The 440,837-nt window shown below is 41.0% G+C and overlaps 2 protein-coding genes across 5 annotated transcripts; one reads left to right on the top strand and one right to left on the bottom strand.

The window, feature by feature from the left end:
• Positions 1 to 5,776: 5,776 nt before the first annotated feature.
• Positions 5,777 to 51,338, bottom strand: rbbp6 (retinoblastoma binding protein 6). Of its 3 annotated transcripts, XM_080206538.1 has the most exons (19): positions 50,473 to 51,338; positions 50,064 to 50,284; positions 43,668 to 43,767; positions 39,888 to 39,924; positions 36,479 to 36,568; positions 29,091 to 29,135; positions 21,901 to 21,989; positions 21,710 to 21,806; positions 20,894 to 21,033; positions 20,401 to 20,573; positions 19,708 to 19,811; positions 18,034 to 18,422; positions 16,247 to 16,337; positions 15,272 to 15,332; positions 15,134 to 15,191; positions 13,831 to 14,190; positions 12,283 to 12,384; positions 8,588 to 10,372; positions 5,777 to 7,746 (listed from the first exon to the last, which is right to left on the bottom strand). In XM_080206538.1, the coding sequence occupies exons 2-19, from the start codon at positions 50,227 to 50,229 to the stop codon at positions 6,159 to 6,161; spliced, it is 5,475 nt and encodes a 1,824-aa protein (XP_080062664.1). In that variant the 5' UTR covers positions 50,230 to 50,284; positions 50,473 to 51,338; the 3' UTR covers positions 5,777 to 6,158. The 3 variants fall into 3 exon arrangements, with proteins under 3 accessions (XP_080062664.1, XP_080062662.1, XP_080062665.1); XM_080206536.1 differs by having other exon boundaries at positions 50,064 to 51,338; XM_080206539.1 differs by lacking the exon at positions 36,479 to 36,568 and having other exon boundaries at positions 50,064 to 51,338.
• Positions 51,339 to 51,457: 119 nt separating this feature from the next.
• LOC145354910 (ATP-dependent RNA helicase with zinc finger domain-like) lies at positions 51,458 to 428,907 on the top strand. Of its 2 annotated transcripts, XM_080206534.1 has the most exons (31): positions 51,579 to 51,681; positions 51,796 to 51,963; positions 64,693 to 64,896; positions 77,717 to 77,753; positions 77,938 to 78,062; positions 78,160 to 78,216; positions 79,118 to 79,163; positions 83,705 to 83,780; positions 89,680 to 89,878; positions 92,133 to 92,240; positions 95,537 to 95,834; positions 97,074 to 97,341; positions 99,308 to 99,647; positions 104,799 to 104,926; positions 105,905 to 106,084; positions 106,838 to 106,939; positions 109,863 to 110,041; positions 172,188 to 172,306; positions 200,061 to 200,206; positions 206,501 to 206,648; positions 211,054 to 211,089; positions 229,326 to 229,509; positions 277,687 to 277,915; positions 290,232 to 290,445; positions 337,766 to 337,949; positions 350,843 to 350,922; positions 361,066 to 361,495; positions 365,108 to 365,354; positions 371,248 to 371,710; positions 423,279 to 423,531; positions 427,446 to 428,907. In XM_080206534.1, the coding sequence occupies exons 3-31, from the start codon at positions 64,708 to 64,710 to the stop codon at positions 427,733 to 427,735; spliced, it is 5,355 nt and encodes a 1,784-aa protein (XP_080062660.1). In that variant the 5' UTR covers positions 51,579 to 51,681; positions 51,796 to 51,963; positions 64,693 to 64,707; the 3' UTR covers positions 427,736 to 428,907. The 2 variants fall into 2 exon arrangements, with proteins under 2 accessions (XP_080062661.1, XP_080062660.1); XM_080206535.1 differs by lacking the exons at positions 51,579 to 51,681; positions 51,796 to 51,963; positions 211,054 to 211,089 and adding an exon at positions 51,458 to 51,566.
• The last annotated feature ends 11,930 nt before the right edge of the window (positions 428,908 to 440,837 follow it).

The following is a 440,837-nucleotide window of genomic DNA, read 5'->3' as shown; positions in this document are numbered from 1 at the left end:
GTTTTAATATAACCAAAGCCGGGGGTGGGGGAGGAGAGGGCCACAAAAATAAGCAGTTTTAACTGGTGCCGAATCCACCTGTGAGTAACGAGATTTAAAAAATATTAAACTGAATGAACTATTTGCTATTTTCATTAATGTAGTCAGTTTCTTAATTTGCTATATTAAAAAAAGGTGTTGTCATTACTTTTTTTTTAAAGATGTAAGGACATTAATGTTAAAAGCATCTTTGAAGGGCCGCAAAAGGGCACAATTAGCGGAAATTTGCCATGGTGCTGATTTCGGATTGGGAAGAGGGCCAGTTTAGTGGCAGCAGAACCTGCTTCGAGTGGAATGTTTTTTAAACCACTACAAAATATTGAAGCGATTCCATTTATGCTGGATGGAACTTGCGCTTTACACGGATTTTTGGGTGAATTGTGTTAAAAAAAGTGACCTGGCATAAAGGCAGAAGGTATATTGATCCATACATTCCTGATAAGACTGCTCCTGGGTACTGCACTTAATTTTATTATCCTGCGACACGACAATGTTCTAATAATTGCCCTGATCCTGCCAGTACCATTTTCTTGGTTCAGTTCAATGATCACCCCCCCCCCAGTCTACCAGTACGTGTGAACTCCGATTAAATCATAGAACCACAGAGGTTTACAGCATGGAAACATGATGGCTTTTAATCAGGAGCAGCCTCCTCTAGCCTGGTGATACTAAAGCGATTTTAAAATGCCCCATCTGAAGTCAGTTACCAGCCTGTAGAGCGGGGATTTGAAATGATCACTGCTAGTCTGTATGGTAATAGGTGGTATATATAACAATGGAGAAACACCAAAAACAATACGAAAATGTGCCTTAATTTACCGTCATCACCCTACAATCTAAATATTTCCCTGGGTTTTCCGCTAGGTTGTTCAGTACATTGAAATTGCTTCAACTGATGCCCTGAAATGATCAGCGTTTTGATTGCACTGCCATCTAGGGGCGGTCTCCGTATAACAACCAGAACTGGAGAAACACAGATAATGTATTTATATGTATATAGCACCTGATACAACCTCAATAAGTTCCAAAATATTTCACAGCTATTCAAACATCTTTGAAGTGTAATCATTATTGTAATATAGGTAACATGATAGTCGGGATGGCAAGTTACACATTGGTTAGCACTGCTGTCTCAGTGTCAGGGGCCCAGGTTCCCTGGTATGGAGTTTGCACGTTCTCCCGTGTCTGCGTGGGTTTCCTCTGGGTCCTCCACTTTCCTCCCACACTCCCAAGATGGAGGTCGATTGACCATGATAAATTACCTCTTAGTGTCAGGGGGATTGGGTTATGGGTTCAGGGCCTGGGTGGGATTGTTGTTGGTGCAGCCTTGATGGGCCGAATGGTCTCCTTCTGCCCGACAAGGATTCTATCACTCTAACCTACACACAAGATCCAACAAAGAACAATTTGACAATCAGCTATTGTGGTGGTTGAGGGACTGGCCAAACACCAGGGAAAACTACCCTGTTCTACAAATTGTGTCATAGGATCTTTTACATCCACTTAATTTTATTTGCAAGGCAGCACCTCTGTCAGACAATGCAGCATTTTCTCAATGGTGTAGTAGCTTTGATTCTGTACTGTGACTACAGCGGAACATGAAGCTACAACTTCCTTGCTCAGGCAAATATATTACCCAAAACGCCACGCCTGACACTTAACAGTATCTTCAAGGTTCATTTACCATTTAAAAAAATCCAGTGTCTCAAAGGATGAAACAGGTGGGAAACACCATGAAATAAACCCCAAAATAGACAGAGAAAGAAATCATGTTAAAATTCAGAATGTTTGAGGTTCACATCTAATGAATCATAACATTCCAATATATATGAATGTTCAACTGCCCAGTTTTGTTTTGAAAAAATTTGAGTTGGCCGATGTTCTAAACTGCATTCCCCATCATTTTTAATACGATGCAAAGCCTTTCACATACAAATTTAAAGTTTTCTCAAGTTTCAAACTGGTATCAGGGAGGATCATTATCCAGAGTTCCTCCACAAATTCACATAAAATATCAGTGCTGGTGTGTTGCCAGGTACGTAAGGATTAGGAGTACTGACTGCTGCATCATATTAAACAGATCACTCCTGCTATGCACAATAAGCAAAGTACAGACCATATGCCATCAGCCCATGCTTGCAATACTCGAAGTGCAACTGTGGATGTGATTCTGCAATTGGACATTTGTCCTGATTGTGTTACGAATTACACCAAAAACCAATTTATCAACAGCTGGCTTCATAGTATGGCTTACTTACATATGCAATGTATGTTTACAGACAGGGGCCTACCCTTTGTAGACAAAGAACATTTCTGCAGATTGCCTTTTTCAGCTATACAGAGCTTGAGGGTCAGCTGGCTCCTTGGAGTCAGAGTGCCTGTTTGAATTTGAATAAAAGCTTAGCCGTAAACTGTTCTTTGATGCATTCTCCACAGCAACACCTCTATCCAAGTACACTTGCCCAAGCATCAGCACTTCTACAATATAAATTGTTGTTCCCTTTATTGTTGATAATCTTGCTGATGAGTGCAAGACAAAAAGCTTCAACATCATGTCCCTTTTAGCAATATTCAGGTTTTGAACTACAAAAGTGACTAAATTCAGTTTTATTGAGTAGGCCCTCCCCTAATAAATCAATGTCACAACTGCTTTTGAATGGGTTTTCCTGTCTTTGCCTGTCACGCTGCCTTTTGGATAACTCCAAATATTTTTCTGAGAAATGGAGTTCCCCATATCTTCTAAACACATTTTTTATTCATATCCAATCATGTTTTTTGGTTTGTTGTACTCCTAAGCAAGTGTCTTGCAGAACCCCCAATAGATTTATCTAAAAAAATTCTGAAAACCAGCTGAGTGATAATGTATGGAGAAACCAAAATCACTTGAGAAACTGGAATAATGATTTACACAATGCCCCATAATCTCTCAATTATATGTAGCTCAGACTTAAAAAAAAGTTTGAGTGTCACAAGTAAGCTTACATTAACATTGCAATGAAGTTACCATGAAAATCCCCTAGTTGCCACACTCCAGCACCTGTTCAGGTACACTATGGGAGAATTTAGCATGGCTAGTACACTTAACCAGCACATCTTTCAGACACTGTACACATACTTTTAACCAGCCTTTAGGCAGTGTCTTTCCCTATATTTTGTAACATTGAGCACTCAGAAGAAACCTTTCGGGATATCAATGGTCTCCACTGGGTGAAAAAATAACAAGACAATGTCAAACTTAAAGCTGAACTGTGGAGGGATGACAACCTCATACCCATGCCAGGGAGCAGGCTGCTTAATCTCTCTCAGGCCGATAGACAGGAACAGATTTTGGGGATCAGCCAGAGAGGACAGCACAAGCCATGGGAATCAGGATTGGATCACTTGAGAATTTTATCAGGCCACAAGATGGTTCATGATCATTTTCACACTGAAGTCTAATCATTTGAGATCCTGAGCTCAAATTGAATTACTGCAAGAATTTCAATAAAACTGTTACTTCATGGTTTGGCACCAGTCAATGACCATGTAAATGTTAAAACATTAACTTGTTCATGAGGATAGTTCAAAAACAGACACTTGCTATCCCTGTGACTCACATGGTTAAGTCTTAATGGCCATTGTATACACAGAATTTAGAGCAGAAATAGGACATTTGGGCCGATGTCTATGCTGAAGTTTATGCTTCACACAAGCCTTCTTAGCTTATGAAGAGAGATTGAATAGACTGGGTCTGTACTCGTTAAGAGTTTAGAAGGCTGAGGGGGGATCTTATAGAGACTTACAAGATAATGAAGGGGCTAGATAGGGTAGAGGTAGAGAGATTCTTCCCACTTAGAAAGGATAGCAGGACTAGAGGGCACAGCCTCAAAATAAGTGGGGGGGGGGGGCAGCTTATAACAGAGTTGAGGCGGAACTTCTTCGCGCAAAAGGGTGGTGGATCTCTGGAATTCTCTGCCCATTGAACTGGTGGAGGCTACCTCGCTGAATATATTTAACTCACAGGTAGATAAATTTCTGATAGAGAAGGGAATTAAGGGTTATGGGGAGAAAGTGGGCAAGTGGAACTGATCCACTTCAGATCAGCCATGATCTTATTAAATGGCAGGGCAGGCTCGAACGGCTAGATGGCCTACTCCTGCTCCTATTTCTAATGTTCTTAATCCTTCAACTGCTCCAATTAACAGATCTTTCTATTCCAGTCATCATAATTTGTTCCCTTAGATTCATCTGTGTTATTCATCTCAATCTCATTTTTTGGTAGCATGTTCCATATTCTAATCACACTGGGTAAAACTACTCCCAGCCACATTACTACTTCAGTTGCAGAGAGGAGTCATAGTGGACTTCAAATGTTAACTGCTCAACAAATGTTGCCAGAACTACTGAATTTTTCCTGCATTTTGTTTTTAATTCAGATCTCCAGCATCCGAGGCATTTTATCTTTATCCTGAATTTCCTTTTGGATTCATGACTATTCTATATTGATGGTCCACAGCTCTGATCTTTTATGCAAATAGCCCTATATCCACCCTATCAAACGTTTTCATTTTCTAGAATCCTTGATCAGGTCACTCCTGTCTTCATTTTCCAACAAAAGAATGTAGCCTGCTCAATCTTTCCTCTGGTATAACCTGTAGGAATGGGCAACAAATTCTGGCTTGGCAGTTACCCATATCTGAACAGTAGCTTTAATTGTCTATGCAGATCTATAACTAAAACCAATAAAACCAAGGAACAGCTAGATGGAATACTATAAAGGTGTTGTTTGTTCCCTCCACAATCAGAAGCTATTTGAATATTTTGTATGCATTACTCTTCATTACTCAAATTGTCAAAAGATGACGAATGCATTGACAATATTAAACAGGTGAGTAAGAACCAAGCTGTCATTATAAACACTGACTACTAGTGGTAAGAAATTGAATTGCAACTACATAAAGTCTAGTTTTTCCAATAGCTATCCCAAGCGTTACCTAATTGCATCTGTCCATATTGAACGAACAAAGGTTAAGACCTTGACATTCAAATACTTGTCAAACACTGGTAGAAATTACTTTCCAATTCAGCACTCATGTGCAGTATTGTTAGTAGGTGTGGCAAGCTGTATCCAGTTCTTGCACCCTCCTAAGAACGAAAAACTTTGTGACTTCAAGTGGGATTCAAACCAGTGACCAATATCAAGCACTCCCACTTGCTTTCCCAGATTGAGCTCAGTCAAGTTTACAGAAAGTGATATAGTATTGAGATTTTGTCTACATGGCTTGGTCTGATATTTCAATAATTGCAAAAAGGTTTGCCAAGTATTCAGATTGAGAAGATCTGCTGGACACTTTCTATGCATTAATGTGTAACTCCATCAGTGTCAGTCAAAGTGGGGCAACTCTCACATCTAGGATCAAAATACTGTCTCTTATCAATACTCATTGCCGAAAGAGCAGGAAATGACTGCTCAGACCAGTTGGAGAGAGACTCTAAATATTACCTCAATCACAATGAATTCAACCATCCCCCATGAACAAAACCCCCACTATTACTTCATGTGAAACATTAGCTGCCCCTTGGAAACCCTCATTATCACCTCACTAATGAAACAGAGCAAGTACATGCAAGTCTTAATGTCATTAATCAAAAAATAACACCATGAAAGTGAGATCTTTTGTCATGAATGAGCATTAGTCTTGGTGTTAAGTGTGGAGCAGGGAAGAGCAGTGACAAATGGTATTTGCAATGACTATAATGAATTCAATGAAAATTTATTCAGTCAAAAGATGACACAGTGAGGCTTTACTTTATACTGCAAATCATCAGGCAAAACATTTACATTAATTACACTGTCAGCTTGTATACACAGCTATAAAAAAAAGTTTAGTGAAAATTTTTCACAGTAGTTCCCAGTGTAGTCTGATAGTTCACTTAAAAATGCTGCAGCATAATCTGTCCATACCCATGGTCAAACATAATTCTGTACAAAAACTAATTTATAAACCTTCAATATTACAGAAAACAAAATCTTCGAAGTTGCAGTAGACTCAGCGCAGAATAGCAATGTCCGAGTGAATATTTACAAAGCTTCTAATGCATTTATTACAGGGTCTGATCAAATATTCCAGCCATCCCATCTAATCAGTTTCTGCTGTTCGTAAGATGACAGATGATCGGACCTTCTGGTCACTGTCCTTGTCCTTCTCTTTGTCCTTACTTTTTTTAGACTTTTTCTTTTTATGTTTGTGTTTCTGTGTTTTGTCAAGTTCAGAATCAATGCCCAAATGTTTCTTGTGCTTTTTGTGCTTCTTGTGTTTTTTATGTTTCTTTTTCTCCTTTTTCTTCTTTTTCTTCTTGCTGTCCTGAGTGTCTCCTGAACTGACGCTGCTACTGCGGCTCCGGGTCTGGCTCTCACTTGGGCTGTGGCTCTGACTGCAACTGGGGCTCAGGCTGTTTTGGATGTGACTTTTAGTGTTGCTGTTTCTGGAGCCCACAGACACTCCTTTGACCTCTCTAGTTTGGTCCATGATCTCTTTTGCCTCTCTTCCCTCCCGCAGTGCATGTTCCTCCTCACTCTCGCTGTCACTCTCACTATAGTCAGGTTCGAAGGCGGCTTCGTCAGTTTCTCTGGCCAGGTCCAAGGAGTGGCGAGAATGCCGAGCAGAGCGGCCGACGGGCCCTGGGGGCTTGTTACGGTTGTGATCTTTGTCATTCCGCCCAAGAAAATGCTCATGCTCATTCTTTTCAACTGATGTTTCAGTCCGGTGAGAGACTTTATTCCCACTTGCTTGCTTGTCCTTATTGCTCCTTATTTCCAATGTGTTTCTCTCCTTATCTCGGCTGGGAATGGTTGATTTTGACTCTTCAGTAGCACTTCTGGACTCAGACCCACTTCTGTGGTCTGTCTGCAGCTTCCTGTCTTTCCCAGGACTGTAGTCATTTTTCTTGGGCTCTGTGCTACGTTTCCTGCTATCTGTTTGGTGCTCTTTGCCTTTTTGACTGTGTGTCAACTCTTCACACTTACTGGGAGAATCACGCCTCCTAACATCCCTACCTCGCTCCTCTCTGCGCTTGGATATTGGAATCTGTCCATCGACAATCTCAACCCTCCCATCAACACAAGGAACCGTCTCTTTGCTGGAAGTTCCTCTGTTGCCTGGCTCCAACTTTTCAGCCACTCTGTCTTTTGAAGATTGAAGGGGATTTTTACTACTTGCGGGCTCAATATCCCGCTCTGTAAACACTGGTTTATCAGGAGGCACCAGAGCTTTCTTTTTGTCTGAAGTCTCCTTGTCCAACACATGCTCCTTATCTTTGGCCTTCAAACCTTTCTCATTCAGAGTTGAGCTTTTTGCAGATGCTTTGAGCTCCTGCTGAGCCTCATCTATGTTTGGTTCTTTAGCAGTTTTTGGGACTCTCTCTGAAGGACCAGCCTCTTTTTCAGTTTGTTTTGTTGGGTTTACAGACTTCACATTGGTGCCTGGTCCAGAACTGGCAGCTTTCCCAACATTTAATGCTGCAGCTGCTGCTGCCTTTCCTTCATCTTCATCAGTCTCATAATCTTCCTTCTCCCACTTGGATCGAGGAACTTGAACAATGACAATTTCATCTTCAGCTGGGGGTCTAGTATCACTGTTGTACTCCTCCATAGTCTTTATCACTGTCTTCTTTGCATCCATTTTCTCCTCTGCTTTCCTAATGGGGCTGCCTCCAGCAGAACTGGTACTAGAGGTGGAAACACGAAAGTACAATTACATCAACTTTACAGTCAGCTCTCCCTCTTTCACTACAAATCCTAATTATGGTCACATGGTAAAGGCTCATCTACTACTGTTCATCTAGATAAAGCATGCATTCAGCACTAAGCTGAAAAAGCATGTGCCAAAAACTGACAACTTGTCACACCTAACCCATCACAGCCTTGTTAGAATGCACTTCCCCATACTGAGGGGAAGCCACAATAAATGTCAGTAGGGTAATCTCACCCACCCACCCTAAATCCCATGTACGGTTGCTGTGCGAGTGTGCGCAAGAGCATGAGAGCTAGTGCAGGACATTAAGGACAAACTCATTTTGTATGCAATAGTAGGTTCAAAATAACATTGCAGTTTTATACCATGAAGAGACTTCATTTTTCAAAATAAGTCTGATTCTAGTTGAATGGATGTTTTATAGTTGCTGTTGCTTTTAAGAATTAAACAACAGGAAAAAATAAAAATAAGCAGCCACACAAACAGGTGCTTATAGGGAGAAAAATCGAAGGTTTCCTCCCTGCTCCCACAAGTGGATTCAAAACAGCAATATGCTCAACATTTAGCTTATTTGTTGGGGGAAAGTGAGAGGTTAAAAAGTGAAAAAAAATCAAATGTGTGGCTTTGGCTACCAATATTATCTTGAAGCAAGTATCGTCAAATCTGGTAACCAATCCACAGGAACACAAACTGAGGACCCTAATAACACTTGAAATAAATCACAAAGAACCACAACCCCACACAGTTCCCCCTTTCCCAGAACCAATTCAGCTAATGATGACCACTCCAAAAGACAAGATCTGAAGTATGCTAACCTTGTGTAATCCACAAGGGTTGAACCAGCCACTTCGCCCCCAGTCATTTTCTTCCTTGTCTTTGTTCTCACTTTCTCAGGTTTGGATTTCCCTCCGTTCACTTCCACTAACTCTGCAGGCTCATCCTGTGCAGCTGGGGACTCGCCACTCACAATCTTTTTGCCACTCTCCCGATTTATTTTGATCTTCCTCACTGGCACATTTGCTGGAGTGATCTTCTCTTTGTCAGCAGACAGATCTGAATGCTTTTCAGTCGATTTCTCAGTGCCAGAGTTGAGTTTACCCTTCACTGAAGGTTTTGCTGCCTCTGGTGTCTCTACCTTTGATGATTTAGTTGGAGGAGTTCCAAATTCTCTTTCTGTGATCTTTTCGTCAGTTTTTCGTTTACGCTTATCAGATTTTATTTCTACTTTACTTGGCTTTTCATCTGCTTTAATTGACTTTTTTGATTTGCCCTCTTTACTGACTACTTTTTCATGTTTTTTGTGTTTGGTCTCTTCCCTGGGGTAATCCTTTCTTTGCTTTTCCTCTTTTGCAATCTTCATCTCTTGGTATTCACGTCCCATTTTAAGCTGCACCTTCCTCGGCACAAAGAACTTCTCACTTTTTGGCAGCAGATGGATTTTTGTTCCCTCAACCTTGGGAGGGCATTCCTCCCTTGCCTTCTTCAAGTTGGGCTCACTGTGAGGGGATTTATCCCTTTCTCGCTCTATGGGTTTTTCCTGTGGAGCTTTTGCTGTTTTCCCCAAGGATTCCTTCTTTGGCGTACCACTCTCTACTTTGCGTTTCAGCTTTTCACCTTTTGCTTTTGACTTTTCTTTTTTGTCCTTGTCAGATGTGGCTTTGTAGGGAACAGAATCTCCTTCCATGGGTTCATCTCTCACAGGTGTTGCGTCATCTCTGCTGAGAGGCAGAAACAAGGTGGACCCTTTCCCTTCATCACCAGCAGCCTCCCCTGTCTTCTTCCCATCCCGAGAAGATTCTGGGTTAGTGGCAGACTCAGTTTCATCTTTTTTCTTCTTCCTGTGTTTTTTATGCTTTGCTCCTTTAGACTCAGGACGAAGACTTTGCGCTTCTTTTTCCTTTGATCCTGCCTGTTCTTTTGCAGCGTGACTCTCTCTGTAAGAATATTTTTCTGCATAGTTACCAGTGGTAGCCACATTACGTCCCCGGGAAGCTGGTTCTGCTGGATATTCATCCCGACGGCCTCGAACGTGAGGGGAACTTTCTCGCCTGGCTGCCCCTGTGTTAAAGCATTCTGGAGAGAAGTGGTCCTTAGCTGTGGGAGACCGAGGTCGTGGCTGATTACCACTGCTGTAGCCCTTATAATATTCGTACCATGCTCTGCATCGCCTTTCCCACTCTCTGTACCGTTCCCTCTCAAAAGAGTCTCTTGGATCACGAGGTCTATCATACAGTTCTCTGTAGTCGAATGGAGGTGGTGGATCTCTGTAGCGATCAAAAAACTCACGATCATTTTCACCTTGAGGAGCACTTCGTTTGTAAGGAGAATGGGCTTTGTAATTCGGTGATCGGGAACGGGAGCGATAGCTCCTGTATGATGGTGACCTGGATCTGGATCTGTGAAACACACGAGACCTGGATCTGGATCGATAACCTCGACTCTTCCCACTACCTCTTCGATATGAAGGAGATCTTGAATAGGAACGACTTGGGGAGCGACTGACTGACCGAGAATAAGACCGTGAAGAATGTGATCTGGACTTGGAATAGGAGTATGAGCTTCCACTGAATGATGATCCACTATATGAGCGTGACCTGGACCTGAACAGAAAAACAAAATCAAATGTTACACTGCAGATATTTTAAAACAAACAACAAATGCAGAAGTTTCCTGCCACATGTTTGTGAAGGCAGTCCATTTTGATTAGACTAGAAAATGCCCATTGGTGGATTACAGGCTTCTCAATATAGATGGAATATTGGAATGAAGGAAAAGGTGCTAGATACATTCACTAGAATTCTTCTGGGATTACATGATAGCTTCATTTGGAGACATGAAAAACTAGGGCTAGCTAAATTGGTAAGGTAAATGGTTAAGGGAAATTGAGTAAAGATTTCAACAGGAGTGGCCATCAAGGAAAGAGTTTGCCGGGGGGGGGGGGCGGGGGGGTGTGTGTGTGGCAGGTATGCATCAGACAGTCAGTCAATCTGCCTGGAAGCAGGTTTCTGGGCAGACTCACTCTGTCTGCTGCTTCCAGACTTCAGCTGTTCCAAAACTACACAGAGTTCATTGATGGTATCTGTTACATAAGAAGTTGTTGCACTCTGGGCCAGCTGCTACTATGTTTTGATACACACACACGCACAGTGAAAGAGCATATGAATAGATGAACTCTGCTCCGGAATTCAATAAGATCATGGCTGATCTGACTGTTACTCCCATTTATCTTTCAACCCCTTGTTTATCAAGGGTCTAACTCTGCCTTGAAAACACTCAAAGACTCTTCTTCCACTGTCTTTTGATGAAGTTCCATGGATTCTGAACCCATTGAGAGATATCATTTCTTCTTTGCTCTGTCTTAGACAAGTGACCCTTTACTTTTCAGGTGTGACCCCTAGTTGTAACTTCTCCCAGATTCCATATCAGCTCTGTAGGATCTTTTGTTTCAATTAAGTCACTTCTTACTCTGCTAAACCATTGGGAATACAAGCTTAGCCTGTCCGATCTTTCTTCATAAGATAACCTGCCGATTCCTAATATTAGTTTAGTTTTCTGAACTGGTTCTAATGTCATTTACATCCTTCCTTAAGTGTGACCGATACTGTACAGAGTATTCCAAATGCGGTCTAACTGAAATATAACCTGGAATTGGGGGGAGAAGAGGGGAAAGGGGGGGGGGGGGGGGAGAAGGGGGGGGGAAGGGGAGGAGGAAGAGAAGAGGAGGCTGAACTGCGTTTCGGGAGTGCAGTGAGACAGAAGCTGATTTATAATGTTGTGTAATTTTAATTCTTATAGTAATTCTGTTATATTTTGTTTTTCAAGTTAGTCCAGCTAGGCATGCTGCATACGTACAGCATAGTATTTCAACTTTTGATTGGATCTTTCTTGCCTGGAAATAAACAAAAATCTCCAACTTCAAATAAATTCTAGGTGCAAAAGTGAATCAATGTTGAAGTTGTTTCACAAAGTCATGTTTTTCACAAACACAAATACAACATTTGAAAGACTGCTGAGGCACCAATTACAATATGTAAAGAAACCAAAGAGCACTTTGATCTGAGAGAGGGTGAGAAGCCTCCTCTCTGAATGTCATGTGCCAACAGAGGGAAGATTAAGACAGCAAGTATATAAATCTTATCTTGTATCATTTAAAGTCAGGTGTTAGCACAGGAGGGTCACTGCTCCTTCAAACATTAAGTTACAAATATGCCAGCAATACTATGACCATGAAAACTATGACCATGAGAAGCACTGGAGTGGGTGTAGCTCGTGCAAAAATACATCCCCCCATCCCTGCCTTCAGTTTTATAGAGTCAAACAAATGAGGAACACCACCATTACAGCAGATTGCTGTTTTATTAGCCAGCACAATGGTACGTGCAATTGTTGGATTAGACTGCCCCTCCAATTACAGGTTGAGTAAGTGAGATTGCAAATGAGTTCCACTTTTTACCTGATGGACTGACAGACAGATCTGCGCATGATCAAATTTCACAACAAGCCAATTTACCTTGAGTAAGAACGTCTGCGCTCTTTCTGGATTTTTCTATATTCCATTAATTCTTTGGCAAAATCATTGGTAAACTCATCAAGCTTGGACTTTTTCTTCTCCCTAAAATGTTTTTGGTGCCACAGGGTTAGTGGAAGGAGAGAACGCAAAAAGGAAAACTTAAGATTGCAGGACTTTTAAATATTTAGTACAGCAACACATTGATGCATCTGGCAGTGCGAAAACTTTCTTAAAAACGTTAGCGACAACAGTTTAACTCTCCCACTTTAATATGCATTAAACACAGAACTGAATCAGAATACAAGCTGCATCATATGAAGTGAAGTCACAACTCTGCAGCCTGCTCACTTCTGATCAATTTCTTCAATTGGTTCTATAATACAGTCCAAGTGCATTAGTCACATAACAGCTTTCACCCTTACAAGCAGTGTACAAAGTTCAATTTGCATAAGCAAACAAACTGTTTCCCTCTACTCAAAGCACAAAGCAAATACAGAAATGAAACTTGCATAAGAGACATTTGTGGTATTTGGAAATTCTAAGGTGTAGCAGAATTATTAAATTATTTGAAACATATCCCTGTTCGTTTCCTCTTCTGGTGACCATTAAGCTTCATGCAGGACTGTCAAGCTGATGATGACCTTGAAGCGACCATTAACACTGCCCAGGACTGACTAGCAGCAGATAATGGACAATTGGATAAGGTTTTTTGTTTGCTGGGCTATGGATAGTGTTCTTATTGGTTGCCTGGCAGTCAAAAATCATGGCTATGCTGCATTAACCTACTAGTCACTTGCAGCCTGTGGAAACTGAAATTATGTAGTAGTGACCTTGTTTAAAATTCAGTCCAGTACTTAGGTCAATATAAAACAACATTTGATTCAATTTGTGTCCTCAGGTGGTATGTGACTATCAAGAATGCACTGAATGAAATGCTGGTCTTTGCAGAAAGGTTTTTGTTTCAAGTTTTTTTCACAATTATAGTGGACACAGCTGAAAGTGATATGTTGCACAAACTCTTCATCTTACAGAACGGTGTAATGAAGAAAAGCATCAGTCAACTTGCCAACCAATTAGCACACTTTTCTCCTGAAGTGCAAATTATTTTAATCATTTGGAATTTAGCATTCTTGCTCTTTGAGTGCAAAACAAAAAGATTTGGCAACACGTCTTTTAAGCAATGTTTAAGTTTTCTACTACCAAGGAACAACTTAATTACAGAGGAGCGTCAAGCTCCTGTTCTGCATGAATTTTTATATGTTTATGGCTGGACTGCACAGAAGCTGTCTACTATATATAGAGATCATTAACTACTGAAACAGAATTGTGAAAGATGTTTCCATCTTTCACTATTTCTCAGCATGACTTCTAAAAGCAGCAACTGATCTCCAACTGCATTTACTGCAACTATTGCTCGAACATTATGAATGTTACGTTGCAAATAATGCATCAACTGACAGCTAAACTGCAGACATCTTCTCAAAGAACTTCATCACGCGCACTGACGACAGAAATACAAAGACCTTAAAGGTAAACTTAACCACTCACTCCTCTTTTAGACGTCGCTGCTCCCTGTAGAACTCCTCCCTGGACAGCGGAGGTGCTTGTGTGACTGTTGGTAATACATTGGCAGGAGCTGCTGGGGTGGCAGGTGGTACCCATGGGGCAGAAATTGTGGCTGGAGCTGGAGGGAATCCTGGTGGAGGGATGCTAAATCCTGTGGGTGGGGGTTGGCCAGGAGGGAACTGTGGAGGAAATTGAGGAGGAGGCACTCCTGGAGGAAGAGGAACTGGGTGAGGTGGTGGAGGATACAAGGCTGGGGGGTGCACGTACACTGGTGGGGGATTTGTTGCCTGTGTTCGGCTTCGTGGAACACGATCACTTTGCTGATGCCCTCTGTTGGATGGTCTAGGGGAGCAGATTAAAAAAAATAAGTAGCAGCGGATCATCTGTAAACATCTGAAGGAGGATTCATATTTGGCACATGGTACCCATTCAGAACTTTCCATTACTGCAGATGCATTGGTAGGTCTTCTGGCGTTCTGCGGAAAACCAAGACGTTGGCAGCAACACTGGCTCCGAGAAATCCTGGTGGACAACTCAACTAAAAACTGAATGGAATTCACTCAATTTATACTGCTCTCTGAAAAACCACTGAACCATCAAAATTATACTCACTACAATCTGTAATGATGAAAATTTATATTTAAATGGAATGAAGATCTAATTGAAATAGTTAAGAATGTCTAAAAGCGTCAGTGCCACCTGAAATACTATAATTTCTATAACCAGATATCTAGGAAATAAAATTAGAAACGAGCCAAGTAACAGTTTCGTTTTGGCAATTATTTGAATAAAATGAGCGAGAAGAAGTTATTACTTCTCTTTACGTAGGGTTTCATCACAATAAAGCATTTCTGGGCTTCAGCACACAGTCCTGCTGCAGTGAGCCACCTTAGTTAGAACGTAGCCCAGGCCAATCGGGTAGCCGTCTCTTTCCCAGCTACAAAAATGACCACCTAAGAACAAGCGGCTGCAACTAGACAATTCAGAAGTGCTCACAATTCAAAATGTCAAGTCCACATTGAAAAGCCAGTGTTGTCAGCGGTGCAGTAAAAATGCTTTTCTGAAGTTGGGACCCGGGGAAGTCACAAAACTTCATGCTGCACACAACTTGTGCAGGGTCAGATTTCTAATCTGCACCTATCCCTAATCCTGGGATTGCTCGCTATAAAAGGGAAAAAACCTACGCCCAAAAACACGAGGGTTGAAGTCATAGGACCATAAAATTGAAAAATATCCAGGAAGTTGTTGAGTTTGGACATAGAAAATCAGTATGGTTCCTACTTACACTTCCCAGCTAGGTCTGTTTCCTGGTGGTCGTACCCCACTGGTCCTCATTGGCTGACCTAAACAAAGTTTATAGAAATTAATGCTTAACTGAAATGTAAAATCAAGTCAAATTGAAAACAATTTCAAAATAACAAACCTGTTGTGGGTATGGATTGTCCATGTGAAGCAGGATGACCAAGAACAGGAACTTGATAACCCTGAAATGGAACCAGATGACTATTAAGCCAATAAAAGTAATGTACATCACCCACTGGGTAGATTACAAATTAATTAACAGTTTAAAGCAAGTGCAAGACAATAAACAAAGGTTCTTCCCAGTTATTCCCATTAATCAGAATTCTAATGGCTTTAATTTCATAAAATTTAAACAAACCAAATTTCTTCCTTTTGCAATTCAATCTCAATGGATCAAAAATTTTGCTCCACAGGATAAAAATTTAAATGGAACAAACCACGTCTCGTATATTCAATTGCAAGATCAGAAATGATAATTTTTTCATCTCCTGACAGGTAAAAGACACTATAATTTATCAATAGGTTGGCAAGAATGCAGGGAAACCTCACATTCATAGTGCACTTCTCAATTACCATCCAATCTAGATCAAGATCTGTGCAATGCTTTTGGTTAACCATCCCGTCATTGTTATGCATACTAAAGACAACGTTGTTGTTGTGTATACTAAAGACAATGACCTTTTGGTCACTGATCCGCTTAATTTTAAAGTTTAGTCTGTAGCAGCTGAATTTCAACTTCATGTCACATGCAACATGCTGTTAAATTTTATAGATGGCATACATACATTTGCAAAATCTGAATAAGGAGGTTTATTTCCTCCCATTTTGGTCTCTCCTTTTCATTCTATTCCTTCCTGCCTCTTCCATTACTCCTCCCTATAATTTTAATTTTTCAAACTCCAGGTCCCAACTGTTGCATGCAATGCCTTTTCTCATAGCTGCTGCTAGCTGAATTCAGCTTGGGAAGCTTGCTATGTAAAGTTGGGGGATGATGATACTTTTTAAAAGGTACATGTAAATTTACCCTATATACAGCAGTGCCTCACGCAGTACAACTATATTACTGTAAAACATTGACACATGATGAATGATGTACCTTCAACGCGGAAGTACTGCTCGTAGACATAGTTGGATTGCTAGTGGTAATTCCAGTTGTGACAGTAACTGCAACCGTTTTGCTGAGTTCACTGAACACGAAATAAGAATAAAACACAACTTTAACATTTAATTGAGATTCAACTTTAAGACTTATTGCTTGTGGGAATGGACAAACAGCATCCATTTGAATTAGTTCTCAAGGTGAATTTATGATTAGTTGAAAAATACCTTGTTCTGCCTATGTATTACAGAGTCTAATTTCTTCAGCTTAATCCATTGTCATCTTGGCCAAAAGTTCACATTGTATCACGCTCCTTCTATTTACAAAATCTAACAGCAGCATAGAACAAACAGCTCATAGCGACACTGGGAGAGGTGGATACTCCACACCCCCACAGCATTTTGTGGCAGAGAGGGGAAGCCAGCCACAAGATCTTCTGGTCCCACTGCTATCAATAGGATTTACCACTGAATCCTGCCCTTGAAGGGGTTTGCTGTCAGTAGCACCAAAAGATCTCGGTGAGAAGTCTTTAAACGTAAAACTTTACAAATGGAGATAAGATGACAATTAGAGAAAGCAATTAAGAAAGGCAACAGAGTGAAACCATGGAATTATGGACGAGTTAATTTTACATCTGTTGTTGTGAAATTACAGTGTCTATAATTAAGATTAGATTGACTGAGAACATTTTCAGCTGATGAGAGAGCATCAGCATGGATCTGAAAAGGGTAGGTCATGCTTGAATAATCTGACAATATTCTGAAGTAATGGGCAGAGGAATGCCTATGGATGTTACTGAACAGGTCTTTCAGAAGGCATCTGATGAATGAAGAACGAAACTCATAAGAGGCTTTTAGTGAAAGTAGAATTGATAGAATTGAAGGCAAATTATTGGTGTGGTGAGAAAAAAATTTGTCAGGTTTATACAAAGCTTAGAAGACAGGATAAAAAGCCACATTTCCAAATTTGCCACTGGCACAATAAGCAATGTAGATGGAAGAGAGATTAGTGGATTATAGGCAATCATGGCCAGTGGATTTCAATGTAGGCAAACGCACGGTCACGCACAGAAGTCTGGGATGACAATAGCCCACCCTCCCCCCTCCAATAGATGGCGTGATGAAAATCATTGGCAGACACAAGCAACTGAATAATCAAAAAAAAAGAGCCACACTTAAAAAAAAGTATTTGTAATGAGCCTGTTCATTTTTTTCTGGAAAGAGATGGGGAAGGAGTTAGCAATCGTACAAGTAAAATTGGAAAGTTGTGATTATACCATAAGGTTGAGAAGTGTCTCACTACCAGCTGGAATCCAATAGTGTGTCCTGGAACAGATATCCAGGATTAAGTTACAGTCTACAATCAGTTCAGGTAAGGAGCAATCAATATTTGGATAATGATGTGGTATTCTGCATTGGAAAGGGGAAGCAAAGATATTGGTCTGGAGTTAGCTATGTACTGTCACAGTGGCTGCCACAGAAGACTAAAGGCAACCAACTGAGTGGATTATTATTGGCTGACGGTTTATATAACAAATTTTCAGGAATTAGATACAAATTAGAGTCTAATCAAAAAGTGTTGTTTAAAAAACAAAATGGTGAAATAGTGATTGAAATGGTAGCAACATTTGAACCATATGCACATTTAATGTGTAGCAGCAGCACAAACTATGGTCTGGTTTTGTGCTGAAGTCCTTGTGATATAATCTATTAAGCAACTTCCTTGAAGTGGACGGCAAGATGCTACTGCAATCCCTAAAAAGTTCTGACAAGAATGAAACTTACGGAATATCCCCTTCTTCATGCTTTGGAGGCAGCTGATGAACATGAACTGTAGCTGTTGACAAATCTGGAGCATTGTTGGCAGTGGTGGGAGCTCTACTAGTTTTCACAGGAGAAGCAGCACGTACTGGGGCAGAGGTTGCACTTGGAAGGGAAGCAGGGGCAGATGAGAGACCAGTTGGAGTAGGAGTGGTGACTGGCATGTCTGGTGGCTTTGAGATGGCTGTTCTGTTTACAGTGAGAACAGGCTGAGGGTTGAGTTGGGTTAATGGCCTCAGAGCAGGTTGTTGATTATGCGTTTGATGGGATGGAACTTGTCGTTGTTGCTGAGTCTGCTGTTGCTTGCGAGTTCTTTTTGTGTAACCAGTTTCATTTTTGAAGTTGTTCACAGCCTGCAAATAAAAGAATACTGTGGCTGAGGATAAGTTTCAAATTCCATCCCATTGTATTCTCAACACATCTCTAATTTGTTTTTCCATTTGTGTTTCTAGGATTTTACTCAAATAGCAGTTTAAGGATGCAGTTTATGCAACAGACAATGTGATAAAACTAATTTGTTGCTGACAAAATAGAACTGAACAGGGATTATACTTTATTAGTAAATTAGATTTAGCATATAATGTGATCACAAGAAAGATCCATTTCATTTTATTTACATCTCTTTAACAAGGAAGAAGATGCCACAGAGGCCATGGTAAAACAGGAGGTAATTCAGACATGAGATAAATTTAAAATTGGAAAGAAAAGTGGCAGTGGATAAGTTATCTGTACTTAATCATAGAATCCCTACAGTACATGTGGACATTCAGCCCATCAAGTTTGCACTGACTCTTCAGCAGAACATCCCACCCAGGGCTTCTATCTTTTCCTATCCTTGTAATCCCACACATTTACCATGGCTAACCCATCTAACCTACACAAATTGGGACACTAAGGGGCAATTTAGCATGGCCAATCCACCTAACCTGCATATCTCTGGACTGTGGGAGGAAAGTAGATGACCCAGAGAAAACCCACATAGACGTGGGGAGAACATATAAACTCCAAACAGTCACCCAAGGCTGGAATCAAATCTGGGCCCCTGATTGACCTTGTCCAAGTCATTTGTTCGGCCTCAGCTAGAGTATTGTATCCCATTCTGGGTGCTGCACTTTAGGAAGGATGAGAAGACGTTAGAGAGAGTGCAGAAGAGATTCACGAGTATAGTTCCAGGAATGAGGAACTTCAATTATGAAGATAGATTGGAGAAGTTAGGGTTAGGACTGTTACAGGAAATTGGATAAAAATATTCAAAATTATGAAAGGTCTGGACAGAGCAAATAGGAAGAAACCATTCCTATTCAAAAGGAAAGGGGAGAGTACAGATTTAAATTAATTAGTAAAAGAAGCAAAAAGTATTTTCCGGGAAAAAGCATTTTCACATAGCGAGTGGAGTACGTATGGAATGTACTGCCAGAGTGTGGTGGAAGCAGGTTCAACTGAAGTATTCAAAAAGGAATTATACTATTACCTGAAAAGGAAGAATGTGTAGATTTATGGGAAGGCAGCAGGGGAATGACACTAGGTTAGTTGCTCATTCACAGAGCTGGTGTAAACACAACGGACCAAATCAATTCTGTGATTTATGCAAGATAGAAGCTAGTAAATTTAGCAAAAATTCTAGATTGGGTGAAATACCTGTCTTAAAAATTTATTTGCAATCAAAGCATCAGGAGAAACATCTGTCTGGTGGCAAGTTGGGCAGGTGTGCTCCTCAGACTCTAGTAGCGATGTCCTAATACCTGCACATAGCAATTAGAAAAAAGGAACAAAACACAGTTAGGACTAAAACAAATTGGAAGTATTTAGTGTAAAAAAACAAATCACAGTATGATAAATGATAACAAACAGAAACAAAACTTGCATATTCAAATTGCTTTTCACAATTATTGGCTAATTAAGTGCTTCACAACCAATGAATTTTTGAAGCATAGCCACTGATGTAAAGAAACATATGTGTACAGCAAACTTCTTAACAACTAAATGATTTGTTCCTTTTTGTGATGTTGATTGATGGATGATTATTGGCCACAACACCAAGGATAACTCCCTTTGCTCTTTTTTGAAATAGTGCCGTGGTGTCTTTTACATCCAGCCAAGCAGACTGGGGCCTTGGTTTAGTGTCTCATCCTTAAAATGGCATCTCTGTTCCTTTGGTACTGCACTGGTGTCAACCTTGTCAAGTCCTGGGCTGGGACTTGAACTCAGGACCTGTTGACTCAAGAGTTGAGAGTTACCCACTGAATCACAGCTGACAGTAGAGGAATCCCACTGTCTGACCCGTTTAGCAACTTGCTTCATTAGCAATGCATTCTGCCGATGGTGACTTACAATCATCACAGTAACTATTCCCACAGCATGGTATGACAACAGCATCCATCATAAGATCCTTGCAGATAAGGCACAACAGTTCATCGGGAATTGGATCTTCCTCTTCTGATGAGGAGGAGGGCTCCTCAGGTAAGAATGGTGGCTTTTCTTTCTTGCCCTGCGCATATGCTTCTCTAGAATAGAAAAATTTTAATGATGTTCAGGTTCTGAAACTACAGCAGTGACAATGATCAAAGAAACAATGCTATACCCCTGAAGACTGCAGAGAGATTTTACGTTTGATTACTTTGTGCAGAAGTTAGTTAACATGGGAAATGACTGTCCAGGAAGCCAATTAAAGGTAGTTATGTGGAAAACTTTACAATGGGAGAATTGCAGCTGTGGAGCCTGCAATCAAATACCCTTTACATGCATTAGAGGTTTTCAATTAAGATTGACTATCCACCAGACAAGCAGCTCAGTATTGTAGGTAAACAGAAATTGAAGTACTTACGCATCAATTGTGGGTATAGCGTATTTCCCAGTATTGGTGAGCATTGCACCCTTCATGTTTGGGTCATCAACTTCTACCATAAAACTGCGGGGAATCCCTGTGCTTTTCTTAATCCTTGGTACAGCTTCAAAATTTTTGTCCTGAATTTTACCAAAAGAAGTTGAAACATTTATTTTTTAAAAATATATACAACTGTCTTGCTGATAATACAATTGTTCCCATGCATTAATCTTCTGCCGTTTCGGAGAATTTAGTGTTGGACTAACATACATCCCAGAGCTACTATCTCAACTTTGAAGCTCATCCATAATTTTTATTGCAGAGTAATAGCACATTAAAATCAAGTGTAGGGCCAATTTAACACACAACTAGATTGCACTGTTCCTGGCAAGCTTAATCCAGGACAAGGCACAATTTGAACTGTTTTAATACTATAATTTGTTATGTTTCAACTCCACCAAAGAAATCCATCCATTTCAGCAGCAAATAATAGATCACTGAATAAAGTTGCCTAAAACTGTTTATTCTGGCCACATGTCTAGCAGATGGCCAAGTACTTCAAGTGGACATCACAAAGTAAAGGATCAAAACCACCGCTTTAAATGACACTAGATCAATACAATAAAATGTACAGCCTCCAGCAACATTGTTCTGCCGCTAGGAAAAATTTTAGATGCATTTCTGAAGCATTCCCGACTGCATCAACTTGTTCCTCCAGTTTAACCACTGGCCAGAGAAGGCAGGGAGTTTCAGGATCCCACTTCAAGAGCACAGTATTGTTACTACAAAATATAATGTTGAACCATGTTTACCCACCCCATTTGTTGGGCAGTTTTTTATGTAATGGCCAGGTTTTCCACAACGAAAACAAGTATAAGTTGGAGGAGGAGGACCCAAAGGTTTCTTCATGTAACTAGGAAAGAAAAAAAAATTAATATGCGCTATCAATTGCCACCTGTGAAATATCAACATCAAAAATTTTGAATTGCATTCTTTTTCAAACTTACTTGACTGGATCATATTCTTGACCAGACTGAGTCATCATTGCCTTAATTTTATCTTCCTCTGAGGCGTTAGCTTCAGCCAGATTGGCCGTCTGTTTGATAGGCGTGTGTTACAAAAATAATTACCACCCAGAATTTACTGTACACTCCAGTCCACATCCTGTAAAGAGTAGCAGGAAACCCTGTCCCTATTGCTCTTAAGTATATCTGTTTATAGCTACAATACCACCTCATTGACTTGTGGGTGCGTAAACATTTATGGGAGAAAGAGCTCCTCAAGCCTATTACCTGAAGCTGAATTATAATATTTTGAGCATTGGATAATGCCTTTGACTTCCTAATATACTATTCCAAGGACCTCACTGAAATTCTCAATGAAGAGGATTTTGAGGTCAATGTGAGCATCTGAAATTTTCAAGGGCCCAAAACAATCCTAGATCAGTTATATTTTTTCTATTCTTTTAAAAAAGGGAAAATGTCGAAAAACAGCAGAAATGCTCTTCTGTTTAGAGAGACCTCAGATTTTTTTTTACTGAAGCAGACTATTTGGGCTTGTTAGCTAAATGAGTGATGAACATGCTTCTTTGAATGTGTCACATGCCCCAGAAATCAGACAAACCAATGATGAATGCTTGGTCGATGATAGAATGAATATCATTTTTACTTTTGGATCACTGCTGTAATCTCACGTGTGACAAATAATTCAAAGACTCAGTTTTCTAAAATTTAAATATAAAAAATTGTCCTGAACTAAGAGGAAATACAAACTTGGCTGAAGCAAAATAGCAACTGTTAAGAGATTTATTTAGGTTGGGGGGGGGGGGGGGGGGGGGGGCGGTGGTGAAGTTAGGGTCAGCATTTTCTCTGGTCAATTCATAGTAATTAACAATCGCTAGCTGCTCTGACAGTCTGGAGTACAGGAGATCCAACGTAGAAGAGTTCTTTGGTGCTCTCACACAGCCACACCCAGCCATCAAGAATTTTATTCCAGTCTACCTAGCCATTTGGGTTCTATTCCATACAGTTTACTCTCTCAGCACCATTTCAAACACCAGCAGTGCACACATGTACAGTAAAACCCTTGGTAAGATCAACTCTGCTGACTTTTCATTGGAAGAACAAACTAATTCCCTGCAATTCCTGTTTGTGTGGGTGACTGCTTACCAGTTTCTCAAACTATGTTTTTATTCAGTATTTAATCATTTTGATAGAAATTAAAACTCAATCATGATACACTTATTTGCTTATTTTAATTGCCTATGTACATGAAGTTATAGGACTTGATTTGGCACAGGTTTCACTATTCTGCAATAAGTCTCCAATTGTGGCCATAGCATCAGGGTAACAACAGCAATTTCCAACAAATGAAGGAAAAATCATAACACTGGAATTAATGCAGCCTAGACCTGCCATCACTCAGTTCAAGTAAGTCATTGGGATTTGTGGAAAAATCTAAATGTTAGTAGGACTTATTTCAATGAAATCATATAGGATAACTTTCAGAGCTGAGGTTCTCTTGTAGTCACTGGTTATTAGAGATGAGTAGGATTTCACAGTAAAAGTAGCACACAGGCAAAATCCACTTTCTCCCTTTGAGGCACTACACATTATTATTACAAAGAACAACACAGCACGGGAAACAGGCCCAGATGAGAATCTGTATTCATGTACTTAAACCTTCTATCCAAAACAAAAAATACCCATTCAATATATGGGGACAACTGGACAACTTTTCTCTGACTTTAAACAATGTTGTAAGTACAATCCACAACAAACCATCCAAAACAGATTCTCAGTTAAGTATGGAACAACTTTGCTATATACACAGTTAACTTCCACACTGTAACACAAGCAGCCTAAGGAATATATTACAATCAGGGCAAATCCCATCCCCAGCAATTCAGAAAATGACAACTTATAAATCTCCCCACATTAAAATCCAACCTTACTACAAACTTTGAAAATCTTGATTATTCCCACACTAGGATAGATAATTTCTCTTCTGAACAAACTAGATTGTTTCCTCATTCACTAGAACCATAGAATCTACAGTGCAGAAAGAGCACCTCATCCCCTCCTGGTAATGCTGAACAGTTATAATGTCAATCCACCTATCCTGCACATCTTTGGCCTGGAGGAGGAAACCCACAGACACAGAATGTGCAAATTCGATGTGACCCAAGGCCAGCATTGAACCCAGACCTTAGAACAAAGAGCATAGAACAGTACAGGCCCTTCAGCCCTCGATGTTGTGCCGAGCTATGTCCGAATCCAAGATCAAGCTATCCCATTGCCTATCAATCTGATGTGCTCCATGTGCCTATCCAATAACCGCTTGTAAGTTCCTATCACAGCAGGCAGTGCATTCCATAGCCCAACCACTGAGTGAAGAATCTACCTCAGACATCCCTCCTATACCTCCCACCATGAAACTTATAGTTACGCCCCCTATAATAGCTACATCCACCCAAGGAAATGGTCTCTGCACGTCCACTCTATTTCCCTCATCATGTTATAAACCAATAGTCGCCTCTCATCCTCCTCGCCTCTAAAGAGAGAAGCCCCAGCTCCCTCAACCTTTCCTCACAAGACCTACCCTCCAAAATCAGGCAGCATCCTGGTAAATCTCCTCTGCATTCTCTCCAATGCTTCCACATCCTTCTTATAGTGAGGTGACCAGAGCTGCAAACAATATTCCAAATGTGGTCTCACCAAGGTCCTGTATAGTTGCAGCATAACCCCATGGCTCTTAAACTCAAACCTCCTGTTTCATGTACTCAAACCTTCTTTCCAAAACAAAAATTACCCATTCAATATACAGGGACAACTGGACAGCTTAGTACAATCCACAACCAACCATCCAAAACACAGGTTCAGTTAAGTATGGAACCCCTTTATTATAAACACAGCTAACCACCACACCATAACACAAACAGCCTAAGGAATCTATTATAATCAGAGCAAATTCCATCCCCAGCAATTCAGAAAATGACAACTCATAAATCTCCCCACATCAGAATCTAACCTTATCTGCCACTTGCCTCATTATAACATTTATAATCGACCACCTAACCTTGAGAACCTACTCAACCCCCAAGTTAGTTAGTCCACAACTATAATCTCAGCATCTCCCTTACATTCCCTAGGTATCTATCCCAGTAAATTGGATTAACTCAACAAGCTCTTCAACCAGCAGATTTTGGCAAACACCACAAAGCTCCACAGCCCCATGTTCCCAAAACCCATTTTAGAAGCAAAAATTAAACATCAGATTTTAAAAAATATTTAATGGTAACAATGCATAAGAAACACCATATTGCATGAAATATTTTATTGGTTTACACTGCTTAGGATAGATTCATCATTGTGCCTTGCAGATGGAAAACAATTTCAGTTGCATGGAGAAATGCGCCACCTCAACAACATGGTGACCAGAAAGTGGACCTTTTTGTTAGCCCCAAAGAGCTTGTTCAAGTGTTCCCACCTTTAGCTACAGTATTCCCAATCCTTCAGGTTATTTCACACAGGAAAAATCATTTTTTAAACTGAACATGTTAAGATTTTCATCTCTACACCATCTAAAAGAGGGAGCACTCTCATGGTCACCTTACGGTCTTTTAAAAAAAGGACCAAAAGCAGTTTAAAGACATTCAGTAAGGCCTCCAAAGATGTGCAGGTTAGATTGACTGGCCATGCTAAATTACCCCTTAGTGTCAGGGGATTAGCAGGGTAAATACGTGGGTTATGGAGACTGAACTTGGGTGGGATGCTCAGGATGCAGGCTCAATGGGCTGAATGGCCTTCTACTCAAATACTGATGTTGCTAAGTTTCTATTCCAGTGGTTATGCAAAAGCTACTGATACAAAATGTAATACAAATCAAACTTGCAGTGAATCACCCACTATGAGAAATGGAACCATAGAAAATTACAGCTCAGGAACAGGCCTTTTGTCCTTTGTCTGTGCCGAACCATTTTTTGCCTAGTCCCACTGACCTGTACTTGGACCATATCCCTCCACACTCCTCTCATCCATGAACCTGTCGAAGTTTTTCTTAAATGTTAAAAGTGACCCCGCATTTACCACTTTATCCAGCAGCTCATTCTACACTCCCACCACTCTCTGCGTGAAGAAGCCCCTCCTAATATTCCCTTTAAAAACTGTTCTTTCACCCTTAACCCATGCCCTCTGGTTTTTTTCTCCCCTAGTCTCAGTGGAAAAAGCCTGCTTGCATTCACTGTATCTATACCCATCAAAATCTTATACACCTCTATCAAATCTCCCCTCATTCTTCTACGCTCCAGGGAATAAAGTCCTAACCTATTCAATCTCTCTCTGTAACCCAGCTTCTCAAGTACCGGCAACATCCTTGTTAACCTTCTCTGCACTCTTTCAACCTTATTTACATCCTTCCTGCAACTAGGTGACCAAAACTGTACACAATACTCTAAATTTGGCCTCACCAAAGGGGATATGAGGGCAGGGGACTGCAATTTGGAATATGTCTGGTTAACCAGAAAACCTGATTCTGGTGAGGAAAAAATAGAAAACTTATTTTCCTTTCTATTACATAACTGTACAAAATAGACTCACGACCAATAGACATGGGGGAGAAATTGAAAAATTAGAGGCATTGGCTAATCCAAATTTCAAAACAATTAAAAAGGTTTGTGCCCCAAATTGCAATCAGGATCTTTCAAAGTCTCATGATTGAAACAGGATTTCAAATTAAGACTGGTTATTGGAGTGATGGAAAAATTAGGTGGAATTTAGACACCACATTGTTCAGGAATTTCAATCAAGATTCAAGACCTGCAGTCTGTTCACATGGCAACTAAGTTAACAGTATGAAGTGACTAAGGTACATAATTACCTTCACTTCCCTTTGGTTCAAACAACCTGTGTGTGCAACTTGATATACTAACTGTGGCTTCTTTGAGTATCAGTTTGAGTATCTCAGATTCAGAGTGCATGCTTCAGTTAAGATCTAGTTTTCCAGTTGTTGGATGATTGAAGTCTTTCCCAGGCAGGGACCCAGAGGTTGATATGCTGCAGCACTTACCTTCAGAAAAGCAAGCCTTTTGACCTTTGTGCAGCATATTTTAAACTTCTGTAAATATGTTATAGATTCCATACACAGCTGAGATAGTTATGCTTGAGTGCTCCCAAACACAGTCATAGCATGATTTGAACATATTCCCTGATACCACCCAATTAAGTCAGCTGGTAAGGGTCTGTCTTGAAAACATGTTCCTTCTGTATGGCATCTGGAGTTGTGTGGCAGTTTTTGCATTTGATATCAGCTCTGAATATTTTAGCCAGTTTTCCTGCATGAAATATTGATCAGTACTGGAACTCTTCGTTTTGAATTCTCCTTGGACTTTAGCAGAACCTGTGTGAAGAGCGAATAGGCAAAGTACGAGCCACAGCTAGGAAAAGCCCTTCGTTGTAGGTGCAGCAGATTTGAGCCAGGTTCTGGAACGGGCGATGTAATACTGGCTAAGATGAAATATTCTTACTCTTCCAGGCAATAAAAAAAAATCACCCACGCAGATGGATTAAAAAAAATGATAGCCACATGTGACATTGATGCACAAAAGTAAACAAGAGGGAGGTTACTTATTGCTGAACATGTGATCTGTCCCATCAGATCATTTGACCTGTTGTGTTGAGAATGAGATTATTCTCTTGAGCAGCCCTTTTCAGACAGAATTCGCAAATTGCATTTAAATATAGCCTGAAATGACTAGGACTGGGAAAACAATATGCTGTACAAATAAATCAATTATTTCAGTGGATGAACCTCAAGTGCTTGAGTAACATTCAACAAAATGCCCAGTGAAACACTAATAACCCATCAGATGCAAAAATTCCACCACTCATCCATTCTTTATGCATTTAGTAATTTAAGTTTAATTCCATGATGCAGCAAATAAGAGATTGATCCCATCAAGGTTTAACTGTACCGCTCACACAAAACACTTCGTTTGAACCCAAACAGCATTTCACTTCAGATAAACACATCTAGAAATGATCAATTGCAGATACCAGTGAATGTGTGTGGGGTTCTGCAGGTATACAAATTTTCCACCCCTAAAATGAAGACGCATTTCCTGTGGACATAGTTACATTGGGTTTAAGTTCAGATGATCCAGGGAGATCTACCAATCAGGAGGGCAAGTACAGTAAGTTAAGGCAACGTAAATACAATGAGCGGTAGCTGGAATCTCCATCTTTTTTTCTCACCTTGGCACAAGCATCCACTAATATGACTAATACTTGTCCCTCTCTATAGATTAGCCAAGACGCAGCAACAACAACAAAAAAACACCAATTTCACATAGGTTTATAGTCTGTGTTCAAACAAATGATCACCCATATACACCCTTTCCAACATCTGGTCTTAAGAGAACATAGTTTATTGTATTTAGCGTTTTACATTTACATGGTCAATGCTAAGCTATGCAAGGGTCAATACAACACAGGGGATTGGCATACACGTATTCAAATCATGGTTATTTGACTGTAGACAATGCTATAAAATTCAGGAAAAGCTTACACACAAGATTTATACTTCATCAACAACAACAGAGGTAACTTTCATTTCTTGGCTGTAATGCTGAGATAACAGTCTTTATGCTTACAGTCTTACATGAATTTGATGATGCTAAAGGCAAAAACCTTCATACCAATCACCATATCCAGTGATCTGGGCTTTTTTCGTTCTTCTATCGCCTTCTTTACCGGCGAGATGTTCAAAGCCAAAGGTAGAATAACCCATTTAGCATTCACCACACCCCAGATTTTAAAAAAAGCAATTAGCTAAGGTTTTATCTTGCTGTATTTTCATGACTGACTGAGGTAGACGAGCATTATAGTAGCTAGGTGAGGCTGTCGAGGGACTCCCTTCCATCTTCCCCATTTCACTCACTCTTTACAGGATATTCGGTATATGTTTCAAGTTACTAACATTTTACACAAATTACAATACTTTTAATGACAATATAAATGCACTTGAATATATGCAACATTATGCAAAATGATAATATACAATGCATTAATGTAAATTTGCATTGGATAATATATGGGACAATTACAGATTAGTGCAACATTTAATACAATTAAACTTTGCAATGGATTCAATTGGCAGGGGAAAAAAACACCACTAACAGCAAAAAAGAAACATTTTCTACCTTTGTAAGCTGGGCCAGAGAGATAGATGTTCCAGAGTCATCAATCTGTTAATGGAAGAATTAAATACAGACATTCACATTTAAACCATGATAAGGCACACATTTCAAACCCAAATAGACAATCTGGTCACTATTAATTTTAGTAACAAACTCACCTGAATCGACATTATTTTATAATGTGCATCACTAATGTACATGCATTGCGTCTGTGTGTGCTGGGATGGGAAAACAGTACAAAGATAATTCACACTACAATGAAATGTTCTTAAATACAAATTTTGGATTCAGACTGTACTTTAATAGATGAACAGATGAATAACGGTATGAGCTCAACTCTAAGAAGTGCCATTGCAACACAGAACAAAACTGACAAAAGGATTTTAAATATTTGTAGAAAAGGTATATGAAATGAGAGGAGAGGAAAAAAAGGAATGAAAATAATCTTGCATCAAGTTTAAACATTGTTTCCAAAATTGTGGTTAATATGGGTGGGGGGCAAAATATCAGCTCCATGTGTTGAGCACAATCTTGAACTGCTAAGGATGTGACAGTGACAATAGCGTTTAAGAAATGCAAAATTCAAAATCACCTCAAATACTTGTATCGATGGAGTGCAATGAAATCACTCAATTTTCAGTTAGTAAATTCAAATATTTTGGTAACATCAAGTTTAACTTACAAAATCATTAAGTATTTATGAATTGAGTTTGTCATAACCAAAATATCACAAAAGTGAGGCTGAAAGGTGGTGGCATCTTGGAAAGGTATGACAAACCAAATAATCTACACCTACAAACCTTCACTGATAGTGGGAAGTTGTATACAAGGATGCTGCTTACTCAGGATGGTACTTGCTCTTAATACACAATTTGCATTGTGCACAATGCAGCAGACTAGTAACCATGTTTCCTCTCTTCATTCCATTTCTCAAATATAGTGAAAGCCTTTTCTGCCATGATACACAAATTCACTTGAATAGAAAACAATGCTGCGTGACCTCTGAACAAAAGAACAGATTTACCCTACAGGTATTGTCCTGTATATGTTGTTTCCTGATACTACTGCATTACTCATTTCCTGGTACTATGCCTTCCTAATTCCACAATTCAGTACAAGTCAATGTTCTGTGATCTTGTTCACAGATTATGAGGGAAGAGTATGTCCTTTGTGTTAATAGCAACAGAATGAGTACATCGCAAATGCCTTCTCTGGAATGAAGAATAAATATTTTTGTAATCAATTGTGTTCTTTTGCAGTGGCAGCACTAACTCTGGAGCAAAAATAGAAGTCGTTGTATCATTACCAATTGGTGTATGTGACATTACAAATTCTCTGTAAAAATATTTTCCTCATGTTGTTAGTTCTTTTTCTATTCATCTTAAATTAATGTCCTCAGGTTCTTGACTTTTCCAATGGGAACAGTTTCTATCTCAGTGCTGACAATCAATTTTGTTCGAAGAAGAAAGCCTCCAGCTTCTGCAATCTATTCTCATAACTAAAGTCTCTCACCTAATTACATTTATTTTTGTAAATCTTTTTTGCACCTGCTGTAAAGCCTTCACATCCTGCCAGAAGTATAGTGCCCAGAATTTCTAGTTGAAGTTGAACCTGAAGCAGTCTTTTATAAAGGTATATCAGAGCATAATTTCTCCTACAAGTTATGCTTTAGTTTAGTAAGTGCAGTATCCCATATGCCTCTTAGCTATCCTGCCACCTTTTAACAATTTGTGCGCATATATCCCAGATCTTTCTGTTCCTGCATTCCTTTTGAATTGTGCTGTTAGATTGCCTCTTCCATTCTTTCTATCAAAATACATCACTTCACACTTCTTTGCATTGAATTTCATCTTGCACCCATTCACAAGTCTGTTCTCTCCAAGTCTATCACTAACCTCCTTACAATTCACAATACTTACAAGTTTTGCCTCATCTGCAAATTGTGCAAATGTGCTCCATAGATCCAAGTCTAGGTCATTAATGTGAATCAATTGCAACATTCCTCCTGCCTGGAAAAACTGTTCACCAGTATCCTGTTTCCTGCCATTCAGCCATATTTTTAATCTAATCTGCCAGTATTCCTGTAAAGGTTAACAGGGTACACTCATGGAAGATATGTATGCATTTATTATGGAAAGGAAATTTTAACTCATGTTGCACCCTTGGATTCCATTTACAACCATGGGAACATTTTAGAAGAGGACCAATTTTTGCAAAAATGCTTTGTTGTCATTGCTTTCTCCATCTCCAGCGTTTAGCAAAACAAAAGCTTACTACGATGATAACTAAGGAATGTATTAATTGACTAAGTGGGAGTAGGCAAAAACCCACAAAACAGCTTTCAATTCCAGCACTTGTTAATTTGTGCAATGAAATTCAAAGTTGAACTTAAATCAGAATTGTTTTTAACATGAAAGTAAATTAAGGAGATGCTGGTATCTGAAACAAAAACAGAAAATGCTGGAAAATCTCAGCAGGTCTGACAGCATCTGTGGAGAGAACATTCTGTCTCAATTTTCAATCATTTCTAACTTAATTTGGATCGATGCTTCATTAAGTCCTGCATCAGGGGCTCCCAAGGTTTGGTCTCTGTGAACTACAAAAGGTACATAGAAAAGAGTTTCGAGGGTCACGTATAAACTTAAAATTTGAACTTTGACTATTTTTTGATTTGAAGAAATCTTAGCCTTGGGTTTATTCAGACAACAGGGCAAAGAACAGCTCTTTACAACAATTCTCACCCAGTTTTGGATATCCAAATATAGGAAGGATTCACAAAGAATAAAATGGGTGTATAGCAAAAGTGCACAAGGAAGTTACCCAGATAACTGCCCTGAGAAAATTGAAGTAAATTAATTTTCCCCCAGACCTCAAACTTGAAGGACAGATTTGGTAGAATACTTCAGGACAATGAATTAAAAGTCAGTGTTTCTATGCATTACAGAGATGGCTACGAGGGAGAACATTTTAAAAAATTAGTACAATTTACATATAGGGATGGTAGAGAGTGGCCATCAACCATTGCTGTAGCAAAGTCTACAAATTCTCTTAAAAGATTTAGATAGTAGTTCGAAAAAAAAGGGTATGCAGAGTGAGGAAAGTGGATTTGGATGAGCTGCCTCACAGAAAAACATTCCACAAGGACTTAATAGCTCGAATTGGTGGTTTCAGGGCAGCCAATTTCTATGATTGTGTTTAAAATAGTGGACTGTGTATACACCCAACTGAAATTATGTGGATTGACAAAAGCAAATTTTTCCCACTCCTCAAAAAAAGTATTTTTTTGAACTAGGACATATACAGGGTAGTGAAAAACCCCAGTCAGAGCTTAAAAAGCTTTGTATAAGTTCTGGATACATTGATACAAATGTGGTAAAAGATATTCCAGACTCCTTTTCTGTGCAATTCTGTTTCATTCACTTAAAGGAACAGTGACAGTTGATAACTGGCAATCAAATCCTATTATTCACAACACAACTCCCCAAGTACCATGACAATGTAGTAATTAAGGATGCATATACTGTACAGGAATTTCACATGAAAGCTCCTCTTTGTTGGACTTAAACAGCTTTTATAGGGTTTAGGTTAGTTTCCTCCTTGGGCTTGGAATTCAAGGACAAAAGCAAACACAGATCTGTTAATGCTGTTGAATGGTTTTGATCCAATATTTCAACTCCAGTCCAAGTGATCCGAATCCACTTGATGGAAATAAAAAGGGCCACATCCCCTCAACAATTTTCCAAATTTGAGCACCATTTACTAATGCATGCGCTTCTCCCAGATTAACAAGAGACATATAAAAAGGTGATACTGAGGGCTCACATATGTAACAGCAGGATTGAGTATCTTGCTGGGACAGCACAGAGGGATTTTTATTCTATACCTCATTTATACTTCAAACTGTACTGAGGGCACATTGTTAATATGGCGTAAATGACATTCCACTGCTCACCTAAAATGAATAGAATTATCCAATTGTGACACTCCTTGCCCCCATCTCATCCACCTCCTCAAAATACTACCCAACCTCTAAACAAAGCTGTTCATCATCACTTGCAACTCAAGTGTTAACAATACCACGAGAAGACTTGTTGGTTTACATCTCTGGCTAGCATTCTTATCCAGCATTAGTAACATATGTAACACTGTTGATGGGTAATTAAACTCTAAATTGTATTGGAACCACACAATAGACAACATTTAGAGCATCACTGTACTCAAAAAAACTGCTTATGGCCTAATATTCACATAGGGTTGCCCCTGTCATTTTACCTACACAAAAATTAGATTGCATTGGGAGAACATTATAGCCTTCACAAAGATAAGGGAGGAGTTCTCTTCCTCCCCCCCCACCGCCGCCTTTTAAGCAAATAGTTTTACTAGAGCTACTTTCATACAACGTGCTGCCCAAATGTATATCACTGGGTTCTGATATACAATGTGCGCGCAACTGCTGCAGTCGGTGTTTTTGGAATTTTCAAAAGCAGCAACAGGAAGTCTGATTTACTAATCCCAACATATTTACCTCAAGTTGCTGCTTGCTACATGAAATTTATCTGTTGGAGACTGCCATTGCAGCATGGTTATAAAAGCAACTTTAGAGTGTGTCAAAATGAGTTACTGAAAGTGAATATAAAATTGAGAAAAATCTGGTAGCAGCCAAGTTTAAACAATGAAGAATAACACAATATTCAACAGGTAAGACAAGTTCTCAAACAGTGTCTTTATAAGTGTGTGAACAGAAAAGTCACAGCTACAGAAAAGTGTTCAGGAAATGGGAGTCAACCACACTTGCAAGAATAATGGCATTCATTACATTTGCAAAATGAAAAGTTGGGTAAACTATACTGTTTTTAAAAAAGATTTATTTAGGCAAATTGAACAAGAAGGATCTTAATATAACTACGCTGAGAGTAATGGCCAAAGGAGATATTCTCCTCACCTCAAAACTGTTATGTTTCTCTATTCTGTTTTGTGCTCAAGTACTGTACTCAAGGCTTCAAAGATTAAAAAAAGTTCTGATATTTGAAAGGGAAAATCCTCCGCTTAACTTGGAAACCTTGCTACTGTCAGAAAAAAAATTTACAAGTTAGAAGCAATTTCAAAACTTGCCTGTGGCTTTATTCAATTTTTGCTGCACAAAAGCCATTTTTATAACCATGTTCATATTATGCTAGTTCAATGGTTTTCCAGGCATGTAACTGAGCAGCCTAGGATTTACTGTTAAAGGTCATAAGGCTGACATTGATGATTTTTAAAAAAATCTTTATAGACACTAACTGGCCACGTGGAAACGAATTGCCCACAACTACCATCCCCACCCCACCACAGACACAAGCGAATTCTACCTTGCGTACATTTTAAATATTTCCATGATGGCTTGTTGATGAGCAGTGGGTAAACTATTTATCCAGCTGTACAGTGCTTAGACATATTTTAAAAAAAAGGACAGCTTGGGATAAAAAAATACTTAATTACTCTGTAGCACGTAACTTTTGGTCAGTTGTGCAAGCATATAGTGATAATTCTATGCAGTATAATCCATTCAATTCTTCATTCCAGAGTAAACCAACAATTTCAGTCAACCAAAGTCTTGATAAATTATATTAAACCCTAATGAATTACTTAGAATACAATCTCTCTATAAATGGTACTCAACTTACAAGCTACTCAATATTGATTTTAGGTTCAGTGGCTGGCTTGGGGAACAGTGCAAGGCTGTAACATAACTGCGACCATTGCACGTAAATAGGAAATTAAACATTTTTAGTGCCTTTATACTGAATATGTAAATGCCTGATAATTCAGTAGATTTAGCTCAACAATCTGCATTATTCCTATTATTGCAATGTCATATATTGTGGATATGGAATGCATTGGCTGCTACTGAAAAATCAGTTAAACACCTGCCCCACATAGGTAAGATTGCCAATTGCTACTGGAGTGTCATCAAGCCACGGATTCCAAAAGTTAGCAAACACATCAAATTTGAAACCTGGATTTCAAATCAGGCAGCTCATTTCTAGTTGCCTAAAATAATTTATTTCTAAGACCACCTAAAATGCTCCAATTCAGCCAGCCATTTACAGTATCATCTAACCCACACTGAGTCATTTAGCTATTTGGACCAGCTACACTATCTCAAAAGTGATTGGAGAAGCAAGTTTCCTCTGGTACATGGTACTTGAATATTTAAAATTTTGCATACAATAGAACTGAAAAGAATGGCTTCAGGCCTCAGCAATTCAATCTTGAAGACCAAATGATAGCACAACAGGCCTATTGCCCTGTTAAAATCAACATCCCAAAAAAACTTCAAAGTTTTGAGGGCTAATAGTTTTGAGATGAATAAAGATTGCAGAATTCTGCCTGCAAAGAATACATACAAGAAATTCACATGGAGATGGATGCAAAAATACTCCACAGTGCCATTCAAAAGCAGGACACTTTCAGGCGTTTTGGTCAACATTTCCTCCACTATCAATATCAGAGTATTTGGTCACTCAAGTTAAAATTTTGTGGGACTGTGCTGTGTGTAAATTGGGTCTTGCATTTACCCTATGGATCAGTGTCTACACGCAAGTTAATTAATTGGATCTAAACACAGGTGCTCCAAGAACTGAAAGTGGATATATAAATTTATTTATTTCTTTACTGAGATGAGAGATTAAAAGAGCCTTTTCAAGTGGCAGAGTTTAAGCAGTTTATATATTGACCAACTGTTTAGTAACTGATAGTTAATTTACTGAATCTTTTGCCATCGCTAATGTGCACATCTTCAGATTTTAAGAACTTAGCCTATGACAATAGCATTGTCAATGGAACATGAGGGTGCTAAGTTCCACACTACTAAGAAGCATGACATGGGCTTTGTGCATTGATGGCTGTTACTGCTGATTTGTCTGTCATATGCATATTCCTGTTGACGGACACTAAGCAGAGGCAGAGTGCCTGCTGAAAGAAAAGCTACCACACTACTCTTTTGTACCACCTTACAGCCAATTAAAAACAAGAAGCCAAACAAAGAGTGGGGGAATGTCACATGTTAATGGAATACTTTAGGGGTTTAGATGAAGTATCAAATTTCACCAGTTTCATAACATTTTTAACACTTCTTTAAAAAATATACATTAATGATTTAAGTTTCAGGAAGTAAAATGAGTTGGCAGGAAGCAGTTTGTAAATGGAATAGCACATGAATTAAAAGATAATAAAAGGCTTGCATGTGGGTAATGGCATGAAACATTTGTTTTTTAAAAAATAGATGAGGTCTTAAATGAGGATTTAAAAACTTTCTTTCTTGCAGTGAAACCCATCTATCTTTTCTGTTTATACTATAAAAATCCTACTTAGTATGTTTGTATATCCCATTACCACAGCTAAACACTGACCTCGCTTAGCTTTCCCTGCAGTCTGGTAACTAGGTCTGTAACCTCTTTCTCTTGCCTTCCCTTGCTGCTTCCATGAGCAAAAGGATAAAACTTGACAAAACAGAATGAAGGAAAACTATGAATTCAAAAACAGCAGAAAATGTGAATAAAGAGAAACAGATTAAGACAATCAAAATGGAAAACAGTGGAATAACTATGTGACAAATGAGTTAAACATTATTGAGTGGCAGTTACTGAATATTAGCATTATGAATGTTGAAATATAAATGGGAAACCTGACATGTCCAATAGCTAAAGATAAATGTTGTCAGATTAGGGGAAAATTAAGAGTATCAAAGTACACCATTAATACCCTACTGCTACAAAATATCAAGTAGTCAGATATTTAGCAATTATCATTTATTACTGAGGGCATGCTCTATAATTACAGCACTAAGTAGTTTAGACATTCAGTACAGTATTTATACAAAAAGTCAATTGTGGTACAAGGCAAGCTAATGAATTAAGTTACATGATAGATTATGATCAAAGGTTTAAACTATTGTATAAATTTGTTATCCTAATATTTTAGTTTAAGTAGAAGAGTCCATGATAAACTTCTCAATGGCCAGTCCTTTCTTTGAGATTAAAGCCATTTTAAGATTGTTACAAACTGCAAAAATCTGCATACAATCGACACTCAAATTATCCGATCAATTTTTTAAACACTAAATTTCCACTTGGCTGATTTACATTGCTTAATGCAAAGCATTAGGTACCTCATTATTAGTGCAAAAGACGACTTCCAAATTTGATAAATGCAAACCTGTTCTTGTGTTTAAGTGTGCATCCAGCGCACTTCCAAACATGGAAGTGCAGTAATGTGTAAGGTTACTTTCTCCCCATTCTTAGCCAAAGAGTTACTGTCAATAGAATTAAATGGAACAAATGTTCCAAACTCAAGATCGCAGAGGGCTTACCATGTTCATTCTCAATGATTTTAGTCAAATACCAGAGCAACCTGTAACATTGTCAGTCCAGAGTGATTTCAATACTACTTCATCCATTCTTTTGTGAATTGTGTTAACGTTAAAAATGAGCAGCTGGTCCTTTGTGAGGTAGTCTAATTTTTAATTTTGTGTTTAGATCGTATCCTTCAGATAAAATATTAAAGCAAGGTACCTGCTCCAGTGATTGAGGCAAATACTTGAAGATTGCAAGACACAATTAAGAATAGGGAGTTCAGATCCTAACCAACATTTCTCCTTCAACCATCAATTTAAAAAAATCATCGGTCATTCATTCTGGTGCTGTTTGTGGACGTTGTTCTAAAATGGCTGTTGCAGTGGCATTCTCAACAGTCACCTCGCTTCAAAAACTCCTTTCAAGACTCAACAAGATAAGCTATATAAATGCCAAAATGTCATCTGTTTTTTGTGACAGTGCGTCAAGAATCTACACTTCTATTTGATAAGGTTACCTACACTATCACTTGTTTTGTGGCAGGAGGGCTAAGAATATGGGAACTCATTAGAATACTTCATCATGGTTAATCATTTTAGGCCATTTTTCTTTTCATACCTATAATGGAGACAACTGCACCCATCTGCTTATACAGTCAGTGGATAAAGATCACTTAACGGAGCTGATTCTGCTTTTTCACACTAACTACATCTCTTGATTTTTAAAAGAAATGTCAGCATCCATTGCTCTGACCAGCCAGGTCACAAATTTGTTAAAACACAACCTCACTGCATCTTGATCAAGGTCATGATCAGAATCTGTGGAAATCATTTGACATATACAGAGCTCAGAAATCTCTCTGCAATTTGTATGTAACTTCCGTTATTCATACTGCACAATCCACCTCTCACCACCCCCAAGGTAGAATTCATTTAACCCTTAGCTATAATTTATTGATGTTTAAAGCACATTCATAAGTAGATGCTAGGTACTTCTAAAACAGAAGCACATAGCTAAGCCTCTTAAAAAAAAAGCAGCATCAATTCTCAGCACAGTAAAAGACAGAAAAGGCTTCATTCTATAATCAGGAATTTACATGGGCTGTAACAGAAAGCCTGTCATTTTTACTGTAAATTGGACTGATATCTGTTTTAACAAGGTGGATGGCATGGTAGAGACCAGCTCTTTCAACAGTCTCTTTCAGCTACGTTGTACCTTCCAAAAATGCAGAACAAGCCCACAAAAGCAGTTTTATGGACATGAGGAGAATTAAACAGAATTTGCAAGCTACTTTTCAATTTTTCTAAATGTGGAGATTCAAAACCATACCAAACATTTAGTGTTGATATTAACTGGCTACATCCATAATTAAGTTGACATTCAAATTCTTAGTATGCCTCATTAGCACATAACATGAAAGTTTATTTTTTTGGGAAATACATTTTATTAAAAGGGCTCAAACAAAAGGTATTCAACTTTTACTTCAGAAGGTAACACAGAAGGTCAAAACAGCCAGAATTAAACTTTAAATTGACAAATCAGGGGATTTCTGTGGTGTGCAACTGAAAAATCATGTACATACGGTATGGAATAGTTTATTACCAATACAGACATAAAAATATACCAGTTTAAGTAGCACCACAAAAGCCTACTGACTTCCATTATTTGCAAAGTTCTGTAACCAGAAAAAGAAAATTAACAGAAGGATTGAATATTCCTGTTATTTAGTGATATTTGTCAAATTTTAGTTTGTTTGAGCTCAAAGTTTAAGAAAAAGTGCTGTTATGGAAAAAAGTTAGAGGAAGAAAGTGTTAGAACTGCACAAATTCAACAGCTGCTTCATATCCAAAAAGTGCTAGAGTCTAAAGTGGATTTGTCATGTGCCTTATCATAGTGTAAAGAAACCTGTTTCATAACTATTAAATCATAAAAAGTTGAGTGATACAATGTGAAATGGAAGATAATACACTTCAAACATTCTTTATTTGAATAAACAGAATGCACATAGCCTATACACATGTAATACTAAATAAAGACAGACATCACATGAACACTTTCATGTTCACCATAGTAGACTGTTGAACCACAAGCTCCGAAAATGATCATACACTGATCTGTACAACATTTGAGTCATACAGAAATTAACTAGCATTTTCAATGTGAAATACAGTGCATTATATTGCACCACTATTAGGTCACACATACAGATAATATGTGCAGATATGGGCAATTATTTCTAAAGATTATCCATCAATATTTTAATATATGACGAATGCATTTTAGTAGGCATTACAAAACAAACCCTGGTAAGGTGTGTATCATGGTATACTTAAGTTTATGCATTGCACTTAAAAACTATTTTAAAAAGAATTGACATTGTCTAATGGTTATCATTTAAAAATAGCAACTTAGATGTAACAAAATCAAGAATAGAAAAAGGTTCAGATTGTATTTTTGTTTTACATACTGCTTTCGATGTTCCACTTGTTAGTTCAGAACGATCTCTGAAAAGTAGAATACAGTTTGTAAAGATGTTACAGTCATGTGTCTGTGCATTCACAAGATAAACATAAATATATGTAGAAACAACAAGATGGTGAAGAGGAAGAAAGCATCATTTACAGGCAATGCGTAACCACAAAACTACAGAATCTTTCAATAATGAATTACCAATGTTCCAATTATGGGCTTGAGAAATCTTGAGGGATTACTTATGAATGAAAAAAATGAATAGCCAAAATGCAGTTTCAAAATAGCCACAAATCGTATGGCCCCGAAAAAAGTACAATGATTCAGGTGTTAGTCCTAACCAAAAAAAGTCAGTGATCCATCTTGCCTCATCATCTTGATTGAATGCATTTGTCTGATGGATAATTACACAATATATTCTGATATTAAGTAGTTTTGAAGTCAAACACCAGTAAAATCTAGCACCTATGACAGATCCATACGCAATACAGTCAACTCATGGAGCATAAAAATAATTCTACAAACTGATAGAAGTTAATCTAACTTGTGTATTGACAACAGTCATCCTGACATTCACGTTTAGAGCTCAAAATAATAAAAAAAGTTGACAATCTTTTGCCCTGAAACCACTTGTAGCAATTCCACTGACCCAAGCAGGAGATACTAAATGTAATTAGTGTTCTTTAAATCAAAATTCTAGGATTTGAGCACTCAATTGAGCATTCAGGGGAGTGTGGATGTTCACAATGCCATTACATCTTGTCAAAGACACATCCTAACACATCTTTTCCTCTTTAGCAAATAACAGATTAGTAGTCAACCATCTCATTGCTTTTGTGGGATCTTGCTGTGCACACAATTAACACATTTGTAGATATATCTTATACCTGAAATGCTATTGGACATTCGAAACAGAATACATACAAATGCTAGTCTTGTATTAGCCTACTCGATTCCAAGTCATTTAATTCCTGCTTTGATATTTACACTTAATTCAATACTGAATATTATAAGTGCAAAAAATGGGCAGGAAAAATATTTAGAAGCAACAACACTTGTTAGACAATTTCTATGAATGCCTCAAGTTTAAAGAGTATGCACTTAGATTCATAAGATCAACATTAACACATCACCATTAAAGATGAATCTTCTTGCTTTGAAATGAAAACATAAGATGCTAGAAATACTCAACAGGTTGGGAATCTATGCAAAGAGCTAAGATTTCAGATTGATAGCCTTCTAACTGCTGTGTATTTCCAGCATTTTGTTTCTTTTCACATTTCTAGTATCTGAAGTATTTTGCTTTTATAATTGGATGTATAAATGTACCTCGTTGTAACTAAATTAAGTCAAATACTAAGAACCAACAAAATACGTTATACCAAAAGAACCAAGCGTCTATTGTATTGCACAGGAATGCCAGCAAGGTTCTTTATCACACAGATACTTAGTACAGCATAGAAAATGGCCACTCTGCCAACAGGTCCATCCTAGTGTTCATGCTCCACCCAAGTCTCCTCCCATCCTACTTGATCTACCCCTTTCATACCTTTCTCCCTCAGGTTTATATCCAGCTTCCCTTCATACGTATCAATGCTATTTGTCTCAACTATTCTTGTGATAGCAAGTTTCACAGTCCCACTATAATTCGTAAATAAGTGTCTCCTGAATTCATTAGAGGCGTATTTATGGCACCTAGTTCTGTCTTCACCTGCAAATGAGAGCACTTTCTCTATGTCTACCCTAAGAAACCCTTACATAATCTTCAAAAGCTTCAATCAAGTCACCTTTAAGTTGAATCTTTCCTGAATGTATTGTCTAATCAAGCTTCTAATAACCTTCTCTGCTTTTCAATTCTACCCCTGTAGAAATGAACTCCAGTGCTTGATTTGTTTATGATTTTAATTGTTGTTAATTTGTGTAACTGTAGTTCCAAATTCCTTGTAGATACTTATCTTCCAAAGATTATGTGATCTCCTGGTCCTCACTACCCCATGATACTACCTCTCACTTTTCTACAATAAAATTCATCTGTCAGTTATACTTCACATGTCATTCCATAAGTTCATTTACTCTCCTGTATTTTGTCTCAGTCCTCCTAAACATCGCCTTCAATTTAGGATGATCTGAAAATCTTGAAATCGTGCTTCCAAGAGTTCAAATCATTTAGCATCGGTGAACAACAGTGGTCTTAGCACTGATCTTGGAGGTGTCCATTCTCAATTTGCCAGTCTTATGATACTGGGGTCTGAATTAATAGAATTTGAATTAACATGATCTTTCTATATCAAGATTTGAAAATATTATATTGTATTGTATTTAACATGCAGGGAGTAGCAAGAGAAATGAAATAAGAACAAAAGGTTACAAATGTTACTTTTCAAATACTTTTACTCAACAAACTTAAGTTTTGCATCTCTTCTTATACAAAGTAGTAGAGACAGAACTAGTTTATTCTGGATTAACTCATTGTGATAAAATGCCTTTGTACTCTTCCCAGTACGTCTTCCCGAATTGTTAGAATATACCCCCATTATGGAATTACTAGCCTGCAAATACATTTGAGATATTCAATAATTATGTTGAAGTACTCCTCCACAAAGCTATAATTTTGCAAGAGGCAGCTGCTATGCCAAGCAATTATTTCCAGAAAATTGATCTAAGATTCACACAACAGTCCCAATAGTATAAGAACATTTTAAAAATGGTCTTGGCTCTGCTGCATTTATTTAGCCAAGTTTAGAAGGAGACAAACTGAGAATGCAGACATTAGAAAGTGCTGGTGCTTGGGCAGGGCAAAAACAGAAGGAAAATTAAATTATTAGATTGAGATTATAGAAAATGATCATCGTCAGTTCCCAAGGGTTTACAACTCAGTTTTATTTGTGAATTATGCTTCTTGTTTGGAAAGACTGCATTGTTTATGGATACATCTTAACTAGGAATACATACAGTTTAAGTCTGCAATTTAAGCCATATGCAAACAGGACTATGTAAACTTTTTCATACGGTCTATGTATTGACTCAAATAGCCCATGAAGTCAAAATAACACTGGCTAAAAGCTTGGAGATGTCCGATCTATTGGTAATATTTCAGTAATAACCTCAGACTTGCTCACAAAAAGGAGCAAGGTCTGCCTGATGAATCAGATTTAGCTTAGGTTGTTATCAGTTAAGTTTGTTTGGCTTACAGAAATGAGAAAGGTGGTGAACATAATGGACAACAGTGCAATGAGAGTCCATTCTGGTCTTTTCCAGCACCAAATCTGTTTCATCAGTCACACAAGGCACGCCATCCCTGAAATGCAGTACATCAGTTATCTTCCTACATTTTTATGCATTTTGCAATTGCATTAAAACCAATCACCATCCTTTGTTGTTTCCTCCAAAACAATACCATATGTGTGCACACATTCAAAATATTTGATATAATAATACATTACAGAACTAAGATACTGCAATGCATCGTCAGCTATAAACTGCATTGCACTGTTGGCCACAAAACTCAAGATCTTATCAGCTGTCATTCGCATCAAAAAATGAAGAATGAAAGGACTGCAGAGTGCATTGTCTTCCACTATAACAATTACATAACCTATGACTAGCAATTTAAATGTGGAAGCGCATTTCTCAAGCATCTACTGAAGAACAAGACTGAACTGTATTTTAGCAATTAGCAACAGGGCATTCAGTTCTGAAATGCATCAATCATTCTCAAGCTCTAACGATGCTACCCGTCAACATGCATATTTTTCATGAAAAAATTGCAGCTACTTACATGACAAATGTTTTGCCTGCAGATTTCACGCCTCCGATAGGAATTCTTTTTATAATAACTGATGAATTCTTGGGGATTAAAGCATTATCATCCGTATATTCTGTAAAGAATTAAGGAAACCATTAGTCTACTGGTGTCAGATTACAAAGAACTTTCATTTTCCCGAAATAATTGAAACTGCAGAATACACAATTATTTCATTTAATTTTTTTAATAATCCAACAGCAAAGGGATCAGACATTGGTTTCTTTCTGGGAATGGTTTTTGGAGAAGGAGAGCATCAATGTACTTTTACTAATGTACTGGGAGATCAACAACAACAACAGTGAAATATCCCTTTTGTCCAATGATTTGGAAGATGGTTGCAGTAACAGCAAGAGAAACAAAACTTATTTCACAAAATAAGTTCACTAAATCACCTCAATCCATGAACTGGATTTATTTGTTCTTAAGCTAAAGAGCTTGTCAATTTCGGTACTTCTGGGGTGAAAATTTCCAAAGCACTTTACTAGAAAGTTCTATTGATAAAAGTGCAATGCTGATTAATCTTGAATGAGTACAAAGCAATAGAGGATTTGAGTAGCGTAACACATCTTAAGACAGTAGCATTTCAACATGAAAGGATTCCTGTACATACAGAAGATCTACAGTCTAAAATTACCACATCAGCTTTCCTTTTTAATAATAGATCTATCATTTGTAGAACGAGCTCATTTCATTACTCAGCTGAATTCAGATTGCTGTTTTAAAAATTGCAGAATCATGTGATCATGGAAACCTTGTATGCATGCACAATGGGGGACTGTGGAATATAACACTTGCCCTGTCAATGGGACAAAACTTCACAACATTGAGCATCACAATATAATTTTTCCCTATCTCTATTCGACTGATATGTCTTACAGTGAAATAATATGAAAAGGTAGCTATCAAATGACTATAATAAAAACGTGAATGATTTAAAAAATATTTAACCATAAACAGCGACTTTCCTATTGTATAATATTCAGTTTAACATAACATTTAGCAATCAAAATCATATGGCAACGAAGGCATCCAAATTCCTCATGACATGAATCGGATAATATTGACATAACTGAAATTTCAGTTTTTAAAATAGTACTTTTCACAAGATCAATCATCTGAAGTTACATTTATTTACATAATGCTAAGTTGCATAGTACTTTTACTGACAGAAGCGTTTTACACTTCAATTTTGCAAACTGAACTTAAATGTTCAAACTGCTGATTCACTGGATTATTTAAAGGTACAATGACATAAAATGAAATTATCCCAGGGTTGTAGTTCAGATTTTTGAGCCCACAGGCCAAATAAATCTCACCGTTAAACTGGCTAATATCCACAACTTGCTATATGGTTATTTCTGATGACACACAGACACAAGTTCTGATTTATCAAGAACTAAAATGTTTTTATCATTTAATATTTAGTTAAAAACTGCTGGAAAACATTTTGCTACAAAAGGTGCATAAGAAAACTCAATTAAAATATAATAGCAGTTCTGTCAGAGAACTTTGCAAGATATGGATGAGTCTTGGCAATATTGTTGCCAGATCAGAGCAACAGAGATTTTGACTAGTCCTTTGTTTTCAAAATGAATTTTTTGGTGATATAAAATGGCTCCTGCTTGGTCAGCTCCCCACCCTTGTGCTTCTTCTCCCCAGTCTCATCTCTTCCATTCAAGCTTCCCTGGCCCTAAAATTAAATGCATTTTAATCCCAACTACAAGTTAATTGCGAGATTAAACTACCACTGCCCATCACTGGCTCCTTTCCCTTAGTGAGCACTCTTTTCTTCTCAAATTTGGACTTCCATGGAAACCAAATCTATACTCCTGCATGAACGTTATAAATTTTCACTAAAATATCTTCATTGCTTTTCTTCCTCAACCTCTGCAACAAGGGGTTTCACATACTTAGTGATTTCAAATTCCATCTCAACATACTGTCTCACCTCAGAGTTCACTGTTTCCTACCATCTAGTCTCTCCCTCATAGAAACTCGCCAACCCATCTTCACAACCACCCTCTTGGCTGTTCCATCTCAAGAGGCTTTGTTCCTCCCATTGTGTGAATCACACAAGACTATTTCTGATCACTTATATTGCCCCCTTCCCACAACCTGTTCCCACCAACCTGGCCCCAGTAAAAGAACTCTCCCCTGATTCATGACCCTTCATTCACCATATTTAATTTAAATCATTAATATTTTAAACACTGGTCCCTCCACACAGTACACCCCTTATCTTTACTTCAACTCCAAGGAATGCAGACTGAAACCAATAGGACAAGCAGTTCAGCTATCCATCCCCAGATCTTGCTGGACAATATAAAACATTATCAGGCCATTTTAACAACTGCCAAGAACTCTATTCCAGGACTATCTTGAAAAGCAAAGGCAGCCCTCAGCAAACTGTCTTCAGCCCCTCTTTCCATCCCCTCCATGTTCACCTCCAATATGCAAGGAGATCATGGACTTGGTTATTAAGATTGGGGACATCAAATCTGGTACGTCTGCCCTCCTTGTCAAACTCCATCTAAGACTTCTGCTGCCCCAAGGCCCTGAACTTACTTGCTACTTTATTTTCTTCACCGCCCCCCCATTGCCTGTCAAAGCTCATCTTTTCCCCCTGCTCCTCAACCCTATTCCCATTCAACTGTTGACCACCTACTGTCCCACTCTGGTCATCATATTAACAGATATCATTAACCAGTCTCACTCCTTGGGTAGTTTTTCTCTCTTCAAATCTGCTATCATCACACCCTCAAAAAAAAACATTGATTCCCCACCCATCAATACAAACTACTGTCCCATTTCCAACCTCTTGTGCCTCTTCAAAAATCCTTCAACATAATGTTGCCTTTCGAATCCGTGCCCACGTCATTGAATATATTCAAACTAGAGTTAGACAAAGGTTACAGGGGCAGACAAGAAAATGGAATAAGGCCACAATCAAATTAGCTATGATCTTGCTGACTGGTGGAGTAGCAGCCAAATTACCTATTCCCATTTTTCTTATCATTCCAGGAACTCATCTAGAAGGTATGCTGCTCTTGTTTTAACTAAAACCAAATACCATAATCCATCCTCATTTATCCAGTATCTTTGGTTAAACAATGCCCAATTTTAAAATTCTCAGCTTGGTTTACAAAGCCCACCATGGATTTCCCCAATCTATGTGATCTCTTACTTCTGTTGAAGTATCTGCACTCTTTCAATTTTAGCCTCTTGAACCACCCGGTTTTAAATGCTCCCATTAGCGGCCCTGCCTTCAGTTGCTATGACTCAAAGTTCACAAATTCCCGTTCCAAATCTCACTTCCTCCCATTCTTCCTTTAAGATGCTTCTTAATAACCAATGTCTTTGAACCAAGGTTTTGGTGACCTGCCTTAATACTGCTTTCTGTGACTGTGTTAAGTGCTGTTTGATAACCATCAGGTTTGCCAAGAATCAGATAAAATTCTGTGGAGCTAAAAAATGCTATTTGACAAACTAGCATTAAAATGCTATCCTCATCTATAACCTGTCAAAATACAAGCAAACTCCAGTCGAATTTCGAGTCACATATCCATCACATCAAACTGGATGAACCATACATGCCACTGAATGGAGTCCTAAATATAAGGAACTCAAGATCATAAAATACCTCCAATCATTACTATTTTTTCTCCAATTCAAATTGAATAATTAAACAATGGTGAACGCATTTCTTGAAATATTCTTCAACTCAGCCTTTTTTAATGACGGGAAACACAATCAGCACAGATCACAAGAGATCAACATTGGGCAAAGACTCAAAGATCAAAGTCTTGAAATTATCCATGAATATGTAGCTGGTCCAAAGTACTGAATCATAGCTTACTGCATTTGATCAACATTAGCGAAGACACATGCAAGCCATTTAATTTTCTTGTTCCAGCATCCATTGAAACAAGACATCTTAAGTAATATTGTAGAAACACAAAATTGAGATCACTGTATGTCGTCTGACAGATCAAAGTTTATTTATTAGTGTCACAAATAAGTTTACATGAACACTGCAATGATGTTACTACGAAAATTCCCCAGTTGCCATACTCCAGCGCCTGTTGGGTACAGAGAGAATTTAGCATGGCCAATGCAGTTAACCAGCACTTCCTTTGGCAGGAAATTGGACCGCCAAGAGGAAACCCACACAGAGACAAGGAGAATCTGCAAGAGCGACCCAAACCAGGAATTGAACCCGGGTCCCAGCACTGTGATGCAGCAGTGCTAACCACTATGCCACATTTATAGAACACTATTAACGCAGTAAAACATCTCAAGGAACTTCACAGCAGTGCAGGCAGGTAGAAACTGACATTGTGAAAGAAAACACTAGGACAGGTGACAAAGAGCTTGGTCAAAGACACGAGTTTAAGGAATTCTGATGACAAGAGATGGCAAGGTGTAGCAAGGGAATTAAGAGAGCCTTGACGGCATGATCACTGGTGGGTGAGGAAAATGCGGGGTTCATTAGAGAGTGCAGTTCTTTGAAGATTCTAAGTTTGGAAGAAGCCCATTGAAACATTCCAACAATAAGATCAGAATTTTTAAACCAAAAATTTACAGGACTGGAGATTGTTGTTTGTTAGAGATTGGTGGTGATGGTGAATGGAACTTGGTGAACTTTGGACAAGGACAAAGTTGAGGGTGAGAGATATAGGAGGCTGACCACTTACAGAAAGACATCATGGTTGTGAACAACTTGCTACTGTGCAACATGCACACCAAGAAGGCAGATGACATCAGGGGCAAGGAGTATAGTGTGCGGCAATGGCTAAACACAATAGCTTTGATCTTCCCAACATGTAGCAGACAGAAATTTTAGCTCACCCAGGACTGCATGACAGACAAGCAGCCCAACCAGTCAATAAAGTCATCAAATGAAAAACTGGTGAGTTAGAGCTGGATTTTTTTCAACAGACACATGGAATTGAACAGTGTGTTATGATTTAACAATTACATGATATACCACAAAGACTACATTGCCTGTAAGGTAGTTTTGTACGTCCTGAGGTTGTGCAAGTAATAAGCTTGGTGCAAGTAAAAAGCTGAAAACAGTTCCCATGGAACTCCACACAACTGTATGGAAGCATGAGAAGCTATTGGAGATCATTCTCTAGCTACAACTGCACTGGTAATAGTGGAACCAGACAACAGCAATCTCAATTATCTGGACAACAAAGTGATATATTGGGCATCGCTGGCCAGGTCAGCATTTGTCCGCCCCTAAGCGCTCGAGGTGTTGGTGGTAATCTGCTGTCTTGAACCGCTGCAGTCCATGTGGTGTAGGTACACCCACATGGACTGATGGGTAGAGGTACACCCACATGGACTGTTAGGAAATGTCAGATAACTGCAAGCACATCAAGGAATACCATGCTCAGAGGGATGTGATTCCTATATGACAGCATAAGGTACTGAAATCTTGCTGAAAGTACTACTACAATTAGATTAAAAAGTTCAAGTATCTACATTCCACAACTTAATTGACATGAACTTGCAATAAAACGGCAGCGGATTTAGGCTTAGATCAACAAGAGTTGACTAATTGTCCCTTCAACATTATAGAATTTTCATTCTGTTCAGAGGATAGCCACTCCAATAGATCAATCCTACTAATTAGGAAAAATACATGACAAATGAGCTTTCACACAACGTTTGAAAACTCTAAAGCTATTGTGTTCTTAAATAGTCGTTTTTAAAATCATTGATTCAAAACTTAGTATTTAAAAATACAATGGTAGACAATACGTAACCTTAAAATCAATTTACACTGCAATCGGTTTTTAAAACCGATGCTTTCACAAGGATTCAAGCCAGGTTGGACAGCCACGAACATGAAAATTTTTGCCAATTACTACTGTCATCATGCGCACTACATTGCTTCAGACCGTCATCGCTTGAAGGGCACTCTTCGAGACGACGCAGCGAAAGCTAAATGACCTCTAAGAAACATTAGTTGGGAGGTTTGGAGTTCTTGCACGGGTTATTTAAGTTCATGATGTGCTCTTGGAGATGGGAGCACAATTTATGACTGACAAAGGGAAAGATAAACACTTATCTTGCGGAAAAGCACAAGGAAAAAGTAGATGGTGTCTTGGTGATTTTTTAATAAATGGGTATTAAGTTGCACTGAAGGTTGAAGCCATTATTGTGGCAAGTTATATCGCAGCGCCAAAAACACAGTTAATAAGCTCGGCTTGCTGCGGCCAACGTCCTTACGAAATCGGACAAATCCAGCAAACGTGCGCCATCTTGTCTACCGTAACATAGGAGTTAGAGGCAACATGAAACAAAGGACAGATTGATAAACAGTATTTAAGTAGAAATAAGTCACTGTGGCCAACTTACCTTCCTTAGTCTGTGCGTTGGTGATCTGTAAATCGCAATCTGCCGCCTTCAACTTCTCCCTGGCCATGATGGTTTTCTTTAGATCACTCAAAGAAATATGAAGCCCATCGAAAGTGACCGTGTCATAGTTCAGTTTAGAAGAAAATTTGTAATGTACACACGACATTTTGTTTTTTTAATGGGACAAGCCTTACCCACAAAAAAGTTTTACCCTTTTACCACTGCAAAACACAAAAACAAAAAAAAATCCTCTTTTTCACAATTTAATATCTGAAATTCAAGTATTTTAGACTTTGTTGTATTAAAGCAATTTATAAAAAAAACACTATACTGGACGTAAAGTCAGGAAATAACGGGCTCGCTTTCAACTGCACATTGCACAAAATTAAATACTAGCGGTTTTACTCACTAATAAACCGGATAGTTCAAAAGTCAATGGTATAGTTTAAATGTCCAAGAAATTGTACGAAGTCCAAAGGATTTATTTCCCAAGGTAAAGAGTTCAAAAATATTCAGTTTATTTTCCCTCTTCCTTTTTATTACAAAGCCGCAATGCAGTAGTTCTCGGCGCAGTTTTTTTTTAAATCTAAGAGAATCGGATCCACGTTTGAGTCTTGGTTTCCTTCATTCGGAAAATCCTGTTGCAACGACTGTGCTAGATTAGTTTCTCGCCCACAGACACTGTCTTCAGGAGCATCTCTTAAATATCGTCTCCTTTTTAAATAAGATTGGGACGGGATTTTTTTAAATGAAAGAAGTCACTTGTATTAACGGTAAAGCAAACGAGGAAAAATACACATAACGCACACAAGACCCCAGTATCACCAGAGGTGCGCCTCTTTTTTTGTCTCGGCAAGTATTTGTCAGGAACAAGTGGGATCCATGGTCTATTGTCCAAAAGATTAAGGGGGCAAACAAGAAAGAGGAGGAGCGGGTGGGTGGGGAAGATTTGGGAACTGGGTGTGATGCAGGAACGCAAAAGTCCGCACTCCAAACAGACCGCACACAAGACAGGCCGGCTTCCTGGCGGGTGGTTCCTAGGCTTAGCTCCAATCGATAGGCCCCTCAACGTTCCTTAGACACATCTTCGCACTGCAGCGGCCCTACCTCTCACTCATCACTGCATCTCATTTATAGCCAATACTTAAAAAATAAATAAGTAGCCATTCAAGTACTTTTACTGCTAGACAGGGGCAGCACATTAATGGCAAGTCCCACGATTTCAAACCGACACCACTTCTCGGCCACAACAATGGCGTCTCCAACGCAATAACGCCAGGGGTTTCCCACACATAGGGGCAGGGGCGCTTGCGTCACAATCACCGCGAGAGTGTGATGACGCTAAGGAAGTGACACACGCCGCCTGTCAATCACGGCGCGCTGACCCCGCCCCCCACTGACACAGCGCCAATTCCACCGTCCGCCAAAACGCCGCGAGACTGCGCTGCTTGCTCGAGCTTTATCGTCTCCCTCAGATTTAAGATGGCGTTCGTTGGAGCGGTGGTGGGTATCTCCTTGTAAAAGTTGTTTTTCTTTGCCTCGTTTTTTTCAGAAAGTGTTCATGTTATTGCTTTCCCTCGCTTGCCGACAGCCGATAAAGAACGCTGGGATCTGATGGGTAGAGTGACAGTTCGTTTATAGTGAACTATTTTTATGTTTATTCCTCAATGTTTCAATATAAATTATGAAGGAAGTTAAGTTGCTTTTTGAAAATATTTATGTATTAATACAGAAGTGGGAACTGACAAACTGGATGGGGACACTTATTTTCCCACCATTAGCTGCTTATTCTGTGTCCTCAGGACGGGCTGCCCCAGCTCAGTATAGCTGCCCTAACCTTCTGTCGTGTCGTCCAATCATTTGGCAGATTTGTGTATTTCAGGTAATTCTAATAAAACTGGTAAGTAACTATCTTATTTCAAAACGTGTAGTAACTGGTGCGTAAATTCTGCTACCCGATTTCCCCCGCCCCCTCCCAAACAAAAGTTTTCCTTGCATTCCTGATCTGCCATTCGACTGCTCTTTATTTTTGATAAATTGATTGAGGCAAAGCGATGTCGTCTTAACCTGAAAGCCTGTTGTTAATTCTGGTCCTCTCATTAAGTAGCCTTATTCTGGTGTCAAACGAGCAACGTAAACTGTGTTGTCGCTGGTTGATGTGCTGGTTTGAATGCACTGTTGGGAAATCACACTTAAATCAATATAATTCAATTAGTTTGAATAATACCAAAATGTAATATCAAGTTTCTTCTGTTGTCAACATCATTTGTGACAAACTACGAGTGCTTCATCCTACTAAAGACACCTCGACATGTTCATTGTAGATTTAATCTCTTTTCACTACAGGCACAATTCAATTTTGGAAGGACAGAGTTTTTGAAATTGTGTTGTTGGGTGTTAATCCATAGTTCAGATAGATACAACATGAGCACTTTGAATGAGCATCTTTTTTTTTATTGGTGGTAATGAAACAGAAGTAGTAAAAAGACCTACATTCCTATGACACTTGATAGTATAATATTGGTTAATTTAAAACTGATCAGGATTGGAAGCATATAAACTAAATCTGTGTAAATTTCAGTAGTGGTGAATTAAGTTTTGTCTTCCGTCCATAACATTGTGCATTCTACTTGCTGTAAAAAGTGACTATTTTTTAAAAAAACAAGCAAAAGTTGCAGGTTGAAATAGCCAACTTCACAGATTTCTTTTGGTGCTATGAGTGAACCATCAGAACAAATTTATGAGGTCCTGATTTAATGACATTGTGAAACAATATATCCTGATATGAATATGATAACTTGTATGGAGGGAGACCTAGTCTTCCTTTGTCTAAAATGCTGGAATATTCTACAGGCCAGGTAGCATCTGTTTCAGGTTGATGACTTCCATCAGACTCTCCATCAGTTGCATTTCATAGTGCAAATGTAGCCAGCCAGCGCTATAGACACATTAAAATGTGGGGTCATTGGTACATGGTTCTGCTGTTGTAAACATGATTGGGTTTCAAGTACACAGCTGTTGGTTTCCTATCGCTGAACCCAAATTGCCAAATGTAAATACTTTTAGTGAGATGGACTGTGGTGCAAATTAAGTATGGGTATAGAAACAGAGAACTTATTATGTTTTAGATAGTGAAAAGTGAGCTTCAGGGATTTGGGTGAAACAGTTTTTTTTTAACTATTCTATGCAATCTTTAGTAGTACTATTTTTAAAAATATAAACATTTTCACAGTTCAGTAGGTTATAAAATTACTTGTGATGTGGTTTATTCATTGTGTTGATATGCTTGATTTTGTGACAAGGGTTGAGTTTTTGTTTTCAGCCTTTGAACCTGGAATGATTGCTAAATTCCTGTCCCAGAATCATAGAACTTTATAGCACAGATATTGACAATACAGCCCATTGCAACCCTTAAGAGCAGTGTCTCATCACTTCCCCTTCCATTTCCTCATGCTTTTAAAACAAAACACCTCTATCCACTGTTCTCGACACCCCTATTCAAGAAAGGAGGGAAACAGAAAGCAAGAAACTGTAGGCCAGTTGGCCTAACGTTTGTCATTGGGAATATACTAGAGAACATTACTAAGGAAGCAGTAGCAGCACATTTAGAAGATCAATCAGGAAGGTCAGTATGGTTTTAAAATTTTACAAATTTATTACAGCACTTTGAGGATGTAACAGAGTGGATAAAGGGGAACTTGTGTGTTTGGATTTACAAAAGATATTCAAAAGGGTATCATATAAAAGGTTACTACCCAAGATGGTGTTAGGGTGAATAACATGGATTAACTCTTGGCTAATTAATGCTCAGGTTTGCAAATCACACTTATGGGGTGCCTTACGGATCTGTGCTGAGGCGTCACCTATTTGCAATCTACATTCATGATCTGGAGTGATGAATCTGGCTCGCTCCTGGGATGAAGGAGTTGTCTAGTGAGGAAGAGTTGAGCAGGTTGAGTCTGTACTAATTGGAGTTTAGAAGAATGAGAGGTGATCTTATTGAAACATATACCACTCTACCTGTCACAAATACATCTGTCCATGACAGTTGGTTGGCGTAACCACTGCACTGTGGAGGCAAAATCCCATCTTAACATTGAGGATGCCCTTCATTGTATTTTGTGGCACTAGTACCATACTAAATGGGATGGATTTCAAACAGATCTCGCAATTCAAAACTGGGTATTCCTGTGTCAATGTGGGCCACCTGCAGAATTACATTCAACCACAATATGAAATTTCGTGGCCCAGCATATCCCTCAGTCTATCATAAAAGGTAGTGGATCAATCCTGGTTCAATGAAGAGTACAGGAGGATGTAGCAGCAACAACACCAGACATATCTGAAAATGAAGCATCAATCTGGTGAAACTACAACACACAACCACATGTATGCCAAACAGGATGTAATAGAATTGCTAAATGATCTCATAAATAATGAATCAGATCTAAACTTTGCAGCCCTGCCACATCTTGTCATGAATAGTGGTGGGCAATTAAACAACTACATGGAGGAGGAGGCTCTACAAATGTCCCCATCCTCAATGATGGCAGGGCCAGTCCATCAGTGTAAAAGACAAGGTTGAAGCATTTGTAATTATCTTCATCTAGAAGTGCTGAGTGGTTAATTAATCTTGGCCTCCTACTGGGATTCCCAGCATTACAGATATCCGTCTTCAGTGAATTTGACAAATATCACCACACCTGAAGTAACTAGATACTGCAAAATCTCTGGGTCCTGACAACATTCCAGCAATAGTGCTAAAGACTTGTGCTTCAGGGCTAATCATACCCCTAGCCACGTTGTTGCAGTACAGCAATAACACTGACAACTGCCCACAATGTGGAGAGTTGTCCCTGTATCTCCCATCTACAAAAAGCAGGGCAAATCCAACCTGACCAATTATGCTCCATCAGTCTATTCTCAACCATCAGCAAATTGATTAAGGTATAATCAACAATGCTACCAAGTGGCCATAACCTGTTTACTGATGCTCAGTTTGCTTTCGGCCAGAGCTATTCAGCGCCTGACCTCACTACAGTCTTGATCTGTGAACAAAAGAACTGAGCTCCTGAGGTGAGAGTGACTGTCCTTGACATTTGATCAAGTGTGGCATCATGGAGACCTAGCAAAGTCTATGGAAATTGGGTAAGATAACCCCACTAGTTGGAGTCATACCTAGCAGAAAGGAAGGTGTATGTGTTCCTTGGTGCCTAATATTCAGCTGCTATCAGTGAATGACTTTCCCTCCATCATAAGGTCAGATGTGGGGATGTTTGTAGACAATTACACTATATTCAGTACCATTCGTGATTCCTCAAGTACTGAAGCAATCCATGCCTATATGCAACAAGACCTGGAAAATATTCAGGCTTGGGCTGACAGGTGGCAAAAAAACTTTTGTGCCACATGATGACTATCTCCCCATGACATTCAATGGCATTACCATTGCTGAATCCCCTACAATCAATGTCCTTGGGGTGAATTAGCATTGACCAGAAACTGACCTGGACCAGGCAAATACTGTGGCTACAAGGGCAGGTCAGAGGCTGGGAATTTTGTGGTGGATAACTCGCTCCCTGACACAGTAAAACCTCTCCCCCGTCTACAAGGCACAAGTCTGGAGCATGATGAAATATTCTCCACTTGCCTGGATGAGTGTCGTAGTCATACAGCACAGAAACAGGTCCTTCGGCCCACTGTCTATGCCGGCCATCAAATACCAATCTATGTTAATCCCATATACCAAAGCCTACAACTCCTTGGTGATTTAAGTGCTTATCTCGGTGCTTCTTAAATGCTGTGTGAGTGCCTGTCCGCCACCCCCTCAAGTAGCATGTCCCATTTTTCCACCACCCTTTGGTTAACAGAATTTTCCTCCGATCCCTTCCCCACCTTAAACCTATGCCCTCTGGTTTTAGACACTTCTGCCATGGGGAAAATACTCTTATAATCTAGCCTATTTATGCCCCTCATAATTTTGTTTATCTTTATCAGATCCCCTTCAGCCTTCTGTGCTTGAAGGAAAACAAATCCAGCCTATCCAATCTCATAGCTGAAACTTTCCATCCCAGGCAACATCCTGATGAACCTCCTCTTCACCCTCTTCAGTGCAGTCACGTCCTTCTGATCGTGTATGCTCAAACAACACTCAAGAAACTCAACAATATTCAGGACAAAGCAGCTTGCTTGATTGGCACACAGGTCCAAAGATATCGCAGCAATTTGGCAAAGTTCTTTTGATACCCTCCAAACCTACAACCTCATATCACCTCAAAGGGCAAGTATAGTGGTTATATGGAAACACGACCACTTGCAGGCACCATCCTGACTTGGAACTATATCTCTTTCCATTCACTGGATCAAAATCTTGGAACTCCTTTCCTAACAGCACTTCACCATCACCTTTTTGAGGGCAATTAGGGAGGGGCAGCAAACTCTGGTCTAGCCAGCACCACCTACATCCTGCAAATGGCGGACGAATCGAGAACTAACTGGCACAGTTGAAACATAAGGGGTCTTCCATTTAATATGGAGATGAGAAATTTCATCTCTTGGCCGTTTGCCCTTTGGAATTCTCTACCACACAGTGGAGGCTGAATCATTAAATATATTCAAAGCTAGCTTCAGCAGAGTTTTCATCTACAAGGGAGTCCATGATTTTGAGGTAGTGGACTTGAGGCTGGATTCAGTTCCACCATAACCTTACTGAATTGCAGAACATGCTTGTGCAGCTGAATGACCTAATCCTTCTCCTATTCGTACGTTCTTATCAAGTTTGCTACTAACACTGCTGTCACAAGATAAACTTCTAGTTCTCCCTTCATCCGTTGATAAATCTGTTCTATCAATTTATTGTCTTGTGGAAATTGTTAGTTTATTTTATCAAAACATTATATCATTTTGAACACTGCTTTTAACATCCTTGTTCCAATGTAAAATCCCAATTTCTATGATCTCTGCTCTTAAACTAATCTTCTTATCCCAAACAGCAATGAATTTTTACTGCACCTTTGCCTTGGTATTGACATCCTTCCTAAAGCCAAGTGCCCAAAACTGAAAATGATATTGTAACTAAAGACAAACAAATGATTGGTGTAGGCTAAGCATTACTCAATTGCTTCTGTGCTGTATATTTTTAATCATGAAACCAGAGGCCTCTTAAATCGCTTCATCAACTTTTGGCTGTCACTGCAAGCTAATTCTCCCTTTTACTTTCCCACAATGAACACACGTTTCGATCACATTTGGTTTCAACTATGCAGGATCTCTCTTAACCCTCCACTGCATCTGTACTGTCAAGATGCAGGAGGTTGGTTAGCTCAGTTGGTTGGATGGCTGATTTGTAATGTGCAGCAATGGGTTCAATTCCCATACCTGCTGAGGTTCTTCATGGAGGCCCTGCCTTCTCAACATTTCCCCACCCCTGAAGTGTGGTGACCGTCAGGTTAAATCATTACCAGTCAACTCCACCCTCCTCAAAGCGGAGAGCAGCCTATGGTCATCTGGGACTATGGCAACTTTATATTTACTGTCAAGATACTTGTCCAACATTCAGTCTTGGCTGAGCCATAACTTGTTGCACTTATACATTTTCATTTTCCCAAAGTTTAATTTTCACCCAACTATGCATTTTGTATCCTTTTGGCAGTGACTTTATTCACCTAACTCCTCCCATACATTGCACCCTCCACTTTCTCTTTACGTGTTCAAGCAGAAACAGATTGTAGACAACTTTGGCATTCAATTTATATCTGAGATTTGTTTCTGATCCATGTCCTTTCTATCTCAAAGATTACGCACCTGTACCTCTGACGTTTTCTGTCTGCATTTGAAACTTTCATTCATACGTTTATCAGTTCCAAGCTCAATCATTCCAATATTTCTATGGCTGGCATCTAATCTTCCACTTCCTGAAAACATTACTGCCTATATCCTATCATTGCAGTGTCCAGCTTTCTCTATTTCCCAGTCTTTGGAAATCTACATTGGCTCATGTTCCTCTAGTGCCTTATGTTCTTTCTCTCCCCTCCTGCAATACTGTTCCAACTCCCTCACCCTTTGACCAAATTTTAGATCAGTTACCCTGATAGATTTCTTTTGATTCTGTGCCCAAATTTTGCAGCCTGTGACTAAGCAAGGCCACATGCTTGAAGAAAGAGATCTTGGAAACTTCCATGGTGTGGTTTTCTCCTTTCCCAACATTGTTTAACTGGTACCAAGTCAAAAGAACGTATTGGTATGGAGGAGTAATGATTAATGTCAGCAAACAGTCAAATTTCACATACTGCAACCAACAAGTTGGAAATATTTGATATCCTTCACTTTAAATTTAAAATTTTGGGTAGAAAAATAATGTGTGGAATAGATGTAGTGTTTTTCTTAAATTAAAAGCGTGGACCTTTTTAAAATTACTGACTTCTACAGATAAAATTAGCTTTTCAGAGCCAGTGAGGGTGCTTCCCAGTAGTTATGAAGTTAGTCATTTAAGAAACTTTCAAGGATTTTTTCAATGTCATTGAAACTAAATATAAGAGTGAAAGTTCTCATCAATTTAGTTTACTTCCATTGCAATCTCAACAGGGCACCCTGGGAAAACATGGAATCATTGACAGTGGCTTCTGGATTTCCACATTGTCATTGTGTGTGGACTCCAGAAGTTACTGTCAGTTTCAGTGGAATAATAATAGCAAGTGCTGACAATTTTATTTTCATTGCTGTTATAACATCTGGGCTCTTATGTTTTTCTGCATTTAATATAAGTTGCAAAGATGTGTGTATGCCAAATCTCCTTGCTCATTTTATAAGCTTTATTAACTATTGTCAGCATGTTTCAGTTTTTCTCCTAGAACGTATAACCCAATTTCTCTCCATTGCATTTCATCTGGCAAAGTGTACTTTGTCTATAACATTCAGTTCTTTTCACAATTGATGAAACTCATTTTTGTGTTATTTGCATATGTTGATGTTGTGCCTCTATATTCAAGTTCAGATTATTTATTAAGAACTGTAATGCTGTCAATGATGATCTCTGGGGATGCCGCTGTTTACTTCTCTCAAATCTGAAAAGACCTTTAAATATTTTTTGTCTCACAGTCAGTTTTCCATTTATACTGTGACACTTCCTTGATTGCCATATTGTCTAACTTTATCAATAAGCCTCTAATGTGACATCTTATCAAAGGTCTTTTAAAATGACAACATTGAAGTAAATTTCCTTTGTTGATGAATGCATTTAGTTGAAATCCTTTTAGCAATCCTTGATTTGATCTCAGGATATCCCAAAACACTTAAAGTTGTAAACGGTACTTGTAAACATTTTTCACTAATTCACAGGTTTAAATATTAGCATTCAATTTATGACATTCTGAGATAAACAGTGATATTTGGAACCTGTTTGATAAGGAACCTTTGTAGTTTAAACCAGTACTAGATTGAACCATGATGACTACTGAACCTCCTAAATAAATAGTGAATCATTTATCAAAAAAGTAGTTTTTATTGATTTAATATTTTAAAGTAAATTTTAAAGTACAGTATTATATTGGTGCTTTATTGGGAGGGGTGTGTTGTTGTGTAGGGAAAAGGATAAAATAAGTGAACTAGATAAGGGAAGAGATATCCAGCATTGAAGGCAGTGAATCGAAGGGTCAAGTGGAATAAAAGCGTGAGACAGTAACTTTTTTTGAAAGTGGTGCTAGAGTTGGGGTGCTGTGATGTTTCCCTTAAGCAATAGATGATGTCACAAGACGTCTACAATTACAAACACTGGTTTGAATTTCAACATGAAGGAAAGGAAAAGTCAAGGAGGCTATTTTTGTTCCTTGTACCCTACCCCTTTTCTTCAATAAAAGAAAATAAGTTGTTCTGTTAAATTTCTTTTGAAATGTTCTTTTAATTTGGGATCCTGCAATGAAATCAATGGTCTTCTGGGCCATTTCATTAGTCAGTTATAAATAAGATGGAGTATGAGTTTTCATACATGTGTGGCAGTCATTTAGAATTTCAAAGTTATGCATGAATGTTTGTAGAGCAGAGCAATATGCTCAGCCAGTAAGTTAGTTTGAATCTGTGCTGCTTCCTTTTTGCTATTGAAATCATTCTAATGTGTCTTAGTCTCATCACTGGAATAGCCTAGCAGGGGAGCTCAATTTCAAAATTTTCATGTGGGAATAAAATGGTTTGGAAAGTTCCCTGCCTCTAAGAGTTATTCATACAGCCTATTGCTGGATTTTTGAAATATATTTTCTCTATAATTTCTAATTTCAAACTTTATTTCTTGTACATCCATATGCCTCATTCACCTCTCAGAACAGTGGGCCCAGTTATTTTCTTTCTCCTCTCCAGTGAGGTGTTGGGAGGAAAAAGAATCAACTTGAATTGGGCAAACTCAAAGTTACTGAGAAATACGATTAACGTTTGTTGTTCTGAATTATAAATTGCTACTTAGTAAACTCTGTGTTTGATGATTAAATCACAATTCATTTAATTTACCTGGATATTATTTTGTGTCAAGATAGAGCCAACTGAGGAAAAAGCCAAATGCTGAATGAAACCACTCTTCAGGAATTATATTGAGTCACTGAAAAGAAAAATAACAGTTGGTTTAGAATACACCTTGGGTTTCAGTTAATAGTTTTGGGAGTTTTATCTGTGCTCCATAGTGTCATTTATGCATTGTGATCACTTCCATGTATCTGTCAGTCAAATAGGTAGTTTTGTGAATGGAGCTTTATATGTAGTAAGAGATATGCTGATAAAATTGACAGCTTTTATTTTGGCTGTCCATTGTCCAGAGGCCCATGTCAGTTTAGACTCTCAAAATGCATTTTGTACATCATATTACCCATTTTCGAGATTTTGAAGTGCAATTTGTACCATTTTTCATTAGCAGGTAGTTAGGTGACAAGAATTAATAAGTTCTGAGGAATAATTTGCCTTTTAAAATGAGATTTACATTTCCATGGGTGCATTTTTTTCCCTTTCCACTGCTGCTTGTCCCAAAATATATATTAAAATATTCAGATCTCCTAATTTTGAGTTACTGTGTATATTCTGCATGCTTTATCCAAGCCATATCCTTTACAGCAGACAATTTTTTTAATTCAAGAGAAATGATAGACCAGTACCAACATTTTATTTTGCATTCCATTGCTAAGAGAAGGCAGATTTTTTTAAAGCCAGTTCTTTTCTTGCCATTTCTGTTGTGTGATACAACTGCAAATACATAATAGACTGATCAGACACTTAACCACCTGGGACTACATAACTTAAAATAGATTGTGGCAGTGCTTGTGTATGGATGATTTTAAGTGTCCCACCTGTGTCTGGACTGAGAGTTGTCAAGCGTTGACCTGATTTGAGATTTCCTGTCTACCTGCTTTTTTTTTGAACGGTAAATAGAGCTCCCCAATTTGATTCTCTCTCCACTTGTTTCGCATTATCCTTTTTTCTTTCTGTGTACCAGACACCATCCACATCCCTCTTCCCTGTTCCACCATCTTAACAATCCATTTGAACTTTGAGCTTGCGTGAGGATGGAAGATGGTGCAGTATGTCAATGCATTTAATGGCTTAATGTAATTGTATAGTCTATATCGTAAGCAACCTTGTCTTTACTTTCATCAGTTGAATTGTTTTTGTTTTCAAAGCTTCACATGGGATGAGCTGAAAGCACTAATGAGGAAGCTTAGGGCAAAATAGATTTATGAAGATATGGACTTTTTTGTTCTCATTAAGGTTGGAAATAATTTCTTCCGGCTCCCAGTGATGTTGTCATCGGTTATGGAATGGGCTGAGTATAGAATTAAGTCCTCTTCTTACTCTGGTTCCAATGATCTATGTCTATCCCATCCGAGTGGGCAATCTCACCAACTGTAGTAGATGTCTCCTTAATGTTAACTGTTACCATGACCTCTAAATGACACTGTCAACTGAGTGCTAGGTATTAAACTATTGTCTACACACTTGTAACAACTGCGCTACTTACTCCATCACCTATCCAAATTAATTTCACTTTTTAGTTGTGTGAGATGAAGACCTAAAATCTGGAAGACTACAGCAGAGATTAAAAATAATAAATAGAAGATGAGGTAAATTAATTAGTAATGGTGAGTAACTCCCAAAATGCTGCACAGCGAGGTCATGAGAATTTTGCATTTGAACTACTGTCAAAAAAATGAGATGGAGTAGAAAACTCTATTTTACACCTTGGTTTAAACATGGTAGGGTTGAAGTAAGAAGAAGAGTGGTTAGGGTAATTTAGTCGTTACATTACTGGATTCGCAATCTAGAGACCTGGTTTAAATCTCTACAGAATACGAGTTCAAATTTCACCATGGGAGTTTAGGTATTTCAGTTCAATGGTGAATTATGATGTAAAACATTACTGGGAAACATTTAAAATGGTGTTCAGCAGAACCCAGGAAATAATGTATTCTGTTGCTTAGACAGTAATGAGAAACTATGGCTGACTAAACATATAGGGAAAAAATGAGGATAAGGAAAGGGGATGACACTGTGTATGTGGACAGCCGAGGAGAACAACACCTGGGGGAGTAGAAAATGAGTAGGAAAGAAGGTGAATAGGAACTAATAAATTATCAATGAACATTAAACAAAGTAGTAAAATATTCTACAGACAGTCTTAGAAATGTTTCAGATTAAAGGGCAATTAGAATGAAACCAAAGGCAGGGATAGCAAAATGGAAGAAATAATATTATTTTATTTCACTATTTAACCAATGAGTTGGATTAAGAAAACATGATACAGTATTGGGATTAGAAGTCATATAACCACATTTTAAATAGCGTTATATAAATTAATCAAAGCTCAGTATAAAATCACTGGTTTGGATGGATTGTATCACACTTAGAGAAGAAATGGCAGAGACACTATTTCATATATATCTTTTTTAAAAAAGGTGTAGTACCAGAAGACTAGCTGCTGCCTATATTTAGGAAGGAATTACCAAGGAACTATAGATCAATTCTCTTAGGAAAATCAAATGTATAATAATTTCTCATAAATATGAATTTCCAAAGAGAAAGCCTTGCTTCACTAGCTTCATTGAATTCTTGGAAGACGGTAGAGAAGTTCTGCTCATCTTGTACTGGACTTGATTATCTTATACCTAGAAAACTTTGTAAGTGTCATAAAATGATAGAGGCACTGAAGATGGCCCAAAAAGAGTTTTACAAAGATGGTTAATTATTTCTGTTTTCATCTGGATATTATGATAAATCATTAATTTCATCAAATAACAAATAGTTAAAAATTGAGTAACTTTTTTTGGGTTTCATGTGTTTTCTTAAGTTCTCATAAATAAACGTGTATTGCTGTCAGTGATATTCAGGTGCCCTCTGCAGCAAGAAAATGACTGGAAGATTAATGGAGCTGAATTATTGTAATTGGAGAAAATTATTTTATGGCTGAGGGTCAAGCAGCTTACATAGAAATATACAATCTAGAAGCAGGAGTAGGCCATCCAGCTCTTTGAGTCTGCTCCACCATTCATTTTGATTATGGCTGATCATCGAATTTAATATCCCGATCTTCCATCGAATTCAGTATTCTTATTGCCCCCCCCCCCCCTGCCAGATCCCTTGATCCCCTGAGTTCCAAGAGCTATATCTGATTTCTTCTTGAAATCAGACAACATTCTGGCATCAACTATATTCTGTGGTGGTGAGTTCCACACATTGACCACCCTTGGGGTGAAAAAAATTGCTCCTCACCTCAGTTCTAAAATGTTTACCCCTCACCCTCAAACTATGACTGCAAGTTCTGGACTGCTCCACCATTGAGAACATTCTTTCAGAATCTACCCCCTCTAATTTTGTTAAAATTTTATAAGTTTCTATGGGACTCCCCTCACTCTTTTAAACTCCAGTGAATATAATCCTCACCAACTTAGTCTCTCCTTGTATGACAGATCTGTCATCCCAACAATCAGCCGAGTCAACCTTTGCTGTACTCCCTCTATAGCAAGGACATTCTTCCTCAGATAAGGTCACCCAAAACTCCAGGTGTGGCCCCATGAACACCCTTTACAATTGCAGCAAAACTGTACTCAAATTCTCTCACTATGAAGGCGAACATACCATTTTGCTACCTTTTTACTGCCTGCTGTACCTGCATGCTTACTTTCAGCAACTGCATGCATGCTTACTTTCAGGACGCCAAAATCTCGTTGATAATCCATCTCTCTCAATTTACATCCATTCAAGTAATAATCTGTCTTCCTAATATTGTTATCAAAGTGGATAACCTCACATTTATCCCCATTATACTGCATCTGCTGTGCAGATGCCCACCCACTCAGCCTGTCCAAATAATGCTTAAGCACCTTGCCCTCCCACCCAACTTTGTATCATCTGCAAATTTAGAGAATATACATTCAGTTCCCTCTTCCAAATCATTAATATGTAATGTGAAAAGTTGAGATCCTAGCACAGATCTGTGCGGAACCCACTAGTCACTGACTGCCAATCAGAAGACCCATTTTATTTTGAGTATTTAATAAGTACCCCTGGATACAGTGCAAAGATGAGAGAGGACTTGTTTTTAAACTAGTATAAAGCAATCGGACAAACGTTTCTTCAATTAATTTGTAACTATTTATTGCAGGTTGTGGTCTGAAACATGGCTGAAAGAAGGCCTGGAGAGTCTTGTGACCAAGCATACCAGCAGGCCTGGCAGCGGAAGTGCAAGCAGACGTATAACTGCAAGGAAGGGCTGAGTGTAACCAGCTATACTGATAGTTCTACTGCATCAGTCGAGGCTATTAGACTTCAGGAATTACTATACAGAATCTTATGCCTCATACGGCTGGTAAATACTTGATTTTAACCACAATATTTATGTCTTGATTCAAAAGGTTTCACAGCACTTAAAAATGTCAGTTGTGTTTATCAAGGAATCATTTTTTTGTTGATACACTTGAGCGGTACAGACGCAAACAGAACAACGGGTTCAATTATTTTCCATTTTATTTCTAAAGAAATGTATAAATTGAGGTTCAAAAGGACAAAAGTTATGTCTCTAAGGAACAACCTTTTATGGATTTCCAACTCTAGGTTGAATAGTTTCTGTTCCATGGCGCAAGTTCATCCAGCCACAATAAAACAAAATGAAAGATGAAGATAACTTGGGTGCTGTGAGGAAGTTGTTCCCAATGACTTTTCAGTTACTCATTTACGTTTTCTAAATTCAGCAGTGAATCAAGGGAATGCACTGTATTGAGATACTACATTGGAAATCTGGAAAATCAGGTAGGAGGGGTGGTGGGCAGTGGGAGGAGGAGTAGGGGGAGTGGAAAAATGGCCCTTGGTTTAAGACCTTTATTACAGAGAGAGAATCATGTCTACATTTGGGTATGCTTTGATTAACCTACCAAAATCAACAATGGAATGTTAAATGTTAGCACAACTGGAGGGAATGAAATTTGAAACCGCACTAACAATTTTGGATTTCTTCTGAATGGCTTCTTGTGTTTAGATTAAACTACTGTTTCCTTCAGTCAGCTTGCTGTCTTCTGAGCCAAAACATGTTTATTATTTGCCACATGAGAATTAATACAGCCATGTTTTGACTCATGATGAATAGCTTGCTGGAGAATATGTGAGATGACCGTCATGTTCTGTTGTCACCTGAAAAGGTGGAAAAAGCAACACCAACAGATGACTGCCTACAAAAAAAGTCAAGATTTATCTACCAACAAAAATGCCAAATAGACCAGATACTATTTATTGCAATACACCATGGAGAAGTAGAATCAATTAATTTGCCACATTCCAAAACAAACAGTTCCTTGCAATCTCTGCTGGTAACAATTACTTTACGAAATGATTAGTTTTCTGTCTTCTATTTCCTTTTATGTTACAAATTGAATGTATGAGCTTCAAATGTCCATGAAGTTCATTACTATTAAGGACAGAATCGAGGAACATTGAAAAATAGACCAAGATTGTACTTGTTTTGAAGACAAAGCGACAAACACTTAAGAGCAAAAACAGAATGCATGAGACTATTATGTAAAGCTTAACACAGTCGGCATCATAAATATGGGTAAAATTCAATATTTGGGCTGTACCGAGTATGAAACAAATTAAATATGTTTTTTTTTGGTCACAGCATAAGTCTGCTTATTTTATTGTTGGATAGAAAACTGAAAATGGCCCTATATATGTTAGCTATCAAATACCCCTTTAGTTAAGTAGCTTTTGAATAGAGGACACTGATTCATTGCATGCAGCTATCAGTCTCCTGTCTTTGATTTTGATCCTTACTGAAGAGAGACAGCCAGCTTTTAAAATAAAGATAAATTCCCATTTTGGACACATTTTCAAAACGCAACAATTTAAATATATTTTTTAAATTACCCAGAAGCATGGGGATTCTATAGTTTTCTTGTTACTTGAGAATCAGAATAGACTTGTCTCTTCTGCTGTAGAATTGTTGTGATTGTTTGAAATTTGGCATTCTTGTGTTTGTTCTGATGAATGCAAGATGAAAAACTTCTGCAACGTATCTGCCCTTTCAGCTATATTAAAGTTCTGTACTACCAAATGACTTAAAACATAGTGCTTGATTTAAATCCGTCATTTTGATGGATATGTATTTGGTCTATTCCATTCTGTTGAAGCTTACATTTCAATAACTGAAATCCATGGCGATTTCAATTCATCTTGGTACGTGTAAATGAACAAGTCTTACTTTGCATCAAGAAATGGAGAAGTTATGTGAGTTCTCGTAGCATTTCTTTTTGTAACTACAGAAGGTAAAATAGATTTATACACTGAAACTGTGCTGTTAGAACATAATCGTAGGAAAATACTGGCATGCTTGTTACGAACTGAGCTTTTATTGTGAATTGTGCAGATTGTGGTGTAAGATTATTTAGCACAATCAAATTCATTTTCCTTTGTTTTTTAATTTTGTTAATAAATTTGATTTTCAAAAATACTATTTGTCACATTTATTTCTGCATGTCATTTTGTTGTGATTCATTTCATCTTATGCACCGTGTATAATAGTTCAATGAACATGTTTTTATAAAATAAAGTAATATGTGTAAGTATTCTTGACCACATGAATAGTAATCTGCAGAAATGCTTTTCAGGAAGTTAATCTGGTTCATTGCAAGATGATGATTTGAGGTTGCAGCTTCTGTTTAGCAGGTGCCGTTTTTGATGGCGGCTTCCTCCTCCTCCTCCTCCTCATTGTAAGAAGTCTCACAACACCATATTAAAGTCAACAGGTTTATTTGGTAGCACGAGCTTTCAGAGCGCTGCCCTTTCATCTGGTGAGTGGCGAATTGGGTTCACAAACAGAGTGTATAGATACACGCTCAATTACAAGAGAATGGTTGGAATGCGAGTCTTAACAGGTAACCTAGTCTTTACAGGCGCAGACAATGCGAGTGGACAGAGGGTTAAACACAGGTTAAGGAGGTATGAATTGACCAGCCAGGACAGTTAGTAAGATTTTGCAAGGCCAGGCAAGTTGTGGGGGGTTACAGATACTGTGACATGAACCCAAGATCCCTCTCTCCACTCGCGTTGTCTGCACCTGTAAAGACTTGATTACCTGTTAAGAGTGCATTCCAACCATTCTCTTGTAATTGATTCTGTGTCTATATGTGCCCTGTTTGTGAACCACTCACCTGATGAAGAGACAGAGCTCCAAAAGCTTGTGCTCCCAAATAAACTTTAAACTGGCGTTGTGAGACTTCTTACTGTGCCTTCCCCAGTCCAACGCCAGCATCTCCACATCATGGCTACCACCTTCTTCTGTAGCTACTTTATTCTGTGCATTTTTCATTTTCTGTAAACTCTACCTCCATTAATCCCTTATTCACTCCCCCTGCTGTTTTCTCCCATCATGAAATAATGCTATGTTGCACTTCATAACAATGGGTTGGTGTCCTGTTCTTTGATCACTTATTTTGTTGATCCAAGGAATGATGAGAAAATTTCATTTCCATTGTCTGGCTAGTCCCAGTTGAATCATATGGAAAGAATTCTATTTGTAAATGTTGGAAGTAGAAAATTTCATTCTGGCAGTCTGTTCATGGAAACCTAAAAACTGGAACCCACAAGAAGGCAGTTTGATCTCACACCTGTGCCATCAACTGGAATTGTCAGTTCTCGTTACATTCCTCGGCCTTTTCCTTGCATAAAACTTGTATTTTCTCCTTTTTTAATTATTGCTCATTCCTTTTTAAACAATGTATGTGTCACTATCTCAATAGTTACGGCAGGGTAACAAGTTCATAACTTTTTAAGTTTATTTTAGTTCCTCTCTCTGTGTTTAATCTCCTAGTAGTAATTCTGACTTTGCCTCCTGTTTATTATACACACCTCTATCCATTTGAATATTTGAAAACAATACAATTTCATGTCTATTCATTTCCCAGTGTGCAGGTATCTGACTAGTATCTTGCTTTCCTCTGTTTTGTAGAAATACAGCTAGTGTGTGATGTTGTGTATATATTTTTCCAGTGTTTTGCATGAATTAAATGGAGTGTTATATTACTCGTGTTATTCAATGCATATTCAACTAGTTGACAGTGAATTGTTTGGCAGTCATGTCTTCCCTACATGAGCCAGGACACCTGAGGAGGTGCAAGTATATTTTATTTAGTAAAAATTATAGGCTGTATATAGCTGTCTGACACTGATTATATCTTTAAATTTGCTAAATTGCTTGAGTTTCACTTTAGTTTGAGAGACATTGTTCAGTTAGAACATAAGAACATAAGAAATAGGAGCAGGAGTAGGCCATCTAGCCCTTCGAGCCTGCCCCACCATTCAGTAAGATCATGGCTGATCTGTCGTGGCTCAGTTCCACTTTCCCGCCCTCTCCCCATAACCCTTAATCCCCTCTCTTATCAAAAACCCATCAACCCGCGTCTTAAAAATATTTAGCGAGGCAGCCTCCACCACTTCAACGGGCAGAGAATTCCAGAGATTCACCACCCTTTGAGTGAAGAAGTTCCTCCTCAACTCCGTTCTAAACCGCCCCCCCTTTATCTTGAGGCTGTGCCCCCTAGTCCTACTGTCTTTTTTGAGCAGGAAGAGTCTCTCCACCTCTATCCTATCCATCCCATTCATCATCATATATGTCTCAATGAGATCTCCCCTCATTCTTCTAAACTCTAACGAGTACAAGCCTAGTTTATTCAGCCTCTCCTCATAGCTCAACCCCCTCAACTCCGGTATCAGCCTAGTAAACCTCCTCTGCACTCCCTCCAAGGCCAAAATATCTTCAACTACCATTTGTAATTCCAAATCAACCATCTGTTGTGTATGTTTTTCAATGCTGTTATGGATGAGGAGAGGTGTGGGACAACCTTTTCCCTCACCTCTTGGTTGTCCAAAACAAGATGTATATTTTTAGGGAGCTTTATAAATCCCTTTGAGTGTTGTGACTTTAAAGGATAAAACATGAAACTGACTTTCTGGTAAGTTGAAGTTAAAAGACTAGATAAACATTTATTCACACAACGTAAGTGCGTTAAAACATTCACTCTCTCACACAAAGACCAAGACATCCAAGAAAAGATGGGTTTTACAGATGATGGGTGCACTTAGATTGATAAGGGAATAACAAGGAAACCGATTACGTGCTTGAATTGGTCCTTTAGGATAAACTTGTCAAAAGGGCTGGAGGTAGGGTCTTGTGGCTCTTTGAATGTGAGGTTGGAAATCTCCAGGTCTTTTAGATAAAGTTTCATCCAAGCTTCTTTAGAAAAAAAGTGAACAACTTTTGTTTCAGGTGTCAACAAATTAACACCTTTCTCACTGCCTCTGTTGACTGGTTGTTAAGTGGGGTTCTGTCTTTTTGTAAGAAGTTGGTCCCTCTTGCGTCCTGTTGGTCTATAAACTGACTTGCCTCTAACTGGTCCTTGGACTAATGAGGTGCGTTATCTCTAGTATGTTTTGTTCATGTGACCACATGATCAATACATCTGTTATCGACATAGATGAAATGATGATAGAGGCCTTTACCACACAGTGGCAGGGGGACAGTGGTGTGACTGGTGGTTTTTTGCACTTGATTGTAATAAACTGGCTTCTCCCCAGTCTCTGTTAGTTTTCAAGCTAGTTGACATTGAGCTGGGGTGGGGGGAGGGATCCATTGAATTTGAGTTTCAGTAAATAGAATTGGGGCAGATGTTGGTGTAATGATATTGTTGCTGGACCAGTAATCCAGAGGCCCAGGCTAGTATTTGAGGGAGACTGGTCTGAACCCCAACATGGCAGCTGGTGGAATTTAAATTCAATTAATAACTCATCAATTGTTGTAAAAACCCATCTGGTTCACTAATGCCCTTTTAGGTATGCAATCTTCCATCCTTACCTGGTCTGGCCCATGTGTGACTGCAGACCACCAGTATTATGGTTTAACTCTCAAAAAGCCTCTGAAGTGGCCTAGCTAGCCACTCAGTTCAAGGGTAATTAGGGATAGGCAACAAATAGTGGCCTTGCCACGAGTGCCCACTGCCCATTAGATAATGAAAAAAAGCTAAAACCATAAGTGGTTTTAATCTAGAATGCCTCTTCAAGGGAGGAGCACATTATCCGTGGACATTTACATTTTAATGACTTTACAGAGACATGAACTTGTTCTTTGCGTAAAAATTACAAAAATCACATGACTGGCTCCATTTTGGGTCGAGATGAATTGTCCATATCCATTTTTTAAAAAAAATACATATCCATTGTTGTCTTACACTTGCGTTCTTGACACAGGCATGACAAATCCAGACTTATTTAAAGATTTTGCACTTTCAGGTGAGCCCACAAATTCTGTTTTTTTGCAAAATGTTTTACACATTGCTATTCTGCAAAGTACTGCTGATTCTGGAAATCTGAAATAAAAACAGAAAATGCAGGAAAAACTCAGATCTGGCAGCAGCATCTGCTGAGGGAGACAGTCGACGTTTCCTGTATGACAATTTGAGTTGCAGTTGAATTAAGAGAAACTGTAACTAACCATGATAGAATAGTGACTGGAAGCTCTTTCTGTTGCTGTCTCTGAAAAGTGACTATTTCTAAAAATTTTGTTTCGTGTGAAAGGAACCTGCCTGTTTCACATTTCTCTGCAAAGAAAAAGTTGAGGAACCATGCCTTTCTCCAGTTGAGAGCAGGTATCTGGTCACGTTTTCCTTCAGAAAATAGTTTCGGAGTAGATTTTCTTTAAGCAAAATGTTAAACAAACATTCTTTGTTTTAGTGTTTGTTGCAGAGAGTAATTTTGTGTGGAATTAAACAGGACATCTACAGTTCTAATTTTCTGCACCAGCTGCACCGTCAGCAGGAAAACCAACCTTGAATCATTTTAGTGTGTCTAGACGAATATGATTCTTTGGAGCTCGAGTCATATTAGAGTCGGTGTCTGTTTCTCTCCCCACAGATGCTGCCAGATTTGCCAAACTTTTCAGCACCTAATTTTTATTTCAGATTTCCAGCATTTTCAGTGTTTTGCTTTTATTTGAATCCATTTTGTTGGACTCATTATAGTGGGTTTTTCTTCACATTTTGTCAATATCTGTCAGTTCAAATGGGAGGGAACAGAAACAAGCACTGTTTTGGCTAAGATCCTTTCATACACTACTCAAATTGTACTTCCAGTCAGAATACTGCAAAGGAGTGAGAAAGAAACAAATTGTGTTTATTACATCCTCACTAGTGGATGTAAAATATTCCTCAGCACTATTTGAAATATGGGGATGTTTTTGTATGCCAATTAGCATTTAATCCCTCCACTAACATCCTAAAATGAATGATCTGGTCCCTTATCTTGGTGGGATTGGCTGTTGTATTTATACTCATTGGATGTCCTGAAAATACGAAAGGTGCTATATCGATGTTCTTGAGATGCAGATTGATAGAGCCAAGGGTTAATGAAGATTATGTTTCGCTGGGGCTAGAATTACTGCTTTTTCAACTAGGATTGCCATACCTGGCAGAAAGTTGGGTTTTCTTAATCAAATTTTGAAAAATTCCAGCCTCCAGTGTTTGGTCCATTCTTTATAGCTCATTACCAAGGCAGACAAATTGACCACTTATTGACAATGTGCTGGAGTAACGCAGACTTGCGGGCTTCTTGTATTGGATTAATTATTCCTAAACTTCTATCACCGAGTAAGTAATCTTCAGCTATAAGAAATCTTTTTTTATACATCTTCCTTTTCACAAGAAGAATTTTGCCTTTCAAGATGAGACCTTTTCTGTTTGATCTGTTGTTTGATTTTCTCCAGATTTGAGAAGTGCTCAATAATTTTGTTCCATATCTGGGAGGAGCACAGGCTCAGTTTCAACTTGTCATACTTGATCAGTGCAGTGAATATATTCAAGTCTCTGTCCCTCTCCTGCAGTTCACTGTTTAGCTCATTCAATTTTATACTTGCATCCCTGAGAAATGCCAGGATGAGCAACCCACACGTCACCTGTCAGCTTCCTGTACACCTTATTTCTTGATTTAAGGAAGGTGACAATTTCAGGGATCTTGACGATGACTGTCATTACATGAGAAAATTCAATAACCTTACTAGCACTTGTTGGTGGATACATAGTGATAATTGACAAAGGAGGGGAATTCAAGATCATTTTTGTGAAGTGCAACAAAGCCTGCGTTGACACATAGCATTGACAGTGCGCTACCAGTTTGATTGAAACCAGTTTCCTGATCAGAATGTTTTAATGTTTTTTCTCAGTCACATACCTTTCTAGATTCTTTGTAGGCATCCTCACCTCTTGTCCTCCCTTTGGCAAAAAAGTGAGGAAGTCCTCCATTGTTGTTGCATCTTTGAATGCCACGTGAATGAAAACAATGATCTGGCTGTGTCCATCATGTCTACTGACTCATCAAACTGTAGTGAGAAACATTCACAGCCTGATAATTCTTGATGTATTTGCTGCGACATCCTCTAACAACAATTCCAACTTTCTGGCTACTGTTGAAGCAGCAAGCATCATGCTTTTAATAGCTGTCATAATTTCATTTTTGTTTTTGAAGTCTTTGAACAAGATGTCAGCAACAACCATCGTAGCCCCCTTGATAACTTCACCATCCCTGAACAACAACTTGCATTTTAACAACGCTTGGCTCATGTGAAAAGGTGTCTTTTTGCTTGCCTTGCCTTGCCTTTAGCCAAAGGTTTTGAAAAGAATGACAGTTGAGCTTGCAACACTTCCTTTAACTCCCCAACTTTCTTTGTCCAAATAGTGCTGTTTAAAGGGAAATTCTCTAGAAATTTTGCATGAATTGTCTTGTGATGCCATTCCAAAATTACCTCTACTTAAGGCTATACTCGATTGACATATGGTCTTGCCTTTGACATTCATGGGAAAAAAAACTTTCCATTCCTAGTGGAAATGATAGGTTTTTGCCCTCTTGGAGGTTACTGGTTCCTCGCTCATCATTTTGTTTACATCCAGCTTAGTCCACATTTGACACCTGCAATTTGACAGTTGAGCTGATTTGCTTGTCATCATGAGAAAATTCTACATGGTTTGGCAGTCAATAAGCTGACTTGCCCATCATCTCTAGTTCCTGCATTTTTGGTGCAGTTTGGCAGTCGATGACTTGATTAGTTCATCACAAGAAGACTGAGTTCGACGCATTTTTGGTGTGGTATGGAAATCAATGATCTGATTCGGTCATCATTATATGAAGCCCAAGTTCCGCCATTTTTGACATTCAGCAGTCAATGGGCTGATTTGCTTGTTATCACAAGAAGCTCAAGTCTTGTGCATTTTCGGCAGCAAATGAAGATCAATTTTTCAAGACTCCAGGCTCGACCTGTCGACCTCGGCCAACTATTTGGAGACCACTGTTGACATGCTCCCATTTGTGCTCTCCAAGTAAAAATCTTGCAGTAGTAGTCACCTTGGTTTTCCCAACAGAAATTGCCTTTGTTGTGGTGGAATGACCTACAATAGGATATTGTGTTTTGTCAACCACTGTACCGTTTAGCAGTCTTGCTTATCTCTGACAGCTTAATTATGCTCGTCTTGAATTGGTGATAAAGGAATATGGGGCTAAAGGGGTATATAGAATTATGTAACAGATCAGCTACAATCTCATTGAATGGCAGAATAGGCATGAACGGCTAAATGATCTACCCATCTTCCAATTTTCCTGGAGAAGTGCATCTGGGTTGAAGCTGCTTCCAGAATAAACAGAAACCAGTTATTATAGGCCACAAAATCATCTCATTGCTTGGTTCTGAATCTTGAACCAGGCAGAGACCAGGAGGCTTTGAAGAGGTGTTTCAGACTAGTCTCCCACACCACGTGCTTGTTTAGGAGTAGGAAGTGGCTAGTCCTGAAGAAAGACCATCTCTGTAGGGCCCTGAAGAATTGGTCAAGTTAGCATAGCCAGGGTCCTGAACGACTACACAGATCAGTAATACATATATCTTAAGTCCTGTTAAGATCCCTCTTTGGCTTACGAAGTGGAGCTATTGTTGATGTGACCCACTACCATATTTCATAGCTTAACTGATTAACATTCTGGATAGAGTGCTCTGGGCCCCAGGTGAGTCTTGTAATAACAATATTGTCTGCAAAAAGGAGCACCATGATACATTCATAAACATAGGAAGATCCAATCCTAACATTTCAAAATATTGTGGATGAAGGACCATGGGCAGCCTTTCATTGGCTATGTGACCTTGCTACCCAGTCTTTTGGTATTTGGGAACTTAAGCACTTTTTTTTCAATGAGGGTTTGAATGACTTTTTTGTACTTGGATAAAAGTAACAGTTTGGAAGCTCGTGTTCTAGGAATCTCAAGCAGTAGGAACAAACCTCCATATAATTGACAACGGGGTGGCATGGTGGCACTGTGGTTAGCACTGATGCCTCAGCGCCAGGGATCTGGGTTTGATTCCTGGCTTGGGTGACTGTCTGTGTAGAGTTTGCATGTTCTCCCCATGTCTGCATGGGTTTCCTCCGGGAGCTCTGGTTAAGTTAACTTTTATTTATTCGTCACAAGTAAGGCTTACATTAAGACTGCAATGAACTTAGTGCGAAATTCCTCTCTCAGTTCAGATGATGTGCTGGTTAGATCGGTTGGCCATGCTAAATTCTCCCTCCACGTATCTGAACAGAATGTGGTGACTAGGGGATTTTCACAGTAACTTCATTACAGCGTCAACGTAAGCTTACTTGTGACACTAATAAAATAAACAAACATAAAAAAAATTTACAGTTTAAGTTGCTTGGAAGTTCAGGAAAACTTGGATCTGAGCTGAAAAGAAGCTGAATCATACATTTACTCAATACATGACTTATCCTGGACTAATGATGTGTTACTGATGGGTCGCTGACACTTGGGAAATAACATTCCCTGTGCTCGTTTAAAAAGTACCGGATTTAATGTAGGATATAATGTTCTTTCTTATAAAGCTCAATGGATCCAATATACAGTGCTTTCCAAGAGCTAAGAAGGTATTGTATTTATTCACTTTGTGAACGGAAGACTAAAAATGTTCTGTACATGATGTGAAGGGGTGAGATTGGGAGGCAGTTTTCAGGAAAACAATGGCTATCTCCAAGTGTACAAAAATGTCTTCACAATATTGTCTGTCAGTGAATATAACTGTAATAGATGTACTAAACAAGATTTGCAACCTGGTTAAATATCATTTGTACATACAGTTAGCTTAATTGCAGGGGTAAGGTTAGTGTTTTCCTAAATTTATTGGATTCTTGCCAAGCTGCAAGGTTTAAAGAGCAGGAGGATGATTGAATGTGGAGAAATGTTTGTGATGGATATATGTTAGTTTGGAGACCGTATCCTGGAGGCACTGGAGATACGTTGCAGGACATGCCAGTCAGTGTTGGAATAAGGACATCACTAGCATTTATTGTCCATCTCCAGTTGCCTTGAGAAGGTGATAGTCTGTCTTAAAAAGTTGATAGAGGTTTTGTACAACAAAATGCCATTTTGGGGCAGTGAGGAATCAATCACACTGGTGTGGGAGCTAATCAGATATAGGTCTGACTGGGTGGTTGGTTTCCATCCATAAAGTACATTAGTGAGCCATTAGGGCTTTTATGGCAATCTGACAGTAATTTGTGGTCACTTCTACTGGTATCAACATTGTATTTCAACTTTTATTTTGTCAAGCTGCCCTGGTAGGAATTGGGCTCACTTTCTCTGAATTATTGCTTTAGGTTACTAGAGTACTAGCCCAGTAACATAACTGCTTAAGTGAAACAGTTACTCTGCTTAAAAAAAATTAAGGAAAAAGCAGGTGGGAAGGGGAGATATTAAAAAAACAAGAAATTATGGTTTGATACAGGGCTGACTTAGAATAAAAATGAAAAAGATACAAGTTATTCATGAAAGGTTTTTATATGACTAACTTGATTTTTGCTCAGCTTGTAGAAATTAGTCTAAGATTTTGAGAGAAGATGAACTTTCAGTTGGCTTTGAAAGTATTAGTTACAGGTACACTTGCAACTAACATAGTAAGTCACACAGCTGTATTTTCCATTATTAATGGAGGTATTGATTGTGGTAACAATCAGCCAAGCTAATAGAAGTTAAAATAGAGTTTTAAAAATCTATGAAGAATGCCATTAGGAATTAATTCCCGGTTTTGCCTGTGGCTGGGTGAAGATGGTCCAGATGTTCTTTTGAATGTGTGAGAGCGAGAGAGGCAAACATATGGAGGGCTTAGTGACTCAATTTAATGTGATTAGGTTTCTAACATGGTTGAAAAAGAGATGTTTTAAAAACTGGTCTGTTTAGTCCAGGACGTGGTAACAACTTTTAAATAAATGCACTTTTTCTATATTGTTCCATTCCATTGGTGCTGATTGAATGCTATAAATGTATTTTGGTATTTCTCAACTTAATGTTAGATTTACCTTGTGAATTACCCTATTTAATAATCATGGTCTATTTTAGAATCTATGTTGGTTTTGACTACTTTGCCTATATCTTGAAAAACAGAGAAAAGCACATTGGGAGCCAGACTATTGTGGCCTAAAATTATTCCTTCACTTTAGTTGTGTCAAGTTAATTTACAAAAGCGAACGTGCAAGACGTATTTTCGCACACAACATTAGTGTATCTAAAATGTTGGAAACATTTCACAGAGAGCACCTTCACGTTTTTGCAGCTTGAGACTTCAATGCTATAATGTGCCAGCAATCCCTTTTAGTTCAATCAAGAATTTCTTTCATAAATAGTACAACGTAAGCTTTTGTTACAAAGTTGCTTCATCCTGACATGCTTTCATTGAGAGAGCTGATGAACACTGACACCCTTTGTAAATTTTGACAGTGAAAATAGCTGGCATACATTTAAAATAAGCTTTGACAAATACATTTTTAATTTTAAATGTATATTTGCTGCGTTCATCAGAGATCATTGGCACGGCTTGAGGTACAGATCTAGACGTTCTTTCGGTCTTTATAGGGGTGCAGATGAGAGATGAATAATTAAATGTAGTGCATAATATATGTCAGGTGAATACCAACCAATCTAAATTTTTACTCTTTTTAAATTGTATGTTATGTGATAGATATTGCTCAGAAAAATAGGAGTATTAAATTTAGTTATTCTAAGTATTTTGGCACCTCAATGAATGAATGAATAAATGTAAACACTTCTGTATTTCTCTACAGAAGAATTACAAAGAGGCCGAAGAAGATTGTAAAAGTGGTAAGTTGTATAAAACGGCTTGCATCAATTATATATTTAAGTATAATATGATGAATCCAGTTGAGGTTTCTTAGGAATTGCTCTTTAAAAGTTTTAATATTGAAAAAACATCATATATATGCTTAGTATGGCTTTTGACGATCGATATACTTATCACATGTTAATTAACTGTTCTGTTCCCAAGTTTTATGCTTCCATGAAATTCTGGGGGAAAACCTGTTAAGAGATGTGTTGGCATCACTGGTTCTAGAGGGAAAACTGAAGGATGTTTATGATGCTTTGTGCGATTGTAAGACTGAAGATTGTATGGTAGGTCAGCATTTTGGCAATTGAAATTGGTTTTTTAATTAATGCAATTTCAGTAGAATTCATAGCGCACAAAGCACATGTCGCTTTATGCTTCCAGAATGGAGCCTCCTTAAGTCATCTGAGACGGCTGCTGCACTTGCTGACGGAGTCGCAGGTGAGAGCTTAATTATCTATAATTAAAGAACTTGTTTGTAGGGAAACATAATTTTGCAGGAGCAGATAAGTGCTTTGTGCATTTTGGGAAGGTGGGAGTTTGGGTAAACTGCATTAGTTCATTTGATCCAGAATATCTGATGTGTTAGGGTTAAGTTCCTGCTGCTATCACCAGCAATATGCCTTATCACCAATCTCTGAGAATAGCACAGCTATGACAGTGTGATATGTTTGTTTGTTTAATCAAGAAACTGGATGAGAATGCTGTACTAACTGATTCTATTTTGCACATGGATTCATGTCTACTGGGAAACTACCCTCTTGATTAGGATCCATACAAACGGTAAACACCAATGATGATCTAGGCTAGATCAATTTAAGGCACAAAAGTTGAGAATTTGAACACCGTTATTGTAGTGTCATTATTAGTAGTTTTAATAATCCTGTTTATTGCTTTATTATCAAAGATTCCTTTTGGCTGAGTCCCTAAAAGTGATTACCCTTATCCATTCCTTACATGTATAACAAATGGAAGTAGTCTGGCTGTTGTTGCAAAAGAGAAGTCTGCTGTCCCCTCATAATTAATGTACACCTTAAAATGTTTAAAGCTTTACTGTGCATGCTGTTAACTGTGAATGATCTACACTTTCACAGAACAGTATAAATAAATTGTAAACTGCATTTCTAGTTCTAGATAGAACCCAGATACATTATCTTTCTTGTTAAAATGGGTCAAAACAGTTCAGAGGGAGAGCATAGTTATGTGACTCATGTATAGTGGTTTGCACAATTCTGTTGTTAAATGTGTTGCAGATACGTAATTACATTTGTAAACAGTGATGCAGAAGATTAACAGATACCTAAATATTTTAATTATGCAAATTTTCTTTTTGTTTAAGCAGGCTGCAACTAATGGTGCTCTCTTTTCATCAGAGCATGATGCCAAAGGTGTGTGCTGACATTGTAAAGCTAAATACATTCTTGCAAGAAATGATACTTTTCTAAAAAAAACAAAAATGTCACCTCTAATACTGACAGAACTTTTTTGATATGCCTCCCTGATAGGAGAAAGTTGTGCAAACTTCACTGGGATTGCATCTCATTGGGTGTTTGAGCAGCTTAGCTAGAGGTGGCTTTAGGCAATGGTTAATAAATCACAATTTTAATATTCATTGTTTTTTGGTACATAGGTAGAATCTATATTTAAAAAAAAACTATGGTGATGCTTGGACTCTTCAACAGAACTGGAAACTAGTATGCATAAGGACCCCTTTAGAGCAAAACTTAGTGAGTTATTGGAACATGCTACATATTTTCAGGGATACTAACCTATCAACACCGGGGGTGGCCCTGGGATCTGAGATGAGTGGGAAATGGATCTCAGATGTAGTGGTACTTTGATATGGGTTTTTAAGGTCTGGTTGCAGTGATTGGTGGATTTTTTTTGTAGCTTTTGGTATTTTATTTCTAATCAAAAAAGCCAATTCAAATTAAATACAATCATGTTCCCCACAAGAGGGACAAACCAGATCCAAGCTGACAAGACATCTCATCTTGGCTTGATCAAACAAGGTCCAAGCTGACAGGATGAGTCATTGCACTCCTTCCCAAGTTTGATCTAGCGCTTCACCTTAGCCAAAAGGTCGAGATGATGGCTTTGAAAAACTGCATTAGATAAAGCCTCTGTTTAACTTCATTGGCTACCCTGATCCTTCACTCTACCTTAGCTTAGGCAAACCACAATCGGAGACATCGGCACACCCCAAGTGCAATGGGCTAGCCTTGTCCCCTGCCTGATTATGGTGTCACCCTTGCACGGGCGAACCACCTATTTAATCATGGTTTCATCCCTACTAGATTGATGGTTCTTGTGGTCTAGGAGTACAAGAGGTAAGGGTCTGTGGGTAGGGGTGCACCTGAAATCATTAGCAAAGGAGACCTAGGACCTGGAATTTTGAAGAAGGCGATTCCGGTGTCTGGGTATATTATGCTGGTTTGAGATTAAGGAACTCTGAACAATACAGGGTTGAACAATGCAGTACAGTGGTCCTAAGAACGAAGGGGTACTGGAATTAGGGAGGGGCATATTTTGTGGAAGCATTCTTGGACTCCAGCAGGCCTGTTTACAAGCTTCTTTATTGAGGAGGAATCATCAAAAGACTGAGAATGTTCCATTGAATTTCCCCATTGCATTTCTAAAATATATTTCTAATCTGGGCGTGCATGCATATTGCACCACCTCCCACGCATGTGGTGCAGCAGGAGCTGTCTTTAGTCAGATCATATGCTTCCTAGTTTTTAGTGAATTCAAGTTTGAAAAAACAATTTTTGACGTTTGGTCTTTTTACTTAAAAATTGGAGTATGGTGTAGCTTGTTGAGCAGCAATTCATGTTGTGATATGACATGAGTTTTAAATTGATGGTTCATTTGAGAGCAAGGATGAAAGAGGAAGAACGGATTTTCATTGCTCTTGTGAGACTTTTGAGAGTTGATGTGAAGAATAGTACTGTGACTATGCTGCATATTTTACATTGGAGAATAGAATACAATGGTGCAGCTTTCCCACATTGACTCTTTGAAAGAGCTCTCCATTAAGCCTCGTAGGTCCCAAAATGTTTTCTTTGTAAGTGCACATTCAATTCCCTTTTGAAAATTGTTGTTGAAATTGCAGCCTCGTATCTTAAAAATCTCTTTTGAAAGGAAATAAGTAATATATTCTTCCCTATATTTTTGATGGCAGGAGGGTGGTGATGCAACTGATCTTAATAACTGAACTAATAAGCTAATCGATGACTTAACTCTTTTGTGAAGAATGAAAAATATGAGAGGGGACAAAGTTTGGCAGTGATCTTACCAAAAGAATTCTAAGTGCCAAATGAATTGAAAACAGGATTTTTTTTTGGTGAGGCTGCAAAAAAAATTTATGGCACTTAGTGCAGGAAATGAAGCCTGATTCCCATCGGTACAGGCAGGGGGTGGGGCCTTAGGCTCAGCCCCAAGTTGACTGTTCACACTAGAGGGCACAGTTGTGCATGCACAGATCTCTCTGTTCTCCCACCATAGAACCATAGAATCCTACATTGCAGAAAGAGGCCCTTCGGCCCATCGAGTCTGCACCGAACACAATCCCACCCAGGCCCTACCCCCATATCCCTACATATTATACCCACTAATCTCTCTAACCTATACATCGCTGCACAATAAGGGTCAATTTCTTAACATGGCCAATCAACCTAACCCGCACATCTTTGGACTGTGGGAGGAAACCGGAGTACCCGGAGGAAACCCACGCAGACACAAGGAGAATGTGCAAACTCCACACAGACAGTGACCTGAGTGGGGAATTGAACCCAGGACCCTGGAGCTGTGAAGCAACAGCGCTAACCACTGTGCTACCGTGCCGCCCTGGCCCAGATGATGATTCTCCCCTCCCCCAGCCAGGTCAATCATCGATTGCAAATTGCATAGCCCACCCTGCCCCTACCAATTGCCAGTTGCAAACTGCACAGCCTCCCCTGCCCCGACCGCATGAGGGGTCCTCAGTGGCCTCCTGTCCTACAAGCATGTTGAGTCCACGCATGATCCTCGCCATTGAGGACCTCCACTAGTGAGGAAGTTAAGGCAAGTGAGCTCAGACAGTTGCATCCCAGGTTCACTAATTTTAAAATTAGCATTTAAATTGATTTAAATATTAAAATCAGCACACCAAAAATCTGGAGGCGGGAAACTGGGCACAAACCTGATTTTTCACCTCTCACCTCATCCATCGATGGTGTGACGAGCCTTTACATCTTCCTCAGTCTGACTGACAGAGATATAAAGATGGTTTATCCACATGGTGCCATTGGGTTTCAGCCATTTTGAAACATGGGCCGCCATTCTCCCAAAAATGTTGAAATAGCAGGAAAACTGTTCTAGATCCCGACTGTTTTGTTAGTTCAGCTTCTCATCTGAATCTCCCCACTCTGTGCGCTGCAGACGTCTCGATCATGAATCTCATTAAAAACTCGGGGTTGGGGGGGTGGGTTGCAGGGCCTCTTCGCGCCGGAGTCTGACAGTTCTGGAACTCTGCTCATGCGCAATGGTCCTGATCCGTCAGACTCCACATTTGTTGACCTGCCTGATAACTGGCCAGCCCGGAACCACTGCAGCACTGCCCCTCCAGCCTCTCCCGCCCCAGAGTACCCTGATGTCCAGACCACCCACCCTCCCCTCCCTGCAGTGGCAATCCCTCATCCTGGCCCGCCCCAATCACTGGCCTTCCTCCATCCCAGACCGACCCTAATACAGAGTGGCAGTGGGATCCCCACTGATTGCCCTCTTGGCACTCCTCGATGCCTAGTGGGCAGTGCCAAGGAGCACCTAGACATGGGCAGTGCCAGGGGGCACAGGCTGGCACTGCCAGGGTGCCCATGTCAGGGGCTACCACCCATCCCCCTGGGGGGCCCCATTTGCCCTCCCTTCACTCTGGTGGAGTCTCCCACTAGTTCTCCGAATGTGAGGAGCTAGTCTGAATCCTGCCAGAATTGCGGCCCATGTTTCAAAATGGCTGAAACCCAATGGCACCATGTGGATAAACTATATCTCTGTCAGTCAGACTTCTGGTGGGGTGGGAGATTCAATCGGAACAGGTAAGGTCCGATAATTACATTCAAACTACATTTAAAACATATTAAAAACAGATTCAAATTATTTACCTGCCTTCCTGCCAGTTCCTGGTGTGGTCTGACCAGCGACTGTTCACTGGCTCTGGGAGATGTGATGCACAAATCCCAGGACTAGCGACGCGCGTTCCCATCCAACCCACCAGAAAAATTGCAAGTCACGATGGGAGAATCATGGCCGTGGCTTCTTCAAGTGATGCGAAGAAACTTAGAACTTTTCTTCCTGCACGTTTTTTAATCCTGGATGCTGACATTCATTAGATACTAATTGAAATCACTGGACCAGGTCTCGGGATCAAAATATCATTGATGGGAGATGGGCATTGCTGGCTAGGCCAGCATTTATTTCCCATGCCTAATTGCCCTTGAACTGAGTGGCATGCAGAGGGCATTTAAGAGTCAATCACATTGCTGCAGGTCTGGAGTCACGTGTAGACCAGACCAGCTAATGACAACAGATTTCCTTTCCTAAAGGACAGTGGTAAACCAGATGGGTTTTTACAACAATTAACAATGATTCCATGGTTATCATTAGACTTTCGATTCCAGATTTCTATTGAATTGAAATTTCACCATCTGCCATGGTAGGATTCGACCCAGGTCCCTAGAGCATAGAACATTACAGCGCAGTACAGGCCCTTCGGCCCTCAGTGTTGCGCCGATCAGTGGAACCAATCTAATGACCCTCTAACCTAAACTAAGTTTAAGCATTACCCTGGGTCTTTGAATTATTCGTCCAGTGACAATGCGATTACACCACTGCCTCCCTGAGGCATGTTTTGAAGACCTTACACAGAAAAGTAATGTTTCCAATTGTCTTTCAGAAAATGATTGTCGATGGAAGTTCCGTCCACCTCCCCGAGGTGTTATTGGAATTGATGAGTATTCCTTGTGTTGCCAGTAAGTTTATGAATATTAAAGTGTCTGATGTAATACTGTCGTGGTGTTAGTAGTGCTCTGCTGCATTTATAAAAACAGAAAATGCTGGAAGTTCTCAACATCAGGCAGCATTTGTAAGAAGAGAAAGAGTTAACTTTTCAGATCAATGACATTTCATCAATTTGACAAAAATTAGACAATTAGCAGGTTTTAAGCAAGTACAGAGGCAGCTGTAGGGGAGGAAAGAACAAAAGTGGAGACATGTGGTATGTTAGAAGGCAGGAGAGGTTAAATAACAAAAGGGATGATGATGCAAGGTGAAAGGGTAGAAGTGGGATAAATAATCATCTGCTGGTGTTTCATTATGATGGCATGTGATATGCTAGATTATTGGTTTGTTGATCAAAATTTCTTACTTGGCGATATGACTTCAACTGGAGGGCACTTACTAAATGGATGCAACTGTAGTTTGTGGATTCCTCAGCTGCTATCCCCCTTGCCTTCAAATCTAGTATTATTACCTTATTCTTCTTTGTTTAAAAAAAACCCTGACCCCTCTATGCTTGAGAAGTATCACCACATCTTCAACCTTCCTTTTCTCTCCAAAGTTGCTTCCCAAATTCTTGCCCAGAACTCCATATTTGAAGCTCTCCAATTAGCTTTCCATTTTTGTCACACTGTGACAGCAGCTTTTATCAATTGTTACAATTGCAGCTGTTGTTAATAGCGGACACGTCAGATCCCAGAGTAAAATCTGGCTTGGTAGATCCTTTTTTCCCCCAGAAACTATGGAGTGTGACGATATTGTTGCCTTTAAGAAATGTATTTTAGTCATGTTTCTTGCGTAGAATTTGTTTTAGCAGCTTTTTTTTATTATTAGAGTTGCTGGTCTATAACCAGCATCCTCTATTGTTACTGCAGCATGGCAGTATAATTGCTGGAATGTTTGTTTTAATCTGTGCTAATGCTGTTCTGTCATTTTAGTGTCCTCCTGGGATTTTGCAGAGTAGTGCTTGATTAGGATGATTGACAGGGACAGATCATGTAACTGAGTGGATCTAGATTTGCACAGAAAAATCAGGTCAGATGCTGGTTGGAGTTGCTAGACAGCAGTACCTCTCTTTCTCTCTGGAGTTAGCGACTGTAATCTGGCAGGAAATAAGTCTCTTTCCCTGATATGCTGTTGTTTGGAAGTGGGTCTTTGTCTGACAGTCTGCTGTTTGGGATCTTTAGACAGAGATCGCTTTCTCTGTCTCTCTTGCTCTGGATTTAGAAATTAACATCTGCCAGGAAATAAGTCTCTTTCTCTTCAGATTCTGCTGTTTGGGGGGGTGGATTGTTCTCTGGAGGTTGCAGTATGAGAGTCAGAGGTGTTAAAATTACCACTATTTCTTTATCCCAGTAATATCTTTACAGACATGGAGACCACTAGCATGACACAATGGTTTCTTGCTTGCAACTGATGCAGTTGCAAACAATTTTCTTCAGATGAATTTGTGAGCATTCAATTGATGCTACTCACCCAACTTGCATCTCTTCTCAAGACACTCAAAAACCGCACTCTAAACCCACTGTTTCATAAATTGCACAGCAAACAAATGAGTTCCCGAAACACAGTCTTCCAGCGGCACCTCTGCAAAACTGATCACTTTATAGAGTCCTATAATTGATATTCAGTTGCCCACTACCCCTCTCACCTTGTAGCTTCTTGTAAGAATTAGGGACAGGAGTAGGCTATTCAGCCCTTAAGCTCCACCATTCAATAAGATCGAATATCAGCCTCATTTCCACCTTCTTGCTTGGTTCCCATAACCCTTCATCCCACTACTAATTAAAAACCAATCTATCTCTTCAAATTTGTTTAGTAGTCTGGTGTCCACTGCACTTTGGGATAGAGATTTCCACAGATTTATGACCCTTTTGAGTGAAATAATTCTTCTTCATTTTGGTTTTAAATCTGCCACCTCTTAGCGTAAAGCTATGGCTTCCTGATCTCGAGTATCCAAGAAGAGGAATCATCTGCTCTACGTCCACCCTGTCATTTCCCTTTAGCATTGTATGCACCTTAATTGGATCTCCTCTCACTCTTCTACAGTTCAGCAAGGATAGGCCTAAACTTTCTTCATAAGAGAAGTCCTTTGTCCCTGGAATTAATCTGGTGAGCCTTCTCTGAATCACCTCTAATGCATTTACATCCTTCCTCAAGAAAGGGGATCAAAACTGTGCACAGTACTCCAGATGCAGTCTCACCAATATAGCACTTCCCTACTTTTATACTCTATTAGCAACAAATGTCAAAATTCCACTTGCCTTCCTTATTACCTGCTACACCTGCTTGCTAACTTTTTGTGATTCATGCACAAGGACACTGTCTGCACCAAAACATTTTGAAGTTTCTCTCCAATAAAATGCCTTTTCATTCTTCTGACCAAAATGGATAACCTCACACTTATCCACATTAAATGCCATCTGCCAAATTTTGACTCACTCACTGAACCTATCCATATCCATTTGTAAATTTCTTATTTCCACACTACAGCTTGCTTCCTCGCTGATGTTAGTGTCATCTGCAAGTTTGCCTATCATACATTCTACCTCCTGCATCCAAATCATTAAGATAGATTGTAAATTGATGGGGCCTGAGGACTGAACCCTGTGGCACACCACTAATTACAGCTTATCAACCCATTTACCCCCACTTTCTGCTTTCAGTTGGCTAGGCAATCCACTATCCAAATCAATATATTACTCCCAACCCTCTGGAATAGTACCTTATGTATTCACCTTTTGTACAGCAGCTTATAAAATGCCTAAAATCTGGAAGTCTAGATACACAACATCTACATGACTCCTATTACCAATTTTCTTGTTACATCTTTGAAGAACTCTAGCCAAACATGACTTACCAGTTATAAAACTATGCTGACTTCGATGGATTGTGTTTTGACTTTCCAAATATCCCATGACTTTTCCCTATGGATGGATTCAAACAATTTCCCAATGATAGATAATAAGCTAAGTGATTTATAGTTTCCTACTTTCTGCCTTTCCTCCTTTTTGAACAAGGATGTTATATTAAGCTTTTCCAGTCCACTAGAGCCTCTCCAGAATCCAGAGAATTTGGAATATTTGAGCTAATGCCTCCAATATCTCAGCTACCACTTCCTTTAAGACTCTACGATGTAGTCCTTCAGGCCTTGGACACTTGTCTGCTTTTAATCCGAATAGTTTGTTCGGTAATTTTTCCCTAGTGATGGTGATTGTTCTAAGTTCCTCTTTTTCAACAACCTCTTGTTACCATAGGGATGGTTCTAATACCCTCCGTGAAAACTGAGGCAAAATATTAATTTAGTGTCTGTGCCATTTGTGTTTCCCATTGTTATTCTTATTCTCCAAGGGGCCAATATTGACTTCAGCTACTCTGTTCCTTTTTATAAACTTATAGGATCTTTTGCTAACTGTTTTTATATTTTGTGCTAGATTTCTTTCATAATTTACATTTGCTCTTTTTATTCCTTTTTAGTAACCCTTCTTTTGGCCCTTTAAGGGTTTCCTAATCCTCTAGCCTGCCACTAACCTCTGCAATTTGGTATGCTTTAGTTTTTGCCTTTGTTATCCTTAACCTCCTTGCTTAGTTCATGGATACGTTTCCTCTCTTTCTATCTTTTTTTCTCTCTGGACTATATTTTAGTTGGGAAGAATTGGATATCTCCTTATTCGTCTGCCCCTGTTCGTCAACTCTCATTCTTTTTAATCTTTCTGCCCAGTCCACCGGGGCCAAATCTGTACACATAGCTATGTTTAACCCCAGAACACTAATATGGGACTCAAGTTTATTGCCCTCAAACTGAATTTAAAATTCAAGCATGCAATGATCACTCTTCCTTAGAGGATCCTTTACTATGGGATCATTAATTGATCCCATCTCATTACACAATACTAAATCCAAAATAGTTTGCTCCTGAGTTGGTTCAACACATAATATTCCAATAAACAGTCTCTAATACATTCGATGAACTCTAAATCAAGGCTATCTTGCCAATTTGATTGATCCAGCCCATATGCATATTAAAATCACCCATGAATATTGTTGTTCCTTTCTTATAAACCCCCTGTAATTTTTGGTTTATACTATGTCCTACTGTGGAACTACTATTAAGGGACCTATAGATTAATTCCACCAAGTATTTTCCCTTGCTATTTCTTGTTTTCCTACTCGAGTTTAAAATTCCTGCCTTCTCTCTCTGACTTGCACTCTAAACCCCACCCCCTCTCAACTGCTACATTTTCTGTGTCTATCAGCTGATACTGTTGCTAGGCAACAGTAAAACTTTCTGCTTTGTGCTCCCTCCCCCACCAGAATCACTGAAATTTCAACCACTTTTAACCCTTTCTCTTTAACTTAAGGCTTTTGTAAGACCTCATTATGATGTATGTATACAAACAAACCCAAAATACCCAAAATCTTTTGGTCACAAGTCTATTCAGACTCCCAGGGTTTGTAAACAAAACCTAAATGAAATTGAAACAATTTTTACCTTTCTTAACACACAGATATAAACATAAATCCAACTTAAAATTATAAAACATTCCTAACACACTGTCTCAAATTACGTCCTATGTGACTGACAAAGGTAAACTCTCCATCTTAATTTATCTGCAAACTTTGACATGGATGACAACAACATGCATCTCCAACCTCTTCTCCTCCATTATCAGTCGGGTGGGATGGCTTGCTTCCATTCCCATTACGTCATTCAACTCAGTCCTCACCTCAGCTCATCCGCTAGACCTTCATCCATGCCTTTGTTGCCTCCAATGAACTGGCCAAAAATCTGTTGCTGGTATAGTGAATCATCCCAAGTCTTTTTCAACCACAAGCTGTGCTTGTTGACTTACACTGGCTCCTGATGAAACAATACCTTGATTGCCACCATGGTCTCACCACGACCCACCTCCTCTTCCTCTATAGCCTCACCCAGCAGAATGATCTTCTACAGTATCTGCCCTGCTGTAATTATGATCTCTTGAGCCTCCCCAATTTCAATTGCTGCACTATTGACAGCTGTGCCTTCAGTTATCAAGGCCATAAGCCCTGCTGTAATTATGATCTCTTGAGCCTCCCCAATTTCAATTGCTGCACTATTGACAGCTGTGCCTTCAGTTATCAAGGCCATAAGCTCTGCAGTCCGCACCTTAAAATTTTCCGTCTCTCTGCCTTTCTTCCTTTCAAGTGCTCCTTAAAGCCAAGCTCTTTGACTAAGCTTTTGAATATCTGTCCTCTGATGTGGCTTAGTGGCGAGTTTTGTTTGATGCTCCTGTGAGACGCTTTGGGTTATTTTACTACCATAAATGGCTATATAAATGCGAGTTGTCCTGTTCCTACAGTACTGTGCTGTTATCAGTATTTTGTCTTGATCCCATGGATTACACCAGGGTAGTGCAAATGTTTGTTTGAATTTAGAGCAATTTCACCAATCTAATGAAGAATGAGTAAAAACAGTGCATCATGCATACATATAATTCTCTCTCCACTGGATATTCTTGTAGTTTGCTATCTTTTTTGTCTCCAGTTCTACATACTTCAGCCCTGCATGGTGCACTATGGAATATGACAATATTCAGTCATATTCTTTGGCGTAATTGATTTTAAAATCCAAATGGTTTTAAAACAATACATACAGTGCCACTTAGGCCAGTTTGTACTGTTACACTGCATGTATGTTTTCAAGAACAAGTTGATGTTACAGCTAAGTAGTGTCACTATAGAAGAGCGTTTTAACTTACAAAACAATGTATATTTGTACCGTGCCTTTAATGCAGAAATATGGCACTTCAGAGGATACTAGAGAATAATGATGCTGTGGGAATGTTTGTTTATTGAGTTGGATTTAATAGTCAATATTCCACTCTGGCACAGATATTTGGAATGTGGAGCATGCCATTTTGAGGATTTCTGTGTGTTTGCTCATTCTGACACTGAGCTGCTGGAATGGAGAGAACGACATGCTTACAGACGACTTCAGTATCAGCAGCAAAGGGAGCAACAGCAGCAAGGTGCCAATTATAGTGAAAGATTGATCGAGAAATGGATTAACAGCCCAAGTCCAGACAGGGTGGTAAGATAAAATGCCTCTGCTTTGCACCTTTGGTGTAACCTTGTATCATTTTCTGTTGCACACTTTCTTGCATATTAGGTTCACCAGGTTGCATGCAATTTTCAGAAATGAATCTGTTTGCAGATACAATTGTCTGTCTTCATTTCAATGGGTACATCAGGAGCCTGAGACAGAATCCTAGCATATGAACCCTGAAGGGTTCAAATGGTCTCACGTTGAAAGAAGATTGGAACAGAATTAGTTCTATCTGGAAGACCCTCACCTCCAAGTGGGACAAGGCAGATTCACAATTTTCCACAGCATTGTCGCTGATTGTGCAGGCAGCCTAGGTCATTGGGAATTGGGGGAAGAGAAAGAGACTCATCACCAAGAACTGGGATTCCTCACTCATCTGTTAAATTTTGTAAGTCAGTGACCTAATGGGTAGCAGGATCTAGCACAACGAGCAGCAAGTAGTTTATCAGTGCTTTGTGCTTATAAGATGTTTGCATTTAGCCCATTAAACTCCAGCAGTCCCTTAATGAAGACTTCAGTTTGTTCTCTATGTACAAAATTTAAACTTTTCTGATTTTGAACTTTTTTGTGTTTATATTTTCCTCGCCTTTTAGGCATCAGGCCACTCAAAATAATTCTCTTGCCTTAATTAGCCTTCATAGTACCAGTGTCAGATTTTGTTTACTACACTATGTTCCTATTTGAGCTAGATGTTGGTTGCTATGTAACTGTTTGATTAGCAGTTTATGGACTTAATCCTATGTAGCTTTTTTCCACTTCGTGGTGAACAGGGAGTCTGGTCATGATAGTTTAGGTGCAATTTTAAGTGGGTGGGACTTGATGGACTAGGAGGTCACCTTGCTTGTCATATTTCTATGTTCATAAATGGAATTATATTTCTTGATGTAATTTAGCCGGATTGAACCTTACATCTTCATGGACTGTAAAACCATTGGTGGGGTCTCCTGGGTTGGAAAGTTTGCTTAAGCCCCACAACTACTCCACATTCAGAATAGTGTTTTGATGAACACAAATTTGTACATATCTGAAAATATCTGAACTTAAACCTGGACTTTTGACCTCATTGAAGTGCAGTGTTCAAGAGGAATGTTTATCATAAATTCAAGAACATATCTTAATTAAATTAACAGGAGTGACACAAGGAGAGACAGACAGTAATTGATGGCGTCAATAGACAGTGGGGAGATTTAAGAAGCAATTTGATGCTACAATGGTTAAGTTAGAATTACTTTAAAAAGTAGCTAAATTGCCTTTCTCAACTGCAATTATCTTGTGAACGTTATACTATTTTGGCTCATTACAATTCTATACAATGAGAATAAATAGGAAGTAGCTGATTAAACAAACTTGATTGCTCCAATATTTGGATTTGATATTTCCTTCCATAATCAGTGGACAAAATGTCTAATCTAGATTCTTTCCACTGAGTAGTGCAATGATGAATTTTAAATGACCTACAAGGAACTGTTCCAATATACCATGATTGTCACCATTTGAAACTATCCAATTGACCAGGCAAAAATGAAAAGGAGCAGATAAATTTAATAAACCTTAAAATAAGGTGAAAGGCAGATCAAGGGGAAAAAATAGAAGATGGAAGATGAATATTCAAGTTTTAGTAATTTGTTTTGGTATTAACTTGTTACTTTAATATTTTTTAGGAAAAGTATTTTTCCTTCTACATCAGCAACCCAGGATTTTCATTTATGTTTTTCATATTTCTACCACACTTTATCCCACATGTCCATTTCTCAGCTTTGGCGATATTCAAAATACATAGTTGGTGCTGTCCAAACTCTGATCAGATAGAATTAATGTATACTTCAGAATAGTACCCAGTGTCAAGGAATTATTTCCTTTACCCAGTGTGGACAGTACTGTACATCTGCCAGCATTGTCACATTTAAATACATTGTGTGCAGAAATTCCTTGCTAATATTGCCACATCTCTGGTATACTAATTCCCAAAAGACTATTTCAGCTAACTGAAGGAAAACATCTTTTTAAAAACAACACAGATCATGTGCTACTCAGCAAATTAATGCCATGAGTGGTGGAAAGAAATCTGGATTTCATGGACCGATTGTCCAGGTTCTAGCTACTGTAGTTTAAAAATCTGTGAAGTAGATGGATGTGAAATGTGGCCTCTTTGCATTCAAAAATCAACTTGAGGCTAAATGTACCGTTTGTGGCCATTTACTATGTTGCATACTTATTTACTTGTGATTTTCTTCACCAGGTGAGTGGGGCTATTGAAGGTGTGAGAGTAGAATGCAGTCAGGAGATGAATCAGGTCTCTGATGACCGACAATATGACTTTTCATGGACATTTGTTTTTACTTGTGATGTAAGTTCCAAAAAAATTAGTCTTCTCTCTTGCGTACTTGCAATATTGCTACATATTTGATAGAATCCAGATGTATGAATAAAAGCTGATTCACAAATGAAAGATTTTGATAATTTCTAGTAGTTGGGGGCTTTTGGTGCCTTTTGCATCCCCGAACTTGAGAGAGAAAATAATCAATATGATTCTGCTTTTAGCCTAACATCAGATTTCCAGAAATGAACTGTTCCCACAAACACGGCAGAATATGAGTTTGTTGTTGCTCCTTGTTTTACCACCGAGGACAAGTTCTGTCATTACCTTAGATCAAGAAATAAGCACCCCTAATCATGACCTGTCACTTGCACAATTTTCTCCCCTCTGTTCATGAAAGTACACATTCCCTCATGACCTACCGTTCCATGGGCAACAGAGGCCTGTTGAAAATACATGAGTGGACAACAAGTGAGGACAGGATCAGGCTGGATTGTTCTCTTCATGGTTGAGCAACCTGAACTTGCTGTCTGGATTGGTTATTGGAATGAGATATGAAAAGAGTGTGGACCCTATTTTGATGCCCTATTTATGTTCTGTCTTTTTTATATTTATATTTACATTTATATCACTTATAATTGAATAGCAAAACAAAAAAGTAACATTAGTTGCAGGTCTCTGTAATTGGACTGAGGAGTTAAGGTGCAAAATTGAAGCCTCATAAGTGGAACAGCAAATTGTGCGGAGGGTGTGGAAAGACTGCAGAGGAATCTAGATAGGCTGAGCGAGTGGGCAAGGACCTGGCAGATGGAATACAATGTTGGCAAGTGTGAGGTTATCCACTTTGGTAGGAATAATAGTAGGAAGGACTACTACTTACAGGGCGAAAAGCTGCAGCATGCTACGGTGCAGAGGGACCTGGGGGTCCTTGTGCATGAGTCGCAAAAACCCAGCCTGCAGGTGCAGCAGGTGGTCAGGAAGGCGAATGGGATGCTGGCCTTCATAGCGAGGGGGATTGAATATAAAAGTAGGGAGGTCTTGCTGCAACTGTACAGGGCACTGGTGAGGCCGCAGCTGGAGTACTGTGTGCAGTTTTGGTTGCCGCACTTGCGCAAGGATATTTTGGCCTTGGAGGGAGTGCAGACGAGGTTCACTAGGCTGATACCAGAGTTGAGGGGGTTGAGCTATGAGGAGAGGCTGAATAGACTGGGCTTGTACTCGTTAGAGTTTAGAAGAATGAGGGGGGATCTCATTGAGACGTATAAGATGATGAAAGGGATGGATAGGGTAGAGGTGGAGAGGTTCTTCCCGCTCAAAGGACAGCAGGACTAGAGAACACAGCCTCAAGATAAGGGGGAGGGGCAGTTTAGAACAGAGTTGAGGAGGAACTTCTTCACTCAAAGGGTGGTGAATCTCTGGAATGCTCTGCCCGTTGGTGGTGGAGGCTACCTCGCTAAATATATTTAAGACGCGGGTTGATAGGTTTTTGGTAGGCAAGGGGATTAAGGGTTATGGGGAGAAAGTGGGAAAGTGGAACTGAGCCACTTCAGAAGGGTGCCAGGCAAAAGGCGGGGAATTATAGGCCGGTTAGTTTAACGTCTGTGGTAGGTAAAATGTTAGAATCCGTCATTAAGGAGGAAATTGCGAGGCATCTTGAAGGGAATTGCTTGATAGAGCAGACGCAGCACGGTTTCATTAAAGGGAAGTCGTGTCTGACAAATTTACTGGAGTTCTATGAGGATGTGTCTAGGGCGGTGGATAGAGGAGAGCCGGTGGATGTGGTCTTTCTAGATTTTCAGAAGGCGTTTGACAAAGTACCTCACAAGAGGTTATTGCAGAAGGTCGAGGGACATGGAGTTGGGGGTAGGGTGTTAACGTGGATAGAGGATTGGTTGTCAAATAGGAGGCAGAGAGTGGGGGTCAACGGGTGCTATTCGGATTGGCGGATGGTGACTAGTGGAGTGCCCCAGGGGTCGGTGCTGGGGCCTCAGCTTTTTACCATTTATATAGATGATCTGGAGGAGGGAACCGAGTGTAGGGTGTCGAAATTTGCTGATGACACCAAGATTGGGGGAATGGCAAATTGTGCGGAGGGTGTGGAGAGTCTGCAGAAGGATCTAGATAGGCTGGGCGAATGGGCCAGGAAATGGCAAATGGAATTTAATGTTGGCAAGTGTGAGGTGGTCCACTTTGGTAGGAAGAATGGTAGGAAGGACTATTACTTACGTGGCGAAAAACTGCAGCAGGCGACGGTGCAGAGGGACCTCGGGGTCCTTGTGCATGAGTCGCAAAAACCCAGCTTGCAGGTGCAGCAGGTGGTCAGGAAGGCGAATGGGATGCTGGCCTTCATAGCGAGGGGGATTGAATATAAAAGTAGGGAGGTCTTGCTGCAGCTGTATAGGGCATTGGTGAGGCCACAGCTGGAGTACTGTCTGCAGTTTTGGGTGCCGCACCTGCGCAAAGATATTTTGGCCTTGGAGGGAGTGCAGAGGAGGTTTACTAGGCTGATACCGGAGTTGAGGGGGTTGAGCTATGAGGAGAGGCTGAATAAACTGGGCTTGTACTCGTTAGAGTTTAGAAGAATGAGGGGAGATCTCATTGAGACGTATAAGATGATGAATGGGATGGATAGGATAGAGGTGGAGAGACTCTTCCCGCTCAAAAAAGACAGTAGGACTAGGGGGCACAGCCTCAAGATAAAAGGGGGGCGGTTTAGAACGGAGTTGAGGAGGAACTTCTTCACTCAAAGGGTGGTGAATCTCTGGAATTCTCTGCCCGTTGAAGTGGTGGAGGCTGCCTCACTAAATATTTTTAAGATGCGGGTTGATGGGTTTTTGATAAGAGAAGGGATTAAGGGTTATGGGGAGAGGGTGGGAAAGTGGAACTGAGCAGCGACAGATCAGCCATGATCTTACTGAATGGCGGGGCAGGCTCGAAGGGCTAGATGGCCTACTCCTGCTCCTATTTCTTATGTTCTTAGGTGCCACCACTGATGGGAAGATATAATTATAGTTTACAAAGGTAATTCCCATTATGAAGGTGGACCCAAGAATTTATACTCAAAATAACTGGCAAAGGAAGTAAGATTTTGTATGATAGTTTGTGCAGGCGTTAATTTTTTTAAATATGACAAATACATTTTATCAACTTCAGTCATTTTCTATGCCATCTGAAGCCTTAAAACACTAGAACTAGACAAAATAGTTTTGAGTATGAGTCTGTTTTTCAAGAATAGCTTTGATGTTGAAGCTTTCAAGGAGATTGTGATCATTCTCCTTATTCTGTGCAAAGTTATTGTAATTAAGTCCTTTTTCATTTTCCAACAGCCTCCACGGTTACTCCATCATGTTGCATTTCTGACTAATGCTTTCACACCATGCTTCCACATTGTTTCCATTGCTGCTGGTGACTCTCACAGTCTTCATCCATATTCCATATTATCCAAATGTCAAGAATGGAGTCGAAGCTCAAGCGGCCAGAACAGGATTGAGGAGCATGTTTACCAAATTACAGTCAAATTTTCTTCTGGAGTCTTTGGAAATTTTCAGCAAACCATATTTTTTGATTTTGGATCCGAGCCAGTGCTGATGCAGACAGTTACTGTGTCTGCACTGTCAGATAAAGGTATTTGGTTTCTTTTCTTTTCACAGTTTTTGTATTTGTTAAACTAAGATGAAGGCCATGGTTCTTACTGTTAGATGAATCAAGATTGAACAAGATAATTTGGTAAGCAGTGATGCAAATCTTGTTCTTTAAAAATCTGCTAGTTGGAAAAGAAAGAGAAAATAAAGGGATTAAGACGTACAATTATGAGGCTCTATGAATGAATGAGTCTGAGTAATAGTGGGATTGGCCTTCATTTCAATATAGAAATTGAGATAGAAGTTCTGTAAAATTAAGTATTGAAATGGCATCCAGGTTTAGAATTGTAAAGGTGTGGTCCAATGTTCCAGTGTGAGCTTCAACATGCTGTGTCAATGAATCGCTTGGCTTGATGTTGGCTTGTGCCAGTAATGCATTACATCGAGCAATTGCTCCAGAACTATATCAATACAACAATTGCATTACTATATTGCCTTTACCACAGAACACATGCTAGCTTTTTAGAAAAGGGAGGGAGAAGAGGACAATGACCAATAGTGCAATGTTTAGGAAAGTTGACTAAAAGCTTAGTTGAAGGGAGAGGAATTAAAAATTTATAAGATGGTGACATAAGTGCAGGATTTTTTAGAAGGAGGATCTTCAGATTGAGGGAAGATAACTAAAGGGCTGTCACCAGTAACTGATGGAACAAGACAGATTGATTGACTACCTCATTCTTTCTTTCTTAGGTTTTTCCTGGTTTTACTTGCAAAACTGCAGGTGATGATTTCAGAGCTCCTGAATGAGGGAAAAATGTAGTGTAAGATGGTTTCAAAGTGGTAATGTCACTGGACATTAGGGACATAGGTTCAAATGAAATCATGGCAACTGGTGCAATTTAAACTTAATTAATAAATCTAGAGTATAAAGCTAGTCTCAGTAATGTGTAGTCTGTGTAGACTATAATTGATTTTCAAAAAACCCATCTCATTCACTCAGGCCTTTTAGGGAAGGCAATTTTCCATTCTTACCCAGTCTGGCCTACATGTTACTCCAGACCCACAACAATGTGCTTGATTCTTAACTGTCTTCTGAAATAGCCTAGCAAGTCATTCAGTTCAAGGGTAATTAGGGTAGGCAATAAATGCTGGCCTTGCTAGTGATGCCTACATCCCAGGAAAGAATATTTTAAAATGGCATTGCATGCCTGTTCCTTAGTTGGATAGAAGGTTAAGAAGTTAAACTATTTGATTTACTTTAAATAATTTTATTTTTTAACAGGTACGGAAGCATTGCTACAACATCAGCAGCAATCCCTTACGACATCACAGCGCTGGGATTCAACGTGTAAACAAGTGGTTGATTTTCGACCTCAAGAGCAGTCTGATCTTGATCTGACACTGTTGGTGACCTATCAAATTCCCGCTGCTGCTGACCAATTGTTCACCCGGTCAGTTCTGGACAAAGCCTTGAACAGACATAATTATCATTCTCGCTTCCACGATCTTCTCTACATTGAGGAAAATGCACAAAATAAAGATATAAGCAAGTAAGGGCTTTTCACATTTGCAATTTCAGAGGAAGTTGGAGATTTGGCAACTGCTGAGACTGAGAATGTACCAACTCATGTGTCATATACAATTTAATCCTTCAACCAAGGATGGCTGGATTCCAGGTGACAGAAAGATGCCATCCTGTAATTGCACTATTTTACTTTTCACCCCACTCCGCCCAATTTTCTTTTGCCAATTTTCTCTGCAATGACAGTGCCTCAACCACATGCACCAGCAACTTTGGTGTGAGCCTCAGTGTATTGGTTGGCTTTTTGACATGCAGAGCTGTCTACACATGAACACAGGCATTAGATATAACTGGATGGCAATATTGGCTGCTTATTTTTCATCTCTCTGGCCCCAGATGTGAATGTTGATTACAGTGATTCAACCCAAGCACTGACTACACTAATTTCCGCTACATTTGTGCAGATCCAGAAACCTATTAACTGATCAGTTCAGATACACACAGAGTATACTGACTGAGTCAGCATCTAGCCAAGTTTTCCCCCATAATTAAATTTAAAAGTAGAATAAAATGTGCCAAGAATGCATAGATTTTGAGTGCAATTTTGAAAGTTGTTAGAGATCCATTTGTTTTATTTTAGGAGGAAAGGAGCTAAGAAAATTCCACTTTTCTTTGTAGTGGACATGAGAAAAGGAAGTCTTAGGCCAGCGTTGATGGTTCACTTGTGAATTAGGCTGCGTTATGATTTCAATTTGGAAAAAAAAGACAAAATCTGAAATCCCAGTTATTTACTGGAAGACTGAAGCCACAATATTCCACGATTTAAAATAAGACGCATTTTTATTAAACAAGAATCAAAACAGAGCGAACACTAAATACTTTCTTAGCTAACCACCTAAACTCTAACACACAGAATCAACATTAGTTTAATGTGAGTTAACAGGTAAATTGGGACCAATTCTAAACTATAAATGACACATTGAATGGCAGATACAACTAAGACAGATATTATGAATGGGCTCAGCAGTCCCTTCAGCATATGGATCATTAAAATCAGTCACAAAGTCCTTTGAAACTCTGTCTTCGATATGAAGAATTTCAGCTCCTTTCTATGAAGCTATCCTGATGCCAAGCTGACAACAATGCACAGCCAACTTATTTTCCATGGGTAGGGTTTTCACCAAAGCTGAAACATGGCTGCAGAACTTGCTCAAGTCTGATGTCACTTGTAGTTATCTTCAAGTAACAAAAAAGCTGCGGCTACTATTTCTTTGCATATTCTCAGCTTCTGAATCTGCCTGTGTCATCTCCAGCTTGCTCATTCTGCATCCGCTGAGCTCATCAACTTCAACTACTGAGCTTGAATTGATCTGTGTCATGTTATATCTTTCAGTTGGTTCCAGTCTCCTTTGAAGTTTTGGTATCCAATCCCGGTTTCAGTTTTCATTTCTTTAGAGACTGGGAAGGTCATTTCCTTTCCCTATTTCCATTTCAGTCTCCTTTTCCTGTTTCCCTTTATAGTTTCTGCTTTCAGTAAAGTTCTGTCTCAATAAAAACAAACATTGAAAACATAAATTCCATTACAGCCGGAAAGTGCACATGTGCAGCTCTCTGAGGTGAGGATAAGGTTTGCCTGTGGTACCCTCTTCATCAAACAGCTGAACACAATTGCACATATTGATGAAAAATGAGCAAGTTATTGGAAAGCATGCATGGAACTTCACAAGAATAAGGATCCTGAACAGTGGAGGAGAAAATTCAAATAAGGACCCTTTTTTTAAAATCTCAATTGGCTCTGAATCATTTGAGTTTTGGTGCTGTTTTCTGTAAGGCTTTTGCAAACTTAAAATTAGATTCCTACTTTGTGCATGAGATTCATCTGTTATTTTGTAGGCCCTCTTGGAGGGAACAAGATGGGGGAAATCCTATGTAGGCAGTTTAAAAAATGCTATTCTTTGATTAGTTTCAAGTCTTTTTTTCTCTTTTTGTACTAGGTTTAATGTCAAAGCAAATTTGCACATAACGACATCCTATGCGGTTCCTGGCAATCATGGTGCTGCTCGGCATGTTCAGAATGGTCAACTGTTTGCTTGTGTTTTGTTGAATGATACTGTGATAACCAAAGACTCTGCTGCTGGGAGACTGGTGATGGAAAAAGTCACCAGTGTTCTGCTGATACCCCTCAGCAAAAAAAAGGGTCTTGGATCGAATCAGGGGAATAAGGAAAAAGTGTATGAAGCACTGGTGGAAGATAGGTCCAGGGAGTGTATGTTGCTGAGGCTCTCCAAAGAGTGCTGTGAAGATCTGAAACTTCGACCGGAGAGAGACATAGAGGCAAGTTTGTGTGAAATCTGTATGTGAAAATCTTTGAGATATTGCCTTTTAAGAGAAATTTCTTCCCAGCTCCTTCGGTTATTGCTTAGAAGCCAGAAATAAAACTTGGATTGAGGAATTCAATCTTTAAATTAGGAAACCCAGAATTTTACTGTCTGTCCCGCCACGGGAATTGGAGCAGATGAGAGGCAGACCATGGAAAGGTCTGTTGACCTCGGGTGGGATTTTACGGTTTTGGGATGAGCGAGGCCGTAAAATCCCAACATCTCTGAAAGAATGCCTGCCTCCCCCTCAACCCATTTAGCAGAATACAACAGCAAATATAAAGTTAATACCACAGCAGGGTTTTAATAACACCTTCTCTTCAGCATTCTGTAATATTAATTCCTTTTAATGTATATTTCATGTTTTGAAAAATATCTTGTGTTGCAATTAACGACAAGGGCAGTTGACAACCTGATTTGACACTTTCATCTTTGAATGATTAATCTGAGTTTGAAAGCTAAACATCTTTTACTCAGGATGTGATCAGACCACCATTTCCATTGCTGAAGAATTTAACAGATATCCTCTGATTTATATTCGAGTGACTTGATGTTCTGTTTAATTTCTGCTCTATGATGATTAGCTAAATAAAGTGCTAAGTCAGGTAGATTTCCTTCAATTTTACCTTCTGTTGCATTGGATATATGGTAAGCATATCACTTTTTAATGAACTAAGAACATTGTGAAAAAATTTGTGTGTGAAGCACTTTGCACATACTGAAATTGAATTCTGTGCTCTGTTGGTCACCTACTTTGTGATTTTAACATCCCAACACTGGGTTTAAATTTGCAAGATATTGGTACATAATTATATAATATTGATGGAAGGGCAATAAAGTTGTGAAGTCATAACGGCACATAAGGAGTCCATTCAACCGATCAAATCCATGCTGGCGTCAAATTCCGGGCCGTTACCATTCATTGTGTTAAAAAATGTTCTTCCTCGTATCCCCTCTTAACGTTCATATCTCATCCAAAAGCTGAAATCTGTGTCTCTGGGCCCTTGTATGATCAGCCAAGATAGAAATTAAAATACCCAACTTAATCAAAATTAGAAATGAACTGAAGGAACCCAGTCATAAGCAGATGCCCAGCACAATCTGATCTTTAAATTTTACTCTTGAATGTTTTGTAGATGAGTTCTGTTGTTATCTTTATCTCAAAATGGTACGCTTGACTTGTGATATTTCCATAATGTTGGTGAGATTAAAATAATTTAGGGGAAAAAGGATGATTGTTTTTACAGGTGCTTTGCTGTGGATTTTTAAATTTTTTATTCTTTTGTGGGACCTGGGCGTTGCTTGCCAGCCAGCATTTATTACCCATCCCTAGTTCCCTTGAGAAGGTGGTGGTGAGCTGCCACTTTGAATCGCTGCAGTACACGTTCTGTGGGTTGCCTCAATGCCATTAGGGAGGGAATTCCAGGATTTTGACCCAGCGACTGTGAAGGAACAGCGATATATTTCCAGGTCAGGATTGTGAGTGGCTTGGAGGGGAACTTACAGGTGGTGGTGTTCCCATTTATCTGCCGCCCTTGTCCTTCTGGATGGAAGTGGTCGTGATTTGGAAGATGCTACCTAAGGATCTTTGGTGAACTGCTGCAGTGCATCTTGTAGATAGTACACACTGCTGCTTCTGAGCACCGGTGGTGGAGAGATTGAATGTTTGTAGATGTGGAGCCAGTCAAGCGGGCTGCTTTACCCTGGATGGTGTCCAGCTCCTTGAGTGTTATTGGAACTGCACTTATCCAGGCAAGTGGGGAGTATTCCATCACACTCCTGACTTGTGCCTTGTAGATGGCGGATAGGCTCTTGGGAGTCAGGAGGTGAGTTACCCGCTGCAGTATTCCTAGCCTCTGACCTGTTCTTGTAGCCACTGTGTTTATGTGGTGAGTCCAGTTGAATTTCTGGTCAAGGGTAACCCCAAAGATGTTGTCAGTGGGGGATTCGGTGATGGTAACACCATTGAATGTCAAGGGGCGGTGGTTAGGCTGACTCTTATTGGTGATGGTCATTGCCTGGTATTTCTGTGGTGTGAATGTTACTTGCTACTTGTCAGCCCAAGCCTGGATATTGTCCAGATCTTGTTGCATTTGAACATGGACTGCTTCAGTATCTGAGGAGTCGTGGATGGTACTAAACATTGTGCCATCACTTCTGACCTTATGACGGGGGGAAGGTCATTGATGAAGCAGCTGAAGATTGTTAGGCTGGGACACCACCCTAAGGGACTCCTGCAGAGATGTCTTGGAGCTGAGATGACTGACCCTTCCACAACCACAACCATCTTCCTATGTACCAGGTATGACTCCAACCAGCAGAGAGTTTGCCCCCTGATACCCATTGATTCCAGTTTTGCTAGGGCTCCTTGATGCCACACTCGATCGAATGCAGTCTTAATGTTACTCTCACCTCACCTCTGGAATTCAGTTCTTTTGTCCATATTTAAACCAAGGCTGTAATGAGATCAGGAGTTGAGTGACCCTGGTGAAACCCAAACTGGGCATCACTGAGCAAATTATTGCTGAGCAGCTGTGCTCGATTGCACTGTTGATGACCTCTTCCATCACTTTACTGATGAACGAGAGTAGACTGATGATTGGGTGGTAATTGGCCGGATTGGATTTGTCCTGATTTTTGTGCACAGGACGTATCTGGACAATTTTCCACATTGTTGGGTAGATGCCAGTGTTGTAACTGTACTGGAAGTGCTTGGCTAGGGGAGCATAAGTTCTGGAGCACAAGTCTTCAGTTCTTTTACCGGAATGTTATCAGGGCCCATTGCCTTTGTAGTATCCAGTGCCTCCAACTGTTTCTTGATGCCATGTGGAGTGAATCATATTGGCTGGAGACTGGCATCCGAGATCTGGGGATCACTGGAGAAGGCCGTGATAGATCATCCACTCGGCACTTCTGCTGAAGATTAATGTGAACACTTCACATTAGCCTTATCTTATGATGTGCTGGGCTCCTCCATCATTGAAGATGGGGATAGTTGTGGAATCTCCTCTTTCAGTGAGTTGTTCAATTGTCCACCACCATTCTCGACTGGATGAGGAAGGGCTGCAGAGCTTAGATCTGATCCATTGGTTGTGGGAATGCTTAGCTCTGTCTACCACTTGCTGCTTTTGCCATTTGGCATGTAAATAATCCTGTTTGGTAGCTTCACCAGGTTGATACCTCATTTTTTTTAGGTATGCCTGGTGCTGCTCCTGGCATTCCTGCACTCTCCGTTGAACCAAGTTTGATCCCCTGGCTTGATGGGGGATATGTCGGGCCATGGGGTTGCAGATTGTGCTGGAGTACAATTCCACTGCTGTTGATGGTCCACAGCGCCTCATGGATGCCCAGTCTAGAGTTGCTAGATCTGTTCGAAGTCTGTCCCATTTAGGTGATAGTGCCACGCTGTACGATGGAGGTTATTCTCAATGTGAAGGCGTGACTTCGTCTCCACGAGGACTGTGCGATGGTCACTTTTACTGATACTGTCATGGACAGATGCATCTGCAGCTGGCAAATTGGTAAGAGTGAGATCAAGTATTTTATTCCCTCTTGTTGGTTCCTTCACCACCTGTTGCTTGACTAGTCTGTGAGACAGCTCTCCCAATTTTGGCATTAGCCCCCAGATGTTAGTAAAGAGGACTTTGCAGGGTCGACAGGGCTGTAAGTTACCAGCAGTTAAGCAGTTTGGATAACTATATTACTATTTGGGGGAAAATCAACTTTGGTATTTGTTGTTGTTTTCTAATGCACTCAGTATTTGTGATTTTCCTCAGCGTTTCTGTAGTGTTTGCTGTAATTCACTGATGATGTCAAATTTAAAGTTTTTGTGTTCTTCACCAAAAGCTTAGCAGTGTTTGCCACGTCAATTGCTGGGTGTGGAGAGTCTGCAGAAGGATCTAGATAGGCTGGGCAAATGGGCCAGGAAATGGCAAATGGAATTTAATGTTGGCAAGTGTGAGGTGGTCCACTTTGGTAGGAAGAATGGTAGGAAGGACTATTACTTACGTGGCGAAAAACTGCAGCAGGCGACGGTGCAGAGGGACCTCGGGGTCCTTGTGCATGAGTCGCAAAAACCCAGCTTGCAGGTGCAGCAGGTGGTCAGGAAGGCGAATGGGATGCTGGCCTTCATAGCGAGGGGGATTGAATATAAAAGTAGGGAGGTCTTGCTGCAGTTGTATAGGGCATTGGTGAGGCCGCAGCTGGAGTACTGTGTGCAGTTTTGGGTGCTGCACCTGCGCAAGGATATTTTGGCCCTGGAGGGAGTGCAGAGGAGGTTCACTAGGCTGATACCGGAGTTGAGGGGATTGAGCTATGAGGAGAGGCTGAATAAACTAGGCTTGTACTCGTTAGAGTTTAGAAGAATGAGGGGAGACCTCATTGAGACGTATAAGATGATGAATGGGATGGATAGGATAGAGGTGGAGAGACTCTTCCCGCTCAAAAAAGACAGTAGGACTAGGGGGCACAGCCTCAAGATAAAGGGGAGGCGGTTTAGAATGGAGTTGAGGAGGAACTTCTTCACTCAAAGGGTGGTGAATCTCTGGAATTCTCTGCCCGTTGAAGTGGTGGAGGCTGCCTCGCAAAATATTTTTAAGAAGCGGGTTGATGGGTTCTTGATAAGAGAGGGGATTAAGGGTTATGGGGAGAGGGCGGGAAAGTGGAACTGAGCCACGACAGATCAGCCATGATCTTATTGAATGGCGGGGCAGGCTCGAAGGGCTAGATGGCCTACTCCTGCTCCTATTTCTTATGTTCTTATGTTACGTCACACAAAATTAATGAGCTGGATGTCTATCAGTGTCTATTTCGCAGAAAAAAATAAAATATTGCTGCTTTTGAGATGCAAAATGTGGTTTTATGCTGTCAAAATAACACATTCCAGTGCAACTTTGTCTGCGTACGTTGTGTTAACTGTGTTTTCAATAGGCTTTTTTTGCATTGAAATTATTGTGCGCAAGATTGGACCAGTGGTAGCTACACTTTGCCTGTATTAAAATGTCCAATACTGCGCAAAATCTACATGTTGGTTGTATGAGTTTTTTAGAGTCCATTCGGGTTTTTAATATTTTTGAATTGCTTCGTGGTCTCTTACTTCATCCAACAGGTGGAGCTTCAGTTTCAGTTGAACCGTTTGCCCCTCTGTGAAATGCACCTAGCTTTGGATAATCTTAAAGACTGCAGCCTCGTCTCCCCAGACATTTCTTCTCTTTTAATGATTGATTTACCAGACAGGTATGGAACACTTTTGGTGTGTTTTCTGGAAGCTGCCAAACACAATTTTTTTTATAAATAGCTTGTTTACATCTTGTAATAAATCCTTCGGAACGCAATGGGGGTGTTGGAAGGAAGGAGAAGAAACGTAACTTTCTTGAAGTGCCAATCAGAGTCAGATTGCCACCATGCTCCTACTTTCTTACCTGAAATTTTGTCTCATCAGACTTATAGTTGGGTGAGATCCATGTGGTACAGCATTCCCAGGGGCCTAGCATCAAAGGGCAGCTCAGTTGAAGGGAGGGAAGTCACTCCCCTCCCTTTTTTAACAGTATTAGCACCAATAAACTAGGTAACTTAAACATCCAGTGAAGTTTTAAAGGTCCTTGACAGGACAAGGAGAAGGTAAGTACACAAATTAAATGGGTAAGAGTTGCTTATTTATTACTATTTATTGGTGTTGCAAGCAGGCTTACATTATCACTGCAATGAAGTTACTGTGAAAATCCCTTACTTGCCACACTCCAGCTCCTGTTTGGGTATACTGAGGGAGAATTTAGCATGGCCAATTCACCTAACCAGCATGTCTTTTGGACTGTGGGAGAAAATTGGAGCACCCAGAGGAACCCTTCACAGACATGGGGAGAACATGCAGACTCCACACAGACAGTGACCCAAGCCGGGAATCAAAGTGCTAACTACTGTGCCCCCGTGTTCAGTTGGTGGGTGGTTTGGTTGAGTTGGACATTTATTTTTCCTTAAGCCCTTATGGACATGTGGAGATGTCTTTCCATGTTAAAGACATATGCAAACGCACATTGTTAAGGAAATACTTTCCATGGATTGACATGATATGGAATATAGACCCGGACACTTGAATTTTTTTGGGGTAAAAGATTTTTTCCTTTTCCATAGCTATGGAAAAATAAGGTTATGGTTTAGATCTGAAACATTTATGCACTGAACTTTCAAATTCATGATTTCCGTTTTGTCTCTCAGGGACTGGGAAAAGCAGTTGGATCCAAGACTGAACCCCAAACAGAGGAAAGCAGCTGGTGTCATTACAGCTCCCATATCTTTCAGTCTCCCACCGATTCTTCTGACTGGGCCATCTGGTACTGGGAAAACTTTCACTTTGGCACAAGCAGTCAAACAATTGGCGCAAGACCCTGACAAAAGGTAGAGTGAAGTCGATGGATAGTCTGAAAATAGTAGTAAAATTCTCCAGATTTTGATACATGAGTGCAAAAGCAGCCATATGTTGAAGTGTTTCAGGATTGTGCCAGTCTCCTTGATCAATGGATAATGAAGATGCTTACAAGTTTTTTTTTGTCTTGCAACATAATTTTTCTCCAGTTTTCTCTTGTCCATTTCTTGTGATTTTTGCTGCCACTTGGTAGACATTTGTTTTTTGAATCTTACCCGAAGGGTTTGCTTCAAATATCACACTGCACACCGAGTGTAGATTGTCTATGCTGGAGTTAACTGTACTGGACCAAGATCTGTTGTATTAGAAGTCTGCGTGTATACTTCCAGCAGGGATCAATATGTAGCAGGGCGAATAGGAATTAAGGGGTTTTGTGTGATTTCTCCTTTCTCATCTTTTCCATCCAACAGTTGTTGAAGCCAGTTGTGGCTTTCCAAGCATTCCTAGCTGAGACAATTGGATATAGGCCAAGAACTGATGCTTCTGGCCTATGTAGCTCAGTACCGTGTCATTCAACATGTTTACTGACTGAACCACCGGGAGCTGACCTTTCTGACTAGGAGAGTTCCTGATATTGGAGATCAGTTCCTGTGTGGTGTTGGGGGCATTGGCAGAGAGAGTGAGAGATGGGTGAACACAAAAATGACTATCATAGACCTTAAAGTACAATGTGTCATGTTCTCCTTTTTATAACTGACTTATATTTGTGTTTTTTCTTGTCTCAGGATTCTGTTCTGTACTCATTCAGATACTTCAGCAGACAATTTCATAAAGGACTACCTCGCTCCTATTTTTGAAAATGATGCCAGTGATATTAGACTTCTCAGGTGAGAGTACTATCCATGATAACAATAGTAACATGCTGCCAGTTTGTAGTATTCATAAACGTCCACACACAGTTAACTATCCCACCCTGTGTTTAATAACTTTGTTATCTTTCATCTGGAATTAGTAACCTGTGTTGCTCATCTGTAAGGAACGAAAAAGACGAAGCTTTTCTGTGTCTTCACCAAAAATACCAAATAGCAATTGCTAAGATGATTTAAGTGTGGATGAATGGATAAAGCAATAAACATTTTGGAACAGAAGGGACAATTTGACACAAAGTAGTTGACTGTCCCATAGGAATCGTTTCCTTCAATCTCATTTCTTTGCTCTTCCTCAAACCTTCTGAAATTTTTGTTGTGTTTATCTATATACTTCTTATTTGTAAACTCATTGTACACACTAAGATTTCTTACTTGTACTCCATATCACCAATGGTTCTGTTGTGGTGTGTATTGAAAGTCAGATATACCTCATCGGAGAGTGGGGGGCTGGGAACTCCAAGTTCCAACAACCCACATTAGTTTCCAGGCATGCATGGACTGGAAAGGGACTGTGCATGGACAATTCAGCATTTTAAATTGTTCGGGTGGTGGATGGGCCAAGCATGCCTATGCAAATAAAAATGGTGTGAAGAACCATATGCTGTGACCCAGAAGTGAGCACGATATTTTGGCAGAATAGCACATAGGGAACAGAGAGAGGTGCCAAAGGAGACAGGGAGAGTTTCCAGTTAGAGAAAGATAAGCAGGGAAAGGTGCTTCAAGCCAAAAATGGGCTGCAGTTGGGAGAAGCCCCAGTGATCATAGAGGGCTCAAAAGAAATCCTGGTGATTGAGGTGGCAGCAGAATGTTGGTGATTCCAACTGCGGCTGTTGGGGCAAAGGTACTCCTTTTGGAGCAGCAATATTCTGTTTGGTGTGGTTTAAGAGCTGAAATTGCGCTCATGAGTTGGTGCTTTACTGTAGATCTGGGAATCTTGCGGAACAGAGTCTTGGAAGGAGAAATTGAAATACTGTGAGGTGAACTGTTGTTGAGGTCATCTGAATTGGGGGTGATCCTTGGAGAGAGTTCCAAGGCTAGATCATTGACGTTGACTCCAATCCCTTGTGAGAGAGACTGTTCCAACAAAATTGGTTGAATCAGTGTTTAATAATGTCTGAGTGGGTTATTGAGAAACCCATGGGCTCTGTCTTGCTCGCAGCTGCCATTTATTATGCATATATGGTGGGTTTGATCACAGTTTGTCTTCTAATTCACATGTACCTCATTTTAACTGTGAATGTTCAAGTAGGAGATAACAATTGTAGATTGTTTCACCTTTCTGATCTTATAGAATGAAGTTTATTTTTGTTTGTTTTGAGAACCCATGGAACTTTGTGGCTTCCTTCTCTGTAAGTGAATTGAATCTCAAATGTTGCTTACTTTAAACAAAGAATTATTTGTCCCTATTGGATTCTACCAAAAACTTGGGGGGCCTGGTCCTAATCATAACAGGTGCCCTTTGACCATTAGTATCTAAGTTGGTGTCAAAAGATGTTGACTGATTGTATAGAAAGAAATGCTTACATTTAAGCATTTTATTACATTCATTTTCAAAGATGATGATGGACTAGTGTGTAATGTTGATGTCATTTCGGTGCAGATACCTTGCATAGAATTTCTACAGAAGGAGGCCATTCTGTCCCAACCACAATCCCACCCAGGCCCTATTCCCGTAACTCCACACATTTATCCCGCCAATCCCCTTGACACTTGGGTCAATTTAGCATAGCTAATTTACCTAACCCGCACATCTTTGGATTGTGGGAGGAAACCCATTCAGACATGGGGAAATATATATAAAAGTAGGGAGGTCTTGCTGCAGCTGTATAGGGCATTGGTGAGGCCGCAGCTGGAGTACTGTGTGCAGTTTTGGGCGCCGCACCTGCGCAAGGATATTTTGGCCTTGGAGGGAGTGCAGAGGAGGTTTACTAGGCTGATACCGGAGTTGAGGGGGGTGAGCTATGAGGAGAGGCTGAATAAACTGGGCTTGTACTCGTTAGAGTTTAGAAGAATGAGGGGAGATCTCATTGAGACGTATAAGATGATGAATGGGATGGATAGGATAGAGGTGGAGAGACTCTTCCCGCTCAAAAAAGACAGTAGGACTAGGGGGCACAGCCTCAAGATAAAGGGGAGGCGGTTTAGAACGGAGTTGAGGAGGAACTTCTTCACTCAAAGGGTGGTGAATCTCTGGAATTCTCTGCCCATTGAAGTGGTGGAGGCTGCCTCGCAAAATATTTTTAAGAAGCGGGTTGATGGGTTCTTGATAAGAGAGGGGATTAAGGGTTATGGGGAGAGGGCGGGAAAGTGGAACTGAGCCACGACAGATCAGCCATGATCTTATTGAATGGCGGGGCAGGCTCGAAGGGCTAGATGGCCTACTCCTGCTCCTATTTCTTATGTTCTTAAAATGCGCAAACTCCACACAGACACTGACCCAAGTCAGGAATCGAACCTACGTCCCTGGCACTGTGAAGCAGCAGTGCTAACCGCTGTTACTGTGCTGTGTTCTTATTTGTCAGATTTTGATTAATTTGAATGCATTCATTGTAGCTAACTTACTCATGCAAATGTATTTGGGCTGCATTGTAGAATCTTGCATAGAAAGATAATTGGCCTCTTGAGCTTGTGCTGCCCCTGTGAAGGAGATAACCAGTTCATCATAGTTTCTCGCCTCCTTTTTTTCTCATAATCATTCAATATTTTAACTTCTTCAAGTCTTAATCTAATTCAGGTTTTTGAAAGTTACTATTGAACCTGCTACTTCAGGCAGTGCCTTCCAAATCACGAAAGCTTGCTGGACAGATAAAGCCTCTCTCCAACTCCCCTCTGGTTCTTTTGTCAATTAGTGTATAACCTGAGTCCTCTGGTTCTTTTCTAGAATTTATCACAAGAACAAGTGTGTGAAAACTGTGCATCCCACAGTACAGCGCTACTGTCTAATTGCTCGGAACCAGTCTGCCTTCCTGCTGCCAAGGAAAGAGGACGTAGTCAGGTGCCAAGTGGTTGTGACAACTGTGAGTTCATCAAAATACCTCTGTTGTGCTGACCTGCAACATGGTACGTTTACATTGTGCTCACAAGTTCATTATGTGTCTGCACTGCCCAGTAATATTTTTGATGCATTTGTTTATCCAACAGTAGAGGTCCTCCTAGCACTGTTTTACAACAAAAATAAAATAAACTGTCAAGCTGTATAAATCCAGGAATTGAGGCTGGTCCCTGGAGACCAGCAAACTGTTGCTCCCTTTCTCACAAGTGAGAATGGTTGAGTGACTTGAGTAAGTTAGAAACCAGTCCCACTAGTGAGAATAAGGATACTTTGCACCTTTCTGCCCAGGAATATTTGTGGCATATATCACAAGTGTATTTTTAGTAAATAATAAAAGGTCGGAAACATCCAGGACTGTTAACCTGCCTCCTGATCTTGCGGTGGTTTAAGTAATGAAACCGTAGCAAAAGCAGCATTTCTCAGAAATTCATGAAAATGTTCTGGTGGAAATGTTGACCATGATTGAGGCAATGGGTTGTGTATTCTAATTTTATACTTGCACAGATTACGATTTGCACTCCATGTGCTCTACAGCAGGAAGTCATGAGAGAAAAATGTCAACAGCATCATGAGAGTGCATTGTCAACATTTGGGTCTAAACCCATTGAAGTTCAGAAGGGGTGAGAGGTTATCTTATTGAAATGCACAATAATCTGAGGAGACTTGACAGGGTGGAGGCAGAGTCCATGTTTTCCCCATGTAAGGATGTCAAGACCTAAGGGACATTGTTTAAAAATCAGAGTTCTCCAATTTCAGACAGAGATGAGAAGAATCTTTTTTTCTCAGAGGATCATTAGTCTGTGGAATTTTCTTCCTTAGAATACATATGAACATGAATTTGGAATAGGAGAGGGGCCACTTGGCCCCTTTGCTCTCGAGTAGAAGCTAGCTCATGAAATACATTCAAGACAGAGTTGGATAGATTTCTGATCAACAAGGGAGTTAAGAATAATGGGAGGGCAAGAAGGCAGGTGCAGTTGAGGCCACAATACAATTAGCCTTGACTTTATTGAATGGCGGAACAAAGGTGAGGGGCTAAATAGCCTATCCCTCCTAATTATGGACGTATGAACATAGGAATCAGGAGCAGGAGTAGACCACTTAGTCCCTTGAGCCTGCTCTGACACTCAAGATTATGATTGTAACTTCCACCCCACATTCCCACCAACCCCCAATAGCTTTCACCTCCTTGCTTATCAAGAATCTATCTATCTCTGCCTTAAAAAAAAGACTCTGCTTCCACAACGTTTGGGAAAGAGAATTCCAAAGACTCTTGACCCTCAGTTTAAAAATAAAGCGTCACCCATTTCAAACAGTAATCCCTAGTCCTAGATTCTCACACAAGATGAAACATCCTTTCCACATCCACTCTGTCAAGGCCCCTCAGAATCTTGCATATTTAAATTGTCATCTTTTACCATTCTGAACTCCAGTGGTTACAAACCTAGCTTGTCCAATCTTTCCTCATAAGACAACGCACCCATTCCAGATATTATTCTGCTAACCTTCTCTGAACTGCTTCCAGTGCATTTACATTCTTCCTTAAATAAGGAGATCAATACTGAACAGAGTACTCAAGATGTAGTTGAAGTGAAGTGTTCCTTCCCTACCTTTGTATGCAATTGACCTTACAACAAACAAAAACCTCCTATTAGCTTTCCTAATTACTTCCTTTTGTGATTCATGCACTAGGACACCAAGATCAGCTCTGCACTTCAGAAACTTGCAATTTCTCACCATTCAGAGAAAATGCCTTTTATATTTTTCCTGCCAAAATGACTCAACTCACATTTTCCGACATTATACCTTATTTGCCAGATCTTTGCTCACTACCTAACTATCTATATCCCTTTGTAGTCTTCTTATGTGCTCTTCACAACTTACCTTCTGACATATCTTTGTGTCACCAGTAAATTCAGCAACCAATATCTTCAGTCCCTTCATCCAAGTCTTTTATATAAATTGCAAAAAGTTGAGGCCTCAGGACTGATCTGTGTAACATGAAACTCATTACATCTTGCCAACCAGAAAATGACCTACTTATACTAACTTTCCTGTGAGCTGATCGATCTTGTATCCATACCAATGTGTTACCCTCTCCACCATGTATGTTTATTTTCCAGAATAGCCTTTGATGTGGCACCTTATAAAATGCCTTCTGCAAATTTAAATGCAGTACACCCCCAGTTTCCCTTTATCCACAGCATATGCTACTTCTTCAAAGAACTCCAATAAATTGCTTAAGCATGATTCCCCTTTGACAACCATGTTAACTCTACTTGATTACCTTGAATTTGTCTAAATACCCTCTACAATATCTTTTAGTAATGGCTTCTTACACTTGCCCTGTGATAAATGTTTAAATAGTGAACCAGATGGGTTTTTACAACAATTAACAATGGTTTCATGGTCCTCATTAGACTTTCAATTCTTGATTTTTATTGAACTCAAATTTCACCACCTGCCATGGTAGGATTTGAACCCAAGTCCCTAGAGCATTATGCTGGTTCTCTGGATTACTAGTCTAGAGACAATATACCCCATCCTACTGTTAGTGGACATGCACACCACTCCAACCAACAAGTGACTCATTGTCTTTATTGTTTCTCATTGCTATCCAAATCGTTTCTACACCTTAGTTTCCTGAACTTAGCGCTAATATCATCCTTAATTAACGGAGCCACCCTTCTACCTTTTCCAAGCTTTCTGTTCTTTTGAAATGTCATGTACCATTCAATATTCAGGTCTTATGTTCAGTTCTTGTCAATTTCTTTGTTCTTGGTGATGTATGGTACTGCAGAGAAATAGATACATGATGCAAAAGAAACACTGATCCGTTTATTTTCCTATAACATCAGGGCAGATGGAGTGGTTCTTGCATGTACGGCCTCCTTGCCAGATCAACTACCAATTTAACTTGTTTTTTCTGAGGGAAATGGAAAGAGGCATGGAGCTTCCCATCAGAAAGAATGAGGGAGAGGGCAGCAATTAATTAGTTAAAGAACAGGATTACAGATATCTGGGTTACAGATAACCAATTTGCTTATTCTAGCTGAGAATAACATTGTGTAAAGGGAACTGAAATTGTACAGAAATTGTTGGAAGGGTGATTTGTTTTCCCAGATGCACCTGATTGAAGATTTGGACTTGATCAGGTGAAACTGTTCCCATTTGTTTCTGATTGAAAGCAGATTGTGGCCTGTGACTTCAGATGGAATGACAATTGAGTCAGATTGCCACACCACTCAAGTTTTTAGCTTGAAATCCAGATGATCCTATCTGGCCTGATCTTCCAACTCAGACTGGGTGAGATCTGGGCAGTGCAGTGCCTTCCCAGAACCCAACATTTGAGGGCTGTAGAGTTGCATGAGAGAAAATCACTCCCCTTCTGTAAACTGTATAGATTTAAAGGATTTAATGGTCCTTGACAAGCCATGGCAAAGGTAAGTGGGTAGGATTGGGAGGATGGATTTTGGAGGGGCCTTGAGTATGAGGGGGCTGTCAGGTTGGGTAGAGCCTGCGGATTGGGTATTGGATCCTGTCTTGGGGTGGGGTGATTTTTGGTTGGGTTAAGCCTTGGGGGTGGGTGGTGGGGATGAATTAGGCCTGGCAGTGTTGGGGAAGAGACTGGCATGGTGCTAGAGGCAGGACAGATGCTTGGTCAGCAGTCAGTTAGTTACCTGGAAGCTAGAATTAGTTTTAATTCTTCTCTTTTTTTCTAGGTAACTACTGATGTGAGATAGTTGGAACCATCTGAAGTTTGTGATTTGAACTGTATTTTTGGATGGTTCCCAGTGCAGGGCAATTACGTGTGGGAAGTTTGTACTTCCCAGGCAGTTGCTGTGCAAGCCTTAGCTAGGAACTTCTGCGGGCCAGGTTCCCCAGCGCAGCTTTGGTATACCCTCCAAAAATGACATCCTGGAGCTCAGAAATTCTGGCCCTGTTTGTTTCAATTCAAACCTTATATCCACCACCAGTTATTTTTGTTATGGTCTAATCCTGCAGCCCTGAAGACAAATGTGACTTGTCTAAAAACAGGATTCTGCATTTTTGGGGATTAGTGAATAATTTGTGTGTTCACTTCTCCAGATTCCTGTGATCAAGTTCATAGTAACATTGAAGGAATCAAGTTTGGAATGGTGAGGTCGTTATCTTGTATTAGTAAACCTTTCAAGTATTTGGAAACTGCATGGATAAATGTGGTTTTTAGGGTGACCAGCAACAGGGCAAGAATGATTTGTAATATGGGATTGTGCTTTGTGTCCAATTATGAGTTGCTGTATAGAATTAAGTTGCTGTTTCCGAATTGTGCTCGTGGGAAGCTGAAGCAATAATACTCTTGAATATTCAACAGGAGTAGATGCAAAAAGAGGAATAACTTTAATTTATGAAGCGCATTCCAAAACACTTCAGAGCCGATTAATTATTTTGCACAATGGTCAATGTTGTAATGTATGTAGAAGTGGCAGTCAGTCAGCAGCATACAGTATGTCCCACAAAAATTAATGAAATTAATAACCAGCTAATCTGTTTTGGTCATGTTGGTTGAAGGACAGATGTTGGTTCGGACAAGGAAGAAATCCATGCATTTGTTTGACTAATTTATGTCCACCTTAACATGCAGAAAGGCTTATTTAACATCTTATCTGCACTAAGGCATTAGTTTGGTTTGCGCAAGTTCCCTGAGTGATGCTTGAACCCAGAACCTACTGACATGAATGGCTAAATCGACATATAAAAGAAACCATGTGGAGAACAGCTGTGCAGGTGAGAGAAGATGTAGCTAATCATGCAAAGGATAGTCAAGCACTTATCTGCTCCTGTGAATGAAAAAAATAGGGAAGAGGAAAAACCATGATCCAATAAGTAGTGAAACAAATTGATATCTTGAAAAGAAATGTATACAAAATTAAAGTTTTAAGAAAGAGAGGGTAAAACTGCAAGCCAAACTTAAGGAATACTTTACATTTAGAGTTGGCTTATAAATGAAACCGCAAATGTTTTAAATAATTGTAAATGTTGGAAATCTGAGATGAAAACATATAGATACAGACTGAGATGCTATATATCTGATACTGAAAAAATGAGACGTTAATGTTTCAGATGTGGCTTTTCATTAGTACCAATAAAATATTCATGTTGTGTGTACAACCATTTCTTCTCTCTGTGCATTTCCAATGGTGACCTGACATTTTGGAGTGTGTTGACAGACAGATGGATACCAGGACAAAACTGCAAAACTTGTTTTTCCGGTGCTAAGAATATTTTGAATATAAATTACTGCAGGATATTCTGTGCATTAAGTGGATTTCAAGAGAGATATTGAAAGCTTGCTCCACGTTATAAATTGTAGGATGATTGAAAATGAGGCAATTCAAAATTAAATCTTGATGTTTCATTGACCTTAGAAGAACCACCTTCAAAGAAAATGTTGAACAGCAACAACAGCTGCACCACTAAAATAACTGACAGGTTGCAAATTCATTAAATTCTTAAGTTATTGTCCAGATGAGTCTAATTACAGGCCGTTCCTGTCAAATTTTATCTTTTCATTCTATTGATTTTTCCCAAACCTTTTATAGTCAGAGGCGTATTACCACTTTTTATTTACTTTTTGAATAATGATCTCAACAAAGAAGCCATTAAGAATTACCAAGAGAATGCAAACATTTTTCTAGACTTTGAACACAAAATATATAACATTTATTCTTTATTCTTCGATTTATGGAGACTATGCATTAGATTGTTTTAGTTGTAAAAACAAAATCAGAGCATCATGATCACCATGGAATGAAATTGATGAAATGTTGGTTTACGGGAATTCATGTGAAATCTTTAAGTGGCTAGCACCTGTAATGTTCCATATCTACAAGGATGGTGTCATCAGGTTACAGTTTTTTTTCTTCCTTGTATGTGTCCGTTATTCTTGATGTTCTGCAGTGGCATTGTTATGCAGTGATAACATATTAAGTATATTGGGATGCTTTAATATTTCACATTCTGTGAATTACTTTTTTGAAGTGTAGCTACTTGTGTATTTAGATAAATTCAGCATCGAACAATATGGAAGTTTGCACTGGATAAGTTTTCATAAATAGCTAGTGAGAGAACTTATCTCTTCTGAACACTGAACTTTTCTACAAATAGTGTCTTAAGTTTTTCTTTGTCCACCTAAAAAGGCATAGGGCCTATGACTTAATGTTTCATCTGAAAGCCAACATGCCTGACAATGCAGCACTCATTCAGTATTGTAGTAAACCCTCTTCTCAGGTTATGTGCAGTCCTGATTTGGAGCTTGAATTTGGGCAAGAATGCTACTAAGTGATGATCCAAGCTGAAAATGGGATCAAAATTTAGTGTATTGTAGCAATGTCATTAATCGTCACTGGCATAGTTTATAGTTAATTGAGAACATAATGAATTGTAGAATATTTGATTGCAAGTGAGGAGCAAGTAATGTTTTAATCTAATAGTTGTTGCCATTGTTTGAGCCCCTGAGCAAAAGTCACAGTATTATCACTTATGTAAAGAAATTGAAAGCTGAAATTAGTGGTAAAAGTGAATTTACATTAAGGGTTTGTTGATGGTATAAGGCACAGGAACAAAATTCAAGTAGTTTGTGGAAGTCATGTGAAGCTAGAAATGAATTGTAAGTCTTATAGTTAATGTCCTTCCTCTCAATTTTTCTGTCTTGAGTATTTGTTAATTTTAATTCACATAGAACAATGTTTCTTTGAAATAAACTTAGCAATCGAGGTAGGGTAAGTGAGCAAAATAATTTACAATAAAGCCCTGCCACTTGCAGGGATTACGTTCCTGCAAAGCCTCACAAATAGCAAAATCATGAATGATGAACATGATTTTCAATGGGAGCCAATTTGATAGATTCCAGCAATGCGAGGACCGCATTCATTTGAGCGGTTACAATACTATGCAGCAAATTATGATGCTACGGTTGGGGGAGCCTCTGAGCAATACAAGATATATATTGGAAACCTTAAGAAAAGATGGGCCTTGTTTAAGAAAAAATTTAAACACCTTAAAACTGGCAGATAAAATCGGTGAATATTTCAAAATTTAATGGAGCAATTATTGTAGCTCGGGACCGAGAAAGTTTGATATTTCGAGGTTAATCTCTCTATTCGAGATGCACTACAGCTGTAACCATTTCCAGGCACCGTTTTTCACTCTGTTGGAAAAGTGCTTACAAAAGAGAATTAGATGTCCACGGTCAGGACTAATAGAAGGAATCTTCTGCTCCTTAGCGAAAGAAAATTGGGATGAGTGAACATTGCTCACGTGATGTGGTGTACAAAGCACGGGTAAGCAGATGCACAAACAAGGAAGTCACGTGCGGTGGGAATTTGCTGTATACAAAAAGACTTATTTCTTTATGTAGGTGGGGAAGGTGCAGAGAATAAATAGTTTGTATTATACACAATTATTTACTTCTCCCCGTAAATTCAAATATTGTTGTTCACCTTATATGCCTAGTAAAAAATTATTGCAAAGCTGCTCTACAACTAACACACATCTTACTCCCTTCTTTTCACTAATTCTTTACATTACTTACTAAAGCACTATTCATCATAAGCAGATAGCTTCAAACTCAAGTTAAACTCCTTGCTCCTCATTGTTCAGATAACAGAGGTAATAGCTCGCAATGTCTATTAGTACTCTGATTTTGTTCATAGTATGTTTTGCACAAGGAACAGTAGGAAATCTAGGACGACAGCTGTCAAACTGATTTGTGGATCCCTGGATATATGGAGATTGTCCAGGGCATCCACAAAATAATGTGGAAGTGTTTATTGACATGGGTCAACCTTTTTTGGGGTAGGGGAGTGCATGGTGTGAAAAGGGAGTGAAATACTGGCAGCCACATGTGCAGCACTGAGGAAGTGAGTACACATGGAGGCAGGCTGAGATGGGCACAAAGATCCTTTATATCTAGAAATATTCAAAATAAATATTAAGAAGTAAATAACTTTTTTAACATTATTAAAATGCTCTACCCACAATATTTTCATGTAATAATTGTTAAAATGTATTGTGATTGAGATCGGTTGTTCTGTAATCACTATCTATTTGAAAAGGGATCCTTCAACCAAAAAGGTTGGAGAACCATTGATCTAGGATAAAGAAATTGAACAATTTTGACAACATGATTTAAGCTGACGATTCGTCTCTTGCTGTAGACTTACTTTTGAATGTTTCATTTCTTGCAGTTTACATCATGCCTTTCATCAGATTCCACTACACTCCCATTTTCCCATTTGTTGCAGGCTTTGATGTCAGCTTTTTAATTGATTACAACTTTACCCTTCGAGTAACCAGAGAAGTAAGAGTTTTCCTTAAACTGGTAATTTAAAACAAGCTACAGCAAGGACACTGAAGCTACAGTTCATATCCCTGTAGCTAGTCAGAATGGCGTATTCCAAGATACAAAGGCAATTAAAGTTTCCAAAGTTGATTTACAAGTAATTAGCGTAAACTGATCACAATTACTTTATGCTTGTTTCATTATAATACCAATCAGCATGAAAACTTCATAGTACAGCTCGTTTCTGTACCTGTGGATCACTCCCATTTTCCAGCTACAGATGTCTGATTTATGTACTTCACCAGATTGAAGACCTTGGTGCCAGTCAGTGAAGGCCCTTATGAGAAGACCTTTGTTTTTCGGCCTGTGTAATTTTTCAACGATGTGGAGATGCCAGTGTTGGACTGGGGTTAAACACAGTAAGAAGTCTCACAACACCAGCTTAAAGTCCAACAGGATTATTTGGTAGCAAAATCCACTAGCTTTCGGAGCGCTGCTCCTTCATCAAGTCAGCACTTGTCTGATGAAGGAGCAGCACTCTGAAAGCTATTGGATTTTGCTACCAAATAAACCTGTTGGACTTTAAGCTGGTGTTGTGAGGCTTCTTACTGATTTTTCAACATGTGTGTCTATTAACCCTTTCATCGTTATTGAAGTCTTCTGAAGCAGGCCTGTCATTTTGAGGAGACATTATGTTTTATTTGCCACTCCATAACTGAAATAGAATATTGGAAACCATGATATAAATTGTGGGCTGTAATTTATTTGAAGTGATGCTAAATGGTGCTATTTTACATTTTAGAATGGAACTTGAATAGTCTGGAAGGCGAATGGGAGGCCTGTGTGGAGGGTGGGTGCAGATCTGGGTGGAGAACCAGTCTGGCATGAAAGAGGGTGCTGGGTGAGTCTCGTACAAATCAACATTCTCAGTGATCACTTTGATGAAGTTGAAGTACTACCCACAACAGCCAGACAGAAGCCTAGATGTTGCATATGCCTGATTATATTCATGACAGAATTTCAGACTTCAGTGGAAGAAAGAGACTGCAAGATTTTGTACTGATGTTTATTAAGTAACACAAAATGTGAAGCATATTGCCTGTGAGACATTTTCCACTAAACTGAGTGAATACAGCTAATGAGTTTTGTTGTAGCTTGTGGCTAGTCATTGGTTTCTTTTGTACGTTGCAGGCAAAATAAGGAACATTCACTCAGGCTATTCAGCTGCCAATCACCCTTGCAGTTACTGGATTCAGAACCAGATCTGAATGTATTAACTTAATTCATTTCTCAACCGGAAAAAACACATCTGTTAATTTGCAAAATCAGGAATTGGCTGAACTAATTGCTAACTTCCACAGTTGTGTTGCACCTCCATGGCAACCGTGCAAGGTGATCATCCCCTCCACAGGTTAGAAACTGTGATGGTGAACTCGTACAGTGTGTATTATTTGCAGTTGGAGACTATTCTCAGATATAGGTTTATTCCCTTCTAGCAAACATCTTTTATACTATGTCGCAAATCTATTTGTGTGTGCATACAAAATTGGTTTTATGTCAGGCTTGTACTTGTTTTCCATCTGGTAAATGAGCTTCAGACTCAGAATTCCAAATTACTTTAGGCTATGTCATCAATTTGTTGTTATCAATTTTTTAAGATCTGTTGAGTAGTCCAAATCATTTGACCTCCAGATAATAGGGCATGCTGATTGACAGGATTGATACTTGATAAAAGCTGATCAAGCTACACAAATCAAGGCTTGTTTTAGGTTAATCTTTGTGGGGAAGGGGAAGCAGCAATGTTAGCAATGCACAAGAAGTGGCTAATAGTGGCTTTACTGTTCTTTAGAGAATAGTAACTCTGTCTTTGGGCTGTCAATTTGGAATAAAAATGAAACAACTAATTATTTACTTTGAACAGCATTGAAACTTATTTTCTTATGTACTCCATGTTTAATGTTTCCAGTTGTTCAGTTGCTTCTCTCCCCACCTCTGTTAACTCACCTCCTCAATACTCTTCACACAAGAAGGTAGAGGATGCCTGGTCTGCAATGCTGTCAACGCAAGGTGGTGTACCTCCGCAATAATTAAAGGCATGGAAGCAACAATCACTCTGATTTTTCTTTGTGGTGGTAACCTGTTTTGACAAAAATATCACTGGTTTTCAAAAAGAAAGAGCAAGCAAACAAACAAAGTACAACACAATACATTGACGCAGCTCCTCCTTCCAGTAAACAAATGAATAAACAAAAACTGAAAAATAAAAAGCCCCCAAAACCCCAATTTAAGAACATAAGAAATAGGAGCAGGAGTAGGCCATCTGGCCCCTCGAGCCTGCCCCGCCATTCAACAAGATCATGGCTGATCTGTCGTGGCTCAGTTCCACTTTCCCGCCCTCTCCCCATAACCCTTAATCCCCTCTCTTATCAAAAACCCATCAACCCGCTTCTTAAAAATATTTAGCGAGGCAGCCTCCACCACTTCAACGGGCAGAGAATTCCAGAGATTCACCACCCTTTGAGTGAAGAAGTTCCTCCTCAACTCCGTTCTGAACCGCCCCCCCTTTATCTTGAGGCTGTGCCCCCTAGTCCTACTGTCTTTTTTGAGCGGGAAGAGTCTTTCCACCTCTATCCTATCCATCCCATTCATCATCTTATACATCTCAATGAGATCTCCCCTCATTCTTCTAAACTCCAACGAGTACAAGCCTAGTTTATTCAGCCTCTCCTCATAGCTCAACCCCCTCAACTCCGGTATCAGCCTAGTAAACCTCCTCTGCACTCCCTCCAAGGCCAAAACATCCTTGCGCAGGTGCGGCGCCCAAAACTGCACACAGTACTCCAGCTGCGGCCTCACCAATGCCCTATACAGCTGCAGCAAGCTGCAGCTGCTGCATTTAATCTAACAATCGACAGTAATTAACTCCAAAGAAAGAGACAAAAGGCTGCCATCTATAATAAAATTTCTCAGTGGATCCTCTTATGGTATATTTAATTTTCTCCAACTAAAGAAAGGAATGAGAGTGACTGGGTGGATTGGGGGAGCTCCAAGTTAATAGAATCTGCAGCCATTAATGCAGTGTCATTGAATGCAATGACACTGCCTTAATCTATGCGAGACTGCCCTATCAGATGGGACTCTAAATATAACTATCAAAGGACAAAGCTGCAAGTCAAGTTCTTGAACTTTGGAGAGAGTGTCAAAAAAAAGCAGCGAGTTTCGAACATGACCAGAACATGTGGGGATGGTCTGCAAGGGCAAGTGAACATCTGTCACATTTGTTGCTGGTGTTGAAGAAAAACTTTTAATGCAATGTATTTAGAGGTAGTTGAGACAGATGTGAGCAGTGAAAACGCACAAAACTACTGGATTGCGGCAAACAAACAGATTAATAAACTGTTCGAGTCTCCCTTCCCCTCGAAGCAAATGCCAAGTCAACCTTGGAAGGTAACTATGCAAGGCATTTGTGAGGCTGCACCTGGAGTATAGTGCACAGTTTTGGTCCCTGAATTTGAGGAAAGATGTAATGGCATTGGAGGCAGTTCAGAGGAGGTTCATAGATTGATCCCAGAGTTGAGGCATTTGTTGTATGAAGAGAGATTGATCAGTTTAGGCCTACACGCTCTGAAATTTAGAAGAATGAGCGGAGATCAAATTGAGGTATTCAAGATGATAAAAATAGACGTGGAGTGGATGCTTCCTCTAGTGGGACATCCTAGGACAAGAGGTCATAGTCTTAGTATAAGGGGTAGCAAATTTAAAAGAAAGTTGAGGAGAAATGACTTCTCCCAAAGGGTTGTGAATCTGTGGAATTTGCTACCCCAAAGTACAGTGGTTGCTGGCACATCTAAGGAGGAGTTAGACAGATTTTTAATTGGTAATGGGTTGAAAGGTTATGGCACGAAGGCAAAAAAATGGGGATGACGAGCAAAACAGTCATGATCGAATGGCAGAGTGGATTTGATCGGCCGAATGGCCTAATTCTGCTCCCATATCTTATGAACTTATATGAACGGTTATTACAAATCAAGCCGAGAGGGAAGTTTAAAATGTTAACAAAATTGCTTCTATATTTTTAAATCAGAAATCACAACATGGTTTGATGTGTATATAGAAAGAGATAAGGATAGTGGGGCACAAATGAATGCAGAAAGAGAGGATGAGCAGCTGGAAAGTGCTTCCATAAAAACCAGTCTATACTTGGATCGTGACACCATAGTAAAAGTTTTTGAATATTGGCTTCCCAATAATGGTATAGTAGGTTAGGGTAATGCTAGCCCAGCAACCCGTTTCCCTCTCTGAATATCGCTCTGCGGGTCTAGCTTGCCGAGACAAATGTTGGTATCAGCTTATTTACCATAACAAAAATCTTACTAACTGTCCTGGCTTGAGACAATTCACACCTCTTTAAACCTGTGTTTAACCCCCCCCATCCACTTGCATTGTCTGCACCTACAAATACTTGATTACCTGGACTCGCATTCCAACCATTCTCTTGTAATTGAGTTTGTGTCTATATATGCCCTGTTTGTGAACCAACTCTTCACTCACCTGATGAAGGGGCAATGCTACAAATGTTTGTTTTACTAAATGGACTTGTTGGACTTCAACCTGGTGCTCTGAGACTTCTTACCATAACAAAATGTGATTTTGTTAAAACAATAGGAAGGAAAATAAACAGGAACTTGGGCAGAATGTTCATTTTCACAGATTTAATATTGCCGGCTAAGGAAAGAGACAGCTTTCATCCCAGCTTTGTAAATCTGCCTTAACTTTGGTGATCAGGCTTGTAAGATATGTTTTGTGAAGAGCTGCAAGAGACTGTTATATTCATACCGGAGTAATGAAAACCACCAAAAGATATACAAAATAGGAAAGCTTCTGGAGGAATCTGTTTGGCAATAGGGTTGACTGGAAAACACTCACTTTTGCTCACTTTTTGATATTCACTTTATAGCTAGAGAGTGAGCCAAAGGTATTGAGAATATTCATTATGTCGTCAATACAGATAGTAGGGTTGGTAATATATAATAGGAGGTCATCAGCACACAAGGATACAGAGCCCAGCTCAGTGGATACCCTTTAGCAGGATTGATGACTTTAAGGCTATGGACAGGGGCTCCATTGCCAGGATAAAGAGGAGTGGAGACAAAAGGCCATCTTGTTGGATTCCACTGGATAGAGGGAAGTACTTTGACAATAGAGAGTTAGTGAACACTTGGGGTAGGGGAGGTATAGAGAAGCTGAATCCATGAAATTAATTTTGAACAAAACCCAAATTTACCCAAAATTATAAACAAATCATCCAACTCCACCCAGTCAAAAGCCCTCTCCGCATCCAGAAAGACAACAGTCTCAGGGTTGGTCGAGGCATTTGGGGAAAGTATAATGTCAAGAAGTCAAGATTAATTGGTGTCTTTTTACAAAGTCAGAATGATCTCCAGATATTATACCAGGAAAACAAGGCTCTAAACGATTCACCAACACCTTTGCTGTCAGCTTTATATCAGTGTTTTATAGAGAGCCGCTACGCGCCACATTCTGCAGGGTGTCTCTTTTTTGAGATGCCGGCATTGGACTGGGATAGACACAGTAAGAAGTCTCACAACACCAGGTTAAAGTCCAACAGGTTCATTTGGTAGCATGAGCTTTCAGAGCGCTGCTGGTTCATCAGGTGAGTGGAGAATTGGGTTCACAAAAAGGGCATTTATAGACACAAACTCAATTGCAAGATAATAGTTGCAATGCGAGCCTTAACAGGTAACTAAGTCTTTACAAGTGCAGACAATGCTAGTGGAGAGAAGGTTGAGCACAAGTTAAAGAGGTGCAAATTGTCTCAAGCCAGGACAGTTAGTAAGATTTTGCAAGCTTAGGCAAGTCGCGAGGGTCACTGTTAGTGTGACATGAACCCAAGATCCCGGTTGAGCTCACCCTTGTGTGTGGAACTTGGCTATCAGTTTCTGCTCAGTGATTTTACGTCGTGTATTGTGAAGGTCACCTCGGAGAATGTTTACCTGAAGATCAGAGGCTGACTGCCCTTGACTGCTGAAGTGTTCCCTCACAGGAAGGGAACATCCTTGCCTGTTGATTGTCGCGCTGTGTCCATTCAATCGTTGCCATAGCTTCTGCATGGTCTTTCTGATGTACCATGTCTCGGCACGTCCTTTCCTGTAGCATATCAGGTAGACAATGTTGGCAGTGTCGCAAGTGTGTGTACCGTGTACCTGGGTGGATGGTGTTCTTGCGTGCGATGGTGGCATCCGTGTCGATGATTTGGCATGTCTTGCAGAGATTGCTGTGGCAGGATTGTGTGGTGTCGTGGCCACTGTTCTCCTGAAAGCCGTGTAGTTTGCTGCTAACAGTGGTCTGAGATTGCATGGTTGTTTGAAAGCAAATAGTGGGGGTGTGGGGATCTGCTGCACAGGATCCGCGCAGAAGAGGAGGAACGCTACAGATACTGAAAGATGTCCTCGTAAGAATAGGATATGGTGTTCGACTCATCGATCAACAGTTCCGATGCACCACAGCACTAACCTCCTCAGAAGATAAACACGGGTACACGGTGGACAGTACCCTTCATCGTCCAATACTTCCCCGGAGCAGAGACACTACGACATCTTCTTTGGTACCTTCACCATGTCATCTCGCCAAGGTCCTCTCCACACTCATTGCCTACCTGAAACGCTGCAGGAAAGGATGTCCTGAGACATGGTACACTGGTGAGACCATGCAAACGCAATGACATCGGATGAATGGACATCACTCGACAATCACCAGGCAGGAGTGTTCCCTTTCTCTCTGGGAACACTTCACAGTCAAGAGCATTCAGCCTCTGACCTTCGGATAAGCATTCTCCAAGGCGGCCTTCAAGACACACGGCAATGCAGAGTCGCTTGAGCAGAAACTGATAGCCAAGTTCTGCACTCAACTGGGGTTTTGGGTTCATGTCACACTACCAGTAACCCCCACGATTTGCCTGGGCTTATAAACTCTTACTAACGGTCCTGGCTGGAGACAATTCACACCTCTTTAACCTGTGCCTGACCCTCTTTCCACTCACATTGTCTGCACCTGTAAAGACTTGATTACCTGTTAAGAGTTGGATCGCAACCATTATCTTGTAATTGAGTCTCTGTCTATATACATTCAATTTGTGAACCCAACTCCCACTCACCTGATGAAAGGGCAGCGCTCCGAAAGCTCGTGCTACCAAATAAACCTGATGGACTTTAACCTGGTGTTGTGAGACTTTTTTGAGTGTAAGTGAGAAGGAAGCTTGAGTTAGTGTTTGGGGCAGAGAACTTTGAGACAATGAGTCATTAAATACATCTATTAATAAGGGAGTGAGTTGAGCAGAGAACTTGTAAAGAATTCAATAGGAAAGCCACCTTGGGGTCTTGCCACTTTGCATTGACTTAGTGCAATTTGTTCTGAAATCCAGCTGCAAAGGATTGTCCAAGGCTCTACCCCAGTTTGTATCCATAGATGAGATATCTCAGTTATTTAGAAAGTCAGTCGTTGCCATGCTATCTGACAGGGTTTCTGATTTATAAAGGTAACAGTAGAAAGACGTAAAAATCGACTTAGTTATCAGATTTGGTCGAATGTAGATTATGGGGGAAGTCATAGGCTTGGGCGATCAACTGAGAAGCAGACTGACACCTGAGTTGGTGGGCCAGAAGGTGTGCAGCTTTATCCCTATATTCATAAAAAGTTCTCTTGCTCAGCTTTATTTGTGGAAAGTAAGTCAAATTGAGCCTGAAGTTTTAGCCTGTCTGCATGTAACTCAGGAGTGAGGGTGATGGAATATTGACAGTCAGTTTGTAAAATGGAGACCACCAATTCTTGTTTTTATTTTCTTTATTTGGAAGAAATTGTTTCCTGGCTTGAGGGTCTCCTATTGTACTGATGGGGTAAAAGGATCAGATTTATTCATTTTAATAAAACATCAATATTAGTGGATATAGATTTATAAAAGCCTTTGACAGATAGTACATAAGAAATAGGAACAGGAGTAGGCCATCTAGCCCCTCGAGCCTGCCCTGCCATTCAATAAGATCATGGCTGATCTGTCGTGGCTCAGTTCCACATTCCCGCCCTCTCCCCATAACCCTTAATTCCCTTGCCTATCAAAAACCTATCAACCCGCGTCTTAAAAATATTGAGCGAGGCAGCCTCCACCACTTCAATGGGCAGAGAATTCCAGAGATTCACCACCCTTTGAGTGAAGAAGTTCCTCCTCAACTCCGTTCTAAACCGCCCCCCCTTTATCCTGAGGCTGTGCCCTGTAGTCCTACTGTCCTTCCTGAGCGGGAAGAGCCTCTCCACCTCTATCCTATCCATCCCATTCAACATCTTATATGTCTCAATGAGATCTCCCCTCATTCTTCTAAACTCTAACGAGTACAAGCCTAGTTTACTCAGCCTCTCCTCATAGTTCAATCCCCTCAACTCTGTGAGGTAAGGTTGTGTTAAATCTCCATGGAGGTAGACCTTTAGCTTTGAATGTAAGAACCTGATCAAGGGGGAGGGGACACATGGCCTGATATAACAGCAGAATATTCAGCCAATTTAACTGTGGGGAGAAGAGCTCCAACTAAGAAAATGTAGTTGATGCACGAGTAAGCATGATAGACATGAGCAAAGGAGGAAAAGTCTCTTGTAGCTGTGCAAAGGAAGCACCATGGGTCAACACAACCTATTTAAATCAGAAGTATGAAGAGAATCCTGGACATGGGAGGAGTGTGCAGCCTGTTTATTGCACCATGTGGTATATTTCAGATTGCTGCACAACTACTAACCCATGAAATCTTAAAGTATTGTAATAATCTTACTGATGCCAGTCTTCTGTCACCAATCACCCTTTTATTTAGTGATATCTGAGCAGCATTCAGCAGCCACAGAGTGCTGATCAGTCCTGAGTCTGTCGACTCTTGGCTTGACTGGAGTCAGCTGGTTTTAAACTCCCCACTGTTGCTTCCCTTTTGGGACAAGCTTCAACTCATCTCATAGGGAGCTCATGTTCAACGAGACCAACTGATGATCCTCACATATCGTCATATCATGGCCATCATAACAGATGGTGAAATGGACAGGTCTGTAATGTCATGATGATGCCTTTTGAATAGGAAACACTGCTTTTGTCTTCCCCAGTTTGCACTGCTCCTGACAAAACTGAAATTGAGGACACATTAGTTGTCTATGTGATAAGGAAATGTAACATTTACATGCTCACTATTTGGGGTTCACATGGCCAGAAAGTGAGATGGCATGTATAGTTTCAAAGTTAAAAATATGTCTCAGTGAAGTTTTAAAAATTATAGAGAATGAAAATAGATCCAAATAAATTGTCCACCTATAAATTTTCACTACCGGAGGATGTGTATAAATACTAAAATAGGAAAATAAGATCGGAATTATCACCGAGTTTTATCAGATTATGGAATACAAAAGAGTTGAAAGGTATTGAAACAGTGTTCTATGATGTGTGTGCCTGCATGCCATTGTAATGTGAAGGTGTTCATCAGGGTAAGGGTTAGCCTACCTGGAGAATAGCACTGCCCAAGGCATGATGTATAGAATCAAATGGTAATAGACGCAGCAAGCACTCCTAGAAGGAACCTGCATAGAGATAGCTGCATCATGCGTGGCAGTGACCGAGATCTGCACATAATTAAAAATTAACAATGTATGGCTTATGTTTATATATACAACTCTCAAGATGACATCATTGAGATATCAAATGAACCCATAACACAACGTGGTGGCAGCAGTGGGATGAAAGGTGGCATTTAAACAATGAACTCAAAACAGAATCCCAAGATATGCAAAAATAAAAACAGCTGAAGCCTGACCAGAGATATGAGCCTAAGAAAGAAAATTGAAGAAACACTTGAGGAATCCCTCAAAGTAAGTGGCGGTCCATTGCAAAAAGACCCTGAGTGACACATATGAAGCCTGGTCAGATCACAAGACAGGTGAAGAAAAGTACAAACATAAAGCTATGCTTACATTTTTAAAATAAGTGCCAATATTGGGGCTCAGCATATACATAGAGTATCTGTAGGCAAGTTGTAACTTCAGCTGGCACCATATAACATGAGGTACCAAATGGGGTGAAACAAAGGAAAAAGCCTGCAAAATTTCAGAGACAGAAAAGCCTTTTCAGTTGGGTCCCTGTTGTCTTGTACAGAGGAATGAATTGCTGCTGTTTTAAAAGTTCCTGCAAGGTAGAAAACAAAAAGGAAGAAACTGCTGAAGCGTTTTCTTTAAAACAAAGTTCTTAAAAAGGCCCACAATCACTGGGCTTCTGTCAAACCTGAAAAATCACAAATATAACTGACAGGCTGCAGACAGTTGCTTTACAGAGATGGCCTTAAAGGAGCAACAACGTGTAAGGCTGTAACTACAAAAAAGCTGGCCATGAACAAAAAAATTAGAAAAACCAGATGCATTTTGGATGGGGAAGTGACTGAACCAGACCCAAGAATGGGAGTCTAGGAGAACAGAATTTTTTTAAATACTGTTTTTATTGGGAATTTTCAACTTTATATTCAGTCTGATATGCAGCAAATTCCCAGGATTCAACACCGTACATAACAATTATCATTTCACATATACACATGAAGAAGATAAGCAAAGTCAATGCAAATAATTTAGTGAATCAGGCATCCTAATTCCTGCCATTATCTGTCCTTCCTTTAGGACAGATGTTGAAAAGATAACAGAAAAAGAGTAAAAGAGTGTGGGTAATCAGGACAACAGGATAAGGACATGATAACTGGCACTATGGTGCACAACTTTTCACAGAGCAACATAATAAACTCAAAACTCAGAAATTTATCAACTGTGCTCGGGCATGTATCACCACACACCACCTTAATACACGCACCGACCAGAAATACTAACAGCAAGGTAAAGAAGTCCAGTCCACCCCACAATATTTAGTCTGTCCATAGCACTATAGAATAAGCACAGGATTTCTTCGACCCAGAATAACTAACAAAAAAAGCAAGGAAAAACACAACATCTGTAATTCAAATGGGGGGCTTTGCACACTAAAATGAAGACTTCAGGCCATACCAATCATCCTTGCATCTATCTGTCCATCCACTACCCTGCTGTTGTGCTACTTATCTTTTCTATAATTAAAACAAAGGCAAAAGACTTGCTACAAAAGAATGTACTCCTGTGCAAATACAAGGATTGCAGCACATAAATTCAATTAAATATATATTGCATGACTTAAAGACATAAAACCCACTCAGAGCACTCCCTGACAAGAAAAAAAGGAATAGGGCCCTAGCCAGAGAACCAAGGCCTTCTCCCCTTCCCATTGCCAAAGGACACTGGTAGAAGAGCCATCAGCAAGGATCTAAAAGATAATGATCCCAAATGAAGTGAAGAGAAAAAAAATCCCAAACTTCTGTGCTTGACACATGCCCTTATCAGGGTAAGAGGCAACATCAAATAATCAGGAGTAAAATCACAAGGGAACAAAGTTCAGGATTAATGGTAAACTGGAGGATTATAAACCTTCAACGGAGTTATAAAAGGCTGAGGCCATGACTGGATCACCAAGGAACATCCAGGATTCAAGATGTACAGCTCTCAAACTGAGATTGTGGAAACACGGCAGCCACTGCAGCTCTAACCCTTCCTAAGGAAATTAGCTCACGGGCAGCCCTCATCTGACAGTGTCTCCCCGACTTTAATAGGATGTTCGATGTACCATGCAGCACGATATCCAAGGATCAAAGATGAGCCGTCACTGAGGGAAATCTCTCTCTCGACTAAAAAGATTATCAACTCTGCACCTTTTAATCCTCTGTAGGATATCTTGCAGTTCACTATGGTGACCACTCATAATCTGTGCCAGGGAGCAGAATACATTTTCCACATCTTTGCACTTAAAAACAGTCTTCATTTTGGCGTCAACAGCAACACCTGAGCATGGGCCTGCTCGTCAATGATGTGAACTGGGCTCCACCCAGGTCAGCTCCGATCATGTCACACAAATAAAGATTTCTTTGACTTAATTTGGCTTCACGCAGTCAAAAAAGTTAGCCAGCATCTTCCACAAATATTGCACAAAATATGTATTATGGATCGGCTAATTATACAAAGTGCATCAGGATAAAAGAAAGGATTAAAAGATGAGTAGTGCTACATCTCGCAAAAACACAGCCACTCCTACTCTCACTCTCACATTACAGGATTAAATAGGGAGTCAGAAGACGTGCAAGTTGATCAGTTTTTATTCGTGTTTGGTTAATTTGCAGGTGAAGGTGCTCCACAACATATAGATCAATACTTGACAACGTTTGATGAAATATTACTAGGCCTTAACAGATATTTTAGTCTCCAAGCTGTGGACAGTGTAGATCCTAGAAGAAGGTCTAGCACACCCCAATAAAATGCCGAGGCTGGCAAAAGACCCCAGAGCAAGGACAACAATATTCAGGTAAACCACAAGGTGGTTGCTGACCATATCAATACAATGAAATGCACAGGCTGAAAAGTTTTTAGTGTAGAAGAGAGAAATACCTGCAAAGCAGCTGAAAGGCTTAAATGTAGAGTTTTTTTCAAAATGCTGACATTATTCAAACGGCAACAGCTGATGGCAGTGTGGAATGAGCAGATGGCTGTGAATATAAGAAAGCATTCTGAGGTTACTCAAATATAAAAAGCCAAGCAGAAATTAAACTATTCTACAGGAAAATATTTGTATCAGAGCTGTGTTGGAAGATTTGAAATGCAAGATTCAAGCTGAGTGTATGTCTTTGAAAATCTGAAGTCTTTAATGAACCAGGCTGTTCGAGATCTGAACAAACAAATTTCAGAAGTGACACAAAGGAGGAAGTAATGACACTCAATTCCACAGTTGATAAATGAAAGTGGGAATTGGGAAAATTCAACCAGATATACAACCAGTCACTACAATAGACAGAAAGACACACAAACAAGCTGCGACCTAAAAGAATCCGTATGTAGCCATAAAATCATGAGGAGCTAAAAAGGTGCTTTGGAACTGTCAGTAGCAATGAAACAATGCACTGAAGCCCAGAGTGAGTAGGCAAGAGATCAGCAAGAAAATTAACAGTTGATAAACAGTTAATTACCCTTCAAAATCAAATGCAAAAGGAATGCATAATCATTCAGTGACATGAAGACAGTCTTAAACAGCTAAGTGGAAGAACATCAGAAGAAACTCAGACTACTGAATTACCAAAAAAATTCAAGATGAAACCAGCAAGTTTAGCAAGGGAAAAATGGAAAATCTGTTGAAGGATCTTCACACATTACAAGAATCCCCTTGGACAAAGCTCCTTCCTTGGGGAAATTGCGAAGAGAAACAAAATGAAATTAGTATCACTCTGAACAAACTGAAGAAACAGCTGGTATAGAAGACTCATAGATGTTCTATTTTCTAGGAGGAAGCCGAAAGAGGAAGATTGGAGAGCTGTGGAACCAGCTGAATGAAAACAACGAAGCATTGAAAGGAAAAGCCATCAAACTTTCCAAGCAGTGAGCTGATAATGAAGCCATGTGGAGCACAATTACAGAACTGAAACATGTTTAAAAAAAAAGATGGATTTAGCCAATAGTGAAAGCAAAACAAAGGGCAGGGATGAAGTTCTGCTGCAGACTATTAAGGTACAGATCAGAAATCCCAAAGTATGTTGCAAAGCCTTACTAGAGCCCAATAGTTTTTCTATTTTTGCATTAGTGTGAGGATAAGATGTTTCACTCTAGGTATGATTCTGTTGACACATAGGAGGCTTTTATCGAAATAAACTTGATTTAACAACACGATTTAACGATAATGAATTAATTAGCTTAAATTTTACTAATCAAAATACTTGAACGCAACACAGTACAATTCTTAACTGCTAACTTATCTTTTTTAGTTCCAATCCAAATAATATTCCTTATAAAGACTTAAACCTCTCTTCAAAACCAGTTAGCAACATACAGGCTTAAGTACTTGGGCTGTCAATCTTCAAGCCTCCAGAACATCTCTGGAGAGAACAATGGCTAGAGAGAGACTTATTTCTCCTAGCAGGTCCCAACAGCAGCCGCCAGAGAGACCTCTTGATTCTTTCACATTCTGAAACCCCAGGGTAAAAAACGAAAACAAAAATGCATTAATTTGGATTAAAACAAACCCATCCCTAGCTAAAATCAATCATTAGCCTGCATTCTTAGCATGTTAGCTGCCTGTTTTGAAGACAAATCAACATCGTGTAAAACAGCTGAATTTTAAACATACCCCTCACTAGAAACAAGATAATACATTTCTTAAAGACACAGTATCATCACAAGACGGAGAAAGGAAAGACAGAAATAAGGTCAGAAAATGTAAATCCTCACAGAAGCATGAGGAACTGGAGAAGCAGCACGGGGTGTCTCAGATGTACTGAGATCATTGAACTAAATGAAAAGTGTCATTAGCTTGCAAAATTATTTGAAAATAAAACAACAAATGTTTGGCTGAGATTGTGAAACAAGTGGAAATGAAGATTCCATCTGCAAAACATACATGTCCAGCAAGAATATGATGGATACCACAAATTAGAAAATTTGAGTCCACTCTAGGAATGAACAGAGTTCACATTCCCTGTGGAAGGAACAGGGCAACTCAGGTATTCAAAGTAAGCACATGGGCTGGTAATAAAGAGAAATGCAATTGAAGGAGCAAAATAAGTGAATTAAATAGAGATAACAAAGTACCACAAGCACACAGTTCCACACTGCATGTGGTGGAACAAAATGTGAAAGAACTGTCAAGCTCCAAGACAGTCTGAATATATAAGTCAGAGACTTGAAGTAAGGGTGAAGGGATAGCAGGTCACGTTGTATTACAAATAGTTATACTTGATTGGCAGGGAGGAAAGTTTGCTTTAGATAAGAAAGCAGGATATTGTATGCCTGCATGCCATTATAATGTAAAGATGTTCAGCAGTGCAAGGGTTAATTTGGGACTAGTGAATAGTACTGCCATGATGCATAAAGCCACATGGTTATCAACTCAAAGGTACTCTAGAAGGAACCTAAATGGAGACAGGAGCACCATGCAAGGCAGTAACTGAGATCTGTGCGTAGTTCAAGATGAACAATTAGTTGTTCATGTTTAAACATACAAGTCTCAAGATTGAGTCATCAAATGAACCCAGAACACAACAGATAGAAGTGTAAATGAGTTGAAGAGATAATTCAGTTGTGTCAGTGGAGAAGGATAGAGAAGAAGAAGATTGTACATACAGTTGATCTGTTAAAACAAAAGTCATGTGTTGCGGTTAATGGTCATTTTTATTTGTTCTTCCTATCATACCGTAGAATCTCTTGTTTCACTATATCTGATGCACCACTATAGCTGACTACATTCTGCACCAACTTTTCATTGTGAGTTACAACTTATTGCGTAGAACAGGATTTTGCTATCCTGTGGGTACAGAGTTCAAATGTCAGCTGCACTGTTAAAAAGCTAAAGAAGTAAATTCACAACTGTATGACGAGGGATTAGCTGCAATAATGCCATCCCTGGGGAGATGTTGCAAGTGTTTCTACTGGGTCAAATTGAACTCAAGCAGTACTAATCCCTTGTTGGAGTGTCTATGAGTTTGATGGAGGATGAGGGATCTATTTATTTCAGGATCAAGTGCAAGAATCTGAAAAAAAAACAGTTTAAGAAAGTATTTGTTAAATATATTTCAGAGTATGAACATTATTGACCAGGCAGGCATTAAATGTCCATCCATGGTACTCGTGAGAAAGTAATGGTGGGCATGATTTTTGAATTATTGCCGTCCATGTGGGTAAGATGCACCGCAATGCTGATAAATTTTAAGTTCCAGATTCTGTCTGACTGGCAATGAAGGAACAGTGTTATAAGTCTAAGTTGGAATGGTATGCGTGACTTGGGAAAAATTTGGAGAAATGGTGCTCTCTTGTTCCTACTGCCCTGACCTTTCTTAGGTGTTTAGAAGGTTGTGTGTTTGGAAGGTGTTAAAGAAGCCTTGGTGAATTGCTGTAGATAAGTATACATTAGCTCAGACCTTTAGGAACACTTTGCCTACATCTGTTGTAAACTGGGGCCTGCAGACCACTTCCTTGGAATCCTGTGGTAGTGTCAGGGAATCCAAGGGAGTAATTCATGGTAATCTGGCCAGTGATTGGTGGCCAGAGGTGGGCACTTCTTGAGGAGTTTGGTCACCATGTTCGAGAAGGTGAGCACACATGCAAGACCACTCTGAGCCGCCGAAGGTAAGTGTGTATTCGAGATTACTTGATTGCTTACTTTTGATTTGCAGTGCGGCTTTTCAAGTATGTACACTGGAGTTTCAAGTCTTTAGCTTATTTTTCGCTTGGGTTTTAAAACTCCGGTTTAAGTCAAGTCTTATACAATTTTGTTTCCACATTTTTCCATTTTTTTTCCCCAAAGATGCTGATTCTTGTTAAGGTCTAATGCCATGGGTGCTGGAGGTCCTTCAGTACCTTTGAGTGCCCACTCTTTAACATAGTTTGTCACTGTAGCCTCCCCCTGTCCTCAAAAGAACCAATGCACGCTTTAAAGCTGATGTAACCACAATTTCTTTCTTCCCTGTACCACTGCTGATGCTGATGGAGAGCCATGCAGCAGTAGCTGCTGTCCTGGTTTAGGTTAGCCAACAGCAGGCCAGGATTTGAACCTGGGATCTTTGGGTCTGCATTGGCATAATATTACACTGAAGAATGTGTATGCTCACTAGAACTCTAGTTTAAGTCAAGTCTTATACAGTTTTGTTTCCACATTTTTCCAATTTTTTACCCCTAAAAATGCTGATTCTTGTAATATATCTGTATTCTATTTAAAAAATCTTGCTTCTTTGTTTATGTCTTTGTCAACCTTTTACATTTGTGATGGTACCAGGGAATGAGAAACTTCAGTAAAGTTTGGTGAAGAAAGAAGCTGGGACATTGTTCTCCTTGGATAAGAGAAGGTTAAGGGCAGATTTCAAGTGGTGTTCAAAATCATGAAGTGCATTGATTTTATTTGAAAAAAACTGTTTTTGGTGTCAGAAGGGTCAGTAACCAGAGGACTCAAAATTAAGGTAATTGACAAATCAACCAGAAGGGAGCAGAATTGTAGACCCAGCAAAAACTTGATTACAATTCTGCTTGATAAGGGATTAAGATATAGAAGCACAAATGCTTCATTAACTGCAGTGAGTCCCAGGATATGTATGACTGAAGGAATCCTGTGACCTTTAACAAGTCCTCCACTTCAATGGATCCTGGCAACCTGTGCATTTTAAAAACTGGCACATGTTCTCAAGTGTGGATGGTAAAACAGAAATCCTGTGACAGCTGTGGCTCAGTTAATGTCACTCTTCTGAGTAAGACAGTTCAGGCTTGAAGTCCTACTTTCAGGCTTGAGTACAAAAATCAAGGCTGATGTTCCATTGCAGTACTGAGGGAATGCTGCAATGTTTGATATGATGTCATTAAATATTTAAATCTATATCTTATGTAATCAGTTTCATTAATTAATTATTTTGTTGTTTTCTTTTGAACAGAGGAGACTGAGGGATGACTTAACTGAGATATTCAAGATTGTGAGGGGCCTAGGTAGAGGAAACAGGAATGTCCTGTTCCCATAGTGGAGAGGTCAGTTATCAGGGGCACAGGATTAAGGTGATTGGTAGAAGGATAAAAGGGGACACAAGGAAAAACTTCTTCACCCAGAGGGTGATGGGTGTCTAGAATTTGCTGCCTGGTTTGGTGGTGGAGGCAGAAACCTTCGACTCATTTAGAAGGTACCTGGATCCGCATCTGAAGTGCTATGACCATAAGACATAGAAGCAGAAGTAGGTCATTCGGCCAATCAAGTCTGTTCTACCATTCAATGAGATCATGACTGATCTGATATGATAATCCTCAACTCCACTTTCCTGCCTTATCTCCATGACTCATGATTCCCTTACTGATCACAAATTTGTCCATCTCAGCCTTGAACATTCTTAATGACCCAATTCTACAGCCCTCTATGGTGAAGAATTAGACTGATTCACTACCCACTGAGAAAAAATTCCTTCTCATCTCTGTTTTAAATGTGACCCCTTAGTCTGAGATTGTGCCCTCTGATCCTAGAGTCTCCCATAAGGAGCAACCTCTCAGTATCTACCCTGATAGAAGTTAAGTTAATTGCTTTTTGTTTCCTTCCCTTTTTGAATAAAGGTATTATATTGGCAATTTTCCAGTCCTTTGAGACGTTTCCAGAATTTAAAGATTCTTGGAAGATTACTTTCAATGCATCCAGTATCTCTGTAGCTATTTCCTTTAAATCCTTGGATGCAACCCATCAGGAGCCATTACTGTCCACTGTCACACTCATAATTTATCTCCTTTTTTTGGTCACCTTTTGGTTTTTAAAACTTTCCCAATCCTCTGGCTCACCACTAATCTTTATTCTTATCTTCCTTGGTTAACCAATGTTGATGTATCTTCTTTCTAGAATCCTTCCTTCTTACTGGGATATATCTTCGTTGTGCCACATGAACTATTTTCATAAACATCTGTTATTGTTGATCAACCATCTTTTCTGCAAAACTCCTTTCCCAGTCCAGCCAACTTTGCTTTCGTTCCTTAGTAATCACCCTTTTTTAAGTGTAACACAATTATTTCTGGTCCAAGTTTCTCACTCTCAAATTGAATGCTAAATTTGACTGTGTTATGATCACTGTTTCCTAACGGATCTTTCATTCTGAGATTGCTTATTAAACATGCCTGATTGCACATTACCAGACCCAAAATAGCCTACTGCTGGTTGGATCCACAACGTATTGTTCTAGGAAATTGTTCTGAATACATTCTATGAATTCTTCCTCATGACTACCTCTGCCAATTTGATTTTCCCAACCTACATGAAGATTAAAGTTACTCACGATTAAAGTATTGTGCTTTTATTTTACACGCCCTCCTGATCTATTCCTGCTCTAACAGTATAGGTACTGTTAGGAGGCCTAGAGACTATTCCCACCAGCATCTTCCTCCCCTTTCATAATTCCACCCATATGGATTCTACATCTTCCTTTCGAAGATCCTTTCTTGCTATCGTACTTATTCTATCTTGTACAAACAAAGCTATCTCACCATCCTTTCCTTCATGCACTCCTTACAAAAGTTCACATACTCCTGAATATTTAGGTCCCAGTTTTGACCTGCAAACCATGTCTCTGTAATGGCTTAATGGCTATAAGATCGTATCCATTAAGTTCATTTTGTGCTGAATTCTACATGCATTTAAGTAAAGAACCATTAATTTTGTCTTTTTTGCTATTTTTTCTCCCTTTCACTCTATTTGCTTCTTTTCTTTATGTTTGTATACTCTGACCCTTTCTTTCATTGTCTGGGTATCATTACCTAAATAGCTGTCTTGCAGTGCTACAATATTATTTTGCTTTGTATGCCTATGTATCTACTCATAATTCACTCTATTTAGTTTAAAGCCCTCTCCCAATGGTTTGCAAGAAAACTGGTCCAACATAGATCTGTGTAGGGCATCCCAACACTGTAGTCCTTACCTTCCCCAGTACTGATACCAGTGCCCCATGAACCCACACCAGTCTTTGAGCCATGTATTCATCTCTCTAATTTTCTGTACTCTATGCAAATTTGCAAGCAGCCCAGGTGCCATCCAACAGTTATAACAAGGTTCTGTTGTTTAATTTAGTGCCTAGCTCCTCAACTCTCTATGCAGAACCTCTTTCCTCATTCTATCTATTATTACATTGGTATGTACTTGGACCATGACAATAGGATCCTCCCTCTCTCACTGTATTCCAGCCCTGAGAGGATGTCCGAAACTCTGGCAGCGGACAGACAACACAGCAGTCTTAACTCTGGCTCTTTGCTGCAAGAAACAGTGGAAAACCCCCTCAATATATCGTCCCTGACGCACTACTCCATTCTTGTATCTTCCCCACTTGAATGGGTTCCTGTACTTGATTTGATTTGATTTATTATTGTCACATGTATTAGCATACAGTGAAAAATATTGTTTCTTGAGCGCTATACAGAGCATACCATTCATAGAGAATGAAACAAGAGAGTGCAGTGCAGAATTTAGTGTTACAGTCATAGCTAGGATGCAGAGAAAGATCAACTTAATGCAAGGTAGGTCCATTCAAAAACCTGATAGCTGGGAAGAGGCTGTTTTTGAACCAGTTGGTATGTGACCTTGGACTTTTGTATCTTTTTCCAGACGGAAGAAGGTGGAAGAGGGAATGTCCGCAGTGCGTGAAGTCCTTTATCATACTGGCTGCTTTGCCGAGACAACAGGGAGTGTAGACAGAGCCCATGGATGGAGGCTGGTTTGCATGATGGATTGGGCTGCATTCACAACCTTTTGTAGTTCCTTGCGGTCTTGGACAGAGCAGGAGTCACACCAAGCTGTGATACAACCAGAAAGAATGCTTTCTATGGTGCATCTGTAAAAGTTGTTGAGAGTCATTACTGATGTGCCAAATCTACTTAGTTTTCTGAGAAAGTAGAGGCATTTTCTTAACTATAGTGTTGGCAGGGGGGGACCAGGACAGGTGGTTGGTGATCTGGACACCTAAAAACTTGAAGCTGTCAATCTTCTCTATGATTTGATGTTGACAGGGGCGTGTTCTCCTCCACACTTCCTGAAGTCCTTGACAATCTCCTTCGTTTTATTGACATTGAGGGAGAGATTATTGTCACTGCACCAGTTCACCAGATTCTCTATCTCATTCCTGTACTCTGTCTCATCATTGAATGAGATCTGTCCCACTCCGGTAGTATTGTCAGCAAACTTGAAAATTGAGTTGGAGGGAAATTTGTCCACACAGTTAAAGGCGTATAAGGAGCTGAGAACACAGCTTTGTGGGGCACCGATGTTGAGGGTAGAATCGTAGAACCCTACAGTGCAGAAAGAGGTCCTTCAACCCAACAAGTCTGCACCGACCGCAATCCCATGAAGCCCTACCCCCATATTCCTACATATTTTACCCACTAATCCCTCTAACCTATGCATCTCAGGACATTAAGGGGCAATTTTAGCACAGCCAGTCAACCTAACCTGCACATCTTTGGACTGTGGGAGGAAACCCACGCAGGCACGAGGAGAATGTGCAAACTCCATACAGACAGTGACCCAAGCTGGGAATCGAACCCAGGTTCCTGGCGTTGTGAAGCAGCAGTGCTAACCACTGTGCTACCGTTCTGGGTGATCGTGGAGGAGGTGTTATTGCCTATCCTTACTGATTGTGGCCTGTTGGGGTTCGGAAATTCAGGATCTCGTCACAGAGAGAGGAGCCGAGACCCAGGCCACGAAGTTTGGAGATGAGTTTCATAAATATAATGGTGGTAAAGGCTGAGCTGTAGGAATCTGACATAGATGCCTTTGTTATCTAGGTGTTCTAGGGCTGAGTGCAGGGCTAGGGAGATGGTGTCTGCTATGGACCTGTTGCAGCCGTAGGCAAACTATAGTGGATCCAGTCTGGGAGGCTGGAATTGATTTGTGTCATGACTAGCCTTTTGAAGCACTTCATAATGATGGATGTTAGAACCACCAGACGATAGTCATTTAAGGCATGCTACTTGGCTTTTCTTAGGTACTGGGATGATGGTCATCTTATTGAAGCAGATAAGGACCACAGATTGTTGTAAAGAGAGGTTGAAGATGTATACAAATATCCCTGCCAGCTGACCCACACAGGATCTGAATGCTCATCCAGAAACCCCATCTGGGCCAGTAGCTTTCGGTGGGTTGGCCTTCAAGAAAGCTGCTCTGACATCTGCAATGGTGACCTCAGATGAAGGATCATCCAGGGCTTCCAGGGTGGAGGGCGTGCTCTTGCTGACCCCTTGCTCAAAAAAGGGTGTAGAATGCATTGAGCTCATCAGGGAAAGGTGTATTGGAGCTGGCAATTTTACATGCCTTCATCTTGTAGCCTGATATGTCTTGCAGACCTTGCTACAGTCAGCAGGAGTCTGTCTGGCTAGCCTGGGACTCTAGCTTGGTCCGGTACTGTCTTTTGCCATCTTTGATGGAGCTCCTTAGATCATATCTGACTCTGTTATATAGTTCAAGGTTGCCTGACTTTACCGCCTCAGACCTAGACTTCAGCAATCAGTGGATATCCCTGATCATTCATGGTTTCTGGTTGGGAAACACGCGGATTTGCTTCTTTGGCACACAGTCTTCTACACACTTACTAATGAAATCAGTTACTGTAGTGGCGTGCTTGTTCAGGTTCGTTGCAGAGTTTTTAAATACTGACCAGTTCACTGACTCCAAGCAGTGCAGTAGGAATATTCCTCAGAGCAACATTGCATGACTTTCTTTGACAGATTCTCCTGTTTTAGTTTTTGCTTGTAAGCTGGGAACAGGAGCACAACCTTGTGGTCTGATTTACCAAAGCGTGGGCGAGCGATAGAGCGGTAGACAGGTTTAATATTTGTGTAGCAATGGTCTAGGTTGTTTGGACCTCTGGTGGAACAGGAGACGTGTTGGTGGTAACTTGGTAGTACACTCTTCAGCTTGGCCTGATTGATGTCCCCAGCCAAGATGAACAAGGCCTCAAGATATTTAATCTCACACCGCTACAAATAGCCTTATGTTTCATCCAGTGTGATCTTTACATTTGCATGGGGTGTGATGTAAACTGCTGTCAGGGCAACGGAGGTGAACTCCCGCGAAAGGTAGTAGGGATGGCATTTTAGCGTAGGATATTCTAGGTCTGGAGAACAGGAACTTCCACGAGGTGGTGATTAGGAAGCAGACCATGACCTGACAGTTCATTTTCCCCCCCAGCCCCACTCATCCAATCCTAGAATCATACAGCGTAGGAGGCCTTCAACCTATCAAGTCTGCACTGACACATCAGAAATGCTTGAACTTCCACCTAATCCTATCTACTAGCACTTGGCCCATGGCCCCAAATATTATAATGTTTCAACTGCTCATCATTTTAAAGGATGTGAGGCAACCTGCCTCTACCACCCTCCCAGGCAGTGCATTCCAGTACATCACCACCCTTGGTTTAAAAAAAAGTCTAACCTCCTAAACACTCCTGCCCCTCACCTTGAACTTATGTCATCTCGTGACTGACGCTTCAACTAAGGGGAACAGCTGCCCCTTATCCAGTCTGTCCATGTCGCTCATAATCTTGTACACCTTGATCAGGCCACCTCCTCAGTCTTCTCTGCTCCATTGAAAACAACCCAAGCCTACCCAACCTCTCTTCATAACTTAAATGTTCCATCTCAGGCAGCATCCTGGTGAATCTCCTCTGCACCCCCTCCAGTGCAATCACATCCTTCCTATAATGTGGTGACTAGAACTGCACACGGTACTGTAGCTGTGGCCGCACTAAAGTTCTATACAACTCCAGCATGACGTCACTGTTTTTGTAATCTATGCCTCAGTTGATAAAGGCAAGTGCCCCATTTGCCTTTTTCACTACCCTATTAACATGCCCTTCTGTCTTCAGAGATCTGTGGGCAAACACGCCAAGGTCCCTTTGTTCCACAGAACTTAGCATCCTGCCGTTCACTGAATACTTCCTTGTCAAATTACTCCTTCCAAAGTATATCACCTCACTTTTTACAATCAAATTCCATCTGCCACTTACCTGCCCATTTGACCATTTCGACTATATCTTGTAGCCCAAGACACTCTGCCTTACTGTTAACCACCCGGCCAATCTTTTTGTCATCCACACATTTACTAATCCTAACCCCCACATAGCCATCTATGTTACTTACATAAATGATGAATAATAGGAGGCCCAACACAAATCCCTGTGGTACGTCACTGGATACTGGCTCCCAGTCACTAAAGCAGCCTTCTGGCATTACCCTCTGTGTCCTGCAACTGAACCAATTTTGAATTCACTTTATCAAATTACCCTGTATCGATGTGCATTTACCTTCTTTACAAGTCCCCCATATAGGACCTTGTCAAAGGCTTCGCTGAAATCCATATAAACTACATCGATTGCACTATCTTTGTCTATGCACTTAGTCACCACCTCAAAAAAATTTAATAAAATTTTTTAGGCATGAACTCCCACTGACGAAGCCACGCTGACTATCTCTGATCAAGCTTTGCCTCTCCAAGTGGAGATCGATGCTCACCTTCGGAAGTTTCCCCAATAGTTTCCCGACCGCTAACGTGAGTCTCACTGGTCTGTCGTTCCCTGGTTTATCTCTACAACCCTTCTTAAATAGCAGAACCATATTAACTGTTCTCCAGTTGCCTGGCATCTCCCCCATGTCCAGAGAGGAATTGAAAATTTGGATCAGAGCTCTGCAATCTCCTCCCTTGCCTCCCACAGCAGAGTAGGGTACAATTCATCTGGACCTGGAGATTAATCCACTTTTAAGGCTGCGGACACCTCCAATACCTTGTCCTTCCCTATGTCAATTTGTTCAAGAACCTCAGTCTCTCTCCCTGAATTCCATACTTTTATCCTCATTCTCTAGGGTGAAGATAGATGTAACGTATTAATTCAACACTCTACCAATGTCCTCTGGCTCCATCTACAGATTGCTCTTTTGGTTCCGAATAGGCCCTACTCTTTCTCTGGTTATCCTCTTCCCATTGATATACTTGTAGAATATCTTGGGATTTTCCCTACTCTTACCAGTCAGAGCTTTCTCATATCCCCTTTTTGCTTTCCTAATTGTTTTCTTAAGCTCCACACTGCACTTTCTATACCTCACTAATGCCTCCACTGATTTGCTCCCCTTGTACTTTTAAAAAGCCTTTTTCTTCTCATTGTGTCCTGAATATCTCCGGTCATTCATGGTTCTCTGGCCTTGTCACTCATCCAAACAATATGAGAGAACATCAAACACGTTGAACAGTCACAGAAGCTGATACTCCAGTTCTGAGGGCTCCCCTTAGCTGCCTCAAGTTGCAGTTACAACTGTCCCTGACCACTTTCCAAACCAGAAAATCTTATCTTAAGTGTATAACTGCCTCCTGAAAGAAAGAGCCCAGACTCCCTTTTGTGTCACAGTGTACACTACTCAGCCTCCAGCTCAATGATGCTGAGTTGAAGTTTTTCAAGCCACAATCACTTATTGCAAACATGTTTACCCTGGCTCACAGTGTCATTCAGATGCTCCCACATGCTGTGGTCTTGATACATCACCTATCCTGCCATCCTCAATATGTTTTAAATAATTACTTCATTAAATTATTTCTTATTTATCATGCTTTTTATGCATTTTCAACTTACAAAAGAATGGTTACTATATTATTTTAAACCATAGGAATGGGACAAACCTTAAACACTTAATAAATACCCACCAGATACGCGCCAAACAGGTAGCTACTCCTGCAGCAGGGCAAGATCACTTTCTGAAAAATAAAAGATATAGTGTGCAAAAAGCAAAGAACACCTCTTTTCCCTCTGCACCAATTTGCCACTTTGATCCAAATTCCCAAATGGACTATGTCCCACTTATGATGTGCTGTCTCTCACTGCTCCTGTGCCCATTTACAAGTCTCAAGGCTACAGGCCAGGGTCTGGAAGGTGAGATTAGAATTTTTTTAATTTTAATTTCTCAGCTGGTGCAGTCATGGTGGGCTGACTGACCTCTTTCTGTGCCATGACTCTTCTTTGCATTTTGTTATGTCAGAGCATTAACTGCTATTTAGGTTGCCATACTCTGAGCTGATTGCACCCCTCTACATCAACTTTCTACCTTCATTGTTTGCTTCATTTAACCTCTCCAGCTGCAATTCACTATTCCCTTTGCTTTCTGTAATTATGTAACTACGAAAAAGTAAGATAAATTTTCCATAAACTACTTATTAGTATAATGTTGCAAGCATGCTGAATGGACAGAGAACGCAAGAAAGGGCTGACGAATCAAAACATTTCCAACATTAAAATACTATCTTCAAAGAAAAATACAGTGCAGGAAAACGGGATGGGTTTTCTGTTTCCTTGAATATATCGAAGTTCCCAGATATCTTCAAGGTGACACAGAAAATCCTTGTTTTGTTTGGCTCCCGCTGTTTATGCTTACAAACATTTTCCAATAAATCTCACTGTAAATTCCAGTTAACTGACAGACATCTCAACTCCTTACTGCAGGTTGTCACATACATGTAAAATGTATGGAAAAAGGAAATATTTGGCTAAATCAAGCATGGGTTCATTACAGACAGTCTGGAGAATGTAAAATGGGGAATAGAGTAATGGCAGAAAAGCAAAATTACTACTTTGTGTAAAAAAGACCTAGTTCACTTCTCCACCAAACCCAATGCCTCTCCCATCACTCATGGCACCTTCCCATGCAATCGTGCAAGGTGTAACACTTGCCAATTTATCTCTCCCATGCTCACCATCCGTGGTCCTAAACATTAATTCCAGGTTAAGCAGCGTTTCACTTGCACTTCTTTCAGTTTAGTGTATTACATTCGCTGTTCCCAATATGGTCTTCTCTGTGTCGGAAAGACCAAGCGTAGACTTGCTTTGCTGAGCACCTTTGGTCTGTGTGCAATCAGGACCCTGACCTTCTGGTTGCTTGTCATTTTAACACACGATCCTGCTTCCATGCCAACATGTCTGTCCTTGGCTTGCTGCAATATTCTAGTGAAGCTCAACGTAAACTGGAAGAACAGCATCACATCTTCTGGCTAGGCACTTTACAGCTTTCTGGCCTCAACATCGAATTCAACAACTTCAGATGACTTGCTGTACCCACCTCGATCCCTTTCATTCCATTTTATTTAGTTTTTTACTGTTCTCTACCTTTTAGTTCTTTATTGTCTTTCTTCATTTTCTTTCCCCCCCCTTCCCCCTACTTCATCCCCCTTCCCTTATCTTTTCTCATCCCCACTTCCCTTCTTGTATATTCTACCTCTGTCCCATTCCCACCCTCCCCAGTCCCACCTCCTCCTCCCACATCTTCAACTGTCACAGCTTACACTTTCTCTGGCCATTCACATCCTTTATTCTCTCTATGGACAGCAATTGGCAGTCTTTTCCCCTGGTTTATATTGGCTCTGACTCATCTTTCATTCCCTCACCTTGCAGTTTAAATATCTCCCACTTTCTATGCCCTTTAGCTTGGACAAAAGGTCATCTTGACTCAAAATGTCAGCTCTTTTCTCTCCTTACAGATGCTGCCAGACCTGCTGTGATTTTCCAGCATTTTCTCTTTTGGTTATTACTTTGTGTTTGTCTTCATTGAGGAAGATGCAAGAAATCCCTCAGAATTCAAAATAAAGGGACAATGAGGAAATCAGTAATGGTAAGAAGGTTGTATTTAGAGAAATTAGTGAGACTGAAGATTGATAAGTCTCCAGGGCCTGATATTCTACATCCTAGAGTGTTGAAAGAGGGAGCTATGGCAATGGTGGATGCCAAAATTTTGCTATGATTTCTGCTGGTTAGAAGGTACAAATTTCACCCCCTAGTTAAGAAACGGAGGGAGAGAGAAATGGGGAGCTACAGACTTGTTTGGCTTACAACAGTAGTAGGGCAGAGGCTGGAATACGTTACAAAGGAATGTGATAAATGGGCACTTAAATAATTATGATCAGGTTCGACATAATCAACTTAGATTTATGAATGGGAAATCATGTTGGAGTTTGAGGATGTGGCTAACAGAATTTGTAAAGGGGAGTCAGTGGATGTCAAATACATGGATTTTCGGAAGGTTTTCAATAAAGTTCCCTTTAGGAGGTTGGTTAATAAAATGAAGGCACATGGGATAGGAAGTAATACTGGCACTGATTAAGGATTGGTTAACATGCAGAAAACAGAGAGTAAGAATAAACAAGTCATTCTTGTGCTGACAGGTTGTGACTAGTTGGGCACTTCAAAAAACCTTGGGCTCCAGCTGTCCATAATATATGTTAATGATTTGGATGTGAGGGTCAAAAGTAATATTTCCTAGTTTGTGCATAGCACAAAGCTAGGTAGGAATTCGTGTTGTGAGGAAACTGCAAGGCAGCTTCAAGGGGATTTGAACAAGCTAAGTGAGTGGGCAAGAACATGGCAGATGGAATATTATGTGGAAAAATATGAGGTTATCAACTTTGATCAAAGGAATAGATGTGCAAGGCATTTCTCAAATGGTGAGAGATCAGAAAGTGTAGATGTACAAAGGAACCTGAATGTCCTTGTCAATAAGTCACTGAAGGCTAACTTGCAGATGCACCAAGCAATTAGGAAGGCTAATGGTATGTTAGCCTTTATTGCAAGTTGGATTTGAGTATAGGACTAGTGAAGCCTTGCTTCAATTGTGTAGAACTGTGGCTAGACCGCACCTGGAGTGCTGTAAGCAGTTTTGGTCCCTTTACATTAGAAAGGATACTATTTACTATAGAGGGAATGCTACAAAGGTTCAACAGACTTGCTCCCAGGATGACCAGCCTGTCCTGTGAATAGAGATTGGGGAAACTGGGCCTGTGTTCTCTGGAGTTTTCATTTCATTGAAACATACAAAATACGTAAAGGGATAGATGGGGAAGATGCCGGGCTAGATGTTTCCCCTGGTTGGTGAGTCTAGAACCAGGGGGCACAATCTCAAAATAATGAGGAAGCCACTTAAGACTGAGATGAGGATTTTTTTTACTCGGAGGGTTGTGAATCTTTGAAATTCTCTACCCCAGAGGGCTGTGGAAGTTCAGTTATTTACTACATTGAAAACAGAGATCGACACGTTTCTAAATATGAGTGACATGAAGGGATATGGGGATTGTGTACTAAAATGACATTGAAGTGGATTATCAGCCATGATCGTATTGAAGTAGCAAAGCAGGCTCAACAGGTTGAATGGTCTACTTTTGCTTTTGTGTTCCTATAAGAATAACTCCGGACCTTGATGTTACTGTAAAGAAGGTGGCCAATTGTGTGTTTTAAAGTAAGCCAATGGGCATGAAATAGGGAGTACGTTTTGTTTAATTAATGTAATGTTTTGTTGTTTAACTGTACAGTCAGGGTCTAGATAGAGGTTTGGAGGATTATTTGTTCTCCCAAAATATGCTGCTTGTGTAGTTTCTCAAAACTATTACTCTTTTTATTTACAGCAAATATTTAAACATTTGGACTTGTGTGCAAAGTTGAAACTTCTGCTCCTTCCAGATCGCTTTCACTTCTCAGTTATGTGATCTGACATCATTATTGCAGCAACATCACATATGCTTCTGATGTTCACCCTTAACTCTATGTTAATAGTATAATTGTCACAATAAAGGTTCCATGTTTATCTGTACCAATATTTATCTTTATTTTATTGCTTCGTTCCTTGAACATTGATGCCTATATAATTTCTATACACACGGTTGGTCCACTGGCTAAAATATTTGCCCACTCCTGCATTACAATATAATGAATAACTAAAAATATAGTTATTGTGATTGCAGGATATTTTCATATTTGAAAACTTGCAGTTTATTTTAAAATTTTGCAAAAAATTGGCTTCAAATTTCTAATGATATGGAATTTGAGACACACAGAGAACCATTGATTAATTTGAATTCAAGGGGATCTTGAAGCACCCCAAGATCCTTATTTCTGTGAATTCCATTTTAGTAATGAGCTGCAACACAGTCATAGCTGGATTAATTGTCAGCAGGGTTGTCCCCTTGTTTGAGGTAAAATGCCTTATTGTGATTTTTTTTATGGCAGGCTATAGGTGTCTATCTGTTCTGGAGTTGACCATTGTTTTGATACATTTACTTTTTGATTTCTCCTTCTTTGGGAGCAATCCGAGAATGAGATTGGTTTTTGCACTTCTTGAGTTGAATGATTGAATACAGGAAGAGATAGGAAGTGTGTGCGCTCATGCAGTATGTGGGGAACTGATGGGGCAGAAAAAGAGACTGCTGTTGGGAGCTTGCAACCCCAAAATTATTTTTGGTGGAAGACCAAGATTGCTGAACATGCATCATACTACACAACTGTTTTTTTAAGTTCAGTCCCGTGTTAGTCTCGGCATTCGAACAGTTTTGCCTTGAACTCTGGCACTCCTTTCATATGAATACAAACTAAATCTTTGGACCTGAAAACATCAGTCCCTATTTGTATGCTGTGGAGTGGATGTAAGGTTTGAAACTGAATTTCAGCAGTACCTAAAGGAAACGCAACGACAGACTGAGCTTTACTGGGCATCCAGATTGAGGTAGTGGTGGTTGTGGAGGCGGAGTTGATTTAGGGACTAGAATATGGCTTCTTGGTGGGATCAATGAGGGTGTTTAGAATGGCTTTGATCAGTCTTGCCAGTGTTGAGCTGCTGAAAGATCTTGGGGGAGTGATTCTCCCAACCCGCTGTGCTGCGAGACTCAAACAGAGGCCATTCAGTTGACTCCCAGCTGGGCACCATGGCCTCCGTGCATCTCCAGCTGCTGAATTTCCAGCACCGTCAGCTCCACACCAGAAATTGTGCAGAGTTGCATAAATTATTAAAATGAGGATTAGCACCTTATTAGCGGGCCTGCGATTGAAGTCTCTGGACCACCAGCCTCTCTGCCCCCTGTTTCACTTCAGCACGGTTTACAGTAGCCCCCAAAGTTACTGCCCAAATAACTACAGGAGTGAAGGGGGACAGTGGAGGCCCTCCCTGAGGTCAGGAGTGAGGGAGGGTGCCCTGGGCATTGCCAGCCTGGCCCCCCTGCACTGCCCAAAAGGCAAAGTGGTGATGCCCAGGAGTTACCTTGGCACTGCACACTGAGCATCGGTCAGTGCCACGGGGGTGGGGCCAGAGGGGTCGGACCTATTGGGGGCTGGGCCTCTTGTGGGGGTGTGGAGATCAGTGGGGGTGGGATGTCTCATTGCCATTCTGCACTTAGGCTTGGTGAGAGACGGAGAGAAGGAGGCCAGCAATCAGGACTGAACATCAGAATGGGTGCAGTGCCAAGGTAACTCCTGGGCATCACCACTTTGCCTTTTGGGCAGTGCAGGGGGGCCAGGCTGGCAATGCCCAGCAATCAGGGCTGAACATCAGAATGGGGTTGGGGGGCGGGTTGCATCGGGACTGGGGGTGATGGTTTGACGTGAGGTGGGGTGGAAATTGGGACTGCTGGAGGGCTTGAGGCTGGTCTGGATACGTTGGGAGGCCAGCCATTGGTCCATGGGGGGATTGGTGGGACAGCATTGTGGGGTCATGGGGCTGGCCAGTGATCGGGAGGCGGCAGTGCAGGGCTACTCTGTAAGCGCCAGTCTTGGCCCTGACAAAATCAGTGTATTGACACTGTCCGGCTCAGTGCTATGCTGCCGGCCTTTCCAGTGGGACGAGGCCCCATTCACAGATTTTTAAAATATGATTCACACTAGTGCAGTCTGCAGTGCACAATGTGAGAGATTCATTTTGAAAATGCTGCCAAAAAAACCAGCGGGATTTACTCCAGTTTTTACACAGATCCAACATTTAGAATTTTTTGGGGAGAATCCCACCCCTGGTTCATTCAAAACTTTAAAAGGGATAGGCAGCCAGATAGCATGGGTGCAGTTGTAGAATGAAGTGTAGTAGCACTGAGTTAAAGATGAATATCGTTGCTGTGCCTATGAAAACCTATGCAATCTGCATGTAAGAAGTCTCACAATGCCAGGTTAAAGTCCAACAGGTTTATTTGGTATCACAAACTTTCAGAGCACTGCTCCTTCATCACTCTCACCTGATGAAGGAGCAGTGCTCCAAAAGCTCGTGTTATCAAATAAACCTGTTGGACTTTAACCTAGCATTCTGAGACTTTTTACTGTGCCCACCCCAATCCAATGCCAGCATCTCCACATCAATTTGCGTATAGATGAAGCATAGGAGGGGAACAAGAAGTGACCATGCAGGCATGCAAGGAAGAACCATTGTAGGAATTATACCAGCTTGGTATGCTGCACCTCGGAACATGAGGACAGGAAGAGGTGCTGGAGGGCAATCGTTAACTATTAAAAAAATGCATCGCTCAAGGAGAGATGGAGTCAAAATCAAAGAATGTCATTCAGATTTTGAATGGGGCACTCTTAATGCTATAAGCAAGACAGAAAGCAGACTGACAGGATTTGAACAGGGAGTCATGGGCAATGATGTGCAATGAATAAGTATATATAGTCAGTCATGCTGTTAGCTAATATGAAGTAAACATAACCAAACTCCAGAAAAATGAATGCCATAACAGTGGGGGATCCTTGTGTGGTTGGCATGTTTTTCCTCTTGAATCAGAAAAATTCTGTCCATACGCCCCGGACTACCTCTAACAAGTTTTGCTAGACTGCTCTTGAGGACACATCATTGCTCACAGCTGCCAATTGAGCAAAAGATAAAAATTTGAACTGGGAAGTGATGAGTGGTTGGCCACGTAAATTCCAGTTGATTATTCTTGTGTGCAAGAGAAAAAAAGAACAAAATCTTCTATTCTTCATCAGGTAATAGATACTTATTTTATCTGGCTCTTTTGATGCTCTAGTAAGTCATAATCCACTATGTGCCAGATGGAATTGTTACTGATGCTGTGCCAGAAATGCAAGCCATCATGTTGGCTGAATAAAAGCTGCTGTAGGGGGGAATAAAATGATCACTCTCTCAGCATTGATCTCAACTCCTGACTGGCAAATTGGCTCTTTTGACTTGGAAAAAAATGTATGAGCGATATAACTGTTGAAAAAGAATTTGCATTTGTGAAGCATTTTTCATATTCTCAGCATCTTTCTCAGTCCAACTAGGAAGGATGCACTGCTGGATCTGTTGCTATGGGATGAGATGGGCTAGGAGGACCAAACGTCTGTGGGGGAACACAAGGGTAGGATTGAGCATCATAAGATTTAGATCAGTAATGAATAGAAAGGAACAAACTAAAATAGAATATGTTGGGTGAGATTTTCTGGCCCCTCAGCCGCATGTTTCCTGCTGGTGGGAGGTGGTGCATTGTTTGCGAGCGGCAGGATTATCTGGTCCTACTGTTGACAATAGGAATTCCCATTGATGTCACCCCATGCTGGTGGGAAACCCGCAGTGGGGGTGCGCTGACAACGGGACCAGAGAATCCCACTGGCATGAGCAACCGGAGAATTTTGGCCCTAATTTGGAAGAGGACTAATTTAAATGGGTGAAAAGGGATCTAATAGGGTAAAATGGATCAAAGTTTGACAAGAAATACTGTAACAGGATGAAGAGTGATCTTTGAAGAGGTGTCTCAAGTACAGCCCAACAGCAGGGAAACCAAAAGCAGGGCATCTTGGATGATAAGGGAGATGGAGAATATGAGGAATCAAGAAAATATGGTGTATGACTCATGCCAAGTGAATTCTTTAACAAGAAACAGACCAAATACAGTAAAAGGAAATTAGAGTGTTATTTGAAAAGGAGGAACATGCTAAGCTATGGGGAGCTGGCTGGGAATTGCATTCAGTGAACCACTCATTTGGAGAGCTGGTGTCGATGTGATGAACCAAATGTCTCTAAATATTCTCTAACAATTCTGTCATTCCAAAGTGCCTTGCAGCCAATGAATTACTTGTGAGATGTTATGTGGTACTGCTCTGGCTATGTGTTTCATTAGGTAGCCTTTACTTGTGAGAAAATCTCACTGATGTTATGTGTGAGAGTGTTCCAACTTGAAACATCCCGTGATGCATTTTTTTGGATGTTAGCAAGCAATATTTGTGGAAATTGAAAACTCAGACCCCTCTTTCATTAAATAACAAATAAAGAGCATTGATTGAAGTAGAAGAAAGATAATAAAACTCTACAAAGAACAATCTTATGCTTTAGCAAATTAACAGTTGGCACTTCATCCCAAGCCAGAAGTATCTGTTTGCCCTGTAATCCTAAACTCTGCTGAGACCTCTGTTTTCCAAATAATAAACATAAACCTAGTGATCAATCTAGCCAGTGATTACCACACCATACAGATTAAGTCACCAGAACTTGTGAATGGTCTTCGGTTCAGTGAACGAAACAATCTTTTGCATAAAATATTTTTACACCTTTAGCATTTTATTTCTGGTGAGCAGTTCCCGAGGATGTCTGCCCTCTCCTTTGCTATTCTGCTGTCTTCAACCCCTTATCTCTGGCTGAACTGGTTCCTGGAGATGGTTGCCTCTCTCTCTTGCTGCTGCTTCTTCAACCTCTCATCTATGTCTAAACTGCTTTCAGGCTCACAGGACTCTGACTACTAATTGCGTCAATTGCAAAGAACACCCAGTTCCCTATCCTTTCTTCTTCCTTTCTCTTAGTTGCTGCCCATACATGGTTTACAAGATACATGGCAGTTTGATTTTATTTGTGTAAACAAAAATGTTCATTTTAATAGCATCCTAACATTTTGTGACATGGTTCATAACAGAACAAGCAAACTGTACAAATGTGCTCCCCTGGAAAATATGATTGCTTTGCATAGGACTGTAACTTTTTAAATTGGTAATTATATGGTTGGTGTCAGTCTAATTTCTGCTGACTGATATGCTGGTAATGTTAGTAATGTACCACCAAGGAGCTCAGAGGAGCAGAGATCAAGCCTAGCTACCATGGTCACAAAAAAAATCAATGTCCACTTGAGGAGATTGTTACCTGATGAAAAAAACAGATTAACAGGAAAGATCCTGGTGTGAACAGTGATTGTTGCTATGCCAGTTTGAAATGGGCAAGATGATGGTTGATTGATTAGACAGAGACTCTGAAATAATTGAGATGTAGAGGATGATGTTGCCATTTAAGTGATTAGCAGCTCTTGAGGGAGGCGATGGTCAGTGTGCAGGTCTAAATGCAAATGCTGGTTTCTCCGTTGATGCGGAGATGAGTTTGGATGTTTTTATGTTCACAAACTGATGGATATGAAATTGAATGTAAATAATTAAATGATGGCTGTCCAGAAAGCCACATCATATGCAAAACATTCTCTTACATGATTTCTGCTGTGCCACCGTTACACCGTCATGACAAAGTGCAAGATGAGATTTGCACAACTAATCTTTGATTGTTTCATCCTTCGTTGGATGCCTGATCGTGGCACAGTTGTGATCAACAAGCTTCCCTCTGTAGTGAATTGTACGTGTAAAACTGTGTCCCACCACTCCGTGGCACTGCTACTTTTAAAATCCGTTCGTTGAAGCTTAAAGCCCAGGCTGTAGAATTTGACACTGAAGCTGGCTCGTGTTTTTTTTACAGTTTCAGAGGAAAATCAGCACAATGGTGATATAATTATAATTATTGAACAAGGTGACTGCTCAATTAAAAACTATCTTATTGACTTTCCCTGTGGAACAATGGATGAAATCTGCTCACTCAAGTTTCAAATAACCTTTTCTGATTTTGTCCCCCCCGCCCCCCCCACCAAAACTCTGGTCAATCCCTGTAATATAGAATAAGAAAATCATTTGCTGAAGAACCTTGTGTCTTTGTTTAATTTTTTTTCATATTGGCTTTTAAATCAGGCTTCCAGTCATCTGTAGTTCTAGTTGAAGTTCAAGTATTTTGCTTTTAGAGCTTGCAAAGATAAAGAAATCATGTTGGAATGGTATGCTCTATTTAACTTACAAATGCCTATAGTGTTAGTCATAAATTTTGATTGGTCCTTCTGTACAGACAATTCTGGGATGGATTTAATGAGAAATTAAGCGCAATTCAGGCTGAAACTATGATTTATATAAAAGTACAATAAAGGCTGTTGGCATTGATGGGATTTTGGTCGGCCTTCAGTAACTTAAATAACTATGCAGTATCTGACAATTTTGACCACCTGTTGATTTTTTTTTCCAATAACTGGGGAAGTAATTTTGTTAATGATGTCAAGAATACTTAATTTGTGACTAGTGGATATTTCCTGGAAAAATGTTGCGTTCTGACCCTGTGCAAGTTGAATCTCTACTTTTGTGGAGAATACAGGTGACTGGGAATATGTTGCATGGGTATATTGTACTGGAACAAGTTGAAGTAATCTTGTCTGTGAACTTTCGGGTTTTTAAAATTAATACAACAATTATGAAGGTTTTAGCTTTTTCCAATTTCTTTTTCTCATGTATATGACTGTATGGTGGTTTCTGTAAACCTAAATCTGGAACCAGCATCATTTAATCTCTGCATTGAGTTAATGTCTTTCTGCTCCCACATTGACTCTTGAGTAGAATCATTATTATGTACACTACAGAGAATGAGTAGTTTTTTTCCGTAGTAATCGGAAAATGAAAAATACTGTGCAGATTTTGCTAATAAAACTGATTTGGAGAAGAATATGCAAAGTATCTTGCAACATAATTAATAATTTGCAATTGGAGAATATACCCTTTAAGTTATTCTTTGGAGTCTCTTGAAAATGCAGGTAACAAGCTGCTTTAGATCTGGTAATGTGTAATGATGTGGAGATGCCAGCGTTGGACTAGGGTAAACACAGTAAGAAGTAATGAGACAGGAACAATTAATGATCTCAAAGTAAAGGATATTCTAGGCCAGAGTGACCACAATATGACACATTTCACATTCACATTCAGTTTGAGGGGACAAACTTGGGTTTGAAACTAATATCATAAACTTAAATTAAGGCAATTATAAAGGAATGAAGGCAGCAAAGAAAGACTGAAACTATTAAAGATGGAGAAATTAGGATATGAGAGTTAACTAGCAAAAGCTTCTACAAGTTTATGAGAAAGGAAGATGTAAAAGCAGATCACCACAGATGCTAGAATCTGAAACAAACACAGAAAATGCTGGAAAATCTCAGGTCTGACAACATCTGTGGGGAGAGAGAACAGAGCTGATGTTTCGATTCTGGATGACCCTTTGTCAGAGCTAAAGACAATAGAAAATAAGATGAGATTTATACTGTTGTGATGAGGAGGTTGTGTGGGGAGTGGGAGGCGGGAGGCTGTAGGGGCTGAGTAGAGAGCCAGTAGTTGGTGGCGATGAGAGAGATTGACAAAAACGTCATGGCCAAATAGACAAAGGGAATGTAAATGGAGTGATCATGGCTAGGAAGGGTGATAATAGCTGCACGTTAAGATATCAAAATGTGTAAATGGCTGAAGTAAGAACAAGGGTAAGCAGGGTGCCAAAGGACAACCTGCAACAGGTTGGCCCTAGTGCAGTGGAGTTAGGGGAAAGTGTTACAAGGGAAACACTGGAAAGTGAGATTTTAAAAATTGAGAAATGAAAATAAATTTTAAAAGTAAATAAAATATACGTTGATGGAAATGGGGTGAAGGTGGAGGAGAGAGTTTGCAGTCTGAAGTTGTTGAACTTGATGTTCAGTCAGGAAGGTTGTCAAATGCCTATTTGGAAGGTATTGTTCCTCCAGTTCGCGCTGAGCTTCACTGGAATATTGCAGAAGGCCAAGAATGGACATGTGGACAGGAGAGCATGGTGATGTGTTAAAATGGCCAGCGACGGGAAGGCCTGTATCCTGCTGCAGATGGATGCAAGGTGTTCTGCAAAGCAAAGGTCTGCGTTTGGTCTCTCCGATGTAGAGTAGACTGCATTGGGGGCATGAAAGCAGTAGACCAGAGCAAAGGAGATGCGCATGCAGTGCTGCTTCACCTGAAAAGAGTGCTTCGGCCCTTGGGTGATGAGCGGGGAGGAGGTAAAAGGGCAAATTTTGCACCTTCTGTGATTGCATGGGAAGGCACAGTTGGAAGGGGTTGCGGTATTGGGTGTGATGAAGGAGTGGACCATAGTTTACTGGGCAACACCTGGCCAAAGGAAGAGAATTGCTAAATTAAACATTGGTTCTTGAGGATCAGATTGGAGTAATAATAATGGGAAACTAAGAAATGGCAGCGTATTTGAATAAATATATTATATCAGTCTTCACAGTAGAAGACACAAAAACCTTCTCAAGAGTAGTAGAAAATAAAGTGCAAAAAAGAGGGAGGACCTTTCTAAGATTTGTTCATGAGATGTTGGTGCCACTGGCCAGGACAGCACTTATTGCCAATCTCTAATTGCCCTTATGAAGGTGATGCTGTGCTGCCCTCTTGAACTGCTATAGTGCATGTGCTGTGTGAACACCCACAGTGCTGCGAGAGAGTTCCAGGATTTTGACCCAGTGACAATGAAGGAATGACAATATAGTTCCAAGCTAGGATACTTGGAGGGGAACATAGGTGGTGTCCCCATGCATCTGCTGCCCTTGAAGTGGTAGAGGTTGTTGGTTTTGAAGGTGCTAGAAGTTGTTGCAGTGCATCTTGTAGATCTTGCATCTTGTACACAGTGTGCATCAGTGATGGAGGGAGGAAACGTTGACGGTGGTGGAAGAGATGCCAGTTGAACAAGCTGCCTTTGTTCTGCATGGTATTGAACTTTTGAAGGTTGTTGGAGCTGCACTGTTCCAGGCAAGTGGAGAGCATTCCATCACACTCCTGATTTTGATGGTTGACAAGCTTTGTTGGAGTCTGGAGGTGAGGTACTCACCGCAGAATCCCCACCTTTTGACCTGCTTGTGTGCCATAGTATTTATGTGGCTGGTCCTGATGAATGTCAGGTCAATGGTAACCCTCTTGGATGTTGATAGTGGGGGATTCAGGGATGGAATGCTATTGAATGTCAAGATGAGATGGTTAGATTCTCTCTTGGTCATTTCCTGTCACTTATGTGGCGCAAATGTTACTTGCCACTTGCAAGCCCAAGCTTGAATATTACAAAGGACAAAGAACAACCCAGCACGGGAAACAGGCCCTTCGGCCCAATGAGCCCGCGCCGCCGCATCCTCCTACACCTGTTCTACCCTGTGCGTCTACGAGTGGAACCCCTAACTTAGCCAGATTCAGGGGAGAATAGTGTCAATTTGGTAAACCAATCAGCCTAAGAGCTCATCTTCGGGGTGTGGGAGGAAACCGGAGCGCCCAGAGGAAACCCATGCAACCACAGGGAGAATGCGCAAACTCCCACAGACACAGGCCCAAATCCATGTATCTGCACAGTTAGCAGTGCTAGTCACTGAGCTGTTGTGGCGCCCGTCTACCGGTCCAGGATCAAGCACACACACCGACACGAAGTACGAGGCCACTCCTGGAACCTCCAAGAGCAGCCCACGCACGACCCACCGTGTGCATGCCCCTCGTTTGACAACAAGGTGGACCTCCACCTGCGGAATAAAAAGACAAAAGCGTTAACGTTTCCGGTGTCTCCCGAGGATCTGACCCTATTTAATACCCCCTACCATAACCCTCCATCCCCGTTTCGCTCATGTGTCTATCTAAGTAAACCTTAAACGAGTCCAACGTTCCTGCCTCCACCACCCTACTCGGTAGCGCATTCCATACCCCCACAACCCTCTGCGTGAAGAACCTTCCTCTCACATCCAAATTATACTTCTCCCCCCTCACCCTTAGATCATGACCTCTCGTAATTGTACCCAGTCTAGGGAGCAGTCTCTCACTATTGACTCTATCTATTCCCTTCAGTATCATATACCTCTATCATGTCTCCCCTCAATCTCCGTCTTTCCAAGGAGAAAAGTCCCAGTTTCTCCAACCTTTCCTCGTAACTCAGTCCCTCCATGCCAGGCAACATCCTGGTAAACCTCCTCTGCACCCTCTCCAGAGTCTCCACGTCCAAGTCTTGTTGTACACAGATTGCTTCAGTATCTGAGAACTCGAATGGTGCTGATTATTGTGCAATCATCCATCAACATCCCCACTTCTGACCTTACAATGGAAAGAACGTCATTGATGAAACAGCTGAAGTTGGTTGAATACTATCCTGAGGAACTCCTGAAGCGATGTCCCAGGACTGAAATAATTGAAATCCAACAAACACAACTCACCTTCCTTTGTGCTGGGTACAGCTCTAATCAGTGGAGAGTTTGCTCCTTGATTCCTGTTAACTTTCATTTTGTTAGGGCTCTTTGATACCACACTCAGTCAAATGCTTGATGATGAGGGTAATCACTCTTGTCTCACCTTTTGAGTTCAGCTCTTTTGTTCATTTTTTGACCAAAGCTACAATGGGGTCAGGTGCTGATTGGCCCTGGCAGAACCTAAACTGAGAATTTGTGAGCAGATTATTGTTGAGCAAGTGTAGCTTGATAGCACTAACGATGACATTTTCTATCACTTTGCTGTGATCGTGAACAGACTGATGGGGTGGTAATTGGCTGGGCTGCATTTTGTGGACAGGACATCCCTGGACAAATGTCCACATTGCTGGATAAATGCCTTTGCAGTAGCTACACTGGAACAGCTTGACTAATGGCACGGTTAGTTCGGAGCACAAGTCTTCAGTACTATTGCCAGAATGTTGTCGGGGTCCATTGTCTTTGCAGTATCCAATGACTTCAGCTAATTCTTGATATCATATGGAATGAAATGAATTGGCTGGAGACTATTGATCTAGTGGCCGTGGTTGCAGGGAAACATGGTTGCAGGGTGACTGGGACTGGGAACTGAATATCCTGGTGTATCAGACATTTAGGAAGGATAAACAGGAGGAAAAAGGAGGTGGGTAGCTCTGTTAATAAAGGATAATATCAGGTCGATAGTAAGAGAAGATATAGGGTTCAAAGAGCAAAACATGGAATCGTTGTGGGTGGAGATAAGGAACAGTAAGGGGAGAAAGTCGCTGGTGGGTGTGGTCTATAATTTTGAGGTGGGGTGGGCTATAAACAAGCAAATAATTGATGCGTGCAGAAACGGAACGGTGATAATTATGGGGGATTTTAACCTGCATGTTGATTGGTTGACTCCAGTCGGACATGGTGGGCTTGAGGAAGAGTTCTTGGAATGCTGTCGGGATAGTTTCCTTGAACAGTATGTAACGGAACCTACGAGGGAGGTACTGTGTTACGAGGCAGGTAGAATTAGGGATCTTCTTGTGAGGGATCCTCTTGGGATGAGTGATCATAGTATGGTTGAATTTCTGATGCAGATGGAGGATGAGAAAGTAGGGTCCCAAATCAGTGTCCTCTGTTTGAACAGAGTGGAGTATGATAAGATGAAGGCGGAATTGGCAAATGTAGATTGGGGGCGCAGATTGGTTGGTAGGACAGCTGAGGAACAGTGGAAGATTTTTAAGGAGATCTTTTTTGGTACTCAGCAGAAATATATTCCGATGGTAAAGAAGGACTGTAAGAAAAGGGATAGCTAGCTGTGGTTATTGAAGGAAATAAAGGAGAGTATTAAATTAAAAGCCGATGCGTACAGAGCATCTAACAGGAAGCAGAGAGTTGGAATCAATGGGTGCTTTTCTGGTTGGCAGTTGGTGACTAGTGGAGTGCAGCAGGGATCGGTGCTGGGGCCTCAACTGTTTACCATTTACATAGATGATCTGGAGGAGAGGGCTGAATGTAGGGTAACAAAATTTGCTGCTGACATGAAGATGAGTGGAAAAGCGAATTATGTGGAGAGCGCGGAAAGTCTACAGAGAGGTCTGGATAGGCTGAGTGAGTGGGCGAGGACCTGGCAGATGGAATATAAAGTCAGCAAATGTGAGGTTATCCACTTTAGTAGAAATAATAGTAGGAGAGATTATTATTTAAAGGGTGAAAAGCTGCAGCATGCTACAGTGCAGAGGGACCTGGGGGTCCTTGTGCACGAATCGCAAAACTCAGTCTGCAAGTGCAGCAGGTGATCAAGAAGGCAAATGGAATGTTGGCCTTTATAGTGAGGGGGATAGAATATAAAAGCAGGGAGGTCTTGCTGCAACTGTACAGGGCACTGGTGAGGCCGTAACTGGAGTACTGTGTGCAATTTTGGTCCCCTTATTTGCGAAAGGATATATTGGCCTTGGAGGGAGTACAGAGAAGGTTCACCAGGCTGATACCAGAGATGAGGGAGTTAGCTTATAAAGAGAGATTGAATAGACTGGGCCTGTACTCGTTAGAGTTTAGAAGGCTGAGGGAGGATCTTATAGAGACATATAAGATAATGAAGGGGCTAGATAGGGTAGAGGTAGAGAGAGTCTTCCTGCTTAAAAAAGAAAACAGAATTAGACGGCACAGTCTCAAAATAAGGGGGGTGTAGTTTAGAACAGAGTTGGGGAGGAGCTTCTTCACTCAAAGGGTGGTGAATCTCTGGAATTCTGTGCCATTGAAGTGGTGGAGGCTACCTCGCTGAATATATTTAAGTCACGGGTAGATAAATTTCTGATAGACAAGGGGATTAAGGGTTATGGGGAGGAGGCGGGAAAGTGGAATGATCCACTTCAGATCAGCCATGATCTTATTGAATGGCGAGGCAGGCTTGAGGGGCTAGATGGCCTACTCCTGTTCCTGTTTCTTATGTTTTTATGTTCTTATGTACTATTGGCTGGATCTGTGATGCTATGGACTTTGGGAGGAAGCTGAGATAGATACTAAATCCGACTCACTTCTGGCTGAAGATTGCTTGAGCCCTGTCTTTAGTACTGATGTGCTGAGTTCGCACATTTGAGGATGTGGACATTTGTGGAGCCTCCTTCACCAGTTAATTATTTAATTGTCCACTACCATTCACGTCTGGATGTGGCAGGATTGTATAACTTAGACTTGATTCATTGGTTGTGGGATCTCTTGGCTCTATCTATTTATTGTATGCAGTTTTTGTTGTTTGCCATGCAAGTATTCTGAATTTTAACTTCATCTGATTGTTACCTGTGACAGGGCTATGCCCCTTTATTTTTGGAAGTACTTTTCAGCTTATAGAAAATTTGAAATGAGAAGTAATAATCTATTTAAAAACACAAGACCATCTTCCAAGGTACAGATGAAAAACCAAGCAATCAATATGAAGAGAAGGAAAGTTTATATTATTTGGCGAGCCATCTAAATACGTCATTATCTAAGGAAGAGATGTTGAAATGCAAAGTGCTTGTTATTGAAACAGACTATCATGTTGCTCTCATCATTACTCTCTATCACTCTCTTTATTGAATTAAAAAAGTTTGAGTCAAGGAAGGAGAATCCCCTCCATGTCTATTGAAGACACCTTAGCTCAGGCTTAAGGGCTGAGGTATTCAAGTTTGACCACTAGGTTCCTATGTTTGAAGAAGAAGAGATAGAGGCTTTCTTCATCCCTTTCAAAAGGGTAATGCAGCAGTTAAAATGGCCAACCCAACACTGATCCCTGCTGTTGCAGTTTATAAAGTTTAGTTATTAGTGTCACAAGTAGGCTTACGTTACTATTTCAATGTAGTTACTGTGAAAATCCCCTAGTTGCCACACTCCAGTGCCTGTTCAGGTGTACTGAGGGAAAATTTAGCATGGCCAATGCACCTAACCAGCACATCTTTCAGACTGTGGGAGGAGCTGGAGCACCCAGAGGAATCCCACGCAGACATGAGGAGAACATGCAGACTCTGTACAGACAGTGACCCAAACTGGGAATTGAATCCAGTTCCCTTATGCTGTGAGGCAGGGATGCTAACCACTATGCCATCATGCCGTCCCATGTCACCACAAGCTGACAGGAAAAGCTCATGAGTTTTACTCTCTCTTGTCTGAGAAAAGTGCAATAAGCTATGAGACAACAAAACAGGCTATTTTAAATGCATACCCGTTAGTGCCAGAGGCATACTATCTGAAATTCCATTCTCTCTGGAAATGGTCTAAGCAGGTGTAAGGACAGATTAGGGACAGTCAGCATGGCTTTGTGAGTGGAAAATCGTGTCTCACAAATCTGATCGAGTTTTTTGAAGGGGTAATCAAGAAAGTAGATGACGGGAGTGTAGTTGATATTGTCTGCGTGGACTTTAGCAAGGCCTTTGACAAGGTACTCCATGGTAGGTTCTTGCATAATGTTACATCTCATGGGATCCAGGTGAGGTATCTAAATGGATATAAAATTGGCTTCTTGACAAAAGTCAGAGGGTGGTTGTAGAGAGTTGTTTTTCAAACTGGAGGCCTGTGACCAGCAGTGTGACTCGGGGATCAGTGCTGGGCCCACTTTTATTTGTAATTTATATTAATGATTTGCATAAGAATATAGGTAGCTTGCAGATGACACCAAGATTGGTGGCATAGTGGGCAATGAAGAAAGTTGTCTTGAGTTGCAATGGGATCTTGATCAATTGGGCCAGTGGGTTGACGAATGGCAGATGGAGTTTAATTTAGACTAATGCGAGGTGATGCATTTTTGCAGATTGAACCAGGGCAGGACTTGCTCAGTTAATGGTAGAGCATTGGGGAGAGTTACAGAACAAAGAGATCTAGGGCTACTTGAAAGTGGAGTCACAGGTGGACAGAGTGGCGAAGAAGGCATTCAGCATGCTTGGTTTCATCAGTTAGAACATTGAATACAGGAGTTGGTACATCTTGTTGAAGTTGTACAAGACATTGGTAAGGCCACACTTGGAATACTGTGTGCAATTCTGGTCACCCTATTATAGAAAGGATATTATAAAACTAGGAAGAGTACAGAATAGATTTACTAGGATGCTACCAGGACTTGATGGTTTGAATTATAAGGAGAGACTAAATAAATTGGGACTTTTCTCTCTGGAGCATAGGAGGCTGAGGGGTGACCTTATAGAGATCTATAAAATAATGAGGGACATAGACAAGGTAGATAGTCAATATCTTTTCCCAAAGGTAGGGGAGATTAAAACTACAGGGCATAGGTTTAAGTTGAGAGGGGAGAAATACAAAAGTGTCCAGAGGGGCACTTTTTTAATACAGAGGGTGGTGAGCGTCTGGAACAAGCTGCCAGAGATGATGGTAGAGGCGGGTACAATTTTATCTTTTAAAAAGCATTTAGATAGTTACATGGGTACAATGGCTATAGAGGGATATGGGCCAAATGCGGACAATTGGGATTAGCTTAGGGGTTTTAAAAAAAAGGATGGCATGGACAAATTGGTCATGATGTGGAGATGCTGGCATTGGACTGGGGCAAACACAGTAAGAAACCTGGGGACAACACCAGGTTTAAGTCCAACCGATTTATTTGATAGTAAACTCACAAGCTTTCGGGATTTGTCCCTTTGTCAGGTGAATGGAGAGCTCTGGCCTCAGACAGAGCATATAACTGCACAGACAGTTTACAGATTACTGATTAGAATGTGAATCTTTACAACTAACCTGCTATTCAAGTCTTAAAGAGGCCGACAATGTGAGTGGAAAGGGCATTAAGTACAGGTTAAAGAGATGTGTATTGTCTCCAGACAGTACAGTAAGTGAAGTTTTGCAAACCCAGGCAAGTCATAGGGGTTACAGATGGTGCGACATGAACCCAAGATCAGTGTTGAGACCGTCCTCATGTGTGCGGAACTTGGCTATCAGTCTCTGCTCAGTGACTCAGCGCTGTCGTGTGTCATGTAGGCCACCTTGGAGAATGCTTACCCGAAGGTCAGAGGCCGAATGCCCGTGACCGCTGAAGTGTTCGCCAACAGGAAGGGAACAGCATTGCCTGGTGATTGTCTAGCAATGTTCATTCATCCGTTGTCGTAGCGTCTGCATGGTCTCCCCAATGTACCATACTTCGGGACATTCTTTCCTGCAGCGTATTAGGTAGTAAAAAGTCTGACAACACCAGGTTTTAGTCCAACCTATTTATTTGATAATATACTCGCAAGCTTTCGGGTTAGCCCCTTCGTCAGGGGTCACCTGACGAAGGGGCTAACCCGAAAGCTTGCGAGTATATTATCAAATAAATAGGTTGGACTAAAACCTGGTGTTGTCAGACTTTTTACTGTGTTTACGCCAGTCCAACGCCGGCATACCCACATCATGCGTATTAGGTAAACAATGTTGGCCGAGTTGCAAGCATATGTACCATGTACCTGGTGGATGGTATTCTCACGTGTAATGATGTCATCCATGGCCTCTGATGTTCGGGTAAGCATTCTCCAAGGAGGCCTTCACGACACACAACAGCTCAGAGTTGCTGAGCGGAGACTGATAGCCAAGTTCCGCACACGAGGACGATCTCAACAGGGATCATGTTGCACTGTCTGTAATCCCCATGACTTGCCTGGGTTTGCAAAACCTCACTGTACCGTCTGGAGACAATACACATCTCTTTAACCTATGATCAGTGCTCTTTCCACTCACATTGTTGGCCTCTTTAAGACTTGAATAGCAGGTTAGTTGTAAAGACTCGCATTCTAATCAGTAACCTGTAAACTGTCTGTGCTGTTATATGCTCTGTCTGATGCAAGAACTCTCCATTCACCTGATGAAGGGACAAACCCCGAAAGCTTGTGAGTTTACTATCAAATAAATCGGTTGGACTTAAACATGGTGTTGTCAGACTTCTTACCATGGACAAATTGGGCCAAAGAACCTGTTTCCATGCTGTAAATCTCTATGACTCTAGGTATACCTGGCATTTGAATGGCTTAATAGCTTACTTTTGACCAGTGAGCACAGTGCTTAAAAATAAGATCACTGATGAAGATCTTCGTACAATAATTCTCTTTGTGGAATTCAAAAACTCTAGAGCCTTACTGATACTGTCTTTTCCTCTTTGGGAGTTAACAGGGCTTAGGCAGGCAACAACTCCAGCTAATGGTTATGAACGTATTCACAAATCCTTACCCCAAAGGATACCCTTTCCTAGTAAAACCAAACAACTGAGAAGGATAAAAAGATGGGAGAATGATAGGAAATTGATCATCCCTGGGAAAGAAGGGACAACTGGAAACATAGTGGACCCTCCTTAATTCGGAATTGATGGTGCTGAGAAGAGCGGTAAGGCCAAAAAGCCTGTATGTTTTAACTGCCAGTAGGCAGGACACCTCTGTGCTGATTGCCAGAGGTTATGTAAAAAGCCTAAGGGATTTATTGGGGCACCCGAATCCTGCACAAAAAATGAAAGTCAGGTTGTGACTTTAACTGATGCAGCAAACCTCTGTAGATGCACTACCTAAAGTGCAAGTGAATTTAAAGAAAATCTGAGAGTTGCAAGGCTTTTGTATCAAAAGGAAGAGTGGCCACATTTCCCCAGAGCAAGGCAGGTAAACCTGTAGAGATACAGGGGCCAGCTATACTCTGTTGCTGCGAAAAGGCAGGACCTTTCCACCAGAGTGCAGTCAGTGCTAAGGTGTTCATAAAAGGTTATTGAAAGAGGGTATGTTCTCATCCCCTTCTACTTGGAGTGCAACCTTGTGTTAGAACTGGTGACCATCAGAGTCATCCCCAGTTTGCCAGTGGATGGTGTCGGTTACTCCTTGGTAATGACCTGATATATCACTTATGATCCTGATCCCCATAGAAGCCAAATAAAGTCAGGGAGACAAAACAATTGCAGGAGAAAGTCAAGGAAAATGCCAGGCACTATGTGCACCCAGTCTATGAAAAAACAAACTGCATTAGAAGACACATACATTCATAGAGCAATACAGCATGGAAACAGGCCCTTCAGCCCAACCAGTCCATGCCAACCATGGTGCCCTCCCACTAGTCCTAATTGATTGTTATTGGTCCATATTCCTTGAATCCTTTCCTATCCATCCATTTACTTGTACAAATACTTTTTAAATATTGCTATTGAACCTGCCTCAGCCACTTTCTCTGGCAGCTAATTCTATATATGTACCACCTTCTGCATGTGGAAGTTGCCTTTCAGCTCTCTTCTAAATCTTCACCCTCTCACCTTAAATCTACCCTTTAGTTTTCAATTCCCCTATCCTGGGAAAAAAACTGTGTGTTCATCCTATTTATGTCCCTTGTGATTTCATACACCTTAATAAGGTCACGCCTCATTCACCTACGTTCCAAGGAATAAAGCCTTAGCATGGCCAACTGCTCCCTACAACTGAGGAGCACTAATCCACGTAAATCATCTTTGCACTCTTTCCAGTTTATCAATGTCTTTTCTATAACAGGGTGACTAAAACTGTACACAGTACTCTAAGTGTGGCCTCACCAATGACTTATAGAACTGTAACATAATGTCCCAGTTCCTATACTGAGTGCCCTGACTGATGAAGGCCAGTGTGCGAAATGCATGCTTCACCACTCAGTCCACCTGTGATGCCGCTTTCAACAAACTATCTGATCACTTGCACTCCTAGCTCCCTCTGTTTCTCAACACGCCCCAGGGCCCTACCATTCACTATAAGTCTAACCTGGTATGACTTTCCAAATGTTACGCTTCTCATGTATCTGTATTGAAATCTCGACCCACTTCCCTAACTGATCACGATCCCCCTGTAATTTTTGATAATCTTCTTTGCTATTAACGATACCTCTTAATTTAATATCATCTGTAAACTTGCTAACCATGCCTTGTACATTCACATCCAAATCATAATGAATAATAAGGGTCCCAACACTGACTCCTGAGGCACGCCACTAATCACGGGTCTCCATTCGAGAAACAACCTTTGACCATTGCCTTCTGCTTCCTACCATTGAGCCAATTTTGAACCCAATTTGCTCACTCTCCCTGGATCACATTTGACCTAACTTTTCAGACTAACCTGCCATGCAGGAACTTGTCAAAGACCTTGCTAAAATCCTAAACAACATCTACTTCCATCTTCTTGGTTAGCTCTTCGAAAAACTCTAAAAATTCATCAGACGTGAAGTGGCACTGTAGGTCGGTGACTCTAAGACCTTTTCAGGAGGCTAGAGCATCCCAAGGAAATAAGTAGGTCTCCTTGGTTGCAGCCAACTTCTTTAGTTGTTAAAAACCTTTGCTCAGAAGCCCAAACTGAAGCGGAGACAGGCAATCCCGGAATGCTGCTACATTCAAAATGAAATGGTGATGAGGAAGTGGAGACCCCTCACAACCTGCAAGCAAAAAATGGACAGTGATCCACCAGACAGTGGTGCTGCTGAGATACCATGGGGAAATATTACGGCTAGCAAACATGTTGGCATACCAAAAAACTTGAGCACCAGCCAGAATTTTTACTGGCCACACCTCCACAAGGATGTAGTAAAGTTTTTCAGAATCTGTCAGAGTAGAGGGAAAACCCCCAACTTACAACAAACAATGAACCTATTATTCCCAAGGTAGTAATGAACTGTGTGGCACCCTGCCCAAAATGGAAGGGGCTCCCAGTACATCCTTAGCATCATGATGTGGTTACCCGTTTTTCAAAGACTGTTTGCCTGAAAACCATATGTGCCGAAACAAAGATGGGTGAAATTAACATAATTCTTTCGCCAGTTTGGACTGCTCACCGAGATCTAGTTGGGTCAGGGCTGAAATTGCCTGTCCAAGAAAGTCATGGGCAATCTGGGCATGACCCAGCTGAAGTAAAATGTACAATTTGTTTCCGAACTTGGTCCATCCAGGAACCAAAACTTATGAAGACTTGACAAAGATCCTTGAAGAACATTATTCTCCAAAGTGATTGATCGTCATGGAATAGTTCAGGTTTCACCGAAGGAAACAAGTGGAAGGTAAAAGCATTTCTCAATTTGTGGCAACCTTCAAAAGCTTGGCACAACATTGTGAGTTTGGCAAGGCATTAGAAGATTCTCTTCACAATCATCTAGTTTGTAGTCTTCAAAATGAGGCTATCCAAATATTGCATACTGAGCATGCTTTGAATTTAAAGACAGCAATAGAAATCACATTTTCATACTTACCTTCACCTATTAAGCAGATTCCATCAACTAGGTTTGCTAATATTCTTTATTCTTTGCTTGTAGGTCATTTGCCTTGACAGCTTCTTAAGTTTAATGATCCTGGGATGGGGAAGGTGATGGCTATAGTACTGAAAGGAATGAGAGCTGGAATGCATTGTTTGCATCCTGATTAGAAATGATATGTGTCAAGCCAGTTGAGTTGACCATCCAAGTTTGGTGTCTATTGTAGAGAATTCGAGTGATCACTCCTCCTAGCCTGTGTGGAAGAGTTCTTGAAAACTACATGAAGAAAATCCTGGTATAATCTGGATGAAAGAATTAGGACGTGATTATTTTTGGTGGCTGAGTCTGTTTGCTCAGATTGAAGAAAAAATGGAACATTGTCAATCCTGTGTATGAATGAGAAATACAACGTTGCTGTCTCCTTTATATCCTTGGGCTTGGCCAAAAATACCTTGGCAATGATTACATGTAGATTTCGCTGGTCCATTTGAGGCTTACATATTTTTAGTCATAACTGATGCATTCTCGAAGTGGCCAGAAGTTATCATGAGATCTACTACGTCTGAACAAACCATTGAAAAATTTGATGAAAAATTTTTGCAAGATTTGTAAATCAGAACAAATTGTTAGCGATAATTGTTCACAATTTACTTCAAGATTTTACGGATTATCTGAAAGTAAATGTTATTCAGCATAAAAATCCACGCCTTGTCATCCATCAACCAATGGATTCGATGAAAGATTCATACAATCCTTGAAACATTCTTTAAAAGCTTCAAAAGAGCAAGGTTCATTATTATATCATGTGACTAGCTTTTTGTCATCTTATAGAAACACTGCTCAAGCAACTATCCAAAATTCATCTGAATTGCTAACTTTAAAGAAAGAGAGAGGTGAGAATTATGTTAAATTTGTTATTACCTCCAGAAACCCCAGAGATAGTACAGCGTCAACAACAACCTCAAATTGCTAGATGAGAGGTGAGGGTAAAAGCAATGCTCATTACAACAAGGGGATCAAGTGTTAGTGTATAATTATGCCATGAGTGAGAAATGGGTAACAATCATAGTCTGCACATTTGCCCTACATCTGTGTGGATTTCTTCCAGATGTTTCCGGTTTCCTCCCACACTCCAGAGATGTTCGGGTTAGGTTGATTGGTCATTTAAATTGTCCTTTAGTGTCAGAGGAATTGATAGGATAAATACATGGAGTTACAGGGATTGGGTCTGGGTGTGATTGTTGTTGGTGCAGGCTCATTGGATTGAATGGCCTCCTCTGCACTGCAAGGATTCTATGATTCCATGATTCTGTAATTTAAGTAGCTGCATGATTGCTTTAAGAGCTGGTCACATGATTTGATGTTATTGGGGTGTTTCACAGGCTTCTGCCTTGGTTTCATTTTCTACTGTGTCGGCAACAGCTTCTACAATAAACCTTGTGCAAACCACATCTTTTTCTTCAAAACCCACAACCTGTAACACAGATAGAACATTGCAATTATAAAGCAGGACCTTGAACATAATCGCCGGATGATTGCCTGAGATATGTGCAAATCAGCATAGTATGCTCTCGAGCAGGAGAATTAACATGTGGCTACAGGGCTGTTGTGGGAAAGAGCTGTTGCTTTTCATGATATATTGACATCAATTCTGGGACAAGAGCTGATAGACTTGGCTCCTCTTCCTAAAGTGGAATGGTTATAGAGAGCATATTTCCTCTAGTGGGGAAGAGCATAACTAGAGGCCATCCATCAAGAAATCCAAAGCCAAAATGAGGTACGAATGTGGAACTCTCTACCATGGGACGTGGTTGAAGCAATTCAGTGATGTATTGAAGGAGAAGTTAGTCAAATGAGGGAGAAGAGAAAATAGGGTTATAATAATAGATTTAAATGAGGTTAGATGGGAGGAGGCTAGAATGGAACATGAACACTGGCGTGGACTGTTTGGGCTGAGTGGTCTGTTTCCCTGCCATATATCCTATGTAATCCTTTGTAGTAACTACAACGAATGATTGATTGACTTTGGTTAGACTACATCAATTACCTAATGTCAGGCCTGAATACAGGTGCTATGGCCGGACACAAGAACACAGAAAATAGGAGCAGGAGTACACCATGTGGCCCATTGAGCCTGTTTTCTTTTCAGTACTGTAATTCTAATCAAAAAGGCTAATTTAAATTAAGTCTAATCATGGTCCCCACATCCAAGCTAACAAGATAAGACATTTCATCCCACCATGAGTTCAATCAAACAAGGTCCAAGCTGACAGGATGAGGCATTACACCCCCCTCCGGGGCTGATCTAATGCTTCATCTTTCCACCAGTCAATTCCATCATAGTTGATATTGGGTTTCAACTCCTTTTCTGCCAGCTCCTTGTGTCCCTTGATTTTCTGAGAGACTAAAAATCTGTCCATCTAGGTCCTTTCTATAGTCAATGATGGAGCATCCACAATCCTTGGAGTAGAGAACTCCAAAAATTTCCAGCCTTTTGAGTGAAGTAATTTCTGCTCTTCAGTCCTAAATGATCAATCTCAATTTCCTGAAATTATGGTCCTGTGTTCTAGATTCTTTGAGGCTTTAATGAAGGCTCATATTGCTGATGAAAATGTCTCGATTTATAAGGCCGTGCAGCAGTTCACATGCCGTTCCTATTAAGGAGTTCATGTTCAGAATGTAAGGCCTGTCTGTCACTTGGACAAATTTTGCTGTCTTAGTTAAGGAAAGCTGGCAGTTGATAAATCCAATTGCTCACTTAGTGGCTGTGTTTGTTCTGTTTGGGGATAAGTGAAGTATTTTTGCCTTTGGATTATATTTGGACTTAATTTGAGGCAATGCTACCATCATCATTTATGTGTCTCTGGATGTTCAAGCAATTTTTCTAACTTCAAAAGCAAAATTCTGAGAATACTGGAAATCTGAAATATCATCAGAAAATGGTGGAAGTACTTCACAAGTTAGGCAGCAACTGTGGAGACAGTAAGAAACCATTCATATTTTAAGTTGATGATCCTCATCAGAACTATTCTGATGGGACATAAACATGAAATGTTAGCTTGTTTGTCTCTTGATGCTGCCTCGCCTGATTCCGCCCCTTCTGTGGTTGTTTGCTTATTGTTTGATCATGAGTCTGTGATTTGGCATTTCAAGATGTTGAAATGTATTTAATCGATGTACCTTAAAGCAATTAAATCTGACTATGAATGGGTGCTTTATTAAAGCTATAGTGTTGAGAGTTAAATTGCTAGATAGCATTTTTGTGTTTCCAATCAGTTTCCATTGCTGTCTTGGTTCCTCACAACCATTCACTGATGTCATAGGCTGAATCTCTTTACAATTGTTTGATTCAGGATTTTACATGGGGAAGCTGCTGATACAAAAATTAATGCGTATGTGATATAAAGACAGGTTTTTGAACTTTACAAGCACTAAAATTTTATCAAACTTAACAATGTTGGGTAGCTTCAAGGTTCAACTTGGAAATCATTTTTATTTTGCATCAGGCTTAACAAAAGAATGGGTCACTGATATTCTGTTGGGATAACTATTTTCACGGAGTTGTATGAATGAGTCTCTCTCTTTCTCTCTCTCTCTTTCTCTCTCTCTCTTTCACATACTTTCTTTCACCCACTCTCCCACCTTATACCCTACAAAGCTCTGCTGCCAGTACTCTTTCACACACAGATTTTAGCTCAAGCCCTTCACTGTCTGTTCTGCTCACTTATAACTCTTGGCCTTCATGGCTTCACCTCTCCCCTTTTGTTCACCTCACCTCTTTGATTCAGCTATACTAGTTCCACCACCATCCCGCCCCTGCCCCCGCCACCACTCGAGCATTGCATTTATTTCTCTGACTTTGGCCTTTTGTAGAACTCCCCCTTCTTTTAGATCCTTTTGAAATTGCTGTTTTGGCTGAGGTTTTAATTATCTCAGGTAACTGGTGTCCTATCCTTTTTGACTACTCCTCTGTGAAGCCATTTGGGACACTTCCTACATAAAAAGCGCCACGTAAAGGCAAATTGTTGTGTTGAGACTTAGTCAGTTTATACATTAATAATGAACTCTTATTTTAATTTATTAATGCTTGCAGTATACTTATTAATACTGAGAAATGATCTTTATGATAAAGAGTAGACATCCCTGAACTGGAATGTCAGAAGGGAATAGAGAGTATCCTTGACTTGTGTTGTATAATGAGTTCAATTTACTTGAATGGACATCATGGCATGTGATCAGCAGATTCCATAGAGAAACTCAGCAAAACAAAGTTTGCCTGAAAGGATGCAGATAAGTCACAGTTAGCTGCACATAACCTAAAGTTGACGATGAAATATTTTCTAATGAATACTGTATAGTAAATGTGAACTCTTTGCAGATTCTCTTTTGTTTTAAATGTGTTGTTTCTCCACAGGCTACTTCACACACATTTTAGTGGATGATGCTTCTCGAGCAATTGAGTGTGAAACCATCATGGCCCTTGGGTTGGCTGATAAAACTACGAGAATAGTCCTGGCTGGAGATCCTATGCAGGTATATCAAATTGCAAAATATTTTGTTTTAATATTGACAGTTTGTTCCACTGAAATAAGTCATTGTTTAGAAATGGTTCATCATGAGTGGCTGGTGTATCTGATTCCCGATTAAATCTAGTCGCAGTTCAGTCATTTCTCAAATTTAAGGTAGCACTTCTCAGTGTAAGTTGAATTATTTTATTTGCTTATACCTTTCTGTATTAGCACTATGCTAGTGCAATGATTGGTGCAGAGATATAGTAAATATTTCACAAATGCTGCAATTAAAATAGTGTCCGACTTTGTTTTTCCTGAATATTTGTAGAAATACATATATCTGCTGTTTTCAAACATCAGTTTAATGCCAATTACGGTGCTTTCTGAACATAAAATCTTTCTTCCCTAAACCTGAATTACAAGTGCCAAACATTTAATTCTAAAAGGCCTTGGTGGACTCATTATTAGATGTTAATGTAGATGATGTTTAAAATCATGAATACAGTTGGACATGTTTATTTTGTGTACCATCAATATGCCTGTCTGTGGTAAGAAGGCTTGTACAGGGGATGGGTCACAGAGGGGTTCACGATGGGGGTGGATGTGCATGTTGGGGATTGGCCAGGGCATCCATTGGTAGAGACCTGGTGCCCTAATGCCAATGGCCTTTGTTATGGGGGGTGGAGGGGGGGTGGTGGTGACTACTGCCAATGAGGTGGGGGGGGGGGGGGGGGCAGGGGGTGCAGGTCTCCTGGTTAACTGACAGATTGGGGGAGCCCTGCGGAATGGTACCCGAATGCTCTGAAGATGACTTTAGATCTTTACCCTCCCCCCACCTCCCCACCCCACTCTCCCCGAAACGATGCAAAGCTCCCAGTTGTCAAACAAAGATGACCGAGTGCTGGGAGATGCAATGTGGAGCTCTGGAAAAGACTGGTGTGGACAACTCCATTTTCTTGCCATTATTACATTTTGGGCAGGATTTTCCAGCTGCACTTGCCCCAAGACCGAAAATCCCACCTGAGATCAATGGATTCCCATGGTGGGTGGCATGGGAAAATTCTGCCCTTAAAATCTTTGGGAGGAAATTTTGCCCTATGGTTTTTAGATTTAGCAAGTTAATGAGGTGACAATTCAGAAATCTTCCATGACGATGGAATGCAGAAATCAGTTTTCAAGAGGTGGGGAATGTGGTGGTGATGCAGGAGCAAGATTTAGGATCTTTCTGGATGCATAAGTAAAGATTGATCAAATTATCTATCTTGTGTTATACTGATCTACTGATCCTGTGACCATTTTTTAAAATCAAATGACGCTACTAGACAGTTTGGTTCAAGTCAACTGAACATGATTAGACTCAATTAAAGACACAATCTAGGTGCTTTTATATCGTGAGATCTTTGCTAGTGTCAGTGCTTTTAGCAAGCCTCTCAGGCCTGTTGTATCACCAAATATTGGCAGTTTTTACCCCTGTTTTACAGCAGACTTAAATAACACTGCCATTTTGGGAATGCAGCACAAATCTAAGTGTCCATTAGTGTTGAACTGATCCTGCGGAATCTTGCCATTTTTAGCTTTGAAATACTTGGAGAAAATCTAAAATATTCAATTTTAAATGACATTGCTTTTAATGTTATAATGTAATAAAAAATGTTTTTTGTCTGGGCACCACAGTTTATTAAGAATGTAAAGGCTTGAGAGAGCTCCAGAGAAGGTTTGCGAGAGTGATTCCAGGGATGAGAGACTTCAATTACATAGATTGGAGAAACTGAGGTTACTTTCCTTTAAAGTAGAGGACATTGAGAGAGATTTGACAGAGGTGTTCAAACTCATAAAAGGAAGAGAGTAGAAAGGGGAAACTCTCCCCATTTGCAATAAGATTGAGAACCAGAGGACAACTGAAAAGGAAAATGGTGACAGGAGGAATTTATTACGCCATGAGCTGTTACAAACTGGAATGCACTGCATAAATGTGGTGGAAACAAAATAAATAATGCCTTTCAAAAGAGTTTTGATGAGCAACAGAAGAGGAAAGAAAATTGCTATGCTGAGGGAAAAGATTGAGAGAATGGGACTGGCAGAGTTGATAGTATTGTATGTGCATCATGAAAACCTCCATTGGGATAATATATACAATAAGAAGGGAACAATACAAGTTAGGCAAAGAAATTCCCTCGAGTCAGTAATTTCCTCTTTCAGAGATTTAAAAAAGAAAATGGGTTTCCTCTCTTGGCTGAGTTTAGTTATCTGGTTGACAGGTGGACCAAACTGATCAGGAGAGCTTCTGGTTCTATTTCTGGACTATGCTGGATTCAGCAGATAATTGTAGAGTAGCAAGTCAGACTCAATTTATTTGAGTTTAGGAATATAAAACTGGCTGAGCTCCCTATGTCAGTAAACATTGCTGGGAAAAGTTATATAAAAGCAGAAAATGCTGGAAATATGCAGCAGGTCTGTCTGCCTTTGTGGACAGAGAAACAGAGTTAATAGTTTTGATTTACATTTAATCAGAAAAGCTGGAGTTGGGTGAGGGGAGAATGTGGTTTATCTGAGATCCTCATTCCATACTTGCGTTCCTGGCAATAGCTTGCATGTTTATTATCAAAGCTTATGCAAAAGTCTTGGCCATTTCCTTGAGCTTTTGGAGAATGGCAGGTAACTGTGGAACTTCAGCCAGAAAATAGTCAGTGGATTCAAGAATCCAGCTCCTTTTTGGTCTGCTTATCCTAATGGATGTTATTCCTGGTTTATAATATTTTTATTGGCTGAAGTTCTGCCACCACGTTTTTACCGTGTTTGAAAGTTTCTGTGACAAATATCCAGTATTATATAACATTCTGTAATTAATATTGTAACTTTTTCATTGGTAGATTAAGAAGTAAATTGTCTATTACCTTTCTAATGCTGCAGCAGGACAATTCCTTCTAAAAGTGCAACAAAAAAATATAATTAAGGAACCTTGCACTTCAATTCCCTGGCATCTTTAACTGGAGCATGGTCTAGTAGTGCGATCTAATTTCTCTGCAGCTTTGTAAATCATATTAGAAAATCAGAAAAGCTACTTGGATTGCTGATTGGAAACTGAAAATGTAGAGAGGTGGTCAGATAAAAAATACAGATTCTCCTGATGTGGATTGCAAAAGATCAAATGTTATGATTTTGTATTGCTCATGTATGTGGAAGAGGTTTATTCAAATGCGGAGCATTGGTAACATAATGGAGATGCTATGATGGCAGTTATTTAGCATAACAGTGTGAGGGAGCTGAATGAACATAGTTGAAACAACATGCTTACTGCTCCAAATCCACTTATTGAACCATGTCATCCCTTTGCATAAATGACTATCTCTGCTGATTATCAACTTCATCGCACTGTTTTGTTTCACCTTATGTGGCGTATGCAATGGATGAAAATGAGCTGCTTTCAAAGTAAAAAAGAAAGCTCATTTGTTGGTTTAGATTAATCCTGCATGTACGAAATGTGGAATGAAATATTTGTAATGAAAAGATTGAGATACAGTGATAGTTGGAATTTCTGTTTCATTTTAGGGGAGAGAGTACAGAACATCACTGACTCTGCTATAGGTGTTTTTTTAAAAAATTGCCACCTAGTGTTTAAAAACTAATCACTACTCCCGCTCAGACCAACCTAAATAAGCCCTTAAGTTGTTAACCAAAGTCACTGGAGACATGTCTCAGCCCACACACACATTTTACCTTCAGCTAAATAGATTCAATTTTAACTATGTAGTCTTGCAAAGAACACATCTTGGCTGTGGGTAGAAAATGTAATGAGAGATTTTGGTTTCTTTTGAGCTCTAATAAACCCACAGACTAGTCCTACTACACCATTAATATCCTTAGTCTTGGCAATTCTAGCATTCGTCACTCACTTTCCCAAGAATATCAGCTCTGAGTCCCTTTTTGTTCATTGATGGTTAGTATCTCACCCCCAACCTGCTCCCCATCAGAGAAACAACCCCTGTGTCTTTTAACCTTCCACTGAATCTTAATCCATTCCACTGGTGGCACATTGACCGCTGACCAAGTCGTGTAGTCCTCAGAAATGTCTGCCATCTCACAAATGATACCTTTAGTATCCAACAAAATGAATCTGATATCTTTGGCTCAGAAACTAGACTCCTTCTCCCCCTCACATTAACCCCCTCACCTGATTCCACTTCACCCACACAAATGATGGCAGCAGTGTGGCTTTTGTCAAGTCGAATCTATAAGCAAAATGCTGCTGATAGTGGAAATGGTTCTGATGAAAGATCATGACCTGAAATGTTAACTCTGTTCCTCTTTCCACAAATGCTGCTGAGCATTTCCAGCATTTTCTGCATTTATTTTGTCAAGCCTAAACAGTGTTGCAATTCCCTGGGCACTATTTTTCATTCACTCTGCTCTTTCACCTTTTGCTTCAAATCCTTTTCATTTCCTGCCCTCAAATTCCAATTTAGTTTCTTCTTAATCAGATTGATGCCAAGGATGAGAAACTTCCTTTGAGGGAAGACTGGAGATACTGGGATGTTCCACCTGAGGCAGAAAAGATTAAGAGGAATTATAGCAAGTTTTTATAGGCCAACCAGTGAAAGACTGTTATGGTGTGGTGATACGGTGGCAAAAGTTGATCAATTTTAAGAGTGGCCTTGTAAGTGGAGAGGTAAGAGGTTAGGCAAAATTTCTGCATAGTGATATTGGAGTTTGGAACACTTTCTTAGAAAGTGTTTGAGACAGATAAATGCATCCTTTAAGAGAAAACAGCTAAGTAGGCACCAAGTAGGCTAAGTTGACACAGGCCTCTGGGGTAAGAGTGAAACAGTGGCATTACATTTCGTTTGCTCCAGCAAAAAGTTGATACCAACAATGGAGTGTAGGACAACCTTCTCTGCTGTGAATGTCTATGGTTCTGTTGCTTATCATTAAGATGTAATTTCCTATCTTCTCCGTCTTATCACAGTTTCTCGTCTTCTCTCAAATGAAATCCTTTCAGTTTCCCTTTTGCCAACTGATATTGCTCAGACATTTTACTGAGTGACAAGAAGGCAGATATACCCACAAAGGTAGAGGAGAGCACTGCAGTTGGTGTTGTTGTTTACATGGACTTTAGCAAGGCTTTTAACAAGGTACCACAGGATAGGTTGTTGCATAAGGTTAAATCTCATGGGATCCGGGGTGAGGTAGCTAAATGGATACAAAATTGGTTTCTTGACTGAAGACAGAGTTGTTTTTCAAACTGGAGGTTTGTGACCAGCGGTTTGTCTAAGGGATCAGTGCTGGGTCCACCGTTATTTGTCGTTTATATTAATGATTTGGATGAGAATATAGCAAGCATGGTTAGTAAGTTTACAGATGATACCAAGATTAGTCCATAATGGACAGTGAAGAAGATTATCTTGGATTGCAGCGGGATTTTGATCAATTGGACCAGTGCGCTGATGAATGGTAGTTGGAGTTTAATTTAGATATATGCAAGATGATGCATGTCGGTTGATTGAACCAGGGCAGGACTTAGTCAGTTAATGGTAAGGCGTTGGGGAGAGTTACAGAGCAGAGATCTAGGGGTACATGTTCATAGTTCCTTGAAAGTGGAGTCACAGTGGTGAAGAAGGCATTCACTATGCTTGGTTTCATTGGTCAGAACACTGAATATAAGAGTTGGGGCGTCTTGTTGAAGTTGTACAAGGCATTGGTAAGGCAACACTTGGAATACTGTGTACAATTTTGGTCACCCTATTACAGAAAGGATATTATTAAACTAGAAAGAGTACAGAAAAGATTTACTAGGATGCTACCGGGACTTGATGGATTGAGTTATAAGGAGAGGCTGGATCGACTGGCACTTTTTTCTCTGGAGCGTAGAAGGTTGAGGGGTGATCTTATAGAAGTCTATGAAATAATGAGGGGCATAGATAGTCAGTATCTTTTCCCAAAGGCAGAGCAGTCTAAAACTAGAGGGAACAGGTTTAAGATGAGAGGGGAGAATTACAAAAGTGTCCAGAGAGGCAACTTTTTCGCACAAAATACGTTGAGTGTCTGGAACAAGCTGTCAGAGGTAGTAGTAGGGGTGGGTACATTTTTGGCTTTTAAAAAGCATTTAGACAGATACAGGGGTAAGATGGGTATAGAGGGATGTGGGCCAAATGCAGGCAATTGGGACTAACTTAGGGGTTTTAAAGGGCGGCATGGATAAGTTGGGCCAAAGGGCCTGTTTCCACGCCATAAACCTCTAGACTCTATGACAAATATTTTGGATTCTTTGTTGATCTGTTTAACTGATAGAGCATGGCTGAAACATGTCTGAAGTTTCCTGACCCTACCCACTCCACCTCACCATCCCAGACACTTGAGATTAACTGCCTCTGGATTACTTCCATGTCAACTGAGGAATTTAAGAACTACTCCATTCATGATCTTAAGAATCAGAATCACGGAAGTGTTGCAGTACAGAAGCAGGCCATTCAGCCCACGTGTCTGCACACCTAGGCTGGATCAAGCTGTCTGCAACTTTTATGTTCTGTCAGATCCAGACAGACTTAGAAAGGAACTTTAGACTTTTTTCTTACTCATCAGCAAAACTGTTTATTTTCACCTCTGCAACTGTGCTTGCTTCTGCTCCTACCATTTTACCACGGTGACTGAAACCGACATTCACCAATTTGCAACCTTTCAGATTGCTCTCCTTCAAGCATCCTGACCGTCATCCATCATTAACTCCAAATTGTCCAAAGGTCCTGCCAACCTATCATCCCCTTTTGCACTGACCTACTTGAGAACAGTACAGCACAGGAACAGACCCACCAAGTTTGTCCAACACAGATGCCTCTCTCATCTAATTTTTTTTAAACCTCTACGTGGTTCATATCCCTCTATTTCCTCCCTATTCATGAATCCATCCAGATGCCTCTTGAACATTGTTATAGAATCTGTTTCTACCACCTTCTTCCAGGCATTCACCACCGTCTGTGTGAAAAACTTTCTCCTTACACCTCTCTTAAACTTTCTCCCCCTCACTCTCAACCTATGCCCCCAAGTAACTGACCCTTCGACCTTGGGAAAAAGACTCTGACTGTCCACTCTATCCAAGCCTATTGTAATCTTGTAAACCTCAATCAGGTCCCCCCTCATCCTCCGACAATCCAAGTTTGTTCAACCTTTTTTCATAATCCATATCCTCCAAACCAGGCAACATCTTGGTAAATGTCTTCTGTACATTTTCCAGTGAATCAACATCCTTCTGGGACTGTAACAACCAAAATTGTACATAATACTCCAAATGTGGCTTAACCAAAGTCTTGTACAGCTGCAACATGATTTTCCAATTCCTATACCTAATGCCCTGACTAATAAAGGCCAGCATGCCATACACCTCCTTGACCACCTTGTCCACCTGAGTTGCCATCTTCAGAGAACTGTGGACCTGCATACTTAGATCCCTCTGTTATTTTTAATATTTCTAAGGGCTCTACCATTTACTGTAAACTTTCCTTCTGCAATGGACCTTCCAAACCTCACATTTGTCTGGGTTAAATTCCATCTGCCATTTTTCAGCTGAAGCTTCCAGCTGATTTATATCCTGCTGTATCCTTGGACAATCCTATTCGCCATCTGCTACTCCCCCAATTTTTGTATCATCTGCAAATTTACTAATCAGACTACCTCCATTTTCCTCCAAATTGTGTTACAAACAATAGAGGTCCCAGCACTGATCCTTGTGGAACACCACTTGTCGCAGACCTCCAGTTAGAAAAGTACCCTCCCACTGCTGCTCTCTGCTTTCTATGCCCAAGCCAGTTTTGAATCTATCTTACCAGCACACCTCGGATCCCACATGATTTCACCTTCTGTATCAGCCTGCCATAAGGAACCTTATAGAAGGCTTTACTAAGGTCCATACATGCAACATCCACTGCCCTGCCCTGGTCAATTTTTGGTATCACTTCGTCAAAGAATTCAAACAAGTCTGTGAGACATGACCTCCCTTTCACAAAACCATGATGCCTATCGCTAGTAAGCCTGTTCTCTTCCAGATGTGAGTACATCCTGTGTCTAAGAATCTTCTCCAGTAATTTTCCCACCACTGATGTAAGGCTCACAGGCCTGTAATTTCCCAGATTGTCTCTTCTGCCCTTTTTAAATAGAGGAGCAATGTTAGCTACTCTCCAATCCTCTGGTACCTTGCCCTTGGCTAAAGAGGATACAAAGATTTTGGCCAAGGCCTCAGCAATTTCTTCCCTCGCCTTTCTCAGAATTCTGGGATAGACCCTATCTAACCTTGGAGGCTTGTCTACCTTTAATGTTTTTCACACCTCTGTTTTTATCTTAATATGTCCTAGAATGTCAACATTCTCCTTTGTACACTTATCATTCACCACATCCTCCTCCTTTGTGAATACTGATGTAAAGTACTCACTAAGGACTTCTCCCACTTCATTTGCTCTCTGTTCCTCAGAGGACCCGCTCAAAAATCCTCATACTTTGATATTCCATCAAGCTTCACAACCACTGCTCTGCAGTCTGCTCGAGTCTTACTTTCTGATCCTTCTGGGTTCCATGACATTTCTCCTTGTGACATTTTTCCATCCTTATCTTAGCTGATTCCAAATTTGGAGAAGCTTACTATATTTTCTCCTTTCATAAGAAGAGAACATTCTTAGTTGAGGGAAGTGTAAATTTTATATGACAGAAATAGAACTGAAAATAAATATTGATTAAGTTGTTGATGGCTATATAAAAGTAATGCTAACAATTATTTGTAAAATGGGTATAAATTGTGAACTGTTTAAAAACTTGCGCTATTCTAATACATACTTGGTAATTGTCTATTTTGATGTATTAGGAGGGAGAGACTAAAAATCTGGATGAATCATACATTGGGATTGAGACTTCTTCACTTGGCTGGAGATAAAAGTCCACTTGACTGCCTCAGGTCGTTAAACTGTCATACTAGATGAATATTGCCCTATCTCACGAATACAGATTCATTCCTTAACCCAAATTTATCCTGATACAAACAGAAAATGCTGGAAAAAAACTCAGCAGGTTAGGCAGCATCTGTGTTGCGAGAGAAACAGAGTTAACATTTTGGGTCTGTGAACTGTGAAAATTTAGCTATATTGTTAACTTTGAGCAAGGGCTGGGTGGAACAGGGAAAAATGGAAGGTCTGTGATTGGTTGAAAAACAGGAGAGATCAAATGACAGAAAACTTAGTCCTCCAGGGTCAAAGGGAATGGAGATGGGGCAAGAAAAAAAACAGATGATGTGCCTAGAGCAGGTGTGCTGCTGACTGAAAGAAAGAAACAAAACAAGCAAAGAAAAGGAGAGGAAATGGGATTGAAAAACAAATTTAGATTGAAAGAAGTTCATGTAAATTGCGGCTTCACCTGGAAGGAGTGTTTGGGACAGTGTACAGAGCAGAGGTAAAAGGGCAGATAGAATCTACAGCAAGGAGACAGGCCTTTTGGCCCTAACTGGTCCACACCAACCAAAAAACCCACCTAAGCTAACCCCATTTGCCTGCATTAGTGACACTTCCCATCCGTGTATCTGTCCAAATGCCTTTCAAATGTTGTCAATGCCCCTGCCTCAACCGCCTCCTCCGGCAGCTCATTCCACATACGTACCTCCCTCTGTTAAACAAAGTTGCTCCTCAAGTTCCCATTAATTCTTTCCCCTTTAAATTAAACTTACGCCCTCTAGTTCTCGAGTCCCCAACCTTGGGAAAAAGACAGAGTGCATTCACCATATCCATTCTTCTCATAATCTTTTACACCTCTGTAAGATCACTCCTTGGTCTCCTATGCTCCAAAGGAAAAAATCCTCGTCTGTCCCGTCTCTCCCTATAACTCAGTCCCTTGAGGCCTGGCAACAATCTTGTAAATCTCTTCTCCACTCTTTCCAGTTTAATAACATCTTCCCTATATCAAGGGGACCAAAACTGAACACAACTCCAAGTGCAGCCTCAGCAATGTCCTGTACAACTGCAACATAACTTTCCAACTTCTATACTCAGTGCCCTGATTGATGAAGGCCAGCATGCCCTACCTACCTGTGACGCCACCTTTAGAGAATGGTGCACCTGTATTTATGATACTTAGAATATGAAAGCAGGGCGTCTTGCTGCAACTGTACAGGGCACTGGTGAGGCCGCAGCTGGAGTACTGTGTGCAGTTTTGGTTGCCGCACTTGCGCAAGGATATTTTGGCCTTGGAAGGAGTGCAGAGGAGGTTCACTAGGCTGATACTGGAGGTGAGGGGGTTGAACTATGAAGAGAGGCTGAATAGACTGGGTTTGTACTCGTTGGAGTTTAGAAGGATGAGGGGGGATCTTATAGAGATGTATAAGATAATGAAGGGGATGGATAGGGTAGAGGTAGAGAGATTCTTCCTGCTCAGAAAGGACAGCAGGACTAGAGGGCACAGCCTCAAGATTAGGGGGGGTTGGGGGGGGGGGCAGTTTAGATCGGAGTTGAGGACGAACTTCTTCACTCAAAGGGTGGTGAATCTCTGGAATTCTCTGCCCGTTGAAGTGGTGGCGGCTACCTTGCTAAATATATTTAAGACACGAATAGATAGGTTTTTGGTAGGCAAGGGAATTAAGGGTTATGGGGAGAAAGCGGGAAAGTGGAACTGATCCACTTCAGATCAGCCGTGATCTTATAGAATGGCAGGGCAAGCTCAAAGGGCTAGATGGCCTGCTCCTGCTCCTATTTCTTATGTTCTTATACTTGCTAAGGTCCTACCATTCACCATGAAAGTCCCACCTTGATTTAACTTTTCCAAATGCAACACAGTTGTTACATCACCTGCATTTGCACGGAAAGGTACCATGGGAACGAGTTGGGCTGGTTTGGGTGACTGAGGAATGGGCCAGGGTACCATAGAAGGAATGATCCCTTTGAAATTATGAAAGTTAGGAGGGGAGGAGAAGATGTGTTTGGTAGTGACATCATGCTGAAGGTGGCAGAATTGATAGAAAATTAACTGTTGAACATGGGTAATAGTATGATGGCAAGGGTGACCCTGCCGTGGTTCTGGGAGGGAGAGGAAAGGATGAGAGCAGAAATGTGGGAGAGGTGGTGGACATAATTGAGAGACCTGTCAATGGTGGGGGCAGGGGGTGATCCTCAGTTGTGGAAAACAAAGAGACATCTCAGAAGCACTGTATTGGAAGATTGTCGGCCCGGAACAGATGTGATGGAGGCAGAGAAACTGGAAATATCATGACATGAAGTCCTTGTAGGGTGTAGCATTTGAGACAATGTAATGGAGGTAGCTGTGGGAGTTGGTGGTCTTATAATGAATATTGTTTGACAGCTTACAGCCAGAAGGGGAAACCGAGAAGTTAAGGAAGGGAAGAGTTGGAGGTGGACCATGGAAACTGAGAGAAGAGTAGAAATTGGAAGCAAAGTTGAAAGTTTTCCAATTCAGTACAAGAGCAGGATATGGCACCATTTCCACCACCTTTACCAAAGAACAGTGCAGCATCGGAACAGGCCCTTCAACAATTCAAGCCTGTGCCGATCATGATGCCTGCTAAATTAAAACTGTTTGCACTCATGGAGTCTGTATTCTTCCATTCCCATCCTATTCATGTATTCGTCTAGATGCCCCTTAAATGCCGCTACTGTACCTGCTCCCACCACCACCTCGAGTAGCGCGTTCCAGACATTCACCACCCTCTGTGTAAAAAAAAAACTTGCCTCACGTATCTCCTCTAAACTTTTCCTCACGCATCTTAAACCAACATCCCCTAGTACTTGACTTTTCTACGCTGGGAAAGAACGTCTGACTATCCACTCTGTCCTTGCCGCTCGTAATCTTGTAAATCTCTGTTGCTCCAGTGAAAACAAACCAAATTTTTCCAACCTCTCCTCATAGTTAATACCCTCCAGAGCAGCAACATCCTGGTAAACCTCTTCGTATCCTCTCCAAAACATTCACATTTTTCTGGTAGTGTGGCGACCAGAACTGTACACACTAGTGTAAATGAGGCCCAACTAAGGTTCTGTGCAGCTGCAGCATGACCTGCCAATTTTTGTACTCAGTGCCCTGATTGATGAAGGCAAGCATGCCATATACCGCCTTGACTACCTTATCCACCTGCGTTGCCATTTTTAGTGATCGGTGGACATATATGCCCAGGTCTCTCTGCCTGTCAATACTCTTCAGGTTCTACCATTTACTGTATAATTCCTACATGCTTTGGATCTTCCAAAATACATTACTTCACATTTGTCTGAATTAAACTCCATCTGCCATTTCTCCAACTGGTTTATATCTTGCTGTAGCCTCTGACAATCCTCTTCACTCTATGCGTCCACCAATTTTTGTGTCACTTGCAAACTTACTAATCAGACCAGCTGCATTGTCCTCCAAATCATTTATATATACTACAGACAACAAAGATCCCAGGACTGATTCTTGTGGAATATCTCTGATAACAGCCTTCCATTCAGAAAAGCTCCTCTCTACTGCCACCCTCTGTTTTCTGTGGCCAAGATGTGGAGATGCTGGTGTTGGACTGGGGTAAACACAATAAGAAATCTCGTAACACCAAGTTAAAGGTCAGCAGGTTTATATGGTGGCAAAAGCCACTAGCTTTCCGAGCACTGCCCCTTCGTCAGGTGAGTGGGAGTTCTGTTCACAAACAGGGCATATAAAGACACAAACTCAATTTACAAAATAATGACTGGAGTCTTTACAGGTAATCAAGTCTTAAAGGTATATACAATGTGAGTGGAGAGAACGTTAAGCACAGGTTAAAGAGTTGTGTATTGTCTCCAGCTGGGACAGGTAGTGAGGTTTTGCAAGCCCAGGCAAGTCATAGGGATTACAGATAGTAATCCATATGACATGACATGAACCCAAGGTCCTGGTTGATGCCGTCCCCATGTGTGTGGAACTTGGCTATCAGTCTCTGCTCAGTGACTCTGCATTGTTGTGAGTTGTGAAGGCCGCCTTGGAGAATGCTTATTGGAAGATCAGAGGCCGAATGCCTGTGGCCACTAAAGTGTTCCCCAACAGGAAGAGAACACTCTTGCCTGGTGATTGCCAAGTGGTATTCATTCATCTGTTGTTGTAGCGTCTGCATGGTCTCCCAAATGTACCATGCCTCGGGACATCCTTTCCTGCAGCGTATCAGGTAAACAACGTTGGCCGAAGCCAGTTATGTATACATCTTGCTAGCTCTCTTCTGACCCCGTGTGACTTCACTTTTCATACCAGCCTATCATGAGGTACTTTGTCAAAAGCTTTACTGAAGTCCACAGAAACAACATCCACTGCCTTTCCTTCATCTATCATCTTCATTACTTCCTCGAAAAATTCGATCAAGTTAGTGAGGCACGACCTCCCCTTCACCAAACCATGCTGACCATCACTAATAAGCCCATTTGTTTCCAAATGTGAGTAAATCCTGTCCCGAAGAATCTTTTCCAATAATTTCCCTACCACTGACGTATGGCTCACAGGCCTGCAATTTGCTGGATTATCGCTGCTGCCCTCCTTAAACAATGGAACAACGTTGGCTATTCTCCAGTCCTCTGGAACTTCATCTAGTGCCAATGGGGATACAAAGATTTCTGTCAGGGCCCCAGCAATTTCCTCCCTTGCCTCCCGCAGTATTCTAGGGTAGATCCCATCAGGCCCTGGGGTCTAATCTACTTTAATGCTTTTTAAAACGCCCAATATCACCACCTTTTTGATAGTGACATGACCCAGAATATCTACACACTCTACCCTAGAGTCCTCATCCACAAGTCCTTCTCTTTGGTGAATACTGAGGCAAAGTATTCATTTAGTATCTTGCCAGTACCCTCTGGTTCTATGGATAGATTCCCTCCACTATCCTTTAGTGGACCAACCCTTTCCGTGGCTACCCCCTTACTCTTTATAACATGCCTTAAGATTTTCTTTAATCCAATTTGTCAAGGACCCCTTTTAGCCCTCCTAACTGTCCTTAAGTTTCTTCCGACTTTCTTTATTGTCTTCAAGGGCTTCATCTGTCTTAAGCCTTTTAGACCTTATGAATGTTTCCTTTTGCTTTTTGACAAAGTTCATAATATCCCTTGTTATCCAGGGTTCCGATACTTGCCACACTTATCCTTCACCTCACAGGTACATGCCAGTCCTGAATTCCAATCAACTGACATTTGAAAGACTCCCACATGTCAGATGTTGATTTACCCTTGAACAGCCTCCTCCAATCAACAGACTCCAGATCCTGCCTAATGTTGTTTAGTATGATGCCACCACCAAACACATCTTTGCCCCTCTGCTCCTTTCAGCAATCTGAAGGGTCTATTCCCTCTGTAATACCCTGGCCAATTTCTCAGTCATCCATACGTCCCTTTCCCTTTCCACGGCACCTTTCCGTGGAAATTCAGGAAATGCATCAACTGCCCTATTACCATCTCCTCAATAACCAAGGTCCCAAACACTAATTGCAGATGAAGCAGAAAGTAACATATACTTCCTCTAATCCAATCTATTTTATTTGCTGCTCACAATATGGCACTGAAGAGACCAAATGGTGACGACTTTGAGAAACACCCCGCAAACAAGACCCTGACGTTCTGGTGGCCTGTCACTTTAATTCTCCTCTTTGCTTTTACTCTGACATCTGTGTCTGTTGCACTGTTCCTGTGAAGCTCAAAGTAAGCTTCAGGAACAGCATCCCATCTTTCAGTTAGGCATTTTACAACCTTCTGTACTCAATAGTACGTTCAACTATTTCAGACCATTTTGTTTCCTTTTCTTTGCATGTTTCATTTTTTTTCAGTCAACAGCATACTTCTCTTGGCACTTTTTTTTGTTTCTTTTCTTGTCCCGTCACCATTCTGTTTGGCCCTGGAGAACTAACCTTATTGTCATTGTCTATTTTGTCTTCCACCTAACATAGACCTGCTTTTTGTCCTTGTCCCACTCGCTTTTTGTGCAAACCAATTATATCTTATTGTTCTTATGAAAGGTCACCAACCTGAAATGTTAACTCTCTTTCTCTCCCGACACAAATGCTGCCTAATCTGCTGAGTATTTTCCCAGTGTTTTCTGTCTCCATTTCAGATTTCCAGCATCTGCAGTATTTGACTTCTTGATCATCCTGATGCAGATTTAATTAGCATATTCTGCATTCAGCACCGTGATAAAGGGCATTGGCAGCATTGCCCTAGACCAACTCCATAATAGAACATCAGCAGTTGTACAAATCTCACAATATCTATAATCCCTTTCCATAGCAGAATTAAGTTTTATGTCATGTTGGAATGATGATGTTACTAAAATTGGACATTTGCTGAGAGTTGCTTGTACATTTTATTAAAAACCCTTTTGATTTTGCTACAGTGCAAGGCTTTCCTCAACCTGCTGTCTATTCTGCAAACCGGGGCATTCTTAGTAGAAAAATCACTCAAACTATAACATAACTGCGGAGAATGATAGGTCTGGCCCAAAAGTTAAAATTCTAAATTGGGGCAAGGCCAATTTTGATAGCACCAGGCAGGAACTTTCAACAGTTAATTGGAGGAATGGGAAGGCAAAGAGAGGTCTGGTAAGTGGGAGGCTTTCAAAGGTGTGTTAACCAGGGTTCAGAGTAAGCAAATTCCTTTTAGAGTGAAGGATGAGGCTGATAGAAGTAGGAAACCCTGGATCACTCAGGATATTGAGGCCCTGGTCAAGAAGGAGAAAGAGGCACATGACATGCATAGAAGTTGATCCCTTGAAGAGTATGGAGTGTGCAGGAGTGAAGTTAAGAGAGAAATCAGGCAAAAAGGGGATACAACATTATTTTGGCAGATAAGGCAATGGAGAATCCAAAGAGCTTCTACAAATACATGAAGGACAAAAGAGTAACTAGGGAGAAAGTAGGACCTTTTAAGGATCAACAAGATCATCTACGTGCTGATCCATAAGAGATGGGTGAGATCCTAAATGAATATTTCTCATCAGTATTCACTATTGAGAAAAGCATGGATATTAGGGAACTTGGGGAAATAAATAATGATGTCTTGAGGAGTGTACACATTACAGAGAAGGACGTGCTAGAAGTCTTAAAGCGCATCAGGTAGATAAATTCTTGGGACCTGATGAAATGTATCCCAGGACAGTGTGGAAGGGTAGGGAGGAAATTGTGAGTCCCCTAGTAGAGATATTTGAATCATTAATAGGCACAAGTGAGTTGCCTGGAAATTGGAGGGTGGCAAATGTGCCTTTGTTTAAAAAGAGCTGCAGGGAAAAACCTGGGAACTACAGACTGGCGAGCCTCACATCTGTGGTTGAGAGACAGGATCTACAGGCATTTAGCGGCGCAAGGACTTATTTGGGCACAGTCAGCATGGCTTTGTGAGTGGAAAATCATATCTCACAAATTTGATTGCGTTTTTTGAAGGGGTAATCAAGAAGGTGGATGAGGGCAGTGCAGTTGATGATGTCTACATGGACTTTAGCAAGGTCTTTGACAAGGTACCACATGGTAGGTTGTTGCATAAGGTTAAATCTCACGGGATCCAAGGTGAGGTAGCCAAATGGATACAGAATTGGCTTAATGACAGAAGCCAGAGGATGGTTGTCGAGGGTTGTTTTTCAAACTGGAGGCCTGTGACCAGTGTTGTGCCTCATGGATCTGTGCTGGGTCCACTGTTATTTATCATTTATATTAATGATTTGGATGAGAATTTAGTAGGCATGGTTAGTAAGTTTGCAGATGACACCAAGATTGGTGGCATAGTGGACAGTGAAGGTTATCTCAGATTGCAACGGGATCTTGATTAATTAGGCCAGAGTGCTGATGAATAGTAGATGGAGTTTAATTTGGATTAATGTGAGGTGATGTATTGCGTGAGCTCGCCAGAAGAGGTTCTCTCCGGCGAGAATGACAACTGTTCCCCAGCAACGGGAACCAGTCGTGATGGCCTCGCCGGTCGAGCCTGAGGCCTTCTGGGGAGGTTGCAGGCTAGAGAAGGTGCCCCATTGGGCAGTGCCAGCCTGGTATCTTGACAGTGTCTGCTGGGCATTCTGGCAGTATGCACTGGGCAGTGCCAACAGGACAGTGCCAGAAGGGGTGGGCCTACTGGGGGCAGGGCCAGACCAAGGGTGGCTGAATGTGGGGAGACTTGCTGTGCACCCTGCTTTGGGATTCATAGGGGGATGGAGGGAGCTGGCCATGGGTGAAGGTTCGGGCCAATGATCACGGGGGTTGGGCGGCCAAACACAGTTGGTGGAGGGGGTGGGGGGGTGGTGGTGGTTGTCATGCAGCCAGTTGTGTGGGAGGTGGAGGGAGGGGGTGATTGGTCAGGCAGGTAGGAGTCACGGTAGAGCACTGGTCTTCGTGGTAGCTGCGGGTGGGGGAGGTGGTGGCTGGTGATGGTGCGATGTTTAAGCCATTCGGGCTGGCTGAGAGCACTAGAAGTTGGAGGACAAGACTCTGCAGCTAGAGATCTGCACATGTGCATTGATGCCCTCTGCTGTTCTCGGCTGGTGTTCAGGTAACCTAAGCCCCACCCCCTATCTCCACTGGCAAGAAACCATTTCTGCTGTTACTGCATGCACTGACTGCAGAGGATAGCAGATTTGAATTCGCCCAAAAAATAGATCTGAAACTCTCCCATTTTCACGCCCACCCTGGACTTAAAATTTTTTTGGTAAGATTGTGCTTATGTCTTTGGCGGTATGAAGTGTTGGTGCAATTGTTTTCTTTTGCTAAAAGGAATGGATTCTTTTTTAAATGCATTCTTTTTTAAATGCATTCTCTTCAAAATACTTTGAATTCAAGCACTGGCAACATCAGTCAGCCACAGAGATCTGGGTGTACCAGCTGGCAGGAAGCGTGCAAATATGCACTTGGGGTAGGAGTATCAGAGACAGATTGGTGTGGGAGTGTTAATGAAATACGGAGAACTTTGGCAGTGGGGAATGGGAACGAGAGATGTTGTTAAGAAAGGCATCTTCTGGATAACTGATACGTCAGGAGTGAATAAATGGAAGGAATTTTAGAGAAGCAAAAGAATATTTTTTCTGCCTTGTTAGTCGGGTACTTGAGAGAGAAGAAATTGAGATACACTTCCAGAACAAGGCAATATATACTGGGGGCAAAAATATGCGGGTTTACTTTGCTCCTGCGGAGGTGTAAGTGCTTCATAGATCTGCAATCATTCTCCAGTACATTGAGACATGGCTGCAATGAAAGAGTGACAAAAAAGACATGTTTTTAACAGTTAACTGAGTGCAAAGCATTCTTGCTTTGTTCAGACCATGGTTTCTTTATGTCGTTCTTTCCTGCCTTTGCGCAAAGAGTTTTTCATATCAATTCTACCAATTGACAGAATGTTTTTAATCATTGAATAATAGGATGCTACACCAGAAAGGAGGTCAATTGTGTCTGTGCTAGTTTTTCAGTGGAGCTATTCAATTTATCCCACTTGCAAGAACACAAAAAAAAGGAACAGGAGTAGACTGCATGGCCTGTTGAGCTTGCTCTGCCATTCAGTGTAATTGTGGCTGAGCTTGGGCTTCAATCATTTTCCTGCCTGCTCCCCATACCCTTTGATTCAGCCCTAAATGTTTTCAATGTGGAGCATCCACAATCCTCTGATGTAAAGAATTTCAAAGCGTTACAGCCCTTTGAATGAATTAATTTTCTCCTTATCAAAGTTGTAAGTGATTGCTTCCTTATCCTGAGACTGCACCCCCATATTTTAGATTCCCAAGCTCTTGAAAACAATCTCTCAACCTCTTCCTTATCAAGGGCCTTCAGAATCTTGTGTGCTTCAATGATATTACCTCTCATTCCTTTAAACTGCAGATAATATAGGCCCACTTTACTCAATGTCTCATCGCAGGACAACCCTCTCATCCCAGAGCTTTACCACTTCCAATGCAAGTATATTCTTCCTTTAAAAATGGAGACAAAACTGGGTAGAGTATTCCAGATGTGGCCTCAGCAAAGTTCTGTACAATTGTAGCACAACATGTTTATTCCTCTATTCCAATCCTTTTACAATGAAGGCCATTCCCTTGACTTTTCTGTATAGCCCTGCCTCATTACTACTTTCACACAAATCTGTCTCTGATCAATCCCTTATTTTCTTTCTTTTTGTAGATTTCTATTGAATATGATTCCACTACTTTCAGTCAGTGCATCTGGATCACAACTCACTGCATTTAAAAATAGCTTTCTCCTGCAATTAACAAAAGGATCAAAGGTGAAATTAAATCTCTTCTGGTTACTGATCCTTCTACTACTGGAAACATTTTCTCCTTATTTACTCTCAAATGCATTCCTGCTTTGGTACACCTCTATCAATTATGACGTTGACCTGCTCAAAGGAAAACCACCCTAGCTTTTCCGGTCTCCGTGCAATGGAAGCCCCTGATCCCTGATACTATTCCAGGGCAAGGGTGGTATGGTGGTAATGTTACTGGTAATCCAGAGGCCTGGACCTGATAAATTGAATAGACATAAGGGTCCAAATCCCACCACAGCAGCTCTAGGGATTTAAATTCAATTAATTAGTATTTTCAGTTTGCATTTACAATGCTTTTCTCACTAATAATTATGAAACTGTTGGAAAAAATATTTTGGTTCAATAATACCCTTGAGGGGAAGAAATCTGCCATCCTTACCCAGTCTGGCCTGCCTGTGGCTCCAGACCTACAGTAATGTGGTTGACTATTAACTGCCCTCTGAAATGGCTTAGGAAGCCACTCAATTGTACCAGACTCCTCCAAAAAAGTCAAGTAAGTATAAAACTGGACAGACTATCTGGCATTGTTTGAGGCCATGATGTGGAGATGCTTTCATTGGACTGGGGTAAGTACGGTAAGAAGTCTGACAACACCAAGTTAAATTTAATCTCTCATTGCTTGAAGCAGCAGAACCAATAGGCACACCCTGTCCAGTCAATCCTGCCAAATTGTCTTCATTAACATTTGAAGACTTGTGCCAAAATTGGGAAAGCTGCCTCACAGATTAGTCAAGCGAAATAGTTATAACTATGTGGCACAATGCTAAATGGGATAGATTCAGAATAGATCTAGCAGCTCAGAATTAGGTATTCACGAGGTTGCGGCCATCAGCAGCAGCAGAATTGTATTTAGCCACAATCATGTTCCTCACTCTACCATTACAATCGAACCAGGAGCCTGGTTCAATGAGGAATGCAGGAGACTATGCCAGAGGCAGGAACAGGCGTATCTAAAAATGATTGTCAACCTTGGGAAGCTTCAGCAGAGGACTGCGTGTGTGCTAACAGTGAAGGCAGTGTGTTATGATAGAGCTATGTGATGCTGTAGCCAACAAAAGAGATCCAAGTTCTGCAGTCTTGCTCCATTCAGTCATATATGGAATGGACGATTAAACAATTAACCAGACAAGCAGTCTCCAGAAGCATTCCCACTTTCGATGATTAAGGATCCCAGCCTGTTGAGTATTTGCAATTTGCAACCACCTTCAACCAAAGTGGTTGATTCACCTCTGCCTCCTCCTGTGGTCCCCCTTCATTCTAGATTCCAGTCTGCAGGCACTCCAACTCCCTGTGATACGAAGAAATGGCTGAAGATGCTTTTTACAGCAACGGCCCTGACAACAATAATTGTAGTATTGTTCCAGAATTAGCCACGCCCCTGGCCAAGCTATTCCAGTACAGCTATAACATTGGTATGTGCAAAATTGCTCAAGTATGTCCTGTCCGTAAAAAACACTGACTCAAAATAACGTATTCACTGATGCTGAGTTTGAGTTCTGCCACGGCTACTCAGTTTTAGGCCTTTTTGCAACCTTGGTCCAAACAAAAGCGTTGAACTGCAGAGATAAGTGAGAGTAACTGCCTTTGTCATTAAAGCAGCATTTTATCAAGTATAGCTTCAAGGATCCCTAGCAAGATTGAAGTCGATGGGAATCAGGGGAAAACTCTACTGGCTAGATTCATACCTCACATAAAGGAAGATAGTTGTGGTTGTTGGTGGTCAGTCATTTCAGCTCCAGAACATCACTGCAGGAATTTCTCAAAGGATTGTCCAAGGCCCAGCCATCTTTTGGTTGCTTCATTGATGGCAGCCTTCCTTCCATCATAAGTTTAGAAGTGGGTAAGTTTGCTGATCGCTCAGTGTTCAGTGCTATTTGAAACTCCTTAGATACTGAAGCAATCTGTGTGCTTGTGCAGCAAGAACTGGACAATATTCAGGCTTAATTTGATAAGTGGCAAGAATCAAACCACCTGCCCTTGACTTTCCATAAGATGGAGGAGCTGACATAGACCATTTGGCCCATTAAATCTGCTTCACCATTCCATGGAAGTGCCATTCAATGACACTAATATTGCTGAATCCCCCCACAATCAACATCCTGAGGGTTACCATTGATCAGAAATTTAACTAGACCAACTGTTTAAATATTGCGACTACAAGAGCAGGTCAGAGGCTAGGAATTCCGTAGAAATTAATTTATCTCCTGACTCGCTAAAGCCTGTCCACCATTTACAAGGCACAAGTCAGAAATGTGAAATCTCCACTTGCCTGGATGGGTGCAGCTCTGACACCACTTAAGCTCAATTCAATCCAGAACAAAGCAGCCTGCTTGTTTTGCACCCCATCCAATACCTTAAACATTTACTTTTTCCATCATTGGTGCACAGTGGCAGCACGTTGTACTATCTACAAGATGCACTGCAGCAATTTGCCTAGCCTCTTTTGGCAGCACAATCAAAACCCATGACCACTACTGCTTAGAAGGACAAGGACAGCAAGCATGTGGGAACACAACCTTCTACAAATTCACCTCCAAGTCATTCACCACCCTGATTTGGCACTATATTGCAATTCCTTTACTGTGTCAAAATCCCTTCATGGTGTCACACCACCTTTTCTAAGTAACCTTGTTTAGCCTCGTAAGTCTTCAAAATCTTTGTACTTAAATTTGCCATCCTGTGCATCCTTGATTTTAATTGCTCCATCATCGGTACTTTCTGTTTGGCCTGAGCTCTGGAATTGTCTCCCTAAAGCTTTCTGCCTCTTTTTAAAAAACCCATCTATCTTCCTTTCCTGATTTTCCATCCTTTGGTATCTGCCATAAATATTTTAATTGATATTGCTCTAGTTTTAGCACCTTGGGACATTTTAGTGTTAAAATGTGCTCTATAAGTTAAGTTGTTGTCACCTTCAAAGATTTGTGTGCCTGTGTCCCAAGATGTCTCTTGTTCCTCAACCCTTTGAAAATTGTATATTTTGTTCATATAACTTCTATTTCTTCTTTCTAGCAAAATGTTATTTCACACTTAGGAGTTAAACTTCTTCAGCCAAAACACCACTTTGTTTGTCTCCCAAAGCCCATTTCCTTACTACTCATTGTTTACTATATTCCAGAGTTTGTGTCATGTGCAGACTTTGAAATTGTGACCTGCATACCTAAGTCCAGGTCATTAATTTATATCAGAAAGAGTTGTGGTCCTAAAACCAACCATGGAGAATACTATCATATATCTCCCTCTAGCCTGAATGCACTGTTCAGGATTCTCTGGACCTGCTGCTGTCAATGGGATTTCCTGTTGATGTCACCCCACACCACCGCAAAACCCTTTGGAGCTGCAAGCAGGACCAGAGAATCCTGCCGGCACGAATTGTTAGCGAATTCCCCCAAAAGCATTCACCATCAGAACATAAGAACATAAGAAATAGGAGCAGGAGTAGGCCATCCAGCCCTTCGAGCCTGCCCCGCCATTCAATAAGATCATGGCTGATCTGTTGTGTCTCAGTTCCACATTCCCGCCCTCTCCCCATAACCCTTAATCCCCTCGCTTATCAAAAACCCATCAACCCGCGTCTTAAAAATATTTAGCGAGGCAGCCTCCACCACCTCAACGGGCAGAGAATTCCAGAGATTCACCACCCTTTGAGTGAAGAAGTTCCTCCTCAACTCCGTTCTAAACCGCACCCCCCTTTATCTTGAGGCTGTGCCCCCTAGTCCTACTGTCCTTTCTGAGCGGGAAGAGCCTCTCCACCTCTATCCTATCCATCCCATTCATCATCTTATACGTCTCAATGAGATCTCCCCTCATTCTTCTAAACTCTAACGAGTACAAGCCTAGTTTATTCAGCCTCTCCTCATAGCTCAACCCCCCCAACTCCAGTATCAGCCTAGTAAGCCTCCTCTGCATTCCCTCCCAGGCCAAAATATCCTTGCGTGGATATTTCAGCTTTCTGTCCCTTTTCCAACTTTGTATCTATGCCAGTACTGTGCTTTTAAACTCACGGATTTTAATTTTGATAGCAAGTCTATTTTGTGGTACTTTGTAAAATCCTTTTGAGTCCATGTGCACAACATTTAAACATTACCTTCACCAACTTTCTCCATTTCATTAAACATTTCCGATCTTTTCAAAATCCAAAATTTAAGCTGTTAGTGTTTTTTCAATGTGTTGATTTTGGATCTTTGTTCCTTCTCTTTCAAAATCTATGTTATTATACATATGGCAGCCATGCCTGAGTCATCTTCACTGATTTGACCTGATATTTGATGCTCTACCACATAATTTGGAGGTGCCTGCATCTAACTTCAGGTGCCACTCCCAATAGGTATTTGTTAGAATGCCTGAAGGAAAAAGGTGATGGTGACTCCTTCCACTCCATAGTTATGGCTGCTTCTGACCACTCCAGATGTTAAACCTCTGCCAAGGTGGCCATGTTGCAGTAGCCAAAGTTGTACTGCATAGATTTTCAGTTAAAATTGAACTGAAGCTACTTGATCCCATTGTTTTTAACTTCTTGACATTATTCTCAAACTAAAGCACACTGTGACACAAGAATCTCACTTCATTGTGAAAAGTTATTCAATGATTTTTGACTCTTTGTTTGGATCGCTTTTATTTATGCCTTTTCTGCACTTGCAGAAAAGCTATTGGGTTTATTTATAATGTCTTACTGAATTGACTTATTCCCATTAGATTAAAAAAAATCAGACACTGTAAATGGCAGCTGTTCGAAATGCTCAAAGCTTCTGCTAAACTGAGCTAATTTCCCTCACAAAATTAAGTAAAATGTCTGGTGAAGCATTGCTTTTGTTCAGCATAAGGAGTAAGTAAGAAATAGCCGGGAATGTCTAACTAGCTCAATACAACAGAAAACTATCCCTGGTCATTTAGACAGTAAAAACATGGACAAATATCTTTATCAGTTATGGAGGCATTTTCCTTCAGATAATTATTCTCTACTTGGTTTAGCCCCATCAATTATTTCTCTTGCTGCAGCAGATCATTTGGCAGAAGATATAGAGCCAAATCTAATCATTTACACAGTCTGTTTCTGTTATTGCCTATTCAGAAGTTTCAGTAATAAGTTAGTATAAAAATGAAAAGCTTGCTAAATATTTATTTTTCTTTTCATCTGAGAACACTGGACATATTTTTCCTCTCAGGTGTGACAAGACTATCTTTACCCTGTGGAGACATTTTGGGGTAGCCTTTTTCTTTCTGTGGGGGGTGAAGGGATTATCTTCCTTTTGAGAATATTTGGGGCAGCCTTTTCCTCTTTTTGTAGGTAATTCATTTTATATCTCATCAACCACAGGGTGACATTCTCTCCCTGCAACCCCCTAGAATTTGTTGGCTTTAGTCTTGACATGATGTACGTGTGAAGATTATTTTGAAAACTGAGCGAATCAATCTCTGCTGATTGTTAATGCATAAATATGAGGTGCTCAATCTTGGAGCTAGTTGGAGAGGAAAAGCTGACACAGACTGACTCAATCTACTGAATCATGCCTCCTGTCTAAACAATTGTAGATGCTTTGCTGGAGGCTGTGGAAACATCTCACTCCCAGATACTGCCAAATTCAACTTGGAGGCGTTTGGTTATATGAGACATGTTTTAGGTTGGGATGCAAAGAGGGAATATTTGTATATTGAAGTTTCAAGGTATTGAACGTTTGAGTAGAATTTTATTACCATCATTTTCCTCTGAAGTGGAACGGTGGCTTGTTTTAGAGTATGGTCACTCGCAGCCTCTAGTTGCTGAAATTAGATGCGCTGTTAGAACTGTGTTGGTATATGGTGCGTCAAAGGGAAAAGAAAAGTAATTCTTACATCTCTTCCTTCCTTATTTCCCATCAACCATCAAAAGATTAAGTCAAGAACAGTGGAAATGCTTTACCATTCAATCCTCTGTTATAGCTCAAAAATGGTTGAAAATGTGTTAAAGGTTCACTTATTATTAGTTGCTTCAACATTTCTGCATTGTATATGGACTTGCTTTCTTACGATCTAATTCAGCAAAATATTTCTGACTTGAATTTTTCTCCATATTTAGTGGATTGTTAATAAAACATTTGGAATGTTGGGTTTGGTAAACGGGGACGCAGTCCAAAAGCGAGCAAGTTATGCTAAACTTATGTAGAAAATAGAGTTTGACCCCAGATGGAGTGTTATAAACATAGAACAGTACAGCATAGTACAGGCCCTTTGGCCCTCAATGATATGCCAAGCTATGTCCAAACCCAAGATCAAGCTATCCCACTCCCTATTATTCTGGTGTGCTCCATGTGCCGATCCAATAACCGCTTGCAAGTTCCTAAAGTGTCTGACTCCACTATCACAGCAAGCAGTGTATTCCACACCCCAACCACTGAGTGAAGAATCTACCTTGGACATCTCCCACCACGAACCTTATACTTATGCCCCCTCGTAACAGCTACAACCACCTGAGGAAATATCTCTGCACGTCCACTCTATCTGTCCCCCTCATTATCTTATAAACCTCTATTAAGTTGCCTCTCATCCTCCTCCGCTCTAAAGAGAAAAGCCTCAGCTCCTTCAACCTTTCCTCATAAGACCTACCCTCCAAACCAGGCAGCATTCTGGTAAACCTCCTCTGCGCTCTCTCCAATGCTTCCACATCCTCCTTATAGTGAGGTGACCAGAACTGCACACAATATTCCAAATATGGTCTCACCAAGGTCTGGTATAGTTGCAGCATAACCCCATCTTAAACTCAAATCCCCTGTTAATAAACACTAACACACTATAAGCTTTCTTCACGACTCTATCCACTTGAGTGGCAACCTTCAGAGGTCTGTGGATATGAACCCCAAGATCTCTCTGTTCCTCCACATTACTCAGAACGCTGCCATTGACCCTGTAATTCGCATTCAAGTTTGTCTTACCAAAATGAATCACCCCGCACTTTTCAGGGTTAAACTCCACCTACCACTTTTCAGCATAGCTCTGTATCCTATCAATGTCGCTTTGCAGCCAACAAGAGCCCTCCACCTCATCCACTACTTCACCAATCTTGGTGTCATCAGCAAATTTACTAACCCACCCTTCAGCCCCCTCCTCCAAGTCATTGATAAAAATCACAAATAGCGGAGGACTCAGCACTGATCCCTGTGGTACACCGCTGGTAACTGGCCTCCAGTCTGAAAATTTTTCTTCCACCACCACCTCTGTCTTCTATGAGACAGCCAGTTACTTATCCAATCAGCCAAATTTCCTTCTATCCCACACCTCCTTACTTCCTTCATGAGCCTACCATGGGAACCTTATCAAACGCCTTACTAAAATCCATATATACGACATCAACTGCTCCACCTTCATCTACACACGTAGTTACCTTCTCAAAGAATTCAATCAAATTTGTGAGGCAGGACTTAGCTCTCACGAAACCATGCTGACTATCCTGGGTTATATCCAAGTTCTCCGTAGATCAGGGAAAACTAAGAGGGGATTTGATAGAGCTGTTCAAAATCATGAAGGATTTAAGTTGAGTAAATAAAGGGAAATTGTTTCCAATGGCTGAAGAGTTGATGACCAGAGTGCGCAGATTTAAACGTTGGCAAAATAACTAAAGGTGACAAAAGAAAAATCATTTTTTACACAATGGTTAGAATTTGCAATGTGCTGCCTTATATGGTAATAGGAACAGATTCAACAGTGTCATTCAAAAAAGAATAAATGCTCAGAAGAGAAAATATTGCAGAGCTTTGGGGAAAAATGAGGGACTGGGACGAACTGGATTGTCATTCAAAAGAGCTAGTGCTCAGTCAATGGGTCGAATGTCTTCCTCCTGCACTATACTATTCTGTTGTTTTAACATTGTTTTCCTTCACCTTTTGCCTCCTGTTCCCTATCTTAATTACGAACTATTCTAATTAATGCTGCTGTACTTGGGAAATGGGAATGCTAAACTGGTTAATTTTGAATTAATTTTATTTCTTCTCTCTACTTCATGACCCCCAAATCCTTGGTTAAACTCTATTTAGGATGCTGCTGTGATTCTGTAGTGTGTGCTTGGTGAGACTTTGCTCAGATTGATGCTGTCTCTGGGAGATTAAAAAGGCTACACTTTTGGCAATTTTTACACTTACTCTCCTTAAGAGTTTGGCTTGTGCTAAGTACAGCTGCATCAGTGATAGCCATCTCTCGGATAACTAGGTGGCCTTTCTTTGTGTGAATGTACAAAAAGGGTCTTCAAAACTATACTTTTCTTGTCCTGCATTAGTACCAAAATTCACCAGAGAAGATGATGTGCAGGAGTTTTGTTCACTTACCCCCTTCCTTAGCTAAAGACTGCTGACACGAATTATAGTGCCTCAGATTAGCTAATTAGCACAGACTGGGGAATTAAACCTGGACCCTTTTTGACTTGTTTGGTTCATTCGCCTGTTGAGCTATTGGGAAAGTGCATGTTGATTGTTCACAAAACAATCTATAATTTGGTATTTTAATTTGGACATGAATGAAAACAGTTTTGATTTAAATCTGTAAACCAACTTCCATTTTGCCTTGCAGCTCAATCCTGTTGTATATAGTGAATTTGCTCGGGAGCGAAACCTCCATATTTCTTTGATCAAGCGCTTATCGCAGCTCTACCCTCCTGATTTCTGCTGTCATATATCGCTAGCAGAACAATACAGATCACATGAAGTTATCATCAGGTATTGCTGAAACTTTTCAGCTGGTACATTGAATATTTTACTTGAATATGCATTTAATTATAGTAATGCATCTGAGTTTGTAGATTTGTCAAACTGTGTAATGGTGTAATACCTGATTGTTCGTGAGCTGATTGTTCTTGAGAGATCCAGTTACCTTTATTAATACTTGACTGCAGCTGCACTTTGTTGAAACAATATCAGCTGACATAATCTGCTGTCAGAAACATAATGCCGACACTTTGCAGTTGGGTAAAAATGTGGTCATTGATTTACTTCATATTTGTTTATGGAACGCTGATATGGGTATTTATGCAGTTTGCATTACATTTATGCACTCAATTTTCTCTTTTAACTCCTCTACATTCCCTCTAACAAACACACAGCCCCCTTTTCTCCCCCTGTTCCTCCAAGATAGTGAATTATCTTGGGGTATAGTTCTGCAGATATTTGTTTGCAAAGGAATTGGTGGGCCATTCCTCTGTGGCATCATCACAGCCTGGACACTTCTAATCCTCGCCTAGTGTCCAGAAGAGCCACTGACAGGCTAGAATGTGAACCTCAGTTGAAGGATGCACAGGTTGATTTTAATACTCATGTCTTGTTTAATGAGAATGGCCAACTATGCACATATGGGAGATCAAATATGAAATCACCTTCCTCTGTACAGCTCAGAAACCTAAGATGCACTGAGCCATCAAGAGAAGCTTATACTGAAAAGAAGTGATATTTGAAATGTTTTAGCCTGATTGCTGTTTATCTGAGGGCAGGTGGCCAAGTACATAGTTCTGAAACTTGTCAGTGCTGTGCCAAAACCAGCATCAAGAGGAAATCTGGAGTAATCCACAATTTACTTGAGGTTCTGCATGGAATAAAGGCCAATGGGGTATTACACCTGCACCATCCAGAGGCCATATCTGAACATTTCATCCAAGACATCCCCACTGAAAACACTTGCTAGTCTCCCACTTCAAGAACCCACATGTGGTCCCATCCTCAATGTGGCCATATTGGAACTGAGAATCATTTTGTCTACTGTTGTCAGCAGTAGTTATATATCAAGTGACAATGCATTTCACTACAGCATTAGAACATAATGTTAGTAATATCTGTATTAGTGAGCTAGTACTGAATAAGCTCACATAACGTTTCTCTATCCAAATTGCAATGTATACATTAATCTTAAATGTGACGTTTGTTTGCTAATGTTGTTAGTGGTAATGTCTGTGCTCTCATAGCTTTTCATTGCAGCTTTTTTATTACTTAATTTTGAATGTCTTTGTATGCTGTTCCTTTCATGTTTAAAATTTGGGTCTTGAATTTGGTTGCTTCAGCATTTTTTAAATCTGCACTTACAATGTGACTGATGCCCACAAAAAGTGTTTGCATAACATCATGAACCGTCTATTACAAAAATCAATGAGTGAATTGCAACATTCCACTCAAAAATCCATTGACAACTTCTGTTGTCAGGCTCAGTCTCAAAATTGGTCAGTGCTGTAAATGGGTGTTCTCTAATACAGAACTGCCATGGGAATGTTAGCCCAATAAAACAAGTTTTGAGACAGTAAGCAGCTAAATTTATTGAATTGTCTTGCACTTCCAGACACTGGCAATCTGAAAAGGAGTTGTACATGATGGCTCTTGCTTACCCCAGTATACATTAGCCTTTTCCTCTCAATTAGACAACCCAAAACTGTGGGGACATTTGCTGCAATGCTGTTAAGCCACTGACACACCACTTCCATATTGTACTGCGTCTATCGGTACTGAAGCAGTATGAATGGAAAACATCAAATGCTTGCACCTTCTCACAGCTACCTCATTCTGGTTCCCCAAGTGCTAAACAAACACTCGATCAAGAGGGAAATAATTAACCCAGAGATTAATTTTGTCGCTGTGATGGGGAGGATAGTGAACATTTACTCTGCCACTAAAGTCCCTCCATAGTGTTAATGTTAATTTTTAGTCTGCTTTACAGCTGCAGTTAAATCACCAAGAAACTGAATTTTGGGTTTGTGGAAGAAGACACTTAACCCTTTGGCACCGTTCCCCAGAACAGTCTCGGCAGACTCTATAGGATCTTAACATCTTAAAGGGCATCCTCAATGTCTAACTTACTGCATTTCAAATGCTCATTGAACTCCTGAACCTGTTTCATCATTCAATTAGATCATGTTTGATATGCAACCTAACTCCATATACCCACCTTTGCCTCATATTGTTTAATATTTTGCCTGACAATCTATCAATCTCCATTTTACAATTAACAGTTGATCAAACATCAGTTGCTGTTTGCAAAAGTAGGTTCCAATTCGGCACCCATTGTGTGAAGGAATATTTCCTTATTTCACTCTCGAAAGGTCTGGTTCTAATTTTTAGAAAAAGGCCCCTAAATCCTAAACTCTGTAACTAGCAGAACTCTATCTACCCTGGGAGTTATCAACTGAACTGGACCTGTGGCTACAAGAGAAGACCACAGGCTGAGAGTTCTGGGGTGTATAATTTGGTGTATAGTGGGCAGTGAGGTGGCACAGTGGTTCGCACTGCTGCCTCACAGCAGCAGGGACCTGAGTTCAATTCCAGCCTAGCGCCACTGTCTATGTGGAGTTTGCACATTTCTCCCCATGTCTGCGTGGGTTTCTGCCGGGTGCTCCGGTTTCCTCCCACAGTCTAAGGATGTGCAGGTTAGGTTGATTGGCCATGCTAAATTGCCCCTTAGTGTCAAGGGGATTAGCAGGGTAAATATGTGGGGTTACGGAAATAGGGCCTGGGTGGGATTGTGGTCAGTACAGACATGAGGGCTGAATGGCCTCCTGCTGTACTGAGGGGATTCTATGATGACCTTCTATGAATTTGCTAAGACACAAGTCAGGACTGTGATGAGATACACTTCACTTGTCTGAATGAGTGCAGCTCCAACAACACTTAAGCAGTTGGACACCATCCAGGACAAAGCAGCCCACTTGAGTGGCACCCCATCTACACCTTCAACATAATTTCTTCCACCACCAATGCATAGTAGCAGCAGTGTGTACCAACTACAAGATGCATTGCAACAACTTGTAAAGGCTCCTTCAATAGCACCTTCCAAATGGGTGATTTCTCCCATCTGGAAGAACAAGGGGAGAAGTGCATTGGAATACCACCACCTGCAAGCTCCCCTCTAAGCTATACCATACCGTGATTTAGAGCTATGTCACCATTACTGGGTCAAAATCCTGGAATTCCCTTCTGAACAGTAGTCTGGTTCTTTCTATGACACATGAACTGCTGAAGTTCAATATCCATCTCAAGGATATGGGCAACAAACACTGGACTAGTCATGTAATTTATTCACATGTTATGAGTGAATAAATTACAAAAATTCTAATTAATATCTTAAAAATATCAATTAAGTCCCAATTTTACAGACTAAAGTCTTTAGAGAAGAGAACCCTCATTTGTTAATCTACAAAGAAAGATTAAATCCTTGAAGTCCACTTATGATGCCATTGATAAATTTATGCTATTCTCTCTGCATGGCCAGTATATCCTTCCTAAGATATGACTGAAGAATTACTTCAACCCTGCAGTATTCTATTTCTCCAGCTATAAAGGCTATCTTTCCATTTGGCCTTTTAATTTTTTTTCTATCTGTTAGTGCCTGTGCCATGGACCTTCAAATCTCCTTGGTACTCCATTGTTCTTATCTTTTCACCATTTGCAAACTACCTTGCTCTATCCTTTATAATTCCAGAATGGCTGATCTCATGTTTGTCAGTATGAAAATCTATTTGCTAGTCTTGCTCTTTCACCTAATCTATGAATATCTTCTTGTAATTTTTTGCACCCATCTGCACTGCTTACAATGCTGCCTGTTGATGTATCACTGGCAAAATCAGTTATGTGACTTTCTATCCCATCATCTAAGTTGTTAATGAATAAAGTGAATGGTTGAGACCACTACACAGACCTATGCAGGACACCACTGGTCACATTCTGCCAATTAGAGTACCTGCACATTTTCTTTATTCCTTGTCTTGTTTTACTCAGCCAATTTCCTAACCCAGGTCCATAATTTGCCTTGAGCTTCAATTGTAGTCAGTAGTCTCTTGTGAGAAGCCATGTCACATGTTTCTTGGAAGAATATTAAGTAATATCCATAGATATTCCCCTACTCACTGCTTTAGTTATCTTTCAAAAAACTCAGGCCCTTCAAGGGTGATCTCCCCTTTACACATCCATACAGCTTTCTCTGATCAGCTGAAAATTTTCAAGATATTCAGACACCCTAACCTTAATTATGGGCCTATAGCAATTTCCCAACAACAGATGTTAGGCTAACTGGCCTATAGTTCCCTGATTTCACTCTGTCAGCTTTCATAAATAGAGGAATGGCATTTGCAATTTTCCAATTTAGTGGTTGATTCCTGCATTAAGAAAAGTTTGGAAGATTATAAGTATGCCACCTATAATCTCACCTATTTCTTTTAAACCCTAGGATAGAAACCAGCTGGTCGTGGGAACTTGTCATTTTTTCAGTGCCGTTCATCTCCAATATTTCTACCTTATTTATGTTAATTTTAATGAGTCACTGTCATTGATTCAGGAATAGTGTCCGTGGAATGTCTGGTGTACTAACCTCTTCCCCTATTGTAAATACTGATGCAAAATAATTATTCTGCTATTTCCTTACCATTGATGACATCACATTTATAAGTTTTCAAGGGGACCACGTTACTTCTCACCTCCATTTTCCCAATGTAAAAGTTTCTTATGTTAATTTTGATAGCCCCTTTAATTTTCTTTTAACAGTATGTTTAATTAGCTCTTGCAATCTGTTTTATTACCCATTGCTGCTTTTTATATTTTTTCTGTTTTCCAAGATCCATGCTACTCTTTGCATTTTTGTGCGCTTTTTCTTTTAATGTTATCTTTTAGCTCTTTAAGTGCCAATGGCAGTCTGTTTTGGCAAGTACAGGCTCTTACCCTTCATGATTTAAACTGGTTCTGTATCATGTTAAATTCTTTTTCAAAAGCTTCCTATTGATTTTCTATCATTTTACTCACTAATAGACTTGCCCAGTTTACTGTGGACAGTCTGTCTTATCCCTTTGAAGTTGACAACTAATCTTAGTACTGTTTCATGTTTCTCCATTTTAAACTTTAGGTTGAATTCAATCACAGGATGATTGACATTGAATAAATGTTCATGCACCATTAGACTGTTAACTAAGTCGAGCTCATTGCTCAATCTAATACGCCTATCCCCTTGTTGATTCTAGGCCACATTGTTTTAGAAAATTATCCTGGACTTAGTTAAATTAATTAATCTTCTGATGTGTGCCAGTATACTTTTTCTAATCAATATCATAGTTGAAGTACTGCATTGAAACCCAGCCTTTGCTACGTGTGTCTCTTTAACATTTGTAAAAGCTATTACTCCTAGCTACAGTAAGAAGTCTCACAACACCAGGTTAAAGCACAACAGACTTATTTGGAATCACAAGCCTTTGGCATGTTGCTGCTTCATCAGGTGAGTCAATTGATTCACCTGATGAAGGAGCAGTGCTCTAGAAGCTCATGATTTCAAATAAACCTGTTGCACTTTAATCTGGTGTTGTGAGACTTCTTACTGTGCCCACTCTAGTCCAATGCAGGCATCTTCACGTCGCTCCTAGCTAATACTAGGGAGCATATGTACAACTCTAATTATGATTTTAAGTTACTTTCCATTTCTTAATTTTATCCATAAGGACTCCACTGCTGGGTTACCCCTCTTATCACGGAAGTGATTTCATCTTTTATTATTAAGGCTATCCTTTCATACCATCATATTTCCCTATCTTTGCTGTAGACCTGGCGAAAAGCTCCAAGTTGTAAGGTGAAGGGCTTAAAATCATTAAATTTACTTGCTTTTAAAAAAGGGATAATAAAGTGGGTAAATAATGCTATTTGTTTCAATCTTGTCTGCAATGGATTTCCATTAAATAATCTATACAGGGTACTCAACTGTATATTCTTAGCTGGAATGGGACTTTGCTGTATCAGCTGATTAAAAGTTTTGAAAGTGTAGCATTTATTGTTATGTGGAGCGATGCACCATTTAGATCCCTATTTGAATTCCATTTAGTGGTAAGAATTTGATGTTTTCTCTGAAAATTCCAGTGGAGTTGATAACTCGCTGTGAATTTTGAACAGTAGCCCTTCGTTAAAATGAGTGAGATTATGCATCGCATGGATTAACTAAACAGCACTGTATTTTTCTTTGTAGCTGTATATCAATTTAATTTTTCCTTGCTGTTCTTTCATTAGTCTTGCATCAGAACTGTTCTACAGAGGGAATCTTACAGCTAACAGCAAACAGCCAACTCACAAAGATTTTTATCCCCTCATGTTTTGCGTGGCCTGGGGAGCAGATGTGCAAGACAAAAACAGTGCCAGCTATTACAACTGTTCTGAGGTTAGCACTGGCTGGTTCTACATTAATTTTGTGTGCTTGAGCAAGAGATAGAGATTTGTTTTTAATATTGTCGAGAGATGTACAATGAGATTAGTTACTTTGAAGAGATGAAAAATATTATAAATGAGTAGTTATCTCTCTCTTGATTTGAATTGTGAAAGATTATTGCTTTTCAGAGATATACTAATGGTTGTTCCAGCTGCTTTGCCTGATTATTGTTAATTTCTCACTGCCTGTGTTGGCATGGCCATTCTCCTTTATCTAATGATTTAATTAGCCTAATTTCTCTCGAATACAAATTTTACAGGGCAGTATGTTTTTTCTTAATAATATGATTTCTATTTTTGAGGTGTGAAGTAATTTCTATTATATCATTTCTGTTAATATTTTTTGATCTGGAGTCCAAGTGGCCTTGCTGCCAGCAACATGATGAGTTGGTATCCACTCACTGTAGGTGGTTTGGTATACATTTGCCTTTTCTTTGTTTAATTTTCCCTTTGCACCAGTTCTTTACTCCCCCTCAACTTGACAATGTGAGCGACTTTCTTGCCTCCACTGTGCTGCTCTGAGTCACTCGATCTGCAATAACAATAACAACATCAACAAATGATTATATTTATATAGTGCCTTGAATGTAATAAAACATCCCAAGGTGCTCACGCAGTACTGTAAAGCAAAATATGACATTTGAAAACTTCCTTTTGCCATGAGTGGGTGCAGGTTAAATGGCACTATTCATTATGTAAATACTTGGCAACTTCCATTGATTTTAATATATCTTCACTTCCATCTTGCCAATGTGGCATGTCACAGTAATTTCTTGGCATTCTATCAAATTAATCTCTGAGGTCAGATAATGGTTGGGATGTTTTCAGAAACTAATCCAGGAATATAATTGCTGCATGTGGTTTGGCAAGATATAAAACAAAACCTAAATTCTTACTTAATATTGTGTCTGAATTTCACTTGCCCTTGGAAACTAACACAGTTGAATTTATATGACCCCTGGCATAGTTTCATCAAAGAAAAATGTTCTGTTCAATCAAAGTGTTGATTTGTATATAGAACCAGACTGTCTGCTCAAAAAGCACTGTTTCATTTGCTAGCAAAAATGTTATTATTAATCAGCATCCTACAGGATGCATTTTAATGCAATTTGTAAGATTGATCAAATTACCCACTCTAGATCCTGAGCAAATGAGAAAGCTCATTCTAATTGTGTCAGTGTCAATGGTGATGAATCTGGGGAGTACAGCGAAAGCCAAGTATATGATACCACAGCTGGCTCAGTGGGCATACAATGAAGACAAGAAAAACAATGGTAATAGGTGGTTGGGTAGTTGGGGAATAGATAGGTGTTTCAGTGCTGCAGGTGTCAATCCAGGATGGTGTGTTGGCCCCTTGTTTTCTCCAGGATGTCACTGAGCAGCTGCAAGACAACCCTGAGATGGGAGCGTGAGCTGCCAACAATCATGGTCCACACTTGTACAAATGGCAGAGGCAAAAGGAGGGATGTGGTTCTGTAAGCAAAAGTTAGAGAGTTAGGTAGGAAATTAGCAAGCAGGATCTCAAAAGTAGTAATCTTTGGATTATTTCCAGTACCATGTACAAGTGAGAGGATAAAACAGATGGACGCGTGGCTGGAATGATGGTGGAGGGATTCTTGGGACATTGGGACCAGCTTTCGGGGAGATGCAACTTCTCCAGAATGGATGGATTGCACCTAAATAGAGTTGGTGATTAGCTATTGCTATTAGGTAGGGCTTAAACTAACTTGTTAAGGCTGTGGGTACCAGGAGATAATATCAAAGAGGAATACCAAGGTATGCAAAATACTCGGAGAGATAGATGGCACTGAATTAAGGAATAGTAAGTTCATAGAATCCCTACAGTGCAGAAGGAGGCTATTCAGCCCATTGAGCCTGCACCGATGACAGTCCCACTCAGGCCCCATCTCTGTAACCCCAAGTATTTACCCTGCTAATCTCCCCGACACTAAGGGTCAATTTATCATGGCCAATCAACCTCAGCCATGTGGGAGGAAAGCCATGCAGATATAGGGAGAATGTGCAAACTCCGCACAGGCAGTCACTTAAGGGCTGGAATTGAACGTAGGTCCCTGGCGACGAGAGGCAGCAGTATTAACCATTGCGCCACCATACCACCCGTAAAGTTAATTGGTGGGATCAGAGTAAGAGAACAATCATCATCTAAATTAAGTTTACTGTGCATGTATGTGAATGGATGAGTGTGGTAACTTTGCAGATAGATGTGGTAATAACATAGACCTCGAAGAAAGGCAGGTCTGGGTATTAAATGTTCCTGTATACAAGGTATTCAGGAAAGATCAGAAAGGAAGAAAAGGGGGAAGCTTGGTGGTATTTATTAAGATAAGCATGCATTGCTGGAGAAAAGGTCTGACTTGGAGCAGAATTGATTTGGCTGGAGCTATGGAACACAGGGCACAAGTACGTTGCTTTGTACAGTGTGTACGCCAACAACTAATGGAAAAGGTGTAGAGGAACAAATTTGCAAGGAAATTAGAAAGAGATGCAAAGATCTTGGTGTAATTATAATGGGTGACTTTAATTACCTGAATATAAACTGGGTTAATGTAATATAAAGGACAGAGAGGAGCAAGAATTCCCTGAGTGTGATGAAGAAAATTTTATAAAGCAGTATGTTTCTTGTCCAGCGAGAAAGGAGTCACTTCTAGACCTGGTTCTTGGGAATGAGGTGAACCAAACAGATCAAATGTCAGTAGGAGAATATTTAGGAGACAGTGATCATTTTATCGTAAAGTTTAGACTATAGAACAATCCAGGGTAAGAATAATGATTTTTGATTTGATTTATTATTGTCAAATCAACTTCAATGGGATAAGGACAGATCTTGGCTGAATAAATTGGAGCCAAAGGAAAAATGGTAGCTGAACAATGGGCTACCTTCAAAGAAGACAGCAGCCAGAGGATGGTTGTAGAGAGTTGTTTTTCAAATTGGAGGCCTGTGACCAGTGGTGTGACTCAGGAATCAGTGCTGGGTCCACTGTTATTTATCATTTATATTAATGATTTGGATGAAAATATAGGGAGCATGGTTTGTAAGTTTGCAAATGACACCAAGATTGGTGGCATAGTGGATGGTGAGGAAGGTTATCTCTAATTGCAGTGGGATCTTGATCAATTGGGCCAGTGGGCTGACAAATGGCAGATGGAGTTTAATTTAGACAAATGCAAGGTAATGCATTTTGGTAGATTGAACCAGGGCAGGACCTACACAGTTAATGGGGAGAGTTACAGAACAAAGAGATCTAGGGGTACATTTTTATAGCTCCTTGAAAGTGGAGTCACAGGTGGACAGAGTGGTGAAGAAGGCATTCGGCATGCTTGGTTTCATCGGTCAGAACATTGAATACAGGAATTGGGACATCTTACTGAAGTTGTACAAGACATTGGTAAGGCTACACTTGGAATACTGTGCAATTCTGGTCACCCTATTATAGAAAGGATATTATTAAATTAGAAAGAGTGCAGAAAAGATTTATTAGGATGCTACCAGGACTTGATGGATTAAGTTATAAAGAGAGGCTGGATAGACTGGGACTTTTTTCTCTGGAGCGTAGGAGGCTGAGGGGTGACCTTATAAAAGTGTATAAAATAATGAGGGGCATAGACAAGGTTGATAATCAATACCTTTTCCCAAAGGTAGGGGAGTCTAAAACTAAAGGGCATAGATTTAAGGTGAAAGGGGAGAGATATAAAAGTGTCCGGAGGGGCAATTTTTTCAGAGAGTGGTGAGTGTCTGGAACAAGCTGCCAGAGGTAGTAGTAGAGGCAAGTACAATTTTATCTTTTAAAAAGCATTTAGATAGTTATGATGGGTATAGAGGGATATGGGCCAAATGCAGGCAATTGGGATTAGCTTAGGGGCTTAAAAGAAAATAAGGGCAGCATAGACAAGTTGGGCCGAAGGGCCTGTTTCCATGCTGTAAACCTCTATGACTCTAAGCGATTATCCAGGGCACAGTCAAGGTATATTCCCTTGGAAAAGAAAGGTAGGGCAAACAAAACCAGGGCTCCCTGTATGACAAAAGAGATAAAAAGTGAGATAAAGAAGAAAAAGTGTGCTTATGCAGATACCAAGTAGAAAATGCACATCAGAATCAAGCTGAATGTAGGTGGTTCAGAGGGGAGTTGAGAAGCAACTGAGGGAAGTAATGAGCAAGTATGAGAAGAGACTGGCAGTTATCATAGAAAAGAATCTCAAAGTCTTCTATTGGCATATAAGTAGGAAAAGGATGGTAAAAGCAGGAGTAGGGCCAATTAGGAAACAAAGGGGAATTATGCATGGGGACAAAGAGTATAGCTGAGGTATTAAATTAATTCTTTGCATCTGTCTTTACCAAGGAAGAAGATGCCACCCAGGCCATGATGAAAGAAGAGGTAATTCAGGCTCGCTCACTCACTCTCACTTATTTGCTAGCTACTCGCTCCCACTCACTCACTTGCACACAAAGTGCATATTCACTCACATACTCTCGCACAAGCGCTCTCTCTCACATTCACACTTACTCTTGCACTCACACAAATACACTCTCTCACTCGCACAAATTCTCTCTCACACAAATGTTCTTTGTCTTACATTTGCACAAATGCAGTCTTACACCAACACAAACAGTCTTGTATAAGAAAGAGATAGAGAATCTGGTGAACTGGTGCGATGACAACAATCTCTCCCTCAATGTAAGTAAAACGAAGGAGATTGTCATTGCTTTCATGAAGTGTAATGGAGGACGTTCCCCTGTCTACAAGAATGGGAAATGGTCACGAGCTTCAGGTTCCTAGGTGTCCAGATCACCAACAAGCTGTCCCTCCAAGCCAACGCTATAATTAAGAAAACACACCAGCGCTACTCCTTTCTCAGAGGACTGAGGAAATTTGGCAGGTCCACTACGACCCTCATTAATTTTTACGGATGCACCGTAGAAAATGTTCTTTCTGGTTGTATCACAGCTTGATATGACTTCTGCTCTGCCCAAGACCACAAGAAACTGTAAAAGGTCATGAATGTAGCCCAATCCATCACTCAAACCAGCCTCCCAACCATTGGCTCTGTTTACACTTCCTGCTGCCTTGGAAAAGCAGCCAGCATAATCAAGGACCCCACACACCCCTGACATACTTGCTTCCACCTTCTCCCATAGGGAAAAAGATACAAAAGTCTGAGGTCACGTACCACTGACTCAAGAATAGCTTCTTTCTGCTGCCTTCAGACTTTTCAATGGACCTATCTCACACTAAGTTGATCTTTCTCTCTACCCTAGCTATGATGGTAACACTACATTCTGCACTCACTCCTTTCCTTCTCTATGTATGGTATGCTTTATCTGTATAGTGCGCAAGGAACAATACTTTTCACTAATACGTGTGACATCAAATCTCTCTCACTCGCACAAACACTCTCACTCTCTCTTGCTCGCATAACCATTCTCCCTTTCTCTTGCTCACACAGATGTTCTCTCTTTCCCTTGCTCGCACAAACGCTCTTTCTCCCACCAACCCTCCTCGTTCCCCCACTACCACCAGCCAATGTCTTCTCTTCTCCCACTCACCTCTCCAAAGGTCGCCAGGAGCCAATCTCCTTCCTCTGCCCAATTGTCACTCCCATCCTGCTGGCTGACAGCCACTCAGTCATAGATATATGCAACATGAAAACAGGCAGTTCAGCCCAACTCATCCATGCTAATCAGGTTTCCTAAACGGAACTAATCCCATTTGCCTGTGTTTGGCCCATATCCCTCTAAACCTTTCTTATCCATGTACCTGTCCAAATGTTTTTTAAGTGTTATAATTTTACCTATCTCTACCACCTTCTCTGGCAGCTCATTCCATGTATATATCACCCTCTTTGTGAAAAAGTTGCCCCTTAGGTTCCTTTTAAATCTTTTCTCTCTCACCTTAAACCTATGTCCTCTAGTTTTGGTCTGCCCTACCCTGAGGAAAAGACCGTGGGTATTCACCTCATCTATGCCACCCATGAATTTATAAACCTCTCCCTAAACTCTAGGGAAAAAAGTCCCAGTTTATCCAGCCTCTCCTTGTAATTCAAACTTTCCAGTCACGGTAACATCCTTGTAAATCTTTTTTGCACCCTTTCCAGTTTAATAACATCCTTCCAACAACAGGGCAACCAGAATTGTATGCAGCACTCCAAATGTGGCCTAACCAATGCCTTGTACAGCTGTAACATAACGTCCTAACTCTTGTACTCAATGCTCTGACTGTTGAAGGGAAATGCCTTCTTCACCACGCTGTGAAACCACTTTCAAGGAACTGTGTACCAGCACCCCTAGTTTGACAACAGTCCCCAGGGACCTACCGTTAACCGTATAAGCCCCGCCCTGGTTTGACACCAAGATTGGAGGAACGGCAAATTGTGCGGAGGGTGTGGAGAGTCTGCAGAAGGATCTAGATAGGCTGGGCGAATGGGCCAGGAACTGGCAAATGGAATTTAATGTTGGCATTGCGAGGTGGTCCACTTTGGTAGGAATAATGGTAGGAAGGATTATTATTTACGTGGAGAAAAACTGCAGCAGGCGACGGTGCAGAGGGACCTCGGGGTCCTTGTGCACGAGTCGCAAAAACCCAGCTTGCAGGTGCAGCAGGTGGTCAGGAAGGCGAATGGGATGCTGGCCTTCATAGCGAGGGGATTGAATATAGAAGTAGGGAGGTCTTGCTGCGGCTATATAGGGCATTGGTGAGGCCGCAGCTGGAGTACTGTGTGCAGTTTTGGACGCCGTACTTACGCAAGGATATTTTGGCCTTGGAGGGAGTACAGAGGAGGTTTACTAGGCTGATGCCGGAGTTGAGGGGGTTGAGCTATGAGGAGAGGCTGAATAAACTAGGCTTGTACTCGTTAGAGTTTAGAAGAATGAGGGGAGATCTCATTGAGACGTATAAGGTGATGAATGGGATGGATGGGATAGAGGTGGAGAGACTCTTCCCGCTCAGAAAGGACAGTAGGACTAGGGGGCACAGCCTCAAGATAAAGGGGGGCGGTTTAGAACGGAGTTGAGGAAGAACTTCTTCACTCAAAGGGTGGTGCATCTCTGGAATTCTCTGCCCGTTGAAGTGGTGGAGGCTACCTCGCTCAATATTTTTAAGACGCGGGTTGATGGGTTTCTGATAAGAGAGGGGATTAAGGGTTATGGGGAGAGGGTGGGAATGTGGAACTGAGCCACGACAGATCAGCCATGATCTTATTGAATGGCGGGGCAGGCTCGAAGGGCCAGATGGCCTACTCCTGCTCCTATTTCTTATGTTCTTATGTCTTACCAAAATGTAACACTTCGCATTTATCTGAATTAAACTCTGTCTGCTATTCCTCAGCCCACTGCCCCAGTCAATCAAAATCCCATTGTAGTCTTAAATAACCTTCTTCATTGTCCACTGCACCATCAATTTTTTTAAGTCACCTGCAGACTTACTAACCAGGCCTCATTTGGACAAATGCGGGTTAATTAAGAAAAGCCAACATGGATTTCTTGAAAGGAAGAATGTGTTTAATGAACTTCTGGACTCTTTTGAAGACGTAATGAAGTGGGATGATGAGGGTAATACTGTTGATGTCATCTGGGCTTCCAAAAAGCATTTGACATGGTGCCCCAACAGATGTTTGGGCAAAGTTATAGTCATGGGAGTTTAGCAACATGGATACAAAATAGCTGAGTGACAGGAAACAGAGAGTAGTTGCTGGATATTTTTTGGGTTAGAGGAAAGTTTGTAGTGTTGTCCCCCACTTGGGACCCTTGCTTTTCCTGATATATACATGTGTATATATCTGCATATGACCTAGTTCTTGTTGAACAGAGCATAATTTCAAAGCTTGTGGATGATATGAAACTTGAAAGCATTGTGAACTTTGTGGAGGATAGGGTAGAATTTCAAAATGGACACATGGTTGATGGAATGGAAAGACAGGTGGCAGATGAAGTTTGATGTGGAGAAATGCAAAGTGATTTATTTTGGTAGGAAGGACATGGAGAGACAATACAAAGTAACAGGTGAAGGGGATGCATAAATCCCCTGTGTGTATGTATACATAAATCAATGAAGGTGGCAGGTCAGGTTGAGAGCACGGTTAATAAAGCATCCCAATATCCTGGGCTTTATTAATCAGGGCATAGAATACAAGAGCAAGGAAATTATGTTGTATTGTATAATACAGTAGTTTGAATCTCTGCTAGAGCATTACATCCAGTTCTGGGCCCCTCACTTTAGGAAGGATGTGAAGACATTGGCAAGAATGCAGAAAATGGTTTCAGGAATGAGAAATTTCAGTTATGAAGGTAGATTGGAGAAGTTGAGACTGTTTTTCTTGGAGAGAGTAAGGCTGAGAGGAGATGTGATTGAAGTATTCAAAATCATGAGGCACTTGGGCAGAGTGAGGCACAGTGAGTAATTCGGAAGGCTGGTAGTGTTGAGTGACTTATTGATAATAATTTGAAGTTTTATTGCTTTCTTTGACAATTTAACTTATAATTAACCCCACTGATTCAAAACATTCATTGTCTCTTCTTGGTATGTGCCTTCCACCTTTGAGTTCTTCTCAGTTCTCACGCGCAGACCTCTCTTCCATTCTTGTTCTCTACTCTTTGATCTCGCGTGTTTTATTTGTGTGCTTAGCTTTCTTACTCACAGAATCATAGAAACTTAAAGTACAGAGGGAGCCAGTTAAGCCTCTTGTACCTGTACTGACTTTTTCCAAGGACAGTCAATCACACTTAGTTCCACATATCTGATTTTTGTCCTTAACTGTCTAAGTCCTTATCCTTAAGTGCCTGCTGCAACTCCCTTTTAAAAATTATTTATAGAAACAGCTTCCATCATCTTTTTAGATGGAGCATGTTAGATCCCAGTAACTGAGTGAAGAAAAGCTCCTCAACCCTCCTCTGGATACTTTGCCAATTATTTTAACTCTATGACCTCTACATTAATGGTTATTAACTCACACACCAGAGGAAATAATTTTTATCATTACTCATACAATATCACAACCTCTATTAACCACATTGTTGTTGTTTATGTCAAGAAGAAGGGAGGAATTCTTCCAGTGTGATACTATTTAGACCATAAGACAATAAGATATAGGAGCAGAATTAGTCCATTCTGCCCATTGAGTCTGTTCTGCCATTTAATCATGGCTGATATGCTTTTAAACCCCATTCTCTTGTCTTTTCTCTGTAACCTTTGATCCCCTTACCAATCAATAACCTATCTATCTCTGTCTTCAATGTACTCAATTATTTGGCCTTCACAGCCTTCTGTGGCAATGACTTCCATAGATTCACCACCCTCTGGCTGAAGAAATTCTACCTTATCTCTGTTCTGGAAACATCTTCCCCACGTCCACTCTGTCCAGGCCTTTCAATATTCAATAAGTTTCAATGAGATCCCCCTGCAGTATAGGCAGGAAGAGCAAGACTGTTGCAGTGCTCAAACTCTGAAACGAATTACTGGTTGCACATTTAGAAAATCAGAATACAATGAAGCAGCGTCAACTTAGTTTTATGAATGAAAAATCATACTTGATAAATGAGGATGCAACAAGCAGGGTGGATAAAGGGGAACCAGTTGATGTAGTCTATTTTGATTTCCAAAAGGCATTTAACAAGATGCCACATAAAAAGTTACTACACAAGCTAAGAGTTTTTGGAGGTAAAGATCATCATAGTAGAGACTTGGCTAACCAGCAGGAAATCAAGTTGACGTCGATCGATCAGTTGGCAAGCTATAACTAGTGGAGTGCCGCAAAGATCAGTGCTGAGGCTTCAGATCTTTGCAATCTATGTTAATGATTTGGATGAAGGACCAGAGTATATTTGATGATGCAACAAAGGTAGAAAAGTGAGTTGCGAGATGGTCACAGAGTCTGCAAAGTGATATGGAAAAGTTAAGTGAGTGAGCATAGGTTTGGCAAAGAGGTATAATATGGAAAATGTGAGTTTGTCCAACTTGTTGGGAATAATAGAAAAGCAGAATATTATTTAAATTGGGAAAGATTGCAGAATGCTGCAATACAGATGGATCTGAGTGTCCTCTTGCAAGAATTATAGAATGTTTGCATGAATTACAGAATGTCCACACGTAGATACAGTAATTCGGAAGGCTAGTAGTGTTGCCATTTATCTCAAGAGGTGCAGTATAAAAATAATGAATGCTTATTGCATGCTAAACATTGGTGAGACTGCACCAAGAATGCTGTATACCATTTTGGTCTCCTTATTTAAGGAACGACATACTTGCAGGGGGCAGTTCAGATGGGGTCTCTAGGTTGTTTCCTGGGATGCAATGGTTGAGTAGTTTTGCCTATACCCAGTGGAATTGAAACAAAGAGAGATAATATTTTTCTGAGGAGTCTTGATGGGGTTGTTACTGAGAGAATGTTTTCCTTTTGGGGGAATCTATAACAAGAGGCACCATTTCAAAATAAGCAGCCTCCTATTTAAGGTGGAAATGAGGAATTTCTTCTCTGAGGTTGTTGATCTTTGGAATTTTCTACCTCTCGTGAGCAGTGGATGCTAGTTCATTAAATACTTTCAAGATGAGTTAGTCAGATTTTGAATGTGGGAGCAGTGCAGACCGGATTGGAAAATGTACTTAAGGAAAATGTACTTAAGGTGGTGAATCTCTGGAATTCTCTGCCCGTTGAAGTGGTGGAGGCTGCCTCGCTAAATATTTTTAAGAAGCGGGTTGATGGGTTCTTGATAAGAGAGGGGATTAAGGGTTATGGGGAGAGGGCGGGAAAGTGGAACTGAGCCACGACAGATCAGCCATGATCTTATTGAATGGCGGGGCAGGCTCGAAGGGCTAGATGGCCTACTCCTGCTCCTATTTCTTATGTTCTATGTTCTTATGACACAATTCGATAAGCCATTATCTTATTGAATGGTATTGCAGGCTCAAGGGGCCAAATGGCCTACTCCTTCTTCTATTTCTTATGTACATTAGTTTTTTTACTTGTTTCTTGAGTTGCTGTCTTTATCTGGTTGCTGAACGATATGCAAGGATTGAGGAAGATATAACTTAGGAGTAGACTACTGTTCTTTGATGTAGACCACATTCTAAAATCACCAATTATGTCTTCTATGGGAATATATGGAAAATACTATCTGAAAGGTAATCCATCTTTTGTGGGTAACGCTGAGTATGCCTTTGTGTACGAGTGCCTAATTGAATTTTCCATTCTCTGCTGATTGATCCACAATGAGCATATTGATCACCGTTGGGTACCATAGATCTAGTTAGTCATGCGTCACTGGGGGATCAAATGAGCATACTCATTATGAGGCATGCTCCAAACAGCAGGCATTTATAGAACAAATGTCTGCTCCAAGTTAGAGAATTTAAAATAATTTGCTATTTTTTTCCAAATTAGAGGGTAATATTGCTGTTGAAAGTACTTTTATACACACACTTGCCATCAATAATTCAACAGCAGAATATTTAGAGACCCTCGTAACACATGTTTTTTTGTGGAATCATTTTAAAAATGTGATTTTTATATCTTTGTGGGTGCTTGCAACTTTAGGTCTATGGTTGCCTTAGAAATGCTGTAACGTATCAAATATAGCCTCTATAATAGAGTTGCCATTTTTATCCTCTTTTCATGCCCAATCCTTTTTGAAGACCTGATTGCAATTGTAATGTTATTGTCAGACAAATTAGACACCAATCTTGGCATTTGTCCAGTTCCAATGCAGAAGTTTTTGATTTTGATGCATCGTTTTGGTAGTTACCAGTAACCAGAGATAATGAACAATCACAAGGGCAGCATTTATTGCTCATCCCTAATTGCTCCTGGGAAGGTGGTGGTGAGCCATCATCTTAAACCATTGGATTCTGTATGTTGTGGTTACACCCAGTGTGCAGTTGGGGAAGGAGTTCTAGGATTTTGATCCAGCACCAGTGAAGGAATGGCAAGATAATTTAAAGTCAGGATGGTGTGTGATTCGGAGGAAAAAGATGTCCACATTCCATGAATGACTTGGAAAAAAAGGATGTTGGGACCTGCCAGCAGGTAGAATTGCTGCAAACTATAACTCTCCAATGTTACATATCTTTGCTTGTAATTATTACAACTTTTCTGAGAATGTAATTAGAATGTTTATCTGTAAAATCTCTCCAGTCTTATCTCTGCAATTCCAGTACAAATTACATATACTAATCATGCATATGTAATTTGAGTAAATTGCACATCATAATTTTGTGAATGTTACAATCCTATTAGGGACTGTTAACATTTAAAGGGAAATTTGAACTCAATGATTTAATCAATAAAACTATGCCACAAGATTTAATGTTTTTAAACAAAACTAAAACTTTATTCTATATAAAACAAATTAAACAAAGCAGATATGATCAAGTTAACACTATAATCTATGCCTTTAGGTTTACTTTCTTCCCCCAATAATTATCTTGTACATTACGCTATCGTAAAGTTATTTACTTCTCTGTGGGCCTCTAGAAACTACTTGTAATTTTGCTCAGTTCCAGCTGTCCTCAAAAGGTAAAACTCCCATTTATCACCTCTTGATTGTGAATACTTTAATCCCTTGTTCTAGTTTCTTTCTCAATACTTCCAATCTAATCTGCTGATTGCGTTCTTTTGCCACAAGGGTCTTTGAGGACCATTGTAGGTTTTTGCACCAGCTTCAAACGAGACAATTGTTTTCCCTCATGAAATGCAAACTGAAAACCCTACTCTCATTCCTTCATTATGAATGATGAAGTGCTGTTTCTCTGCTTACAGTGTAGACCTAACTTACTTTGGCCGCCTTCATGCACTGAGCTACAAACTGCACAGGTTCGGCCCCAGCTGCATCTAGTTCTCAGCCAACACAGTAAGAAGTCTCACAACACCAGTTTAAAGTCCAATAGGTTTATTTGGTAGCAAAAGCCACTAGCTTTCAGAGCGCTGCTCCTTCGTCAGACAAGTGGTGAAGGGGCTCACCTGATGAAGGGGCAGTGTTCCGAAAGCTAGTGGCTTTTGGTACCAAATAAACCTGTTGGACTGTAACCTGGTGTTGTGAGACTTCTTAGTGTGTTTATCCCAGTCCAATGCTGGCATCATCACATCTCAGCGAACACCCAGATAAATTTAAACCAGAAATCTTCCTAAACTCCATCCATCTCCATGATGACATGGCGACCTCTGGGATGACCTCAAACAGACTTGTAAATAACCCTCATTTAATTTGTTTTCTTTGATCTGAAAAAATAAATTCATTTTACAATTCTTTCTGGTTTACCAAATACTTCTAAATGAATTCAGCTCTAACTGAACCGAACAAAATATTTCTCTTACTGCAGGATTGCAGGCATCATGCCTCCAGTTCTTTAGCTGAATAAGTCCACTTGCTGTTTTTTGATCTTGCTTTTCTGATGTTGACCTCTTAAGTCAGCAGGACCCCGATCTTTTAACTGTAATAATCTCCAAATGTTTGAATTGCGTTCACAACTGGTTGCTCGCCAATTTCTAAACCAGATACCCTCATCAATTCCTGTAAATGAAGTTTGTTTTGTGGCCAGGCCATGTGTTAAAGGGCTTTGAATGGCAGCTGCATGACTATAAATGGAAGAAGTGTGGTCCTTAACAGACAAATGCTAATCACAATCCTCTCTGTTTGATACTGCCATGAGGAGACCATCAGGAATTTGGAGCCTGGTGATCTTGCTGTCATTTTTCTTGCTCATAGGCAGGAGAGAAAAAGGAAAAAAGGTCAGTGGTTGTGCTTGGCTCATCAAAGACAAGAGCAGGACCATCAAGAGGAAAGAATGGCAGGCCTGCTTCGCACACAGAAGGTGAACTCCAGAGAGCCATCACTTGTAGGCATTTTGCTGGACCCAGGGTCTACAGACTGTGCTTGACATACCTGCAGATATCCAAAAAGCACTGTCACCCAAGACTACACATGTCCAGGGAACAGTCACTGCTGCAGGATTTGGTGCCACAGGGACTTAGAAGGCATTGACTGTCAGTATCACTGAAAATGACTGTGGTGCTCAATTATTACACCAGTGGCTCTGTCCAGAACTCCGCAGGTGACTTCAGGGTGGCACAGTGGTTAGCATTGATACCTCACAATGCCAGGGACCCAGGTTCAATTCCCAGCTTGGGTCACTGTCTGTGTGGAGTTTGCACATTCTCCCGTGTCTATGTCCATTTCCTCCAGGTGCTCCGGTTTCCTCCCACAGTCCAAGAGATGTGCAGGTTGGGTGAATTGACCATGCTAAATTCTCCCTTGGTGTACCTGAACAGATGCCAGAATGTGGTGACTGGGGGATTTTTATAGTAACTTCATTGCAGTGAGAATGTAAGCCTACTTGTAACTAATAAATAAACTTTTACTTTAAAACCTCCGTGGGATTTTGCAAGCTTCTGCATACAAATGCATCCAGAAGGTCAGACACAATCTTTGTGAGGGTTCATGCCTTTAAGCATTTTGACTGGGATCAGGGAAGCAAGATCAATGGTTTTCCACAGGTGCAGGGTGCCATTTGGCAGCATTCACATGGCACTTAGATCTCCGGCACATCAACTGTCAACTACGTGAACCGCAAGGACATACAATCTCTGAATGTTCAGTTAGTTTGCGACTACGATCCTCCCCCCTGAGGTTTCCTCCTTGAGAGGGAGGGGCAGCTGGAATGAATTTGGGATGCTCCACCGTCTGTTGTTAACAAGAGTGGATGCCAGTAACTGTCTTTGTCAAAGAGTGCAACTCCTGCAGAAGTCTTGGACTAAAGTCCGTACTGCGACTGCACACTACCAGCATTTGTCTGCTGGCAAAATAACCTCAATGTGAAGGCAGCCTTGCAGGAGTGCAGCAGATATTCTTTCCTGATTTTTCCCAATCTTTTCTTCGGAGCTTGAGAAACTGAAGTATGATTGATTCCAGAGGCATATCATTTGACATGGATTCAGAAGATTCCTGGCCTTTAGCAATCCTCCGACTGCCAGCACCCTTGGATGCCCCTACCTCGGCCAGCTGTGAATCGGGCATTGTGATGTGCCCACCAGATTGTGACCGTGAGACTACTATAGAACTAGGTCCCACAAGTGTGTCTTTGTGCTTGTAGAGGGTGTGGATGAATGCTATAATGGTCATCTATGTAGGTGTCTGTGAATTGTATGGATTCTTCTGTGCTGTGGTTGGGGCTGAAATTGAGGACCTGGTTCATGAACCCACATGTAAAAGAAAGGAGAGGTCATTAGATCATGGCAGGGGCAATTAGAATCAAGAGTTTGATGCATGCTTCAGTGCTGGATCCTCACTTGATTTAGTGCTAGTGATCTTGGCATCAGCACAGGAATAGTCCTCACAGGCCAGCCAAATTACTCTGTCCTCAAAGTGCATGAGAACCTTCAGTTCTGGCATTCTTCCAACCATTTGGGATCTCTCCCACTTGTTATGAGCCAGTTATCCTGCATGAAGACAAATGGAGGGAGTGTAAGCAGGATGCCTGTCAGGGAAAGTGATAAGAATGACTGACACGGTGGATGGCATCAGGGAGGTGATGAGGAAATGACCTGCAGGGAAGATGAAGATATGTGTGGGGGAGTTAGTGGTGATGCCCCTTAAGCTGACATTGAGTGAGATTCCTATAGATGGGTTTGTGAGAAGAATGACTTATCCTTGCAGAACAGAGGTATTCATTCATCCTTTTGTGATAATAAATGGCTCTCCTCTTCTGCAGCATGTTGACAGTGACCAGCGATGCCACCACCTCCCATGCTGGACAGGTCACCTTGGTTGCAGGTCTTCACCCAGAATTGAGTTCAGAGTACAGTTCATTGTGGTGAACCTCCATCTTGTCTAGCAGGTGCTCTAGGGAGGTGTTGGTAAATTTGAGTACTGAATGTTTCCTGGCTCTGGCAGCCATGATTTCGAAATGAACTCCAAAGTGTGCTGGCTGTATGCAGGGGTGACATTTAAGTATAGCACCCGACCATTGAAGCACCGAGGTGATGGGGCATGAAACCTGCAGCTGCAAATTTTTTCTCTCTCTCTCTGTGTTGCAGAATACAACAGAATAAGCCATTATTGCCGTTGGTGGCCTAAACAGTGCTTTCCCCACTGAATATCTGACTTTCCTGATCTCTGAGATGATTTGCCCTGTGTTTTGAACTAAGTTTGAAGATACTGATAGTTGCCTGTGTTGAAATGTTAAAAATCTCTGATTCTTTAGACCAGTTTGCTTACTCCAATGTTTTACCCCGGTGCCCTTATTTGCAAGGTGGACAAACGACAAACACAAAGGTTCAACAAGTTTATTAACAATAACACTACTAACCCTTAAATTACCCACATAAAGCAAGAGGATACCCCAAAATCAGAAATACTACCCGCAAAGATGGTTTAGTTAAAATTGCAGGCTCGATTCTCTGAGTCCCTCTGGTCCGGCGTCACGAACGTGAGTCTCGATGGCAGCTTCTTCCTTCCTTCTTCTCTGGTCAGCCTTCCGAATGGTCAAGGGTCGCCTCCTTCTCCAGTCTTCCCTGCTGGTGTCTGCAAGTTTATCCCCTGCCTGCTTGCCTTTCCAGAAACTTCTCTGGCTTCCGGCCAATGAGGTCCCAGGAGGGGGTTCCAATACCCAGTGGGTTTCTTGATGTCTGCCTGACAGGACACCAGGGTCTGCCCCCAGGTGTCCATCTCCATGCTGCTGCTTACATGTAACCTGTTATCAGATTAAGCCAACTGCAGGAACTCTTGGTGACAGAAAGTCTGGCCCGACCTGGGCTTCTAACAGTAGGCTGGTGCATTTCAATGGGGTGCAATGATCTCCTGCTAGGGTGCAACGACCTTTGGTAGGAGGTTGATGAGTCAGGCCCAGACAGGTTTGTGTATTGTACAACTAGCCTGCCTGAGGTTTGACTGTGTTTGATTTTTAATATGCCCAATTTAATTTAGGATATCCAATTTTATCAGCCATAAAACTAGGCCCTGTTCATGTTACACCTGGTAATACAGCACTTGAGTAATGCATGGAGCATGCTCCAATCATGGAGTCGCATCTAATGTTAGACATAATATTCTGAGTTTTGCAAGTCAAAAAGATATTCTGTCTACCGTACAAACGAATAATGCAGTAAATGAATTTCGGTGTCAGTGAAATCTCATGTGCCTGGTGAATCATATTAAGCAGCCCATACTTGCAAAATTCAGAACACACTAGGTCAAATCTTTTGGTCTAGATTGTCAGAGATGCACATTGGGAGCCTATGGAAGTCATGATGCATGGATCTCTATGGGAATTGCCCAGTAAGTTTTAACTTCTGAAGGACAATTTCCCTGCTCCCTGTCCGCTGTGTCTGATTCTGAGTTAGAATTGGACTTTTGGGATGATTCCATGATACTTACCTCAGCGTGACCCTAAAAATGTTAGACAGAAAGTATCAAGTTTAATATCTGAGTAACTACACAACTGCCCCCAACTCCCTGACTACCTCCAACACCCTGACTACCCCTTCAAGCACCAGACTACCTTCTGACTTGATCTAACTTTCGCCTCCAACTTCCTCCCTGACCTGACCCAATTATCCCTCTGACCACCCAGCAGTGTTTTCTTGTGCAGCATAAATTGTTACTTCCTTTGACATTTGGCATTCCAGTGTCAGTCCTGAGGAGTGCAAGATTAAAAACTTCAACAGCATACCTCTTTTTCAACAATACTCTTTGATATTGACTCTTTTTTTTACTAAGTTAAATCCTTGTCGAAGTCTCACAATCTAGCTCACAAGCAATTTTTAGGATTTTACTTTCCTATAAAACTATCTTAAATACCTCCAAAGATTGCCTTTCAGGTACTTCGTTTGGAGTAGGAATGCACAAGATTTTTCAATTTTCGTTCATACTTTGTAATGATAGTCATTCTTTTAATTCCTCCAGTTCATGGGGATGTTTATTTTGTCTCAGTGACCAGACTGGTCATACTTCTGAAGACACAGTTGGGTCAGCACCTTGTACACTTTGCTCATGACTTCCTCTAACCTGCATCCACTGTTTTTGCCTATTTTATCTGCTCATTTGGAACACTGCTCTGCATTGCTTGAACATGTGGAATGTTGAGTCTAAGTCTCTGGACTCCTTCAATTCTCCCCTTTATTATTTCAACATTCTTCATGGAGCATCTGCCAATTCTGTGCTGCAGCATATACTTGTCTATAATAAATTTCACTGATCATTGGTCTGCCCACTTAAATAATCTGTCCAATTAATTTTGTAATTTCTGAGTTACCTCCTATGACCAGACTGCTGCTCCTTGTCAGATATTGTGTATAAACTTGACCAATTTACATAAGTTTCTGAATCATTCTTGCATGTAAATTTGGAACGAGGGTGGTACTAACCACTTCACCTAGCATCCACGCCTCACGTAAAGGACTGTTTTTAAAAAGAAAACTTGATAAGGTGTCCATATGTGACACAGTTTGATATGCACGTGCTGGTCTGCATTGAGTGATGGTGATCACGTTTAAGACATGATGGTAAAATCTGCAATGGACATAGGTGAGATTAGCTTACAGAATTGAAATAAGACCTTGAGAGAAGAGAGCAAGTGTGTAAGAAGCATTCTGAGATTGAGAGGCAGAGGAAAGGTGACATCAAGATCTCACAGAGTGACTAAAATCAGACATAAATCCAGAGACAATGAGAGAGGCTTTAAGAAGCATACAATGGGAGAAAAACTATTGAAGTGGCATAAATAGAGAGAAAACGGGAGACATTGCAGAACAAATATAATTGTATTTATTTGGCACTTTACTGTGTTAACGAAAGGTCTCAAAACGAAGAACAAAAGTAAATTACAGCACAGGAACAGGCCCTTTGGCCCTCCAAGCCTGCGCCAACCATGCTGCCTGTCTGAACTAAAACCCCCTACCCTTCCAGGGACCATATCCCTCTTCCTATCCTATTTGTGTATTTGTCCAGGCACCCCTTAAAAATCACAATCATATGTGCTTTCACTACCTTGCCCGGCAGTGAATTTCAGGCACCCACCAACCTCTGTGTAAAAAAAAAACTTGCCTCGTATATCTCCTTTAAACCTATGCCCCCCTAGTAATTGATTCTTCCACTCTGGGGAAAAAGCTTTTGACTATCCACTGTGTCCATGCCCCTCATAATCTTGTAGACTTCCATCAAATCCCTCAACCTCTGTCATTCCAGTGAGAACAAACAAAGTTTCTCCAACTTCTCCTCATAGCTATTGCCCTCCATACCAGGCAACATCCTGGTAAATCTTTTCTGTACCCTCTCCAAAGCCTCCACATCTTTCTGGTAGTGTGGCGACCAGAATTGAACACGATATTCCAAGTGTGGCCTAACTGAAGTTCTATAAAGCTACAAGATGACTTGCCAATTTTTAAACTCAGTGCCCCAGCTAATGAAGGCAAGTGTGCAGTATGCCTTCTTCTCCAACTGCATTGTCACTTTCAGTGACCTGTGTACCTGTACACCCAGATCCCTTTGCCTATCAATACTCTTAAGAGTTCTGCCATTTACCGTATATTTGCTATCTGTATTAGACCTTCCAAAATGCATTACCTCATTGTCTGGATTAAACTCCATCTGCCATCTCTCCACCCAAGTCTTCAACCAATCTATATCCTGCTGTATCCTCTGACGGTCCTCATCACTATCCACAAATCCATCAACCTTTGTGAAATTTGCAATCTTACTAATGAAACCAGTTACATTTTTCTCCAAATCATTTATATATATATATATAACAAACAGCAAAGGTCCCAGCACTGATCCCTGAGGAGTGCCACATGTCACAGCCCTCCATTCAGAAACGCACCCTTCCACTGCTACCCTCTATCTTCTTTAACCGAGCCAGTTCTGTAACCACCTTGCTAGCTCATCTCTGATCCCATGTGACTTCACCTTCTGCACCAGTCTGTCATGAGAGACCTTGTCAAAGGCCTTACTGAAGTCCATGTAGATTACCTCCACTGCCCTCCCCTCATCAATCATCTTTGTCACTTCCTCAAAAAACTCGATCAAGTTAGTGAGACATGACCTCCCTTTCACAAAACCATGTTGCCTCTCGCTAATACATCCACTTATTTCCAAGTGGAAGTAAATCCTGTCTCAAAGAATCCTATCCAATAATTTCCCTACCACTGATGTAAGGCTCTCCAGCCTGTAATTACCTGGATTATTCTTGCTACCCTTCTTCAACAAAGGAACAACATTGACTATTCTCCAATTCTCTGGGACCTCCCCTGTAACCAGTGAGGATACAAAGATTTCTCTCAAAGCCTCAGCAATTCTCTCCCTTGCCTCTCTCAGTATTTTGGGGTATATCCCATCAGGGCCTGGAGACTAGTCTACCTTAATGTTTTTCAAGAACCCCAATATCTCCTTTTTTATCTCCATATGACTCAAACTATCTAACACCCTTTCCCAGATCATCATCAACCAAGTCCTTGTCTTTGGTGAATAGTGATACACAGTATTCATTTAATATCTTGCCCATATCCTCTCGCTCCATCCAGAGATCCCCTCACCTAGCCTTGAGTAGGCCAACCCTCTCCCTGGCTACCCTCTTGCTCTTTATATCTGTATAAAAAGCCTTGGACTTTTCCTTAATCCTGCTGGCCAATGACTTTTTGCAACCCCTTTTAGCCCTTCTTAGTCCTTGCTTTTCTACTTTCCTTGTGTTACACAGTTGCTTTGTGTGTTCCCAGCTTTCCAGCCTTGACAAATGCTTCCTTTTCTCTTTGACTAGGCTCACAATATCTCTTGTTATCCAAGGTTCCCAAAACTTGCCATACTTATTCTTCATCGTTACAAGAATGTGCCAGTGCGGAATCCCTATCAACTTGCACTTGAAAGCCTCCCACATGCCAGATGTTGATTTGTCCTCATCTTCCCCCAATCTACATTCTTCACCTCCTGTCTAATATTGTTGTAATTAGCCTTCCCCCACTTTAGCGTATTAACTTTTTCAATGCGAGAAGTGTAACAAGTAAGGCAGATGAATTTAGAGCTTGGATTTGTACATGGAACTATGATATTGTTGCTATTACAGAGACTTGGTTAAGGGAAGGACAGGATTGGCAACTTAACATTCCAGGATATAGATGTTTCAGTTGGGTTAGAGGGGATATAAAAGGGTTGGACGAGTTGCACTATTGGTTAAGAAGAATATCACAGCTGTGCTGCAGGAGGATGCCTCAGAGGTTTCAGGCAGCGAGGCAATATGAGTAGAGCTCAGGAACAGGAAAAGTGCAGTCACAATGTTTTTTTGGAGTTGTGGGGCTTTACTATAGGTCGCCCAACAGCTAGCAGGAGATAGAGGAACAGATATATAGGCAGATTTTGGCAAGATGTAAAAGTAACAAAGTTGTCACAGTGGGAGATTTTAATTTCTCCTATATTGACTGGGTCTCACTTAGTGCTAGGGGCGCGGATGGGACAGAATTTGTAAGGAGCATCCAGGAGGACTTCTTGAAATAGTATGTAGATTGTCCAACTAAGGAAGGGGCCATACTGAATCTGGTATTGGGGAATGAGCCAGGCCAGGTGGTCAATGTTTCAGTCAGGGAGCAGTTTGGGAACAGTAATCATAATTTAGTAAGCTTTAAGATACTGATGGATAAAGAAAAGCGTAGTTCATGCAGTGAATTTCTTTGTGGAATACATCAAGTAATTTGTAGCAAGCAAATCAGCCATTTTAAGGTGGAGAATAAATGGAAATAATTGGAGATAAGAAAATGTGCGGAGGTGTCTTTCCAGGAAAAGTGATCAATAAATGGGTTTGTCTGTGAGCAGATGTTAATTACTTTTTGATGTACATTGCATATTGCTCATACAGAATTGCAAGTAACAGTTCTATTTGAAAGAATGTGGCTGTCCTTTGAAGCATCATTTTATACGTATGTAGCTGTTCTCCGTTGCTTAGTAGTCAGTCATGAATTAATGCCTTCATTGATGTTAGTTATATCTGTTTTTCTGGGCAGGATTCGGTGAGCTTAAGGTTGGGGTGACTAAACTTTCTAATTTACCATAGAATCAATATCATATTGAACATCTTAAAGTGGAGCACTGGACGTATGTTTGGTCAAAGGCATTTTCCTTGAATCAGATATGGTGCCAAAACTGAAGTTAGTAGACATTGTAGTGAAGAAGATGCTGCACTTAATATATATATTCCTGGTACACAAGCTATGAGTTTCACTGTTTTGTTTGGAGCTCCAGGACTGTAAGACATTTAATGACCTTGTTCATAAATGGTGCAAGATCCATCTGTTACTATGAATTCTATCTTTTCCAGTCAATACATGCTTTTTCAAATGTTTGTAATGCAGCAGGTATTGCACTACCTATAGTGGAGAATTACTATGCTGAGCAGCTTGCTCATCAGAATAGCCAATTTTGGAACTGAGCCTGTCCAACTTGACTATTCAAGTACAAGGGCCCTCTTAAATAAGTTGCAGCCTGAAATACTCCCATTTTCTGTGCAATTTGGTCACTGTCAAATAATTTTACTAATTTGTCTTCCTGCATAGCATTTTTTAAATGATCCTAAGCAAACCTGTTTATCTTTGGGAGGATAGGAACCATGGGAGGATACCAAATGTACTATTTAAATGTAATCTGTTTCAGGTTTTGGAAGTAGCTGAGCAAGTGGAAGATTTGCAGAAGAGATGGCCAGTGGCCTGGGGGAAGCTGGATGAAAATAGCATAGGAGTTGTGACGCCATATGCCAATCAAGCCATGCGAATCCGTGCAGAGATGCAGAAAAAGAAACTTAATGATGTCACTGTTGAACATGTCTTGAACATACAAGGTGAGTGACCTGAACATTTTTAGAAAATTTGCCAGAAGGTCCGGAAGCATCAGAGAAAGTGAAAACTGATTAACTTTGGAGACCCTTTGTCAAAACTATTGGCTTTTTTCTGCTCTGATGGTCACAGATCTATTGCATATCATTGTATTTTCTCTTCTATATTTTGAAAATTTGCAGTTTTCTTTGTTTCTTAATTATCTATTTAACTTCATATAAGCAAGTCACACTGGATTAGCAATCATCATACAGCATGAGTGTGCTGATGCAGTCAGGTTTCTGCTGCTTGTTATTTAATATTTGTGTTTGTTGAAATTATTAAAAAGAACTTCTTGAAGTGCTGTGTAGAGGTGTGCATGAGAGTAAGTATCTCGCAGAAGAACCATTCCATGTAATGTGCCTACTTGTAAGCAAAGAATATTTGGCGTGTGATATATCATGATCATGGACACTGCACAATGGAATTATCCTAAATTTATAATAACTTCAAAACGTTTGTTTCTTTCAACGCTGAGCAGTAACTGCCAATTTTAAAGATTATTCACAAATTAGAGAATGTAGTAAAACCCAACTTCACAAGCTCTGATTACATATACAGTGAGTTTCTCCATTCTGCTGTGAATGAATTGGACTGAGGCCTGTTGCTTCTCCATTGGGTGGCACAAAAAGTTGTTCAATGAATTACCTCAATGAATTGCCTCTGGCTCTGATCTTCAGGCCGTCGTTGGCCTCTGGTATAGTACCAGATGATTGGAGGTTAGCGAATGTTGTCCCATTGTTTAAGAAGGGGAACAGAGACTTCCCCGGGAATTATAGACCGGTGAGTCTCACTTCTGTTGTGGGCAAGGTTCTGGAAAAAATTATTAGGGATAGGATTTATAGTTATCTGGAGAGTAATGAGTTGATTGGAGATAGTCAGCATGGTTTTGTGGCGGGTAGGTCGTGCCTTACTAACCTTATTGAGTTTTTTGAGAAAGTGACCAAAGAGGTAGATGGGGGTAAGGCAGTGGACGTGGTGTATATGGATTTTAGTAAGGCGTTTGATAAGGTTCACCATGGTAGGCTTCTGCACAAAATGCAGATGTATGGGATTGGGGGTGATCTAAGGAACTGGATTAGGAATTGGCTAGCGGATAGGAGACAGAGGGTAGTGGTTGACGGTAAATATTCATCATGGAGTTCGGTTACAAGTGGTGTGCCTCTGGGATCTGTGTTGGGGCCACTGCTGTTTGTGATTTTTATTAATGATCTGGATGAGGGTATAGTTGGGTGGATCAGTAAATTTGCTGATGACACCAAAGTCGGAGGTGTGGTAGATAGTGATGAAGGGTGTCATAGTTTGCAGGAAGACTTAGACAGGTTGCAGAGCTGGGCCGAGAGGTGGCGGATGGAGTTTAATGCAGAGAAATGTGAGGTAATTCACTTTGGTAGGAATAACAGATGTGTTGAGTATAGGGCTAACGGGAAGACTTTGAATAGTGTGGAGGAGCAGAGGGATCTAGGTGTATGTGTACATAGATCCCTGAAAGTTGGGAATCAAGTAGATAAGGTTGTTAAGAAGGCATACGGTGTCTTGGCGTTTATTGGTAGGGGGATTGAATTTAGGAGTTGTAGCGTTATGTTGCAACTGTACACAACTCTGGTGCGGCCGCACTTGGAGTATTGTGTGCAGTTCTGGTCCCCAAATTACAGGAAGGATGTGGAGGCTTTGGAGAGGGTGCAGAGGAGGTTTACCAGGATGTTGCCTGGTATGGAGGGGAGATCCTATGAGGAGAGGCTGAGGGATTTGGGGTTGTTTTCGCTGGAAAGAAGGCGGCTAAGAGGGGATCTTATTGAAACATATAAGATGATTAGAGGTTTAGATAGGGTGGATAGTGATAGCCTTTTTCCTCTGATGGAAAAATCTAGCACGAGGGGGCATGGCTTTAAACTAAGGGGGGGTAGTTATAGGACAGATGTCAGGGGTAGGTTCTTTACCCAGAGGGTGGTGAGGGATTGGAATGCCCTGCCTGCTGCAGTTGTAAATGCACCTAGTTTGGGGGCGTTTAAGAGGTCTGTGGACAGGTTTATGGACGAAAAGGGATTGGTTTAGGTTAGTGGGTCATTGTTGTTTTTTTTTTAACTGGTCGGCGCAACATCGTGGGCCGAAGGGCCTGTTCTGCGCTGTAATGTTCTATGTTCTATGTTCTATGTTCAAGGTGCTTATTATTTGAGAACAACTGCTTGGGCAGTACAGTGTAAGATGAAATAATTTCAAATGATTGCAGAATTAGTCAGATAAAACACAATACGAATCAGTGCCATGTATCATTCAGTTTAATGATATTTGCCATTATTTGAACAATATCCTTTTGCAACACCATTCTAGATTTATAATTCTACTTCCTATCTGACGTATGGAAAGCAAGCTACAATTTGATAGTTGGGTAACTATGTCAGGAAATAACGTTTACTCAGACTGTGTTCAATTAAAAAAAAATTAAACATTATCAAAATAGGTGGCACAGTGGTTAGCACAGCGCCAGAAACGGGGTTCGATTCCTACCTTTGATGACTGTATGTGGAGTTTGCACATTCTCCTCATGTCTGCTTAGATTTCCTCCAGATGCTCCAGTTTCCTCCCACAATCCAAAAATGTGCAGGTTTAGGTGGATTGGCCATGTCAAATTAGTGCTCAAGGATGTGTAGGTTGGGTCGATTAATGTATGGGGTTATGGTTTGGCAGAGGGTAGGGCTGGGGTGGGATGCTCTTTGAGAATCAATGCAGATTCAACAGACCGAATGGCCTCTTTCTGCAGTGTAAGGATTCTGGTTGGGAATAGCTGCCTCTTGGTTCTGTCAGGAAAGGAAGACGGAGAGCCATTTCGGTAAATTTGAAAAAAAAACTCCCATTTTCTCCTCTTACGGAGATGCCAGTGTGGAATTTCTGTGTCATCTCTGGCTGTTACTTGATTAAGCACCATTCTTTATGCACGGACCCTAAGGCAATAAGCATGTGCAATTTGTTGCGATGGGAGAAGCATATTAAGGTGCAAGTGTTTTTATTCTCTCACTGGCATGCACACAAATATATGTAATTCCTAGTAAGTCACTGGTATTGATCAAATGTTGAAACAGGAAGGAAAATGTAGTTAAGGCCACAATCAGATCAGCCACGATCTTATGAAATGATAGAGCAGGCTCAATGGGCCAAATGGCCTACCCCATGCCTATTTTTTTAAGATCTTATGAATACTTTGCTAACTTTATTTTGTGTGCTTCCTTTCCTTGGAAAACTGTGTATTGTTGTGTGCCTTTTACTGTTGTGTGAATTATGTGGTCAGACTGGGTATGATGGAACCTTCATGAAGTTGAACTATTGCAAACTTTATCAAATGAACCGTTAAGAGAGTGGAAAAGACACTAATCTATGAAAATGAATAGGCTATGTTTCCCCACTGTTGTGACAGTGGACAAATAGTGAAAGACAAAATTGTATCGATTGATGCTTTTAACAAAATATGTTATAAGAGTCCTCCTAAAATACTGCCTGACAACTTACAAGGGAGCTGCCACTCCCAATTTTGTTTTGTCTACTACTTGTACTATAAAAGAAATTTTGAATCAATTATAAACAAATTGTCTCTTCAAGGTTATGATAGGTTAATGAGCATTTGTATTGGCCTGAAGCTAATTGCTGGCTATTGACGCATTCCAGATCTATAATGAGGTTGATTAACTTGTCAGTTACAAACAGTTGGATACAGAATGGTAATTAAAGACATCGTACCTTTTGATTTTGACATCCTGAGATCTGTTTTCATTCAAATATCTTAAGTTCAGATAATTTTACAAAATCACACAAAACCCTGAAAATTAATAGCACTATTATGCCAGACCATCAGTGTTGTTTGTATCATTGAAAAATCAAACATCAGTGGTGCAATCTGTCACAATACAGTCGTTGTATTGATAGTCATTACTCAGATGACTTCAGGTTGAATGACATGATTGCTCTAATGTTGGTGTAATGGCCACAGTAAGCACCAAGCAAGTTGAGTTGCATAGCATGAAATAAACACAATGTTGATCAGTAGGTGTTGGGAATAACTCATCACCAGAGCATTTATGTTAATTTATCCCAAATTGGGATGATGTCAGAAAGATGAACCAAATCCAGAAATAACTCCCAAATCTTCTGTCCATTCCTGATTGCGCAAATTACTGTCAAACTTGACTTCAAGAATTTGTTCCTTGTAAGCAGTTTTTTGGAGATTTTAATTTTTTCTTACTCCATTCTTAAAGTTACGAATCCAATGTGCAGAGTGGACCAAGCAAATCCTTAATTCATCTCCTTGCTTGTTGCAAAAACCAGTTCAAATTTAATCAAATTCATGGTCCCCACATGAGAGACAAATGAGATCCAAGCTAACAAGAAAAGATATTGCACCCCACATTGGGCTTTGTCTGATGCTTGAGTTTTTGAGATATCTCATATGCGTGTTATGGTAAGCAGCAAGTTTACTTTGTGTGGTGTGGAGCATCACACAAACTGAAGTTATTTCCGAATAAGTGTATGCATATCTGACCAGGATTGATTGCTAAATGTGACATTTTACTTTGACCATAATATATTATCTTTCTCCCTAGAGACATATTATTTACCCTTATAGGATTGATGCTTTGTAACCAGTTGCTAGATGTAGGTTATATGGAGGCCACTTTTCTCCATTGCCTGCTTCCCACCTCCCCTCAACTCTGGTTACTATCTTGTACGGCAGTATTGGAAATATTGTGAGCTTGCTATTTAGTTCAGCATGATGCTGAAATCAAGTTTGCACTATACTGTGTAGAATGTTGATTTATTTAATGATCGCATTAACTGATTAATTGAATTTGAATGCAACAAATTACTGGTTTCACCTTGTGAAATTTCAGATCAAAGCATAAAATAAAATCCTCTTCTGTGGTATTAATGGATTTTTCCTCAACTTTAGAAATAAGCCCTACTCATCCACACTGGAAAAATATCAATATTTACTATACTCAAAAATCTTGTCTGAACTAAGGCTTAGGTTATAAAAATGCATGTTAATCACACTTCATATTAAGACAAAGATTTGCCTATTAAGTGCCCGATATTATTACAGCAGATCTTCTGTTGTGGATCTCATGGTGAGTTTGATACGCTGAAATGTCCGATGGACCTTCTTGGTGAACATTGAACGAAGATCCTGAGATCTGTGAATACAAGGGATAGTACAAGCCCCCAAACAGCATTAAATGTACAGAGTGGGAACACTGAGAGGCCTTGGGTCTGAGGGTGGTGGTAATGGGTGAAAAAGCTTTTGAGAGGTAGATCCAGACTGAGAGAGGAGGGTGATCAGAGTCTGGCTGTATTAAGTAGTTGACAGGGTCAGACGTAAAAGTGGAAGAACTTCTGGCAGCTTATCGGGATAGAGGAGCCCACGGGACATTCAATTGGTTCTTGGCCTTTTTTTAACATGCCATCTATTGATCTCACTCTAGTTAAATCTGTGATCTGCCTTCTCTGGTTCATTAAAAAACTTATTGCCTGTTGGCTATTACATTTACTGTTTTCCCTATTGTCGGATGGTTTGTGTCTTTTCTTTGCTGCCTTGATGCTGTGATTGACATGGGCAGTCAGAAGAAATCTCATAACATCAATGTGTCTTCTGGCACTGTTTAAATCACTTGGAAAATGAACTGATTTTCTTTTTTTCTACTCAGATAGCTAATACACATTCTCAGTGAACTTTGTAACAATCCAAACCAACGATTGCTAAGCACAGGTGTTGTCTAAGTGAACACCAGTTCATAACAGAAAATCTGCATTAGGAGCGACATGGTGGCACAGTGGTTAGCACTGTTAACTCATAACGCCATGATCTGGGTTCAATTCTGGCCTTGTGTGACCGACTATGTGGAGTTTGCACCTTCTCCTGCGTCTGCGTGGATTTCCTCCTGGAGCTCCAATTTCCCCTCTCAGCCCAAAGATGTGTAGGTTAGGTGGAATAATCATGGTAAATGCATTGGGTCACGGGGATTGGGGGTGTGGGGGAATGTGGGCTTGGGTAAGGTGCTTTTTGGAGAGTCAGTACAGAATCAGTAGGCCAAATGGCGGCCTCCTCCACTGTAGAGGAAGCGCGACCAGAAAGGAACATAGTTTATTACAGAATGCAAAGTAAAACCACTACTTGCCTGGGACTGTTATTCAGCAGGCCCATTCCTGGATCTGCCTTATAAAAGGCTCAGGTAATGAGTTCCAGCTGGGTAGGCTATTGCCTGTTACCAGGAGAACTCGTACTCAAGTAGCCCCTCAGGGAAATCAATGAGTGATTTCCCCATGGACCTTGTAGGGGTTATTACACAGGGATTTTATTTCATATCTGAAATTTGCATAAAATAAAGCTTGGAGAACTCATTTCCACTTTAGTTGTGTGAATGCATACATTCATCTGCCAGATGATTGATATGTTGTCTTTGAATATTGTGATTGCATGTTTCTTTGTTATTTGGGCCATTGCGCAAATGCAAATGTGGTCAGTCATTGCTCATCTTGGTTTATGTATCAGTGGGATCCCTTTTCAATAATATTGAGTGAGTACTGCATTATTGGAGGCGCCATATATCTGTTGAGATCATAAGCTGAAAGTCCTGTCATATCATTCAGTCACAAAGGTCAGTGTGATGAAGGGCTGAATGGTCAATTCTCTTTCCTCTTTAAAGGGGGGGGTTCTGCTGCATCTGCTGCCATATGAATTATAATTCTGCGTTTTCTAGAAAATAATCTAACAGCAGAATTGGTTAACAATGAGGTGCTTTGGCAACAATGCCCTATTGAATAATTTGCCTTTTAGATTGAATCACTGAGTGATAAATCTAACTAACAATGGGGCTTTGACCTGTAACATGACAACTTTTAGCTGCAGCTCATTGATATTCTGACCAGAGCTCAACAATCTTGTAAAAAGCCAGTAACACGTTTTCTTTATCTATAAATCTGAAAACCAAAAACTGCACTCTGTTTGAACTCCATGACCTTTAGTGTGAGAAAAATAGTTGTTTGTTTGCATTGCTTACCTTGCGATTTTTGTGCTATACATGTCAATAAAATAAATGTATTACCGATATTCCAACATTCTGTTCTGGTTCACCAAATCTTGCAAAGATTTTGGTTTGTTCAGCTGTAATAGATCTCATAATCTCTGGCCACTTTGAGTGTGCATCAATTATGACTAAGACCAAGTAACCCTCAACAAAATCTATATGCAATTGTTGCCCATGACATTTTACGTCACTCCCAAATGTGTAAAGGAGACAACGGTAGTTTACTACTTATCTCTGTACAGGATTGACACTGTCTCACTTTTTCTTCAATCTGAGCACTCAGACCCAGCCACCAAAAATAACTCTGCAAATCCTTCATCCAGGCTATATAACAATGTGCTCCATGTAGTTGTTCAAGAAGGCATCCACATAGACGAGGAGGAGTGACCGTTCGGATTCCCCACAGTAGCCACTCAGTTTGGATGGTCATCTCAAGCTTTCTTGGCACATACGGGCTGGTATTCGCCCAAAAAAATTCAAAGTGCTGAATTCACGTAAAAGCTGGAGTAAATCCTGCTTTTTTTGGAGAAACTCTCACAGGCAAATGATCCATGAGTGAAAAATGAAGCATGTTAGCAAAACTACTTGGTAGCATCTGTTTAATAGGTAAAGGTAATTGTGATAATGTATCAGCATGGTGCTCTGACTGACAATACTTTATACCATAGAAGTGTGCAGATAAGACCAGTTACCATCTTTGGAATTGGCTAGCAGCTAATGAAGATATCCCTTTATATGGCCCAAAGATGGTAATTAAGGGTCGATGATCAGATAATAATGTGAAATTACAAATAATACTGAAACCCTCGTATACCAAAAATGATTCTCAATGCTTCTTTTTGTAGCTGAGCATACTTAGGTTCAGCACTAATCAGAATAGGCTAAGTGAAAGCAGTTGGTCATCTTCCAAACTCTTAATATGTGAAACTACTGCCCCTACTCCATAAGGTGAATGTCACAACAAGCAGTAATGTGGCTTTGGATTAAAATGAATCAATACTTCACACTTCTGCAAAACATATTTGACATCCTTGTATGCTTTCTCATATTCTACTGTCCAATGATTTACTAAGTTAGGAACAAATTTGTCATAATAATTTGCTAATCCTAGAAAGGAGCTCAATTATGTCACAATCAACAATAACGTGACCCAAATATTGGACTGATGTCTGAAAAAAGTCACACTTCTCTTTCTTGATATGCAGACTGTGTGCTTGAAGAAATTTCAATGTTGCTTCTAAATTATTCAAGTGCTCTTGTTCAGTGAACTCCTGTAATTAGAATATCATCCAGGTAACATTGTTCACCAGAGAGACCACTTAAAATCTGATCCCTCAATCTTTGGAATAGAGCTGTTGCAGATGTTATACCAAAAGACAGTCTTTTATAACAAATAAGACCTTTAGAAATAAAGATGGTAAACAACGGTTGAGATTCAACAGCTACATTCATCTGTAAATATGTTTATGAAAGATCGATCTTGCTGAATTTCCACCCACCTGATAACCCAGCAAACAAATCTTCAATTAAAGGAAGTGGATGTTGATCAGTGTACAACACTGGATTGATATTGATTTTAAATAATCAAAAATATGAATTGAACCATCTGGTTTCATGACAAGTCTTACTAATTCTTTGACCTTGGGATAAATTGCATATGGCACCGTTCTTGCTTTCATACTTTTGGTTGACTATTAGGCTTAACTTGCATCTATTCAAATACACTCTTGTATTTATCCAGAAGATGCTGTCACTCTATTTGGCATTAACCAGTCTGTCGACAGCACTCCAGTTAAGCTTTATCTCCTCCAGCCATGATCTTCCAAATAGAACTGAGAATAGGGTCCACATGGAGAGAGAACTTCATTGTTTGTTCATTCAATTCTACATTGACCATAATGTAACCTTTTAATAGCATTATCTCTTCTGTGAATGTCCTGCAATCACGTCTGCTTAAAGGAAGATATCTCAGCTTTTGTTGCTATGTAATCTCAGGAATTAAATCAACCTCCATCCTAATAAGTTCTCCACTTCAGAATCATCCAGAATCTGTGATTCACCCTGTATGGATCAGATGTTCAGTTGGAGCTGTTCGTCGTACCTCTAGACATTCTCTTCTTCACAGTGGAAATTGTTTCCTTTTCTTCCATGTTGTGAATTCTTCCTGTAGAATCTGTGTGCGTGCATAGGAGAGCATGTATGCGTGATTGTTGGGGTGTACGGAGACTTATGTAAAGATGAGATGTGAAGGCTCAGTTAGGGCACTGGAGAGTTACAAGTTAGCCTGGAAGGACCTAAAGAGAGACCTAAGAAGAGCCAGAAGGGAACATGAGAAGTCTTTGGCAGGTAGGATCAAGGAAAACCCTAAAGCTTTCTATAGGTATGTAAGGAATAAATGAATGATTAGGGCCAGTCAAGGACAGTAGTGGGAAGTTTTGTGTGGAGTCTGAAGAGAAAGGAGAGGCACTAAATGAATATTTTTCGTCAGTATTCACACAGGAAAAAGTCAATGTAGTCGAGGAGAATACTGAGATACAGGCTTTTGGACTAGACGGGATTGAGGTTCATAAGGAGGAGGTGTTAGCAATTCTAGAAAGCATGAAAATAGATAAGTCCCCTGGGCCGGATGGGATTTATCCTGGGATTCTCTGGGTGGCTAGGGAGGAGATTGCAGAGCCTTTGACTTTGACCTTTATGTCATCATTGTCTACAGGTATAGTACCAGAAGACTGGAGGATAGCAAATGTTGTTCCCTTGTTCAAGAAAGGGAATAGAGACCATCCTGGAAATTATAGACTGGTGAGCCTTACTTCTGTGGTGGGCAAAGTTTTGGAAAGGATTATAAGAGGATTTATAATCATCTAGAGAGAAATAATTTGATTAGGGATAGTCAACACGGTTTTGTGAAGGGTAGGTCATGCCTCACAAACCTCATGAGTTCTTTGAAAAGGTGACCAAAGAGGTGGATGAGGGTAAAACAGTTGATGTGGTGTATGTGGATTTTAGTAAAGCGTTTGATAAGGTTCCCCATGGTAAGCTACTGCAGAAAATACGGATGCATGGGATTGAGGGTGATTTAGTGGTTTGGATCAGGAATTGGCTAGCTGAAAGAAGACAGAGGGGAGTAGTTGATGGGAAATGTTCTACCTGGAGTTCAGTTATTAGTGGTGTACCGCAGGGATCTGTTTTGGGGCCACTGCTTTTCGTCATTTTTATATATGAGCTAGATGAGGGTGTAGAAGGATGGGTTAGTAAATTTGCGGATGACACTAAAGTCGGAGGAGTTGTGGACAGTGCGGATGGATGTTGCAGTTTGCAGAGGGACATAGATAAGCTGCAGAGCTGGGCTGAGAGGTGGCAAATGGAGTTTAATGTGGAAAAGTGTGAGGTGATTCACTTTGGAAGGAGTAACTGGATTACAGAGTATTGGGCTAATGGAAAGACTCTTGGTAGCGTGGATGAGCATAGAGATCTCGGTGTCCACGTGCATAGATCCCTGAAAGTTGGCACCCAGGTTGATAGGGTTGTTAAGAAGGCGTATGGTGTGTTAGCTTTTATTGGTAGAGGGATTGAGTTTCGGAGCCATGAGATCATGTTGCAGCTGTACAAAACTCTGGTGCAGCCGCACTTGGAGTATTGCGTACAGTTCTGGTCGCCTCGTTTTAGGAAAGATGTGGAAGCACTGGAAAGGGTGCAGAGAAGATTTACCAAGATGTTGCCTGGTATGGTGGGAAGGTCTTGTGAGGAAAGGCTGAGGGACTTGAGGTTGTTTTCATTAGAGAGAAGAAGGTTAAGAGATGACTTAATTAAGAACATAAGAACATAAGAAATAGGAGCAGGAGTAGGCCATCTAGCCCTTTGAGCCTGCCCCGCCATTCAATAAGATCATGGCTGATCTGTCGCTGCTCAGTTCCACTTTCCCGCCCTCTCCCCATAACCCTTAATCCCCTCTCTTATCAAAAACCCATCAACCCGCGTCTTAAAAATATTTAGCGAGGCAGCCTCCACCACTTCAACGGGCAGAGAATTCCAGAGATTCACCACCCTTTGAGTGAAGAAGTTCCTCCTCAACTCCGTTCTAAACCGCCCCCCTTTTATCTTGAGGCTGTGCCCCCTAGTCCTACTGTCTTTTTTGAGCGGGAAGAGTCTCTCCACCTCTATCCTATCCATCCCATTCATCATCTTATACGTCTCAATGAGATCTCCCCTCATTCTTCTAAACTCTAACGAGTACAAGCCCAGTTTATTCAGCCTCTCCTCATAGCTCAACCCCCTCAACTCCGGTATCAGCCTAGTAAACCTCCTCTGCACTCCCTCCAAGGCCAAAATATCTTTGCGCAGGTGCGGCGCCCAAAACTGCACACAGTACTCCAGCTGCGGCCTCACCAATGCCCTATACAGCTGCAGCAAGACCTCCCTACTTTTATATTCAATCCCCCTCGCTATGAAGGTCAGCATCCCATTCGCCTTCCTGACCACCTGCTGCACCTGCAAGCTGGGTTTTTGCGACTCATGCACAAGGACCCCGAGGTCCCTCTGCACCGTCGCCTGCTGCAGTTTTTCGCCCCGTAAGTAATAGTCCTTCCTACCATTCTTCCTACCAAAGTGGACCACCTCACACTTGCCAACATTAAATTCCATTTGCCATTTCCTGGCCCATTCGCCCAGCCTATCTAGATCCTTCTGCAGACTCTCCACACCCTCCGCACAATTTGCCGTTCCCCCAATCTTGGTGTCATCAGCAAATTTCGACATCCTACACTCGGTTCCCTCCTCCAGATCATCTATATAAATGGTAAAAAGCTGAGGCCCCAGCACCGACCCCTGGGGCACTCCACTAGTCACCATCCGCCAATCCGAATAGCACCCGTTGACCCCCACTCTCTGCCTCCTATTTGACAACCAATCCTCTATCCACGCTAACACCCTACCCCCAACTCCATGTCCCTCGACCTTCTGCAATAACCTCTTGTGAGGTACTTTGTCAAACGCCTTCTGAAAATCTAGAAAGACCACATCCACCGGCTCTCCTCTATCCACCGCCCTAGACACATCCTCATAGAACTCCAGTAAATTTGTCAGACACGACTTCCCTTTAATGAAACCGTGCTGCGTCTGCTCTATCAAGCAATTCCCTTCAAGATGCCTTGCAATTTCCTCCTTAATGACAGATTCTAACATTTTACCTACCACAGACGTTAAACGCTAAACTAAACTAACTAATTGAGGCATATAAGATGATCAGAGGATTAGATAGGGTGGACAGTGAGAGCCTTTTTTCTCGGATGGTGATGGCTAACACGAGGGGACATAGCTTTAAATTGAGGGGTGATAAATATAGGACAGAAGTCAGAGGTAGGTTCTCTACTCAGAGCGTAGTAAGGGCGTGGAATGCCCTGCCTGCAGCAGTAGTGGACTTGCCAACTTTAAGGGCATTCAAATGGTCATTGGATAGACATATGGATAATATTGGAATAGTTTAAGTTAGAGGGTCATTAGATTGATTCCACTGGTCAGCGCAACATCGAGGGCTGAAGGGCCTGTACTGCGCTGTTATGTTCTGTGTGTGTGTGGGGGGGGGGGGGAGCGGGGAAGGAAGCATGTGTGGCAGGATGTGAGTTTGTGAGGGGAATGTGTCAAGGGGTTGCTTATGTGTCTTGGGGATGTATGTGTGTTGGGGGGGGGAGAGTATATTTGGGACTGGAAAAGTGTGGGGAGGAAGGAATGTATGCAATGGGGGGGCTGGTGAAGGAAGGGTGTGTGATTGTGAGAGAGGGTGAGAGTATGTGTGTGTCTGGTCAGAGGGGTGTGTGTGTGTGTAGAGAGTTTTTGTGGGGGTTTGAGTGTGGTTTAAGAGGGGAAGTGTGTGTTAGGAGGAAGTGTAAGTGCCGTGAGGGTGAATACATTTGTGTGTGTGGCATAGAGAGGTGTGTATGTGAGAGCTGTGGTGGGGAGGGTGGAAATAAGTGTGGAGGGCAAGTGCATGTGGGGCAAGAGGAAGTTTTTATGTGTGTGTATGTTGTAGGAGGGGAATGTGTGGGGGGGTGTCGGGGAAAGCGTATGTGTGGTGGTGGTGGGGGGCGGGGGGGGGGAGGGGTGTAGGCACGTGCGCATGTCACTTGCAGTCTCTGGATTTCCACTCACTTGCTCCTACAACCAACACAATCACACCCACTCATACAGTAAGTCAGTGGGCGTTAAGGAATTGGGAATGAGCCAGAATGTCAGAATCTGTCCCTCTCACAGTCAAATGGTGATGTTTATTAATTTTTAAAAATTAATTTATTGCTTTGACATTGTTTATTTTTGAGCAAGTCATTTCTTCATAACTTAGTTTAATTTGGAACTTTATGTTTAATATGGTGTCAAACCGTATCTTTCCATAATTTGCTCATTGGCAATCTAAGTAGGAAAAAAATTGAATTGTGGCCCCCAAAGATTGGACAAGCCTGCTTGACACTATAGCTAGCCAATGCTTCGGCTTTTATAAGTTTATATTCTGCATCCAGAAAAACTGAAATCCAAAATGCCGTTGGGCCTCAGAGTTTTAGATAAAGGGTACACGACTTGTATATTAAGATTTGATTGTACACTGTGATTAGCGTTCTACATCAGTGCTTTTAATCTGGGATTCAAAGTTACCTGCTGTTGTTTGTTTTCTATTTTGAATAATCACAGAATTTACACTTCGCCAGGATATGAATTTTTGTCCCAACCTTGAGCAATTTTTTAAATTACTACCAATTATAAAAAAAGTGGAAACTCAGCATGTTCTGCTGTGCTGAATAAATTGGCTGCTTGCAAAGTATGAAAGGGAAGCTCTTTGCATCATGGAACCATAATGGAATTAAATGTTACTAATCCCCTGAAGTCATCTTGGAACAACCATTCAAAATTTAGAATTGACTTCATCTGTTTTGGTTTGAAGTTAAATTGAGTTGCAGGGAGGGGAAATGGAAGAAATTTCTTTCTGTCTGATTTGAAGGTAAAAGTTGTTGGAGATCTGGAATTGATGAGGAGACATTAACATAATTGTGTGACATGCTGTAATTAGGTGGAAGACTTTAATGCAATTCCCCAGTCTGACATTTTTATATCTTAACATGTTGACATATACATTGCCCAGTTCATTCAAGAATTCAATTTTGTGCTGTGCCTTTCCTGCGACAAATTATCAAAGGTGAATTACAGGAAACAAAGGACACGGACCTCAGAGACAATTAGCAGAGGTTAATGAGGGCACAATAAAGTCAGTAAACGCTGAAACTATTCATTTAAGGCTGGGAATGCAGGATTGTAGATGAAGAAAGACAGCCATTCAGTGTGTTAGAGACAAGAGTAAAGGGTGAGTTCTGGGTCATGGGGATGGAAATGCATGGAAGTAGAATTGAGTGAAAGTCTAAAAAGATGAGATTTTATATTTTAGACACTGGATAGTGGGGAGACAATAGAGGTTGGTAGGGAGAGTGTGAAAAGAGAAAAAATGTGAGATGGGATATGAGCAATGGAGTTCTGGATAAGTTGAAATTGATGTGTGGTGAAAATTTGGAGGGCAGGTATGCTTGTCTACAGTTGCTTTCACACAAACTGTAAAGAGATTTGACTTAGTCATTGTATTTCAGTTTTATTTATATATTGCTTGTGGAGCTAATTTTCAGATGTGTTACTAGCCACATACATTCCCAAACCAAGAACATGCAATCTATCACCAGAGCTCTTGGCCTATCCAGTAAGTCCTCTATTTTAAAATTCTCATCCCTGCTTTCAAATCCCTTCTTTGCCTTGGCTCTCCCTCTCTCTTTAACCTCCTCCAATCCTAAAACCCCCTGAGATTTCTGCATTCCTCCACTCCAGGTCTCTTGCACATCTCCAATTTTAATCATTTCATCATTCAGCTGCCGTTGCCCTTAACACCAAAATGCTCCCCGTAAACCTTTGCACTTCTCTTTACTTCTTTTAGGATGGTCCTTAAATTCTACATCTTGTTTTGGTCTTGACCCTAATATTTCTTTCTGTAACTTGGTGTCAGATTTTGTTTGATAAAGCTCCTGTGAAGGTCTTTGGATATTTTACAATTATGTAAATACAATTGTAATTTAGGCGTGGAAATGTATGCATTTGTGCATTTTTTGACATTGCTTTTACCACCCTTGTAGGCAAAACATGGCCTCAGCAGTTTCTTTTCTCCTGCCAGCCACTGAGCTGGGTTTGGGAAAACTGGGATACTGCAATCCTGTTCCATATTTTATTGTGGCACTGGGCTTGCATGGTTTAAATCAAAGCCAAACCATTGAAACATAAAAGGACGTTAGTGATATAAATGTAAGCTGACCACTATTGTGGATGAGAGGGCAGAAGTGTAAATTTCAAATTACGCTTAGGATTGGTGTTTCCTCCCATCATGCAGTGTGTGCATGGGACAGAAGCTCAAAAAGAACGTCTGATGTTGTGTGCTTCACTCCCTTATGTCATTGCTTTCTGTATAGTGACTGTTGATCTCAAGAGTTTGCATCAATTGACCATTGAATAAATGCTGTTCTCAGGTTACTTTGCTGTTCCTTTATTGATGGGATATGGTCTGTTTGTTGAGGCCGCAGTACTGATTTCAGGAGAGGATTGCTTTATTAGCCTTTTGGCACTATTATACTGAAGTGGACTTCTGCAACGTTTTACAGGACCTACGCAAGATATATCTGTAGTGCTGAAAAAAAAACAAGATAATGCAGCGTACATATATTTGCAAGGACAGTCAATGGCAAGTGAGCAGCAACATTTGCCTTTTGGCTGCAGTTTTCTTTCTTAAAAGCATCTTTATAAATTTATTATATCTGAATCTACGTAGTGTCCTCTATTTATAGACTTCGAAGGATGTGTGACCTCTATTGTCTGTTTTGTTTCTGCATATTAATGTTTGCTTTGTGTTGACAGTGTGCACATATATGTATTGGTTTCAATAGATCCCTTGATTTTTGAAAAAAAGGTCCAAGTCCACAGTGCTTTTGTAGAAATTTTACACCTGTTCTGTTTGTAAAGGCTGAGATCATTGTTTATTTGATAGTTTAATTATGCTTTAAATTGCTTTCATCAAACTGCTGGTAAATCCACGAAAACATTCATCATCCAGTTATTAAGTTTTATATTTGGGAATTTTCAGCTTTGCTGGCACAGCTAATAAATATGTAAAGATAATAAATGGATTCCAGTGATTTGCACATTACAGGAAATGACGGGGTGAATGGTGAGATTCAAATTAAATTCTTCAGTTGAAAATCTGTGCAAATATATACTTAGTCTGTGTGACAATATGATGAACAGGCAATTATGCCGGATCTCCTAGGTTACTGAATATCTAACAACCATTTCAGGTGCAGAGTGGCTTGCTGCAGTTTTATTTTTTCAAATGAACCATCCAGGAGCATTTTCCTTTTGAGTTGTAGCTTAGTTCTGAAATGTGTATTTGCTACATAGTCAGACTCACTTTACACTTCATTGTGTTATCAAATGATTGTCATGTTTTGAGGTCACTATATTAGATATTCACTTGAGTTAAGTATCACCCCCCCGAGTAATGGACCAGATGAACGCTTTTATTGAATTGAGATGCAGGCTTGAAGCTGAAGTGTTTTTAGTCTTATTGAATGGAAGATCAGACAGCGAAATGTGGGATTTATGTCTCCCTGCATTCCTTGCTTTACAAGACCACAGACATAACTTGTCCCTTCAAACAGAGAACCATTTACCATAATATTCTCAGCAATATCACCCTGGCTTAGCTCTCCTCAACTTATAAAACGTAGTAGTCTTTTGACTAAGAGGTAAACATGATTTACTGATTCAAGACTGCCAATATAAATCTCCAGGAAGAATTCTCTGCCAATTTGGAATCAATTACAGGGAATGCCATCCAATCAAAGTCATCATTGTCTTGTTCTCAGCAACAACCGTCACTCAAAATTACTGATGGACTTGTAGTTGGAGCCAATCCTTTAAGTGGTGTACAATGGCCTTTTTATCTTCTAGCTACAACAACTAATTAATTAAAGAATGCCTTAAGTGGCAAGGTACTTCTGACAACATTACAAAATAGTTGGAGCTGTGAATTTGTTTTCCCTGATTTTTGGGTACAGGGACCATGGTTTCTGACCTGTCTGTATCCATTGGAAATGAGGTGGACAGCATGTAACATTTGTGTGCCTATCTCATTTCCTCAATTGTAACATGTTCTGTGTCTTGAATATTGCATGGCCAGTGTTCACAAAGCACTGCAAGGGGGAGCATTGTGATGAAATGTATGTTAAAGGCAGCCTCCCCTTTTTAAAGATGGAGTCCCTATAAGAGATTGGCTGCTCGATGCATCTTAACACTTAGAAGAAGAATGGTAAACCAGCTGAAGGAAAGGGCTCCCTATTTTAGTAACATCATCTTGGGTACACTAGTCAGAGCGGTGGAAGGAGGTTACCTTTGAGCTGGGGCAGGAAGCATCAATTAAGAGTACGTATGAGGAATGGGAGCAAATGGCAAGGATGGTTAACGTCCAGAGTGTGACTCCCAGAACATGGCAGCAGTCCCAGAAAGAAATAACCTTTTTAAAAAAAACTATTACTCCATCCTTAAAGCTACAAAGCCAATGCTCAGAATGAACCAGGCAAACCCAATCCATTCCTTGCTCAAAAATCAAATTCAAAATCCAACTGAATCCAATTCATGGTCCCCACAAGAGAAACAAAAAGATCCAGGCTGACAAGATAAGGCATTGCACCCCATCTTGAGCTTGATCCAGTATTTGATCTTAGTCAAAAGGCCAATTTGGGTAGTCAAGGTGAGTGAATGTAGCTACACATCAGATCACGCACTCATAATACCAACTACCTCGCACATTGTTCTATGCAACACAACTCCATCGTTCACCCAGGAGGACTCCTAGAGCCACTACTAGCAGAAACTGCACCTCACCTACACTTATCTCCCAATCAGACCAACAATTGTAAGCGCTTTCTCAAATCTTCAGCTATTCAGCTAAGACATGCACATCACCCAAGCACACTGATAAACAGTCACTGACATTCTGCGCCCTACCTTGCAGAAGAAGGTTACCCACAACAGGAAGGAGTATAAACGGGACCAATGGTGAACCAGTGCACCTGCGGCTCTTTAGCATCCTCAAGGAGATGGTGCATAGGATTATGGACATGAATTTCATGGCATGTGGCAACTGGTGCTTCCAAAACCAGTAAAAAGGCTGACAACACCAGGTTTTAGTCCAACCTATTTATTTGATAATATATCAAATAAATAGGTTGGACTAAAACCTGGTGTTGTCAGACTTTTTACTGTGTTTACGCCAGTCCAACGCCAGCATACCCACATCATGACTTCCAAAACCACCCAGAATATAGTGAATTGCACCATCTTGACTCACTCCTCACCCGCATCCTGAGAGTTGTCATGAAATGAAAACCACAAATGGGCTGAACGTAGAATTCCTGCTTTCCTCTTCACATACTCTTTCATCACTCCTAACCCTCCCTTTTATTCATTTGTACTTTCAGATAATTAAGAGCTGCTAGCTGCTCAGCTATTGTATTTTCAAACAGCAGGACAAGAAAACATCAGAGATCTGAGGAAGAATCACCATGCTTGACTTTGCATTTGCAATTGCAGCCACTAACTCAGATTCTGAATTGCAAGTACTTGAGTCAGGATTTGTACATGGTGAATCACTAGACCCGAGTGAGTTGCGGTCAGGCAAGGGGCTGGATCTGTTGGTATGCAAAGGGTGAGTTCACAAACCAGTTGTGCGGCAGGGGATGTAGATGAGGAAAATAGCAAAAATGATGCTCACCAAAGTGGCAGGTCAGCCAGGTAGCTTTCAGTCACTGGCTAGAAGCATGGGGTTGTCTGGCTCCATCATCACACAAGCTAATATGTGGAGCTCGCAGCCCATCCTTCCCTTGTAGAAATGATGGGGAGCCCTATGGCAGCACTATCAGATTGACCCATGATGGAGTGTTTACATAAGAACATAAGAACATAAGAAATAGGAGCAGGAGTAGGCCATCTGGCCCTTCGAGCCTGCCCCGCCATTCAATAAGATCATGGCTGATCTGTCGTGGCTCAGTTCCACTTTCCCGCCCTCTCCCCATAACCCTTAATCCCCTCTCTTATCAAAAACCCATCAACCCGCTTCTTAAAAATATTTAGCGAGGCAGCCTCCACCACTTCAACGGGCAGAGAATTCCAGATATTCACCACCCTTTGAGTGAAGAAGTTCCTCCTCAACTCCGTTCTAAACCGCCCCCCCTTTATCTTGAGGCTGTGCCCCCTAGTCCTACTGTCTTTTTTGAGCGGGAAGAGTCTCTCCACCTCTATCCTATCCATCCCATTCATCATCTTATACGTCTCAATGAGATCTCCCCTCATTCTTCTAAACTCTAACGAGTACAGGCCTAGTTTATTCAGCCTCTCCTCATAGCTCAACCCCCTCAACTCCGGTATCAGCCTAGTAAACCTCCTCTGCACTCCCTCCAAGGCCAAAATATCCTTGCGCAGGTGCGGCGCCCAAAACTGCACACAGTACTCCAGCTGCGGCCTCACCAATGCCCTATACAGCTGCAGCAAGACCTCCCTACTTTTATATTCAATCCCCCTCGCTATGAAGGCCAGCATCCCATTCGCCTTCCTGACCACCTGCTGCACCTGCAGGCTGGGTTTTTGCGACTCATGCGACTCATGTTTGCATGCTACTGTCTCAGTTTTCACTATGGCACAATATTTTGGTGCTGCCTTGGAAGCTCAGAGATCATGATACTTCTAACTGCTGGTATGGAGGCTCAGACTACTGCGATCCAATGGATGCAACTCAGTGCTCATGCTTTCTCATCAGTCCAGCAATCTGTGCTCCAGCAAATTATGAGGATTGCTGAGGTGCTGCCTCATGGGTGTAACAGTGGGACCAGGGAGCAAGAATTTGCTGTCCTTTCTCAAGATGACATTATTTGTGCTCACTCCACCAGTGCCCTTGATGTCTAAGACAACCTTCACTGGTGCCACATTTGCTAAGATGGCGCAGTTTGAAGTAAAGCCCTTAAAGTTCAGAGATACTTCTGAGTGACCTGCAAGACTATTTACAGTTTCCTCAGTGGAAGTCAGCAGCCTTCCACCATCCCTTTATGCTGGTTACTCAGTGAGAGGCAATCAGTTGCATTGAGTTAATCACTGTATACCTGTCCAAGAAGTGCTTTTTGGCTGCTGTAATGGTGGATGCATTTCCAAAGTACAGATGATATGTACCATGTTATGTTAGATGTGTACTTAGTTCCCAGTTGTTGTTCTTTGTATAAAAATGAAAAGATAGAATTAGATTTTGTGTTTGTCACTAATTCTGTTGCTTATATCCATCGTTCTACTATCAAAATTAACCAGGAACTTTAATATTGATTTGGTAACTTCTAAATGACTTTGCATTAGTGGTGTTCACTGAATCTTTAGGAGCATTTTGAGACGACAGAATAAATGCTACTTACAGTTATTTAATTTGGGTATTCCAAGATGCTGGATTGTATATTCTGTCTCCAGATATTTTGGCCATCACTGTTCAAGGAAAATTATATCCAAGTTTCACTAATAAACGAAACCTACAAAACACAGATGATCAAATGGAAGAACTAGAAATAAGTACAACAATTGAGTATTTGATGAATTTTCCTATCTATTTAAATGTTGGACTGATTTTCAAGTTCCAAAACTACAAAGTGAAATGTTTCTTGTGCTTTCCAGAAAGGGCCTTGTTTTTGAAGTACATTTTTTAACCAGGTGATTACTAATTGATGAAGTGAAGTTCAGATTTTTAAATTGTAAATTAAACTAGTTGATTTTTAAATGGATTGTAATTTGCTTTCAGAGCTGAACATGATTTGATGGTGATGTCATTAGGGTATGTGCAGAAGCTGCTGTTTTAGTTTGTTTTGTATCTGTGCAGTGCAAAGAACATCTCTTTCAATGAAACCTGTTGTGTCTTAGTTTGAATCTATGTGTGTAAACCATGTTTTATCTTTGTGTAAAATCCAGAACCCCTAACATTGTTAGGACATTACACTCTGTTTTTAAAAAAAATCCAGTTTTTCCTCATAAATCTCGATGAAAGTGACTTTTTCAAAAATGCGATGAGGTAATGAGCAAGCTGTGTCCTAACTTGGGACAGTCAGTATTAAATATAAAATTAAAAGTGCTGTAGCTGAATGTGGTGATGCCTGATAGAAGCCTACAGCATGTCAGCTGTTCAGATGCAACATTTGTGCAATTCAGATGTTGACATTTACATTAAGAAAGCCTGAGGCAGGTTCCGATTTATTGCATGTAAACCAAATGTCTTCATTTTTAATCAGCAAAATCAAATCTTCAGTCACATAAATGTTCTAACAGTGGCTGCCATGTCATGTTGGCAGTTCCACATGTACAGTATTTGGAGCTTCCTGAATGGATTTCTAAGCTAAGGTGGGGAATGGTGAAATAATAACAAAAAATGCTGGAAAAACTCAACTGGTCAGGCAGTATCTGTGGAGAGAAACAAAGTTAAAATTTCAGATTGCTGGCCTTTCATCATACTTCTCATGTCTACTCACTAATGAACATGTTTTTGCCATCTATGAGGATGGCAAATGAGCATCATAAATGATCTCAGCACAGAAGGAGGCCATTTGGGCCCACCATGTCTGTGCCAGCTCTCCAGCAAGTGCAACTCAATTAGTCCCACTACCCTACCTGTTTTCTCCATGGTCTGCAAATACTTTCTCTTGTGTGCTTATCCAATTTCTTTTTCAAATTCCCAGTTGTATCTGCCTCCACCACTCTCATAGTGCATCCAGGTTCTAACACTCACTGCAAATTAAAAACAATTCTCACAATGTCATTGCTTCTTTTGTTGATAACACTATATAGGTGTCCCCTAGTTCTCAGTCCTTCTGCCAATAAGAATAGTTTCTCTATCTACTCTGTTTAGTCCTTTGTTATCTTCCATGCTTCAATCAAACCTTCTCTCAACATTACCCTATCTAAGGGAAACAACCTCAGTTTCTCCAATATATCCCTCATTCTTGGAAATATTCTCAGAAATCTTTCCTGCATTGTCTGTAAAGCCTTCACATACTACTTAAAGTGTGGTGCCCATAGTTGGACAAAATATTTCATTTGAGGCATCGTAACTTGCTTGCTTTTGTAGAGTTAACAAGGGGGAACTAGTAAATGTGGTATATTTGGACTTTCAGAAAGCGTTTGACAAAGTCCCACACAAGCGATTATCGTGCAAGATTAAAGTGCTTGGGATTGGGGGAAGTATGTTGAGATAGATAGAAAACCAGTTGACAGAGACGAAACAGAGTAGGAATTAATGGCTGTTTTTCAAATTGGCAGGCAGTAACTAGTGGGGTGCCATAGGGATCAGGGCTGGCACCCCAGCTATTCACAATATATATTACAAATTTAGATGAGAGGACAAAATGTAACTTCTCAAAGTTTGCAGATGTAAATAGGATGGGAGGGTGAACTGTGATGCGAAAGGAGAGATCCTTCTAAATGATCTGGACAGTTGGGTGAGTGAGCAAATCTGTGACAGATGCAGTATAATTTGGATAAATATGAGGTTATTCATTTTGGAAACAAAAACAAGAAGGCAGATTACTACCTGAATGGCTGTAAATTGGGAGAGGGGAGTGTGCAGCTGGACCTGGGTATCCTTGTGCACCAGTCACTGAAGGTAAGCATGCAGATGCGGCAGGCGTTAAAGGCAAATGAAACGTTGGCCTTCATTGCGAGAGTTTCGAGTATAGGAGCAGGGATATGTTGTTGTAATTGTATAGGGCCTTGGTGAGGCCATACCTAGAATATTGTGTACAGTTTTGGTCTCCTTTTCTAAGGAAGGATGTTTTTGCTCTCGAGGGAGTGCAAAGAAGGTTTACCAGACTGATTCCGGAGATGGCGGAATTGATGTATGAGGAGAGATTGACTAGGTTAGGATTATTTTTGCTGTAGTTCATCTCATAAAGACTTAGAAAATTCTAACAGAACTAGACAGGGTGGATATTCGTGATGGTGGGGGAGCCCAGAACTAGGGGATTCTGAGGATTCAGGACCATTTAGGATCAAGGTGAGGAGACAGTTCTTCACCCAAAGAGTGGTGAGTGTGTGGAATTCATTACTATATGAAGTAGTTGATGCCAAAACATTGAATATACTCAAGAGGTGGCTGGATATAGCACTTGGGGTGAATGGGATCAAAGGTTTAGGGAAGAAAGCAGGATTAGGCTATTGAGTTGAATGATCAGCCATGATCATAATAAATGGCACAGCAGGCTTGAAGGGCCAAATGGCCTCCTACTGCTATCTTCTATGTTTATATGTACTGTGTGCCTCTATTTGCAAAGCCACAATCTATTATAAAAAAACAACCTCCACGCTATCTTCTATTATTTGTGCATATATACTCCCAGATCCCTCTGTTCCTTTAGCAGCCTTTAAAATTGTATGTTATTGTCTCTTTTTGTCTTTTCTACCAAAAAATACCACTTCACCCTTTTCCACGTTAAATTTCAAATGAGACACATCTGCCCATTTCAATGGTCTGTTCATGTGCACTTGAGTCTACTACTATCCTCCTCACAGTTCACAATACTTCCAAGTTTTGTATCATCTGTAGATTTTGATATTGTGCCCTTTATACCCAATCTAGATTAGTAATATCGATCAAGAAAAGCAGTGGTACTAGTACTAACCCCTGAGAAACCACACCGTTACCCCTCTGCAGTCAACAAAAATGTTTGCCATTACTCTTCCCTGGTATTAGAGTCATAGAGGTTTACAGCATGGAAACAGGCCCTTCGGCCCAACTTGTCCATGCCACTCTTTTTTTAAAACCCCTAAGCTAATCCCAATTGCCCCCATTTGGTCCATATCCCTCGATACCCATTGTACCCATGTAACTATCTAAATGCTTTCAAAAAGATAAAATTGTATCTGCCTCTACTACTACCTCTGGCAGCTTGTCCCAGACACTCACCACCCTCTCTGAAAAATTGCTCCTCTGGATACTTTTGTAACTCTCCCCTCTCACTTTAAACCTATGCCCTCTAGTTTTAAACTCCTATTTTTGGGAAAAGATATTGACTATTTACCTTGTCTATGCCCCTCATTATTTTATAGACCTCTATAAGGTCATCCCTCAGCCTCCTACTCTCCAGAGAAAAAAGTCCCAGTCTATTCAGCCTCTCCTTATAACTCAATCCATCAAGTCCAGGCAGCATCCTAGTGAATCTTTTCTGCAGTACTCTTTCTAGTTTAATAATATCCTTTCTATAATAGGATGACCAGAATTGCACACAGTATTCCAAGTGTGGCCTTACCAATGTCTTGTACAACTTCAAGACGTCCTAACTCCTGTATTCAATGTTCTGATCGATGAAACCAAGCGTGCCAAATGCCTTCCTTACTACTCTGTCCACCTGTGACTCCACTTTCAAGGAGCTGTGAACACGTACCCCTACATCTCTGTACTCATCCCCACGCTTTTCCTTTTATTCTGTGAACCTCAACTGTGAGTCACCTGAAGGAGCAGCGCTCCAAAAGCTTGTGCTACCAAATAAACCTGTTGGATTTTAACCTGGTATTGAGAGACTTCTTACTCAACTTTTTTGGCAAGTCAATTTTGTGGCATTTTATCAAATACCTTCTGGAAATCCATTTGTACTATTGCATTAGCTTCATCAACATATTTCGTTGTCTCATCAAAAGCTCAAGTAAGTTAATTAAATACATTTTGCCTTACCAACTCCATGCTGGTTTTTCCTAATATAATTTCCACTTGTCTAAGTGCCTGGAGTACCTTCTCTAAAAGCTTTTTCAATAATGATGTTAAACTGACTGGCTGTAGTTGCTCAATTTATCCTTATGCCCTTTTTTGAACAGGGGGCTAACATTTACAATTGTCCCATCCTCAGGCATTACTCCTGAGTTGAAGCAAGACTGGAAAATTAAGGCTAATGCCTCCGCAATTTCCACACCCACTTCCTTCACTATCCTCTGATGCATCCCATCCAGTTCTGGTGACTTATCTATCATCTTCACACAGCCAATCTATCTAATAACACCTCTTCACCAAATTTTAGCCTATCCAGCATCTTTACAAGGGAAGAATTATTAGGTAATTCAGACAGATGCAGTGCTCATGGACTTGCCAAAAACTTGGTTGAGGGATGATGATGCCTTTTCCCTAAATGAAGTCTGCCCATCTGACTTGTACCTTCGAATATTTGCTCTGCCAAAATCACTGTGGCCTGTCCTCTTACTCCTTTGTAGTTTCTTCTCAATGAGCATCTCACCTTTTTCCTCCTCTGCTCTGTCTGCAAAACCCTCACTCTTAACTCCCAACCATGTAACACAAACATTTTCTCACTATGTCTTCATTCCTTTCCTCCCTCAACTTCTGCAGTAAGTTAATTCCCATTTTTAGTGATTTCAATATACATCTTACTCTTCCTCCCCTGACATCATTGCCACTTTATCTCCTCTGCAGTATCTCTTTCCTTGTAAACTCCCCAACCCACATTCACGGCCAACATAGCATCTCAAGTGGCCTCAGTACTCTCATTATATTGATCACAGATAAGACCATCACTGAACATTTTCTTGTATTACTCTTCACCTATACTAATTCTTGTGCACACTTCTGGAACAGACAATTCATTTTATTTCCGTCACCCAACCACAATTTCTTTACAACTGCACTATTGTGTTCTCTGCTGTCATCCTTACTTGCACTTCTTTCCAGTATCATGTCTGTCTCCTCTCATGTTTTTTCCAAGCTCAGCTTGTTCACGAGACCCACTTCCTTTTTCAACTTTGCTCCAACAAACTATTGATCACCCAATTTCCTTTCTGCTTCTTATGTTAGAAAATATTAACAGATCCTTCTCTTCAGATATTGTCCATTTCTTTCAAATTGGCTGACACCTTCCCTTTCATTTAAAAAACTTTGATCCCACCAAGCTTGCAGATTAGACTCCATCTCCAATCTCCCTTTCCTCTCCAGTGTCTTTGAATGTGATCTCATCTCCCAAATTCTTGCCTATCTTCCAACCTTTTTCAGAAATTCATGTTGGAATCCCTCCAATCTGGTGTCTGCCCTACCACAGTAGTGAAACAGCTTTTATCGCCACAAATATTATCTTATATGACTGCAACAAAATTAAACTTTACTGTGCTGCTACTCACTGTTTTCTACTTACTTGCAGCTTCCTTGCTTCCCTTTTCACACCATTGACCACACTATTGTCTTTCGAGTTGGATGGAGCTACACTTGTCTAGTTACAGTCTTTCCAATCTAGTCATAGCGGGGGAATCACCTGCAATGGCTTCTCTTCCTGCTCTTGCATTGTTATCTCTGGTGTCTCGTAGACATCTTTCCTTTGACAGACTTCTTTTCTCATCTACATATTGCCTCTTGGCAAAGTCATCTGAAAACACCATCATCTTGTACCTCATGCCTATCTCTCTCAACTCTTCTACTGTCTCTAAATGATCAGACTGCTTGTTTGACATTCTATACTAGATGAGCAAAAATTACCTCCAGTTATATACTAAGAAGACTGAAACCATTGCCTTTGGTGGCTATTTCAAACTCCATTTCCTAGTCAATTCCATACATCTCCCAGGCAACTCTCTACAGACCAAACCTGTGATATATGTGGGCTGAATGGCCCTTTAAGGGAGCGCGTCATGTGTCCCTCGGGGCTTTTAAGATCTGCACAGGGACTGCCCTGGGAAAGTGGAGTTGGAGTGTGAAGCCAGCAACATCTTAAATAACATACCTGCAATTTCCCCACAGCCAGACACCAAGCAGCAGAATATATAAAACTGGTGATGAAGGTGGATTATAGGATCCAGACTGTCATCGGGAACCGCAATAGGGGAAAGAAAAACCCCTTAGGACATGTAGTACCAACGAAAAAATATTTGCAAGGCCCTGTCTCCATAGTTGGCACAGGGAGCTTTGGCCTAGGCGTTCATCACCAAATTTCACTACTATCTATATGCAGTTTTACTGATAAACCACTGACCGCTAACTGCAATTTTGGGACCTCATGCAGGGATTCCATTGATAGTTCCAGCGGTGGACGTTAATATTGTCTGCCCAGTCATACATACAGGATTCATTACCACCAGTCAGACCAACATGCAGATGTGAATGCATTATCCAGGCTGCCATTGCCTGGTAATAAAGAGACCCTGGGTGAGGTTATTCAAAATATATACTTTTCACAAGAGGATAAAGTGTCATTAATGCTGCTCAAGTGAAGAACGTTACATGAAGGATCCTACACCAAGTCAAGTGATAGACCTCGTCCGCAAGGGAAGAACAAGCCAGCAGAATCTGGAACTGAAGCCATATCTAAGATATGGTTTCATTAAAGGGAAGTCGTGTCTGACAAATTTACTGGAGTTCTATGAGGATGTGTCTAGGGCAGTGGATAGAGGAGAGCCGGTGGATGTGGTCTTTCTGGATTTTCAGAAGGCGTTTGACAAGGTACCTCACAAGAGGTTATTGCAGAAGGTCAGGGGACATGGAGTTGGGGGTAGGGTGTTAGCGTGGATAGAGGATTGGTTGTCAAATAGGAGGCAGAGAGTGGGGGTCAATGGGTGCTATTCGGATTGGCGGTTGGTGACTAGTGGGGTGCCCCAGGGGTCGGTGCTGGGGCCTCAGCTATTTACCATTTATATAGATGATCTGGAGGAGGGAACCGAGTGCAGGGTGTCGAACTTTGCTGATGACACCAAGACTGGGGGAAAGGCAAATTGTGCGGAGGGTGTGGAGAGTCTGCAGAAGGATCTAGATAGGCTGGGCGAATGGGCCAGGAAATGGCAAATGGAATTTAATGTTGGCAAGTGTGAGGTGGTCCACTTTGGTAGGAAGAATGGTAGGAAGGACTATTACTTACGTGGCGAAAAACTGCAGCAGGCGACGGTGCAGAGGGACCTCGGGGTCCTTGTGCATGAGTCGCAAAAACCCAGCTTGCAGGTGGTCAGGAAGGCGAATGGGATGCTGGCCTTCATAGCGAGGGGGATTGAATATAAAAGTAGGGAGGTCTTGCTGCAGCTGTATAGGGCATTGGTGAGGCCACAGCTGGAGTACTGTGTGCAGTTTTGGGCGCCGCACCTGCGCAAGGATATTTTGGCCCTGGAGGGAGTGCAGAGGAGGTTTACTAGGCTGATACCGGAGTTGAGGGGATTGAGCTATGAGGAGAGGCTGAATAAACTAGGCTTGTACTCGTTAGAGTTTAGAAGAATGAGGGGAGATCTCATTGAGACGTATAAGATGATGAATGGGATGGATAGGATAGAGGTGGAGAGACTCTTCCCGCTCAAAAAAGACAGTAGGACTAGGGGGCACAGCCTCAAGATAAAGGGGAGGCGGTTTAGAACGGAGTTGAGGAGGAACTTCTTCACTCAAAGGGTGGTGAATCTCTGGAATTCTCTGCCCGTTGAAGTGGTGGAGGCTGCCTCGCTAAATATTTTTAAGAAGCGGGTTGATGGGTTCTTGATAAGAGAGGGGATTAAGGGTTATGGGGAGAGGGCGGGAAAGTGGAACTGAGCCACAACAGATCAGCCATGATCTTATTGAATGGCAGGGCGGGCTAGATGGCCTACTCCTGCTCCTATTTCTTATGTTCTTATATCAGCAGGACAGGTGTTTGATATACGGCATATGGGTATCCAGGGGTGGTATGGATGAAAGAGATGGCCCGCAGTTGTGTGGTGGCTGAAAGTGGATGTGAGCGTAGAGGAAAAAGTAGGCTCTTGGGTATAATATTTCAAAATTCATAAAGCACTGCCAACGTCATCATTACATCCATGGGAATGACCAAGGGAGCCTTGGGAATGGGTCTACTTAAATTTTGCAGGGTTGATGGAAGGTTATCTGCTGCAGGTGGCTGTCGATGCATATTTAAAGTAGCCAGAAGTGATATGTATGAAATCCGTGATCACGGAAATGACCCTTGACAAGTCCAATGACATATTTGTTAGGTTTCTGATATCCAGACCAGGTTGTGAGCGACAAAGGACCACTGTTTGTGTATTACATGAATGCTATGTGAGAGGAGGGTTCCCTGACATGAAGTTTGGGTACAGGAATACTCCCCATGCAACAACCAAATGCTCCCCATCGGCTTTGATTTTTTGAAAGCAGTTGCATACAGTGTCTGACCTACTGAGACTGGATGGGAAAATAAGAGTGGAGAGAAACCAGGAAGTGCAGATGGCCCCAAGGAGAAAATGCTGGAAAATGCCAGCAGGTCTGGCAGCATTTCTAAGGAGAGAAAAGAGCTGGCATTTTGAGTCCAGGTGATCCTTTGTCAAAACTGGCCAAAGTGCAGATGGCCTGTCTAGCCGAGCATGCCAAGGTAAGGGCATTCCAGAAGGGCGAGTGATACTTGTCAGGAACAATTCTTTGGGGAAAAGTGGAATTTGGCCACAATTATGGCCAAAAGAGGGCTATTGCTCTATACAGGGGAAACCCAGGGCGAGTTATAGGCCGGTGAGCTTGACTTCAGTTATAGGCAAGCTAATGGAGAGGATCCTCAAGGATAGGATGTATGAACATCTGGAGCGCTGCAATCTGATCAGGGATACGCAGCATGGCTTCGTTACAGGGAGGTCATGCCTTACGAATCTAGTGGAATTTTTTGAAGAGGTGACAAAAACGGTTGACGAAGGACAAGCCGTTGATGTTGTCTATATGGATTTCAGTAAGGCGTTTGACAAGGTCCCTCATGGTAGGCTGATAGAAAAGGTGAAGGCTCATGGGATACAAGGCCAGGTATGTAGATGGGTGGAGAACTGGCTTGGGAGGAGGAGACAGCGAGTAGTAGTGGAAGGCTCCTTTTCCAATTGGAGGCCTGTCACCAGTGGTGTGCCGCAGGGCTCGGTACTTGGACCTCTTCTATTTGTGGTATATATTAATGACTTGGAAGAGGGGATAGGTGGTGTGATCAGCAAATTTGCTGATGACACCAAGATGGTTGGATTGGCGGGTACTGAGGAGCAGTGCCTGGCAATGCAACAGGACATAGACAGGCTGGTAGATTGGGCAGATAGATGGCAAATGGAATTTAATCCGGAGAAATGCGAGGTGATGCACTTTGGCCGGAATAATGTGGAGGGGAGTTATACGATAAAAGGTAGAACTATCCGGAGTATAGATACGCAGAGAGACCTGGGGGTGCAAGTGCATAAGTCCCTGAAGGTGTCGGTACAGGTGCAGAATGTGATGAGGAAAGCGTATGGTATGTTAGCCTTCATAGGAAGAGGTATAGAATATAAGAGTAGGAGTCTGATGTTGCAGTTGTATAGAACGTTGGTTAGGCCTCACTTGGAGTACTGCGTCCAGTTCTGGTCGCCGTACTACCGGAAGGATGTAGAGATCCTGGAGAGAGTGCAGAGGAGATTTACCAGGATGTTGCCTGGTATGGAAGGGCTGTCTTACGAGGAAAGATTGGATGAACTTGGGCTGTTTTCCCTTGAGAGACGTCGGCTGAGGGGGGATCTAATAGAGGTTTATAAGATTATGAAGGGGATAGATAGAGTAAATGGTGGTAAGCTTTTTCCGCTACAAGAAATGGATAGAACGAGGGGTCACGGGCTTAGGGTGAGGGGGGCTAGGTATAAGACAAATATTAGAGGGCAGTTTTTCACGCAAAGGGTAGTGGGGGTGTGGAATGCACTGCCGAGTAAGGTGGTGGAAGCAGGCACGCTAGGGTTGTTTAAGAGTCACTTAGACAGCCATATGAGCGGGCTACATATAGGGGGATATAGTAGGCCTTACTGAACATTGTAGGCTTGGGAATACGTTTTGCCTCAGGAATGTTAGTCTTTGCCTGTTTAATAATGAATTTTTTTGTCTCCACAGGCATTTAAGTCCAGCAAGGGGCATGCAGGCGGCAGGTTGTAGTGGGCTGCTCTTGGATGTTGCTTCGGGAGTTGCCTATTGCTTCATGTCGTTAGTGTGCTTAAACTGGACCATCTCGAGGGCAACATGACAGCTCAGAGACTATCTCTGTTGCTGTGCGGACACATGGATTTGGGCCTGTGTCTGTGGGAGTTTGCACGTTCTCCCCGTGGTTGCGTGGGTTTCCTCCGGGTGCTCCGGTTTCCTCCCACATCCCCCAAAGATGTGCTTTTAGGCTGATTGATTGGGTACTAAAATTGTCCCTAAATTGGACCTCCCTGATCCTCGCACGTTAGGCGTAGACTAAAATCATGAATAGGTCACTGAGATAGTAGGACAGCGGCGCGGGCTCGTTGGGCCGAAGGGCCTGTTTCCCGTGCTGTGTTGTTCTTTGTTCTTTGTTTCTTTGTTTCTTTGAGTTGGTTTGGTGATGGCATGCGGACCATGCTTGTGGCCCCATTTCAAAGAGTGTGAACCTCCTCAACTGTTTCAAAGGAGGTCTGGACAGTGTCAGCAGGGATACCAGAAGAGGGAGACATGGAGCTCATAGCCCCTCCGCCTAGTGAGGAAAAGGTGGGGCCAACACTGTTGACCAAGGATGTGAGGGAGGAGGGTTCACCAATGGGGGTTCCGCTTAGGCCAGAAATTAATCTAAGTCCGGTTCCAGCTCCAAGGAGGCCATTATCCCCCAGACAGATTGATCATGTCAATGTAATTATTACCTTGAGAAAAAAGGGAAAATTAAGTATACTATGTTTCCATTTCATTGCATCTGGTTAGTTCTGTAAATTGTATGTAAATAGTTAGATTCTGTTTTATGTAATGCAGAAGTTGTTCTTGAAGGGGGAAGGAGTGTTAAGTATGTGGAGTGCATGGTTCTTTAAGGGAATAAATCATATGACCCTTGGGGTCTTAAGATGTGTATGGGGACTGCTTTGGGGCAATGAAGTTGGAATTTGAAGCCAGTAATACCTGCAATAAAATAATTGCGTTTTCCTGAAGTCTGGCTACGATGGAGTTCTTTTTGTACACCAATGGAGCAAAATACATAAAAGAATCAGACTATTTGCAACTTTGATATCATGCTTCATTCTAGGATGAACATCCAAGCATGATCTGCGCCATAAAAAATAAAAACTGTCTACTCCACTTGCTAAACGTCACCAGACTCTGCCACTTCAGCTCTTGGCTGCTGAAACCTTCACCTATGCCTTTATTGCTTCTAGGCAAATGACTGACATACCCCTGGCTAACCTCTCACATTCCACCTTCATAAACACCAAAATTCTACCCATATTCTTAATTCACCATCCTGTTCACCTATTGCCCCTCTGCTCACTGGCTTACAATGGCACCCAACTAAAAGCAGTGCCTTGATTTTAAAATTCTTATCCTTGTTTTTATGTTTCCGCATGACCATGTCAGTCTCCTGCAACCCTTCAAGATACCTGTACTCATCTAATTCTGGCCTTGAGTGTCCCTGATTTTAAATGCTTTACTGTTGGTGGTTGTGACTTCACCTGCACAGGTCCTGATCTCTGGAATTTCCTTCCTGAAACTCTTCACTTCCTTTTCATACTTTGAGATGCTCCTCAACACTTAACACTTCGACCAAACATTTGGTTACTCACGCTAACAAAATAAATTAGCAAAGAATATAAAACTGACAGTAAGAGCTTTTTTAAAAACATAAAAAAGGAAGTGAGATGTCAAAGCGAACATAAGCCGTTTAAAAAATAAATCTTGGGGGGATAGTTAAGGGAAACAAGGAAAAGGCAGAGGCTTAAACAGATATTTTGCATCAGTCTTTCCAGTGGTACGTACTTTGAACATCCCATTAGTACGAAAGAATACGGGGAGGAACTAAGCACCATCACCAGAGAAGTAGTATTAGAAAAACTAATAGGGCTAAAGGTAGATAAATCTCTGACCCTTCTGGTTTGCACCCTAGGATCCTAAAAGAAGTAGCTACAGAGATAGTGGATGTATTGATTGTGATTTTCCAAAAATCCTTGCTTGGATTCTGGAGAAGCACTGGAAGATTGCAAAATTGCCAATGTGACATTCTTGCTCATTAAGGGAGCAAGGTTAAAGCAGGTAACTATAGACTGATTAGCGTAACATTTACTGTTGGAAAAAATGTTGGAATTAATTATTAAGGAAGTAATAGCAGCACATTTGGAAAATCATATTCTAATCAAGCAGAGTTAGCATGGCTTCTTGATAGGGAAATTGTACCTGACAAACTTATTGGAGTTTTTTGAGGAAGTCTCAACCAGAGTGGATAGAAGGCAACCAGAAAATGTGTTGTACTTGGACTTTTATGGTCATAAAAGGTTAAGGCATAAGATGAGAGCCCATGGTGCTGGAGGTAGCATGGATAGAGAACTGGTTAATGGACAGGAAACTGCAAGTGGGGAAGGGGAGCTCTTTCAGGGCTCGGTGCTGGGACCACAACTATTTACAATGTATATTTATTTGCAGAAAGGAAGTGAATGTACTGTAGCCAAATTTTCAGATGACACAGTAATGAGGGAAAGCAAAGTTGTGAGAGGAATACAAACAGTTTGCAAAAAGATATTGAAAGGTTAAGTAAATGGACAAAAGGTTGGCAAATGGAGTATAATGTGGGAAAATGTGAAGTTGTTCATTTTTAAAGGGAGAACAAAAGAATAGCATATTAGTTAAATGGAGAAGAACTGCGGACATGATGGTACATGTACACAAAACACAGAAAGCTAGCACACAGATGCAGCAGGTAATCAGGATGGTTGTTGTTTGTCCGTCGTCATCGATGAGGACCTTGACACCATTAGTCATTCTGAGGCTGGTTGTGGTGTGTCCAAAGATGATTGATCAGGCCAATTTGGGCATGGAATGTCCTGGCACATATTGGACAGACTTGTGTAGACACTGTAGTTGTGCTGATGGCTGTGGACTTGATGTGGAGATGCTGGCGTTGGACTGAGGTAAAACACAAACAAATTCCACAACACCAGTTTAAAGTCCAAACAGGTTTATTTGTAGCAAAAGCCTCAAGCTTTTGGGACAGCCTGTCCCTTTGTCCAAGGCTCTGGACTTGCGCAGCTCGCGCTTAAGTTGTGCTTCAGCAATACTTCTTGTTTCATGAGCTTGACAGCCTTTGTGGATGAGGCAGTGCCAGGTAAGGAGGTTTTGTGCCAGCATTTCCCAGGTGGTCGTGTCAATATCAGGCGACTTCAGGGAGGCTTTGAGTATGTCTTTGAAATGTTTCTCCTGCCCTCCATGCAAGCATTTTCCAGCAGAGAGTTCCCCAAAAAGGAGCTACTTTGGCATGCGCTCGTCTGACATACCGTTGATGTGACCTGCCCACCAGGTCTGCGCTCTCATCAGCAGTGTGTGGACTGATGGTAGACTTGCTCTAGACAGAACTTCAGTGTCTGGTACTTTGTCTTGCCATCAGATGTGTAAAAGTCATGTGGAAATGATTGAGCTGTCTTGCATGAGGGGGTTGAGCTATGAGGAGAGGCTGAATAAACTGGGCTTGTACTCGTTAGAGTTTAGAAGAATGAGAGGAGATCTCATTGAGACGTATAAGATGATGAATGGGATGGATAGGATAGAGGTGGAAAGACTCTTCCCGCTCAAAAAAGACAATAGGACTAGGGGGCACAGCCTCAAGATAAAAGGGGGGCGGTTTAGAACGGAGTTGAGGAGGAACTTCTTCACTCAAAGGGTGGTGAATCTCTGGAATTCTCTGCCCGTTGAAGTGGTGGAGGCTGCCTCGCTAAATATTTTTAAGACGCGGGTTGATGGGTTTTTGATAGGAGAGGGGATTAAGGGTTATGGGGAGAGGGCGGAAAAGTGGAACTGAGCAGCGACAGATCAGCCATGATCTTATTGAATGGCGGGGCAGGCTCGAAGGGCTGGATGGCCTACTCCTGCTCCTATTTCTTATGTTCTTATGTTCTTATGCCTTCGAAACACAGTCCACATTCACAGGCATACAGGAAGGTAGTGAGTACCACAGCGCTGTAGACCTTCAGTTTTGTTGCTGGGCTGATTCCTCAATGTTCCCATATAGTGGAGCGCCGTCTACCAAAAGCAGAACTTGCCTTTGCTATTCTGCAGTTCCTTTCTGCATCATTAGTCACTGCTTGGGAGAGGGTGCTGCCAAGATAAATGAACTGGTCCATTGCCTGTAGTTTCTGCCCTTTGATTGTGATTGTGGTTTCTGTGTATGGTGCATGAGGAGCAGGCTGGTGCATGACTTCGGCCTTTTTAATGTTGATGGTGAGTCCAAAGTTGTCACAAGCCATGGAAAATTTGTCCATACTGACTTGCATCTCTGGATCTGAGCCAGCGTACAAGGCAGTTATCGGCAAAGAGGAAATCTCTCAGAACAGTCTCCTTTGCTTTGGTAATAGCTTGAAGTATCCTCAGGTTGAAAAGCTTCCCATCCACTCTGTACTTGAGGCTGATTCCAGCAACGCTGTCCTGGAAGGCATCATTCAGCATGGCAGCAGACATCATGCTGAACAGTGTGGGTGCAAGCACACAGCCCTGTTTGATGCCATTGGTCATGATGTGGGTATGCCGGCGTTGGACTGGCGTAAACACAGTAAAAAGTCTGACAACACCAGGTTTTAGTCCAACCGATTTATTTGATAATAGACTCACGAGCTTTCGGGTTAGCCCCTTCGTCAGGTGAATGGAGAGTTCTGGCCTCAGACAGAGCATATAAAGCACAGACAGTTTAGAGATTACTGATTAGAATGCGAATCCTTACACCTAACCTGCTGTTCAAGACTTGAAGTGGCTGACAATGTGAGTGGAAGGAGCACTGATCACAGGTTACAGAGATGTGTATTGTCTCCAGACAGTTCAGTAAGTGAGGTTTTGCAAACCCAGGCAAGTCACCGGGGTTACAGATAGTGCGACATGAACCCAAGATCCCTGTTGAGACTGTCCTCATGTGTGCGGAACTTGGCTATCTGTGTTCAGCGACTCTGCGCTGTCGTGTGTCGTGAAGGCCGCCTTGGAGAATGCTTACCCGAAGGTCAGAGGCGGAATGTCTGTGACCACTGAAGTGTTCGCCAACAGGAAGGGAACAGTCTTGCCTGGTGATCGTCGAGCGATGTTCATTCATCCGTTGTCATAGCGTCTGCATGGTCTCCCCAATGTACCATGCTTCGGGACATCCTTTCTTGCAACGTATCAGGTAGACAATGTTGGCCGAGTTGCAAGAGTATTTACCATGTACCTGGTGGATGGTATTCTCACGTGTGATGATGGTATCCATGTCAATGATCCAGCATGTCTTGCAGAGGTTGCTGTGGCAGGGTTGTGTGGTATTGTGGTCACTGTTCTCCTGAAGGCTGGGTAGTTTGCTGCGAACAATGTTCTGTTTGAGGTTGTGTGGTTGTCTGAAGGCAAGAAGTGGGGGTGTGGGGATAGCCCTGGCAAGATGTTCGTCTTCATCAATGATATGTTGAAGACTCTGGAGAAGATGTTGTAGCTTCTCCGCTCTGGGGAAGTACTGGACGACAAAGGGTACTCTGTCCACTGTGTCCCGTGTTTGCCTTTTGAGGAGATCAGTGCGGTTTTTCGCTGTGGCGCATCAGAACTGTCAATCTATGAGTCGAGCACCATATCCTGTTCTTATGAGGGCATCTTTCAGGGTCTGGAGGTGTCTGTCACGATCCTCCTCATCTGAGCAAATCCTGTGTATACGGAGGGCTTGTCCATAGGGAGTGGCTTCTTTAACACGTTTAGGGTGGAAGCTGGAGAAGTGGAGCATTGTGAGATTGCCTGTGGGCTTGCGGTACAGTGAGGTGCTGAGGTGACCATCCTTAATGGAGATGCGTGTGTCCAAGAATGCAGCTGATTCTGGGGAATAGTCCATGGTGAGTCTGATGGTGGGGTGGAATTTGTTGATATCATCATATAGTTGTTTCAGTGATTGTTCACCATGAGGCCAAAGGAAGAAAATGTCATCGATGTATCTAGTGTATAGCATTGGTTGAAGATTCTGTGCAGTGAAGAAGTCTTGTTCGAACCTGTGCATGAAGATGTTGGCATATTGAGGTGCAAATTTGGTCCCCATGGCTGTTCCATGTGTCTGGATGAAAAACTGGTTGTTGAAGGTGAAGACATTGTGGTCCAGGATAAAGTGGGTGAGTTGTAAAATTGCATCTGGAAAGGCGGCCTTCACGACACACGACAGCGCAGAGTCGCTGAACAGAGACTGATAGCCAAGTTTCGCACACATGAGGACGGTCTCAACAGGGATCTTGGGTTCATGTCGCACTATCTGTAACCCCGGTGACTTGCCTGGGTTTGCAAAACCTCACTTACTGTACTGTCTGGAGACAATACACATCTCTGTAACCTGTGATCAGTGCTGCTTCCACTCACATTGTCAGCCACTTCAGGTCTTGAACAGCAGGTTAGGTGTAAGGATTCGCATTCTAATCCGTAATCTCTAAACTGTCTGTGCTTTATATGCTCTGTCTGAGGCCAGAACTCTCCATTCACCTGACGAAGGGGCTAACCCCGAAAGCTTCTGATGCCATTGGTGACAGGGAATGCCTCAGAGGATTCTCTGCTATCCAGTACTCTGGCCATCATGGAACTGGCGTACCATCTGAATGAATTTGGGGGGGTAGCCGAACTTTGATATGATCCTCCACAGGCCTTGTCGTCTTACAGTATCGAAGGCTTTCGCGAGGTCAACAAAGGTTGTGTAGAGCTCGTGATTCTGCTCCTGACACTTTGCCTGAAGTTGGCGTGCCACAAAAATCATGTCAGTAATCCCACAACCTTTGCGGAAGCCACGCTGTGACTCTGGAAGCAGGCCTGGCTGCAGATGAGTGACCAGACAATTTAGCAGGACTCTTGTGAGGGTTTCTCCTGTGATGGAGAGCAGCGAGATTCCTTAGTAGTTGTCGCATACTTGCCGATTGCCCTTCCTCTTGTAGAGGTGTATGATGGAAGCATCTTTAAGTTCCTGAGGAATGGATCCTTGCTTCCAAAAGGACTGGAACAACTCGGTGAGCTTCTCGATAAGTGCAGGACCAGCATCTGCCCCTGGGGCTTTGATGCTGGCTAGCTGGCTGACAACTTTTGTGACTTCGGCTACTACTGGTGGGTCATCCATGACGGTGTTGATATCACCCTGGGGAATCCTGTCTGTTGCCTCATCATTAATAGATGACGGTCAGTTGAGGATGGCTTCAAAGTGTTCAGCCCATCTCTGCAGGAGCTGAGCCTTCTCTGTAATGAGAGTTGTACCATCTGTACTCAGGAGGGGGGATCTCCGAAGAGATGGAGGTCCATAGAGAGTGTTGAGGGCTTCATAGAACCGTTTCAAGTCGTTTCTGTCAGTGTATCCCTGTATTTCATCTGCCTTGGCGCTCAGCCAGGCATCCTGCATTTTACGCAGTTTATTCTGGACTGTCCTGCGAGCACTGATAAAAACATTTTTTTTTTGGCAGCTGAAGATGGGTCGTTCTGACAGGCCGGATGAAGATGGTGCTTTTCAACAAGTAGAGCCTGCATCTCCTCATCGTTCTCATCAAACCAATCATGCTGCTTGCGGGTGGAGGGTCCAAGCGTCTTCAGCGCAGATGTATGGACAGCATCCCTGAAGCGTTCCCAGTCATCCTCAGCGCTGCCTGCGCGATGTAGGTCAGCAAGCTTGATTTCTAAGTCTTCAGTCAGTGCTGAAGCTATGCTGGGATTCTTTAGCTTGGCCGCATTGATTCCTTTCATAATCTTGCTTCTTTGTGTCGCCTCTTGGGTCTGATGCGGAGCCTCATTTTGGAGACAATGAGCCTGTGATCTCTCCAGCAGTCAGCATCACACATGGCCTTGGTTACTCTGACATCCTGCCTGTCTTTTCTCCTAACAATGACATAGTCGATAAGATGCCAATGCTTACAGCGGGGATGCATCCAGGAGGTCTTGTTGCGGGTAGGCAGACAGAAGGTTGTGTTGCTGATGAGGAGATCGTGTGCTGCACAGGTCTTCAGTAAAAGTAGGCCATTACTGTTACACTTGCCCACTCCATGCTTCCCAATGACTCCCTGCCAGATTGCAAAGTCACACCCTACTCATGCATTGAAATCGCCAAGCAAGATCAGCTTGTCAGTACTGCTCACTGCTGATAGCAGGGCGTCTAGTTTTTCGTAGAACTTGTCTTTCATCTCGTCCGGGTTGTTCATTGTGGGGGCATAGGTGCTGATCAGGGTGGCTTGACTTCTGTTCTGTAGCGGAAGCTGTAATGTCATAAGTCGGCCGTTCGCACCCATGGGTAGACTATCAAGTTTCTGAACTAGGTGACTCCTGACAGAGAATCCAACTCCAGCATCATGATGCTCATCGCTGCCGTGATCACTCCCGAAAAAAGTGTATCCACCTCCAGTTTCAGTCAACTGACCTACATTGGCAAGACAAGTTTCACTCAGGGCTGCAATGTCAATGTTGTATCTTGCAAGCTCTCTGGCAACTAAGGCTGTTCTTCTGTCTGGTCTGTCTGCTGTAGGGTTGTCCAAAAGTGTGCACATGTTCCAAGTGCCAGTGGTGAGCGGTGTCACCTTGTGTTTTATTTTGTGTGTTCGACCGCAAGATGGGATCCCTGCCAGCCATGGTAAACTGGCCAGGGTGTAATGAAGCAGGCAATGTTTAGATTGCCTTTTTCTAGCCCCTTCCTCATTCAATGGAGGTGAGCAGTGCGTTCCTGAAGAGGACTGCTCAGCCACCCAGGTAGATGCCGAGTTCCACTGCAGCTTTGGTCAGCGGAAAACGACCATTAGACCTGAGCTGCCTGCATGTAGGTCTGTGACTACAGCTCCCAGTGTATCCACACCTGCTGCTTCGTCGCTCGCCCATTGACACAGGACTTCAAGGGTTGAACAGGACACATGATGATGGTGTCGAAACTAGCGCTTGATTTGGATTAAAATGAGGGAGAGTTGTGCAGTGTCAGCCTCACTCTCTCTTCCCAATTCCCATCTAGATCCAGTGGCAAGACCAGAGTCAAGATGGCTGGAGGTGGGACTAGGCGCAGTGGATGACCAGGACATGTTCTGTGTCTTGTACTGCTCTTTGCGTTACATGATGCTTGCAGAGACTTCCTTCTTGACCGTTGGACCTTCCATTAGTCTCTTCTGCTCAATCCGCTGGACTCTGTCTTCACATGCTGGGATAGACATCTCCCTATCTCACCGAGGGTTGAGACCTGTTGGCTACCCTCACCTGGTTTAGCCGGCTTGTTGAAGCCATTGCCCGGGATGTGGCTGCTGTCGCATGCAAACAGCTACGGGGAGCCACAGGTGAGAGCTGAGTGCCAGGTGGGGACAAAGGATGGATAAACCGCCCTGAAAGGACGCGACATGTTCCCCCACCAAATGTATTACCCCTCCCTGACACCCCATACACGCCCCATCAGGAAGGTTAATGGAATGTTGGCCCTTATTTCAAGGAGCTTGGAATATAAGAGTAGGGAAGTCTTGCTGCAACTGTACAAGGTACTGATGAGACTACATCTGGAATACTGTGAGCAATTTTGGTCCCTTTATTTAAGGAAAGATATCATTTCATTGGCGGCAGCTCAGAGAATGCTCATGAGGATGACCCCTGGTATGGAGGGATTGTCTTCTGAGGAAAAATTAAACAGACTGGGACTCTACTCATTGAAATTTGCAAGAATGAGAGGTAATCTCATTGAAACATATATAATTCTTAAGGGCATTGACAGGGTAAATGCTAGGAGAATGTTTCCCCTTGAGGGAAAGTCTAGGATCATAGGGCATAGATCATAGGTCTGGAAGCAGAGTCCTTGTGTATATTTAAAGCTGAGATAGATATATTTTTGATCAGTACATGAAGTAAGGGAAAGGGCAGGAAAGGAATAGGCTTAAGGGGCTAAATGGCCTACTCTTGTTTCTATTTCTTATGGTTTTATTACAGTCATATGGTCTCATCTCCTTATGTAGCTGCATCAAATTTTGTATTATAATACTCCTTCAGGGCGCCTTTGGAATGTTTCACTGCATTAAAGGTGCTATGTAAGTGCTTTTGCAGCAGTCATCCTCAAAAGAAGTCTCACATTTGCAAAATCCTGACCAAGGAATCAAGAAACATTTAAAACTGGAGTTGATAATAGTGAAAAACACAGCTGTATTTGCTGCTGTCTATTCAGCTCTTATGGAGGTGCTGTGTGTATTATGCTAAATACACACCACTGCTGTTCTCAGACAGCAATCAATTTGTGAATTTTTTGAGAATGGCATGGATACCTGTTAAAGTGTCAGCCAAGTTGTGGAGTCAGCTGAGATTACTGCCAACCGATACCAAGTTGATAGGTTTCTTATATTGGTCCCCAACAAATGTGGATAATTTCCTCTATGTGAAAAATTTGGAAATTTGCTTTTCGTAAACAAGCAGTGTACAGAAATGTTCTCCTCCTCTTGCCCTCATTTGTTGGAGTTTTTTTGCTATGTTTTGATACTGAATCCATGATGTATAAATAACTCCTGAGAGTTTTATAGCTGACAGAGAGAAGTAAAAGTGTTAATACGTTATTGCTGGAATGGAACTGATTTTAAACTCACGAAAGTAGTTCCAAATTATATATATAATTAACTTCACTGTTTTGAGTATATCCACCCTATAGTGTTCCATTTGCAAGATCTTGTACAGCATACCTTATCCTTTCCCAAACAACTTGATTTAAAATATTTGGAAAGAATATCATGCAACTTTTGAATTGTTAGTATTGAAATGAAGGCAGCAACTGTTTAAGTGTAACCAGCTCTGTCAAGGAGCAATGAGATTTACAGATGGTCAGGTGATTGATGGAAAGATGTTCAGAGCACCTGGGAGCTCATTTATTCTTTGTCAAAGTGCTACACAATCCGTTGAAGTATCCAGACAGCATCCTGGACTGCTGTCTTGGATAAAGGTCAACGTGACTGACATTCCAACATTCATTTAGCACTGTATTGGATTGTCAGCCAGATTATGTATTCAAACCTATCCCATTGACCCAGAAATTACCATGCTTTCAATTGGGCAAAGTTGACATGAGGTATGGCTACAATGTTCTTTTTGATAAAACAAGAGCATTACAATTACAGAATTGTGGTTTATTATTACAGTATTTGTCTTTAAGAGTTTGTTCCTGCTACTTAAAAATGATTTTCAGAGCAAAATATTTTAATTATTATCTGAGGGTGACAACTTTATTTATACATTCGTGGACTTTTAAAATTATTTAGGCAGAAAATTGAAAGTGTAAGAAAATGACATTCCAGAATCATACTGGCAAGTCTATGTTGTATTCCCTTCAGGACCAGTATATCCTTCCTGAGTGTGATCCCAGAACTGCATGTAGTACTCTAAGGTGTAGTCCGAACAAAGTTCTGTAGAGTGACTTCTACCCACCTTTGCTCTAGTCTCTAGACATAAAATCCCACATTCGATTAGCATGTCATGACAGGTACAGAAAATAATTTTAAAAAAGACTATTAATCTGTGTTCCTGACCCTCATCTCATCTTTTTGGTCCACCACTATTTCTAGCTTTACATAATTTTAAAAAGGGCTCTTTTTAGGTCCAAAGTAGATTACTTTGTATTTGTCTATATTGAAATTCATTTGTCACAATTCTGATCATTCATTTAATCTGTCTATCTCTGTAATTTTATGTTTCTACCTATACAGCTTACAATGTCGTCCATCTTTTTGTCATTGGGAATTTGGATATATGGCTTTCTATCATGTTGTTGCCTAAGTCATTTATGACTACAGTGAATCATTGAGACCCCATCAAGACCTTTGCAGGACTGCATTAGTCATATTCTGTCAATTAGCTCTAATTGTCTCCTTCAATTCAGCCAACTTCTTAACAGGCCAGTAATTTGCCTTCAATTCCATGAACTTTAACTTGAGCTGATTGCCGTTTGAGGGACTTAAATATCTTCTCCAGTAAATAACACCCATGGACATTCCCCTGTCCACTTCTTTAATCATCTCTTCAAAAAATTCAGATTTGTCAAGTACAACCTACCTTTTACAATTCCACCTGGTTCTGAAAATTTTCAATGTATTCAGTCACCATATCATTATGACTGTTAGGCTAGCTGGTCTATAATTACTTGGTTTCCCTCTGACACCTTTCTTAAATAGCAGAATGACATGTGCAATGTTCCAAAATAAAAGAATCGTTCCCAGATTGTGAGAACATTGCCAGATTATAGTCAGGGCATCTATAATGGGGCCTGGGGGGCGTGTGGCTGGGGGGTGGGGTGGTTCGTTGGAGGGGTAGACCCCAGGGAGGAGGGACATGGCCAAATGGTGGTGGTGTGGGGAAGGTGTCCGATGCTGGCAATGACTGTTGGGGTGGGCAGCAAGGGGCTGGTGAAACATAGCGTGAAACCTATCCCCCTTTTTTTTTGAAAAAGCATCATAAGGTCTGGTGCGAAAACCTGTCCGTTTCTCTGAAGAGAACACTCCAGTTTTCAGTTAGACCCTGACACTTGATCAATTTTTGCAAGATACTGCCTTAATTTTTTTTGAATTTTTAAATAATTTTTTGTTTTATGTTGTCTCTTCCCTCTTTAGTGCCCACAAATAGCTTTTATGACAAATAAAACCCTTATCCTTTTGGGATATATATATTGATGATCTTGTTCTTGATGAGCAGGGGACAGTTGCAAAGATTGCAGATGATGCAAAGCTTGGAAGCATTGTAAACCATTAGGAGAATTTAAAAAGGGCATAGACAAGTGGTGGAGTGGGCAGATAGGTGGCGGATGAATTTCAATACAAGATGTATGAATTGATTCATCTTGATAGGAAAAACAAGGAGAGACAATATGAAATGAGGGTTACAACTCTAAAGGGTGTACAGAAGCAGAGGAAATGGGTATATATATGTATAAGTCATTAAAGGTGATAGAACAAATGGAGAGAGCAGTTCATAAAGGAAACAACTGTCTAGGCTTTATTGATAGTGGCATGAAGTGCAAAAGCGAGGAGGTTATGTTAAACCTCAGTTGGAGTACTGTGTGCAGTTCAGGGCACCACACTTTAGGAAGGATGTGGATGTTTTGGAGAGAATGCAGAAGGGATTTACAATAATGATACTAAGGATGGGAACTACTGTTTATGAAGATAGATTGGAGAAATTGCGATTGTACTCCTTGGAGAGAAGAAAGCTAAGAGGAGATTTGATAGAGGTTTTCAAAATCTTGATGGGGCTTGACAGAGCAGATAGGGAGAAACTACTCCCACTTATAAATGGATTGAGAACACAAGTGCACCAAGTTAAAGTTATTTGAAAAAGAAGCAAATTCAATGTGAGAAAAACTTCTTAAAACAGTGAATGTTTTAAGTCTGGAATGCACAGCCTAGAAATGTGGTGAAGGCAGGTTCAATTGAGTTACTGAACAGGCCATCAGATGATTATTTGAATGGAAAAAGTGTGCAGAATTACACAAATAGGTTGGAAAATGGCTCGAAGTCATAATGCTTTTTCAGAGAGTCAGTGCAGGCACAATGGGCTGAATACCTCTTTTCTGTATTATATCAATTCTGTGGGATTGTAACCTGTTTATGGTCTTACGCACATCTCCCATTCATCTTCTGTCAGAGTTGCGCAGTTTACTGTAAACAACCTTTGTCTCATTGCTTCAGTCAGCTTTGCCCAAATCTAGAATCTTAAGTAACTGTTTCATAGTTCTTTCTTTCAAAGTCAATGTTAAACTCATTATTACTATAAGACAAGTGTCCACAGATCACCAAAATTTTAATTAAATCTGGCTCCTTACTCATTCCTAATTTAAATATGGCCGATCCCTTGTTGGTTCTAGGACATACTGCTGCAGTAGATTATCCTGGAACCACTCAAAAAATTCACTACATTTCTGACTTGCAAGTCTGCTTATCCCAGTCTATCATTTGCTCAGTCTACAACACTGACCCTCATCTTCATGCCCATATGGTCTGTCCTTGGTCTGCCGCAATGTTCCAATGAAGCCCAAAGCAAACTGGAGGAAGAGCACCTCCTCTTCTGATCAGGCACTTCGCAGCTTTCTGGACTTAACATGGAGTTCAACAACTTCAGACCATGAATTCTCTCCTCCATCTTGACCCTTTTTATTTTCTGAACCCCCACAACTACCATTCAGAGCCACCTGTCACTTGTTCTTAACTTTTGCTTGTAAAGAGCCCTGATACTTGTTCAGCAATTAACACATTCTGTTCTCAAACCTTCATGCTACTGTCAGCACCTTCTTTAACACTACCACTAATACACGCTTTGTCTTGTATTTCATGATATCTTTGTCTATCTCTCCTGAGTTTTCATTTACCTCTTACCTTCTGTTTTGCTCCACCTACTACATAAATGCTTAGTGGTCCATTTTGGCAGGACCAATGGGATGAAGGAGTACAATATCAAGAGTAGGAGTCTTAGCAGTGTTGAGGAGCAGAAGGATCTTGGGGTCCGGGTCCATATGGCTCTTAAATCGGCCTCGCAGCTGGAGGATGTGGTCAAGAAGGCATATGGTGTACTGGCCTTCATTAATCGAGGGATTGAGTTTAGGAGTTGGGAGGTAATGCTGCAACTTTATAAGACCCTTGTCAGACCCCACTTGGAGTACTGTGCGCAGTTCTGGTTGCCTCACTACAGGAAGGATGTGGAAGCTATTGAGAGGGTGCAGAGGAGATTTACAAGGATGCTGCCTGGATTGGGAGGCATGCCTTAGGTTGAGGGAGCTAGGTCTCTTCTCCCTGGAGAGACGAAGGTTGAGAGGCGACCTGATAGAGGTTTATAAAATGTTGAGAGGAATAGATAGGGTGGATTCTCGGAGACTATTTCCCAGGGCTGAAATGGTCGCTACGAGAGGACACAGGTTTAAGGTGCTGGGAAGCAAGTGCAGAGGAGATGTTGGGGGTGAGTTTTTCACTCAGAGGGTGGTGAGTGAGTGGAATCGGCTGCCGTCGGTGGTGGTAGAGGTGAACTTGCTGGGGTCTTTTAAAAGACTTCTGGATGAGTACATGGGATTTAATGGGATTGGGAGTTACAGATAGTTCTATGGCCTGGTAGGTATGGATGTGATTGGCGCAACTTGTGAGCCAAAGGGCCTGTTTGTGCTGTAGTGTTCTATGTTCTATGTTTTATGCTCTACACCCCCTCTTAAGCAATATCAAATCTATCAAATTTCTTGCTCTCTATGCTCTGAAGATGAATCATACAGACTCAAAACATTAATCCGTTACTTCTTCCACAGTTGTTGCCAGACTTGTTGAGCTTTTCTAGCATTTTCCGTTTTTATTTCTGATTTCCCACCTCTGCGGTATTTTGCTTCTGTCCTCTTAAAGTGAGGACTTAGCTGTAAACCAATCAGAAAGATAGTGTGCAGGTACAGCAAGCAATTTGGAAGGCAAATGGTATTTGGCCTTTATTGCAAGGGGGCAGCAGTATGAGAAGAAGGCGGCCTTGCTGCAATTATATAGGTCTGTTTGAGACCACACCTGAAATACTATGTACAGTTTAGAACTCCTTAGCTAAGGAAGGCGATATTTGTCTTAGAGGAAGTGAAACCAAGGTTCACAAGATTGATTCTTGGGATCAGGGGATTGTCTGATGTGTAGATACTGACTTGAATGTCTCAGCTATGGCTCAGTTTTATCATCTCTAAGTCAAGGTTCCACGGTCATGTTCCACTCCTTGAGTGCAAAAGTCAAGGCTGACACTCCAGTGTAGTAGTGAAGGAGATGTTGTTTTTCAGATGAGATGTTAAACCAGGGCCACATCTGCCTGTTCAGGTGGATATAAGTAAGCTATGGCGTTGGTTTGACAAATCAGAAGGGAGCAATCCCCAGTGTCCTGGTCAATATTTATCCCTCAGCTAATTTAGCAGACCATTTGGTCATTATCTCATTACAGTTTGTGGGAATTTGCTGTGCACATATTGGCTACTGTATTACATCACTGTCTAGACTTCAAGAGTAATTCATTGGCAGTGAAGCACTTTGAAATGTCTGATGATTATGAGAAGTGTTACAGTTGTGAGATTAATGCAATTGTTATTTTGGGGGCTGTATCTTTAAGATGAAACAAAAGGAGTCATGTGACCTGTTACAAAGTCTGTCTGGCAGAAAGCCTGGGTAGTTTGTTGGAGATTAAAGGTGCCCCAGATTATTTCATTGGGAAAAGGAATATTTATACACAGCGCATAGGGCTGCTGCCATTGTTTGTATCCATGGATAAACTAAATCTCTAAAGTCCCTGAAAAGTGCTGAAAATGTCAGGTTCTAAACAGTTGTGGTTTAATTGCCCAAAAAGAAATTTGGGATCTAGAATTTGTACCTAAATATGAGGCTCATGTGTTTCACATTGCCATGGAGATGGACTTCGAGAGGCCAGAATATAAGTCACCCCTGAGAATTCACAGACAAGGTTAGCCTGCCAAGATCTGGACAGGGAAAAGGCTATGGGCAGCAAGAAGCTGTGTCTCTTTATGTGGATGTGGAATGTGTGTGGGAGTTCATGTTTGGATTGAAAAGTCTGAGTTCAGGAGAAGTTAAAATGAGGCCGGCCGATTTGCCGAGCTTATATCAAAGGAAGAATTTTTGGGGGGAAATCCTCATTGTGAAAGACAGTTCTGAGAGTAAAAGTTCCCAGGTTGAAAAAGAAAGAGATCAGAACTATAATCTATTTCTCTCTGTCCCATTTTCTTTCCTTTTTTCCCTCTCTCTCTTGCTCTGAGATGAAAAATGTCTTTGCTCAAGGGAATTTTCTAATCCAAAGGGATATGGATGCTCAGTTGTTGACTATATTCAAGACTGAGAAAAAGTAGTTTATTTGCATTTATGGAATCAAAGGATCTAGGGATAGAAAGGTGTATGTGGTATAAAATTTTGGATAGACAATCTTGTACATAACATTGTAATACTTAATGATTTGGCAGAATGGAGGCTGAAGTCCATATGCTAATTTTTAAAAAATAAAACTTGAATATGTGACAAGACTATAGACTCTGAGTTGTAAATTCATAGAAGATTTGATTTTTTTTCTGCTGTTTACAGACAAACCATTCAGAGTACTGTTTCTGAGCACAGTCAGAACACGGCACACCTACAAAGAACCACCATCATCTGTAAGACGGAGAGATGCTCAGCTAGAAGAATCCACAGAGGACCTGGAATATGGCTTCTTGTCTAGTTACAGGATGCTGAATACCATTCTCACGAGGACGCAGTCCCTTGTGGCAGTGGTTGGAGATCCGGTGGCGCTCTGTTCCATTGGCAAATGTCGGTAAGTTGGTAGTTTCCTGTTGCATTTAGAATGTGCAAGTAGCAAAAGTGTTTTGGTGTAGTTGAAGTAATTTAGTTTGTGTAATAGTCACCTGAATGTTATTGAAGAGAGCCATGATCATTGTGTATTTATGTGCTTTTAGATTGTGATTAGATATTTGATATATCTGTATTAATCATTAGGTTGGAATAACATAAGCCAAAAAAAGTCCCTGAGTTGTTGATTGAGATCATTTCAACCTCTGATTCAATGACTGGCTTTCCTCTTCTGTATTAGTTATAATTTGAAAAATTTAAGTTGTGTTCTCAATGAAATAAGCTATACTAATGACAGTTGAACTTTAATGTCAGTGTGTACAGAATTTGAATAACAAAATTGCTCCATCCTTTATTTGTTGGTAACAAAGAATCAGAGTCCTAATTCTGTTTGTTATCAATTGGATTACTGTGAAGGGATCATTCATTAGAAGATCTTTAATCTTTGGGGTGAAGTTCTTCTGCAGAAAATGCCATCAGTGACTTCTCTAAGTATTTTTTACCCTTTATTGAAATATAATTGCCTCCGAACCTTCTGAAATATGGATTTCTAATGATTGTTACCAATATAACAGTTGAACCTTTGGTGAGTACTTAGCACCTTTTCAGCAGAGACCCACTAGTTTAATTTATGCAGGATGGTGGAATCATGCTGCGTTTACCCAATGTCTCATCAAGCAGAGATATTATGTGTAGTTTGCATTGTTTCTCAATGACAAATTTGATGCAGAACAATTGTGTTCACAGCCACTTTTGTTGATGGCACTGAATAACTTCCACGTATGTTTACATATCAGTAAATAATTGTGCAGGGCACTTTGAGATCTGCTGAAAATATGATCTGAACAATTGCAGATATTGCTATTATTACTGTCAGCGACCTAGCTCGGTAGGAGAAGATGGTGTCAGACATCCATGAGCCCTTCGTAGTTATTATTTGAGTTGAGGGTGGGGTGGGCAAGGGGAAAATCATTCAAGAAGACTGTTGATAGAGAAAATGAACCAGCTGGATCTTTGCCCTTCAGGATGCTATCATGACAGTTGAGAACAAAGCCTGGTTGGATTTGCTGAACTCAAGCCAGAACTGATGACGATTGACTATGCAATTTGTGTGGCAGAAGCACTCAAAGTTTGCACCCCATAGATGTGGGATGAGGATGGAGGTTGTAGCAGAGGGAATGACCAAGATGACAGACTTAAGATTTTGTTGAGAATGAGCCATCAAAGTGGATGTAGGAGAATTGTAGGAGGGACTAACATGGCAAATGGAGGGTCAAATACTGGGTAGCTCTGAGTTGGAGTAAGTGCCTTGGAGAAGAACTTTTACCAGATAGATGAAGCTGGAAATAGTCTGAACAGATGGAAAAACATGTAGGTAAAATGTTAGAATCCATCATCAAGGAGGAAATAGCGAGGCATCTTGAGAGGAATTGCTTGATAGAGCAGACGCAGCACGGTTTCGTTAAAGGGAAGTCGTGTCTGACAAATTTACTGGAGTTCTATGAGGATGTGTCTAGGGCGGTGGATAGAGGAGAGCCGGTGGATGTGGTCTTTCTTGATTTTCAGAAGGCGTTTGACAAGGTACCTCACAAGAGGTTATTGCAGAATGTCAGGGGACATGGAGTTGGGGGTAGGGTGTTAGCGTGGATAGAGGATTGGTTGTCAAGTAGGAGGCAGAGAGTGGGGGTCAATGGGTGCTATTCGGATTGGTGGATGGTGACTAGTGGAGTGCCCCAGGGGTCGGTGCTGGGGCCTCAGCTATTTACCATTTATATAGATGATCTGGAGGAGGGAACCGAGTGTAGGGTGTCGAAATTTGCTGATGACACCAAGATTGGTGGAACGGCAAATTGTGCGGAGGGTCTACAGAAGGATCTAGATAGGCTGAGCGAATGGGCCAGGAAATGGCAAATGGAATTTAATGTTGGCAAGTGCGAGGTGGTCCACTTTGGTAGGAATAATGGTAGGAAAGATTATTACTTACGTGGCGAAAAACTGCAGCAGGCGACGGTGCAGAGGGACCTTGGGGTCCTTGTGCATGAGTCGCAAAAACCCAGCTTGCAGGTGCAGCAGGTGGTCAGGAAGGCGAATGGGATGCTGGCCTTCATAGCGAGGGGGATTGAATATAAAAGTAGGGAGGTCTTGCTGCGGCTGTATAGGGCACTGGTGAGGCCGCAGCTGGAGTACCGTGTGCAGTTTTGGTCGCTGTACTTACGCAAGGATATTTTGGCCTTGGAGGGAGTGCAGAGGAGGTTTACTAGGCTGATGCCGGAGTTGAGGGGGTTGAGCTATGAGGAGAGGCTGAATAAACTGGGCTTGTACTCGTTAGAGTTTAGAAGAATGAGGGGAGATCTCATTGAGACGTATAAGATGATGAATGGGATGGATAGGATAGAGGTGGAGAGACTCTTCCCGCTCAGAAAGGACAGTAGGACTAGGGGGCACAGCCTCAAGATAAAGGGGGGCGCGGTTTAGAACGGAGTTGAGGAGGAACTTCTTCACTCAAAGGGTGGTGAATCTCTGGAATTCTCTGCCTGTTGAAGTGGTGGAGGCTACCTCGCTAAATATTTTTAAGACGCGGGTTGATGGGTTTTTGATAAGAGAGGGGACTAAGGGTTATGGGGAGAGGGCGGGAATGTGGAACTGAGCCACGACAGATCAGCCATGATCTTATTGAATGGCGGGGCAGGCTCGAAGGGCTGGATGGCCTACTCCTGCTCCTATTTCTTGTGTTCTTATAAACTGTATTGTATTAGAGTAAAAACATGACATATAGCAATAAAACAGGAACTGATTTATTTTTACAACCCTGGTACAATTATCCCATTCTTAACTCCACTCAGCATGGATTGCACTTAGCTATAACTCTGTTATAGCTAAGTTCCATAGCAGTGGACACTCTGTGACCATTGCTATGGAAGGGTTTCTTGTATGATAACAATGTTGTTGGCTTCATTATCTTCTCTGTGAGTTCAACTTGGTGTAGATTGGATTAGGATTTGATTCAGGAAGTATCAACATTGAATTTTGGTTGAAGGGATTGTACTTCCAGGAAAATTGGGTGGACCTTTATCATAAATCCTTAAAATATCCTGTCAAGAATATACGAGTACTGAGTAAAACTACCTAAACACATTGGTGGCTGATCAATGGGGCTGGAAGCTGAATATGTGACTCATAACCAGTGACTTGGCCACAAAGGATTATGCAGAAACGCAAACCTTCTGTATGCAAATGTGCCAGTGTACAAAATGAACAAAGAAAACAAGACCTCTATTTTAGTGCTGTTAAATGAAGTGGAAAGGTAGGTAGAACATGAAATCTCTTACATAATGCTATGGGATCTTCAGCATTAATCTGAGTTACTGGAACAATCAGTTTAAAATCTCAACTGAAATAGAACACCTCTGATTGGATGTGGTTACTGCACTGTATTGTCAACCTTATGTGGAGCTTGTCAGGGAACAAGTTGAAGCAGAAGCGCTTCCAACTAAACAAAACTGACCCTTCTATCATGAGCTACTGAATGTATGCACACTGATTGGAATTAAGTGATTTGTGTTATGATACTGCTAGTGTACAACTGCTGTAAATCTACGAATAGGAATTTATTGAGTTGGGTTCCAAGAGCAGGGCTTGGTTTAGATTTGGTTAAGACTACAAAGCTGCTTGTTAAATGGCCATAGAGAACACAAAAGTGGTAGCCATCTATTCTCTTGTTCTTTTTTATCTTTGTCCCTTCTACTTTTTCTGTTTCACTATTTTCCTTCCTAGCATTCTCCTCTTCTGTGATTCTTTCTCTGATTTCTTTTGTATAATATGCAAGTCATTTGTATGTTGCTCCACAGCTTAAAAGTGCATATTTGTGCTTGGAGTGTTTTTGCTGTTCACTGGGGAAAAAAAAACACATTTGCTGTCTGAGAAGCTGAAGTCGTGTTTCAGTTGAGATTAGGAGATGAGTTGTAGGAGTTGCTCATAATTCCTCTTCTTTCTGTGACGCAAGAAGATTAGAGTATATTGGAGGGCAGTTTGCTTCAGTATTTTTGTAGGATAGACCATAACTTGTTTTTGGAGGATGCCGGTCGCATGGAATAAACAGCAGTTTAGTCCACTGTGTCATGTGAACTTTGAAGAATATTGTTTTAGCATTTGTGATACATGCAGAGGATCAGCTCGGCAAGTACTATCATAGAAAGCTGCCCATCTGATCCATTTGAAGTCACTTATTAGACTAATGATGCATGCACCTTGACTTCTGATGCTTTGTGACATAATAGAGCATGAATGCCCATTGAGAGTTTTGCAAAATACTTCAGTTTTGAAGTTGCATAAACACCATTTATTGACTGTGTTGTTCTACATTTTTAAAAGATAAACCAAAATTTAAAATTTCAATCTAGAGGAAAGTAGTTTCTTTTGTAATGAGTTAACTCATTAACTCATAATATTGTGTCCAGAGGATGCTGTGAACACAACCTTATCAAAAGATCTCTAGTGTAAAGGCATTTCCCTTTTAATAACAAGGGTCCAATGTGCAAGTTGTCACTTGGTGGAACTAGAGTATTGTTGAAAAGGTAGAGATTTTTAAAAACTTTCCATCTTGAAATCATGAGGGCAAATGCAAGAATGCCAAATTTCAAAGGGAGCAACAATTTAAACTGCATGAGAAAAGAGTGCTGCTTGATTGGCAAGTCAGCCCTGATTGGTCAAGGTTTTGCTAATGAGAAGGAACCAGGGTGTTATTGTCCCACATGCTTTTGTTCATTTCAAAAAAAGTGCAAAGCCTGGACAAATTCTTTTTGACTGCAGAGACAGGCAACATATGTAATTTCTAGTAAGCATAAATGCTACATTACAAGTCTGACAATCTTAAATTGGTTGTTAGTGCAATTCTTTGCATGCTTAGGTTTGTTCAGCAAATGCTACCCAATTGTGGAAGCGTATCCAACGTTAGACATTAAGTTCTGTGTTTTGCAAATACAGGCTAGGTCACCTTTCTGCCTTTTGTGAACAACCAAAGGGCTGTGCTGTTTGATATGAGCAGCAAATTGTTGGGATATACTGTTCACATACCTGACATTGCACCAGCACTGAAATTCATATATCACATTACTCATTTGTGTGGTAGGCAGAATATCATCTTTGTTTGATGGACGTGGGGCAGGCTTGAAGGGCTAGATGGCCTACCCCTGCTCCTATTTCTTATGTTCTTAGGTGACCTGTTAGCAGAAAATACTACTTACGTTTTTGTTGCAGAGTGAAATAGCTGGCTTTGCCAGTTACTCAAATTTTTGAGAAACCTTACCCCTCAAGGGTAATTTGAGTTAGATTGGCCACTTTTTTTCTGGTCCAAAAGTGGTATCCTTAGGCATGAAACACCTCGAGCAATGTTCTGATTGAGATAGCCATTATTTTGCATGTAGCTTTGATGTTACCTTTTGCAGCATCAAGCTTGCATGATGAGCAAATAGCTTTGGCTCTACTTATGAGATTGGTAGTAAGGCCAATCTTATAGTGTGTGAAGCTGTTGGAATCCCAATGTTATATTGGTTAGTGAAAGTATCCTTGCAGTAGGCAGTAATAGAGAACCTATTAGTAAATTTCTAAACTGCCATGTTGGGGAAAGTGAGCTTGTGGTACCGCTCCATTTGAGCATTGGTTGGAGTGCATCAGGATATGTAAACTCTTGAATGCAGCTGCGTTCAAATATAGCAACTGTGCCATCTACATATCGGAAAAATGCAAGGGGTAAGTGGTTAAGGATCATTTGATCAAAAATACATTTCTCTGGAAACTGGTGAAAATGCTCAAGAGCTGGGCCAAATGGGAAATCGCATCCAAGATTAGTTATCCTGTAAAATGTGAAAATCAGGATTGTTAATGTTTTCTCTCTGATAGTATTTGCCCATCAGTGTGCTCCGATGGTGGAACGGGATTTGCTTTAGTTTAATGTGCGTTACTATTTGCATTCAAGTTTGGTTTTGATGTGTGGTACTAGGGGAGTGGGGTTGGGTAAGGGGTCCTGCTTCTGGCCCTGTGTCAAATTCAGTTCTTGGGTTTCAGTGTTTGCAATATGGAGCTATTTCCTTGGGGATTGTTTGTAAATCTCCATCTTTCTATTGCAGAGCATGCTGAATAGTTGTAGGATGTGACATTTGTGCAGTGTTTATCTGATTTTTTAAAAATGCATTTACACTGAGGGAGTATATTTTTTGGTACCTTTCACTTTATTTATAGGTAAGATGAGTAGCACCACATCTGAGTGGCAGGTAAGTAGTTTGGTATAGAGGTGGTTGGTGTAAGTCCTTATTGTGGGTGAGGAAATGTCCCCATTGGAACTATTGGTGTTGTGTTTTACTTATGTTTATTCATCATTTTGGGATTAAAGAAGCCTTGCCTGTCTAATATGAAGGCAGACAGACCATGTATCCTGAAAAAGAGTGGTTCTTTTTTTCCTGTCATTCATGCCTCTGGGCAAATATGTATGGGTGCAAGCCTGGGCATGGTTGGCTAGTCTTTAGATGTCTAGCCTTTCTTGGGTTGGTCTTCAACACTTACTTGGCTGTGCAGGTTGTGACTGTGGTTACTTGATTACTTAACTCATGGAATGTACAGTGGGCATATCATAGCAAAGTCTTGTACCAATGACAGTATCCTAATGTTTCCCCTTTTCTGGGGTAGCCTTTCTTGCTTTGGATGATGAGTTAGGTCCCAATTGGTTGATCCCCATAAGGGATCCCATATACAATATAGCTCTATTGTCCTGTGGAGGAGGGTGTGCCATGTGCTCATAGATTTATCTTGTTATCCTGAGATCCCCCACTCTTTCAGATGTCCTTTCATTTGGGAAAGGAGACACCAACTACAACGATTATAATGATTGATAATCTGAACCATTTGTATGAGTATTTACTGATCTCTGTATGTATATATGGAATAATTATCACTTTTTATTGTACTAGATTTTCAGGATTTGCTATATCTTGTAAAATGTAAAATCCTTGATACAAACATTTGTTTAAAAGATCAAGGGATTCCTGTTACAGGAAAATGATTGTCATAGAATCCTTACAGTGCAGGAGGAGGCAATTTGGCCCATCGAACCTGCACCAACAACAATCCCACCCAGGCTCTATCCCCTTGCTAGTCCCCTGACACCAAGGGGCAATTTAGCATGGCCAATCCACCTAACCTGCACATCTTAGGACTGTGGGAGGAAACCAGAGCACCCGGAGGAAAGCCACTCAGAAACGGGGAGAATATGCAAACTGCACACTGACAGTCACCTGAGGCGGTATTGAACCCGGGTCTCTGGAGCTGTGAGGCAGCAGTGCTAACCACTGTGCTACCGTGTCACCCATTACTGTTTTGAAGTAGGAGATTAGCCATGATCTCACTGGATGCTCTTAATGCCCTGCTCTTGCTCCTATTTCTTAAGTTCCAATGACCAACTAAGTAGTGTTGCCATGGGTTCCCCTCTAGGCATAGATCTCACTAACATTTTCATTGATTCCCACCAGAAATGTGTTTTTGATGAAATGACCCTTGACCTCCTAACCCATGTACGTTTCAATATGAAAATGATATGTTTGCTAAATTTGAATCTACAGCTGCATGTAAGAATTTCCTTACACACAATGCACTTCATTCCATGTTTGGGTTCAGCTTTGAAATTAAGCAATTACATGAGCTCTCTCTCCTTGACGTGCTAATTGAGAAATTCACATAATGGATCTCTCTTACTGTCTAGCACAAACCCACTTTTATAGGGATTTCTATAGCTCCATGCACTATAAGATTGGCCTAATTGGCAATCTCTTGAATAGAGCCCAAACCATTTGTTCACCATGTAAGCTTGATACCAAAATTGGGCATATCAAAGCTATCCTACAAGATCATGGCTCCTTGGTCAGATCATTGCTTGCTTTTTTTAAATTTATTCATAGGATCTGAGTGTTGCTGGCTGTGCTAGCATTTATTGTCCTTCCTTTATTGCCCTTACAGAAGTGATGGCAAAGTGCCTCATTGAACTGCTGCCGTTCATATGGTGTAGGTACACCCACAGTGTTGTTAGGGAGGAACTTCTTGGAATTTGTCCCAGTCGTAGTAAAGGAGGAGCAATATATTTCCAAGTCAGGATGATGAATGGCTTGGAGGAGAACTTGCAGGTGGTGGTGTTCCCATGTATCTGCTGTCTAGTCTTTCGAGATGGTGGTGGCCATGGTTTGGAAAGTGCTATCATAGGAGTCTTGGTGAGTTTTTCAGCATTTTGTAGATGGTACACAATGCTGCCACTGTGCATTGATGGTGGAGGGAGTGAATGTTTGGGGATGGAATGCAAATCAAGTGGGCTAATTTGCCCTGGATGGTGTCAAGCCTCTTGGGTTGCACTCATCCAGGCAAGGGGCGAGTATTCCGTCACGCTCCTGACTTGTGCCTTGCAGGTGATGGGTCGGCTCTGGGGAGTCAGGAGATAGTTACTTGCTGCAGAATTCCTAGCCTCAGACTGCCCTTGTGATCCCCCTATTTATATGGTTGGCCCAGTTAAGTTTTTGGTCAATGTCCAGGATATTGAAAGTTAGCATTCAGTGATGCTAATGCCATGGAATGTCAAGGGGTGATGGTTAGATTCTCTCTTGTTGAGGATGGTGATTACCTAGGACTTATGTGGCGCAATGAGCTGGTGGCGCAGATCAGTGCAAATGGATATGATCTGGTGGCCATTACAGAGACGTGGCTGCAAGGTGACAGGGACTGGGAGCTGAATGTACAGGGGTATCAAGTGTTTAGGAAGGATAGGTGGGAGGAAAAATGAGGGCTGCGTAGCTCTGCTGATTAAGGATAGCATCAGGGTGGTAGTAAGGGATGATATAGGAGCCAAAGAGCAGAAAGTGGAATCATTGTGGGTGGAGATTAGGAACGGCAAAGGGAGGAATTCGCTGGTGGGTGTCGTTTATAGGCCCCCAAATAATGATCTGGAGGTGGGGCGGGCTGTTAACGCGCAAATAAATGCGGCGTGCAGGAATGGAATGGCGATAATTATGGGGGATTTCAATCTACATTGGTCGACCCATGTTGGACGCGGTGGGCTCGAGGAAGAGTTCTTGGAATGCTGCTGGGATAGTTTCCTTGAACAGTATGTGTTGGAGCCGACGAGGGAGCGAGCTATCTTGGATCTGGTGTTATGTAATGAGGCGGGTAGAATTAGGGACCTTGTGGTGAAGGATCGTCTTGGGAAGAGCGATCATTGTATGGTGGAGTTCCTGATGCAGATGGAGGAGGAGGAGAAAGTGGGTTCCCGGACATGTGTCCTTTGTTTGAACAGAGGGGAGTACGGTAGGATGAGAGAGGAATTGGCGAATGTTGATTGGGGGAGCGCGTTGGAAGGTAGGTCTGCTGAGGAACAGTGGAGGATCTTTAAGGAGATCTTTCTTGGTGCTCAGCAGAAATTTATTCTGATGGTTAAAAAGGATCATAGGAGGAGAGATAATCAGCTGTGGATAACGAAGGAGGTAAAGGAAAGTGTTAAATTGAAAGCGGATGCGTTTAGAGTAGCTAAGAGTAGTGGGCGAGAAGAGGATTGGGAGAGGTTTAAATGTCAACAAAGAATGACAAAGAAGTTGATAAAGAAGGGTAGGATAAACTATGATGCTGGGCTAGCGCTTAATATAAAAAAGGATAGTAAGTGTTTTTATAAATATATAAAAAGGAAGAGGCTGACTAGGGTGAACGTTGGACCCTTAGAGGATGAGAGGGGGGACTTAGTGGTAGGAGATGGGGAAATGGCTGAGGCCTTGAATAACTTTTTTGTTTCGGTCTTCACGGAGGAGGACGTGAATAATTTGCCGGGTGTTAGCGATGGAAAGATGGTAGGAGTGGAGGGCCTGAATGACATTATTGTAACTAGAGAGGCAGTGCTCGACAGACTGGAGGGACTGATTGTGGACAAGTCCCCAGGACTGGATGGAATGCATCCAAGGGTTCTGAAAGAAATGGCAGAGGTGATAGTGGATGCCTTGGTGATTATTTTCCAAACGTCGCTGGATTCCGGGGAAGTGCCAGAAGATTGGAAAATGGCTAATGTTACGCCGTTGTTTAAGAAGGGTGGCAGGCAAAAGGCACAGGGAATTATAGGCCGGTTAGTTTAACGTCTGTTGTAGGTAAAATGTTAGAATCCGTGATCAAGGAGAAAATAGCGAGGCATCTTCAGGAGAATTGTTTGATAGAGCAGACGCAGCATGGTTTCGTTAAGGGGAAGTCGTGTCTGACGAATTTATTGGAGTTCTATGAGGATGTGTCTAGGGCGGTGGATAGAGGAGAGCCGGTGGCTGTGGTCTTTCTTGATTTTCAGAAGGCGTTTGATAAGGTGCCTCACAAGAGGTTATTACAGAAGGTCAGGGGGCATGGAGTTGGGGGTAGGGTGTTAGCGTGGATAGGGGATTGGCTGTCAAATAGGAGGCAGAGAGTGGGGGTCAATGGGTGCTATTCGGATTGGCGGTTGGTGACTAGTAGAGTGCCCCAGGGGTCGGTGCTGGGGCCTCAGCTATTTACCATTTATATAGATGATCTGGAGGAGGGAACCGAGTGTATGGTGTCGAAATTTGCTGATGACGCCAATATTGGTGGGACGGCAAATTGTGCGGAGGGTGTGAAGAGTCTGCAGAAGGATCTAGATAGGCTGGGTGAATGGGCCAGGAACTGGCAAATGGAATTTAATGTTGGCAAATGTGAAGTTGTCCACTTTGGTAGGAATAACGGTAGGAAGGACTATTACTTAACGTGGCAAAAAACTGCAGCATGCAACGGTGCAGAGGGACCTCGGGGTCCTTGTGCATGAGTTGCAAAAACCCAGCCTGCAGGTGCAGCAGGTGGTCAGGAAGGCAAATGGGATGCTGGCCTTCATAGCGAGGGGGATTGAATATAAAAGTAGGGAGGTCTTGCTGCAACTGTATAGGGCACTGGTGAGGCCGCAGCTGGAGTACCGTGTGCAGTTTTGGTCGCCGCACTTACGCAAGGATACTTTGGCCTTGGAGGGAGTGCAGAGGAGGTTTACTAGGCTGATACTGGAGTTGAGGGGGTTGAACTATGAGGAGAGGCTGAATAAACTAGGCTTGTACTCGTTAGAGTTTAGAAGAATGAGGGGAGATCTCATTGAGACATATAAGATGATGAATGGGATGAATAGTATAGAGGTGGAGAGGCTCTTCCCGCTCAGAAAGGACAGTAGGACTAGAGGGCACAGCCTCAAGATAAAGGGGGGGTGGTTTAGAATGGAGTTGAGGAGGAATTTCTTCACTCAAAGGGTGGTGAATCTCTGGAATTCTCTGCCCGTTGAAGTGGTGGAGGCTGCCTCACCAAATATATTTAAGACACGGGTTGATAGGTTTTTGATAGGCAAGGGGATTAAGGGTTATGGGGAGAGGGCGGGAAAGTGGAACTGAGCCACGCCAGATCAGCCATGATCTTATTGAATGGCGGGGCAGGCTCGAGGGGCTACATGGCCTACTCCTGCTCCTATTTCTTATGTTATGTTACTTATCTTATTGTTAAATGTTATTTTCTACTTGTTAGCCCAAGCCTGGGAATTATCTAGGTCTTGCTGCTCTTGGACAGGAACTGCTTCAATATTTGAGGAGTTGCAAATGGTGCTGAACATATCAGGTTTGTAGGCCCTATATTCTATTGACTGGTAAGTTGTATCAAACAGAATGTCCCTTCAGCTGTTCACAGTTGGCAGAATAAAGACTATACTCAACTAGCCAATGCTTGCAAAACTCTGAAAAAAATGTCCAATATTAGATGTGATTTAGCAATTGGGCAGCACTTGCTGAAGAATCCTAAGTGTGCTGAGGATTACACTAACAACCAATTTAAGATCATCAGTCGGGCTCACAATGTGGCTCACTTATGCTTGCTAGCAATAGGAATTTGCCCAGTCATTGCACGCACTTGAACAAAAACATGGGTGACAATAGCTCCTTGATGCATTCTTCATACTAACACTGACCAATCAGAACTAGCTAACTAATCAATCAGCATCCTTGTCTCATTCAGTATAAGTTGTTGCTGCCTTTGAAATTTGGCATTCTTTAATCTGTTCTCGTAAGTGCAAAATGAAAGGCTTTGATGGCAGTCTTTTTTTTCCAGCAGTGTAAGTGATACTTATAAGCCAAAATGTTGATGGTTTGATGCACACTGTGACTTCAGACAGAAGTACTTGGTTTGATTTGCTAAACTTTGAACTCCATCAGAAGCAATTATTGGGATTGTTCTTTTTGTAGGAAAATTTGGGAGCATTTCATATTCCTTTCCCACAAGAATGGAAGCCTCCATGGAGCCACACTACACGAGATCAGGACACAGCTTGATAACCTGGAACTCAGCAGAGGCTGTGTACTCAACCCCCTGGCCCCTGAATTCATCCCACGAGCCATTCAAAACTTTACAGCCTTTTCCAACAGACTCCAAACATCACCAGCAAAGATTTGTTCTCAGGTAATCCATTTTTCATGTGTACTGCTTGTTGCTGGAGCAGAGATAAATAAAACAATACTGACAAGATACACCTACCAGTAAACAACATGTGCAGTGTTCTCACTGTGCTGTGCATTTTGCAGTGACAAGAAAAGCAGTTCTTTTGCTTTGCAGTAAAATGTATGTTCAGAAACAGTGAGATAGGTTGCAAGCCTATTTGAATGCGAGCTATGGTTAATCTGAAGAAATGAACTACAAAGGATAAAAATTATGAACGAGAGCCCCATCAGTCAAGCTGTATACACCCAGGCAGTGGTTCTACCTGCAGATCCACAAGAATAGCTGATTGGGTACTCTGTTTTTAAGTTGTTTTATTTTGTGACTCTTTTGAAGCACATTTTAGTTCTCTGAAATCCACATTCGATCCTTGTACTCACTCGAATTTTCCCAGCCGTAGTCTTTGGGATTTCAGTCATTGACCATAAAGTTGGGATTCCATTTTAGGAATGCTGATAATAAATTGAGTTATGTTGCACAAAGAACAACTAAAATTCATTTTGGGCCCTTTTGCTACTGTTAAAATGCAGAACTGTGCTTTGGTGTAGAATTTCCAATGATATCAATAATTAACAATTTCTTTTTTATATTAATGAAGAATATTGTTGGCTTTGTTGTTTTTCAAAGATTATCTACTTCTCCTGCATACAGATTATAGTTGTGGATATATTTGAAGGTCAAGATATTTTCATATTCTACGTCAGAATTTAATCTCATTGCCCGCAAAACTATTTGTACCTGTGAAATAATTCTCAGCAGTTGAGAATAAAAAGAACATTAACGGGTTGTGCCACAGAATATTAAGAAGCACTTTGCTACTTGTGATCTCTTAAATGGTTCTATTATGAGCAGTGGTCAGCTGTTTCCCTGAAGGTGAAGAAAGGGAGAAAAAGCAGAAGTGATGACTACCAATTGTCACTATGGACATCATAGCAACCATTTTCTGAGCAGTATTGATAGTTTTCTTGGAACAGGCTAAGTGCTTACCCTTTTTGGCTGAGGATGGCACTAAAACTCCTGAAGAAAAAATTTGATCCAACTGCTTCTAATGGTATTTTATCTGTCTCTTCAAAAACTGGAGCTTATTTCTCTGCTGCGGTCAGCATCCACCAAATTACACAATATTTAGCTGGCTGAATTGTTTAGGTGTTCTTGACTGTATACATGTGGTTGTGGGTTCTGTTTTTTGAACTGCCCTGGCACTCTTGACTTTCTCAAAATAGTGTTGTATTTGTAGGAAACTGAAATAAAATGGAAATATACAGAATAGGAGTTAGTCATTAGCTGGTAAAGTGATGCACATGATTAAAAATTTAGCTTAGTCCCAAGCTATCAGCTTTCATGTTAATGCCATCAAACATTCAGAGCAACGTATGTATTTAATACGTTTTCTCTTGCATTACATTCCCACTTAGTCTTAAACACAGATTCAGTTCTGAGGTTACACTACATAACGGTAACAGTACCGAAATTAAAATGTACACAAAATAAGTACAGAGGAATCGGTGGTCATGATGATTTATTGTATGGTGACTGCACCCTTTGTGCACCTTACTGATTTGTCACAGGTAAATCTATGATTATGAGCAGGCCTTTGCAGACAAAGGGCAGAGAGAGTCCAAGCGGAGGCAAATTGCTATGTTTGGTGAAAGATGAATCAATGGGTAGAATGTGAACCGACATGAAGAAATGAACAAAAACTGATTTCGCCGAACATCTGGAACTATGTTAAAAGCATAATTTTATCTTGCCTGGGATGGGAACTTTAAATTATTTGGATCGTAAATCATCATCTTCATCACATGATCTAGGCTGGATTACAGCCTGTAACTCACTTCCACGATCTATTAAACATATAAACAATCAAAACACTTCAATTAGATTCCATTCAGTAACTGTCAGCTAAATATTGGCAATTCGATGTATGTAAACTGTTGTAAGATGTGTGTAGGCCGATAAGTCTCATGAAGAGGTTCTGAGTCTTGTATGGTTTAACAGTAAATGTTTATTAACTACTTGTCGCTACATACATAAGTACAGTATGAGGTCTAAGCTAGGAGTTGTCTCCATGCTTGCCTCGTTTCCAGATTTTGTCTTTATAACAATTGGAGCAGAGGTAGATTGAATAAGAAATTTGATTTGGATTGGCCATTATGGAGCTTGGTCATCATCTTCAGTTTTGCTCCAATATATAATGGGAGAATCACCTTGAGGGTTGAGAAGAAAGCTCCTCCAATTCCTCCTGACTGAACCTTCCAGAGTACTAATGGCATACGACTGTGGCTGGTCATCATCCCTCTGGACAATAATGCCCTCTGTTTTAAGATCTTTAATCCAGACTCTGCTGTCCTTGTAAATGTGGCAGGTATGTGTTGCAACACCTTTTAACATGGCCAGAAGCCGCCTTCTGCCTGTAGGACTGCTCTCTTTTCAGGATGTTTTGGTAATCTTTGGCTGTCAACACTGGTGTTGATTTCTTTGGCAGGATCGCAAATTGCGCATATAGATTTATACCCATCAGTAGTTCATAAGAGATTGAGCTGCATTGTTGTGGGGTGAACCTGTAGGTTAACAATGCTGTTGAAAAGTCATTGTTCTTCTTCAGGAGAAGTTTTATGATGCAGATTCCTCTTCCTGCCTCGCTGTTCGACAGTAGGTATCTTGGGGAGCTGGTATGGTGCTTGAAGCCGTAATTGATGGCAGTTGGATAAAAATTCACTTGCAAATTGTGGTCCAGGATGCTTTTGCTTGTGAACATCTGCAATGCTGACAATATGTCCTCAGAAGCAAATAGAGACCTTGGAGAATTCATATTTCTCATCCAGTGTCAGCATTCCTGCAAGTATTCCAGGACCGCTGTAGGACTTGTGTCATGTTCTTCTACTGTCATACTGGGGACCAAAATATTCACCATATGGAAGATGACACCCACCAGACCATGCAAAATGGTCAACATCATGAATTGAAAGATTTCCGGTGCAGAGATAAATCCAAATGGTAAGCGATTGAATCAGAATCTGCCCAAGAGGATAATGAATGTGGTCAGCAATCTGGACTTTTCATCTCTTGGGAGTTGCCAAAAGATGCCATTAGCATGAGGTTTGAAAATAATGTGCTTTTAGGGAGTTTAATCAGGTTGTTGTCTCTTGAGAACATTGCTGCAGGTTTGTTGAGCTGTGTCAAGTGGATGCAGATATGGATGGACCCATTTTGTTTTGGGCCTGGGACCATCCCAGAACACCATTCGGAAGGCTCACTGACAGGGGTGATGACACCCATTTTTGTCATCTTGTCCAACTATTGTGGAGCTTGTTTCATGAGTGGAAGTGGGGTGTTTTTGTGGTGTCAGCAGGCACACAGGTTTAGCATCCTGCCTCAGTGTAACCCTGTATGTGGTTCTCAATTGTCCAAATCTGGTAAAGAGTTTCAGGAATTCTTTTTTAAGTTTGGAACCAGGCCCTTGTTGGTTGACCTTGTCAAATTTTGGTATGAGGCCTAAGTTGACACAGGCTTTTTGTGGGTGACAAAACAGGGTGTCCTGTATGGTTTCGTCTTTGTACCTGTACGTCTCCAGATTATCTTTCATTAGGAGTTCGCATGCCCTGTACAGTTGTGTTGTCAGTAGCATCATTTGTTGTGTTACCAACTATGGTTTCTTGAGGAACACTGGTTGCAGTGGCCAATTTAAGGTTTGTGAGATGACCATTAATTGAAATTCTTGCACTCCGAAGCAAAAATCTCTCAACTTTGACCTTGCCTCAGAAGCCAGGTTGTATTTCTTCATGGTGTGGTACCTAGGCTCTGTGCATCATTTTGGGATCATCTATGCATCTGATTGTTAGCTTTGCATAGATTTCTGAAGTGTCCTATGTGGTTGCAATTAAAACATTGTGTTAAGACTGCTGGACATTGATCACACGCATAGAGATTGCTTGGCTCTACAGCATTGGCATGGTCACTTGCCTTCTAGTGGTCAGTTAGGTCATTGCTTTTCTGGACTTGGAGTATCCCTGCTCCTCTGCTGTTTTACCAGTTGGACAGTGAGGAGTTGGCCTGTACCCTGGTTTGCTTTCACCCTGTGATCTATGAGATAAATGGATTTTGGATTGCCTAACAGTCTGAATGGCCTTTCCAAGAGGTTACAACTTCCTTAACAAGTAGATAATAATTCTGTCCTGATTTGCTCTGATTTCAGGTCACCGTAGTCAGAGCCATCCTATACAACTCATGAATGAAGGAGTCAACAGGTTCTCCTGACTGTTGAACAAATTAGTTATACGTTGCTCTTTCAAGGAACTTGTTACTGCTCAAAGCCTTCTTTGAGTCTTCCCTGCAATATTGAAGCATTTTCAGGTTGTGAAACCATCGATTCCTGACTTTTGCTGGGTTTTTTAAATTTCCGAATATTTATTAATTTTTTTCTCAATTGGAGCCAGCTCAGCCACCATGTGTTCAGGCACAGACATGGGACCAGGGCTGTTTGTGGCGCATTTCAAAACAGCAATTCTGACTGCTGCTGATCTAAAACCTTTTTAAAACTTGTTCTGCGCTCCCACCCCTGCTAAATCATCTGACTCTACATTCTGGATATTGAAGCTGGACTTGCACAGGATGCGGGTGGAGTCTTTTGCTCCATTGTGGAGCTTTATTTTTGCTTTCTGCTTCCAATCCTGCTTTGGAGCTTTTCTCTGGTGATATCCTTCTGCGCCTTTGCTTCCAGTGCATTTCTTCAGTTCAGAAAGCTGCTCTTTCAACCTTCCAAGCCTTAAATTTCTTCTCCAGCTTCTGGGTTATTTTGATTGCTGCTACCATCTTGTAAAATGTTGAATGTAGTTTGATCAGTCTCAGAGGTTTTTATATGGTTTAACAGTAAATGTTTATTGACTACTTATAATTGTATGCAGTATAATGTCTAAACTAGGAGCTGTCTACATGCCTGCCTTTACACAGTTCTATCTAGTACAAGTCTGCCCTCGCAACTAAGATCAAGTCTTCCTTGTATCACACCGTGGGTGGTACTGTGCGCAATCCAACATTATCATTTCCTATGCCAGCCCATTATACTACATAGATCACCCTAGTCCTCACTTAGGTTCTAAACTAACTACTTCTGGTCATGAGTTACTGTCTACCTGTGTTTGTCTATGTTTATGGATTTTGATATTGATCACCAAATAATTTGTTCCATTTAAAAGATTTTCAGACCAAATGTTTGCCAAGAGTATTGTGGTCTAAAATTTTCCTTGGGATTTAAAAACAGCTTCAAAAAGACTGAAGCCTAATATCTTGCATAGAAATTAGTACTATCACTTTTTGAAGGCTTAAGTTTGTGATGCATGTGAAAGCTCAAAATAGAGCAAGATTTTAAAAAATGTTTTGGTTTGGTCACTGATTCTTTTCATTGGAATACTAGCAACACTGGCAATATTCCTAAAGATTGCTCGCCTGTCTGACCAAACTTTGGCCTGCAGAGCTTTCAAATGCTTTATCTAACTGCCAATCATATTTTTCTCCTCTGCACTAATATGAAGGAACCACTGATGGAAAGTACATAGATGACCTTGGGCAGTACAGGCTTTTTGCACAATCTGTTGCGTTTCTATATCTCTCTTGAGGTCTTTCTAAGCTTATACCCTGCTCTAATTAAGAGTGTATATAGATCACTGACATGAAAAAGTGATAATTGATGGTAGCTCATTAAACTATTCTGAAGAATTACATTGCACTAATAAAAAGTGCAGTGGCCCTTAGGGTCACACAGATGGTTTTCATCTGATTTGTTGACAATGTGAGGAAATGTACTCAATGCCTGTTGTTCTCTGAGTGTTGTAAGTGTGTCTCTTTCCCAATGTACACAATTTAAACCCGCCAGTTCAAATAACTAGAATGATTGGCATTGCATTAGCCTCCAAAATGAAATCAAAAGTCTCATTCACTTCTACCAATAAGTTATCAAAAGCTATCCTCATTTAAACTAATAGCAATGTATCATTCAGTAACCAATAAGATGTCCAGTTTCAAATAAATCATAGAGGCTAAGCAGGTAAGGTACACCAAATGAGACAGTTGCTTCACTTTAGTTTGTACGTGGTTGATACTATGATCTGATACAATTTAAAGTTAAAAGTCAGGATAGGAGAAAGGAGAAGATTATAGTTTCATATCAATTCAATAGACAACCAATTGAAGTGAAAAGGATCTTCTCCGACCCTTGCACAATTTCAAACCCATATATTGCGATCAGGACCCATCTTCCCAACCATCCCATCCCCGACTCTTGCTGACACCCGCGCGCCCCCCACCCCGCCCCAACAGAATCATTGAGTGAGAGACAAAGGAAAGAAATCTCTATCCTAAGGTTTGCAGTGGTATGGAGTGAGAGTGAAAGTAATGACCTCAAGAAGTCTTGCTGTCAACTATCAATTCATTAACAAACCTGTGAATATTGATCCCGTTATATTATGCAAAGCTTCCAAGTGGGACGAATGCTTTTGGAAAGGGCACTTCATGCTACGGAAAAAGATAGTTTGTATCTCATGAGAAAATTTCATTCATTAGGTTAGTTCCTGATGTGTCATTGACAACACCACAAAGTGATATTGATAAAAATGAATCAAGTTGTTTCTCAACACAGTGAAGGCAGATTGTGGTGAAATGGCAAGGGAAGTAAGTGCGCTGTAAATAGCAAGAAGTCCAGCTTGATGGATTTTCACTTTGATAGATTACTTGCTGACTTTGGTGAGTGAAGACATTTGGTGCTTTGAGGGAAGAGATGCTTTTCTGGTCTCTTACAAAATAAGCAGTGGGTATAAAGAGGGATTGGGAGACCTGAGAACTGAAGTCCAGAGGTACCAATTACGTAACCACGTAGATGATTTAGAAGGGGAATTTTGAAGGTTTTCTTTCTGTGAACCAGGTGAAGGCCTGGGAAAGGATAAGTACTCTAAATTTACAGATTACCCACTTAAATTACTTTGATTTAACTGCACTTAATCATTGTATAATGACTTGTTAATTAAATAAATAAAATAAAATGAGACTGTCCTGAGATATGGCAGAGACTGTAAGTCTGGGCTGCAGAATATGTACATCTGTGGCTAGCAACACTCTCCTGAGCAAATACACCCACAGGGGATGTCTTCAACTCTCACTTCTCCAGTTCAGAATCATTGAGTGGGAGAGATTCCAACACAAAACACACAGTTCTGGACAGATTATCCCAGATACAGTCACACCCCAGAGGAAAACACAGGAAAGGGGGTGTGTGACTGATAGAGAGCCCGCAGGTTCAGAAGTGTACAGCACAAGAATTTGGCTATGTTTGAAGGTATAGATATATAAATGCAAGGAGTAAAGCAATAAAACTGTTGAAGCTGGAGCACAGATAGACACATGGTAGAATGATATCATCACTATAACCAAAACTTGCCTTAAAGGATAGCAAAAATGGTAGTTCAACATCCCTGGATGTAGCGTTTTCGTGATGTGGAGATGCTGGCGTTGGACTGGGGTAAACACACTAAGAAGCCTCACAACGCCAGGTTAAAGTCCAACAGGTTTATTTGGTAGCAAACACCACTAGCTTTCGGAGCGCTGCTCCTTCGTCAGGTGAGTGAGGAGTTCTGATCACGAACAGGGCATGTAATGGCACACACTCAATTTACAGAATACTGATTGGAATGCAAGTCATTACAGCTAATCAAGTCTTAAAGGTACAGACAATGTGAGTGGAGATAGCATTAAGCATAGGTTAAAGGGATGTGTATTGTCTCCAAACAAGACTGTAAATGAGATGTTGCAAGCCCAGGCAAGTCATGGGAGTTGCAAATAGTGTGACAGTTGAGGCCGTCCTCATGTATGCGGAACTTGGCTATCAGTCTCCGCTCAGCGACTCAGCAGCTGTAAAGACTCACATTCTAATCAGTATTCTGTAAACTGAATGTGTGCCTTTATATGCCTTGTTTGTGATCAGAATCCCCCACTCAGCTGACGAAGGAGCAGCGCTCTGAAAATTAGTGGCGTTTGCTACCAAAAAAACTTGTTGGACTTTAACCTGGTGTTGTGAGACTTCTTATAGAGTTTTCAGGCAGGATAAAGAGGAGGATAAAAAGGTGAGGATGTACTGTTATTGGTTAAAGGATGCATTACAGCTGTGAAGAAGGATGATGCTTCAAATGAGGCCATATGTTCAATCACATTCATGACTCTTCAGATACTCAAGCAGTCCATGTCCAAATGCAAAAAGACCTGGACAATACCTAGGTTTCGGCTGACAAGTGTCAAGTAACATTTGCGTCGCAAGTTTCGGGCAATGACCGTCTCTAACAAAAGAAAATCTAACTATCGCCCCTCAACATCAATAACTTTGTCATCATTGAATGCTCTATCACCAACATTCTGGAGTTATTATTAACCAGAAACTTAATAGGACTAATCGTATAAATACTGTGGTTATAAGTGCGGGTCAGAGGCTTAAGAATCCTGTGCAGTAACTCACCCCCTGACTCCCTATCATCTGTCCACCATCTACAAGGCACGAGTGAGGTGTGTGATGAAATACTCTCACCTTGCCTGGATAGATGCAGTCCCATCAACGCTCAAGAAGCTTGGCACCTTATTGGACAAAGCAGCCTGCTTGATTGGCACCACATTCGCTCCCTCCTCCACTGCAACACAGAAGATAGCATCTTCCAAATCCACAATTGCTACCACTTGCAAGGATAAGGGCAGCAGATGCACATGAATACCATTATCTGAAAGTTCTCCTTCAAGCCACTCATCCTCCTGACTTGGAAATGTATCACCATTCCTTCACTGTCATTGGGTCAAAATCCTAGAACTCCTTTCCTATCAGGCACTGTTGGTGCACCTACGCAACATGGACTGCAGCAGTTCAAGAAAGCACCTTACCACCTTCTCCAAAGGCAATTAGAATGGCAATAAATGTTGGCAAGGCAACAAAGCCCTCATTCCTTGAATGAATATTAAAAAAATGACACAATCTTTAGTCAGAGATGCTGAAAGGGTGATCCATTTCGGCCTCCATGAGGACCCCACATTATAAAGGCCAATCTTCAGCCAATTCAGCTGCTTCATGATGATATCAACAAATAGCTGATTGCATTGGATGCAGCGTGGACTATGGGCCCATTGATATTTTGACTATAGCACTGAAGACTTGTGATCCAGAAGCAGCTGTGCCTCTAGCCCAGATGTTCTAATATTGCTTAAAACAAGCACCTTCCTGACCATGTGGCAAATTGCCTAGATGTGTTCTATACACAAAAGTAAATACTGATTCAGAGACAAACCCAAATTTTGCCCCCACAGCAAAATGGTGGAAAAGTGTTGTTGACAGTGCTATCAAATGACACCTATTCAAGAATAACCTGCTCGTTGATATTCAGTTTGGGTTCTGCCAGGACTTCTCTGTTCTAGAATTCATTGCAGCCTTGGCCCAAACTGAAAGAGCTGAATTCCACATGTGAGATCAAAATGACTAACCTTGACATCAAGGCAACGTTTGGTCATGTGGCATTAAGAAGACATAGTAAAATTGAAATAAATGGGGTCGGGAGAAAATCCTGGCTAGAATTATGTTTTGTACAAAGGAAAATGTTTCATTGTTGCAGGCCAATCATTGCAGCCGCAAGACATCGCTGCAAGATCCCTCAGGTCTATGTTCTTGGCCCGACCGTTTTCAAGTGTGTTGTAATGACATCCCCTCCATCATTATGTCTGAATTGAAAATGTTTGCTAATGATTGCAGAATGTTCAGTATCACTTGTAACTCCTCAGATAATGAGGCAATTCATGCTAACTTGCAGCAAGATTTGGACAACATTCAGTTTGGGCTGATGAGTAGCAATAAACATTCATGCCAAACAAGGTCTGGAAATGATCACTTACTGTGAGAGAATCTAACCTTTTCTCCTTGATACTCATAAACATATAAAATCGGAGTTGAGGTAAACCATTCGGCCCCTCGCGTCTGCAAATCAGTAAGATGATGGCTGATCTGTTTGTGTTTTGACTTCCACATTTCCATCTACTCCGATAACCTTTGATTCCCTTGCCTAACAAGAATCTATTTACCTTCGTCTTTGTAATATTTGATGACTCTGCTTCCACCACTTTCTGTGACAGAATTCCAAAGACTCTCAACTCTGAGTGAAAAATGTTTCCTTGTGTCTGTCCTACAAGTGTGACCCCTAGTTTTAAAACAGTGCTCCCTAGTTCTGGACTCGCCCACAATAGGAAACTTGCTTTTCACATCCATTTTGTCAAGACCATTCAGGATCTTGTATTACTTCAATCAAGTAATCCTTCATTTTCCTAATCATCCAGTAGAAACAAGCCCAGTCTGTCCAACCTTGCCATGTAAGGCAGCCTACTCATTCAGTTATCAATCTTGCAAACTTCCCCTCGTGCATGCATCCTTTCTTAAGGAGACCAAAACTGCACACAGGTTTTGAGATGTAGTCTCACCAATGCTCTGAATAATTGAAGCAATCCCCTCGTAATAAAGAATAGCATTCCATTAGTCTTCTTGATTGCATGCTGTACCTGCATACTAACTTTTTGTGATTCATGCATGACAGCACCTAAATCCTCCTGGACCTCAGAATTCTGCAGTCATTCTCTGTTTAAATAATAATCTGCTTTTTTTATTCTTCCTGCCAGAATGAACAGCTTCATATTTTCCCACATTATACTCCATCTGCCAGATTTTTGCTCAATCACTTAACTTATCTTTACCCATCTGCAATGTCTGAGGGCAGGATTTTACGGCTTTGCTTGGGTGACACCAGAACTTCCTGCCAAGGTCAACAGAGATTTTCGCTGTCGGACCATCGCCCATGCTGATTCCATGGCGGGTAAGATGGTAGAGTTCCGGCCTTTATGCTTTCTTTACAACATACTTTCCTACCTGTCTTTTTGTTGTCTGCAAATTCAACTATCATACCTTCGCTCCATGGTTGGTGCATGTGCCCTGATTTCAATCTTGCGGCCCACTGAGATGAAGGGAGAACCTTTATTAGTCTAGGTTGCCTATCATTGCTGTATAGTAAAGACAGAAGCAAAATATTTGTTAATTTAATCTACAATTTCCTTGTTGATCTATCCCTTAGTCCAGTATCCCAATTCATTTCAGCTTGCTCAGCTTTCATACTCACATAGTTGCCCTTATTTAAGTTTAAAATAGTAGTCTTAGATCCATCTTCCTTCCTTTCAAACTGAGTATATAATTCAACATTCTGTGGGGCATTGCTACCTCGTAATACCTTTACAATGAAGTCATTAATTAATCATGTCACATTTCACAATACCAAGTCTAATATAACTTGCTCGCTGGTTGGTTGTTGACCACTTCTACTTAACGACTACTACTCCTTTTCCACCGAAACCATTTCTACATCCTGATCTCCTGAACTAAGGTGACCTCTAACTATTGCATCAATGCCATCCTTGATTAACAGTCCTATCCCTCCACCTTTGGCTAGCTTCTTATTCTTCTTGACTGTCACGTACCCCATAATTTTCAGGACCCAATTCTCGTCATACCACACCTTTCCACATTTTATCCCTTGGTCCATTATTTAGTTTAAAACCATCTCTACGTGTAGTTAAGGTATAGACTGTCCCAACAGTACAGCTCCCACCTCCACTTTCCCCTGTACTGGTATGAGTGACCCACAAACTGGAACTCACTTAGAGTCATAGAGGTTTACACCATGGAAACAAGCCCTTCGGCCCAACATGTCTATGCTACCCTTTTTTTTAGAACCCCAAACCTAATCCCAATTGCCCACATTTGGCCCATATCCCTCTAATTTTATGTACCAAATCTTTGAACCACATATTCATCCCTTTAATTTTATGTACCCTATGCCAATTTGCACACAGTTCAGGTAATAATTCAAGATTATAAACTTTGAGGTTCTACTTTCTTATTCAATGGACATGACCATCACTGAATACTGCACCAGTAGCATTCTGATGTTGCCATTGACCATAAACTATGGACCAGCTGTATAAACACTGACTACAGGAGCAGGTCAAAGATTTGGAATAGTGTGGTAAATAACTCATCTTCTTACTTTCCAAAGTCTGTCCACCATGAGACTTCTCATTGTATCACAAGTTGCAGCAGGCTGGTCAAGTCCTCGTTTGGGGTTGTCTCAAGATGTCTGTTTTTATCCCCCTCTCAGAGACCTTGCAGATCATTCTCTGGCTTTCAGTTAATGGGGGGAGGTGGGTGGTCACAGAGCTTGGGTCACAGCACCCAGTGAGGTTAGGCCAGGTCATCCTAGGTGTCCTGGGTGCACATATCCCCTTTCAAGATATGGCTAATGTCACCTGATGAAGGAGCAGTGCTCGGTAAAGTCGTGATTCCAAATAAATCTGTTGGACTTTAGCTTGGTGTTGTGAGACTTCTTACTGTGCCTACACCAGTCCAATGCTAGCATCTTCACATCATGGTTAATGTCAGGGAATCTGGCTGAAGCTGGGGAATACACAAATATAATATCCTTTTCTGTTCTTCTGGCTGAGTACCTCTTGATGGGTTTCAGGTCGTAACAACTCTCCCATTGTTAAAGTCCAGCACCTCTGTTCAATAAGCAAGACAGGTTTGGGCTGGTCCCTGTTGGCTTTTCACCTGTAGTAACCTTGTCTGCATTCCATCAGGCCTTTTTTCTTGCAGAAGCTGTCTAACTGTGTATTAGTTTAAAGTGTCCAGTTTTATGTTGGGCCTAGTTGCTTAGGCCACTCCCTGACCTCCCCCTCCCGCCACAGCTCTTTACCATGGCTGTTCCACCTATACACCTTTGAACACTAAGGGGCAATTTAGCATAGCCAGTCCACCTAACCTGCACATCAGTGGACTGTAGGAGGAAATCAGAGAAATCCATGAACCCAGGTTCCTGGTATTGAGAGGCAGCAGCTTTAACCACTGTGCCACCAAGACACTGGGAAATCCCCTCTGCTGTTCAACTCATGTCTGGGATCTGTGAGAACAGGCAGGTTTCTATTTAACACTTCATGAGCAATACAGCAGCAATGACTGCATAGTAATCCCTCAGTTTTAAAGAACAAAGAACAACCCAGCACGGGAAACAGGCCCTTCGGCCCAACGAGCCCGTGCCGCCGCATCCTCCTACACCTACCCTGCCCTGCGTGTATGCGAGTGGAACCCCTAACTTAGCCAGATTCAGGGGAGAATAGTGTCAATTTGGTATACCAGTCAGCCTAAGAGCGCACCTTTGGGGTGTGGGAGGAAACCGGAGCGCCCGGAGGAAACCCACGCAACCACAGGGAGAATGCACAAACTCCCACAGACACAGGCCCAAATCCATGTATCTGCACAGCTAGCAGTGCTAGTCACTGAGCTGTTGCGGCACCCGTCTACCAGTCCAGGATCAAGCACACACACCGACACAAAGTACTAGGCCACTCCCGGAACCTCCAAGAGCAGCCCACGCACGACCCACCGTGTGCATGCCCCTCGTTTGACAACAAGGTGGACCTCCACCTGTGGAATAAAAAGACAAAAACGTTAACATATAAGTCTGCATTTCTGGTGTCGTCCTGAGGCTCTGACCCTATTTAATACCCCCTACCATAACCCTCCATCCTTGTTTCGCTCATGTGTCTATCTAAGTAAACCTTAAACAAGTCCAATGTGCCTGCCTCCACCACCCTACTCGGTAGTGCGTTCCATACCCCCACGACCCTCTGCGTGAAGAACCTTCCTCTCACATCCAAATTATACTTCTCCCCCCTCACCCTTAGATCATGACCTCTCGTAATTGTACCCAGTCTAGGGAGCAGCCTATCACTATTGACTCTATCTATTCCCTTCAGTATCTTATATACCTCTATCATGTCTCCCCTTAATCTCCGTCTTTCCAAAGAGAAAAGTCCCAGTTTCTCCAACCTTTCCTTGTAACTCAGTCCTTCCATGCCAGGCAACATCCTGGTAAACCTCCTCTGCACCCTCTCCAGGGTCTCCACGTCCTTCCGGTAGTAAGGTGACCAGAACTGGACGCAGTACTCCAAATGCGGTCTAACCAACGTTCTGTACAACTGAAGCATTAGACGGCAGCTCCTGTACTCTATACCCCTTCCTATTAAGGCTAGCATTCCATAAGCTTTCCTCACAACCTTCTCCACTTGTGTCACAACCTTCATAGACTTGTGAACCTGCACTCCCAGGTCCCTCTGTATTTCTATACTCCTAATCGGTCTACCTTTTATCACGTAGCTCCTCTCTGCATTATTCCTTCCAAAATGCATCACCTCGCATTTGTCAGGATTAAATTCCATCTGCCACCTATCTGCCCAATGTACCAACCTATCTATATCCTGCTGTATCACCTGACATTCCACCTCAGTATCCGCCAATCCTGCCATCTTGGTGTCATCCGCAAACTTGCTGATCACACCACATACGCTCTCTTCCAAGTTGTTTATGTATACTAGTTTTGCTGAGTGTCAGCCCTGATTTTATTATCCAGTCTTTTCAGTAGGACCTGAACTTGACCTTTGGACTCCAATCAAAGTGCCACCTTAATACAAAGCTGCCTAGTTCCAGAATCCCTCTTCATTATCCCGCTACCGGGTTACTTGTAGATTTAGAAAGCAAACATCAATGCTGGAAATATGAAATGCACATCACTCAGCATCAGAAGGACAAGTTAACCTTCCAGATGAGACTCTTAATCTGAATGCAGTGCAACACATGCAAGGTTTTAGGAGTTGTTCATTCTGCTTCCTGGATATTCCTCCTTATATCATGGTCAGAAAAAGACAAATTTTCTCCAATTAAGACTTTCCTATCCTCAGTCATTCCTGCAGCTGTCTTATACCATTCATCACTTGAATTGGGATAAAGTCAAATGACTCGTCTATCCATAAGCATAAAGTAAGAAGGAGAAAATACTTGCATTTATGCAGTGCCTCATGGTGTTGACAAATTGCCTAGAATTCTCACAAGTAAGTACTTTTTCAGTTTTTGTTTTGTATCTTCATACACACTTTCTTTTCCTTTTGGGGAACATTGAGGAAGTGTTGGAAGGATTAGCAGACTAATTATCAACAAATTTGAACTGTGTCATTGATGCTCCTTTCATGACCAGCAAATCCTGGAGTGGGACTTGAACCCGGAGCTTCTGGCTTAGAGACATGGACGCTATCCATTGAGGCCACAAAACCCATACTTTTGCCATGCATTACCTGTCATGTTTGCTTGCTCTATCTTATTAAGTATGCCTTATTCCCTTGTCAAACAGATGTACATTTAATTTAATCATAAACCTGCATTTTTTTTTCAGTGTGATGCTAGTGTATGACTGTGAAACACACCAATCCTCTACCAACAGCTTGCATCTGTTTTTTATATTAATTAAGCAGTTCTGCCGCATATTGATAAGAAATAGATTTGAGGGTTATTGGGATGTCATTGAACTCAGAACAGCCCAGCAGAAAAGGCAAATGGATAATCATGTTCTATTAATAGAGAAATTGGTCACTGATGTGCTGTATACCTTACACCGTTGGAATGATTACATTGAAGTTTGTAGAATACCGAAACAGGCCATTTAACCTGACAGGTCTATGCTGGTGTTATGCTCCACATGAGCCTCCTCTCACCCATCTTCAATATATCAGCATATGCTTTTGTTTCTTTCTCCCTTGTGTTTATTTAGCTTCCCCTTGAATATATCTGTGCCACTGAATGATGGTATTAAAGGAAGAAAATGTTCTTTTTGTATGCTCAGTCATACAAAACAAATTATTTTTTGGGAAAATGTTAATGCGTGGTTAAGTGTCAGGAGAGTATGTAAGTTAGAGTACATAAACTTGATTTGACCTCTGCTGACAAAGAGCAAAGGACAGTTTTCTTCCAATTTGCTTCAAGCTTGCACTATATAACTGGATTGAAATAATCAACTTCTAGATTCACCTAGATTAACCTATCAACATGGAAACTATATCAAAACACATGTTCTCATTCTGAAACATACCCAAGACACACATACAAGGCTTTGGCAGTTTGCATGTAAAATTTTAACTTGGTAAAAGCCTTTACCTCAGTGATCATTGAGATAAAGTGCTGTGTGTCCACTTCACTTTTAATGCTACATGCATTTTGTAATGTGCAGAAGTTTAAAACTTTGGGAGAGTGCATGCTAGCATGTGAACAGTGATCTTCAATTAACCTGCAGCAATTGATGGTTCAATTATTTTTTTTGTTGAGTAACTCAGTGACTGATTTTAATAGGATCGTATGACCATGCTATTGCTATCAGAGATGCTTTATGGAAGTCACTGATTCCTTTCATTCAGCTCCATCCATTCCTGCTTCCTATTTCTTATTAAATGAATTGTTCAGTGGCATGAAATCTTTTCCTTCACTCTAGAAGCTTAGAATAGACTGACTTTATTGATAAAAGAGGTAAACAAAGCTGCAAATAACAGCAACAAAGATATTGGCTGGAATTTTACTCTCCCACCCGCCACGGGAATTGGAGTGGGTGAGAGGCAGACCATGCAAAGGACCATTGACCTGGGGCTGGATTTTACGATTTCGAGATGAGCGAGGCCGTAAAATCCTGCCCCTTGTTTCTGTGGGATATGTTCTCTGCAAATTACCACAACAACATTTGAATTCAATCCATAGTGCCATGCCAACTTATTGCTGGTATTTCCATCCCTTGCATCTTTCTGTCTTAGTATTTTATTCCCTCAGCCTTGTCCCAGCTCCTAGCATTTATCACCCACTGGCAGGTTAAGGGAAAAAATACAAGCGATTTCCCAATATATATTTTCTGTCTACTTTTGAAATAATATGTTCAGTGCATCATGTTTAATTGCTGAAAAACTAATTTCATTTATCTTACTGTTACTATGTTAATGTGATCCTTGAAGTGGTAAATGGTTCCTTAATTTCTGTTAGTTTTGTTTGGACACCTTGGATTCATCGTTACTAAAAAAAAAGTGTTATTCATATCACAATCTATGCCATACAAAATTTTGTTACATCCTTAACATGAAAGTAATTGAAATTTATTACACATGTAAATTTCTATGACAATGTTTTTAAAAAATCCAGTTTCTAATCGCTGCCAATCTGAAGACAAACTTTCCTGATATAAAATGTCTTTCACCTGATCTGAGGATATGCCTAATTCGTTTGCTCAGGATGTATTTTTAGCATTTGGGCCTTTTTGGCCTTTAAAACCTGGTTATCCAACAGAGTTTTAATGGAACGACATAGTTTCTAGTTTCTGCAACAGAATGCAGAGATTGGTCTTCAGTTTTATAGCTGTATCTTCACAAACAAAATACTAAAATTGTTTTTGCTGTTTTGTCAAATAACAGCAATAAATAAAGTAATGGCACTAATGAATGGCAGATCTCCAGGGCTAGATGGTTTCCATCCTAGGGTTTTAAAGGCTAAGAGTGAAACTATGAAATTAAAGGCCAGTTAGCCTAACATCTAAACTTCATAGAATCTATCATTAAGGATAGGGCGATGAACACCTTGGAATTTTCAGCTGATCCGAGAGAGCCAGTATAGACCTATAAAGGTTAGGTTATGCCTGAGGAATCTGATTTTTTTTTAAGAGGTAGTAAATTAGTGGACAGGGGAATGTCTATGGATGTTATTTTTGTGGACATGCTGAAATATTTGATGAATTCTCTCTTAAGTGATTCTGAGCTAAAGTTAAAGCTCATGGAACTGAAGATAATTATTGTTAGGAAATCGGCTGAGGGGAGGAGATGAGTGCAAGGATAATGGGTATGTTCCCTAAATGGCAGGATGTGACTACTGATATCCTGCAAGGATCTTTGTTGGACCCTCAATTATTTATTGTATTTATTAACAACTTAACCGTGGGACAAAAAAAATCATATACCCATCTTTACTGATGGCACAGTGATATTTGGTTTTATAAGCAGTGTAGATGCACGCATTAGATTACAAAGAGGAAGGGACTGAAGAGATGGTTGCCGAATTTGCCAAGGACACAAAGGGGTTGGAAAGTAAGTTGTGAAGTGAATGTAAGCCGCATGTTAGCCGTGATCACATTGGATGATGGAGCCGGCTCGGGCCTAAATGCCCTCCTATTCTATTTTCCTATGACCTTTTATATATTTATTTTGGTCTGCGTTGTATAATGCTTCTTATTTAGATGGATGAAAGTAAGTGAAACAGGTGTTTATGAACTTCAAATTAAACGACCACAGCATTCCGCAAGGTCAGCTAGTCATGGTACTTGATGCAGAAGAATCTGTATCTAGTCACACCACTGTCCAAGCGATTCATCTCAGCCTCCAAAGCTTTTGGTTTAGTTGTTAGTCCTGAAGGAAGATATTTGGAACTCATTGGTTAAAACAATGAATGGCCTCATATGTAGTATAAATTGTTGTTCCACTTGAGATTGATATTCTTGCAAATCTGTCCTGATGAGTGTGATACAGAAAGATTTGATAGTATAGAACATAGAACACTACAGCACAAACAGGCCCTTTGGCCCACAAGTTGCGCCGATCATATCCATACCTACCAGGCCATAGAACCATCTATAACTACCAATCTCCCCATTAAATCCCATGTACTCATCCAGGAGTATTTTAAAATACCCCAGCAAGTTTGCCTCTACCACCACCGATGGCAGCCGCTTCCACTCACTCACCACCCTCTGAGTGAAAAACTTACCCCTGGCATCTCCTCTGTACTTTCTCCCCAGCACCTCAAACCTGCGTCCTCACATAGTGACCATTTCAGCCCTGGGAAATAGCCTCCGAGAACCTACACTGTCTATACCTCTCAACATTTTATAAACCTCTATCAGGTCGCCTCTCAACCTTCGTCCCTCCAGGGAGAAGAGACCTAGCTCCCTCAACCTACCTTCATAAGGCGTGCCTCCCAATCCAGGCAACATACTTGTAAATCTCCTCTGCACCCTCTCAATAGCTTCCACGTTCTTCCTATAGTGAGGCGACCAGAACTGCGCACAGCACTCTAAGTGGTGTGTCCCTTTTTTTTTAGCCGTAGTTCTCCCATAGTTTATATTTTGATAAATAGAAATAGACTAGAAAAATAATAGTGTGAATTTTGTATTTATCCAGATATAGAACTTCATTGATCTAGACTAATAGCTGTGATGTGGAATTGTTTTCTTGTTAATTGATTGTTTATGCCCTTTTCAAGGTTGCAGATCCCTCTTCAAATTTATTGGTAGATTTATCACTGTACCTAGTGCCTGTTTAATATATGAAACCTGAGCGCATATATAACATTGTCAGTGAGGGGACTTCATTCGATGAGAAAATCAAAAATTGAGCTGCACCACTGGTACTAGTTCTCTGATTCATGCTTCTCAGAGCATGTTTCTCTGCTGGATATATAAAATTAAGGGCTGGGATTCTCCCTAAACAAAACTAAATGCCCAACAGGTGGGAAAACGGGAGAATTTCCCACCCATTTTTTGGTATTTACCAGAATGAATCTCTGACACTCTGTGCAACACAAAGTGCCTCAGACTGATCCACACTGAAAAGTAGAGGGCGGAGCCTAATTCCACCCAAGAGGCCAGCAGCATAGTGCTGAGTGGATCACTGCACATGCAGAGATTGGCACATGTGCACTGCCCCCCATTGTCAGCCTCCCTACCAGTGAGGAAGCCAGCCCTGATTCAACCCCTGCACCTCCCAACCCCAGGCTATTCCCAATCTCTATCCCCGGGCCTCCAATCATATGGAAATTGTAATTTCCAGCTCTCTGCTGGAAATTACCAGTTTATGGTGCGGAACTGATTTGCGTTAAAACACCACCTGGGAAACTTGCGATCAGCTGGGCTCTGGTTGCAAACCTCACCAAAGGCCATTGTCTCCCGACCATGGAGTTTACTTTTCATTATGAGCAATCTGATTTAAGGGTGCAAACATAATCTGGTGATTCTCTGAAATAAATAGAAGTTGTCTGCTTTAGTGATTAAAAAGGATCTGAAGCTATGCTTCCCCTAGTGTGGTGCATTTTAAATGATAGTCCTTCCTCAGAGTTACAAAGCCAATATGGAGGGGGGTAGACCATTTAAGACAGAGGTGAGGAGACATTTCTTCACCCAAGAGTGGAGAGCCAGTGGAATTCATTATCACAGGAAGTAGTTGATACCAAAACATTGAATGTATTCAAGAGACAGTTGGATATAGTTGGGACTAATGGATCAAAGATTATGGGGAAAAAGCAGCATTAGGTTATTGAGTTGGATGATCAGCCATGATCGTAATGAATGGCAGAGCAGGCTCAAAGGGCCAGATAACCACCTCCTGCTCCTATGTTTAATTCATCTGCTTGCTTGCTCCAAAAACCAATTCAAATTCAAACTCAAATTGAATCCAATTCAGATCCCCACAAAAGAGACAAACAAGATCCAAACTGACAAGAACAGGCATTACACCTGATATCACACTTGATCTTAGCTGAAAGGCCTAGTTTGGTGTTTTGGAGTCAAAGATGGCAAAGCCAAGGCGGATGCTTTCATGTGCTGAAGGTTAGGGGTGGTGTAATTTGCTGATATGTATGATGAGGATTACTAATAGTCATTCATTTTTACACAGCAGTTTTGGCACTGCGACTCTGTGTCCTTGCACAAATATCTTGACGTTACACAGTACGCTTTCCTTTGTATGACCTTCATTTTATGAAAAGTGAAATGATAATTTAGTGTTTTTGTTGAGGACTAAGGTCAAAATGGTATTGTGGAATTGAGAAGAAGGTACAATGGTGTGGAATGAGAAAGGCCATGCAGTCCAAATCATTCCTTTGAATAAATATTTGTGCTTAATGAATGCAGAAACAAACAAAATAAACCACGAGTGAAACGTTGGCTGGAATTTTACTGACTGTATTGAGGCTGACTGCAGCAGCAGGGGCCTGATGGCTTGCTCTCTGCCCAAGAGACCTCTGCTTTTGCTGTTACGCATGTGCAGAATCAGAGGTCTGCACATGTGCAATAGCTTCCTCTGCATGCTGGCTGGAGAATTAAGCCCAGCCCACTGTCTACAGTTGCTAGAAATGGTCTATACTATTTTTCCATGCATTATGTACATAAGTTCGAGCGTTCAAACTCACCCAAAAAAGGGATCTGCAACTCTCCAATTTTCATGCTCGCTTGTCACTCAGAATCATTCTCATAAAATTCCACCGTCTGTCTCACTTTATCTTTTGATTGATTTTGGCTGTGGTTGGAGAATAAAAACGTTCAATATAAGCAAACTTGTTTGAAGAGAGAGCTTTGTGTTTTCTTTCTTTATGTGTGTTCCCATTCTTTGAATTGTTTAAAGTTTGAAGTTTATTTATTAGTGCCACAAGTAGGCTTACATTAGCACTGCAATGTAGTTACTGTGGAAAATCCCCTAGTCCCACACTCCAGTGCCTGTTCAGGTACACTGAGGGAGAATTTAACACGGCCAATGCACCTAACCAGCACATCTTTTAGACTGTGGGAGGAAACTGGAGAACCCAGAGGAAACTCACGCAGACGCAGGGAGAATGTACAAGCTCCACACAGATAGTGAGCCAAACCGGAATTGAGCCTGGGTCCCTGGCGTTGTGAGGCAGCAGTGCTAACCACTGTGCCGCCCAATAATAGATCTTTTATGGGATGAAAAGACTGGAATCACTTGCATTGGGACAGTGGCTTGGATGCTTTCTGAATTCAGCAATATTCTTTGGCAATGTGTAGTCATTTGAAGAGGAGAAAAGAAAGACACATGGAAAAAGATTTTGCAAATTTTTTTGAAGTGTTTGCTTCATAAAAAAGGAAATCTCAATTGCTGTGCAGATGAAGCTTTCCTGATAAGGAGAGTGTGTTTCTGAATTTGTGCTGATTGCTGATAACTCAATGTTTGCACCTGCTGGTGAAAAAAGAAAAATGGGAATTAAGTTAACTGCTTCTGAATCACTTCCTGATGGTAGTACCCAGATGCACAGAAAAATAATCAGCCTGGAAATTGTGTGCACGTTTAAATAGCACTGACAAATGCTACTGGCATTGGTTTTTGAGTATTAAGTCATTTATATGATTAGCTGTACAAAATTTGTTTTTTATTTTCACGGCCTGAGGGGATCAAACTGTTTTCAAAGAAAAGCAAGCTGAGGACAGATGAGGAAACCTTTCGTTACATAAAGAATAATCAAGACAGTTCCTGCCATAGATTGTGCATTGGGTGATGGAGGAAAAAGTTTTGGATTGATTCAAAAAGCAATAAGGATACTATGATGAGCTTGAATAATCACTCAGACTATTAATTATTTAGTTTTATTTGGCTTTATAAATAAGGACATAAAGTACAAAAACAAGAAGGTAATAGTAAGCTTCTACAAGGCAAAGTCTGAACAATCAGTGCTTATTCTAGTGATTACCATCTTTGTGTGATTCAAAAAGACAACAGAATAAAACTAATTATAAAGATCTTTGTACAGGAGCATCCGAGGTACAGAGAGATTCGGAATGTAATTTCAGATCTGCAGGTCCTTCAGGGGTTCAGGTTGGAATTTTAAAAAAGCAAGAAAGTAGAATTTGACATCTACAACTACAACATATTAGAAGTAAAAATTGCAATTGTAAAAAACCTGCTAACACATTGAATATAGCAACATAACCTTTAAGTTTTGTTTCATTAGAACTACCAGGATCCTTCAATTTATATTGATAGATAATAAATGTATATAATTATACAGATATATATGAAATAAAAAATATTTTTTGTATCCCATTGGGCTTTCTTTCAATTTCCCTTTACCATTGAATCTTGTTTGACTTCCAAACAAAGTTCAAATCATGGACAAGCATACTCAGGCATATTTCTATCACTTAAGAGGGGTTTTCTTTGATCCCGTGAATGACTTCAGTAGCAATTCTGACTTGAAGGGATTTTTTTTATTTTGATCTTTCTAAGCATGTTGTTTCTCTGATCCAATTTCCGTGGAGTGTGTTGACTTCATTGGCACTGCTGAACTTCATAGCTAATAATGTATAACTGTGACTTCTGATCTAGTTTGTTGGAATCTAGTAAGATCCTGATCAAGTATTTGCTCCTTTTTTGTGAGAAATTGGACTGAACTCAGAGACAGAACCCAAAACACTGGCAAAAACCTTGAGATCTAATGAGACTGATATTTCACTTAATCACTTGGATCAGTGGTCCTGAATCTGGTTTAACCATGAAAGAAAATAAATGGGCTGATGAATGGAAGAAAAAAACATAGCAGAAGAGCCTTTAGTTTTCGAAGCTTGGTTAAAATTACATTCCTAAACCTCTTCTCCCTTTAACCCACCCTTTTAAGAGTGGTTACAATTCATAATCTTTTCCTTGCTGGCTTGTGTTCTGTTTTTCTTGCACTTTAGTTCTAAAGCATCTTGCTGTGTTCTTTGCAAGCATTATGCGGATGCAAGTTAGTGTTGGTATTGCATGATTCATTGGATTTGAGGTTCTTCAGCAATGTAATAGGTATTCTGTAAATACATGTTATATCTGTATCAGTGGAAGGAAATCAGCCTTTCAAATCATGCCCCAATAATTCCATTTAGATAAATTATATTAAATTATATCAAATTATATTAGTAATTTGATAATATCTCTCAGGCCAATAAAGAGAGATAGATCAGTCCCTTGTAGATGTAAGCTCAAGGAATTGAAGTCAAATTATGTGTAATTGCGTATACGTTAGCTCTGCTGCCAGAGTTGCCACAAACAACTCCAAAGATTGCATGTGCAGAGGACCACATCAGGGACAACCATCCAAAATAAAAATCTCAAAGTACAAGAGATCATTGAGTTGTATGGGATTATACTCAAAAATAAGGATTTTTCAGGAAGGTTGTCCAATTGTGAAGTGCGTATGCGAAGCTGTTTGAAGAAATGTTCCAGCAGAACAGAAGATTAGGACCGAGTGTGTAGCATCTCAAAGCTGTCACAGGCCTCTTGTGGGCTAATATTTTATCTGTCATGGTTCTGGAATTCTTTCCCCAAATCCATTCTCAGTCCATCTGTCTCTATCCACAAAAGTGTGCTCAAAATCCACTCACTTTGTCAGTCACCTCCCCTAATTGTACTCATTTGGTTCATCCTTTTATTTTTGTGAAGCACTTTGGCTATTTCACAGTTGAAAGCACAATACAAGTGCAAGTTATCATGCATATGCCAGGTGTTCATTGTACAGCTTAACTGCAAATTTGTGGAAGCTTGGTGTGAAATTATGTGAATAGTGTCAGCTATTAATTTGATTTTTAGTTCCCTTGCTTAGTCTAATTTTGTAGTGCAACTGGAGGTGTCCCTGCAAGACATGGAATTTCAAGTTTGTACTTCAATTGTCCAATTATTTCGTAACCTTTCCTAGAAATAAATTTACTTTTTTAAAAATATATTCCTGATTATTCTTCTTTGTTATAATGTAACCAATGGAAACATTGGAATCTGTTGTAATGTAACTAATGGTAACATGCTGTGAGGGTCAGCTGACTGGTAGACAATGTAACCATTGGCAAAAAAATGTGGTCAGCTGACCCGGTTTAAATAAAAAGTAGATAGGAATTGTGGGAAGAATGGCCCCAATTGTTGGAATAATGAAGTTTCTTTATTAAACCTTTCTCTTTGATTTTACTTCACTTTGTGAAGTTAGTTCTTTTATTGCTTGCAACTGAAGTATTCTTACTGCCAGAGATCATTCATGAATATGTAAAATTTAAAATTGACTTTATCGCTTCTCACATCCCATACCTTCCCAATCTTCTTGCAATTTGGAATTGTACAACCAATGTTGAGAGTGATAGTTGGTTTGCTGTCAATTTAGAACAATATAAAACTTTGTCAATTCCTGTGTAATAGTATGTACTATTGTGTCTGAGCTTCCAACTGATCGATGGTTTGAATCCTTAACTAAACCTTTCTCTCATGGTTTTAGTTTTCTTTAGAGATTTCGAAACTGTAGAATCATAGAATGGTTATGTTGTGGAAAATTTTACCACATCGGAGTCAGACTTGGAGGTTCAACAAAACAGTTTTATTTCAGACAAAGCTTTGGGAGAAAGCACTGATACTCCGCAGTACTTGGCAGCTCCCTTCCCAACTACATAATGGCAGTTGACATTAGCCGTTAACACATCGTTACAAGTTGAGTAGGCAGATACGGACATCGACAGTTAACCCATCGTTACAAGCAGACGATGTATGGACAGTTAACACATTGTACATAGAATGGATACATTTATGTGCTCTATCAATGATTGGTTTCAATATATACATTTATGTCCCCATCAGTGGCTGATCTTATTATCAAACTCATTGTTCTGGGTCTGCTCTTATCTCAAGTCTTAAAGTGCCCCAGGTCTGACCAGCTTCCTGCAGTAATTCAGAAACTGCAGGTTTTAACTCTAACTGTCAGTGCCCAAAGTCAGTGTGTTTCAATGTCCCTTCCCAGAATCCATTTTGTGCACCAGGTAACCATTTTGTGTCCATCACTTTAATTTCACCATAACAGTTACATCATAGAGGGAGGCCATTCAGCATGCCCTGCTGGCTCTCTGCAAGAGCAAGAGTATTGTTACCCCAACCCCTCACCACCTTTCCCCTTTTCTCACAGCTTTTTTTCTCTTTATAGAATTATTCAATACCTTTTGAAAGCCACGATTGAATGAATCTGCCTTCAACACACTCTCAGGCAGTGCATTGCAGATCTTAACACACACTGCGTTAAAAAAAATCCTCAATTTCTTTTCCAAAATCATGAGGGGTCTGGACAGAGTAGATAAGGAGAAACTCTTCCCATTCATGAAAAGATCAAGGAGAGGGCACAGATTTAAAATAATTGGCAAAAGAAGAAAAAAACGATATGAGAAAATTTTTTCATGCAGCGAATGGTTTAAGTCTGAAAGGAACTGTTGTGGTAGAGGCAGGTTCAATTGAAATCTTTAAAAGAGAGATAGATCCTTATCTGAAAAGGAAGAATGTGCAGGGTTATGGGGAGAAAGCAGGAGAATAGCATTAAGTGAACTGTCATTCAGAGAACTGGTGCAGACATGATAGGCCGAATGGCCTCCCTCTGTACTAGAAAAGGAAGTGTCATTGGGACGTAGGAACACAGGACTTAGGTGCATTTAGATCATTTGGCTCTTTTGAAAAGGCATTTTCCTGTTGCTCCCACAACCTTTGACCCCTTTGTTGTTCAAAAATCTATTTTGCCTTTAATATATTTAATGACCCAGCCTTCACTGCTTTTTGAGGAAGAGAATTCCATATGCTAACAAACTTCAAGAGAATTTCCCCACCTCTATTAAAAGGGAGACCTCTTATTCTTAAACTACATCTTGTAGTTCTTGTCTTTCCCAAAAGAAGAAATATCCTCCTGGTACACACCTCGTCAAGCTCCCTCACATCTTATATGCTTCAATAAGATCACTTCTCGCTCTGCTAATCTCCAATAGAAGTTTAACCCTTCTTAATATGATAAGCCCTTCACCCCAGGAATAAGGTAGATAAACTGCTGCTAATGCAATTATATCCTTTTCCAAATAAGGAGACCAAAACTGTAGACACAGCTGCTGATGTGATCTCACCAAGCCTCTATACAGCTGTAGTAACACTTGCCTACTTTTATATTCCAAGCTCCTTGCAATTAATACAGTAAGAAGTCTCACGACACCAGATTAAAGTCCAACGTTGGACTTTAACCTGGTGTTGTGAGACTTCTTACTGTGTTTACCCCAGTCCAACGCCAGCATCTCCACACCTTGCAATTAATGCCAGCATTTCATTTGCCCTCCTAATCATTTGTTGTGCCTGCATGCAAACCTTTTGTGATTCATGTACCAATAAATCCAGATCCCTCTGTACCACTGAGTTCTGCAATCTCTCTATTTAAATAGTATACTTTTTTTCATTCTTCATGCCAAATTTGGACAAGTTCACATTTTCCCACATTATACTCCATGTGCCAAATGTTTGCCCACTCACAAAACTTATCTATATTCCTTTGCAGACACTGTACCTTCTCTTGACAATTTACTTTCTTACTTGGTGTCATCAAAATTTAGCTGCTTTATATTCAATCACTTCTAATAAAGTCATCGAAATAGATTGTAAATTGTTGAGGCCCCAGCACTGATTTCTGTGGCAGTTTGTGAACCCAAAAAAGACCCATTAACCTTACTCTCTGCTTCCTATAAGATAACCAATACTTTATCCATACTCATATGTTAACCCCCAAACTGTGTATAGAAACCTATTGATATTGACACCTATTAATCAAATGCCTTTTGGAAATCTAAATGCACCACATCTACAGGCTCCTCTTTGTCCGCCTAGCTTGTTCCTTTCTCAAAAACTCAAATTAATTAGTTAAACACTATTTCCTTTCAAAAAAGCATGTTGATTTTGCCTGATCCCATTATGATTTTCTAAGTACCATGCTATAACTCCTTACTAATGGATTCTAGCAACTTCTTTGTGACAGATATTAAGTTGACTAGCCTATAGTCTCAGCTTTTACAGGTATGTAGTCTCAGGAATTAAAGATACAGCAGCACCAGTATCAACCTCCATTACAATGAGTTACCCAGTTAACTTCGGAATCAACCAGAATCTATGTGATTCGCCCTGTATTGATAAGGTGTTCAGTGGGAGCTCTTCATCGTATTTCTGGATATTCCCTTTTTCACAGTCCTCATTCTTTTCTTCCACGTTGTAAATTCTGTATGTAGAGTGCAACATGTTGTCCTTTTTGAAAGTATCCAGATACTTCTCCTGAATATTCTTCTCAGGAGAAGCTGGTCTAATCTAACAAGTTTTTTGTTAAATGTTCCATTTTTCCCCAACTCTTGCATTGACTATCCTTGTTTTGGCATTCACTTGCTGAATGGTCCATTTTAATACGTCTGTGGCATGCTTGTTACTATTTTGACTTATGGGCAGTTTCCGACTTGTAGATCTTTATTCCTGTACCAAAATTATGAAGCCTCTTTAGCAGCTATTTCAATCAACATTGCAATTTCTACTGCTTTCTTTAAAGTAAAAGCATGTTCCTTAAGCAATCTTCATTTTTGCCTCATTTTGGAGACCACAAATGAGACGATCATGAAGAGTATCTTGTAATGACTCACTAAACTCTCAATGTTGTGCTCGCTGCTTTAAGGTTGCCACAGATTAAGCAATGCTTCCACTTTTCACTTGATTCCTTCAGTGGAACCTGAACTGTTTCACGATTATCAGTGGCTTTGGAGAATAATGCTCTTCAAGGATCTTTGTGAAGTCATTGTCCCCCGGCCATGACCAGCCCTGATCACCCTTTCCCATTGATCCCATTGCAGAATGCGCAGCAGGTTCCCCCACCACCACCGATTGCCCCCTTCGCACTGCCCAGTGCCCCCTTGGCATTTCTAGGCTGGCACTACCCAAGGAGCACCCCCCTAATACCAAACTCCCAGGGGAGCCTCAGTGGTTTCTATCACCACCAGTGGGGTGAGCACACCTGGTCCCTGTTGGTGGGGGGCTGTTGTAAACCCACTGGTGGGTACCTCTCCTGGGGGATATATGAGTGGGTCTGGAGAATATCATCCAAGCCCACTAAATCATATGGAAATAATGATTTCTATATGGTAATCAGCTCCACGGCAGTCGTGAGTCCTGCTACTGGCCCCTGCTGGTGTCCTCCGGCCTACTGCGCAGCGGGCTAGGAGAATCCCAGCTGTGGTTTGCACACGTGGATTCGAATCAACACGGTTTATTCTAAGAGCTGTTGCCTGTACAGAGTACAAAATGAAACTAAAAGCTGCCTGTGAAACACTGCCAATGAATTCAGTTAAAACTAAACTCAAAAAACCTTTCTACCTAAAAGACCCCTCCAGTTGTAAAGCAACAATCTGATAGTTCTGCCAGGTTTATTTACTCTTCACGCTGTAACCTCTCTAAGCATAATAGAAGTATGGTTTCAATTGAAACTGAAACCACACATACAAACACCCTTGTCCAGCTTGAATCTAACCTCTATGCTGTAACCATTACCTGATTCTAAATCTTCTCTGCACCTACTCCAGTGCCTCTCTGTCCTTTTTATGGTATGGCAACTGGAACTACAGGCAATACTCCAAGTATAGTCTCACCAAAGTTTGATACAGGTTTAGCATAACTTCTGTACTTTTCAATTCTATCCCTCCAGAAATAAAACATAATGCTTGGTTTGCTTTTGTTATGGTCTTGCTAACTTGTGGTGCAACATTAAGTGATTGATGTATTTGTACTCTGAGATCCCTTCGTTCTTTTGTCCCAGCTGGACTCTCACCTTCCAAAGAATAAGTGACCTCCCATTCTTCATGCCACGAAGTACTACCTCATTTTTCTGTGTTTGCTGTTATTTGCACATTCTGCAAGTTTGTTAATATCCTCCTATAATTTGATGCAATTCTCCTCAGTATTGACTGTCCCTCCTAATTTGATGTCATCTAATAATTTAGAATTGTATTTTTGATTCCAAAGTCTAAATACAATAGAAGGATTTAAGGGGCTTTTAGATAAGCACATGAATATGCGAGGAATAGAGGGATATAGACCAAGGGCAAGCAGAAGCTAATAGTTTAATTTGGTGGCATGTGTGGCACAACATTGTAGGCTGAAGGGCCTGTTCCTGTGCTGTACTGTTCGTTCTTAATGTGAAATGTGACCAGCAACTGTCCTCGCATCGAACCTTGTGAAATACCACTTCCCACCTCTGCCAACCTGAATAACTACCCTATACTCCCACTCTCTGCTTCATGTCTTGAAGTTAGTTAGCAATCTATTCTGCCACTTGTTTGCAACTCCATCAGTCATGGGGCACCTGATTGAAGGTTTTTTGAACATTCTGATAAATTACTTCTACATCATTACCACAGTCTACTCTTGTTGTTACCATCTTAAAAAAATTAATAGGGTTGGTCAAGCAAGATCTTCCCTTTTGAAATTTTCTTTTCTAAATGGTCTTCTATTTTCTCATTTAGAAGAAATTCCATTATTTTCCTACTTTTGTTGTTAACCTGCCTGGTCTATAATTCCCTGAAAATATTCTACCACCCTTCTAAAATTTAATTTTTTCATGGGATGTGGACATCACTGACTAGGCCAGCGTTTATTGCCGTACACAATGTATTAGTGAGCTGCCTTCTTAAACCGCTGCTGTCAATTGGTATTGGTATATCCACAGTGCTGTTTGGAGGGAGTTCCAGGATTTTGCCAATGGCAATGAAGTACAATTCCAAGTCAAAGTGGTGCGTTGCTTAGAGAGAGCTTGCCGGTGATGGTGTTCTCATCATATTACTGGCCTTATCCTTCTAGGTGGTAGAGGTCATGGGTTTGGAAGGTATTGTTCAAAGAGCCTTGATGAGTTGTTGCAATACATCTTGTAGTTGGTACACACTACTGCCATTCTGTGTCCATGGTGGAGAGACTGAATATTTAAGGTTGTGAATAGAGTGCCAATCAAACTGGATGTTTTGTCTTAGATGGTATAGAGCTCAAGTGTTATTGGAGCTGCACTCATTTAGACATAGGGCGGCACGGTGGTAGCATGCAGAATTCCCAACCTCTGACCTGCTATTATAGCCACAGTATTATATGGCTAGTCCAGTTCAGCCCCTAATCAATGATAATCCCCAGGATATTGATAGTGAGAAATTCGGCTATGGTAACGTCATTAAGTGTCAAATGGAGATAGAAATTACTTATCTGCTAGCCCTTTTTTCTCATGAATTAGTAAATTCTGCATATATAATATTTAATGATGGCCCGTTTTAAATGTGTTTATTTTATTACTCATCATTCAATATCACATCTATCTACTCTATCTCCTTGGCATATCAGAGAGAAAAAAAAATTCTGCCATACTTGTTACCTGTGATATTATCCTGTCTAGCTCTTAATAATCCAAATCTGATTCCAGCCAGCCCTTTTTTATTGATGTGAATGTAAAGTATTTTACTACTTTGTTTTATTTTCCTTGATAATTTAGTTTCCCTCTTTGCTTCTGAATTTTTTTTTGATAACTGCCCTAATTTCTTAGTTTGTTCCCTGATCATGCACTTCTCTGCTGCACGTGTATCTTAATGTATGCCTCTTTCCTAATCCTCAATAGGTCACTTAACCTTTATTTATCTACAAAGTCTCATTACTGTTTAGTAATTTGGTTTTTCCTTTTATCTGAACACATTTTTCCTGCACTCCATTGTGCACCATTGTAAGTGCTTCCCTTTGTTGTTCTACGTTGTCGTTTGCTAACATTGTTGCCCATTTTATTGTAGCTCTATTGCCTCAAAATCAGGTTTTCTGCAAAGTATTAATATGGTTTTTATTGTCTTAAAGCATATTATATGATGATCACCATTGTCTAGTTGATCCCTCATTTTTGTTTCTCTTATCTGTTCTGGTTCATGCTCCTATACAGGATCCATTAGTAAAACACCCTTTGTTGGCTTTTAACCTATTTGGTTAGAAAATAGTCCCGTGCACGTTGCAGAAACTACATTATCTTATCCCCTTTACTGATCACCTCTAATTAATATCAAAGTAGTGGAAATCTCCCATGATTATTATTCTGTTTCTTCTATTCAATTACTTAATTTGTCTGCATATTCCCTTTTCCACTTCCCTTCCAGTTGTAGGTGGTTTGTATACTGCACCTATTAGTGTGATTGATTTTCTACCGGGCAGAATTTTACTGTGCCACCTGCCACAGGAATTGTAACGGGTGGGACATGGACCATGCAAAGATCCACTGATCTCAGGTGGCATTTTCCAACCTTGGGGCAAGCACGGCTGGAAAATCCCATCCTTAGTCTTCAATCCACGTATGTTTTATTTTTGTCTTGTTCACTGTTGTTATTAACTGTCCCTTTTTTTCTGCTGACTTGTTCTCCCTAATAACAACAGCTATTCCACCTTCCCCATTTTTCCTCTCTTTCATTTTATTCCCTAGTTCCTGAAAATTCACGAGCGGGGCATCATCACTTTTTGTACCTATTTTCTTTGTGTACACGTGCTCTCACGCACGCACACACACACACACACACACACACACACACACGGGGTGCGTGTAGAAACAGTGTGTCATGTTGAATTAATGTTCATTCAGTGTATGCAGAGAGGGACAGTAATTTTTTGACAGCTGTTCAGTGTCAGTTAAAAGTAAAATATTCCATGTGTTTTTCACAGGGGTCACTTTCCTTCATGCTTCAATGATCTGCCACTTAATGCTGCAGTCCTGTGTAAATGCAGATATGACCCATACTTGAATTTGAAGTGGTACATTTCTGAACCTTCCAGTATTCTTAACCTTTTTACCTGTAATCAATTTCTAATCTACTCCAGAGCTACATGCCTTTGCACTTCATGAAATAATGTTACTCTGTGGTCTTATCCGGGATATGATCGTTTTTCCCGATTTAGCATGTGTGTTTGTTCCTTTGCACTCATTGTACAGTACATTTGTCTGTTGTTACTCTTGGTTCTGAGGTCAAAGGTTCACTGCTTGAATCTTGTGACACTGTTGGACTAGCATCTCATCAAGTGGAGCACTGAACATAGCAGAATGAGATGAAAGCAGTTTATTAGAACACAGCTGCAGGGTAACACAGTGGAATGACTTCACTTTGCACACAAGAATGGAGTAAGATATAAATAAAACAACTGCAGTCAAGGCAATAATACATGTTATATTGTAACATTCTCTGTTATAAGAGTACTGAAAAATTTTGAGAGGAACACTGGAGAAAGTCCCAATAAGTAAACTGTGGTAAGGACAATGATTTAACATTTTAATGTATGGTTTTCATTTCCTTTTTAAGGGTAGATTGCACGCAGTCAGGACTGTACTGCAAGATTGCAATCTAAATGACTGAAAAAAGCAGAACATGTTGGAAATACCTAAACCTGTCAGCATCAGTTAAGAAATGAACATTGACCTCTCTACAGTTGCTGTTGGACCTGTTCTGTATTTAATCTCAGATTTCCAGAATTCAGATCTCTTTTCCCCTTTTGAAACCAAGAACAGTTAATCATTGTCCAAATTGGTCAATGACATTAAATTTCAGTGTGAGGCCTATACTGGAGAAGCCTTAGTAATTTGACTAAGGTACTGCTTTGTTCTTCTGTCAGAGTTTGTGAAACTAGCAGCTGAATGCGTCGTATGGCAATCACAAGATTGTGGTGGTAAAGCTACAAGATAACTTTATGGATAACTATAACTTTATGGGCAGTATGGTAGCACAGTGGGCGGCACGGTAGCACAGTGGTCAGCACTGCTGTTTCACAGCTCCAGGGACCTGGGTTCGATTCCCGGCTTGGGTCACTGTCTGTGTGGTCTGTCTGTGTGGGGCCACTGCTGTTTGTAATTTTTATTAATGATCTGGATGAGGGTATAGTTGGGTGGATTAGTAAATTTGCTGATGACACCAAAGTCGGAGGTGTGGTAGATAGTGAGGAAGGGTGTCATAGTTTGCAGGAAGACTTAGACAGGTTGCAGAGCTGGGCCGAGAGGTGGCAGATGGAGTTTAATGCGAAGAAGTGTGAGGTAATTCACTTTGGTAGGAATAACAGATGTGTCGAGTATAGGGCTAACGGGAGGACTTTGAATAGTGTGGATGAGCAGAGGGATCTAGGTGTATGTGTACATAGATCCCTGAAAGTTGGGAATCAAGTAGATAAGGTTGTTAAGAAGGCATACGGTGTCTTGGCGTTTATTGGTAGGGGGATTGAATTTAGGAGTCGCAGCGTTATGTTGCAACTGTACACAACTCTGGTGCGGCCGCACTTGGAGTATTGTGTGCAGTTCTGGTCCCCACATTACAGGAAGGATGTGGAGGCTTTGGAGAGGGTGCAGAGGAGGTTTACCAGGATGTTGCCTGGTATGGAGGGGAGGTCCTATGAGGAGAGGCTGAGGGATTTGGGGTTGTTTTCGCTGGAAAGAAGGCGGCTAAGAGGGGATCTTATTGAAACATATAAGATGATTAGAGGTTTAGATAGGGTGGATAGTGATAGCCTTTTTCCTCTGATGGAGAAATCTAGCATGAGGGGGCATGGCTTTAAATTAAGGGGGGGTAGTTATAGGACGGATGTCAGGGGTAGGTTCTTTACCCAGAGGGTGGTGAGGGATTGGAATGCCCTGCCTGCTGCAGTTGTAAATGCGCCTAGTTTGGGGGCGTTTAAGAGCTCCGTGGATAGGTTTATGGACGAAAAGGGATTGGTTTAGGTTAGTGGGTCATTGTTTTGTAACTGGTCGGCGCAACATCGTGGGCAGAAGGGCCTGTCCTGCGCTGTTATGTTCTATGTTCTATGGTGTTTGCACGTTCTCCCCGTGTTTGCGTGGGTTTCCTCCGGGTGCTCTGGTTTCCTCCTCCAGTCCAAAGATGTGCGGGTTAGGTTAATTAGCCAAGCTAAATTGCCCCTTAGTGTCCTGGGATGCGAAGGTTAGAGGGATTAGTGGGTAAAATATGTAGGGATATGGGGATAGGGCCTGGCTGGGATTGTGGCCTCTTTCTGCACTGTAGGGTTTCTATGATAACTAATCTAGATGCCTGTAGCTGTCAGACAAGAGCTCAAATCCCAGCAAGCAGTTGAAATTTCAAGCTAGCCTCAGTAATGGTGAACCTGAAACAACCAGATAGTCATAAAACCCCATCTGGTTCACTGATGTCCTTCAGGGAATGAAAACTACAATCTTGACCCAGCCTGGCCTGCATGTGACTTTAGATCCACAGCAGTGTGGTTGATCCTTAATTATCCTCTGAAACAGCCTAGTAAGCCACTCAGTTGCATTACATCGCATTGGGTTTGTTAAAATAGAATAAAACTGACAGATAACTTGGCTTTGACTGAGGCACCAAAACAATAAAGGCGCACCCTGCCTAGTTTACCCTGTCAAGTCTTACTTATTAACATCTGGGACTGTGCAAAAATTGAGATCATTGTCCCAACAGTGACGGTCATACTCACCAAATCATACCATTTAGCCAGATTTCCCAATTACTATATCTGGGTATGTCCTGTCCCAAAGGCAGGAAAAACCCTCAAAAGATGGCAACACAGTGATATACTGTCAAAAGCTCTAGGAGACCTTGACATTGACTTTGGACGCCATAAAGTTACATGGATTAGGTCAAGCATAGGCAAGGAAACCTGTTGATTTATTGTGCTACTGCCATCCTTCAGTAGTCCCATATGGTTCAAGAAGACAGTTCACTGACACTTTCAAGGCTGTTAGGGATGGGCAATAAATGCTGGCCTAGCTAGCAATGCCCACATCATAGGAATGAACAAAAAGAGGCTGACTGACTCCTCATATGTTCTACACCACTTGGAAGAAACACTGAGAGTAGCATAGGCACAGAATGCACCATGGATGGTATCTCCAAAGTCCATCAACGAGTGGTTCGGTACAACCATTACTGATCAAGCCCTGAAGGATACTTCTGCCAGTCTGGGCCTTTGACAAGTAGCAAGAGAACCAACAAGAGGGAAAAATGTACTTGACCTTGCCCTCCCCCTATTTGTTGCAGATGCATCTATCCAGGACAGTATTGGTAGAATTAACCATCACCCACTCCTTTCTTCACACTGAGGCTAGCCTCCATCATTTTGTGGACAGTAATATACATCAAAATAAATGAAATAGCTCAAAACTAGCAAAACTGAAGCTAATGGGAACTAAGGGTTGAACTCTCCACTGGTTGGAGTCATTCCTAGCACAAAGGAAGGTAGTTGAGATTATTGGAGGCCACTCATCCTCACTCCAAGACATTGCTCCAGGACTACCTCAGGATAGTGTCTTAGGTCCCAATCATTTTTTGGCTGCTTTATCAATGACTTTCACAAGATCAGAAGTGGCAATGTCCACTAATGATTGCACTATATTTGGTACCATGAATGACTCCTCAGAAACTGAAGCAGTCTGTGCCCAATGCAGCAAGACCTGAACAACATTCAGGCTTGGGCTAATAAGTGACAATAAGATTTGCACCATACAACTGCCAGGGAATGATTATTTCCAAAAAAAGAGAACTAAGCATTTTTCCTTGTGTTACCATTGTTGAATCCCCCCTACAATCAACATATTGAGGTTTATTATTACCCAGAACCTAAAATGGACGTTTCATACTGTGGATACAAGAGCTATGATGTGTAGATGCCAGTGTTGGACTGGGGTAAACGCAGTAAAAAGTCTTACAACACCAGGTTAAAGTCCAACAGGTTACCAAATAAACCTGTGGATTTTAACCTGGTGTTGTAAGACTTCCTGCTACAAGAGCTAGTCAGAGGGCAGAATTCTATGGCCACTATCCTTACTCCCCATATTCACCATCTGTAAAGCACAAATTGGGCATGTGATTGAATACTCTCCATTTGTCTGCATGAATGCAGTTCAAAACCAGCAAGGACAAAACATCCCACTTTAGCACCCCATCCGCAACCAGAAATGTTCACTCTTTCCACCACTGGCACACAGTGGCAGGAGTGTGTACCATCTACAAGATGCACTGCAGAACTTGCCAAAGTTCCTTTTGACAGCACCTTTCAAACCTCTACCAGCTGGAAGGATAAGGGTAGCGGATATATCACCATTCCTTCACTGTCACTAGGTCAAAATCCTGGGATTGCCTTCCTAACAGCAATCTAGGGGTACTCACACCAGATAGACTGCAGCAAATCAAGAGATTAGAGAAGCTACAATGTATTACTATATGCTTGCTGAACAGCGAAAACAGCATGCAATAGGAAGGGTACAATCACTGATGGGGTGGAACAACAGTCAGTGGAGATAGAGGAACAGATATGTGAAATAGATTATAGAAAAATGTAAAAACAACAGTTGTTGTGGTGGGTGATTTTAACTTCCCCTGTATTTTCTGGGACTCCCTTAGTGCTAGGGACTTGAAGGAGGGGGAATTTGTTAGATGTGTCCAGGGTGTTTCCAAGCAATATGTAAATAGTCCAACTAAGGAAGGGACCATACATACTAAGACCTGGTATTGGGGAATAAGCCTGGCCAGGTGATTGAAGTTGCAATTGTGATGCATTTCAGGAATGGGTGACCATAGTTCTGTAAGTTTTAAGTTACTCATGGATAAGGATAGGAGTAGTCCTCTGGTGAAAATATTAAACTGGGGCAAGTCTAACTATGACAATATTAGGTAGGAACTGGGGAATGTAAATTGGGGGTGGCTGTTCGAGGGTAAATCCATAGCTGTCATGTGGAAATCTTTTAATGGTCAGTTGACCAGAACCAGCATGTTCCTGTGAAAATGAAGAATAAGGGTGATAAAATTCGGAAATCTTGGATGACAAGAGAAATTGTGAGCTCCGTCAAAAAGGAAAAGGAGGCGTGAATAAAGTTTAGGAAACTGAGGACTGACAGAACCCTCAAAACATAAAGAAAGCAGAAAAATACTTAAACAAGGAGCTAGGAGAGCTAAAAGAGGCCATGAAATGTCCTGGGCAAACAGGATTAAGGAAAATTCCAAGGCGATTTATACATATATAGGAAAGAGTAGGACTTTTCAAGGACAAAGGAGGAAATTTATGCATGGAACCAAAGGAAGTGGGTGAATACTTTGCATCAGAATTCACAAAGAAGAATGACATGGTGGATGGTGAGCCTGGAGAGAGATGTGCTGATATTCTAGGGCATGTCAGTATAAAAAAGGAGATGATGGGTGTTTTGAAAAGCATTAAGGTAGACAATTGGGACCTGATGGGATCTATCTCAGAATACTGAGGAACGCAAGCGAGACAGTTGCTTGGGTCTTGTATGAAACATTTGTATCCTCTTTAGTCACAGGAGAGGTTCCAGAGGACCGGGAAATAGCCACTGTTATTCCCTTGTTTAAGAAGGGCAACAGGGATAATCCAGGAAATTCCAGGCTATTGAGCCGTATGTCAGTGGTAGAGAAATTATTGAAGAAGATTCTTAGGGACAAGGTTTACTCACATTTGGAAAAGTACAGACTTAACAGCGATAGACAGCGTGGCTTTGTGTGGAGAAGGCCATGTCTCACAAAGTTGATTGAATTTTTTGAGAAAATGACCAAGATGATTGATGAGGGCAGGGCAATGGATGTTGTCTGCATGCACTTTAGCAAGCTCTTTGACAAGGTCCCTCATGGCAGACTGACATAGAAGGTGAATCAGATGGAATCTACGGTGATCTGGTAAGATGGATCCAGAACTGACTTGGTCATAGAAAAGAGAGTAGTGGTGGAAGGGTTTTTTTTTGACTGACTGGAGATCTGTAACCAGTGGTGTTCCACAGGGACTAGTGCTGGGACCACTGTTGTTTGTAATTGTTTGGAGGAGAATGCAGATGGTCTGATTAGTCTGTTTGCAGTTGAGACAGATTGGGGGACCTGTGGATAGAGAGAGAGGATGCCCAAAGTATGCAACAGGATATAGATAGGCTGGAGAGTTGGTTGGAGAAATGGCAGATGGAATTTAATCTGGACAAATGCGAAGTAATGCATTTTGAAAGGTCTGATGGATGAGGGAAGTATACAGTAAATGGCAGAACCTTAAGAAGCATTAAATATACAGGGTTCCAGACATACAGGTGCACAGTTCCCTGAAAGTGACAACACAAGTCGATAACGTAGTCAAAGAAGGCATCTTTGGGGTTACCACTGACCAGAACTCAACTGGACTTGCCATGTAAACATAGTGGCTACAAGCACAGGTCAGAAGCTAGGAATACTATGAAATGTAACTCACCTTCTGACTCCCCAAAGCCTACCTACAAAACACAAGTCAGTGTGATGTAATACTCCACACTTGCCTGGTTGGGTGCAGCTCCAACAAAACTCAAGAAGCTTTATACCATCCAGGATAAAGCAGCCTGCTTGACTGACACCACATCTACAAACATCCACTCCCTCCACCATCAATGCTCAGCAACAGCAGTGTGTAGCATCTATAAGATGCACTGCAGCAATTCACCAAAGATCCTTAGACAGCAGATACATTGGAACATCACCATCTGGAAGTTCCCTTCCAAACCACTCATCATCCCGACTTGAAAATATATCACCATTACTTCACAGTCGCTGAGTCAAAACCCTTCCTAACAGCATTGTGTGTCAACTCACAGCACATGGACTGCAGTATTTCAAGAAGGCTGCTCAGCACCTTCTCAAGGGTAACTGTGGATGAGCAATAAATACTGGTAAGCCAGCAATGCACATGTCCCATGAATGAATAAAAAAGAAATCCCTACATCAGGTTTCCTTGCAAACTGAAAACAAACACCATGGGCAGGATTTTACCACTTTGTTGGTCCTAAAACCATAAAATCCCGCCCATGGTCAATGGGTCTTTCCATTGTGCGCCCCTCATCCACTCTGATTCCATGGCGGGCGGGGTGGTAAAAATCCAGCCCATGATTCGCTGGACATTTAATTAATTTCATTATTACATTTAATCTTATGACCAATTTTTTAACCCTGTTTGTGATTCACGCCAGAGAGAAACAGCAACGAGGTCGAATTATGGTCTTGACCTCGACAGTTTGGAAAGGGGCCAAATCTCAATAAGATGAACTTCAGCATAAATCTAGCAGAGCACAACAATACGCAATCCATTGCATAAGATCTAAAAAAAAACACCTTTGCATAATTCCAGAGGTCCAGATAGAAAGCAAAGAATATTGAATCCTAGATGGACATTTCTGAGTGCCAAGGCTTCAGTCAGGTTTGGTATTGGATTGTTTACAAGCTGGTAGGAATCTGAGTGTGGAAAAGCCAAGAACTTGAGAATTTGATGTGGTTTGGGAGGGTAGACAGATAAATTATATCTTTTGTAATTGGATAGTTCAAACAATAGCAAAGTAATGATTGGGTTAAATCAGTCTCCAAAGGCTGTTTCGTGTAGAAGCATTGTTGGGCAAGCTAATGGGGCTAAAGGTAGACGAGTCTCCTGGCTCTGATAGAATGCATCCTAGGGTACTGAAACAGATGGCGAGGAAATAATATTGCACTTGTAATTTATCAAAATTTGCTGGACTCTGGGATGGTTCTGACAGATTGGAAAACAGCAAATGTGATACCACTGTTTAAAAAGGAGTAGACAAAAGGCGGGTAACTATAGGCCAGTTAGCTTAACTTCTGTAGTGGGGAAAATGCTTGAATCTGTCATCAAGGAAGAAATAGCAAGACATCTGGATGGAAATTGTCCCTTTGGAAAGACAGCATGGGTTCATGAAAAGCAGGTCATGTTTTGCTAATTTGGTGAAATTTTCTGAGGGCATTACAAACACGGTAGACAATGAGGGACTGGTGTTTGTGGTGTATCTAGATTCCCAGAAGGCATTCGACAAGATGCTGCACAAAAGACTGCTACATAAGATAACAGTGCACGGCGTTATGGGTAATGTATTAACATGGATAGCGGATTGGTTAACGAACAGAATGCAAAAAGTGGGGGTAAATACATGTTTTTCTGGTTGGCGATCAGTGACTAGTGGTGTGCCTCAGGGATCAGTGTTAGGACCACAGTTGTTTACAATTTACATAAATGACTTGGAGTTGATTTGGACCAGGTCTAGTGATCAAGGTTTGCAGATGGCAGAGAGGCAGAGCAAAGTGTGCAGAGTACTCTGAATGTTTGCAAAGGGAAAAAGATAGTCTAAGTGAGTGGGTGAGGATCAGGCAGGTGGAGTACAATGTTGGTAAATGTGAAGTCATCCATTTTTGTAAACACAGCAGCAAAAAGGACTATTATTTAAATGGTAAAAAATTGCAGCATGCTGCTGTACAGAGGGACTTGGGTGTCCTTGTGCATGAATCATAAAAGGTTGGTTTGCAAGTGCAGCAGGTAATTAAGAAAGCAAATAGAATTTTGTCCTTCATTGCTAGAGAGATGGAGTTTAAGAACAGGGAGGTTATGTTTTGGTCTCCTTACTTGAGAAGGGATATACTGATATTAGATGGGGTGCAGAGGAGATTCATTAGGTTGATTCCGGAGTTGAGATGGTTGGTTTATGAGGAGAGACTTGAGTAGACTGGGACTATACTCATTGGAATTTAGAAGTATGAGGGGGGATTTTTTTAGAAACATGTAAAATTATGAATGGAATAGATATGATAGAAGCAGGGAGGTTGTTTCCACTGGTGGGTGAAACCAGAACTAGGGAGCGTAGCTTCAAAATAAGGGGGGAACAGATTTAGGACTGAGTTGAGGAGGAACTTCTTCACCCAGAGGGTTGTGAATCAGTGGAATTCCCTGCCCAATGAACCGATTGAGCCTACCTCATTGAATGTTCTTAAAGCCAAGATAGATTTTTGAACAGTAAAGGAATTAAGTGTTATGGTGAGTGAGCAGGTAAGCGGAGCTGAGTACACAAAAAGACCAGCCATCATCTTATTGAATGGCAGAGCAGGCTTGAGGGGCCGAATGACCTCATTTTGCTCCTCACTCTTGAGTTCTGATGTTTATGTTCTTACTTCCTTATTCTTCACAGCCTATTGGTCATTTGAAAAACACAATTTAGAAGTGTTGTGGAATACTTCCCCGCTTGCCTGGATGAGTGCAGCACCAACAACGCTCAAATAGTTCTACACCATTCGGGATAAAACACATTTGATTGACACTCCATCTACCACCTTAAACATTCACTCTCTCCACCACCAGTGCATAGTGGCTGCCGTGTGTATTATCTACAAGATGCACTGTAGCAATTTGTTAAGCCTCTTTTAGCAGCACCTTCCATACTAGGATCTCTGCCAGCCAGAAGCACAAGGGCAGTTGATGCATGGGAATACCACCACCTGTGAGTTCCCCTCCAAGGTCACATCATCTTGATTTGGAATTATGTTGTCGGTCCTTCTGGTCTTTCGCTTTAGTGGATAAAAATCCTGGCACTCCCTTCCTAACAGTAGTGTGGATGTATCTATGCCAAGTGATTCAAGGTACTGACTTATCATCTCCAGGACAAATGGTAGCCTTGCTGGTGACACTCACAACCCATGAACAAATACAACAAAATTATGATGCTGCAGGATTACAATAGCTCAAAGCAAAGTACTACAGGTAAAAGCAAAATACTGGAAATCTGAAATAAAAATAGAAAGTGCGAGAAAACCTCAACTGGTCTGGCAGCATCTGTAGAGAGGGAAACAGTTAATGCTTCAAGTTGAATATGATTCTTCTTTGGAACTGATTCACTTTCAGGTTTTATTCATGTGGATTAATTTGCTTTTGATTGGAGTGAAATTCTTCACCTGTATTATGCAGCATCAAATATCCCACCCCTGTTCCTTTCTGCTGAGATCTTTTGGTAGTAGAATTTAGGTAGTCCGTGCATATTACACAACCAATCATTGCCTGGGTTTTATCCTCTTCATAAATGTTAATCTTTTAATTGTTCATCTAAGCAGTCTGTTTAATGCCAACTTATTAATTATCTTCCATATTGGAGTTGTGCCAATGTAAATGTCATTCTTCAGACAGTTTGAAAATGTCTTGCACCATCCTGGTTCTGTAAATATAAAACCAATTCCTGTATTGGTTTTGGGACTCCAGCAGACATTATTTGTAGTAGTACTGTGTAAACTTAAGAGTGCCTTATAAAATGGTGTTAAACCTATCTGCATTGCAGAGTGGTTTTTATTTTCAGTTTCTCCTCTGAGCATCAAGGTACAAAAGGGCTTTAGGGACTACTCCCCAATAAAAGGTGCAAAGTCTTTATGCGGAATGGTTCCAAGAGCACTGGCAACTCCTCTGCAACTTGTCAAGTGACCATTTTTTATGTAACCCGAGACAATAAATGGCACCAGTTCTTCTGACGGTTGGAAATCACAGTTCAGCTTGTGCATGTCAGCAGTGATTTTCAATAATGATCATTGGGTAATAATCAGGATTATGAACCTTGGCTGAGATCAATCAATAACATTCAAATAGTGAATCAAATCTGAAACTTTTCACACCAATCCCCAAGATTCTGTACTTTGGGGTGGTCCCCTAATTGTTTGTAGGTCAGAACTGAATTCCTATGTTTTTAAGGAAATAGAATGCAATAAAGGCTGTTTTCTATCGGGTATGTGATCATTCTACAGTATTGTTATACGGATGACAAATGGTTTATATCTGAATTTTCCAGCAACATTCAAGAAGCTTGACATCATTCAGGACAAAACAGCCTGCTTGATTAGCATTCCATCCACAAATATTCACTCCCTCCACCGTCAATGCACAGTGACAGCACTGTGTACTATTTACAAGGTGCACTGCAGAAACTCACCATGACTCTTCAGACACACCTTTCACACACACAACCGCTACCATCTAGAAGGGTAAGGGCAGCAGATAAATAGAAACACCATTACCTGCAAATTTTCCTTCAAGCCACACACCATTCCATACCATATTGCCATTCCTTCAACTCCTTCCCTAATAGCATGATGGGTGTACCTACACCTCTGGGACCATAACAGTTCAAGAAAATAGTTCATCATCACCTTTTCGAGAGCAATTAGGGATACCAATAAATGTTGACTTAAACAGTAACATCCACATCTCGTGAATAAATATTAAAAAATGCTATTATCATCCTTTATATGTAATACTGGAAGTACCATTGCAAACAGAAATCTATGTCAATGATGACCCAAGTATTTGAAATCAAATACACATTTGTGTCAGTAAAATACTGAACCCACAAGTTGCCGGGAGTCCACAGCTGCAATGGCAGTTTCGTTATCAGAGAAAAATTGATGAAATGGGTCAGTGGTGTACTCAAAGTAGGCTGACTTGACATCACATCTGCTGCCAAGATTATACTAGTGTCATGGAAGTATTATCTCAGCTCTATTTATCATTTGCTCATTGATAAATAAATGGAATTTCTTTGGATGTTCATTATTTTCCACCTAATCTTCATTTCCCCCAAAAACTGAACTCTTAACTTGTGGAGGAGATTTTCAGTAGGTAGAGTCATCAGTCTCTCCTATAATATATGCTGATCTTGTCCCTAATATTTTCATGGTAACTCTAATGTTTTATGTACAAATGAGTGCCTGCTTTTCCAGAACATGAAGCAGATGTAACACAACACCAGGTTAAAGTTCAACAGGTTTATTTGGAATCACGAGCTTTCAGAACACTGATCCTTCATCAGGTGAGTACAGCAGCACTCCAAAAGCTTGTGATTCCAATAAACCTTTTGGACTTTAACCGGGTGTTGTGAGACTTCTTATTGTGTCCACCTCAGTCCAACGCTGGCATCTCCACATCATGAAGCAGATGAACAAAGGATACTTTAATGAAAATCTGTCGTAGTTGAAGTGCTACTGTTGGAATAAGGATCCTGTTTTCACATTGCTGCCACTCTGAAAAATAATGTAAATTTGCATAACTAACCATTTTACTTTATCGCTATAAATGTTGCTGTTTGAAAATTTTACCAGAACATTGCCATTCACTTAGTGACCTGGCGTCATCTTCAGATTCCCGTTTTGCCCGTGATGACTGCTAACCGGTTGCTAATTACCTGGCTTGTCTCTGCCTTCCTTTTCAAAATAAGTACTATGTTGGTCACTCTCCAGTTCTCTAACTCTCGTCCATTCTGTAGAGCCCTGAATCATAATATCTTGGGTCTCACCGGCCTGCAGCTTGAGCAACAGCTCACAGAGCATGCTTCAGCTGAATGATCTCTGTCACAATACTCAAATCAACAGTGCCCACCATCTGCCTGAAAGGGCAGTGAGGTGGATTCAATAGTAACTGTACTTCCAAAAGGGAATTAGATATATACTTAAAAATTTTTAAGGCGATGGGTTCAGAGCACTGTGTACATGCTTTGGCATACAAAGGTTTCAGAAAAAGTTTGTAAGTTTACTGTGCGAGTAACCCTCTGTATTAAAAAAATCTTTAGTGATGCTTTTAAATTTATTTCCTTTAGCCAGCAGTTCACAGATCAGTGGAAATGGTCTTTCTCTATTTACAATGGAGAACCCTGCGTGGTTTTCTGTTCCCTCACAGATGGCTCCAGTATAAAATCAACTTAAAACTAATCTTGTGAATGAGCAGCTGATCTGAAATCTTGACTTGAATCAAGAATGACCCCAGGAAGGAAGGGTTTGTCATATGAGGAGTGGTTGAGGAGTCTAGATCTATACTCGATGGAGTTTAGAATGTTGAAAGGGGGATCTAATCGAAATGTACAGAATACTGAGAGGCCCGGATAAAATGGACATGGAGAGGTTGTTTCCACTAGCGGGAGAGACTAAAACTCGAGGGCACAACCTCAGAGTGAATGAATGCTCCTTTAAAACTGAGATGAGGGAAAATTTCTTCAGCCAGTGGGTGAATCTGTGGAACTTATTGCCACAGAGGGCTGTGGAGGCCAGGTCATTGAGCGTCTTTAAGATGGAGATAGATGGGTTTTTGATCAATAAGGGGATCAAGCATTACAAGAAGAAGGCAGGAGAATGGGGATGAGAATCATCTCAGCCATGATTCAATGGCAGAGCAAACTTGATGGGCCAAATGGCCAAATTCTGCTCATGTATCTTATGGCCTTATGGTCTAAATGTAATAGATTTCAGTCACTGATGTGCAAACATTGTTCCTTTTTATGACAATTTGGTTAAATTTTAACACATCCTGATTGACCATTCATCATAATCTGCTTAGGACAACTCATTATCATGGCGAAGGGTATCACCTATTTAAGAGCACTTCAGGCTTTCTTTTGTTCATTGCCTAGTCTACTGCCTGTCTCCACGTTCATGTTAAAAAATGAAATGGACATCTCGCTGTACCTGTCAAACTATTCTATTCAAATGCCTTTCATTCACTATGAACTGTATATTACTAAAGCAAATCACACAGAATCATCCTGTTTGTACGCCTATTGACTTTGCTCAGCCATCCATGAAAATTCAGTGTGCCTTATCAGGTGCATTAATATTTCAGCATTTAAAAGTAGCCCGTTTCCTAGTGACCCTGAATTCTCAATGTTAGTTATCCATTTATATCATGTTCAAGCAGGTTCCACGAGTTGGTGGTTTCATCTGGTGCATTTTCATTTCTACTTTACAAATAAAAAGACAGGACTACGTAGTGTGTGCCTGCTATTGTCTTAGGACTAAATGAAAAGGCTTGGCATTGTGAGCAAGATTTGTGGTTAATAGAAAGCATTTGGGACAAATTTACAGCAGATGGATGGGGAAATGTATCAGTAACCCTGAAAACCATATGAGAAGGTTCTGATATGTTATTTAAATTGTAAACGACTTTCTTGTAGCTAGCTGTACACACTCAAAGCCTACATTGAGCCAGTTTCCTCACCCTTAATAATTCTGGTGATGTGGCTTGTAAGCAGTCTCATTGAATCAGTGTACCTCGACATGCAATCAAGTTGGCAGTGCCAGTTTCTTTTACTTCCTCTCTGCCCCAGCACACACTACACGAAAATAAAATGGAAAAGCTGGGATTTAATTTAACTGCAGTAGGATTCCGGGAGTTCAATAGTTATATGGTTGATGCATCATGTCTACATTAACTGCACCTGCATATTTAAATAATCAGTCATTTTGTTTTATTATTCCATTATAATTACAAAAGAGTAAAACGCAATTAAATTTTGAACAGCTTGGCATTCAGGCTGTCTTTAATATTCTGCTAATGTGCAGTGACACTTGTCATTCTAATTTTGAACAGCAAGCCACTGCAGTCAGCTTTGTGTTGTAATTTTCTCGTGTAACACAGAAATTGAAATTCAGCCTAAAAGCTATGAAGTAGGCGAATAAAAAAAGGTGCAGTAGAATTTCATTACTCTATTTGTTCGTGTTTGCCTTTAACAAAAAAACGAAAGCAGTCTCTTCGTGCTGAAGGATATAATGAAAATGTCAATTATTACCTCAAAAAGACCTACTGAAAACTTTGAAATAATTTTACAGAAATAATCTTTTTGAAAATGCAAATGTTGTGATGTACTCTTTCTAAATAACTCTTTGCTTCACTGCCATCTCCCAGCAAAAGCAAAATATGATCACATTGAGGATGTTTCATATTCTGCAATACTTGTTATTTTAGCAAAGTGGCTGTAATTATCGATTTGTTTTAAGTACTGCATTATTGTTATTTTACATTTATAATACATAAGATCTTTTCTGATAAGTCTGAATCCTTGACAAAGATGCAATACAAAACATTTTGTAAGGGCAAAAAGAACTGGTTCACTTATATTTGTTCAAACTCTGTTTAGATGACCTGGTCAGGATACCAGAACAGATTTGCATTAGACCCAAGGCTTGTGGCTCGTCAGGCTGCCATGGCATATAATTTCAAGTTGTTACAGACTCAAGGAAGGCTTTCACCTGGCCCTTATAATGTTGGGACTTCGCCACATCAGTCACACATGGATAGAGATTTGGAACATGCAAAATCTGGTGAGTTATTGTCCATAAAATTTAATTCATCTTTGGGGTATAGTAGTTGGTTTCTATTTTCAAATTTTCAGATGTGCTGAAGAGGCATCGTCATAATGTACCTGGGCAGAGTTAAATACTAGACATATAAACATTATTCTGTCATTGATTACCTTTGAGAATCAGGGTGATCTATAGAAAAAGAGTTACTCCAAAAGATAGTTTAATCATACTGTCGTGTCAAGAAGCTAAGAACTCACACTTTTTAAATAATATATACATAAGTATATGATTGTGACAAATTTATTTTTAAAAATCTGGACAAGGCTTTAAAATGACTGAACCACAGCTGGCCATGACACAAACAAAAGGAACATTCAGACATTTAAGGTGGAATTTTCCCATCTTGCCTGCCACGGGAATTGTAGCAGGCAGGAATGGACCACGCAAAGGTGCTTCGGGCAGGGATTTCTAGTCTTTGGGGTGAGCACAGCTGCAACATCCCGCCCTCTGATTCTTAGGCCAGTTGTAGCCAATATTATCAATCTCAAGAATCCAGGCTAAGGAATATGCACCCTTGCCAGAATTCTATTGCCCCATCCACCACGGAATTGGAGTGGGCGAGGAGCATACAACAGAAATGTCTGTTGACTTCGGGCAGGAATTTCCAGTTTTGCTTGTGCGAGGTGTAAAATCCCGCCTCCTTTGTCCAAGCCAAAGTGGAAAGGTGGGAGTCACTACCCAGCCCTCTCCCATCTTCCCAAGTTGCAGGAGCCTATAATACTGCCTGTGGGGCTGCCAAATGCAGACTGCCATTTCCTATTTAGCAAGAGGCAGCTTAACAAAGGACTCTGTCCAGATTTGAATATTTGGTTCTCCACATGCACTGTTTCTACTGGAATTTCTGAGTTTCTGTACTAGGGGCTCCAAGACTAATTCATCTCTATATGCTATTCCATCACTGAAATCATCGCTACAGGAATAGTGAATTATCCAACATCAGACTTCAACCGATTCTATGAAAGAATATATCATTGGACTTTAATTCGTGAGCAGATGGTTAGAGTGGTCAACTCCTAGAATCTGGACGCAATAACCTGGCAGCAGACCCACAAGAAGTCTAATGCTGCCACCTGGGTGGTCAAGGTCAACGAATGAATCTTCACTTCACATCTTCTACCATCCACAATACCACAATAGTGTCTCTCTCGGCATTACAGCCCTATCATTCACCACTATCACTCTCTAGGACTTGCATCCAGCCTCCATTTGGTCCATCTCCCATTGTTGCTAGCAGCTCAACCATTTCTTGTTGTCTCCATGTGCCTCCATGGTACTTGCATCACCCTGACACAATGCTGCACAGTTCTCTCTCTTCCAGGAAAAGGTGACACATGATATAAGGAAGCAGATGGGGACAAGGATGTCTGTATCTTCTGAGCCCGACAGAAGATGGATGTCTGCCTTATGGGGATGATTACGTTGGAGCCCATGGCATTCACAGTCACTGAGGATGATGGCATGTCATATACCCCTTAGCAACTCCTAGTCCCTCGTCATCTGGGTATGATGAGCAAAATGCAAATGTGGCCATGGACTTGATGCTTCCCGCCCCATTCCATTTTCTTCACTCCAACCTTCCCTCTCCAAGTTCCTGCTTTCATACACCTTAGAACTGCTGCCTACTCAACCACAGCAACGTTAGGATGAGGAAAGAGAGCATTAGCAAGGCTATGATGATGAAGCATTGTCACTTGATCTGGCACTTGCAAGTGCCAGCTTAAATATTAGCACTGCATGTACTTTGGTAGAGATTTGGGATCAGCGTGTGGTTTGTCATCCAGGCAGGAATGGTCTGGCCTGTAGCCAGGCTGATTAATTTGCCAGAAGATGAGATGGCAAATGAGTGTTGCTGAACGACAAGCAGCATACAGGAGAGCACTTAGGCACACACAACAGCCTTCTTGCACCTTGGTGACAACAACAATTTATATTTATTTAGCACGTTTATTATAATGAATGTCCCAATGTGCTTCACAGGAGCATTATAAAGCAAATTTTGACACTGAACCATATAAGGACATTTTAGGCCGGATGACCAAAAGCTTATTCAAAGAGGTAGGTTTTAAGGAATGTCTTAAAGGAGGAAAGTAAGGAGAAGAGGTGCGGGGAAGGAATCTGAGCTTGGAGCTGAGGTAACTGAAGGCACAGCCACCAGTGGTGCAACAATAATAATTGAGAATGCAGAAGACACCAGAATTTGAGAAGCAAGGATCTTGGAGGACATTTGGATTGGAGGAGATTACAGAGATAGGAAAAGTAAGGCCATGGAGGGATTTAAAAACAAGGATGAGAATTATAACACGAAGATGTTGTTTGACTTGGAGCTTATGTAAATAGGCTAAGTATGTGAATGATAGGGGAATGGAATTTGCCATAAGTTCAGGCATGGGCAGCTGTGTTTTGGATGGCATCAAGTACAGCAGGTAAAATTGGAAGACTAGCCAGGAACGAGTTGAAGGAGTCTAGAGGTAATAAAGTGTTGCGTTCCTATGACATGGAAATAAACCCATCAGTATATATTTTTAAAATGTTATCTTTATTGCTATTCATTTTTAAAACTGATCTTTTTCTTCTGAACAAAGAACATTAAGATGTCTGCTCCCAGTCACTCATCATGGAGTTGGCCATCTGTCTGGGAACTATCCATAGGGGTTTCAAGGACAAAATAATTATTTTCCGTTTCTGGAATGTCACACTTCATTATGCCTAGAGAGCTACTCACAGACTTGGAACTGTTCAGAATAATTGCAAAGAGAATTATGGAGATGTCATTTGCATTTGATAAGCCAACCTTGCTCGTAGAATCAATGGATGGGACTTTACAGCCTTGCTCGTCCCAAACCCATAATATCTCACCTGAGGTCAACGGACCTTTCCATGGTCTGCCCCTCACCCGCTCCGATTCCCGTGGCAGTAAAATTCTGGCAAGTGAGTTCTGCTGAGACAATGACCCTGATTTTACCGGCATGTTGCGTGCAAGGCTCACAGAACAGCATGCTCTGTTGGCCTCGGGCACAATCTCACCATTCTTGGGCGGGTGTGCCAGTAAAATTCTGGCCAATGGCTTTTCAAATGGCAAACTTTTCAACAGCTAATGACTAAGACATTATCAGTTCTGTATTCAAAACTAATTCCAGATGCTGGAAAATATTCCTTTTGAAGTCACTGTGGAGAAGGAAAGTCATATGACCTAAACCTCTGGCCTTCTGGGTAGTTAAAATTCCATCTTTAGTTTTCACAGTCAGCCTGTTGTTTAACATCAGTCTGGTAAGACACAAAGAAACAGGTTCCTCCAGGCAGAACAACCAATCCAGCTAACCTGACTGCCGGAAGATTTCATATCATAGCCTACAGAAACAGCTCAAACTCTTTGTGCCTACCTCACCTTGTGACATTAGCCCCAGTGGTAAAGCAAATCCTAAAACGTCAGTGTTCAACCTACCAAACTCAAACATTTCAATAAAATAATTCCTATTGGACTCTGACTTTGAACTCTAGATCTCACATGAACCAATATTCAATTTTTGTGGTCCCTATACTGTTTTCTATCCCTCCATATACTGTGTGAATGTGAGCAGTGCGACATAGCGAACATTCTTTTTTGCGTGTTTTGAATGTGTAAAATAAATTAACTTCCAGAGTTTATTCTGAATTCTCATTTGCTGTGGATTAGTTATAAAACTGGATTACAAAACCCAGGAGTTTGAGAGAGCATACAACTGTATTATTTAAAAACTAATTCAAACACCTTCTGCTTACGGATAGGTGTAAGAGAAAATCAGTACAAATGAAACTATCGCTCCTGTCCAGAATAGAAATTGGGGGTTCGTCCAGGATGACCCATTCAAACCATATGTTGATCAAATGAGCCAAAGGAAAGAATTGATCGGAAAGATCAAGTATCTGGAACAATTTTTTTTAATAGACACAGGAAACTACCACAGCAGATTCCTTTTGTGAGAAACGCAGCTCACAGTCAAACAATTTAGTCGAGTCAAGTTCCGAAGGAGCAAGGTATTTTATTTAACGTTCTTGCAAGACTGGGTGTCCAACAAAATAGGCACACCTTACATCGAGTTTAAGCAGGCTTTTTATACTATTTCTACAAGCATGTTAATCAATTACACAATACATTGTTCTCCCCTAATTGGTGGTCCCTATCCCATTTATGTGTTGTCATTCCCCTATTGGCTCAAGGTGCCCATAGCCACAGGCTGTGCTGTATGCCCTCTAACCATATTTTCCTGTTATTGCAAGAGTGCATATTGTAGGGTTGTTTCAATATCCTTACTTGATTAGTTCTCATGAGACTCATCCGTCTTATCAATGTTCCCTGGAGAACTGTTAACAAGTCCAGTTCAGACTGACTGTATGCAGTCTTCTGCTAAATTAATCGCTGATGTCCCTACTATCTCAGTGACCTTTATCCCCCTGTAGTTAGAAAATATACTCAGTTGCAGAAACAACACATCTTGCTTACCATTTGTCTCACAATCTGGACATTTTACATTCCTACAAGATGTGGTGTACACGTCTTTCTTCACACTGCATGTCTGGTGTTATCCCTACACAATAGGCAGTTTCTTCACTGTCCTTGACTATAGTTCTGTCTAGCCTCAGAACTTTCATACCCTGTGTTAGTGATTAAATGTTAGTGATTAAAACCACAGTTGCTCCCATAATGTGGGTTGGCAATATGCCGAATCGTAGGTTTCTGTCCTGCTTAGTTTGTTCTCATGAGATAACATTCATTCCCCCTCATCCTTGCCCCATCCTGTGTTGTTTAAACTATGTCTGTTTGCTGTTGTATAGTTACAAGATCCTAGTTCTATTTCTTCAGTCATAATTTTATGTTTACCACACTTTATATTCATCTCTAACACTTTCCCTAACACTTAGAAAAACTGACAATGTTTGATGCACTGAGGTGGGTAAAGCAAGGAAATTTAGCTTGCAAAACATTAGCATCCCTAGCACAGAACAACTGAAAGCTGTAGCTAGAGGTACAAATGAAACTACCCAGAAAGATAAAGTGGAGTTAACTGATCCAGTTGCTGGCAGAGCATTTGGACTTTATGGGCCCGATTTGACCATTTTGATTCGAAGTGCTGAATCTGGGCGTGATTCAGATCCGACTTGTAAACCCTGATCTCAGGTGCCCTCATTCATTGAGCCTGAAAAAAAGTTGTGAATCTGAATTGCGCTGTGGGCGGGGTTTATCACGGCTGAAAGGCTGCTTCTCTGGCCGGAATCTTCAACTGCGCGTGCACAGTTTAAAAAAAAATTTGAAAAATGCTCCCCTGCCGCATCACTTCTGGGCTGCAAAAAGTGGTCTGGGAGCGATGGTCCCCACAGACATTACTGCACCCCCATAACATAACTGTCTTCCTTATCCACCCACACTCACCTGCTACCCAGACTGATTGCGACCCCCTGCCCCATTTCCGCCCCCCACCGATTGCCCGCAGAGTGGCAGTGGACCCACCCCCCTGCATCTCCCCCACATCTGGCCCTCCTCCTTCCACCTCCCACTAAAGCACAATCTGGCCTCCAACCAACACCCCACCCCCCGCCCCCAAACAAACCAGAGAACAATCTGGCCGCCTTCCTCCCCACCTCCCACCAGAGAATGATCTGATCACCACCACCACTGAGCTGAGTTAGAGAGCCACTGGAAGTTCTGAACTTATCTCTTCAGAAGCTGGAGTGCTCAAAACATTTGCCGAGCATGTCTGTTTGGCCCGACCACGATAGTAAAAGGGGGAAATGCAGGTAAGTTTGGATGTTCAGCCCATTAAGTCAATTTAAATGCATGCAAATGCATTTAAATTGACATCATGCCCATTTCGGGCATGGTCCCAAGAGGATGGTCCATTTTTGGGCCTTGGTAAAGGAGGGAATCGGCGCAGATGCGAGCGCAGATCGTGCTATTCGCCTCACGCCCGACTTTACCAAGTTCTTGTGCCCAAAAACAGGCGCAACGCAATGATAAAATCGGGGCCATATATGTCAAACAGAACAAGTAGATGAGGAGTTCAACCCTGACTCGGAGTCTTTTCCCCTAGCCAAATTCAAGCTAGATAATCATGATGTAGAGTTGCCAGCATTGGACTGGAGTAGGCACAGTGAGTGGTCTCACAACACCAGGTTTATTTGGTAGCAAGAACATTTGGAGCGTTGCCTCTTCACCTGATGAAGGAATGGCGCTCCAAAAGCTCGTGCTACCAGATAAATCTATTGGACTTTAACCTGGTGTTGTGAGACTACTTATCAAGCTGAATAAGGTCAAGATGCAGCTAGAATTTCAGGAGAGAGAAGGGGAAGCTCAGGAAAAGGAGAGAGGAAGAAGAATTCCAGCTAGGAAATTCGGAAATGGAGTTGGCAGCTTAAAGGAAGAAAGGGAGAGACACTAAACAACTAAAAGCTGCATTCAGAGGCTTCTCACTACCTGGTAGTGCCTGATATCTCCCTAAACCAGCGCCGCTTTGAGGCCCCTCAGTATGCTAGATTCATTGCCAAATTTGAAGAGGGTGACATGTTGACAAATTCGTCACTTTCAAGAAAATAGCAAGACAGCTAAAATGGCCACCAGATATACGGCATTTTTAATTAGAGGGCAACTGTAAAGGAGAACTCAACTGATTTATTCCATGCTGACTTTTGTTATTTGTGGGACATGGGCATCACTGGTTACTCTTAAAGGGCAGTTGAGAGTCAACCACATTGCTGTGGATCTAGAGTCACATGTAGGCCAGACCAAGTAAGGACAGCAGATCTCCTTCTCTAAAGGACATTAGTGAAACAGATGGGTTTTTCCGATAATCGACAAAGCTTTCATGGTCGTCAATTGCTCTTGTTCGTAATTAGTGGACTCCTGATGTGTCCACTAATTATGAATAGACTGTGGCTGCCATTCTTAGTCCCTATGCTCGTAAGGAACCCACCCAGACAACATAAAGTTCAAACAGCTAAAGCAAATGGTATTCAGCTATAAGATCAGTTCTTTCAAAGTTCAGCACAAAATTGCTTACTCTCCAACGTACAGATACATTTGGAGGAGCAGAGAATCATCACATCCAGGGTTGTAGCCATCATAGCAGACAGCTATGACCTCACCCAAAGGCGTCAATGGTCCATTAATAGTCCGGAGTACTTGTAGGCATTTTGCAATAGGAAGTTCCAAAACTAATTTTACCTGCAAAATGGATGCCTGTCTCTTTAAGAAATATTATTGCAGCACCCGTCTTGCAGCTTAACTCTTTTTGTTTGCAGAATGACGTAGGGGTACGCTATTTACACTCTTTCTCTAAAATCGGAATCTTGACATCAAGGTTCAATTGATCGAACTGTGTGATGTTTTCTGCCACACAAATGGGATCACCCTCATTTGTATGCTTCTACTAACGGAAGACTGCACAATATGCAGTGGGGTTGCTTTCAAGAGTAACACGAGGCCATTGCAAGTGGCACCATGTGAGGCAATTTCTCAGCCCAGATCTTCATCTCCAACTGGTGTATCTTACATATCATTCGGTCGTACATTTGGAGCTTTAAAACTGCTCGGGGATAAAAATTTTACGTATTGAAAAGGAATAATGAGAAAAACAATTCTTTATAGTTTTAAGTTTCACGATCCAAATCATGGAATTTGATATCTAAATAACTTTTCATATAAAAATCCAAGAATATATTTTAAAACATTGGAATTTGGATTGTTCCATCACCATAATACAGTGATCCTGATGTTAGCCACCTTAAGTATTTTCACACCACCCACTCTTGGAAGATCAACCTCTAGGTTTCTTTTATAAATTAGCAAAGTAGCAAACGTTTTCATTCATAAAGGCAAGAGTTTTCAATAACCTGGGATCTGTCCCAGATTATTGTGAGAGGCAAGGGTAGAAATAACTGGGGCCTTAACAGATATCTTCACATCCTTTTTGACCACAGGTGAGGTTTCAGAGGAATGGAGAGTAGCCAATGGTGTTCCCTTGTTTAAGAAAGGAAGTAGGGGTAATACAAAAAATTTATCGGCTGGTTAGCCTGACATCAGTGGTGGGGAAGCTTTTGGAGAAGATACTGAGGGACAGGGTACATGCATATTTGGAAGAAAATGGGCTAGTTAGTGATAGGTAGCATAGTTTTGTATGAGGAAGGTCATGTCTTACCAACTTGATTGAGTTTTTTTAAGAGATGATAGAGATAATTGATGAGGGAAGGGCTGTGGATGTAGTTTATGTGGACTTTAGTAAGGCATTGACAAGGTCTCACATGGCAGACTGGTACAAAAACTCAAATCACATGGGATTCGGGGTGGGCTAGTTAGATGGATGCAGATCATAGAAGACAGTAGGGCTGGAAGGGTGTTTTTCAGAATGAGATCTGTAGCTAGTGGTGTCCTTTGATTTGATTTATTATTGTCACATGATAAAATATTATTTCTTGTGTGCGATACAGACAAAGCATACTGTTCTTAGAGAAGGAAGTAAGAGAATGCAGAATGTTGTGTTACAGTCATAGCTAGGGTATACAGAAAGACAACTTAATGCAAGATAGTTCCATTCAAAAATCTGATGGCAGCAGGGAAGAAACTGTTCTTGAGTCAATTGATACGTGACCTCAGATTTTGGTATCTTTTTCCTGATGGAAGAAGGTGTAAGAGGGCATGTCCAGGGTGTGTGTGGGGCCCTTAATTATGCTGGCTGCTTTGCCAAGACAGCGAGAAGTATAGACAGAGTCGATGGATGAGAGGCTGATTTGCGTGATGGTTTGGGCTACATTTACAACCTTTTACAGTTTCATGTGGTCTTGGGCAGAGCAAGAGCCACACCAAGCTGCGATACAACCAGAAAGAATTTTTATGGTGCATCTGTAAAAGTTGGTGAAAGTCGTGACTGTCATGCCAAATTTCCTGAGTCTTCTGAGAAAGAAGAGGTATTAGTGGGCTTTCTTAACTATAGAGTTGGCATTTGTGGGGTGGGGGGAGGGGATGGTTGTGGCAGATGGATCAGGACAGGTTGGTGGTGATCTTGACACCTAAAAACTTGAAACCCTGGATCACTTTTACTTCATCTCCGTTGACACAGACAAGGATATGTTCTCCACTACGCTTCCTGAAGTCGATGACAATCTCCTTTTGTTTTGTTGATGTTGAGGGAGAGATGATTGTTGCCGCACCAGTTCGCCAGATTCTCTATCTCATTCCTCTACTCTGTCTCATCATTGTTTGAAATCCAATGGTGGTGTCATCAGCAAACTTGAAAATCAAGTTGGAGGAGAATTTGGCAACAGTCATAGGTGTATAAGGAGTATAGTAGGAAGCTGAGAACACAGCATTATGGGGCACTGGTGTTGAGGATGATCGTGGAGGAGATATTGTTGCCTATCCTTACTGATTGTGGTCTGTGAGTTAGGAAGTTCAGGGTCCATTCACAGAGGGAGGAACCAAGGCCCAGGCCACATAGGTGGAGATGAGTTTTGTAGGAGTAATGGTGTTGAAGGCTGAGCTGTAGTCAATAAATAGGAGTATGACATAGGTGTCTTTGTTATCGCAGTGTTCCAAGTTTGAGTGCAGGGCCAAGGAGACGGCATCTGCTGTGGACCTGTTGTGGTGGTAAGTGAACTGTGGTAGATCCAGGCAGCCTGGGAGGCTGGAATTGATTTGTGCCATGACTAGCCTTTTGAAGCACTTCATAATGATGCGTGTCAGAGCCAACAGATGATAGTCATTAAGGCATGCTGCTTGGCTTTTCTTTGGTGCTGGGATGATGGTCATCTTGAAGCAGATAGGGACCTCAGATTGTTGTAAAGAGAGGTTGAAGATGTCTGTAAATAGCCCTGCCAACTGAACTGCGCAGGATTTGAATGCTTGTCTGGGTACCCCATCCGGGCCAGTTGCTTTCCATGGGTTGATCTTCGAGAAAGCTGCTCTGACATCTCCGATCGTGACCTCAGATAGAGGTTCAGCTGAGGCTTCCAGGGTGGACGGTGTGCAAATCCGCCGGGATCTGTGACTGGGACCTTTGTTATTTTTAGTTTATAACCACTGGCACAGTTGTTGGCACTGTTGCCTCACAGCACGAGGGATCCTGGTTCAATTCCGGCCTCAGGTGACTGTCTGGAGTTTGCATGTTCTCCCTGTGTCTGCACAGGTTTCCTTGGGGTGCTGTGGTTTCCTCCCTCAGTCCAAAGATGTGTGGGTTTGGTGGATTGGCCATGCTAAATTTCCCTATAGTGTCATGGTAACCACGTCGGGTAAGGGGATAAGGCCTGGGTTGGATTGTTGTCGGTGCAGGCTTGATGAGCCGAATGGCCTCCTTCTGCACTGTAGAGATTCTATGATTCTAAATGATATGGATAAAAATATGGGTGGTCTGATTCGTAAGTTTGTGGATGATGCGTATATTAGTGTAGTGCCGATAGAACTGGCGATTGTCAGAGGATACAACAGGATGTAGATAAAGACTTGGGCACAGAGATGGCAAATGGAGTTTAATCTGGACAAGTGCGAGATGATGCATTTTGGAGCATCAAATTTTGGTGTGGACTATACTGTAAATGCCACAACTCTTAGGAATTTTAACAGACGGGGGCGCAGGTGGCATGCTTGCCTTCTCGGCTGAGGCATTAAGTACAAGCGTTGGGAAATCATGTTGCAGCTATATAAAACCTTCGTTAGGCTGCATTTGAGTATTGCATACAGTTCTGGTTGCCACAGAGCTGGTAAAAGCATTTTTCTTGGCAGCTGATGGTGTGTTGTTCTGACAGGCCCAATGAAGACGGTGCTTTTCAACAAGTAGAGTCTTATCTCCCCATTATTGTCATTGAACCAGTCATGCTCTTGCGGGTAGAGGGTCCGAGCATCTTCAATGCAGATGTATGGAAAGCATCCCAGAAGCGTTCCCAGTCGTCCTCAGTGCTGCCTGCGAGGTGTATGTTAGCAGGCTTGATTTCTAAGTCTTCAGCCAGTGCTGAAGTTATACTGGGGTACTTTAGCTTGGCTGCATTGACTCTTTTCATAACCTTGCTTCTTTGTGGTCACCTCTTGGGTCTGATGCTGAGCCTCGTTTTGGAGATAATGAGCCTGTGATCTGTCCAGCAGTCAGCACCACACGTGGCCTTGGTCACTCTGACATCCTGCCTGTCTTTTCTCCTGACAATGACACAATCGATAAGATGCCAATGCTTCGAGTGGGGGTGCATCCAAGAGGTCTTGTTACGGGTAGGCAGACGGAAGGTTGTGTTGATGATGAGGAGGTCATGTGCTGCACGGGTCTTCAGTAAGAGTAGGCCATTACTGTTACACTTGCCCACTCCATGCCTCCCAGTGACTCCCTGCCAGATTGCAGCATCGCACCCTACTCTTGCATTGAAATCACCAAGCAAGATCAGCTTGTCGGCATGGCTCACTGTTGATAGGGCGTCTAGTTCTTCGTAGAACTTGTCTTTCAGCTCGTCTGGGTTGTCCGTTGTGGGGGCATAGGTGCTGATCAGGGTGGCTTGACTTCTGTTCTGTAGCAGAGGAAGTAATGTCATAAGCCAGTCATTCACACCCTTGGGTAGACTATCAAGTTTCCGAACAAGATGACTCCTGATGGCAAATCCAACTCCAGCATCACAATGCTCATTGCTGCTGCAACCACTCCAGAAAAAAGTATATCCAGTTTCAGTCAACTGACCTACGTTGGAAAGACGAGTTTCACTCCAGGCTGCAATATCAGTGTTGTACCTTGCAAGCTCTCTGGCAACTAAGGCTGTTCTTCTCTCTGGTCTGTCTGCTGTAGGGTTGTCCAAAAGCGTGCGCACGTTCCAAGTGCCAATGGTGAACAGTGTCACCTTGTGTTTTATTTTGTTTGTTCGACTGCAAGATGGGATCCATGCCAGTGGTAAACTGGCCGGGGTGTAATGAAGCAGGCAATGGTCAGCGGAAAACGACCAGGGCAAACTACAAAAAACTGAACTACTTTAAAAAAAAATCATTGCTTTCGACCATCACCTTTATATGCATTCCACCTTCTACAATTCTGATTTTAGTTCCAGTCAGATGCAGTTTTTTAATTTGTCTTTAATTATCTGTTTTTTTTAATCTGAGCTATTGGTTTATCTACATATGGAATAAGTGGCAGCAATTGCTGTGAGTCTTTGGCGTGGGAACCATCTAAGAAGGTTCCTGCACTGAAAAAGAATTCTGAAATCTCAAATAAAATAAAAATAGAAGATGCTGGAAATGGCAGGTCTGGCAGCATTTGAAGAGAAAACAAAGTTAAGATTTCAAGCTAATGAATTTTTATCGGAGAAGGGTCATTGACCTGAAACCTCTGATAAAAGGTTATTGATCTGAAATGTTAATTTTGTTCCTGTTCCCATGGATGCTGCCTGACTTGCTCCAGTATTTCCAGCATTTCCTGTTCTTATATCTGCAATCTCAAAACAATGCATAGTGGTAGAAAAAAATAAAATCTGAAGCAAGTTTTCTATCAACTGCTTATCATAGTGTTTATAGGCAGCATGATTTCCAGTGCTACCTCACTGTAAAATGCACTGTCCTTTACAGGGTAGGAGTTTGTTTGTGAACATTGAGTTTCAAGTTGGACAGATGTAAATTTTTCCATTTATATTTCTGTACTCATTGTCATTTTCAGTCAGGAGCAAAACTGGAATACCCTAGATAAAAAACAAGTTCTCTAGCATGTTGCAAACTTGGAAGCACAAAATAAAATGAGTGTAGTGGTCATTGCAGGACAACTTTGCTTCATTTCCGAATTGGTTTATTGCATATGATAGTATCTCATTGTGCTAAACGCAAAGACATCAGTGCAGCATCACTAATAATCACTATTGTTCATTTTCAGGCAGAGAAAGAATAACACCAAGATCAGATGTCGGATCATTTTGGACTCTGAGCAGAAAGAATAATGACATGAGGGAAAAGGTAATTACGTCTCCTTTAACTTGTATGTTGCAATTTTAGTTCACAAATAGGAAAATTACCTTGATTTGTCTCCTGTGTCATGAACCAAGCTGATGTTACTTGTGCCCCAACTTCAAACATTGGTTCATGGTGGTGAATTTTTTTTGGAATATCGTGAGGAGTCGTGTAAAACCCAGTGAGGAACCAGTCCAGCCATTGAATAAACAATTAATATTTGTTTACTTAAAAGAGAAATACACAATTAAAAGGACTACAATACTCTAAGACACTTATGTACATGAATAACTAAATGCACAATTTATGTAGAAATTCATAGAATCCCTACTGTGCAGAAGGTGGCCATTAGGCCCATTGAGCCTGCGCTGACAACAATCCCACTCAGGCCATATCCCTGTAACCCCATGTGTTTACTCTGCAAATCCCCCTTATAATGTGACAATTTAACGCAGCTAATCAACCTAACCAGAACATCTCTGGACTGAGGGAGGAAACCAGAGCACCCAGAGGAAACCCACGCGGACGTGGGAAGAACGTGCAAACTCCACACAGACAGTGACCTGAATTGAACCCAGGTCCCTGGCGCTGAGAGGCAGCAGTGCTAATCACTGTACCACCAAAGTGCCCATAAGGAGGCCATCTGACCCATTGAGTCTGCACTAACAATAATCCCAGCCAGGCCTTATCCCTGTAACCCCACGTATTTACCCTGCTAATCCCCCTGACACTAAGAGTCAATTTAGCTTGGTCAATCAATCTAACCTGCACATCTTTGGACTGAGAGAGGAAACCAGAGCACCCAGAGGAAACCATGCAGATATGGGGAGAGAACATGCAGACTCCACACAGACAGTGACCCAAGGCTGGAATTGAATCCAGGTCCCTAGTACTGAGAGGCAGCAGTGCTAACCACTGTGTCACCAGTACAGACACAAAAAGAATTATCCCTTGTTCCAAAATATCTACAATCCCATCACTAAAACTTCCTGTTCCCAAATCCAAATTAAAATCTCTAAATCAAATCCAGCATATAGCTACACAATACGAGGCTAATGATCAATGTATTTTCCTGGTTCACCAAAGACATTTAAATTGCCTTTACAGCGTTTTCCTGAAATGCCTTGTTTCTCAGCCTTAGCTGCAACACTATAGTACCTCTGAGAAGTAAACAATGTTAAAGGACCCCTTAACTGTGAAATGGGTCCTAGGATCCTGACTGTGAGTAGCGGACTGGCTTCTGGCTGTGAGCTGTGGACTGATTCTAAGGGGAGTTATGCTCTTTCCCCTTTTGTTATTTCAAACTCGAGAATCAGCTGTCCACATATTTTGAATTTTTTCCTTCTGTGGAACTTAACATTCCTATAGCCTTGAATCCCCCAGTCATTCAGGTAAAATGGTTTTGCTTATGGAATGTAGTGGGTGGGATTTTACAGCTTTGCTTGCCCTGAAACTGTAAAATCCCGCCCGAGATTAATGGACTTTCCCATTGTCTGCCATTCACCTGCTCCGATTCCCGTGGTGGGTAGGGCAGTAAAATTCTAGTCAATATTTTTACAGCAGTCATCCAAGTAATCTTTTTCTAATACTAGAACAATTCATACCTGATCATCTTTAATGCTCTTATTCCCATGGAATGCCCTGATCACTTTTAGAGGCTTGGCTGCCCCTGGGAATGCTGACTGTTACTGTTGCTAGGCAGGTTTCTACCTTTCAAGCCTTTTTAAATTCTTGTTATTATTGCTGCTAAGCAAATCCTTGACACCTGACAATGGATTACTGATGTAATTGCAATTGAGATGTGTGATTTGGGGGTCAACTGAATTTTAGACATGCCCAACCTGGATTGGAATTTCAAGAGATAGCAGTACTGATATGAAATACCACATCTGGTTTAGTACCATACGCTGCTCTGGTCATTCAACTCTGGAGCCTGTGAATGAAACAATGTCTATTCTTGAATCAGAATCCTATTAATTAACTTATGGAGAAGCTATTAATATTCAAAGAAGCACTCCAAAAAAGAAGTTGACCTTCTTGCAACCTCCTGAAAGCAGTCTATGTCTCTACTTTTCTCCGTAATGTGTGGTTGTGGCATCAAGATCCATTACCTTTTTTTCTGATTTGATTTATTATTGTCACATGTATTAGTATACAGTGAAAAGTATTGTTTCTTGCGCATTATACAGACAACGCATACTATTCATAGAGAAGGAGAGAGTGCAAGATGTAGTGTTACAGTCATAGCTAAGGTGTAGAGAAAGATCAACTTCATGTGAGGTAGGTTCAACCAAAAGTCTGATGGCAGCAAGGAAGAAGCTGTTTTTGAATCGGTACATGATTTCAAACTTTTGTATCTTTTCCCAATGGAAGAAGGTGGAAGAGAAAATGTCCGGGGTCCGTGGGGCCTTAATTATGCTGGCTGCTTTGCCGAGGCAGCGGGAAGTGTCGATGGATGGGAGGCTTCTCCTGTTCTACACATCCGTTCCCACTGGGTTATTCTTCATGTCATTTTATGTTCTTCTTTCTCAACAAGTTAACTAATTCCCTTTTAAAAACTCTTCATGGAATTTGCTTCAACAATTTGTGACAGAGAATTCATCATTCCAACCATCGCATGTGTGCAACTTCCACTTTGATTTGTAGTCTTTTATCATCTAGATACAAAATCAAGGATTCTGTTTGCCTATTCCTGGACCCAGACCTTTCTGCTTCTTAACTTCATTTAAAATGTTATTTTAAGATGTGTTTCTGTGAAAGATTTTAATTTTAACATTCCTGGAATATATTGAAGTTAATTTGCTGTAGCAGTATGCTTCCAGTCCAACAAGAGGGTAAGAACTGTTAGAACAAGTTCTGTGGAATGAGTTGGCCCAAGTGGATCAAATATCAATGAGAGAACACTTAGGAGACAGTGACCATTGTATCAAAAGGTTCAGGTTGGCCATGGAAAAGGACAAGGAACAATCCAGAGCTGGGATTAATTGAGGGAAAGCCAATTTTGATGGAATGAAAATGCAGCTGAGTTGATGGAGTTGGAATCAAATGTAGGCAGAAAAGAAGATGTCTGAACAATGGGCCATCTTTAAACAAAAAATATTGCAAGCAATCTTGAGATGCATTTCCTTGAAGGGGAAAGATAAGACAAATCTAGAACATGCTGGATGACAAGAATGATAGAGGTGAAGGTGAAAAGGAAGAAGTGCATGTACAACAGATATCAGGTAGAAAATACAATGTAGAATCAGGCTGAATGTAGAAGAACCAGAGGGGAAATGAAAAATCTAATCAGAAAAGCAAAGAGTGAGCATGAAAAGAAACTGACAGCTAAAATAAAAGGGAATTCCAAGGTCTACTATAGATATATAAATAACAAAAGGGTGTTAAATGAAAGAGTAGGGCCCATTAGGGATAAAAAGGGGGACTTGCATGTGGAAGTAAGAGTAATAGTAGAGGTATTAAACAAGTACTTTGCATCTGTCTTTACTAAGGAAAAAGATGTTACTCAGGCCAAGGTGAGAGAGGATGTAACTGGTATATTGGAAGAATTTACAATTGAGAAGAGGAGGTGTTAGAAGGGCTATCTTTACTTAAGATTGATAAGGTACCAGGATTGGGTGAGATGCATCCAATGATAGTGAGGGAAATGAGAGTGAAAATTGGAGAGGATACTCTTCTCGTCTTCCTTAGACGCAGGGGTGGTGCCAGAGAGCTGGAGAATTGTGAATGTTACACACTTGTTCAAAAAGGAGTACAAGGATAAAGTCAGCAACTACAAGCCATTCACTTTGATTTCAGTGGTGGGGAAATTTCTGGAAACTATAGCTTGGGACAAAATAGTTAGTCACTTAAACATGTGCGGGATAATCAAGGAAAGCCAACATGGATTCATGAAGGGAAAATCGTGCTTAACTAGCTTGAATTGTTTTGCAAAGCTAACAGAGAAAGTTGAAAAAGACAATGTTGATGTGGTGTATATGAATTTTCAAAAGATATTTGATTTCATGCCACACGACAGACTTGTGAGCAGATTCCTAGCATACTGAATAAAAGGGAAAGTAGGCATTTGGATCAGAAATTGGTTGATTGACAGGAAACAGAAAGTAGTGATGAATGATTGGAGGAGAGTTTGTGGTGGAGTTCCCCAGGAGTCAGTGTTGGGACACTTGCTCTTCCTGACATATATATTAATGACCTAGGTTGTGCTGTTCAGGGCATAATTTGCAGACGATACAAAGATTGGAAACATTGACAATTCTCAAGAGATAGACTTGAACTTAGAGCGGCACAGTGGTTAACACGGCACCAGGGACCTGGGTTCGATTCCCGGCTTGGGTCACTGTCTATATGGAATTTGCACATGCTCCCCGTATCTGCGTGTGTCTCCTCCAAGTGCTCTGGTTTCCTCCTACAGTTCAAAGATATGAGGGTCTGGTTGATTGATCATGCTAAATTGCCACTTAGTGTCAGGGAAACTAGCTAGGGTAAATATTGGGTTACAGGGATAGGGCCAGGGTGGGATTGTGGTCGATGCCAACTTGATGGGCTGAATGGCCTCCTTATGCACTGTGGGGATTCTGAGATTCGGAAGGACATAGGCTGTTCGATTGCACAGACAAGTGGCAGATGAAATTCAATGCAGTGTAATTTGAGGTGATTAATTTTGGCAGGAGGAATTTGGAGAGATAGTATTAAATAAAGGGAGAAATGCTAAGGGAGATACAGAAACACAACCTTGGTGTATATATGCATAAATCAGTGAAGATAGTAGGGCATGTTGAAAGAGCAGTTCATAAAGCATATAGTATTTTAGGTTTTATTAATGGGGTATTGGATACAAGAGTAAGGAGGCAATGTTAGACACTTGTTGAGCCTTGTTTTGAGTACTTGCATCCAGTTCCGGGTGTCATACTTGAGGAAGGATGTGAAGGCATTGGAGAGAGTACAGAGGAGATTCACAAAAATGTTTCCAGGGATAAAGAACTGTAGCGAGAAGGAAATATTGGAGTGGTTGGTGTGTTTTTCTTGGAGAAAAGAAAGCTGAGAGGAGACTTGAGGGAGGTATTCAAGATTCTGAGGGCAACAGACAAGGTAAATGATGAGAAACTATTATCACTCGAGAGCATCAAGAACTAGAGGACACAGATTCAAAACAATTGGCAAAAGAAGTACAAGTGATGTGAGAAAATAATATTCAATCAGTGGGTGACTGGAATATGCAACAGTCTTTCTAAAAGAGTGGTGGAAGCAGGTTTGATCCAGGTATTCAAAAGGGAATTGGATTGCTATATGAAAATAAAGAATGTGTGCAAGGTTACGGGGTTGAGGCAGGGGAGTGGGATTAGGTAGAATGCTCTTTCAGAGAGCTGATGCAGATCTGATGGGCTGAATGGTCTCCTTCTGCACTGTAAAGATTTTGTGATCCTGGATAAGCAGATTTCATAGAATCGTGGAATCCCTACAGTGCAGAAGGAGATTATTCAATCCATCGAGCCTGGGCCAAAAAACAAATTCCACCCTGGCCCTATTCCTGTAATCCCACATATTTACCCTAGTTGTCCCCTTGACACCAAGAGACAATTTAGCATGGCCAATCCATCTAATCTGCACATCTTTGGGGTGTGGGAGGAAACCAGAGCCCCTGGGGGAAATCCATGCAGACAAGGGGAAAATGTGCAAACTCCATGATGTCACCCAAGGCTGGAATTGAACCCGGGCCCCTGGTGCTGTTCGGCTGCAGCGCTAATCATTGAGCCATTGTGCAGCAGTGTGACACTTTGGCAAATGGATGGGAACTGACTACTGGCCTCCAAACAATAGCAGTCCACCTGCACTGAGGAAAGTGTTGGAAAGGAGCTTCTGGGGTATGGTCTTCTCCTGACTCCACAATGCAAAGTAAAACATTTTACATCTAGGGGCTCTTCAGCTTCCAAATGTCTTCATGCTGGCTTCACCATGGTAACATCCCCACTCAAAGTTAAAATTGCTGCCTGGGACCCATAATGTTAGCAGACCAGGTTAGCCTACATAAATTAAGAGGTAGCAGGCCTTAGGCAGGCAACTTAGTTGAAACACCAATTAAAATTGGAAATAGAGAAACTCGGTTGCTTTTCAACAGGTGTGGAATTTTAAATGCCCACATACATATTTTCTGCGAGGCAAGTATGTTGAAAATCATCCTCTTGCAATAGTATTTTTGTTTTTACACTGAGCTCCAACTGCCCATTTTGTTTCCCTAAGCATCTGCTTCTGCAGTTTCACAGTCCTTGTCACAATTTACCATGTTATGCAATTTGCTGCGCCAGAGAAGTTTGATATTGCAACCCTACCCAACCCTAATCCTACCCCAAATTCTTGAGTCCAAATTATTTATAATAAATAATCTCTCCAACAAACACCCCAATGCAACAACACTTGTTACATTATTCCCATCTGAAAGAACTCCCCTTTATATCATCTCTTTTGATTTCAGCATTAAAATTGTCTCTATCCATATAGATATATTTCTCCTGAGCTTTGAGCTATAACCTTTGCTGTAAGCTTCTTGTATGTTTTGTTAAATATTTTTGAAAGCTTGTGTAAATAACCCCTCTTTACCTTGAAACAAAAGCAAAACAAAAACAGAATTTTTCAGTGTGCAATTTGTGTGCCGCATCACTGTATGAAGTCGAGAAATTTCTTTGCTTTTCCTGAAAGAATTTGGAGATTAAAGTCTCTAATTTTATTTAAGGCAAATGATCACATTTGTATAAGTTTGTTACAGATTTTATGTGATAAACTCCCCACCAGATGGGCAACATCTGTGAGCGACAGTATGTGTGAATAACAACACCTGTTATTATGGTTCCTTTGATAGTTAGAAAATAAACAGAAGATTTTATTCTTGTTCATTATCCTTGAAAGTTCAATGAATAAACCTTTTTCTATGCTATTTTTGACCAAGTTTGTTTACAGAATCAACAAAGTAAATAAAACTAGTAAACCGCACAAGGATTAATTGTTGAGTATTTAAAAAAATATCTTTTGCTTATGGAATATGCAAGTTAAGAAGATCGTGGAGTTATGTAATTTTATATATATATTTAATTCTAAGAAACAAAGTTTAAAACTACACTGACAATGGAGAAAGTAATTGTGCATGTGTGTGAGAATGCGAAAGGGATATGAACAGATTGGAGAAGTAAGCTTATCAGTAGGAATTTGGTACAGATTTAGGGACTGTTGATTTGAAAGGAGGGACCAGTGGCAGTCCATTCTCCTGGGCCTTACTAGCCAACACTGCTGTTGAGCCACAGCCCAATATGCCAGATCCAAGCAACACCAAAAACCTTTCTTTCCTGCCAGGTTTGTTATGTTGTAACATCTGCTGGTTAAGATATATTTCCAGACTATAGTGTATTTTGAAACACATTTCATCACACACTGCGGGGGATTTTCTGGCCCTTCCTGCCAGATGGATCTTCTGTCCCCACTAATGGTGAACCCCTGCCATGGATTTTCCAGCAGCAGGGGATAGAATAAATGGGAAATCCCACTGACAGCGATAGGACCAGAAGATCTGACTATTGGCCAATGGCGGGCAACCTTCCACCACTGGGAAACATGCCACAGGAAGAAAGAACTGCTTATCTACAAAAGGTTTTGCTGCTTTTATTAAAAAGAAAGGAAGGGGCAAATTTTATGCTCTCCACACCTCTCTGCCTCTTTACTTCTCTCATTACATTTATGACATTGTTTAAAACCTATCTTTATGTCCAAGCATTTGGTCAACTGATCTAGTTTCTCAGTGTCATATTTTGTTTTATTGTATAATAATGCTCCTGTGAAGTGCCCTGGGGCATTCTATTATGTTAAAGGCACTAAATAAATATGTGTTGCTTTCTTCTGAAAGAAACCAGGTTGATTTTTCCACAAGCCACTGTCTATCCATCAAGAATCCAGCAATTAGCTTTTAATTGATTGTATGATGTGCCCATTTAAGTAATTATTTCTGGTTTCCTTAAAGGGATATTCTAAGTTACATACGTTTCTGTCAATGAGCAGAATAAAGCACTGCATATTTCATAATACACCATCAATATTTAAGAAATAGAAAAGACTTGTAATTATATAACTAGTATCTTTCGCAATCACTGGACATCCCAAGTGTTTTATAGCCAATGAAGCATTTTTGAAGATAGTCACTGTAGTAGTGTAATAGGGCACAAATGAAATCATAATCTTTATCCTTGGGAAAGTGAATTAGTTGCTTATGATCAAACAACTGTCAACAAAAGTTCAATAAAATAAGAGCAATATTCTGCTGCAAGTAATCCATTCTACTTACAATGGAACCATCATAATGAGGCCGACTGATTCATTCTCTACACATTTAGCAGACGGATTTGTGTAGCTTGATTCCCTTATCACCTGGACCTCTCAGAATGCATAAATCCTGAAGACCTTGAGCACCATCTTCTGTGTATGTTGGAACACTGACTAGTTTCTATGGGTTATCTTTGTTGTATTGCCAGTTGATCATGATCAATAGCTGCAATTTAATGTGGCCATTTTCTCTCTCCAGTTCACACTTGTAACCTCCTGTGCAAACCTTTCAACACGTAAAACTCATTAACCAATACTTATTTCAAAACCTTTGACTCAGTGCAAAGTCTCATTTTTTCCCCTTCATGTACTTAATTTAAGAAATACCTAGCATAAAGCAAGATGATTGGAATTGTTGAAGGCCAGTCGTCTTAGTCCCAGGATATTGCTGCAGGAGTTCCTACGGGTGGTGTCCTAGACCCTACCATCTTCAGCTGTCACATCAATGACCTTCCAACATAAAGGCAGAAGTGGGGGTGTTTGCTGATGATTACACCATGTTCAGTATCATTTACAACTCCTAGGTGCTGAAACAGCTGTACTTGGACACGGCCAAGATCTGGACAACATTCAGACTTGGGCTGAAAAGTGGCAAGTAACATTCATGTCGCACACATGCCAGGCAATAACCATCTCCAACAAGAGAGAATCTAACCATCTCACCTTGACATTGAATGGTATTATCATTACTAAATTCCTCCTTCATCTTGGGGCTTATCAGTCACACAAGTGTTGTGGCAACAAGAGCAAGTCAGAAATTAGGAATTATGCAACAAGTAAGTCACCACCTGACTCGCCAAAAGCTGTCCTTTGTCTACAAGGTGCCTGGATGAGTTCAACTCCAACAACACCCAAGAAGCTAGATGCCAAAGGCAAAGGAGCTACTTGATTCGCACCCTATCCACCACTTTAAACACTTATTCCCTCCACCACTCATGCACAACGGCAACAGTCTGCATCTTCTACAAAATACACTTCAGCAACTCGCCAAACCTCCTGTGATAGCATCTTTCAAACTGATGTCCTCCACCACCTAGATGGATAAGGGCATTAGGCTCAGTGGAATACCACCACCTGAAAGTTACTGTCCAAGCCATTTACCATTCCTTTACTGTTGTTAATCCTGAACACAAACATATTCAGGACCAGGTTGTCTGTCCTGTACATCACATGGACTTCAAAAAAATATTTACTGTCTTTCGAAAGGGAAAACTATTTGCAGAAAAAATACAAAACAGCAGAAATAAATGAAGAAATCAAATTCTCAAGATCTTGTTCTTGTAGTGAACTCTATTCCAACCCCTACTTGATGATTTTATAGATCCCAGTTTAACACAAAACCTTTTGTTGTTTCTCTCAAACCTGTGAGCAGGCAATCTGCTTCCAGGTTTTAAGAAAGATTCTGATGAGTGAAACACTTAGTTGAAGAACTCTGTCCTGCCATCTGGAGATGTCATTGTGCTATGCTTGGTGCCTCCCATAAATGGCATGGCTGAGCTCTAGAATTTCCTGAATATACTGTGCTGTTAGATTTGTTTTACATAATTTGTTTCAGTCGTGTTTAATATAGCTAGAATGTTTGTTTGTTGTAGTTCAGGCCAAAATAATGGCCTTAGTCTTTGATAGAGGTCAAAAAAAAGTTGCACATTCAGATTTGTCTGAAAGAACATTTCCAGTTCCATTTTCATTTACACGTGCAGAATTGAATGGCCTGGTTAATTAATAAGCCCTCTGTTTCCATGTGAAATGTGAATGTGTGTGATTTCCTGTTTATTTCTCTTTCAGGTTCAAGGTGGCCCTGTATGGCTTTCTGACAACCTGATGAACATGACTCCAACTATAAAATTTAATCCTGGTCACAATCATATTCATGATCAGGCCTACTCACAGTTGATGTCACAACAAGGCTTTTGTTCACAGAATATTCAGAGTTCTAGTCGGCCCTTTAACCAGCAAAATTTGTGCAGTCCCCAGAAACATTCTTCAATTTCTCCGGGACAGATTCCAGGTCACTCTTGTTACATCCAGGCTCAGGCAGCACTCCCACCTCAGTTTGAGAACAATAACAGGGGTCAGCTGTCACCCCACATTGCAATTCATCACCAGCTGTCACCCGCTTCAACATCCAGCTCAAACAATCTCTCAAAGCACCATGGAGCTCAACATGTTCATTTTGATGAACATGACCATGTTTTTCGAGGGCAAGCTCTCTTGGGTAAGTATATGAAGTTTTGTTGACATTAAGCTCTTTTCAAAACTTCTCAAATAACTTAATTGGTAAAGAAGTTGTTTCTGTGCAACTAAGGCTCCACTGACCAGAATTGTCATTGGTATGATTATTTGCCTGTGTTGGGTAAGCTGACATCAGCTAAAACAGCAATATGGTCACTAGATTTGGCTTCATTACCCTGGGATTCAGTTTGTGAAGTGCATGTTTGTGTATAATAGTGTATGTCTATATGTGTAGATTATGTCCAAGTTTTCTTGAAACACTGGAAAGAGTCTGGCGTTCCAGCACAGGTCAGAACTTCCAAGAATAGAAAGCCGGGGAGGAGAATATATCAGGATTGTGTGTTTTTCACCAGGCACAAGAAAGCATTTTGTAAAATAGTGGCATGCAGTTATCTGTCTGATTTAATTTTTGATGATGCATTTTGGTTTATAAACTATAAGTTTAATGAGGCTTGTTATGAGCAATTACTGTAATATCCATTGTCCACCTATAATTGAACCTAACATAATGTAATATATGAGATGTAATATATCACTTACAATGTGCTTAGTTTTATGGTTCTAATTTCTCATATAAAACTTCAACCATACTGAGTAAGATTCTTTACAAAATCCTTAATCTGTTTTTAAACTGCCGTGCAACAATTTCGTTAGACTTTGGTTTCCTGTTTCTCTTATTAATGAATCTGTTCTGATGAACCTCAGGGTCCAGTAGGACAGTTTATGTGAACAAAAAGGAGTGATATAATCCAAGCAATAATATTAAAATATAATCATTGAATCCTTGAAAATAGAAGTAGCCATTTAAAATATTGTACCTGTGGCAGCTCTTTTGAAATAGCTGCCCAATTTAGTCCCACTCTCCAGCTTTTTCCTCATATCCCAGAAAATTTGTTTTCTTCAATTCCCTGTGGAATTTGCTTCCACCACCCTTTCATGTAGTGTGTTCCAGATGTTAACAAACCTTTGTGTGAATAAGGTTCTCCTCTACTTCTTTTGTCAATTATTTAAAATCTATGACCTCGTGACCAATTTGCCAGAGGAAATAAGTTCTCCCTCTTTGCTCTGTCAAACCATTAATAATTTTAAATTCCATATTAATCTTTCCCTAATCTTCTCTACCTAAGGGGAACCATTGGAACAAGAATAAGTATCTAGTCTCTTGACCCTGTTCTGCCATCATTCAGTAACGTCAGTCAGCATCCACTACCTAACTCCATATACCCACTTTTGTCCCATAATCCCTCAATACCCTTGGTTCACAAAAATCTGTCTTAGAACTAACAATAATTGATCAGCATCAGTTGCCATTTAGAAAGAGTTCCAAACTTCTTCCATCCCTTGTGCGTAGAACTATTTCCTAATTTCATTCTTGAAAGACCTGGCTCTAATTTTTGATCCCTGGTCCTAGACTCCCCAGACAACTGAAATAGTTTCTCTACATGTAGCTTATCTGTGCCACTTAACAGCTGAAAACTTTGATCAAATTACGCCTTAGCCTCCTAAATTCCACAGATCGCAATGATATTTGTCTTTGTAATGGAACTTTTAAAGTGCAGGTGGTAAATCTATGCGAATATTTCCTCCTTAAGGCGTGCATCCAGAACAAATAACATTACTGCAGCTGTGGTCTAATCAGGACTTTTAATTTTTAGCCTTTTATCATTTTCTGTATCTGTTGATAACATTTTAATGTCTGCATCTGTGCTCCAAGTGTCTTTGGCATTCCACTGTTCCTCAATTTTTACCATTTAAAAATTCTGTCCTTTTTAGGTTCAAAGAGGATGACCTCAAAGTTCCTATATTGAAATCCACTTGAATCAGTAATGCCCATTCACATAATTGGCATAATCTATCAGCATCTCTGTAATTTTGTACTTCCATCACCTTTTCTGTTCCCTAACTTCACTCCTGAAAGGGCTGATTCTAATATTTAGATGATGCCCATAGTTTAAGACTTCCTAGCCAGAGGAAAAGGCTTCTCTCTATCTGCTCTATCTTTCCCCCTATTGATTTGAAACTTTCAATCAAATCTCACTTAATTTTCCAAACTCCAAGGAATATAAACCGGGTTTGTGTAATTTATTTTGTAATTTAACTCTTGGAGTCCTGGTACAATTCAGGGAAATCTGCACTGCACTCTCCCCCTCTCCCCCCGCCCCCCCGCCCCCAAGGTCAGTATATCACTTCTAAGGGGTGGTGCCCAGAGCTGCTCACTGTATTCCAGCTATGACCAAACCAGAGCTTTTTATAACTGAAGCATGATTTCTATCTCCTTGTATCCTAGTCCTTTAGGTATTAATATCAGTCAGTATTCCATTAGTTGTTTTGATGATTTTATGTCCCTATTCATGGCATTTTAATGATCTGTGTACCTTGGACCCCAAGTGCCTTCAGACCTCTAACATTTCATTTAGAAAATACTCTATCCTGTCCATTTCAGGTCTAAAGTGGACAACTTCACATCTACTTTCATTGAAATTACCACAATTTTACCCAGTCATATAATATATCAATATTTCTTTGTAATTTTATGCTTCCATCTACACTGCTTATATTTCCTCTAAGCAAGCTTAAATATGTATCTTTCTGTCCCATCAGCTAAGTTGTTAATAAATATGGTAAATAGTTTCATCCCCAATACAGATCCTTGTGGACACCACTTGTCACATTCTGCCAATTAGAGTACCTCTCATTATGTTTACCCCCTTCCCAAGTGAAACAGCGATTTATTTATGCTGTTTCCAGTTTAGCATCCGCAGCTCATGGTGCCATCTCCTTCACATTGGGAAGCCTAAATGCGGATTGTTTTGCAGAATGTTTGTGTAAATTTCAAGCCTGTCTTTGAACTTCTGGTCACCTGCCATTTTAATTCTTTGCTCCATTCTTAACCTCCCTGTGCTGACCTCTGATACTGTTTGGATTTAACTCATTTGAGGCTCAAAGAACAGTACCTAATTTTTCACTTAGACACTTTATATAGCCTCTGGGACTCACTGAGTACAGTATTTTCAGATCATAAGCATTTTTTGGATGGCAGCTGTTTATAATGATCCTGCTTTGCCATTTACAGTTGCTTTAGAGTCATCGTGTTTCACTATCACCTCCTCTAAATTTACAACATAATCCCTTTTGTCATTTCTTCTCTCCTGCCTTCCACCCTGATACAGATCTTCCATTTTGTTCTTTGATTCCCACCATGACCTCCTTAGCATTTCCCTGACTCAGTACCTGTTTAAACCCTGCTACGGTTCTATCTTTTTCCAGTTCTGAAGGAAGATCTTTAACTCGAAACACCCACTTTCTTTCTTTTTCCACAGAAGATGCCCACCTAAGTATTCCCAGGACTTTTCCATTTTTATTTCAGATGCTCACCCTCTGCAGTGTTTTGCTTTTGTATTCAGAGGGATTGTCTCTGCCCTCATCCCCTTTCCTTCTTTCTTTCCTACCTTTCCTCACATACAAGTACAAGTTACTAATTATGGTTTATTTGTTGGATATTGAGAAATTCTCTAAACTAACACATTTCTTAATAGTCAATTTTTCTTTGGAAATCATTCGGCAACCAAGATGAAACATCAGAATTTTTTCCCAGGCACAACAAATTCCTTGTTGAAGTCCCATGTTCAGAAGAATAATCGGCTCCATTCCAGACTCAGCCAATGGACTGAACACAGCTACTCAAATCCAGTGCCCAAATTGCTCGACTGTAATGATGTTCTGGACTCTCCAAACTCCCACAAAGCCCTTCTTCAGGAACATGCTTCCAAGTTCAGTCTACAGCCCTTCTACAGTCACATAGGAGAACTGCATGGAGACATCCCAGTCATTGTGCAGAAGAGGTAACTATATGTTTTCACTATTCCAATATTTTTCTTTATATGCTATTTGCTATAGGTCTATCCAAGCCACTTATCATACCTAGCTCTGGTATCTTACACCTGGATTTCTGCCAATAATAGTTGTAGATATAAGACAATTACTTTATATTGGTTGATCTTATGACTTCAGGAAAATGTACCCTTTTTAACTTTGATATCGACACCATCCCAAATCCCTTTCCATTTCCCATCATGCCCTACAAGTTTTTGCACTGGAAAACAAGCCCGTGTTCCAATAAGCACTGGCTATTCTGAAGTTGGTTTATATTTCTGATGCTTGTGATTTTTTCAAATTTGGAATTGAAAATATAATAGAAGTATAAATGCTATTCGGACTAGTTTGCAATCTTCCTACTAAGCCCTGGTAACAGGAACGATCCTACCTACTATGGTTATCTTGATTATATCAATCTTAGGATTCTCAGGAATGGAGGGAAAAAAATAATTAAGCACAATAAGTCCCTCCCTTTTTGACTGACCATTTGCCACTGTCTGTCATAGTCCCAAATCCTTTCTATCTCCATAAATGTATCTAATATATTCTCATTTAACTGCATCATTAGATGAGGTTCCCTCGTAAATTATCCCAGTATTCTGTTACTCTTTCAGTGAAAGGTTTCTGCCTGAATTCTTTTATTTTTCCCTATTGGGTTTTCCGTAATGTTTGACTCTTGCAATTTTGCCAAAGCCAACTTTTTGTCAGTTGCTTTCATAATCTTGAAAACTTCATAGATGTAGCTATCTTGCACGTTCCCCGAGAGGCGTGCACAATTATTCATTATTAAAGCTGGCGATCACACATAGTATGAACACTGGGGCATCTCAACAATGTTGGTGAAGTCTATAGCCTCTGCTTCCTGTAGGGCCTGGCCCCCATCAAGTTGATGTCGTTGGTTGCCTAAGCGTACAGGGCTTCCATCAACTTTTGGATGTGCTTGTGTGCAGCGGACTGAGAAATGCTGCACAGGTTTCCATTGGAGGTTTGGAAGAACTTGGGCGTCCACCAGCCCCATGAGGTGCAAGGTCCAGTCAATCTCCGTGCTGAGCTGGCGTCTGTAGTGTCACATGGCATCCTGCAGCCCTTGAAGGACATGGAGATCCTGTAGAAGCAGGTCTCCATCTCCAACATCCTCTGGGCCCTCCTTCGGGCCAATAGGTAGCTGCATCCTGACCTCGACCAGCAGCGCACTGTCCTCCTGTTGTAGCCTCTGGCCACCTCCCTCCTCCTCAACAGCTACAAGATTGACCATCAGGACTACTGGCTCCACACCAAATCCATATTTGCTTGGGGGGTGGGAGAAAGAGAAAGTGAGAGCAAGAGAGATAGTCCATAAGGTTATCCATCCCAGACCCCTCACTCTCTCCCAGCAACCTGAGTCTGAATGAAGCCAACCTGACACCTTTTCATGGTGATGTGTCCAACCTCAGTGGGCTGCTGACTGTTGCCACATCATCGGCACTGTGGGCACAGAGAGTATGAGGGTGACTGTGAGGGAATTCCCATTGGGAATTCTTGGAGCATAGGCAAGAGTGCACCCACCTGGACATCTGTTGGAGTGGCTTACAGGAATGGCTAGCATTTCAGACAAATGGTGGAAAAGCACCCTCATGACTATCGCAAGGTGGGTTCCCATCAAGGGCAGCACTGCAGAGTCCATGCAGTGTGAGGGGCCATGTTAACATTAGCAGAACTCCTTTGATTGGAGCAACAGATGCCAAGCATGGTTCTTGTTACTGTTAGTGGAGCCTGGGACAGAATTCTGCAGTCAGCCACAGAAAAGAAGAAAGACGGTAGACTAACCAGAGCAACAGCAATGGGGCTGGGAGTCAACCTCATGTGAACCTCTCGGAGATTGTGTAGTAGCCAGGGGGAGTGCACGCAACACAAGCCCCAAGACAGCAGTAACCCCTGACTTGCATGATCCCTCAAACCCATGCAAACCCCCACCCCACACCATGGCAAAAGCTAAGACTTCCCCCATACACCTACAGGTTGGTGCTCAGTGTACTCCCCTCCTCACTCACCTTTCACAACTTCTGTGTCTGAACCACACTTTATAGAGCAGTAGTCATGTCAGTGTGACATCTCCCTGGGGAGCTGGGAAACATCCGGAAAGTAGAAAACAGCCATGCTGAACTTGCTAAAGGTATTAAAATCCATTGAACTGCATGCTAATAAGTGTCACAGCGATTTTGGTCACGAAATAAATCTCGTCAAGAAAGGGCAGGGAAGATCCGAAATAGCGCAAATCAGATTTTTAGTATCACATGCTATTTTCCCAGCTCGATTGGTGGGATTAAGTGGTAAGATTGTGCTCTATGGGCGGAATTTTCTGCAAAGGTTTTCTCGCCCGTTTTCTCAGCAAAGTAGGTAATAGTAATTTATGCCACTCTGTGCAATCCAGATGCCCTAATGTGATCCTTGCCAGTAGGGGAGGGGTGGAGTCTCAGCTCACTGGGAAGCCAGCTGCCGAGCTCTGGGGATGCTGTTACGCAGTTACCCCGATCTCCCAACATACTGTGTGCTGCCTGATGCCTAGTTGACAGCACCAAGCTGGCAGTGCCAGAGTGTGAGACTGGTGTAACCAGGGTGCATTGCCTGGCCTCCCCCCACCCTCAATCACCTGGGGGGCTTCAATGGCCTAGTGGCCTCTGGTTCTTGTTGCCATCTGTGATCCTCGCCAGTGAGGAACTCAAATGGCAAGGGGTCTAAGGCAAGTGAGCCTGGATGACGTCATTAATATTTATATCAGTCTCATGCTCCTCCTGGGCGTGAGGCTGATTTTGCCAGCAAAACGAGGCTGGCAAATTTGAGAGGTAAGAAATCGGGCTAAAACCTGATTTTTTTTCATCTTTCGTCCCCATCTTACCAGCTCACCATGCCACTTGATCAGTGTGGCAAGCCAGTAAGATCCTGCCCCATATGTTTTTCCCTCCGGTTTCACATTATCCTTAACTTCCTTTTTCAACCATGGCTAATTTATCCCCATCCTCAAAACCTTCTTCCTCACTGGAATATATCTTTGTGAGTCATGAACTAATTTCATAAGCAGCTGCCATTGCTGATCTTCCCTGCTAAACTCCTTTCCCAACCACTCCAGCCAATTCTGCCCTCACCCCTTTGGAAGTACCCTTACTTAGGTGTAGCAAAATTGATTCTGACCCAAGTTTCTCACTCTCAAATTGAATGCTACATTCAACCATGTTATTTATGGCCCCTTTCTAGGAATCTTTAACTCAGCCTGCCTCATTATATATTACCCAATCCAATATAGCAAGATCCCTGGTTGAATCCTCATGGCTACAGCTGCCAGTTTGATTTTCTCAATCAACATGTAGATTAAACTCACCCACGGTTAAAGTACTGTGATTTTTACGTGCCCTGAATTGTTCTCCATCCTATAGTATGGCTACTGTTAGGGGGCCTATAAACTACTCCATCAGTGTCTTCTTTCCCTTGTTATTTCTTACCTCTACTTATATGGATTCTACATCTTCTGATCCAAGATAATTTCTTGCTATTGTACTTATTCCATCTCGTACTAACAAAACTATCCCATCACCCTACCTGCTTGTCCTTACGAAAAGTCACATAACCCTGCATATTTAGTTCCCAGTTTTGACCTCCTTGTAACCACGTCTATTTAGTTCTTATAAGGTCATACCAATTAATCTCAATTTGTGTCCTTAATTCATTTATTTTGTGCCAAATACTATGTGCATTTAAGTGAAGAGCCATTAATTATGTCTTGCTACAATTTTTTTCCTTTTTGATCCTATTTGTTGCTTTTCTCTTTGTCCATTCTGTCCCTTCCTGACGCACTCTGGGTATCCTTACTTAACTAGGTGCCTTGTAATGCTGCCATGTCCTTTGGCTTTGTCCCCACCCCTCTATTTCCCTAGTTATGTGGTTTGCAAGAAAACTAATTCCAGAACGGTTCCTTGTAAACGTCCAAACGGTACAGACCCCACTTTCCCCAGTACTGATGTCAGTGCCCCTAAGACCAAACCCAATTTCTCCCACACCAGTCTTTGAGCCATGTAGCCACGTCTCTAATTTTATGCACCCAATGCCAATTTTCACACGGCTCAGGTAGAGATCCAGAGACTAACCTTTTTTTAACTTTGCTCGTAGTTCTCAAACTCTCTATGCAGATCCTCTTTGCTCATTCTTCTTATGTCATTGTCACCTACATGAACCATGACAATGGGAACCTTCCCTTCCCATTGCAAGTTCTCATCCAAACAAGCTGAAACAATCCCAAAACTTGTTGGACAATTGCAGAAGCTGACACACCTTCCCTCTGGGTTGCTTTAGTAGCCTCAGCTGCAGTCACACCCTCCTGTCTCTGACCACTTTCCAAACCGGAAACTTCTTTCCTAAGGCATGTGACCGCCTCCTGAAATAAAGCATACAGGTAACTCTCTTCTTTACTGATGTGTCACAGTGTCTGCAGTTCAGCTGCCAGCTCAATGACTCTGAGTCGAAGCTCCTCAAGGCACAGGCATTTATTGCAGGCATGCTTGTCCTGGATCACACTGGTGTCCATGACCTTCCATGTGCTGCAGCCTTGACACATCAAGGCTGTCATACTTATGATCTTTAACTAGTTACCTGACTATTTTATTCAATTATTTATCTTCTTTTAGATATTAATTAATCTTACCACAAACTTTTTTTTATTAATTCATGGGACGTGGGTGCCGCTAGCTGGTGAACATTTATTGCCCATCCCTAGTTCCCCTTGAGGGCTGTTGAGAGTCAACCACAGTGCTTTGGCTCTGGAGTCACATGTAGGACAGACCAAGTAAGGTCAACAGATTTCCTTCCCTAAAGGACATTAACGAAACAGATGGGTTTTTTCTGATAATGGTTTCATGGTCATCAGCAGATTATTAATTCCAGATTTTTTTATTGAATTCAAATTCCACCATTTGCTGATTTGAACCCGGGTGCCCAGAACATTACCTGAGTTTCTGGATTAATAGTCCAGTGATAATGCCACCAGGCCATTACTTCCCCCTGCAGGACAAATTTAAACCTTTGGAAAATAGACCTTGACCATTTAACTGGATACTTGCCAGAATAGAAGTCTGAAAATACACACCAAGAGATTCAAGAACACCTTCTTTCCTGCTGTAACCAGACTTTTGAATGCTCCTCTTATATATGGAACTGATGTTCTCTGTTGCTGTAATGCTATATTTTACACTCTGTTCCACTACTTGGATTTACTTATGTGTGGTATGATTTGTACGGATAGCACTCAAAACAATACTCTTCAATGTATCTTGATATATCTGACAATAGTAAATCATATCAAAATCAAGTCAAACACCAACCACTTAGCTCCCTGTTACAGAATAGCAGAAACCAATTGCAACATAGTGAAAAAGTCAGAAAAGCAAGAGTATTGCCCTCTCCACCTCATAAACTTCCTCTTCTCACCAAACTTCCACAGTGTCCAAAGCCACACTCAGTGCTCATTGCACAGAGAATGTCTGAATTTATATGTTCTGAACAAAGGACTATCTGGACTATCTAATCCCAGGTGGAACAGAGACCAATTCAAGTTAGTTTCCTTAATTCTTTCAGCTGCTCCCCATATGTAGCTTCTCTCCCCATAGATGACACTTACAATAGTTAAACAATACTTGCAATTAAATGTTCAACGTAAATACAAACAATATTAGATTTTTAGAAAAATGTTTCAAATTTCCCTCTTCCCATCAAATCTCTATACTCTGTCCAAAGCCATACCTAGTGCTAGGTTGGATAATATTTTCTTTTCAATTTTATATAGTGTGTACATATATTGAGGGTGAACAATCGTGTTTATTTCTTTTACTTCAGCACAGAACAACCATCAACATGGAATCATCCTCGGAGCCCTGAACTAGCAGAGATGCCACCTCAATCCAGGCTAATTCAGTATTGCCAAAACCAGCTGCAGAATACAGGACAACAAAATTCTCCTCATCTCTATGAGAGGATGGTTAAAGATCCTCCAAAATACCCCCTCTGTGGCCTTTATCCTTTCCCATCTTCTGAGCTACCACCAAACAGCTGTTACCCTTTTCATCTGCAGAACCCTCTGCTCTTGGATTTTACTCAGACATCTCATGCTCCCTTTGCACAGAATTATGGGAGAGGAACATCTTCAGATCTATTGGATCAACATCCACTGGAAATAGGTCACAGCCCAAACTCTACAATCATTCCCAACAAAACGTACCCAGGACACCACTATCAGCAGGAGCCAGAGATCTCCTATCATTCCAGTATTAACTCAAAGACATTTCAAGGAAGCATTGAGGTAAGGAATATTATAACTTACAGTTTTGGTTAATTGTTGAGTGACTTTTTAAAAAAAAGTTGAAATCAGTAATGTATTTTAAACTCTAATGTGGAAAGATGTGATTTTACATGTTCTACACAATATTAAAGTGTGCATTGTCCCTTGAGTTGGATTTATATAACAAACACCTATTTATTTCCATTTATATCTACTTCTACACAGAGAGCAGTTGATGCAGATGGACTGGGCTAGGAAATTTGGGAGCATTGTATCTTTTGGTATCCAAGAGGTGCACTTTACTAAGAAAAGTCTGCCCTCATGTCTACCAAGTGAATTTCAGCTTTCAGCCAGGCTGGAGTCTAATGTTTTTTAATTGCTGATTTGTACAATGTTTGGAATCTCAAGCTGTTGTCTCTGATTATGTTGTATTCATTTTAAGTCTCTGATTTCCATTCACAGTAACTATGTTCTTTCTGGTAAGTACTGAAGTGTTAGGTATGCTATTTGTTTGTCAGAATAGAGTTTTAAATAAAACCATTGATAGTAGATTCAAAAATAACTTTTATTTACCAAAATATTTCTGGCTGGTTGTATCCCTCCGTAGCCATCCTTGCATTTTTTTTAGTTCATTCCCTTGGATGAGGGAGAATGACATTATCATTTCAGCAAATAGAAAATTGTTGGTATATTTGAAGTACGACTTTCCTTAGGTGAGTTACCTGTTGGGTACCAAAAGATGCAATGTATGCTGAATGACCAATGCCCCTAAATTTGCTCACCAAATCCTTTTGTGTCAATTGCTCTATCCTACTCTGGCAGGATCTAGTGAAAGGGTCAGAGAGTAAAAATAGGTATAAATAGGAAATAAATTAAAAAGGTTTTGATCCATTGGAGTTCTGGAAATTGGAAATGATTGGAGCTAAATTGGATTTAGGTTTTTTTTGTAATTCCTTCTGAGTAATTCATAATTGTAGATCCTGCAGCTTGAGTTATATTTCTAGTGGAGATGCTTAAAACTGACCATTCATATAATATGATGGAAATAGATTCAATAGAAGTTTTCAAAAGGGAATTGGATAAATACTTGAAGAAGAAACAAAAGTGTTATATATGTGGGGATAGGGTGAAGGGCTAACTGGATTTCCTTTGAAGGAGAGACCAATGGCCTCCTGTTATACTGTACAATTCTGATTCTGAATAACAAAACAAATACTTAATGCATTTGGTGCTGTTTGGTCCCTCCAGAAAGCTGGTGCCTTTAAATGTGTACAGTAAGAAGATGTGACTACTACTGATGATTGAGTAATTATCACCCATTTTTGTTTTTAAGATGTGATCCAACGCTGAAATACATAATTCTTAAAAATAATTGCAAATCTCCATAACCTCAGTGCTTAGTAAATGTATTGCTTAACATGGAATTTGGGTATACTGGAAGATTCCAGGCATAAATGTTGACCTCAGCCATATGTACACTATAAATCGTCCCAGTTGCTTCCACAGAAGGAAAGGAAAATCACAAATAGTTGCAGCATCTGACCATAGTTCAGTGATCATTGCTGAAATAAAGTGCCTATCTTAAAATACAATGTGGCCTAGGTCAGATCCAACCATGTTGGTAGCTTTAATTACAAAGAATACTTCTCTATTTTGTTGCTGAAGGGAAAGTAACTTTCACTTAAGGTTTCAGCATGTGACTAGGTTTTTTTAACTAAAATTGTGAATGAATGAAATCACGTTCAGAGCACTGAGCTGCAAGGATGTTGATCTTGTATGTGCTTTCCATCTACACAATCAACTTTTTGTTACGTTTTCATCATGCTTTTGTGTACTTTTCATTATAAAGCATTTAGAATGGAAACTTCCCATGTCAGCTTAACACATGTAATTATATTTCCTAGCAGTGGTAGGGCTGTATTGCCTCTATTTTGCATTTCATAGCTCTCCAATCAATATTGCATAAAATTTCCAATAATCCAATCTGCTTCACTTCTCTGCTCCCCAAAGTTTAACTACAAGTAATACAAAGTTATACTGTATCAAAATAACAACAATGTGACTTAAAAATGCAGGTTGAATTATACTTGAATTATGCCCAATTATCTCCCACCCTAAAAATGACATTTCTTTTGAGCATGAAAGTCTTGACTTCCAGGAGATTGACTTAGGTTTATAAATATGATTTTGATGATTGAAGAGGCTATCCAAATGCTTCCTTGGAATGTACAATGACAGCTGAAGACAAGAGGTGTGAATCAAAGCCCCAGTAGCCTGCTCCCCAACCTGCCACATGTCCTCCCCTCCCCCCAAGTTAACCTACCTTAGTCTCTTTGAAAGCTGAGAAATTGTTCCTTTGTTTATATTTCAACTATCCAGACAGTTAATGAAAAAAATCAATCAATACAATTTAACAGACTGTGACATTTAATATTCTCCTGAACAAGAGAAAGCATGTGTTTGTAGATATTAGCACCCCACCTTACTAAGTGTGAGACTTGAATACTAATGTTATTTATAAAGAATATCCAAGATTTAAGTCACAGCACTTGCTGTTAAGGTCTGCTGTTCTAAATGTAGTGGAGAACAGCATTCATCTGGTTCCACCTGAAGTTGATTTTTCTTCTAATTACTCCTGAAATATAAAAAAGCAAGTTGTGGTCAATGAGGTGTTTGGAGAATGGGGTCCAGTGATGAGGAGGGGATGGAAATGCATTCTTCTTGCTCTCGCACCATGGGCCAGAATTTTCTGGATGGTGGGATCTTAGGCGCAAGTCAAAAAGTTGGTGGGGATCAGCCCAATGCAATTTCACGCTGTAATGAGCATTGATTAGCAGAAGGCAGATTGGCCAGCAGCTCTCCAATCATTCCAGGAACGGTGCAGCAGTAGCCAGAAGATGTGGAACTAAGTGATGGGAATTGGAGAACTGGTAAGGGGAGATCAGCTGAGTTGGGAAGGCTAGGGGTGTCATGAAGGAGGCAACTGGGGTCTCAAGATAGTTTAGGAGATGGTTCAAGAGTGGGGCAGGATGGGGAGGGATGTTCAGAGGTCACTCAGCCCCAAAGCCCCCTTCCAGTCAGAAAGGGACTTCTAATAGTTGCCCCATGTTTATGTCCAAGATTGAACTTTGTTCAGTTTTTGGTTCCCTGTATCTATCATCTCATCACCAGTCTAAAAATTGAGGCTGGGTAGGAAAAGGCCATTATGTGATCAATTAAGGGCCTTAAGGGGGCAAGAATGTGTTTCCCGTCCAAGGGCCTGCTTGCCCTGGTATAAAATCGTGAGCATGCCAGGATGGGTAGGATCCCATTTCAGAACCTGCCAGTGTGGGGAATGGAGTATAAAATTCTGGCCATCATTTCACAGGTTGAATTTTCAATCATTCCCAAACTACCAGACACATTTACCGAGTGGAAACTAGGCATTTTTCATCTTGCCAACTCCTGACATACACCGACCCACGTGCTGGCAAAATAACTGATGAGTAACACTAGGCTAAATATGTACATGTTCCAGCTTCTGACGCATGGAAGTTCAAAAAATGAATTTAAACTGTGAGGAGGATCACAAATTACTTATATAGTTTTTAATTTTTTCCTGACATTCTCTCCAATACTTTTTCCATACGATGACGTGAAGTAATCATGGTACCAAACATAAGTGGATATAGGTAAGTTGGAACAGGCACTGCTGAGTGGTATCAGTGTTACAAGGTAAAAAGTAAATAGATGAAAAATAAACACGAAATAAAATGGCTGTAGGCTGTGGATGCAAATCTTGGATTATCCAGCTAAAGAGAGAGAGAGACGTAAGCACACAGACCCAGGAGGAGATGCCAGTCATAAGATCACACTTGAGCTTGACAGAAACACTCTGAGCATTGGTGAGGAAAAGGCAACCAAGCCAATACCAATCTTCAGGTCAGCAGGCCTGATAGCATCTGTGGAGAGAGAGAATAGATGACCCCAGATTTGAAACATTGGCTCTATTCTGTCTCTCCAAAATGCTGTCAGATCTGCTGAGATCTTTCAGCATTTTCTATCTTTGTTTTGGATTCCAACACCCACAGTATTTTGTTTTTGCCAATTTTAAGGTATCTGAACTATAAGGAGTAGTTGAAAAGCTTGGATTTTTACCCTCGAGAAGAGATGTTATTCTGGGGAGATGTTATTCAAATTTTCAAGATTCTTAAGGGCATAGATAATTCAAATAGTAATAATTTCTGGAATTTTCTGGCTTTTCCTGCCAGTGGGATCTTCCAGTCCTGCTGACAATGAATCCCTGCTGCAGATTTCCCAACGGTAGGGGTTCATAATACAGGAAATCCTCTTGACAGTGGTGGGACCAGAAGATCCCGTGCCGGCCAATGGCAAACCACCTCCTACACCATGCGGAGGAGGTGTGCAAAATCCCACCCCTTGCCAGCAGGATCTTTCGGCCCTGGTGACGGAAACCCTGTTGACAGTAGCAGGACCAGAGGATGCCAATGGCAGGCTGTTTCTGCCACCATAAATCAGGCAATAGGAGGTGCAGAAAATCCCATCTGAAGGACAATTATATCGCCCCACCTGCCACAGGAATCTGAATGGGCAAGCGGCAGACAATGCAAATGTCTGTTGACCTTGATGGGATTTTACAGTTTTGGGACGAGCGAGGCTGTAAAATCCTGCCCTGTGTGTTTGAGATTATACTAAACTCTAGAACTAGAGGACATGGAATTAAGCTTAACAGAGGACAGGTAAAGACAGTTCAAATTTAATGGTTTATGCAAAGGCTTGTAAATATGTGCAGTGGACCTCCTGGTGAGGCAATGGAGGCAGATTATATAGAAAATATGAAGGAGAATTGGATATATATTTAACAATGAATAACTGAAAGGTATCAGTCCTAGATGAACTAGAGTTTTTCCAGTCCTGGACTTCCTTGTGTTCTAACAATTTACCAATGTCAGCATGATGAAACAGGTTTGACAGGAAGGGACAATCCTTGAAGGATTTGCACTGGAGGTTATGCTACAGTGACTGGATGGAGATTGAGTAGAATTTTGTTTGCATCACAATGTATCTTTTTCTACGCTGATAATTCACCATCTTAAGTTCAGAAATAGCAGGGATTAGGCAGGGGAAATACAAGATAATCTAAGATGGATTTGGAGATGCACATAATGTGGTAAATGATATTTGTGAACCATAAATGCAAGTCATCACAAGACTTTGATATGATGGCAATAACAGATACTTGGCTGAAAAAAGCAGAAGATTGGGTACTTGATATTCTTGAATCAAAGGAAATAAAAGAGAGGAGGTGTGCAGTTTTGATCAAATAAACAACTAAAGCATGGGAGAGGGATAACGGAGAGTGATAATGTCAGATCAGGACCTGAGGAGGTCAAAGGTAGAATCCCTAGGTTAGGATTAAGGAGCAGTAGTGGACCTAAGACACTGCTCGATGTATGCTGTAGATGACTTGAAAAGAAATCTGGGTGGTTTGGGACAAAAAATTGGTAGGCAAAACAGTAATTGAAAAATAGGCCTTCAGGGAGAGAGTAGACACATTCCCTCAAGTAGGTGGAAGGGAAGATTTCCACAGTTAGAATTTCCTGAATGACTTAACATCAAGGTTAATATGAAATTGGAAAAAGGTAGCTTATGATAGTTGTAAAGTTCATAAAACAGTAGAGAACCAAGCTGAATATGGAAAGTATGGAGGAGAATTAAAATGGGAATAAGAGTGGCAAAAAGAGTGGATTAGTGGCTTAATAGAAGGCCCACCTGCACGTCTTCTATGAACACAGAAGTTATACAAAGGTGGTGAATGGAAAGGTCGGTCAATTAGAAATCAAAAAAGTAATCTTGTGGAGGCAGAGGGCATAACAGAGGTACTAATTGGCCATTTTGCATCTGTCTTCATGACGGAAGGGAATGATGCCAGTATTACAGTAAAGGAGGTAGTAGCAAATTTGGATAAGATTAAAATAAGCTACTAAAAAGCTGTAGTTATCAAAGTAGAAAAGTCACCCAGTACAGGTGGAATACATCTGAGGGAATTGAGGGTGGAAATTGTGGAGACTCTAGCCAGAATCTTCTCACCTGCTTGGATGTTTAAAAAGGGAGAGAGAGGTAAACCCAACAACTACAGGCGAGTCAATCTACAGAGCTGTGGGGAAAGCACAGGGAAGTGAGATTAATTGGATAATTGCTAAAGAGCTGACACAGGCATAATGAACCTTCTGTGTTGTATTATTTTATGATTCTATGAAATCAACGACATCTGTCTTCATTAGAGTTGGTGTTAGCTGCACCATTACACCATATATAGGGAAAAAACTCATGTTCAATTATTAAGACAAACTCAATGAAGAGAACACATCACAAATGATGCTGTTACATTAAAATGAATCAATATTAACCACTGAAGTAATAGGAGATTATAATTTCCTCTGATTCCTCTGAAAATACGAGTAATACGTATGAATCCCTTTAGGCATATCTCATCATATACTGCTTTTAATCATGAAACAGTTACAGGCATGTGATACACAAGTGATTTGCTCTTAAATGTCAGCCTCTGTTGATAAGAAATTTAATTATATTCATTTAAAATTTACAATTAGCTTCCAAAAACCTAAAACATTATTTTAAACATTTTCGAGTGGTGAACTCACAGCAGTATTTGAGAACAAGACTTGATATTTGTGAAGTCCCAAGCCTTTTATAACACAACTGCTATGGTTTAAATTTCATAAAGAATCTTTGCCTTTCAAACATGGCTCCAGACCATAATGACAGAGCGTTGTCATTACACATCTGTATTCAAATTTCCTTCCTTAATCAGTTGACCTTGCTACTTACCTCCTCTTACTCCCTCTGACCTCTGATTATGCTACCACATCACTGAATCACCTCTTACCTGCTGCTGGGTGTTCATGGCCTCACCTATAAAACACATTTGGATGATCTTATGCAACATTGCAATCGTGACTACACTTTAAAAATACTAATTGGGTTTAGAGATATCCTGAGGTGGAAGATGCTATATAAATTAAATTATGTTTTCTTTATTAGATTTAAGTTGTTGTATTGCATTATTGTTTAGATGTTGATAGAGAAGGTGATGTTTGTGGAAATGTTTATCCCAAAGGTAAATAGACACCCAGCTCCATTTTGATGGTTGTATTTTGATCCAAAGTTCTTGGATTGCATCTATGAATTTTGAAACTTGTTAATTTGTTGCTTTGTACTGTTCACCTTTCCATTTTAATACCTCATTGGATGCAACTCAGATAATGAGGAGCTCAACTGGATAGGAATTAGCAAAAGGTCACAAGGCATAATAAGTTTCTACACCAGGCTTTTTTAAAAGGGCACGTTGCTTTCCCTGTTGGATAATTGCCAGTTCACATGAAGAATAAAATGTAGTCAAATAGAGAGGAAAGTCTCATTTTCATCTCTTCAAAAGTTTTGATTCCATCTCTGTTGTAAGACTGTAATGTTATGGATACTCAGTGTTGCGCTGACCTTGTTGAAAATGTATGAGATGCTTTGCTCTCAGTGTGCGTTGTGATAAGGCTGAATGAGGTGGTTTTCCTACATTACAACAGTGATTACACTTCAAATGTACTTCAATAACCGTAAAGCAATTTGAGATGTACAGTGGTCATGAAAATGCTATAATACAAGTCTTTCTTTCTGTGAAACCTAGGCCTTCCCAAAATCTTTGTATCTTCCTTAGCCACGGGTGAGGTACCAGAGGATCGCAGAGTAGCTAACATTGTGCCTCAGTTTAAGAAGGACAGAAGGAACAATTTGGGAAATCACAGGCCTATGAGCCTTATATCAGTGGTGGAGAAATTATTAGAGAAGATTCTTAGGGACAGTATGTACTTACATGTGGAAGAGAATAGGCTTATTAGTGATAGGCAGCATGGTTTTGTGAAGGGGAGGTCATGTCTCACAAACTTGATTGAGTTCTTTGAGGAAGTGACAAGAAAAATTGACCAGGGCAAAGCAGGGAATGTTGTATATGTGGACTTTAGTAAAGAATTTGATAAGGATCTTCAAGGCAGGCTGAAACAGAAGGTGAAATCATATGGGATCCAGAGTGAGCTGGTACAATGGATACAAAACTGGCTTGGGCATATGAAGCAGAGTAGCAGTGGAAGGGTACTTTTCTAACTGGAGATCTGTGACAAGCAATGTTCCACAAGGATCAGTGCTAGGACCTCTGTTGTTTGTAATATATATAAATAGGAAAATGTAAGTAGTCTGATCAGTAAATTTGCAGATGATACAAAAATTGGGGGAGTAGTGGATCGTGAGGAGGATTGTCAGAGGATATAGCAGGATATAAGTCGGCTGGAGACCTGGGCCGAAAAATGGCAGATTGAATTTAACCCGGGCAAATGTGAGGTGGAAGGTCTACTGCAGAAGGAAAGTATACAGTAAATGTTAGCACCCTTAGAAATATTAGCATACAGAGGGATCTAGGTGTGCAGATCCACAGTTCCCTGAAGGTGGCAACTCAGGTGGTCAAGAAGACAGATGGCATGCTGGCCTTCATCAGTCAGGGTGTTGAGTATAGGAATTGGAAAATCATGTTGCAGCTGTATAAGACTTTGGTTAGGTTAGGCCACAGTTGGAGTATTGTGCACAATTCTAATCGTCACACTACCAGAAGAATGTTAATGCATTGGAAAGGGTGCAAAAGAAATTTACCAGGATGTTGCCTGGTTTGGAAGATATGGACTATGAAGAAAGGCTGAACAAACTTGGATTGTTTTCACTGGAGCATTGGAGGATAAGGGGGGACCTAATAGAGGTTAACAAGATTATGACAGACTTGGATAGAGTGGACCTTAGAGTCTTTTTCCCAGGGGCGAAGGGTCAATTACTCAGAGGCAGAGATTGAAAGTGAGAGAGGGAAAGTTTTTAGAAGAGGTGTAAGGGACAAGTTTTTCACACACAAGGTGGTGAATGCTGGGAGGGGCACTGCCGGAAGAGGTGGTGGAAGCAGATTCTATAACAACATTCAAGAGGCATCTGGATAGATACATGAAAAGGCAGGGAATTGAGGCATATGGATCCCACGGAGACAAGAAAATATTAGATTAGAGAGGCATCTGTGTTAGCACAGACTTGGTGGGCCAAAGGGCCTATTCCTGCGCTGTCCTGTTCTTTATAGACCATGGAGCAAAGGGTTTAGGGTACTGTGATCTCAGTATATGAGGAGGACAATTTACTGTGAACTGATGGGACAGGATTTTCGGATCACAATGCTGAGTTAGCTAGAGAACTATGGAGAGACCGGGGGGACAATTTTCCGACCTTGAAATCCTGGTGCAGATCTGGGCACTGCTGGTGTGCCGGGGCAGTGCCAAGGTGGTGGGACCTGAGTGGGGGGGTTAAAATGAGGGGTACTGTTCGGAGGGGGGCCTGTGCAAGGGGTGGCTGTGTAGATGAGCTTTGCAGGAGTGATCATGCTGGGAGTCAGGCAAGGGGACCCATTGGGAAGGCCAATGAAGGGGGGGACCCCGATGTCTGTGGGATAGGGAGGGAATCTTCCAGTGCACTTTGAGATCGGGGCGCCCTTATGAAAAGGCACCCCAACACTCTGAAGCCAGCTTGTTAGGCCCTCCCTCCATCTCTCACCAATATTCGCCAAATCACTGCTTTCCCAAAAAGGGATGAGTATGGCACGACTGTGGTGAGGAGCGCGCCTGAGAAACCAGTGCATATTGTTCCCTTATTCTCGCTATTATAACACTCAGTATTTTTTGGAAGAAATTCCACTCTAGGTCCTTCCTCATAGAGGGAAAGACATTGCCAGTCCATTCTTACAGCTCACCTAAAGTATTGATAGGGCCATAAGGAAGGTTTCCAGTGCATTGTTAGCTATTGATCACACATTGTGCAGGGAATCTTAGTGGGGAAAGAGTTGAAAAATCACAAACTTTCATGGGAAGCCTTCTCATCCACCTCTATTATAATTTTTATTAAAATCCGAGATGCTTTTTTACCTGTTGAATGATTGCAGAATTTTGGCTCCACTGCCCCTCAGGGCCTTCATTGAGACTGTTCTAAGAATTGATCAATCCTTGTCTGAAGGAGTGCTCCCTGACCTTAGCTTTTCCACTTTCACTTTCATGTCCCTTTGTCCTGCAATTATGGTTTAACTTATAAAAATGCTCCAGATTCTTTATCGGCGATCACTTGCTAATGGGTTTGATTGTCCACCTAAGAAACTCCATATGACTGGTCGTGGATTCTGTGGGTCTTTGTGTGGCTGAAGAGCCCAATTCTAGAGCCACATTTTTGACTGCACACTTGGCAGGTGTGTCCAGGAGGTGGCATTACAATCCAGCCTTACACCATTCATTGGAATGAAAAACATTAGATTTTGAAGAGATAAAAACAAGAATTTCCAGATCATTGCTATTTCTTTCTCAGGCTCCTTTTCCTGGCCTCCTTCTGTCATCAGGTATCCTGAAAGAATTGTGTTTTTCAATCAGAAAGTTTTGCCAAGTAGTTCTTTATGAGCAAGGCTGTCCCAGGCATTGACACCTATGTTGCATTTCGTGAGATAAGCCTTCAGAATGTCTCTGAAGTACTTCCTTTGACCTCCTTTTATTCGGGAACCTTCCTTTAGCTGGGTGACAAAGATTTGCTTTGACATTTAGGATCTGATATCTTGAGTATGGCCGGCCCAGTTGGTTTCAGATGATCATGGCCTTAATGCTGGTGCTGCTGGCTCCTTCAAGGATGCCTGTTGTTAGTACGCTTGTCCTCCAAGCTGATGCAGAGAATACATCTCAGACAGCATTGATGGTACCTCTCCTAGACCTTGAAGTGGCATCTGTACATAGTCCAAGTTTCTGAGCCATTTAGGATTAGGAGAATGTTGTACTCAAGAACTTGGTGTCAGCACAAATGTCGCGTCATCAAAGGTTCATCCTAAGGTGTCTGAAGGCAACAATCGTGGATTGGATACAATGTTGGATTTCCATTTTGATGTCAGCCTTAGATGAGAGTCAACTCACCAAGTAGGGGAAATGTTCCAAGTTTGCGAGGGTTTCTCCTTTGATATTGATGGAGGGACAGGCTGGATCTTGCCCTGGGATGGGTTGATAAAAGACTTGAGTCTTGAGTTTGAGACTGAGACCGATATTTTGGTATGTTCCTGCGAAGGTGTCAAGCATAGTTTGGAGTTTTTCTTCGAGAGAATGGAGATGACGATGTCTTCCATATACCGAAGTTCCACAAATGATGCCGGTGTCATTTTCTTCTTGGATTTGGTTAAAATGTTTTCCGTCCAACCTGTAGACAATGTTCACTCCACTGGGAAGCTTGTTCTTGACAAGGTGAAGGATGGTGATGATGGAGTTGGAGAAAAGGGTGGTGACAATGGTGCATCACTGCTTGATTCCAGTCTTGACTACAAAGGTTTCTGTCTGATCTCTGTCGCCAATGTGTTATCATGGAGGATGTTAATGAATTTCTCTGGACAGCTGACCTTTGAGTCAAAAGCCTTGGCCAGCTCGATGAAGGCCATGTGGAGTGGTTGATATTGTTCCTGGCATTTCTGTGAAGTTGTTGAGCAGTGAAAATCATTCCGTTGTTCCGCGTTTTGATCAGAAGCCACACTGGCTTTTCAGTAGACTGGCAGAAGACGGCTAGCGAGGATTTGGGCAGTGATCCTCCCAGTGGTGGAGAGTAGGGAGATGTCTCTGTAGCCTCCATTGTCTGCTTTGTCTCCTTGTTTGAAGATGATGGTGATGATGACCACCCTGAAGTCAGCAGGAATTTCATCTCTATCTCAGATTTTCAGGAACAGCTGATAGAGATGGCGGGTGATCTCTCTCATTTCCAAGCTTGACAATCTCCACTGGAATCTTGTCTGCTTCTGCAGCTTTTCCATTCTTCGTTTGTTTAATGGTAGCTTCGACTTCATCCACGCTTGTTGGGAGTCCAAGATCATTTTTGATGGGGAGTTGGAGGATTTCCTGAAACATGTCCCCATTTATCATTGGATCGCAGTTTAGGAATTCTTGTTCTCTCCATCAAAGGCTGATGTTTTCTTTGTTTCTCAAGAGGGTTCTGCCCTTACTCTGCACTGGTTTGAGGCCTAGGGTGTTGCGTGCATATATTGCCTTGGTGGCGCTGAAAAGCCCCAGGTGAATTGCTTGTCGGTGAGGAGTAGCAGCTCCTCAGCTTTCTCAGCCCATCATTAGCTCTTGATTTCCCAAGTTCTTCTTTGTACTTCCACCTTTACAGATTGGTGAGTTTTCCTCTTTGCCTTGCGAATTGCCAGATGTGGAGAGCTTTCCTCCTCTTGTCAATGACATCTTGGATGATGCGGCCATTCTTGTCAAGCCAGTCTTGGTGTTTCCTTGTCTTGGAGCTGATGGTTTTTTCACAGCTTGAGATCTGTCTTCAGCTGTTTCCAATTTTCCTCCTCTCCATTAGAATGAACACTTTGGAGATTTAGGAGAAGAAGACATTGTTGGAAGTTCACTAATTTGCTTGGCTCTTCAAGCCGCTCAACCCTAATCTTTTTGTGAGCTATTTCTTCATCCTCTGCTGCTTCTGGTGGTGTTTGTTGAACATAGAGGAACAGATGAGTCAGTGGTCTGTCTGTACTGGTCATCGCTTTATTGATGTGGGCATCCTTCTGCTCTTGGGATTGGACATTGTCGAAATCAAACATATCATCTCACCTTCAGGGAGCAGAGAGCACCGGCACTGCAAGGGTCACACTTCACCGGACAGTGATATGAGAGAGCGTGGGATCAAGGCTGACACACACCTCCAGGTAGGGGAGTACACTGGACCTGCGAGGGACAGGCTTCACCAGGATAGTGATATAAGAGAGTGTGGGATCGAAGCCAGTACTTGCCTTTTGGGCAGCGGAGACTTTGGGCTCATGAGGAACATGTTTCACTAGGACAGCCACAGTTCAGACAGCGAGCTGAGTTTGAAGAATCCAAGAGTAATGTCACAGGAAGCGGTAAGCTGGTTGTTGGTGAGAAACTGTTATTAGGGACAGTGTTTAAACAGCTGAAGCTAAAAGAAATTTATTATTTATTGGGAAAAGTATTATTTATTATCCTAGATTTAGGACAATAGGACTAGGTTTGTTCTAGATACATAAATTTTACATTTAGGACATGTCAGGTGAGGGCAGCCAGGCAGAGTGTATGGCTTGTCATATCTGGGGAGTCTTGGATGCTACCAGTGTCCTAAATGACCACATGTGCAGGAGGTGCTCCCAGCTGCAAAAACTGGAGCTCCAGGTTTTGGAGCTTGAGTGGTGGCTGGAGACATTGTGGCACATCTGCTAGGCTGAGAGCTACATAGATAGCACATTTAGAGAGATGGTCACACCACAGTAAGGGACTTGAAGAAAGAAGGAAATGGGTGACCATGAGGAAATCCAGGAAGAACTGGCAGGTAGTGCAAGAGTCCACTGGGGTCCCACTCACAAATCGGCATTCCACTTTGGAAGCTGATGCAGGCACTGATACCTCAGAGAAATGCAATTAGAGCCGAGCTTCTGGCACCACAAGCAGCTTGACTGTATAGGGGAGGAAGAAGAAAGGAAGAACAATAGCGATAGAGGATTCATTAGTCAGGGGAGTAGACAGGAGATTCTGCAGCCAAAGATGTGTGTATAGGATGGTGTGTTGCCTCTCTTGTGCTAGGGTTGGGGATGGCACTGAACAACTGCAGAGCGCCCTCAAAGGGGAGAAGGATGAGTTAGAGGTCATGGTACTTGTTGATACCAGTGATATAGGTAAACTGAAGAATGCTATCTTGCACAAGAATTCAGGGACCTAGGCTGTGCATTAAAAAACAGAATCTCAAAGGTCATAATCTCTAGATTATTCCTTGTGCTATATACTAGTGAGTATGGAAATAGGACAATAGGGCAGATGAATGTGTGACTCAAGAGCTGGTGCAGGAAGGAGGGTTTTGGATTCCTGGATGACTGGGACCGTTTCTGGGAAAGGTGGGACGTAGAACATAGAACACTACAGCACAAACAGGCCCTTCGGCCCGCAAGTTGCGCCAATCACATCTATACCTACCAAGCCGTAGAACTATCTGTAACTCCCAATGCCATTAGATCCCATATACTCATCCAGCAGTCTTTTAAAAGACTCCAGCGAGTTCGCCTCTACCACCACCGATGGCAGCCAATACCACTACTCACCACCCTCTGAGTGAAAAACTTTCCCCTAACGTCTCCTGTGTACTTGCTTCCCAGCACCTTAAACCTGTGTCCTCTTGTAGCGACCATTTCAGCCCTGGGAAATAGCCTCCGAGAATCCATCCTATCTATTCCTGTCAACATTTTATAAACCTCTATCAGGCCGCCTCTCAACCTTCGTCTCTCCAGGGAGAAGAGACCTAGCTCCCTCAACCTATCTTCATAAGGCATGCCTCCCAATCCAGGCAACATCCTTGTAAATCTTCTCTGCACCCTCTCAATAGCTTCCACATCCTTCCTGTAGTGAGGTGACCAGAACTGCGCACAGTACTCCAAGTGGGGTCTGACAAGGATCTTTATAAAGTTGCAGCATTACCTCCCGACTCCTAAACTCAATCCCTCGATTAATGAAGGCCAGTACACCATACGCCTTCTTGACCACATCCTCCACCTGCGAGGCCGATTTAAGAGTCCTATGGACCCGGACCCCAAGATCCTTCTGCCCTTCAACCCAGCTAAGACTCCTACCCTTGATATTGTACTCCTGCATCCCGTTAGTCCTGCCAAAATGGACCACTACACATTTATCCGTGTTGAAATCCATCTGCCACTTCTCCGCCCAGTATTGCATCCTATCTATGTCACACTGCAACTTCTGACATCCCTCCATACTATCCACAACACCACCAACCTTTGTATCGTCGGCGAACTTACTAACCCATCCCTCCACTTCCTCATCCAGGTCATTTATGAAAATGACAAACAGCAAGTGTCCTAGAACAGATCCCTGGGGCACTCCACTGGTGACTGACCTCCATGCAGAAAAAGACCCATCCACATCCACTCTCTGCCTTCTGCAGGCAAGCCAGTTCTGGATCCACAAGGCCAAAGCCCCTTGGATCCCATGCCCTCTCACCTTCTCAAGAAGTTTTGCATGGGGCAAGTTGACATGTACAACTGGGATGGTCAGAACCCGAAGACGTATGTCCAGGATGGTGTGTTGCCTCCCTGGTGCCAGGGTCAGGGAATGCGCTGTGAGTTCAGGTTGGCTTTGCAAAGCAGTGTCCGAGATCTCTGCAGCTTGTGTGTTTAGGCCCCACCCCCCTCAGTATCGATACATAACTCACCATTCTCCAAAAAAGTGACTGAGTGTCGAATGACTGTGATGTGAAGTGTGCCCAAAAGACCAATGTGTTTCACCTCATTTTTCTCACCATTATGACACTTAGAAATAATCGGGAAAAATCCACCTAGTATAGAACCATAGAATTCTTACCATGCAGAAGGAGGCCATTTGACCCATCAAGAATAGATAGGCTTGGTTTGTTTTCTTTAGAGCAGAGAAAGCTAATGAGGGACATGATTGAGGTGCTTTAGACAGGGTGATTAGGGAGCAGCTGTTCCCCTTGGTTCAGGGGTCAATCATAAGGGGGCATTTAGGATGAGGGGCAGGAGATTCAGAGGGGGTTTGGGAAAAAGATTCACTCAGAGGGTGGTGAGAATCTGGAATGCACTGCCTGGGAAAGTTGAGGAGGCCAGAAACCTTAAACCTTAATGAAATATTTGGATAAGCACTTGAAATACAACATTCAAGATTATAGGACCAGTGCTGGAAAATGGAATTATCCCAGCTTTAGTGGTAGTTATTGATGGTGCAGACTTGATGGACTGAAGGGCCTTTTCTGTGCTGTACAACTCTTATGACTATAACTCTATATGCCAGTGCTTTGATCGTGGAAGTCTTCAGGAAGTCCTGAACTTGTCTGTTTGGCAGAACAGTGGGTTAGCAATAACAAGCTGGTGTTCCGCACATTTGGGGAACAGGAAAACTCTGCTGGAGCTGCAATTCCTAACTCCTTCCTTTCCAATGGTTTCTTTCCAACCCTGGCGTTGAAGACCCCAAGGAAGATGATCTTTCTTCAGAATGTTGAAGAGTATGATGTCCAGGATAGAGTAGAAGACTCCTTGGATTGATCTTTAGCATCAAGGGATGCAGCACTCATATAGCACTCAGACCATTGCCTGCTGGTTCTTTGCAAGTTGTATTCAGAAGGTCATGAGGCTCTCGGTGATGCTGACAAGGAGCTCCGAGAATCGGTTCATGAGTTTGTTCTTGGAGAATCCAGTTCCAGATGCCCTGTGCTGATTGTCAGGTTTTCCTGTCCAGGAGAAGGTATAATCACCACTGTCTCCAGTCAGCTGCCCTCTCCAGCTCTTCAGGTCTTTTGCAGGGCAGTGACATCAGTGTTGGAGTGCCTGAGTTCATGGGCAACAAGAGCAATTCTCCATTCTGATCGATTATTTTGCTCATTATCCATGAGGGTTTGTACATTCCAGGTTCTGAAATTGAGTTTAACTTTGATTTCCCAACCACAGATAGATGAGCTTGCTGGATGCAGTTTTCCAGTCAGATTGCAGACAGAACAAACTATTTTTAGGACAGCTTTTCTAGCCCTTTCCCCATGCAAGGTGAATAGACTGGATCCTGAGGACTGCTCAGTCATGGAGAAAGCTGCCGGTACGCTCTCCTATTCCTATTCCAAGAGTGAAATGACTGATTCAAACTCCACTGCCTACATGCTGGTCTTCCAAGTTAGGGACGTCCAGATCTCTCAGCCCTATACCTGTCCCTATCACCTCTCATCGGTCACCGCAAGGCTTGTCTGCATGTGGCACGTGTTGATTTCCTTTAGGTAGACACCCAGTGCAGGACATCTTTTAATGTGGGTATGTTTTTGCACGTCAGCAGACATACGGTCCTTGATAGAGGGTAGATCCAGTGGCAAGAGAACTGCGACATCTGGTGACCCCCAGCTGTCGAAGTTCCCTTGCCACTGTATGCAGCCTGCATCTGCCATCGCAGCCATTGATACCATATGAGTGTCCTCCATCTGATCCGCTGTTGAGGACTTGTTTTAGATTGTGCTTTGTCTGGTTCCTCCCCTCAGACCTTACCATCATGGGTGACCCTGCCAGGAGTTTAAGATTTCTTACGGTATTACGCTCAGGATCAACAGAATGTTCACGCCACTCCACCGCATCAAAGTGACAATCCAAGAAAAGCATTAGCAAGGAGTGCTATCCTCACTCCCTAACAAAAAATAATTTGAGCACGTTGATGGCTGTTTCACAAATCTGTGCCACAGTAATATTGGGCTTTCTCAAAGAAGGTGACATGTTTGGAAAACCAAATTGCAATTTATAAGCATTTTGTTACCATAGAATCTGTGAAACAATTTTCCTCCAGTCCATATAATTATTTCATTAAAATGGCAGTGCCTTCATTTTAAAATATATTTGTGTATTTAAATGCAATCAACAACAGCAATTAGTATTTATGCGATATTCTTCACATGCAAGGCAAGTGTTTTATTCTGAGGTTGAAAGGAATACGGTTGACTCAGTCCTGAAGGAAAAAAAATTTGCCTGTCAAGAAATCCCTGCAATAATTCATTTGTTGCTTGGTTGCATAGCCTGATTGACAGATCTAGTGGACTATCCCATTTCACTTCATTTTTTATTTGTATCATTCTTGCAATTAATCAATGCTTTGAAATAGTTCCAATTTAAATTTGAGGGACTACTAACATGAGAGAGATAGTGATTTAATGCAGCAATCAAGCTGGACGAAAGCATACAGCAATATTTTATCTGTTATTTGAAATAACTAATTTTTTATCAAATGGTGTGATTTGAGCAACAAATAAATGAATGGGATGGCAATTTATTCATGATTTTACGGTTAGTGCAGCTACTAATTTCAGGTACAAAGACTCAGATGTTTTAAGTGAAATTCTTTTGGTTCGCTTTGAGGAATGATTACCTCCACTGATGTCAGCTGAAAAGCACAATGGGATACATATTTTAATTCTTCTGAAATTCAGAGTATCAGCTGCATTGAATTGCTTGGGGCAATTCAGCAGATGCGACTGCATGCTTACAAAAGCAGTTTAGTCCAATGTGCTTTGGGGGCTGTCTATTCACCACAGCTGATGATGAAATCCTGCCATGAACATGAATCAAGATTAGTCCTACATTTTTACTGAGGAATAGCCTAAAGTACCATCAGACCCAGGAGCATTTCTAATCTAATGCAAGGTGAAGAGTCATCATTGTTCCAGAATTTTACTTAGCTGCATTATTTCCATACCTTTCCCAATATTTGCTATTTTATCTGATAAGACACTTCAGTGTTAGATTAATTTGTTGGAATTCTCCAGCCATAATCGCCAGCGGGATTCTCTGGTCCCGCCAGCATTGCATCACTGCTGGTGAGTTTTACAGTGGTGTGGGGTGACATCAGTGGGAAATCCTATTGACACCAGCAGGACCAAAAAAGCCTGCTGTTAGTGAACAGCTGCCTTTCACCATCAGGAAACACATGACTGGAAGGCCGGAAAATTTCACCCAGGGAAACTTTATATAGATCTAACAAATGAAATTACTTAAAAGAATTATATATAGAATGACACAGTGCAGAAGGAAGTCATTTTGCCCATCATCACATCTGTCAATTCTTCAGAAGAACAATGAATCTACTATGGTTTGGAAACAACACTAAAATTCTACTTAGGCCCTGTGATACAGGACAGAACACACACTTCAGTGTGAATATCTTGGTGCTTACTGTATTGGGAGCGTGTGGCATAACTGTCAGGTGTGAAGTAACAACTTCCAGTTCACTTTTTTTGAACACTTCTTTGCCTCTAACTACTAACCATTTCATCTACCTTTCACTGCCTGTACTCTTCATCTTTACTTCAGACTCTACAATTGAAGAGCTCATGATCTTAGTTACAAAGTTAAAGTCATGTGCTGGTTGTAACTCCTGTATCCTTGTTATGCCTCACTATTCCTCCAGCCCATCTCCCATCACCCTATACATGCTACAATTTATTCAACTTAAATTGCAAGATGTACTTCCTCCACTATTCCCTCAAGCTCCTTCCAATCTGTATTTATTACAGATAGCTTATCCTTTTTGACCACATTTTCTGGCATTCTTCTCACCCTTTTGAAACTGCTGCCACCATAGCACTTCCTAAAACCTCTCCCCACAACACTTCTATCCTCACGTAGCGTATCTCTAGCCATTCTCTCTTCCCTATGTATTCAAATGCATTATAGCATTCCTTTTTTCCTTCACTTGCTATTCAAGTCTCCTGAATGCAGTTTCAGAACAGTCCTCAGTGCCAAGTCCATGCTAATTGAAATCACGATTGATTTGCTGCGTGACTGGCACTTGCTATCTTTCCATGTCCTTGCCCACATGGTGTGCATAGAGTTAGTTCCATAGCCGGTTAATCAACACAGGTAGTTTGCTGAATTTGAGATTTTATGAATGAAAAGATAGTGAGAATTATAAAAGAAAAGAAAATGCATTTATTAAACACCTTTCATGACTGCAGGACATCTCAAAGTACTTTACAGTGAATAATTAATTTTGAAATGTCGTTCCCTGTTATGTAGGAATTGTAGCTGCCAATTTAGAGACAGCAAGGTTCCACAAACAGCAATGAGATAATGACCAAATAATTAGCCATTTTCAAATATGTTGGTTGAGGGTTAAATGCTGGCCAAGACACCAGGGAGAACTCCCCTGCTACCTGTCAATTTGATTATACCAATGCACTGCTGGCCAGCCTCTTCTACCCTCTGTAAACTTGAGGTCATCAAAAACTCTGCTGCTCATGTCCTAACATACATCAGGACCTGTTTTTCCATTATCTCTACGCTTACTGATTTACATTGGCTCCCAGTTAAGCAATACCTCAATTTTAAAATTTTCAATGTCATTTTCAAATCCCTCCATGGCCTCACCCCTCCTTATCTTTGTAATTTCCTCCAGTCTGGAACCTTCTGAAATATCTGCATTTCTCAAATTCTGGGCTCTTGCGCGTCCCTAATTTTAATTGATCCATCAATGGTGATCATGCCTTCATTTGCCAAGGTACCAACCTCTGAAATTCCCTTTGCAAATTTCTCTATGTCTCTTTCCTCCTTTAAGATACTTCTGAAATTTACCTGTCTGGATCATCTGCCATAATATCTCCTTCTGTGATTTGGTGTTAAATTTTGTTTAATAACACTCCTGCGAAGTGCCTTGAGACATTTCACTGTATTAAATGTACTATGTAAGTACAAGTTGTTATTTCTTGTTGCTCTTTAAAAAAAATTGTGCTACAGAATCTTTTACATCCACCTGAGGTAGCAGACTAGGCTTCAGCTTAACATCTGAAGAACGGCAGGCAGGATTTTCCAGTCCCTGCTGCAGGAGTCATCATAAGTGGGACAGAAAATTTAAGTGACCAGCAAAAGGCCTGGTGACTTTGGGTACGAATTTCCAGTCCCACAATGAGCAGGACCGGAAAATCCCACCTGGTGCCTCTAACAGTGCAGCACTGCGAGTGTCAGCTTCAATTGATGGACTCAAGCTTCTGGAGCGGGATTCAACTTGTAGCATTCTGACTCAGGCAAGAAAGTGTGCAGTATGCTTTAAGTAGATAGATTGAGGAAAATAATTCTTAAAAAGTGGCTGACTTTTGTGAGGTCACGCTAAATGAAGTCTGGAGCCATGCAGATGATCAGAACTACAGAATCGGTATTAGGACAGGAAAGAGGTTAGCTGCTCAGAGACACTTCCCTCTTGGGAAGAGGAGATGGAGGAGTAATTTAATAAATTATTGAAGTTTTTGAGGGTTTTGGAGAATTAGAATTCTATGAAATTTTCCTACTGTTACAAAATATAAAATGGATCATAATGTCAAATGAATGGTAACCTAAAAAAAGGATATCCAGATAGAAAATATTTCAGTGAAAAGATTATTTAAAAAAACTGAAACAGACTATCAGAAAAAAATGAGGAACAATAAACTGTGAACAGGTTCAAAAAGAGACAAAATGAATGGTCAGGTTATAGGATGTGGATTAATTAGATTGAGATTAAGATTAACATTAAAATAATTTTGTGGGATGTTGGATGGGTTAGATAAATACACTGATTCTGCCAGAAAATTCTACCGTTATTCTTGGGAGTTTTGCAAGTTTGTTAGAAAATTAAAGTTGAAACAGGCAGTTTCAAAATAATTTTGGAGAATTCAATTTAAAGTGTAGTTAGTCATTTAGGCAGCTCCCTGCGAGAAATTTCATCCACTCACTTCCTCATCTTAATGACAGTGCAATATAACTCAATGCATTTGTCACACCCAAGACTTCTCTGGAGAGCAGTATATTGCTTGTGTTAATATTTGAATTGAATTCTTCATCGAGGCTGTGAAAACCTTGAAGGCAATCTGATCAGATCCAGCTTTTCCAATAATTCAGTTTTCATATAAGCTACTCAAAAGGGTTGGAACTTCATTCTAATTTCTTGAACTATGATTTAATTCCAATATACCTTATTATTATTCATTCTTAAACTCCTATTGAAGAATAGGACCTGTCTGTCAGACAGTGAGAGCAGACTATGCATGTTGTGCCGCACAGCCTGTGCTTGAGTTGCTTCCTACACAGTCCACAGGAAACGCATGGCAACAAGCAACATATCATTCAACAATTGGGAAAAAAAAGGCTTTGACCTTTCCAGGTACATTTGTACGACAAGACAGCTTGAAAAATATCCTTGTTTTTAATAGAAAGTTCCATAGATTATAGATTAGCTACGTAAACCAAGCTAACTATAGCTTCAGTTTTTTAAAAAAAGATTCCCTTTTACTGTTCAAACGTGTTCTTCTTCCTCTGTGTTGAGCACAATTGTTCAACCAAGATAGTGGACAGACATCATGACCCTGCTCCTTTTAGACATTCTGTTTGATTTTGTCCTCTGCCTTTATTTAATACCTCCTCCTTTAACCAGAAAGAAGCTCAGTCAAGGCTCTCTAGAGGCTCAGTCAAGGGAACCTATGTGGCTTCTGAATTCCAGTGCTATAATGCAGCACTGTAATGCATCCACTGGCTTATTCACATTCTGCTTCTACAGTAAGGTATATTAATTACTGAACCTACATTAAGATTGAGCTCTGGTATTCATTATTTTTTCACAGGGATGTAAGGTGGCTTCATTGCACATAAAGTTATCTCACCAGTTCTTGCAAATGCATCCTTTCTTTGAATTCCCCTCCCCCAGTACCATGGTTGCATCAGAATGAAGATCTTATCACTGATTTATAAGGATTATTAGCCTATTTATTTGAATGGAAAATTATGTTTAATTACCACATATTGGCAGTTCATCTATGGTTTACCCTAATAAGACTAGCTAAACAGTACTCAAAATCAAAACTGATGCAAATAAAATTTATTTTCAAAGTAACAACACATTGGGACAATTTTCCCACCTCGCTGCACCTGGTGCATATTGTGACAATCCAGGAAAATAATGTGCAGGCCTAAAAATCGGTTTTGCATCCGGTGCCAAACAGGTTGCAATCCTTCTTGCTCCTTACTAATGACATAAATCGGATTGTGCCCAAAAGGGTGTGAAGCCAATTAGCATGTTTAAAGTAGCATTTAAATATGCATAGCCTGTTCGACTCCCAACACACGGAATTTTCCAGCCTCAGGTGTGGCATGAGAACAGTAACAATCACTACTGTGGAGACCTGGCATGATGGCAGAGCTCGGGACTTGGAGTCCTTCAGGTGTTTGGGGATATGGCTGGGAGGTACCATCAGGCAGTGCTCACCAGACATCCCGGCAGTGGCCACCAGGCACCCGATAGTGCCAGTTGAGCACTTTAATGTGCCAGCTGGCTCTACTGGGTTGGGCAGTGCCAAGGATGTAGGGGCTAAGACAGGGGAGGCGGGGCAGGCTACGCAAGGGAGGATCGTGCAGGATAGGATCATATCCCGACTAGCGAGGGGTCTACACTGGATTTAGTTTTGGGAAATGAGCCTGGTCAGGCGATTGAGGTTGCAGTAAGGGAACATGTGGCGAACAGTGACCACAATTCAGTCTACTTCAGGATACTAATGGAACAAGATGAGTACTGTCTGAAGGGGAAGGTGCTAAATTGGGGGAAGGCTAGATACAGGCAGGAGCTTATAGGTACTGATTGGGAGAGGTTGTTTGAGGGTAAGTCCACGTTCGGCATGTGGGAATCTTTTAAGGGACGGCTGAAATGGGTGCAAGAAAGACATGTGCCGGTTAAGAGGAGGGATGGGAAAGGTAGGATCAGGGAGCTGTGGTTAACTAAGGAGATTGAGGACTTGGTCAGGAGAAAAAGAGAAGCGTATGTTAGGTTAAGCAACTGGGAACAGAGAGAGCATTGGAGGAATACAGAGAAATTTGGAGAGAGCTTAAACGGGGAGTTAGAAGGGCAAAAAGGGGGCATGAAATGGTCTTGGCAGACAGGATTAAGGAAAATCCAAAAGCATTTTACTCCTATGTCAGGAATAAAAGGGTGGTTAGAGGAAGAATTGGTCCTCTTAGGGACAGAGGAGGGGAACTATGCCTAGAATCCAAGGGAATGGGGGAGATCCTGAATGAATACTTTGCGTCAGTATTCACGAAGGAGAGAGACCTGTTTTCAGGTACTGTCTTGGAGGGAGTTGTAGACCCTTTAGAGGAAATATCTATTATGATGGAGGAAGTGTTAGGGTTTTTAGGTAGTATTAAAACTGATAAATCTCCGGGGCCTGATGGTAATTATCCTAGGCTGCTTAGGGAGACGAGGGATGAAATTGTTGGGCCTCTGACGCAAACCTTTGTCTCTTCTTTGGACACAGGTGAGGTCCCAGAGGATTGGAGGATAGCGAACGTGGTACCGTTGTTTAAAAAGGGTAGGAGGGATAACCCAGGTAATTATAGGCCGGTGAGTTTGACGTCAGTGGTAGGGAAGTTGTTAGAAAGGATTCTTAGGGATAGGATGTATAAGCATTTAGAGTGTGGCAATTTGATTAGTGATAGGCTGCATGGATTTGTTAAGGGGAGGTCGTGCCTTACGAATCTGGTAGAATTTTTTGAGGAGGTGACAAAAACGGTTGACGAAGGCCAAGCCGTGGATGTCGCCTACATGGATTTCAGTAAGGCATTTGACAAAGTCCCTCATGGTAGGTTGGTGGAAAAGGTTAAGGCTCGTGGGATACAAGGACAGGTGTCTAGATGGATTAAGAACTGGCTTGGTAATAGGAGACAGGGTAGTAGCGGAAGGGTCCTTTTCTAGCTAGAGGTCTGTTACTAGTGGTGTGCCGCAGGGCTCAGTACTGGGACCTTTGTTATTTGTAATATACATAAATGACTTGGAAGAGGGAGTAAGTGGTGTGATCAGCAAGTTTGCAGATGATACGAAGATGGCTGGACTTGCTGACAGTGAGGAGCAGTGTCAGGCAATACAGCGGGATATAGGTAGGCTGGTATATTGGGCAGAGAAATGGCAGATGGAATTTAATCCAGATAAATGCGAGGTGATGCATTTCGGAACAAAGAATGTAGGGGGGAGTTACACGATAAATGGTAGGCCTGTTAAGAGTATAGAAACGCAGAGGGACCTGGGGGTGCAAGTACACAAGTCCTTGAAGGTGGCAGTACAGGTGGAGAAGGTGACGAAGAAGGCCTATGGTATGCTTACCTTTATAGGGAGGGGTATAGAATATAAAAGCTGGCGTCTAATGTTGCTGTTGTACAGAACGTTGGTTCATCTGCATTTGGAGTACTGCATCCAGTTCTGGTCGCTTTACTACCAGAAGGACGTGGAGACCTTGGAGACAGTGCAGAGGAAGTTTACTAGGATGTTGCCTGGTATGGAAGGCCTGAGCTACTAGGAAAGATTGGGCAAACTGGGGCTGTTCTCCTTAGAAAGGCGGAGAATGAGGGGAGATCTGATAGAGGTGTATAAGCTTGTGAAGGGTATAGATAAAGTGAACAGTGGTAAGCTTTTTCCTAGGTTGGATACAGTAATTACGAGGGGCCACGGGCTTAGGGTGAGGGGAGCGAGGTATAACTCAGATGTTAGAGGGAGGTTTTTCACACAGAGGGTGGTGGGGGCCTAGAATGCACTGCCAAGTAGGGTGGTGGAGGCAGGCACGCTGGGGTTGTTTAAGGCTTACTTAGACAGGCACATGAGCGGACTAGAGATGGAGGGATACAGGAGACTTTTCTAAATAAAGATCAAGAGCTTTGGGACGTCCCTGGGAATCAATTGATTCCTATGGACCTTCCAAAATATTTCATGGCTCACTTGCTTTATTTCTACGCTTCTGGGGATTCTGTAAATGTCTAAGTTTTGCATGTTTATTGATGTCTTTTCTTTTACTTCACAGGTGATTCGGTTCGCCTTGTTGACCAACAAGGGGCATACACGCGGTGGGTCGTGCGATGGCTGCTCTTGGATGTTGCTTCGAGAGTTGCCTAGTGCTCCACGTCGTTAGTGTACGCTTAAACTGGACCATCTGACAGGCAACATGACAGCTCAGTGACTATCACTGTTTGCTGTGCAGATACATGGATTTGGGCCAGTGTCTGCGGGAGTTTGCACATTCTCCCTGTGATTGCGTGGGTTTTCTCCGGGTGCTCCGGTTTCCTCCCACATCCCAAAAAACGTGCTCTTAGGCTGATTGGTGTAACAAATTGTCCCTAAATTAGTCTTCCCTCAATCTTCCCTAGTAGGTGTAGACAAAGGTCATAGGTAGAGGAGGGCACTCATAATGTTAAAATGGCGGCGCGGGCTCATTGGGCCGAAGGGCCTGTTTCCCGTGCTGTGTTGTTCTTTGTTCTTTATATAGAGGTTCATGATGGGGGCCATGCCAGTATTCATGATGGGGGTGCAGGTCAGGGGTCATGACGGGGGAGCAGGTCGGGGTCGTAATAGGGGAGCATGTAGGGCGTCGTGATGGGCACGTGTCGGGGGGCATGTTGGAGGTCAGGCAGAGGGACCCATCGAGAAGGTCCCAATATTGGCAACCTTTTTGTCCAGGTAGGGGTTGGGGAACACGCCACCGATGAGGGGGTGACTCTGATGTCCGTGGGGCAAGGGAGGCGTTCTCCCAGTGCACCGTGAGATCAGGACACCCTTGTGAATTTGCGCCCAAGCGCTCTGAACTCAGGCTGATTTGCGTTTTAGGCACCTGTACCAGTGAGAAATCCCAACTCTCCAAAAAAGTAACTGAGTGTGAGATGATTGTGTTGCAGGATGGACTGGAAGACCAGTGTGGGTTCTCCGTTATGGTCGCTGTAATTACACTTATTTTTAGGAAAATTATTTGATGATTTGATTTTGTCTTGGTATGTAGTGAAAAGTGTTGTTTCTTACATGCTAAAATGCACAATTCTGCTCCTTTTAGTGGAACGGGAAACAATTTAAGTCTGTCAAAACAAAAACTGTAATCCATGCTTAGAATATAGAACCTACAATGCAGAAGGAGGCCATTTGGCCCATTGCAACTGCACTGACAACAATTACACCCAGGTTCTGTCCTATTTCCATAGCCCCACATATTTATCCTTTTAATCCCCTTGACATTATGGGCCAATTTAGCATGGCCAATTAACCTAACTTGCATATATTTGGACTGTGGGAGGAAGCCGGAGCACCTGGAGGAAACCTTTGCATACGTGGGGAGAATGTGCAAACTCCACACAGTCAACCAAGGCCGGAATTGAACCCAGGTGCTGGTGTTGTGAGGCAGCAATGTTAACCACTGTGCCACTTCTGAGAGTATAATTCTGGAATTATTGACATGCTTGTTTGGATGTTGGGTTTACATGTTGTTGTGAAGAATATCCTTTCATCACAAGCACTGTCTTTACTGCTCAATTGCAGCACCTTAATTTTCTACATTCACACTAGTGATTAATGTCCAAGTTAAATAACCTTATGCATATGTTATGCACACGTGGAAGCCTCTTAAATATGCGGATAGCGTCCACTTTCAATTCTTTGTAACCCTCCTTTTATGAGTTTTTTTCATCAGTGAGTGTGCTCATGAGAGTTGGGAGCATAGACTTATTTAACGTCCAGAAGTGGCCTTACACATAAGTTGTGCAAAGTTTTAATATTTCGAATTGCAATCAGATGCACTTGAGTTGCATACCATTACTTGTTAATGGTTTAATTCACAATCTGCTGTGTTTGATGTTCAATAACCCTTACTGGAATGCCTATCTGATCACTTGGTGTCAATGCAGCAAGAATCCTAGCAAGAATCTATACCTACAAAAGCGATTGGATAAAAAAAATCATCTCTCTAACATTTGAGCATTTCTGCCATCTGAAAAATGACTTGTCTTTTCATAGGTAGGGTTCCACCATTAGAGAAAGTCTGAGTGTATTCTCTGGGTGGGTTGGATACCAAGCAGGAAATAAGTTTACTTAATGGGGTTGATGGGGAACCAAAGGCACATTTGGCACACAAAGGCACCCTCTTGGAGGTATACAGAGTCCAAATTAAAATGGAGAAGTATTCAAAGGCAGGAATGCAGTGACTAAAGAACTGGTTTTAAATGGTGAAACAAAAAAAGTGCAGGAAGAACTGTAAACTGAAATCTGAGAAGGTTGTGAAGTGAGGTGGGATTTTACGATCTTGCTCATCCTGAAACTGGAAAATCCTGCCCAACTTTCCATAGGGTCTGCCTCTCATCCATTCCAATTCCCGTGGTGGGTAGGACAGTAAAAAGTCTTCAGTCAAACATTTGTTTGTTTTCCTGAGATTGTCTTTTCATTGATATTTAATTTTCATGTTGAAAAACAAAAATCCAGGATTAGATTAGTTTTTTAAAAGTTATTTGAGATCCTGAAGATATTCAATTTGTAGTCTGTATCCATTTAACGTGGATAAAGTTAAAGCCATAAGGTTGGGATAGAATAATAAACCATGGCATCATAAGCTAAATAATATTATTGTATAGGCATGACACAAAGAAGTAATAGTTCATAATGACTTTTACAATCTTTGTTTCACGCATTATCGAAATTATTCATAAAGGACATTGAGAATAAACAACAAAAAGGGATTAGAGTTGATAAATCCAGTTGAAAAGTTATTACAGGCACAATGGGCCAAATGATTTGATTTGATTTGTTATTGTCACATGTATTAGTATATAGTAAAAAGTATTGTTTCTTGCGCACTATACAGACAAAGCATACTGTTCATAGAGAAGGAAAGAAGAAAATGTAGAATATAGTGTTATATTCCGTCTTCTATGCTGTAATTTCTATATCTCCATGAATTATGAATCCCACTGAATCCAATAGAAGTAATTTGTTTTCAGTTGTGATTTAAAGCCCTGTAGCAAAACCCTGTAACTTAAGCGATACAGTACATCATTACATATCTTTCGCAAGTGCTTTCCTTGCTCAGATCTGACTTACATTCTTGGCTGCTGCTTCTCTTGGTGTTTGCTGTCTCGGGTTTATACTTGCATAGTGCAGACCTATAATTAGATGGGCAACTAAACCTAGAGTTAAACCTCATCATTGGCAGAAACAACTTAACTGCAAGTTAAAATATTAAGACTGCCATACCAAACATTTAAATGGCAATGAACTTAAACTAGTTAAATGTGTACTTGATTTTGGAGCCTATGTTCAGGTTAAATTTCCCCTACACTTCCAATATCACTAGATATGTTAAAATAGAAATAACTTTTGTTTGATGCTGTTTTTAAAATTTGAAAAAATGCAGTGAATGAGATGATTGATACATTCCCTGATGGTGCCTTGCCATGTACAAGATGTCTTTTTATTTAAAGATCATTTACTGTGGAAAACACCTGGAGGGAAAATGAATGCTCATTATAACTGGAGGTCTGCTGTATAATGCAAGTTGTACAGGGATCTTGAAATCCCATTTTGCCAAATGTTAGACTATATCATGAGAGCATTGATCTATCTGTTTTATTCCAACCACTATCATTCCTAGTGAATTGTCGACTTGCTGTAGTATGTGAAGGTTAGTGCTGCCAAGTGCAGTTTAATAAAATAAATGATAGTTGTACCTTGAAGGAATGATGGTCTGAGTTCATTTCAGGAGCATGAGCTCCATGTGCTGCTGGCAGCAGATGCTTTTCCCTGTGCTTAACGCTGTAATTAGATTCAAGTATCATATTAATCATGCTGACTTTTATGCGTCTGCATGCTGCTAATTCCTATTTGCACATCATGGCATGTTTACTTGGTTAACTTAGCATAACTCTTGCACAGGATGCTTGAGCACTGATTTTGGAACTGTTTGAAAACAAACTACGTTTCTTTTCAATGTTGTCTGAATAAATACATTTTTGTTTTATCCATATTTTTGCTTTTAATCAGTTTGATTCATTTTAAGAAATTTCCCAGTTTTGAAATAATTCTGCTTGTTTCCCTGACTCCTGGCTTGGTTGTAGTGGGATACACCATAACTCAGCAGAGAAAACCAGTAGAAACTCTGTCAAGGATGCTCTTCCACCAGGAGATATGCATCTCTTAAAAGATGTTTCTATCCATCTTAGAGGTGAATTATTTGTTTTCACCATCATTCTACATCCTTACTTAAGGCTTGACTGCGATGTCAGTATGTGGAGATTGGGGCATGAACTTCAGACTTCCTGGAAACTAATTTCCTCTAGTTTCTTAAATTCGCTGTTCTTTTGGTTTCTGGAACTTACCTTCTTTGCCCCTTTGTCAACTGTCTGTGACAGTTGTTCCCCCTCTGCCTGTGAACATCTTTCTCCTCTGGCTTGCAGTTAAAACTAAACTCAAAAGGTCCCTGAATTGCTGAGTGACATTTCAATCCTCCTCCAAGCTTGTGTTTACTTTTCCTATCATAAACTCTCTCAGAACAATAGAAACACAGATTGAACTAAAACCAAAACCTCCATATGTACAAACACCTTTGTTCAACATTAATCTAACTAGAGTTTTACTGTTTCCTACACAAAGCCACTAAATTAAATCCACTTAAATCTATATCTTATTTCTATTATTTAATAATGCAAAGATAGCTGTTTTAACTCCCTCTCTTTTTCTGACAGTCCAAACTGCAACCTTGACCAGCAAACATAAAGGTAAATTGAAATCAGAGACCAATCTTAAGCTCCACCCAGTTACATGATGATGTAGCCTTTCATGAATGCTTTAAATTTATTTTGTCCTAACTCTCAAAACAAAACATCTCTCCGGGCTGTACTTCTTTACAAGAAGTGTACGTATTACAGTTGGGGTTTCCTGGTCTAGTTCGCCCTGCCACCAAGAAGGGAAAATTTGGTGTTCGGCCAAAACTCCATTCACTGCACTGGGACCTAGCTGTGGGTGAAGTAGGAGAATTTGGCCCACGTCTCCAGTTCCCTAGCTAGGTAAGCCCACCTGCTGGTTAATGGCTTCTATTCTGATTTTAATAAACAAATCTGGCCTTCTGAATTGCATCTTTCTTTTAGGTGTTCTGGCAATTTCTAAAGCCCAGCACTTTAGTTACCTTACATTCACAACAACAATTTTCCTATAAACGTTACCTCTAAAATATTAACCTGACCCATGAGCCAGATATTTGTCACGGTGTTCCAGATTTGTTTATTGTGGCTCTTGTGTATCACCAGTTTAAAGTCATTAACGAAACCACACACACAACTTTACCAGCTGCAGATTGACCCTACTGCATGCTTGATTTTGGCTTAGTTTGAAATATCTATGCCTGTGCTGAAACAGCATCTGTGTCCAGCCATCCTTAGAGATCATAGGCAGCTGTCTTAACATCTGGCATGATCTGTAATATGTGACCCCTGCCTCCTAAACCAAGGAGACACAGTGAGTACACAATTTTCAGTAAATCATTTACTGTATGTCGTATGTGGAATTAAAAACAGTTGTTTGAGGTAATTCCAAGTCCACAAGCATTTTCTTTCTTAATTTAACTCAGCTTGCAATATTGTAGCACTGAAAAGTTTTAAAAAATCTCAAAGCATTATAAAATGGAAACACATAGGGAGACATATGCTGAGCTTTGAGAGGAAATATTAGGAAAGGTGACAATTCATTTTCAACTTTGAATATATTGGGAGAAGGCCCATAGTGTTCCTCAGTGAACCAACTGCAGACTCACAGTCACTCAAGTCAAAAGTATTTGTCTTAAAGCAATTATTGTTTGGTTTGATGACTCAGCAAGTCTCTAAATGCAATTTTTAGACACCCAACAGTCATAAACTCAAATTGTAAGCTTACTTTTATCCAGCAGTTTTCCCATTTGTTAATTACCTGATTGAAATAGAGGAATGCGCTGATTTCAGAATTATCATTGTCGTTTACAAAACTGCCATAACTTGTGCCCAACCTAACAATCAACTTCCTCCAGGCCTCCATCCTCTGACTTTGATCTATTAACTGTGTTCTGTTGCATGTCATCCCTCCCACTCTGCGCTCCACTATTTATGACAAAGCTGTTAGTCCTGTATTCTGAATTATCTTCCTAATTATCGCACCTTCCATCATTGCTCCAAATTTTCAGAAGCTGACGCAAATCATTCTCTGAAACCAAGCTTTCAGTCTTCTCCTCTACCCCTTCTAACACCTTTCTTCATGAAGTGAATTAGGATATTTTGTAGAAGTTGCTATAATGTGATGACAACTTATTGAATTAATTGGAGGAAATTTGTTGTGCATGATTTGTGGATCACATTGAGACAGGTGGATAAGTGATAGTTACATTTGGTGATGAGATGTTACAACATAAATACATGATGATTGTTTGAAGGGTATTTGTTAAGAAATAAATAGGTGATGGTTATGTTGAGGGCAGTGATAGTTACTTGAGTAGTTGATGGTTATGTTGTTTGGTAGAAGTTGGTTAGACTGGAAGTAGGGACGCGGATTGCTCCACGGTGGAAGGCACACCCATATGGTATGCTTTCTACCATCCTTGTAGTTGAATGATCTGATGATAAAGGAAACGCTGGCTAATCATTGAAATCAAACTCTATCATTAAGCCCAGATATGAACCAAGGAAAACCTGGGTGGTGAAGCCAAAAAAGGTTCAAGGCTGCCTGTTCATCCTCAACTCTGTTACACTTACTACCAATGCGAAGCTGCAGAACAACCCAAAAGTTCTCATGCAGAGAATGCACAAATCAACCCCCTTGTAGTAGCGTACATGGAAATAAAATTTATAGGGGCTGCATATTCAACCAATCACGTGCACTCCAAAACAAAGTACATTGCTCACCAAACATGTTTCAAATTACTTGCACTGTATCACAAATGTTAATTTTCTGGAAGAAAACCACTGGCTTTTTAATGAATAAATAATCCCTTGCATTTATATGGTGCTTTTAACATGGTAAAACCTCCCAAGACATTATTAAACAAAATCTGACCTTGACACTCATCCGGAGATAATTAACCAACAGTTTGAAGAGGCACTTTATAATCTTAAATTAGGAGAGATCAAGGGAGGTTTGGGCTGGAATTCCAGAGTCTAGACCTTTGGCAGCAGAAAACATAGCCAACAGTGGTGGAACAATTAAAATTGGAAGGCAGGTGAAGCCAGAATTGGAGGAATGCAGAGACCTGAAATGATTGTAAGGTTGGAGGATGTTACAGTAACACAGTGTGAGACCATCAAGCGATGAATACAAAGGTGAAAATTTTTAAATCAAGGCATTATCAGACTAGGAATAGCATAGGTCAGCGAGCACAGGGCTGTGAGTAAACAGAGCTTTATTGCCGATGGTGCAAATTAGGACAAGTTTTCAATGAGCGCAAGTATATGAATGGTGGAAGGTGGGATGTGATGGAGAGCATTGGAATGGTCAAATCTAGAGATAATAAAGGCACAGATGACAGGTTCAGCAGCAGGTGAACTGAGACGGGATAGAGTTGGCTATGTTATCAAGGTGGAAATAGAAGTCTTGATAATGTAGTGGCAACGAGATTGGAAGCTCCTTTTGAGGTCAGATCAGGTGTCAAAGTTGAAAACGGGTCTTGCTGAACCTCAGACAGTGACCAGGAAGAGGGATGATATTGCTAGCAGGGAGTGTCAACCGTTCCATAAAATAGTCACTATTCAAATATTGTTTCCACAGATTTATTTTGAATTTACTCCATTTTAGTTGTAGGCCATATTCCCTGGTTCTGCTATTCTGAACCAAATGAAATAGCTTGCCATGCTCTACCAGTCTGTTTGAAATCCTAAAAACGGCAACCATATCACTTCTCATCATTCTCCATTCGATAAGAATCTGCCCAACTTATGAAATCTCTCCTCTTCATTCAACCCATCTATGCCCTCAATTGCTCTTTTCTGTATACTTTCAATGGTTGCCTTTATTCAGTTGTGTAAAACTCTCCTGAAACAGTATAGATTACTTACATCTGAATAGGATAATAAAAGATTAAGTATCAGTGCAGGAGACTGTTTGTGGGGGTGGTAGTGGGGTTTCTATTATCAGATCTTATCAGGTCCTAACCCAACTGCTGCTACTAATGCTCAAGTGCTAGTAAAAATGTTTGCAAAATGTTAATTTACCGCTTACACTCATGAAGAATATTTCTGTAATCTTAGTAACTATACATAATCCTGGCAATGTTGCTATTTGCAAATAAGCTCTTTCGATAAACAGCTGTGGTTGAAGATACTGAGCTACAGGCTTACTGATTATGGTAATTTGATATTAAAATATTTTCAGATGCAGATAGTAATCTTTTTTAATTCTATTTATGCTTGAAAAATTAACAACTATGAAATATTCAGCATTCAAATCTCAAGGAGTAGTTTTTCTCAAAGTCAGCAACATATGAATTTTTCACATGGTTATGCCACCATGGGAAAGAGCGAGCATCTGCAATTCAGATGGTCAATAATAACCAGGTATTTTTTTGTTGCAATTTTTTTTTGAGTTTCCTGCGTTCTCTCACTATTTGCCAACTACCCCTGTCTACCAAGGCCACCTGTACTTAGTCACTGCAAGAACTGCCAGAACTTTCTGGAATGTCCCTCCTATTTTCCTGTCTTTTCCTTAGAATGAAGAATTAGACCTTTTCCCAGTCCCTCTCCAGGATGCACTGCTGACATCTTAAAACTCATGGGCTTATATCCACATTCTGCCACTGGTTAACCCTTAGAGCCATCGAACATTTACAACACAGAAAGAGGCACCAGCCAAAAAACAGAAGAAAGAAAACTAGCCACTCGTTTTAACCCCACTTTCTAGCACCTGGTCCATAACTTGTAAGTTACAGCACTTCAGGGTGCAGATCCAGGTACCCTTTAAATTAGTTGAATATTTTAGCCTCAACCACCAATTTGGCAGTGAATTCCAGATGCCCAACAACGTGGGTGGGTGAAAAATGTCCCCCTCATCCTTCCACCAATCATCTCAAACCTATGTCCCCTAGTAATCGACTCCTCGGCTAGGGGAAACAGGTCTTCCCTGTACACCCTTTCTAGGGTCCTTATAATATTACACAACTCAATTAGGTCATCCTCAGCCTCCTTTCTCTAAACAAAACAATCCAATCTTTTCTCATAGCTGCAGTTTTCAAGCCCTGGTAAGCATTCTCTTCAGACCAATTATCTCCTTCCTCTAATGTGGTAAGCAGAAAGGCACACAAAATTTCAGTAGTGGCCTAACCAGCCTTTTATACAGTTCCAGCATTACACAGCTGCTTTCATATTCAATCTCTCATCCAATAAATGAAAGCATTCCACCTGCTTTCTCTACCACCTTATCCACTGTCCTGCCATCTTGAGGGACCTATGAACGTGCACTCCAACTCTCTCATTTCCTCCACTCCTCTCGGCAACCTCCCATTTATTGAGTATTCACTTGCTTTGTTTGCCTTGACCAAATGCCTTACTTTGCGCTTCTCTGGATTGAATTCAATTTGCCAATTTTCTGCTCACTCAACCAAAGCATTGATATAATTCTGAAGATAACTTATATCCTCTTTGTTGTCAACTACAGTGCCAATTTTTGTGTCATCTGATCATGCCTTTCACACTTAAATCCGAATTATGAATTAATGCAGCAAAAACCCCAACACTGAGTCCTGTGGAACGCCATTGGAAACTGCTTTCCACTCGCAAAAACATCCATTGATCATTAGCCTTTATTTCCAGTCACTGAGCCAATTTTGGATCCAACTCACCACCTTCCCCTGTATCCCACAGGATTTCACTTTTCTGACCTGTCTATCGTGAGCTCTTGTCAAATGCCTTATTAAAATCCGTGTAGCCAACATTCACTATACTATCCTCATCAATCCTCCTTTTTACTTCTTCAAAAAATTTGATTAATTCAGTAAGATACAACTCTCTGCCAATAAAACCATGTTCACAATCCCAGATCAATCCATGTTTTTTTTAAGTGGCAGTTTACTCTGCCTCTCAGAGTTGATTCTAATGATTAGCCCACTACTAAAGTCAGACTGACCAGCCTATAATTTCCTGCCTATGCCTCCCACGTTTTTTAAATAATGGTACAATGTTCACAGGCCGCCAATCCCCTAGTACCTTATCTGCATTTGATGAAGATTGGAAAATAATCCTTTGAGTTTCTGCTATTTTCTCCCTGGCTTCCTTTAACAGCCTCAGATACAATCTATCTGGCCCTTGTGATTTATCCACTTTCAAGGATGTCAGTCCCTCCAATAATTCCTATCATGCTTATTGTATCTAATGTTTCACACTTCTTTAACTAGAATGAATCATCCCTTTCCTTAGTGAAGCCAAAATGCTCATTGAGAGCCTAGCCCTCTGCATCAATGCATTAGTTACCATGTACATCTTCTGTTTTATCTTGCCCTATATGCTTTTGGATAACCAGGGGGCTCTAGATTTGGCGATACCCAACCTTTTACTTTGTGGGGACATGGAATAATGCTTTTGAATGCCTTTCACTGATTTGACACTGTTTTCCATTTTAGTAGCTGTACCAGTCCATTTTCACTAGTTCACCTCTCAGCTTTATAAAATTTGACTTTTCCCAATTTAGAATTTTAACTCCTGTTCTATCTTTGCCCTTTTCCATAAGGATGCTAAATCTAACAGTATTATGATCACTGTCTCCAAAATGGTTGGCACTGTGGTTAGCACTGCTGCCTCACAGTGCCAGGACCCAAGGTCGACTCCCAGCTTGCTTTTGTGAGGAATTTATATGTTCTCCCTGTGTCTGGTTGGGTTTCCTCCAGGTGCTCTGGTTTCCTCCCATGGACCAAAGATGTGCAGGTTAGGTGGATTGGCCAGGGTAAATTGACCCTTAGTGTCAGGGGGACTAGCTAGGGTAAATGCGTAGGGTTATGGGGATAGGGTTTGGGTGAGATTGTAGTTGGTGCAGACTCAATGGGCCAAGTGGCCACTTTATGCACTGTAGGATTCTATGAAAATGGTTCCCCATTGCTAATTCATCCACTTCCCCAGCTTCCTTTCCCCAGGAACTGTAAACATGCCACCCAAGGAGCTAAGAAAACATAACTTATAAACATTGCTAAATTCATCACTGTTTAACTCTGATGGCAACGGCAAGAGAACAGAACCATCTAGCAACAAGGTAGAAAAGCCCTCAGGCTTAATTCCTGGGTTATGCTGAGCTAACTGAACTCAGGCAGACAAGCCATTGGCTTGATGTGCTGCACCATCTCTGAGTTAGTGAGAAAAAACATCAGCCACAGTTCCTGTTGTATACAAGATTTCACAGACACAGTTCACATGGAACATTGGGCCCCCAATATTGCCTGTTTTGGGATAGTCTCAGCTGCAGCAGCTACAATTGAGAGGAACATTTCCTCTGAAGGAGTATGTCCATATTTCAGCTTGTGGATCTGAAATACATATTTTCTGCCGAGTTCTGAGTTCAGAATAAGTGCAGGAAACTGCATTTGCAAACAGATGAGTGCAGCTGATAGACCAGGATCAAGAAGAGATCCAAAAAAAGGAGACACCAGCAACTTAAGTAGCTGATAAAATAAAAATGAGGTGAAATATACTATGTTCATTAACTCCAAATCAACCCCATTTGCTTGGCCAGATTTTGACACATAGGGCCCCATCAAGTTACACCCCTTTTTGGGCACGAAAACTTGATAAAGTCGGGCATGAGGCGGGTAGCGTGCTGTGCGCCCACCTACATGCTGATTTCCCCTTTACAAAGGCCCAAAAATGGCTGCGATCAGGCACGCACCTGAAACGGGTGCAATGGTCATTTAAATGTATTTGCATGCTTTTAAATTGACTGAATGGGCTGCACAGCCAACCTTACCAGCACTTCCCCCTTTCCCACCGTGTTCACCCATCCAGAATCGGTGTGAAACAGACATGCTCCACAAAAGTCCGATTTGGGCACTCCAATTCATGAGGAGGTAAGTGCTGAGCGTCCAATGGCGCTCTGCTTGAGATCAGTTGAAGGGGTGGGAGGAGGTGGGTCTGATGGCTCTCTGCTGGAGATTGGTGGGGGGAGGGGAAGGTTGATCCAATGACTCTCTGCCTGAAATCAGTGAGGAAGAAGGGGGGTGGGGGTGGGGGTGTCAGCTGCCACTCTGCCTGTGATCAGCGAAGGGAAACGGGAGGGGGGTGGTGGTCTGTTACCACTCTGCCTGAAATTAGTGAGGGGGAAGGGGGGTCTGCTGCCACTCTGCCTGAGATCAGTGAAGGGGAAGGGGTGTCCACTACCAGTCTGCCTGAGATCAGTAAGGGGAAGGGGGGAGTCCGCTGACACTCTGCCTGTGGTCAGTGAGGGGGAAGGGGTGTCCACTGCCAGTCTGCCTGAGATCAGTGAGGGGAAGGGGGCAGTCTGCTGACACTCTGCCTCTGATCAGTATGGGGGGGGGGGGGAGGGGGCCGGGTGTCTGTTGTCACTCTACCTGGATCAGTGAGGGAGAAGGGGGGGTCCACTGCTACTCTGTCTGAGATCGGTGGGGGAGGGGTCCACAATAGGTCTGGGTGATGGAGGGGGGTGGGTGGATAAGGGGGTCAAAATGTTGTGGGGGTGGGATAATGTCACTGGGAGCTAGGGGGAGGCATTATCCAGTCTGGAAGCAATGTGGCAGGGGAGCCATATTCTATCATTTTTTTTCCTGCACATGCGCTGTGGGAGATGCTGATCAGAGCAGCAGAATTTCAGGTGCATTAAGTCTCTCCCACAGGCTTCTGCAGCGCGATTCAGAATCGCTGCTATTTTTTCAGGCACAGTGCATGTGGGGGTGCCTGAGAATGGGTGTAAAAGTCAGATCTGAAACATTATTTTCCATGTCAATCCTTTACTCTATAGTCAGGTATCCAGAACAGTACAAAATTTTACCATTTTGATTCCAAGTGCTGGGCGGACTTGAAACTGGGAATGTTTCAGATCTGACTTTTATACCCATTCTCAGGCACCCCCACATGCACTGTGCCTGAAAAAATAGCAGCGATTCTGAATCATGCTACAGAAGCCTGTGGGAGAGACTTAATGCACCTGAAATTCTGCTGCTCTGATCAGCATCTCCCACAGCGCATGTGCAGAAAAAAAAATGATAGAATATGGCTCCCCTGCCACATTGCTTCCAGACTGGATAATGAGTCATGAAACAAAGCTTTCAATATTGCGTCATTTTTCACTGGAATAGAAAAGGCTGAGGGGAAATCGGATGGAGATTTTCAAAGTTATGAAGGATTTAGAGTAAAAGACCATTTCCACTGGTTGATGAATGGATAACAGGGGGATTGGGTGGGTCTGGGATGCATAAATTTATGATCATCATTAGAAGAACAACTGACAAAGTTAGATTATTTTTCATATTGGGTGGAATTTTCCAGCCGTGCTTGCCCCAGAGCTGGAAATTCCTGCTCGAGGTCAAAGGACCTTTGCGTGATCCGTGTTCCACCACTATGATTCCTGTGGTGGGTGGGACAGGAAAGTTCAGCAGATTGTAGTACAAATGACTTTTTTTAAGTTTATTTGTTAGTGTCACAAGGAGGCTTACATTAACACCGCAATGAATTTACTGTGAAAATCCCCTGGTGCATGTTCGGGTACGCTGAGGGAGAATTTAGCACCTAGTCAGCATGTCTTTTGGACTGTGGGAGGAAACCCAAACAGACAAGGGGGAGAACATGCAGACTCCCACACAGACAGTGACCCAAGTCGGGAATCGAGCCCGAGTACCTGGCACTGTGAGGCAGCAATGCTAACTACTGTGCTGCAGTGCCACCTCAATTTAGGCTGCAATATGATCTAAAAGATAACTGAATAATTACTGGAATGGAAAGAATATAAAAAATACATGTATAGGGCAAGTATAAAAAATTATGACAGAAAATAAGCATCCAGCTAAAGATTTAAGTGTTTTTAAAAAAAGTCAATATGTAAAATATGTTTAAAAATAGTGTTTTATTTCATGTTAATCCAATTATTGCTAAGTTAATGGATAATGCTGGCTAGAGCTGAGGCACGGAACAGGTCAGTCAATTTAATTTGTTCAAACATATTTTTGATTGGCAGGTTTCTGAATTTAACAGTTATTTAAATTCACTGGATCTTGGCACTTTTTTGAAGATATTGATCAACTTGTCTTTCACAATTAAGTGACTCTCTTGAACCTTGAAACAGAGATCATCAGGCCGGATAGTGAGGAAAGGAAAATATTCAGGATGTCAGAAAATATCTTGTATCATACTCTGCTGCCTCTATCCTAACTTGTACCACGTCCTATTCATCTATCACCTCCAGTCTCCCATCATTCAGCATGCTTGCTGACCTACATTGGCTCCTTGGTTGGTAACACCTCGATTTCAGAATTCTTATCCTTGTTTTAAATTCCTCCATTCTCTCCTTTGTAGCACTTCCGAACCTCACAACCCTCCTAGATCTCTCCTCAATTCTGTAGATCTCCTATTTTAATCACTCTGCCATTGACAGCTATGCTTTCAATTGACAAGGCCTAAGATCTGTGATTTCTTCCTTAAATCTTGCCACTTCCTCACCTCTCTCGCCACCTTTAGGATATCCATATCCATCTCTAATCAGCTTTATGTCTTTGTGTGCCTCGTTGTCAGATTTTGGTTGTATTTACAAAGCACTGTGGGACATTTTACTATATTAAAGGTGCTATGTAAATACAAATTGTTCTTCCTGTTGTCACAATCTAATTTAATTATTTATTTTGATATTTTAGAGGGAACTTTTAATTTTGAGATTATATTTGTAAGGATAAGGTAATCAAAATGATTAATTTTAGAAATTGTCAGACCACCTCAAGTAATCACAGTTCAATAGATAACCCATCTCTGAGCTTGGTAGGGATAGGAGATCTACAATTATTTCAGTAAGGGATTTAAATTATTAATCAGATCAAAGAAGTTAAGAGCACCTCTGTGTGCAAGAGAGTTTTTTTGGTGGATAGAACCAGTAAGTCTAGAATTAACTCTTTTTGAGACGTAAATTAATCGTATTGGTCACGGAATCGAAGGGTTGCTTTGAAAATAAAGGATAATTAGTTTAACTTTTTGTTTGGGATTGTCATGTCCAATGAATACATCATATTCCTAATTTTGAAGATACAGACCTTAATTGATGTGGACCTTTCAAAATTTACTTAAAAACTGGACAATGTTCTGTAAAGGTGGTCGCTAAGAGCCAGGTGACTTTGTGATTTCTGCAGAGGTGAAGAATTAACTTGGGTCCCTTGGGTTTCTTAAAATGTAAATGATCATGGGTTCAATGTCTGCTCTTTAAAAGAGATTCAAAATGCAAAAACTACTTCCTATTGACTGGGCATTTAGCGAAACTCAAAATCAATAGTCTCCCAGACTTGATGACTGCAAGCTCGATACGTAAGAGAGTTGTGAAGAAACCAGTTTATCACAAGCACATGTGACCAGCTACAATTCATTTTTGGCAATGGCTTTGAGCTTTGAATCCTTTGTGTGGACAATATCATGTAGTCACCTGATTGAAACTGACTTCAGATAACAATTTTTATTAGTCCACAAGAGAAGCCTGGAAACCAACAGGACATGTGGGACCATTCCTTTAGCAAAAAGTATGGAAACCTGCCTGAACCACCAGTCAACTGAGGCAGAGAGAAAAAGGGGCTCACTTGTCTTCACTTGCAAAGATTTGTCTCTGCAGAAACTCGGCCATGACTTTATCTGGAAAACACAGAAGAAGTCTCACAACACCAGGTTAGAGTCCAACCAGTTTATTTGATAGTAATCCCACAAGCTTTCAGAAACGGTGTCCCTTCGTCTGGTGTGTGAAAGAACCTTCCACAGACCTGACGAAGGGACACCGTTTCCGAAAGCTTGTGCGATTACTATCAAATAAACTGGTTGGACTCTAACCTGGTGTTGTGAGACTTCTTACTGTGTTTACCCCAGTCCAACGCCGGTGTCTCTACATCATGACTTTATCTGGAAACCCAGAGCTTCCAACTTCCATCCATCCATCCAAAGGCTTATCAAAGAACCATTCAAACCTGTAATACATGCATCTTAAATGACTGAATTTAAACATATAATTCTTGCATTTCTGCTTATAACCTAAATGCAAGCTCCAAATCCAGACTATGTCTTTATTTTGTGATTGTGTGTGCATTACATGCGTGAGAGAGTGTATGTTTATCATTGTCTGCGTTTTGAGGTTTTACGTGAATAAACATTATCTTCTGATGTATGCTTACCTGAAAGCCTGCTTCATATTTATTACTAAAAGTCGCAACACTCAAGAAAAAGTTAAATCACTCCTTCTAAATACATATTCAGTTGTAGACAACTGAGAAGTGGGGGGAAATTGAGAAAAGTAACCTCACCACCTCTCTTCTATCCATTACAGAACATCTCAGGTACGTCACATTGGAGATGAGTTGCAGGGGACTGCTTTTTTGTGTGGGTCTCATCTGTGTTTCTGCTGACAGAAAGAAGCAAGCAGTTCAGCTTGGGAGCAGACTGGAAGTTGAGGGAACAAAAGAGATCCAAGTTGAACAGATCTGCACCTTAGGCACAGAAAATGTTAATTTTATTATTCCCCTCACACTCAGTTAATTACAGAAGCACATAACTTTATTGGCGCAGCAGGAGGCCATTTGGCCCATTATGTCTGCACTATCCAAACAAACATTGTAAATAAGAGACAGAATTCATGAGGAGAAAAGAGGCTGGAAGTAACCCTTATAGCGAAAAGTCCCAGACCTTACATGCAGTTGTGGAAATATTTGGAGCTGGTCACAAGAAAGTGAATAACTTTCAAGAACCTGATAAGTAAACAAAAACTTTCTAGGGGAAGTCATAGGAGGAAAGATAAGGTTCAGTTGAATATTTTGGTCTGAAGTCTATGTGTGTTTCATTATGCTGTTTAGTGTAAGATACAATCATTATATAAGACAGTGGTTATTTCGTAGTGTTTGCTTTACTTGATCCTTGCCTAGTAAAATTCATTTGTTTTAATCCATGGAATCTTATGACTTCATTCTTCCACTTAATAACTGAGACTTTGAATTTCTCTTTAAACATGAATGGTCTCAATGGAAGTTGAACATGACTAATTATTCTCAATGCAAAGAACCAACTAAGCTTGAAGCTGCTAAAATAATATTGTTATTCCTATATTTCAGTTAGTTTTTATTTAAGCTATTAAAACCTAGCAGTGTCATCCTGCCACCTTCTGAAGAAGATGCGAGGGGCATCAAATGAGTGGCTGAAATAGTCTGAAATATGGAAACCAGAAATATTGGAAGTGAAAAAAAGTAAACGAAGTTCCCCATATGTAATCAAGATTAATGTAGAAGGCTCCAATTGAAAAGCTAACACCCACACAAATGCATTGGGTTAAATAGCTTCTTTTTGTTTTGTAGTATTTATGACTTGTTGCTCTGACTAACACCAAACCGAAAAGCTGGTCAAGAAACATCTGGAAAAGCGGAAATTCTGGTTTTGCCGTACTGGCTGAAATTTGCTCCCTAGAGAGTGGCAGCGTGGGATTGTGCGTGTACAAGAGATAAGGAGAGATAATCAGCTGTGGATAACGAAGGAGGCTAAGGAAAGTGTTAAATTAAAAGCGGATGCGTTTAGAGTAGCTAAGAGTAGTGGGCAAGAAGAGGATTGGGAGAGGTTTAAATATCAACAAAGAATGACGAAGAAGTTGATAAAGAAGGGTAGGGTAAACTATGAAGCTGGGCTAGCACTTAATATAAAAAAGGATAGTAAGAGTTTTTATAAATATATAAAAAGGAAGAGGCTGACTAGGGTGAATGTTGGACCCTTAGAGGATGAGAGGGGGGACTTAGTGGTAGGAGATGGGGAAATGGCTGAGGCCTTGAATAACTTTTTGGTTTCGGTCTTCACGGAGGAGGACGTGAATAATTTGCCGGGTGTTAGCAATGGAAAGATGGTAGGAGTAGAGGGCCTGAATGACATTATTGTAACTAGAGAGGCAGTGCTTGACAGACTGGAGGGACTGATTGTGGACAAGTCCCCAGGACTGGATGGAATGCATCCAAGGGTTCTGAAAGAAATGGCAGAGGTGATAGTGGATGCCTTGGTGATTATTTTCCAAACATCGCTGGATTCCGGGGAAGTGCCGGAAGATTGGAAAACAGCTAATGTTACGCCGTTGTTTAAGAAGGGTGGCAGGCAAAAGGCGCAGGGAATTATAGGCCAGTTAGTTTAACGTCTGTTGTAGGTAAAATGTTAGAATCCCTGATCAAGGAGAAAATAGCGAGGCATCTTGAGGAGAATTGTTTGATAGAGCAGACGCAGCACGGTTTTGTTAAGGGGAAGTCGTGTCTGATGAATTTATTGGAGTTCTATGAGGATGTGTCTAGGGCGGTGGACAGAGGAGAGCCGGTGGATGTGGTATTTCTTGATTTTCAGAAGGCTTTTGATAAGGTGCCGCACAAGAGGTTATTACAGAAGGTCAGGGGGCATGGAGTTGGGGGTAGGGTGTTAGCGTGGATAGGGGATTGGCTGTCAAATAGGAGGCAGAGAGTGGGGGTCAATGGGTGCTATTTGGATTGGCAGTTGGTGACTGGTGGAGTGCCCCAGGGGTTGGTGCTGGGGCCTCAGCTATTTACCATTTGTATAGATGATCTGGAGGAGGGAACCGAGTGTATGGTGTCCAAATTTGCTGATGACACCAAGATTGGCGGAACGGCAAATTGTGCGGAGGATGTGGAAAGTCTGCAGAAGGATCTAGATTGGCTGGGCGAATGGGCCAGGAACTGGCGAATGGAATTTAATGTTGGCAAGTGTGAAGTTGTCCACTTTGGTAGGAATAATGGTAGGAAGGACTATTACTTACATGGCGAAAAACTGCAGCATGCAACGGTGCAGAGGGACCTCGGGGTCCTTGTGCATGAGTCGCAGAAACCCAGCCTGCAGGTACAGCGAGTGGTCAGGAAGGCGAATGGGATGCTGGCCTTCATAGCGAGGGGGATTGAATATAAAAGTAGGGAGGTCTTGCTGCAACTGTACAGGGCACTGGTGAGGCCGCAGCTGGAGTACTGTGTGCAGTTTTGGTCGCCGCACTTACGCAAGGATATTTTGGCTTTGGAGGGAGTGCAGAGGAGGTTTACTAGGCTGATACCGGAGTTGAGGGGGTTGAACTATGAGGAGAGGCTGAATAAACTGGGCTTGTACTCATTAGAGTTTAGAAGAATGAGGGGAGATCTCATTGAGACATATAAGATGATGAATGGGATGGATAGGATAGAGGTGGAGAGGCTCTTCCCACTCAGAAAGGACAGTAGGACTAGAGGGCACAGCCTCAAGATAAAGGGGGGGTGGTTTAGAACGGAGTTGTGGAGGAACTTCTTCACTCAAAGGGTGGTGAATCTCTGGAATTCTCTGCCCGTTGAAGTGGTGGAGGCTGCCTCGCTAAATATATTTAAGACACGGGTTGATAGGTTTTTGATAGGCAAGGGGATTAAGGGTTATGGGGAGAGGGCAGGAAAGTGGAACTGAGCCACGACAGATCAGCCATGATCTTATTGAATGGCGGGGCAGGCTCGAAGGGCTAGATGACCTACTCCTGCTCCTATTTCTTATGTTCTTATGTTCTTATTACAGTTTGTGGAAGGATAACTTTTTTGGTCTAGGTTGAAGCTCTCATATGCAATATAGATCAGTGATGATTATAGAGAGGCTGTCCCTCAAGAGAAACAGATGGCAATGCTTTGGAAAATTACTTTTAAGCTTTCAGTTAGTGATACCAAGGGAAACTAAACAATTTACTTCTGTTCCCTACAGCCTTTGCACATCATTATTTTCAATGGATCTATCAAGACCACCAAATTTGAGGTAGTTAGGTGACTCTTGGCAGATCATTATTGGGAATGCAAATTATGACATTCCCTTCCCTTGTTCCCCCCAAAGTTGCTAAAAATTTCTGGAATTGTAGATCTCCCTTCATTAAGAATAAAGTTGAATGGTAGCATTTAAATATCTTTGTTATTTACTTTTTTTGCTTAATGGCAGCAAGGAGTTAGATATTTTGCTAGTAAGATTACTGCTGTTAAACTGCAAGGAGACAGTGGAAATACTTAATTCAGATGTTTTAATGCAAGTGACAAAATCAGCACATATCTGTAGCTTCAGACAAGCTGATTATGATTGCCCACTTATGCATCCATGTATCATTCCCTATGTCCTCTGCCTTATTTGGTTCTATAGGCTGCAGCTATTGAGACATTGGCTGCAGTAGTGAAGATGTCACGTTAAATGGAAATACACAACTGAGTGCTACATTACCATTTTACTGCTGATATTTTTCCCATTGAGAATTGAATGTTGCTTTTAAACAATACTTACCAGGCTGTAATTAGAAGTGCCAGCCACTTTAACCCACATCTCACTGGGAAGTGCTGTTTGTCTGAATCAAAGGTAGCAAAGGTTTGATTGATAAATGCTCATTGAAGAATGTAATGGGTTGTACAAACTAGACTTGTGTATAAACTAACTATCAGGATATTCACATAGGACTTTGCAATGATTTATGTGGATCAGAACAGGCAGTTATTTCCTGATATCAGGGTTGCATTCATGAGAATTCAGCTGGGTTGTCTTGAAAGCTTTGACAACAGAGAATAAACTTTTTTTAAAAAAACTGACATTTATTTGAATTTAAGAGAAAAGGTTTCCTTCTACAATGCGGCATGTCAGCCAGCTTTTCTTTGAGAAGGTCATGATATATAGCACTTAACCTTTAAAGAAGGCAATCAGTTCGATAGGCTCCATCTGAGCCATTCAGACATTTTATCCTTTCAGCTTCAAATGGAAGTTAGTTACAAAATCACCAGTTATAGTAAAGGTGACTTTGCATCAGAAACTGCACTGAGATCATTTAAAAACCTGCAAGTCCAGTGCCGGTATTTTACTGCTCTCAGATGTACACTCGTACTCTGAAACTCTCTACCTTTTCATTCTATGATCTACATGCTTCTAAAGCCCAAGTTAATCCCTGATTGTTTATAGTCCTGTCTACCCTTTTTGGTATCCTGCTTTATGGGACCCTGATCTTAAACTGGGTTTCTAAATTTTAAAAATTGGTGGTACAGGCCATATCCAGGGAGGATAATGGTGCTGCCTGGGGTATTATCTGTGAGTTATGATCTTGTGAGAATGATTTTCTCAGGCTAGTCTGTGAGACAGTTCTCCCAGTTTTGGCATTAGCCCCCAGATGTTTGCAGTGTTGACAGGGCAGTTTGTTCTGCCATTGTCTTTTCTGGTGCCTAGGTCAATGCCAGGTGATCCGTTCAGTTTCATTTCTTTGTTGCGATTTCGTAGCAATTGACCCAACTGGTGGCCACTTCAGAGGGCAGTTGAGAGTCAACCACAAAGCTGTGGCTCTGGAGTCTGATGTAGGCCAGACCAGGTAAGGACAGCAGATTTCCATTTCTAAAGGACATTAGTGAACCAGATGGGTTTTTCCACCAATCAACAATGGTTTCATGGTCATCAGTGGACTCTTATTTTTTGAATTAAATTCAAATTCCGCTATCTGCTGTGGCGGGATTCAAACCAGGGTCTCCATAACATTAGTTGAGTTTCTGGATTAATAGTCTAGTGATAATACCACTTGGCCATCCCCTCCGCTGCTGCTTGATGACACTGTTGATAATCCCCTTCCATCACTTTACTGATAGTTGAGAGTAAACTGATGGGGTGGTAATTGGCCAGGTTGGATTTGTCCTGTTTTTGTGTAAAGGACGTACTTGGGCAATTTTCCACATTGCTGTGTAGATGCCAGTGCTGTAACTGTACTGGAAGAACTTAGCTAGGGGAGCACCAAGTTCTGGAGCACAATTATTCAGTACTATTATCAGAATGTTGTCATCTACACTGTCTCTACTGGAACTTCTGTACCAGTGCCTGCAAGACAAAACCATGCATATCCTATCATTAAAAATGTGAATTATTCAGCATCAGTCTGAAGCCTGCCGATCTCTGTGAAAGAATACACTGTTGGACTCAGATTCTGGACACTCATTTGAAATAACATAAGAACATAAGAAATAGGAGCAGTTCTTTATTCTGTGATCTTTGCCTTGTGAATCTTTTCTTCTCTATCCCTGTTTTATTGTATGAATGCACTGGGGGCTACATAGCAACCCCCACCTCCTGCATTTTGAGTGTGTGCAAATAGGGTAAACTCGGACAGCCAACTTATCTCCAAATTGTTGTGGAAGTATGAATAGAAATCAGGTATCACCAAAATGAGGTATTGGGAAATATGCCACTACTTATAAAGTGGGAAAACTGTTTACTAATGGGTGGTGAGAGGAGAAATCAAAGCTGTTTAAATTCTATGGAATTAAAAATTGTGCCTGAAGATCTGTTCTTGAACAAAGGAGGGCAAGGTAAACCCAATTAATCAGCTGTTGATAAATGATTAGAAATTAGAATTATGGATGAAATTATTAAATATTTGGAAAAACATAGCCAATCAGTACAGATTTCTAAAATAATCAATCTTTGAAGAAATAAGAAGCCTTCTGAGATGTTGGGATCAGTTCTGTGGCAGAAGGAAACTAGTCAAGAAAAATGGATTGCACCTGGGGAGAGCCAGAATGAAAATCTTTGTGGGAAGGTTAGTTGGTGTTGTGATATTGCCTGTGAAATGTTCTATACAGATACTTTGACCAGTTTATTACTCAAAAAACATGTTTAGTTTCGTTTAAAGTTTATTTATTAGTGTCACAAGTAGGCTTACATTAACAATGCAATGAAGTTACTGTGTAAAGCCCCCAGTCACTATACTCAGTACCTGTCTGGGTACACTGAGGGAGAATTTAGCATGGCCAATCCACCTAACCTGCACATTTTTGGACTGTGGAAGGAAACTGGAGCACCTGGAGGAAACGCATGCAGATATGAGAGAACTTCAAGCTCCACACAGACAGTGAACCAAGCCAGGATTCGAACCCAGTTCCCGGTAATGTGAGGTAGTGGTGCTAACCACTGTGCTGCTCCAGGTGCTCTTACTTTATAAGACAAACAAAGGACTATGGTTCAAACTTAGTTTTATTAAAACACTGGCAAGTTAAAAAAAAAGACTCTTGCACAATAAATTAACTTTTCCCAAAACTAGCTGATTGCCTGAAAATCACAGATGCTATCCACTCTGGTGAACTTGACCAGGCTGTTGGCTTCTATTCACTGAGTTTGTGTTGACAGATGAACTCAGGGTCTACTTGGTACGAAGGTGCATCTCAGCTTACTCTTCTGTCATCATGGGTTGCAGGTCAGAGCAGACCAATTGAGTCTTTGCTGGGCGTCATCTCCAGATGTCTGAGCCTTTTTGGAATGTTCTCTGGCTTTCAGCCAATGAGGTCACATGGTGGAGGGGGAGGGTTCACAATACCCAATGAGGTTAGACCAGGTCATCCTGGGTAAACATATCTCCTTTCAAGACATGGTTCCATGGAGTCTGGCTGCAATTGGGGAATACACAAATATAATTGGCACAAAATTCTAAATGTCAAAGTCTGAAAACCTGAGAGCTTCACTCAGGTTTATTCAGTGAGCTGCTCTGCACAACCTTCCCATACCCTGTCAATATTTTATACCCTCTCTGCAGCCTCTCCTCTGCTGATCACCCCCCTCCACTTGCCTCCCCCCTGCAGAGATCCCTCTGTTGCCTCATGCTACGCAGGGTCCGGTTCTGTGGCCTGCTATCATCCTCTATTTTTCTTTAGTTATTTGGTTGATACATTTAGAGTGCCCCTCTAAAACCGCTACCATATGGTTACTGGCTTCATTCTCAGTCGCTTCCCACTCGGCATCTCGCCAATTGTCTTTATTTATGTTGTCCAAGGCCTATTTAACTTGTCGGGTTAGGATTCTAACTTTGTTGCCCAAATCAAGGGCATTGATGGTCGATACCCCTGCCCCATAAGCTGTTTCTAAGTCATTTATTAATTCTCTCCTATGGCGTTCCTTTGTTCCAGTCTGTTCTTATCCTCATCAGTCCCTGCCTCTAGTCCTATGGCTCAAGTTGGGGTATAATCTCTTCAGTTGGGGTGGGTACCACTCTGATAACTGAGTGCTAGAAATGTTCACTATTAATGTTCACTGTTAACAATTTGTGGTGGATGTTGTCAGTGTTTTTCTGTTGTGTTTCAAAACCAATCTGCTCTGAGATCCTGGGCTGGCTTCAGGACAAATGGGAAGGGGTGCCTTTATGGCTCCTTCAGCCCATTCCTAATCTAAGATGTATTTCTTCTCTATGAGCTTCTCAGGACATTGCTGTCTGAATTCCAGTCCCTTTTCTAGACCGGTGGCTAAGTCCTAACTTGAGACACCTATGATTTGAAAATCCCCACCAATCACCCAAGACTTCTATGCTTCCCCATGGTCAGGTTCTTCTGAGATCCCGATTACCTTCCTGTACACTGCCCACTGGTTGTTGCACCTGAATATCATACTTTTATTGGGGTATGCCTCACATTCACCTGCATCTGGTGGGGTGAATCACATGTACCTGGGGTAAATGATTTTAGGGTCATCCAGACTTGAACGTTGGCTCTATTCTTTCCGCAGATTCTGCTGAGTTTTTTTACAGCATTTTCTTTTTTTATTATCTACAAATTGCTAATGTTGGTGTTGTTAGTGGGGTTGTTTTATTTAATTCCTTATAGTTGATTGTCAGTCTCCAAGAGCTGTCTGCTTTTCTAACAGGCCAAATTGGTGGATTGTTTATTGAAATTACAGAGCATATGATTCCCTGTTGTAGTAGGCTGGCAATTTCTTTCGCAACCTTGCTCTCGGCTTGTTTTGGAAAATCCTTATTGTTTTTGGGGTTTTGGATCGGGGCCCTCTATGACTACCTCCCTTGTCATGTGGCCACAGTCAGGTTTGTGCCCTGCGAAAGTGAGTGTGTGCTTTGCAATAATCCAAGTCATTGGTCATATCTGCCGGTTTAATCCATAATTCCCCAACTGTACAAATCCTGTTTGTATATCTCCCTGTAGCCAACTCTGTCAGTGCCTCATTTGTTTGTCTGAGCCATCAGCCAGACACAGTAGTTTGTGGGTCAAATGATAAATTGCATTTATGCATGAAATTGGAGCCCAGGATATGCTCTGCTTCTGTGTGCAGGTTTACTAGTATGGCTGGGTGATTACACATTACATCTCCTACCATAAATTCTAATTCCCCCCCACTTCCCCCACCATTTCTCCACACAGGACCAGCGTTTGGGCCTCTTACTAGGAATATCTTTGTCCATCATCCTGATCCTGCATTTCCCCACAGCCATGAATTAGTCCTCTTTAAGTGCAAGACCCCCACACCCTGTACTGCATCACAGGCATCACAGACACACTATATAATTAATATTTTCTTAACGTTGTAGACTTGAACTTGGCTATTTCATTCTGAATTAATAAATTTTTACCCCTTCCAGAAGGGGAAACAAACCTCAATGAAATAATTAACCCACTAATTAGGGTATAAAGTATTTTGTTTTACCAGCCAAGGAGAACAATAATTACAATGCAGAATACGTGGTAAATTCACAAAGTAACTACAGTTCCACGTTACACGTTCTACCATATCACCATTCTCACATGATTTACGCCTTCTTCAGTCATACTGTTCAATGACACTAGCATTGTTAGATTTGAAGCCTGACTATGACTCAATCAACTTTCCAGACACATTGTTCTGGCCTCTAAGACAACCAAACAGAAATATAGATATTTATGGGTTTCAGATAAATGCAACCATATTGAATACACATGCACATGCCTTAAAAGTTTTTAATGACGGAACTCAGAGCAAAACTTTCTCTAAATACCTATGGTCAGACTAATCTCAGAGTAAAACTTTCTTTAAATGTAGCCATAAATTAGCTGGCCTATGTATGTTTGATGCTTAAAATCGTCTGTTAGTAAGAAAATATTCTCTACTGTAGCACTGAGATGCTCATACTGTACAGTGCGCTGCTTCATTAAGTTTCTATTAAAGTGTTTTCTTTGATTGCATACTTTATCTTATTCCCCTCTCCAGGCTGAAGTCAGAGTGTCAGGCAGACCACTGTACCAGAGGCATTCTGCGTCCAGCCCTCTGGGAGCATCCTCGATGGAAAGTAGTCAGGGACCAAGTCCATACTGCAGCCCAGATCAGCAGCTATCACCTGTCCCAACCAACCAGTTGGCGGGAGACCCGGATACAGAGCTTTATAATACCATCAGCAATTGCAATGTCCAGTCCCCTGCATTGAGTCCAGAAAGAATTATCTACAATGGGCAGTTTTTAACAGGTATTTGTATTTCATTTTGTTATAACTGAATCCTTTTAATGTTCTTAAATGATTTCTTTGCCAATTTAGTACTGGTGATGACCTATATTAATGGAATGACTAAACCAAAAGTAAAATACTGCCGATGTCTGTTTTTGTGCTGTATTGCTCTATGACTCTGAAGCAAAAACAATGTCCAGGAAAACTCAGCAGGTCTGGTAGCATCTGTAGAGAGAGAAACAGAGTTAATGTTTCCAGTCTAATATGACTTTGAACTCTACCAAAGAATAATCAAATTGGATTTGAAATATTAACCCTATTTCTTTCTTCACATCTGCTGCCAGAACTGCTGAGTTTTCCCAGCATTTCTTGTTTTTATTGAAATATTTACTGTTTTTTCTGAGCGAGAGCCAATGTTGTTGCACTGAATAGTTCATGAAATAATAGAAGGTGAGATATGGCTAGAAGAAAAGGAGCTACAGTGAACCAGGAGCAAGCAAAATAGGTCATTACTGTTTCAACACATGTCAGGATTATTTTTTGAGCAATTTTCCTTGGTGCTCATTTGCATTTGATTCAACTAATAATTAATCAGTTTAGGAAAAGGTTGCAATGAGTATGTCAATGTGGAGAAAGGGTAGAAGACATTGCTGTTGGAAGTCCATACTTTGGCCATAGGCTAAATTAGGACAGTCCTCCCTTTCTTTCTCTCTCTCTCTCTCTCTCCATCCCACTCAGCCTGGTATGCTGCCAGCTTTACTGGGAGGCCTCCCTGTGTGATATACGCTCCCAAGGAAAGCAGGCACTCCGCACCCCTGCTGTCAACTTCCCTTCCATTATGCACCCTCCCCTCTCATCTCCAAGCTCCCTCCTGAGGATAATTAAATTCCACCCAAAAAAGGAACCCTGAAGTCTTCTATTGGAATAAAAATAGTAAAAAGTGGTAAAAGGAGGAATGAGGCTAATTTGGGACCACAAAGGGGATTTTACACATGGAAGTAAGGGGCGCATGGCTTCGGTACTGAATTGGCTATTTGCATGTGTCATTACCAAGGAAGAAGGTGCTGCCAAAATCTTAGTAAAGAGGAGATAGTTGAGACATTTGATGAGCTAAAAATTGTTACAGAGGATGTATTATTTAGGCTGGCTATAGTTAAAGTTGGTAGGTCACCAGAGTTAGATCAGATGGGTGCAAGGATTTTGAAGGAAGTAAAGGTGGAAAATTGAGGAGGCACTGGTCATAATTTTCCAATCTTCCTAAGATACAGGGATGCAAACGTTACACCCTTGTTCAATAAAAGATTGGTTTAACAACTCAGGGCCAGTCAGTTTAACCTTGGTGGTGGGAAAAGTTTAGAAATGATAATGTGGGAAAAAATTAACAGTCACCCAGGCAAATATGTACTAATTAAGGAAAGACATGGGAACTATTAGGGTAAATGTATTTAACTAATTTGAGAGTTTTTTTGTTGAGGCGACTGGTTAATTTGGGGTAATATGGTTGAGGTGATGTAAATGGACTTCCATAAAGCATCTGATAAGTGCATCATATTTGGCTTATCAACAAGCGCAAAACCCATGTCATGAAAGAGAAATGGTAGCATGGTTACGAAATTGGCTAGGTGGCAAGAAATAGAGATGTAGTGAACAGTTGTTTTTTTTGACTTGCGAAATGTATTTTGTGGGTTTCTGCAAGGATTGGTATTAGGATCACTTCTTTTCTTGACCTTTATTAATAGTCTAGATTTGGATATGCAAGGCACAATTCCAAAATTTTCAGCTGACACAAAACTTGGAACCATTGGGAGCTGTGAGGAGGGTAGTGATAAACTTCAATAGGCCATACACTGATTGGTTAAATGAGCATATGGGATCTTAGGTGTTATAAATAGAGGCACACATTGTAAAAGCAAGGAAGTTTGCTAAGCATTTACAAAACACTGATTCAAACTCAACTCCAGTATTGTGTCCAATTCTGGACACCACACTTTAGGAAAGATGTGAAGGCATTAGAGAAGATGTAGAGAAGATTTACAAAAATGGTTATAGGGATAAAGAACTTCACTTACTTGGATAGATTGGAAAAGCTGGAGTTTAAAGAAGGTAATGTTGAAAGGATATTTGATTGAAGTGTTCAAAATCATGAAGATCTAGACAGAGTAGATGGAGAAAATCTATTCTTATTGGCAGCAATGTTGAGAGAACAAGGGATACTGATTGAAGGTGATTGGCAAAGGAAGCAACAGCCGCAGGAGGAAATATTTGTTACATAGTCAGCGGTTAAGAGCTGGATGCACTACCTGTGAGTGTGATGAAGGCAAATGCAATCGAGGATTCCAGAAAGAAATTAGGTAAGCACCTGAAGAGAAAAAAATTACATATCTCCAGGATAATGGCAAAAGAGTGGGACTGGATGAATTTCTAGAGCTGGCGCGGACATAACAGGCTGAAGGCTTTCTTCTGTGCTGTAACCATTCTATGATTCTGTTCATCCAATTTCCTTTTGAAGGCTACTGTCCAATCTGTATTTACTACATCCACTACCCAACAGACAATACATTCCAAATTCTAACCACTTGTGTAAGAATATTTTTCTTCACATAGTCTTTGGTTGCTTTTCTGATTATACTAAATCTTTATCCTTCCCTTCTAAACTGTTCAGCTATTGAAAACAATTAACTCCTTCACTCTATCTAAACCTTTCATGATGTTAAACACCTCAATCAAATCTCCTGCTAGCCTTCTCTGCTCAGAGGAGAGCTTCTTCAGTCTATCCACATGTTAATCCCACATTCCTGAAACTATTCTAGTAGATCTCTTCTGTGTCCTCTCAAGCCTTCAAATCCTTCCTAAAAGTGTGATGTACAGAACTGGACACAGTACCAACTGGAGCATGTTTTGCAATTCAGTTAGATCTTGGCTGATCAGTATCTCGATCTGTTTGCCTTGGTTGAGTAATCCTTAACACCCTTGCCTAACAAATCTGTCAATCTCAGTTTTAACATTTTCAGCTTGAACAGATTTTTGGGAAAGAGAATTCCAGTATTCTTTTGTGTGTTTGCTGACATCATCCCAATGTAATTTTAATTTCCCCACCAGAGGGAGCAGTACATTCTGTCTACCCTGTCAAACTCTTTAACCATTTTAAAACACTTAAATTAGATAATTCCTGAAGCTTTTATACTCATGGACCTACAAATTCAGTCTTCATCAATCTATCCTCAGAGCTGTAATCTGATGCAACAAATAGCCCTTAACATGTTGTGAGGATGGAGCACCCAGTATGTCTCGTGTCCAAATAACGTGATACAAGTTTGTACCATACATGGGGTCCCTAGCAGACACGATCCAGCTGCCTTGAAAGGAACCAAGTCATGCTTATTGCTCCCCCCAGATACTATTGAGTGACTTTGCATAGGTCAATGGCAGCTTTGGGGATGGTACATCTTGTAGGAAAGTCAAGAAAGGGAATGAGGGGGACAATTAAATCTGTTACAGAAATCATAGAATCTCTATGGTGCAGAAGGAGGCCATTTGGCCAAATGAGTCTGCCCCTTCCACAATCCCACCCAGGCCCTACCCCCATATCCCTACATATGTACTCACTAATCCCTCTAACCTACACATCTCAGGATACTAAGGAGCAATTTTTAGCATGGCCAATCAACCTAACCCGCACATCTTTGGACTGTGGGAGGAAACCAGAGCACCCGGAGGAAACCCACACAGACATGAGGAGAATGTGCAAACTCCACACAGACAGTGACCCAAGCCAGGAATCGAACCCAGGTCCTTGGAGCTGTGAAGCGGTAGTAATGACCACTATGCTACCGTGCCACCCAATAAATAAATGTTAAAATTGATCATGTGTAGAAAAGTTTAGGTGAATTTACATTTTTACATAGAATCAGCCTATTATTTATCTCTCTTTTTAGGACATGGTTCTCCAGGTTTTGAGACTGAGGAGGATGCTGGTTGTAATAAAAGTAGTTCCAATGTAAACCCTCTCTCACAGTCCAACCCACTTCAATACCAGAGTCCATCTAAGTCTGCAGAAGGCAAAGGTACTGCCTCTTACGCCAGTGTTCTTCGAGCTCCACCCAAGACCAGATTGAAGTTGTCTTCGGAAGCAGATAGGAAGCCTATTGATCCTATTTCTATATTGCAGGACCTGAGTAAGAGATCATCCTTAAACGACAGTGGCTACTATTCTTATTTTGAATAATTGAAGTAGCAGATTATGATCACATGGTTTCATTTATGATGCACTTCTCATTGTTTTCTTTTGAGACATTATTGCTTTTTTTTAGAACTTTTTTTGTAAGATATTATTGTGTGCACCTAAAGATTTCTATAGATGCTATATTGGACATGTAGAAAGGTGTCATTTGTGAAAAAGTTCTTTTTACAAAAGCTTTTCATCTCTGCTTATTTGCACATGATCCAGATAAATTCTTTTGAAATAAGTATTGTGAGTTTTTGTGGGGTTTGTTCTATTTATTTTGTATTTTTTGGGAGGGGAAATGTTGTTGTACCAAAGTTTATTTATACTTTTCATTTTGCTGGTGTTGGTTTTTGTATTAAAATGAGCGTGATTTGTGACTGCAGCCCTCCTCCAGCCATAGAGGAAAGCCAAACACACTTCTCATAATCACTCTGCCATATTCACAAAAAGCATGGTTGGTAACCTGTTGCAATTGATGTGAGAGAGAAGCTAAGCCCATTAATATTAAAATAATCAGTGTTTGAGAGATCAAGAATGACATTGCAAGAGAAACACAGTGATATTTAAACTTTTGGTTATTTTCTAAATTTACAAACCTCTTTTCACTGAGCTTTGTATTTGTGCTACTGGAAGATTATGCTCCATTGAAGCTGTGATATCATCTTCCATCGTGAAGATATGATACGGCAAAAGTGATGAGCTTTTAGCACTGCCACTTCTGACCTTTTGCATTTTCACTTTTCTTTTGAACCTCAATGTCCAAGTTATATATTTGACATTACCCAAAATCTGTAGTGTTTCTCAATTCTCTTTATGTAGTAATGTATTTAATATGGTATTTAAAAAAAAACCTTGACTGCGTTCAGCATTTGTGACTGTTGTAATTTTTCAGTTGCTAAGCTACGCTGTGATTTCTTAAACCGCATGGTGTCTACCTTAAATGGTAATGACCTCCTTCCTCTGAATTTTACTTTCCTCTGTTGCACAAAAAGCCTAATTCAAAACTGTTCCAGCAGTTGTATGTTTCCAATCTACTGACAGCTCAAGCTTTTCACTTCAACAAGCTGTGCAGAAAAAAATATTTGATTTTGTCCATTTTGATCTTGCTTTACTTTGGCGAAGTTCCCGCTATTTTTGTTATTTATTGTACATAAAACAACTAATTAAATATTTTGGTGAAAAAACAAAAGCTGCTTTCTATTTTAGTTAAGAAGTCTTGCAAACAGCCATGTCAAAACCTAAGGAGTAATCGTGTGATGGATAACTTCATGCAACTTTCAGTTGGAGATGGGGGAAAAAGGTATAAGTTATTTGAAGCTTTGATTTGACACTAATCAGATCTTGGGCTGTTAAGGAACAAAACTTAATCATGGAATATTCCATTATGGTTGTGACCTAACAGCCCCATTGACTGCAGGTGCCAATCCTTTAATGGCCGCTAAATCATGTGAGAGGCCCAAAATGGAATTTTCCCCAGCAAGATCTCATAATGAGCACCCCCCTCCTTATTGGCCTGTGACACATTCCAGTTCATGCCCAGGAAGGGTGTGACCCTGATTTGCATGAATTAACTTTACAGTAGCAGGCTTGATGCTGCTACCTCTGACTTCATCGTAACTTCCCACCCAGCTGGTGTGATGTCATGCTAGAACAAATCACTTCAAAAACAAAAACCAGCAGGGGTGACCACACCCAGGGCATTGCCAGGGAGGCCCTGTGGGGAGCTCCATTTCAGGGTTCTCCTTATCCATGGGGGGTGGGGGTAGAAAGTTGCCGTGTGTGTGTGTGTGTGTGTGTGTGTGTGTGAGTGAGAAGGGGGGATTGCATTCTTGTTCATGAGAGTTCTCAATGTCTGTGAGAGCAGTTTCTCCAAGTCTGTGGGGAATTTTGGTGTCCGTGGGGGGGGGGGGGGGGGATGGATATAAAAGTAACCATCGTAGCTGCAGTACTAGATATGCTTGTAGGCAGTGCTATGATACAAGTTTCTAATACAATTAATTATTTTGCTTATGAGCTAGAGTTATAACTGACTTCCGTCACCTAGGTTCAATATTGTTTCTCTCTGAGAATAGCAGACTTGCCAATTGTCCCAAAAGGTACATCTCAAATTCCTGAACTTTTAGACTATAAGGAAAGTAGAACAAAGACTGATCATTTTAAAAATGAAATTCTCAATAGTTTAGGTGTTTTGCTGCACTTCAACAGAGTCTTATATTGACCCTTTTTTGTGCCCACCAGTTCAGGATGGTTTTTCTCAATAACTCAAGCATAATGCTTTGCTCTTCGACCCTGTGTAAAGCTTTCAACTAACCTCTGCTGAACCTTGGTCATGAGTCATTGCAACTGTAATTGCCCATAACTGATGAGATATTTTTACTCTTCTATGTCCTTGAAATTATTCAATGCAGATTATTATGGCCCACTACTATCTCACTTATCCAGTTGTTGAGCACTTGAAGATGCATCAAAAAGTTTAGAATCTAGGCCAACCTTTCCCTACACTCTCATAGTATCCCACACTGACTTACTTTGTTTCTATTAACTCTGCATTCTGAAAGAGATTTGGAACAGGACAGCTCTGGCCCTTCTGTTAGTGTTATGGCCACTGTAACGTCCAGCTGGAGACATTGTTGCTGTGCCTTTGCTTCTCTACTCTGTTCTACTGCCTGCCCTACCACTCCTTGCTGCATTCCTCTGTCGTGTTGTCACCACCTCCCATTGTCCTCCTCCCCTGCTTTCACCTCTCCATATTCCTTTCTCCTCTCTTCCTTTATCTGTGACCCTCCTTATGCAACTTTTCCCATCTTACCCCTGAATTCACCACTCCTCTATACCCCCTCCCTCTCAACTTCCTTCTCCCTGCCTTGATATAATTAAACTGTTTATTAGTTTATCTCACCCTGCCTTGGTTCCATCTAACCTTGCTTGAACCAGCACTTGATCTTGACTGGCCAAGTGCAACATCATGAGGGGTCAACTATTATCAGAAAACACATGTCACACTTATATGTTGCACCTGCTGTATCAAATTTGTGATGAGCAGAGTCTGTGTTGCAGTGGTACCTGATCAACTTTAAATTTATACTTTAACAATAAATGAGAACTGAACCGTTAGTTACCACACCAACTGAATGTAAGAAAAATGGATATCTAAACCTCTATTAAAGAACTATCAACACTGGAGAAGAAGCTCTGAAGAACCAATTTAGGAGAGCCTACCAATAAATAATGAGATGAACTATCAAATTGTTTAAAATCACCTTGGGTATGGGCTCGAAATAATTTAGGCAATGTTTTTAAAAAATAATTTCAATGATGGCTCTGACGATTGCACACACTGCATTCTGTCTGTGCTCAAGTATTTTTTTGCCATTAGTTTGGATCCTGATCTTTTATGGGTGAAATAATGGAAATGCAGTGGATTGTCTTAACCTGAAGATATCAAGACTTTTGTCTTCGGAGCAGATCAACCAAGATGATCCTGTACTGATGTGGAGACAAACCAACGTTCAAGGACTAAAGATATTTGCATTTAATGAAGATGTTATTAGATAACATGAATACAATCACCAGTGCTTTGTTCTGGAGAAATCATGCCATTTTGGAAAAAGCAGAGGACCCTTCCCTGTGTTGCCAGCACTAGCAAAAAGGTATTAGTCACCTGGTTAATATATCTGTGAAATGTGGATGGGCGCATATTGCTGAAGCAGAAACTTGACTGGAGGTAATGGCATGCAACATAATTCTAACACAGCATTGCTTCTTGGCATTTTGGCTAAGACAGTAAAAAGTCTGACAACGCCAGGTTTTAGTCCAACCAATTTATTTAATAGTAAACTCACAAGCTTTCGAGGGGACTCCCTCTTCGTCAGGTGAATGGAGAGTTCTGGCCTCGGACAGAGCATATAAAGCACAGACAGTTTAGAGATTACTGATTAGAATGCGAATCTTTACACCTAACCTGCTGTTCAAGTCCTAAAGTGGCTGACAATGTGTGTGTAAGGAGCACTGATCACAGATTAAAGAGATGTGTATTGTCTGCAGACAGCACAGTGAGTGAGGTTTTGCAAACCCAGGCAAGTCACGGGGGTTACAGATAGTGCGACATGAACCCAAGATCCCTGTTGAGACCGTCCTACACACGTCTGTGCTTTATATCCTCTGTCCGAGGCCAGAACTCTCCATTCACCTGACGAAGAGGGAGTCCCCTCGAAAGCTTGTGAGTTTACTATTAAATAAATCAGTTGGACTAAAACCTGGTGTTGTCAGACTTTTTACTGTGTTTACCCCAGTCCAACGCCAGCACATCGACATTTTGGCTAAGATCAGATGTAGTATTGACATGCTGTACTTGGTTGAAGTCATTCGGTTACATTTTAGATTCATTTGAAGCAATTTTTAAAAGCGGCATCTCGGCCTTTTGGCTAAGATGCAAATGAAATCAAGCCTCGGAGGAGGAGCTATACCTACTCCAATCAGCTTAGATCATGCAGACCAAGCCCAAGACAGGAGTTAACAGCCCTGTCTTGTCAGCTTGGATCAGGAATGTCTCACTTGTTGAGAATCTGAATTGGACTTGAATTGATTGAATTGGATTTTAAAAAATTCTAACACAGCTTCTCTAATGAATTGTAGTCTATAAAGGTGCTAAGTGTTTCTCGGCTTATAGATCTGAATTGGAGGGTAATGGTGTGTTCAACTGTCTTTGTATGTGCAGCCACATCGACCTGGTAACCATCCTTTTGTCTTCCCCCTTTGTTTCCAAATACCAAATGTATCAGAGCTTCCTTAGGGAAAGTCATGTGAATTTTAAACAAATGAAAATGCAACACTTGATGCAAATGCCTAAACTTCCCATTCAGGTGTAAACACAAATATAATAGCACAGTGCTACAATGGTTTCTGACATCAGATTCAATTTAATAATTCAGGCAATGTTATTAATACCTCTTTTGGAGGGGCAGACATTTACCTGCTGCTGCAGGAATTAAAAGCCTGAAGCCTCTTTAACAGTAAAAAATAATTTGGTCTGTAAATCAATGCCAACCCAATCTGCTGGAGGGCCCCCCAAATTCTACAATGATGTAGTTAAAATGTTTCTCTCAGGTTAAACAGTGAATGGAATTCCTTTCTGACATATATGTTTTGTTTCACCCTGGTAGCTGCCCCTTCAAATCAGGCACAATTTGTGATTCAATAGCCTCTGGCTAAATTGTTACATACGTTGCGAAGTTTGTCATTGTTTTTCTGCTCATAACAAACTTAAGAGGAGGTCAAACTCAAAAATAATCAGCCTCTGCAATTGGTTGTTATTTTATGTGACAGCCTGTTATTTTTTTTGAGTGCAGCTGGCAGTTATAAACCTTGATAAAAGGTCGAAAGCTATAAAAAGGAGTTGACTGAGAATAGTGCTTTGAGCTGAGCTGTGTTAAATAAACCAAAATCTTCACAAAAAGGCAGGTCGATTCTGCTCAGTGACAGCTGGGTTTCACCGCATCTCATGCCTAACAAAGGTAATCTTGCATTTGTCGTCAAGGCAGAGGGAGAAACTGACAAAGTCAGGCTGCTCAAGACGTGCAGCCTAAAAGAAGGCCCATTAGCTTGGCTAAAATGGGGTAAAGCTATTTCATGCGGCCATATGAGTAGTTCTAGAATAGAGTTAAAAATTTACACTCCATGTGCAGCCACCAAGAGGAAGTAGAATATTGTAATTAAGCATGGATCCATGCACAAACAATGAGCTCTAATGAAAATTATGCCTGAAGTTGTTGGCTGTTCAGATGTCGTTCTTGAGAGGTTTGGTAGCAACATTGATGAGATAGCGTGAATGGGAGCAGGCAGGAAACATTTTGAATTTAATCCCATGTTTGTGATGTGAATTGGGGGAATATAAACAGAACTATTCATACAGTGGCCGGATGAACATGTCAAGACGAACAGTCTTGGAAATGTACCTTATAGCCAGCAAAAGATTGCTGTCCACACCCTCGTCAGGTTTCTGCTGTTCCTTGAGAACATGAAGATAAGGTCACATCAGAGTGCTAATGTAGCCAATCAGGCCCAATGCCAGACTTCCATGAAATTAATTGGAGAAAAAATTATTTTCAGTTTATTGAAGGATTGAAGTGAAGACAGTCTCAGAGCAATCAGCACTGCCTTGTTTTCCCCTCCTTAGTCACATTGGCACTGCTTTGTTGTTTCCTTAAATCAGTCTGCCAATGCCATGTATTTGCACTTTATCCAGGATCTCTTCCCCTAGATCATCAAACAGCACCAATCTGTTCATAAATCACCCAGGTAATATCCTTTTCTCTTAATCAGCCTGATAGTTTTTGACTTTCTTTCTCTTTCCCTCGCCACCATCAATGCGCATGGCAATACTCTTACATTAGCTATCGAACAAAGCTCCCCATAAATCACTCTGACTGTTCACCCCTCCTACATCAGCGGTTCAATCACCTACATTTCAAACTCAGATAATCAGTTTTCCCCTTCTAAAACCTACTCTTATTACAGCACTACTTGCAGTTATAAAATACCGTATTGCACCAGACGGTTCCACTGGATTACCTTTTAAATGAATTTGTAATTAATAGGAGCTGCAACATCCTTTTCACCTCGAACAACCATCTGTTTTAGGTCCAATCAGTAGTGTCAGAGTGAAAATGTCAGAGTTGAAGCATAAAAGCCTTATTTCCCTGCTTTTTGAAAGATCTGAATTTCCGTAGCATCTTTCACAAAGTCAGGACATTCCAAAGCGCTTCAGAATCAATTTAGTACTTTTGAAGCAAAAGCAAAATACTGCAGATGCTGAAAATATGAAATAAATGCAGAAAATGCTGGAATTGCTCAGCAGATCAGACAGCATCTGTGGAAAGAAGCAGAGATAACATTTCTGGTCTGCGGCCTTTCGTTAAAAGTACCTTTGAAGTGTAGTCACTATCATAAGAATGGGGAACCAGTGCTGGGGAAGCTCAGCAAATTGCCACATGTATCAATACAATGATGACCAGATATTTGTTTTAATGCTGTTGCTTAAGGGATAAGTGTTTGTCATGATGCAAAGGAGAACTCCCAGCTCTTCTGTGGAATAGTCTCATGGGATCTTGTACATCTGAGAGATAGATGGGGTCTTGTTTCCTTTTAAATTATTCGTTCATAGGATCTGGGCATCACTGGTAAGACCAGTATGTATTGCCCATTCTAAATTACCCTTGAGAAGGGAATATTCAGCCACCTGCCTTAACCACTTAATGTCTCTCATGAAATTTGGCACCTCTGACAATGCAGCACTCCTTCAATACTGCACTGGGAATGTCAGCTTGAGTTATGTACTCAAATCTCCACACTGTTCTAACTCGAGAGGTGAAAGAGATACCCACTGAACCACAGCTGAAAGAACGGCCTTTGCTGTCAGTCAGGAGGAAGTCTTTGACAGTTGTTCAGCTTGATTTAGAGACTGAGGTTTTGGCACTTCACAATGTTCTTTCCCATGCCAGCCACACTCTGCGCTGACCCCTCTGACCTCCTCTCCCTCTTCTCCAATCCCTGAATACTGGTAGACAGCACACTGACAAAAGATATACAGCAGAACCTCAACAGGATGGACGACAACACCAGTGGTGGCATCAGAAGACAACAAAATGGACAGTAAATGGTGTGAAAGCAAACTGAAAAGGCTAAGAAGTGAGCAAAATATGAGGTAGATTCTTTGCAAATTTTTTTTAAGATAGCAGTTGCCATGAATAGAGTATTTTTATATTTGTTCATGGGATGTGGATGTTGCTGGGTAGACCATTATTTATTGCCCATTCCAAATTGTCCTTGAGAACATAGTGGTGAAATGCCTTATTGAACCACTGCAGCCCATGTTTTGTAGATACACTCACAGTGCTCTTAGAAATGGAGTGGCAGGATTTGGACCCAGCAACAGTGAAGGTATGACAATTATAGATCTAAGTCATGATGGTAAGTGACATGGGGAGGAACTTGCAGGTGGTGCTGTTCCATGCACTTGCTGACCTTGTCCTTCTAGGTGGTAGAGGTCACAGATTTGGAAGGTGCTGATGAAGAAGCCTTGGTGAGTTTCTGCAGTGCATCTTGTAAATAGGACATTCTGCAGCCACTGTGCATCAGTGGTGGAGGGAGTGAATGTTGAAAGTGGTGGATGGGGTGCCAATCGAGTGGGCTGGATCGTGTCAAGCTTCTTGAATATTGTTAGAGCCACACTCATCCAGGCAAATGTAAACTTTTTCATCACACTCCTGACTTGTGCCTTGTAGATGGTGGACAATCTTTGGGGATTCAAGAGATGAGTTACTCTCCATGGTATTCCAGCCTCTGTTCCTGTAGCCACAGTATTTAAATGACTCGTCCAGTTCAGTTTCTGGTCAATGGTAATCCCCAGATTCAGTGGTTATGTTCATCTGTAAATACGTTTGTGAAATATTGACAGTCTGCTCCTCATGTAATTCAGTGGAGATGTTTACTGAAGGTGGTTTATTATCTGAAATTCCTTTTCTGTTCTATTTTGACCGCATTTGAATCATGGATTTTACAAAATGCATTGCTTCACTCTACATGCTCACCTCACGTTTATTTGCACTGACATTAGACTTTGCATAGAGCTTCTCCTAATCCTCTTAATGTCTGCAATCACTGCACATTAGCACTCGATATTATGTCGCCAATTTTTCCTACAACATTCTTCTTTACTTAATTATAGAAGTGTGATGGGAGGCTATTCAAGGCTTAGCCCATTGGCCTAATCATTGTGTTTATAAGATTGTACAGTCCTGTGATCCTTTCTTGTGAAAACTGGTGAAGAACTTTCTCAAAGCAGCCTAATCTTGATGCTTTGACTAATCTGCTAATCTAGGCTCCGAGAGGCCTAACCTATTCCTGATTTTCTACCTGCAGATCATAATTGAAAATATTGTTTTATTCCGCCTGACATTAATTGCAATTTTAGTTTCTAATCACCAGTAACTTCTGTTTCTTGTCACTCAGCCAATTTTGTATTGATGCTGCCACTGCCCTCTTTATTCTAGGAGCTTCAACTTCGCTGGCACTTTATCAAATGCATTTTGGAAGTTGATTATATATCACATCAACTGCATTATCCAAATCAACACACTCTGTTACATCATTAGAAATAAACAAGTTTATTTAACATGATTTATAGTTATCGAGGTTTACAGCATGGAAACAGGCCCCTCAATCCAACTTGTCCATGCCGCCCCGTTTTTACCACTAAGCTAGTCCCAATTGTCCACATTTGGCCCATATTCCTCTATATCCATCTTACCCATGTAGCTGTCTAAATGCTTTTTATAAGACAAAATAATACCCGTCTCTACCGCTGTCTTTGGCAGCTATATATAGACACTCACCACTCTATGTGAAAAAATTGCCTCTCTGGACCCATTTGTATCCCTCCGCTCTTACATTAAACCTATGCCCTCTAGTTTTAGACTCCCCTATTTTTGGGAAAAGATGATGACTATCTATCTATTTACGCCCCTTGTTATTTTAAAGACCTCTAAGATCACCACTAAGCCTCCTACACTCCAGGGGGAAAAGTTCCCATCCATCAAACCTCTCCTTGTAACTCTAACCATTAACTCAAACCATTGCCTTTAACAATCCAATGTTGACTTTCCATTAATAATCCACACTAGTCGAAGTGACCGTCAACGATGTGCCTGAAGATCTTTTCTAAAACCTTCCCACCATCAAGGTTAAATTGAAAGACCTCTAATTGTTGGGTTTATCCATATATTTTATTTGAACAAGGGTGCAGCATTTGCAATTCAGCAGTCCTCTGACATCCCTCTTGTATCTGAGGAGGATCGGAAGATTATGGCCAGTAACTCCTCAATTTCCACCCTTATTTCTTTCAGCATCTTTGGATGTATACCATCTTCCCATCTGATCCTGGTGACTTATCAATTTTTAGTACAATAGCCTCTGTAATATCTCCCCTTCATCAACTTTTATAGCATCCAGTATCTTAATTACCTTCTCTTTTAATATGACTTTGGCGACAACTTCATCCTTGGTAAAGACAAATGCAAAGTACTATCTCCTTTTCTGTCTCCAAAGTACTGTCTCCATTTCCGGCAATAGACTATCTACCAATATCCACTACAAGCCCACTGACTCCCACAACTATCTGGACCACAGCTCTTCACACGTTTCATCCTGTAAGGATTCCATCCCTTTCTCCCAGCTCCTTCGCCTCCGTCGCATTTATCCCGATGATGCCACCTTCCAAAGTTGTGCTTCAGATATGTGCTCCTTTTTCCTCAACTGTGGATTCCCATTTACAGTTATCAACAGGGCCCTCAACAGAGTGTGGTCCATCTCCCGTGCCACAAGCCTCACCCGTCCCCTCCCTCCCAGAACAACGATAAAGCCCCCCTAGTTCTCACATTTCACCCCACCAGTCTCCACATGCAAAACTTATCCTCCACCATTTTCACCAATTCTATCATGATGCCACCACCAAACACATCTTCCCTCATTCCCTCTGTCAGCATTCCGCAAAGACCATTCCCTCTGGGATAACCTAGTCCACTCCTCCACTATACCCAATACCCCTCTGGTCACCCATGGCACCTTCCCATGCAATTGCGGAAGGTGTAACACCTGTCCCTTTACCTCTTCTATGCTCACCATCCAAGATCCAAAACGTTCATTCCAGGTTAAGCAGTGTTTCACTTGCACCTCTTTCAATTTGGTCTATTGCATTCACTGCTCTCAAATGTGGTCTTCTTTATACCGGAGAAACCAAGCGTAGACTGGGTGATTGTTCTGCTGAGCACCTTCAGTCCGTGTGCAATCAGGACCCTGACCTTCTGGTTGCTTGCCATTTTAACACATGACCTTGCTCTCATGCTCACATGTCTGTCCTCAGCTTGCTGCAATGTTGCAGTGAAGCTCAACGCAAACTGGAGGAACAGCATTCTCACCTACTGGCTAGGCACTTTACAGCCTTCTGCTCTCAACATCGAATTCAACAACTTCAGATGATTTGCTCTACCCCACCTCGACTCCTTTGTTTTCATTCTATTTTATTTAATTTTTTACTGTTCTGTACCTTTTATTTCTTTATTGTCTTTCTTCATTTTTCTTCCCCTCCTCACTCTGTCTCCCTACTTTATGCCCCTTCCCTTACCTTTTCTCTTCCTTTACTACTTTTCTAATTTTTGTCTCTATCCTATCCATTTTCTTCCCACCCCCACCCCCTCCCCCTCCCTTACCTTTTCTCCCCCTTTGCTGCTTCTTTTCTAAATCTTGCCTCTGTCCTATCCATTTTCCTCCCCACTCCCACCCCAACCCTAACCCCAATCCCAACATCTTCATTTTAGCTTCTCTGCCATTTGGCATTCACACCCTTTATTCTCTCTGTGGACAACTATTAGCTGGTTTTCCTGATTTCTGTGGCTATGACTCATCTTTCATTCCCTCCCCCTGCAGTACAAATATCTACCGCGCTCTATGCCTTTTAACTTTGACATCTGGACTCTAAATGTCAGCTCTTTTCTCTGCTTACAGATGCTGCCAGACTTACTGAGATTTTCCAGCATTTTCTCTTTTGGTTTCAGATTCTGCAGTAATTTGCTTCTATTTTGCAAATTACTCATTCGGCAACTCAGCTGTGCCTTTTGCCTCCATGCTTAGATCCCCTTCTTGGTCCTAAATGGTCCGTCACTCATCTATTATTTTAGAAATAAAAGCGCAGAAGACTTTTAAAATCCCTTTTATGCTAGCTGCCATTCTGTTCTCATATTTTCCACTTCTTTTGCTTCCTTTATTGCTTTACCTCTGAATTTTCTATGTTCAGCCTGGTTTTCATTTGTATTACAGCTTGACTTCTTCATATATGCTCCTTTTCTGCTTCATCTTATTCTCTGTCTGTTTCTTTCATCCAAGAAGCTCCAGCTTTTCTTTTGATAGCTTTCCTCCTTTGGGGAGCTTCATTGAACCATCTCCTCTCTAAAGGCAGCCCATTGTTTAGTTATAGTTTTGCCCATCTTTAAATCCAATTCAGCTAATACCATTCTCAACCTACTGAAGTTGGTGTTCCTTCAATTAATTATTTTTATTCTAGTAGGTTGGGCCTTGTCCTTTTCCATTGCTAATCTAAACCTTATGATGTTAAGATCACTGCTCCCTAAATGTACAATCAGTGATTCTGATTCACTTGATCCATCTCATTCTCCAGAATCATTTTCAGCAATGCCTCTTTCCTACTTTGTCAGAAACATATTGATCAAGAAAACTCTCCTGAACATACTTCAAACTCCTCTCTCTCTGTCCTTCATGTTATTATTTTCCTGTCTATATTAGGATAATTGAAGTCTCATTATTATCAATACTTGCACGTCTCTGTAATTTCCCTGCAAAATTACTCTATATCTTTCACATTAGTTGGTGGACCATATCATACACCCAGTTGTGTAATAGCAACCCTATTGTTTCTTACCTTCAACCAAATAAATTCTGACCTTGAACCCTGTAGACATCCTCTCCCCAACACTGTCATATTCTCCTTCATCAATGCTTCTACCACTCCTCTTTTTGTTTCCTAATGATTTTCCTTATAGCCAGGAATATTTGATACCTTTTTTTGAGCCAGTTCTATTGTTGCTACACTCCTGCACGAGTGTATTTGCAAGTGCAGCTTGCCACATTTCGTGCAATTATATTATGCACTAGATTTGCCAATCAATGGAAATAGGGAATCTAGAGAAAAACTCAGTTCTCCTTGATATCTCTAAAACGTCACCAAACTGCTTAATCTTCAAAGTTCCAAAGAATATTGGCTATCAGATAGGAGACAGAGGGTGGTGGTGGATGGTAAATATTCATCATGGAGTGCAGTTACGAGTGGTGTGCCTCAGGGATCTGTTTTGGGGCCACTGTTGTTTGTAATTTTTATTAATGATCTGGATGAGGGTATAGTTGGGTGGATTAGTAAATTTGCTGATGACACCAAAGTTGGAGGTGTGGTAGATTGTGAGGAAGGGTGTCATAGTCTGCAGGGAGACTTAGATAGGTTGCAGAGCTGGGCCGAGAGGTGGCGGATGGAATTTAA

This window comes from Carcharhinus amblyrhynchos, chromosome 18 (genome assembly GCF_965287045.1).
Source record: "Carcharhinus amblyrhynchos chromosome 18, sCarAmb.v2.hapA, whole genome shotgun sequence".
Lineage (NCBI taxonomy): Eukaryota > Metazoa > Chordata > Chondrichthyes > Carcharhiniformes > Carcharhinidae > Carcharhinus > Carcharhinus amblyrhynchos.
Note: the sequence above shows the minus strand (reverse complement) of the source record. Positions and strands in the feature narration are given on the sequence as shown.

What these genes read in the sequence shown, in the direction of transcription:
- rbbp6 (XM_080206536.1), bottom strand. Translation starts at nt 50,229, where the DNA reads ATGTCGTGTGTACATTACAAATTTTCTTCTAAACTGAACTATGACACG. An exon ending in CAAGTGGAACATCGAAAGCA is followed by an intron (nt 36,569 to 39,887) that starts GTATGTAAAACA and finishes TGTTTTGTCAAG; the next exon opens with TTTTATCCTTTTGCTCATGG. An exon ending in TGCAGGGAAAGCTAAGCGAG is followed by an intron (nt 29,136 to 36,478) that starts GTCAGTGTTTAG and finishes TTCCATTAACAG; the next exon opens with ATTGATGACTCTGGAACATC.
- LOC145354910 (XM_080206534.1), top strand. Translation starts at nt 64,708, where the DNA reads ATGGCTGAAAGAAGGCCTGGAGAGTCTTGTGACCAAGCATACCAGCAG. An exon ending in ATCAGAGCATGATGCCAAAG is followed by an intron (nt 79,164 to 83,704) that starts GTGTGTGCTGAC and finishes ATTGTCTTTCAG; the next exon opens with AAAATGATTGTCGATGGAAG. An exon ending in TGTTCCATTGGCAAATGTCG is followed by an intron (nt 277,916 to 290,231) that starts GTAAGTTGGTAG and finishes TTCTTTTTGTAG; the next exon opens with GAAAATTTGGGAGCATTTCA.